This window comes from Thermobia domestica, chromosome 9, assembly GCF_964235325.1.
Source record: "Thermobia domestica chromosome 9, izTheDome1.hap1.1, whole genome shotgun sequence".
NCBI lineage: Eukaryota > Metazoa > Arthropoda > Insecta > Zygentoma > Lepismatidae > Thermobia > Thermobia domestica.
In genome coordinates this window covers 271,755,453-272,332,168 of record NC_137462.1, presented here as the reverse complement: position 1 = coordinate 272,332,168, position 576,716 = coordinate 271,755,453, and the positions used below count along the sequence as shown (strand labels likewise).

Genomic DNA, 576,716 nt, shown 5'->3' with positions numbered 1-576,716 from the left:
GTATTTGAAAATAGATTCCACATCAAAATAAGAAATAAAGTTGATATGGAACTGTGGTCGGAAGTGCATAGTTATGTAGTTATAGGGTGCAAAAAACGTGCAAAAATAAACTTCAAAGGTTCATGGTTCCTCTACTATAGGATAGATCGTAGTCAGGTCAGGACATCACTGAGGAACTAGTATGTGAACTATACAAATATTCATCTTTAAGAACTCCCGGTACTTGCACAATCATGTTTAGAGGGGCTGGTTCGGAGTACTTGATCTCTCTCCACTTACATCTCTAAAAAATCGTGTGCAAATACTGGAACATTCTTGAACATGGATATTTGGATAGTTCGCATACCAGTTCCTCAGTGATGTCTTGACATGACTACGATAGGTCCCATAGTAATGGAGCTATGAACTTCTAAAGTTCACTTGTTTCACGTTTTCGGCACCCTGTAACTCCGAAACTATCCACTTTTGAGCACAGGTTCATATGAACTTTTGTTCTTATCTGGACAGTATTCGAAAATTCTCCATATTATGGTAGGTCCTGGGTTCGAGTTTCTTATATCTCTGATCAAACATAGCCAAATTATGATAGGATAAACTTACGATGATTTTAAGTATCTGCAAGGAGATGGTGGGTTTGATTGACATTATTTTTTATGAGGAAATGTCAATTTATCATAACTGTTCCTGTTTGATTGGGAGACAATTTACAAGGATATAGATTTACGTACGGAATGTTTTGAGATTTGAACCCGATTACAGAAACGTAGACCTAAGTTGTACTTCTATCCGGGGTTCGATACGCCAATAAAATCTAAGAAACTATGTGTTGATAATTACTGGTAAGTCTGAATTACAAAACTGGGAGCAAATTACAAAACTAAAAGTTATAAAAGATTGATAATAACCAATAATTACCGGTTTTTACAATTAGCCTATACATAAATTATACGCTAACACTCCTCGAATATGTAGACGACTGGCGATGACAAGTTTATTTTTTTTAATCAAACAAGGCTAGGTATTTGGAAAAGAAATTCTACGAAAAAAACTGGCTCTCCTTGGGTTGAAAATAAAATGAAATGAAATCTTTGAGTTTTATGTCCCACGGTATGCCGGTAGGCTAAAGGAGACGGTGATGATGAGTAATGAATGAAATGATGGAATGAAGAAAGTGGGTGGAAACGGGAGAACCCCGAGGAAACCCACGCAGACGGTGTTTGTCCACCACAAAGTTCACTTGGGGGGGCTTGAACCCGGAACCCCAAATACCAGAGGTGAACGCTCTACCACTGAGCCACCGCGGCTCCCTCTCCTTGGGTTGAAGTCCTCCACAAGAGTTCAGCAACACAGATGTAAAATCTTCTGGTTAATTTGTCCTGTAACAAATCCGTCCTCTTTTAATATATTCAATGAAGCTTTACCAGAATCACTACTGCTTCATGTTGAAATCACTGAGTAATGAAGAAGCAAAGTTTACGCCATTTCCAATTAAAAAATAAACTCTTGGACAATGAAGTGGAAATTTTCTGAATTTTTTGATATATTGGTAAAATAAGGATGATGAAAATATTCAATTAAAGATAACTTTCGTCCCTTTACACTGCACTGTAATAACAGAGTAATATATACAACTAAATTTTGTACAATGAGAATCGGAAGATTCTTCCAGCTCTAAAAATGTCTATGACAAGTGGAAGAACAGCTCACAGATGACAAGAAAAACCCTAGCAGAAGTAGTGTGACGTAGGTATGGGCTCGCCCACTTTTCGCACGGGGTTTTCAAATAACACCACGGAGTAGCACGCAGATGACTACCCGGAGTAGCAGACGACATCTAAGAATAGACCACACCTTAGAAACCGAAAATGGACTTGACCGTGTCGTTCACCTTTCCCTGCTGCCCCTGTTTTAGGGTTTTTCACGTCATCTGTTAGCCGTACGTGGAATTTGTTAACAATCTTTGGTTATCTAGAGTAGACATATATATTAGATGCAGTGAAATGATATATCTACTCGAATATTAAGTGGGGCCTCGATGAATCAGTGAATCTGGTGCATGGGGTCCTTGGTTCGATCCCAGCTCGCGCTAAGTGAACTTTGTGGTGGACAAACACCGTCGTTTCTTATAGTTTACTACTATTTTGTCACTATCTCAAGAAGTTTGCTACGATATTGGTGATAATGCTTACTGGTATCCTGTGTGGTATGTGCTACGAGGTGCATGCAAGTTACAATACCTTCAATTTTATTTCTCAAGACTGATGACAGATAGAAACGCGCTTTTTCAAATACGTGAGCACTCATTGTCAATGCGGGACAGGGATCGCAACACCGTACGGCGCACAGAACTCTAGTGGCAGCGATGAGAGTGAAGACTTTTTGATACGATACTTACGACCAAAAGGCTGCACGGGTGCAACGTTGTCAGGCAATATTGATGTATGGGGCTTCCTTTCCATCGATTCTGACAATCAATGTCGTTTTCCAATCTTGAAACGAACAGTAGCGGCTGTGACGCTATTTTCTCAGCGATTTCCAAGTGGTGAAACAGATTCCTAAAGAAGCGTTCGCTGCGGCCATGGAACCATGGTGTCCTTATGAAAAATGTGTACGACTGCAGGGAGTTTTCGACTAGAAATGACACAAGTTTCATAGATTTCGTGTGAATAGTAAATGAGAAAAGCAATATAGAAAGTGTTATAACTTGAATCTTGATATATCTTAAAATCCAATTATTTTCGGGTGCACGATTCTTCTTTCTTTCTTTTTTTATTGTTTCATAACTTCGTTCTTACTGGATACCAGGAGCTGTAACTCCGGAAAAATTCAAATCTTGGAGTGGTCTATTAAATACATTTCCCGGATTTTGTAAATTTATTTTACAGTTGAGAAACATTCCTTGTTAGTTTTAAGTCACGATACGCTAATATATTCATGTAATCGTTTTTCTATGCAATAAATGTAAATCATAATATTAAATACAGGCCACGTTCACTGAAACTAAGCTCCATATTTTACTGAAGTCATGTACGAAATACAGTATTCATGTAGCACATTTAAGATCAGTTAAAGTAAAAATTATTCTGTACATGTCTTGCGGAAAAGGTTTAGTGCTGCCATCTGGGGAATGAAATTTGAAATTCATCACCTAAAGTTTGTGACAAGCATCAAAGTTTTTTTTTTTTTTTAAAAAAATAGCAAATTGCACCTCAAACGTTCTTCTTTTCATCGACCAGAAATGGAACTGGGAAGGCGGTTATTATTGACCTGGCAACACTAGAAAATGTTTAGTGTGTATGTGTGTGCGAAAGAAGAGAACATAAGAAATGAAGTAGGAGGAAAATTTCTATTCTTCTCCATGTCCTGAAAACACATATCTTTCCTTTTCCTCCCTTTATACGTTATATGAGCCGAAAGCACAATATTTCGTTGTTGATACTGCATGCAATGGAGGCTGGATTGATCCTGGATATATCACACACATCTGGCCCAACGCCAGGCACGTTATAATATTTGGGCTTCGTCCCGCTTTTTCCCCCTCTTATGGGCAGAAGGAAGAGAATCTTGTGAGCTCGTTTCTAAAAGTCTTTCACTAGAGAAGAGACGGACAGAATACTATTACACGAAATGATGCGTAGATAAAGAACATATTTAGAAGACATAAGCCACAATGCTACGGAAGAAGTTGTTCTTTTCTGGAAAAAGCTAGCGAAAGAAACTGCACACAAATATAGGATAATACTTTGCGTCTCTTGAGCCCTTATGCAACAAAATGTATTTCAGTATGAGAGTATAATAGGAGACATTTAAAAGATAATATCGCAATCAATTTGGCATCGTTTTAAAGTGATTCCAAAGACTGCCAAAAATGTTTAATGTTTCATTACAAACATTGAAACATATTAAAATGTGAGCATGCTACTAATTTACATTAGTTTACATTAATTTTTGCATCTGAAAATAAATGAAAACAATGTTACAATACGACAGATGTGTATTTGAAACATATTAAAATGTGAGCATGCTACTAATTTACATTAGTTTACATTAATTTTTGCATCTGAAAATAAATGAAAACAATGTTACAATACGACATATGTGTATTTGAAACATATTAAAATGTGAGCATGCTACTAATTTACATTAGTTTACATTAATTTTTGCATCTGAAAATAAATGAAAACAATGTTACAACACGACAGATGTGTATTTGAAACATATTAAAATGTGAGCATGCTACTAATTTACATTAGTTTACATTAATTTTTGCATCTGAAAATAAATGAAAACAATGTTACAACACGACAGATGTGTATTTGAAACATATTAAAATGTGAGCATGCTACTAATTTACATTAGTTTACATTAATTTTTGCATCTGAAAATAAATGAAAACAATGTTACAACACGACAGATGTGTATTTGAAACATATTAAAATGTGAGCATGCTACTAATTTACATTAGTTTACATTAATTTTTGCATCTGAAAATAAATGAAAACAATGTTACAATACGACATATGTGTATTTGAAACATATTAAAATGTGAGCATGCTACTAATTTACATTAGTTTACATTAATTTTTGCATCTGAAAATAAATGAAAACAATGTTACAATACGACATATGTGTATTTGAAACATATTAAAATGTGAGCATGCTACTAATTTACATTAGTTTACATTAATTTTTGCATATGAAAATAAATGAAAACAATGTCACAATACGACATATGTGTATTTGAAACATATTAAAATGTGAGCATGCTACTAATTTACATTAGTTTACATTAATTTTTGCATCTGAAAATAAATGAAAACAATGTTACAACACGACAGATGTGTATTTGAAACATATTAAAATGTGAGCATGCTACTAATTTACATTAGTTTACATTAATTTTTGCATATGAAAATAAATGAAAACAATGTTACAATACGACATATGTGTATTTGAAACATATTAAAATGTGAGCATGCTACTAATTTACATTAGTTTACATTAATTTTTGCATCTGAAAATAAATGAAAACAATGTTACAATACGACAGATGTGTATTTGAAACATATTAAAATGTGAGCATGCTACTAATTTACATTAGTTTACATTAATTTTTGCATCTGAAAATAAATGAAAACAATGTTACAATACGACAGATGTGTATTTGAAACATATTAAAATGTGAGCATGCTACTAATTTACATTAGTTTACATTAATTTTTGCATCTGAAAATAAATGAAAACAATGTCACAATACGACAGATGTGTATTTGAAACATATTAAAATGTGAGCATGCTACTAATTTACATTAGTTTACATTAATTTTTGCATCTGAAAATAAATGAAAACAATGTTACCATACGAAGATGTGTATTTGAAACATATTAAAATGTGAGCATGCTACTAATTTACATTAGTTTACATTAATTTTTGCATCTGAAAATAAATGAAAACAATGTTACAATACGACAGATGTGTATTCGAAACATATTAAAATGTGAGCATGCTACTAATTTACATTAGTTTACATTAATTTTTGCATCTGAAAATAAATGAAAAATGATGTTACAATAAGACAGGTGTATATACACAGCATACGGTATATGTAGGATATCTTGTTAAGAGGACCGTGGGCTGAGAATTGAAGGTTTCTTTTGGTTTCAGCCAATAGAAACTAACATTAACTTTGCAGCATTGTGCAACGATCAAAGGATTTTAAGTAAAATTATTATTGCCAATAGTAGTAAAGAAGTAAATAGTTATACTTTCTATCACTCTAAAAGTAACATAATTTCTGTACATCTATTACTGTATAATCCATAAATTCGTTTTAAAACTCGAGAAAACAATCAATTAGAGAGTCTCTAATTACTATCGCGTTGCAGCAACCGTAGAATAACCAGATGTCTTGATCATGGTCAATTGGAGCGAATGTTAAGTCTGTTTCTCCCTATCCCAGAATGTAAGATACTAATCGTTAGAGTGCTCGTGGAACGCGGGAGGGTTTCCAGTGAACGAGAATGCTTTAGTACTAGATGAAACTTCTTTATTTTATTACAGTACAAACCAGTAAATTAAATTCACTTCATGAAATCAAATAAATATCTACAAAGGAATAATGGGAACCACGAGACTGTGCTGAAGCAAGCCAATATAATGTTGAAAATTGAAAAAGGAAGTGATCACAGAACTGTAAGCCAATAGGAAAAATATTCTAAAATTTCTTGGGTAGAGCAATAAAATGTACTCGGGATTTGGACTTTCCCTTCACCTTTTTATTATAAAAAGTTTTCTTATGTACACAAATTATAATAAGTAATTTCTCTAATATTTAGGTAAGATTAAGATAGCAGCCCGGTGAACAAGCGTTATGGGCTTTGAGGTGAGGTACTTTCGGTGATCGTGCGTCTTGAGAAAGAGGAAAGGAACCCGGTGACCAAGCGTCATGGGTATAAGGATGGGTACCTCTCGGTGACCAAGCGTCGTGAGAGGGGTTTTAGATGTTTCGATCAATCCGGGAAGATTGATGTTGGTCGAGGCGTGCAGATCCCTTTTATCCTGTATTGTCGGCTTCCTTCGGTGATTCTCATCCTTCCGATTGTTGGCGAAGGTGAGCGACTCCTCTTCGGGATCGTCATCTGCTTGTTTGTGTTTATTATCAACACGTGTAGTGCGCATGGCTATTGCATGGTACGGCGACGTGGGGATCCTTACAATATAAATAGGAAAGACTGAAGCTGTTTGGGTATAGTACATTCTAATTCGATATAGTTGGAACAACCAGAAATATGATTGAATGCTAGACTGTTAATGTGACGCCATTAATACTTATAGCTTGGTGAACAATATTATATTGTAAAAGAATATAACTGGGTGAACAAAATATATTGCTGTTCAGCCATTTTTGTGATAGTAATATATGTTTTAATTATGACACTTTTAACTATAAAACTGCCGCATAGATGAACGTAAAATATAGAATGGTTGTAGAGACCAGCACGAGATTTATTGTGGTTGTCTCAACAATAGAACATATGTTGTTGTAAGCATACTGAAAATGCCTAAGAAGTTGTGGTATGATAGTAACAACTATGTAAAGTATGGTACTTGTAACTATAAAACTGCTACATGGTTGAAAACACCATATAGAACGGCTATCGAGATCATCATAAGATTTATTATGGCTGCCCCAACAATGTTGTAACCATATTGAAAATGACTGGGTGATTGTTGTAACGCGTGCACTTCTTATTGTGACTATACATTATTGTCATTAAAACAACATTTCTTTGTATTGCGCTTAGAATAAACATGGTGTCAGAACTTTTTTTTCAAACATTTTTTGAAGCTGCGAGTACATAGCAAAAAATTCAGTGCGAAAGCAGGTAGCAACCATTCAATACCATTATTTTTTCATTCCCATCCGAATGTAAGGCAATATCTTCTCCATGGCCAGATAAAGTTTCAAGTTTATGGAGGGAGTACATTTACTGCACCAAAGAGATCAGGTCAAGAATTGCCATTCCTAAATAAGCATTCAACAAGAAACGATTACTATTAAATAGCAGGCTCAATATTGGACTCAAGAAGAAGCTGATCAATTGTTATATATGGAGCATTGGATTGTACAGTTCAGAGACTTGGACATTACGGAAGTTAGAGAAGAAATATTTAGAGCTTCGAAATGTGGTGTTGGAGGAAGATGGAGAAGATAAAATGGACATAGAGAGCAACAAACGAAGATTTTTTAAAACGGATAGGAGAGAAGAGGACACTTATATTCAGCATCCTTCGTAGAAAGGTCAATTGGATTGGACACATCTTACGAAGAAATTGTCTCCTTCACGCCGCCAAAGAAGAAAAGATGGAAAGGAAGAAGAAGAAGGAGGAGGAAATAGGAAGAAATAGGAAGAAGAAGAATACAGCTGATCGATGATTTGAAAAATAGGAGAAAATATTGGGAGTTCAGAGATGAAGCTGAAGATCGAGAAGCGTGAAAGAAACATTTGCAGGCCTAAATCTAAAATTGAAGAAAAAATACCCTCATTAGTCCCAGGACCTGCCGAAAGGCAGAATACTTCACAATAATAGGCTAATAGATTTGTAGAATGATTGCAGGCTGTATGAAACTATTAGGTGAAGTTGGAAAACGTATACGGTGAAGGGGTAGTAGAGGACTATATAATGACAATCTGGTATGAGCTGACAACGGTGATAAAGTGCTGGCTTAGAGCCACAAGGTTTGTCGTAAGAAATTAAAGCTATGTGCAGTGTACATGTGGATGGTGATAGTAGATACGGTGATCTAGACTACATCGGTAGATGTTATCATTGCGTTCATATATAGCTAGAAGATGATTCAGTTGTGGGTAGGCATAGCGAGAATGCTGCAACTACAGAGGAATAAAACTTATGAGCCACGCATGAAGCTCTGGAACAGAGAAATAGAAACAAAATTGAGGAAGAGACCGAAATAACACAGAATCAATTACTTTCATACCAGGACGGTCGAAACAAATGCAATATTTTCACTTAGAATGCTAACGGAAAAATACAGAGAATACCAGAAGGTCGTCAATGGTTTTCATCAACCTAGAGAAAGCGTATGACGGAGTACCGACAGAAGTTATCTGGTAAGCCCTGAAGAAGAAGCACGTCCCTAATACATACCTCTGTTTAATTCAAATATTATAATGGATGTGGGACTGGAGTGAAAAGCGCGTGCAGAATAACAAAAAAATTCACAGTTAAAATGGAACTACGTCATAGATCTAGTTTTAGCCCACACCTTTTTGCAACTGTGATGGACAAACTTGCAAAGGATATCATATAGTTGCTACTTTGGAATATGCTGTTTGTGGACGACATCATGGTGATGAGGGAGACAAAGACAACACTGTAAGAGAAATTAGAAAGAAAGGAGCATTAGAGAGCAAAGGGTTTAGAATTAGTAAAACCAAGAGGAAATAGTTACATTGTCCTATGAAGAAAACTGTAGTCAAAATACAAAAATACGACTGGATGCAAATGATGTGGTAATGATGAAGGAATCCAAGTACTTGGGATCAACATTGCAAGGAAATGCACGAATAGCACAAGATGTGAAAATCAGAATTACAGTTGTTGGACAAAATGAAGAAAATTGACAGGAATATTGTGTGATCGTAGGGTACCAAAACGCCTTAATTTACATTTATAAATAACGTATCAAATGGAAGAGCAACTCAAACAGTTTTGTACGCACGCATGCGCATGCACTGTTTCCTCTGTCTGCCGTTAGAAAGCGCTAGTAACAAAGATGGTGACTAGTGAGAAGAAAGCTCTTTGTGTTTTACTTTTTTTTAAAGACTGAATCTGTAGTTACAGTGCAACCGTCTGTGTGGAGAATTTTAAGGAAACGTTTACAACTACGTCCTTATCATTTGTAGTTATTATAAGCTCTAAAACCTACAGACTACAGTTTACATGCCAACTTTGGAATAAAATGGTGGTACATGACGATGAAGATTTTCTAGATCATGTCGTTTTCAGTGATGAATCGACGTTTCAACTAAGTAAAGGTGCGAACACTCATAATGTTCACATCTGGGAGTCAGCAAATCCCCACGAGATATAACTCGACAAGTTTCAAACCAAGATGCGCAGATCGCTGCGGAGCACCTCGTATTCCGCCATCCTCCCCACTTCTCTTCCATCCACTGGTCTGGCTTTGAAAGTTCCAGTGATACTAACTCAGCAAACTTATGTTACAACAAATATCACCTGCTAAAATGTTTAAAGTCCGAATCTTACTTTTTTTTTAGTAGGTAAGCAACCTCATGGTAGAGGTCTGCACGGGCCCGGGCCGTAAATTTTTGAATAAACAATCATATTTCTGGGGACCTTTTCGAGCATAATACAACGATACTTTCTGGAGAACTTTTAACGCACACCTAAATTTGTAACTTAAGACGCCCACACTTAAAATCACTGTGCAATTGAGAAAAGCTGTGTAATAGAAACAAAAAGTAACAGAAATAAATATGCTTAGCTTATCTGAGTGAAAATACTGCTTCTTACACTGAATTAAAGGAACAAGAGCATTGGGAACAACGTGTCTTGGTTTTTTCAAGACAATATCAGTTTATATTATATGAGAATTTATGGCTTTTTTTATTTAGAGAATTCATAGTTAACTAAATGTAAATCATAAACTTTATTTCCTTGTCTCTGAATCATGAAAGCTTTTAAACTGCAAAATTAAACATCTAATTGTTGCAAATAAAAAATACAATTTTCCCTTAATTGTTAAGTTTTTGTAATTCGGACTTATTTCGAGCTAATTTGATTATCACATGGGGTCGGGCCTAAATGCTAAAACATTTCTAGTTCGGGTCGGGCCTCATATTATTAATTCACGGGCCGGGCCCGTGCAGACTACCTCATGGATACACTAAGTAGTGACGCTTTCCGACGGGGCGATCCCTTCACGCCTTCTGAAAGGAAAATTTCTCTTTGTTTTTTCATTGGTACGAACTGACACAGTCAATGTACAGCATTTATACTCAAATGTCGTAGAAAATCCTCAGACCATTCCGCTCCCTGCAGATTGCAACACTGCAAAACATCATCGTCGCGGAGAAGGGAGTGGGGAAATGTAGGATTAGGTGCGCAACAGCTAGGCTGCAGCGTTCTGTTTACAAACTTTTTTACTTATAGTTCAGTTGCAACGAGACTATTCTAAATTGAATATGTTTTGTGTCATATCCCGACGGAAAGTTTCTGGACCTTTCTCGCCTATCGACTCGATGTGTGCCGTGTGACGAATGTTGCTCACATTGAACACTTGTAGCGAAAACTGTTTGAGTTGGTGTGTCATTTGATGTATTATTCATAATTGTACGTTAAATGTAATAAATAATACAAAGCCTTAAACCTCGATGTTTGTTTTGAAATACCCTGTATTTGTCATAAACATAACGACTAGCATATAATTAGTTAGCTTATAGTGAAATTGAATCTTACCTGAACATTTTACACCTAAGTTAAAAAGTTAAATTAACTTCACTTGATTATCTGTTGGTAAATCCTTTGTAAGTCACCCGAGTGTTAATGAATCGGGAGTTTACTAATTCAAATTACGTAATTATTTTGATCTTACTAATCTATTTAATAGAGAAAATAGAAATTAATTAGATTAATCATTGCAAAAAGTTGCAATTAATATAATTGCTACGTACAAATATCAAGTTATTTCATGACAATTGTTGTTTTTTGCTCAAACGGTATCTTCAAAGGAAGACCACATGAAAGGTAGAAAGCATGATTCTGTTTGCCAGATTGTTAGTTATTATTACATTTGCCAACCGCAATGCTTTTCTCTTGTAGTACAAAGAATTGATTTCCATTTAGAAATTGACATTACTACGTATTAGGTAAAGCAACTTACACATTATATTTTCGTTCTTTGACAGGTTTTTGCGACAGAAATTGAAAGTGATTAGTATTTGCATCACCTTATTTTCGATTTTCATAGATTTATCTTGATACATATTACTTTGCACTTTTAGACTATGATATGTATTAGTATGGAAAGGTCATCCTTCCGTCTTTCTGTTGATAGGCAGCTGTGTAAGAACTGTAAGAGATAGTCGTAAATTATATTTCAATATAAATTCCTAGTAGTAAGATCTATCTTCAGCCTCAAGATCTGTCTTTATTCCATATATATAAATCGGCCTATGCGTTACGGAATTATACAAGGGTCGTTCAAGTTAATCCGGGACTTGGTAAAAAAAAATAAAGAACAAATTTCAAAGTGTGGAAAGTAGATTTATATTTTTCACATAACCTCACGCAATTTCACGACAGGTTATGCGACGATTGTCCAGGATCAGCTGTTCCACGCGCTGAATGTTCTCAGGAATGACTACCGTGGGCTGTGATTCACCACGACCGAGATCGTCAGAGATACGGTCATCTTTGAAGCGCTTACACGATTCAAATGTATTACTGCGACTTAGTGTCTCGTCACCGTACTGAGTCTGAAGTCTTCTGTAAATGCCCTCGTTCACAAAAAAAACTTCATCACAACACGCTGTTCCACGTAGACGTTCACACTGTTGTCCGCCATCTTGAATAACTGTCTATCCAGAAGTGCGGGAAGTGAGCGCCGTCTACCAGTAACAGGACACAGATGCCAGTTTCTACTGAACACAAAACTTCCAGCCTAAGCATCCATTTAAATCTGGAAAGAAAAAACATACACACGATATTAATAGTATAATCTGTTCAGGAGTCTCAAGTCTAGCTTTGAAGTTTATTATTGGATCCTTATGAAATTCAGGAAGTCATGAGCAGGCTTAGATAAATTATTACGTTTCCTCAATAATTTATAAATTCTTTTTTTGTTTATAGCAGTCTATCTGTAGGGTAGTTGGTAGTCATCCACATGTGTCGACACCGCCTCGGTTAATATAGCCAGTATTGTAATATGACAGCATAATACCGGAAAGCATATGTTCTTACGACAAGCTATTATCACGCCCGTGGGATGTCTACACTTGATGTCAATATGTCGTTGTTGTTTCATAACAATATATTTCTACCCAGCCTACCAATTAGCATTCCCATTTATTAACACAATAAGAAAAAAACTGTCTTTAATTTCTAATTTTTCATGTTTCATGAAAACAAAACTTTACCTTTGAATGTTTCTCGTATTCTTGAAGACAAATATCAAATCCCCACTTCATGGCATATACCTCAAACATAGCTACAATTACGGACATATCCAGATGGAAATTTCATTTCGTTATTGAAAGTTCTAACGCTCCAAATTTCGGATTATGCGACTTTACGAACACTCTGTAGGTCCGAAGGCTATTGTTAGATTCCTATAAAATTTACCTGAGATCATAAGGTAAAAAATTCTCCATGAAACCATGAAGAATAACACAAATCAATGCACCCTTCTCGAAGTTATGTGCGATCATACACAAAGCTATTGTTGAACACTATTATGCATTAACGAGTTTCGTGGTTTGGCTCTGAAGACAATCGTTAGATACATATGACGTTTACAGGGACCACAAGGAAAGAATATTCTTTGAAACAATACAAGTATCATCAAAATCGATGCCCGTTGTGGACATAAACACAATTATGGTATAAACACTGTCAGCCATTGAAGTGTTTCATGATGCCTATGGCCTATGGCCTATGGAACCCGGCCTATGGAACTAACTCTATGGCCTATGGAACCCGGAGGTTCAATGCCGCCTTCACAAAAGCTCTCCACTGACTTCTATCCTTAGCCAACTGGATCTAGTTTCTACTCTGTATTCCTATTTCTAAGAAATCCATCCCAGGTATGACTTTAAAAGTGTTCTTACTTTCTTCCATTCTGGCTACATGACCTGCCAACCTGAGCCTCCTTGACTTGATGACCCTAATAATGTTTGGTAAACCATATAAATTATGTAGTTCCTCCTTATGAAGTTTCCGCCATTCCCCACTCCCGTTCATCTTGGGTCCCAATATTTGTCTCAGTTCTCAAATACTTCCAGTCTATGTTCTTTCCTGAGAGTAAGCGACCATGGTCGACAACCATACAAAACCACAAGCATGATCATCGTTTTATATATTTTAAGCTTCAAATTCCTCGACAGAATTCGCGACCACAAAAGATTTTGAACTGAATAATACCACGAATTCTGAGGCTTCCGTGAATGTTTCTGAACATTTTTTTAAATTTTTTTAACAGGATGAGGTTGTTTAGCCTCACCCAAATCCCCAAGCTGGAGGACCACTCTTTATCGTCTGTCCGTGACTGCTTATTCAATATATTCGCACCTAAACTCCATATCTAGAGGCTTTCTCCTCGATCCGCAACCTGAGGACTCGCCATGCCGTGGCGACAGGAACCCACATTTCATGATCTACGAACAGTATTGTTAGATCCTTATGTAGTTTACTTGAGATTACAAAGATAGAATACATTTTCAAATATGAAAAGAATAATCAAAATCTGTACACACCTATGTCAAAATAATGCGAGAACGATATATATATATATATATATATATATATATATATATATATATATATGTATATATATATATATATATATATATATATATATACATATACAATACTGTATATCAGGGTAGGGTTGAGTGAGAATGTTCTTTCTTTTTCGGTTGAAAATAATTGAAAGTCTGGTAATTTCATATTATATGAGGATGCTGGAAAACAGACAGAAGAAAATAACCAATTAATAATTGTTGGATAAAGCAAGAAGAATAAGAAGTATTTGTCAATATATACAATAGAGACTTGATCCTATGAACACGGGTACTGTAGACATCATAATAGCCTACTCATAACAATAGTGGGAGTGCTTTTTGACGGGAAAATTTGTATGGGACACAATACCCAAAGTACATCGCTAAATCGTACGGAGAATGGGAAGTATAAAGCACACTGTTAGGAAAAAAAGTAAGAAAGAAACGCACATCAGAGAACGGAATGGAAGACTGCTACAAAATTTTGAATGAAAACCAGACAAATTGTAATGATCTCTTCTATCTAAAACTGGATGTTTATTTGTAATTTATACAAATATATATCTTCGGCATTGCGATGTTCTACATTGGCTTACTGCTAGCTAAAGTGGAGAAAAATTATAGGCTACTTAGAAATTTTGAAATGCTTATCCTAAAAGGGAAAGGCATTCCAAAATTTATAAAGTATATCATAAACCCTTCAAGTTAGACAACCCAAACGACTCTACTGAGATCCGAGTTGCATACTAATTAGGCTTTACTAAGCTCTGCTACAGGCTTTCCAACCATGCAATATTTACCGTGATATACAATAATTTAAGCTTTATGGTATATACGATAATGCTCTTGCGATAATAGGTAAATATACGATAATTTTAGAGCCCACACTTTTTTGCACTTTTTGAATATGCAAATAAATTGTAGATGTGCATTAAATAATTATCAAAAACACACTTTTTTACCAGTCATTCCCAATAAAACAATTCAATAACAATTTGAAAATTGGCTAATGGAAACTCTGCATCCATTTTAAAAATTCAATTGCATTTACAGTGGGTGGGCATATTATTGTTCAACGTAATGTTAATAAGGACTTTAAGAAATGTTGAGGAAAGTGATGCAGATTTGGAGTTCGAAATTGAAGATTACTAGATATCGATTACAGGAGCGGATCCAGGGCGGACTTCTGGAAGGGGGGCGGTTTGTTGTAATACTTATTCTTAGAGCTACTTTTAAGAGTTCCAAACTCTGGGATGGGTTTTATTTATATATAAAATTTAAAAAAAAGTTTCCTCTTCTGGGGGATGATGGCCCCAATCGCCCCCTGGATACGCCACTGTTCGATTATTAGTAGTAGTATACTTGTTTCTACAATTATCACGTGAATAAAGAGTATACAAGCTTTTTTTTTTTTTTTTTGCAATATATGATAACTTTAAAGACGAAAATTGATAATTTTGTTTTTGGGAGTTGGCAACTCTGCTCTACCATTTTGTTAGTTATTACAACTCATTTACCTGATTTCGATTTCGAGCTATTTTGAAAATCGGCATTTATTTTCGCGTTTCTAAACAGCTGAAAACGGAAAGCCAGTAGGTGACTTGTGATAACGGTATCTCACGCAAAATAATATTGTCTAGGGCGCTCTTGTTCCATATTTCAATTGTCTTATATTTATTTGAAGATATCACATAATTACTGTAAAATTAGCGGGATTTTAATTTCGCCGGGATGAAGACTTTTAAGGGAAGTCCAGTTCATAACTCGTTGCGATATCATTAGTACTATTCAAAGTATTAATAAAATGCCAGCTAAAAATGGAAACTGCGACGCTATGTCTTTACGTAAGTGATGTTTAACAAAATGAAACATAATTGGTCTAGATGCGTATTTTTCCCTTCATACCATACACATTTTATATTAATTTGTTTCCAGATATTTCAACTGAAGTAAGTACTTTGATTTTCAAGTGATAGTAGCAGAGAAGGACGTATTGTAATTGTAAAAGAACGTCGAATTAACTAATTTGCAGAAATATTTACATGTTCTGTTTTTTTCACAATCTGAGAAGTGATTATTGAATGTTTGTTAGTTTGTTTCTATGTATTTTACGTGTCTTAATTCCACAACGTTCACAGTTTCATTAATAACTTTAGAATACAGCGTATATAAAGGGATAATTTACTGTCTGGAAGAGTTGTCTTCGGCCAACTATCTCGAAAGCTACTGATTGAATTTTGTTGGTGCTTCATAAATATGAGTTTCGCTAATAATCCTACCGCAAAGTATTGATCATGTTTTCTTAGAATAAAAGTTGTAAAGAAATTGTTTAGTGGTAGCTTCGAATGTTTTTCTCTAAATCAGCTCAGGTTATTTTATTCACATTTCAAAAATGTCATTTCGTTAATATTCAATACAGGGTGTCTCAAAAGTCCCCTGACATAGGGCAACTCTGTTATTATCAGAATTACGACAAAATATAAGAGGAGAAACTGTCTCCAAATATGTTGTTTTCAAAGGAATATTTTTTTAAAACTGATGAGTCGTTTGGGCTGTACACTCTTTATGCGCCCAATGTTAAATGAAAATGTTTTTTGCGATAACATGTAGATGGCCATCCCCCATTTCAAACAGTAACTTATTCACTTATGTTGTGGGTCCAGGTAAATGGCAATGTTGCACTTTCATTTAACATTGGGCGGGTAAAGAATGTACAGCCCAACCGGCTCGTGCGATTTAAAAAAAATCTTCATTTTAAATTGAAAACATCGTATTTGGAGACCGGGTCTCCTCTTACATTTTGTTGTAATTCTGATAATAACAGAGTTGCCCTATGTCAGAGGACTTTTGGGACACCCTGTATATTTCGTTTTCTTACAAAATTTTAGAAATGGTATGTTTTTGTTGAAAATGATTCTGAAGATGTTTGTTTGCATTTTATGAACAAATATTGTGTTACTGATAACAGAATATAGCACAACTCATTTTTGTCCGATTAACCCAAGAAGCGTGTTTATTGATGAGGTAAAGTTGCTTTGCACACAGTTTTTCAAAAAGATGTAATACACTGGTGCATCATTTAGTCAGTGCAATATTGGGAGGATTTGTGACTTAATTTAGGAAGAAATTGGAGCAAGAAGGTTTATTGTGGTGGCCTTTACCTTTAATTCTGAATGTAGTCCAGATTCCATAATAATGTACTCCAGAATTATATCTATCCATAACTAGTTTGAGACTCTAGTTTCTGACTTGTGCGTGGTTTAGAGAATGGGTTATCCTTTCTGTTGCGTTAGAGAGAGAGAACTCTGCCTCCTGCTTACAGAATTTCACATTTCCTAAGTACATAAGGGGTGTGGAGAAATGAAGGAGATTTCTTCAGTGGTAAAACGGTTACTTAACAAATGGTATCAAAGAGGAAGGGAAGACCTAATTTCAATTCATTATGCAAAATGTAGTCATTAGCCCTGCAGCCTTAGGGACTTGGAAGCAGAAGACAGTGAGGAAGAAACTTCCATCTAAGTCATACCACACTGACCTGGATAAAATGGAACTTGGAAGTTCCGTTTGATGTGTTCTTCGTATTGGTTTGCTTGTAGACCCGTGTAGTAAACAAATTTCAAAGGAATGATTGACACAAGAGAATTCCTGGGTAGAAAGTGTGAAGGCCATATTTCTGTATACAATAGTTGCACACATGTTTGTTTAAAACACAAATAATTTATATAGATAGGTAAAATTCTATTTAGAACATATTAGATTATGACTTTGTCCTGCATATATGATTATAAACAAGATCAATGTCCAAAAATTAAGAATGATTCAATGGTTCGAATTTGCTTTAGCCATCTTCTAATCGAACACATGGGGAAGATTAAAATAGGTTTTATTATAGATATTTAGATAGATATTTTATTATTTAGATAAGAATATTATATTGAATACGCTTCTAGGAAGAAATTATTATTATTATTATTGATATTATTATTATTATTATTATTATTATTTAGTTAGTACTGTTATCACAAAGTCTAGTGATTATTAGAGCTCCTTTGTGGCTAAGCGGTTAGCGTACGCACTATTGGCGTTTGAGACCCTGATTCGAGTCCCGGCGGGAGCTCATGTGGTTCGGATTTCACATTAATCAGTAGGTCCACGTCTCATATAGCCTTGCTGTTGAAAGGGACGCTAAAATTGAAACCAATCAATCATTCTAATTATTGTGAGTTTGATAACTTGTACCTTTCGTTCGAACCGTCCAGGCAAGCAATGGTGTAACCATTGCCAAAAGTACCTCACGCTTTACCCATGCATTAGAAATACACATGAATATTTCTTATCGTAACTATAGAAAGATCAATGCATCAAAACTACCTAAAATCAAACTACCTGAGCAAAAAAGGAAAAAAAAATGTAGTTTTGCAACATGTAGGAAAGAAACCAATTTTTTAGAGAAAATGAAAATAATAGACTCTATGTGTGGTTCATTTAGTAGATCCAGCGCATATTTTGAGTTTACTGGGGACAAATTGAGAACAATCCCAGAGACATGGCGAAGGATTTAAGCGTTGGTTCTTCCCAAAATGTTCCAGAGTTCTAGGTGGAGTGAGCAAACACTATTAATCTTAGAATGAAGACCCCAGGAAACAAAGAAAACTTAATGGGATTTATCTTCTTTTTTTTCGTGGATAGGGAGGAGATCAGAATGGAAGCTTGAACCACACTACCAAGAATACGTTCTTCCTTTTTTTTTTTTTTTTTTTGTAAGATTACTATTTTGTCGTCGACGATATGTATTTTTTTTTCTAAGTTTTGGTTGGTATCTTCGTCAAGAGACCATAGTCCGATTTGAGCTTCCCTGCTGTCTCCCTCACAACTTTCATTATTTTTATTTCATCTTTCTTTGTCCGATTTTTTTTTCGTTCTCTTCTTCTTCATTTTCCTCCAGTTTTCATCTCTTGTATCTTTTCTTTATCCGCTTGGGATATCGGTTTACGATTTTCGATTTCATGTTATACGTTTTTATGTGTGTGCTTAAGACTCTTCTTTTTCTTTCTGCTTCGGTTATTATATATACTCTGTGACTTTCTTTCTTGAATTCTAAACTTTCCTTTGATGACTCCACAAATATTTCTTTTCTTTTCTTTCTTTTAAACGGAAACAAAGAATACGAAAGTTTTCGCAAAGCAATATCGAATTCAAGTTGTACTTTTTTATGTATTTTTTCTAAACTTCTTGTAAACTAACCTTATTTTAATATTCTATATGCTTACTTAACCCTTTAATATTATGTTCTCAGAAGAATTTTTCCAGTTGCAATAAACAAACAATGCATTGTCAAGTTCTCAGGATTGATATCAACAGAACAAACTTATATCAAGGAAATTTGTTATTAACAAAATTTAGAATGTAAACAAACAGAAGTTTCATGTATGGAAGCCAGCACTCATGTTTCTTACACGTGGCACCAGAGAACCGTTTATACTTTTAATTTACTGACAGATTTATGTATTTTAATGAACACGTCACTACCTCGGCTATTTGTTTCCGTCGCAAAAAGGCTAATGGCTAACATTTGCTCCTCATATATATATATATAAAAAATCTTCCCAAAATTAGAACAGTGATTGAAATACGGTTAATGAGAGGAGTCAATCGAATGTGAAGTCAATGAAAAATACGAGGTGTATTCAAAAAGAAACCGTATTCTTAAAAGAGCACATCAACCGGCAGAGGGAGCTACTGTTGTTTAGATAATTTCGCTTTGACCGTAAGTCGTCGAACTCCAGCCGCTGAAATGAGAACATACACAAGATGTTCGTTGAATTAACGATATAGTGACAACAGGCCCCTACCCAGGGGGGTCTAGGGGAACCAGCCACCCTAAATTTTTGCTGGCCCCCTAAAAGTTTTACAGTAAGTTTCCAAAATAACTAGAATATGGTGATGAACTATCATATGGTTGGATCGGGCCCTCCCCAAGTTTTTGGGCTGGCTACGAGCCTGAGTGACAATGAGAGAACTTGAAGAACAATATGATTGTGTGCACAGTAGCCGCTGCGCTCTCCTTCTGCCGCTTGGTGCACTATTTCAAAAGTTCGGTTTCTTTTGGAACACATCTCTACCTCAATAAAAATCTATTTAAAAAACATTAAAACAGGTCATCAAAAAGATATCCCACCAAAAACATAAATATGAGAAAAAGAGAAAATTTCTCGAACATTTTCCACTTTGTTGGGCTTGAAAAAGAATAGAGATCTGAAACGATATCAAGTTCTATAGGAATTCGGAAATCGAAATACGAAAGTTGCAACATTATCCCTTTTAGGATTTTTGGTAACTTCTGTTAATATGGCATAGTATCGTCTTTGACCGCTTATTTAGATTCTATAACAGGTGTTTAAGACGAGTTTTTTATTAGTCAAGTCAAGGATGGACCAAAAAACATCCAAGTTGTATTTAGGAACCGAATGGTCAACTTGGCGGTGGTAAGTGGGGGTGGGGGGCGTGACATTTTTATTTTTTCTTAAGGCAAATTTCAAAATTTTTTCACCTCTTTAGTTTTCATGACATCAGATTAGAACTTCGCATACGAATTATGTGTACCTTCGGGTATTTCTCAAATTTTTCTAAGATCCCTACGAGAAACATAGGCCGTGCTCGAGGGGGTGCTATTTTCTGAAATATTTCCCGATTTTTCTGTTTAAGGTATATGATACGGACATGTGAGTCGTACCGTTGAAAAGAGCTGTTTATACTGAAGAAAATGGCGTTTGAACAATGACTCTAGAGCAAATAAGAATGACGTAGTACATTCTTGAAATATATATAAGAAAAAAACACATTATATATGAAAAAAAAATTGTTCAAATTCAGACTTTCAAAAATTTCTCCCGATCTCAGTTTTGAAGATACAAGAATGAAATTTTGCACACATATTATGTACATAAGAGAGTATTTTGCTAAAATAATTTAAGATCCCTACGTGAACCTAGGCCCGGACCAGAGGAGCACAAATATTTAAAAAAATCTTTTTCGAAAAATCTCCTGTTTTTTCGATTTTCCCGTTTCTGGTGTATAATACGGGTAAGCGAGTGGTGCCGTTGAAAAGTATGATTTATCCTAAAAAAAAAAAAAAAAAAAAAAAACTAAGTATGAACCATGATGTTACAATAAATAGTAAGGAAGTAGTAGCTGTTTGAGTGAAAGTCTAAAATTTACTTAAAATAGTGGAATTCCTAAAAGGGTTAATGCTGAACACAAGTTCTACAAAGTGTAATCTCGAAGCTTTTTGCCAGGCAAATTACGAATGTTCTGAAAATCAAGTGACATAATTTTGGCTTTGCCTTCTGATTTTCTTCCTTGAAGAGAAAATTTTTAGATTTCGGATTTTCCCCTTTAGTTACATTACGAATCCTATATTTGAAAAGTGTATTGCAAAAAAAAAAAAAAAAAAAAAAAAGGCTAAATATATTTGGTAAAATTCCTCACAAAGCGCAAAAAGCTACAGCTTTTTACACTGAAACACTATGGCAATGATATTTCAAACAGAATTTACCACAGGAAGTATTGTATTTCGAGAAAAATAATTACAAAATTTAACGTAAGAGGTTTCATAGTATACTCTTCCATACTCAATTCAAAATCGGACATTTTTGGATTTAGCATGTTTTAGAAATACACTCCTCATTTGTGCTAAATTTCAAGTTTTATGTCTACAGGAAGCATCCTACACATTTTGAATCAAATGACGTAATTTTTGTCCTGTCCCTTAATTTCCCCCTTTTCTGAGAAAGAATTTCCTGTTTTCTTAGAGATTTTCCTTTACTCATGTGATAAATCTTACACTTGTGTTAAATTTCATCGTTCTAGGTCTACAGAAAGTGCCGTATAGGTTCTGATGAGTGAATGCCGAAATTGGAAGTTTGCGGAGCATTCCATGACACGCTGTGCCGTAAGTGGTTAAAAATAAATCATTGAAATTTCAGAAAGAACATTTCCTGATTGAGATTAGCGACGGAGGCAATTTTAGTTGCACCATCTTCATGGAGAGCGAAGCTATAGATGTTTGAGAAATGTTTGTGCTCGTTCATGTAATAAGAGAACGTGGCTGGAGCATTGTTATACACCTTGATAAGTATAAGTAACAAAATTCAAAACATATAACAAGAACATTTGCCTAAAGAATAGTCATAACGAGATAATAAATCAAAAGCGTCTGAGGACGTTATTTATTTCAATCGTCCCTGAGAAAATAAGAATAAGGTCACTGAGCATATTGTTATCTTCCGAAATTTTTCTAAGATTATTAGAGAGTTCTAATCGTTCTCTGATACCTGAGTATTTCGGACATTCCACAAGAATGTTCTGGATACTAAGAAGGCCCACATATTCTATACAATGCGGATGGTTACCTTCACATACTAAAAAGCAACGTGTGAGATGAGAGTGTCCGATACCCAAACGTCAGTATCACTTAATCTCTTTGATTAGTAAACGGCTGACGTTTGTCAATTACCAAATTCATTTTTTAAAAAATTGAGCAAACTTTTGTTGGCCTGGTTCCAATATGCTGGTCCAGTGGTTCCAATAGCTGCTGAAATCGCAGTGTGAAAAGTACAGTGGGTCAAATAAGTTTCCGTACACCAGAGATTAGTAATTTTAAAATGTTGTAATATCCGAAAATAAATAAATAATAAAACGCAATTACATTAGCTGAATTTGTTCCTGCCTACCTGTAATGTGTACACATTATAATGATGGTACTGAATATACCAATAATATAAGTGCATGAGTGCAGCTGGAGTACGAAATTTGCATTTTATCGAAAATAAAATGGACCAGAATGTTTACCTGAACATTCTGAAAGAAAATCTCCACGACAGTGTACAGAAATTGAATATGGGAGCCTCTTTTATATTCCAGCAAGATAATGATCCTAAACATACTACTCGAAAAGTGAACGAGTGGTTGTTGTGTAATATACCGAAACAACTTCATACTCCTCTGCAGTCTCCTGACTGTAATGCAATTGAGCATCTGTGGGATGAATTAGGGAGGCGCATTAGGAAACACAATATTAGAAACAAGGACCAGTTGAAAATTGCATTACGTGAAAGTGGAGGAACATTTCCCCTGAAACTACACCAAAGTTGATCATTGCAATGCAGAAACGAATGAGAGAGGTACTTAAGACCAAAGGAGATAAAACGGATTACTAACTGCCATCGAAACGCAACATGGTGTCCCTATTTACGTGCATTTATTTATGTATACGGAAACTTTGTTGATTTGAAATATAGTCAGTATTTTGTGTGTGCTTGATTTTCTTCTGAATTATACATTCCAAGTCTCTTATTTTCTTATGTATATACTTGTTATGAAATTCTTTATTGAAAACTCATAGAAATTGTGATTTCGTTTCTGTACTTTGTAAGGTATATTACAATAAATAACCGGAAAACTTCTGTACAGAAACTTTTTTGACCCACTGTAAATGCTGCGGTCGCAAAGTGAGTTCTTGATTTTTATGTCAACACATTGATCTATCTCTTTCTCCTTCTTTTCTGGTTTTTCCTACTTGTTGAAAATTTTGCTTAATGAGAAGAATTGCTTCTTGTAAATACCTTAAATAGTTCAAAATGCTTGCAATTTTCTGAAAGCTTAAATAGAGTAGTATTAAATCTACATTCGGATAATTTTGAAAATGATTATAAATTCATTTACACATAAATTAATTTTATAATCTCTACTTTCTGATGTATTTTCTGTGATCGTTGGTATAGTATCTGTGATGCATTAAATCTTTTGTTCGGTTTACGGTGAGAGAATATAGAACACACTGCACTCGTTCAGATCACAGTTTAAATGTATATATCCTGGCTGCTAAGAAAATACGTAAATACGAAAAAAAAGAGATTAACGGATGCGATTTAGGGTTCACTTCCCCGTGTATTTCACTTAAATTTAAACCAGAGTGGTAACTCATTACAAATTTTAAATATCAATTAGTCGAAAAAGTTTTAACCCTTCAGCGCACGAGGTCGCGTCATTGTGCCATATCTCATGGTACATGATTCGGAGCGCGAACTAACTCCATTCGACAACTGACAGTTGAATCTAATAGATGTGTGAGAAATGTTTGTATTCTTATACAAGACGTAAGGTATTACGCCGTAAATATGACTAAACTTTCCGCAAAATTGAGTTACATTTTATAATTTTATTTCGATAAAGGTCCATATGAGGGTAGGCCTGTGAAGGAACTTGTACTTTTTATGAACAAGATAAATTACCAAAACAAATAACTAAAATATGGTTCAGTTCTTTTCGTTCTGGAAATTTTGATGCTGAAAAACGCCTTGCAGTGGCGTACTAATCACGAAAAAGCGAATGGTATTCTGGTAAATTCGAGCAAGATCGGGAAGTGACCAGTCATGGTATCATCAATGACCTAATACGAAACAGTGTTAAACCGCTTGGAAAATTGTGGCTACCAAAAGAAGCTCGACGTTTGTATGCCGCATGATCTAACTCAACAACATTTATTCCGTCGAATTTTCATCGGAGAAAACCTGTGATAACAGTATGCAAAAGAGATCCAGTTAAAGAACAGAAGAAGCTCAAGAGTCTGTAGTTAAGTTCACGCACTAATGCCCAGAAAGGTTATTCTTGGTGTTCTGTAAAATTGGAAGTGCGTTGTGCATCACGAGCTACTGCCGCGACAGAGAATTATAAAATCGGACATGTACTGCCAACAACTTGTACGAGTGCACCTACCAATTCAAAAGAAAAGCCAAATATTTACGTATTTAACAACATGTCGCAACTTAACTGAGCGGTCTTAATGCATCCATGAGCTCCTCCGTGGCTAAGTGGTTAGCGTACGCGCCTTTGGCGTGGGATACCAGAGTTCCCGGAGGCTGCTCATGTGGTTCGGATTCCATGTTAATCAGCAGGTCCCGTCTCATATAGCCTCGCTGCTGAAAAGGGGTCGATAAACTCAAAATTAACTCAAAGCATTCATCCGTATAGCCCGGACATAACAATGTCATATTATAATTTGGTTCGGTCTCTGTAGAACTCCAACGTTTTGTGAAAATCACTTATCACACCTTTTTTAAAACTAGAAATCACGTACATTCTTCAGCGATGAGATTATAGTATTGACATCCTATTTTTCCATATTTACTCTTTAATAAATACTTCATACAATGCAAAAGCACATTCACTTGCTTTGAAGTGCACATATACTTTATATTATTGTTATGAGCTTGGAGAGAAAGAAAAGCTTGTCTCAAGTGCGCCATTTCCAAGTGTCAATAGAAAATGAAAACAACAATACTTAGATAATCAAAATTGTCTCCAGCAGTAACCACACAGTTCTGCCATCACTCAGCCAATGACCGGATTTTGTGAGGAAGTAGTCTCGAGTCTACAGTTTGAAGTCCTCAACAGCACCGATAGCCAGCGAATGTTTTTCCTCGGAAGAAGTGATTGATTGCCAGAAGACATGGTAGTCGATGACTGACGTTAGCTTTTTTACGATGGGTGAGAAGCACTTTCTTACCGCAACTCATGGACGGTCTGTGCTGTCCTTTGAGAGATATGCGGACACAAATATCGGTATAACATTAGAGTTGAGTTGATTTTGAGTTTAACGTCCCTTTCAGCAGCGAGTACCTTCTGATTAACGGGGAATCCGAACCACATGAGATCCCGATGGGAATCGAACTCGGGACTCCCACGCCAAAGACGCTTACGCTAACCACTTGGCCACGAAGAAGCTCGGTATAACATTAGAATATCATGTATGTTGACCATTGACCTTTGCTGACAAGGTATTTCATGTAGGTCAAAATTATAAGGATTCCCAGTGAAGGACATGATAGATCACATTCTCAATTGTAGCAGTAACATCCTATACGATAGAGTGGAGATATATAAAACTGTTCTGGACTTCGATCACGAACCAGCCGTGACCGTTTGCATAGCAGATACATATTTTGTGAGAACTGACAGTTCGATCCAGAAAATATTCAAAAGTTCTGAAATATACTCAGAGATTTCACACCTTCAAACTGCGATTCTTCTTGGTCACAGTGTCAACTCATGTCGCAATATATAAGATCAACTTTTAATTACACCTTAACAATTGCAAGCAGCCACCGAATAATGATAGTGATATGGAGTATGCTTAATTCGTTTGCAACTGCAAAACACTTTTCGGAGGGTTCGTGAGTGACTTATCCGAACATGGTGTTTATCAGTACCCATGGGACTCGTTTGGCATTGCTATATCACCGGAACGAAAATGGACAAACCATCGTCGAATGTTGCGTTCATTTGCTATACCTGAACCAATGAACAAGTTAAACATATTTAAAGAGGAGAGAAAATATCTACAAGATGAATCCTTCTCTGGACAACTATTTTCAGTAGGAACATCTAAAAAGATGAAAACTCTGGAACTTGTAATTATATGAGAATCCACATCTTGGAGTTCAGTTGTGTATTAGCTAGGTTAATTCTAAAATCCGATTTACTGACGACTTGTTGCAGAATTGTATTTCACTTGTTGTTTCAAGACTACGAAGAACTGTGGGTTGTTTAATGTTAAATTTTGTTCAACCAATTGATATACTATATAATTAGTTCTAATGTACGTATTCGGCAGGTGACAGATACAACGACGCAAGCCATATTTTCTTATCTGATCAACGAAACTATTCTGATAAGCAAAACAACTTGTGTTTCATACTCCTTTGAACTCAAAATTTTCCGTCTTTTCTGCTCATTTTATTACTCTATCTTTAATAATACTTTCTCCAACTCTGTAGTTTCCTTTTAATTGCTTCCTTTTCATACTATACAGAACAAAATCGTCGGCAAACATCACACACCATACGATTCCATCCCTTATATCTTTAGTTATAATATCAACACATCTAATTTCTAAACTGCAACTCAAAAACTCAAACATGCCTTATGAACCTACTACCACTTGATATTACACTTTCGCATTACAAACGTGTGTCTCAACACCACAGAAAATTGAACCCGGAATTACGTACACAAAATACAAGTGAGCTTGCCATTTAGCCAGTATTTATCATTGTTATTTGTTGTTTTTGGCATAAAATAACCATTTCAACTATATTTTTACGAGTAAATTCATATTCTGGATTGTGGATTATGATTTTCCAGATTACGATTGAGTGCTGAGAATAAATCCAGAGTACGGTTCCAGAGTACGATTGGAATCAATTCAGAGTACGATTTTCTGAAGGCGTGAGAAACATTTTTTTTAACGACTTAATTTGGTAAGTGGACATACAAACGTATGGACTTCATAGTAATACATTTTGGCTCTTGAAAAAAAACGGTAATTGCTCAGGTTATATAGTTGTTACTATGCACAATTAATGCGAGATAGTATTCATATATATATATATATGTATATATATATATATATATATATATATATATATATATATATATATATATATATATATATATATATATATATTCTCTTTTTAAAATTTGTATTACATGATGGATAAATCACCTTTTCACTTCACTGTTACGATCGATATATATATACTTTTTTGTGTAAGAGAACGCTCACATACGTATTTCCAATATTAGACACTAAAAACTGAACGTTTTATAACTTAGCCATCAATTCATAATGATCCTCGAATACTGAATGGTGATTGCCCTATTGTGAGTAATGACCTTTCTATCAGTTTTTTTCCCTTCTAATTTAACGTACCCTATTCTCGTTACTTCGTCGCCCACTCGAGTGATATATTTCGTCGTTAAGAGTTAATAATGTCCACTATATTGCATGGGCGTACTTTTCTCTCTCCTTTGGCTTTTATATTGGAAATCACCACGTTTAAGTGCAACATTAAATACAGTTTTCATTTTTAGATTACCCTCTGTTAACTCCCCCCCCTCTTCTCTTTTCTTTATTATTATTTAACTTTTCACTGGCTGCAGTTATTAAATGGAGCGTATATTATTCTTTTCTGCACATTCACATGGGCATTCACTCCCATAAAGCTATTTGAAAGAGGTAAGAATATATGGATACAGTTAAAATGCGATTTTTCTGATATATTTTTATGATTCTTCCAATACTTTATTTTAGATTCTTTTGAAGTAAATGTCATGTAGATTTGTTTCTAATATCGTTATATTGGTAATATAATGATAAATTGTACGTAAGATAATGACATGCTTATTCGGTTAAAAGAGAAAACCTAAGTGTAATCTGGTTAAAATACAATTGTTTTTGTTATATGTTACTCGCCAGCCAAATTAACATTTAGTACTTGCATACAGTTAATTGTAATTTATACATGAAGATATCCTAGAATTTCTCCTATAATTGCACTGTTCCACAAAGGTCTTGTCTCAGAGATGCATTTACCATTCTTTTATATATTTTTTTGCACGCTGGATTCAAATCCGTAATCAAAATTTGTCAATTACACACTTTTCAGATTCTATATATTTTAAAACCTCTACATACTCCGTTTCAGTTCCATAGCAGTGATTTGCATTTTGTCCGCCATCTTGGATTCTCCATGTTTAATGTTTGGTATCCGATTTATACATAGCGACCTCTAAAATATATACCCAATTTCAGATCTATTACTTTGTTTTCGTAATTTGTGTCCGCCATGTTGGATCCGCCATTTTGATTTGTAAATATATGTCAGATTAGTATTCAGCTACCTTTCACCCCAATATATACCATTGTCAAAATAATTACGTCATAGCTTTCTATTCTGTCCGCGTTTTCTGATGTTTCGGAGCGTCCCTTGTTCGGATTTTCAAATGGTCGCCACACCCGCTACAGGCCCCATTCAAGCGAGATATTTCACATGTGAGGTGTACTCGGTGGGATCTTTCCAACAATATGTAACATATGCAGATCCCCGCGAACCACTTCACCTCCTTCCCTTGTAAGCCCTTTTCTCCCAGTTAGCTGGGATTGGCTTGTCGGATCGCTGTCCTATTTCTGTCTTGTGTTGTATTCACTGTGACATTACACTGCACTATATTGTTCGTAACATACTTCTTTGGCCAGCTTCGCGCTAGTTTCCCATTCAGTTCTACAGCGTCCACTGAATAAGCTACGTATTCCAAAGGTCTTGTTCTTACATGTCCAAAACATCAAAGTCTATTACTTTCTTGTATCTCTTCTATTACTAGTCTTCCTTTACTACCCTTTGGGTTATTCCATTCTTAATTCTGTTTTTTTCGTGTTACTCACACATATTCACCTACGCAACATGTAAATTCTGTTATTCTCTCTTCTTTGTCATCCAACATTATGCTCCGTATAATATGGATGGACTCACTATTATTTTGTACACTGTTCCTTTAATTGTAACACCACAAACCCTTAAAACCTCGATATTCATTTTAAAACACCCTGTATTAGTTGTATATTATGAACTGACAAACGTTTGAATCTCTTATTGGTTTACTTATAAAGTGAACATTACGAAGAAATCCTGATTATGGTCTTGGCTACAGATCAAATGTTCAGGCACGAAAACAAGGACAAATAGGCAATCAAGTAGGCACTTATACTTATTAAAAATAGGCAGTAAAATAAGGATTAAAATTTAAGTCAAGATAGTGAAAATAAATATTCAGTAACATATAATTACAAAAATATATAAGAAGTAGGGTTTAAATAATACAGAAACATGTCTGATGGTTGTTTGCAGATATACCGTATTTTAATGAAAGAAACCTGTAATTATTTTTATTCTTCTGTATACCAAATTTGTTGTCGTAACGTTGTTGGGAGTTCTAACGAAGATAGGGTTGGAATGGAAAGATAGAAGACTAATAAGAAACTTATACATGAACCAACAAGTAAGTGTGAGGCTAGGGGAAGAACTGACGGAAGAGAGTGCAATTGGAAGGGGAGTTCGACAAGGATGCTGCCTCTCGCCAACACTATTTAATGTCTATCTAGAAGAGATAGTGAAAAAGAGTTTACATGATGATGATGGCATTTCGGTAGGAGGTAGAATGATTAGATGTATAAGATTTGCAGAAGATATGGCGCTTGTTGCAGAATCTGAAAAGAAAATCAATAAAATGTTAGAAAAAATGAGGAAGGGTTTTGAAGAATATGGATGAAAATAAATGTTAGAAAGACAAAAGCCATGGTAATTGGAACGAAGGGGTCTGTGTCAAATATAAAAGTAGGAGGGGAGAAAATAGAACAAGTGAATAATTTTCGATATCTGGGTAGTATTCTTAGTAATAACATGAAGTGCGAACGTGAAATAAAATCAAGGATATGAATGGCGAAAGAAGCCTTTAGAAGGAAGAAAAATCTGTTTTGTGGGACCTTGAATAAAGAGTTGAGAAAAAGACTCATAAAATGTTTCGTGTGGAGTGTTGTACTGTATGGGGCGGAAACGTGGACATCATGTAAAGGTGATGAAAATCGACTGGAAGCCTTAGAAATGTGGGTGTAGAGAAGAATGGAAAGATTTAGTTGGGCTTCGCCCCCACACCCTCGCCTTAGCTTGACCTACGGCCTCACACCTTTTAAGCCCACAATTCTACCGAATTTTAAGTTTCTTTACCTATTTTAATTATCTAAAAGAAAAAAATGTATCCCAGAAAAACGCCTATTAAAATAACATGGGGATTTCTTCATCCCCTTTTAGACTCCTTAAAAATTAAAAATATTTACTTTTGGCAATTTTTCAGTCGGTTACTCCCGAAAAGCTACAATCATGCCAAATTTAATCATTGTAGCCCTACAGGAAGTGCCCTATAATTTTGTGTGTTAAAGGTGTCCCATATAAATAACATGGGAAGCATTTTTCAGTTCTCCATAAAACCACTCTAAAGTTGGAAGTTTTTATTTATACTGATTTACTTAGATAATGCTAAGCATACTGAATTTCAAGCTTTTATTCCAATTGCAAGATTCTAAAACATGAGATTGTAGCTAAAAAAAAGAAAAAAGAAAAAAAAGAAAAGAAAAAGAAAAAAAGAAAAAGGTTAATTTAAATAACATGAGAAAATTCTTCATCCCCTTCTTTTCAATTTTCCACGTCAACCAAAACCATCCCTTTAATTTATATCATTGGAAGAAAAACTCAAGGCAGTAGGAAACTGCCTAACATGAGCGTCATGTAATGAACTCCGTAATTTCGCAATGTGGAAAGGTAGAGAACAACTAAAAATAAAATGAAATGAAATCTTTGAGTTTTACGTCCCAAGATTATGCCGGTTAGGCTAAAGGAGACGGTGATGATGAGTAATGAATGAAATGGTGGAATGAAGAAAGTGGGGGGAAACGGGAGAACCCCGAGAAAACCCACGTACATGGTGTTTGTCCACTACAAAGTTCACTTGGCGGGGGCTGAGATCGAACCCGGGACCCCAAGCACCAGAGGTGAACGCTCTACCACTGAGACACCGCGGCCCCGGAGAACAACTAAGTATATTGAAACACCAGCCATGTTTAGTGATGTTGCATCGAGGATTCAGCATCAAGGGTTTTGGGACCCTGTTGATACTCTTCGTATTTTCGTAATAAAATATGAGATGTTAGCGATCATGATTTTGTAGCTCTAGTAAATGAATTAGAATCTCGTTTAGACACTTACTCTCTGACAGATATTTAATAGAAGAAATCATCCCCGCTGGTCTAGTGGCTAGCATGTTCGCCTTTCTTGTAGAGGGTCCTAGGTTCGATTCCCGGTGGAAGAGCTCTTGGGAACTAATGTTGCACGTGACACATTATGATTCCTTTAAAAATGTACAATTTTAAATTTAAATCCAATAATATGCCACAATTAAGATATACGATATTGACATGGTGAACTACAAAAAGAAGTGAAATCTGAACAAAAACACCAGAGGTACAAAAAGTGCAGCCAAGTTCGTCAGCCTCAAAAAGTGTTGAGATGAGGATTGATGTGCCAAGCTCCTTGGCCACTGCATCTGAAACGAACACTGGAAATTGGCGCTAGGTGTCAAAGAAAATTATGTTAAGGAGCCTTAAGGATACTGGTGGTGGACGTGATGGTTTTGGGGCCACCACCAATCTTAGGAATACAACTTCGCTAAGGCGCTAAAGCACATATACAGTATACTGCAGTAAGATTGGCGGTTCGAAACCCAGACAAGGAAAACTTATAATCCTCCACTAGGCAAGGAAAATGATGTTGACGAGCCTTAGGGATTGTGCTTATGTGCGTAGTGGATTTGGAGGCCACCACCAGCCTTAGGACTGAAATGTCCCTGCCATGAAACTAAGAACAGATATCTTGGTGCATTCGAATATATTAGACCCCTCGCGCAAGTTCCAGTGTTCGTTTCAGATGCAGTGGCCAAGGAACTTGGCACATCCATCCTCATCTCAACACTTTCTGAGACTGACGAAGTTGGCTGCACTTTTTACACCTCTGGTGTTTTTGTTCAGATAAATAATACATTGAAAGAGCAATTCAATCAGTTTTGTACGCAGACATGTGCATGTACTGTTTCCTCTGCTTGCAGTTAGAAAGAGCTAGTAGCAAAGATACCGACTAGTGAACAGATTTTTTTTTTTTTTTTTTTTGTTTCATATTTTGCAAAGACTGAATCTGTAGTTATAGCGCAACCGTTTGTGTGGAGAATTTTAAGGAGACGCTTACAACTACGTTCTTATCTTCTGCAGTTGCTACAAACTCTAAAGCCTTCAGACTATGGTTTACGTGCAAACTTTGCAATGAAATGTTGGTGCGTGACAATGATGATTTTCTGGATCGTGTTGTCTTCACTGATGGATCGACATTTCACCTAAATGGTGATGTGAGCACTCATAATGTTCGGCATTTGGTGGTCACCAATTCCCCCCGAGATGGTACAGTTGAAGGAAACTCCCCTAAATTGAATGTGTTTTGTGCCATATCCCGGCAGAAAGTTTCTGGGCCTTTCTCGCCTATCAACTCTATATGTACCGCGTGACGACTGACGCCCACATTGAATACTTGTAACAAAAATTGTTTGAGTTGCTCTTTCATCTAATGTATTATTTATAATTGTACGTTGAATTTAATAAATAGTACAGACATTTAAAACCACAATATTCATTTTGAAACAACCCGTAGGCATAGGCAATATTGATAAGAAAAGGAAAAATATACAAAATAAGCTTCGCAAAAATTGAAGTAAAAACTTCCGAAAAGAAATTTAAGACGCGCATTTTTATTATATTTCTAACATTAACGAACTGACATTTTGGATTTTGCTGATTATGCTGCACCACTTGTGGCATTTATACTTTTAATTGAGAAATTCACACATGGTTATACACTTCATTCTTGATCAAATCCTGGAGTCATGCCTCTGTATGAAGTAGAGTAAAACGTCACTAGATATTACGTTGCAAAGGTTTTGAATATCTGTACAATCTGAAATTGAACACTACGAGTTCCGCTCCTGAGGTTACTTCTCTACCACTGAGCCACCACTATCTATGTTACTTTTTTGTAGCTAAAATATAATTACACTCTAAAGGTCAAAGGTCACAGATCCCAAAAGGATAGGGATCGAATTCCACAAAAGTTTATATATGTTTGTTTTGGTAAGTATAAAATACTATCTCTCTCTCTCTTTGTTTGTTTGTGTGTGTATAAATATACAGTATACATACAATATATATATATATATATATATATATATATATATATATATATATATATATATATATGTGTGTGTGTGTGTGTGTGTGTGTGTGTGTGTGTGTGTGTGTGTGTGTGTGTGTTAGAGAGATGCGTATATAGTCTATCAGTGAAAACCTGGATGTTTGACTACGCAGACTGTTGCATGGAATCTAAGGAATGCGCATGTAAAATGAGATACCGCAAATGAAAGACAAAGTATTCAATCAACCCACGAACCCAACAAATAGACGTCAACTTCACTCTGACCAAGATGAGATGCTGGAATAAATTGTTCTGGTTTTGCAATTCTATGCCGTGTTTCCTGTTTTATTTTCAAGGAAACGCAAACAACATTATGTAAATTAACAGGAAAATTTAATTAATTGTATAATCGTATACTATAAACATATATTTAATTGCATATATTTAAAATGTGCTTTCACTGTAATTAGAGATAGCACGTGCTGTAGAACGTACGAGGTGTGGTCTAAAAATATGGTGAATATAGTTGCACAACGACACCAATTGACGTGTTATACATTTCAACTAATAAGCCCAATAGCCTTAACCTTTGGAACAGTCATGTAGAGTTTGAACGAGTTTTGACATGCCAGTTGGCTTTCAGAGGCAGAACAGTAAGGAAGACGTCTTAGAAGTGTCATTATTTTTTGGTTTAAGCTGTAAAAAAATGCCGAAGAAGCTCACGAAATCTTAAAATTATTGTAGACTCTTTGTGAAGTGGTATTCAAAGGCGACAATGAGTCGGTTGAAGGCATCAACAATCGGACGTCCTTCGACGTCAAAAATAAATGTGAACGTGCAAAAATAAAACTGACACAAATGATTTATTCAAACTGGCAAATGACTATTCAAGAGCTTTACAAAGTACTAAACATCTCTTACGGGGCCATGCAAAGTATTTAAACCGTCCATTTGTAAATGAAAAGAGTGAGCGCGAAATTTGTTTCCCAAATTTTGACTGACGACCGATAGGGTTTGGCTGAAAAAAGTATTTGTCTGTCCTCATCCGCCGTACTCTCCAGATACGGCACCATGCAACTTGTAGCTCTTCGCCAAAATCAACATGTGTGCTACAAGAAAGAAAAGAAAGACGTTGTCACCATTCCTGACATTGAAAGGGTATTTATGAGGGCGCAGTTGAAGACCCTGAAGAAAGAAGAATTGCAGAAGTGCTTCCAATCGTCGAATCAATGTTGGTGTTGAGTTGAGTTTAGTTTAGCATCCCTTTCAGCAGCAAGACTATATGAGACGTGGACCTACTGATTAACGTGGAATCCGAACCACATGAGCTCCCGCTGGGAATCGAACCCGCGTCTCCCACGCCAAAGGCGCGTACGCTAACCGCTTAGCCACGAAGGAGCTCTCAATGTTGGAATAAGTGCATCGCAACCCAGGAGAAGTACTTTGCAAGATATTGATTCACACTTGATGTAAGCTTATTACTTTGCCTGTAATAAAATGATTCACCGTATTTTTAATCAGATCTCGTATATCTTCTCTATGATTGATGGTATATCTTATCTGTGGTTAGTAAAGTAGAAAGCATAATGTTTATTTGGATTACGAAGTCCCGTGTGACATATACAAACGATCAGGTAGTAGAGGTTGATCTGTTAAAAATTTTATACTGAGATTGCTTAGGTTTTAAATATTTGTTTCTTATTTTAATTTGATAATTAGTCAACTAAACATTACCCAACACCAGCTGGTAAAGAGTATACCCAATTTTTGCAGAGCTTCAGCGGGAATCTGATATCTAACAATTTTAAAATCAATGAATCATATAGTGGTCTAGATTATTAATGTAGATGAATGGCGATTAATAGCAGTACTTAAGGGCGACCAACAGGGGGGGGGGGCAAGATGGGGTGCTTGCCCCCTAGAGGAAATTGTACTTCAGAATATCGAAAAACTAATAGACTTTTTACATTAGTTACAGCAAAATTTTAAACTTTTTTTGAAACGTCGCTTATGCTTGCCCCCCTTGGAAACTACAACATGGGCGCCCTTGGCAGTACTTACTTATATTGTAAGTACTTTCTCTGACATAGTTTTATTATGTATGTATAGTACGTTTTACACCGTTTCACATATTAAAGCATTCTTTATCACACTCCCTCTCTCTACATCATCCTATATATATATATGTTTCGCGTGGTTCTGCGTGGAGAAGTTGCTGATGCTCTTGACTTTGGTGAATGGTTCTGGGTTTGATTCCTGGTGGGGGCACTCGGTCAAAAAAGTGTAAAATCTTTTTCAAGCCAGCTGAAAGTAAGCTTTTTCTCATTCACACTAGACACATGCAGGGATGATACCTTACACATAGGTCCCAGGCTGATACAATTTAAGGAGCCATTTCTCGGAAACCGTAAGTCATAGAGAGGTCATATTGGTGTTGATCAGTACCTGAGAGTATAGTGAGGATTTTATTATCAAATAGTATCCGGTGCCCAATGGAAAACTGGTCAACGTTCACCAGATATTGGGCATAAAAGTTCGGATTTCGGGAGATTTAAGTTGCCATATCTCGGGAACCGTAAGTCATAGAGAGATAATATTTTGCGAATTTTTGAATTTTGAGCCCTCCATTTTGAGCATATGTCTTCCTAAAACGACATATCGTAGAACGTTTTAACAGAATACTTAAACAAAAGATCAAGTAAAAATTTAGTACTCAAGGATATATACACGAGGATCAGTCAAAAATTAGTTGCACTGCTTAAGAAAATAAAACAGGATATAAATTTTACAATAAATTTATTTGTATCGTAAAGTTCCATTCACAATCTACTATTCAACCTAATTTTCTCCGTTATTTAAGCATTTGTCTAGGCGTGGTACAAGTTTTATTTTTATTTATTTATTTATTTATTTATTTTGCCTTCTGCGAAGAAATCCCGTCCAATACCCGATAAACATTCTTGGTCAACAGCTTTCACCTCGTCGTCCAAGTAGTATCGTTGCTTTGAAAGTATATCTTTCATGGGACCAAACATATGGAAGTCACATGGAGAAAGGTCTAGGCTATAAGGAGGATGATCCGACACTTTCCAACTAAACTTTGTCAGACGTTCGCACGTTTGTTGTCGATACCTGTACGTCTGTTCTTAAACATCTTGCACCACTTTGCGATAGCTAGACGTTTCATTGCATTTTCACCATACACTTCATGCAACTGTCGATAAATGTCAGTGCAGTCACGCCTTTTCACCCACAAAAAAAAAAATGAATCACTGCACGCATTTATAATTCGGACACCATTTGCAGCTGTTGCGACATGTTTACGACTGACCACAAAAGAATCATTGCACGTATTTTCAATTTGGATGCCACTTGCAGCTGTTGGGACATGTTTATGACTGATTATTATCAGAACACCTCCACTTGCCTCGCAAAAAGCCGCTACATCACTCGGTACAGCTACATGTTTGCAGTGTTGCCACACAGTTTCATCAAAATATCCTTTGCCCGAAAATATTTACGAAGGAGTGCAACTAACTTTCTGACTGACCCGCGTATTAAAAGAATTGTGTAATGAGTATTATGATAAAGTACATAGAATAATTGGTATACTGCCTGTAGAAGTTAATAAGAAAAATTAGTTCTTTTTAAGTTCGTTCTGGGAATGCACTAAACTAGTTTTCGATTTCTGTCTCCTTTTCCTCTTTCAGTTCCTTTGTATGCCAACAGACAGATCGAAAAGGATATGCTGATACATTTGAATTAGTTTTTGAGCAATGAAAAATACTTCAAATGAGACAGAACTTGTAGTGATGCCTATCCACTCATATATATGAATAGAAAATAAGCAAAACAAAATATCCGCTTTCTTGAAAAGACAGAATAAGGGTAAAGCCCCAAGATTTCTACCTTCCACGCAAATATTAGTTTTAGCTTTCAACATATCTTATGCAGTAAGCGCTCTTAAGGAAGCTCTCATGCGAAGTTTAAGACTAGAATTCAACCATTAGCGTCAGCTTGGAAGACCACTTACGCACTAAAAGCGTAACGCTCTTCGATAATTTAAGAAAATTACCTCGAAAGACGTTGCTAAGTTTACCATGTGCATTACCTCGTGACAACACGCAACATAATCCTCCTCACGATCTATTTTCGTATACGTATATGTTGTTAGTTGAGAACGAAAATGATAAAGTTACCCGGGCTAAATGCTTTCGTTATTTAAATGAAGAAAAGAGTTAGATTCTTCTTCCTTTTTTTAAATGGCTGTTTCTCTGAGGAACAAACTGAAGGACTTCTTTTGTCGATCCTTTTTATGCCTATGAAGATACTTCTTTTTACGGCAATGTTACCGGCTGATGGTATAACACTTAAAGACGGAAACAAGGGACTTCCTTTCTCAGCTCAGAAGGGCGATAATGAGGCCTCCATCAGTTTATCGATTTCTTTTAGCAGTTTTTTTCTTTCTCCGTTCTCTGTGTCTTAAGTTCCATTTTTCTCTTCTCGTTTCGAGTAACGTAGAAAACTTGAGCAGTATTGCAAATACCAGGCAGTAAAAAAATCTTTACACAACTGTAAAATATCTACTTTTCTCTCTTTATATTTCAATTCATTAAGGCTTTTTTCAGTTCCAATGAAAACTTTTGCTTTCTTTCTTGCGAGCTTTTCAAAAAATCTTCAATGTTGTTAGAGAAAATATAACTATGTGGCGTATGTAAAAACGTAGGTTACATGCGTAAATCCTGTAGTTTTTGAACGTAACGTACGACTATACGTAATATCCTGCAGCAAACGTATAAATATATGTAACATCTTGCAGCAAACGTACAACTATACGTAACATCTTGCAGCAAACGTACAACTATATGTAACATCTTGCAGCAAACGTACAACTATATGTAACGTCTTGCACCAAACGTATAACTATATGTAACATCTTGCAGCAAACGTGTAACTATAATGTAACATCTTGCAGCAAACGTACAACTATATGTAACATCCTGCAGCAAACGTACAACTATATGTAACATCTTGCAGCAAACGTATAACTGAAGACATATGTTTTATAATACTTTCCGTATAAGTGTTTCATACATAATTTCTGTATGAAACAAAGAACTATATAGGATCTTATATACGTCTACAGTATGTAGTGTTGAACGAGTATTAACGTAGCTGGTTCCAACGGCTGATGAGGAAATATTCTTGCATGATAATGCCCACGAAAATGTTGAAATGGTTCTGGCCTTGGAGGACCGAAGTCTACGTGTTGCTGTGACATCACTAGAGCACGTGATCTTTGCAAGCAATGAGCAAAGCAGATCGTTATGCCATCTGTTGCTGAGAGTATGAACCTTGCTATTTATGAAACGTGTGGTTTTGTTCTTGTAGGGTTTATAATTTGTATCGTAAAAGCAGTAGAAAACGGAGGACGAGGAGGGTTATAGTTTGTCAGATTATGTTCCGGAGGACCGATTTATATGATGTCAAAGACGAGCCTAAGTCTGTCGGAGATTGAACGTATACGAACGATCCATTCAGTGATGCAGATAAGAATCCGTGTTACAAATTTGAAAATGATTATGATTATCATCCTGCTATAGTAGAAACATCGTTGTAACCATTAGACTACAGGAGACCCAAATGTTAATAGCAATAATTTTAAAACACTTATGATATTAGTAACTGATATGGTTAATGATTTATTTGCACTATTTATTGCCTAATGATCTCCTCTTAGCATGGTCGTGAGGTTCTGCACTCTATCTACAGGGCTGGGATTTAAGGGATTAATTAATGATTTTAATCATTTGAATCAATCATGTTTAACATATTGCTTTGTAGAATTTCATTAATATAATGAAACGAAGTGTTGGAGGATCCCTTCTCCAACATGGTCCATATTTTGTGGCGTTGCACAGGTTTGTCATACACTAGAATGTTTATCATTTTATAGTGATTCATTTAGGTAACTTTGAAAAGTTGTGACAAACAATTGTTTGTGAAACTGTTTTATTTTATATGATGCAGCTATATATATTCTTACAAAACGTATTAATCAATTACCAGAATTTTGTTTTCTACTCTCCCGTAACGCTGTTTTATCGATCAAATACTACAACTTTTTACATAAAAACTGAAAGAAAATGACATTGTAATCATAATGGAAGGTTGATGAGAATGTATTTTTTTAAACCATATTTGTTACTAAATGAGATTACTTTTATATCGGTAGGACAGCCAACGTCTTCTTTGGCTCTACTTTCATTTTGAAATCCTTTAATAGAATTTTCATATGGTATCGTGGGGGGTTGATCAAATACCCGTTCTACTTACTAAAAACTGTCTTGTATATGGTGATCCCTATCTTTTGTTGGGGCATATACATTTACATAGAACAATAATATCACTCCATTTTCCATCAAGAGTAAGAAAAGAGAGTATATCATTAATAAATTCAATCCGTTTATTCCTGATATTAATTGTTTGTAAGCGAAAGAAAAACTGTACTGCTCTCTTTCTTCCCATTTAACTTCCTGAACTCGTAGCAAATATATATTATACTTCTCTAACTCATTCGTTACGGATTTGAACATACCTGCCTTATATTTCTCATATTACATGTTGCAAATCTCATCTCCGTTTTACTTTCCTGAGGTCGTGCCATGTTAATAGTCCTGTTCCAAATTTTCTGTGAATGTTTCTAAACAAGTACCCTTTTTTACAGGATAAGGTTGTTAGCCTCTCGTGAAACCCTCATTCTGGAGGACCACCCTATTGTCGCCTGACCGCGTCTGCTTATTTAATATATTAGCAGCTAATCTCTATATTTAGAAACCTTCTCCTCCAACTGTAATCAATTAATCTAACATTAAAAATCATTAAAGTAAAAAAATATTTTCAAAATTTTGAATAGGAAAACAACATTTTGAACATTTTTTTTTTTGAAATTATAAATTGACGGAGATATCGTGACATCTATTTCATATATCCAGTAAGACTTCTTATTGTTAAGATATTAAGCATGTACCAAATACAAAGAATAATAAGTACTGGCAAACACGCACGTCCTGCCCAAGCGTAGAACACTCTCGATAATTATTCGAATTTAACACGTCCTCAATTTTAAGACGCACCCTGATTTCGCTGGGTTAAATTAAGGAAAAATACTAATATGTTCTGTTTTTACTTTTACTAAAGGGCTCTTTGATATTGGTCACTTTCGGTGATTTTTATATATCCCTCGCCCCTCCCCCTGTTGCGGGCCACGGCTTGATAAAAATTATCCCTGGTCCGAATGGCATGTATGTTGAAAATTTGATCGAGATCGGATGAGTTAAGTTCTATTTATTCTTATATATTGTAATAACTTTGGTAGAGTTAATAATGGACTGAAATTTAGTTTTTTACTAATTTATTATAAAATCTGTTAAATATAAAACGTTTTTGATTATAAAGAGTAAAAAAGCGTTTTTTGTTATTATTTAGATGAGAGGAAATAGGTGTTTTTTAAGGCAGTTTTTAAGGCACCTGCTGGTTTTGGTGAGTTTTGAAGGATAGCCCCCTCAGCTTAAGAGAGCTTTGCGAGGCTTGGTTGTAGTAAGGATTTCTAGTTTAGTGCGACCTTGGGTAAGGATAGGTGTACCCCTAGTCCACTGTGACCTCAGGGCGATGTAGGTGATTTGATTAGTTGGATCACTGATGTTGGGTCCCTCGGTGGTCCGCCTTTTATTTGTTTTCTTCGGGTGCGTTTTTTTTTTTTGGCGATCCTTGGTGTTTTTTCTGTTGTTTTTTTTCTCTGCTGTTTAAATCAATAGCACGTGTTGTGTTGACATGTGCTCTTGTTCTGATGTGGGGATCCTTATAATATTAATCTCTCCTTCCCCTCAATCTCCCCTAGGTTCTCCAAAGTCAAAATATTAAAAAATATTTCCAGGCTCGAGCGTCATCTATTTATATGTTGAAAATTTGATCGAGATTGGTTAGGTGGTTTAAGAGTTATTAAGTTTTATTCATTTTCATATATTTACCCACCTTTCTTCCCCTCCCGTAAATTCTACCATCAAAATGAAATAATAAAAAACCACAGGTACAAACTTCATCTATGTTGGAAATTTGATTTAGATTGATCGGGTGGTTCAAGAGTTATTAACTCACGAACATGGTCATTTTTGTTTTTATATTTATTGATTTTTGTATATCTACCTCTCCTCCCCATACCTTACGTTGTTCCGTCAAAGTGAAATGGTAACATCCATTCCAGGCATGAATGTCATCTATGTTGAAAATCTGATCGAAATTGGTCGTTTGGTTAAAGAGATATTAAGTTTTATTTATTTCTTTATAATTCCCAATCCTCCCCCTCCCCTATGTTCTACCGTGAAAGTGAATAGCTAGAAACACTCCCAGCCAGAACTGTATCTACGTCAAAAATTTGATCGAGATCGGACAGGTGGTTCGAGAGATTAAGAGTCACTTTCAATTTGGATCTGCAGTTTTTTTCTTCACAGACACCGTTATTAATATATATATATATATATATATATATATATATATATATATATATATATATATATATATATATATATATATATATATATATATATATATATATTACTGCATATTAAATTAAAATTATATGAAATACAACTTTGTTGAATGTAGGTCCTTGGTTTTATCATGACGTCAATGAATTTGTCATTGCTTTTGGCGAAGACTATATTGCTTTGCAAACTTCAAACTTGATCCAACTTCTTTGCCAACATATTTGTATTTTCTTACTCACCATGTCTGATTCACTCGCTAATATTTATTGGAGTAATTATATTCACATTACAGTAGTAAATCCTTACATAAAAGCTATCAATATAGACACTATAATGGAAGGCAAACGTGGGAGAAGGGGACACACACACATACACACAAGATAGATAGATAGATAGATAAATAGATAGATAGATAGATAGAGAGATCGTTTACACATAAAGTACTGCTACTTTTGTAATAAGATTAATTAGATAAATTGATTTAATTTGTAGAAAAGGGACTCCAGAGGCAATTGTTAAAAAAAAAAAAACATCAATAGGTTTCTAACGTTAGATATGTCTTTGGGAAACATTTAATATAAGTAAATGTGTAGAACATCAATTTTGATAATTACTGTATAAAGCATGAAATACGAATTATTTCTGTGTTAGAGATACATTTTGGAGCTTATCTCGTCATCACTTAGAGCAAATCATTCACTTTTGATGTTACAGATGAAGAAATATGTTGTTTGTATTTTGTTGGTTCTTTGATACTGTTATGAGTTGGCGATACATGTATTACTAATAATAGTACGACTACTTTTGAAATGAACTTTAAGCGTTCTTCTTAGGAGTAGTGAAAAACGTATACTTTTCCTTCTTCTAGAATTGGGATACAAATAAAATCTTTACTGGCAGAGTCTTCTTTTTCAGTAGTAAGATGAGTAAAATGTGAAGAGAAATCTTCCGGGAAAATAAATGCTCGTTAGTTCGACTCGTTAGTTCTGATAGTGTATATGCTATCTCAGCCATAATCTAAGGTAGGCAAGGTGGCATCTTATTACTCTTGATTTTCAGGGGTTCGTAGATTATAGCTGAACCGACAAGTTGTGAGTATACCGTGTGATCCGGTACTTTGCGGTGTCTGGACGAGTTTTGGCATCAACACGGTAATGTGACCGTGCCTTAACGCTTTGGTGGTGAAACTGGAGAATGTCGGCAGACTTATATCCGCGAAGGAAGTTTCTCCATCACAAAATATAATTGCTAGACGGGCCTTGATTCGTTGCAGTAATCGCTATATTTCATTATTAGAAAAGCTTTCTGTTCATATTGGAACGATATAAAGAAACATATTACTGTCCAGGATCAACTGTGGGTCGACACTTCTATGGAATAAGGTACGGGGTTTTAAAGGGTATCTCCTACACAGGCCTCCACTGGTAAAGACCGCCTTTCCAACTTTCATTTAGGCATATTTAATGAAGTTGTGGGATAATGATTTCCTGAGTTTTTCGCACTCGCTGATTTTCTCAGTGATAACAAATGACTAAATCCGGCATTACTCACGCGGAGTACAAGGAAGTGACCATTTTCCTCGAGTTTTCCAATGACTAGATTTTCTGTTAGACTGCATAACAAATATAATATTTCCGTGTTCCTGGGTTGAGTCGCACCGATTTAATCCAAAAATACGGGTTCTTTCCCTTTGACACATAATTGTGGCCATAAAACATGTTGTCTGTATATCTTGTTAGTATCATTCGAAGGCTTATGCTCTCCATGTTGCAGTACATTATAGACAATGTCTATGTCTATTTTCAGGCCTAATGCAATAGAATGCCAAAAAGCAATTGTCACAAAATTTACTTCAACTATATTTAGGATTTAGATTTTGGGCTTTGGGCATCTAAGCCTATTTAGCCGTTCACGATTTGAGGGATGACGTCCCTCGGCGAGCACCCAATCCGGGGAAAGGAAAGGAAGAAAGGATTGGGGAAGGAAGGAAGCGGCCTGGGACCTGTAAGTTAGGTACCACCCCGGCATTTGCCTAGTGCGAATGAGGAAAACCTCATTCAGGGCGGTTGGTTCAACATATTTAAATTCGGTCGCAGACGAACATAAACAATTCGAAATATTAATGAATGTACGGGGTAAATTTAGAAAGTATGAAAAATATACAATTTAATGTTGTACCGAAAATTTTGTAGTGGAATCTCATGCTTGGAAGATAGCGATGTCACGAGTCTCACTCTCTGTAATTGGCGACTACGAATTGAAGGTAATTACCGAAGCAAATTCGTAAGAGAAAATGACATGAGAGTTTAGAAGGAACTCTGCATTGATCATTCGACCATTTGGTGAAACTAGAAAAGGTAACAAGATGGATAAATTGAATAAGCATCAAAGAAATCGGGGTTTGAATTCTGTTCTACTCTGCTATAGCGCCTGCGCCATAAAAGCGATCTATTCCACACAAATTCACACATGCAAGTAAAACTTGCATCAATATAAAATCGCTACTGGATTTGGTAAGAGTTGTTCTTATCATTTAGGAGACATAACCAATCGAACACACAACTTGACAATGCGCTACTCAAATTGCCGATAAATTGGATTAGTTTGTGATTCTAAATTTACAACTAATTTGCATATATGAAAATAATTTTAGTACTACTTTTATTTATATTTTGTACTTCTCCATGAAATAAATTGGTTTAAAATTTGAAACAAGAATGTCTCAAATATATGATACATTTACTCATATTAGAAAAGTGCATTGACATAGAACACCTGGTCTCAAAACTAGAATGGTTTCATTTAAAATTGTATGTTCGCTAGGCTTAGCTAAAGCTGAATTATAAAATTAAGAGTTTCAAATATATTTTATTTACGGTATTTACCCAAGTATAAAACAAGTTTTTGAACGTCTTTTCTTAAAAAATAGGGGATCGTCTTACATTGGCAGACTAAACTTTGGTAGTTGATGTCAATGTTTTTACGTTGTGTAATAGCTTATACTGAAAGATAAAACATACCGCCATTGTTGTAGTCATTGTTTCTTTTGATTTTAAATTTAATATTCTAATTTAATTTAATAATTTAATTAAATTTAATATAACAATAAATTTAATAGTTGCATTACAACGATACTTGCTTTTGTTTGCCGTATAGTATTTTATCCATATTTTTTTTCTTTTATCCGTATTTTATCTGTTATTTAGGGAAGCAAAAATTTGCTAAGATCACACTAGGTCAGTGTTTCTCAACGTGAGGGTCGAGTGGTTTCATTGGGTTCGTGAAGATAAGCGGAAGAGATAAATATAATTAAAATCTAATAACAAAAAATGTTTTTAAATAATATTTTGAATTTTGTTCTAATAGGCATATTTTAATTTTTATACATACTGTTAAGAACAACAGAAAATAGGTCTATTAAACATTTTTAACAGCTGCAGAATTATTAAAAAGTCAATTTAAATGAAAGAGATACGATATAAAACTAATTAGAACTGTGTATTGAAATACCAGAAAAATACGAGTGAACAAAAGTTGCATATTGAAATACAATTAAAATTGAAAGCTAATGAGATACCTGAGCATGGTGTGATGTCACTAGTACGGCAATGTCCGGTTCAATTTTCATGATGCAGATTATCAAGTCATTTAAAATAACTCTTTTTTTAAACAACTGTCCAAGATTTTTTAAATCAAAATTAGGAATCAATATTTTTTTATCATATGACCCAAAATTAAAGGAATTATAAAGCTTTAGAATTTTCAAACACCCTCCATTTTGAAACACGGATCAGATTCGATATTTGTAATACGAATGGACTAACCAAATTTCGTTTTAATCTATTTGTTTTTAGGGAAGTTATTATATCCACTATATACAAGAAATTGATTCTACTATTGTAGAAATACAGATGGTGATCAGAAAAATGGAAACACCTGTAGTTGGCAACACGTCAGATGTATGGGTTGGTAGTGGTGTCGTGGCGCCCGCAGCACCAGACCGCTGGTGGTGGTGTGTTAGGTCGGTCTCCATACTACGTCAGGCGCAGTGGAACAGCAGTGTCTAGTGGCTGCAACAGACGGAGGTAGTGTAAAATGGGAGAGCTCTCAGATTTTCAAAGAGGACAAATTGTTGGTGCGCGGTTATGTGGAGTGAGTGTGACGGCAGTGGCTACTGTGTTAGGTATGTCGCGTGGGACAGTATCGAAGGTGATGACGGCCTACACAACACACGGGAAAACCACATCGGGGAAGCGGAACAGTGGGCGGAAGAAAATCATGAGTGACAGGACACGCCGGGTATTAAAGTGCATTGTCACGCAGAACCGTCGTGCCATTGCGGAGCAATTGACGAAGCAACTCAATCATCACCTCCCCCAGCATGTTTCGACAATCACAGTCCGCCGCGAATTACATGACATGAACTTACGGGTCGTGTTGCACGGGCCAAACCGCTCATCAGGGACCATAACGTTTTCGCACGGTGCAAATGGTGCGGCGACCATGCAACTTGAACCGTTGAGGACTGGAAACGTGTGATATGGTCGGATGAGTTATCCTTCACCCTATTCCCAACCACGGGCCGTGTTTATGTGTGGAGAACGCCCAAAGAAGCTTATGATCTGCAGTGTCTCCGCCCAACTGTGAAACATGGCGGCGGCTCGTGATGCTGTGGGCCGCCATATCATGGTTTTCATTGGGTCCTGTGGTCACACTTAGCGGACGAATCACTGCCAACGATTATGTCGCAATTTTAGGAGACCACTTGCATCCTATGGTCCGGATGTTGTTCCCGGACAATGACGCCATCTTCCAGGATGATAATGCACCCATTCACACAGCTGGCGTTGTTGCAGCGTGGTTTGAGGAACATCGGGATGAAGTTCAACACCTCCCCTGGCCCGCCCAATCCCCAGATCTCAACATAATTGAACATCTGTGGTCCGTCTTGGAAACACGACTCCGGCGACGATTTCCACCTCCATCCTCTCTCACAGAAGTGGCCGATGCCCTGCACGAGGAATGGTGTAAAATTTCACTTGCTACCATTCACGATCTCTATGCCTCCATCCCACGTCGCATCAAGGCTGTTCTGAAGGCGAAAGGTGGCCAGACACCATATTAATCTGGTAAGTTGCAATTTCGTTCAGGTGTTTCCATTTTTCTGATCACCATCTGTAGATATCGTGAGATCTCCGTGATAGATATATTAAAAATTCCACACAAGCTTATTAGAATTCAGAAACTACAAAGGAGCCACTGGCAAGAGGGTGTGATAAAATGGGGTCGTGATAGCAATTAGATTGAGAACCACTGCATTAGGTAATGGTAATTTTTTTGTCTATTTTAAAATATTTTATATGAATAAAATAATTTGTACTTTTGATTATCCAGAATTTGTTAAAAATAAGGAACTTTTTAATAAATCTCTTCAAAACAGCGGGTTGTCTTATAGTTCAGTACACACGGTATATCTTTATTTTCCTTTGCACTTTCAGCAAACTGGTTCATTGATACTAGATGTACACTGAAAGAATCATGGTTTTAAATTAGCCGGAATTGTTACTGGATGGTAGATGCTTCCCTCGAATTCCAGAACTATTGTGATAAAAAAGAAACTTTTCCAAGGAAGGTAACGATATAGATCTATATCCATTTTCCGGTGGGTCTAAGTCCACCTCTCAGTTATGTCTATAAGTATAGGAATCTCTTAACAAATGGCCGATTCGGAATCTGCGTTGTAAGGCAAACTCATACGGAGGCATCGCAACATTCAAAGTTACTCTATGCAATTTGCTACATCCAAATAGAGTTCAACTCTGGAAGCTTCCTGAAACCAAGCAGGAGCTCCAAACTCTATGTACCTCAGAGGTATCAGGTATATTATCACGCCAAATGCCACATTCAAGACACTTATTTGAGACAGAGAGGAAAATCCATTCTCCTTCCGTCAAGATGTGTCTTCCCACGTTTCTTCTTACTTTGTACAGAAGAAAGTTTCTTTTAGGAAAGAATATAACCTTGATCATATGGGCTACAGAAATTTCCAGCCATGCTGTGGCTTAAGGGATAACTGACGATAGTAATCAAAAATAAACGTTAAATTAATGCAACGTGGTGGTTTTATCAGGGGACATAGGACATACAACCCTGTTAAACTCCTGGTGAACCATTCCCTCTTTTTAAATGTACCTCATGCAAAGTGGATGTAAATTCTCTTCAACTGTTAAAATCCGTATTTCAAGCTAGAAAACTGAAGTACCTTTTATATTTGGGAGAATAGTATTATAAAACGAAATGTATGCGTATGATTTTTTAAAAAAACAAGATTGTATTTTCCTTTAGTTTATTACAATCACCTTGTAGTTTAATACTCGTGTACCTGGAAGGCGGAGAATCTGTTAGTAAATGTAAGAAAATTAATATTCTAGTTGGATCTGAGTCACGCATACATTAGAAGCAAGGTGGTATGATAGGCGTTAAATCGTCCCCAGAAAGCAGAAAGGTGCTAAGAACCACTTTCTTTGATTTCCAACTAAGTGCATATCTTGACTACCCATTTCATGTTTAATGTTGTGCAGAAAGGATCGAAATGGCAGGAGACAATATGAAAGGTCTGCAGTGAAAACTGAATTCTAGAAGGATGAAAGAATCGGAATTAATTAGTGTTTCATTCCTTTTTATGCTCTCCTGAGAAATTTACATTTTGGCGCTTAGCACCTTTCTGTTTTCTGGGGGCGAAAGTTATGTCCGCATGGCTCCACAAGGAATCTTCCATTTATTACCAAGAACAGTGTCACAATATCTGAAACTAGATATGTAGCACCACTATTAAATTGGAATATACAGAGTGTTTCAAAAAGAATGACCTGATTTTAAAAGACCAATTGTAATGATAAAAACATACTACAAAATAGGATAAATGGCAAGATACTCCCAAGCTCTTTAAATTTTAACTATGGTAATACAAATCCTCTCTCTACGTCCACCAATAGCAGCAGTCCGCTCAAACGTTTCCCGAATTGTTTCCACCATTTCATTGGAAGTGCAAGTCCATCCTATCTCTTCAATTTGGCGATACTAATGACCAGTCGTGTATTTAGGATCTTGTTTCGGGCGGGCCTGAGAACCAATAAGAAGGATTTGTGTTGTAATGCGAAAAAATAATAATGAAATTATTTCGGGTAAGCTTGAGCCCCATAGCCACCCCTAAATCCGTACTGCCAATGATGAATATTTTTGGGTGCAGGCGGATCAATACCAAAACGCCGACGTAAAGCACGAAAATCGCTGACTCAGTCTTTGCAAACTGCAGCAGATAAATCGCCTTCTGTTGAGCGGACGCCATCTTACTTCTGACTGACTACATACTGAGAAGACGCGTTGACTGACATCTAACAGCGATTTTCTGAAACTCTCGGCCACACCCATTCAAACAACACTCATTTCCTTGCCAGCACATCCCATGTTCCGTACTTATTGTAGTCCAAATTCAGATAATTCTTTTTCAAACACGCTGTATTGTATAAGGTCAATCATTATCGTGTTGGAGATGCTTTTAGCTAGCAGCCTTAATTCAGGGTTTGCTGGTAAGGTAAGCAATATTATCCATCGATATAAATAAATTTCAAGTCTTTCGTTGGTATTTTACCACATTATTGATTAGAAAATATATATTTGAAGTATAGATATAGGGGAGAAGAATTTCTTCCCTGCTCCTCCGTGCTTTTAGCCAAATGACCACAAATGATTTTGGAATAGGAATAGGTATCTTCCGTATTTGGATATTTGAGCAGACAATACTTAACAATTACAGCATTTTTGTTGTTTTCGTGTTGTGAGGCATTGAATTAGAGTTGCTTAGTTGGCAAGTAGATGCCTTGTGAACTAAGCTACCAAGAGTTTGTGCATTACAGAATACAGAGTATATAGTATACAGAAAACAAAATGAGAACGTTTAAGTGAAAAGTGAGTTGAGACAATTATTTTCTATTTGCTTACATATTTGCATCTTTCTTTTGTTTCTTTGCATTCTTCTCTATAATGTCCATTTTGAATGTTGAGTCTATATGAGATTTGAATCAACATTTTCTAAGGAATACGAATTGTACTTGAACAAGGAATAGAGCCCGGATATTATGCACAAGAAGTGAAAACTTAAAATTTAGCGATAAAAGACTAACAAAAGTTTGTTTTATTCATTTATTGCAAATTCAGTATTCTCGACGAACTTAAAAAAATTCGTTACTGAATTCTGTATGTCTTTGTCTGTCTGTTATTTGCGATTTTTTCAATTTTAAATCCTCTATTCGATAGAGCATCAGAAACCATTTGAGAAAGTGATGGAATTTCTCGCGCCACTCTTACCATTCCCGATATTGGCCAAAAAATGGCCGATTTCCGGATACTTAAGAAGCCATATTTCTGGAACCGTAAGTTATAGAGAGATGATATTGGTGTTGATCAATACCTAAGAGGATGGTGAACATTTTGGTAACAAATAATAACCGGTGGCCATCGGCTATTGACTATTGATTTGGCCAGTGTCCATTTGGTCAGTGGTCACCAGTTAATATCGGTACGAAAATGTTTATCATTCACTTAGGTGTTGATCAACACCATTATAATCTCTCTGTGACTTTCCGTTCCCGACATATTGGCCAAAAAGTAGTTACGAAGCCATATTCCGGAACCGTAAGTCATAGAGAGATCATGTGGATGTGGATGTGGTTTGGATCTCTCAATACCTAAGAGAGTAGTGAACATTTTTGCATCAAATAGTAACCAGTGGCCGCTGGAAAACTGTCTACTGGCCAACTGGCCACCGTTCCCCAGATATTGGCCAAAAATGTTCGAATTTCGTGAGATTTAACAAGCCATGTTTCGGAAACCGTAAGTCACAGAGAGATTATATTTCGCGAATTTTTGAGAGAAACAGAAGGAGATGCGGACAAAAGTTTTACTTTTACATGTAGGAACAATCACAGTTATCCTACCCGCTCTATCTCTCCATTCTTTTTAAGTTCGTTCTGGCAATGCGGTTGGAGCATTCTCAACTCATTTAATTATGAAGCAGAAAGTGTCAAGTACAAAGATTACGTTACGGAAGCAGATTCTTTACCTAATTGCCCTTACCATTGTTATTGGGGATGGAACATGTCAAGTACAATCCTCTTACCAAATGACAGCAGTTATTGTGGATCAGTCTAAGGAAGAGAAGATTAACAGAGATTCGCATGCCGAAGTTATATGTCAAGTTTTAGCCATGTGTGATGTTAAGGATTCCATTCAACTCTAATTTGTCCCAAAAGCATAGATTATTAATGGAAGCTTCTACATAGTAGTTAAGAACAAACTCCTCTAGCGAATGGTTCGTGTCAGTTAACAATTAATCAGCTTTATCTGTTGAATTCTCCTACATGACAACACATTCACACAGAATTCTAACATTGTCAATCCGTTTTTGGTTTAAAATAGATCAAATTCTCCGACCATCCACCGTATTCACCAATTTGGCCCCCGCGGGCTACTTCTGGTTCTAGAGGTTGGGATTATGTTGATATTGATTTTGAGTTTAATGGCCCTTTCAGCAGCGAGGCTATATAAGACGGGAAATACTGTTTAACGTGGAACCGCATGAGTTCCAGCTGGGAATCGAATCCGGGTCTCCCACGCCAATGGTACGTACGCTAACCGCTTAGAGCCGAGGTTGGAACCAAGAAGAGCCCCGAGGTTGGAACTACACCTTAAGGGCAAAATTCTTGGGACATAGAGGATATCAAGATACATGCGACTGGGGAACTAAAGAATATCGTAGAAAATTGTTTCTCCAATACTTTGAAAACGCTGTAACAACCACAAATAAAGTTCAATCAGGCTCCCACGCACTCAAGTTCTCTATCCTAAATCAGCGATGCAACTACGTTAGTGGTCGCCAGGGTCAAGAACTCGCCTTAGCGCCCCCTGACCAACCAAACCAAAACGCTCCTTCAAATGTTTGCCCAATTATGCACCCTCCCAATCTGGCGCCCGGAGCACAAGCCCCGTTTGCTCCCTAGTAACGTCACGGTCCTAAATGGAACTAGCGCTTACGGAAACCAATGAGGCCAACGCTAGTTCACACTCGTGCCTGATCTAGCTTGAGCTTACTACTCTACTCCTAGTGAGACTCATGTTAGCTCTATCTCACCTATATTAAACGTATTTTGCTTGGGCTAACTAAGGGAGCGGGCTCGCTATCATCAAAAATACTCAAGTTCAGTAGACTAATCGAAGTTGCATTCGCTCAGACTAATCGTGCTTACATGAAATCAATTTATTTACTAAGCTCAAGACTTAGATGAGTTAATACAACTTTGGTAGCAACGAACAAAGTTGAGCAAGAAAGAATATGATTGCGTAGAAAACTAAAGGAAAATCGCCTTATTCCAGTTAATATTTTTTTAACTAAGCCCGGGGACTTTATTGCTGCACTGAGCAAAAGGAAATATTTTCCTTTCCGAAACCTATCTTTTTTTTGGATCAAACAAGCCAATACATTTCAATCAAAAAATTTTTTGTAAGTCTTATATCTGGAGAACTACATATAGTGTAGCCAAACCCAAACATAACTCAGTATGATGTGCTTGCTCCGTAAAAAATACAAAGTCTTGATTTAGGGTCCGTTCAAAAATTTTGTGGCAAGTGTGTGTGCCCGTACAAAAACATTATTGGCCAAGATCGCAATCTTTTGATGCATTTGTTTTAGATCATTCCTAAAACTCTTGGCGAGGATAGTAATCTTTTAATTCATTTCTTTTTGTTTAAGTACTAAGTTAGAACCATTCAATCCTCCATCCACGGCGATAGTGTGATTTTTAAAGTAAATGTTTCTCTTACCAGTAACTTTGAGAAGAAGTTTTCCAACTCCAAATAAAAAATTTCTATGTAATTGGCAACACTGATTTGTGTCGACAAAAGTGAAAAACAAGAGCTTCTTGGAAAGCGTTTAAAACACCTTCTTTGAAAGAGCGATCTTAAGTAGAAACAGGCGAGAAAAAGAAAGCCCTTGTCAAGATTTTTTTTTTAAAACTAAACCACTCACTGTGTCTTCTGCCCATTCACACTTGTATTCGCTGCTGGAGTCCTTGTGGAATGTACAGAACCAAATTCCTAACTATTTTGCTTTTCAGTCTCTGGGTGAAGTGGTTCCTTTAAGAACTATTACAAAATATAAGTAGCTAAGAGTAGTTCTTCAAAAGTTAAAAGGGGGGAAAATGTTACATATAAAAAATAAACAGGCATATTTTTAGCACGGAAGAAACAAAATATAAAACAAAGGATTGTAAAATTTTACAAAATTTTTTTAAAGACAAGTAGTAAAGCAAAATGTATAAACAATTAATTATTATTTTTAAATACTTCTGAAGAAACAAAAAGCCCTTCCAACCAAGGGCGCCCATCAGAGGGGGGGCAAGGGGACATTCGCCCCCCCTAAGAGGAAATTGTACTTGGGAATATTAAAAACCAATAGAATTTTTACATTAGTTATAGTAAAATTTGAAAGTATATTTGAAACGTCGCTTATACTTGCCCCCCCCTTAGAAACCACAACATAGGCGCCCTTGCTTTCAACTAATGTACTTGCTAGGGGCTTTTTTTAATTTCAAGTGTGCTACTGCTGTTGATGTGTGTTTACCTGTACCTCCCTCAAAAGAGAAGGAATAAGTTACCGTGGCCGAAATCCTTTAACAGTTGGATGCGGACAGGGTTCGACATTGAATTATTTTACTTATTTTGCTGTGCACTGTCTTATTAGCCATTCTAACTTGTAAGTAGCCCACGATCTTTAGTTGCCAACACCAAGCGACTGAATGACAATTTGGCAACACAACTGATGTCATTCACTTCTTTCCTTAAAGCAAAGGGAGGGTTTCTTCCGTGTCTTGACCCGAAGAATATTTCACATATTTTCCGAGGGCGCTGTTGAAATAGAAAGGCTGTAGCGCATGCGACTTTGCTAAATAAGCTCCCAGATTCAGTTTTTGATAAGAAAGTCTTGAAATGTTTTAAGGTGACGGAAATGTCCAAATTTTCTAGGACTTTGGGCTTCAGATGAGTTCCACAAATGAACGTAGGCACGTTTAATATCATTATTTCTGTTCCTGTTATGTTGAATTACGTGAAATTCCAGAAACGACTGCTGAGAGAATTTACCATCGAAATTACGTTTTGCTTTGGGTGAATTAAGCGAAATTACATTTAGCTGTCTAGAAAAGTGGCTAACAATGGCTTTTTGTACATGGGTTCCCGAATTCTATTTCCAGGGGAAGGATCTTGAAATTTTGATGAATTACGGTGGTTTGGACCCCACCTTAATCTGTAGGTCCATGTCTCATATAATCTCGGTGGTGGAAGGGAACCTAATCTCCAATCCTACCTGCCAGCCCATCACGGTACGAAAAATATGCTTGAATGGTTACACTGTGTGACAGTGAAAATTGCCTCAAAAGAAACACCTGTTATTCCTATGAAGTTCAGTGCCCTGATAACGATAGTGAAAACCGTTTGTCCGTATCAGGTAAACATTTCTCTGGAAACGCAAGTTTATCAGCGTAAACTGTATGCGTTTTGCGTTTTATATGGCGTGGCGCTTATCAGCCGGGTGATAACATAATACGCGTTCAAAGTATACTAGGGTGTTTGTTGGTGACATTGCGTGGAAAGAGAAAAGGGATAGGTACCAGATAGTCACTTGGTAAAGGTGTGGTGGAATTGCAATCATTTGCTAGTGGAATCACGCAGTGTATATGCCTGTAGTGTGTCTAGAAAGTGTGTTAATTTACCAAACAGTTTATGTTATGTGTGTGGTGAGTTTACGACAAAGTACCAAAGACATCTCATTTTCCCGCTCGTCAAAAAGGCGTACGAGTTGTATTTTCAATCAAAGGTAGCTGAAGGTAAGTGCTAGGCACCACAAAACGTTTCTCCCGCTATTTCGGAGGCTGGTTGCAGGAAACTCATCTGTCCATGCCATTTGCTGTACCACAGTTGTGGAGGGAACATTGCTTCTTTTGATTAACTAAAGTAGGATTACAAGTAAATGAAAACAAAGAGTTTCATATTTAAATTTGGAATCATCAATGCGCCCAGTTCAGCATCCTCATTCTCTTCTAGTTACGAAAGAACCAGTGACACGGACACTAGAAGATCAAACAGACGATGGTAGTGACAAACAAACAGAATTGCAGAATTTGAGTTACTTCACAGTCCAGACGAAGGGTGCCTATTCAATAAATTCCTCAAAAACTAGTCTTAAACATATGCTCTTGCATAACGGAAACGAGAAATCTTCGAAACCAGTGGCAAATTCCATTCATTTAAAAGAAAGTAACAACAACATAAAGACTACTTCTAAACTATATTGGCTATTCGAATTACAAATGGAAAGTCGGTAGTGATCTCAAAGTTCTGGAGCTTGTGCTGGTAATGCAAACTGGTCACAAAAATTATTTCTTTTTTTTTTTTTTTTTTTTTTTGTTTGTGTGTGTGGCTTTGTGTGTTACTGGGACAGCAGAGCAAGGAAAAACCATTAGATAGTCAAACATTGATCTGATAAAGAAAGCTTCAATCCCGGTGGAGAAAAAATGTGGCGCATTCAATCCTTTGTTGACAAAGACAGTGTACTGTTACCGCCGTTATATCTGAAATTGGGCTTCATGAAGAATTTTGTGAAAGCAGTGGAAAAAGATGGAGAGGTTTTCAATTTCTAATGTCCAAATTTCCTGTGATTAGTGGAGCAAAATTAAAAGAAAGTATTTTCATTGGGCCTCAGATTCGTGAGCTGATGAAAGACAGTACCTTTGAAGACTCGCTGACAAATACTAAGAAGACAGCCTGGCTTGCCTTCAAAGATGTGTGCAACAATTTCTTGGGTAATGCCAGGCCTGAAAACTACAGAGAATTGACGCTGGATTGTTACAAATCTATGTAGTGCAAACATGTCCCTCAAAATACATATCCTACATTCGCATTTGGAGTTTTTTCCTCGGAGATGTTAGTGATGAACATGGTGAGCGATTTCACCAAGATATCTATGCCATGGAAAGATGATATAAGGAAAGATGGTCATCAAATCTTTTGTCAGATCACTGCTGGGCACTTCTACAAGAATTTTCACCATCCACTCACAAACAGAAAATTTCCAGGAAAAGTTTCTAGCTGGTACGGACATTTCACGCTGTTTGTAGATTTCATGTTAGTTTTTCCTTAATGTTTTGTAACAACAAATGAATTGTGGTACATGATCTGTACTTTATCTATCTATATGTTCCTTGTGTACTGCAGTCGAGTATTTTCCACATGTCGGACACATTGTTACTTTGTTTTGTTTTATAAAGTACAATGTAACGCTAACTGTATGCAATATAGTATAAGTGGTATATGTGACATATGTTATCCAGGAAAATTGGTACCTGAAGGAACATTTCTGTTTTCATTTTCGTAATCAGTGTATGTGAATTAGTAAAATCCATCTTCTTTTATTTCCCGGTAAAACACAAAGTAACAGTTTGTTGCACTGTGTTATTATTTGATATTTTTTGCAGTAGAGCGGACCAAAGGTGGCCATTTTCCACTGGGCTCGCTCAGGCTCGCGCTCACCTGTCTCAGCTGGGCTCGCGCTCACTTCTCTCAACTGAGCTCGCACTCACTCGGGCTCGCGCTCATCTCTCTGGACTGGGCTCGCACTCACTCGCGCTCGCGCTCACCAGTCTCAACTGGACTCGCGATCACTAGCGCTCGCGATCACTTCTCCCAACTGGGCTCGCGCTCACTCGCGCTCGCACTCACTAATCTTATCTGGGCTCGCACTCACTCGGGCTCGCGCTCATCTCTCTCGACTGAGCTCGCACTCACTCGGGCTCGCGATCACTTCTCTGAACTGGGCTCGCGCTCATTTCTCTTAACTGGGCTCGCGATCACTCGGGCTCGCAATCACTTCTGTTAACTGACCTCGCGCTCACTCGGGCTCGCACTCACTTCTCTCGATTGGGTTCGCGCTCACTGGGGCTCGCGCTCACTAATCTCAAGTGGGCTCGGGCTTGCGCTCACTTATTGAGCCCGAGCCCGGTTGAGCGTGAGTGCCGAGCTCACGAGCGTCGGGCTCGCGAGTTTGGACACCTATGGAGCGGACTCATTAGTTTTTTTTTCTTCATTTTTTTAGCTCTTTAGCTGCAACGCATGTAAGTTTTAGAACATCATCACTCACTGATGGTGAACACTGGAAGAGAGCAGATAAATTTTATCTAGGTATGTATCAGCGTTAATCATGTAACTTTCGCAATACTATCATCTATATTGGCGCTATCATGCTCAGTTAAGCGCCCAAATGTTTCTCTTTAACTGTTTATAGGTCTTAATTAGCACGAGTAGGATTTTCAGGGACAGCTTTTATAGGAAAAGAAATGAAGGCAAAAATGCTAAAATAAGGAGAAATATGGGTAAGAAAGGTGCTAATTATTACCATCAACTATATTGACAACTGTCTTTTACATTAATAAAAACTTTGTACATATTTAAATAATATATACCATGTATTGAATAGATTACGTACCTATAATAGAGAGAAAAACATAAAATTGTGCTTAAGAACGTTAGTTACCTCTAAGCAAGTTGTTAAATGTAAGTGTTTCTATTTGAAGATAAAACTTCGTTGAAAACACTAAAGCTTCTTTCCATATTCACAGATACCAGTAGGGCAAACTTCGTATTCACTGAGAATTGCAACTTCGTACCTAAATATTGGAAATTTGACAGCCTTCCCATTCTTCTGAAGAATAGTTGCAAGCTTTTCTTTATCAAAACCATTTAACTGTTGTATAAGGGAATTAGGTAGATCCCTGTTCTTTTTCTATACATGGTAAGCTTTGAACAAGGTGCTAATTGAAAATAATCGTACAAAGTGTTAAGAGTTTAAATAACAAGTGATATGTTTATTATGTGTATTAAGTTCTTGATAGTGAAACCATTGTTCATATTAGGATTTGAGCCATTAGTGGCTAATATAATTTAAGGGAATAAGAGCCAAAAATTGATGAAGTTAAAATATTAATTACTGTATTAAATGTGGAAGTTGTAGAATAATGTGTTACAACAAATAAACTTGTAGAAGAGTATATGTATGTTACTGAGCCTTAGTGGTTGCGATAAAGTACAGCTAGATACCAGAACTATATGTGGATATTAAAGATGGAGAGACACAGAATTGAAGTTTTATATTCATTAGTAGTTACTTGTAAAGTGAACAAGTTAATTAATTAACACTCATTTAGACAGGTTAAAGCTACCGTGTAAGTAGAAAATAACAGTATGTTTTATGTCTTCATTTCTTTATCATTAAATTAGTATTACGACATTGTCATCCACATTGGGTCTACAATAGAAGAGGGAGCATATTTGTTCTTTGGCTCTTTAGTAGATTTAGAATATGAATTTAAGATATTATCATCCAAGCTAAGAATATCAAAAGTATCTCCGAGAAGTTATGTTTCTTTCGTGGTTAACTAACTTTCTTCCTGGATTTGATTGGAAGTTCGATTCTGATTAAATTTGTTAAGTTCGGGTACAATTCGTACTAATATAGTTTTATTTCCACTTTAAATATAAATAGTCCATTTTAAAATTAAAATACTATAGAATGATTTCCTTGGGATCTTCAACAATGAGGTTAATTTACAACTTGCTCTGTTTCAAAGTTCTGCAAGAGAGGTAATTCTTGACTCTCAACGAAAACATTACCATTTTAGTTTAATAGTAGCAGTGGCGGATCCAGGAGGGAGAGGCGATCGGGGCGATTGCCCCCCGAAAAGGAAACTTTCTTATTTTATGTATATAAATAAAACCCATCACAGAGTTTGAAGCTCTTAAACGTAGCTCTAAGTAGTAGTATGACAAACCTTTCCCCCAGAAGTCGGTCTTGGATCCGCCCCTGAATAGTAGATTAAAAATGAAAATAATCGCGTTAAATTGTTAGTTTTGCATTTACGATTTGGTTGTGTAATGCCGAAAATCGAACTTCAGGGCTTTATACTGAACTAACATTTATCTGTAACTTTAGAAAAATCATTATAAAGTACAGTTCAATTATATTTTTATAATTACACCACTTCCTTTAGGACATTACTGATGTACAAAACTTAAAAGATATTTCTGCATGAAAATATGTTTGGAATATTATAATGTGTCATCTATATTTTGCTACAGACTTAAGAGGCTGCTAATAGCCTCATGTGTCATGTGTCTTCTTCTTCCTCACCTCAACCCTCTAGCTTGGTGGGTAATACGGACATTTTAAAACTATTTCTCTTGCTTTTGAGAACTGTTTTATACTTTGATAAGGTCTCTTCTTCATAATTGCATCTATATATGCTATCCTTAGTCTTCCTGGTTTTCCTTCCGTCTTTCCCTCTATCAACACAGTGATCCAATCGGAGTGCCAAATAAGGTCAAGCATGCTGTTACTTCTTTTCCCTATTATCTTCATGATCTGTCGTCCTTCATTAGCTCCTTTAGTTTATCTTCATTCCTTAAAATATGGCATTACAAATAAACTCCACCAACTTATTCACCCATGAAATGCACCTTGTCACACACACAGGTACGTGTTTTCCTTGTAAAAGAAATTTGGTGGTTCGGTGTGCTGATGAGAAACTCCAACAGTATAGTACACCATTTGATACATAACCTCTGATAATTGGCGAATAGATAATTAATCTATGCATAAAGCCACATGATTTATCATACTGATCACGCAGTATAGGTACAGACAAAATAACATAGGATTACTTTATTTTAATCGAATTCTTTCTAACTTTTGAACAGCTTCTTCTAAATTATATTTTACATTAAAACATTTCAAGTATTATTATCATTAATATTCATTATACACTCATAATCGTCGAATACTTTTCATTACATTAAAATAATTCATAATCCATCAACATTACTTAACATTAGATTCCATCGAGCTGTTTCCAAAAGATAACATTAGACATTCGATATACTCATAACTTGAAATCATAAAATATTGTTTCTCACCTATGTATCTTCTTAACTGCATACGGTATCAGAGGCAAAATATTGCTACAATACAGTTGGACTTTGCAATGTACATGTCGATCCGAGGCTTTGGTTAATTTAGAGCTGCATATTTAATCTAAATTATTCAGCACAAAACACTAATTTACACGTATATCCTCAATTCGACTATTTTTTAATAACGATTCGAAAAAAAGTTTTCTTACATTTTAATTTGAACATCATATGATGCGGACCAGAACGCTTATTACCCTTCTTCCGAATATCCTGTAATGCGATGGTGTAGAACTACAATAGCGGAGCATTACACCCAAGCACTATTTATTAGACTGAAATAGTATTGCTGTGTGTGAGAATAGGTTACATTTCTATTTGAAAGTTAATAGACTACAGAGAGATTGATTGCACAACCTAGCCTAAAAACAAAATGAGATTTTTTTTAGGGAACAAAAAGTGCCTTTATGCTCTGAAATTATTTGAGTAAAATCACCCACATTCCGACTCCTGCATCGACTTACTATTTTGTTTTCAAGTTGTGATTGTTTTTGTAGATTACGTCACTATCGAACTTTTTTCTGTCTTATGTATCAACCTCTCTCTATTTTTCTTTACTCCACAGTTTCGTTTAATAAATATCTTTGGTGTAGGTTTGAATCATCGAGCTTTTGTTTTAACAACTTCAACTTTTTTACCTTCTTTATTGAAGAGAAACAAACAAAAAAGTACACGTACATGATTTTTTAAAAAAAAAACGAATAAGACATACATTAAAGAATGAAATAAACGACCGACAAATAAAGAAAATCAGTGACTAAACACATAGGTACTTTTACATGCGTCGAGTTACACTTTTCTTTTTTCTTATTACATGTGAGTTGGCAATTCTACGTCGAGCGCTAATTTATTTCTTTTGTATATTACATGTTTCGATCGTACACATTCAGGCAACGAAATTACTGTATGTATCCAGTAATATGCTTGTTTAACTTCCAGCTGTTTGTGGTAAATGATATGTTTCAAGCTGTTGTTTACTTTATTTCTACTGTATTCTAACTTAAGGTAACATTACTGTATCATGAAGGTTGTTAATATTGCCATTGTAAGTAAATATATGTAATTCGGCCTTGATTCTTTATATCTTGAACCCTTTTGGAACGAAAGAGGTTAGTTGAAGACCGTTGTGCTCCAGATTGCGGCCATGTGATTGGTCAATAATGCTAAAACTACCAAATTCATGTTTTATATAGCATTGGATGTGAAAATGGACATAAAATTCTAATCAATGTACTAATCAGTAGAGGGCATATTAGTATTTGTAAAGCTATGAATATCAAATATGCACGTGATTAGAACAGCGTAACTCTTCAATCAATTATACAATGAGAAAAAATGAACCTTTACAGGAAATTAATGGGATATATATATATATATATATATATCTATATATATCTATATATATATATATATATATATATATATATATATATATATATATATATATATATATACAGGGTGTTTCAAAACAACACCGACAACGTTTGGGAGATGATTCCTGACACCAAGATAAAACAAAAAGTATTGATCAACCTGGGTGCACAAATGCTTTTTTTCGGATTTATAAGCTGCCGAAAACATTAAAAAAAAATAACTTTAAAGGTCTATAGCTCAAGAACTATGGGGCCTACGGTAGTCGGGTAAAGACTTCACTTAAAAGCTAATATGTTCCCTTTCCAAATATCCAAGTTTCAGAATCCCGAGGTACTTCCAAAACAATTTTTTTAGAAGCAATTGGTGAGTACTTCAAGTTGGAAACATGTATATTTGGTTAGGGCAGGTATTAGTTTCTAATTAAAGTCTTGACCCGACTACAATAGGTCCCGTAGTTGTGGAGCTATGGACATTTATAATTTTTTTTCATGTTTGCGGCAGCCAATAACTCCGGAAGGAAGCACTTGTGCACCCAGGTTGGTCTATACTTTTTGCCTTACCTTGTTGTCAGGAATCACCTCCCAAACGTTGTCGGTATTGTTTTGAAACACCCTATAACGAGATACTTTGTATAAATTGATAATTACTTGTATTTATCGGGCAGAAAGTGCTTCTACATAAACACTATACCAAATATAATGTTAATTTAAAAATAACAAAAGAAGAATGTTTTCAAAATATATAAGATATATACATTATTGTATAATTAGTTGCTATGTAGTTGTTGATAGATACCTAACAAACATGTACGATTGCAATACAGTCTATGTACATATTCGTTCAAAGAGAATCAACGAATAAAATTGTTTAAAACGTATCATCGCTTTGTAATTTCAATATAAAAGGCGAGAATACTAGTAAATGTAATCACGGAAGATATTTTAATGTGTAAACAAATACTACCACTCAAGATCTACTTATATTATTAGCCGAACCAGGTTGACGACTACCTTTGGTGAGTCGTTATAAAAATTTTGGTTTACCTCACCCGGGATTCTTGCAAATTCATATCCCGAAGTAAAGTAAGGGTGAATTTACTTTTGTAATAAGGTTAATGACTACGAACTTGACAAGACTTAGAAGTGGTAGAATAATCACACGAAAAATGAACGGTGAGGCAATGCAGAAAGAAACCAGTGATAGTGATAACGGTGAACAAAATGCAGCACCAGAAATGACATTAGAAGACCGAATTTTATTAGTCTTACAGCGGCAAGAACAAAGCCGAAAAGACGATATGGAAGTCATGAAGCAGGAATCCAACAGACAATATGAAGGATTAAAGCAGATGATAGAGCAGAAGTCCGAGGAATCCAACAGACGATATGAAGAATTAAAGCAGACGATAGAGCAGAAGTCCGAGGAATCCAACAGACGATATGAAGAATTAAAGCAGACGATGGAGCAGCGATTGGAGCAGAAGTCAGAAGAGACGAAACAATTTATTATTCAGGCAATGAATGACATCACTTCGCAGTTTGATGAAAAATTAAAAAGAATATCTGAGGATTGCCAGGATAGTCAAAACCACCTAATCCAAGAAGTCAGTGGTGTAAAAAGGGATTTGGAAGTAATAGAATCTTCTGTACAGCAACAAAAGATTCAGGTCATGGATAACTCCAACCAGATACGTGTGAATACACAGTTGATAGCTACCTTACAAGAGAAAATCAGGACACCACAGATCCAGGACAACACATACCACAACAACATGGATAATGATCGTGTAGAAGTCCCTTGTTCACAAGAGATGACTTCGCCTTCACCCGTATCTGATGAGGACATTATTTTGGAAGAAATTCATCCGAGGAGTACAGATGGGCGGAAAAGAGATGGTGCAACTACACATCACGCCATAGGTAGGAATTGTCACTCAACAAGAACACGAAATGATAAAAGGAAGGTAAAGTTAAGCGTCAAGATGAGTGAAATACGTGCTATGAGTAAGTTCAGTGGTAAATGTAATGAGAATGCTACTTCTTTCCTAGAAAAATTTCAGGACGAGTGCAATATAATGTGTATAGATAGATCACAATATATGAAACTAATCCCTCATTTATTACTCCCACCATGTTCTTTATGGTTTAAAGCAGTACGAGATCACGTTAGTACGTATGAGGAATTCCAAGCAGCGCTAATCGCAAATTACGAAAATGACTTTTTGCTTGCAAATAGAGATGCCACGATTAGAAACCAACATTTCAATCCTCGTTTGCACAAATCTGTTGTCGAGTTTGTTGTAAATACATACAACGAATTAAAAGTCGTAAATCCATTGCAATCGGAATCTAGAATCATAGCATCAATTCGAAATTTGCTACCGTTTAAGTTACAACAGATCCTATTTTCTACACAGTGTATGAGTTTTAACCATTTATTAATGCTTGTTCAATGTTATGAAACTCAATACCATGCTCTGAATCAACAATCAGGAATAGGTAAAAGTAAAAATAATTCAGATCATTTTGTACCTGTTCGGAATCTAAATATCCGTAGTGTGAACGATACGGAACACAATCTAAACTGAGTAAATTCAAGCAATCAGAACGAGCAAAATAGACAAGCTATGTAGGGAATCCGCCTAACCTAATTAGTCGTGGCAATCCTTATGTAAGACCATATACCCAAAACAGGTTCAGAAATAGACGAAATACATGGCGAAATTCCAGGAATACAGTAAACTACGTGGATAGACGTAATCGGGGGTTAAGAGATGGCACTTCGCATCAAAATCCAGATATTGATGCAATTCCTGTACAGAACAGTAATACGGGACATAATCATGATTGTGCTGTACAATGTACTTTATTGGAACCATACACGAGTATGAATTTAAACTAATTGCAGCTGATGTGGTAGGGGTTAAACCCATATCAGCTATAGATTCTCATGAACATTTATCTTCAAATTTATGCGATAACGTCAAACTCACGTCAGCTATTGATTCTTATGAATATTTATCTTCCAACTTACATGTTCATGTTAATGATGAAAACGACCTTTTACATGACGTATCTGTAAATAATTATTCGGAAATAGCAGTTAATAGATGTCAGTACCAATTTATGCCTGTAGTAAATCGTTGTTGGTCCAAAGATGATACTGTCAATGATGGTTTTGATGTTGAAGAAAATTTTGTATTTTTAAAATCATACAGTACAGCTAAAATACCTGTCAAAATCAATGGGTTAAGCACTGAAGCTTTACTTGACACAGGAGCAAACACCTCTTTATTATCATATTCGCTTTGGAAAGCAATTACTAGTAATTATTCGAATCCTAAGTTACAAAAGGCTGAGAATCTTATTATAGTTGATTTTACCGGTAAACATAAAAAGAGAGTAGCTGGAATTACTCGTGTGACAATAGCTATTCAAGGTTTTGAAATATCAATCCCTATTCTAGTAATAAAGGAACTGAATGAAAAATTAATTATGGGTTTAGATTTATTATCTCAATTCCGTGTCATGCTCGATTTTAGGAACCAAACGTTGACTATACCTGGCATACCTCAGGAAATCGTTCAGAAACTGCTTCCAAAATTAGATGATATTGCTTGTCAATATAATAATGTTCCTAATGTATTGAATAATGTTTCTGTTAGTTCAGGAAGTGGTAAATTAAATGATCAACGAACGAAAGACACAAAAAATTTGATGGATTCAAAAGACAATGTATTGTTTTCTGAGCGTGTTAAGTCACTCGAAAGTAGTCTTGATTTTACAGATAATACAGTAAAAGCTGACTTTAAGGAGATCCTATATAAACATAAAAATTTCTTTTCAGAACGTCCTGGGCGTTGTAAGGATTTTGTTTATTTTTTTAAGGTTAAAACAGACAAACCCATTGTAACCAAGCCCTATATAATTCCATATAGATACAGGGAAAATGTACGTCAGCAAATTACTGATATGTTAAGAGATGGGATCATTAGGCCTTCACAAAGCATTCACCTTAATCCATTACATGTTGTTCCAAAGAAAAATGGTTCTCTACGTGTGGTTTTAGATTTGAGACGCACGAATTGTCACATTGATTTGGAACAAGTGAGGTATTCTCCAGTGGAAGAAATACTAGCCTCTTTACAAGGGAATGCAGTCTTCGGAAATTTAGATCTAGTAATGGCATATAATCAGGTCGAACTGCATGAAGATTCGAAACCGTACACAGCATTTAGTTTTGAAGGTCACTTATACGAATACAACCGTGTAGTCTTTGGGCTTATCAATGGTAGTGCGGCGTTAGCATCCTGCTTAAATAAAGTCTTGGGTCAAGACTTACGCAGCAACGTGATAACCTACGCCGATGACATCTTGATCAAGGGAAAAAATCCGCATGAATATTTGAAGTATTTAGATATAGTTTTAGACAGATTGGAAAGTTCGGGCCTTACTATCAACCTACAGAAATCAAAATTTCTGCAGAATTCTATAGAATTTCTTGGATACCAAATTGATGCCTCTGGTTTACAATTCAGTCAATCTAAAGTACAAGTCATAGAAGATCTGCCTGCCCCATTAAACGTGAAACAGACACGGCAAGTATTAGGGCTCTTCAATTGGTTTCGCAAGGCCATCCCGCGATTTGCTGAGATAGCCCAGCCTTTATTTATGATTATAAAGAAAGGAGTACCATGGCAATGGGGTCCGATTCAAGAACACAGTTTTAATAAGTTGAAGGAATGCGTGAAGCGAAACATCCATTTGAATCACCCTCGATATGACGTTCCTTTCTATGTTCAGTGTAACGGTTCTCAACTTGGAATCTCTGCAGTACTCTGGCAACCTAATCCAACCATTCAGGAACCGGCCGTTATTCATTGCGCTAGCCGTACTTTAAAGAAAGCTGAGAAAGGATACACCACGACAGAAATCGAACTTTTGGCTGTACGTTTTGCGATACAAAAATTTGCTCCATATCTCAGCGGATGTCATTTCATAGTACTTACCGACCATAATTCATTGCGATACCTTAACAGCATACAGGGATATAATAACAGACTACTTCGCTGGTCGTTAGAGCTTCAAGCTTATGATTTTGAAGTACAACACATTAAAGGGGTAGATAATGGACCCGTAGATACCTTATCACGTCTGTTTCCTGGAGAAGAACAACATATCTTGTCCATCAACGAATTTAAGATCTTACAGGATGAAATAGCTACCATTTCAATAGAAGATCTACGAGAACATCAAATGAATTATCATGAATATAAACAAATCATGGAACATTTGTCTTCATGCAGTGAGGGATGTAATTGTCCCAAACATTGGAATTCCAGATTTAAATTATCCAACGGAATTCTACTTATTAAAGATTTTAAATTCAAATCTAGAAACAAAATTTGCATTCCACCTACGCTGACAACACGCATATTAAAGGCCTATCATGACGATTTCGGTCATTTTGGTTATGTAAAGGTATGTGCCTTGATTAATAAATCCTTTTATTGGAGAGGAATGAGAGCTCAAATCAAAAATCATATCAAGGACTGTATTGAGTGCATGCGAATTAAACATAACTACCAGGCTGTACAAAAACCTATGCTCTCAATAACGCCAGAGAGACCACATTCGTTTCTGTCTATCGATCTATATGGACCTTTACCAAGAGCAGCTACTGGAGAAACTTATCTACTTACAACCATGGATATCTTTTCACGTTATGTAGTAGCCTATCCTCTGCGTAGAGCAACTTCCGCTGCTATCATAAATAAAATCTTGAACGTATATATTCCACATTGTAGCCCTATCGAACACATATTATGTGATAATGGTTCACAGTTCAAAAGTGATGTGTTTATCAAAGCTATGAACAAGGCTAACATTAAAATCCATTTTGTAACTCCGTACCATCCTAGTAGTTCTGTCGTAGAAAATGTGCATCGCAATTTTGGTATGTTGTTTCGACACTTTTGTAAAGATAAACATGCCGAATGGATCAAGCATGTCAGTCAAATCACGTACCTTTTGAATCATTCTATATCAGATACTTTAGGCGTGTCTCCTGCTAATGTACATAACGGTTCTGATTTGATTTTCCCTGTGGAACGACATTTTAATGTCAAGTTAGAAGATTCAACAATCGTAGATTCTTCCAATTTAGTGAATATGGTAAAAATCCGAAGACATAACAAATTTTTGAAACGTAATTCTCAAGTAGAGTCTTTGCAAGAAGGAAAATATCGGATCAAGGTCAATGACTTAGTTTTTGTTAAACAACATCCACAAAGTAATGTGTTGTTAAAGAAGATTTACAAATTTTGTGACATTTTCTCAGGTCCTTATTTATGTTTTAAGAAAATAAACCCTAAAGTTTTTGAATTGTTGAACGCTAAAACGGGTACGTCAATTGGACTTCGTAATATAGATGAGTTGAAGGTTTGGAGACCTACCCAGTATACAAAAGAAAAATGGATGCGTCTAGTGAAAAAGTTAGTCGCGCCTGACATTCTTGCTCAAATAAATAGGAATGAAGGAGACTAAGAAAAAAAATATAAAAGGGTGTCTTCTGTTTGTGTAGAAATAGATTTATTTTCTTCCTTTTGTTCGCTCGAACGTAGGTTGCGTTTAATTTTTGATTTTTATTCAATTTAATTTTCTTTGATTTTCATTAACCAACGATAATTTTCCAATGATTTTAATTCTTTTTTTATTAATGTGAAGGATTATAATTTAATTCATGATTGATTAAACACAAAAATTGTTTACATTATATTAATTTGTGTTGAAACTTTATTGTCAAAAATAAGTATTAATGGAATAAAAGATTTAGTATAAATGTATTCATGTAAAGGAAACTAAATAATGTTATATATACATACGAGGGTTGATCAAAATGTATAGGACATAATTAATGGAATATTGTTCTTATAAACGGACCAGTGGTTCTTAAATATAAAAACCAAGCTCCCTTGTAACTTTTATATTCAGTCCCATCGTCGGGCGACATTTTTATATAACGAGATACTTTGTATAAATTGATAATTACTTGTATTTATCGGGCAGAAAGTGCTTCTACATAAACACTATACCAAATATAATGTTAATTTAAAAATAACAAAAGAAGAATGTTTTCAAAATATATAAGATATATACATTATTGTATAATTAGTTGCTATGTAGTTGTTGATAGATACCTAACAAACATGTACGATTGCAATACAGTCTATGTACATATTCGTTCAAAGAGAATCAACGAATAAAATTGTTTAAAACGTATCATCGTTTTGTAATTTCAATATAAAAGGTGAGAATACTAGTAAATGTAATCACGGAAGATATTTTAATGTGTAAACAAATACTACCACTCAAGATCTACTTATATTATTAGCCGAACCAGGTTGACGACTACCTTTGGTGAGTCGTTATAACCCTGTATATATATATATATATATATATAATTATTACGTATATTCGTCTTGTAAAGTTCCCCGAACACTTTAGACAAGCGGAGACACGATGGCTCAGTGATAGAGCGCTTACATCTGATGCATGGGGTCCCAGGTTCGATCCACAGACAAGTAAGTTTGTGGTGGACAACATCGTACTCGTGGGTTTCCTTACGCATTCTTATTCCACCAGTTCTTCCATTATCATTCATTTGCTTTATCAATCTCGCTTAGCCTAAAGGTCATAATCGTGGGACGTTAAATTCAAATATTTTGTTTCATTTTATTTCTTTAGACAAGTCTTACGAGTTTTTAGATAAGTCTTACGAGTCTTTAGACAAGTGTTACGAGCCTTTAGACAAGTGTTACGAGTCTTTAGATAAGTCTTACGAGCCTTTAGATAAGTCTTACGAGTCTTTAGATAAGTCTTACGAGTATTTAGATAAGTCTTACGAGTTTTTAGATAAGTCTTACGAGTTTTTAGATAAGTCTTACGAGTCTTTAGACAAGTCTTACGAGCCTTTAGACAAGTCTTACGAGCCTTTAGATAAGTCTTACGAGTCTTTAGACAAATCTTACGAGTACAAAAGTACAATCTAGGTAAAATAATGAGAAGGCAGAAACACTGAACAACTAAAATAAAGTCGAACACACGATAGAAATAATTAAGAGTGAGGGGGATGCAGAAGATTAAAGTCATTTTTAGAAATCATAATAATAGAATTGTTTTCCATTGAAAATTGGAGAGTCGAGAGAATCGCACTGTTTCTAAAAAAACGAATTCTCCTCTGCAGGAGATTGAAGGATTATAATTTCCATATTCACCACAAGAGGCTTAGAAACGAACAGAGGTAATTAGGGAATTCGGTTGAATTATTTGGACTTTGAATTCAATTGTCGTTAATTATCAAAGACTTGAAATAAAGAAACACATATAAAGCCAGAAATACACAGAGACAAAAAGAGAAAGAGAGAAAATGTGCCTCGACTTCTATTCTGAAGAATGAAACAACGTGCGTGTAACCCAGAATTATTAAAGTGACTTTAAGTTTACATGCGGTGTACTTTAGTAACTAAATTCTCATTAATATATTTGAAATAATAATATTTAGTCGTAGCTTTCAACCACCATTAAAACATGATAATTCCACAGTCTCAGAGATCAACATTAAGACCATTTACAAACGTATGGACTGAGAAGAAAGGTGTTAAAAATAGATTTTTGTAAACCACATCATCGTGTTGAGACAGTCCAGCTGCACGTTAGAACAAGCATTGAACTATAACATATAATATATACAGTAGGACGTCGATAATCTGAACGTCAAAAATCCGAAACGTCAAAAATCCGAAGGCGGTCTCTAGAAGCTTTCTACATTTTGTCTTAACGTTAGGGATAAATCATAGTGTGTATGTCGACGTTGTGTGAAGTCAGTGTTTTTTCAAAAGCTTATTCATATGTAATTGTTTGTCATGCATATTTTTATTTTTATTTTCTCTTAGGCCTATAAGTTTTAAGTGTGACTTAGAAGATCAGCGTAATTTAGAGTACGAGCAGGTTCTTCAAAAAACTTTAAAAGCAAATAGCCTTACGTACGGCATTGTAATTACTGTATGTACTGAATAACCACTGTATCAATAGAAAATTATACCATAGAGTATATGTAAGCCTAAATAGCATTTTCTTGGTCATTTCCGAAAATCCGAACAATCTGAAAATTTTCGACTTCCTACTGTACTTAAATACAGTGTCTAGCAAAATATGTTGGTACTTATAGAAGAGCTTAGAACCATATGCATTTACTAAAAAAGGTCGCGGTGGCTCAGTGGTAGAACGTTCATCTCTGGTGCATGAGGTCCTTGGTTCGATCCCGGCTTGCGTCAAGTTAGCTTTGTGGTGGGCAAACAGTGTGTGCGTGGGTTATCTCGGGGCTCCCCTCGTTTCCTCCCACTTTATTCATTCTACCGTTTCCTAAATTTCCCATCATCACCTGTCTCCTTTAGCCTAGCCTGCATAACGGCGAGACGTTAAACTTAAAGATTTCATTTCATTTAATAAACAGCTTTAATCTGTGAACCATCATCATTTATTCATATTAGCATGTGATTGAGTGTTGAGTCCATGAAAATGTACACACGTGTCACTATATAGAGCGAATCACTTGTCTAATTCTAAATTGGAGGTCAATGTGTATCATGCAGTTTCCTTGAGTTCCCATACATTTGTCGAATGATTAAATAACTTGAGGGATCTTTGTGATATCACAGTTTAAACTTGTTTCTGACTATTATTATCGATTGATACTCCATTCTCATCACAATGTTCTCTTTTTTCCCTCTAGAATCAATGGTGTACACATTTTTACCTTCTATCTCAAAGAAAAAGGAGAAAAGAAGTCAAATATAAGTAGTAATATTTCTGCCGGACCCTGTATTTAATTAGCTACAATAATAGGAAAAAACTAAAACACTTCAAACACTGTCATGAGTGATGTATCTACTATGGTTCTTTCAATACACTACAGCAAAATGTAATTCCACCTAAACATTATTATTATTATTATTATTATTATTATTATTATTATTATTATTATTATTATTATTATTATTATTATTATTATTATTATTATTATTATTATTATAGATTTGGGCCTGGAAATGTTTCTTCCACGTTTCTCGATCCTCACCCTTCTATTTCAATTTCCAATATTTTCTTCTATTTTTCAAATCATCAATCAATTGTGTTCTTCTTCTTCCTACTCCTCGCTTTCCTTCCATCTTTCCCGCCATGATGGTATGAAGAAGACAAATTCTTCGAAAGATATGTCCAACCCAATTGACCTTCCTACGAAGGATGCTGGCTACAAGTGTCCTCTTCTCTCCTATCCGTTTTAAACACCTTTGTTTCTTACGCAAACACTCTCTTTGTCCATTTTATCTTTTCCATCTTCTTCCAACACCACATTTCGAAGGTCTCTAAGTATTTCTTCTCTAACTTCCGTAATGTCCGAATCTCTGAACCATACAGTCCAGTGCTCCATATATACCACTTGACCAACTTCTTCTTAAGCCCAATATTGAGCCTGCCCATTAAGAGTGATCTTTTCTTGTTGAATGCTTCTTTAGCTATGACAATTGACTTGATCTCTTTGGTACAGTACGCGTCTCTTGTCAAACCCAGATACTTGAAATTATCGATCTCTTCAAGTTCTCTTTGTTGTATTCTGACCCGTAGGGGTTGTTTTCATGACTTTTGATTTTTCCATATTGATTTCCATTCTATATAGTTTTCTAGTATCTACTATCTTGTCAATCATCTCCTGTAGTCCTTCTTCCGTTCTAGCAATAATAACCTTATGATTTGCATACCTGATCTTGATAATGACCTGCCCTTGAAATCTCCAATCTTGAAATCTCCTATTCCCGTTAATGCTTCCTTCATTAAAGATTCACTGTAGATGTTGATTAGCTACGGGGACGTACTACATGTGACTCCTGTTCCAATTCTCTTTCACGTGAAAAAAGGAACCAAAGTTTTTTTTATTACCTAGATATTATCTACCAGGTTGTCACCAAAAAGAATAGAATCTGAAACGGTTTAAGGTTTTATCGCATTGCAATCTTAAAATGTAAGTTGATCTCGTTCGTGACTAAGCGATTAGGATGCGCGCCTTTGGCATGGGTTCGATTCCCGGCGGGAGATCATGTGGTTTGGATTCCACGTTAATCAGTAGGTTCCATCGCATATAGCCTCGCTGCTGAAAGGGACCTTAAGCTCAAAATCAACTCAACTCAATTAAAATGTAAGTTTCCTAATTTCAGTGGTTAAAATAAACTCAAATCGGTATCGTCTCGTCAAGGTTTTACGTGAAAAAGTTAGTTCTTAAAAGAAAAATTTAAAAGATAAACAAATAATTATTAATTTAAGGTAGAAAATATCTTATCATACAAAAAGTCTGAAGAGGAGATACTGTATTAAATTTATTTTTTCCAGCACTAAGCTGCAAATCTTGCCTTCCCAGTTTGGAAATACAATAAAACTTAACAATATTTTACCCAGCTCGCGCCGTGTGGACTTTGTGGTGGACAAACACCATGCTCGTGGGTTTTCTTGGGGTTCTCCCGTTTCCTCCCACTTTCTTCATTCCACCGTTTCATTCATTTCTCATTATCACCGTCTCCTTTAGTCTAACCGGCATAACCGTGGGACGTAAAACTCAAGGATTTCATTTTATTTCATTTAACAATATTTTTAGATTTCTACTCATTTTGGACGAACAAACGTGTAAACGAACAATAAATTGATTCCCGTTTTTACATTTATGTTTTCGGAAAGACTTCATTACCTCCATTTGTGAGACAATTGTTAATATTAATTTTGCAATCAAACAAGACTAAGTAATAAGTCAGTGCCTACTAATGGTTAGGAAAAATAATATATGTCAATAAATTCTTAGGATTATCACCTTATTTAACATGAACTTATTGTATTTAATTAAAGACCTGAATTGAAAAACTTCCGAAGTTCTTTGGAATATTTTTTTTAGGAGGAACTAAAAACATTTTAACCCACAAAAAACCAAACATTGTTCAAGTAAGAATTTTTGAACAAAACTTTCATGGTTCACCAATTGAGGGCCGTAGATATCATAAATGTCCAAAAAAATGTTTTTGAATGAATTGGAAACCCAATGTGACACCTGTGACTCAGCGAGGAACAGACGTAGTTTTCAACTTTAACTTAGTACATGAACACCGTGTGCGTGGGTTTTCTCGGGGTTCTCCCGTTTCCTCCCACTTTCTTCATTCCACCATTTTCATTCATTACTCATCATCACCGTCTCCTTTAGCCTAACCGGCATAAGCGTGGGACGTAAAACTCAAAGATTTCGTTTCATTTTTAGTACATGAACAATTACTATTTTACCAGAGTAATTACTGACCCTTTTAGAAACAGGAAAAATAAATTATTAGGGATTTAAATACTTACTTATCATAGGAATAAATAAAATATATCCGGAAGCTGAAAGGCGCTCGAGAACTCCACGAGCCACATGCAACTACTGACAAGAAAAGTTGAATAAAATTGCTAAAACCTGAAGAAAAGGAACGAAACAAAGCTTGCTATAAAGGTTTATGTGTGACTTATAAAGTACAATGGGTATTTGTGTAAAACGTTTGAAACTAACATTATCAGGTCAACAGGAAATCAATGTGACACCTGTGATACACTGGGGATTTGTGGGATAATATTGATTTTTTTGAAAGTGCTATTTTGTGGTTGGTCTTATTCAGTATATTCCATATTGTACCTCTTTAGAGCTCCAACTGCATGAACGTGAAAAATAACGTTAATACACAAGGATTGGTTATAAAGTAATGACAACATTGTTATGTTTCGTATCTCGATTTATGCACAGAAGAACATCTGTCACATTTCTTCAAATTAATTCTCTCCAGACCCTATCACCTTCTGCCGTACGTATAGAAAGCATCGTACTTGGTCAATGGGTCTATCTTTATCGTCGGCTGCAGGGACCACCATATGGCACGAATGATGGTCGTTCTTATGTCATAGTGCTTCCTGGGAAGTGGTTTCTTCGTTTTGGCGAAAAAGCCGTCACGAAGTCTCTGGAAACATTGTAGTGTACTGTGCTCACATGCCACTTCAACCTTGGTCCACTCACGTTGTTCGTTTTCCTGAAACGAACTGCTATGGCGGTTCTACTTTTTTCTCTACTTTACAGCACTGCCGCTTTTGACTGACTAATATAGAATTTTTATCCAACCTATGTATGATTGTGAAAAATACAGGGTGTTTATAAAAGAACTCCGGTGTTTTAAAAATTCATATCTTATTAACGATAAAAGAGAGCAAAATTTAGTTAATTTCTCTGAAACGACTAGTTCAAAAAGTTTTAGTCATACTAATCGGAAATGTTTTTATCAACAGGTGGCAGCGCTGCGGAGCGTTGACCTTGAGACGACGTAGCGACTGCGGTAGTCAGTGAATCATTGCCGTGCCGTGTGGATTGTTGCGCTTCGCGCTATGGTGACGCCACAACAAAAGGCTCAATGTGTTATTCAAGAGATAGAGTACCGTTACGATGTGTGCCGTGCCACTCACGGGGCTCATATTGAACTTTATTAAATTGTTAAAACAAACGTGAAAATGTAAGCTTTCCAATCATGTATAACACATGTATGTACGTTTTTTACTTAATTAAAATATTTTGCCTCAAAACCCCGGAGTTCTTTTATAGACACACTGTATATGTATGTCAGTGAAGCTAAGATGTTCACAGTGTAAATATACTACTAATGAAACCTCTATTTATATCGGAGTTCTGCTAGAGAAATATATATTTTCTCGTCATAAAAACGTCCTAAATCTCTACTAAATTAATAATGATCCAATAATTTTACTTGGGATGCTATACAGAGTTATTATAAATGATGGACCCATTTTTAAAGATGTGTATTTATTAAAGTGCAAATCCAAAATGAACAATCTTTATACCAATGGAAAGTGAAAATTTCAAAGTTTTCTCACAATACATTATAAATGTTCAATGTGTCAACCGTCTGCTGCACGGCAAACATCTATGCAGTAGCTGAACTCACCCCATACATGAGCAAGTTACTGAGTGCACAGCAGTTGTGATTGAAATTGCGTAAGCCAACGATTAATGCTTTCTCTAGTTGGCGGTTCAATACCGAATTTTGTACGAAATACCCGCTGCACTACAATTTGAGACTCACTTCTTGCGAACTCAAGAACGCAGAAAAACCTTGTGCTCCACGGTAGCCATCTCTCTCACAAATGAGAGGGAAACAAATGGCGGCCTATTGCCGCGCGAACTCTACCGCCCGCTTCGGGAACCATCATCCTTCCTCATTCCATTGGTGTAAAGATTGTTCATTTTGTATTTGTACTTTAATTACTACGAATTATTAAAAATGTGAATATCAATTATAACAACCCTGTATATTTATACTTCTTTTCAGTTACCTGTGGCTTTCTTATTTACTCTTTTATACCTCGTCCAAGTCAGTTCCTTATTGCTCCAAACACTTTCTCTCATCTTTATTTTAGATCCCAGGTTCGAATCCTGGTGACGACACTTGATCGAAAAAGTGTCAAAGTTTTTACAGGCAAACCATCCTGCGTGAAGTTTTCCTGGGTGTTTCTCATTCACACTAGGCAAATGTCAAGATGGTACCTAACATACAGGTCCCAGGCCGCTTCCTTCCTTCCCCAATCCTTTCGTCCTTTTCTTTCTCCGGATACTGTGATCGCCGAGAAACGTCATTCCTCAGACATGACTGGCTAACATGGAAACAGATGCCGAAAACCCAGAAATCTAAATCCTAATCCTAATCCTAGTGACGGGCTAATATGACTATAGATGCCGAAAACCCATAAATCTAATTCCTAACCCTAATCCTAGTGACAAGCTAACATGGCTATAGATACCGAAAGCCCAGAAATCTAATTCCTAATCATAATCATAGTGACCGGCTAACATGGCCATAGATGCCGACAGCCCAGAAATCTATTTCCTAACCCTAATCCTAGTGACGGGATAACATGGCCACAGATGCCGACAGCCCAGAAATCTAATTCCTACTCCTAATCCAAGTGACGGGCTAACATGATCATAGATGCCGAAAGCCCAGAAATCTAATTCCTACTCCTAATCCTAGTGACGGGCTAACATGGTCATAGATGCCGAAAGCTCAGAAATCTAATTCCTAATCATAATCCTAGTGACAGGCTAACATGGCTATAGATGCAGAAAACCCAGAAATCTAATTCCTAACCCTAATCCTAGTGACAGGCTAACATGGCTATAGATGCCGAAAGCCCAGAAATCTAATTCCTAATCCTAATCCTAGTGACGGGCTAACATGGCCATAGATGCCGACAGCCCAGAAAATCTAATTGCTAACCCTAATCCTAGTGACGGGATAAAATGCCACAGATGCCGAAAGAGCAGAAATCTAATTCCTAATCATAATCCTAGTGACAGGCTAACATGGCTATAGATGCCGAAAATCCAGAAATCTAAATCCTAATCCTAATCCTAGTGACGGGCTAACATGGCCATAGATGCCGAAAACCCAGAAATCTAAATCCTAATCCTTCAAGGACTTTCAGAAGTGCATCACATCCTCAGAATAAGACTATCGTAGCCTTAAAATACTAATTTTATAAGTAAACAAAAACAAAAAGTCCTATCTACAGCAACTAGATCTTTTCTCTTTTTGGGAATTGTAGCGCTATTTCAATATGTACGGTACTAATAACTGAAAAGTAAACCTTTCGTAAATACATACAAATTAAATTATTGCACATTCATAACAATTCATAACAATTATTGCAAATGTTTTTGGAATTTCGACATTCGGGGTATACTAGAAAGGTAACCAAGAAAGTTCTGTCGCTTTCTGTGGTCTGTGTTTAATTGGCCCTCATACCTTGAGTTAAATGTGAATGGAGATAAGGCGAAGGTCAGTTGTTGGTGGGAATATCCAACATATTGCCTGGTTGTGGCAGTTCAGTTACAACGTGAACTTGAGTAAGGACAGAGTGAACAAGAGACCTCCATAAGCGTCTGCTGTACGAGTTCAAACTGGGGTCAAACGCCCCTGCAACGGGGCTGGAGATATGTCAGGCCTTTGGTGAGAGCGTCGTGACTAAGCGAACAGGCCAGTGGTGGTTTAACAAGTTTAAAGACGGTGACAAAACACTCGAAGACGCACCATGTACCGGAAGACCAACACATGTACAAAATAAATGCAATGCAATCCTTGAGTTTTACGTTCCATGGTTATGCTGGTTAGGCTAAAGGAGACAGTGATGATGAGTAATGAATGAAATGGTGGAATGAAGAAAGTGGGAGGAAACGGGAGAATCCCGAGAAAACCCACGCACACGGCGTTTGTCCACCACAAAGTTCACTTGGCGGGGGCTGGGATCGAACCCGGGACCCCTAGTAACAGAGGTGAACGCTCTACCACTGAGCTACCGCGCCCCCACGTACAAAATAAAGGTCTTCAGGTAGCAATGGAGGCGAACAGTGGGCACATATGTGAGGAACTGGGACTTCAATTCAGTGTGAGTGGACAAACCATTCGGCAGCACCTCCATCAACTTGGGAAGCACTACAAGTCGGATCGATGGGTCTTACATGATTTGACTCCGGGAAAGAAGGCACCTGTGTTTCTTTTCTGTCTCGTCTGAGGAAGGAGCCATTTCTGGACAGAGTGTTGACGTGTGATGGGAAGTGGGTCCTGTACGAAGCTCCGCGACGCCATCATCATTGGTTAGCATCCCATGAACCTGTTCCAAATCAGCCGAAACAAGCACAGTACCAGAAGGTCCTCCTGTGTATTTGGTGAACTGCTCGCGCCATCGTGCATTGGGAACTGCTATCAGCTGGTCAGAGCATCAATGCAACTATATACTGTTTGCAGTTAAGTCGCGTTCAAGAAAAACTCAAAACTTGGACGCAAGGTGACCAGCAGGTTTGAATTGCAAAGGTGTCCTTCTGTTACAGAAAACACCAAGAACCACGTGACAAGGATGACCCGGAACACCATTCTAGGCCTTGGATGGGGAATTCTTGCGTCCGTCATACTCCCTGGACATTGCAAGGTCCGATTATTACCTGTTCCATTCTTTGGACAATCGCCTTAAAGGATGCCAGTTCAAATCTCTAGTAGAGCTCCAAAATGTACTTGATACCACCTTCGCTTCACGGCCCACCAAGTTCAACCACAATGAAACTCACGGCCTTTTCAGAACGTTTGCAGAAGGTCATCGAAGCTGATGGGAACTATTTTTGATCTTCCAGCCACGTCTTAGATGATACGTGTATATCAATGTTCAAATGTGGAAGGTGAGAAAGCTACAGAAATTTTTTGGTTACCTTTTTAACGTTACGTTTTGTCCTTTTATCGATAGGTAGAAGAAAACATAGTAACCAAATTTCGATAGTGATATCACAACATGAGAGTAACTTCTTATAAGTTCTTACCCAATGCGCTTGTGGAAGCTGTATTTGCTACTAACTGAATGTTGCTGCTGGTTGTCGAACGTCTGGAATTCTTCTGACCATGGTGTGATGTAATGGTGAACCTCGAGAACTGAAGAGGTTTTCTCAGTCTACCACACAACCTCAGTGAAGGGGGAAAGAACTATGTCGACAAAACCAACATCCTTCTTTACTCTCTTGGAAACAGAGGTTACACCGCTATCAATTGCTCTCACAACACAGAGACAAGACAAAGCTAAACACATAGTCGGAATGCTATCGAATCTGCTACTTTACAGTACTGCGTGAATGAATGATCGTATTCTTCACAATTTCTCACAGAAAAGAATGAAGTAATTAACATAGACTGGAACCATTAATTTGTATTAAAATTTTTAACATGGCTCACACGGCACATGTAGTTTGTCACAAACCGTGGCATATCAAATTACTAGTTCCAAAAGTAATGATGGTATTTCGAAACGGACTCGAAGTGGTTTGTTTATAAAAGAAATCGAAGTTTGTAAGTAGGCTGTCGAGTTTTAAAACATTTATTTGAAACAGCAGAAAAAATAAACATTTGTTTAGAACATTCTTTCACTAAAGTATCTACACTCCTGACAGCTCATGTTCAAATCGAGAGCTTGGTATATTAAAATGATGTTAACCATGTATGATTTTATGAAGAAAGGGAAACTGCTAGAAAATCTTTAAATAGCTAGATCCATAGTAAAAAGATGTTCACCGAGAAGAAATTTAATACCAATAAGTCTAAGACGATGTCAAACATACTTCAAAACCAATATTTAGCATATTAACACTTTGACTTCCAATGGTCATTTTTGAGGGTTTACCATGACGCCAACCTATATTTTGACTTATGGTCATCATCAGATCACGAAGCGATATTCAAATAATACGATTACTTATGAAAGACGTACCTAGTACCTCGTACGTATCTAGAGGCCTCAGTATTCAATATTCCAAGTTTTTTTTTTTAGACCAGATCTGGCTCCTGGCGGGAAAAATGCGTGAGCCACATATGGCTGACGAGGCCTCAGAGGCCTTTTACGTCTATGTCCTGTGAGCTATATGAGGCTCCCATGAAAAACAAGGAAATTGACACTTTTTTAATAAATAATACATTGCTACATACTGTTAAAATATATTTCTTTCACAATTTTGATGGTATGTAATAATGTATTATTAATAAAAAAGTGTCAATTTCCTTGTTTTTCATGTGAGAAACATATGGCTCACTGGGCTAAGACGTAAATTTGTTCCTCTGAGGTCCCGTGAGCCAGATGTGTCTCGCGCATTTTTTTCCGCAGGAGCCAGATCTGGTTCAAAAAAACTTATATTGAATATTGAGATCTCTATGTGCGTATTATTTGAATGTGCTAAATTCTAAACTGAGAAGTACCACAGCTGAATTAAAGCCTAAACAAGTTTCTTTTTTAGCATTTTCAGCATGTTAACATTTTCACATATTTTCCGTGGATATGAATGTATAATTTGAAAAGCTAAAGGTCACGCAATATAGTCACACACTTGCCCCGAAACATCATATTGAAAAAGAAAACATAATACTTTTCGTGGAGCCTCAGATAAGCGCCAAACAAAAGGCAACACGTGAGCCATATATGGCTAACGGGCCCTACGGAGTAGTTTCGTATGAGCCACATATGGCTCGCATGGTGGTTAATTTGTTAATAGCTGTGCAATAAGTCACGAAGCTCTTCTTATGAAATCCCTTACGATATACTGTATTTTTCTGCATAGGAATACTTAATATATCTGTGGCTGGTGTCTGTATTTATATTTCATTTATGAAACAAGTAACATAGACAAGGAAAATGCATTTTAAACAGGATCGGACCGGAAGAAAGAGCATTAGAATTTAGAACCATTGCGTAAGTTTGAATGTAATACTGATGAAGAAGGAAATATAAGGAAGGAGTTGAAAACGAACCATCAGGGGATAGGTATCCGAGGCCTATACTTATAAAAATGGTTTATAATCATAAAAATTATGCAAATAATAACAATTCAATTGCATTAAAAATATCAATATTTACTTAAAATTTTAAAATACATTTAAGAAGTATATGCATAATTTATCGCTAAGAAACTTGAGAAGTACTGTTTGTAACTTTTGATGCCCATCTGCATACGAGATGCAATGAAAAGGCACCCAGATAGCCATAACGTTACTATCACATTCAAGTTATATCTATAAGGTAGATAATTTTTCAACTAACTGTAGTTGCTAGTGTTCACAGTTAACATCATTACCTCAAGATGAACTCCTGAACCGATTATTACTCTTATCCTATTATTTGAACTGTAGACTTCGATAGAATGTGTTATAAAGGGTTAATTTACAAACTCTACTTCTTCGAACTTCAGCAGCCTATAATCGTATTATGTTTCTTCACAAAGAATTGCCTGCATCTCCGTAAAAACAGCCCGAAACTATAAGGTGTTTGAATTCAGTTCCCAAAGTCCAACGTATCTCCACTGCTGTACATTATATACATAACTAACATGGAAATACTGTCATATATGTGTAGTATCTTAACTTCCAAGGGCCGCGGTGGCTCAGTGGTAGAGCGTTCACCTCTAGGTTCGATCCCAGCCTGCGCGAAGTGAGCTTTGTGGTGGACAAACACCATGTACGTGGGTTTTCTCGGAGTTCTGCCGTTTTCTCCCACTTTCTTATTCCACCATTTCATTCGTTTCTCATCATCGCCGTCTGATTTCACCTAGTCGGCATAAACGTGGGAAGTAAAACTAAAAGAATTAATTTCATTTCATTTTCAACTTCCACTTTGTGGACGATCCAACTCGCGATCCCCATCGGTTTAGTGCCTAGATCAGGCGTCTTTGGTGCACTCGGTCTCGTGTTCGGTTCCCAATGGGAAGAATTGAAATTTGAATGTATTGTGGTGGTTTAGATTCAATTTTAAACAGCAGCTCCATGTTTCATGTAGCCTTAGTCCAGAAAAGAATGCTAAAACCCAACCAACCAAATCTACTAAGTTGTTCTGCGCTACATCAAAAGAAGCAGTCTTGAGAAGTAACGTAACGGAAGTAACGCGTTACTTTTAAGACGTTACAAAGTTTTAAGTAACGTACGTAGTTTCCATTACTTTTTGCGTTACATTTCGGATGAGTAACTACAATTTATGTTTTTTTCGTAAACAAATGTTCCTTTCCTGTAATTTTTCAGAATGGAACAATAGAGCATGAACTATGTACGTCAGTGACCGACAGTCAGTCATCGACACACAGAGAAACAGATAAGATCTTAGTGCTGTTTTAGAAGGTGATTATAATCTAGGGAAATCACGTTTACTGATTGCAACACTTGGAAGATTTTCTCATAGATTTTGACAGCTCCAAAACAATACATTCAGTGAGTGAACTACGAGTACAATGGTAGTCTATTTTACTTTGATTGGTGTTGTTTTTATAAAGATGAAGAACGAAAATATTTTACTGTTCGAACATGTGAAAAAACACTTTTTCGTAAAAGCTAAGGATGATAGTGGACAGAATTTAAAAGTAAAGTATCTGAAGTACTCCGACGGAAAATATTTATTAACAGCAAGGGTGCTATATTTATAAATAGACATCGGATTTTTAGGTTCTAGAAAAGTATGTTTTATGTGCTTAAAATAGGTGCCAAAAATACTAAGTTAGGCTTTAGAAATAAAAAATAGATTCTTATAAAAGATTCTCATTTTTGAATCGAATGATGCATTACGATCTGAATACAAACTTTAAGATACAGAAATGCACGCACACATGTCATGTTATCTTATATTTTAACCTGGTCAATATTGAAATGTTGCTGAAATTAAGAACTTTTAATAAAATTTTATGGTTGTAGATAAATCTTCAGTACGAAACACACCTTCACATTTCTGCACCACATAAGCAGTAATTGGCCTCACAGTAAATAACAAGCACTTTTTCCAGGTTTTCTATGGTGAAACTGTGCCGTTTGTTCTTGTTGGTGAGGATGAGCTTGTACGCAGAGAATGAACATTCAACATCAACTGACGTGATGGGGCGAACTTCAACTTGGGTACATGTTCGATTGGTATTTCGCATTTGTATTCACTTTGTTTCCCAGCAAAATATCTGAAAATGGATCGATCTGGCTCAGACCTGGCTCAGTGTTTAACAACTCACAAGCCACTGGGAAAATGACCACCGTGCACCGTGAGCCCACGGTCTTTTACGACCTCCATTTTAGGGGTGAATTCGTTCCCTTTTATGACCACTTTTAAGGGGGTGTATTCGTTCTCTTTTACGAGCCCATTTTAGGGGGTGAACTCATTCCCTTTTTTGAGCATATTTTCCAACCCCTACGAACACAGTGTGAGCGGGAGGAAGGTGAGTTTGCATACTATGAATTAATTACGAAAATCATTAATACTCAAAAATGCAAATGTGGGAGGAATCTTAATATTTAAACTGATAATTACGTTAAATTACTGCAACCTCCTGCCACAAAGTTAATTTACTAAAATTAGTCAGTCGGTAGAGTCTTTGATTGAATAAAATTAAAATTTTGAAAAAGATAAACAAGATTCCTGTTATGCATGAAACTCTGATTTACAGGTTTACTATGGTTTTAACACCCATCCTGTATGCGAAAGACACCCAAAATACGCTCATCGTAATCACGATCCATTGAGAGACCCAGCTTCTGGCCTGAAAAGCAAACAAGATAGACAAAAGGGTAACACATTACCTTGCGGCCAAACTGCAAACAAAAAAAGAAGTCAACATTCCAGTGGTAATCCTGTTTTAATGCACCACTTCCGTAATTCCAGATGCACACAAATATTATTATTACAAGAGCACTCGCGCGCGCGGTCTCGCTATGAGACCTAAGAAAAAGAAAGAAAAAAAATTTCTTTTTAATATTTCTTTATCACACTTTGAGCTCTGAATTTGTTATCGTTCGTGCACTTTTGACGTTAAGGCGCCGCGCTCTTCTTGCTTGAAGTGTCTCTGGTTTCACTATTGAATGCACTTCCGGGTCGAGTTTCTTCCAATGTTGTAGACCATGCTCCTTTCCCTCCTGTCGTGCTGCTAGGCTCTGCCAACCGTCATGTTTCCTCTGCCATTGGATTTCAGTAACACCAGTGGCGGTTCAAAAGGGTAGTCCTTGGTGCGATACAACTAGAGAATATGTTTGTTATTTGACGAAAGTTCTCACTAGACTCTTATCATCGGACACACTGACGTTCTCTTGCACAAAACCCGCCTACTTAGTACAAGCAAATGGCTCAGTTCTTGTATTCAATGGTGATTAAATAAACTATGCTATAAGATAGCATTGAAGATTGCCCACAGAATCCGGCATTGAGTTTTTCTTCACTATTGCTACTACTAGCTTTAGTTTGTACTATAAGTAGCGTAAACAAGTGATACGGCGTGTGACGTAAAAATGGTAAAACTACTACCGGTGCGAAGCACTTTACAAAATATAGGGTAAAGCATTGTCTCTTCCCACTAGTAAGTTGTGATACATGTAGCACTTTGTCTTATATCACTTTTATAGACTTTTTGTAAAACACCTTTTTGTAAATATTAGCGGTATCTCCTACTCTCCCATTCCTCCACGAGAATGTTAGTTCAGAGTAAACGAGGAAATACCGTAGGTAAATTCACTATTATTGCCCATTTCAAAGCACACACGCACTCAGTATATCTTTGTACTTAACGAACTATTATTGTTAACACATAGCTAAATGTTACAAAGTTTCAAGTAACTGACGGTTAACACGACTACGAATTTCAGTGTTCGATGTGCACTGTATCGCGATTCAGGAAGAACTGTCTTTTCTGGTTGTCCCGAGTAATGTTATATTCTTTTGCGGTTCATTGTTTCTTTCAACTTTTGGGTTGGGCCACTCCAATATAGCCCGCTCCACTGGAATAGGGGTGAAGGTGCATCCCTCACCTGTGAGTTTCCAGTGACCTAAATAACTCAAAATACCACACTTTTTCATGTTCTTTTCCACTTTGTAGTTCACTTCAATTGCATCGTTGAATGTCACTATGTGTGTTATATAGCTTAATAATCAAGCTTCAGTTTAGTATCTTTCACTCACACACACTGTGCTGTATTTATAATGAAATATTAAAATAAACACCAAACTTATTCAAACTTCGTCACTTGACATGTTTACTTAGACACCTTGACAGGTGAAGCCACCTATCGGCGACACCAGGAACTGTTTGAACAAGTGACATTGAATATGGTAAATTACAGAAACGGATGCATTGAAGGATTGTGTTTTCTGAGTTGATTAATGAAGTTAATTAAACAAATTAAATAAGCTATACAAAATGCAAACAAATTAAAATGACTCTAGACAAGGCTAAAGTAGCCTGACACATGATAATAAACATAATATAACTGGTTGGAAGTTCGCTTCTCTCTTGTAACAGTATTGCATTCTCGACTATATTAAAAAAAAAACTAAGGTATGTGTTAGTCTCTCCGAATACCTTCCATAACCATTAACTAGGCCTAAAACTGGTATTAGTACAAGCCATTTTTACAAAACAAAATATATATATCGAGCTACATATGTCTAATACTACGGGAACACCCAGAAAGTTTATTTACGTAACATAACACATATTATCATTCAAGCATATATCAGCGGAGCAGACGATAACTATATTTTGACAGAGACATCTAGCGGATGTCTCGGAACAATTACAAACAACGTTCTAGACAGCTACCACTCTAGCTCAAGTGGACTCGTCCATAATTTTGAAATTGTCAACTTCTCTTTCTCTGAGAATGTTCCGTTGGCAAAAGGACGCTTCAAGAGTCTAACACGCTAAAAAGGGGTGTGTCTAAAAAAACTAGCACCTCTTTGTATCCTGTATTCTCACATCGATACGCTAAAAATTTTATGGTTTTTAAAGCATTGTCTTCGTAGGATCTGTGTCTCGGTAGTGATAGTGTATGCTACTACCTATAATAACACTAAGAAATGAGACTAGCTATCCATCTAAGCAAAACCTGAAGCTATTAGGTTTTCTATCCTTATGAAGATGGTTACATTGATTCCAAAATCTTCCACGACGTGGGAGTCCGACGCTCCGTTAAGCACACATGCTTTCTTTAAGTTTTTTTCTGTGAGGCTTTCTCTGCCTCTGTGCAGGCAAACTAGCGTATCTAAAATATAGAATTTGCTATCTTCTTCGAAGTTAATATTCATTAATATCTAAATATCATTGCTTCACTCTGAAGTCCTGTCCTGTTGTTCATTAATATTCAGTTACATGACAAAATAAACCATATATACACATAAAAATACTAATAAAAGTTATATGCTCCCGCTGATAAGTATGTAAAGATCAATAAACTTTATATGCAAATCCCTAATTAAATTGAAATAATATTCATAATTTCACGCAAAAATTAAATATGTAAATCATCTTACAACACAGTTCATGTGACGTTCACATTTATTCCCCTCCTAAGGAAATGCAACCGTTAATCGCTTAATCGTTGCATTTTCTCAGAAGAGGTACCAATATACTTTACGTAAATCACATACATATTCTGTATATACTAACTTTACACACGAAATTTCCCTAAATACATCTATATATTCTGACACTAATAAAATAGTAAACTAAACACTAATAACAAATAAAAATAATCCCTAACATGTCATAATCACTTTATACTCATCATTCTATACGAAATTCATCTCTTTATGTTATATCATTATTCATCTGTAGTATTACACTCCGCGCAACAACTCTCTTGAAAGCCAGACGCAAGGAGGTGCGTCTGGGAGTGTATACTTCTTCTGTTCTCCATCCTGTATGACGCACTGTGTTTACTTCCTGCTTCTCCTACGTCATCAGGTCAGCTGGGTCCTGAGGAGGCGTGGCTTCACGCTGAACGTATTTCTTTAGGTGAAACACGTTTCTCTTCATTAATACTTCTCTAGTCTCAGGATCACCGAGCGTGCAAACATTATTCTGCGCAGTGGAGAGTGTCAAGTAAGGTCCCGTGTAAAGGAGCATCATCTTTTTGGTTATGCCAGAGAAAGCGTCAGACTTGGGAAAAGCTCTCACCAGTACCAAATCTCCAACCACGAAACGCGCTGGCTCGCGACGTTTATCGAAGGCCTTCTTTCTTCGCTGTGCTGACTTCTTCAGATTACTTGCTGCTAGCTCGACATAATATTTCAACGATTTGTGTCTCTCTACTTCTGGGATCTCGAATAATCTCGCCAATTCTCTAGATGGTGATTCTCCCAGGTGCACTTGAAATGGACTTAGACCAGTCGACAGATGTACGCTTGAGTTGAGACACTTTTCGATTTTCTCAAGATGTTTGGGCCATTCCCTCTGCTTATCATGGCACAATTTTCGTAACATTCTCACTGTCGATTTTACACCCACCTCAGCCATATTTCCTTGGGGATAGTACGGAGTACTATAGATGGGCTTCAGGTTTAAGTCCGTGAGTTCCTTCTTCCACTTGGCACTTGAAAACTGTGTCCCATTGTCCGTCAATATGATCTCAGCAGACGGGCACAGTTTCAGGAACTCCTTCAGCTTCTTTAACGCTGTGTCTGTGGTGGCCCTTCTGCACGCATACAGTCCTATCAACTTGGAGAAAGCATCCACGCATACAAGGATGTACGACACGTTGCCTACCCCCACAGGGAGAGGCCCCAACCAGTCCAGGCATACCATGTACCCAGGGCGGCGCACTAAAACAGGGTTCAGTGGTCCCGAACGATACATGTGAGGGGGGGATGCTTTCTGGCACAAACCACAGGAAGCTGAGAACTTCTTTATGGCACTCCTCATCTTCGGCCATACAAAATATTCAGTCAACATTGGCACAAGCTTGCTAGCAGACAGATGTTCTCGCTCATTGTGGTAATATTCCAACAATGGCTGCACAAGCACTTCCGGTATGCAAATCCGTAGACCGGAACAGTCACGTTTACATAGCCGTCCATTTGAGAGCAAGTACTGGTGGTTCTCACTGGCTGTTTTCCCTGAGTTTTCCTGGTTCTGCAACTTTCTCTTGACGTCGCCAAATACAGGGTCAGAAGTTTGCAGCTCTGGCAACACTGCAATCAGTTCCCTTAACTGACTCGGAATGTGGGTCAGTATTGTCATCAGAGATTCATTTAACACTAATTTCTTTGCTTTGTCAAATTGAACCCCTGTATTTGGTGGGTACCTGGAATGGTAATCACTTAAATTGTCCTTAGACTTCACATACTCGAACTCGAATGTCAGCATATTCAAAGTTAGTACCCAACGCATCAGACGCTGTGACGTAAGCCTACATAACAGCAGAAAACGTATCGATTGATGGTCGCTGCGAATTTTGAAGAAATTGCCTACCAAATAGTGCTTAAACTTGCACACGCCATCAATTACACCAGCCATCTCTTTCTCTGAAATTCCATAATTACGTTCTGCTGCATTAAAGATGCGCGACGTCATTCCTATTACACGGACCTCGCCATTGTCGTCCAGTTGATAAAGATGCGACGAACAACTTACATCGGAAGCATCGCATTCCAAAATAAGTTGTCTGTCAGGGAGCGGCTTCTTCAGCACTACTTTCTCTCTGAAGACTTCGCGTATCCTTTGAAACGCTACGTCGTGACAAGGCAACCATTGATATTTCACTCCCTTCTTTAACAACTGAAACAATGGATATAATATTTCTGAATACTGTGTACTGAATATTCTGTAGAATTGACAGTACCCAATAAAACTTCTCAATTCTTTCACGTTTCTAGGTTTACGAAATTCCATAACCTTCTCCAGTTTCTCCTGCGACTTCTCAATTCCAGCAGGCGAGAGGTCATAGCCAAGAATGGAAATTCTCCGGCGGGCAAATTGACACTTTTTCAATCTTAAAGTTAGGCCACCTACTTTTCACTTCCCTAATACAATATCAAGATGGCGTAGATGCTCATCAAAAGAAAATGACGATATGGTTACATCATCAACATAATGGCCACAAAATTCACGACACTCATCCCCGAGAATGGAATTGATCGCACGCACACATGAAGCTAACCTTTGCTTGGTCCCAAATGGTAGCTTCTTAAATACATACGTAATTCCGTCGTGAAGGAAACCTAAATATTTCTGGCTGTTTTCCTCAACTAGAATTTGCTGGAAAGAATCCACTGCATCTAAACTTGCAAACCAACGCCGTTCACATAAGTCTTGCAATGTACACAGTGCAGGGATTGGTTGATCGAATTCTGAGCGCGTAATAGCCCCAAGCTTACGCGCATCCAAACAAGTTCTCAAGGTCCCATTCTTTTTCGGAACAATCACAAGTGGGCTTAGATAAGAAGTGGGATGCTTCTTTATTATACCCCACGCCAACCAACGATTAATGGTATTAGTTACAGCCGTTCGGTGTCGAAGAGGATAAGGATACATCCTTGTCTTCATGGGTCGATCATCGGTCACCTCAATGGAATGCTGGTAATCCCTAATGGTACCGGGCTTCTCGTCAAATATGCGTCGATGTTTGTAGAGCACGTCGTACAACTTTTGCTTTTCCTCCCCACTCAAATCCGTATACTTTTCGACATGATCTTTGATATCGTCGGGTGTAGCCTGGGTTCGAACCTTCGCCCATTCCTGTGGCGAGTAAACAACCTTCGCAAGTTCGGCTGCAGTTGGGAACTTCCCATCGTCCAACTGGCTGCGCAGGGTAGCCAACTCTTGCTGGTGGCCTCCTCCTGCTGACGCTCGCTCGAACTGCTCTGTAGTCAGCTGTCCTCTCCTCGACACGCACATACTACTAAGTGTGGGATTCTCACAATCAACCACATCCTCTTCGAACTCCCAGGATAATTTTCTTATGAAAAGGTCTTCTTCCTCTATTTCAATGTCTCGAAAAGAAACTTCTATATGGTGGGGGTGGTTAAGCAAAAGGACGTTTCTCTCATAGTCTAAAATCGCTCTACTTTCTACAAAGAACTGTGAACCCAAAATGAGTTCACGGTTCAGCCCTTTCACTACTATTGCCGAAGTATAGTACTCCTTTTCTGCAATCACAAGTTCTAACAATACTTGACCGATGATTGAAGCAACGGCGCGACCGAACGCTGAACTAACTCTAATGTTTGATGACTTGATGAAAGCTGGTGGGGGGTCTCGCTTACGTATTTCTTCCCAACATTGCAATGAGATAGCTGAGATACTCGCGCCACTATCCAATAATGCCAGAATTTTACTATTAAATAGACCTACTTCTACCTCGGGAAGTGTTACTAAATTATTATTAGGTAGCTTTTCGGTCGAGCTTTCCAACAGGTCCCTAAAGATCGCATTCATCTCGTCAAACAACTTTCTGTTAACTTTAATTTTGTCCCCATTTCTCTGTAATAACATAATTTCGGGATGACGAATGTCGTTATTTCCTTCACGATCGAAATGTGTGGTGCTAATTATACGTCTACAAGTTTCACAATCCCCATTCTCAAGTGTCTCTACAGTTTTCACTAATGTCTCACTACTTTCTTCTTTTTCTTCTTCTAAAACATTGTTATACTCAATAACACAATTACGCATATCCTCAGAAATAGATTTCGCCGGTTGATCCTGAATATTCAGTACGCCAGTATTCAAGTCACCGCTCTGAGAACATGCGGACAGTTCTCAATGGCGTTGACTAGTTCCAGGGCTGTTCGCACGTGAATTCCCACGAGACGAGACTTGTCTCGAGGACTGTTCAGTCCTTTCATTATGAACTCGGAGCTCATTAACCTCCGCCGCATAGTCACTGTTTCTATTGTTATTGCGTGTTTGTGCGTTGCCACGACCCCTATTCCTTCCACGTCTTTGTCCTCGATTGTTTTGATTTCTCGTTCGAGAATCTCCAGTGTCACGCTCCTGACCACTGGAAATTCTCGAACGCCAATTGCCGTTCTTATTGCCATTTCTATTTCCATTGCCTCTTCGTGAACCCCTATTGTAATAAGGCCCATTGTCCCTGTGGAACCTCCTGTCTCTGGTGGGGTTACTCGGCCTACTGTTTCGTGGGGGGGGAGATCGTCCTGAATCTTCTTCTTCTTCCTCTACAGTAAGTGAATTTATTCCCCTCCTATTGTTGTTGTTACTTGGTGGCTGGTAAGTGGACTGAAGCTCACCAACAATGTTTAACAGCTCATCTATAGATCGAGGTTTAGATGAAACAATACATCTATAGATGGAGAATGGCAATTGACGTGGAAGAACTCGCAAAAGTACCTGGGGAGGTAACGGGGGGTCGAGAATACTGTTGGTATGCAGTAACTCCAACAAGTATTCTGTCGGTTTCTTGTTTCCCCGTGTCTCAAAACGTGACGTCAAAATGGAGGCGCGGAGATTAGCAAGTTTTTCCTCGCTGAGATAGGCGTTCTTGAAATGTCTAACGAGGTCCTGATAATTAGAGCATTTCTTCAAAGTCACCTGTACCCACTGGCGTGAGATGCCGCGGAAGCAGTGGGAGGAAAATGCTAACCGTCTCTCTTCTGGTACACCCGTTAAATCGAAATAATTATCTAGCTCTACTAGAAAATTATGGGCCTGAATTTCTGATTCGCCTTCTGTAAAAACCGGAAGAGAGAGATCTCGGTGTAGTAGCCCTAAGGCTGACGCTACCTGGCAAGTCGCCACACTACCATTGCTACTACTGACGTTGTTGATGTTTTGAGGGGGGGCAGCCTGCTCGTCTGAGTTCTCACGCCTGGGAAGCTCAGGGAACTGTCCCGCATGGCTCGGTCCAGCAACCGGCGTTTCGATTCTCTCATGCGAGACAGAGGCTGTGTTTTGACAGCTGGAACCGTTTTCTCTCACTGACTCCTTTAACAGTTCCAGCTGTTCCTCCCATCTCAGTTCTGCTCTGCGTAGCTTGGATTGTAAATGACCCACTGAACTATCCACTGTTGCTTTTACTCTGTCTATTTCAGTAGAAACGGCGGCTACATTTTCCCCCACTCTCTCCATGTCACCACGTAGATGGCTGACATCACGAGAGACCTGAGCGAGGTCTGAACCAAGGACCTCAGAAATCTCGCCTATCTTGTTCTCGGTGTGAACCTCCAATTCACTAATCCTATTTTCGGTCGCCTCAACTGATGACTTTAATTCTTGGCAGGATGCTGTGATCTTGGATTCCAGAGCTTCCGCTGAGGAATCGATCCTTGCCTCTAGCTCTGTCACATTCTGGAGCATCTCATGCCGGAAACTGGCAGTGATCTGCTTTTCAACAGCCTCTAACCTATCTAGCATGGTTCTGCTAGCATGGTTCTCCTGCCTACTTGCTAATTCCGATAATGTTCTCTTATGTGTCTTTTCTTGATTTTCTAATTTGTTCGAAATTTCCAAAAGTGACTTTTCTTGTTTTCCTGAAATCTCTGAAATTTCTAATAACGTTCTTTCTTGCTTCTTTTCCTGAGTTTCTAACTTGCCTGCTATTTCTTTCAACATGCTAAACAGTGACGCGAGACACGGGTCAGTTACAGATGTGACTTGCGCTGAGGTGCTAGGAACCGGTTCCCTAACCTGCTCCGATTCATTAGCCCTCTCATTACTAACGGTACCTTCTCCAGGCGGAACTACTTCCTGGAGAGAGGTGTTTACATTTCCTACCGCATCGCTCCCGGTGTCCTGAGACTCCGACGGAAATTCCATTACTTGCGCAAATCGTTCGTCAATGATGTTGTCGCCTACAAAGCCTTCCATCGCTCTAGCTTGTCTCCGCGTTAATACAATCAAGTGATTATGAACTCTAAATAAACACTATGTGCTCTAATATGCCTAAACTGAATTCACTAAATGTTATTCCCCTCCAAAAGGTTTAAAATTTTGCAACACACTTCAACAAAATAAATGCATATGACACAAAAATAATACACACATAAATAATAAACTTTCTGGATGGCAGCGCGACAACCTGAAAAAAAAAGCACATCTACTGCTACCCGCGTCTGGCTTGCACTAAATATCGTAAAAACGTTGGGTATCTTTCATTTCTTGTGGCAACATACTTTACTGAAGAGCAAAATGAAAAAGAAAACAAGACTTTACTTTAATTCTCTTGCCACACATTTAATATTAAAAGCAAAATTTAGCAAGGGACATTTCTAAAAACAAAACATACATCCAGGATGGTGTGTGTGTCGTGCCCCACGCGCACGGCAGCCAAGTTCTTTGTGAGCGGGAGGAAGGTGAGTTTGCATACTATGAATAAATTACGAAAATCATTAATACTCTAAAATGCAAATGTGGGAGGAATCTTAATATTTAAACTGATAATTACGTTAAATTACTGCTACCTCCTGCCACAAAGTTAATTTACTAAAATTAGTCAGTCGGTAGAGTCTTTGATTGAATAAAATTAAAATTTTGAAAAAGATAAACAAGATTCCTGTTATGCATGAAACTCTGATTTACAGGTTTTATGGTTTTATGGTTTTAACACCCATCCTGTATGCGAAAGACACCCAAAATACGCTCATCGTAATCACGATCCATTGAGAGACCCAGCTTCTGGCCTGAAAAGCAAACAAGATAGACAAAAGGGTAACACATTACCTTGCGGCCAAACTGCAAACAAAAAAAGAAGTCAACATTCCAGTGGTAATCCTGTTTTAATGCACCACTTCCGTAATTCCAGATGCACACAAATATTATTATTACAAGAGCACTCGCGCGCGCGGTCTCGCTATGAGACCTAAGAAAAAGAAAGAAAAAAAATTTCTTTTTAATATTTCTTTATCACACTTTGAGCTCTGAATTTGTTATCGTTCGTGCACTTTTGACGTTAAGGCGCCGCGCTCTTCTTGCTTGAAGTGTCTCTGGTTTCACTATTGAATGCACTTCCGGGTCGAGTTTCTTCCAATGTTGTAGACCATGCTCCTTTCCCTCCTGTCGTGCTGCTAGGCTCTGCCAACCGTCATGTTTCCTCTGCCATTGGATTTCAGTAACACCAGTGGCGGTTCAAAAGGGTAGTCCTTGGTGCGATACAACTAGAGAATATGTTTGTTATTTGACGAAAGTTCTCACTAGACTCTTATCATCGGACACACTGACGTTCTCTTGCACAAAACCCGCCTACTTAGTACAAGCAAATGGCTCAGTTCTTGTATTCAATGGTGATTAAATAAACTATGCTATAAGATAGCATTGAAGATTGCCCACAGAATCCGGCATTGAGTTTTTCTTCACTATTGCTACTACTAGCTTTAGTTTGTACTATAAGTAGCGTAAACAAGTGATACGGCGTGTGACGTAAAAATGGTAAAACTACTACCGGTGCGAAGCACTTTACAAAATATAGGGTAAAGCATTGTCTCTTCCCACTAGTAAGTTGTGATACATGTAGCACTTTGTCTTATATCACTTTTATAGACTTTTTGTAAAACACCTTTTTGTAAATATTAGCGGTATCTCCTACTCTCCCATTCCTCCACGAGAATGTTAGTTCAGAGTAAACGAGGAAATACCGTAGGTAAATTCACTATTATTGCCCATTTCAAAGCACACACGCACTCAGTATATCTTTGTACTTAACGAACTATTATTGTTAACACATAGCTAAATGTTACAAAGTTTCAAGTAACTGACGGTTAACACGACTACGAATTTCAGTGTTCGATGTGCACTGTATCGCGATTCAGGAAGAACTGTCTTTTCTGGTTGTCCCGAGTAATGTTATATTCTTTTGCGGTTCATTGTTTCTTTCAACTTTTGGGTTGGGCCACTCCAATATAGCCCGCTCCACTGGAATAGGGGTGAAGGTGCATCCCTCACCTGTGAGTTTCCAGTGACCTAAATAACTCAAAATACCACACTTTTTCATGTTCTTTTCCACTTTGTAGTTCACTTCAATTGCATCGTTGAATGTCACTATGTGTGTTATATAGCTTAATAATCAAGCTTCAGTTTAGTATCTTTCACTCACACACACTGTGCTGTATTTATAATGAAATATTAAAATAAACACCAAACTTATTCAAACTTCGTCACTTGACATGTTTACTTAGACACCTTGACAGGTGAAGCCACCTATCGGCGACACCAGGAACTGTTTGAACAAGTGACATTGAATATGGTAAATTACAGAAACGGATGCATTGAAGGATTGTGTTTTCTGAGTTGATTAATGAAGTTAATTAAACAAATTAAATAAGCTATACAAAATGCAAACAAATTAAAATGACTCTAGACAAGGCTAAAGTAGCCTGACACATGATAATAAACATAATATAACTGGTTGGAAGTTCGCTTCTCTCTTGTAACAGTATTGCATTCTCGACTATATTAAAAAAAAAACTAAGGTATGTGTTAGTCTCTCCGAATACCTTCCATAACCATTAACTAGGCCTAAAACTGGTATTAGTACAAGCCATTTTTACAAAACAAAATATATATATCGAGCTACATATGTCTAATACTACGGGAACACCCAGAAAGTTTATTTACGTAACATAACACATATTATCATTCAAGCATATATCAGCGGAGCAGACGATAACTATATTTTGACAGAGACATCTAGCGGATGTCTCGGAACAATTACAAACAACGTTCTAGACAGCTACCACTCTAGCTCAAGTGGACTCGTCCATAATTTTGAAATTGTCAACTTCTCTTTCTCTGAGAATGTTCCGTTGGCAAAAGGACGCTTCAAGAGTCTAACACGCTAAAAAGGGGTGTGTCTAAAAAAACTAGCACCTCTTTGTATCCTGTATTCTCACATCGATACGCTAAAAATTTTATGGTTTTTAAAGCATTGTCTTCGTAGGATCTGTGTCTCGGTAGTGATAGTGTATGCTACTACCTATAATAACACTAAGAAATGAGACTAGCTATCCATCTAAGCAAAACCTGAAGCTATTAGGTTTTCTATCCTTATGAAGATGGTTACATTGATTCCAAAATCTTCCACGACGTGGGAGTCCGACGCTCCGTTAAGCACACATGCTTTCTTTAAGTTTTTTTCTGTGAGGCTTTCTCTGCCTCTGTGCAGGCAAACTAGCGTATCTAAAATATAGAATTTGCTATCTTCTTCGAAGTTAATATTCATTAATATCTAAATATCATTGCTTCACTCTGAAGTCCTGTCCTGTTGTTCATTAATATTCAGTTACATGACAAAATAAACCATATATACACATAAAAATACTAATAAAAGTTATATGCTCCCGCTGATAAGTATGTAAAGATCAATAAACTTTATATGCAAATCCCTAATTAAATTGAAATAATATTCATAATTTCACGCAAAAATTAAATATGTAAATCATCTTACAACACAGTTCATGTGACGTTCACATTTATTCCCCTCCTAAGGAAATGCAACCGTTAATCGCTTAATCGTTGCATTTTCTCAGAAGAGGTACCAATATACTTTACGTAAATCACATACATATTCTGTATATACTAACTTTACACACGAAATTTCCCTAAATACATCTATATATTCTGACACTAATAAAATAGTAAACTAAACACTAATAACAAATAAAAATAATCCCTAACATGTCATAATCACTTTATACTCATCATTCTATACGAAATTCATCTCTTTATGTTATATCATTATTCATCTGTAGTATTACACTCCGCGCAACAACTCTCTTGAAAGCCAGACGCAAGGAGGTGCGTCTGGGAGTGTATACTTCTTCTGTTCTCCATCCTGTATGACGCACTGTGTTTACTTCCTGCTTCTCCTACGTCATCAGGTCAGCTGGGTCCTGAGGAGGCGTGGCTTCACGCTGAACGTATTTCTTTAGGTGAAACACGTTTCTCTTCATTAATACTTCTCTAGTCTCAGGATCACCGAGCGTGCAAACATTATTCTGCGCAGTGGAGAGTGTCAAGTAAGGTCCCGTGTAAAGGAGCATCATCTTTTTGGTTATGCCAGAGAAAGCGTCAGACTTGGGAAAAGCTCTCACCAGTACCAAATCTCCAACCACGAAACGCGCTGGCTCGCGACGTTTATCGAAGGCCTTCTTTCTTCGCTGTGCTGACTTCTTCAGATTACTTGCTGCTAGCTCGACATAATATTTCAACGATTTGTGTCTCTCTACTTCTGGGATCTCGAATAATCTCGCCAATTCTCTAGATGGTGATTCTCCCAGGTGCACTTGAAATGGACTTAGACCAGTCGACAGATGTACGCTTGAGTTGAGACACTTTTCGATTTTCTCAAGATGTTTGGGCCATTCCCTCTGCTTATCATGGCACAATTTTCGTAACATTCTCACTGTCGATTTTACACCCACCTCAGCCATATTTCCTTGGGGATAGTACGGAGTACTATAGATGGGCTTCAGGTTTAAGTCCGTGAGTTCCTTCTTCCACTTGGCACTTGAAAACTGTGTCCCATTGTCCGTCAATATGATCTCAGCAGACGGGCACAGTTTCAGGAACTCCTTCAGCTTCTTTAACGCTGTGTCTGTGGTGGCCCTTCTGCACGCATACAGTCCTATCAACTTGGAGAAAGCATCCACGCATACAAGGATGTACGACACGTTGCCTACCCCCACAGGGAGAGGCCCCAACCAGTCCAGGCATACCATGTACCCAGGGCGGCGCACTAAAACAGGGTTCAGTGGTCCCGAACGATACATGTGAGGGGGGGATGCTTTCTGGCACAAACCACAGGAAGCTGAGAACTTCTTTATGGCACTCCTCATCTTCGGCCATACAAAATATTCAGTCAACATTGGCACAAGCTTGCTAGCAGACAGATGTTCTCGCTCATTGTGGTAATATTCCAACAATGGCTGCACAAGCACTTCCGGTATGCAAATCCGTAGACCGGAACAGTCACGTTTACATAGCCGTCCATTTGAGAGCAAGTACTGGTGGTTCTCACTGGCTGTTTTCCCTGAGTTTTCCTGGTTCTGCAACTTTCTCTTGACGTCGCCAAATACAGGGTCAGAAGTTTGCAGCTCTGGCAACACTGCAATCAGTTCCCTTAACTGACTCGGAATGTGGGTCAGTATTGTCATCAGAGATTCATTTAACACTAATTTCTTTGCTTTGTCAAATTGAACCCCTGTATTTGGTGGGTACCTGGAATGGTAATCACTTAAATTGTCCTTAGACTTCACATACTCGAACTCGAATGTCAGCATATTCAAAGTTAGTACCCAACGCATCAGACGCTGTGACGTAAGCCTACATAACAGCAGAAAACGTATCGATTGATGGTCGCTGCGAATTTTGAAGAAATTGCCTACCAAATAGTGCTTAAACTTGCACACGCCATCAATTACACCAGCCATCTCTTTCTCTGAAATTCCATAATTACGTTCTGCTGCATTAAAGATGCGCGACGTCATTCCTATTACACGGACCTCGCCATTGTCGTCCAGTTGATAAAGATGCGACGAACAACTTACATCGGAAGCATCGCATTCCAAAATAAGTTGTCTGTCAGGGAGCGGCTTCTTCAGCACTACTTTCTCTCTGAAGACTTCGCGTATCCTTTGAAACGCTACGTCGTGACAAGGCAACCATTGATATTTCACTCCCTTCTTTAACAACTGAAACAATGGATATAATATTTCTGAATACTGTGTACTGAATATTCTGTAGAATTGACAGTACCCAATAAAACTTCTCAATTCTTTCACGTTTCTAGGTTTACGAAATTCCATAACCTTCTCCAGTTTCTCCTGCGACTTCTCAATTCCAGCAGGCGAGAGGTCATAGCCAAGAATGGAAATTCTCCGGCGGGCAAATTGACACTTTTTCAATCTTAAAGTTAGGCCACCTACTTTTCACTTCCCTAATACAATATCAAGATGGCGTAGATGCTCATCAAAAGAAAATGACGATATGGTTACATCATCAACATAATGGCCACAAAATTCACGACACTCATCCCCGAGAATGGAATTGATCGCACGCACACATGAAGCTAACCTTTGCTTGGTCCCAAATGGTAGCTTCTTAAATACATACGTAATTCCGTCGTGAAGGAAACCTAAATATTTCTGGCTGTTTTCCTCAACTAGAATTTGCTGGAAAGAATCCACTGCATCTAAACTTGCAAACCAACGCCGTTCACATAAGTCTTGCAATGTACACAGTGCAGGGATTGGTTGATCGAATTCTGAGCGCGTAATAGCCCCAAGCTTACGCGCATCCAAACAAGTTCTCAAGGTCCCATTCTTTTTCGGAACAATCACAAGTGGGCTTAGATAAGAAGTGGGATGCTTCTTTATTATACCCCACGCCAACCAACGATTAATGGTATTAGTTACAGCCGTTCGGTGTCGAAGAGGATAAGGATACATCCTTGTCTTCATGGGTCGATCATCGGTCACCTCAATGGAATGCTGGTAATCCCTAATGGTACCGGGCTTCTCGTCAAATATGCGTCGATGTTTGTAGAGCACGTCGTACAACTTTTGCTTTTCCTCCCCACTCAAATCCGTATACTTTTCGACATGATCTTTGATATCGTCGGGTGTAGCCTGGGTTCGAACCTTCGCCCATTCCTGTGGCGAGTAAACAACCTTCGCAAGTTCGGCTGCAGTTGGGAACTTCCCATCGTCCAACTGGCTGCGCAGGGTAGCCAACTCTTGCTGGTGGCCTCCTCCTGCTGACGCTCGCTCGAACTGCTCTGTAGTCAGCTGTCCTCTCCTCGACACGCACATACTACTAAGTGTGGGATTCTCACAATCAACCACATCCTCTTCGAACTCCCAGGATAATTTTCTTATGAAAAGGTCTTCTTCCTCTATTTCAATGTCTCGAAAAGAAACTTCTATATGGTGGGGGTGGTTAAGCAAAAGGACGTTTCTCTCATAGTCTAAAATCGCTCTACTTTCTACAAAGAACTGTGAACCCAAAATGAGTTCACGGTTCAGCCCTTTCACTACTATTGCCGAAGTATAGTACTCCTTTTCTGCAATCACAAGTTCTAACAATACTTGACCGATGATTGAAGCAACGGCGCGACCGAACGCTGAACTAACTCTAATGTTTGATGACTTGATGAAAGCTGGTGGGGGGTCTCGCTTACGTATTTCTTCCCAACATTGCAATGAGATAGCTGAGATACTCGCGCCACTATCCAATAATGCCAGAATTTTACTATTAAATAGACCTACTTCTACCTCGGGAAGTGTTACTAAATTATTATTAGGTAGCTTTTCGGTCGAGCTTTCCAACAGGTCCCTAAAGATCGCATTCATCTCGTCAAACAACTTTCTGTTAACTTTAATTTTGTCCCCATTTCTCTGTAATAACATAATTTCGGGATGACGAATGTCGTTATTTCCTTCACGATCGAAATGTGTGGTGCTAATTATACGTCTACAAGTTTCACAATCCCCATTCTCAAGTGTCTCTACAGTTTTCACTAATGTCTCACTACTTTCTTCTTTTTCTTCTTCTAAAACATTGTTATACTCAATAACACAATTACGCATATCCTCAGAAATAGATTTCGCCGGTTGATCCTGAATATTCAGTACGCCAGTATTCAAGTCACCGCTCTGAGAACATGCGGACAGTTCTCAATGGCGTTGACTAGTTCCAGGGCTGTTCGCACGTGAATTCCCACGAGACGAGACTTGTCTCGAGGACTGTTCAGTCCTTTCATTATGAACTCGGAGCTCATTAACCTCCGCCGCATAGTCACTGTTTCTATTGTTATTGCGTGTTTGTGCGTTGCCACGACCCCTATTCCTTCCACGTCTTTGTCCTCGATTGTTTTGATTTCTCGTTCGAGAATCTCCAGTGTCACGCTCCTGACCACTGGAAATTCTCGAACGCCAATTGCCGTTCTTATTGCCATTTCTATTTCCATTGCCTCTTCGTGAACCCCTATTGTAATAAGGCCCATTGTCCCTGTGGAACCTCCTGTCTCTGGTGGGGTTACTCGGCCTACTGTTTCGTGGGGGGGGAGATCGTCCTGAATCTTCTTCTTCTTCCTCTACAGTAAGTGAATTTATTCCCCTCCTATTGTTGTTGTTACTTGGTGGCTGGTAAGTGGACTGAAGCTCACCAACAATGTTTAACAGCTCATCTATAGATCGAGGTTTAGATGAAACAATACATCTATAGATGGAGAATGGCAATTGACGTGGAAGAACTCGCAAAAGTACCTGGGGAGGTAACGGGGGGTCGAGAATACTGTTGGTATGCAGTAACTCCAACAAGTATTCTGTCGGTTTCTTGTTTCCCCGTGTCTCAAAACGTGACGTCAAAATGGAGGCGCGGAGATTAGCAAGTTTTTCCTCGCTGAGATAGGCGTTCTTGAAATGTCTAACGAGGTCCTGATAATTAGAGCATTTCTTCAAAGTCACCTGTACCCACTGGCGTGAGATGCCGCGGAAGCAGTGGGAGGAAAATGCTAACCGTCTCTCTTCTGGTACACCCGTTAAATCGAAATAATTATCTAGCTCTACTAGAAAATTATGGGCCTGAATTTCTGATTCGCCTTCTGTAAAAACCGGAAGAGAGAGATCTCGGTGTAGTAGCCCTAAGGCTGACGCTACCTGGCAAGTCGCCACACTACCATTGCTACTACTGACGTTGTTGATGTTTTGAGGGGGGGCAGCCTGCTCGTCTGAGTTCTCACGCCTGGGAAGCTCAGGGAACTGTCCCGCATGGCTCGGTCCAGCAACCGGCGTTTCGATTCTCTCATGCGAGACAGAGGCTGTGTTTTGACAGCTGGAACCGTTTTCTCTCACTGACTCCTTTAACAGTTCCAGCTGTTCCTCCCATCTCAGTTCTGCTCTGCGTAGCTTGGATTGTAAATGACCCACTGAACTATCCACTGTTGCTTTTACTCTGTCTATTTCAGTAGAAACGGCGGCTACATTTTCCCCCACTCTCTCCATGTCACCACGTAGATGGCTGACATCACGAGAGACCTGAGCGAGGTCTGAACCAAGGACCTCAGAAATCTCGCCTATCTTGTTCTCGGTGTGAACCTCCAATTCACTAATCCTATTTTCGGTCGCCTCAACTGATGACTTTAATTCTTGGCAGGATGCTGTGATCTTGGATTCCAGAGCTTCCGCTGAGGAATCGATCCTTGCCTCTAGCTCTGTCACATTCTGGAGCATCTCATGCCGGAAACTGGCAGTGATCTGCTTTTCAACAGCCTCTAACCTATCTAGCATGGTTCTGCTAGCATGGTTCTCCTGCCTACTTGCTAATTCCGATAATGTTCTCTTATGTGTCTTTTCTTGATTTTCTAATTTGTTCGAAATTTCCAAAAGTGACTTTTCTTGTTTTCCTGAAATCTCTGAAATTTCTAATAACGTTCTTTCTTGCTTCTTTTCCTGAGTTTCTAACTTGCCTGCTATTTCTTTCAACATGCTAAACAGTGACGCGAGACACGGGTCAGTTACAGATGTGACTTGCGCTGAGGTGCTAGGAACCGGTTCCCTAACCTGCTCCGATTCATTAGCCCTCTCATTACTAACGGTACCTTCTCCAGGCGGAACTACTTCCTGGAGAGAGGTGTTTACATTTCCTACCGCATCGCTCCCGGTGTCCTGAGACTCCGACGGAAATTCCATTACTTGCGCAAATCGTTCGTCAATGATGTTGTCGCCTACAAAGCCTTCCATCGCTCTAGCTTGTCTCCGCGTTAATACAATCAAGTGATTATGAACTCTAAATAAACACTATGTGCTCTAATATGCCTAAACTGAATTCACTAAATGTTATTCCCCTCCAAAAGGTTTAAAATTTTGCAACACACTTCAACAAAATAAATGCATATGACACAAAAATAATACACACATAAATAATAAACTTTCTGGATGGCAGCGCGACAACCTGAAAAAAAAAGCACATCTACTGCTACCCGCGTCTGGCTTGCACTAAATATCGTAAAAACGTTGGGTATCTTTCATTTCTTGTGGCAACATACTTTACTGAAGAGCAAAATGAAAAAGAAAACAAGACTTTACTTTAATTCTCTTGCCACACATTTAATATTAAAAGCAAAATTTAGCAAGGGACATTTCTAAAAACAAAACATACATCCAGGATGGTGTGTGTGTCGTGCCCCACGCGCACGGCAGCCAAGTTCTTTGTGAGCGGGAGGAAGGTGAGTTTGCATACTATGAATAAATTACGAAAATCATTAATACTCTAAAATGCAAATGTGGGAGGAATCTTAATATTTAAACTGATAATTACGTTAAATTACTGCTACCTCCTGCCACAAAGTTAATTTACTAAAATTAGTCAGTCGGTAGAGTCTTTGATTGAATAAAATTAAAATTTTGAAAAAGATAAACAAGATTCCTGTTATGCATGAAACTCTGATTTACAGGTTTTATGGTTTTATGGTTTTAACACCCATCCTGTATGCGAAAGACACCCAAAATACGCTCATCGTAATCACGATCCATTGAGAGACCCAGCTTCTGGCCTGAAAAGCAAACAAGATAGACAAAAGGGTAACACATTACCTTGCGGCCAAACTGCAAACAAAAAAAGAAGTCAACATTCCAGTGGTAATCCTGTTTTAATGCACCACTTCCGTAATTCCAGATGCACACAAATATTATTATTACAAGAGCACTCGCGCGCGCGGTCTCGCTATGAGACCTAAGAAAAAGAAAGAAAAAAAATTTCTTTTTAATATTTCTTTATCACACTTTGAGCTCTGAATTTGTTATCGTTCGTGCACTTTTGACGTTAAGGCGCCGCGCTCTTCTTGCTTGAAGTGTCTCTGGTTTCACTATTGAATGCACTTCCGGGTCGAGTTTCTTCCAATGTTGTAGACCATGCTCCTTTCCCTCCTGTCGTGCTGCTAGGCTCTGCCAACCGTCATGTTTCCTCTGCCATTGGATTTCAGTAACACCAGTGGCGGTTCAAAAGGGTAGTCCTTGGTGCGATACAACTAGAGAATATGTTTGTTATTTGACGAAAGTTCTCACTAGACTCTTATCATCGGACACACTGACGTTCTCTTGCACAAAACCCGCCTACTTAGTACAAGCAAATGGCTCAGTTCTTGTATTCAATGGTGATTAAATAAACTATGCTATAAGATAGCATTGAAGATTGCCCACAGAATCCGGCATTGAGTTTTTCTTCACTATTGCTACTACTAGCTTTAGTTTGTACTATAAGTAGCGTAAACAAGTGATACGGCGTGTGACGTAAAAATGGTAAAACTACTACCGGTGCGAAGCACTTTACAAAATATAGGGTAAAGCATTGTCTCTTCCCACTAGTAAGTTGTGATACATGTAGCACTTTGTCTTATATCACTTTTATAGACTTTTTGTAAAACACCTTTTTGTAAATATTAGCGGTATCTCCTACTCTCCCATTCCTCCACGAGAATGTTAGTTCAGAGTAAACGAGGAAATACCGTAGGTAAATTCACTATTATTGCCCATTTCAAAGCACACACGCACTCAGTATATCTTTGTACTTAACGAACTATTATTGTTAACACATAGCTAAATGTTACAAAGTTTCAAGTAACTGACGGTTAACACGACTACGAATTTCAGTGTTCGATGTGCACTGTATCGCGATTCAGGAAGAACTGTCTTTTCTGGTTGTCCCGAGTAATGTTATATTCTTTTGCGGTTCATTGTTTCTTTCAACTTTTGGGTTGGGCCACTCCAATATAGCCCGCTCCACTGGAATAGGGGTGAAGGTGCATCCCTCACCTGTGAGTTTCCAGTGACCTAAATAACTCAAAATACCACACTTTTTCATGTTCTTTTCCACTTTGTAGTTCACTTCAATTGCATCGTTGAATGTCACTATGTGTGTTATATAGCTTAATAATCAAGCTTCAGTTTAGTATCTTTCACTCACACACACTGTGCTGTATTTATAATGAAATATTAAAATAAACACCAAACTTATTCAAACTTCGTCACTTGACATGTTTACTTAGACACCTTGACAGGTGAAGCCACCTATCGGCGACACCAGGAACTGTTTGAACAAGTGACATTGAATATGGTAAATTACAGAAACGGATGCATTGAAGGATTGTGTTTTCTGAGTTGATTAATGAAGTTAATTAAACAAATTAAATAAGCTATACAAAATGCAAACAAATTAAAATGACTCTAGACAAGGCTAAAGTAGCCTGACACATGATAATAAACATAATATAACTGGTTGGAAGTTCGCTTCTCTCTTGTAACAGTATTGCATTCTCGACTATATTAAAAAAAAAACTAAGGTATGTGTTAGTCTCTCCGAATACCTTCCATAACCATTAACTAGGCCTAAAACTGGTATTAGTACAAGCCATTTTTACAAAACAAAATATATATATCGAGCTACATATGTCTAATACTACGGGAACACCCAGAAAGTTTATTTACGTAACATAACACATATTATCATTCAAGCATATATCAGCGGAGCAGACGATAACTATATTTTGACAGAGACATCTAGCGGATGTCTCGGAACAATTACAAACAACGTTCTAGACAGCTACCACTCTAGCTCAAGTGGACTCGTCCATAATTTTGAAATTGTCAACTTCTCTTTCTCTGAGAATGTTCCGTTGGCAAAAGGACGCTTCAAGAGTCTAACACGCTAAAAAGGGGTGTGTCTAAAAAAACTAGCACCTCTTTGTATCCTGTATTCTCACATCGATACGCTAAAAATTTTATGGTTTTTAAAGCATTGTCTTCGTAGGATCTGTGTCTCGGTAGTGATAGTGTATGCTACTACCTATAATAACACTAAGAAATGAGACTAGCTATCCATCTAAGCAAAACCTGAAGCTATTAGGTTTTCTATCCTTATGAAGATGGTTACATTGATTCCAAAATCTTCCACGACGTGGGAGTCCGACGCTCCGTTAAGCACACATGCTTTCTTTAAGTTTTTTTCTGTGAGGCTTTCTCTGCCTCTGTGCAGGCAAACTAGCGTATCTAAAATATAGAATTTGCTATCTTCTTCGAAGTTAATATTCATTAATATCTAAATATCATTGCTTCACTCTGAAGTCCTGTCCTGTTGTTCATTAATATTCAGTTACATGACAAAATAAACCATATATACACATAAAAATACTAATAAAAGTTATATGCTCCCGCTGATAAGTATGTAAAGATCAATAAACTTTATATGCAAATCCCTAATTAAATTGAAATAATATTCATAATTTCACGCAAAAATTAAATATGTAAATCATCTTACAACACAGTTCATGTGACGTTCACAACAGCAGATAACACATAACACTACGTAACACACAGGAGAACAGATAACAGATAAGAATATGAAACATAGAAGGGGTGTATTCGTTTTCCAACCCCTATGTTAATTACGAACAGATAGAAGAGCACATAAAACTACATGGGTGTATTCATTCTCCAACCCTTACAAACACATAGCAGAACATAAGACTACGTAACATAACGAACATACAGAAGAGCAAATTGAACTCGTTCCCTTTTTCAACCCCTATTTTAACATAGCAGATAGCACAGCTAATAAAAGAGCATGGCGTATTTTCCAACCCCTATTTTAACATAGCAGAAATTACGAACACAGAGAAGAGAAGATAACACATAACATAGAAGGGATGTATTCGTTTTCCAACCCCTATTTTAACATAGCAGATAATAAACACAACATCCTCCATTTTAAAGGGTGTATTCATTCTCTTTTATGAGCATATTTTCCAACCCTTATTTTAACATACAACATCCTCCATTTTAAAGGGTGTATTCATTCTCTTTTATGAGCATATTTTCCAACCCTTATTTTAACATAGCAGATAATAAACACAACATCCTCCATTTTAGGGGTGTATTCATTCTCTTTTATGACCCCATTTTTAGGGGTGAACTCGTTCCCTTTTATGAGCACTGTTTAGGGGTGTACTATTTTTCCAACCCTTATTTTAACATAGCAGAGAATAGGGGTGTATTCGTTTTGGATTCCACCCTTATTTGAACATAGCAGAGAATAGAAGTGTACTCGTTTCCAACCCAACATTATTTTCTTTTACGGGGGTAGCAACACCCCCAACCCTCCTCCTTTCTCATCCAGGGCTTGGGACCGGCAATGGCGGAGTTTAAAAAAATAACATCATCATACTCTCATAAATGAATAAAGCATAATATCATTAGCATCAATAGTAGTGAGTGAGAATTTGTTTAAAAAATCCTGCATCTAATAACCAGATGCACGACATGCTAAATATAGGAAACAGTAATGTCCACAAAATTGAGATAAATCACCTTGAATACGTCTATTATTCCATGTATAATACAGACAGTTTCGTTTTAAAAACCTTATATGATGTTGTATATAGGGAGGTATACCATAGCTATCGAAATACTCTCCCACACACATATTAGATATATAAACAGCAACCCAATGTTCACCAGGCTTATCACTAGAATCAGTGTTTATAATTATGGCGGCTGGAAATGTATGAATAAACAAAGGTAACTCATCAGCAGCATATACACCAATAAAATGATCTTTAGGCAAATTTTGTTGTAATGCTTCATAAAGCTCAATTGTATTTAACATCTTTAATTAATATATATTTTTCTCTGGAAATCAATTTCTAATTCTGAAGAGAATTCACCATAAATAATTGTTGTTACAGGAGATGGCAGTGCTTCTTTAAAATGAACCTCTAAACGTACACTTCCTTGCCGTTGTGGACTAGTATGAAATGCAGCACTTGCGCTTGAATCAGGAGTTAAATCAAACACCAGTAGAGTATAACCATTAGGATATTCAGCGAGTGAAATATTATTACCTTGATTAGAATAATAAATACCTGAACCTGTAAATAACGTAGAATATGCTTGTACATATAGCTTATTATCAAAATCTGGTTGTAAAGGTTTGAAGGGCATTGGATTTCCATCAACATACAATGTAAAAAATGACATACTAAAATGTTGAAAATTGAATGGATTTGTTTGATAATTGCCATTAAAAGCAGTATTACTAACAAAACCAATAATAATACGTTTAGGCACTAGGCCTGAAAATAGATCTGGAAGTGTACTATCCATAATTCCTTGTGGCAGCGTTTCAGTCTTCACTTGCACTTTTGTTATAGGATATTTTACTCTAAATTTAGGATTTTGTAATACTTTATTTTGTGCTATTTTAACGGCCGGTGACACATCAACCTTTTTCACAAGCAATGTTGCATCTGTAATTACAACTTTTCCATCAGCATCTGCGTCACCCATTAGACAAAATGTAGGTTTAGCTGGAATTAGTTTAATACGCAATTGTACACCATTCAGTAAAAATTTCTCCTGATTGAAAATATCAGCATGAATATAGCCCAATAGTTCAAATGACTGACTTAAAGCAGTGAAAAGAAAACGTTGTTTAAATCCTACATTAGCATCGGCCACACTGTCCATATGCCCTGCAGTATCTTTAAACCACATTGATGTTTGAAGATGCGTTGATTTAGCTTCAGCATTATAATTTAGTAGTTTTTCAATATACGATCGATATGGATATGTATGTGAAGAGTAGGAAATAAGTTGATTATTTAAATATAATTGCAATTCACTGAACATTGCATTGAGAAAATCATTTACAGGGCCGATTTTCTTATCGGCAGAAGTTAAATTAGAACCATCTGATTTAGTAATTTTACCTTTAACATATAACATTGTGTGCGGTAAGTCAATATAGTCATCCCATGACCGGGGACTACAAATTCTATTGGTGCATTATCAGCTATTGAAGCAACAGGTTTATATGGAACTATTTTATTACCTATAATACTGGTTTGAGTGGGTAAACCAGCAAATAAATCTAATTCTGATTTCATACACTCACACTGCATTTTTGTCTTTTTTCTTACTATTAATATTCACACATGGTAAAATTTACAATACCATATTACGTCTACGAAAATGTAATTTTACACATACACTGCCATATTGGAAAGGAAGTGGATTACCTGTACTATCTCTTAAATCAATAATAATTTGATCAAATTGTTTACGTTGCACAGTGACATAATGAGGATTATCAAAAATATGTACATTATTAATACCATGCTCTGTAATATTTGTATTTATAATACGTAACAATGGAGCTACGGTGTCACCCACCATTTGTGGTTCTACAATATCACTGTAAATATACATAAGTGTAGGTAGCGCTTTTTGTAAATCAGGTGGATAACGAGCATGATGAACAACTGCAATATCTTCTTGCTGTATATGATCAAAACCTAGTATTCTGGCTAGTTCAGGAGATAGGCGTACTTGTATATGCTTCTCTTGATCTTTTATTACCCTATTAACCTCAATTCGTTTCACTGATGCTTTGACTTTTAATTGTAAATTTAATATATCACTTTTATGATTAATTTGAGATAGAATATCATCAACATGATAATAGTGGCCTGGTAAGATTTGAGTTATGTTCCAGTTTTTTTGTATTCATGAGACGATAATAAATATTATTTGTATATTTGGAAACATTCTGAAATGAACTTGTATAATGCACTTCAACAACAGCTGTTTCCCACACTCCTTTCTCCAGTACAATAGGTTGATATAATTTAGTAGTATAACAAGCAAGAGTATTTTGAGGAAAATATTCCATAGAACTATTGCTAGGAAGTGTGAGATAAAAACTATCACTTTGCTTCATAGTCAATCAAAAATATCTTTGGATCTTTTTATCCGTTTCACACCAGCACCATTAAATGAACTTCCTTTCTTTTTCTTCTTCTTCCAGATCCTTCCAACACCTGACTTAATTTATTTTGAGCTTTATTTTTTAAATTTGTTTTAGCTTCTTGCCATCGATCATGCAAAGACTCTTCAATAGGTTTATTATTATCTAGTACATCTCCTGCTACATTAATTCCTGTACGTATCAATTCTTTACCAACAGTTTTTGCACCTTGTTTTAATAAAGGAAATACAGTACGAAATAAACCTCCTAGAAAACTACCAATGCCATAACCTTCTTGATATGGTGTACCTCTATACACGTTATAATTACCTCCTGCTTGATGTATGTAGTAATTGAGGTAGGGCTCATTCATCTTTCTTTCTTTCTATATACTTAAAAATATCAATAGATTACAATAGAATATTATTATTATTATTGCTTATAAGTACACCATTTGCGTTTACGGGGTGGAGGACCATTTTCTTCGTCTTCTTCGTCTTCTGTTAGTTTTCTAATATAATCTATTCGTTGAGGATTACCAATGTACTCTAAAGGTATACTGGCTTTTGCTAATAATGTAGCAAAAGGTTTCCAGCCAGCAACTGAAATATTTTTCTTACGACATCTAACAAAATCGGATATCAAATCCACTATATTTGCACCTGGAATTAATTTATTATTAATATTCACATTTCCATTATCGTCCCATTGAATATTTGGATTTTGTTTCAATTTACGTAATAAAGGTCTTGCTTTACGTTTACAAATTTCAGGGAGAGTAGATATTATTTCATCATCCTCCTCCTCCTCGTCCTGTTCTTCTTCCTCCGTAGTAGTTGTTGCTGTTGTTGTAACTGCTGCCGGTTTTTGAATTATATTTAAATATTTTTGTAAGACTTCTCTATATTTTGTCCATTTTTCTTCTACATTTAAACTTTTATTATTTAAAATTTCTTTCATTTCATCATCAAGATTAAATATCGTTTGATAATGATGTAATTTTTCTGGTGTGATTAAAATAAGTTTTTGTGCGTTTTGCATAATTATTTAATTAAACTAGATAGTATACCTCCAATAATAGGTGCAAGCAAAGCAGTAAGAAAACCACCTTTTTGTATAATTATTCGTTTTTTCTTTTGTTTTAATGACGGACCTTTTTTCACCAAATATCTCAGTTACTTTTTATATTTTTTTAGCTTATTTATCTCTGTTTTATTTAATGGAACATTTCCCTGTAATACGTTATAAGAACATTCACAAATAGAGCGAATTAAATCAGGATCTGCATTTTGTAAAATTGCCTTACGTGCTTTCGGTTTTGACTTTGCTAAAAGTTTTAACATATGTGCATTTTCCTTACTAATCATTTTTTACGGCTATTAAAGCACAAATAGTTGTTAGAATATAAACCATATTACAATTATTATTTTTTTACAGGTACATAAACATAATTAAAAGAATCTGTTGGAAAGATATTTGTTCGAACTCGCTGCTCATCAGGAGTATTTTGTTTTAAATCAAAAAGTAAATAACCATGTGCAATTCGAGTTGCATCTTGATATGCTTCTTGAATAAATTTTGTATTACCTGGATACAATTGTCGTGCGAGATAATTAATTTGAGCTTGGTCTCTAGGATTTTTAAAACAAACAATATAATGACAATTTAACGAAATATCCCGCATTCCTTTTTGTTGATGGAAAATATTCTGTGTGATAAATATTACACTTATATTTCTATGATGGCTACCCTTAGTAAATATATCTACAATCCGATGGTCACACTCACGCATTAAATCATCTATAATGACAAGATGTGGACCCTCATGTGCTTGAAATTCATTATTTTGAGGTAAACCTTTAAACGTACAGTTTGAAAGAGTATCATACAACGGTTGCCATTCACCATAACACCATACAATATTTTTAAATAACTTGCTATAATGGTCAAGAAATGTTTTAACAAAATATGATTTTCCACAACCTGTAGGACCTGCTACCATACATGTAAAAGGAATTTTCCATTCCATCTCTATTACAGATATATTGCATTTATTTTAAATAGCGTTTTTAAATATTTTGCTTTCTTTTCTCCTTTACATAAAAAAACAGCGTTTGTGGAAGAACAAATTTGATTTAATATACTTTTTACTTGTGATACTGATAGACCTCGTGATGATGATGATGATGATGATGACAATTTAACTAAGCAACGAAAATTTACAGTGTTGCTTGAATTTAAAATATAAAATTCACTTTTTGAAATTATAAAATCTACAAGAAAAACTTGTGATGACATGCTTCACCTATAAATTCTTGACTTCTCTTTTTTTTACAATATAGTATGTTTTAAATCAATCCAAGAATTTTCACTTTTTGGCAGACCTAACCATTTCACATAGGCCTTATTATTTTTCTTTCGCAACACTTTTTCAATTAAATATGTGTTTGGAAATTTCGTTAATTGTAGTTCGTGTCCGTAAAATCTTCCTTCAATAGGTTTATTATTTGAGTCTACTAAGTGATATGTCGGAGGATTAGTGAAGAAAACTTTAGCAATTCGAAAAATTTCTGTACTCCAATTGCGTGTAAAACCTCTATCAAAACCAGGACGCTTAAGTTTACTAATTCTTACATATTCACCTATCTTAAATTTACTTTTTCTTTTTATCACAGAAAACTTTTTGCAATAGATGTTTGTCAATAGATGTTTTTCATTTTCTTTTTTAATAGCGTCGATAGGTTTCATTTTAATAGTGGAATGAATAGTATTATTATATTTATGTAGTAATTCCGGCAGAATGCCAATCCATTTATAATTTCCCTGCAGTGTAAATTGTCTCCACATTAAGTTACGTAATGATCTATTAAATCTTTCAATAATACTTGCTTTCACATCACTGTACGTGGAATAATGTTTAATGTTATTTTGGTTCATCGCCTTCTGAAACTCTGAGTTATAAAATTCTCGACCCCTGTCAGTTTGTAAAAATTTAGGGCTTTTGTTTGCTTTTCTCAGTACTGTTATAAATGCTTGTGTAATTTCTTTCCCAGTTTTATTTTTCACAGGAATAGCCCAAGCATATTTAGAGAATGTATCTATCACAGTTAAAAAATATTTGAAATTTCGATTAATTTTTCTAATAGACCTTTCAATTTTCCACTATTCATTTCAACTAAATCAGCTTGCCATAAATCATGAATCCCTTTCGTTATAACGGGTATTCGAGGATAGTTTCGTCTTGCACTTTTATGTAATTCTGCAACTATTTGTTCTCGAACTGATTGTGACATTTTTTTAAATACTAATATATCCAAAAAAAATATATCGTATTTACCATATACAAATCGTACATTTTACATCTTTATTATAATACCCCCAAGGAACAGTGTGTATATTACAATTTAAAATTTTTCTTTTGTCATCATACGGATCTAACGCTAATTTTCTCACCTGATTTGTTGTTAAATTATGGTATTTACTTTTAATTTCAAATTGTGTTTTATAGATCGTTTCGTTTTTAAATATACATGATTTATAATCGTCAAACGTAATTTGTTCTTTAACTATATTTTTCTTGATCCCATTACATTTTTCAATTCTTTATTTTCACCAGTTTTTATAGCATAATTTTTTGCTCGTAACCCAACATATTCAATCATAGGAACTCCACCTAATTCGTCTTTCATTTTACCCAAAACGTGTTTATTTTGTATGCTATATAAAGAATTATTTTCAGGATAATTTGAGGTGTCAAAATACTCATTCATATCTTTTATATCGTTATAAATATTGTTAGTTTTAATTTGGTAAATGAAAGAGTCAGTATCCATATATGCAATTCTAATTTTATCTCCATATCGCGGTTTCATTATATTATAATGGAAGTTATATATAGCTAACTTGGATAATTCTAAAACTGTCGCTCCTACGTAAATTGGTTTATTAAGGGTTACCGATTTTTTTACCATATGAAACAATGCCAAATTATCAGCCAATTTTACCCAATTTTCAAACTGATTTTGCGCTACTAATTTTTTACAATTTTTTTCATTGTTAATTAATTTTATATCAATTCGTTTTCGTACATTCTCCATTGTCTTTCCGTATACAGAATTATTTAATAACTTATAGAAATCTTTTTCAAATTCAATTGTAGCATTTGCACGGCGTTGAGTATTTTCTTGAATATAAGATGCAAGCCATTTAGATTGACGAAACCATAATATTTTATGTACTTTTACCAATATTAAACCTTGTTTTAGATAAAATTGTAATACTCTATAATGCAAGATATAATTCGATTTCGATTTAAGTGTCAATAGTAATTTTGAATATTTACCATTCGGTGGAACTTCATTAGTTGGAGCACACGGAAAATCAGAATGGTATTCGTGTAAATAATTTGGATACTCTAAATCCACTTCTAGAAAAAATCCCCATTCACTATCCGTGGGCCAATTGATAATTTTATGTTTGTCTTGCCAATTGTCAATTTTATCCTCCCACCGAAAACCACCATATGGTAAATAGTCAATCATTGATAGTCCGTACAGATTGTTCATGTCAATATACAGTAAATAAGATTTTTCTTTTTCCACATCAAAATCATGTACGTAAGGATTATTAGCTTTGGCATATCTTAACACAGCTTGAGTAATACCTCCGCGAATCGATTTTTCTACAAACATATACATATTGATATCTGATAAAAGTTCAAGTTCAATTTTTGTTCTATATAACATGGCTTGCCATGCCAACCAGGTGCAGTAAAACAATTAATCGGATCAATACAAAAAGCATTTAAACATGTCTTTCTAAAATTCTCCAACACATCTGCTGTGAGAAGTACATAACATTTTAAATATAGATCGTGGTAGTCCCCTAAATTTTCACATTTAAACACACGCCAAATCAGTTTTGCATATTGATAATCAGTCTCGGAAATTTGTGTTCCATTCAATTTGCTACTAAACGCCTCTCTTCCAGGAAATTCAGTTTCTTTAAATGTATCTAAATTTGTTATGTATTCATAAAAATAAATTCCCTTACGGAGAATTAAAGGAAACTTTTCATCAGAAAAATATTGCTTTGTATAGACAAATTGCTCAGGTTTTAATTTTGACACCAAATTTTCGAGACTATACGGTAGGAATTTAAATAAGTCTACAAAACGTAACTCGATAGGTCTACCATTAAAATTAAAGTGCTTAGAGAATGTTATGTATTTCTCAGTGCTTTCAGCAATTACAAAAATATTTCCAGGGGTGCAACCTAATTCTTTCACAAATAAATGTGCATCATACCCAGACAAATTATGGAAGAAGACAGGGATAAAATTACTTTGACGCTTAATTTGTAAATTACACTTGTTGCATACCGTGGCAATAAATTGACCAGTTAAATGGTTATGATGTTTAACTTTTCTATTGTCACTCGTATATTTACTATCACAAACTGAGCATTCAGTGGATAGGTTAAACTCCTGTAACTGAGAACTATTTAATGGTATTAATGGTTTTTCTTGATCTAATATGTTTATGATTTTTCTTAATTCATTCTCCATAGCAGACATAAACTTCATCGATACATTTTCTCCCCGATAAATAACTAAATCTGATTTCATATAGTTGTTACTCCAACATACAATATAACCAAAACTGCATGGTATATGTTGGTGAATTTGTATTGTATGAGATCCACTTTGTTTATTTATAGGTTTTAATAAACTTTCCATATCTGCAATTATTATCACATCATTCTGTAATAACAATTTCAATTTTCGAAATTTTAAAACTTCTCCTTGTTTCGTCATGTTAATTTTGGTTGGAATGTGTTCTTTACATAATTTGTCATGTTCATCTAATTTTGATTTGTTATAAAAAGATATTAAACATCGTCTACAAATAAATGTTTGATGACTACCTAACTGATGTCTGACTAAACCATTTAAATTTGTAATTAAACAATAATGAGAGTTTAAATATAATAAATCTATATGTTTAAATACACCTGTGTTTTCGCTTATACGTAACGGGAAAATAGTTTCATGATCATAGTTAATGCCATATATATTAATGGAAATTTGTTCCTTAGGAAATACGGAATTATACATATGTTCAAATTTGCTTATGTGTTCTACTTCGACGGGAAACTTTATATTGGTTTTTTCAAATAATGGTAATAAAGTATTACTATATTGTATGTAATTATTCACACGATATGGATTATCTTTTGCGGGATGCAACGCAGCTAGAATACTATACATAAAACTTCTATTATCGTTATTTTGAATATTTAAAACACATTTTGTGGATAAAATCCATTGAGGCAATTTTACATAAGTTTTCTCTTTATGACTCTTCAATAACGCATTGATATTTTTTATTAGACAATAATGACTGTTGCAATTTTCTTCACAATACAGTAAATCTATACGTTTATCTACACATGTGTTTTCGCTTATACGTAACGGGAAAATAGTTTCATGATCATAGTTAATGCCATATATATTAATGGAAATTTGTTCCTTAGTAAACACAGAATTATACATATGTTCAAATTTGCTTATATGTTCTACTTCGACGGGAAACTTTATATTGGTTTTTTTCAAATAATGGTAATAAAGTATTACTATATTGTATGTAATTATTCACACGATATGGATTATCTTTTGCGGGATGCAACGCAGCTAGAATGCAGTACATAAAACATCTATTATCGTTATTTTGAATATTTAAAACACAATTCTTTTTGGATAAAATCCATTGAGGTAATTTTATAAAAGACGAAGCGGAAAGCGGATCATATTTACTGATTTTAATTTCTAAGTGATGGTTTGGTTTAGAACATAAAGACCACCCTGATTTCTTAATTGCCCTATTTTCTTGTTCAACTAAAATTTTATTAAATAGTTTTTCTATTATAGAATTCACATCTGTACTCGGTAAAATAATTTCGTTACCACTATTTACAAAGAATCGACATGTTTCTAAATCTACTGGTTTTACAAAAGTTGTAGCCAACGAAAAATTTACTTTAAATGCTGAATTATCTTGTTCCTGTTTTAATATATCTAAACAGTCTTTTCTTTTATTCTTTAAAAAACATCCACTATCCTCATTTAAATCAGTATCACATTTTAAAATAAAATTTTTTAAATTATTATTAAATAGAGTATCAGAATTGATAATATTTGATTTGACCTTTTTTGTTGCCATTTTTTAAACTAACTCTTCAAAGTTACTATAATAATTTTGAACTGAGTTTTTATAATATAATATTAATAGTATTATTATAAAATGTCTTACTTACAAAAGAAAACAAAACCACACTATTAATAAACCACACTAATAATATAAACGCACACACACAAAAAAATCTGAACTTTACGCCCCTAAAATGGAGGTCGTAAAAGACCGTGGGCTCACGGTGCACGGTGGTCATTTTCCCAGTGGCTTGTGAGTTGTTAAACACTGAGCCAGGTCTGAGCCAGATCGATCCATTTTCTACTACTTCTGCTGTTTCACATAAACTCTTGAGTCCCAAGTTCTTTTCCAATACACTTTCAAGTTTTACCTTCACTTTCTCTCCAACTTCACCGGACACTTCCACGATTTTTTGCTTCACTTCTTGAATAAGCTCAATATCCTTAGAAAGTGGTATTCCCGAGGCCTATAATTCTGCAATAATCCGAACAAGAAATGTGTGATGCGAGCGGATATATGCCAAATCATTAGGGATAGAAGAATCATTCATCAACTCTTTGACAGCACAAACGTTACAAGCATATTCCGCTAAACTTTTTCGTGCTTTCTCGTGTTTATCCTTTCGAAAATTTTCACGTTTACGCAAAATAGGCAAATATGATCTAAGTTCAATTAGGCATTTTTAGGCAAAATAAAACTTGATGCTAGTGCTTTAATTTGTCATAAAACCTTCATGTATGACTTTATTTTTCATTCTGAGCTAAGGAAAAAATAGGTTCTTACCTAAAGATCGGATGTCTAATTATAAACATACATTAAGTGGTTAATATGAATAAACTGTGTTGCAATGGGCCTACTTTATTACTAGAAAATAGTTTGTTGATTATATGTAATATTGTAGTTTTTAGGACATTTCTAGGATGTTCACAGCATAATTATCAGACAACTTTGAAACTTAAAAATACGAGGGTAGTCCCATTAGGACGTCCGCTATATGTTATACTATGTGATGCGTTTTACTGTATAATTAACTGATCGTGTATAAGATATTACATCGACCGTGCATGAGAGATAGCCGTGCAGCTTTGGTCAATAATAACAAATATTTTTATTGCAGGTTGCAGTTACAGAACATTACAGGTTTCAAGTAGCATACTGTACTAAACTCCCTGGTCAAACGTATTTACATTATGATTACATTTGATCCTTACCTACACATTACCTCGAAACTTTACGAACTCATATGTTCAAAATTGTACGAAGAAAGACGCTATTGTAGCACATACAGTAGATATAGACCCCAAAAATAGCAATACTACTAAAAATCATTACCAATTCTTGCGTGGTACCGACAATTTGTAACTTCAAAGATGTCACCGACCTTGATCATCAAAAATGTTTCAGGATTATCAAGAACATACAGTAACCTCTTCAATTTATTCATTATTTCTAGTATGAGTAATCCCAACAGTAATCCCAATCTCGTTTCGCATATTGTCATCGTCAATTGAATAGTTCTCCCGAGAAGTGATTTCAAGTACGTATCTAATGTTATGTCGAAGAGCTATGTAGGGCATCTCGGGTTGCATTCCTTTAAACATTTTAAGTAATCTGAAAGAAACGTAAAATAAAATAATAATATAAAGAAGCTGCAGAAATAGTTTTAAGATAAAGAAAAATATAGAACTAACAACGTCTCTGTCATTGAATTATTTATTTCTAGTTATCATTTTTACTTTGTCAATCTGTTTGATTGATAACCTATACTGAGTTGAGAGGTAATAACTAGTCACGAGGATGTGTACTATTGATTTTCGTGCACAATTGGCTAGACATTGGTGATTGAAGGACGTCTCCGATTTTTAAAGGGAGCAAATAATGGTTGTACAGTTGGTCGGAGCAAGTATATTGTACTGTACCACGTGCTTCTGTGTACAAACAATGTCATATGCCCCTGTTTGTAAACATCACCACATGTATTTACGTCGGAGTACTACATACCACGTGGGGATACTACAAGAAGCAGACAACGGACCACCTGCACCTCCTACAAGTCACATGACTACAAGACAGCAGCAGCGCCACCGCCTATATATTGGGACACCTATATATTGGACAGCAACCAGCGGACTGGCAACAGTTTTCTGGTCTCCCTTTTCTTACTTGTCTCGAGCATTAGCAGTAACCTATCCTCAATGCCTCTAGTCTGTTTCGGGACTCTTGGCTATTCCTTTGCTTTTGGCTTAGCCTGCTTCGGAGCTCTGTTGGGATTACAACCTCAGTTACTTAACCTATTTCGGGGCTCTATGACTTTTATCCCATTCACTGCTTGTTTCGGAGCATTGGGGTTTTCCACGTTACTCTGCTTAGCCTGTTTCGGGGTTCTGTAGAGATTCTGTCCGCGACCGCACGGTCAAGAATTACCTAATTTCTACCTTACAAACTAGAGAAAGTGTTTTATAGTATTTTCTGTAAATACTGTTGTTATAGAGAATTTTAGAAATAAACCTTTAGTGGCAGTCGATTCCGGACTCTGATTTTATTAACCTAGCTCTACCTACAAAGAAGTTTATCAATATGGAAGACTGCTAGTGTGTTAGAGGTAAAAGTAAGAGTTAAATATTGTATGGGTGCTCCAACAACATCTATTTGCACCCGTCTAAAATAGCAATGAAAATTACATTCTTTTTAATTTACGTAATCAAATTATCCTTCCATTCTGATGTTATATACGAAACTAATTTATTCAAACGGAAAGTACTTTTGTTACTAACTATACATCTTATCCTAATGGAGAAGACGTACATCCTAATGGAGTACTATCCTATACATTTTGTTCATCTTCCTATCCTAATGGAAAACAGTACGTTTTATTGCAACATTCAGATCAATGATGACCATTTTTGTTAATCTATGATTCAGAATTTATAAAAATAGATGTTCAGTACATACTAAATTCACTAATGAATACTCTTATCCTTGATATCAAAATATTCTTACATCTTTGAACAATGACAATAACCACACGAATGACAGGGAAAATAAGAGCTAGTGTCATAAAGCAGACAGACAGAGGCGAGGAGGGAAGTGAGACGCGGGGGGAGTACGTGGTGAGAGGTATTCATTTACACTGCCCTACGGACGTTTCATATTCAACAACAGAAAAAAAATCGGATTTGCAATTGAGATATACGCTAATAACATCCTCCCTCGCGCCCACACATCCCTCCACCCACCTAACTTTGAGAGCCTCAACGTATTCTGTGACTGGTGTTGCAATGGTACAAGTTTTCAGTTAGAAACCAACACACGACCTCTCTCTCTCTCTCGGTTTTAATTCTGTCCCACTCATCACTCACAGAGACTGCGCAAATATATTCTCTCTCCATTTTTTCATTTTGTTTTATAAAAGTAAAAAAAAGTATACACGTTCATTTCCATCTCTTTACATTTTTTATTTAAAATAGACATTAATACTAACTTCAACTATCCACTTTTCCCTAAATTTCAAAGAATTACTTTTATATTTTTAAATCTATTCTCTTTGTTAGTGAGAGGTATACTGTTATTGGAGTTGACAGTTAACGATGTAGCTGAAAGATCTAAGAATAGATTACACTTCTTTCTGTACATTAATGTTTGATACGCAAGTACACAAGGAAAGTATATTAGCAGGGCTTTTTTCATAATTTGTGTTGTTATTACTATACTGAAAACACGCAAAATTCAAGAGATGAAAACATGTTTTATATCGTTGTACTAAACCAAAGAAAAGTAACTTAAACGTCTCTAATTTCAAAAGTTATCACACCGAGTTTATGTCATATGCTACACACTGCAAGATCATACGATGGCAGTCAAAAATATTCCCGTAGTATTGTAGTTTTGATATTTATGACGTAATCACAATGGATCTTGCATAGTAGGCCTACAGTCCTTAGATTGCTTAATTATGCATTTGACAAGTGTTAACACATCATAGCATTCAGTATACGAACAGTGTAGCTGAACGATAAAGTGTGTGGGAATCAGTTGGCGCAATTTCCCAGATCGAGCAACGCACAAATATCAAGTTAATATGGAAGTTGGAAACAATCTGCTTCAGAGACTTTGATAGAGTTTGGCTCTTCATAAAGCTAAAAATGTTTCTCAAAAATACCCGTTTTTGCTACCGTAGAAGAGATCAAATTCAACTCGACGGCTAAACTTCGGAAGATACCAGAAGAGGAAACACAGCAATAAACTTTGGGTCATACTTAGAGAGCTCTTTTTCCAATAATTCTGAAAATCCTGTCCACCCCTCTGAACCTTCCGCTAACTAGTCTCCGCGACACGTGGTAAAGATGTATGATCCCTTCTGGTTAAAAACCAATATTGCCTCGATTCCTTTTCCTTCCTGTCCTTTTTCCTAGTTGAAATATTTTTTTCTTAAATTTTTGTTGTTGTTAACTGAAAATAGGAAAGAAAGCTTTCTCCTTATTTTGCCGGACTTTAACTACACAAGTGGATCGGAGGTACGGCAACACTAAGAGCAGTGACAGCTTACACGCTCGCGAGGACTAACCGAGGGTTGTGGGGGTGAAAAGAAGCAGTGGTTGGGGGAAGAGCCCTTTAAGGTTCTCTCGATGTATATCAGAAGCGGTGGAGGAGATGTGTGTGTTCCGAAGGTGCCTACTTTGAAGGCAATTAAGTAAATATGTACTTATATTTTGGTGATAAAAAGCTACAACAAAATTCCGGGAGAACTTTTTGACTGTTCCTCGTACAACGTGATTGATTGATTAAGGTTTAATGGGGACGTCAAGCTAAACAAAATTCCGGGAGAACTTTTTGACTGTTCCTCGTACAACGTGATTGACTGATTAAGGTTTAATGGGGACGTCAATCTAAACAAAATTCCGGGAGAACTTTTCTACTGTTCCTCGTACAATGTGATTGATTAATTAAGGTTTAATGGAGACGTCAAGCTAATCAAAATTCCGGGAGAACTTTTTGATTGTTCCTCGTGCAACGTGATTGATTGATTAATGTTTAATGGGAACGTCAAGCTAAACAACATTCCGGGAGAACTTTTTGACTGTTTCTGGTACAACGTGATTGATTGATTAAGGTTTAATGGGGACGTCAAGCTAAACAAAATTCCGGGAGAACTTTTTGATTGTTCCTCGTGCAACGTGATTGATTGATTAATGTTTAATGGGAACGTCAAGCTAAACAACATTCCGGGAGAACTTTTTGATTGTTCCTCGTGCAACGTGATTGATTGATTAATGTTTAATGGGAACGTCAAGCTAAACAACATTCCGGGAGAACTTTTTGACTGTTTCTGGTACAACGTGATTGATTGATTAAGGTTTAATGGGGACGTCAAGCTAAACAAAATTCCGGGAGAACTTTTTGATTGTTCCTCGTGCAACGTGATTGATTGATTAATGTTTAATGGGAACGTCAAGCTAAACAACATTCCGGGAGAACTTTTTGATTGTTCCTCGTGCAACGTGATTGATTGATTAATGTTTAATGGGAACGTCAAGCTAAACAACATTCCGGGAGAACTTTTTGACTGTTTCTGGTACAACGTGATTGATTGATTAAGGTTTAATGGAGACGTCAGCGTCGATGTCACTTGTTCCCGTCACGATCGACATAGACTGACATAGATAAAATTTAGAAACGACTATAGCAAACTGCCGAAAAAACAATAAAAATCGAAAAGAATATAAAAAATAATAAATATACGAGAATAACAAATATATAACAATAACAATAAATAGTAATCATAGTAATAATAGAAAAATATACCAATAACAATGAATAATAATAATAGTAACAAAGGTTAGCGTTTGAGACATACATTATCACGTGGAGTGCTACACTGTTCGTATTATACATTATCACGTCAATATCCAGTATTCATCAGTTTGTCTTCCATCATGTTAGAGTCATACAACATGAAATATTGGATTACTATATGTCTTGGGGAAACAAATTTGTGTAAAGAAACGAAACATGTTTGAGGATATTCTATCTATATAATGAAATTAAACGAAGGTAAATATACTATATTAAACAGGCATATAATCTCTTCACGGTATAACGGTATCAAGATACATAATATTCAATACGATCTTCAACGTTTAGCACAAAACACAAAAGTCAAGTAATTTATACGTGGCAGAATTATGCGATGGTAGAAGCATTCAGATTGATCTTCAGACATCGTCACAAAATAAATCAACTACAGAATGACATGAAAGTTCCGACAATACCCTAGTGGTAGGTGATTCCTTCTCACAGATTGTGACATGTATACATGACTGACGAACTAAAACATACACTGTAGAAGAACTTACCGTACTGAGCCTATAGTCCGCGAATAACTTCACAGAAGAAAATCTATCAATAATGACATTCAAACAGTTTTCACACGAAGTTTAATTAATATTGACCAGTTGGAGCGTACAAGTTCACGATGGAATGGAAAGATGATCTAAACTTTTCATGTTTGTGCATCAGCACGGTTCTTGTTTATCATGTGAGAGGTGTTATGAGTAACGTTTCCTTAGGTAAGTTGATTAGACAAAGTTTATTATAGTTACTAGCAACTCTAGAATGACTGTTAAGAACTCTGGATCTTTTTTCGTGCATAATAACGAATTGTGAACGTACACTTCTGTCCAAAATGATTGTCGCACATCTATAACTGTCTTCTTGTAAGAATATAATTTGATAAGGATTTTGCAGGGTACTTTTAATACTGATATTATGTGTATAATCGGAAAATATATATTTGTCGTAAATTTCATACGAAAAGAATTATAAATACGAAAATTATAATCAGTAAAATAAAATGTTACTAAAAAGACAAGAAAATTCTATTTTCGTTTTATTGTTCTTATTTACTGCTCTTTTGACATGAAATTTGCCACAAACCTGTCCTTGCCGATTATGCACATACTAACATTATAAGAAATACCGAGTGAATTCGTTATCAAATTATATTCCTACAACAACATATTTATAGTCATGCGACCATAATTTTGGACATGAGTGTACATCAAAGAGCTGGTAGCTCACATTTGTTATAACACGGTCAATGAATTTAAGACTGCAGTTGAATGTGTTCTTGTATCGATGTTACTGAAAATTGCGTACCGTACTTGACATCGAATTATTCCATGCTATGAAAATCGGGTGTTCATAATAAAACTCTCGAGTGTGCAGTTTCTTCTGTAGCTCCGGCTTTTATACGATATAATCTGCCCTTTTTATACTCTTTTCTTATTCCACGGTTAACATAGTTTTCCATAATTATTGAGAAGACAGAAATTCTGGACCACCCTGCGTAATGGAAAGACTAAGAATGCTTTTATAGCTGACAAGGGACATCACCCAACTGTCCGGCTCCGATTTCAATGAAATTTTTGTTGCTGATAGAGGACATCTATTCATTACTTGTGATGACAGAAATTTTTGCCATGGTGCATGTTTTCTATGTTTTAATAATTTTTAAAGGTTGTGATGTGGTTAATAAAGATTACTGCAGATGTCCCTTACTACCCTTTGTAAACGGAGTGTTAATGAAGGAACAACCATGTAGATACGTATAGGGCATAGGGGAAAGTCGTATTGTACGTATGACCTTGACGGCAGCCATCTTGAAATCCGCCATTTTGAATTAAGGTCAAGTTTTTTTTAAATGGGAATAGGGTAATATGATACATACTTTCAGGTTAGAATTTAATCGGGAAGACAATGGTGAAGTTCGTTTTAAGATGCGCCCAATTGGTGAAAAGTTACAGGCATATTAATTGTTTATACTTATTATGTGCTTAAGTCCCTTACCTTCTCTTCTAACCCACGTATTAATGATGATAAGTGGATAAAGGTTTCGGTAATACATATTATGCCTAGAGGGAAGTGATACGATAAGGGTATGATTGACGGCAGCCATCTTGAAATCCGCCATTTTGAATTAAAGCGAAGTTTTGGAAACTGAAAACCATGGCATGTGGCACCAAATTTTAATAGTAAATTTTCCCCAAAAGCCAATGGTATGCTTATTTTTGTTCTATAGTTAACCAATATGAATTGATGACTCTTCTAATATGCACGAAGCGTCCATTATTTGATCTTTCAAATTGGCAACACTCCTAATTTTCATCGCATGTTTTAAGATTCCAACTGGCACTTTGCAATTGTTTCCATTGATCATGTTTTCTAAATTTATTTCCTTTTTTTAAGAGTTGCGATTTGTCAGTTCATGAATAGTATTGGGATAAGCATCCAGCAATCTTTCTGAATTTTGAAGACTTGCCATGTAATTATTAATTTCCTAGACAGTGTAATTATTTATTTTAACCCAGAGTACATGAGGTACCTATGGACCTATGGGATGTAAAGAAATACAAATGAAATTATAAGAAATTGGTGTAACAGGAACTCAAAATTATCATGAAATGTAGGCTACATGTTGCGCAAACGACAAACAGTTTTTTTTTTTTAAATAAATACGACTTTATAACTTTAAAGGAACAGCAGCAATGATAGAAAATATCAAAGAGACTTAATATGACTGTTCCCAACACACTGTTTGTACCGTGAACAAAATATGAAAACAGGTAACTTCTTTATAAAGAGGTGTAACTTAATCGAGTTCCGGATCAATACTGATTATAAATCTTACAAACATGAACCATCGACAACAATCGCTAAAAACCGAATGATTTTTTTGTCTGACTAGCTAAAATATTTCCATAGAAAATAAATCAATAAATAAATACATATACAATAAACAAATAAATATAAAACAAAACAAAAGACCATTGATTTACACGACAATCATCTTTCGTTTCCTTTTTTGAGGTGAATTTTCAACTTATTTCTCGTCTCATCTACTATCCATTACAAGCTACGTCTCCGGTATTACCTGAATGCAAAGTTGGAGTTCTTTCGTTCTGCGATGATTCATGTCAGTAAACGAATTTTTGAAGGGCAGGTATAGGAAATAAATAATTACATTGCCTATGAAATTAATAATTACATGGCAAGTCTTCAAAATTCAGAAAGATTGCTGGATGCTTATCCCAACACTATTCATGAACTGACAAATCGCAACTCTTAAAAAAAGGAAATAAATTTAGAAAACATGATCAATGGAAACAATTGCAAAGTGCCAGTTGGAATCCTAAAACATGCGATGAAAATTAGGAGTGTTGCCAATTTGAAAGATCAAATAATGGACGTTTCGTGCATATTAGAAGAGTCATCAATTCATATTGGTTAACTATAGAACAAAAATAAGCATACCATTGGCTTTTGGGGAAAATTTACTATTAAAATTTGGTGCCACATGCCATGGTTTTCAGTTTTCAAAACTTCACTTTAATTCAAAATGGCTGATTTCAAAATGGCTGCCATCAATCATACCCTTATCGTACAACTTTCCTCTAGGCATAATATGTATTACCAAAACCTTTATCCACTTATTATCATTAATACGTGGGTTAGAAGCGGAGGTAAGGGACTTACGCACATAATAAGTATAAACAATTAATATGCCTGTAACTTTTTACCAAATGGGCGCATCTTAAAACTAACTAACTGATTAAATTCTAACCCGAAAGTATGTATCATACTATCCTATTGCCCATTTAAAAAACTTGACCTTAATTCAAAATGGCGGATTTCAAGATGGCTGCCGTCAAGGTCATACGTACCATACGACTTCCCCCTAGACCCTATACGTATCTACATGGTTGTTCTTTCAGTAACACTCCGTTTACAAAGGGTAGTAAGGGACTTCTGCAGTAATTTCTATTAACCACATCACAACCTTTAAAAATTATTAAAAAATAGAAAACTTGCACCATGGCAAAAATTTCTGTCATCACAAGTAATGAATAGATGTCCTCTATCAGCAACAAAAATTTCATTGAATTTCATGCCGGACAATTGGGTGATGTCCCTTGTGAGCTGGTGAACAAAAATGATATTCACGAACAGTGGCGTATTTTGGTGGGCCTATCGGGCTCAAGCCCCCGAAGTAAATTTGTTATTTTTACGCATTCCACGTACAACAATAATCATTCTTACTATTTCTAAGAATTTCATTGACTTTCCATTTTCTTATGCTCTTCGTTCAGAAAAGTGCTGTAATTGTAAAATTTCATTCCATGTAAAAACTGTGTTCTTTTTTTCTTTCTTTCGTCCATTCTACTCTTCTGTTTCTTTTTCTTACTTGTTACTTTCTTTCATTTCTCTTATCATACTTTCGATCGTTGTTAGTTGTGTTTATGTTGGCCGTCGCCATTAACACCAAAAGTAAGAGGAGTTGATAAGGAGACTGGTGTTCCACACCAACCTGCACGGATATCAACATAACAGGAGTTTAATTATTATAGCAAAGGAATATTTACGTTTAGTTATAAAGAAAGGTAAATGTTTGAATTAAAGGAAATCAAGAAGCGGGAATAAGTAGCCCGGAAAATTAGGTAGGCCAAGAGGATGCTTCCTTTTTCTTCTTTGAATAGAATAAAAGGTTAGATTCACTGCTAAAATTTTTGTGTGTATCATATCACATAAGATTCACCAGACTGTAATTTTTGCCATTAAAACTACAATCAGTATATTTCAGCTTCAAGTTGTCTCAACATTTTCTTTCAGGTAAAAACGAACACAGATAAAACTGAGTATTTCCAGTTTTTCTAAAATGAAATGAGATTACAAATCTTCAACGTGTGTTTGTAGCAGCGTCATTTCAGATTTGCCTAAGAAGGTAAGATGCTGCACCGTCATACGAGTTTCACGTTTATCCTTGTATATTGGTGATAAAAGAGTTCATTATCAATATATTGAACAGACAGGCAATATTTCCGTCGAAGTGATGTGTAAAGGTAGGATCGTCTTCATTTTCTGTAACAAAAAACAATACTTGACTATCAACTCTGTAGAAAATATAAACTTCCTCTCTTTAGTAGAGCGTTTGGAAGTAGCGAATACTTAAAACAAAACTTTATTCTTTCATAAAGTGAAATACTGTATTATTTAGTTAATTATTGTTAAACAAGTATCCTCTATGTTTTTGTTATATAATATACACATAAGGTATAATCTAACTTAAAAGAAATCCAAGTGAGAAATGAATGAAATGGTGGATTGAAGAAAGTGGGAGGAAACGGGAGAACCCTGAGGAAAACCGCGCACACGGTGTTTGTCCACCACCAAGTTCACTTGGCGGGGGTTGAGATCGAACCTGGGACCTCAAGCACCATAGGTGAACTCTCTACCACTTTTTTTAAAAATACTTTATTGTACTCTTATTAGCCAATTACATCAGAAAGATTAACAAACAAAATTGTACTGTGAGCATCCAATTATACCAAAAAAAAAAAAAAAGTTCAAGAGACACATCAATAAATTGCTGCTAGAAAATTAGCAAACTTTTGTTTACGAATTGAAAGTGCTAGAGTTTGCATACGGAACAAAAGTTGGTTGACATACAAAGTCACATTACTATTAAAATCATTACATAAAAGAATATCGATAGTTCGGGACGTGATTCATAAAATTGCGTTATGTTTAGTGCTGGGATAAAATTGATAATCCGGAAGCAGCATGAATGACGTACAGTGAATATTAGGAGTTGTTCTGCAGATACGGGCTATGATTTTTTGATAATGAAACCATAAAGCTGTGTTTTGTGAGCAGCTTTCGAGCCGGTGTTGGAGAGTATCGAGAACATAATTATCACAGAAAGAAATATTACAAATACCCAATTCATAAAGTCTCCCGTTAGTAGGATATATATTATGAACAACAATTTACCAAAGAGATTGCATGGAAGGAGACAATACCGGAGTATGAATGTTTGCCCAGATTTTCTTCCAGTTTGTCATTGGGTAATGTTCTACAATACGGGGAACCGAAATTGTAGTGGCATGATAACGATTATATAATTGTCTCACAGAAAGATCTTCAAGGTGACTCCGTGCGATAAGTGAGTAACTAATATCAAGAAATACGTCCTTGAGGTATGGCACAAGGGAAATCCAAGGTTGTATATGCAGGGGAGCTTGTAACTCAATATGACGTAGTGATACACGTAACATTTTGCTGGAAAGGAACTCTGGGTAGGAGCATAATGTTTGGCAGACGCTATGTATCAGCAGCGAGTAGCTCTGAAGTTGAATGTCTTTAAAGCCAAGGCCACCGTTACGTTTTGAAAAACACGCAATCTCGTGACTTACCCGTAGGCAGTGATTATGACACAGCAGTTGCCCTGTGTGTTTTCGTATGATACTTAGGTATTTCTTCGGCAAGGAAAATAATTAAGTCAGAAACCAAAGACGATTAAAAATAAAAACATTTAAAAGGTACACTCTGGCTGCAAGATTTACCTGCCGGACTTTACTTTGGTGTATGAGTGCAACCGAAGTACAGGTTGTGGTATGAAAATTGTAGTCTATAGTATCTGCTATGCGACGTTGCCAAGTTACGCCTAAGATTTTGATGCGATCAGTAAAGGGGATCGTAGACATATACACATGTTGGTCAGCCGGATTTATACACATCAGGCGTGACTTTTGTTTATTGAGAATAGCACCTGAAACGCACTCATAGTTCGATATGAGAATTTCAACACGTGACAACAGTTCCTGTGGACTGTTAATGAAACAATGTATATCGTCTATAAATGCTTGTAATTTTACGCTATATAGAATGGAAGACAGGGGGCAACCTTGTGCAATACCTCGACGTACATTGATAGGATATGTAAGTGCACCATTAACCTTTAATTTTACATATCGTTGAGTATAAAGAAATTTAATCAAATTAAGAAAACTGTCTCCGAAACCATAGTTTTCAAGTACCTTAAACATGTAATCATGTGACAATCTGTCAAATGCCTTATGAAAATCAAGAGCCAATAAAGCGACCTGCGGAGAACTTGTTTTCTGACACCAATGAATACCTTCTCGTATATTACTTAATGCTAAAAACATAGGTTTTGTATGTTTTAAGCCATACTGATCATTGTGTAAGACTTGATTTAGAAACGGTTCTAAACGAGAGGCAAGGCAACGAGATAAAATTTTCTGGTCAACATTAAGGAGGGTGATCGGTCTAAAATTATCAGTCATGCGCACCTGCATGTTTAGGTACAAGTACCATAATGCCAGCGGTAAAGAAAAAGATGCACGTGGGAGTGAGTCGGATTTCGTTGTACATTTCTTTGAGAAAAGGCGTAAGAATGCTGTGAAATTGGCGGTAAAATTCTAGTGTAAAACCATCGGGTCCCGGAGATTTATTTAACTTCCCTGCAAAAATAGCGTTCTTGACTTCTCTTTCTGTAAAAGTCGCATTGAATATGTTACGAGCCTCCGGGGTGAAAGTACCGGTCGGACGCTTGAAGCAAGAGTCAGAAGATTGGGTTGCAGCAGGGGAATATAGGTTCTGGTATGCATCGTACAAAGCTGGGATTATCTGATCATGCTCGTGAACTACACCGTTAGGAAAGGAGACCTTGGAAATAAGGTTTTGTTTACCTCTGCGCCTTTCACAGATAACTGTATGTAAAGAGGGAACTTCATGCTGAAGCATCGTTGTATTGCCTCTCGTGAAAAAACCTTGATTTGTTTTACGATGTAAAGTGAGTAAGAGTGCCTTAATTTCCTTAATACGAGGGAGTACGTCTACTCCTTGAGCAAGTTCTTTATAGTAGTCACATAATAAGAGATGGTAATAATTATATTGCTCTTTAAGAAGAGAGGATCTGTCTTTGCAGTGCTGTTTACAGATAGACCGAAAGGACGGTTTAATGTGATGTAACAATCATGAAAACAAACTTTTCTTGTTAGATATAAAGTGCATTAAATAGTTCCACTTATTGGTAATTAGCAACTGTAGATCCTCGTCAGTTAAAATGCTGTTATTGAGTGACCAAACAAAGGATGACTTTAAGTACTTACGGATGGGTAGATCAATGGTACAATCCACAGCACAGTGATCAGAAAAGCATACCGGTTGAACGTTTATGGAGCACACAAAATTAATTAAAGTGGTACTGACATAGATCCTATCCAAACGTGAGGATCCATTTCGTCGAAAAAAGTGTGCCCTGGGGCGTTACCTTTATAATGACGTCATATGTCAACTAACTTAAAGTCTTGAATCAATTTACGTAATGTAGGAGAAATATTGTAACCAAAACTTGAGTCTATAGGATCTAACACTGCGTTGTAGTCTCCTACACAAATCAAATCTCTGGCATCAGAATGCAACTCCATTGGAACGTCGGCGAGATAGAAGGAGTTTCGCTCAGCACGTTTGTTATTCCCGGACTGCGAATATCAATTACAAAAGTGGATGCTTTCATAATTGGCTGCGATAATTTGTCCTGACGGAAATTTTGAGAAGGCGGTTAATGAGACATCTTTACGATATATAATAGCTGTTCCAGAACCAGTTTCGGGAGGATTGGCTTCCCACAAATGATTAAAAAGAAAGGAGAAATTGTCAATATTACATTCTTGAAGGAAAATTATATCCAGAGACGATTTGTTGATGTAATCGGCTAGCACTTTTTGCTTGGCGAGACTAGAAATACCTTTGACATTAAGAGTGGCTATACGCGTGGCATACATATTTAATGGCCATAGGAAAAGAAAAAGACACCAAAAAGAGCACGACACAAGGAAATGACACAATACACTTGAAAAACCAAAGACGGGGGGCAACACTCGCACACATTCCCGTTCTATACTGGAAGGTGATATGATTACTTGTCCGAAGAGGCAGCACTATCATTTGCCTTAGCATTTGCTTCACTATGATGGGGATCTACTCGTGACCTCGTGAAACCAGACACACAATTGATGTTTACGGAGGGAACACTCTTAGTTTTCTGAAGTTTATTGGCTTTATTGGATGTATCACGAGGGGAAGAGTGAGATCGACCTTTGCGACGTCTCTTCTCGGGTAGAGAGGGAAACTGGGATGCTTCTGTAGATGCTGAATCTCTATCGAAAGAATCACTCACTTCCTGGTGAGAGTCATCAATTCCCACTAACGGTGGAGTACTTACCGTGATTTCAGGTAGCGTATCCATCTCCGATGCGGAAGATGCTGAAACAGTAATACTCTGTTGTGGAAAATCCGAACTATTAGGCGCTATGATAGGAGAACTGGATGAGTTACTCTGCTTTGTATTAGAAGCAAGGGTCTGCTGGGAGGCAATAGCAGGGGAACTGGCGTCAGATGCAGCTGTAGAACTAGGGGGATCATCGAGCGGACAAGTGGATTCAGTTTCATTGAGTCTCTTAGCAAAAGTATTTGCAGACGTTACAGTTGAAGGTGGAAGGTTCTCCTGTAAAGTTGGAGGACGTTTCTCACTTAGTACGGGAAAACTTGTAAACGAATGAACATTCGGTAGAGTATCCACTTTATTCAAATTGCAGGGCATGGGCGGGGCTCTGGATGGTGAAACACTGGATACTGAAGCTGGTACGATTGCAGGAATACAGCGCTTTGTACATTCCATCAGAAAATGATTTGGTGCGTCACAAAGGGCGCAGGTTTTAACTTGACTTCCATACCTTAACCACAAACGTAAACCACAGATAGGCACATAAGAAGGTATGGGGCGCTTAATGCTCATACGGATTATCTTTCTCCCAGTTCTTACTTCATAGATGTGTTCAGTAGAATACATTTCGTCTGCAATTGACTTAATTTCACCGTACTGAGAAAGCATACGAGAAATATGATGATCTTCCAACTCGGTGGGTACCAAATGTAAACGGACAGTTATAATATTGGAACTGGCAGAATTGATTAAAATGTTATATGTACGAAGATCATCTGAATAACTAACCTTTCCATTCACTCGAAACAGAATTTGTTCACAAAGCACTTGCGAGATTAACTTAACATATAACTGTTCGCGACTATAATCAAACTCAATACTTACAACTTGATCGGGAAGCAGATGAAAAGTATTGCGGATCCATTCATGCAAGACTAAGGTGTTAGGCTTGTTCACAACATCTTGAAATGACAAACGTAAAGTATTCACTCGGATAACAGACATAATGCACTTAGTAGATAAACCTGTACCTCACACTAGGCAATATGATGAAAAGAGTAAATATAACCCGAACTACTTGGTAGTAGAAAATACTCCACTTGACAATGCAGGTTAAGTTGAAGCAAGTTAACACACTCACTACTTCCACTCGAACACCTACCGGAACAACGAGGTGAACGGCACGGCGTCTGCCGAGCAACTGTACCACTGAGCCACCGCGGCCCCTATTACCAAACAAGAGTCTAGTATATTTTAGTCATATAATACATAATGAGTTTTGAAAGAAATCCGAGATGATATACAACGATAATAGAAATAGATCTCTAAGTGCGGAAGAGATTAATCAATCATCTTCCAGGTTATGAAAGTTAAGACGTGCGTCGGAGTTACTGTAACGTGATGACGTATGCATTAAAATAATTTGTAAAGTGGTTTCGTGGTTTGTTAAGTTTCAGAAATTCCATTAAAAATTGAAATGGGCAATTTTAGTTACCACTACAGGTTGAAAATTTGAAGAGAGACTTCACGTGAAAATAGTGCACAAGCAATATCAGGCTAAAAAGAATGTTATATGAAAGGTGAGGTTTACGATCAGCAGCAATAGGTTTCCCTTTCTATTCTTCTGGTTTTTCTCTACTACCAAACATTTCCGTAATGTTTGTTATGAACAACTTACTCACTCTCTGGTTTTACTACCGAGTGTTCACTGGCCTCCCCAATGACCTGTTCCCATTGTTCTTCATTGCTAATCCTTTTGCTCCAAACTTTCATTCTTAACATTTTGAAGTCCTCTGTAACATTATTAACTTATCTCAGTTTAGGTCTTCCTCCTTTCCTTCCTTTTGCCATCGATGTATCTTTCATCCATGTCAGCTGACCCAGGCACTATATCTAAATTGCCTTTATATGCTTTAAAGTATTTTTTTTTCTGATTACTACATCCAGTTTAGATCTGACATCCTAGTTTTCCTCTCCAGACGTATTTTTCTTAACACGTTGCTGTGACTACAGGGTCAGTTAGTATCGTGTGTGTCAACATTTTGTTTGGAAATGAATTTGCCTCTGAGAAAGCTGAAATTAACATGGTAAGCTTTGTTTTCAACTTATTTCAAAAAGCACTTATTTCTAATTTTAAATGAATGTGTAATCATTTATATGTAAAGGATATCAAAATTTTATATAGGAATCTTGGTCACATCTTCAAAATGCTACTATTTAATGAATAATTCAATGTAAGTCTTTTCTCTTTGGTTAAATATCTTGCGTACGACGTTTATGGTGTATGAATTTGAACAAAATATTAAAAAAAAAACATTCAATTTGAAAGTTTCGATTCTAAGCTAAACATATCGGGTCTCGTGCAGAGTCATTTCTAGCGTTGGATTAAGAGCTTGACTAACGTGTGATGTTAACTTCCGTATTTAGTAACACATAAGTGAAGTTAACAACAATTTACATCGAAAAAAGCCAACCCTGCCTTTTGTATTTGGACAACCCTGCGAAAAGGAATGAAGGTATTAGTTCATTTTAAAGCATTTTATGAATGCTAATTGAACTTTTTGTAATAATATTCTATTTATGTTTTCCAGGGCTGATGACATAGTACTACAAATAACGCTCTTGGAGGTGAGATAATATGGTAGGAAATAGTTTATAGAGTCTGTTCACCCTCCAAATGCACATGATTCTCGATCGTCATTCGGAGGGCACGTTTATCATAACCATGATTTGCATAAGAACATAAAATAAATATTCAACTCAAATCGTAATTTTCATGTTATGTATTGTAAATCACTAATTTACAACATGGGTATCATTGCTTGATGTTTTATGCAGGAGCCTACGCAATTTGACAAGCCCATATTTAGAACAATCTCCTGAGTTTCCAAAACCTTATTTTGAAGAAAAAAGTTTTTGAATTCAACACTAGGTCGTTATAAAAGTTTTACAACCATTAATACAATAATTCAGTCTTATCTCCGCCTGTAATGTTGTTTCATCTCCTAATATGACTCATAACGATTTTGCTAGTAGAGAGGCTTGTACTCTATTGTTATTGATTATGAACCTTGTTCTGTACGCTTGTAGACCAGAAGAAATTAAAATTCTATGAACGTCACAGCTGGCCGTTTATGACATGTTGCTTCAGTTCATCTGATCATTACATGCCACAGCCATAGTGCAGTGCAGTGTACAACATCATACCTCGACATACTAGACACCAGTAATACAATTCTGTAATGGTCCTGGAATCGTTGATAAATTTAGATCTTTAAGTTTCTTAAAATAGAACACAATAACATTTGTTATAGTCAGATGAAAATTAGAGTAAATTGTTTTTCTCATATACAATGGCGAGACATGCGTAGTTTAAATCACAAACAAAAGATTGAAACAGCAATAGAACAGAAATCTTTATTTCACACCCCAAAATTTGTTGATTCAAGTAAAATTGTAGTGCTACTCAACTAATGATTCATATGAAGAATTCTTAAAATAAAGAGTTAACCCATTTCAAGGAAACACATTTTTCATTGTCATTATCATCAAACGTTAGGTTCAACATTATTTCTCACACTACTGGTCACACCAGTCTGGAACGACCAGTAGAACAGTGGTCCGTCCACTCTCTCACCTGTTTATCACTTGTTATCAGTAGGTTGTCCAAGGCGATAGAAGTCCAACGATATTGTTTGAAGGAAAAATGTTATCAAATACATAAAAATGAAACTGATTTTATGGATGATCGGATAATGGAAAATGATTGAACAGTTTTTGAAACAAAGTATATAGTTTTTCCTATCTCGAACAGAATTTTACTCATATCAGTTTGATTAAAATAAGTATCCGAGGAGCGAAGCGGGAAGCCATGTAACTCAGGCGTAGGTAAATGTAACTCAGTACACAAAACTCCTTTATAAGTAAACAAAAAAGCGTCTCAGCGTTGCCTTTTTAAATCCCACTTACAAGTTTTTATATTTTTTGGCATATTGAAAGAAACGTTGTGTCATGTTTGTGATCTCATTACATGAAAACGGCTAAACAGTTTGAAATAAATTTTACAACATAGTTAGTTCCTATCTCGGATTAAGAATGTATTATGTTCCTTTGATTGTAAATCGTATTCTACGAGGGAAACGGGGGGGGGGCACAATTATTGATAAGAATTGAGGATATCACTTGTATGTCAAGTTACGAAGATAAAACTTGGTACATAAATTCCTTTACAAATAAGCAGACGTGTATCCGAGCTATTTCAAAAATTCCTCTTTTAAGAGAGTATCGGTGAAGTTAAATAATTTCGTTATATTGAAAGAGATTGTCTCGTGATTTTGATAAGCAATCTGGTTTCGATTCCCTGTGGGGACACTCGGTTGTAAAAAATGTAACAGGTTTCTCAGGCCAGACATCCTAAATGAGGTTTCTGCAGAGTTCTTCTCATTCACACCAGGCAAATACTGGGATGGTACCTAACGAACTGGTCCAAGGCTGCTTCCATCTTTCCCTATTCCTTTCTTCTTTTCCCTTTTCCCGGAGAGTGTGCTCCCTGAGGAATATCATCCCTCATACATGACAGACTTGGGACCATAGCAGTCGGTGATATCCAGAATTATGTATAAATAAATGACCAGTTTGAAATCAATTTTACAACATAGTTAGTACCTATCTTAAGCTAGGATTTTATTTTGTTAGCTTGATTAAAGGAAATAGGGGAAGATGGGGTAATAAGAGACAAAATGACTGGTAGTTTGGTTTATCATCAGAAAAACTTTTAAAAATTCCACAGCTTAGTGTATTCTTTTGTGACAAACCTAAAAAATCATTGTTTTTAGGCAACTTCTTTACTTTCTTTTCTGCCTTTCAAAAAGTGTCTACCAAAACCTTTAGCCACCTAAAGTAAGTCTTTTTCGTGAAGATTTTTTTACAACTTAGTTATAAACGTTTCTAAACAAATTGATTGCACAAATTTGTACAGCAGTAGTAATACTTCAAAGTAGAATTGTTCCAGTTTATCTCTGATAAATGAGCTTGCCAGAAAATGAGCGTCTCTTATTACCCCATTTTTTGGTTTTCTTGAAGTAATAAGAGATAGTCGTTTGGTTTTCCAGGTTTCACTAACTTGAGATTAAAATTCCACTGGCCTCCTCATGATGATATCCAGAAAGTGAATAAAGTGTTTATATTTTATGGTCCAGTAATTTTATTAGGAAGTGACCCGTTCATTGTTAAAAGAGCAGAATTTAATATTAAGAGGCTTTATTCTCTTAAAAAGAGAGAATATTTGGTTTTAAAAGTTTTGACCTAGGACTATTTTCTCTTTTAGGGCTTAAGGCTTCATTCCCTTATTGTAGCAAATATTCATGCAGATTCTTATTTCATTTTGGTATAGCCTATTTAATTTTGTATAGCCTACTGTGTAAGGAGTCACTGTAGCATTCAGAGTTGTTTTACGATGTAGGTCCTATCCTTTTAATGAAAAAGGTTTATATAACTACAACGTGTAATCTTGTCATTCCCAAATGTTCAGAATGAGTGAAAAACTTCTCAAATTATGAAAGGCTGTAATTTGTATAGTTTGTAATTAAACGCATTCAACATTCAAGTATGACTTTCACTAACCTTAATTTTCACATGGTAATTGACAGAAAAGTAGTAAAAAAATATAAAAAGTTAGGGCAATAGAATACATCTTAGAAATATCCCATGTAACCCCAGTTTAATAACAAGGCACAGCATGAAAGAAATCTGGACAGCATCTCTTATTACCCCATGGGGTAATAAGAGGCAACAACTGAAATTTTATATATATATATATATTCGCAGTATTGGGAAGAAATAATTTTTCAATTGTGTTGATTGTGTTGCCCAGTAACAAAGTATATGTATACAAAGAATCAGAAATGTGACTTGAAAACTGTTAACATTTTAAATTACTTTTGTCTCTCATTACCCATAGTGTCTCTTATTACCCCATCTTCCCCTATTCTAAGTAGCTGGAAAGTTTTTTTTTTTTTTTAAAAAAAAAGGATGTCAAAGACATTTATTATCTTACGTTTTTTTTAATAATTACGCCTTCATTGAAATGCAAATTCTAAGAGGGGAAGGAGCTAAAATACTTTTCATAAACCATGCCTGGAGAACAAGCGTTTTAACTAGTTGCAATAAAATTGAAATAAGCGTAATTGAGAAAATTTTGCTTAATATTTATTAGAAAAGAGAAATAGCTTGATTTAAATAGATGTCATAAATATGATCAGAATTCGTTTTAAATGGTAGTTGTTTCCTTCTTGAAAACCATGGGTTTTTAATATACTATTCAGATTATAACATTAAAAGTGAAATTATGCCCGTTTCTTACAGTGTCTATTTTTATGTTTAAGATTAATTAGAAATAAAAGTTTATTTAATTTGCATGAAGTTCGCAAACCATTATTCTTTTACATATTACCTTACCTTAAAAACATTTCAGACCTATTTGAATTATTGTTCATATTGCGCTTAAGAGACTGAACCCTTAATTTGTGTATGCCAGGTTGTAAGGTGGAAAACAAACCTAAATTGTTAGCGCAACTTAGTTCAATTGTTTAAAAACATTTGAAGAATTGTTACTTGTAATTTTCTTAGTTTACACAGGGTGTCTCAAAAGAACACCGACAAGTTTGGGAAATGATTCCTGACACCAAGATAAGACGAAAAGTATAGACCAACCTGGGTGCACAAATGCTTCCTTTCGGAGTTATAAGCTGCCGGAAACATGAAGAAATGAACTTTAAAGAGTCCATAGCTCCAAAACTATGGGACCTACCGTAATCGGGTCAAGACTTCACTTAGCAACGAATATGTGCGCTATCCAAAAACACATTTCAGAATTCTAAGGTACTGACGCAACAATTTTTATACAGGGAGTTTCGCTACGGGCACATAATTTGAAGTACTCACCAACTACCTTTATTAAAATTGTTGCGGAAGTACCGCAGGATTCTGAGACATGGATATTTTGATAGGATACGTACTAGTTCCTAAGAGAAGTCTTCACCCAAGTACGGTAGGTCCCATAGTAGTTGGGTTCCAGATCTTTAAAGTTTATTTTTTCATGTTTTCGGCAGCCTATAGCTCCGAAAGAAAGCATTTGTGCACCCAAGTTGATTTATACCTTTTGTCTTATCTTGGCGTCAGTAATCACCTCCCAAACGTTGTCGGCGTTGTTTTGAAACACCGTGTATATACTACTATGTATAGCCAAGTGTCGATTTAGTAGCTGATTAATCGTGGAAGTACGAGATGTATAAAATTTATAACAGAATTGAAGGAGTTAATTGGTGTTATGTAGAAAAAATAATTGTATAAGAAAGGAAGTACATATATGGCAGTATGATATTTATGCATAGCGTACAGATTGTTTTGTGGTTATCTACGTATTTTGGATCACTTTATTGATCAAAAGTAAGAAGCTTTAATTCTGTAATACATAAGTAAAATCTTCTTCAAAGAGGTGAGCGATCAATCATTCTATTCTAATGTGTAAAAAATAGTGATCCTGAAAGAATCGTGAATGTCAAGTTTCAAAGTGAAAGATGGTCAGTATCATGACAGAAATCGATTTTAGTCCTGTTCTAATTTTATTGTATTGTTAATAGGAACAAGATCTACTTTTTTAAAGATATGGATTGATTGTATTAATAAACGCAGCCAGAAAATTATCCAATTTAATATGAAATCAATGAGAAAGATGAGTAATTTTTCTTGGCTTTCAAATGCTATTCAGTGAAGATGGATGGACTATGTTACGTCAAATCAAGATGTTCCTGTAAAATTCTAGATTGTACTTCAAAGTAATTAGTTACAGCATTGACGAATTGATATTTTGCTGGAGAATTTAAATTTAATAGATCAGCTTTTGTAATACTTCTTCACTAACTGTTATTCAACTTGACGTATCTTCTAAGACATGTATCATTTGTCATTTGTCATTTTCTCAAAACAATTTGTATGTTTAGTTGTAATTTGTTTCGTAACGACAGGCAGAACTTTAAAACAATTTGATCAAATTAACTAACTTGCAAGTAAACTTTTAGTTTATTTAACTTATTATTTAAAAGCTAAGTTTAATGGCGAAGTTAAGAAGAGATTTTTCCGATCTGTTTCGTAAACTGTTCACAGATCACGAAGACGAAGACTTCTTTTTTTTTTTTTTACTTTCAAAAAAGTAATTTCACAAAAAAAATTAAATTGTCTAATTTTACAATGAAACATGTCTATCTTTCCTTTCCAGAGGCCGCGGCGGCTCAGTGGTAGAGCGTTCACCTATGGTGCACGGGGTCGTTGGTTTGATCCCAGCTTGCACCAAGTGAGCTTGGGTTTTCTCGGGATTCTCCCGTTTCCTTCCACTTTCTTTGAATGTCAGTTGTTGCTGCGCGTACATCCAACATACTACCTGGTTCGTGGCAGTTCAGTTACACCGTGAACTTGCGTAAGGACAGAGCAAACATGTGATCTCCACACAGTAACATTGGATCTCCACACGGCATCGTATATCCTGTACTAATTCAAACTGGAGTCAAATACCACTGCAGCGGGGCGAAAGATATGCCAGACCTTTGCTGATGGTGTCGTGACTATGCGAACAGTGCAGTGGTGGTTTAACAAGTTTAAGGACGGTGATGAAACACTCGAAGACGCACCACGTGTCGGAAGATCAACACATGCAGAAAATGAAGATCATTAGGAACTTGGACTACAATTCAATGTCAGTGGAGACACCATTCGGCAGCAACTCCACCAACTTGGGAAGCACTACAAGTTAGGTTGATGGGTCCCATATAATTTGACTCCAGCTCTGAAGGCAACCCGAGCAGACACCTGTGATTCTTTGTTGTCTCACTAAGAAAGGAGCCATTTCTGATCACGATGTTGACATGTGATGAGACGTAGGTCCTGTACGAAGCTCCACAGCACCGTCATCATTCGTAAGCATGCCATGAACAGGTTCTAAAACAGCCGAAACCAACACTGCACCAGAAGAAGGTCCATATGTGTGTTCGATGAACTGCTCGCGGCATCGTATATCGGTAACTGCTAACAGCTGGTCAGAACAACAATGCAACTGTGCACTGTCAAGAAAAACTCAAAACTCTGAAGCCAGCATTTCTGAATCGCAAAAGGGTCCTCCTGTTACAGGGCAACGTTAATCCTCACGTGGCTAGGATGGCCTGGAACACCATTTTACGGACTGGATGGAAAAAATGAAATGAAATGAAATTTTTGAGTTTTACGTCCCACGGTTATGCCGGTTAGGCTAAATGAGACGGTGATGATGAGTAATGAATGAAATGGTGGAACGAAGAAAGTGGGAGGAAACGGGAGAAGCCCGAGGAAACCCACGCACACGGTGTTTCTCCACCATAAAGTTCACTTGACGGGGGCTGGGATCGAACCCGGGATCCCAATCACTAGAGGCGAACGCTCTAGCACTGAGCCACCGCGGCCCCCGGACTGGATGAAAAACACTATTGCATCTGCCATATTCTCCGGATATTGCGTCGTCCGATTATAGCCTGTTCCAGTCTTTGAACAATCACCTTAGATAACGCCAGCTCAAATACTAGTAGAGTTGCAAAATGCACGTGATACTTTCTTCGCTTCACGGCCCACGAAGTTCTACCGCGATGGAATTCATGGCCCTTCAGAACGTTGGCAGATGGTCGTCGATTCTAATGGGGACTATTTTTGATCTTCGAGGTAAGTCTGAGGTAACATATCGATGTTCGAAGGTGGTGGGTGAAAAAATGACAGAGCTTTCTTGGTTACCATTTGAAATAATAATTAAAAATCTCATTAGTCCGAGGATTTCGAAAAAGGCGGAATATTTAATAATAATAATAACCAAAGGTTAAAATCATTTCACTAATACTTCAAAGAATTGTACTTTATGTAATATTGTTTGAAATATTTTCCCTTTAAAATAAATTCAATGATACGGCTTTCTAAGTCAAATTTTAACAACTGATTTTTTTTTTTCAAAATTACATTTTCACTTTAAAACTGAGACACGGAAAGAAAAATAGAAAGATAGAAAAAATAAAAGATGACAAAGTGAACTAGAGATTTATCCAGGGAAAGTTAACGAAGTTTCTTCGAAAGCCTATTAGAAGAAGGAAGATTGGGTTTATATTCCTGCATCAACAAGTTTGGCATTATCACTTTCGTTTAGCTGGAGGGTTTATGTAGAGGGGATACATAATTGCATTTGATTGCAATATAATATTGCACTCTTGAACACGTAAAAGTTCCATGACAAGTTAACAGCCTTTTGATGAGATTTCCCAACAAAGTTGTTGCTGTGTAGTTGCTGAGTTTTCAAGTTTTCCCCTTCATAATTTTATAGATTTAAAACTGAAGAGAAATTAAAGGCTACAAAATAAGAGTGTCTAATCTTTTGCTAAATATTTTTGTTCCGCAAGCAGTTTGGGTAGCTTCTTCTTTCTACAGACAACCAGCACCATTATTCAGAAAAGAGCACATCGGGTTTCATCTATTCAAATATACAGTTACTGATCTTTCGAAAAATATTGTTTTCGCAACTGCGTCAAGAATAAATCATATTAGATTAAATTAATTTTGACATCTAGACTAGACTCGAATTAACTCTTTATTGCGTAGACTAGAGCCAGGGATTTTCCCACCTTGTTCGCATCCCTATACAGTACAGGATGGCCCAAAAGTAGGGATACACCCCTGCATGGATCAAATATAACATTCTAGTTTATGGGTATATTTGCTTCGAATGTTCCGGGCTTAAGATATAAGTAAAGAAGACATTAAGAACAAATAACAAAGAAGCTATTTGATAACAATAAGAAATGTTATGAAATACAGTGAGCAGATCAGTACGGGACTGTATACCTACTTTTGGGCCACCCTGTATATTGCAGAATAAAAGTTTTCAAAGTATAGTCTTAGGTAAGAGTGTATGTTAATTTAGTCGTGGCCTAAACAACCAGAATACTATCCTCGTTACATTTTCATAGGGGAATGTAGGTCTTGTGCTGAACATAGTAGAGGTAGAGTAGTTACAGGATTTCTCATCGTAAGAAGAACAGACCTGCCTTTCATACCAATAAAATTTCGGAGTAGTACTCAGTTACTGTCTACTTTTCGAGTAGATTTGCCCTTGGTTGATTTTGACACTAATGTCGTTCACAGTGCAAGTGCTATGTGGAACGTAGACCTAAAGTGGAATCCAACCCATATGATCTCCTACCTGAAAACGAAATAAGATCTGAAGTGTATGCTAACCAAATACTCATGAGGGAGTTCAACACTATCAGATAAGAAACGTACCCTAGGTTTGAGTATCACAGATTACAATATCTGTAAGTTTAGGTGTGGTAATGGTAACACTGCTTTAAAGGTTACAGGCAGCACTGTTCAGTATCCTTGGGTTTGGGTGCAAAACCTCGCGGCCAGAACCTCGCGGCGACAACCTCGCGGCCCAAAATCTCGCCGGGTCGAAACCTCGCCTCCCGAAACCTCGCGGCCCAAAATCTCGCCGGGCTGAAACCTTGCCTGGCCAAAACCTCGCCGCCCAAAACCTCGCGGGACAGAATCTCGCCTAGCCAAAACCTCGCCGGGCCAAAACCTCGCCTTGCCAAAACCTCGTCTTCCAAAACCTCGCGCCCCAAAATATCGCCATACCGAAAATCTCGCCTGACCAAAACCTCGTTGAAATGATCACACGACACAGAATCTCGCCTGGTCTAAATTAAGCGAGACGTAGTGTCGCCTGGGAAGAAATGTCGTCAGGATAAAACCTCTTCACGACGATTTTTTCAATGTAGAATGTTCTATATATTTTTATTTTATTTTATTTATTGAACAAATTCCCAGATACAGCATAATTGTGCCATTTTACACAGGGAAATATCAACAAGCGGGAAAAAAAGAAAAAGAAAAACAATTTAAAAATAAACAACAACAGTAACATCAATAGTATTAACAAAGAGTGCACAAGTAATTTTATTTAGCCAGCACGCGTTTTATTGCTCTTTCAAACACCGGGTAGCTCGAAAAAATGTCCACCTCACTGGTTAGATTATTATAATAGTTGGGTACTCGGTGAAAAAGAGACCTCTGTATAATTGTCAACCTAGGGCGTGCAAGATGGAATAGGTGGGTATTCCGGGTTTTGCGGGAAGGGACATGTAGGATAGTTGTTGAATTAGGGTTTCTGATCTTAGGTCCCCATTTACAATCTTATGAAGAAACTTAAAATCAGAGTTATTTCTGCGTACTTCCGGCGTCTGGATATTAAGATATCGCAAAATTTATATTAGTAATAACACATAATTACATTAAAATAATGACAAGAAAAATTCTAATGCATGCTTTGGAAATATATATATATATATATATAAATTAAATAACTATGTTACATTATACCTCTTCAGCCATCCTACCGATCTCAATCAAATTTTCAGCATAGATGAGATTCGAGCCTAGAATGTCTTCTATAATTTCACGTTTTCGGCACAACAAAAGGGAGGGGGAGTAGGAGATATATATTTTGGCCCACGAGGTTTTGGCGGCGAGGGTTTGGCCACGCGATGTTCTGGGTGGCGAGGTTTTGGCCCGGCGAGATTTTGTCCCGCGTAGTTTTGGGCGGCGAGGTTTTGGCCACGCGAGATTTTGGACGGCGAGGTTTTGGCCCGGCGAGATTTTGGCCCGCGAGCTTTTGGGCGGCGAGGTTTTGGCCACGCGAGGTTTTGGCCGGCGAGATTTTGGGCGGCGATGTTTCGGCCGCGAGATTTTGTCCGTATCCCGTATCCTTGTATTCAAGTTTACGTTGACCATTTCAGCTGTAAAGCAACTGCTGATATGAATGGTTCTAGTCACAAAGTTAAGGAACGCTTAATGGTGTGCGTGTGTGTATCTGTGCGCGAACGACCACACATGGCATATACAGGGTGGCCCAAAAGTAGGTATACCCCTTGCATTGATCAAGTATAACGTTCTAGTTTATGGGTTTATTTTCTTCCGCTGTTCTGAGCTTAAGGTATAAGTAAAAAGACATTAAGAACAAATAAAAAAGAAACTAGGTCTACGTGTTTGATAACAATAAGAAATGATATGAAATACATTGAGCTGATGAGTATGGGACTGTATACCTACTTTAGACCCTGTATAATGATATCGTTTAGAGATTGATTTTTTCAAGTCACGTGTTCCACATCGTCATATAGGACATATGGAGACTTGTGCAAAAGTGTGGTGAAAACCTTTTCGGCGATAACTCCTCAGATCCTCGGCAACACCTCAAGGATATTATAAAGTTTCACATATCTTCATACCATGCTGTAAGCAGATGTCTACTACACGTGCTTATAGTAAATAAACACAACACAGACGACAGTAACGAAAAGGAGTCACCCACCATCGCCAACAGTCGGGAGGACGGATATCAACGAAGGTAGCCGACATTTTAGGATAAAAGACGATAGCACACTTCAAGCAACATCAATCTCACCCGGTTGATCAAACTACCAAAAGCCCTAAGGCGCATGGCCATTGGGAATACCTTACCCTCTCACGACGCTTGTTCAATAGAGAGAAACCTTTCCTATAAGCCCTAAGACGGCTGGTAATTGGGTTCCCTTTTCTCTCTCACGACACCCGGACACCGAGAGACACCTAATCTACTTCTCATTCCCTTTCACGACGCCTGGTCAGAGAGAGTAACCTCACCTACAAAAGCTTTACGACGCCTGGTCATTGGGTTCTTTCCATTTTCTTAATTTAAATATTAGAGGAAATTACTTATTGTAATATATTTCTGTATTCAAGAGGATCTTTTATAATAAAAAGGTGATGGGAAAGTACAAACCCCCGTGTACCATGTTTTGCTCTACCTACATAAATAGAGAATTTTACAATATAGAGACGTATACTTCTGTGTGTATAGCACGGTAGAGCACAGAAATACATTTGAAACATAGTTTGTGTATGAAAGTACTTGACTAGTTAACTACCTAGGAATTGTATGTACTTAATTATTTACACAGAAATTGTTAACTCTGATACTCAAATCAACCTAAGCGTATGGGGACTTCTCAGACACCCTAGTACACACACACACACACACACAAGTTCCGGGGTTATATATATGGGGTTAGCCTAAATGATTCATCGGGTTTCTAATCACTATCTAATGGCAAGCCTGTGACTGTACTCGACTATACAAAATGATGGCAATGCAGGAGAGGAGTTTTTTTGTGTTAGAATATGCGAAGTGTCGTTTGTTTCGGGCCATAAGTGCTCACTCGTACGCGAACACGGAAAAGCTGCACCTGGTCATCAAAGCATTTTGCGATGGTTTCGCCAATTTCGTGATACTGGTTGTCTCTGTAAAGGGGAAAGCAATGGAGGTCAATTGTCCGCACCATTCTCACCAGAAAACTGGTACATCGCTGGACTTCATGATGTTACTCTGTTGCCATGGCCCCCCAGGTTGCCATATCTCACGTCATGTGATTTCTTTTTGTGGGGTTATTTTAAGGACGAAGTTTATGTACCTCCAATGTCAACAACGCTCCAGGAACTGCTATTGTGACGGACATTAAAGGAATAATGTTAGTGAATGTATGGACGGAACTGTATGTGTGTCGGGTAACCAAGGGCGCACACATTAAACACTTGTTGAATATACCAGAAACGTGGTGAATGTTATATATATCATAGGTTGGATAAAAATAATGATAACATTGTTTTCATATCAAACGAGTGAGTTTCAGCTCTATAAGAGCTTCGTTGCTCATAAGATACCGTGAAACTGAGTCGATGAAGTAAGTGGTAACGACTTGTATTATTCAGTCCAGAGAATCATTGCCGTAAATTAGACGAGGAAACTGGAAGCTTCATAACAATACGTTCCAAAAAAAGATGTGCAATGTGTAGTGTGCATGGGGTCAAGATTGAAGTTACATGTGGAAGGAGTACGCAACAATGTTTTCAGGGATTTCTTGACGACGATAGAACCATTTCGTAGGAAGTGTTACGACACAAGAGAAGCCGTCATCTGTTCCATATGGTTTTCGCTGCGACACATTGTCAAAAATTGACGCGCTGACGATGTACCATGTCTTCCACACGTGTGAGAGAAGGTGATAGAGGTGGGAGGTAATTACATTGAAGGAATGTAACAGGTGTTCCTCTGTGCATAAAGGCAAGTACGAAATATAAGAATGTTGTCACTGTTTTTATCTAGGGCTTCTACCATCAGCATTGCTATCAATAGAGACAACTTGTGTGGTAGCCTGTGTCAAGTAGCGATACAACTTTTGATCCAGTTATTAGATTCCCTACAACCACACTTTCCCTTAACCTTCTGGGTACCAACTGGAGTGTACACACACGCAAGTACTATTTATTTTGTATACTATTTATTCAGATGAAGTATACTCGGAATTGCATTATAATCCGGCGAGTTTCTAAGAAAATAACGTAAGTTACTATTTTCGAGGGTGACTCTGAAGTAATGCCTCCAAGGTGGTACCTTTATTTGAATTTGACATATAGCATCGGTATAAGTATCAGTGGAAAGCTTGCAACGTCAGCTACAAATGGTGGCATCATTTTTCAACATAGTCCCCATTTCGGACAACACACTTATGCCAACACGAAATAAGGCGTCTCATCCCGTCGACGAAGAATTGTGGTGGCTGCTGGCGACACATTGGCGAGCTGCTGCTTCCACCTCCGCGTCACAACTGTAGCGTTGGCCCTTAAGGTGATCCTTAAGTTTGGGGAAGAGCCAAAACTCGCAGAGTGCAATATCCGGACTATAGGGGGATGAGACAGAATGTCAACACCACTTTGTCAGCTGATGGGACAACTTTGATTTTTTTTTTTTTTGACAGAGGAGAGCACTACTTCATAGACTGACGCTTCGTTTCCGGGTTGTAGTGGTGTATCCACGACTCGTTGCTGGTGATGAATGTTCCTGGGCGCACAACTTTCCCCAGTCAGAAATTCAATGAAACGCCGCTGTTTCAACCCGACATTACCACTGGATACCATCGATTGTTCTATTACTTTGGAACGAGAAGAGATAGGAAGGTAAAACAAGGGACATTCTATAGCTTAAAGATCAGCGCATTAAAGATAAACAGTTCAGAATGTTTCCTGTACCATTGACCAAGTAGTGGGCTTAGAGGCATTACTTTCTAAACCCCCCTCGTACATGAAAATATAAATACATAACAGGGAAAAATGTGATGACCTTTGAGTCATATTTTAAATCCGATTCAGAATAGGAACCTACGCGCTAATGGCTGTTGAGAATAATTTCAAAACTTACGTGAATGCGTCTGTGGTTCAGTGATTAAAGGCAAACAGAGAAAGAGAGAGAGAGAGGTAATTGTGTCAAACATTTTACTTCCATCAGGTGACAGCGCCCTCACATTCAATCAACAGTGGGCGCAAATTGATTGAGTAATTCAATGTCTGTTTTATAGGTGATTACAGAGCTTCTCCAATCAACAGAACCAAAATGGGTACGTGGAAGAATTGAAAGTCCATATTTGTATTTGTATGCCTCTATGTGTGTGAGTGTGTGTGTGTGTGTGATGGTGTGTACACTAGAGAGTAAAGAAGCGGGAAATAGAACAGCACAGACAATATGTACAATGGTAGAGAGAAAGAAAAAATAAAACTTTAGGTTCATCATTTTGGGAAAGCCCCCATTTCGTGGCGGCAAAATCAAACACTTTGCTTGATTGATTGATTTCCAGCGTTCGCTTGGTGGTTTAGCTAGAGATCAACAAGGTAAACACACATCTAAATGATTGTTGATTTCTCTCTCTCTCTCTCTCTCTCTCTTTCATTGTCTCTGTCTGTGTCTCGTTCTCTCTCTTTCATGATGATTTTCTTCTCTCTGTATGTTTCGTTAAGAAATTTGATATTTGCGTTAGAAATTTTGAAAAGTATTAGAAAAAGGAATTTGTGTGTTCATTTCTTTTTAATTTGAAACTAGCAGAATACCCGTTCTTTGCACGGGGAGAACACGTTTTGTTTTGCATATAAAGGGGTCAATTTGGATTTAAACAGCATCGGAAGTTTCACTGCTCCTCTCAGCGACCTCGAAAAAACTATGAATTCGACACTAATATAGGTCATTTTCGATCATTTTTCTATATCTCCCCCTTCCCTTCCCCAAGTTGCGGGGCTGAATTTGAATTTAAACGGCGTAGAAAGTGCCATTGCTCGTCTCAGCGTCCCTGGAAACTATGGTTTCGACATTAGTTTATTTATTTATTTATTATCTTCAACAGAGAAAAATTCTCCATTTACAGAAGGCTCTTACAATCTATTATATACATTAACGAAACAATAACTATCTTGGTAAGTAATAAAAAGAAAAAGAAAAGTAAAAGATAGTAGTAAAAAGAAAAAGAAAATAAAAATACACAAATACAAAAAAAATGGCAAGAAACATTCTACTCAGATACACAAAGTTAGATAATAAATATCACTGTTAACATTTAGGTTTATGCTTCTGAATATTTATAGATACACATATTTAGGTAGAGTTTTAAATGAGTGTACACCTAAAAATATAAAGAGGAAACTTAACATATCCAACATGGTTTACTCCTGAAATAATATAAAACCTTAAAGAAGAAAACACTTATAGGAAGAAATTTTAAAACTCAAGACTTTACTCAGATTATATGCAATTTGTTATACTAAGGAAACAAGTAAAAAATAGTATTGAAGTTGCTTTTCGAGATTATAATAACGCAATAGAAGAACAAATTGTAAGAGAACCTAGGAAAGTTTGGAAATATATAAATAAGAAAACATCCTCAAACATAAATCAATCAATACTTGAATATAACAAAGAAAAAGTAGTTGCCAATAATTGAAATTCGAAGCCTTTGCTAGCACTTTCAATCAGCATATAGTGCTGAACCACCAAATATTAAATTATCTTATAATTTTCTGAATGATTAATCCTCTACGATTGTATCTGATTAATCGTATTGTAGGGCCTCTACGATTGTAGATACAATGTCACTGGATAGGATCATTGAAACAGAAGTAATTGAAATAATTGATAAAATGAAAGATAAAAAGTCAATTAGTAATGATAGTATACCATCTTCTATTTTTAAAGGTTGTAAGGAGTATCTTGTTAAGCCATTGCCATATATATTTAATTTGTCTATTACTCAGTGCTATTTTCCTACAGAATTTAAAATATTAGCAGTATGTCTAGTTCTAAAAATTAATCCTGTAAAATTAATAGAAGACCGTAGGCCGATAAGCTTGATTTCCTCTCCAACTAAAATATTCGATTCATTAATTTGTAAACACCTATTTAATCACATTTCATGATATCTTTCTGATTCACAATATGATTTTAGACATAACAGATCAACAGTAACAAATTTATTGGACATAATTCAAGCAATTAGTGAAGATTTAACGAGAGGTCTCAAATTGATGTAGTGTTTACAGATTTTAAGAGAGCCTTTGATTTGATTAACAATGAAATACTTCTTAAAAACATTAAAGGATTTAGATTTCAAATGAGATAATTCGACTACTTAAGTCATATTTAAGCAACAGAATCCAATATGTAATATATAACAATTGCAAATTTTAACAATATTCTGTATATTTTGAGGTACCCCAAGGTTCCAATTTGACTCTTTTACTCTTTTTTTTTATTATGATAAACGATTTACCTGAAGAGTTCAAATATACTACAAGGCTGCTGTTTTCTGACGATTATAAATTACATAAACAAATTTCTACAAGAGATGATTGTGAAAAATTACAGAGAGATCTTGTGAAGTTGAGTGAATGGTGTGAAAGAAATAAATTTGAACTTAATATTTCAAAATGCAATGTTGTAACGTTTTAAATCATCAAGAAACCCGTTATATTTGAATATATTATAGGGAATCAAGTGCTGGAAAGGAAATAAGCTGTCAGGGATCTTGGAGTATCTTTTGATGCAAATCTTAATTTGAAATATATAAATATCAAAATAAACGAGGCATTTAAAATGCTTGGATTTATTAAGCAATTGTGTTGCCATTTTAAAAACAAAAAACAATATTGACATTATACGATTCTTTTGTTAGAACAAAATTAGGATATACTTCTATAATTTGAGAAACATTCTATCAAAAACAAAAGCAACAAGTAGAAAAGGTACAAGAGAAAATGTTTAAATATATTAGTAATAAAATTGATAATATTTCAACTCATTATGTATCTTACCATGTGCTTCTCAGGAGATTTCAGGTTTTGTCATTGGAAGATAGAAGATTCATTCCATGTGTGTTGATAATGAAGAGGATAATATGTCTTTCTTAAGTAGATTTCCATTCTATTGCTCTCGTCAAAACCTGAGATTCAGACTAATGTTTCATATGCTTGATAGTAAGACGAAATTAGTTAGAAATTAGCGAAATTAGTTACGCTTTACGTATCATTTTCTTTGAATTCTTTCTCATTATTTTATACATATCACTATTATATTCAGAGCCTTTCATATGTTTTCTATAATACTCCTTTAATTTTAACATATCAATTATCTATTTTGTAAACCAACATGGATACTTTTCAACACTACATTCTCGTTTCTTAGGTACTGCATTAATGATTATTTCATGCATTATCGAATAAAAAGTGTCTGTTGCATCTTCAATGTTGTCAAATTGTCTTAGCGTAGTCCAGTCTTTATCTTGAATTAACTGATATATTCTCAAAAATTCAGAATTTTGAAAATTGAATATAAAGTTTACTTAATTTTACAGCATACGGCCATGATCCGTGAATAGAATATTAATTTCTAGTAGAGGATAATGCAAATTTTTTTCTATAAGAGGTAATTTGCATCTTTGTACCACAATGTCATTTCCAATATTACTAAGGCTTAACTCTAATGTTCTAGAATTACAGTTTTTGTATAATTTAAAAAGTACAAATTATATAAGCTTATAAAATTAGCAAAGATTCGACAGTATATATTCAAAAGATCATAATCCTTACCACTAATTAATGACATATTAAAGTCACCAGCTACCATCCATTAAAAAGCAATTTTCCCAAAATATTGTATAATTATTTCACGGAGATTCAATGATTTCCGTAGCTCTTTTTTCCTTTCACTACATTTTTCTTTAATTTCCCGATTTCAGTTTTTAAACTTTTAAGCAGGAATAAATTTCATCGAGAAATGGAGACACTGACTCAGGTGTATCACTATGCATACTAGAACGGCTTTTCTTTTGACATTCTTCACAAAACCGTAATTGTTTTTCATTATAAAGTACTCAATAGCCGTTTTTCTTTTATTTTAATGAACACATTTAGCGTGTCAGAAGTTAAAGCATATTCCACACTGAATTTTATTTAATGCTTCTTGCTGAGGGAGAGGTTTGTGACATTCTCCACAACACATGTCGAAACTTCGATATCTCGAAAGTGCTCATAAAATTAAAGTAGGTTGGCAACGTTTGCACGGTGGACTTGGTCTGTTTACATTCAACACTGTACAGTATTTTAACGTATATAGCAGATAATTCTGCTTATATAATAATAGTTAAATGATTAAAGTATTTTCAATTACTTACGACACTGTTTTTGTTCCTTTTTAAAACAGCTAACACCATAATAACTAAACAATTTGGTATATCTAAAGCACTCGCTCAAGCTAAGTTTTATCTATCCATCCAGAGTTGCCAGGTTGCCAATATCAATCATTTTCAATAATTTTTAAATATATCCCCCACTCGCTCCTCTGCACTGTCCAAGTGAAATGATAAAAAGCATCCCAGGCCCGAACCTCATGTATGTTGGAAATTTGTTAGAGATTAGTTAGGTGGCTCAAGAGGTATGAAATCACGAACATAGTCACTTTATATGTGACGTTTTTATACATATAGAAGATTAGCTTAGGTACTGTAATAAGGTAGAAACAAATAAGCGTTTTGTAAGTCCGTTTAGCATTCTAAATTTAATATGCAAGTGAAACATTCTGTTTCTTTTACTTTCGCTTTTCTTTTAATTCAGTTATATCACCTTTTGGCAATGAATGTTTGATACTATGAACTATACTATACAGCAAAACTTGTTTATGTTGGTGCCCATCGTTAAATTAAAAATACATTAAAATATACAGTGGAATATCAGTTTAATGGACATGTAATATTAATGGAAACATGTTAGGTGTCTGGGTTGGTAACAAGGATATTGCAGTATATTCACTCACAATGTTCACAATTCCTTAATGTTAGATTTGTTTGTGTACATCTTTTGCAAAAATCGTGTTTCAGCATCCTATTCTTTCAGCCTCACGAATCGTGTTTTCTATGGCTAATATATTCAGGAAGAGCAGAAAACAAGCTTTTGGACATAGTAGTATGCAGACAGTTTATTTTATGGTCACAAGCATCTGTCCGTAACCTTACGTCAACATTTCAATAGCTCAATACATAGCAATATCCTATTACTTATGCAAACCACCAGAAAACCATGTAGTATGAAAATATTGAAAACCATTGAAAATACTTTAATCAGTGTCCTGCATGAAAATGGTCACTTTATTTTGAACTGTGCGAGTCATGCTGTACTTAGTCACGAACCGCCACTAGGTCCAGTAAACGTGTAAATAAGTCGACATCTCAATTTTGATTTTTTTCACGATAACCGTATTTTCTGCTCATCTATCGTCGTTCAAAATTAATTTTAAAAATGCCTAGGATTTAACAACAAATTTGAACCAGATGTAGTAACCTTCCTTTGGTTGAGTTGAAGCCACATGTATCTGAACATTCTTTTTTCAGTCACAAGGAAACTGCGTTGGCAAGATTTTTCTTAAAAGTAAAAATAATTTAAATATTAATAGAACATTAGCTAAAAGCGAACCTTATACGAAACGTATTATTAAAATAGTTAAGGAAAAATGCAGTGGTTTCAAACAAAAAGAATCGCATCTTTTTGCTGACGCATGGAAAGAAAGAGCGGAAGAGAAAGAGCCAAAGACGATTGTGAAAGCTTTTAACTTTGGTTTTTAGTGTTCCATCGACCACTTTCCTCCGTAGTGCTGGCAAACAAAGGAAAGGTTTCTCGGATTACATAATCCAAGACATCTGGGTGAGCCACACTCGGTCTGAAAAGCGACTCGACAAAACTAGTAACAGGAGATTAGGTTGGATTAAGAGTTTCGGAGGCAAAGGGGGAGAAATAGAAGTCTACAAAGTTTGTCAATAGAGGCCACGTGTTTCCAGTAGAAATAAGTAAGAGAAACACTACGGATAGATAAGAAATGAAAAAGAAAACATTTTTTTTTTTTTAACAAGAAAGATGTAATAGAAGTTTCGGATTGGTGTCTAACACCGAAAGAAGAAGCGACTAGATGAACTGCCGTGTTCAACCAAACCGGTTTACCTAGCCTTTTTATTCAAAATGTAAGTACAATATATTCAATTTAACGTATTTACAGCTTGACTCAGTGTTGGTATTGACTTTTACAGTAGAGTCTAATTTAAAGAACATAATGCTTAAGACTTAAAAATCGCATTAATTTTTCTTTACTTTTTACTACATTATTACACATATAAGGTGGGCATAAAGTCGTTTTCACAATATATGAAGAAATGTGTATTTTGAGAAAAAGGACTTTGAACTCGTATATACAGGGTGTCCCAAAAGTAATGGTAAAAAATGAAACCACAGATTCCTGGCACCAAAACAAACAAAAAAGTTTATATGACATGTAGTCCGGAAATGGACAGGGGCGAAGCTAGACAGTTCTGAAAGTGGGGAAAAGGAATTTCACACCTGCCTAACGGAATAACGATAGGAGCTAGGAAATGGGTTCAGAAATACATAAAAATCATATCGGCTTGACCTGTCAACCGCATGTTATATAACTGTGCTAGGGATTCATCATTACGTCATGTAGAAATTCACTGAATGTTTGTATTCTAAGCAACTACAGCCACTCCCATTAACTCTGTTGAGTATACCACATTCCATTGACCCTGAGCAAGCAGTGTAACAATAGCCAGGGCGATGAGAGGGATATCCCCCTCTGTAGAATTGGGTATTTTCGATAAATTTTGAATTTTCACTTGTTAATTTTCTCGGGTGTACGCTTCAAACCCCCCCCTGTAAAACATCTTTTAATTTCCATATTGCGCCTGCGGTTAATACAACCATGCTAGGCACCCCATTTTGCTATTATCCATGTATCACAACTTCGTACTGTATTTTGTCTATGTTCATTCCACCGTTGCATTACTCGTGCCGGAAAGTCATTCCGTAAATCCGCAGACGATGTATGGCGAATCTCTCGCACACTTATGTCAAACGTTTGAACATGTGTTCAATAGGACAAGCCGATATGATATTTATGTATTTCTGACCCCCTTTCCCAGCTCCGATCATTATCCCAGTAGCCAAGTGTGAAGTTCCATTCCCCCATATTCGAAGCTATCTATCTCCACCCCTGTTCGTTTACGGACTATATGTTACATAAACTTTTTTTTTACTTGTTTTGGTGCCAGGAATCTGTCGTTTCACTATTACCATTATTTTTGGACACCCTGTATATTAACCAACTTACTTTCATAAAGGAAAGCATTTTTTTTTTATAACGAAAATAGGATATTTCCGATACACAATACCTAATTTATTTTGCGAGGTTTTGTTATATCGAAAAAAATGTACAAACGTAAATTATACAGGGTAGCTTAAATGATTCATCGGGTTTCTAAGCACTATTTAATAACAATTATACGACGTACAAAGACTGGTCATATATGAAAATATAGTTTAAAAAGTCTGTCTCGTGGCTCGAGTGTACGCTAGATGGAAAGTCTGTGACGGCACTCTACAACATGGCAGCAACGCAGCAAAAGAGATTTTGTGTGTTAAAATATCCGAAGTGTTCGTCAGTTATGAGCATTCAGCGTGCATTCGTACACAAATACGGAAAAGCTGCAAATGGCCATTTTGCGTTTCGTATTACTGGTTGTCTGTGTAAAGGGAAAAGTACGGACTGTGTCTCAGAGGAACTCGTGAGGCACATGAGACAGACATTTGTGCGCAGCCTTTAAAAGTCAACCGTTCGTGCAAGCCGTGAACGACTATTGCTTAGAAGTCAGTGTGGAATGGTTTGCGGTGGCGTTTGTATTTCAAACCCTACCGTTTGCAAGTGTTTCAACACCTGACTCTAGATGATTATGCCCACCGATTGAAGTTTTGCGCCCGAATGCAGCAAGCTATGGAAGATGTCTATGATTTGTGGGAATATTAATATTCAGGCCAGATTCCATATGTTGGGAAAGTTGATTCGTCACAATGTGAGAGTGTGAGGTACTGAATTGCCGCATAACACTATAGAGTTGGAAAGAGATTCGCCGAAAGTGTTATATATATATATATCCAAGACACAGATGTATGGCCCCTTTTTCTTCATAGAACAGAGAGTGAAAGGTTCCATGTACCTGGATGTGTTGCAGTTGTGATTCCTGCCATAACACACTGCTGATTCCTTGACTTTCATGTTTCAACAGGATGGGGCTCCACCTCACTGGAGTACAATCATTACACCATTCTCAACAGAGAACTGTCAGATCGCAGGACATGACACGCTGTTCTAGATGATATTCCTCTGTTTTCATGGTTGCCATATCTCACGCCATTTGGTTTCCTCCTTTGAGATTATGATAAGGACAAAACTTATGTACCCCAACGCCAACAACGCAGGAATGCATCACTGCTCTTTTAACAGACATTGACGGAAACATGCTAATGAATGTATGGATTAGCGTTTGGATGTGTGCCGGGTGACCAATGACGCAGACATAGAACATTTGTAGAATGTACCAGAAACTTGGTGAGAGTGTATCTATCTTTTCATGCATCACCCGTCTTTGTACGTCATATATTTGTAAATAAGCAGTGCTTTGAAACCCGATCAATCATTTAGCTAACTCTGCATATCAATCAGCTTCCCATAATAAAAGAAAAATTATTGGTGCCGAAGTTAGACACATCCAGTCACCCGCTTCCGGAAAGGAAATTAGGTATCCGGTACCTAAAGAGTCCAGTTCAGATACCGATCGCATTATTTGTATCAAGACAAATTTATTGATAAATATGTTGCATGTAAATAATCACTGGATTAACTCCATTTAGAAAACTAAATTATTCCCATTTTGAGTCACTAGAAGGTCACTTTGTCCGTGTGGATAGAAAGTCTGGTCACAGAAGGAAAACGTTCTCTTACTCAGGTACACTGAGAAAAAAATTATATGGCGTACGTAAAATCATATGTTACATTTGTAAATTCTGTAGTTTTTTGGAGTTAAAGTACAGCAAACGTATAACTGAACATTAATGTTTTATAATATTTTCTGTATTCGTGTTCCATCTGTACGTACTTTTCGTATGAAACAATATAGGCGGTCAGGATCTCGCATACAAATGGACGTGTATAACATATAGCGACTGTGACCAACTTAATTACATTTTCCAAAACATCTCAGACTCCATAAATAATAATTTTATGGTTGATACCATATATACGGACTTTGCAAAGGCTTTTGACAGACTCAATCATGACTTGTTACTACGAAAATTATCTTTCTTTGGATTATCATACAAATTATTGTCATTAGTTATATCGTATTTTAAACATCGCTTATAGTATGTATTATATAATCAGTTAAGTTCGTCACACTATACAGTCTTATCGGGTATACCACAAGGTTCAAATCTTGGACCATTATGAAAGTGTATAAAGAAATAAAGAACAACGATGATGTACTCAAGATACAAATGGATTTAGATAGCTGTTACAGATGGAGTATTGACAATAAATTGCCTTTTAATATAAATAAATGTTCAGTAATAATGTTCTCGAGAAAGGTAACCCTACTTTATTCCAAATAGTCTATGAATATTATAATACAAAGAGTTAGACATGTAAATGATTTGGACGTCCTTATAGATTCTAAACTATGCTTTAATCAGCATATACATAAAATTATTAACGAGGCATACAAATCTTTAGGATTTTTTAAATTAGAAATAGAAATAAATTTAATAACATAAGAGCTTGTACGGTTTTGTTTAATAGCTTAGTACGTAGCAAGTTAGAGTATGCGTCAACAGTGTGGACTCCTTACTATAAACATGTAAGAAATAATGCAAAACAAGTTTTTACGATATTTGTATTTTAAAATATACAGGGTGAATTCCTATGACATAAGAGTTTCTTACAGCAAATTATTAGGCATTTTTAAACATTCGCCATTAACTAAACGAAGGGAAATATTTCAATTGATTTCCTTATTTAAATTGGTGAATGGCATTATAGATAATCATGAATGCATAAGTATGTTAAATTTTAATACTGCCAAAACGAACTTAAGGACTAGAACGCTATTTTATACTGTAAAATGTAAAACTTCTATGCATATGAATTCCCCTCTAATTCGAATTTGTCGAAATTATATTAATGTATCTAAAGAAAGTCCAGAGATTGATCTTTCTTTGCCATACACCTTATATTTGAAATTGTTAAAACAAACATTATATAAGAGGTGTGTCAGATAATTATTAAAATATTGTATATATTGTATAAGTTTTCTCTATTATATCCTTTATATTTGCAATTGTTGAAACAAATATCAGACAAGCAATGCGTCAGATGATTATTGGAATATTGTATATATAGTTGTTTTCTTCTATTACGTTATAGATGTAAGATTGTTTTTTGTTTTTCTTTACACCAATGCAAATAAAATATATCCTTCTTTATTTTATTTACTCGTCTTTCTTCCTATTTTCTTCTATCTTTTAGTTTTATTTTATTTTTATTTTTATTCTTGTTGTTGTACACGTAAATAACTATTTCAATGTAATTTAATTCTTGTAAGCCTATTATAATTGGGGCAGCAATCCTGTTATAGGTGACAAATAAATAAATAAATAGCTGATGAAGGGAACATACATATATGCATGTAATATAAGGAAGACTGTTAGATATCCGACATCCTGCAAGGGCATGGTGTATCATCTAAGATCAGTGCCTATGTAGCATACGGAAAACGTATCCTCCGTACTGATTTCTGTAGTAAGCAAGAGGATTCCGTATATTTGTATAATATACCACTGCCCGGAGAACGGACTTTTCTCAGTGTATAGGTAACAAAGCTCGACCGACAGCTAAATGCGCTTTAATTCTTTGTACTTTCTCATTTAATATAAGGTCACTAGGTCGTCATCCTTCTGTTTGTTGTTGTTGTTGTTGTTGGATTAGAGTTTATCGTCCATTTCAGTAGCGAGGCTATATGAGACATGGAAGGGTAAGTTGGTCCGGTAGGTAAGAGCTGTGGGTGGATCAACTACTAATTATATCCGTCTTAGCGAGCACCATTGACAGCTTAAACTGCTTTGGCTACATAACATACACATATCGTCATTAGAATAACGAATATTTACGATTCTGAGTCAACACCGGTACCTTATCTAGTTCTACGAGATCTGTCGATGACTCTGCTTTTTCATCAAACCGGTATCTCAGGAGTGAAGTTCCGTCACATACAATTCTTACAGATGATTACAGCAATCAGTATGATCTCACAAAATTAGTTAAAGTACCAGTGTTGACTCAAAATTTGAGATACCTTTATTAGTTATTCCAAAAACATGTGAAATATTGCGAAACTCATGAGAGTCATGTCTTGCCCTTCTAAACTCTAATTGAAATGCCTTATTTTTTGCACGGAAGAATATATTTATGGATACTGTTTGTAAAGATTCATTTCAACGCCATTTCTCAAACTTTAGAATGTATATTTGAATGGAAATGAAGTTATAAAAACTCAGCTTGATTCAACAACTAACTGTGTTCAGGAATTCATTTAAAACGGTTCAACCGCTTTCCATGATGACGCACTGAGAAAAATCCGATATCAGGACAGCGGTATATTGTACAGATATACGGAATCCCTATGTTACTACAGAAATCTGTACGGAGCATACATTACCTATATGCTACATATGTACTGCCATTTTCGTGCTTAAATATTACATCATGCAGTTTCAGGATGTTTGCCATTTAACAATCTTCTGTATATTAGATACATATATGTTTGTCACATACGGGGTCAGCTATATGTTTTATACGTCCATCTGCATATGACATCCTTTCCGCCTATAATAAATTAATACTGAAAGTACGTATGCATGGAACACTCACACGAACTGTATTGTAAAACATACGTTTTCAGTTATACGTTTGCTAGAGGAAGTTATATATAACCGTACTTTAAGTCAAAAAACTACAGGATTTACGCATGTGACCTACATTTTTACTTACGCCACACGAATTTTGAAAATTACCTGAAAGATGTTCATTTAATTTTGATGAGGAATTTATATACCAACTCACTTTTCAAACTTAATTCTTTCGTTGGATACTCTATTATTGGTATAAATTTTTGGCCTTATCTTTCCCTTTAGCACATGCATTTCGTTCAAAGTATCATGGTAATACCCGACAAGAACTTGCTTATTCACTATTGCTTCGTTACTGAAATACACATACAGATGGTGATCAGAAAAATGGAAACACCTGTAGTTGGCAACACGTCAGATGTATGGGTTGGCAGTGGTGTCGTGGCGTCCGCAGCGCCGGACCGCTGGTGGTGGTGTGTTAGGTCGGTCTCCATACTACGTCAGACGCAGTGGGACAGCAGTGTCCAGCGGCTGCAGCAGACGGAGGTAGTGTAAAATGGGAGACCTCTCAGATTTTCAAAGAGGGCAAATTGTTGGTGCGCGGTTATGTGGAGTGAGTGTGACGGCAGTGGCTACTGTGTTAGGTGTGTCGCGTGGGACAGTGTCGAAGGTGATGACGGCCTACCCAACACATGGGAAAACCACATCGGGGAAGCGGAACAGTGGGTGGAAGAAAATCATGAGTGAAAGGTCACGCCGGGTATTAAAGCTCATTGTCACGCAGAACCGTCCTGCCACTGCGGAGCAAGTAACGGAGGAACTCAATCAGCACCTCCCCCACCCTGTTTGAACAATCACAGTCCGCCGCGAATTACATGACATGAGCTTACGGGGTCGTGCTGCACGGACCAAACCGCTCATCAGGAACCATAACGCTTTCGCACGCCGCAAATGGTGCCGCGACTATGCCACTTGGACCGTTGAGGACTAGAAACTTGTGATATGGTCGGATGAGTCATCCTTCACCCTATTCTCAACCACGCGCCGTGTTTATGTGTGGAGAACGCCCAAAGAAGCTTTTGATCTGCAGTGTCTCCGCCTAACTGTGAAACATGGCGGCAGCTCGGTGATGCTGTGGGCCGCCATATCATGGTTTTCATTGGGTCCTGTGGTCACACTTAGCGGACGAATCACTGCTAACGATTATGTCGCAATTTTAGGAGACCACTTGCATCCTATGATCCGGATGTTGTTCCCGGACAATGACGCCATCTTCCAGGATGATAATGCACCCATCCACACAGCTGGCGTTGTTGCAGCGTGGTTTGAGGAACATCGGGATGAAGTTCAACACCTCCCGTGGCCCGCCCAATCCCCAGATCACAACATAATTGAACATCTGTGGTCTGTCTTGGAAACATGACTCCAGCGACTATTTTTACCTCCATCCTTTCTCAGAGAGCTGGCCGATGCCCTGCACGAGGAATGGTGTAAAATTCCACTTGCTACCATTCACGACCTCTATGTCTCCATCTCACGTCGCATCAAGGCTGTTCTGAAGGCGAAAGGTGGCCCGACACCACAGGGGCGGACTGGCAACCATAGGGCCCACCCTGCTAAACTGAAATGAGGGCCCACTGTATAAAAATGTAAAAAATGTACTCTGCATTCTTCGTATGTATTACATATAAAAGTCCATCTTCGAACTCATAAATAGTATCCCATATATTCATACAAAAGCAAAACATTAATTACAAAAAATCTGAAGTAGGAACATTTTAATAGTAACACATACAGTGTGTAATTGGCATTATCATTTTTATTGTAAATACACACAATACCGGAATTGGTGCTTTCAGTTATTTATATAGTGCTATTGTTTTTTATGTAATGAATTTAAACCATTTATTTAAACAAATGAGTGTCATGTTTTAGAAAACCCAAAATATGTACATGTGCAATAAGTAAAAACTAATCTCAAGTCAACTTTGAAACACTAAATAGTTAAAGCACTGACAGAAATAATGTAAGTTTCTTTCCTCATAAATCAGTTCTAATATCAAATTGGTTGAAATTTTCTACTGAATTGCACACTGTAACCTAATATAATATTAATATGAATGCCAGAAATGTATCCTAATATTAATATCTTCATTATGCCCCAGTTACACTCACAATTTCAAATATCTACCTAATTCTTTGGAGCTAGATACAAGATCGTCAATCACTGTGTCGTACTCAAACGTATATGATCTTTCTATGTATAAAAGAATAAAGTCTTCCAACAAATCTTGTCCAAAAGATGAACGCAACCGATTTTTGATCACTTTCGTAATCGAGAAAATTCTTTCACATGATACTTGAGTACACAATAGTTAGAACATACTTATAGGCTTTATACAACGATGGATATAATGGACCATAAAGATTTAATTCGTGAAGCAGGTGCAGTGCACAAACTAGACACACTTTACACTGTCTTGCAAGTTTGCATTTCCATTCATCTTCCTCCTCACTCTCAGTTTCATTATCTTCCTCTTCTTCATTTTCCTCTTTTTCACTACTATGTGCATATTGCTCGCTGCCATGCTCATTTCTTAAAATATCCTGCTTTTTACATATTGGTGGATTATAGTCCCTATAATGACCAGGAAATTAGAGCAGTTCCTCTTGAATTTGTTCTCTTTCCACTTTGCAATAATGTGGTAGAGTATTGAAAGATGAATCAGGTAGTTCTTCTAAAGTACTTATCTCATGGAAAAGGGTAGGATCCAGCCATGCAATCTCCTTCATGAGACTGTCATTGCAGATAAACCCAGAATGTAATTGCTCAATTGCAGTATCGAAAATAACATTGAAAACGTTTATCTGAAACACTAAAATGGAGAATCTAAAATTCTTGCCTCATCATGGGAAAACTCGTCTGCTTGAAGAGTTGGTACTGGTATTCTCTTTGCAAGGAGAGAATTTTCAACTGCAACATCGTATCCTGCATCCTTCAATTGCCTTTTCAAGTCCTTTGCAAACTCCATAGTTTTAGTTTCAATAGAACAAAACACGTTCCGTTTTTGCTTTAAGTCTGATTGTAACGTACAAATCACTTTTGTAGCCGTTAGATAATCCAAACCAGATTTTTGCAAATACTGCGAAGTAGGTGTACATAGGTGAAAAAGTTGGCTGAAAACAAAAGCCACAAGAATGTTTTCAAATTTACACCAGTTCTGAACCAACACTTGGCTTTAAATGTGACTTCTGCTTGAAAATCACTCATACTTGCAATAGTGAGTAGGCATTGAAGCAGCGTCATGAACCTCTTCCGATCTTGCAAAGGCGTCGAAAATTCATCAAAGATACTCTTTAGAGCTCGATCTTTACTCCACCACCTTGTGAGATTTAACTTTTGTAATCGGCGAAGTAGCTGTCTACCACTTGAGTTTTCTTCATTGTACTTAATCCACACTTGCATTCTTTTATATGAATCGCAGATGAAAGTAACTGTCATTTGAAGTAACCCAAGAAAGTCTTTGGCGACTTTGCAACATTATGTTGCATTTATCATTACCAAATTTAGAACATGCGCGAGACAATGCACATACTGAACATTCGGATTAAGTTTTTTGAGCTGTGCTTGGACACCGTTATACTGGCCACTCATGTTAGCTGGACCATCAAAAGAACAGCCTACAATATGCGATGTTGACAGTTTCAGCTTACTAAGTTCATCCTCAATCTGTTTGTAAAGACCCAGTCCAGTAGCTTTGTCGACAGGAATTAGTTTCAGAAGTTTCACTCTTACTTCACCATGGAGCACATACCGAACACCCAATGCTAACTGTTCAATAACAGTAATGTCCTGGATACAGTCAACTCCAACACTAAATGCATCAGCCTGCTTTATTTCGTTAACACTATTAGTTTAAATCTGAAGAACAAGATAGGTTACTAACTTCTTGACAAATGTCTTCGACAAAAAAGTTACTAATGAGCCTCTTCCTTGTGAACTTTCTTCACCACACTTGTCTTGGCGCAATCTTCTGTTTTCACTCTTCATAATCCTCTCGGAAACATGGTTCTTTAAAATATCATCATACTTGCATACCAATAAAACCAATTCTAAGAAATTTCTATGATTAACTTTTTTGTTGTTGAAATCAGCGGCTGCTTCTTCGCGCTTCCCTCGAAAAGCTAGTCCTTGTCGTCCAAGAAAAACAACTATATCCAATATATGTTTCAAAATGTTTCTCCACAGTTCAACTTGAGCTTTTCTTCTGTCCATGAGACCTTTATCTACAAGTGTATTTATATCTGCACTTCTAGTGGCCATTACATAAACTGCGGAAGCATTGATATGTACTTTTGAATTTTCATGAATTGTAAGGTCTTTATAGAAATGTTTCTTAATGATTTTCTGGCCTGTTACAATGGACTTTCGCTGTCAATTGCAAAAACCATGCAAATAGAACAGAAACACAAGTTTCTTTCCATACAATTGGAAAACCACATTCTCTTTTCAGTAGTGTTATCTGAAGTAGTGCGATAATATGTTTTCATAGGCTTGAATGGAAGAATCACATCAGGACTTTACGTGGGTTGAATTGGATGTTGCTTAAGGAAATTGAGTTTCTCTAAAACCGAAGAATGTTGGGAAGGGGGTACAAACTTGGACAAATCTGTAACTCCCATGCTATCAGTTTCATTCGACTTTCCTTGATGAAACACGTCTTCAGTATCACTATCCAATAGTTCATCTCCAAACTGATCTTCTGCTAATTCTGACTGAAGCTGATCAGGTATTGAATCGTTTGGACGTAATTCTTGGTTCACTTTTTCATAATTTCCGACTTCAGCTGATTCCAATGTATCCATAGGCCTACTGATCTCAATTGAATGCACTAGTGCAGATGTTAAGGTAAATAGATGTAATCATTGTCACAGTAAATACATAGATATAAATTCACATTCGAAAAAATATTACACCAGTGATGGACGTGAATTTAATTAGGAAGTGACAGCTTCATCTGTTGTTAATATATGGCACTTTATATATCGACAATGCAGTTCAAAAGCGTTCCGGCTGTACCTCCACTTTCCACAATAACAATATCTACCAAACTATTGTTTCTTTAAAACATCGCCACTCGCCGGTTTGTAAAAGGACCGGAGTAGGCAATGTTATCCAAATCCAATAACAGCCTGAAATCTTCTGTTTCTTATATTTAAAAAAGTAGTAGTTAACGTGCTCGTTTTTAACAGCTACTGTATCACAAACCCCGCAATGTTTTAGGGCCTGATTGTCTCATAGACGGAACCTTTTCAAGTCGATAAACGTGAAGAAGAAGGTCTGTTCATGAAAGTTTAACTTTACGTCTTTTTTATGCAAAACACAAGTTTGCGGGTTTCCCTGCCATATTTTTGATGCTGGTAGGTTTAATTAAACACATCTTTTTAAAATTGGTGGAAGGGGCCCACCTGTTTGGGGGCCCACCCTGCATTTGCAGGGTAGCAGGGTGGGCCAGTCCGCCCCTGCGACACCATATTAATCTGGTAAGTTGCAATTTCGTTCAGGTGTTTACATTTTTCGGATCACCATCTGTATTTATCTGTGTAACATAAACAACATAACTTGTGGTGTTAATTCTCAATGAAAACTACTTATTGTATGCGAGTGTTTCAAAGAAATTACTTGTGCCATAACATTGGGTTGGCAGTAACATATTGATGTATTATATACGAGGGAGGATCAAAAACTAAGGTTACAAGACCGATATTTCTGGAATGTCGTGTTTTATAGAGGAATGAGTAGTGTGTGTAATTGTACTACATAGAGTTGGCAACTGTGCCGCTCAGTTATTCGACTTTTGTGGGCAAAAATGTAACTGCGGCTGAAGTTTACCGGTAGATAGCTGGTGAAGGTTTACCGCCAGGACTTCTCACCGAGGGTGTCATGTTAATTCACTACAACGCGCGCTCCCATACAGCCCAGAAGACCAACACTCTGTTGAACCAGTTACGGTGGGATAGCATTGACTACTATCCTTACAGTCTGGACCTCGCTTCAAGCGACTTTCACCTGTTGCCGCAGTTGAAGGAGCATTTAGGAGAGGCCACCGATTCGTTTCAGACAAGGAGGTGAAACACTTTGGGGCAACGTGGAGTGAACAGGATTTTTACCAGGAGGGAATCTTCGAACTCATTCCACGATGCGTCAGGTGCCTCAACCGATATGGAGATCATGTCGAAAAATAACCTAATGTATGTATACTATCTGTTGGCTGTATTGGTTGTATGAAATAATATACACACGTTTCACTGCAGGCTTTGTAAATACTATCTGTTGGCTGTATTGGTTGTATGAAATAATATACACACGTTTCACTGCAGGCTTTGTATGTACTATCTGTTGGCTGTATTGGTTGTATGAAATAATATACACACGTTTCACTGCAGGCTTTGTATGTACTATCTGTTGGCTGTATTGGTTGTATGAAATAGTATACACACGTTTCACTGCAGGCTTTGTATGTACTATCTGTTGGCTGTATTGGTTGTATAAAATAATACACACACGTTTCACTGCAGGCTTTGTATGTACTATCTGTTGGCTGTGTTGGTTGTATGAAATAGTATACACACGTTTCACTGCAGGCTTTGTATGTACTATCTGTTGGCTGTGTTGGTTGTATGAAATAGTATACACACGTTTCACTGCAGGCTTTGTATGTACTATCTGTTGGCTGTATTGGTTGTATGAAATATATTATAAACGTTTCCTTGCAGGCTTTGTAACTTTATTTTCCGATCACCCCTCGTATAAAGAAAGTCACTAAAATCGTTTTAGAGAGAATAGCAAATTTCGAATTCGGCAAACCTTACACTTCCTCATTCTACCTTCCAATTCCCTAGATATCTTTCACTGATTAGCATAAGTAAACCAAATGTATATATATTGGACTCTTCCTCTTCCCCAACCCAAACTGTTTCTCTTCAATTCCCTCATTTGTTCTGTCATATAAACCTGTTGAATATTCTATAAGCAATTATGGACGCATATGATATTAATTAATGGTTTGTTTTCCCAATGAAATCATCACTGTCAATGAAAAAGAAAGTCTTCAAATTCATTACCTACACAAATATTTATTTCCTCTCAATTTCTTGTTAATTTTTAATAGCCCTTTCAGTGCGTTGTCTATCAAAGTTGTTTTCCTTTCTTTTCCCTGACCTATGATAATCTGAAGCGAAAAGGACAAGAACAAATACAATCTATTATTCTTCTTCCATTTTTTTAAACTACATTATTTGAATTTAATACCGTACTTTTAACATATGTGTAGTCTTGTTTAAATAGTCTTATCCATTCGCTATTTTTAATGAGCACTAGCTGAACCTGCGCTCTCTACACAGCGCATCATTCACATATGAGCATGAATCGCCTTGTCATTCCTCACAATATTTCTACATGTCCCTTTACAGACACAAGTGAAAGACTTCTTGATAAAAAAAAAAAATCGGTAAGGGGTACCATAAAGGGGAAATTTTTTCTATTATTTTTTCAATATCTTGCACCGTTTGCAAGATTTCAGCCTACTTCCGGTTGGAGTTTCTAACTCATATATGATCAGTGCTTTCTCTCCTCTTGCATGCAGTATGTAAATACATTATACACACAATTTGTTATTATGTCAGTTATATATGGTGTCCATTGGGCAAAACACTGCAAACAATAAAGATTCATCTTAGACTGGAGAAATGGTTATCCTTCGTTTTTCATTATCATTTTGTCATGAAACAAATGCCTTAGATATATGCAACGTCTATATACAAATACGTGGTGTTGGAATATATAACACGTGGGATATGATGCTTTACTTTTTTAAAATTTCAAAACTGCCAGTGTACCTCTAAAAATGTAATAAAGAAATAATTGCTATGTTTTTAAGTATTCAATTAGAACTGAATAATCTACGCAAAATTTGTAATCGAACAATGAAAACGACATCTTTCTAGAGGCTATGGTTTCTGAGAACTCATTGTCGAAAGATTGGCCAGAAACATACACTGAGAAAAAAATTGTAGGTGGCGTACTTAAAAAGATAGGTTATATGCGCAATTCCTGTAGTTTTTGGACTTAACGTACAACAGACGTATAACTGAAAACGCATGTTTTATAATTCTTTCTGTATAAATGTTCCATCTATACGTACTTCCCGTATGAAACAATGTGGGCGGTCAGGATCTCACATACGTATATAACATATAGCTGACGAAAGTAACATAAGTATATGCATGTGATATACGGAAAACTGTTAGATGTCAGACATTCTGCAACGGCATGATGTAACATCTAAGGGCAGTGCCTATGTAGCATACGGATAACGTATGCTCCGCACTGATTTCTATAGTAAGCAAGAGGATATCATATATTTGTACAATACACCGCTATCCGGAGAACGGATTTTTCTCTGTGTATAAACGTCCACAAACATACAAATCTAGCATTTTTAATATATAGATATTTCTGTAAGTGTGTGTAGGACTTTTAATACTTAGTTCGAAATTAAGTCTCGTTTGGCTCAAGATTTTTAAATTCAATTCAGTTTCTGGATTGGAATACACAGCTTCTAATTAAAAACTTCAGTTTAACATTTTTCTTTTAATCATAAGCGAGGAGCACGGTAGTTCAATGGAGGGGCGCTCACCTCTAGAGCAAGAGGTCCTTCTTTTGAACACACGCCATTGTGAGTTTGATATTGATAACACTATGTCCATATGATTTACAAATTCTCTAATTCCACTAATCCTTCATACTCACTGACTTTCATTAGTTATGTGTTTGGCGTCTTTAAATATTTTTGTAACTTTTCTTTAAAAGATTGACTGCAAAGTTTTAAGAAGAAACCTGAAAGTAGGCTGCTATTAAATTACAAAATTAGATTTCTAAGTTCAACTTGAACAGAAAGGTTTATTAACGGTTAACAGATTTCTCGTTTACAAAGATGTAAGTGGTGAGGGGATAAAATGTTCCCTCATGCGATACCAATTTTGCTACCCTATCCACAGCTCCATATGGGAAAGAACCAACTTACAGTACGAACACAACTTCCAGTCATATCTTCCTTCTTCTTCCAGGAAAACTGCTTCTGTAGTTTCAGAGTACTTTCTACAACATGTTTAAGGATGATGATTGAATGAATAATCCCCGCTAATTCCACCTACACTGAGAAAAAAAATTGTCGGTGGCGTACTTAAAAAGGTAGGTTACACGAGTAATTCCAGTAGTTTTTGGTCTGTTTTGCGGGACCTTGAATAAAAGTTGAGAAAAAGACTCATAAAATGCTTCGTGTGAAGTGTTGTACTGTATGGGGCGCAAACGTGGACATTAGGTAAAGATGATGAAAATCGACTGGAAGCTTTCGAAAGGTGGGTGTGGAGAAGAATGGAAAGAATTAGTTGGGTCGAGCGGAAAACAAATGAGAGATGTTAGAAATGGTGGGTGAGGAAATAACACTTTTAGATATTATTAGGAAAAGGAAGAGAAACTGGTTGGGACATTGCCTAAGATGAGATTGTATCATGAGGGATGTCCTAGATGGTATGGTGGCAGGAAAGAGAGGGAGGAGGTAAAGGAGACTACAATTAATGGATGATATAAAAACAGAAAGATCATACGTGAAGATGAAGAAGTTAGCGGAGGACCGTGGAGCATGGAAGCTTCTCAGCTGCGGCAAGTGACCTGCCAATAAAGGCAGAATACCTATGATGATGATGATGATTTGGACTTAAAGTACAGCAGACGTATAACTGAAAACGTGTGTTTTATAATGCTTTTCGTATAAGTGTTTCATGTACATGTACTTTCCGTATGAAACAATATAGGCGGTCAGAATCTCACATACAAACGAACGTATATAATATATAGCTGAGGAATGTAACATAAGTATATGTATGTGATATACAGAAAACAGATGTCAGGCATCCAGTAACGGCATGATGTAACATCTAAGGGCATTGCGTATGTAACATATGGATAACGTATTCTATATACTGATTCCTGTAGTAAGCAAGAAGATTCCGTATATTTGTACAATATACCGCTGTCTGGAGAACTGACTTTTCTCAGTTTACCTTATTTATTTCAAAATTTTATCTTAACCTTAAATTTATCTTCTGTTTCAAATTGTATTTTAATGGTCAATTACCGAAGATCGAGTGTTAGCATGCGGAGCCATGATTTGTTTCGCCAATGTTAATACTGTTCAGTTTTGTTCTGGTTTTTACTTATTGCGGTTTAATGTTTTCTTTAAATACAGTCTCCAGGCTATAAACTCATAAACTCGTTTTAATTGGCAGAATCGCCTGCTATCAGAAAAAAAATATTTTTAATCTTGTTATATCTTTAACAACAAAGTTCTATTTGTTTTTCTTTTCTCTTGGCGGGTTTGTGACACATGTCTTCTTTAGCATGAAGGGAATAAACGTCGGAACGTGTTAAAGCTTTCGTTCTTTTTGCTAGCAATTTCAAGTGTATGATAATGAAACCAAGCTTGGTATATACAACAGAAACGATAAAAAACAATCTATATAAAATTTGTGGTTAAAATATTACCCATTAAAAATTTACATGACTTACAACGGAAACCTAGAAAAACTCTTTTGCAATTGAAATAAGTATTTTACCGCTGATTAATCCTAGAACCTTTCATAATTAAAATCAATGCTGTAGCACTGAGCCACTCTGCATCCACATTTAGTTGTTGATCAATCTAAAGAGAGCAATACAACCAAAATGTAACTAATCACTGGTATGACAGCCGTTTCTAGGCCTGAGCCGCTTCAATGCCATCTGTTAGCGATTGACTGAACAATATCTAGCCTAGCGACGAACACGTCTATCTCTAACAGGCGTACCAGGAGGTTTTGGGATATACTGCCGCAAATTGGGATGCACCGACCGGGAATCGAACCCTTAACTACGCGGACCTAAGTCCAACGCTCTCACCACTAAGTTACGGAACCCCTCAAGAGAGTAATATAAAATGAGAAATAATTAATTCTTAACTTTGGCACCGTACAGTAATTAACAAACCTTATTAAATATAATTACTTTAAACGTAGAGTTTTCTTATAAGTCGTTCAACACGAACAGCGAATTTACTCCTAATCCAATAGCTAAGAAAACATTGAAATATCTCCCAAGCATTTCCCTCCATTACAACTTCCTCAATTTACGGATTTTGTGAATAGAATTGTACCTTTTCCTGTAATTTCATTGTGTGAAAAGGTGCAACCAATCATAATTTCAAAACCACAATCCTTTCTCAATTTAAGACTGAATTGCTTGAATGCTTATTGCAAGGTTATAAAATTCCTCTCTATATGTATATAGGAATGTGTGTGTGTGTGTGTGTGTTGATGTGTTTGCAAATGTCATTAGAACACGTCTTCGTGTTAGTTCAAAATCTAATGAAATTGCTGACATTTTCACGAAATTTCTTCCTGTCATGGTTTTTCCTTTTCTAACGATTTTGTCTATAATTAGATTTCGGATTCTTCCTGCTCTTTAGGTAGTATAGGAACATTAAGAGTTATTTTCTCTCTTTAGATGTATTTGTGAAAATGTACTAAAACGTCTACGAATGTAGGATAATGCTGGAGAAAGAAACCCAGACCAATACAATAGAATAAATACAATTTGCTTTGCAGACCAAATGCACAGATAAAGTGGTATTAAAGACAATTACTCAATCTCACTGAGCATGTAGAAAACAATCATTTTCTGAGACAATAGAATGAGAAGCAAATGTATGCGGTATACGTACAAACGTACGTTACATGCGTAAATTCTGTAGTTTTATTCTTTAATTCATAACCCTAGCCCTATGTAACATCCTGCATGAAACGTATACAAACACACGTATGTTTTATACGTACTTTATGTAAAAGTGTTCCCAATAAAAGTACTTTCCGTATTTAAAAGGAATTATATAGAGGTGGTCAGGATATCACATAGAAAAAATGAAATGAAATTTTTGAGTTTTACGTCCCACGGTTATGCCGGTTAGGCTAAAGGAGACGGTGATAATGAGAGATGGATGAAATGGTGGAATGAAGAAAGTGGGAGAAAACGGGAGAACCCCGAGAAAACCCACGCACACGGTGTTTGTTTACCACAAAGTTCACTTGGCGGGAGCAGGGTTTGAACCCGGGTCCCCAAACACCACAGGTGAACGCTCTACCACTGGGGATCTCACATAGAGATGGACGTATATAATATATAGCTGTCGTATGTAACATATGTATACGTATGTGATATACGGAAGACTGTTAGATGTCAGACATCCTCCAGAGACATGATCTAACATCTAAGCTGAAAATGGGGAGTACGTATGTAGCATGTGAATAACGTACGCTTCGTATAGATTCCCATAGTAAACATTCGGATTCCATATTTGCACAATATGCCGATGTACGGATAACGGATTTTTCGCACTGTGCAAATGTGGATGTGCGATCATTTTAAGTAGAGTCTTTGTTAAAAAAACACACTGTCTACCCATCTCTCTTTTAATGCTTATATTCTCATAACTGTATATTAGTCAATTTTGTATTTTAGTTTCAAATAAAAAAAATCTTAAAGAGGAAAAGAATAAAACATATTTGTTAGGTTTGATTTAGCTTAATGAGGAAAATATATAATAATCATCATCATTGACATTCTAGCATTATTTTCAGGTCATTTGCCCCAGCTGAGAAGCTCCACGGTCTTCCGCTTACTTCTTCATCTTCACGTACAGTTTTTCTGTTTATAAATCGTCCATCAACTGTAGTCTAACACTCACCTGCCTCTCTTCTCTCAAATCATACCCACTAGCATGTTTTTCACGATACAGTTACTTCTTCGCCAGAGTCTCAACCAATTTTTCTTCCTCTTTTCGCTATCATCTCAAATTGTTATTTTCTCCCTCACCATTTCTAACACTCTATCATTCGTTTTCCGCTCATTCAAGCTAATTCTCTCCCTTCTTCTCCATACCTACATTTCAAAAGCTTTCAGTCATTTTTCATAGTTTTGGCGTAATGTCCATGTTTCTGACCCATACAGCGCAATACTCCATTCGAAACATTTTATTTCTCAACTCTTTATTCAAGGTCTCACGAAATATACTGTTCTTCTTCTTAAATGCTTCTTTCGCCTTCCCTATTCTTGCTGCTATTACCCTTTAGCGTTACATATCATAGGTCACTTATACGACATTTAACAAATTGTGGATTTTTAGAAGTATTAAAACAGTGTTCAAACTCCACAAAATAACAACATTCAGTTAAGTATAATTTCTTTCTTACTGTAAATTGTGCTATTAAATATTTCCAAAAGAAAATAAATCTGATAAAGATGTTAAAGAGAATCATACCGAAATTACAAATATGAATGAATCCATGCTGGTAGTTGAAGCGGTCAGTAATAATCGTGAAGAATTCAATGTATTTATTAATATTTATCACAGACATCAAAACATTCTTTTTGTCACAAAATGCTTCGTCTGGAGCATGGTACTATATGCGGCAGAAACATAGACATTACACAAAAGTAATGAAAAACGATTGGAAAATTTCGAAATGTCGGTGTGGAGAAGAGTGAAGAAAATTAGCTGGATAGAGTGGAAAACGAATGAAAGGCTATTAAAACTGATGGGGGAGGAATACCGATTTTAGTCCATTAACAATTTTAATGTTTTGATTTTACTGATTTCTTTGTTAAGTTGAGTTGAATACCTTTTGCTTTGTCAAAATGTATTTACTTCATACTTAAATTTAATACAACTTAAATACTATAATTTGACTAGCGGGATTTAATATTCAAAATGTAAGGTATATTTAACTTAAAAAAGTAATCTGCAAAACCAAATCATTAAAATTCCAGTTATTTCAAAGAAAACAGCGTTACTTACAAATACAAATTAATGGTTTAAGAAGCATATGTGTCTGAACTATCTAACATCCTTAGGAAATTACATCAAACGATAGAACTCATTGGCCATATTAACTCATAGTAACTCTGCTGAAGACAATTAATGGGATCACGCAATACGTATATTAATGAATAAGTGAATATCGATAGTCACCGTTAAAATCACCGTTGCCCTTGAAGTGTTTAACGAATTGACTCCATTAATGATCTCGACCGATTGCAGTAAGAAAAGGTATGTAGGCAACCAACATTTCTTTGCTAATATGCAGGTTGCATAGAAGCTAGGGAATATTATAGATTTTAAACAGGTTAAGGATAGCTATTATTAAAGTTGCCGTTACACATTAAGATGTTAATATACTGACTCCATTAAGGAACTCTTTGGAGATAATTGCTCTAAGTTTCTATTGCAACAAACAGAATTCAAAAATTTTCTTCCGTTTAGGAATTATAGTCTGAAATAATGAACGAATGTTACTGTTTTCCGTTAAAATATTAACTAATTGATTTCACTATTTAACTCAGCTAATATTATTTCTGTAGCAATACGTATATTGCTTGCACTTACGCCAGCGTGGTCCCGAGTTTGATTCCCGGCCAGTGCTTCCCAATTTCCAACTAGGAGTCACGTGAAAACAAGACATGAAGGCCACTAAGTCTAGAAGGCTCCTAATTCTTCCGTTAGGAACAGGGTGTCGCAGCTCGCTGATCACGTGCTACCCGTTAGTCTGAACGTAATTCAGCCCATCGCTGGCAGATGGCGCTGGAGCAGGCTTAGGCTCATAAAGTAGGTCGTTACCCAAAGTGGTTGGTTTGGTTTGGACGAATAGACACGCACTTCTTTTCTCTGAGACAGACGGACGTACAAAAGAACAGATAGGATAAACATATGAAGAAGTTTTAATAAACTAAGCTTTTTTAAAAAATATAGTTATTTGAGAATTTAAAAATAATTTTCTAAAAATGTATAAGTTGCATTTAAGTAAGTATTCGTTGAAAAGAGATTTTGAAATTTCTTTGAAAAGTTCAAACATATAATGACTTCAAATAGGAAAGAGTACATTTTAATTTAAGAAAAGATTGTTTTTTTTTCTTCAAATGAAGACCACGTGCATTTTTAATTTAAGAAAAGATATTTGCTTTGTATAATAATAATAAAGAGAAGAAGAGAAATGTGAACTTCATTATTAAAAGAAGTAACGTACTTTCTGTGTATGCTTTGCAATATGTGCCTACGTCTTTTTGTTAATCATGTAGCTTGTTAAAAACGGTTGCTATGGTAAAATATGAGAAGTTGAACTAATGACACAAGCTAAAGAATCTGGTAATTCTAATTGCAAAATAACATTTATATTCTTAGAGGAAAAAGCGAAAGAAGAAAGTACCAACCAGTCAAAGAACAGACCGCTGAGATTCCCTACGACTTTTAGTATTTAATTAATGCTTTCTTTTGTTGTTCTAAAAATAGATCTTGAATGAAGAGACACGAAAGAGAAGGCCCATCAAATATTTCGTGATGTGTGCAATTTTATACTATACAGGGTGTAACATAAATACGTGGTCAAAAGTGAGGAGGTGATTGAGGACATCCAAACAAGTAAAAATGTTCCTATAAACATGGATCCGATGCCGCTTCGTTTCCGAGATACGGGGTGTTCAAAAGTTAAGTCTCTCCAATGTCTCACTATGGAAAAGTGAATGGAAATGTTCAACATTACACGAATAATGCAATCCAGTGGAATTGTACCTGTACAAATACATTTACACTAACATAGAAAATGAAACTTATCAACATTTGATCTTATTGGGCTGTTAGTGTTGCCAACCTGGTACAAAGTGTTATGTTTTCAAATAGCACTAGACGTCTACTCGTTAGCATCTGAGTGCTCACAATAAAACGTTCCTAAACATGGGTAAGTTATTCTCGTATGCAATCATTTGTAACGACACAATAACACTTTCATGCAAGAGTTGTGATCTATGAACCGTTGTTTCCCATAATGCGCCGTTAATTTACTTCACACTTTGACGCCTTGTCGTTTGAAAACGAAGCGGAATTAGCCTTATGTTTAGGAACGTTTTGATGTCACCACTCATCTGCTAATGCGCGGACGTCTGGTCCTATTTGAAAATAAAACACTTTGTACCACGTTGGCGACACTGACAACCAAATAACCTCAAATGTTGATTAGTTTCATTCTCTATGTTAGTGTAAATATATTTGCACAAGCATAATTCTACTTGATCGTATTATTCCTGTAATATTGAATATTTCCATCCACTTTCCCATAGTGAGTCACTGGAGGGACTCGACATTTGAGCACCCTGTATCTCGGAAACGAAGCGACATCTAACTTATGTTTATAGGAACATTTTTACTTATTTGGATGTCCGCAATCACCTCGTCACTTTTGGCCATACATTTATGTTACACCCTGTATAAAGTACAAAACAGAGATGGAGTGGGTCAAGTGAGTCAGTGGGTTGTGGGTCAACAGACCGACCCATCAAGATCCACACTAACCCACCGACTCACCATGAGTCACTCTGATCTATTTTGACCTATCGACATACCGACCCACTTTGCTCAGTGCATTGTAGACAACATCCTTCGAACACTGCTGAATTTGTCTACGTTTTACTTTCAATTCACCCAATAGTTTTCCTTTTTATTTGTTTCTATTTACTTACATGAGAAGAAGTGAAAGAAGAATTTCAGACACTTTTGGATATTTATATTTGTAATTGTAATAATACTAATAGGACTTACTACTTGGCTTTCGAGACACAGTCGAATATTGCACTGTTTTCGTTTTCTTTTCGTTGGTCTACTTTATCTTGATTTGAAACTTTCAAATTTCGCCCTATTATCCACTGAAAAGTATTTGTAATTCAACAAGGAAATAACTAAAATGATAATTAATTGAAATTCATCGTAACAGGCCCATGACAAATTCCATGAAGAAATATGATTGATTTTAATAATATGATGAGCATTGAGTATACATATAAAGAAGATAATAAGACATAATGATTGCGTTACAATTATATGTAACAGAAAAAGACTATTGGAAGATTTCAGAATTGATCTCAATTAAAATATCATATAAATATACAAATGTTTCTTAAATGCAGCATAATCTACACACAGAGCCCGAAGGACAAGGTATGGCATTCAAAATATATGTCAAACCTGTCCGTAATAGGGCACACACACATGTCGTAATGATAGGTGTGTTAGTTGAAATTTGCCGGTTTTTCGAGAAAGAAAACACTTAATATTCAGGGAATCTCACAATTTCTTTATTCAAAATAATGACCATTGGATTCTACACACTTTGCCCATCTTTTAGGAAAATCATGGATATCATCCCAAAAAAACTTTTTCTCTTTCGAGCCAAACCATTCGTCGAGCCAATTTTCGACGTCTTCAAAATTTGCGAAACGCTGCTCTGCAAGTGAATGTCCCATCGAGGCGAAAAGGTGATCGTGTTTTTAATGTGTCTTGCACCAGTTTAGTGGTATGAGACGGCGCGTTGTCATGTTGCATGATAACCTTGCGATGTCTTCGGGCCCATTCCGGCCGTTCTTCGATCAACGCATGATTCAAAATAATAATTTGTTGTCTGTAGCGATTCGTATTCACTGTTTCACCAGGTCTTAATAACTCGTAGTACACCACACCACACTGGTCCCACCAAACACAGAGCATTGTCTTACGGCCAAAGCGATTTGGCCTTGCCGTCGATGGACCGGCTTCACCATGAGCAAGCCATGATTTTTTTCGCTTCGGGTTCTCAAAATAAATCCATGTTTCGTCCCCCGTGACAATTCGATGCAAAAATGATTTTCTTTCGAACCATTGAAGCAGGATTTTACACACGGTTTTTCGCTTTTCCATTTGTCTATCCGTCAGTTGGTGTGGCACCCATTTTCTATACTTCTGGATCTTTCTCATGGCTTTTAAATGTTGGGAAATTGCTCCTCGAGTCACATTTAGTGTTTGTGCTAATGTTGCTTGCGATTGGGTTGGGTCTTCATCTAATAACGCCTACAATTCCTCGTCTTTGAACTTTTTCGCTGCACCGGGATGTTCCCTGTCTGTCAAATCGAAATCTCCACTTTTAAATTGACGAAACCATGTCTCGCATGTTCTAATCACTGGAGCATGTTCACCGTAGGTTTCTACCAGCAACCGATGAGCTTCAGCTGCTTTTTTCTTTTGATGAAATAAGAACAGCAATGCATGCCGCAAATGCGATTTACTTGGAACGAAACTCGCCATATTCACTGAGGTAAACAACTCTGACGCTATTCTGTTGCCCGAATGTGACTTGTGTATTTTTAAAGGTTAATGTTTACAGAAACAAATGACGTACATGCCGCATCATAGAAATGTATACATATTGCTAGAGACATCTAACGGTAAAACCGGCAAACTTTAACTAACACACTGCCAACAACGTGAATAATACTGTCACTAAACACGTTGCAAGAAGACGCTAGAAATATTAATGTTAGTGGAAATAATGCTAGTTTAGTCACTAGACAACATTTAAAAGGTGCTAAATTTCTATTCTAAGAATGATAAATGAACCAATTGTTTTTGATAAAAAATATCCTTAAAAATTTCTAGATCAAGCGACAAAGTGCTACATTGGTAACACTGATAACAAGAGACAAACGACAACCGCCTCACGTTTCAGCGCATGTGTATAAATTTTTGACGTACAATTATATCATCTTAAACATTGCTCCAGTGATCAAAACATAACACACTAATCCGTTAAAACTAATAAAAACAAGGCAGTAGATCATTTTGAATGCTATAGTTGCTCACATTTTTTATGTTCATGGCGGACATATCCGTAATGTCAAAAAATCGATATATTTCCTTATGTCCAGCATTAGAAGGCAATTCATTTGTATTATAGGGAGCTGGCTTTATTGCGAGGGTGAGGAATTCAGAGTTGATTGACAGGTTCCCCACCCCTTGTCACTCGACGGTCCTGGGCAGGGTTGCCAGTGCGTTGTCAAAAAATTCAGCTAATACTTACTCAATTTAAAGAGTTTATGCAATTATGCAATCCCTTTCGAAGATCCCTGTATACGTGGACACACGCAAATTAAGCTGTGATCAAGGGCGCCCATCAGGAAGGGGGGGCAAGGTGGAGCGCTCGCCCCCCCTAAGAGGAAATTGTACTTGGGAATATCGAAAACCCAATAGATTTTTTACATCAGTTACGGCAAAATATGAAGCTATATTTGAAACGTTGCTTATACTTGCCCCCCTTTGAAACCACAACATGGGCGCCCTTGGCTGTGATAACAAATGTTTCAGCTTTTTCTCCCTCGCTTCTTCGTCGCACTGCACTATGGCCTTCCTTATTACTTCTCTGGCTTCGCTGTGTATAGTTTGCCCTCTCTTACGCTGTGAAGCCATTGTCAAATGAATAATAAGCAACAAAACCGCAACCACAACAGCGCAAAACAAATAACCAATTCACACTAACTCTTCAGAATGACATTCATGTGACAATTTTTTTAACCCTAGCAACGCTGACATATAGAAGGAGGGTAAGGGAGTATTGCAAGAGTCAGGCAGAAAAATTGTTGAAATTTTCCCCTTCACCCCAGCCCCCGCTGGTAATCAAGCTAGCTCCCTATAATACACATTAAAGTATGTCTAAATTTGAAGACATGCGTTTTTGTGACGTTTTGAGTCGTTTCGGGCTCTGTGTGTACTATGTAGTCCACCTTTTCATAGAGTTTAATGCACAGCTTGAGTATTACTGGTCAAACTTTCTTCATTGTAGGAGTTTCTCCAGCAGTACACGAACCTCACATATGAACATAATAAATTAACATTTACTGTGAAAGTAGGTGTATTTTACACCCTGTCCACCCCAAGTTACGGCCCTATAAATAAAAATATGTAAGGCACAAACATACGATCTTAGTTGAAATAAAAGTATATGTATCTATGAATATAAAGGTGGTCTTATCTCAAGTTTGATAAAATAGACCTGGATTCAATTCCCGGCGGGAGCTCATGTGGTTCGGATTCCACGTTAATCAGTAGATCCATGTCTTATATAGCCTCGCTGTTGAACGGGACGTTAAACAAAATTTAAACTCAACTCAATTTTGATTTAAAAAAAAAAGAGACTTACGACCCTTGGTTAGATCATTCACGAATAATTTACTGAATTAGAACCCAAGCGTTTTGGAACATCCTGTACTTCAAATAGCTCTTCGAGAAACGAAATTTGTGAGTAGTTGTTGCTATTACCCTGTGCCAAAGCTACTCAAGTACTAAACTGGGACACTTTAATCTAGATGATGCACTTTTGACGAGAAAGACTCGATGTGTCATTTCTTAACACGAAAGAGCGTATAAAACGAATTAGAAAGAGAATAGAAAACGGTAGAAAAGAAAGGAGAAAATATGGATGGCAAATAGCGAGAGAAAAGAAAGGAAATAATGAGAGAACTACGACCGAGCGACAATTTCGTATAGCCCCTTTCTCTTTTCTCAACCATTCCCCGTTTCTCATGTGACCCCCCCTCCCCACTCCTCCTGTGTGGAAGGCGCCAGGACACGCGTCATTAAGCTTAGAGTACGCAAGGAACAATGGAAAGAGACGCCTAGTTGTGACCGAGCGAATCACTTTAAGCGATTCCGACATTGAGACGCCGTTTATATGTATATATAAAAAAATATTTTTGTAGCTGTTGTGTGGGACAAAGAAATGAAACAGTGCTGCCACCTTTACAAGGGACGAAAGAATTTGACAAATTTATGAATAATAAGAAACTAAAGTTCAAACGGACAGAAAAAATAATAATACTGAAAGTGACGGCAACGTTGTATTTAATTTTCATCACTAAATAAATTATTATTTTTTAAAACAAAGTGATTTTCCTGCACTCTAGTGGATGAAAATGGCTTATATATAATATAATCATTTCGTGTTTATTTTTCTGGGAGCCCAGTGCAAGGGGATTTATTTCAGACTGTCGGAACCTTTAGCTTAGCATTGTATAAATCATTACCGTATTGCCTGTTGCAAAATTTTCTTTTTTCCATTTTCCTACCCTGTTTCTTTATTTCTTTTCCTCAAATATACATGGAACGTAATTTATAGGGAACTTTTTTTTTTTAACCTCACAAATCATTCTATTCGAGAAGCGTCATTTTTAGGAGTATAAATCACTTCTTTTAAGTAGTTAAAGAAAGAGCGAGAATTTATCCACAAATCTGAAAACTATGGAGAAAGAGAGAGAGTTTATCCACAAATCTGAAAAGTGTTGCAAGCAGAGTATCGTTATAAGATTTATTCGAAAAGAAAGGAATACAAAATTATTAAGGTTCGGCTGAGGAAAGTAGTAAAATATTTTAATGAAGTTCTTGTATATACATTATTTTTATAAGACACTGTAGTACATGTTAAATATTTAAGTAGTCCGTTCCATAAGCGTAACTTGGCCCATATGATTGGGGGGGAACATTCCTGCTCTCTCTCTCTCTCTCTCTCTCTCTCTATCTCTCTCTCTCTCTCTCACACACACACACACACATATATATATATATATAAAGAATTGGAGAGACCTTCATCCAGCAGTAGATCGACAATGTTTGATATATATATATATATATATATATATATATATATATATATATATATATATATATATATATATATATATATATATATCAAACATTGTCGATCTACTGCTGGATGAAGGTCTCTCCAATTCTTTTTCACACGGATCTATTTTCGGCAGTTCGTTTCCACGTTACTCTACACTGCTTCCTAATTTCGATCACACCATATTGTATTACAACGTTTTCTTGGCCGTTTTCGTTCCTTTAGGACCCAGTCAAGGATTGCTTTTGCTTACCTATCGTCAGTTCTTCTTGCAATATGGCCAGCTCCTGCCACTTAAGTCCTTCTATTTTCGCGATTATATCGGTCACTCCTGTCATCTTCCTGATCCACGTATTTATATTCCTATCTCCGAGGTTTATTTCAAGCATACATCTCTGCATGCTTCTTTGAGTTGCATATGTTCTCTCCATATGCAAGTTTAAGAAAGAGCATTATAAATTAACAACTAATCACAGAAAGTAGGGAATTCAACTAGGGATAGATTTTAATTCCTAGTTTAGCTTGGGAACAGAAACATATTTCAAATGATTGCCTTTGGTATAAAAATCGATTATAAAGTTTGAATTTGCGGTGTCAGCTACATGGCATGAGCGTGAACTTCGATTCTTCTTTTAACTCAGGCAGTTCCAGGTGAGACCTAAAATTAAACCTTTGCCTCTGTACTAAAAATTGTTTTAGTCAATAGTCGGATCGCTTTCCCTAGAATTATTTGGCGGAACACAATGATGCAGAACGAAAAGTTCTAGATTAGTTCTAATATCGTGCTTTAATAGGATATTAATCTGCTTAAAATATGACAATAATAAACTGAAAAGACTACAAATTTGGAGCGAGACAAGTACACCTCAGGAACTGAATTTGTACCCCACAGTGATTTACTAGAACGCAGAACTGGTGCGTTCCGGCCCAATTTAAGCCCCGCTTAGCCAATCTCTCCCTGATCTTTATCCAATCCCTCATATTGACCTGAGCCTTAAATGTTGTTAAGGGATCATTTGGAACAACCTATCAGCACAATATCCACGTATTCGTTTACCCCAGCTCATTAATAGTGTTTCTTTCAGAAAAAATCTCCAAAGAGGGTATTTTAAAAGTGAAGAGGGGTATTATAATTAAACATATGTTTCTTGATATCCTGATTATCTCTGAAAATTTGCCTGAAGAGTATTTTTCACTTGAGTATGTGTGTAGTGGGGCAAAAGCCCCTGCTCGCTTTCTGAAAGAAATACTGCTTATCGATAATACAAGGAAATCACAATATTAGGAAATCCAAATATTAGCCGGTAAATATCACATTTATAATTTGATTTAATAAGTTAATATTTCACGTACCGCCAAATGTAATGATATCTAAACTGGACTTGAATTGTTAATGGGGCTGCAGCCGCCTACCTCGAAGAGTTACTTCTGAATCAAATTTGTCGATAATCTGAGAAACGTTAATGTCTCAAGACCTTTCTATGCACAACGCAGCTAAATTTCAAAGTCTTTTTTGACCCATAGTACTACGAACGTATGTTTCTAGCCGTCTCAGGCACGAAAAGGAATTACAATCATTTCTGATGTAACAGAAAAATATAGAAATTCTGAATTTGACAGTACAGTTTATAAATTATTTTTACCGTCGTAAAAGAACATGTAATGTCTAAAAAAGAAAAAATGCAATAAAGTGAGATGTGAACCAATTCATATCACATGCATTGAAAGTTAGTGACAATTACCCAGTTAGTAGTAGAGAGGCAGTGTCACTGAGTTCCGGAAAATCAGCCAGCTGTCGGAATTTAGTTCGATTCCAACACTTGTCACTTTAGAAGCTTTGTGCATTACTTTTAATAAATATTTTGGTCCTGTCTATGAAACTACTATTAATATGATTTATCGAAACAGATCAGGAACATGGATCAGGGATTATTTACTCATTATTGACTATGTTCTGGCAAATCACTTTTGATAAGCATTCTGGCGAGGTGGCTATTCACTGAAGCCACTTGAAGCCCTGGGCAGTGTGTATGCCTAACGAGCAGCATTGAAAAGGGGGAGCATGGCCACGAACTCTGTTCCGACCGGCTATCCTGACTGAGTGACTGAAGTTTAACCTCGCACCTTTTGTCAGGCCAGGGCGCTGTCTTTTCACTTCCTTGCCCCTCACTTCTCTTGGCCAGGATAGTGGCCTAAAGATCTTAAGACAGTGAAACAAAAAGATAAAATTAAGCAAAACGATGTCATATTCGCTGCAGCTCAGTTCACGGGTAACACTGGAAGACCATCCTAAAAAACTTCAGAAATTCTGAGAGCAGTCGCCCCTTGTCCCCTCCCCGAAGTTACGCCTATGGTCCGTTCCCATTTTAATTAATTTAGTTTAATCTTAATTTTTCCTATACTTTTTTTAATTTCTTATTTTTTTTTATTTTTCGCTTCTTTTCGTTTTCGTACATAATGTTCTTATACAACATCCAGGCTACGAAGATTGGGACCTACAATTAGCATGGGTTCCGAACAACTACCGGGACTTAAAGCAACACAGATGCAGGAACCACAATGAAAGATCAATCCTCTCCCGTTCCCACCCCACTCTCTCCTCCTCCATTTTTAATCTTTAGTTCCCATTGTTTATAACTCCCACAGACAATCCACGTGCTATTTGAAAGACAAAAATTGTTATTATATTTGTTCCAATTCATATAGCCTCGCTACTGAAAGGGACGTTAAACTCAAATATTTGTTCTAAAAGAATAGTGTAATTCGTACTTTTTCCCCCTGGATTGGATACAATTAGAATCTAGTTAGATAATAAGTAATGGAGTGATTTAGTCTAACGCGTCTTTAAATAGCGATACATTTTCTTAGTTTGATTTTTGAAATGAAAGTATTCAACTTTTCTATACGATAAAGGATATTAGCTAAACGTATGGGCATTTATTTATTTACTGAAATGGTATATTTTCCTGATGAGAAAGCCACTCTACATATGAAGTGATGAAATATATAGGGGAGACTCGATGAAAATTCATACTTTTTCTAAAAATAATATAACTTTATTAATAAACAACTCAGAGTTCCAAAGTTTGTTCAGTACAATATTAGAACCTTCAACATAAAATTTTGGTTGGTTACATAGGATCTAAGTGTTAAGGTTTAATAATAGTAAATGAGAAAAATTACTGATACATTTTGAAAAGAAAAAAACATGAGGTTAAAATGACATATTGAACTGTGGTAAAATGACACACATAAACTCTACGAGGTAAGAGGCTTACACAGCAACAAATTACACTCAAGAAGGTAACATGAGACAAATGTCACGTTTGAAATATGCTTCGCGCTTGCTGACACCTGCACATTCCGTATGGGCCCAGTGTCCAAACAATTCACATTGAACCACTGCTCCTTAGGTTTTGAATTGGAGTACAAATATCGTTACAAAAATGTAGGCACAATTACTTTCATTGCCATCAATCTCTACGTCACTCACGCTTTCAGTGCTGAGGATTCCTGTAGTATTTGTTTTTTTGCACACTCGTGAAGATCGACGTCTTTCAATAGCCTCCTTTTCTTCTATTTTCTTTTTCTGTTCCTTGTTAAATGGATTACATGTTAGAATTGCTGTGCTTCTTCGCTCACGAATCCATCGTTTTGGTTTTAATCCTGGTGTAGGTGTAAGAGGAGAAGGTTCTTGGATAGAGACAATGTGACGTTGACTTTCAGCTGTTGACGGAGTTTCAGATACATTTTTCGGAGTAAGGCTACAGAATGACTTCTTGGATAGATTGGGATAGATTCGATGGACTGTCAGAAATTGTAAGTGAGTATGAAACGTCTATTTGTAATGAAGTATCTTGTGTAGATTCACCGTCATTCGTACACATGGCATTTAGTAATTGGTCGCCTGACCGAACTCTTCTCTCCTCAGCAATCTCTTCTATGTCTGGAATATTCATATTAGCTTGCTGCTCGTCTGTGGTTTTCTCCGGAGTAAAGAAGTGATCCTAGAAAATATTTGCGTTAAATGGGTTGATTTCTGTAGTTTTGAATCTACTTACAACAATTTCAGCACATGCTGCAGCAAAAAGACCAACAATTTGAAATTAACTATCCGGCCTGGATGCCTTTCTAACCAATTCGAAATTTCTTGATCGTAGTATTTCATTAAAGGACTAAATAATGATATATCGAGTGGCTGAAGACGGTGAGTGCAATGGGTGACAGACAGAGTATCACAACTCCGTGTTCTTTTGCGTAAATGAGAATATCATAGAGTATATTACTTGAGTGTCCATCCAAGATTAGGGGACCTTTATGGTTTATCACGAATCGGACATAATTAACAAAATGTTGCAACCACTTGAGAAACAAGTGACCATTTACCCAACCTGATGGACTACACAGTCTCAATGAACCTGGAACTGCATCTATGAGATGATATTTCATGTACTTTTTTGGAAATATTAATGCGGGAGGCACAAAGTTACCAACTGAATTCATACAACATATGGCTCCCATACAATACACGAAGTTAGCTACAATTTTCATTGAAGAAAACACCTTATTAATAGTGCAAATTGAATAGCCACGAAAATGAGCTCTTTTTATCACTATAGCTAACTTAAAATCGTATTTAAAATGGTGGTAGCTATGTTCCACTGCAACTAAACTGACTGGAATAGACACACGAAGTTTGTATTTCTCACTGAAGAAAGAAATGATATGAAATGAAATTTTTGAGTTTTACGTCCCACGATTATGCTGGCTAGGCTAAAGGAGATTGTGATGAATGGTGGAATGAAGAAAGTGGGAGGAAACTGGAGAACCCCGAGGAAACTATCTTCATTTATTGTAATCTATGGAAATAGTATTGGTTTCTAAATTTACCCAAATTTTTAAAAGTACGTTGATCGTAAGTTACAGGAGTGAGACTGATATTAAGGACAATTGTTATCTCTTAATCTTTTTTTAGTGCGGTCTTAGTATTAGACTGAATATAAATATATTCGAAATTGTTGACTATGTTTGAGATTGATGTATTGTGTTGTAAAGCTATATAACATATACTAAGTTATGTGTGTGGTAATACTGTATCTATGCATACGAATTATTCAGTCTAAGTCTTTGGGCCGCTCTACATTATGTGTTAAGACATGCTTAATTACAGCTCCCTCTCTCTCTCTCTCTCTCTCTCTCTCTCTCTCGCTATATATATACTGAGTTAGCTCAGCAATCATCACATATTTATGCAATTTTTAAAGGATCTTAGCGTGACGTACAGACTGGAACGATTAAGATCCCACAATTATGCTCTTTAGGCCAAGGGAGACGGATGATTAAGGTGGTGAAATGAATGATGATGGAAAATTGGTGGAATGAGAAAGTAGGAGGAAACGGGAGTACCCCGAAAAACCCACGGACACGATGTTGTCCACCGCAAATTTACTTGTCCGGGGATCGAACCAAGGACCTCACGGGCTAGAAGTAACAGCTCTACAACTGAGTCACAGTACCACTTTTGGATTTGCTACATAATATAACTTCACTACAATAATTTTATACTTTCATATATATCAGGTAGTAATCAAACTAATTACTTTAGATGACAAACTCCGATATTAAATTTCAAAACTTTAATTTCAAGAGATTTCGAGACATGGACATCTTATTTTTTATAATTGTCATCTCCGTTCCTTCTTCCCCATCGAACTTCCCAAAATCGTTCCTCATGATATCTCACACACAAGATACTTCCAATGTACTGTCCAAATTTCAAGTTTCGAGCTTAAACAGTTTGGCCTGGGAATTGATCAGTCAGTGAGTGTATCAGTCAGTTTTTCTTTTTTACTTATAAAAGAGTTAGAAAGATTGAAATCATCCTCTGAATCTCAAGATAAATGTTCAATTATTATCTAGTTGTTATTTAGAAACCTCTTTTTTGGAAAGTTTTAAAAATCTTTTTTCAGACTCACATATTCATTTTTAAAACTGCAACTGAGAAGGAGGAAAATGAGATTGTTTATATTTTTGAAGTTGTTAAAAAAAATAAAGAATTTCAAAAGAAAAAGAATACCATGGAAATCTGAAGATTGCTATCTTCTATAAAAAACATCTGTTATTTTGACAAAATGTTTTATTGGTGAAGAGCGATTGTATTTGACATTATGTTCCACTTCAACTACTGGGATGTAACACACTCAAACTTGCTCAAACTGGCTGAGATGCTCTTGTGTTTGTCAAGAACCAATGCACCAATGGATCTACTGTTCTTCTTTATAAACAATATTTGAACGAAAGAAAGACAAAATCTTTGGTGGGTACTTTGAAGACCACTTAATTACAAGATTGAACTTTGACTGAACTTATGTGAACTTTAGTAGAAAGTTATGTAGCCAAGAAATTTGTTCTGCAGACAATTCACAATTCAAAGAAATATTTATGATCTAATATGATTTTGCAAATAGGTACTGCACATGCGGGTTATTTTTTTATGTGAATGTTGAAGATTTGACGAATAAGCCTTTTTAGTATGTAAGTTGACGACTTTTCTAGTTTCTTTTTAAATAATATGTTTGTACTCATCAAACAACCCTTAAAATCGTTGAGCGATATCAGATATTATTAACACACCACACCCTCTCGCCACAAAATGAAAATAATACTTCTTTAGGTCTTCCTAGGTTTAAAATTAACATTTTTATGAAAACACTTACAGAGATACGAGATCACTGTGTGGAGGGCGTTGACTAATATGTGTTATAGTGGTGCTTTGTTTTGTCAAACAAAACAGTCTTCAACGAATGTCAAATAGAAAAAAAAAAAAACAACTCCCATACTCAAGAAATATCCCTATACTCCAAGGATCTTATAAAACAGAGGATGTGCCCTTACAACAAAATCTTAAAGCCATACGTCACAGTTTCGCCGCCCCTACTCTGCCCACTCCACCCAATAGGATCGCAATGTTTTTAGCTAAGAATCATGGCGGAAATTAAAGTAGCCAATCAGACGATGGTAGAAACGAGAGTAGCCAATCAGACGTGTCGATGCTCGGTTGCATTTTGGCTTCACCGATTTAATAGGATGAAGATACATATGGGCAGATCCTCTATTTATAACATCCTTGCTATACTCAGTATTAAAAAAGAAGATAAGATTAAGGGACAATTTCAGGGGGTGGTCTGATTGTGTTAAATGTGAATTATGAGCATGTTATGTAATACTAATATTCAACCCTCTGGATTTAAATTACTCTATTTGAAATATAAATCTGAACGAGGGGCGCAAACACAGGGGGTCCACCGAGTGCGAACTTCCCAAAAATTTGGTAAATCGACTAATATTTCTAGATTTGCTTAGCAGAACTAAATTTGTTTAACAGTGAAATGATGGATATGGGCTAAAGATTTGATTTTATGCCTCCTCTGTACTCTTTCTTTTCTTATAAAATTAATCTAGTTCTATCAATTTTTTTTCTAAAAATATAGGTGGCAGTAAATAAAAATTAATTATCGTCTTTTCGGGCGCAGAATAAGACAGGCTCAATATTATATACATGTATTGGACCTGCTAAATATACTTTGTTCTACTCCTAGCAAATATTTCTGAGTGCGCGCCTGATCTGAACTAATTAATAAAAAAATAATTATTCCATAACTATTTGGTATTTCTGTCGATAAGTTGCGTCACAACCGCATAGGAAAGAACGAAAACTGTTTGCTATAACGGATCTATTTGTTTAATTATTTGCGTTAGCGTTAAATAGTTCTATCTATTTATCACACCCAATTACTTTAATAAGTACTATTTACCTCCTTACCAACAACTCTGTTGTTTGTGAAACTTAGATTATAAATAAATACCATGGATACAGAGAAAATCAATGGTGTATTTAACTGAATTCCACTTTCCAGATGTTCACACTTGATTCAATTATAAAGATTCAAAGTCCATGCAACTATGTTGTAACTTACACATACTTCTTCTCGCTTGCCTTCGTCTGATGTGCATTTAAATATTATTTGGTTCATAATTCCGAATTCTTCACCGCAGCAACACAGATTATTTTTCTTTCGTTTAATTTTACATAACATGATTGGAATAAATGTTGTATTGAATTTTAGACGCAAACATGTAATAGTATATTTTCTTCTCCAGTTTTTAATAACATTTCAGGAAGATGCTGGATTCATCCCTTTTCAATTTTTCTAGAAATATTAAGGACATTTTTTTTATTCCAAAGTTTAAATGGCTATAAACATATCATTGCTACATCTTCAATTACCCCTCTATGCAAAGTGTTTGCTCAAAATGTGATTTTTCCTAATAAACGAGCATTTTGGTATAAATTATATTCCAAGAATGGTCCTTATGCGATATCGTTCATTTAAGAGATAATTAAGACATGAAAGAAAATCCGCCATGTGGTGTTTCGGTCAAATTCCTCTTATAATTTTCCATCAAGTGTTCTCAAATACACATAGCGGATTATATGTTGAAATGGTAACAAAAATGCGAACTGCACATATCTAGTTTTAACATTGCATAGCCATCTAACCAAAACAAAAACATAGCATTCGTTTTTTTTTTTACCTCTCCCACAACATTTTGAATTTTGCACATAACGTTTTTTGAAAGCAGAGCGACGATATGATTGTTGAAGAGGGTGTTCGTACTTTGAGGGAAATTGCCCTAATCTAGGGAAATTTCGTAGGTAAATTTAGCAAAAAGGGAAATGTTCGATTAAAAGGGAAAAATCCAGGGAAATTCTGGTGCTAACTGATTAACCAATATAAATGCTTAAATTATTCTTTGTTCTTTAGAAATATACAAAGCAATAGTTTGTGTGTGTTCAAAGTAACATAATTTGCACATAGTTGGCTGGGTGCTGGATGTATTTTTGTGTATTTTTTTGTTAAAAATAAAAATCTTTCTGTTTTACGTTCCATGCTTATGCCAGATAGGCTAAACGAGATGTTGATGATGAGAAATGAATGCAATGGTGGAATAAAGAAAGTCGAAGAAAATGAGAGAACGAATCCCATGGAAACCTATGAACACTGTTTGACCACCACAAAGTCCACTTGGTGTGAGTTGGGATGGAACCAGGGACCCTCACGCACCAGAGGTGAACACTCTACCACTGAGCCACCGCGACCCCTTGTTAAAAATAAGTGAAGAAAAAAAGCAAAACCCACGTAAATAAAAGAAATGGCGCTTCCTTTAATGTAGCTAAATTAATTTTTTCACATAACTTGTCTCATAGGAATTGGGAACCAACGAACTAGGGAAAATTTGATAAGGAAGGGGAAATTTTTGTATCCGTCGGGGGAGATTTTCTTCAAGAAACCCAAGAATACTGATAGAGGTTAATTGTATCGCGTTTAATTGTCACCGCTTTACTTTCATCTGCTGCAGATCGTATGAGTTGGTCATATTCTTCGTTACATTCTATATTAATATGTGATATTGAATGCAAAATGAATTCAAAACCGTTATTCAGTAACATAAATTTGTAAGAATGTGAAAAAAAAAAAAAATTTTATAGACAGTACAACCCATATGTCATTTTTGTTATTTCAATTCATTGTAGGAAATAAAGTCAGGTCAATGCACATTGATGAAACTTGGTTTTGTTTAATTGTTACCAGTGTTTCACGTAACGCTTCCCCTTCAAGTAAATTTGGGGACCTTAAACTGAAAATTGTAGTTTAAATTTGGAATGATTATTGCCGCTCCCTGTTCATTATTTTTGGTTTTGGAGGTACCTATGTGAAGCATGTCTAAATAGCAGTTATGTTCAGCTTAATCGTATCTTGGTCATTAGGAAACCGATAGATACCAAACGGGAATGTTTATCCACCATCAGCAACATAGGCTCGAATATAAATGTAAATTTTATCAAAACAACTTATTAAATTATAAATATTGGAAATGTAGCTCATAGGTATATGCAAACTATAATTCGAACACAAACATTCATTTTATAACGTGCAGCAGATGAGGATAGGTAAAATCAGAATAATAGAGAATGCCTCGTGTTGTCACTTGATGTTTCAACGTAATTACTGTACCTTCATCAATGGATGACACTCCATTCTCTCGTCTCCCTCTAGCTCATTGTTCGTCCCACAACTCTGAACGCAGTACCCCGAGAAACTCCAACCATCCAGTTTTGTTTCCCGGACTAAGACCTAAACCACACCTCCTGATCTCCTCAATACCAAATATGGTCAATCCATAAAATCTAACCTCCTCATAACACCGTGTTCGTGACGTCACATAAGTCAAAACGTTTGAGAGTCGAAGACCTCACCAGCTGGGGAATTCACCTCATAATCCTCAGTTATACTTTCTGAGGAAATCCAAGTGCGAATCTGAACTTGGCGCTCGAGGAGAACTAACTTGGCGCTCGAAATATTTACAATTTAGCTGGATGTGAGCAATGTCCTCAAACGTAGTATAGTGACATGGCCCAGAAATGAAACCGTAGCTAGACACAAGTAGAAAGTTGACAGATTGTACAAAGGTAAAGGTAACGAACAAGGATATTGTAACTTTCTCTCAGTTTATGTAAGGTAGAGCAATTACTGTACACAGGAATTTGGACTTTTCCTTCACCTTTTATTATAAAAGATCCTCTTAAATACAAAATGCATACAATACGTAATTTCTCTAATAATTTTGGGTAAGATAATGAAAGGAACCCAAATGACCAAGCGTCTTAGGGCTTTTGTAGGTGAGGTTCCTCTCGGTGACCGGGCGTCGTGAGAGAGGAAGGGAACCCAATGACCGTGCGTCTTAGGGCTTAAGGATAGGTATCTCTCAATTGACCAAACGTCGTGAGAGGGTAAGGTAAACCCAATGGCCGGGCGCCTTAGGGCTTTAGGTGGTTTGATCAACCTGGATAGATTGATGCTTGTTGATGCGTGCTCCTCTCTTTTATCCTGGAATGTCGGCTACCCTCGGTGGTCTTCGTCTTGCCCACTGCTGGCGAATGTGGGCGACTCCTCTTCGAGTCCGTCGTCTGCGTTGTTTTTGTTTACTATTAACACGTGCACTACACACATGATTACGGCATGTTATGGAGACATGCGGAACTTACAATATTGACTCGTTATAAGATTAAAGGAATTTGCTATTGCACTTATCTTTTATTGAAACAAAAAGGTATACAGAAAAGTTTCCATTAATCCTGAGACTACATAATTGAAGTTTTCGAAGAGAAAAAATATAAAATAATCCATAGCAGTAGATGTCGTGATTCCAAAAGTCTGTCGATGGAATCGAACTAAGGACCTCCAACATGTAGTATCTAAGATAATTATGACTTCCATGAGAACCCTAAGATAATTATCTATCCCAACTCTCAACACTACACTCCGGAAAAGACCTATAGATCACCAATCAGAGAATCCGATTCGCCGTGTCCTCTCTCTTTTTCACTCTCTCACCATCCTCTCGTCCACCCAGTCTCACCCCGATGTTCCGTTGCTTTCAAAAATTGCAAAAAGCCCTAGGCTATCACCAGCTTGGTTGGTCGCAGTGCACTTTCACACATACAGAAATACATGCAAATATATCCTCACTTAACAAAGTAATCTTCGATATGATTAGGATTTTATAATCTCTACTCTGTATGTAGCAGAACCATATCAGTCACACCAAGAAACATTGAAGTATTCCTAAAACAAACACCACTCCAAAAAAAAAAAAAAAAACATCCCAATAGGTATCCTTTTTTGCTCTCTTTCTACCCCCTTTGTGTCTCAGACCGCTAGTCGGTGCTGCCCTCATGTAAGGAGTGGTGGTTAGAGGAGCTCTTCCCCTGTACACTGCCAGCCGAAACAGGTTGTTTACTTTTTAAATTATCAACATTATATATATGAATTAATATGAAGCAAGGAATGGATAATAAAGTCTTAATATCATACACAGAATTATAAACCAAGCCAAGACAGCTCTTTTATTTAGGCTATTCCTTCAATTTTCCAGTCACTGGTGATGCGTCTCTGCAAAATCTCCACCTGCACATCTTCCAAAAGAGGGAGGGTGAGATAGTCTGCAAATGCAGTTATAGTTTTGAAAATATAGAGAAATATTAATCTCTGACGGAGTGGACCTCGAAAGGAAATAAAGTTATGAATTACTTTCGCAAGTTCCAAGAACATTGTAATGAAATACGACATAAGAATATTCTAATAAACAAACAATTAATTTACTCATCCAATGATAATGAAACAAAATTTACATATTGATGGGGACATGTGAACTCATCTGCATTTTGATATGCATATGTGGAAGAGAGGAGAATCTATTCTCCACAATTGTAAACGTGTTGCTTTTTTTCTGAAGGATCTAACTCTTTCTTTCTATGCCATGGAACCTGGACAACATTCCAACATTAAGCCCATTTGGACAACAGACAGACCTGTCCTCATTATTTTATAGAAAAGTTCACATATAATTGCTCAAAAGTTACTTATTATTTTTTTTTCTGGAATTATAAAAATGAATAATAATAGAGGGTCGTTTTATGAGTGATATGAAAAGTACGTATATGAGTGATAATGCATATAATACAGGATAGTTTTTTGCTGTTTATAAACTTCATTGAACTTGTAACATGGTGGTTTAACTACCTAAAGCAGACCAGATTTCGTTACATCGTACGAATACTAATCAATGCTGATACCTTCCAAGTGCTCTGAAATAATATTACTTTTAGATTTCTCAGCTACACTGCGAAAGTATGGAAAGCCTTGTAACACAAATTCGGGCGACCATTACTCTAGCTGTTGACGAGTGCCACACAAGGGCGCTGATTTCTCTGTAAATTTGAGGGGGCCCATTCAGATGCAGAAGGTATATATATATATGTATATATGAAGATTTTAAGACAAATTGCATTCAAATTATGCTAAATATTGTATATTCACAAATACAGTAGGGAGCCCCACATGAGCTTTAGGGGTGCCCGGGCCCCCTCGGTCCCCCAGGATCGGCACCCTTGCTGCCACAACAAAAATGTAGGGAAGGAATGTTTTCTATAGTTCCAGCATCCCAACAATAGCTTTATCCGGGGTGTCTACTGATACTGGAAATACTTTAATTATACTAGAATTTAATTTTTATACTGGAAATACTGGAATTTTGAGTCACATACTGGAAAAATCATGAAACTGGTAATTTGCCAATAATGCTTGTTTTGTAATTGTTTTAATTGTCTTAGAAACAATTTTGTATCCATTGAGATTATAAATTTTTCAAAGCAAGAGTTGTATACATTTGTAATTAGACGTTTAAATTAGAGATGAACAAAACCGGTTTTTATAAAAACCGAAAACCGGTTTCTATAAAAACCGAAACCCGAAAAACCGACATTTCGGTTTTCTCCAAAACCGGTTCGGTTTTCACCGAAACTGGTTTCGGTGAAAACTTTTCGAAAATCACATAAGACTATTTCTGTGGAAATGGATTCGGTTTCCGGAGAACAACGAAACATCATTCTGGTCAGAAATAGAACAAATTTTGAAAAAAACGGAATCGGTTTTGGAGAAAACCGAAACCGGTTTTGGAGAAAACTAAAACCGGTTTCGGTGAAAAACCGAAACCGGTTTTTTGAAAATTTTCAAAAACCAGTTTCGGTTTTTCTAAAAACCGAAAACCGAAAAACCGGTTTTTGTGCCCACCACTAGTTTAAGTGAATGGGTGGAGTGGAGGGCTGTGAGGGGGATTGGGAGGCCCATTAAAAATGTTTAAAAAATCATTGTATTAAAAAAAAACTAAGGTTAACTAAATTTATTTAAAATAAAATTTTCTTTTGATGGTAAAACAATTACAAACCTGAAATCATCAAGAGTGTGATATTCCTTTAAAAACTTTAAAAAAATAATTGTATTAGGCACGAAGTTTGCTGATAGGTATACTGAATATACTGGAAACAGGGGTAGATCCAGGGGGGCGATCGGGGTGATCGCTCCTCACAGAAGAGGAAACTTTCTTGCTTTATATATATGAATAAAATCCATCCCAGAGTTTGGAGCCCTTAAAAGTAGCATTATGAAAACCCACCGCCCCCCCCAAAAAAGTCGGTCCTGGATCCGCCCCTGACTGGAAATATACTGGAAATTTAAAAATGAAACTCAGTAGACACCCTGTTATCCCTTATCTTTGTATTTAATTTGGTTTCCCCTAGTTTAAAAGTTTGTTGTAGTTCCACAAGTTGAAATGGATCTAATTGGTTCATTGCGCACACTATAAACATTTTATTTGTTAAACTTTCAAACTATTCTATGTGTAAGTCTTGGAAATCTTGTAGAACGACTATGTCTGTCTGTCGACAGGTATCAGAACAAAAACAATAAGAAGTAACGAGAAGTGTTTCTTTTTTTTCGACCGATTCAGCATCCTGAGAATTGGTTCCATCTCTTTTGTTAACCCTATATTCAAACCAGAAGTGGTTCAAATTAAAACATTTGCGGTTAAAACTCTTTTCACCATATAATAAAAATTGTATCAGAGAGCGACAACTGGTTTTCTGAAATTGATTCGGAGTCTCAAGAGGACATACCGCCACATCCTAAAACACTCTATCAAAACCGGAAGTGGTTGAAATTTACTACTGCTTACGGTTTTAATACTGATTTCCGCAGAGTAAAAACGACCAGAGGTATCGCGATGTAGATTCTTGCAATCGATTCAGCTTCCCAAGAGTAGGTTCTATCCCCTCCCTTAACCGTATACTAAAATCAGAAGTGATTCAAAATTAACGACTTCCGGTTTCAACCTTTATCACCGTAGAGGAAGACCAATATAACATAGGGTGAGTAATGTACTTATAATGGATTCAGTGTCCGAGGAACAGGTTCTATCTTTGATCTTAGTAATCAACTGCAGCCAGTAGTTTTAAGTGCACTACTTCAAGTTTGAGTATTGTATTCACATACTTCGGAAGTCTACAGCGTGGTCCGGAGGTGGACGTATCCCCTTTAGTTTAAACAGTATACTTTCAGTTATGGTATAATGTCTGTACACAGTTACCTTGAAGTCTTAAGAGCTTTAAGAGTCATAAATATCGGTATGATCACCAGACGTTTCCTGGCCGCTGGATTGGAAGAAGTTGTGCTTCTTCACCAGCTCCCTTTGCCTGGCCTCCAAGAAGTCCCGATCTGACGACACCAGACAATGCTGTGCGGGGTTTCATAAAGCAACAAGTAAGAAACACTCGATACCATACAACGCAGGAATTACTAGCAGCTGTGGAACACGCCTTCACCCTCGTGACTCTGAAGTATCTCCACAAAACGTCTGCGAGAACTTCGCGCAGAATTCAGCCGTGTTACGACATGGATGGTGATCATATCGATATTTATGACTCTTACTTCAAGGTAACTATGTACAGACATTCTACCATAACTAACACTGTACTGTTGAAAGTAAAGGGAGGTATGCCCACTTCCAGACCCCGCTATACGTAGTTTTACGCTTGAAACGAAACTCATTTGTTATTATTTACTGTATCGGCGAGCAGACGACACAACATGATTTCTATATGACAGAATTGTGCATGTGAGATACGAGATAAGCCTATAATTTTATAATTCTATTAATTTATAATGCTAAATTTACAGAGTATGGACCAATCAATATTACGGCTGCAACGGCAAAACATTGTTCATAAGGCAAATGTGTAAAAATATAAGTTAGTATGTCATTCAAAAGCAGGAGTCAGTTTAGTTTCAAAATTACTTTTTCCCTCATTTGTGTTTGTTTCAAACAATTAAAGGTTACATCAAATATGTAAATTCTAGTTCTATGTAGCACATGGTAGCAGGCCGGTAGCCAGCCCAAAAATCTAGGGGAGGCGGTAGAAGTTAGGGGGGCCCGACCCAACAATATCATAGTTCATCACCATATTATAGTTCATTTACAAGCCTACCATAAAAATTTAAGGGGGCCAGTAAAAATTTAGGGGGGCGGCCCACCTTTGCCCCCCGTGGATACAGGCCTGCATGGTAGCATAAAAGAGCTTCAGAGAGTATGTCAACTAATATTTCTGTCTTGAATTTGATTATTTCTAATGTAGTTTTACTGTGTGCAAGGAAAAACTTAAAATTAATGTTGGAAGTATCACAATACAGAAATACTTTGGAATTCGAACTTAATTCTTTCCAGAACTCTGATCAAGTTCTAATACATTTTTCTCTCCTTTCAAATAAAATGAAATCTTTCAGTTTAACCTTCCATGATTGTTTCCTTTGGGTTATGGAAGACCAGGATTAAGGCAAGTGAATGGTTATGGAAGAATAAGTAGAATGAGAATGCGAGAGGAAAGGGAAGTATCCCAGGTAGAACCAACAGACACGATCTTGTCCAACCACAAATTTATTTGCCCGGGAATCGAACGAAAGACCCCACACACCAGAGATAAACACTCTACCATTGATCCACAATCCCCTTCACCACTTTCAAGTAACAGAGACGGGATACAATCCAATCCAGAACCCACTAACTCGGATTATCAAAATTACTTTAACAGTAAACATACTGGAAATTAAGATAAAATATTGGCAAATAATAATAACATTTCTATTATAATCTAAATTAATAAATTTAGTGGATGCCACCAAGCCAGGACCGCAACCAGAGGGGGTTAGGGGACCTGGCCCCCTAAACTTTTCGTGACCCCTCTAGACCTTAACACAAAATGCTATGATTAATACAAAAACACAATTTAGCTATTTGTAAGAGAATTTTTAATGACTTGGCCGCCCCTAACATATTCATGGTGCCCCCAAACCTTTGTGGCTGGTTGCGGGCCTGCACCAAGCCTTGGGCTTACTGTATGCTACAGCTTAAAATCGGGATTAACTAAAACATCTAATTATTTACATTTAAGTGTTTTTTTTATTAATTTATAAAACTAAGTTGTAATTACACAAATATTGATACTCAAATATAGTTACTGTCTGTTAATGGTAGTATAATTTATTTGGATGGCGGTATAACCTGTTAAATATTGCAGTATTCCCTCACTTTTACAAACAGAACCATGTGTTTCTCTACAGAGATCATCAAGCAGCCGACAGATTACGTTTCCGAAGAAATAGGACGGAGACACAACTAGTCCCTGATAGAGAAAAGAAAGATAGACAAACGCACGAAACTTTGTCTCAAAAATGATTGAACTTGAAGCACGTTAGAGAACTTGGATTACTAAGTTGGTTTCCTTTATTCAGACAACGTTGTTTTCCAACATACTTTCTTCTCCATAGATTTCCTTCGCATTATTGGTTACCTCTCCGTTTTGTACAATTTTGCTCCCATTTCTAAAACAATTGAAGTTTTCCATTACACAGCCTACCCTAGCTAAATATAAACCAAAAGAAAAGAAATGTTTACAATATTGTGTTGAGAAAAAAAATAGATTTTTCTCAACTCATCAGGCAGGAATGTGTATAAAGTAAATTGAGGATTCTAACAGCAAAGAACACGGAAGTGCAACAACTTGTCACTCCCAAGAAAACACATCTAAATATGTTCTTTATCCATCATTTTGGAGAATGCTTATAGACTTGAGTTGTTGTTTCTATCAGAAGGTTTGTCTCATTAGAAGAAAACGGGGTAATTCAGTGTTTGCAGACGAATGATCGATTAATTCAGCCGTTAAGTATCTTTGTGTTTGCTCTAGACACAGAAGAGAAATAAACGCTTACAGCAAATTTTGTATTAAACGTTGTGCTTCGTTTTCTCTCGCCTCTGCCTTTATTTGCACAAGAGAAGACTCCACTCTATCAACAACCAGCCAAGAAATTTCGCAAATAAAGGGTTCCATTAAAAAAAACAACAAGTTATTTTACTTCGTTCAATAGATGTCACTCATGTGCAATGAACAAAACTATTATTTTGTTTTACATATACCTGTAAGCCCTAAGGCATTCTGATTTTAATGTTTACGTATTGTAGAATAATAATAAATTCCAAATTTGGGAAGGAATGGTGTATACGTACAAGTTAATTGTCCCTTAAAACAATGTTTTCTTTCCTTTTAGACCTTTAAATTCCTTAGGTGTGCTATGCTTTTCAGATTTCTAAACCCTGTTCGGCCGTCAGTCTGTTTGTTGACAAGTAGGAGAGCAGAAACAGTGAAAGAAAACGAGAAACACTTACTTAATATGAACTCAACATCCCCAAAATAGGTTCTACTACCAGTTTTATTTACTAAACTGGTAGTTTTATGCAGTTTCATATTCAGTCTTCACTACTGGTAAGAAAGTATTATTATTATTATTACAAGCTGAACCTGCGCTCTCTACTCAGCTCATGGTTCTGTTATGACCAATAATCTCCTTCCCACTGTGCATCTCTTCTTACTCGCACAAATAAAGGATAGGAGAAAATCTTTGAGTTTTACGTCCCACGATTATGCCGGTTAGGCTAAAGGAGACGGTGATGATGAGAGATGGAATGAAGAAAGTGGGAGGAAACGGGAGAACCCCGAGAAAACCCACGAGCACGGTGTTTGTCCACCACAAAGTTCACTTGGCGGGAGCTGGGATAGAACCCGGGACCCCAAGCGCCAGAGATGAAAGCTCTAGCACTGAGCCACCGCGCCCCCTAAAGGATGGGAGACTCACAAAGGAAGTGAATATCTATGTATAGATGTTGGAGTGAGTTTGTATCAAATTTCTAGAAATAACACGATATCAAGTGGAAATATTTTTTCTAATAAATTCATATCCGTCCGATTACGCCTCATTGAGTCTCTTGAGGCCTTGGAAGTTGACAGAATGCAATAGGTTTTGCCATTTAGATATAAGCAAAGCGCCTGCAATGTAGGTCAACTCGCCATACGTACCTTCTCTACTGGTTGCCTAAAACGTAGTTTCGACCTGAAACTATGTTTTAATCTTATGGACTCAAAACGGCCTCTAAAATGTTGTATATAACAATAAGAAGAATGTTTTTAAAATTTGAATGAGAACTGGACAATCTACGCAAGATTTGGAATCGACCAGTGAAAACAGCAAGTTTCTAGGTCTTGCGGTTTTCGAGATCTCATTGTCGAAAGGATTGGAGACAAACATATAAACTTTTCTTTGCAAACCAACATATACACTTTTCTTTGGAGACAAACAAAGAAAAGTGTATAAACCTAGCATTAGATATATCTCGGTTTAAACTAATTTCAGACGACCGTCTCTGGCTAGCGCAAAATATTTGAAGGATTTTTCTTCTCTAAAGAACTTTCTTTTCATATGACAGGTGTCTACTAGTAGCATTACTGTTTTTGTAAATTTATTAGATACTAGTTGAATATACCCATGCTTCGCACGGGGGCTGTATTTGGAAGTCAACGCCTGTGGGAGTATCGCCATTGATCTCAGCGACCGCGACATCTATGGATTTTATACTAATATCGGTCATTTTGTTTTGTTTTTACATGTCGCGTTATCCTTCCCCCCCTTGACTCCCGGCCCGCATACAATTGTAACTAAATTTGCAAGTCATCGCAAATGGAAGTGTTACCATTGATTTCTGCAACGGCGAAAGCTATGGATTTGACACTAATATCGGGCATTTTGGATTACTTTTATATGTCTCGGTATCTCACTCACCCACCTGGTGACCCCCGACCCGGAGCCGAATAGCGTGAATTTGGTAGCTAATGCGATCAGAGTTTCACTACTGATTTCAGCGACCGCGAAAACTATGAATTCGACACTAATATCGGTCATTTTCTACAGCTTTTACATGACCCGGTAAACGCCCCCCTGAGACCCCCCTGGTTGGAATTTTGACAAAAACGTTTAACTTTGGTCTGGAGCCTGGACCAAGGTATTCGTGACCAAATTTGGTAACTCTCTGTCAATTTTTACGGTTCCCAAGCCGGTTCCGGTAAACGCCCCCTGAGACCCCCTGGTTCGAAATTTGAAAAAAGGGCTTCGTCTTTATCTGGGGCCTAGGCCAAGGTACCCCTGATCAAAATTTGGTAACTCTCGGTCCACTCGTCTGGTCCCCAGCAGCACACAGACAAACACACAAACAAACTCTGTATTTTATTTATATCAGATTTTGTGTTTATCTGCTTCAATTGTTCACAGTACTTTTATTGATAATTGCTGTAATTGAGATAATGGTTGGTCTTACTGTCACTTTCTGACATTTCCATAGCTTATTGATTTCGTCTGCCAGGTCTTTATATTTGCTTATTTTCATACTGAATGGTGTACGTATGTTTTGGGTCAATAGTACTGCTATATCTATGAGAATTACTCTTTGGTCCATTTTATTGATAATAGTGATGTCGGGTCTGTCTCTGGGATGCGTTCTGATTTCCCGATACCAGTATAGTTTGTTTATTATTATTATTATTATTATTATTATTATTATTATTATTATTATTATTATTATTATTATTATTATTATCTGAATTACCATTTCTTTTCACGAAAAGGTGCTTAATAATTCAAAAGTCTTAAAGGTATGTAACTTGGAGTACATGAAAAGCAAATGGGCTGCCTACCTCACAGATTTGATTTGATTTGATTTTCAGTTTAGCGTCCTTTCCAGCAACGAAACTGTATGAAACGTCCACCTACAGTTTAACGTGCAATGTGAACCACATGAGCTCCCGCCGGGAATTGAACCCAGGTCTTCCACGCCAAGGGCCTGTGCGCTAACCACGTGCCTCACTGATACTGTTCTATATATGCTTTACACAATTTTTGACCTCTTAATCTCTCTTCACGTCGAAAAATGAAAAAAACTTTTGTGCGCTAATAAATCTAGTAAAGACCTATCTTAACTAAATTTGGATGGTCAAAAAATGTAAATATAGCTTAAAAATAGTGTAGCGATGTCTCATTTCTATGCGAAAATCCGATGACCAGCACATACATAAATATTGCTTGATATACAAATATTAGGGAAAACGAATTCAGCTTCCCACAATCGGTTTCATTCGCGCCCGTATCTGTGTCTGCATCCATAAAATTGCCAGAAAGTACTACGGAAAAATAGTGCGGGTAGGATGAGTAACAAATAACTCCGATATTCTTGTGATGTCAAATTCTATGATATTCCGGATAACTGGAGTTTGTGGTGGTTGTATCAATGAAGGACAGCACCTGAGTATGAGTAGTTTTCTATGATCGATGTAATATAGGAACTAAATCTTTACCCAAAACTTAAACAACGTATTGGCTAGTGATTATTTGTCCTGTTGATAGAAGATCAGCCAGTATGAGTCTTCATGTGTCTCGAAGGATGGAATAAAGAACTTCTCATTTTGCGAAACTTTCTCAAATGTATTGGGAGAAAGCGAAGTTTCTTTTTTCCACTCTTTGGGCCGTTATTTCTAATGAATTTGAAAGATCAAAAGTAACATTAAAGACGTACTCCGAGTCATCCAAGTTGCATACCAAGTACTCCAGGCTAGGATGCTCTGGCAGTAAGTATTTTGACGGTCGTTATCCCGATTAAAGCTATAGCCTCAGAGAATGGTCAGGTAAGTTCGAATGATATAATTTATGACAACAGGAATATACTACTCACCTGTCATGCTCCACTGTATGAAAACCTGATGTTATAGGAGACGTAGCTTATTGGGTCATATGGCAGGAGTAGGTCTTGCATGACAACATATGCTTGATTTCCCCTCTTGTTGCAGGTCTACGTGCACGCACGCGGTCACCTCGGAGTTCGAGACAGAAACTGTTCTCATCGCTGAGTACCATCACATTCTGAATTTTTTCTAATATCACTGAAGATCTTCTTGGCGATGAGCAACTGGGAGGAATTATCGCGAGTGGTACGCAAAAACGCGCCCTACAATCTATTGTACTTCAATTAACCAAGGTGGCTCTGATTGCTAGAAGAAAATGGTAATAGCTGATAATTGCAGATTAATGATAATATAGTAACACAAAAATAATTGTTTCCAGTTAGTCAAGTTATCCTGAAGGATATATCAGTTTGATAGATGACAAGTGATGAAAATACATAGAAATATCTACACTTATCCAGTCAGAAAAGAAATAGAAAATTTTTTACACTTTCTTCCTAAATCTCGAGAATATTTCTATTTAATCTAAAATTTAGAAAAGAAGTGCATCTCCTTCATAGTTACAAATTGATTCGTAGAATTGTCAATCATTATCTATATTAATTAACATATAACTCGGGTAATGAAGCAGGTGAAGAACTTCGGTACATAACTCCCCTGAAAGATACTTTACAACTTCACCGTCATATGGCGGGGTTTGTGATTGACATAGAGTGCAAAGTTAGTTTTATGTGATGCAACAATTCAAAAAATTTTGATCTATTTCATAATGATTGTTTTGTCTTTCCAGAAAACTGGAGCAACATAATTTAAAGAACTGGGGTTTGGTACATGATTAGGTTCAGTGTTTGGCATGGTTTATTGTAACTCAGTTGGAAACCGAAGCCCAGAGAAATTTTAGAACGTGATATGGGAAGCCACCACCTTCTCTGCCATCCGTAAGAATCAGGTATAGTAACCATACAGGCGAACACTGGACTTGAAGAACCTTGTAGGTAGGTCAGAAAGAAGTGAAGAATATACGGAAATAATTAGAGGGCTATTCATGCGTTCATCGCAGTATTATATTCGTAAGGCATTGCAGGAGCTGCAAATTATTCACACAATAATACAGAGGGTACTTCGAAATCACCTTTATTTGTTTCCATACCAATTGCAATTATCGCAGGAGATCAAAACAGAGAACAGGCCGGAAAGCACACAATTTGTTATGGGCAATCCTATATAAAGATTTTTTTTAAAAGAGTGCATTTTCAGATGACTCCACTTTTCATGTATTTATCCAAGTTAATAAACATAACGTATGCATGTGGAGCATAACCAATTCATATGCTGTAATAGAGGTCGTACGTGATATCTCCCAGATTTAATGTTTGGCGTTGCCTGTATGTTAATCGCATTATAGGGCCACTCTTTTTGACGGAAAAACAGTCAATGATGCAAATAACATTGACACGATAGAACTGTACCAGATACCACAATTGAAGGACATGAAACCACTTACACTATTTCAATAAAACAGTGAATCACAGCATGGAGTCTTACATGTCAAACATTTCCTGGGCAGAACCTTTCTACAGCGTTGAAATGGGAGACCTGGTCCGATTACATGGACACTAGATTCCCTGATATTACACCTTTAAATTTTTATAAGGTTATGTCAAAGATAAAGTGTACAGAAGGGCTGTGATTGTTATCGTTTATTTGTGGTGTGGAATAACCGGTGCTGTTTCCACAGTTGATGGCGATATGCTACTAATTGCATGTTAAAATATCAATTAGTTACTGTACATGTAATCATGGGTACACATGTGAAAGCGAATGTAACTTACATACAAAAAAATTAATTGCTGTATCACACAAAAATCACTTTGACTCTTTATTACCATAAGTCCAATCATAATACAGTAAAGTTGTTAAGACACCCTGTATATTAAATGAGTAGGAACCCATAGTAGGAGAAACATTCAAATCGCCTGAGTCTGAACTTTGTGATAATTGACCACGATACGTCAAAATCGTTGTACATTCAGGATAAAACAGTATTTTGTAAGTAATTTGTCCCGAGTCTCTGTACCTTCTACGTTTTGTAAAGTCATTTTGTTAGACAAAATGGTGTCTCATAGCAAAATAAAGAAATATAAAACTAAATTTACAGGCAGTGAAAAAAAGTACTTTCATTTGGAAGGAAGAGCATAGCATCAGAGGCGCACCGACGAGGGTGGTTCACTGGGTTCGGGCCCCACAAAATGATTCCTAACTCATCATACATTCGTACACTTTCTCAATAAAATATATATTTGTTTAACAGGTAAATGATAGATGTAGCATGAAACTTTGATCTTACGTTTCATCTGCACTCTTTCTCTTATAAAAATAATCTAGTTCTATTACTGCTTTCGGAAAATATAGGTGGAAGTATTTTACAATTACTTATCGTCTTTTCGGGTGCAGAATAATACCCGTTTAATACTATATAGACGTGATGACTTGTAGCATTGAACCCCCGAAAGCGTGGAGCTCTCTCAATAAAAATTTCTGTATGTGCGCCTGCGTAGCTTCATATTCATAATTGCCTAATACAACTATCAAGTAATAATAACCTTATATACTCCATCATTAAGAAATAGCACTGTCTACTTTCATGTGAAAGGTAGTCTTAAGATTACACAACACACTCTGGACGTTCAACATCCATTACTGTGGGAAACTTGTACCGTGTGAAAGGACTGTTTTAAGATAACCAACGTACGTTATTACAATGCTAGGAGATATTGTTGGTATGTCATGTTGCATGATCGATGCTGTTTTAACTAAATATTTGTCTCAGATTAACCGTCGTTGTGTGTCACTGGTTCTACTCTTGGTGGAAGAACCTTAAAATTTAAGCGCATTACGATGATTTGTATTCCACTTTAATGTCGGATAATGTCTCATATAGCCTCAGTGCTTAGAAAGGACACTAAACTTCAATAAACGATATCCTTGAAAGTCATCTGATAATTGCTAGTCCTTAATGATCAAATAGGCCAGTTTATACTTTGGTCATTTCATTCAATGAATCGTTCAATCAATCGAGTCATATGGAACTAGTTCCTCGGAACAATTTATTAAATATCACTAGGAACAGTTTCTCACCTACCCTAACCATGAACAGTAAGTCAGTACGTGACTCGATACCAGTAACGAATCTTGAAGAACAGATACGTTCTCAAAACCGAAATCAAAATATTCAAAAAGTCACTGAATCGAATAAAATGAGCAAAGTAAAAAACTTGCCGTTGAACGTACGAAGAAGAGTATTGCGTATGAAGTGTTTATTATTTGAACGTCCTGGATACATAAACAATGCATGGTTTAAAGTTCCAATATTTTTCAGGGAAAGTGAACATAAAATACAAAATAATACGAAACAATGACTTATCTATGTCTGCAGAACTAAATGACTTACTAGAACACACCAAAGGTTCCTTCTTTCTTGACACACACTAGCCAGAACACACTATTAAGTCCCGAAACACTAAATATAAAATATAAATATAGAGACACCGGCAATATCATTCCACAATCATAATAGATAAGAGACAATATCTTGTCGTGTTTATCTTGCCATATTACATATTAAAAAAAAAAAAAAAAAAAAAAAAAAGATATAGAAATTACACTTATTGAAAAGTTAATGATGAATTTTACATTATTTGAAATAAAACCAGTTAAGAATGCTCGAAGACCATTGCCAGAACAAACTTAAAAAGAATTATTTCTTCGAAATTTATATTAAATTTATTTGATTAAATTCAATAAATAATTCACTTACATATTTGGAACCTGCGTATTAGCAGATCTATTGAATTAGCTATATTGAGCTGTCATTTTTTATCGTCGTATATATACTGAAAATTCAGATATAACCAATGGCCACCGGTTACTATTTGGTACCAAAATGTTCACCATCCTTTCAGCTATTAACACCAATATAATCTCTCTATGACTTAGGTTCCCGAGATATGGTTCTTTAAAATCACCCGAAATCGGAACTTTCTGGCTAATATCTGGGGAACAGTGGTCAGTTGGCAAGTAGCTACTGGTTACTATTTGATATCAAAATGTTCACCGTACTCTTAGGTATTGATCAACACCAATATAATCTCTCTGTGACGTACGGTTCCCGAGATATGGCTCTTTAAATCTCCCGAAATCGGAAGGTTTTTTGGCTGATATCTAGGGAGCAGTGGCAAGTTGGCCAATGGCCACTAGTTACTATTTGGTATCAAAATGTTTAACATCGTATTACGTATTGATCAACACCAATATCATTTCTCTATGACTTACGATTCCCGAGATATGGTTCCTTAAATATCCCGAAATAGGAATTTTTTGGCCAATATGTCGGGAACGGTAACACTGACGCGAAAACTTTCATCACTTTCTCAAATAGTTTTTGTTGCACTATCGGATATAGGGCTGAAAATTGAAAAAAAAATCGCAAATAACACACACACACACACACACACACACACACACACATATATATATATATATATATATATATATACATATATATATATATATATATATATATATATATATATATATATATATATATATATATATATATATATATCATGTGTGTGTGTCTGTTATATATACAAATGTAACATACTGTATATATGTGATAACCTCGCGTATGTACATTTAAGGACATTTTCGCTTAGCTCTAAGTTGCAATGCTTTATGTTTCTAGAAAACTACTCGTTTATGTCCAGTGTACCACAGTTTACCCTTGACTTGAGTTCTCCACGTGTGTGCTACACTTTAATTATATGAAACATACATCTTTTAGCAAGTAATTTTCGTTTACAAAATTTACGTATTCACTGAATATTGTTCTACATTTTTAACTAAGAAAATGGTTAATTTCCCCTTGGTGCAGTGTTCATAAAATACCACAATAATAAACTCTGAATCAACTGAAAAGAAATGTTTCTGTCAGCTTTTTTATTTCTTCCGCAATCTGTGCTCGTTGCGTTACGTGTATAAATATCTTATATTCTCCGAATGGTCTACTTTGCATCTCTTTTTGGTTCTTGAATACTTGATGAATACAGCGTGCGTTGAGGAAACTGGAATATAATGAGCTTGGATATAAAAGGGAAATAAGATGTTTCTGTTTATGTCTCCAATGGGTGTTGTTTGTTTCAAAGAAAAAAAGAAAACAAAATAACGACAGAAGATTTTTCACACCCCCAAATATCCATTTCTTTGTCATTCTCCCTCTCAGGACACCAATTCAATTCTCTCCGTCAAATACCACTTGTTGCTTCTGAGTTTCAGACTCTGATATCAAATCTTTTATTTCCCCCCGACTCCTCCCCATTTTCCCACTCCCCTTGGCCATATAAGATTCTCAAGTAGAGATAATAGTTAATGCGAGCAAGCCAGCAGACATAGAAATTGTGACTGCCTTTTAAGTGGATATTCCCAACCGTCGTTTCTATGGCTTTGGCTAGATGAAATTTTCGTTCAGATTTTATTGCCTCCTCATTTTGTAAGTGTGGATTTCCTAGTCTCGAGTACAGCTCTCAAAGCAGTTAATGTGGATTAGGCAGGTCTTAATATGGAAAACCAGAAATATCTGGCGTAGAAACCACATCTTTAAAGAGCATATGAACGAGAATAGCACAAAATCCAAAGCGAAAGTGCAAGAAACGGATTTTCATAATATTAGTTAGAAATTATACCTTTCCAGATAACACAAATTTGTTCTCTTTTAGCTTCGGTTCTCTTTGCTTGAAAATGGCATCTTTACAAATATAACGCTTCAAATAAATATTTTTTTTGTCCAATATATGGTAAATGCAGTATTTAAATCATATACTAAAACAGTGGTTCTCTACCGATGTGTTGCGACACACTGGTAGGTCACGTAGTCCTCTAAAGCGTGTCGCGAAGTTTTAGAATTTAAAAATCATGAAGAATTTAATAACAATTAGTTAAAATCGAGACAGTCTGTAGCAGTCAACACCTGTAGCGGTAGCAATAATGCTCAGTGCTATATAGAGTTATTATAAAATCTAATTGGTTTCATTATTATAATAGATATTAATAATATTAATAATAATAATAATAATAATAATAATAATAATAATAATAATAATAATAATAAATACATCAAACAAATGTATCGCAGTAAAGTGTGCAGCTAGTGTAAAAAGGTTGACAACCACTGAATTAAAATATACTTCCCTGGCTCGGGATCATATTTGGTTTGTGGTCCGTGACATTATCTTAAGACGTATTGGTTTAGGATTAAAACTTTGTTATATATTTCAAAACATTAGTAAAATTTTGAAGGTTTTCTTCGAGTTAATTTCAAAATATTTTATGCAAATTGCATTAAATGTATTGATGTACTGTTGTATTTTCTTCAAAATTATACTTGGAAAAGTATCAATTGAAATCTAGTTTGCTTTCTTTATTACACTGACGCCTTTACACTTTCTGTCCATTTATGATTCGAATTTTATCTTCTTCTTCTAAGGTTTTCTTCTCAGTTAACTGGGCTCGGCTTTCCGGATCGCTGTTCTCCACCTGTTTCAGTCTTGTGTAATATCGGCTGTGACACCGAACTGCACCATATTGTTCTTAACATAGTCTTCCCACTTCTTCTTTGGCCGGCCTCGGATTAGTTTTTCCACTCACTTCTATAGCATCTACTCGGTGATGTATTCCAAAGGTCTTCTTCGCACATGCTCAAACCATCATAGTCTATTTTTTTTTTCAGTTTTTCTACTACTAGTCTCACTTTTACTGTTCTCCGGATCACTTCATTCTTGATTTTGTCCTTCCGCGTTACTCTACACATCCATCGCAGCATCTTCATCACCACAACATGCAACTTGTGCTCCTCTGTCTTCTTCGTCGTCCAACACTCTGCTCCGTATAATAAGTCAGATCTCATTACTGTTTTGTATACTTTTCCTTTGAGGCGTATTGGTACCTTATGGGTCACACAGCATTCCTACAGCTTCTCTCCATTCCATCCACCGGCTGCTAATTCAGCTGTTTACATCTTCTATCTCTGCGTTCTCCTGCAGAATTGATCCCAAATACTTCAATTTCTTCTACATTTCCCCCTTCTTTTTGGTCCAGTTGTATTATTGTATTCTCAACTACATTTTTCATGATAGGACAATGTAAATATTCTGTCTTAGTTCTACTAATTCTAAGCCCTTTGCTCCCGATTCCTCCTCTCCTGGCATCTAATTTCTCTTGCAGAATTGCCTTGGTCTGACTCTCATACATGTAATTTAAGTTGATTTTAATCTTTCTCTTATACAATAGGAAAGAAACTTTTCTTACGCTATGTCAACTTCTGTACAAGAGTATATTTATTTTCGTCAGAAATTGTGGTTTGTAAAATTTTGATTTCTGCCCATAGCCTAATGTTCCATCTTCAAAGTTGAACTTTCAAAACTTCGAAGTTTATTATCGAAATACTTTTCATTTTTAAAAAATCAAAGTAGTTCTGATAGTTTTGAACAGGCATGTCAAACTCGCGGCCCCCTTATGTCTCACTATTTATTTCACATAAATAAATAAATTAATAAATTAAAAGAGGGAAACGAAACCTTCAGCATCATATTTTGCTTGCTACTCTACACACACACACAGAGAGCTCATTCGTGGCTAAGCGGTTAGCGTACGCGCCTTTGGCGCGGGAGACCCGGGCTCGATTCCCGGCGGGAGCTCATGTGGTTCGGATTCCACGTTAATCAGTAGGTCCACGTCTCATATAGCCTCGCTGCTGAAAAGAGACGTTAAACTCAGAATCAACTCAACAACTCTACACACACACACACACACACACACACACACACACACACACACACACACACACACACACACACACATTGTGGCTCGCCTTAACTTGACCAGGGTTGATCTGATGATACACACAAGGACACCTTCTTCCATTTCATGAAAGAAAAACAGATGTTGTGTTTAAAAACAAATAACAATAAGCTTCACAGTTCTGATGGTTAAAATAGCTTTTGAAGTGGAAGCGTTTTTTTTTTCTTTTTAATGTTGAATAATGATACCACAAAATGCCTAATTTTTGGTTAGCAAACATCAATTTTGTATAAGTACTTTAATATAGCTTGTAACATTTTTGTAACAGAATTCTTAATTAATAACCTTTAATTATTCCTAATAACCTTTTCCTAATCAGCCTTCTTACTGTAAATTGACATCAACTATGTGCGCATTATTCATACACCATCTCTCTCTCTCTCTCTCTCTCTCTCTCTCTCTATATATATATATATATATATATATATATATATATAATATCGTAACATGCGGCCCGCTGACATCTCAAATAATTTTTAAATGGCCCCACATAAGAAATCCGTTTGACATACCTGGTTTAGAATCTATCTGCTCTAAACGAACGGTTTATTTCTGGCGTTGGTGTATTTCCCGTTATTTATCTACAAAATCTACTTCTTTAAACAAACTAGTATAAATGTTTCTTTCTTTAAGCTACCAAGGTCTACTTTCTAAATGAATAGATATACAATAGAACCACTCTCGTCAATCCTCGGCTGGTCTGCCACTCCAGTTCATCCAACCGTGCTCGAGGCGAACTAGTCCCGACTTGTCGGTAACTCACGAGCCCCATTGTCGTTTACTACCGTAGCCGCATTGTTGTGTACTTAGTGTTACCGCTTGTCTCCTTTAGTGCTCCGTCATCTCTTCTATCGTTTATTTCGTTTTGCGTGTTTCCTGTACTGTACTGTGCCGTTTTAAGTGCTCACTGTTCGTTGGTTTAGTGCCGAAAATCCGTATTTTTCTGTAGTTTCTGGTAATCCGACCTTTTTTTTGGGTTCCGACCATACCCCCAGTCCCAAAGGTGACGGATTAGAGGGGTTCTACTGTAATTAGATTCTATGAGACTAAAATGAACTAACTGCATTTATCTTTTGTGGGAAATTATTATGTATAGAGGCAGTTCCAACTTGTCAAGAAACTGGAATATACGGGGGAATAGTATAACTACACTCAATTACATTATGATTACGAATTTGCGTTGTCTGCAACCCGAGTCTGAGTTTAAGAATGAAATCATTTTAGTTACGCGTATTCCACATCAAACCCTATGCCACAACGAACTAAGCAGAAACTGAAGCAACGGACACGTGAAGCCCACTTTCCCATGGTTGCAGTTGTCACTGTTTGCGTAGAGGCTAATTTTCCCCCAAAACGAAAATGCAGTAAGCTCAGTCTGGTTGCAGATAGCTTAATTCATGTTCCTATGATTTACCTATAAACAAATGAAGATGATTCATGTTGATATGTTTTCCGGAATCTACCACTAAATGAATGGTTATCATCATTAATATTAGTGTTTTTCTTATTACCTATGTCTAAGTGTTTCCATAACTGGAAGCTTTTGGAATATGGTTGTGGAGAAGAATGGATAAAATTGGTTGGATCGAGAGGAGAGCGAATGAGAGTGTGTTAGAAATGGTAGGAGAGAAAAGAACAATTTTAGATAATATTAGGAAGAGGAAGAGAAAATGGTTGAGACATTCGGTAAGAAGGAACTGTATCGTCTGCTAGAGGGTATGGTGGCAGGAAAGAGAGGGAGAGGGCGAAGGAGACTACAATTGATGGACGATATCAAAACAGAGAAATCATATATGAAGACGAAGAGGTTAGCGGAAGATCGTGAAGCATGGAAGCTTCTCAGTTGCTTCAAATGACCTGCCAATAATGGCGGAATGCCTATGATGATTATATCTAAGTAAATAGGCGTCTTTGTTGTTGGATTGTTTATCTGACAATATTGATTAATTTTGCTTCTTGTTCAATCGTTCAGATAACTCAACGTACACTCATGTCCAAAATGATTGTCGCATATCTATAAAGATGCTGTTGTAGGAATATAATTTGATAACAAATTTGCCCGCCATTTCTTATACTGTTAGTATGTGTATAATCGGAAAAGACATGTATGTGGTAAATTTCATGTCAAAGGAGCAGTAAATAAGAACAGTAAAACGAAAATATTTTTTTTTTTGTCCATTTAGCAACATTTTGTTTTACTCATTCTAATTTTCGTATTTATAATTCTTTTCCTATGAAATTTACTACAAATATATATTTCCCGATTATACACATAGTAACAGTATTAGAAGTACTCTGCAAAATCACTATCAAACTGTATTTCCACAACAAGACTGTTATAGATATGCGACAATCATTTTGGACATGGCTGTACCTGTCTTTAAACTATCATTTTGGATATACAAATTTCATTAAGATTTAACAAAGTGGTTACTTTCTGAAATATTCGTTAAGATGTATAAAGGAAGATTTGCAGTTGTAGTCTTGAAAAAAAAATCATTAAACGGAACAAATAAACTGGAATGGAGTATTTAGTGAGTAAAATGTTTCTCTTTTTTGATTCTTATAAAGTGCACATTTTCCATACTTCGACATATTAAATTTATTATTATTTATTCTATACGTTAAATACATTACATCAGCTGTGAGTATGATATTGTGTTTTATTGAAAATTGTCACAGACAACCATTAAAGCAAATGTATCAATATTCTTCAAAACGAATTAGCCAACAGAATTAAGTTTTACAAACGAAATAACTGACAGAAAAGTCTAGGAATATATGAACATATCGAGTCAAGCAGTAGTTGTGAATCTGTAGGACTGAGAAATAAATAATAGGACATACAAGAGATGAAAAATATATGGCATAAAGACATATACTCATTTAAAATAATAATCATATTAAATGATCATTCAAAAGAATTGTATGTATTATTATAGCTCAATATTATAAAGCTAATTTTTATATGAAATAGCGATTAAATAAAATGAGATCAAGTGCGAGAATAAGTGTTATTAATGGTTCATCCAGTTGTAATTACTTGTACAAAACTATTCATAATCTCTGATAAATGTTGATAGTTATGATTTGCACCTATGGCATATTATGTCAATGAAATTTATGGACCAACATCTTGTAACATTGTAGTTTATTCTCGTGATTAATCCAGCATTGTAGACTAAGAGAACCAAAAATGGTATTGAAAGTGGAAACCACTGTGTAATTTGTGTACCTATTATTGATATTTACCCATTGATATAGTAGGTTGATTTGTTGTTTAGGGTAACGTAACTGGTGTCGTATGAAGGGAAGGGCCACTTCAAATTACAAAAATATACAAGTTTTGTGTAAAGAATATGTAACTTGCGTAAATCACATTTTGACTGTAAAATATATTTGATAAATCTGTTTAAAATTTAGACTAATTATTTCCCTTAATATCAATAATATCAGGAAAAAATTAAAAAGTGAAATCATTATGGATACCCTTACATTACATATATAAGAACTAAGTAATTGCTGTTTCATTCACAAACAATCATTTGCGTACAGCCTATAATATTCGTGTAATATAAGGGACTCTAAATCCTTAGAAGACCATGACTTTTTAATGAACCAAATCCTTTACATTGTGTTACCTAATGTCAGTATTTCATAAAGATTTTAAGAGGTCTTATCACGGCGAAATTAAAATACCGCTAATTGTATAGTAATTATGTGATATCTTCAAATAGATGAAAGATAATCGAAAAGTGGAACAAGAGCACCCTACACAATATTATTTTGCTTGAAATTAGGTTATCACGACTTAATTATCTGCTTTCGATTTACAGCCATTTAGAAAATCGTTATTTATTTTCGCGTTTCTAAACGGCTACGAACAGAAAGGTACTAAATGACTCGTAATAACGGTACTTCATGCAAAATAAGATTCTCTAACGCGCCCTTGCTCCTTATTTCAAATATATTTGATCTTTACAGTAAAATTAGTGGTATTTTAATTTCGGAATGATTAAGCCTCTTAAGTCATAACCTTGAGGAAACGGACAGAAATTTCGAATGAAGAAGAAAATTATATTCGTATCTTCATTAACCTGTTATAATGTAGAGAAATCTTCGGTTATAATGAACAATTTAAGTTGAATTCGGATCATACAGGGAAGCTACTTTAACTCCCACATATTAAATATTTTAAATGAAAGTGTCTCATCTAACAGCTGAACTTTGTAGGATAAATGTAGAATGGCTAGAAGGGGGTAAACTAATGTTGAAAAATTGATATTACAATCGTCGGCAGGAATGGAGTGGTGCCGAGAATGATAAGAGAAATGGATGAACAAGAAGGAGAAGAAAAGAAAGCCAATTTGAAGAACATTAGCAGAGAATATGACGCCTGGTGAAATTCAGTGAGCAACGTAATGGTTTCTCCTGAGAGGGGGAGAAAGACTCTCCCCCACCCAGTCTCCGTTGAACCAGTGGCTCGGCAAAAGACAGTGGACTTCTTCCCAAGGAGTTTTCTGAGCTGGATAAAGAGAAAGCATTTCCAGTGCAGCTCCATTCCACTAACAGAGTATTGAATCACTTCTAGCGGATGTGCGAACAAATTGAGCCTTTTCATGGCTGGCGTCAACTTGCTTTAATGGCCTGTCTACTCTCTTCTTTTCCTTTGATTCTCTCACCAGTGTCCACTCCATTATTGTTGTCTCTCTAAAATCACCTTCTCTCTATCTTTTTCTCTTGTTCTCCAAAGATTTCTATTTTCCACTGTTCCTTTTATACGTTTCTATTTTATTGATCTCAATCAATCATTAATGATAAATAGTGAAAATGATATTCCAAGCAAAGAAATGTAAGTGCGTTTACTTTTACAGTACTTATCTCAGTTCTCTGACCTCTTTGTCATCATCCTTAATTTCATTTACGATAAATTCTCTGCTCATGTCCTTACTTACCTTAGGCAAAGTTGTTTGGCTTCATCTTCAATCTAATGTATCTGATATAGAATAAGGTCTCTAATCTACGTTTGATCTAATTTGGGTTCAGGTTTTTTCTTTCTATCTTCAATGCGATCTAAGATAACTTCTCTGATGTCACCGTTACACTGAACAAAAAAATCATAGGTAAATTTACAAAGAAACGGTGACAATTTCTTTGCCAAGCCTCTATGTAAATCAATTTACATCCATAAAGTAAAATTACTAATATGAAATGGTGCAAATTTACATTTTATCAGTAAGAATATCATATTTGCTTATAAATTTACTGTAAATTTGTAAAAAGAGACAGCAAAGTTTGTAATTTAATCTAAGGAAATGTATATCCACTTACATAATGAAGGGTAAATGATTTTACATTGACATTTGATAATTTAAACTACAGAATTTTTTCCCAGTGTATCTGACCGAGGATTAGGCTTTATTTCTCTATTTCTAATCTGATCTGCGACAAGTTTTTTGCCTACACTTTAATTATCTTAGGCTAGGTATTATACCTTCATTTTAAATCTGATTTAGGATAAGTTCCCTGACATCACCTTTACCTGGCTTAGGTTTAGGTTTTATTCATCTGTTTCTAATCTGATCTAGAATTAGTTTTCTACCTACACCCTTATTTATCTTAGGCTAGGTACTATACTAAAATTTTTAATCTGATGTAGGTTAAATTCACTGACCTAACTTTGTTCATCTAAGATACAAGTCCCGGCAGCTTACTACCTTCCATTCCTGTATACTCTGCTCGTTTAGGGACGTTATCCCTCTTAGTGACGGGCTTAAGACCATAAATACCGGTAATGTCTATGGTAATATATATAACAAGAATTTTAGGAATGATCAACAAATGCACCAAAGATTCTGATATTGGCCAATAATTAGTTTTTTATTCATAGGCCACAATTTTTTTTAACGGTCTCTAAATCGAGTTTCCGTATTTTTCGTGGAATAAGCAGATCATACTTAGCTAAATGATAGCTTGGGTTTGGCTACATTATATGTAGTTCTCCAGATATAAGGCATACAAGAAAATTTTTGATTGAAATATATTGGATCTTTTGATGCATTTTTGAATCAGGAGCCACAAAATTTTGAACGGCCCCAAAATCTAGTTTTCGTAATTTTTACGGAATAAGCACATCATACTGAGTTAAGTAATAGTTAGGGGTTTGGCTATAGTACATGTAATTCTCCAGATATAAGGCCTAGAAGAAAATTTTTGCCTGAAATATATTGGATTTTTTGCTCCCAAAATAAATAAAATAAAAACGTACAATTTTTAATCATTATGAAAACCTGAATATTCTCATTAAATTAAAGTGATTTTTTAATTGAGTAAATCCAACTCCTTATTCTCGACACATTTCAACAGCAAGTAATAAAGATGATTGGAAGCTCCATTTAAAAAATATACAGCATATAGGGTAGAAATTGAATAGTGTTTACGATAGCATTGATGGAAAGACCGCTAGCATTAAAGGCAAGAGCGCTAGCGCCTACGTTACTCGGGGCCTGAAAGTCACAATGTGAGACAAATCAAGGTAAATCAGGGTAAATCAAATATAGTTAGAGAAATTCAAGCAATGCTGTAAGTCGCTTAATATTACAAGTGATTTTCCAGTGGCTTAGCGATAAAGTACAATCATATGCATTTCTTACTTTTTATCAGGGCAAACCCAGCTCCGCACCATTCTTCCGCAACTTATACAAGTTGGTTATGCAGAGATTACATTTTCACTCCTGAAACAGTGCCGATTTCAGTACATTTACCCAGATTGAGACTTTCAATACATGGAGAATGAACGTAGTAGTTGTAAAATACTGCTAACTCACATTAAGCACAATGGAAGATATGCTCCGGGGTAAATTTCATTGTTGCGGGTGGAATTTCTACCCTGGCCAACCCACAAGCGATCATGAAAAAAGTTTGTTCTGTGTTAGTAACTATTCATGGTAGGAACATAGAGTAATCAGATTGGGAACTGCACGTACACTCATGTAAAAAATTATTGTCGCATATCTATAACTGTCTCCTTGTAAGAATATAATTTGATAACGATTTTGCAGGGTACTTTTAATACTGATACTATGTGTATAATCGGTAAATGTATATTTAGGGTAAATTTCATAGGAATAGAATTATAAATACGAAAATTAGAATGAGTAAAACAAAATGTTACTAAATGGACAAGAAAATTTTATTTTCGTTTTATTGTTCTTATTTACTGCTCTTTTGACATGAAATTTGCCACATACATGTCCTTGCTGATTATACACATATTAACATTATAAGAAATACCCGGCGAATTTGTTAATAAATTATATTTCTACAACAACATATTTATAGACATGCAACAATAGTTTTGGACATGAGTGTACGTGGAGGAATAGTCACTGGATATTTTTTCTCATAAAATTCTCTTGCAAGCTAAAAAGACCAAATTACAAAAAACTGTGATATTAACAATAGAATTTATTTTGTCCGAAACAGAAACTATTTGTCTGTTCTTTCCTGAGTGCATAGACATCATCTTGATGGTGACCACACTGGATTCTATGAACTATAAAGTGATGTTATTTGAACGAGCTTTCCTTGGTTGTTGTTTGTCAAACACAATATTTCACATTAGTATGTAATAGAAGTTACTACTTTATCCATCTGGGATATTTTCTCTAACACAACTTGATTTGAGTCAGTGAACTGTTTTTTTGTTAATCAATGTTCACGTTGTAAACTGATATGAGGAAACATCCGCTTTGTTAGAACTTTGGTTTCTGGAAGCCAAACTAATTGATCCAGCCTAATAACTAGGATAAATAAAAGAGTAAGGGAGCAGTTAATGTACCCAATTGCTGCTTTAGCCTTTTATATGTCTACAAGTGTGTGTTTACGTTGCTGAAGCTACTGTTGCAAATAATTTACGAATTAAAACCAGGTAGCCATCGAAGCTTTGAGAAAATACATTCGATTAGAATAAACCAGTTGTTCCCACTATGCCTTCTTGTCGTCTGTAAATTACTTGTAGGGGGTCACGGTAGCTCAGTGATGGAGTGCTTACTTTTAGTGCATGGGGTCGCTGATTCAATCCCCGGACAAGTAAGTGTGTGATGGACAACATCGTGTCCGTGGGTTTTCTCGGAGTATTCCCGTTTCCTCCCACGTTCGCATTCTACCAATTCTTCCATCATCCTTCACTTGCCTTAATCATCCGTCTTCCTAAGCCAAAAGAGCATAATCGTGGGGCGTTAAACTGAAAGATTTCATTTCATTTCAAATTATCTGCACATAGCGACATCTGGAAGCAGAGCAGTTAGCGACAACAATTATCTTCACTGTGAAATATTAGCAGCGTAGTTGACAAACTGAAGAGTCTTGATATAAAAAATGATTTCTTCAATTAAAAACAAATCTCGTGGAGAAAAAAAAAAGAGAGTCATATTGTAATAAGAAAGAAAATATTTAATAAATTTGTGAGCCATTCTAAACAAAGAATCAAACCTAACTAAGTAATTAAAAGTATTTTAAAGAAGGAAAATTAGATTAAATATTTTCTAAAAACACTTTGTAACCAACAAACTTGAATAAGACTAATATTATCAAACATCCTCTGTCACAAGCAGGATTGTCAACCGTCCCGATTCTGTTGGGATTGTACCGATTTTTGACTTATTTCTCCAGCGTCCGGACTGAACACTCGCCGGGATGCATATCGTCTCGATTTATCGATTTTCAAAGTTAATTAATATTTTACTGGGCCGTTTTTACAAAGAAATAACTTATTCTTTTACACGCATAGTTTTATGTATGGAATCAATTCTATATAATTTTCTCTCAAAACTTTGTTTATATTAAACCATTGCAGTTGCTTTGCATATGTTGCATTTGTTGCATATATTGCTTATAGCTGTGATGAGCAGTGGGTGTGAAAATAAAAATAATAAGATGCCACATTTATTCTGGTTCGTGTTATTCTGCTGATTATTTACATTGTTTTCAACGACTCGCCCTGTAGTCGTCTCCAGGAAGGGGAGGGTGGCTCGAACGATGATTGTCCCGTCCCGATTTTTTCTTCAGAAAAGTTGGCAACCCTGGTCACGAGCCCTATAAACTGGCTCAGGCTGCTTTTTTTGAAAATGTGTAAACGTCCTTTTTGTGGCTACAGAAGTTTGTTTTAATCTCAAGAATCGTAATATATATTTGCAACTAATTCTTAAAATTAATATTGTTGCACTTCAGTTGCCAAGGTTGTTTAACTCATAAGATTGTAAACGCAAGGAGTTCCTCAAGATGTTAAATTAAGTCTTGTGTTATTTAATATCTACAGGATAGACCTTATCAAAACAATGGACAATAAAATTACCTCATTTCCAAGTGCTGATGATTTAACGATATATATAAGAGTGTATATACTGCTTTGGTCAGTTGAAGTTTATTAGCAATTTTGAATTTTCCAAAGCTACAATAAATAACTTACAAGTGAAAAATCCATTACACACAACTGACAACTGTTGCACATATAGGGGTGACAGACACCAATCCAAAGCAAAGTGTACGAATACATCATGCAGCTATTTTGGAGAGGGTATATACTAACATCTCTTTTTGAGTAATAACATACCATGTCTTTCTACAGTGAAGATATAATCTTTTAGTTTGATAAAAGGGAAGTGCGGCACTTCCAATCATAGGCTTTATAAAATATAATACAACCTCTGTCCAGAAAGTTCTGTGTGTGATCGTAAGAGTGTGTCACTGCCTTCCCGTGCCGGACAGGTCAAGACATGTCTGAACAAGTTCCCGAGCAATGGCGCTGTCATTGTGCTTATCGTGTTGTAAACAGCATATTGTAAAGTGAAGGTATAATACTTGCGGTCGAAATCAAAAATGGATAACAAAATGGAGCAGAATGGAACAAAATGGATAAGAAAATGGAGCGAAATGGAGTAGAGCGAAATCAAAAATGGATAAGAAAATGAAGCATGCTGTTCTGTTTGAAATTGGAAAAATCACGAAAAACACTCGGCAAGAGTTTACGAAGAATGTGCTATTACCTTGAAGTGTGCTTAACGTTCCCCAAAAGACCGGAACACTGTGAGAGACACCCCTCTAACTGGCTGGCCGCAACCACAAACACCCAGGACAACGTCCGGAAAGTGAAGAAACTTTTGGCTCAGGATCATTGTTCATGTTACGACTCAATTACGGTCATCTCTAAAGACAAGTACGCCAAGAGTTTCCAGGAATTGTACAGCCGTTCCACGAAGTGCATTACCATTATTAACTACTTCGAAGGATAGGGACTGCCGTTTGAGGTAACATAACAATCAATCTGAAATATACACAAGACTTTCTGGATAGAGGTTGTATATAATAAAAATACAGCCAACTTAAATAATATGGCCTATATTTTTCATTATATACAAAGTAAAAAATAGAATACTCCAATATTTTATTACAAGTATAATGTTTTCTTGAAGAAACACTATCATTTGATCTTGTTATTTTTTAAGCTGCTGCCACTCTCAGACCTACTTCTGCTGCTGCTCACATTTAAATGAATATTTATGGTTACTTGTTCCTGCCTCGACAAGCCGATCTTCAATTACATGAGCTTATTTGGACCTTTTTTTTCATCAGACGTATCGCTACCTACCTGACAGTCTTGTGAGGTTTCCTCTTATTTTGAAAGCTCTGTATAATAATGTGGAAACTAAGTTTCAAAATTAATAATAATAGTTACCGACTTCATCAATAAATATGAAATTTGGGACATTTTAAAGTCCCGACAGAGCCACGTCAAATTGCAGGATATTTTCAACATAGTCGGGACTGCTGGAAACTCTATGCATACAGCTGGGGTTAGAAATTAGCTGGAATAAAACTAACTATATTGTAATATCCTACATGCGGTTTATATTAGTAAATATCAACATGTGCTTTTTGTGCTTTTCTACTATAAATTCCTATATGAAACAGACAAAAGAAATCCTCGTCATCATTTAGTCATGTTATAGAAGGGGAACGCCAGCATCACATCCGTTCAGGGTAGAGTATAAAACTCCAAGTATCGCCATAATTGACATCAGTTTCAGCTGCTCAACTCCCTACTCTTAGCTTGTCTGGAGTTCTGAGAGATTCTACTCTAAACCAAACCTCCTACCTTGCCTGAGCTCTGAGGCTTCCTGCCTACTCTGCTTGTCTGGAGAATTGTGATAACTTAACCGCTCTCCTAGCTTGCGTAGAACTCAGAGATTCTAACCTAAACCAAGCCTCCTACCTTGCCTGAGCTCTGAGGCCTCCTGCCTACTCTGCTTGTCTGGAGAATTGTGATAACCGTTTTCCTAGCTTGTCTGGAGCTTAGAGAGATTCTAACCTAAACCAAGCCTCCTACCTTGCCTGAGCTCTGAAGCTTCCTGCCCACTGAAGCTTCCTGCACCTTGACTTTCACACAAAGGGGGTAGAAAGAGAGCAAAAAAGGATACCTATTGGGATGTTTTTTTTTTTTTTTTTTTTTTTTGGAGTGGTGTTTGTTTTAGGAATACTTCAATGTTTCTTGGTGTGACTGATATGGTTCTGCTACATACAGAGTAGAGATTATAAAATCCTAATCATATCGAAGATTACTTTGTTAAGTGAGGATATATTTGCATGTATTTCTGTATGTGTGAAAGTGCACTGCGACCAACCAAGCTGGTGATAGCCTAGGGCTTTTTGCAATTATTGAAAGCAACGGAACATCGGGGTGAGACTGGGTGGACGAGAGGATGGTGAGAGAGTGAAAAAGAGAGAGGACACGGCGAATTGGATTCTCTGATTGGTGATCTATAGGTCTTTTCCGGAGTGTAGTGTTGAGAGTTGGGATAGATAATTATCTTAGGGTTCTCATGGAAGTTATCGGAAAGAATGCACACTTCTGAACTGTCGTTCGAGATCATTTTTTTATTTCTGTGCATTTACCGTACTGCGTTCCGTACAGTAGTTATATCAATATGTGGGGATATACTCCCAGGAAGTCCTAGTTTCAGCGGAAGAACGATTTAATAGTAATTATGCTATGTAAATACCTCATTTAAAACTAACTGGTCCGTAAAGTTATAGGACAGTGTCAACTGCAGTGGTCAGGTTTTTTTTTTTTTTTTTTTTTAATTTGACTCAGGCCGACGAGGTTCTCGTGTCGAAAGTGAAGATAAGAAAGGAAAGTGGTACTTCAGTCCCAATCTCCTTTTCTTTCTACAGTGTATCGGTGAAACAAGCAAGTTTAACTAAGTGTTCCGGATGTAACTGTGCTACGTAATTAAGTACTTAAGACAAAACGAGAAGAGACATGCTAAACTGTGCAATGTCTGTTATAAGCCAGTGACCAAATGTACATCTTTAAGACACAGTTTGTGGGTATTTTAAGCTTTCAGTGCTCATGATTAACATGGGATTATTCTTCATCTCACAGGAACTTTCCACCAAGTTTACATGGAACTGTTCACCTTAGTTTTCTCCCTAACACAAAGAACTGTAACAGTGATCTCTTTCTACAGTGGTTTATTGTCAGAGAATATTAACGGTGTTATTTCAACTAACGAAAAACTATAACACTAAATTAGGAACTAATATTTAGAAGTCACCTCATATCGAAACTCATTTTTTTTTTTTTGTCTTTCATATTTTATTTGTGCAAGTGTCCGTATATAAAGAGTGTGTTATTATCAATAAGAAAAATCTATTATGGGAAAATTAACACTTAAGTGGTGCACCAAATCAAGTGTGAAATTTGAAGGGTTGACAAAATCATATCCATGGAAAATAAATGTTTATTCAGCAAAAGTAATGAATCTTTCATCTTCCAGAACGGTGAGTTAAAAAAAAACTGTGAAAATTTACATGCATTTTCTTTCAAGATGGAGAGGTGAGGTTTCCCTGTAGGAGCACTGAATAGCTGACACTTTCCCAGTTGGGGCTAGGGAAAGTAATTCCCAAAAGAACCAAAATCATTCCTCTAGTTGTGAGTGGTAAGGAAGGCTGTAATAAATTGCCATTAGTATTTGAATAGTTGCACTATAGCCGGGTATACTACAGAGGTTGTGACATATTTTTTTTTTTTTCAAATTCGTACACATACCTCTCCCTCCTTTACTAGAAAATTCCTGAGTCTAACTAGAGGTAATAGTATTCGATACCACTAAGTGATAACCCTGAGATAAGCATATGGCTCTTTTGCCATATTATTGCGTTATTATGGTAGTGGTGGCTCCAGAGGGAAGTCAAGGTGCATGGCTTCTCCTCAATTTACGTATGTGATTTATGTGTATTATAATTTTATATTTAGATGGTGTTGGTGTCCTAACCACCAACAACGAAGAAACCCACTACTACTAAGCGCATTCCACACAATTTCTACATCATTCTGTGATTCTAGATATTTATATATGATGAAGCATAATTTTTTAAGACATTCTTGCCCTATATACATACTACTATAATGGTCGCAAAAATTCGTGAAGCTCGACCTAGATCTACCAATTTCAGCATCGAATAGAACGCGAGAATGTATCCTGATCGTCAACCCCCACCCAGAAAACATTACCAGTGTCATCTCTTGCGCCATACGGAGAACATCTCCTGAGAATACAATGTTGTCGGATTGGTATGAAGTTTCATTTTATTTAGTTTCGTTGTTATTCTTGCCGTGATTGTTTTATACTTTTGTTATTACTATTGTTATCGTTAATTGTAGTATTCGTGTTATAGTTAGTTAAGTGCTGTTTTTGTTTTCGTCGATCATTCGCAATGGCTTCCAAGTTTGGCAACATTTTTTTCTTATTTTACGTTGTTTTTTTTTATTTTTTCCAAATGTGCGTTGGGAAGACAGTTCCATGAATCTTACCGAATTCATCCAATGCATCACAAGTAAGGCAAAGCAGGTCTGTGATTGGTGTAGAGCTCATGCTTTACGAGTTGTCGCGATCACTATAGAGTAGTTGATTGTTCCAGGTCTAACAAGGTACATTTGCGAAGTGTCCCCTCGGAATTCGTGTAAAATTGATTCAAATACAAAGTTATCCGCTTCCCAATGTGTATTGTACTAATTTTAACGGCCCATAGCGGCAAATTGCGTATTGATGGACCACCTTATATCCGAAATTTAATCATACAATACTCTAACGTTTGAACACAAAATTGCTTTTATTTTCTTTAGATGTAACTGGGCATGAATGTGGGCACATGCAAAACAAATTGGATCAAGTACTGCTTCTCTGACACATGTTACCCACCCTGGCCGCCGTATTAGATTCAACTTTCTGTTTTTCAAATAAGAATAGGTGCAAGTGATACATCAAATTCATGTATAATTTTCTCGGAAATTCATTGATGTTGTGAGTTCTACCGTAGCTTGTACCCTTTGCAAGGTATTGCATGTTAAATGTCAGGCACTTCACGAATATTGAACGAAATAGAAAGATGTACAGTGCCCCTTATGTATATGTAATCTTTTACGTGCTTTATCGTTGCCGAAATATTCTTAGAACATACATACATACTGACACACTGACATCAATACGGAAATGGTAGGTCTTCCCTCAACTCTGGTCATATATGGATTTACATTAGGCAATTTGACCTAATACGATACTTCCTTGTTATAGTATAACAAGAAAGAAATAACAATCATTCACAGAAATGTAATAAGATTATGACACCAATGTTATAGAGAATTTGTTTATACATTCAGTAATTTTTCCAGTTAGAAATTATTTTTACTTGTCAACATTAAAAACGTAAGCGTAACTGATGTTATCCTGCAATGGTATTCGCAAAAAGCCTGGGGGGATTAAAAATGCAATGCCTTCCAAACGGTTCAGGTTACAGTAAAATTTACTACACCAGTGAATTTTCAAGAAAATTGTACACGAATTTGATGTACACGAATTGAATTGTACATGAATCTATTCCCATTTGAAAAACCGAAGGTTGAATCCAATATGGGGGATAAGAGATGGCGGCCTAGGTAGGTAATATGTGTTAGAGAAGCAGCAATTAATCCAGTTTGTTTTGCATATGCCCACATTCATGACCAATTGTATCTAAAGAAAGTAAAAGCAATTTTGCTGACCGTTATAGTAGTTTATAATTAATTCCGGATATATGAATGAGAATAAATATGTAAATTACTCTTATGAGTCGCTAAAATTACTATAATACACATTGAGCCGCGGAGAATTTTGCATTTGAATCAATTTTACACGAGTCCCGAGGTTCCACTTCGCAAATGTACATTGTCAGTATAGCTTTGAATTATGATATTGTATGATAACGTTACCACTAAGTCTTACATGGATATTTATATAAGAAAGGAAGGTAGTTAATAGTTGATTGTTCCAAGTCTCAGTCTAGCTTTGATTTTATGATATTGTATGATAACGTTACCAATAAGTCTTACATGAATATTTATATAAGATAAGAAGTTAGTTAGCTGTTTTGGGGGCGCGGTGGCTCAGTGGTAGAGCATTCACCTCTGGTGCTTGGGGTCCCGGGTTCGATCCCAGCCCCCGCCAAGTGAACTTTGTGGTGGACAAACACCGTGCTCGTGGGTTTTCTCGGGGTTCTCCCGTTTCCTCCCACTTTCTTCATTCCACCATTTCACTCATCTCTCATCATCACCGTCTCCTTTAGCCTAACCGGCATAACCGTGGGACGTAAAGCTCAAAGATTTCATTTCATTTCATTTAGTTAGCTGTTGATTGTTTCAAGTGTCAGTCTAGCTTTGAATTATGATACTGTATGATAACGTTACCAGTAAGTCTTACATAGTGAAAAGAGATGAAACTGGTAGTTGATTGTTTCAAGGCTCAGTCTAGCTTTGAATTATGATATTATACGATAATGTTAGCAGTAAGTCTTACATAGTGAAAGATAGTTGTGGAATACACATAATATCAAATTATATTTTATCGCTTTCCGTTAGAAGTGTTTCGGGTAGCTTTAGTGAGGTTACAAATTGGAAAATCCTGAAACGTAATCCAAATACGTAACTCAAATCTTTGCTGCTAGGTAAAGTTAACCACTATGTTAATCTCTTTTTTCTCTTTTTGATTTTGTTTAATCTAAAAAAAAAATGTTAAACTCAAGCCTCGCGATAACTGAGACGAATTCACGTTTAGCGAAATGACATTAACGGAGGGAGGACTGAGATCCTTTTTTGAAACACTATACCACTTAATTTTCTTTTTTTTTTACAGTGACCTGTTCAGTTTGCTTTTTTCACTTTCTCTTTCAAAGCGAGACAGTCACGCACGACAAAAATGAAAGAAGAGAGTGTGAGACAGTTCTAGTTTGTGTGGAAGAGACAGCAAAAAATATGTATATATAGAGATAAAAAAAAATGTTTCTCAAAAGCGGTTGAAAACAAAGCTGTCAACAGCTACTCGGTTGTTGACAACAAGCAGTGTAATGCTTTCAGTTGTAATGTACAGAGCGGAGTGCGTGCTTTCCAACACAACGTTGAACAAAAGAAACCCTTTCTCTTTCCACATGCTGCAAATATCATTTTTATACCCCCATCCTCCATTAACCTATCTAATGATATACCGTTTGTGAAATTTAAAATAATAATAATAAGCCAACGTGAGTAACTTCTAGATGTCGGAGGGAATTGGGATATTTTAAACATGAAAAATTTAGTAAAATGATAAAAAAAAAAGTAAAGATAATTAGATTTTTGAAAGTTTTCGAAATTGGTTTTCACTTTGAAAATGGTGTCACGTGATATTTAACGTATCATGAGGTAGATTACATTAGATTGCAGCTTTGATAAAGGAAGAAAAGCGGATTGCTTAAACAAAAGATGTTTTATCGGGAAGAGGCATAAAAACGTTCTTTCTTCGCCGCAATGATAAAATATGAATTTCAGTATTTCAGTTATTAACTCACACTGGTTTATTTGACTAACTATGGAAATATCTTAAGCATGTTAATACGTAAATTAAACATGCCACGATATGTAGTGTACTTAGAGAGTTTTCCTCTATTGATACTTTGGAATATGAAACTATAGTTAAGAAGGTTAGATTGTTCTATTTTTTGTAAATATCAAGATATGTCTTAACTACGTATGTAAGGACTTAAATTTTTCGATTAACAATAACGTTTTTATTTCATAGCCGCTTAAAGAGTATCACTTTGTGTTTGATGACATGTAATAAAAAATTTTATACCAGGAACCATTTATCTTTAAGTTTGACTTCTAACTAAGGTTTCCACTAATAAATAGATGAAGGTGGGACATGATATTGATGGCAGCTCTCAGTACTTTACACAAATTCAGCCTTTTTGTGCAATTCGAAAAGATAAGTAAGCAATTCCAAGTTTACGATTACACTTCCGTTCGAATTTTTTGTTATTTGTGATTTTAAATTTCTCCCTTATTGGTATGCCTGTATGTTTTCCCTGAATAAGCAAATATTACTAATCTGGGTACAAACTGACTCAACAGTGATGATTGGTATACTTTAAAGAACAAGTAAATACTTCTTCTGTTCAATCAGTGTTGCCAACGAGACATGGTTTCGGGTTGCCTCGTCTCGAAAAGTGGTCCTAAAAGTCCAGTCTCGTCTCGAAAAGTAAAATCCGTTTCTATTGGAAGAACTCTGTTTCGTCTCGTCTCGTCTCGTAGGTAGCACCAATAATTACCTTACTTTTCGTTGTAAATTAAGTCTTAACAGAGAATCACACCTTGACTAATGAGAAGAGGTTCTTCCCACTCCCGAATCGGCAGATTGCACAAGTCATTGATTCCTTATTTTAGTCCTCCGAGATAGACAAGACAAAAATTGTAGCTTTCTTAGTTTTCAAGGGATTCACACACATTGCATTGGACTCCGTAGGGCTATGAACATAATGTGGTATTCTCTTTCAGTGTTGGCATGGAACATGGGATCTCATCTTGCCTTAACATCCCGGTACCGATACTGGGTACATAGGTAGACTCTGGAAAATATCCCATGGTGAAGAATAAGAGAAAAAATATCACTAAACGAAAGATATCTTGCAATCATCAAAAGACAATGTACCGCATGACTATATCAGAAACGCGTCTAAAAAAAACTAGTCTAACATAAGATACTCTCTCAACTGAGACCATAGAAATTTTTTGAACATAACAATGTTAACAAAACAAAACCAATGCGAGGTATAGCATATTAAAAATGAACCAATTAGTTTTTTTTTAATATAACCTCGAGGAAACTATTATATATGCTTGAAGTCCTTATCTTCAGACAAGTAAAGTTTTAAATTTAAGCGAAGCAGACACCCGAAACAGACTCCAGAAAGACTTCATCTTCCTTTTCTCTCCTTTCGGATTGGTTGGATTCTCCTCTAGTAGACCATTTCCCTGTCACCACTCTCTTTTATCAACGTCAGGTTACCTCTGAAACCCTCCCCTTTCACTGAGAAACACATTGAGAAAAGCAAGGAAATAGACAGAAGAGTAAGTGTTTGTAGTATACATGAATCTACAATAGTAGTCTACCTGCCAGACTATCGGCTACGCTATCCGTGTTATTATTTGCCTGTGACCACTAATTTTTATGAACGTCCCGTCCCCTGGTAGCTCTTTCTTCTCTTATTGAAAAGGTGAAAAGCAAACTATAGCGTCACGGAGAATTCAGCGAGACATACCTCATTTTGAGAGTTGAAAAGTAATAGAAATAAAGTGATTAACGTGGAAACGATTGAGAGAGAGAAATGTGAATAGGCGTTTATAGACGGCTGCGCAATGAAACTAATATTGGATTCTGCTTCGCAGCAGATGTTTATGAAATGAGTTTTACCAATAACGACCGGCGAAGGATATGATCTAATATCTCTTTTTGTTGTGGCATTGAACTGTTGGATGTCTTGCGCCATACGGTCAGTTAGTTAACCTTTTAGACTTCCGAACTATACTGTATGTAATACGATGGGAATCCCTCCGTCTTTTGTCGACCGGAATCACAGCAAAACAGTAAGGGATAACGAAAAAAAATGAAATCTTTGAGTTTTACGTCCCACGGTTATGCCGGTTAGGCTAAAGGAGACGGTGATTATGAGAAATGAATGAAATGGTGGAATGAAGAAAGTGGGAGGAAACGGGAGAACCCCGAGAAAACCCACGCACACGGTGTTTGTCCACCACAAAGTTCATTTGGCGGGAGCAGGGTTTGAACCCGGGACTCCATGCACCAGAGGTGAACGCTCTACCACTGAGCCACCTTTTTTTTAATAACTTTATTTCCATCGAAATACAGAGAAATTTACAAGGATATTTACTATTCACAGCCTCACTGAAAGTGTAAAATATTATTCAAGATAAAACATTATTCAAAAAAAAAAAAAACTTACTGATTCAGTTCATTTTTGTTTGTTGGTTACATCATAAGAAAGTGTGGGAGCTATTGCAGATAAGTAGTTTGCAAAATATTTTCGTTTACATACAGGAGAGAGCTTCATAGCCTGGTATGTTAAATACATTTCATACATTTCAAGACACAATGGTCGTGCTGTTACAAGAATAAACATGATAGTTTGTACAGTAAACCAGATCACAGCATTATGTTTATAGCTAGGAAAGTAATGAAAATCTGGAAATAATATTACATTATGTACGCTAAAAACAGTTTGTGAGGTACGACATATTCTACTAAGTATAGTGCTAAAAGCCTGCCAAATGGGTGGTATGTCAAAACAGTTATGGAATCGATGTTCAAGAGTGTCTATCTGATTACAATAATAGCATACATTTGTAGAGGTGATACCTAGATTAAAGAGCCTAGCAGACGTTTCATATACATTATTAACAATAAAATACCACATTTCTTTCTGTTTGTGAGTTAAAAACTTGGCAGTTATGTTTTTCCAGATGTTACTCCAGTTTTTGCATGGCACGTGAAGCATGACGTGTGGCTTAACAGATACGCACGTGCTCTGATAGTGCCAGTTTAATTCTTTGACTGACCTAATTTCGATCTGCTGTCGTGCGACTATTGCATACAGCATATCAAGTACTACATCGCGAAGGTGAGGGAATTTAATCGCCCAAGGAAAGATAGGAATCGGAAGCACAAGGTCAATACACTGAAAACAGACATTGAAAACCGTAGCAGTAATCGAATCGGGGTGGGAACAAACCATACGACAATTTCTATGCACAAGCAGAGCACGTGACTGAATTCCAATATCCATAAACTCTATTCCTCCTTTTGCTGCAGGCAAAAGTAGTTGTGTTTGACCTACTCTTAAAGCTTTATTATGCCAGAGAAAAAACAACGCCTGACTGTTTAAAGACTTATAGATAGGCTTTGGTAACGGGAAAATCTGTGCAGAATGCCATAGTAAGCTAAACACAGTAGTTTTAAGAAACAAATTTCTACTGAAAAGACTAAGATTACGTGATTTATGCGTTATTAAAAGACTTCGGATCTTAGAGGCTATGACTTCATATGTTTTCGTGATAGTCTGTTGTAAAGTAGGATACCATACAATACCAAGTATTTTGATTGATGGAACAGTTTCAAACGTTCTACTATACAGAGACTGATATTGTTCATGTAAACACAATATTTTTGTTTTTGCTTTATTAAGTTCCGCGCCTGAGGCGTGTTGATAAAGGCGTAGCAACTTCTGTATACATTCCAGATCTGCGTCATTGCGTAATATATAGTGTGTGTCATCAATGTATGATTGCACTGCTAGACTGTTGTTATACACAGGAACACCAGGGAGTAAGCGGTGTGCCGCATATACAAGAGGCGCTAAAGATAAACTAAATAAAATACTAGACATTGTGTCCCCTTGTAGAATACCATTACAAACAGAGATGGGAGCACTTAAACCTCCTATTTAGCTTTAACCTGGTAATTCGTTTCGTATATATTCCTTTGATAAGAGAAATGAAAAGGTCACCAAATCCATATTTAGCTAAAACTTGGAAGAGATAATTGTGGTTAATTCTGTCAAAGACCTTGGAGTAATCGGTGGATAAAATTGCTACCGAAGAAGGATCGGCGGACTCATGAAAGGAAATAAAATCTCTGAGATTGGATAAGGCCTTATAAATAGGGTTATTGTGGCCAAGACCGTATTGGCAAGGACTTAACAGCTTCTCAAGGTATGTTTTCATTCTGATCGTCAGACAACGAGTTAATATTTTAGGTCCGTGCACAAGAGACTTAGTGGCCTGAAATTTGTAACACTAGATGCTAATGAATGTTTGGGGACCAAAACAGTAATGCCCGTTCTAAGAGACTGGCCTAAAACAAAATGTGTGCGGTATTCATTAAAAAGGTCGGTGAGAAAAGGAGCTAAAATATCTATAAATGTAACATAGAATTCTAATGGTAGAGAATCAATACCTGTGGACTTTCCTAGTTTGCCTAATCGGATGGACTGTTTGACCTCGTCTAGTGTGAACGGACCCGATAGACACTCTCGATCATCATCCGTTAAAACAGAGGGAATATACTCTAGTATAGAAGAATCAGTACAACAAGTAGGAGGTTGAGCATATAATTGTTTATAATAATCAATAAAACAAGTCATGGCGTTTACGCCCTCATACACACGGCCATCGTCACCCTTAATTTTAGAAATCAATTTTTGTCTGCCCCGTGTGCGCTCCTTGCGTATTTGGTGGATACTTGCCTGTTTAGTGTCATCATATTGACGTGTTTTGCTACGAATCATAAAACCTTGCATACGTCGTTTATGCAGCGTTAATAAATGAGCTTTGATCTGCTGAATTTGAGGTTGTACTTGACCCCCGCGTTGTTGTTCTATCATGTAATCTCGTAATAGACCAGTATAGTAGTGATATTGCTGATAATGATCGGCGTTTCTAGTTCGACAATATTGTTTGGTCACAGAGCAAAAAGTTCGTTTAACACGATTTTCCCAAAATTGCATGAGAGAACCTTTGTAGCGTTGTTTCACATGAAGGAGGCCTTTCCATTCAGCATGTATCAGAGCTTCATATTCGAGCTCACGTAAAATTGATGTATTAAAGTACCACAATGGGCTACGTTTGAGAAATTTGTGGGCTGGTAGTTTGATGGTCATGAGTACAGCATGATGATCACTAAAACAGACTGGGACCACAGCCATGTGTTGAACCTGATGTATAAGAGTGCGACTGATGTAAAATTTATCCAATCTTGAGGAACTCGTCCCTGTAAAGAAGGTATGGCCAGGCGTGGTTGGAAATAAGTGTCGCCACACGTCGACTAGATCATAGGTGGCAATTAAATTGGACAGACTGGCTGAGAAGGTATAATTTGCGGTCATATCTATTGGTGCCAAAACAGCATTAAAGTCTCCGGCTAATATACAAGGAGAAGAACCATTATGTAACGCTTGGGCAAGCTCAGTATTAAAGAAACTATTGCGCTCTCGTGCATGATTCGAACCGCTTGGAGCATATGCTGTACACAGGCGTATATTTTCTAGTGTTCCTAAGGTGATACGTTCAGTAGGCATTTGGAGAAGCGCTTGAAAGTCAATATCACTGCGGTATAGAATAGCAGTTCCTAAACCATTTTCAGTGAAGCGTGAAACACATGAATAATTAGGGATGTCTGGGAAATCGGGTACTGCCACCTCTTGTGCAAACAGAATATCAACTTCTTCCTGATATATAAAATCTCGTAGTGCGTGTAATTTGACCGGAGAAGTAAGACGATTTAAATTGACTGTGGCAAAACGAAAACTAAACATTACAAAAAATATATAAAGTAAATACATGAAAGTAAAGCAATGCGGGAACAAGAACATGTGTAAAGTAGAAACAAGGAAGAAATATATAAACAATATAAATTATTGATACCAAAGATGGGCAATGCACTATTCGCCGTCTGATTGAACAACAGATTTCAACTTTTTGGTCGAAGCTCGTGTTTTCCTAACATTGTGACCACTTGTTGTTTCATCACTGCGGTTACCTTTAGAATTTTTAGACACTGCACTACTGTTAAACTGAAGTTGAGTTAACTTGCGCTTTTCGCAGGATGCTACACTCAGATCGGAATCACTTATGGTATCACTTGTAGCATCTTCAAAACCAGTGGTGTCAATGGAACCAACTGCAAGAGGAACGCTTGAAGGGGTAGCACTGTGCCCCTCTATTGTATTTCTATCACCTACCTTAGAGTTTAGTAGAAGTGGCTGGTCAGTCACAGGAACTGGAGATGGAACACCTGTCTCATCAGCATCGGGAGTAGGTGTCACTTCCATACTATGTGAGCTGTCAGCAATGGAAGGGTGGACGGGATGAATGTCGGGAACACTAGATGCAGCACTTGCAAGTGGCAAAATCGGGGTTGACACGGGTATGTGGGTATCCTTCTGTAGAACAGGAAATGCACTGTAAGAACCGGTATCGGGAGCTGATGTATCCACTGGAAGGTTGCACGGCATGCGGACACCTGGAGACACAGAAGTAGACCTGGGTAAAGGTGGAGTTCTCTTCTTAGGACAATCCTGTACAAAATGGTCCTGAGAGTTGCAGACCGCGCAGGTCTGGATTTGACCGGCGTAACTGACAAAAAGACGTAAACCACAAACAGTAACAAAGGATGGAATGTTACGTTTAACAGTCATTTTGACTAGTTTGCGACCCGTGCGGGTAAGATAAATATGATCAGTAGAGTACTGTTCATCAGCAATATTCTGAATATCCCCATACTGGGAGAGTACACGACTTAACTGGGTATCACTAAGTTCCATTGGACATAAAGAGACTTTTACAACAACAACAGAGTTGTCTGCCAAATCAATGGGTAACACATGATCTCCATCAGTATTGGTATAAGTCACGGTGCCGTTGGTACCGGCAAGAATACGTTCACATAGCACTTTACTAACTAGTTTGATGTATAAAAGTTTACGAATAAAGTCGAGTTCTATACTTAACACTTGGTCAATTGTTAACTTGAAAACACTTCGAATCCATTCATGAATATGAATAGACGTAGGCTTTTGACGCACAGTTGCGAAATTAATTCGGAGCGTATTAGACCTCATACAACTCATATTGCTTACACTCGACGTTACACGTCAACTACAGAATATATATATATATATATATATATATATATATATATATATATATATATATATATATATATATATAAATGGTGTTGCTCACAAGTGAAACAAAGGACTTGTAGTACACACTTCACCAAATCACTAAGTCACAGAAATAATTAAAAAAAATCAAACGGCACTATTCGACAAACAAAGCAGATACAATAGTACAGCACGGACAGAGAGGCGATGTTATCTAGCCACCGCTGCCCCAAGGGATAACGAGAAAGGGATAACAATATGTACTCAGCGTCCCAACAATATGTTCCTCTATCTCCTTTGATATTTCTTTCATACCGTGCATTGACAAATCCGTTATCCGGACAGTTGTATATTGTACAAATATGCGGTTTACTTATGTTTACTACGGAAATCTGTACGGAGCACACGTCATCCATATGCTACACACGTACTGCCTTTTCCAGCTTAGATGTTACATCATGGAGCTGCAGGATGTATGACATCTAACAGTCTTCCATATATTACATACGTGAGGTATATGTTATATGCGTCCATCTGTATGTGAGATCCTGACTACCAATATACATCTCTTTGTTTCATACGGAAAGTACGTAAAGATGGTATGCTTATAGGGAAACTGCATGTAAATGAAACACTTATACGGAAAGTAGTATAAAACATACGTTTTTAGTAATAAGTTTGCTGAAGGGTGTCGCCTATAGTTGTTCGTTAAGTAGAAAAACTACAGGATTTACGTATGTAACCCACGTTTTTACACGACATATACGTTTCGTTTCTTGTGTGATACGCATAAACCATTTCCGGTTTCAACGTTGGTTAACACAGCACTAAAACGATAATGGATAGCAAGAAGTGAGATTTTCAGAGTCCAAAGATTAGATTCTATTTCCACCGTTATCTTTCTATTAGGCTGGGACTGCTGGAAACCCACTACCACTTCCGGTTTGAATATGGATCATCAAAGACCACATAAGATAAGAGATATGAAGAAACTGCTTCCTAATACAAATTCAAGGTTGCAAGCAGAGATTTTATTTCAGTTCTATTCCGAAAACGGAAGTAGTAAAATATATATATATATATATATATTCTGTTGGTGAAATGGTAACGGGACCAACTCCAGGCAGCAACTTTTGATAGAATCGACTGTATTTTCATTTCAACAGATAACAATACCGGTTTCCATATTGACTTTTTAGGGTAATAATTCTAAGAGAGGATAATAATTGTTTATCTGAGTTTAGCAAGCAAAGAACAGATTTCATCCTGGATCTCATCCGTCTAAGCTCTAGGGGCCGCGGTGGCTCAGTGGTAGGATTTTCACCTCTGGTGCATAGGGTCCTTGGTTCGACTTCAAACCGCGCCGAGTAAACTTTGTGGTGGACAAACACCGTGTGCGTGGATTTTCCCGGGATAGTCCTGTTTCCTTCCACTTTCTTCATTCCACCATTTCATTCATTTCTCATCATCACTGTCTCTTTTAGTCTAGCCGGAGGAACTGTGGGGCGTAAAACTCAAAGATTTCATTTCAGTTTTTTCAACCGGAATCTGCAGGTCTACTACGTCAGGTTTCAGAAGAATTTGCTTACTTTCAAAAAGTGAAACAAAATTCACATGTTATTATAGAATGATTCGAAGTAAATGAATCTGGAACTATCTATCTAAATAAGTTTAGTTTGAACATGTATTGCAGAACCTTTGAACTATTTATTTGATGTTATGTAAAAAGTAAAGAAAAATTCATTTACATATATATGCATACATACATACACTCACTCACATATCAATTTCATATCAGTTTCACTCAATATTTTGAATGATCATTTTATCTCTTTGTTGCAAAACCGACATCCACATATCTTTCCACAGACAATTATAAATAAAACAGAATTGTCCATGTGCATACAGTAACGCATGCATAATGATCATGTGATATTATAGAGGAATCGGCGAAGTGGTGTTCATTGATATGAAGTAGAAACCAATATATAGAGAGAAGCCACTGCCCCTTCCAGCTCTTTTTAGATTTTTCCTTTCATCCACACGAATAAATGCTCGGAATGGTAACATCAAATCAACTTAACTCAGTCGATGGCCCATTTAACTGTAGTTCCAATACATGAAAGTAAATTACACATCGCACATGGCAATACTCCGTATGAGAGTTCTACCCATCTGAACAATTGGATTATTCCCATGTTTGCTCATTTGCTTTTATTACAGATTCAGGTCAAAGTTTTTTTCCTTTTTTTTCGTTTTTCAATATCAAAATACTCACTACTTTTCCTTTTTTTATTTGTTTTGTTTGGGAAACTTGATAGGAAATTAAAACGATATGAATTCTGTTCATAAAAGGGAAACGGGAGGCAACTCTAGCCAGTAACGTTTGTTAGAATCGACTGTATTTTCATTTCAACAGATTCAATCTACATTGAAATATTTGTGTTTAAAATTGTAATTGTTTAACAATTTATGAATGCCTTAGTGATCACAGGAATAGTTTTCAATGAGCGGTCAGAGTCAATTATAAAGCGTTTATCATTCAAGCTAAAGCACACCATTTAGTGTCTAGGTTTATATCCTTTGCACTTTCTACTGAACAAACTATATACAGAGCAAGCTATACTATATAGATTCATTTAGTGTAATTATGTTTCTGCTACTTAATTTTTTAACTGGATATTCCCCATTTTTGATCTGCATTTTCTTATAGTTTCCTCTAAGGCCAGTTAGATACGATCATAATTTTCCATCTTATACTGTATCTAATTTTAGGACATGGGGGTTCGATGGTAGAGAGTTTACCCCTGATGCATGGATAAAGAGTTTACCCCTGGTTCGAGTTTCGGCCAAATAAGTTTTTTTCCATGTGTTTTGTAGGGATACGCCCGTTTCCTTCCACATTGTCATTCCACCAATTACTCCATCATCATTCACTTGCTTTAATCATCCGTCTCCCTTAGCCTAAAGGACATAATCGTGGGACGTTAAACTGAAAGATTTCATCTCAGTTTTAATGTATCTTGTACAAAAGTTTGAAGTGCAAGTTGAATGAAATATCTCTATACGCTTTCACATATTAGAAAACAATTTTCGTTGTTATTTCTTTATTTGACCGTTTGTTTAGATAAACAATTCCATAGACTTTATATAGAAATGGAGAGACTCTTGTATATCTCAGCAACCGAAAACGCTCGCCGAATTTCTTCCAAATGGGTCAGCAATAGATCAACACACAATCTCAGCAGCAATTACGCACACATACAGGGTTTGTATGATAAGTAATGAGACCAGGTCTGGAAACATTGTTTTATTGATCTGATCTGTACAGGGACTTAAAAGCTTTCGAAGTACTCTCCTCTTGCGTCGATGCACTTCTGCAATCGATGTTTCCACGCTGCAAACGCCCCCTGGAAGTCAGCAGCCGGCATGTCCTTTAGAAATGTGGTCACGGCTGCTTGGATGGCTGTGACGTCTGCAAAACGGGTTCCTTTCAAGCGTGGCTTCAGCTTCGGGAAGAGGAAGAAGTCGGCCGGGCTCACATCTGGGCTGTAGGGTGGTTGTGGAAGGACTTCCACCCCAATCCGGGTCAAAAAGGAGGTCACTAAGAAGGCGGTGTGGGCAGGGGCATTGTCGTGATGCAACTTCCACCGGCTAGCGATCGCCGGTCTTTTCCGCTTGACGCTCCTGTGCAGTCTCTCAAGGACTTGTTTGTAGAAGGCGGCGTTGACGGCTTGTCCTTGGGGTACAAACTCCTTGTGGACCACCCCCACATTGTCAAAAAAAACAATCAACATTGTTTTCACCTTTGACTTCGACATTCTGGCCTTCTTGGGGCGCGGGGACGCAGGAGTGTGCCACTCCGCGCTTTGACGTTTCGTTTCAGGGTCGTACTGGAACACCCACGACTCGTCACCTGTTATGACGTCATCTTCAAAGTTAGGGTCACTGTTCATGAGGTTCAACAGTTCCTGACAACAATCAACACGTCGTTGCTTTTGTTCGTCAGTCAACACTCGCGGCACCAGTTTCGCACAGATTTTTCTCATTCCCAATTGTTCCGTCACAATCTTGTGCACTGTTGTGTGGTTCATATCGAGTTCATCAGCAATCAATCTCAACGATAATCGACGGTCTGAGTTCAGGAGATCCCTCACTTTTGCCACAGTTTCGTCCGTAGTCACTGTTGTCGGGCGTCCAGCCCTCTCCAGATCCTCAACGCTTTCCCGGCCGTTCCGGAACGCACTGTGCCAACGAAACACCTGGGCTTTGGATAGGGCTTCCTCTTTGTAGGCCTCCGTGATGAGAGAAAGCGTCTGAGTAGCCGTTTTCCCCAGGCGAACGCAAAATTTGATCGCATAACGCTGTTCGATGGAACCCTCCATGTTTGTTGATTTTCCGCCGTGACAAGAATGTTCACAAGGGCTTTGTCCAAGGCTTGTCCGCGCTCCACTAAGGCTCGGAGCCAACTGACGCGCGGTGCGTTGCTTTGCTCGGACCCCCCCCTACATCCTCCATCACCGACAAACCCGCTCCAGCGACACGCGCGCCGCGGCGCGGCGAGTCTCATTACTTATCATACAGACCTTGTACACGCACACACACTACACGTAACACATCATACAACGCAATAGTTATTTACGTACATATCCTTATTAATTACAGTAAATAAATTATCATACTGCAGTATTAAAAATACTGAAGTATGTAAGTCAGGAAATCAGTGTCTCTTGAATGTACTTCCAAGAACTAGACATTCTTCGAAAATTCAGGCAAGCCTGCTGCAGGTGGTCATATCTTAAATTTATCCAAATAAGATAATAAAATTTAATGCATCTATACGTATGGTAGGGTGTCAAGTTTTCCCTCATTTAGAACTGAAGCATGCCGTGTTCCTACTTGTCAGGTCTTTTTCAAACACCCTTAACAGTCGTACACAAAAAATAAAAGTCCTGTGAACCGGACCCGAGGGTAAGAATTCGATGTATTTTGTTACGCCGAATCCAAATTTCGAAACCCCAAGATAATCGACCATTTCAATTTTTTATGGGCGAAAAACTTGAGCGATTTTGGATAGGGAGGATGCTTATACATTACGTTCTATACCTTGAGTACATAATGCCAGTTGGGGCGTTACTGTCAAAACATAAAGTATCTATAGAAAGATAATTACGGCGTTGTGTCCATATTTAAGCGTTTTTTCGTTTCCTTAGGGCTGTAGCAAGCTGCGCTGTTATTTTTTACGCCACTCAAAACCGTTTGTGTGCCAAATCGGTAAGATGAGGCCTCTGTTAATCTACAAAACCGTATCTTTAGTGTTGAAATAACACGTGGAAATAGAAGTCATAATGGAATCACTGATCTATGTTAAAATCAAGTTGGTTTGGTATCAATTTTTTTAGTTGTGCATAGTTATAAAGATACACTTTCTGTCTATGATGTACAGAGCAACAATAAATGATTTATAAAACATGACAAAGAACAAAAACGCATAATTAATGAAACATTTAATCAAACAGTTGGTCAAAATTACCTTTCTTAGAGATTAACAAAACCTCTGCCACTCAAAGGTGATCGGAACGTTGTCCATTATGTTTAAGAGGTCCCATCACAGAGAAATTAAAATATTGCTAATTATGTGATATGTGATTATGTGATATCTTCAAATAGATGAAAGATAATCAAAAAGTGAAACAGAAGCTCGCTAGACAATATTATTTTACATGAGACACTGGACTCACTTATCTGTTTTCGATTTCCAGCCATTCAGAAAATCGGCATTTATTTTCGCGTTTCTAAATGGCTGCAAACGGAAAGCTACCAGGTGACTCTTGATAACGGAACTTCATGCAAACTAATAAAGTCTAGCGCGCTCTTGTTCCACATTTCGATTATCTTTTATCTATTTGAACTTTGAAGAGATAAGATAATTACTGTAAAATTAGCGGTATTTTAATTTCGCAGTGATTAGACCTTTTAGGTGTTAATATTCTAACATATTCTAGCATGTCTCGTTTTACACATAAAGTATCTTCAATTCACACATTTGAGCGTAACTTTGAAATAAAACTTCACTAAAACATGATTATAAAATGTACTATAAATCATACGGAGTTAAAATTAAAGTCTAGAAAGTTTGCCATAAATATTTAGGTATTAGAAAACAAAATTATTTTTATAGATATTTTATTGACGATTAATCCTTCATAGACTACAGTGATGATTAAAAGGAAAAAAGTATCCTCTCATTTACTTCGTCGGTGATTTATTGTGGAAAAGTTTGTTCTCTAAATTCTTTCTTGAATTTGTTTCTGCTTCTCTTTTGTTACCGGTCTTGAGAGATATTTTCGTTCCCCATTTTCCTAAAAGCCTTCACAAGGTTAGAAACTATTAACAGCTATGGCAGTTCTTACGACAGGAAATAATGAGGTACCTAACCATTTTAGTAGTTTTCATTAAGTTCTGTTCTCCCTTGCTTCATTGGTACGCTCTGACTACAAAGTTCAGCTTTATAGAACTCGCTTTTCGCCGCGAAAAAGTACTTAAGGAGCCTTATTTCGTTCGTTTCTATAGTGACTCATAGAGACCGATCTCTTCTCACAAGCTAAGTGAGGGCGAAATAGTGGAGTAAAAAGGTATATTGGCAGAGTGGGTGGGGAAAGAAAAAGAGGGAGATGAGGAATCTTTTACGGCCTTCAATATGGCCAATTGCTTTGGGCATTAATGTTCCAAATTATGTGTTCGTGGTTGAAGCCTAAGACATTTCACTTACCTGGCAACACAAGGATATTCACCGCATACGCATAAAGTCAGAGAGCAGTCATGTTTATATATTTATATATATATATATATATATATATATATATATATATATATATATATATATATATATATAGTGTCAGCTGGCAGTTAAAGAAAGATTCGAATACAAAGACACCACAACGGATGTTGCTTAGTAAAAGAGGACTTGGACGGATAATTGCCGCTTTTCCAGGAATCAAAATTTATTTAAGTCCGTGAGCTACTTCCACTATCATAGTATTAAGACTGCAACTGTTCAAATAAGAGTGCTATTTAACCTAATTACTCTGACAGTGCCTCTCAGATAGCCTTTTATTTATTGGTGTCATCACTATTAGAGTAAACTAACCTAGCCATCCACTAAAGGAAATCACGTCAACTTCTATTAACTTTAATTTCTTGTTAGTATATGCTTTTTATATAATTATACTAGTTCTTAATCAGCTACCAAATTTTCAAATACTCGCTCCTAATCAATGCTTTCTGACGTCATGGCCTCAGTCTTCTCTGTCTATTCTTTGCAAGCAAAACAATCATTAGCAGGGTCTCAGAGAGCAACTTGAACGTTGTCGACATAATGGTAGCAAGTTTTAATGGTCTTTTAAGTATACAACATTTGGATTCAAGACTACTTGTACACTGCCAACATTTCTTAACTTTTATTGCCTGGTCGACCTAAATCTGTCCTGAGTTTCTATTGATTCGCCAGATATCCGCTCCAAACAGAATAGCTTTCTTGACTTCATACGTCGGCAAGTTAGAAAAAAGGAATTTTGAGGACTTTTGCTTCCATAAATCTTTAGCTTCTGAAAAAAAAAACAATTAAATATTTTCCTTTTTTACTTACGAGAGTCATTTCGAAAATGATTGGAACATTCGTGAAGTATGAGACAATGGAATGGTTGATTTCTGAAGATTATATGGATAGCGAGAAGGGTTTACGAATTTGTTATCACGATCACCTGATCTTAATCCCATGGCGTTTGCAAGATACTATCTTCAAAAATGAAATGAAATCTTTCAGTTTTACGTCCCACGGTTATGCCGGTTAGGCTAAAGGAGACGGTGATGATGAGAAATGAATGAAATGGTGGAATGAAGAAAGTGGAAGGAAACGGGAGAACCCCGACAAAACCCACGTGCACGGTGTTTGTCCACCACAAAGTCCACACGCTGGGACCCCAAGCGTCGAAGGGGAACACTAAATCACTGAACCACCGCAGCCCCTACCATCTTCAAGAGAGAAGGTAACTATAACAATCGTTATTGTAGATGGACTGTGTACATAATATGAGTGTTCATGTCCTATCAAGTTGTCGTGACAACAACAAGGCTGTGAGTTGTTACTGAGGCAGTCAATCATGGAATGAAATTAAATATAGGGTGTTCCTATGTAAATATCGGGATTTTAGTTAAGTCTATCTTTTATTAGGTAAACAATACAGAAATGAGATATACCGATACTTTAAACAGAACAGTAACTCAAACAGTTGTTTTGTCAAAAGTTACAAGTTTTCAATGCTGTGCCTGAGAGCATGAAATGTGTAAGTCACAAATCCTTGTTTTCCACAAAACAGCAAAAGCACTAAATACATATTGGATATACTACATTATATATTTGGTTAATTACGTCATCAACTCACATAGAACAAAATATAACCAACCATTCATTGCAGACCTCCAAAAGATATATAAAATTATTTTTAACTCATTTTGGCCAAAATTGGACTTATGAAATGCTCTCGGGTCCCTTAATGAAAAGACGCACATCAAACTTAATCTGACTTGTTCCATTTGATCACCTGATACATGTGATCTTCAAGTACTTTTGGGGGGGAGGTGGCTCAGTGGTAGAATGATTACCTCTCGTGCGTAGGGTCCCTATTTCGATCCTCAGCCAAGTAAATTCCTGGTGGACTACATCATGTCTGTATTTTTTTCGGGGTACTGCCATTTTCTCCGACTTTCTCACTTCACCAATGCTTGCAACATCATTCACTTGCTTTAGCCTAAAGGGCATAATCATGGGACGATAAACTGAAATATTTCATTTCAGTTTCATTTTTATTTGAAGTGCTCTTCCTCTTGTAATGTCATTTCGTATTCTAAAATTATTTGTACACTTTCGGATCTTGTTATCCGATGGGGGATCACATCCATATTCCCACCGAAAAATACGTCGCATACCAATTGCTGAGCTACACTTTGCTAATTCCAAGATACAGAAGATTTTACGCTCAGGACTCTTTACAACTAGAGCTAAGATACGGCGAAGTTACGAAACCTTATTGACAAAGTAGAAAAAAGCTGTTTGTATTAATGTTCCATTTAAGGTATATTTCATGTCTGTATTACATGTGGTGGAGAAGATACACTTAACTAAAAGCTCAATAATCACTTAGAAACAGTCTGTATTTAACATCCAACGATTATGTCCATTACGCCGTGGTTTCTCAATCTGTGTTACGCTTTCTACTAATAGAATCTAAGCAGCTGTGGGATAGTGGTGGGTTTATGGTTGTATTATTTATTATGGTACACAAATGGATGCTGAGAAAAATCAGTTATCAGGACAGTGGTATACTGTACAAATATAAGGTATCCTTACATTTACTGCAGAAATCAAATACACACTAATTATTTGCTGAGGAAAGTTATCCCGACGAGCAACTTTTTTGGTATCATTCTGTGTATATCACTCCTTGCTTCCTCCTTATTCTCATATCCAGGAACACTATAGCCTCTTCCTTTTCAACTTCTAGCTCTAGTTGTATGCCTTTCTCTGTATCCTCAATTTCTTTTACAAACTTTTCCAATTGACATACAGTTCCTTTCCAAATCCCTATGCAATCATCAACATATCTACCAAAAAACACTAATTTGTCACTTCCTTTCATTTTTACCTTCTTCATAACAATTTCTGCCAGCACCGGACTCAACCTGGAACCTATGCTTATTCCCTCCTTGATTTTTACTAACTTTTCACCTATAACACAATAACTGTTATTCCATATAGTCTTCAGGGCCTCCTTCAGTACTTCTCCACTCCAACCATTGATCCTCCTATCCTTCATCAATTCTGTAATGACTTTAATAAGGTTGTTGCTTCTTAGGATTGGAAACATAGCTTTCACTTCAACACTGAACATGATTGTTTTAGTTTTGCTGTGCCATACCTCCTCTATCTTTCTTTTTAACTCCATCGAGTTTTTCACGCTGCTACTGTCTTGTTGCTTCCTTAACATTTCTATAATCTTCTTTAACTCCTCCTCTAGAGGTTCAAATATATTCCCTCTGCAATCTAATACTGGTCTCAGTTTTACCTCCTCCTTATGAATATTAGGAAAACCTTTCATTATCGGTATTCTACCTTCTTTATTGAGACCTCTTTCAAAACCTCCTTTTGCTATTGACACCAAAACTTTTTTTTAATTTCCTCACACATAGATCTTTCACCTATCACCTCGTAAGTATCATCACAGCTATCATTCAACTTTTCTCTGTACCATTGTTTATCCTTTACTACGTTGGCGCCACCTTTGTCTGCTTGTTGCATATTTATGTATTTTCTTTCCTTTATTTCCTTCAATACACTTTCCTCCGTGCAGAAATCAGTACGGAGCATACGTTATCCATATCTTACATATGTACTCCCCTGTCTCCTGGCTTAGATGTTACATCATGCCTCTGCAGGACGTCTGACATCTAACAGTCTTCCATACGTTACATACGTCTGCTATATGCTATATATGTCCATCTGTATGTGGGACCCTGCCTACCTATATACAGTTCTTTCTTTCGTACGGACAGTACGTTTATTCGAAACATTTATACAGAAAGTATTATGAAACATATGTTTTCAACAAGTTGTTACAAATAGTCGTACGTTAAATCCAAACAGCAAAGGATTTACAACTTACATGTTTACGTACGCCACATGTTTTTTCCCCAACACGTTTGTTATGCTTTTTTCTCTCTGTGCAAAGTTAAGAACCTCTGCTTTAGGCTAAAGGAGGCAAATGAAGAAAGGAAATGAATCATTATGAAAGAACTGGTTTTATGGGTAAAGTGGAAGGAGAATAGAGAACCCAGAGGAAGCCCCCGGATAACCCAGTCAGTCATTCTGAGTCCATACGATAATTTTTCCAGTGAAAATGTTAGTACTGTAAAAACTTTATTAATTGAACTGAATTGATCTTGTGGAGGTAATAAAAGATTATGAACTTCAGTACACAGAAGAGATGGATGACTCTCTGGACCGTACTTGAAAGGGGATAAAATGGAAAACTTAATCACCGTCGATCGAATCTGGATGATCCCTTAAGTAGGCAGACGCATTATTATACGTATGTTCCACCGGGGCTCTGTGTTTGATGATAAGTTATTGTAAATAGTTTCACAATATTACAATTTATTAAGGTTGCAACATGTTTTCTGGCTAAATTTAAGCATCTTTAAAAACGATGTAATATTTGTTGATATATATGTATAATGTTGTTTTATTTGCATTACTGTTTACAATGTAATATTGCTTTTACTAATCTTGCACAATATGAATAAATACTCTTTACTCTGGAGATTCTGTACATATTAGGGATACTTGACGTTAACAAACAACTCTCTCTCCTGTAGCTAGACTTGAGTTGATTTTGAGTTTAACGTCCCTTGCAGCAGCGAGGTTATATAAGACGGGACCTACTGATTAACGTGGAATCAGAACCACATCAGCTCCGCCGGGAATCGAACCCGGGTCTCCCACACCAAAGGCGCGTACGCCAACCACTTAGCCACGAAGAAACTCTCTCCTGTAGCTAGAGTTCGTACCTCTGTTGTAATTCCAGTGCAACAGCATTAGAGATAGAAGAGGTCGGAAAAAATATTAAAAAAAAAAGACAAGCAGTTTTCGCCCAGAAATTTGGGCTTTTATTAAAAGAAAAATATTTCAGTTTCATTGGAGAGATAAGGGTACGTTCACCTTTCTTCTACCATTGTGACACGTGGAAGTATTTAATTAACTGTATTCCAGACAGAAAATCTTGGAATAAACTCAAGAATTAAACCAAATCTGACATCCGATAGAAAAGAAAAGGAGCAACTCGGATGATCTAATGGGATTTCTAGTTGCAGCGAATTGTTTATAGAGAACTTTCAGATTAACGTTGAACGACAAAAATGTTTTAGTAAAAAGTTTAATATTGTTATAAAAATTGCTATGTAAGTGCAGTAAATCTCATGAATAAAATTAATTTTTTAATGAGTACACTAAAATTACCTTCATAAGGTAGTAAATAGGAAAATTTAGCACAAGGGTACGTTTTTTCTCAACAATATTTATATTATAAAATTCCTATTATATACAAATATAACACACAACTAACTAACTAACACTATGGCCTATGGAACCCGGAGGTTCAATGCCGCGTTCAGAAAAGCTCTCCACTGACTTCTATCCTTAGCTCACTGCATCCAGTTTTTACTTTGTATTCCAATCTCTGCGAGATCCATCTTAATATTGTCCTCCCATCTGCGCCTAGGTCTTCCTAATGGTCGTTTTCTGATTGGTTTTCCTGTCAAGACTTTGAAAGCGTTTCTACTTTCTTCCATTCTAGCTACATGACCCGCCCACCTAAGCCTCCTAGACTTGACGACCCTAACAATGTTGGGTAAACCATATAAATTATGTAATATAACACACAAAGTTATTATAAGTGTGGTTCGAAGACTAATACAAAATTCTCTGTGAAATTTGGGAAATAAGTGTCCCAAGGCCCAGAGAGCCAAGCGAAGGAAAAACCAAAGAGCTCCAGGCAAAGCTAAATGGGATTAGTTTAGGAATTCTCAGTGCTCCAGGCAACCAAGAGAGGTTGAGGTAGGTAGAGCTCCAATCAAACTAAGTGGGATTAGTTTAGGAATTCTTAGTGCTTAAGGCAACCAAGAGAGGTTGAGGTCCCGCAGAACCCCAGGCAAGCTAAGAGGGAAGTTGAGTTTTCACAGAGCCCCAGAAAGCTAAGTGGGATTAGTTTAGGAATTCTCAGTGGTCCAAGCATCCAAGACAGGTTGAGGTTCCGCAGAGCTCCAGGCGAGGTAAGTGAGATAAGTTTAGACATTTTCAGTGCTCCAGGCAACCACGAGAGGTTGAGGTCCTGCAGAGCTCCAAGCAAGCTAAATTGGATTAGTTTAGAAATTCTCAGTGCTCCAGGCAACCAAGAGAGGTTGAGGTCCCGCAGAACTCCAGGCAAGCTAAGAGAAAAGTTGAGTTTTCACAGAGCTCCAGAAAGCTAAGTGGGATTAGTTTAGGTATTCTCAGTTGTCCAAGCATCCAAGAAAGGTTGAGGTTCCGCAGAGCTCTAAGCGAGCTAAGTGAGATTAGTTTAGAAATTTTCAGTGCTCCAGGCAACCACGAGAGGTTGAGATCCCGAAGGGCTCCAGACAAGCTAAGTGGGATTAGTTTAGGTATTCTCAGTGGTCGAGGCAACCAAGAGACATTAAAGTCCCGCAGAGCTCCAGGTAAATTAAGTTGATAAAGAAACTACACAGCTCGAGGTAAGCTAAGAGAGAAACTCAGTTCCCACAGAACTCCAGTCAAGCAATCACAAGACTCAGAGATCAGGTAAGCTAGGAGAGGAAGGATGGTCAGCAGAATCGAATTTCGATAAACATTCTACAGCTTGTTTTATACCTTCTTCTGGACAGCGGTGGTCTATGGCGAGGATGCCTGTTGTATGCTAGCTTGTAATAGTTGTAGTAAGAGAGTACATGGTTTTGCTTATAAGCACGTGTTGGTCTTTACAGATATAGATCACGTGCAGAATATTACAACAAACTGAAACTTCATTGTAACAACTTATAACATTTATTGAGGCTTCTTATGTTCAAGGCGAAAACATTTAAAAAGCTATCCAGAGTTTTTCTTAATATCAATAGTCTTGACATAATATACCAGTAAAGAAAGAAGAAAGTTTGTAAACCATGATATTAACTAACATCACACCCGAAATAACGGTTTTGTGGCTTTAATTTTGTAAACTGAGCTCTCTGAAGTTCAGCATAAAATTTCCGAAAGGACGCCAAAATTTAAGCAAGATATTTTTACCAAAATAAAAATGAAGCTGTATCTTAGTTTCTTCGTTTGTGGTAAGTTTTTGTTGTCTATCAGATTAAATTTAGACAGCCAGTGAAAACAGATAATTATATCAAGATATATATATATATATATATATATATATATATATATATATATATATATATATATATATATATATATATATATATTTCGATGTATTTGATAAAGTGTTTAGGCAACCAAAAGCACACTTAGGATAAGGGGGTTGCATAATCAAAACTTGACGGTAACAACTGCAGTATCAGTTTGACAACCAATCAAGACAGATAGCCCTGGACTAAATATAGAACTCACAAGTACTGAACGTTGTAAACACACTTTCTTAATTGTAGAATTAACTGCAGAGAAACAAAAGTAGTACTTCAACAAGAAAATGAGCAAAAGTTTTTAAAAAGCGAATATTTTCGTTTTTTTTTTTTCAAAACTGGCTTTTTATGAGGGAAACCTTCATTCCAAAAGAAAGTTTTTCATTGGGAAATGTTTTTATCCAAAAAATGTCGTTTTGTGAATATATTTAGTCAACATCAAATGCACTGCATTAGTTCTATTTTACACTGTAAGTATTTTCCTATACCCTCTATGGCAGACACATTAAACTTAGTATCTCGATTATGTCAAAATGTTTTGCATTAAGAAATCCGAGTAGTAGATGAATACCTACTGATTTTCTCCCAACACTTTTAACTTCTTTTTTATGTAACCACTTTCGGACGTTTGAAGGAACACATACTGCTCGCACAAGCAATTTTCAGAGCAGAGGTGAGAGATTAAGTATATGTTATTTTGCCCCTCACTCAAGACTTGTTTCTTTCCATAAGTGAAGAAAATTGTTCACACTGTAAATATTATATTATTTTCTTGGAGTGAACCGAAGGCCACAGGGAAACGAGTCGAGGGACGCATGCGGCCACTAGTTCAACATGTTAACAAGAATGAAGAGGGAACATTTTAGCATTTTGTTCTGATACCTGTTAACAGTTGGAAAGGCAATCATTCTATAAAATTGGTTGGTTTCTAGGTCAGTATCCCTTACAGGATAAGAACTAGACCTACATCTTAACGTGGGATTCGTACCACATGAGCTCTCACCTGGAATTGAACCCAGTTCTTCCATGCCAAAGACGCATATTCTTTTCGTACATTCACGAGGAAACCATCCTCCTATAAGACTTTCCATTGTTGTGCGTAACATTGAAACCTAACAGTATTGTCAAAATCAATACGAATAATGGACATGAATATTGGATTGCCAAACACCTAATGAAATAACTTGAATTAACATTCACGTTCAACAAAGTCTATGTAGAAGAATTATTCTTAAAAACTTGAGACCGGAGACCACGTTATGTTGTATTTCAACAAAAATTCTAGCACACAGTATACGCAAAATAATATTGAACAAAATTATTCGGATATTATTTATCATTTGACAATACAATTGGTTTAATTTTTCTTTGTGTAAAATTTCAACATCTATCTTTTACATTTCAAAAAATTACTGTAATGTTGCCACTCTGTAGAAATTACATTAGAAAGATAGGATAAATAAAGTGTCATCTTTTGGCAATTAAGACATCTTTATTACATTACGAAAGCTTCATTCTCAATGGTACCACATACCATAAGGATAATAAACGATAATGGATAAACATAATAAGGATAATAATAAACGGTAATAAGGATAGATTTCTATGGATTACGTAATACATTTTCTTTAGCGGCCTTCTAAAAATCTGTTTAGTTCAAGTTGAGGTATCTTCAGGATATGCGAAAACAGAACGAATGTAGAATTGGCAGCTGAGTTACAGGCCCGCAACCAGAGGGGGGGGGATGGCCCCCTAAACTTTTCGTGATCCCTCCAGACCTCAATACAAAATGCTATTATTAATACAAAAACAATTTGTAGGAAAATTTTTAATGATTTGGCTCCCCCTAATATATTCATTGCCCCCCCAATCCTCTGAAGCTGGTTGCGGGCCTGCTGAGTTACCGCAATCGGTTGCAGTAGTATGTTAGGTTTTCTATTACCTTAACTCTAGGGGCTAAATAGCTAAAGTTGCATTCGTGCTTATTCCACTTTTCAAACAATGTCTGATGTTAATCCTCCCCTCTAATTTCCTGTCACCCATCTTCCACCAAAATGACAAACATGTTACTTTATTTGCTATACCGTAAAGACTACATTAACTGGTCGGCGTGGCGTCTGAACCATATGTTGAAACAAGATTAAGAGTTTAACAGGATGTGTACTCTTGCTGTTGTAATAATAATGACTAGGTAAATTAGGCAGGAAACAGGACAGGGGCGCCTGAAGAAAATTTTCTAGGAGGTTCATCTCCATGGTTGCTATAGAACGTCTGGTATTTCTAGTATTTAATATACAGTATGTGGTTTGCTATATTACATATACATTTTTGTGAGCCAAAGGGACCCGGGCCCTCCCTGCGATTACTTTCGGACGCCCATGTCTCAGGTGGTTGATTCTTGTTCTTGTAGCAATGAATTCTCATTTTGTTTTTATTTTTATTCTTTCTAGGTTTTTTTAGTAGTATTTTAAGTCAGGGGGCAATCGTCTCCTTTGAATTTGAGAAACACATGCTTTTTAATATAGTATAGTGACCGCAACGAATCGTGAAACATGGGCTCTACGCTAATCACAGCTATATGATTCTACTTTCCATTGCGTGTGAATGCAGATTCTACTTTCCATTTACAGAAAAATTCGTTATGATTCGTGTGACTGCCTTCAGAACTCACACTTCAGAAAATGTAAAAGAGCTGAAGTATATCAACAATATTGTCAAACTTAGAAGCCATGGGGAATGAGCGACAAAATACAGCACTTAAAGAACTATAACACTAACACTATGAATTATTCGAAACTAATAGTAACAATAGTAATAACAAAAGTATAAAACAATAGCAGCAAGAAACGACAAAAGTAAAGAAAACAAAACTTCGCAGCATTCCGACAGCACTGTATCCTGGGGAGATCCTCTCGGCATGACGAGTAAACACTGACAAAGTTTCATAGGTGGAGGTTAACGCTTGGGACACGCCACACGTAATATTTTATACTGAAATTCGTAGATATATGTCAAGCTTCACAATTCATTGCGATCATTATAACAAAAATATGAAAGTTTTATGTCTATGAACGATCTTGTCCCCCTGGCAAAACCTGAAGTAATGTCGAATTCTTTCAGTGTTGCTCACTAGAGGGGACACTGCTCGCATCTCGTCTCATCGCGATAACGAGATGACAATTCATAACGAGACAGCCGCAAATGTCGTGAGCACCAATATAAGTATATATTGTAGTTCTTACCATCAAAGCTGAGATCTGCATAGATCTTGTTGAGCCTAAGCAGAAGCTCAACCCAGGTAGTGACATCAACCGGCTATGCTCGGTTCAACTGAGCGAACAACTCGAGTTGACTCAGTTTCGATGAACCATCGGCTCGGCTCGGGACAATTGAGCCGATGGCTTGAGCCGGTTGGGTTGAAAAGAGTCCATCGGTTTGGTTTGATTCGCTTCAACTGAGCCCATGGCTCGAGCCAGCTCGGTTGAGGTGAGAAATCAGCGTGGTTCGGTTCAGCTCAGGTGAGCCATCGGCTGGGTTCGGCTCAACTGATGTGAGCTGAGGGCTCTGGATGAGATGTAAGCTCGGCTAACTTCTCGGTTTGGCTCGATAGTGAATTCGCTGTGACCCGATCCGCTCGAGCCGTTGACAACTATAAAGCCGGGCCGAACAGTTCTGGACATGTTTACCCAGCGCCCTATAACTTTTAACAATTTTTGGCTGGACCCCGATTAGTTGTTCCTCCGCAACTCAAGCCGAGAACCTCGTGATCGATGTCCTTGCCTCCTAGACTTCACGACTATCAAGGTCGGCAGTCGGTTAATTTTTGGTACTCAGATATAAACCGCCTGTCTTTCCTGTTTATACGCCGTGTTGTTCTAATAATAATAATAATAATAATAATAATAATAATAATAATAATAATAATAATAATAATAATAATAATAATAATAATAATTTATAGTAGTATCTTGATAATAATTATATTGTCTATGTAGGATACTTGAAGAGAGTACTTGAAACTACACACGGGATTTGGCTCGATTTGGCTCAACTCGACTCGAAACTTGACTTGAATTCGGGTCGAGTTGAGAAAATTCTTCGAGCGAGTTCTCGAGTCGAGCTCAAAGATGTCTGTTTCGAGTCGAGCCGAGTGTCAAAAGAGCTCGCTCAAAGTTGCTCCTGCTCATCTCCAAAATCTAAAATAATAAACTTTGAATTGTACAAAATGTATTGACAATGTACATAACTATCAAAGTTTCACCTTAACGACGTTTTTGTTTGGAACATAACAAGATGACAAGGTTCTTCTTTGAACCGCCTTGGAGGATGGAGCTAATGTTTTGTGTTCCACAAATCATAACGTTTTCTATGCTCTGAGCCGAGCACATTTTTCTTTGATTTTTGAACTTCCTGACTGAATTCTCTGATGTGGTGCTTAGTTTATTATTTATTTATTTTAATTTGAGATTGTTCTATCTTCTATTCCTAATTATTGCAATTTTTGATTGTTCCTTTTCTGATCTTATTTATATTCATTTGTTATTCTTTTTTTTTTGTTTTCATCTATATCAATTTGCGATAGTTTTCGTTATTATTTTTATTTATTTCAATTTCATATTGTTTATGTTATTATTTTCTTTCCTTCTTTACTATAACTTTTGTTTGCTTATATTTTGTTCTGTTTTGTTCTCAGTTATTTTAATTTCCGGTTATTTTGATTATTCTTTTTGCGAAAGTGAAAAATTTCCTACCTGAGCTCTCCGTTTCTAAATATCAATTACAATTGTTCGTATTAATTTTAACTTGTATTTACTTCTTACTTAGCTGATATTTGTTCTATGTCCTCCCTCCTTCTATAGTGAAAGCATTTTCAGGATGAATCTAGTGATTTGCAGGTTGACCGTGTGAAAGTGTAAGACACCTACAGAATGATTAATCCGATAAAGAAGGCTGTGGGAAATTGCTCGATAATGAGCACCGTGTGAAATTGCACCTTTAGAAACTGCACGTCACCATATGAGTGGTACCACAAGTACACAATAAAATTCAATTGAATTAGGACAAAATTATTGTCCTAATTAGTGATTTAGTTGGACACGAACGGCGATCCGAAAATTGTTTGTATTATATATTTTGTAGTTCAGTAACAAAGTGGCTCGTGAGCCACGTACTATACCAGTTCAGGTAATTTTTTTCAGTTAAATAAACTTAAAATAACAATAAATATTTACAGGTATTTAAAAACTTTACATACCTAATGTACACTATTTTACAATATTAATACGACATACAGAAAATACAGGACTGAGTTGATTTTGAATTTAGCGTCCCGTTAAGCAATGACGCTATATGAGAGGTGAACCTACAGCTAAACGTAGGACCCGAACCACATGAGCTCCCGCCGGGAATAGAACCCAGGTCTACCACGTCGAAGGCACATATGCTAACCGCTTAGCACGAGAGAGCTTACAAAATACAAGGCGTAAATTTCTACAGGTGTATTCATATGCCGAATGATAAATTAAAGTTCTAACAAATTTTAATAAATAAATAATTTTCAAACTACAATTGATGAAAATGTCGCAAAGACTTTCCAAAAAGTTACAACTCTCATGAAAATATTCATATGTCACCTGTGTCTCAAACAACCCAATGTATTCCCCCTATTTTTTTTAAAGAGTTTTCTTACAGAATTGAAGTAATGTTCAACTAGAACAATACTTCTAAAACAGTTGTATTTGGATAAAAATAATCTCTTATATCTAGATGTTTTTAAACATGAAAAAAAATCTTTGCGTTTTACGTCCCACGGTTATGCCGACTAGGCTAAAGGAGACGGTGATGATGAGAAATGAATGAAATGATGGAATGAAGAAAGTGGGAGGAAACTTGAGAATCCCGAGAAAACGCACACACACGGTGTGTGTCCACCGCAAGGTTCGCTTGGCGCGAGCTGGGATAGAACCAGGGACCCCATGCACCAGAGGTGAACGCTTTACCACTTTTTTTAATAGTATTTATTGAGCACTTACATAATAGTTACAGTAATAACAATTAGAAAAATGCAACTAATAACAAGAAATACAAAAAATAAACATACCAGTAGTTAAGGTGATCTGGTACCCCTAGCAACCTTGAAAGTTAGTCCATTTAAAAAGCATTGCAAAGTTTTTCACTATTTTCTTCTTTATTATTAAAGTTACAAACGTCAAAATTTGAACAAACCTAGAGGAGACACATATCTATGCCTTGTGTGTTTTAGATTTTGAAAAAAACACAGTAAAAAATCTTCCATGTTTGATTTTAAAAACTTGGCAACGCAGATGTAACCCTCCCACTCAAATTTTAAGTTGGTGTCTCCTTTTGCTGAAATGTCTATTGACTCCTGTGTGAACCTCCCTGTCCGCGTTTAGCGGTCGTCTTTCTGCCTGTCCTTCGAGTCGTGGTTGCTTGAAATGTGAATATCGACGGATAATCACTTTATGAGTGACAGCAGGAGGGATAGCAGTACAAATGTCTGTGCCATGAAAAGACAACGGAAAGCGAGATATTCCTGCCGACCGAGGAAAAAAATATCGCACGACTTTCGGCTTCAGAAACATAAGAAAAGAGAAGAAAGAAGTGCTATTGTGTTTCATATTTCTGTGGTTATTTCTTCCGTTTCTATGTAGCTTTATTTCAATGCAGTATTTGAATGTTGAATGAAAGATGATAAATCGAAGTTGATAGACAGGTAAACAGATAGAAGTAATATATATAAAGAGAGAGAGAGAGAGAGAGATAGATATAGATATAGATAGATAAGCATATAAATGCAGAAAAAATATTTTCTAAAAATGATAAATAGCTAGAAACGATATATAGGACCTAACACATCAAACTGAAGTTCTTGGAAAGTATGTAAGTACATTAGTAAAGAAATACTTTCAAACAGTGGCGTACTTTAAGATGTGTTGGTACAGGTTGTAATCCCTCCTTTCATATCTATTGAAATTAGAAGATTTTAGCTTTCATCTTGGATCAACAACAATCTTCCTGTGTGGAGAAGGGGCTTACATATACGTACGACGACACATCACAATGTTTAGAAAATGTAAATGAGTAGAGAATACACACACCCAGGCAGAGGTCCCTATTTTCCCCTGAAGGTTACCATTCTTCCCATTTACTGTCCTCCCCCCAAATTTACCATTCTTTATTATGACAATTACTTATTTAAAAATGTTATTCATGCTAAGTTCTCCTTCATACTTAGTGTTCATCAGTCGGTGGCTATCGAGCTCAACCCCCCCCCTCCCGAAATAAATTTGTTATATTCACAACTTCATTAAAATTTGTCGGCACCTAAAAGGAAAAATATAAGTGCTTATTCTCGTATTGTGCATACCCCTTCCCGAAACAAATTCCTAAATACGCCACTCGTGTTCATAAAAGCATCATTGTGGTATAATTAAAATTCGATTGTTCCACTTTCAATGACAAATTATGTCCCTCCTCTAACAAAAAAAAAAAAAAAAAAAAAAAAAAGTCATAGGTGCAACCTGTGCCCCAAAACCTGACTGTGGGCACCCCTGTAATCCAGAGAAGGCTAGGAAATGAAGTTTCTTTGTTTAAAATCTTTCCCAACCCCATAAACACCCCCTAACACCAACCAAACTTTCTTTACACACATCCCTGGGCGTAACAAAATATATTGCTTCCTTTGCGTTTCTGTAAAAATATGTATCACTATTCTAAATGCTCTCCCTCTTGGGTTTTGAACACCTCACAAAATAAAATTTCCAGCGTACTTACTGATTAAACGGGAGACTCAGGTGAGATGCCCGATTGCAATACGTACATTTCCAGGGTTTCCCACAGGGAAGTATTGCGTCGCACACTACACCACACATCTTTTAGGTGAGGACTGTTAATTTTATGCAAAGATTGAAGACTATAAAGAAATGCATTCCAGTGAAATTAACAATAAACAGAGAGACGGACCACCGAGACTGATTGGAATCTAAAGATGTGGGGGTGGGGGTGGGGGTGGGAAATGTTTATACGTATGGAGACGGACAGTGTCAGAGGAAGAAGTCTACATCTGTCCTACTAAACACAATACTAAGCGGATATTATTATTATTATTATTATTATTATTATTATTATTATTATTATTATTATTATTATTATTAGACCTTATTATTATTATTATTAGGGGCTCTTTATTTAAACCCGACTAACGAATATTTCTGGCTACGCGTATGCCTTCAAACGTAAGTGGAAAACATTCTTGCGTATCTTATTTTATCCTGTAGGGATGGCATAGAGACTTGTAGGCGGATCCTGAGGGAAGGGTCGTTCGCTACCTCCAATGGCACAAGCACCAGTGATGCAAAAGTTCAAGTCTGTACATAATAAAATTAAAGTAACCCTAAGTAGCAGTGTTACAACTCACCGCTACCCCATCCCTCAGAAATCCATCCTGGATCCGTCCCTGTGTCGTCTGGAGTCGAAAATATGTCATGTGAAAAGAAAAGGTATGAAAAATGTCATCTTACAGCCTTTTGCGTCGATTTCCTTATAAATTGTGAGAGGCCCGTCCTAGTGTGCTAATTGACGAGGGGATGCCAGGGATTTCTCCTCTAAGAAAATTTTCATTCCAGGCAGGAATAACTTTTCCCCACTCTTACGTGTGTGATGGCTGGGTGCGTATATGAGTGAAATTCATCCGCCCTGGGAAAAATATTCAATTCGCACACTGACCCGTCGAGTTATCCAATTTTTATATAACGTAGTGAAGAATTATTTTGCGAAATAAAGTAGTGGTGTTTATTTTGTGAAATAAAGTACCGGTACTGAGGAATCTACTTACATAGTTGTGCAACTACGGCGGGGGTTAGGGGGCCTGCTCCCTTACTAAATTTTTTAGCCCCTCAAACCACAATGCATCCTATGACATTGATACGGAGACCCAGAATTGTTACGATTGCCCCCCTAGCATATTTATGCTCCCCAAATTTCAGTGGCTGGTTGCGAGCCTGGTCAACAAGGCTTTCACAGATATTACATAATTTAAACAAATTTGTATAATGCAAAATAAATTTACTACTAAATCATGCTTAGGTATGCGCACGAGACGAGTCGAGACACGGCTTTTCCAATAGAGAAATATACATTTTTCAAGTCGAGACATCACTTTTACAGCAAATTTTCGAGACGAGACAACCACAAATCTTGTGTCGTGCGCATCCCTAATCATGCTCAATTTTAAAATAAGCCAACATCATTTACTTACAAGAACATAAAATGTTGCGTGAGCCGTTACTCAGCTTTATCAAACTTGGTTCTCTTCTGTTCGAACTCACATTGAAAGTTTGCACAAGATATTTCACACGAATTTGAAGGGTGTATCTATGCACATGATACCCAGGTAGAATCTCACAGCCTTCAGGCGCCTTGCGAACTTCATTTATTAGGAAAAAAAATCTAAAATTAGGAAATGCTAGTGTGAACATTACATGGATCTATATTTTTTTCTTTCTCCGCTTCCAGGAAAAGGGAGATACAGACATTACATATGAGTATATGGTAATTTATACAATATTGTATTGTCACCGGACATGTGCATGAAAAATTAAAAAAAAAATTCTAGGGGGTAGTATAGAAGTGGCCATGTGGACAGGCAACAAAGAACGAAAGTGGTTTTTAAAAAAGCAGGCCCCAGGAATTTTGCCCACATGCCATTTCACTTGATCATATTTCCCTCAAAAATTATTCATGTAAATATCTTTCAATTATTTCTGAAGAGAGGGTTTTGACCTCGCTTTCAAAGGGTAATTTTGTCCTAGATTGATTCCAACAATATTTTTTCTATAATCTTTCCCAAAGATCACAAACTGACATCTATACTATGTTATTTTGCGGAAATGGTAAGCTGACAAGTGACAACTACCCTTCCAGGAATTGGCAGAATGAAAAGAAAGAAAAAAAGAGAGAGGGAGAGAGATGAGAAAAGAAGGTTTCGGTTGTACCGCTGTTTATGAGTCACCTGATTGGAACAACTTGAGCGAGGCAGAGAACTGAACTTGCCGCTCGACTCGGGCGGAAAGGAAAAACTATACCGTCGCAGGGAGTTCAGGTACTGTTGCCATGTTTTCAAAGTTGAAGATAAAAGTTTCCTTACTGTGTTTTTTTCAAAATCTAAAACACACAAGGCATAGATATGTGTCTCCTCTAGGTTTGTTCAAATTTTGACGTTTGTAACTTTAATAATAAAGAAGAAAATAGTGAAAAACTTTGCAATGCTTTTTAAATGGACTAACTTTCAAGGTTGCTAGGGGTACCAGATCACCTTAAAGCAAAAAAAAAAAAAATAAAAAATAAAAAATAAAATAAAATAAATAAATAAATTAATAGATCGCCTGATAATACTGAGCAAACCAGCGATGACGTTGGGGAACAGGTATACGCAAAAGAGAATAAGATAACCAAGAAATGTATAAATCCGGGGAGAAATCCGTAGAAAGATGAAGAAAGAGATCAGCCGTTGTAATTGTCAACCACACAACAAAATTATGTTTAACTGGAGGGAAGAAAACAAAATCGGGGCGCAAAATCATATTGTCACAAGTTATATAGTCGGTACTAGTGCGAAGGATTCTGGCAAGAATCTGAGTATATTTTTGCCAAAGAGGGTATATCCTAGTACAGGTATGAAGACGATGTGAGAGGGTATCAGTTTGTCCACAAATATGACAGAGGGAAGCAGGGGAGATGCCCAGGGTATAAGCTCGTGCATTTGTTAAAAATAAGTTATGCACCAATAAATACCAAAGCGAACGTAAGGGGGAAGATAAAACTGGGGAACCAATGTTACGCCAAATTTGAGGCCAGTTATTATTAGGAAATTTACGTAATATAAGCGGAACGCAAGAGGGAGAAACATAATATTGATATAATTGTGAAACGGTCATATCTTCAAGTCGGGCCCGTGCAATAAGGCCATATGCAATATCGAGAACTACCGTTTTTAAATAAGGATAGGTCTGTGACCATCCATGAACGGAGACAGGAGCAGTAAGCGTCAAGTGACTCAGGCAGCGCATGATGTATTGTGACGAAGAGGAATTGCTAAAAACACAAAGCAGTTTACAGGTTCTATGAAGAAAAAGACATCTGGCCTGTAAAGCAATGTCCTTGATACCAAGGCCTCCAACAGAAGGTCGACTGCAAACTACCTGGCGATCTACCCGAAGAGTATGTTGATACCAAAGAAAATATAACATATGTTTGTTTACTTTGTTAAGAATAGCAACCGAGGGCGGGAAAAGTTGCATAATAAAATATAAAAGAGTAAGAGCATAAACCTGAATAAAAGTGGCACGTTCAAAAAGGGTAAGATTTCTTGTTTTATGTTGATAGAATAAAGTAATCAACTTAGAAACAACAAGATTATAATTTACCGAGATGGTATGTTTAACGGATGGATACCAGGTAATACCAAGAATTTTATGACAAGAAACAGATGTGAAGGGGGAAACAAAAGACGTATGTGCTTGGTCGGAAAGGCATAACAATTTTGTTTTCTCAACATTGAGGGTCGCACCTGAGGCTTGACTAAATAAGTGCAAATTATATTGAATCGTATCAAGGTCACTTTGAGAATGAAAAAAGAAGCTAAAATCATCAACGTACGTTTGTAGTTTGAGAACCGCCTTATTAAGACAAATGCCATCAATTTCACGATAAATTTTACTAATAAAAGGCATAACTGCAATGCTATACAAAAGGGTGAATAAAGGACACCCTTGGATTAGACCACGTTCAAGCCGAAATGAAGAAGTAAGCGCTCCATTAAGTTTCAATTGTGCCGTACGATCTCGATAAAGAGCACGGAGCATATTAAAATAACTGGTGCCCAAATGTAATGCTTCCAAAACACGAAAAAGATAATCATGATCAATTTTATCAAAATTCAGTACTTAATATTGCTGTGGCGCGAGTGGGATAACGCTCAAAAAAAGCGATGGTGTCACGAATATTTGCTAGTGCCAAATATGGGGGGTGTTGGACGTCATGACCAAATTGGGCAAAATGTAAAATATTTGGGAGGAAATTACGTAAACGAAAGGCAAGAACCTTGGTTAAAAGTTTATAATCACAGCAAGTAAGACTTATAGGCCGGTACTGAGTGACACAAGGGGACTGAGACTGCTTCGGAAGTAAAACGATAATACTATGCGTAAGAGAGGTCCCTAAACGTAAGTTGACACGAAAATCATTAAAAAGTTCGGTAAAAAAGGAATAAAAATATCAGCAAAAGTTTGATAAAATTCATAAGGAAATCCATCCACACGACTAGATTTATGTTTTGGCGTGGTCATTATAACATGCTTGATTTCATTTTCAGTAAAAGGGGCATTCAAAACATCTTGAGCTGCAGGTTCTAAGGGAGTCAACTCAGAAAACAAATCATTAGGGCACGGAGAAGAAGGATGTCGGCTATAAAGACGGGTACAATAACGGGTAAAACAAGAAGCAACATTGGTTCCCAACCATAAACGACCCTCCTCATCTTGAATCTTACCGATTAGCCGTTGTTTGCCCCGACGTCTTTCAGCAGTTACTTGAACCAGACCGGGAGATTCAGTGGGCTGACTCGAAATAAGTTTACTCCTCATAAGTTCTATGCTTTGAACATGAGGAAGCAAGGATGCAGAGATGAAAAAAGCATCGATGCGAGATGCTCCTTGAGAATGAACATACGTATAACCCGGGTCGTGAGGGTGAAAATGACGCCAAACATCCACGAGACCAAATTGAGTAAGAACATGAAGCAAATTAGTGGAAGGGGTACGGTTCTTTAAGGAATCTTGAGAACCGGGAACTTCATTGTGATCACCTCCCCAAATAATAGATCGAGTACCAGCATGCAATGCAGTAGCAACGTCATCGCTGAAAAAATTATTACGTTGAATACGGTTTTGCGAGCCAGATGGACTATAGGAATTACAAAGGTGTATAGTTTCCAAATTGCCAGTAATAATGCGACCATCAGGATAATTATAAACCTGATCGAGGTGTAAATCACTGCGATAAATAAGTGCAGTACCTGTGCCTGCTACAGTTTCATTACTAATAAAAGTATAATTATATAAACCGTGTAAATCAGTAATTTTAACCTCTTGGGCAAACAAAATATCAATCATTCTAGTATTAATAAAGGCAGCAACTGCATCCTGTTTCGTAGCGGAAGAAAGTCCGTTAAAGTTTATAGTACCAATCCTAACACCATACATAATATGAAAAATAGAAAAGTAAAAATGTAAAACATACGGGAGTAATATACACAATGCAAAGCGTATGCACGAAGCAGATAAATTACCACACCGCAAAAATTTAAACTCCAAAAAAATTAACCAAAAATTAAGACGGCGTTTCAGCATTTTGGTTGGACGAAACGGAATGTTCATTAGATGCAGGGGGCACCTGTGGTTGCGAAAGTTGTTTAGATCGCGTGCGGAGAGCAATACTAGGTTCATCAGACAGAGATGAGTCAAGCACTTTCTGAACTTTAGGAGCTTTACTGTCAAGGAGAGGGCGTTTCTTTTTCTTCGACGTATCCAAAGGTACCATCTCAACATTCATCACACTAGGCAAATTTGTGGTGGGAATAACAGAAACACTAGGAGAGGTAACAAGTTCCGGACTAGATACTGCAGCGTGTTGTTCATGTACTGAGTGGTCACTTGAAACGTTCACTGAGGGCGTTGAAAGAGACGAGTCCACTACTAACGACATCGCAGCAGCAGCCTCTAAAGTATTATCCGAACTTACCTGATTCAATCCAGAAGTAATAGAAGGTAGTATCACACCTTTGCTGGAAACATCAGCAGGCGAAATAGTTACAGAAGATTTCTCTAAAGAAGGAGCTCCAGGGGTACTAAGTGAGGGAGGGGTATTTTCCACATCACCATCAGCACTAATAGTCTTGACTAGGGAAGAAGTAGAAAGTACAGGAAAAACACTGAAGTTAGTAACATCTGGAACAGCTTTAAGTTGCACTGGAGGCGGAGCCAAGCGTGAATTTGACTCGGAAGGTAGTCGAGAACCTTCAGAAACCGGAACAGTCACAGGAGCACGTTTAGGCAGTCGTTTATCACATTGCGAAATCAAATGCTGATCACTATCACACCGCGCACAAGTTTTAATATATCCAGGATATGTCACCCATAAACGAAGACCATGAACTGTGACATATGACGGAATGTTCTTTTTGAGGACGATCTTAAGTAATTTCCGCCCGGTACGCACCGGGTAAAAATGTCCAGTAGAGTAGAGTTCATCGGTAAGACTTAGAATTTCCCCATAGGAGAGAAAAACTTGTTTAAGGTGTAAATCGGAAAGTTCCATTGGAACCGCATGAATGCGGACCAATTTAATCAAATATGAAGCCGAATCAATAGGTAGGTTATACGAACCTACCGCATCAGAATACTTAACAGTATCTGTAAATTCATTTAAAATGCGTTCACAATCTTCCTGAGTTTTTAATTTAATATATAATAGCTTACGTGGAAAATCCATTTCTATGCTGACCACAGTTTCCAACGGTAACCCAAAGGTATCCCTAATCCACTCATGTAAAATAATAGAAGTCGGCACATTTACCACACTTTGAAAACTGATACGAAGTGTATTGAGGCGAATCGTGTTCATATCGAACTTAAGTCAGAAAACTGGATTCCAAAAGAACAAAACAAAAAAATGCTATGTGATAATAATAAGAACAGGTGAAAATACAATTAAATTCAGTCAGATAACACACACACAAGAAAGAGGAATCGACACACTACACTAGCAGTAGTAGCTGCTCGAAAGAAACACCAGTGACCTCGAGCGAACCACGCCGAGAACCAGCTCACTCGGCTACCAGCCACGAACTTCCTACCACTGAGCCACCGCAGCCCCCACTTTAAACATGTTTTATTACCTTTACAAATATTGGAATAATTAAGTGTAGATGAATAAATGTCGTTTTCAATTAATAACCTAATTAGTAGTTATTATTTTGATCTTTTAACGCTGATACTATCTGCTAGGATATTCTGTGCAATATTTGAAGCCTTTATGTCCAAACAAATTTTTATTTAAGTAGTTAGTTACTCGTTTGATTGATTAAAAGTGTAGAATCTTTTTGTTTTTCAGACGTTCAGCTACAGTTTAAGGTGACAGCTGAACGGCTTTAATGTACTCAAATTTCAAGGTTCTTTTAACGGAAATAGAATTTGAAAACCCGTGCACCGAAGGCGCGTGCGCTGGTCATTACACCGGAGAGTATTGCAGTCACTAGTCAGATAGTGAAACACTCATTTAGGAATTAATAATCTGTTTCCCGTGTTTGACAGAGTTTCATGTTCATGGTAGCGTTACATTGCATCGTTATCTGAAGTAATTAAAGAAACAACAAAAAATGCTATAATTATAGTTAAAAATTAGCAGAATACCCGTTCTTCGCACGGGAAGAATACGTTTCATTTTGGACATAAAGATCTGAATTTGGATTTAAATGTCATCGGAAGTATTACTGTTCGCCTCAGCCACCCCAAAACCTATGAATTTATCAACAATGTCGGCCATTTTCAATAATTGTTTTATATATAGTTAAGATATATATCTTCTCACCCTCCCTCAAGTTGTGGCGCTGATTTTTTTCATTTAAACGACATGAGAAGTGTCACTGTTTACCTCCGTGGCCCCGAAAACTATGAACTTGGCAGCGGCGGCTCAGTGGTAGAGCGTTCACCTCCGGTGCTTGGGGTCCCTGGTTCGATCCCAGCTCACGCTGTGTGGACTTTGTGGTGGACAAACACCTTACTCGTGGGGTTTTCCGGGGTTCTCCCACTTTCTTCATTCCACCATTTCATTCATCTCTCATCATCACCGTCTCCTTTAGCGTAACAGGCATAACCGTGAGACTTAAAACTGAAAGATTTCATTTTCATTTTTTATGGACTTGGCACTAATGATCAGTCTTTTTAGATCATTTTTATATTTATATATATCTCCCCTCCTCTCCCTCCTCTACATTGCACGTCTAAGTGAAAAGATAAAAATAATTCTAGGCCTGAACCTCATCTATGTTGAAAATTTGATCGAGATAGATCGGGTAGTTCGAGAGGTGTGAAGTCTCAAACATAATCACTTTAATTTTTATATATACTGTACAGGTAAAGAAGAAAATAAATTTGTTTGCGATCTACACTTTTCGTTCAGTCAACATGCGGCAGTTAATTGATAAACTGCAAAGGATGCAGCATTGTTTTGTGCAATGCGGATGGTATTTGGATTTCTTTCAGGGAAGAATTACTACCACGCACACTTATATAGTCATAAAATGATGCTGACACTGATTGTCGAGACAAAGCAGACAGGCAGAAAATGAGACAGATATAAGAGGAAGCATGGACAGAAAAATTACGATGTACGAGAGTAGTTATGCTCAAAGGGAAAAAAATATAATGTTGGAAGAAACATTTTATGAGTACAATTTCATATCTTAGTGACGACACGGTTTCCAGACTAGGACAACGAATTGAAGTAGCAACAAATAATAATAATAATAATAATAATAAAACTCGTTACATAGATAAAACATTTACTTAAAGAAGCAGAAGACTGCAATGCTGTACTGTAACACTGTTATTACATAACCACTTTTGTTATTTTCTTTAAAACAGAATACCTGCTACTTTTTCGTAGATAAACAGTCTGAACTTGAAAATATACAGGGTGTAAAACGTCCAGTGCTTATAAATCCGAAGCGGAACGGCTGAGAATACAAAGATGAAACAAAAACTGAAATAAGAAGATGTTATAGCGCACATCACATGGTATTGTTGTTGTGACCCCCAGGGTCCTCCTTCAAGGGGGCCCAGGGGCCAACTTCAAATTTTCAAATGGGAGCATGTATTGAATCAAACCTAATTCAGTAGTCCTTGAAAAACTAAACAACTTTTGAAGGAAACAATTTTCAAAATGGCCGCAAAAACTTGGTCCTGTATCAGATAAAACGTCCAGTGCTTATAAATCAGAAACGGCTGAGAATACGAAGATGAAACAAAAACTGAGATAGGGAACGATGATAAAGCATATAAAGCTGTGTTGTTCTGGTGACCCTCAGGGCCCTCCATGAAGGGCTCCAGGAGCCAACTTCAAATTGATACAGGTCATTTTGCGGCCATCTTGAAAACGGTGGCCCAAATCGAGAATTGTTTCTTACAAAGGTTGTTTAGTTTTTCAAGGACTGCCGAATGAGGTATGATTCAATACATGCTCCCTTTTGAAAATTTGAAGTTGTCCTCTGGGCTCTCTTGAAGGAGGCCCCTGAGGGTCACCACAAACACACCATGTGATGTGCCCTATGACATTTTCCTATTTCAGTTTTTGTTTCATTTTTTTATTCTCAGCCGTTTCTGATTTATAAGCACTGGACGTTGTATCTGATACAGGACCAACTTTTTGCGGTCATTTTGAAAACGATGGCCCAAATTTAAAATTGTTTCCTAAAAAAGTTGTTTCGTTTTTCAAGTACTACCGAATGAGATATGATTCAATACATGTTCCTATTTGAAATTTTGAAGTTGGCCCCTGGGTCCCCTTAAAGAAGAGCCCTGTGGGTTACAGAACAACACTATATGATGTGCCCTGTGACATTTTCCTGTCTAAGTTTCTCTTTCATCTTTTTATTCTCAGCCGTTTCGGATTCATAAGCACTGGATGTTTTATCTAAAACACCCTGTATATTATTCTACAAAATTGATTATAGTTTAAATAGTTAAACTATTATTTTGTTTCACATTCAGAAATACAGTAGTAACGGAAACTACGGGGGTTACATATTAGTGTGAGAAGCGATAGATACGAGGGGCAGTCAAGAAAAGTTCCCGGTATCTCCCCGGTATCTTGTCGTAGTTTTGGCGCTTCTGATGCAATCACACTGAATCTTGTACTCGAGTAAAGTCCTTAGGTTACCTAATTATGAACATGACAATGTGAACAGGTCATAACAAGCACAATACGAGTAGTGTACTGAACGGAGGAGAATGTGGTAATTAGTTGGTGCAATGTCACAGTTCGAGCAACGCGCAAACATCTATTTTTTGTGCAAATTGGGTAAATATACACCGTGAGCATAAAGTCCTACCATGATTATAAAAATTTATTACGGAATAACCGTTGGACAGAATAATGTAAATTCTGGTCCGTTACATAGGTTAGTATTACAAGTTTTTTTAAAAAAAAGACCAATAGATGGCATTAGTGCTACCCAAGAGTGACGCAGTATGTTACTTGGCGCGCGCGGGTTAGTTAGCGAAATGGCATCGAAGCAGGAGAAAGCACAATGCGTGCTGTGGTATCACGAAATCAAATCGCCCATCAGTGTTCAGCGTAAGTTTGTGACTTCGTATGGCCGCAGCCCTTAGGATGTGAAATCAATAAAGCGATGCCATGAAAGATTTAAAGCAACAGGCAGCGTTGAAGATCTTCCGAGAAGTGGCAGGCCTAGTGTGAGTGAGGCAACTGTTGATCGTTTTCGGCAAGCGTCGCATGCGTTCCAACGGCAAGCGTTTCAACTTTGTTTTATGGGGCTATATCAAGGACAGAGTCTATGCCACACCTGTTGCTGACGTCGAGGAACTGAAGGCTAGGATACAAGCAGTTGTGGGTACTGTGACAGAAGACATGTTACAAAACACCTGGCGAGAACTTTAATACCGCTTAGACATTCTCCGAGCCACCAAGGGGGCACACGTTGAAGAGGTCTAACGTAAGTGTTCTTTTTTTTTTTTTTTTAAAAAAAAAAAAACTTGTAATACTAGCCTATGTAACTGACCAGTATTTACATTATTATGTCAAGCGGTTCTTCTGTAATAAATTTTTGTAATCAGGGCAAGACTTTATGCTAACCCTGTACTTCAGATATCTATTTTTATAGCCTTCAAGTCAGTTTATGGTGACAATGATTTAAGGAAAACAGCGTCGGTATTCGTTTCATCACCGTACAAGATACCAAACCAAAACCAACACGATAGCTGAACTTCGGACAATGCCAAAAGAAGACTTTCCTCGGTTTTTTTAGCAATGGCGGGAGCGGTAGAGAAGGTGTGTACGTTCCGAAGGTGCCTACTTTGAAGATGATTAAGTAAATGTCTAATTATTATTTTAATAGAGCTACATTAAAATTCCGGAAACTTTTTGAATGCTCATTGTATACCAGTTCAGATATTCCTATAAAGGTTAGAATAGGCCCTTTCCTTAGAACATGAGATCGATATTTTGAAACTATTTTTCACTGTTTGTTACTGGTTGATTGGTTTCGTGTTAAGCGTCTCTTTTAGAACCGAGGCCATATAAGATGGAAAATCTACAGTACAACATGGAATTCGAACTACAAGAGCTCAGACCGAGAACCAAATCCAAATATTTTGACCGAAATTACGTCGCTTACCATATAATCACAAAAGACCCTTGGCTACCAGTTATTGTTTAGGTCTACGTCAGGATTTAATATTGAAACCGGAAGTATCACATCTTTAGCATTTCCGGTTTTAATAGAGATGTAAAGAGGGAAATAAAATATATATTGATAAGTTGCTTAATTTATTAGGCTAGCATAATAAGTTACTGATTGATTATAATTGTATCAAATAGTAAATTGGTCTGAAAGTAAAAATTGATTAAAAATAGAATTGAAAAGAAATAAGAGATTGGCACTCAAATATTTATCTGTCCGGAAGGCATATATTTTAAATACACTCGACCTTAGCTATAGGAGCTAAATACATAGTTCTCATTCGTTGAGATTATCCGTTTCTCGCCACGTAGTATACATATAGCACAAATCAAACGTTAAGTGTTGTCGGTTCTCATGGCCGAGTATGCTACCGCACGGGATAGTAATGAAAATCGTTTTTGGCGTCGGTTCAAACCCAGCCCAAGGAAATCTTTTTATTGTTAAAATTTTAATAACATTTTTATCATTAAAATAAAATACAAAATATTACTAATTTGCCCTTGTACGTAATATATAATGCATAAAAAGTTCTTTACTTAAGTTGCAAAACATAGCTGAGTGAGCGTCAGCGAGATGAGGGGATTAGAAGACCCGCAGGGCTCGTTTTTTTCACCTTGACCCCATGACAATACCAGGTGACACTACGCCACACTCGGGTAGTGGAAATTCAAGGTAAATCTAACCTCACCCGATCCCTGTGACCAACTTAAAACACTTAACTAGGGTAGCGCGTGTAAAAAATATGCGTCCCTCAACCATCCTCGAACATTTATTGTCATATAAACCAAAAATGCAGAAAATTCCTTACAAAACGTCAGAAACTACCAGATCACAGTAAAGGAGAAATAACACTGAATTGTTATGTTATTGTTTAAATTTATATGCTACGTGCATAACAATCTGTCCTTATCAATATGTTTATAAAACAATATAATTGGCTTCAATGGCGCGCTGGAAACGGAATTGCCGTTTGTTAGTGCTCGAGGCTTTTTCAGTTAATTAGGCTATACAGCAAATTGTATTATTGAGATTTCACTCATCGATATTCCACTATATATCATACTTTTATATACAGTGGTGTATCATGAAAGACTCAAGAGTAGTCAGTACCTTCATGACTAAGAGATACTCTATATGTAAATGAAAACGAGTGACTATGTTTGTGATTTAATAACTCTTGAACTATCCGACCGATCTTAATAAAATTTTCAACATAGATGAGGTTCTTCGGTTCTGGGATGGTTTTATCATTACGCTTTCATGATTGCACTTAGATGAGGTGGAAGGAAAGATACGTAATAATGATGAAAATAACTCATATTAGTATCGAATCCATAGTTTTTAGGGTCGCTGAGATGTACAGTGACACTTCCGATGCTATTTAAATCCAAATTCAGTCCCGCAACTTGAAAGAGGGGAAGGGGGATATATATGAATGATCCAAAATCACATATATTAGTGTCGAATCCATAGTTTTGGGGGTAGCTGAGATGAACAATGATACTTCCTATGTCGTTTATATCCAAATTCACCCATATTACTAGTCCTAATTGAAAAAGACCGATATTAATGTCGAATTCATAGTTTGTGGATTCCCTAAATTGAATGGTGACAGTTTTGGTGCCCTTTATGTCCAAAATAAAAGCATTCTTCCCTTGTGAAAAATGGGTATTCTGCTAGTGTTGTATTTATATAAATCTAAGAGAATTTTAGTAGATGCATAGGAAATTTCATTGTAATCACTCTCACAAAATATAGTTCCTGGTTACGCTACTTATGATCTAAATTTCTGGCTAAATGAAAGATAAGGCATGCTCTAAACCTTACCAATAACACGTAAGAACATAAGAAATTAAAAATAAACAAAATAGAAGAACGCAATTATAAAAATAAGTCTTATTATATTTCTATTGATTTCTTGTTGGAAGGACTGTTCAATTTAAAATCAGAAGTGACAAGAACGCATTGTATATACAAGAATATAAGGTTGTAAGGCAATATGTCACCTAACCTCTTTTTCAATCCCTTTTTCTTCCTGTTTGTATGCCTCTTCACTCACAAGTAGTAGTAATAAACACTCAATTTCCTTTACTCGTGACGTCACCTTCTTTCGCTTCCCTTCTTCTCGTCCACCCACGCCTCCATTCTTTGTTGTTTATGGAGCAATGTTGATGGCAAATAATGAGATACTTACTAAATCAACACCTTCATCCGAGCAATGGTTCGGGAGATGCAATTTACATCGCGCTTACGACATACTAAATAAACGTGCGTAACAGATTACTTCGTAAATAGGACAACGAACTACGCCTGAATATATAGGTATGTGTGTGAGTGTATGTGTGTGTGTATATATATAAGCTTCATATTGTCGCTTAGTCCACAAAATAATAACTTAGGACTGCTATATGTAAGTAGTCAAGGATCATATTTTATGGGTTCATTTCCTGCTTTCATAAGTGTGTTGACTACAGAAATGTCTTTTATGTAGACTGGTATAGGCATTCGTTAGTCTGTTCCCCCATCCCTTCTCCGTATCGCGTGTTTCATTCACAATACAGACGACTCATTACTGGAAACGTACAGGAAATAATTCCTTCCGATTTCGTCCTATTACAAAAACCAAATGATGAATGAATAGTGAATTCATTATTTTAAATTTCCATGTAGCAGTATGTGCTTTGATGCTAAAGACTTCGTGAATATACGTATTTAACGGAGAATTTATATTTTACTAGAGGTGAAGAATTCCGAGAATTTGAGTTATCTACACCAATGTTCCGCAACGTTTTTCTACTCGCGGCACAGCGTAAATTAGGCCTATCCAAGACTCAACACTGCACATCAAAAAAGGAAAAATATTCCGCTTGAAAACGTAATATACGATACTGTCAATACAAATGTGTATTATGATTAACATAATAATAATAATAATAATAATAATAATAATAATAATAATAATAATAATAATAATAATAATAATAATAATAATAATAATAATAATAATAATAATAATAATAATAAACAGTTTACGAAGATGAGTTAAAAATGCAATGGATTTAAGCTCCATAAGTTACTCCACGTACCAATATACATTTCTCTTTCTGTTAAAGTAAATATTTCTAGTAATACTTTCAATGTAATACATATACCTGTTTAATTGTAGTTAGACGCCTGATCCATGAAGGAATCATTCAAAATGTCAAGCTCATTTGATCATGAATGGAATTGAATCTTCCTTTCTTTGATATTTTAATTTCAGCCAAAATCGAGAAACCCAGTTCACAGAAATGTGTAGTTGAAAATGAACTGGGCAGTTGATTCTGTCAGCTGAGAGAGGAATTTTGAAATTAAACTAACAGCTTCTGAAGCCAAATATGTTTTAATCATCTCTTTGCAAGCTATTGTGAATACCTTTTTGGCCTTTACTTTAATCTCAGCTACCGTATAACAACTAACTTTCTGTACAAGTTTCCGAAATATGTACTACAGGAATCATGAACGTTTATTTTGTATTGTTCCAATAAAAATACTGTACATAGAATAATACACCAGATAATAAGATACTGTACAAGTATATAAAAGACAGCAAATGGGGCAAAATAAAAAAAAGATCTATAATTAATTTATAACAGTAGGTATCCTAAAAATTTGCGCCATGCCTTACGTCTTGCCACGGCACACTGCGTCATACCTTACATCTTGCGGAACACTGATCTACATGAGCATTCCACGTTTTTTTTTAAAGAAAAGGTAGAAGTTTTACAGTCCTATTACTGAAAAATCTTTAGTGTGTATATAGCTTTATAGCTTTAGTTAGTAATTGACATTGTCAACAATGAAATCAATAGGGAAATGTTCATTTAAGAGTCTTCATCCCGGCGAAATTAAAATACCGCTAATTTTACAGTAATTATGTGATATTTTCAAATAGATAAAAGATAATTGAAATATGGAACAAGAGCGCCATAGACAATATTATTTTGCGTGAGGTACCGTTATCACAAGTCACCTAGTTGCTTTCAGTTTTCAGCTGTTTAGAAACGCGAAAATAAATGCCGATTTTCAAAATGGCTCGAAATCGAAAGCAGATAAGTGAGTCGTGATAAGGGTATCTCATGTAAAATGATATTGTGTAGGGCGCTCTTGTTCCACATTTCGATTATCTTTTATCTATTTGAAGATATCACATAATTACTGTAAAATTAGCGGTATCTTAATTTCGCCGGGACGTGCAAAATGAAGACACACAGATAGAATTTGATACTTACGTAGGACACACAATTGTAGTTAGAAAAGGCCACTGGGTGAGTCTAGGAGAATGCAGGAAGATAATAGTATAATACAAGATCTTCAACATGTAGAGTATAGGCCTATAGAGTTCTAGTTGAAAAGATTTTGGGAAAAAGACTTTTGGGTGGGTCTAGAAGAAGATGAAAGCTTATATAAAAAGAATCATACAATAGAAGCGTATAAGAGTATAGATTTCTGGTCTTGAAAGCTTTAGGTAAAAGACCCTTTGGTGGATGGGAAAATAATATGAAACAACATCTTCAAGAAGAATACGTATATATATATATATATATATATATATATATATATATATATATATATAATTCTAGTTTGAAAGTTTTGGGTAAGAGACAGTCTGGAGGGGCCTAGAGGAAATAAAAGCAGACCTTCGAGTAGTAACGTATACCAATTTAAACTATATTAGTCTCATACAAGATAAGATACAATAGTGTTCATTCATTTCAGTGGCGACGAATTTTCATTTTTCATAACTCAGAATTAGATAGCTAGTTAGAATATTCAATCTTCGCACGGGAAAATTTAAATTTACGTATACTATTTGAAAGGTATATCTATATGAAAATATATATGTATGTTCTGGTTTCGAAATTTTTTTGATGCAACACAAACATTTACCCCGTTCCATTTCTTAGGGATCTCATCTCGCAAAATCCCGCTTTAGCCGTAGCCTAGGATACACGTATTATTCATAGGAACTTCAAAGTCTCTACGCCTAATAATTTCGGAGATGTACTGTGAATGAATCTGTGAACAACTCAGTGGATTCACCTTTTTACCTATACGCTCTTTATTTCCATAACGACGACTCCGAAAGACAACAACACCTACGGTATATGCAACTTTCCTGCTAGCTTGTTAATGTTGGTTGCCTATAATGAAAGGAGTAATACAATCCAGTTATCAAAGAAACACATTTAGTTTCTTCGATTATGATGTTTCAACGATAGCTATAGGATACATTCTTATAAATGATGGAGTCCATAACACACAATATTCAAAATAGTATTCCAGTGAAACTAACATTGGTAATCCCAAAGTTCAATATCAGTTTATGTGACTTAAATAACAATTAATAAATTAAAAAAATAATTTCCCATTATTATTACTTGAATCAAAATTTATTTTACTAATTACAATATTAGTGTTATAACAGCCAGAAGCTCACCAATAATTCCATCGGCGTGACTTGAGCTTGCTTTTATGTCCTTTTTTATGCACTGTAATGTAAATTTAACTCATTAATGTATATTAAAACTTTTAAAATTAAAAATAAAAGAAACAAACAGGCTGAGGTTCCGTAAACGCACTTATAAGGAAGTGAAATTTTAAAATGAAACTAAAAATGTTAAAATACAAAAACAAAATAAAAAACTTATACAGGAAAAAAGTTAAAAACAGGGTATTTAAATTAAACAAAAGGTTAATTAATTAATTAGTTAGAACGGGCATTGCAAGTTCTTTAACCTTTAAATCCTTTTTAATATGGACCTCAGCCTATACCATCAAACGTTCTTGTAAGTACTTCATTAATTGTGCTAAGAAGCAACACATAAGAAGTTTGTGCATGAAGGTCTTCCTCCATGACAGGCGTAAATTGTTAAAATTTATAATTTCTATATTTATTATTTTGTAACCTTCTTCTCTATATAACTTGTTTCAATAACACCAGCAAGCAAAATTCATCGCAGCAAATATAACATCCTTCCAGCTGCAGTTAAACCACTCTAGTGTTCATCACTGCACACACAACCACTTCCAGATACAGCTAAAATCATCATCCAGCACATCATTCATGTAAACCTCACAGTTAAATATCATTCCTGCACAAAGCCTCCATTTTGCATTGCTTTGTGCATGCATCTCCAGTCCTTGATCCTTTTCTCATATCTGGAAGACACCGGTTATTTTTCCAGCGGACTTTCTGAAAATCTTACTAATAGTCTTTGGTTCAAAAACATACATAAATTCATTCATTCCCTGTGCCTCCCTTATGTTTCGGACCACCATACTCAATACATAATTACGGTGTTTAAACATTGTTCGTGCGAAGTGTAAATTAACAGTAGGCAGCAGGCCCTAAAACTAATATTGTTCCCTGCCATGCACGATAAGATTAGTTCTCACCATCGCAGGCTTTTTCTTCAGTAACCGTTTCAATAAAAAAATTTTCAAAAACACTTACTTGTTAATAAAATAAATTGGTTTAACATCCAACATATAATGTAATATTATAAAGTTTTGTTTTAGTGTTCTTTTCCTATATTTTCATACAGATAAAAAAAACACTGCCTCTCCAAGTACAAAGCAACACATAAGAAGTTTGTGCATGAAGGTCTTCCTCCATGACAGGCGTAAATTGTTAAAATTTATTATTTTGTAACCTTCTTCTCTATATAACTTGTATCAATAATAATTAAAATGCATCTAAAGTAGTATTGTCTTTCTACCGAGGATAAACAATAAGCAAAATCCTCTAAGCATTTATTCAAATTAACAACAAAAACTCTCTATTTCAAAGTTATGAAACAGCACTATGGTTCAGGGGTGCACTTTTTCAGAAATTTAGCAAAAGATACGTTGACCCACCCCGGGAGGGTTGTATATGACCATGGTGTGTATTTCCTGAAGATTGGAGGTCCATTTCGTTCTCTTTTATTGGTATAAAATTGCCAAAAATCTAAATTTGGGGTTTTTGACCTAATTAATCCTCGTTGATGAGTTTTTAAATCACTTTATGGGTGATTTTGGGGCTCCATCGTCTTTGATAGAAATGGGGTACCTTGTCCTTGCCCTTTCCAATTTCGAAAGAATATATATATATAGACCAACCTTTAAATTGTGGAAATCGCCAACTTTTAAAATTCAGTATGGTAGTATAGGACTATGGTATGTACTTTGCTAAAATTGAGTGATCCATCTCGTTCGCTTTTATTGGTAAAAAATTGTTAAAAGAATAAATTTGGAAGGCTTTTGACCTAATGTAACTTCCTCTTTCATGAGAGTTTATATGGTTAAATGGATGGGTATACGGTCCATTGTCTTTTATGGAACACAGGTACATTAACCACTCTTCTAAAATATCGGGAGGAATATGTAAGCTCAACCCTTTAAAATTTTCTAAATTACCATTGTAGGGTAGTGTAGGACCATGATATGTACCTTTGTAACTGATCACTTCATCCCATTCCCTTTTATGGGTAAAATGCCAAAATTAATTTTGGGAGATTTTCGACTTAATTTTTACTCCTTGATAAGATCAAAGTCATTTGGTAATTTACAGATACGTATATAATCCAAGATTGCTGCAAAATAATAATGGTTCGTTATATGGTTAGTACATATGTAACAAGAAAGAAAGATCCTTAGGTATATCATATTTTGAAAATATATTATTATTATTATTATTATTATTATTATTATTATTATTATTATTATTATTATTATTATTATTATTATTATTATTATTATTATTATTATTACCCATTATCTAGTATTTCATATCTTGATTGTCCAGGGATATCTAAAAATCGGCGCCTATCCCAACAAGTATAATGTGTCAAATGTATCTTCCTTTGTCCATAAAAAATAAAACCTCCCTTGTTTTAAAATTTAAATTCAATGCCAAAAGTCATAGAGCGACTGTATACGCTTTGATTCCCGGAATTTCTTTACTCACTTGAGTAGCACTTGACCACTGTTAAACAGTATGAGAATTTGCTCGAACATTCCACTCAAGATATTGAAAAATACTCATCTTTTGTCTTACTCCATCCAAACACCTGGCTTTCACTTCACAAATCTTTCGTTCCATTGTCCTGATGGCCAGTAGATTAAAATTGAACTACAACGCATTCCGTATTCCATCACAAGGTTTGTTTTAATCATACCGCCACTCGTTGTGATTTCTTCCTTCTCCCTTCCCTACCATAGACACCCATCCACATCACTATTTCCATGTTTACTTTGCATCCATTGTGAAAGGACGAGGGAGATTCTCCGTTCCATTCATGATGTTGTTTGTTTAGTGGCGTAGCGCGGCTTGAAAAAGAGGAAGATAGGGAAAAAACATGCCTCAAGAAATGTAGCAAGTCCATCAAATCATCGGAGGACGAGGAAGAGCGTCTCAAGAATCGATTTGAGGTCCCTCTTTTCTCTACGTTTCCCACCCACACGCATCCACTATTTCTTTGGATCGAGGGTGGTCGTTACATCATTTCCCGTTTGTTGGTCTTCCTTCATTTTCATTCCCTTTTGGACAGCTCTCAACATTCAAATTTAGCTCTCGAAGATATTTAAATAGAAACCATTCTTCTATATATGAAGTAATATAGACTGATAGTATATATATATATATATATATATATATATATATATATATATATATATATATATATATATATATATATATATATATATATATATATATATATCTTCAAGAACTTGCGTAGATTTTACATTGAAGCGAGGGAACTGCTCTTAAATTGAATAAAGTTGTAGATGGTAAATCATTGTGGCAAGTGTCTCTATGTTTTATATTTATAAACTGGAAAAACATAGGGATAATATTAGGCAGAATCTCCAACAATATTCACAACCCCCAAGAAGTTTCTTTCACAAATTATAGAATTTCAGTCAAGCAGCTACAGCATCACTCCTATTTATCCTAGGATCATGATTTGTATCTCGTGTCCTTTAGAATAGAACAGCCTTTCAAACTGTACCATTCATATGTGTCCTATGAGATGGGAAAATCGCAAAAAAAAAAAAAAAAAAAAACTGGATTTTTGTAAAATATATATATCCTTTTTATCTTTTTACCTTTCTGGTCTCCCCTGTGTTAACGCAGAGATCTGAAATAAATCTAGAAAATACTAAAGGGTATACTGAATGTGTCTACAAAATTTCAGGCTTATATCTTGAAAAGTAAGGGCGATAAAAATATTTACTAATGTGTTAAGAATATCCCACAAAACCCCAAATTTCCGTATATAACAGGATCTCAGGTACCTCTTTATCCTAGAATAATGGTTCGTATTTTATTCTCTTCAGAATAGTATAGCCTTTCAAACGGTACCATTCACATGTCTTCATCATGTATCTGACAAGAGAACCTTCCGAAAATGATAGTTGCAGTGAAAGATGTGACCTATGCCAATTGAAACAGCTGTAACAGAGATGTTCATTCCCAAAAAAATTAGCTGCCCATAGCAATAGGTTCAAGAAATATAAGGGATGGAAGTTCGGGAAACAGCAAGGTTGGACATGGGGGGAAAAGTGCAAATTCCGCAAAAAAAAAAAAAAAAAAAAAAAGTGCCACGGCAAAATACAATGCTGACAAGTGATGTATAAAAAGAAACTTGCCACAATAGGTAACAAATGAAGGCCACCAGTGAGGTTAACACTGTTGCCAACTGCAATGAAAAGTACATGTTTTGCAAAGAGCACTATATGAAGTGAGTGCAATATTCAGTGTCAATCTGTCATGTAGAACATAAGATATGACGTGTATAATCAGTGGTACAATCTAACAAAAGAGAATAGAAAAAACAGAAGTACGAAAAATACGGAAAAGACGGAGTTGGCCATAATGCGCCACATTTGATCACGAGCTGTGCATATTAGGATGAACAAAACAAGAAGCACCGACTATGCAGGAAACCGAGGTACCTAGAGTCGAAAAGAAAAACTAGTTCCAAAGTTGGCAACACTGGCCATGAAAATCCAGACAATTCTAATATAGTTAGGCCACTCGCTTCAGAAAAAAAAAAATCAGCAACAGGGATTAGTCTTCGCATCATTTGTACATGCTCGTCCACATTGTATGTGCAATTGTTCGATGAGACAATGGTCCAAACAAAAATACATTTGCAGTGAGCACAGCGGAATACTGCCAATCCGTCACACATGGTACAATGATCGGCTGTGAATGTCTCGAAACAGTATTCTAGAGGTTTCGGAACCTTTGGTGGTTTTTCTATCACATATCCACACCAATAGAAAGCAAACATAATCAAAGGCTTGATCTGCTGTGTGTTGGTGTCTGCAGTACTATCACCGCCTATATGATATATCCAGAGTATCCCACCTAATTCTTCGACTGAAATATTTTCAAAGCGAAAAAAATGTGACACATCCAGTTGTGCAGGAATGTACCCATGTCAGCGGGCGACAAACTTCTGTGAGACACAAGTGCCCCCAAGTCCCCCATCATAGGGTCCCAGGGACCCCAACTTCAAAATTTCAAATAGCACCATCGGTCGAGTTATATTTCTTTCGATAAATCTTGGAATATGCAACAACGCATATCAGAAATATTTACTATATGGGATTTCAAAATGGCCGCCAAAAATATCTGCTCGGTGACAAGAACAACGTGCATTTTTGACGGCCATTTTGAAACCCGTGCTTCATATAGCAAATGTTTCTTATAGGCGGTGTTGTATCTATCCAGAGAAATATCATCCGCCCCCTGTTCCCATTTGAAATGTTGCGGTTGACCCCTCGAGCCTTATGATGGGGGCCCTGGGGGACTTGCTTCTTACAATGTTCTCTTGGCCCTCGACATGAGTACATTCCTGTGCAATTGGATTTGCAACATCTCTTTTCGCTTCGCAGCAATTTGAGATCACAATGTTCGATGCCATGTTAAGACACAACATATATTTGTGGCGGCCATTTTGAAAACATGCTTCATATAGCAAATGTTTCCTATAGATGTTGTTGCACATTCCATGATCTATCGAGAGAGGTACCACTCGGTCCCTGTTGCCATTTGAAAATTTGAAGTTGGCTCCTGGGGCCCTATGATGGGGATCCTGGGGGCACTTGCTTCTCACAGACTTTTATCATCCCCTGACATTGGTACATTCCTGCACAACTGGATCCGTCACATTTTTGTTCGTTTCGCAAATCTTTCAGGTCACAAAGTTTGGTGGGACACCCTGCATATTCCCACATACGATCCAACCATGACATAATGCTCACTACTTCTATTATCCGAAACCCTAGTTGGCTCAACCCAACCATTTCATGTTCCCCGACTTGACATTGCCTCAATCACTCTAGCATTGATGCATTCCGAGTGATGCCTGTTGCCGGAATTTTCTTTTTGTGAAGCGAGTGGCCTAACTATATTAGAATTGTCTGGATTTTCATGGCCAGTGTTGCCAACTTTGGAACTAGTTTTTCTTTTCGACTCTAGGTACGTCGGTTTCCTGCATAGTTGGTGCTTCTTGTTTTGTTCATCCTAATATGCACAGCTCGTGATCAACTGTGGCGCATTATGGCCAACTCCGTCTTTTCCGTATTTTTCGTACTTCTGTTTTTTCTATTCTCTTTTGTTAGATTGTACCACTGATTATACACGTCATATCTTATGTTCTACATGACAGATTAACACTGAATATTGCACTCACTTCATATAGTGCTCTTCGCAAAACATGTACTTTTCATTGCAGTTGGCAACACTGTTAACCCCACTGGTAGCCTTCATTTGTTCCCTATTGTGGCAAGTCTCTTTCTATACATCACTTGTCAGCATTGTATTTTGCCGTGGAATTTTTTTTTTTTTTTTTTTTTTGCGGAATTTGCACTTTTTCCCCTTGTCCAACCTTGCTGTTTCCCGAACTTCCATCCCTTATATTTCTTGAACCTATTGCTATGGGCAGCTAATTTTTCGGGAATGCTCATCTCTGTTACATCTCTTTCAATTAGCATAGGCCATATCTTTCACTGCAACTATCATTTTCGGAAGGTTCCCTTGTGAGGCGGGAAAATCGCGGAGAAAGTGATTGTTCGTTTAAAATATCCCTTTTTACTTTTCTGACCCTCTGGGCATCCTGTGTTAACGGAGAAATCTAAAACAAATCTGAAAAATACTAACGGGCACATTAAATGTATGTGAAAAATGTCAATCTTCTAGGTGCCAAAGTAAGCCCTCCAAAAGTAAAAAAACATGTGTAACAAAAAATTATTTTTTAAAGTTATGACGTCAAAATCCCCTATATCTCCACGCAGAAAGGCGTGAAACCATATGTAATATCTTCAAGCCTAAAAAAATAGAAAATGAAGTAAAAAGGTTTGTTAGTGCTTTTTTAAAATCGAATAATGAACATATTACCTATATTGTATAAAAATATACGACAAAATTTAAAATGGTTAACTTAAGAAAGTATATCATCATGCCAAATTCAATCAATATTGAACAAGTTACATCAAATGACTACAATATTTATAATCCTTTGTGATTGATGTTTCAACAGACAAAATCGAGTCATGGACGACAGACCTGTAGACAAGCCACCAATTAAGGTTTTCCAAAAGTATTGTGACATATTACACAGGGTCTATATATGTAAACATTAACCTATGTTTTTTATAAACAAGTCCATGCTTACTTTTACTACAACTACTGCAAACAAGCAGATAACAATCATTATTGTTATTATTATACCACAGAATACAAAATCTCCACCGATATCAGTTTCAACTAGTCATTTTTGCTTCCTTAACTCTCCTGGAACTCTAACAAACTTAGCCTACCCCAAGCCTCTTACCTTGACTGGAACTCCAAGATATGCCCACTTAGCTTGCCTGGAAATCTGCAAAAACTCACCCCTCCCTTAGCTTCCCTAGAGCTTTAAAACTCCTAACAGAATCCACCTAGCTTACCCAGAGCTCTATGGTTTCCTTACTCGCTAAGTTTTCTGGAGCTCTGTAAAACCTAAACCTCTCTTTACTTACCTGAAGCATAAACATTCCTAAACAATTGTCACTCAGCATAACTGAAGCTCCATTATATCCTTTCGTTAGCTGCCTTGGCCTTAATACACCTATTTATCGAAACTACACAAAAAGACTGTCTATTACTCTTAGAGCCACATAGATAATACCTAACAAAAATGTTATAATAAAATAGTTGTAGGAGAAAACAAATCCAGTGTGCTCTACGTACTACCTTATCAAAGTTATTTTACAATAACTCCGTCTCTTCCCACAATTACTGTCATAATGTTTTCAGAAGTTTAAAGGAAGTTAACATAAAAGTTGTTATTTATCTTTCATATATATTTTACCAACTTTCTATCAAAAACATTCAACATACACTCAATTTTACATATACTTAAAACAGACGAGATTAAAATCAATTTCATCCGACAAGAGAAGTCAACATAAGAGAAGTATTTCCATATCTAGTAATTTCAAATTTAACAGAAAAAATACGAGCAAGTTTATTTTTGGAGTTTTCTATAAATAAATAAATAAATAAATAAATACTAGAAAAGTATTTTTTTAAAGTAATATTAAGTTTCCTTTTTCAGTCTAATTTCCCTCACCGTAATTTCCATTACTTTTTTATTTTATAAAAGTAAAATAAATGATACAAGAAATATATTAAATCCAGTTTACTTTCATTCACGACAATTTAATTTTGTAACGAATACTTTTTTAAACTACACAAAATTTTTTTGACTATATTAAAGATCTTATTGCATGATCTTCATTCGTTACTTCAGAATCATCATTCGTTAGTGGATGATTTTATTCGTTACTGCACGATCATCATTTGTTACTGCATGATTTTCATTCGTTACTGCATTATCTTCATTTGTTACTGCATGATCTTCATTTGTTATTGTATGATCTTCATTTGTTACTGCATGATATTCATTCTTACTACGTCATCTTCACTTTTCTGCATGATCTTTATTTGTTAGTTCATTATCTTTATTTGTTACTACATGATCATTCTTTACTGCATGGCCTTTATTGTTACTACATGATCTTCGTTACTGCATGATCTTCATTTCTTCTGCATGATCTTTATTTGTTATTGCATGATCTTTATATGTTGCTGCATGATCTTCATTTGTTACTGCATGATCTTCATTTGTTACTGCATGATCTACATTCGTTACTGAAGATTTTCATTCGTTACTGCATTATCTTTATTTGTTACTGCATGATCTTCATTGCTACTGCATGATCATCACTTGTTACTACATGATGTACATTTGTTAATGCATGATCTTCATTTGCTACTGCATGATCTTCATTGTTAATACATGATCTTTATTCCTTACTGAAGATTTTCATTCGTTATTGCATTATCTTTATTTGTTACTGCATGATATTCATTGTTAGTACATTATGTTCATTTGTTATTGCAGGATCTTCATTTGTTGCTGCATAATCTTCATTGTTACTACATGATCTTCATTCGTTACTGAAGATTTTCATTCGTTACTGCATTATTTCATTTATTACTGCATGATCCTCATTTGTTGGTGCATGATCTCTATTTGTTATTGCATGATCTTTATATGTTGCTGCATGATCTTCATTTGCTACTGCATGATCTTCATTTGTTACTGCATGATCTACATTCGTTACTGAAGATTTTCATTCGTTACTGCATTATCTTTATTTGTTACTGCATGATCTTCATTGTTACTGCATGATCATCACTTGTTACTACATGATGTACATTTGTTAATGCATGATCTTCATTTGCTACTGCATGATCTTCATTGTTAATACATGATCTTTATTCGTTACTGAAGATTTTCATTCGTTATTGCATTATGTTTATTTGTTACTGCATGATATTCATTGTTAGTACATTATGTTCATTTGTTATTGCATGATCTTCATTTGTTACTGCATAATCTTCATTTGTTACTGCATGATCTACATTCGTTACAGAAGATTTTCATCCGTTACTGCATTATCTTTATTTGTTACTGCATGATCTTCATTGTTACTGCATGATCATCACTTGTTACTACATGATGTACATTTGTTAATGCATGATCTTCATTTGCTACTGCATGATCTTCATTGTTAATACATGATCTTTATTCGTTACTGAAGATTTTCATTCGTTACTGCATTATCTTTATTTGTTACTGCATGATATTCATTGTTAGTACATTATGTTCATTTGTTATTGCATGATCTTCATTTGTTGCTGCATAATCTTCATTGTTACTACATGATCTTCATTTTTTGCTGCATAATCTTCATTGTTACTACATGATCTTCATTCGTTACTGAAGATTTTCATTCGTTACTGCATTATTTCATTTATTACTGCATGATCCTCATTTGTTGGTGCATGATCTCTATTTGTTATTGCATGATCTTTATATGTTGCTGCATGATCTTCATTTGTTACTGCATGATCTTCATTTGTTACTGCATGATCTACATTCGTTACTGAAGATTTTCATTCGTTACTGCATTATCTTTATTTGTTACTGCATGATCTTCATTGTTACTGCATGATCATCACTTGTTACTACATGATGTACATTTGTTAATGCATGATCTTCATTTGCTACTGCATGATCTTCATTGTTAATACATGATCTTTATTCGTTACTGAAGATTTTCATTCGTTACTGCATTATCTTTATTTGTTACTGCATGATATTCATTGTTAGTACATTATGTTCATTTGTTATTGCATGATCTTCATTTGTTGCTGCATAATCTTCATTGTTACTACATGATCTTCATTCGTTACTGAAGATTTTCATTCGTTACTGCATTATTTCATTTATTACTGCATGATCCTCATTTGTTGGTGCATGATCTCTATTTGTTCTTGCATTATCTTTATTTGTTGCTGCATGATATTCATTGTTAGTACATTATGTTCATTTGTTATTGCATGATCTTCATTTGTTCTGCATAATCTTCATTGTTACTACATGATCTTCATTCGTTACTGAAGATTTTCATTCGTTACTGCATTATTTCATTTATTACTGCATGATCCTCATTTGTTGGTGCATGATCTCTATTTGTTCTTGCATGATCTTTATATGTTGCTGCATGATCTTCATTTGTTACTGCATGATCTTCATTTGTTACTGCATGATCTACATTCGTTACTGAAGATTTTCATTCGCTACTGCATTATCTTTATTTGTTACTGCATGATCTTCATTGTTACTGCATGATCATCACTTGTTACTACATGATGTACATTTGTTAATGAATGATCTTCATTTGCTACTGCATGATCTTCATTGTTAATACATGATCTTTATTCGTTACTGAAGATTTTCATTCGTTACTGCATTATCTTTATTTGTTACTGCATGATATTCATTGTTAGTACATTATGTTCATTTGTTATTGCATGATCTTCATTTGTTGCTGCATAATCTTCATTGTTACTACATGATCTTCATTCGTTACTGAAGATTTTCATTCGTTACTGCATTATTTCATTTATTACTGCATGATCCTCATTTGTTGGTGCATGATCTCTATTTGTTATTGCATGATCTTTATATGTTGCTGCATGATCTTCATTTGTTACTGCATGATCTTCATTTGTTACTGCATGATCTACATTCGTTACTGAAGATTTTCATTCGTTACTGCATTATCTTTATTTGTTACTGCATGATCTTCATTGTTACTGCATGATCATCACTTGTTACTACATGATGTACATTTGTTAATGCATGATCTTCATTTGCTACTGCATGATCTTCATTGTTAATACATGATCTTTATTCGTTACAGAAAGATTTTCATTCGTTACTGCATTATCTTTATTTGTTACTGCATGATATTCATTGTTAGTACATTATGTTCATTTGTTATTGCATGATCTTCATTTGTTGCTGCATAATCTTCATTGTTACTACATGATCTTCATTCGTTACTGAAGATTTTCATTCGTTACTGCATTATATTTATTTGTTACTGCATGATCTTCATTGTTACTGCATGATCATCACTTGTTACTACATGATGTACATTTGTTAATGCATGATCTTCATTTGCTAGTGCATGATCTTCATTGTTAATACATGATCTTTATTCGTTACTGAAGATTTTCATTCGTTACTGCATTATCTTTATTTGTTACTGCATGATATTCATTGTTAGTACATTATGTTCATTTGTTATTGCATGATCTTCATTTGTTGCTGCATAATCTTCATTGTTACTACATGATCTTCATTCGTTACTGAAGATTTTCATTCGTTACTGCATTATTTCATTTATTACTGCATGATCCTCATTTGTTGGTGCATGATCTCTATTTGTTCTTGCATTATCTTTATTTGTTACTGCATGATATTCATTGTTAGTACATTATGTTCATTTCTTATTGCATGATCTTCATTTGTTGCTGCATAATCTTCATTGTTACTACATGATCTTCATTCGTTACTGAAGATTTTCATTCGTTACTGCATTATTTCATTTATTACTGCATGATCCTCATTTGTTGGTGCATGATCTCTATTTGTTCTTGCATGATCTTTATATGTTGCTGCATGATCTTCACTTGTTACTGCATGATCTTCATTTGTTACTGCATGATCTACATTCGTTACTGAAGATTTTCATTCGCTACTGCATTATCTTTATTTGTTACTGCATGATCTTCATTGTTACTGCATGATCATCACTTGTTACTACATGATGTACATTTGTTAATGCATGATCTTCATTTGCTACTGCATGATCTTCATTGTTAATACATGATCTTTATTCGTTACTGAAGATTTTCATTCGTTACTGCATTATCTTTATTTGTTACTGCATGATATTCATTGTTAGTACATTATGTTCATTTGTTATTGCATGGTCTTCATTTGTTGCTGCATAATCTTCATTGTTACTACATGATCTTCATTCGTTACTGAAGATTTTCATTCGTTACTGCATTATTTCATTTATTACTGCATGATCCTCATTTGTTGGTGCATGATCTCTATTTGTTATTGCATGATCTTTATATGTTGCTGCATGATTTTCATTTGTTACTGCATGATTCATTTGTTACTGCATGATCTACATTCGTTACTGAAGATTTTCATTCGTTACTGCATTATCTTTATTTGTTACATCATGATCTTCATTGTTACTGCATGATCATCACTTGTTACTACATGATGTACATTTGTTAATGCATGATCTTCATTTGCTACTGCATGATCTTCATTGTTAATACATGATCTTTATTCGTTACTGAAGATTTTCATTCGGTACTGCATTATCTTTATTTGTTACTGCATGATATTCATTGTTAGTACATTATGTTCATTTGTTATTGCATGGTCTTCATTTGTTGCTGCATAATCTTCATTATTACTACATGATCTTCATTCGTTACTGAAGATTTTCATTCGTTACTGCATTATTTCATTTATTACTGCATGATCCTCATTTGTTGGTGCATGATCTCTATTTGTTATTGCATGATCTTTATATGTTGCTGCATGATTTTCATTTGTTACTGCATGATCTTCATTTGTTACTGCATGATCTACATTCGTTACTGAAGTTTTTCATTCGTTACTGCATTATCTTTATTTGTTACTGCATGATCTTCATTGTTACTGCATGATCATCACTTGTTACTACATGATGTACATTTGTTAATGCATGATCTTCATTTGCTACTGCATGATCTTCATTGTTAATACATGATCTTTATTCGTTACTGAAGATTTTCATTCGGTACTGCATTATCTTTATTTGTTACTGCATGATATTCATTGTTAGTACATTATGTTCATTTGTTATTGCATGATCTTCATTTGTTGCTGCATAATCTTCATTGTTACTACATGATCTTCATTCGTTACTGAAGATTTTCATTCGTTACTGCATTATTTCATTTATTACTGCATGATCCTCATTTGTTGGTGCATGATCTCTATTTGTTATTGCATGATCTTTATATGTTGCTGCATGATCTTCATTTGTTACTGCATGATCTTCATTTGTTACTGCATGACCTACATTCGTTACTGAAGATTTTCATTCGTTACTGCATTATCTTTATTTGTTATTGCATGATCTTCATTGTTACTGCATGATCATCACTTGTTACTACATGATGTACATTTGTTAATGCATGATCTTCATTTGCTACTGCATGATCTTCATTGTTAATACATGATCTTTATTCGTTACTGAAGATTTTCATTCGTTACTGCATTATCTTTATTTGTTACTGCATGATATTCATTGTTAGTACATTATGTTCATTTGTTATTGCATGATCTTCATTTGTTGCTGCATAATCTTCATTGTTACTACATGATCTTCATTCGTTACTGAAGATTTTCATTCGTTACTGCATTATCTTTATTTGTTACTGCATGATCTTCATTGTTACTGCATGATCATCACTTGTTACTACATGATGTACATTTGTTAATGCATGATCTTCATTTGCTATTGCATCATCTTCATTGTTAATACATGATCTTTATTCGTTACTGAAGATTTTCATTCGTTACTGCATTATCTTTATTTGTTACTGCATGATATTCATTGTTAGTACATTATGTTCATTTGTTATTGCATGATCTTCATTTGTTGCTGCATAATCTTCATTGTTACTACATGGTCTTCATTTGTTACTGAAAATTTTCATACGTTACTGCATTATTTCATTTATTACTGCATGATCCTCATTTGTTGGTGCATGATCTCTATTTGTTATTGCATGATCTTTATATGTTGCTGCATGATCTTCATTTGTTACTGCATGATCTTCATTTGTTACTGCATGATCTACATTCGTTACTGAAGATTTTCATTCGTTACTGCATTATCTTTATTTGTTACTGCATGTTCTTCATTGTTACTGCATGATCATCACTTGTTACTACATGATGTACATTTGTTAATGCATGATCTTCATTTGCTACTGCATGATCTTCATTGTTAATACATGATCTTTATTCGTTACTGAAGATTTTCATTCGTTACTGCATTATCTTTATTTGTTACTGCATGATATTCATTGTTAGTACATTATGTTCATTTGTTATTGCATGGTCTTCATTTGTTGCTGCATAATCTTCATTGTTACTACATGATCTTCATTCGTTACTGAAGATTTTCATTCGTTACTGCATTATTTCATTTATTACTGCATGATCCACATTTGTTGGTGCATGATCTCTATTTGTTATTGCATGATCTTTATATGTTGCTGCATGATTTTCATTTGTTACTGAATGATCTTCATTTGTTACTGCATGATCTACATTCGTTACTGAAGATTTTCATTCGTTACTGCATTATCTTTATTTGTTACTGCATGATCTTCATTGTTACTGCATGATCATCACTTGTTACTACATGATGTACATTTGTTAATGCATGATCTTCATTTGCTACTGCATGATCTTCATTGTTAATACATGATCTTTATTCGTTACTGAAGATTTTCATTCGTTACTGCATTATCTTTATTTGTTACTGCATGATATTCATTGTTAGTACATTATGTTCATTTGTTATTGCATGATCTTCATTTGTTGCTGCATAATCTTCATTGTTACTACATGATCTTCATTCGTTACTGAAGATTTTCATTCGTTACTGCATTATTTCATTTATTACTGCATGATCCTCATTTGTTGGTGCATGATCTCTATTTGTTATTGCATGATCTTTATATGTTGCTGCATGATCTTCATTAGTTACTGCATGATCTTCATTGTTACTACATGATCTTCATTCGTTACTGAAGATTTTCATTCGTTACTGCATTATATTTATTTGTTACTGCATGATCTTCATTGTTACTGCATGATCATCACTTGTTACTACATGATGTATATTTGTTAATGCATGATCTTCATTTGCTACTGCATGATCTTCATTGCTAATACATGATCTTTATTCGTTACTGAAGATTTTCATTCGTTACTGCATTATCTTTATTTGTTACTGCATGATATTCATTGTTAGTACATTATGTTCATTTGTTATTGCATGATCTTCATTTGTTGCTGCATAATCTTCATTGTTACTACATGATCTTCATTCGTTACTGAAGATTTTCATTCGTTACTGCATTATTTCATTTATTACTGCATGATCCTCATTTGTTGCTGCATGATCTCTATTTGTTATTGCATTATCTTTATATGTTGCTGCATGATCTTCATTTGTTACTGCATGATCTTCGTTTGTTACTGCATGATCTACATTCGTTACTGAAGATTTTCATTCGTTACTGCATTATCTTTATTTGTTACTGCATGATCTTCATTGCTACTGCATGGTCATCACTTGTTACTACATGATGTACATTTGTTAATGCATGATCTTCATTTGCTACTGCATGATCTTCATTGTTAATACATGATCTTTATTCGTTACTGAAGATTTTCATTCGTTACTGCATTATCTTTATTTGTTACTGCATGATATTCATTGTTGGTACATTATGTTCATTTGTTATTGCATGGTCTTCATTTGTTGCTGCATAATCTTCATTGTTACTACATGATCTTCATTCGTTACTGAAGATTTTCATTCGTTACTGCATTATTTCATTTATTACTGCATGAACCTCATTTGTTGGTGCATGATCTCTATTTGTTATTGCATGATCTTTATATGTTGCTGCATGATTTTCATTTGTTACTGCATGATCTTCATTTGTTACTGCATGATCTACATTCGTTACTGAAGATTTTCATTCGTTACTGCATTATCTTTATTTGTTACTGCATGATCTTCATTGTTACTGCATGATCATCACTTGTTACTACATGATGTACATTTGTTAATGCATGATCTTCATTTGCTACTGCATGATCTTCATTGTTAATACATGATCTTTATTCGTTACTGAAGATTTTCATTCGGTACTGCATTATCTTTATTTGTTACTGCATGATATTCATTGTTAGTACATTATGTTCATTTGTTATTGCATGATCTTCATTTGTTGCTGCATAATCTTCATTGTTACTACATGATCTTCATTCGTTACTGAAGATTTTCATTCGTTACTGCATTATTTCATTTATTACTGCATGATCCTCATTTGTTGGTGCATGATCTCTATTTGTTATTGCATGATCTTTATATGTTGCTGCATGATTTTCATTTGTTACTGCATGATCTTCATTTGTTACTGCATGATCTACATTTGTTACTGAAGATTTTCATTCGTTACTGCATTATCTTTATTTGTTACTGCATGATCTTCATTGTTACTGCATGATCATCACTTGTTACTACATGATGTACATTTGTTAATGCATGATCTTCATTTGCTACTGCATGATCTTCATTGTTAATACATGATCTTTATTCGCTACTGAAGATTTTCATTCGTTACTGCATTATCTTTATTTGTTACTGCATGATATTCATTGTTAGTACATTATGTTCATTTGTTATTGCATGATCTTCATTTGTTGCTGCATAATCTTCATTGTTACTACATGATCTTCATTCGTTACTGAAGATTTTCATTCGTTACTGCATTATTTCATTTATTACTGCATGATCCTCATTTGTTGGTGCATGATCTCTATTTGTTATTGCATGATCTTTATATGTTGCTGCATGATCTTCATTAGTTACTGCATGATCTTCATTGTTACTACATGATCTTCATTCGTTACTGAAGATTTTCATTCGTTACTGCATTATATTTATTTGTTACTGCATGATCTTCATTGTTACTGCATGATCATCACTTGTTACTACATGATGTATATTTGTTAATGCATGATCTTCATTTGCTACTGCATGATCTTCATTGCTAATACATGATCTTTATTCCTTACTGAAGATTTTCATTCGTTACTGCATTATCTTTATTTGTTACTGCATGATATTCATTGTTAGTACATTATGTTCATTTGTTATTGCATGATCTTCATTTGTTGCTGCATAATCTTCATTGTTACTACATGATCTTCATTCGTTACTGAAGATTTTCATTCGTTACTGCATTATTTAATTTATTACTGCATGATCCTCATTTGTTGCTGCATGATCTCTATTTGTTATTGCATTATCTTTATATGTTGCTGCATGATCTTCATTTGTTATTGCATGATCTTCGTTTGTTACTGCATGATCTACATTCGTTACTGAAGATTTTCATTCGTTACTGCATTATCTTTATTTGTTACTGCATGATCTTCATTGTTACTGCATGGTCATCACTTGTTACTACATGATGTACATTTGTTAATGCATGATCTTCATTTGCTACTGCATGATCTTCATTGTTAATACATGATCTTTATTCGTTACTGAAGATTTTCATTCGTTACTGCATTATCTTTATTTGTTACTGCATGATATTCATTGTTGGTACATTATGTTCATTTGTTATTGCATGGTCTTCATTTGTTGCTGCATAATCTTCATTGTTACTACATGATCTTCATTCGTTACTGAAGATTTTCATTCGTTACTGCATTATTTCATTTATTAGTGCATGATCCTCATTTGTTGGTGCATGATCTCTATTTGTTATTGCATGATCTTTATATGTTGCTGCATGATCTTCATTTGTTACTGGATGATCTTCATTTGTTACTGCATGATCTACATTCGTTACTGAAGATTTTCATTCGTTACTGCATTATCTTTATTTGTTACTGCATGATCTTCATTGTTACTGCATGATCATCACTTGTTACTACATGATGTACATTTGTTAATGCATGATCTTCATTTGCTACTGCATGATCTTCATTGTTAATACATGATCTTTATTCGTTACTGAAGATTTTCATTCGTTACTGCATTATCTTTATTTGTTACTGCATGATATTCATTGTTAGTACATTATGTTCATTTGTTATTGCATGATCTTCATTTGTTGCTGCATAATCTTCATTGTTACTACATGATCTTCATTCGTTACTGAAGATTTTCATTCGTTACTGCATTATCTTTATTTGTTACTGCATGATCTTCATTGTTACTGCATGATCATCACTTGTTACTACATGATGTACATTTGTTAATGCATGATCTTCATTTGCTATTGCATCATCTTCATTGTTAATACATGATCTTTATTCGTTACTGAAGATTTTCATTCGTTACTGCATTATCTTTATTTGTTACTGCATGATATTCATTGTTAGTACATTATGTTCATTTGTTATTGCATGATCTTCATTTGTTGCTGCATAATCTTCATTGTTACTACATGATCTTCATTCGTTACTGAAGATTTTCATTCGTTACTGCATTATCTTTATTTGTTACTGCATGATCTTCATTGTTACTGCATGATCATCACTTGTTACTACATGATGTACATTTGTTAATGCATGATCTTCATTTGCTACTGCATGATTTTCATTGTTAATACATGATCTTTATTCGTTACTGAAGATTTTCATTCGTTACTGCATTATCTTTATTTGTTACTGCATGATATTCCTTGTTAGTACATTATGTTCATTTGTTGTTGCATGATCTTCATTTGTTGCTGCATAATCTTCATTGTTACTACATGATCTTCATTCGTTACTGAAGATTTTCATTCGTTACTGCATTATCTTTATTTGTTACTGCATGATCTTCATTGTTACTGCATGAACATCACTTGTTACTACATGATGTACATTTGTTAATGCATGATCTTCATTTGCTACTGCATGATCTTCATTGTTAATACATGATCTTTATTCGTTACTGAAGATTTTCATTCGTTACTGCATTATCTTTATTTGTTACTGCATGATATTCATTGTTAGTACATTATGTTCATTTGTTATTGCATGATCTTCATTTGTTGCTGCATAATCTTCATTGTTACTACATGATCTTCATTCGTTACTGAAGATTTTCATTCGTTACTGCATTATCTTTATTTGTTACTGCATGATCTTCATTGTTACTGCGTGATCATCACTTGTTACTACATGATGTACATTTGTTAATGCATTATCTTCATTTGCTACTGCATGATCTTCATTGTTAATATATGATCTTTATTCGTTACTGAAGATTTTCATTCGTTACTGCATTATCTTTATTTGTTACTGCATGATATTCATTGTTAGTACATTATGTTCATTTGTTATTGCATGATCTTCATTTGTTGCTGCATAATCTTCATTGTTACTACATGATCTTCATTCGTTACTGAAGATTTTCATTCGTTACTGCATTATCTTTATTTGTTACTGCATGATCTTCATTGTTACTGCATGATCATCACTTGTTACTACATGACGTACATTTGTTAATGCATGATCTTCATTTGCTATTGCATCATCTTCATTGTTAATACATGATCTTTATTCGTTACTGAAGATTTTCATTCGTTACTGCATTATCTTTATTTGTTACTGCATGATATTCATTGTTAGTACATTATGTTCATTTGTTGTTGCATGATCTTCATTTGTTGCTGCATAATCTTCATGTTACTACATGATCTTCATTTGTTACTGAAGATTTTCATTCGTTACTGCATTATTTCATTTATTACTGCATGATCCTCATTTGTTGGTGCATGATCTCTATTTGTTATTGCATGATCTTTATATGTTGCTGCATGACCTTCATTTGTTACTGCATGATCTTCATTTGTTACTGCATGATCTACATTCGTTACTGAAGATTTTCATTCGTTACTGCATTATCTTTATTTGTTACTGCATGATCTTCATTGTTACTGCATGATCATCACTTGTTACTTCATGACGTACATTTGTTAATGCATGATCTTCATTTGCTATTGCATCATCTTCATTGTTAATACATGATCTTTATTCGTTACTGAAGATTTTCATTCGTTACTGCATTATCTTTATTTGTTACTGCATGATATTCATTGTTAGTACATTATGTTCATTTGTTATTGCATGATCTTCATTTGTTGCTGCATAATCTTCATTGTTACTACATGATCTTCATTCGTTACTGAAGATTTTCATTCGTTACTGCATTATTTCATTTATTACTGCATGATCCACATTTGTTGGTGCATGATCTCTATTTGTTATTGCATGATCTTTATATGTTGCTGCATGATTTTCATTTGTTACTGAATGATCTTCATTTGTTACTGCATGATCTACATTCGTTACTGAAGATTTTCATTCGTTACTGCATTATCTTTATTTGTTACTGCATGATCTTCATTGTTACTGCATGATCATCACTTGTTACTACATGATGTACATTTGTTAATGCATGATCTTCATTTGCTACTGCATGATCTTCATTGTTAATACATGATCTTTATTCGTTACTGAAGATTTTCATTCCTTACTGCATTATCTTTATTTGTTACTGCATGATATTCATTGTTAGTACATTATGTTCATTTGTTATTGCATGATCTTCATTTGTTGCTGCATAATCTTCATTGTTACTACATGATCTTCATTCGTTACTGAAGATTTTCATTCGTTACTGCATTATTTCATTTATTACTGCATGATCCTCATTTGTTGGTGCATGATCTCTATTTGTTATTGCATGATCTTTATATGTTGCTGCATGATCTTCATTAGTTACTGCATGATCTTCATTGTTACTACATGATCTTCATTCGTTACTGAAGATTTTCATTCGTTACTGCATTATATTTATTTGTTACTGCATGATCTTCATTGTTACTGCATGATCATCACTTGTTACTACATGATGTATATTTGTTAATGCATGATCTTCATTTGCTACTGCATGATCTTCATTGCTAATACATGATCTTTATTCGTTACTGAAGATTTTCATTCGTTACTGCATTATCTTTATTTGTTACTGCATGATATTCATTGTTAGTACATTATGTTCATTTGTTATTGCATGATCTTCATTTGTTGCTGCATAATCTTCATTGTTACTACATGATCTTCATTCGTTACTGAAGATTTTCATTCGTTACTGCATTATTTCATTTATTACTGCATGATCCTCATTTGTTGCTGCATGATCTCTATTTGTTATTGCATTATCTTTATATGTTGCTGCATGATCTTCATTTGTTACTGCATGATCTTCGTTTGTTACTGCATGATCTACATTCGTTACTGAAGATTTTCATTCGTTACTGCATTATCTTTATTTGTTACTGCATGATCTTCATTGCTACTGCATGGTCATCACTTGTTACTACATGATGTACATTTGTTAATGCATGATCTTCATTTGCTACTGCATGATCTTCATTGTTAATACATGATCTTTATTCGTTACTGAAGATTTTCATTCGTTACTGCATTATCTTTATTTGTTACTGCATGATATTCATTGTTGGTACATTATGTTCATTTGTTATTGCATGGTCTTCATTTGTTGCTGCATAATCTTCATTGTTACTACATGATCTTCATTCGTTACTGAAGATTTTCATTCGTTACTGCATTATTTCATTTATTACTGCATGAACCTCATTTGTTGGTGCATGATCTCTATTTGTTATTGCATGATCTTTATATGTTGCTGCATGATTTTCATTTGTTACTGCATGATCTTCATTTGTTACTGCATGATCTACATTCGTTACTGAAGATTTTCATTCGTTACTGCATTATCTTTATTTGTTACTGCATGATCTTCATTGTTACTGCATGATCATCACTTGTTACTACATGATGTACATTTGTTAATGCATGATCTTCATTTGCTACTGCATGATCTTCATTGTTAATACATGATCTTTATTCGTTACTGAAGATTTTCATTCGGTACTGCATTATCTTTATTTGTTACTGCATGATATTCATTGTTAGTACATTATGTTCATTTGTTATTGCATGATCTTCATTTGTTGCTGCATAATCTTCATTGTTACTACATGATCTTCATTCGTTACTGAAGATTTTCATTCGTTACTGCATTATTTCATTTATTACTGCATGATCCTCATTTGTTGGTGCATGATCTCTATTTGTTATTGCATGATCTTTATATGTTGCTGCATGATTTTCATTTGTTACTGCATGATCTTCATTTGTTACTGCATGATCTACATTTGTTACTGAAGATTTTCATTCGTTACTGCATTATCTTTATTTGTTACTGCATGATCTTCATTGTTACTGCATGATCATCACTTGTTACTACATGATGTACATTTGTTAATGCATGATCTTCATTTGCTACTGCATGATCTTCATTGTTAATACATGATCTTTATTCGCTACTGAAGATTTTCATTCGTTACTGCATTATCTTTATTTGTTACTGCATGATATTCATTGTTAGTACATTATGTTCATTTGTTATTGCATGATCTTCATTTGTTGCTGCATAATCTTCATTGTTACTACATGATCTTCATTCGTTACTGAAGATTTTCATTCGTTACTGCATTATTTCATTTATTACTGCATGATCCTCATTTGTTGGTGCATGATCTCTATTTGTTATTGCATGATCTTTATATGTTGCTGCATGATCTTCATTAGTTACTGCATGATCTTCATTGTTACTACATGATCTTCATTCGTTACTGAAGATTTTCATTCGTTACTGCATTATATTTATTTGTTACTGCATGATCTTCATTGTTACTGCATGATCATCACTTGTTACTACATGATGTATATTTGTTAATGCATGATCTTCATTTGCTACTGCATGATCTTCATTGCTAATACATGATCTTTATTCCTTACTGAAGATTTTCATTCGTTACTGCATTATCTTTATTTGTTACTGCATGATATTCATTGTTAGTACATTATGTTCATTTGTTATTGCATGATCTTCATTTGTTGCTGCATAATCTTCATTGTTACTACATGATCTTCATTCGTTACTGAAGATTTTCATTCGTTACTGCATTATTTAATTTATTACTGCATGATCCTCATTTGTTGCTGCATGATCTCTATTTGTTATTGCATTATCTTTATATGTTGCTGCATGATCTTCATTTGTTATTGCATGATCTTCGTTTGTTACTGCATGATCTACATTCGTTACTGAAGATTTTCATTCGTTACTGCATTATCTTTATTTGTTACTGCATGATCTTCATTGTTACTGCATGGTCATCACTTGTTACTACATGATGTACATTTGTTAATGCATGATCTTCATTTGCTACTGCATGATCTTCATTGTTAATACATGATCTTTATTCGTTACTGAAGATTTTCATTCGTTACTGCATTATCTTTATTTGTTACTGCATGATATTCATTGTTGGTACATTATGTTCATTTGTTATTGCATGGTCTTCATTTGTTGCTGCATAATCTTCATTGTTACTACATGATCTTCATTCGTTACTGAAGATTTTCATTCGTTACTGCATTATTTCATTTATTAGTGCATGATCCTCATTTGTTGGTGCATGATCTCTATTTGTTATTGCATGATCTTTATATGTTGCTGCATGATCTTCATTTGTTACTGGATGATCTTCATTTGTTACTGCATGATCTACATTCGTTACTGAAGATTTTCATTCGTTACTGCATTATCTTTATTTGTTACTGCATGATCTTCATTGTTACTGCATGATCATCACTTGTTACTACATGATGTACATTTGTTAATGCATGATCTTCATTTGCTACTGCATGATCTTCATTGTTAATACATGATCTTTATTCGTTACTGAAGATTTTCATTCGTTACTGCATTATCTTTATTTGTTACTGCATGATATTCATTGTTAGTACATTATGTTCATTTGTTATTGCATGATCTTCATTTGTTGCTGCATAATCTTCATTGTTACTACATGATCTTCATTCGTTACTGAAGATTTTCATTCGTTACTGCATTATCTTTATTTGTTACTGCATGATCTTCATTGTTACTGCATGATCATCACTTGTTACTACATGATGTACATTTGTTAATGCATGATCTTCATTTGCTATTGCATCATCTTCATTGTTAATACATGATCTTTATTCGTTACTGAAGATTTTCATTCGTTACTGCATTATCTTTATTTGTTACTGCATGATATTCATTGTTAGTACATTATGTTCATTTGTTATTGCATGATCTTCATTTGTTGCTGCATAATCTTCATTGTTACTACATGATCTTCATTCGTTACTGAAGATTTTCATTCGTTACTGCATTATCTTTATTTGTTACTGCATGATCTTCATTGTTACTGCATGATCATCACTTGTTACTACATGATGTACATTTGTTAATGCATGATCTTCATTTGCTACTGCATGATTTTCATTGTTAATACATGATCTTTATTCGTTACTGAAGATTTTCATTCGTTACTGCATTATCTTTATTTGTTACTGCATGATATTCCTTGTTAGTACATTATGTTCATTTGTTGTTGCATGATCTTCATTTGTTGCTGCATAATCTTCATTGTTACTACATGATCTTCATTCGTTACTGAAGATTTTCATTCGTTACTGCATTATCTTTATTTGTTACTGCATGATCTTCATTGTTACTGCATGAACATCACTTGTTACTACATGATGTACATTTGTTAATGCATGATCTTCATTTGCTACTGCATGATCTTCATTGTTAATACATGATCTTTATTCGTTACTGAAGATTTTCATTCGTTACTGCATTATCTTTATTTGTTACTGCATGATATTCATTGTTAGTACATTATGTTCATTTGTTATTGCATGATCTTCATTTGTTGCTGCATAATCTTCATTGTTACTACATGATCTTCATTCGTTACTGAAGATTTTCATTCGTTACTGCATTATCTTTATTTGTTACTGCATGATCTTCATTGTTACTGCGTGATCATCACTTGTTACTACATGATGTACATTTGTTAATGCATTATCTTCATTTGCTACTGCATGATCTTCATTGTTAATATATGATCTTTATTCGTTACTGAAGATTTTCATTCGTTACTGCATTATCTTTATTTGTTACTGCATGATATTCATTGTTAGTACATTATGTTCATTTGTTATTGCATGATCTTCATTTGTTGCTGCATAATCTTCATTGTTACTACATGATCTTCATTCGTTACTGAAGATTTTCATTCGTTACTGCATTATCTTTATTTGTTACTGCATGATCTTCATTGTTACTGCATGATCATCACTTGTTACTACATGACGTACATTTGTTAATGCATGATCTTCATTTGCTATTGCATCATCTTCATTGTTAATACATGATCTTTATTCGTTACTGAAGATTTTCATTCGTTACTGCATTATCTTTATTTGTTACTGCATGATATTCATTGTTAGTACATTATGTTCATTTGTTGTTGCATGATCTTCATTTGTTGCTGCATAATCTTCATGTTACTACATGATCTTCATTTGTTACTGAAGATTTTCATTCGTTACTGCATTATTTCATTTATTACTGCATGATCCTCATTTGTTGGTGCATGATCTCTATTTGTTATTGCATGATCTTTATATGTTGCTGCATGACCTTCATTTGTTACTGCATGATCTTCATTTGTTACTGCATGATCTACATTCGTTACTGAAGATTTTCATTCGTTACTGCATTATCTTTATTTGTTACTGCATGATCTTCATTGTTACTGCATGATCATCACTTGTTACTTCATGACGTACATTTGTTAATGCATGATCTTCATTTGCTATTGCATCATCTTCATTGTTAATACATGATCTTTATTCGTTACTGAAGATTTTCATTCGTTACTGCATTATCTTTATTTGTTACTGCATGATATTCATTGTTAGTACATTATGTTCATTTGTTATTGCATGATCTTCATTTGTTGCTGCATAATCTTCATTGTTACTACATGATCTTCATTCGTTACTGAAGATTTTCATTCGTTACTGCATTATTTCATTTATTACTGCATGATCCTCATTTGTTGGTGCATGATCTCTATTTGTTATTGCATGATCTTTATATGTTGCTGCATGATCTTCATTAGTTACTGCATGATCTTCATTGTTAATAAATGATCTTTATTCGTTACTGAAGATTTTCATTCGTTACTGCATTATCTTTATTTGTTACTGCATGATCTTCATTGTTACTGCATGATCATCACTTGTTACTACATGATGTACATTTGTTAATGCATGATCTTCATTTGCTACTGCATGATCTTCATTGTTAATACATGATCTTTATTCGTTACAGAAAGATTTTCATTCGTTACTGCATTATCTTTATTTGTTACTGCATGATATTCATTGTTAGTACATTATGTTCATTTGTTATTGCATGATCTTCATTTGTTGCTGCATAATCTTCATTGTTACTACATGATCTTCATTCGTTACTGAAGATTTTCATTCGTTACTGCATTATTTCATTTATTACTGCATGATCCTCATTTGTTGGTGCATGATCTCTATTTGTTATTGCATGATCTTTATATGTTGCTGCATGATCTTCATTAGTTACTGCATGATCTTCATTGTTACTACATGATCTTCATTCGTTACTGAAGATTTTCATTCGTTACTGCATTATATTTATTTGTTACTGCATGATCTTCATTGTTACTGCATGATCATCACTTGTTACTACATGATGTATATTTGTTAATGCATGATCTTCATTTGCTACTGCATGATCTTCATTGTTAATACATGATCTTTATTCGTTACTGAAGATTTTCATTCGTTACTGCATTATCTTTATTTGTTACTGCATGATATTCATTGTTAGTACATTATGTTCATTTGTTATTGCATGATCTTCATTTGTTGCTGCATAATCTTCATTGTTACTACATGATCTTCATTCGTTACTGAAGATTTTCATTCGTTACTGCATTATTTCATTTATTACTGCATGATCCTCATTTGTTGCTGCATGATCTCTATTTGTTATTGCATTATCTTTATATGTTGCTGCATGATCTTCATTTGTTACTGCATGATCTTCGTTTGTTACTGCATGATCTACATTCGTTACTGAAGATTTTCATTCGTTACTGCATTATCTTTATTTGTTACTGCATGATCTTCATTGTTACTGCATGATCATCACTTGTTACTACATGATGTACATTTGTTAATGCATGATCTTCATTTGCTACTGCATGATCTTCATTGTTAATACATGATCTTTATTCGTTACTGAAGATTTTCATTCGTTACTGCATTATCTTTATTTGTTACTGCATGATATTCATTGTTGGTACATTATGTTCATTTGTTATTGCATGGTCTTCATTTGTTGCTGCATAATCTTCATTGTTACTACATGATCTTCATTCGTTACTGAAGATTTTCATTCGTTACTGCATTATTTCATTTATTACTGCATGATCCTCATTTGTTGGTGCATGATCTCTATTTGTTATTGCATGATCTTTATATGTTGCTGCATGATTTTCATTTGTTACTGCATGATCTTCATTTGTTACTGCATGATCTACATTCGTTACTGAAGATTTTCATTCGTTACTGCATTATCTTTATTTGTTACTGCATGATCTTCATTGTTACTGCATGATCATCACTTGTTACTACATGATGTACATTTGTTAATGCATGATCTTCATTTGCTACTGCATGATCTTCATTGTTAATACATGATCTTTATTCGTTACTGAAGATTTTCATTCGTTACTGCATTATCTTTATTTGTTACTGCATGATATTCATTGTTAGTACATTATGTTCATTTGTTATTGCATGATCTTCATTTGTTGCTGCATAATCTTCATTGTTACTACATGATCTTCATTCGTTACTGAAGATTTTCATTCGTTACTGCATTATTTCATTTATTACTGCATGATCCTCATTTGTTGGTGCCTGATCTCTATTTGTTATTGCATGATCTTTATATGTTGCTGCATGATCTTCATTAGTTACTGCATGATCTTCATTGTTACTACATGATCTTCATTCGTTACTGAAGATTTTCATTCGTTACTGCATTATATTTATTTGTTACTGCATGATCTTCATTGTTACTGCATGATCATCACTTGTTACTACATGATGTATATTTGTTAATGCATGATCTTCATTTGCTACTGCATGATCTTCATTGCTAATACATGATCTTTATTCGTTACTGAAGATTTTCATTCGTTACTGCATTATCTTTATTTGTTACTGCATGATATTCATTGTTAGTACATTATGTTCATTTGTTATTGCATGATCTTCATTTGTTGCTGCATAATCTTCATTGTTACTACATGATCTTCATTCGTTACTGAAGATTTTCATTCGTTACTGCATTATTTCATTTATTACTGCATGATCCTCATTTGTTGCTGCATGATCTCTATTTGTTATTGCATTATCTTTATATGTTGCTGCATGATCTTCATTTGTTACTGCATGATCTTCGTTTGTTACTGCATGATCTACATTCGTTACTGAAGATTTTCATTCGTTACTGCATTATCTTTATTTGTTACTGCATGATCTTCATTGTTACTGCATGGTCATCACTTGTTACTACATGATGTACATTTGTTAATGCATGATCTTCATTTGCTACTGCATGATCTTCATTGTTAATACATGATCTTTATTCGTTACTGAAGATTTTCATTCGTTACTGCATTATCTTTATTTTTTACTGCATGATATTCATTGTTGGTACATTATGTTCATTTGTTATTGCATGGTCTTCATTTGTTGCTGCATAATCTTCATTGTTACTACATGATCTTCATTCGTTACTGAAGATTTTCATTCGTTACTGCATTATTTCATTTATTACTGCATGATCCTCATTTGTTGGTGCATGATCTCTATTTGTTATTGCATGATCTTTATATGTTGCTGCATGATTTTCATTTGTTACTGCATGATCTTCATTTGTTACTGCATGATCTACATTCGTTACTGAAGATTTTCATTCGTTACTGCATTATCTTTATTTGTTACTGCATGATCTTCATTGTTACTGCATGATCATCACTTGTTACTACATGATGTACATTTGTTAATGCATGATCTTCATTTGCTACTGCATGATCTTCATTGTTAATACATGATCTTTATTCGTTACTGAAGATTTTCATTCGGTACTGCATTATCTTTATTTGTTACTGCATGATATTCATTGTTGGTACATTATGTTCATTTGTTATTGCATGATCTTCATTTGTTGCTGCATAATCTTCATTGTTACTACATGATCTTCATTCGTTACTGAAGATTTTCATTCGTTACTGCATTATTTCATTTATTACTGCATGATCCTCATTTGTTGGTGCATGATCTCTATTTGTTATTGCATGATCTTTATATGTTGCTGCATGATCTTCATTTGTTACTGCATGATCTTCATTTGTTACTGCATGATCTACATTCGTTACTGAAGATTTTCATTCGTTACTGCATTATCTTTATTTGTTACTGCATGATCTTCATTGTTACTGCATGATCATCACTTGTTACTACATGATGTACATTTGTTAATGCATGATCTTCATTTGCTACTGCATGATCTTCATTGTTAATACATGATCTTTATTCGTTACTGAAGATTTTCATTCGTTACTGCATTATCTTTATTTGTTACTGCATGATATTCATTGTTAGTACATTATGTTCATTTGTTATTGCATGATCTTCATTTGTTGCTGCATAATCTTCATTGTTACTACATGATCTTCATTCGTTACTGAAGATTTTCATTCGTTACTGCATTATCTTTATTTGTTACTGCATGATCTTCATTGTTACTGCATGATCATCACTTGTTACTACATGATGTACATTTGTTAATGCATGATCTTCATTTGCTATTGCATCATCTTCATTGTTAATACATGATCTTTATTCGTTACTGAAGATTTTCATTCGTTACTGCATTATCTTTATTTGTTACTGCATGATATTCATTGTTAGTACATTATGTTCATTTGTTATTGCATGATCTTCATTTGTTGCTGCATAATCTTCATTGTTACTACATGATCTTCATTCGTTACTGAAGATTTTCATTCGTTACTGCATTATCTTTATTTGTTACTGCATGATCTTCATTGTTACTGCATGATCATCACTTGTTACTACATGATGTACATTTGTTAATGCATGATCTTCATTTGCTACTGCATGATTTTCATTGTTAATACATGATCTTTATTCGTTACTGAAGATTTTCATTCGTTACTGCATTATCTTTATTTGTTACTGCATGATATTCATTGTTAGTACATTATGTTCATTTGTTGTTGCATGATCTTCATTTGTTGCTGCATAATCTTCATTGTTACTACATGATCTTCATTCGTTACTGAAGATTTTCATTCGTTACTGCATTATCTTTATTTGTTACTGCATGATCTTCATTGTTACTGCATGATCATCACTTGTTACTACATGATGTACATTTGTTAATGCATGATCTTCATTTGCTACTGCATGATCTTCATTGTTAATACATGATCTTTATTCGTTACTGAAGATTTTCATTCGTTACTGCATTATCTTTATTTGTTACTGCATGATATTCATTGTTAGTACATTATGTTCATTTGTTATTGCATGATCTTCATTTGTTGCTGCATAATCTTCATTGTTACTACATGATCTTCATTCGTTACTGAAGATTTTCATTCGTTACTGCATTATCTTTATTTGTTACTGCATGATCTTCATTGTTACTGCGTGATCATCACTTGTTACTACATGATGTACATTTGTTAATGCATTATCTTCATTTGCTACTGCATGATCTTCATTGTTAATATATGATCTTTATTCGTTACTGAAGATTTTCATTCGTTACTGCATTATCTTTATTTGTTACTGCATGATATTCATTGTTAGTACATTATGTTCATTTGTTATTGCATGATCTTCATTTGTTGCTGCATAATCTTCATTGTTACTACATGATCTTCATTCGTTACTGAAGATTTTCATTCGTTACTGCATTATCTTTATTTGTTACTGCATGATCTTCATTGTTACTGCATGATCATCACTTGTTACTACATGACGTACATTTGTTAATGCATGATCTTCATTTGCTATTGCATCATCTTCATTGTTAATACATGATCTTTATTCGTTACTGAAGATTTTCATTCGTTACTGCATTATCTTTATTTGTTACTGCATGATATTCATTGTTAGTACATTATGTTCATTTGTTGTTGCATGATCTTCATTTGTTGCTGCATAATCTTCATGTTACTACATGATCTTCATTTGTTACTGAAGATTTTCATTCGTTACTGCATTATTTCATTTATTACTGCATGATCCTCATTTGTTGGTGCATGATCTCTATTTGTTATTGCATGATCTTTATATGTTGCTGCATGATCTTCATTTGTTACTGCATGATCTTCATTTGTTACTGCATGATCTACATTCGTTACTGAAGATTTTCATTCGTTACTGCATTATCTTTATTTGTTACTGCATGTTCTTCATTGTTACTGCATGATCATCACTTGTTACTACATGATGTACATTTGTTAATGCATGATCTTCATTTGCTACTGCATGATCTTCATTGTTAATACATGATCTTTATTCGTTACTGAAGATTTTCATTCGTTACTGCATTATCTTTATTTGTTACTGCATGATATTCATTGTTAGTACATTATGTTCATTTGTTATTGCATGATCTTCATTAGTTGCTGCATAATCTTCATTGTTACTACATGATCTTCATTCGTTACTGAAGATTTTCATTCGTTACTGCATTATTTCATTTATTACTGCATGATCCTCATTTGTTGGTGCATGATCTCTATTTGTTCTTGCATGATCTTTATATGTTGCTGCATGATCTTCATTTGTTACTGCATGATCTTCATTTGTTACTGCATGATCTACATTCGTTACTGAAGATTTTCATTCGTTACTGCATTATCTTTATTTGTTACTGCATGATCTTCATTGTTACTGCATGATCATCACTTGTTACTACATGATGTACATTCGTTAATGCATGATCTTCATTTGCTACTGCATGATCTTCATTGTTAATACATGATCTTTATTCGTTACTGAAGATTTTCATTCGTTACTGCATTATCTTTATTTGTTACTGCATGATATTCATTGTTAGTACATTATGTTCATTTGTTATTGCATGATCTTCATTTGTTGCTGCATAATCTTCATTGTTACTACATGATCTTCATTCGTTACTGAAGATTTTCATTCGTTACTGCATTATCTTTATTTGTTACTGCATGATTTTCATTGTTACTGCATGATCATCACTTGTTACTACATGATGTACATTTGTTAATGCATGATCTTCATTTGCTATTGCATCATCTTCATTGTTAATACATGATCTTTATTCGTTACTGAAAATTTTCATTCGTTACTGCATTATCTTTATTTGTTACTGCATGATATTCATTGTTAGTACATTATGTTCATTTGTTATTGCACGATCTTCATTTGTTGCTGCATAATCTTCATTGTTACTACATGATCTTCATTCGTTACTGAAGATTTTCATTCGATACTGCATTATCTTTATTTGTTACTGCATGATCTTCATTGTTACTGCGTGATCATCACTTGTTACTACATGATGTACATTTGTTAATGCATTATCTTCATTTGCTACTGCATGATCTTCATTGTTAATACATGATCTTTATTCGTTACTGAAGATTTTCATTCGTTACTGCATTATCTTTATTTGTTACTGCATGATATTCATTGTTAGTACATTATTTTCATTTGTTATTGCATGATCTTCATTTGTTGCTGCATAATCTTCATTGTTACTACATGATTTTCATTCGTTACTGAAGATTTTCATTCGTTACTGCATTATCTTTATTTGTTACTGCATGATCTTCATTGTTACTGCATGATCATCACTTGTTACTACATGATGTACATTTGTTAATGCATGATCTTCATTTGCTACTGCATGATCTTCATTGTTAATACATTATGTTCATTTGTTAATGCATGATCTTCATTTGCTACTGCATGATCTTCATTGTTAATACATGATCTTTATTCGTTACTGAAGATTTTCATTCGTTACTGCATTATCTTTATTTGTTACTGCATGATATTCATTGTTAGTACATTATGTTCATTTGTTATTGCATGATCTTCATTTGTTGCTGCATAATCTTCATTGTTACTACATGATCTTCATTCGTTACTGAAGATTTTCATTCGTTACTGCATTATCTTTATTTGTTACTGCATGATCTTCATTGTTACTGCATGATCATCACTTGTTACTACATGATGTACATTTGTTAATGCATGATCTTCATTTGCTACTGCATGATCTTCATTGTTAATACATGATCTTTATTCGTTACTGAAGATTTTCATTCGTTACTGCATTATCTTTATTTGTTACTGCATGATATTCATTGTTAGTACATTATGTTCATTTGTTATTGCATGATCTTCATTTGTTGCTGCATAATCTTCATTGTTACTACATGATCTTCATTCGTTACTGAAGATTTTCATTCGTTACTGCATTATTTCATTTATTACTGCATGATCCTCATTTGTTGGTGCATGATCTCTATTTGTTATTGCATGATCTTTATATGTTGCTGCATGATCTTCATTTGTTACTGCATGATCTTCATTTGTTACTGCATGATCTACATTCGTTACTGAAGATTTTCATTCGTTACTGCATTATCTTTATTTGTTACTGCATGATCTTCATTGTTACTGCATGATCATCACTTGTTACTACATGATGTACATTTGTTAATGCATGATCTTCATTTGCTACTGCATGATCTTCATTGTTAATACATTATGTTCATTTGTTAATGCATGATCTTCATTTGCTACTGCATGATCTTCATTGTTAATACATGATCTTTATTCGTTACTGAAGATTTTCATTCGTTACTGCATTATCTTTATTTGTTACTGCATGATATTCATTGTTAGTACATTATTTTCATTTGTTATTGCATGATCTTCATTTGTTGCTGCATAATCTTCATTGTTACTACATGATTTTCATTCGTTACTGAAGATTTTCATTCGTTACTGCATTATCTTTATTTGTTACTGCATGATCTTCATTGTTACTGCATGATCATCACTTGTTACTACATGATGTACATTTGTTAATGCATGATCTTCATTTGCTACTGCATGATCTTCATTGTTAATACATTATGTTCATTTGTTAATGCATGATCTTCATTTGCTACTGCATGATCTTCATTGTTAATACATGATCTTTATTCGTTACTGAAGATTTTCATTCGTTACTGCATTATCTTTATTTGTTACTGCATGATATTCATTGTTAGTACATTATGTTCATTTGTTATTGCATGATCTTCATTTGTTGCTGCATAATCTTCATTGTTACTACATGATCTTCATTCGTTACTGAAGATTTTCATTCGTTACTGCATTATTTCATTTATTACTGCATGATCCTCATTTGTTGGTGCATGATCTCTATTTGTTATTGCATGATCTTTATATGTTGCTGCATGATCTTCATTTGCTACTGCATGATCTTCATTTGTTACTGCATGATCTACATTCGTTACTGAAGATTTTCATTCGTTACTGCATTATCTTTATTTGTTACTGCATGATATTCATTGTTAGTACATTATGTTCATTTGTTATTGCATGATCTTCATTTGTTGCTGCATAATCTTCATTGTTACTACATGATCTTCATTCGTTACTGAAGATTTTCATTCGTTACTGCATTATTTCATTTATTACTGCATGATCCTCATTTGTTGGTGCATGATCTTTATTTGTTATTGCATGATCTTCATTTGTTGCTGTATGATCTCCATTTCTTACTACATGATTTTCATTCGTTACTGCATTATTTCATTTATTACTGCATGATCTTCATTTCTTACTACATGATCTTTAGTCGTTACTGCATGAACTTCATTGTTACTACATGATCTTTATTCGTTACTGAAGATTTTCATTCGTTACTGACTGATCTTCATTTGATAGACTCAAATATTTAGAAATTCAAGTTCAATTACCTCATTTATTTCATTAAATTTTACAAGAATGAAAACAAGTAAATACTATGTTTGAAACTTTGTGGAAAATTACGAATACTGTCAGATGAGAAAAATGTTTTTTTTTTTTTAAGTTTAATACGCCACCGTGACGCTCTTTAGACTAAAGATAACGGATGATAAATGAAAGTGAATGATTGTGAAATTATATTTTTATGCTCTCCTAGCATAACTCGAACCCTGAATCACGTACACCAAAGGAACACGCTCAAGCCACTAGACACTCCTACTTTTGGGCCAACCTTTACGACAATGAGGTTATATAAAAATTCCTACAGTTTAAGGTGGGATTGAACCTACAATTGATATTTCAATCTAAGGCCAATAAGTACCCGGGAATTATATCTAGAATCACGCACATAAAAGGCCCACATCATTTAATCGAAAGAATAGTGTACATAAATACTTTAATCATCTTTACAGCAATTTGATACCTGAAATAGTTTCAAAGATATGGTAAAACGCTGAAAAGATTTAAAATATTGTTTAAACTTATGTGATTTCTAAAACTCGTTGCAATTACATACCAGAAGCTCTTGTTGAAATAATATACAATATACCATCGTAAGCAATATAGCAATTTTACCAGTTTTCCTCGAAACGATTTAAGGTATTGAATTGCTGTAAAGGGCATTACTACAATATAAGTACACATTTATTTAATCACGTTGAAAGTAGGCATCTTCGGAGCACATACACTTACTTCTCTGGTCCTACCATAGCTACAAACGTAGATGAAAGTACTCTTTTGGTATCTTCCGAACTTCAGCCGCCACGTTGGTTTTGATCGTCTTCTACAACTGCGAAATAGATACCTTTGAGGCCAGTTTTTTCCTTAATGCATTATCACCGTAAACTGTTTTAAGGCTATCAAATTCTCTGAAGTAGATTTTCCCAATTTGCACAAGAACTTCATGTTTACGCGTTGCTGGAACTGCAACATTGCACAAACTGATTACCACACACACTCCTCCATTCAGCTGCATTTCTCGTACACTGCCTGGTATCACCTGTTCACAATTGACAAATTCATAATTAGGCAACTTACTGTAAGCATCTGTACTGTGTAAGATTCATTGTCATTGCATCATAAATGCCAAACAACATTCCGAAAACTTTTTGGCTGCCTAGTATATTTTTCAAACCATCCAAGAGGACCTGATGGCTTAGTGATAAAGCGCTTACATCTGATTCGATCCTAGGCCAAGTAAGTTTGTGGTGGAAAACATCGTGATCGTGTCCATTTGTTTTCTCGGAATATCCCCCCCGTTTCCTCCCACTTTCTCATTCCACCAATTTTTCCATGTTGTTCATTTGCCTCAATCATCCATCTCCTTTAGCCTACATGGCTTAAACGTGGGACATTAAACTCAAATATTTCATTTTATTTCATTGAAAACCATCTATAATAGGATGTAATATTTATAAAAGTAATTTTTCGAAATAAACACCTTTGAGAAATAAAGACAAACTTTCAATTCCCTGTAAACATGTTTATACTTAGTCTAAAAGCATCATATGGTGACACTAAGGTACTTCGGATGTGAATTGCCTCGTCCGTCTAACTTTAGTTAGGGGCTATTATCAACTGCGCCGATTTCTCCGTAAATTTGGGAGGCCCATTCAGCTGCAGAAGGTATATATATGAGGATTCTAAGACAAATTGCATTCAAATTATGCCAAATATTGTATATTCATTAATACAATAGGGGGGCCTACATGAGCTTTGGGGGGCCCGGGCCCCCCAGGATCGGCATCCTTGGTTATTATTGCTGTAAAATCATCCATAGTCTGATGGTTTTCAGATATTTGTGATAGTATAACGTCCTTAAATAGTAACACCGAATAAAAAGCGTCGTATACTAAGTTTTCGTTTAAAATATTCATTTGAAATATACAATCTTTGTCAAAAGCCTGAGCACCTGCTGAATGTTTCAGAATTTTTCCAACTAAAAGACATTGCGTCTCACAGTGGGACGAAATGTCGAAAACGTGGACAAAAGTCCAAAAATTAAAGGTTCGATTTTGTTATTTTTATCTTTTGGGTTTGCTATAGTATTGTTGGCACTACTGAAATCCGGCAATGGGATCGGTCAGCTGTTGTTTGTTGAAGGGACGCAGCAGGTCGAATGTGGAGTTCGTTTATTAGTGTCGCGTTAGGATATATCCACGAACAATAAAGTGCATGTTCAAACGTGGATACAAGTTTGTAGTCAACACTGATTCCAAATATTGAAAATGGAGGGTGTTCAGCAAGGTATGTACTGAATTATAAATGCCTAGTCACTTGTTATATGATGTATAAATCATTGTTATTTGAATTAACAATTATATTGAAAAATTAAAAAAAAGTCATAATTTAGTTGAAAGCAAGAGATAAGTTAAAAGTTCCACGGAGTTCCACTCAGTTACAATTTTTTTTCTAAGCTAGGCTATATTAACTTCAAGATAAAACGACAAACTCCTTCTACTAGCTTCTATTCCGTCAATGAACAACAGATGGAGCCATGGCTGCAATATTTCAATTTTTTATATCTATATTTAAAGGTGCAGGAAAATTCTTAATAGTGTTCAATTTGAACGAAACTTGGTTTTGTATAGTAATTGACTTTGCTGATTACGAATATGATGTCAAAATTTGAAAATTCTAAATGTTGAGCCCAATATGAAGTAAATTGCAAAATTGATATACAAAAGTAGAAATTTTTGGTGAATAATTACGCGATATTTTATTCCGTTTTCTAATGCTGTTGATTTATGTTATGATATGATGTTAAAAGCTTCATTTTCTTTTCAGGTTCTGCTAGTGACAGTAATACCATGCAGTATTCCACAAAAGAAATCTTTTTGGAAATAAAGCAGCATTTAAAGTGCGACATGAATGTCATACTTGAGAATCTGGAAAAGTCTCTAAGTGAAAAGAGTGGGCATCTTGTTAAAATACCGGAAACCATGAAGTCAACTATTAGTGTTATGAACCAAACTAAAGACTAAATTTTGTGAGGCGAAGGGCCGGGAAGATTATTTCTTAACGAAAAACGAATCATGACTGGATGCTAAGTTAGACTTCTCTGTGACCAAGACGACTGAAAAGCGTAAAGCAACTGGACGACCGCCAGCAGAATTTGATAAAATTTCAGATAAATCTAAACGCAGAAGGACGGAAGATATTCGTGCAAATTATTCCGATAAAGAATTAGCATACGCTGCGCAAATGAGTTTTCGAGCTTCTGGGAACGTGGATGCTTCAAAAATAGTAAAGGAAGTTTTATCAGCCCGTCCATCCAAAGTAGCCGAGTTTAGAAAATTGAGATGTCATGACAATTTATTGCATCTCCGCGTCAAGAACGTCTGAAAAACTCAAAAAGCTTACTACCAGAAGCCAAAGCTCTCCTAGACTCAAGTCCAATTACGGAAGACCACGAAGGAGATTCAGGCGACGAGGAAAGCGATTCCGACGAAGATGAAGGTTCAAGTGGGGACATCAGCGATTTTGGAATTGAAACTGATGAATAATCCCAATAACAACCAGCTGAATACATTGATTTAAAGAAAACTCAGCATGTTACATCTAAATGTGAATTTTTTTTATTATAAAGAAGCAAATTTTGTATTGTTTGTGTTTTATCAATGTGCCTTTCTTTAATTATAAAAACAAGATAAAACGAAATTAAAATATCGTATATGGCTCATTTTCTAATTTTTGTCATATTGTATCAACTATTTACCCTTTTGAATTTTGAACATTCTCTGTACGATTCATCATCACCTCATTTATCAACATTTAAACACAAGTTTCGGACTTGATTATTAATTCTTTTTTAAAAAACTTTGACCGCCATATTGCATCCACCGTTTTGAATTCCCCAATTGTAAAATAAAATTCATAATCTGCATGCTCAAAAGCATGTAAATACACATTTTAGATTTATTTATTCGACTTTTTTGAATGTTCCCCGCCATATCAAATCCACTATCTTGAATTTTAAAATTTGAACACCAAATTCGAAATCAGCATGCTTGAGAACATATATTTACACGTATCGGACTTAAAACATATATTTACACGATTTTTTCAAAAATGATGTACGCCATATTAGTTTCGCCATTTTGAATTTTGCAATTTTGACATCATATTCGTAATCGGCACGGTCAATTACTACAAAAAACCAAGTTTTGTCCAAATTGCACAATAATTAGACTTTTGTCCACGTTTTCGACATTTTGCCCCACTGGGCGTCTGTACGAAACCGTATTTCGTAGCTGCGTCATGAAGAACTGCTATGTGTAAAAAACCAAAACTTCTCGGGGGAAGCAGAAACATTTCAAGCTCTCAAAATTTCGCCAAATATAAACGGAAACACTTGGAAAATATAATAAAATTGATTCTGCATATATTATGCACTCACCATTGTTGTAGCTTGCTTCAACAATAATATATTATTATTTTTGTTTTTGCGTATCACATGTTGATTTACCTTTTGCGCTTTTATAAGATCATAGATTTGCATACATCCTCTATCTGCTTATATACTTTCTGGCCTGTAGTTTTTATTTTTCCATTGTTGTGGCGAAGCAATTGAATATTAACATATCACATTATAAAGGACGCAGTTTGACAGTTTACAGGTTTATTTGAACGGCATAATTCATTTTCGGCAAAAATGTCACATAACGGTTCTTCGAGGCGCAGCAACGATTTGTTGGTTTCCTTTTGTAAAATAAACAACGCTGTTCATGTAAGGATACAAAAAAGCATGATGCTTACAATGTTTGATTTTAACACCCAGACAACATGTACGTGTACGACACATGTGCCCTATCCATGCATAAGCCCTACATGTGCACATGCACATTTGTGTGGATGATGAACATGTACATAACCCGTGCATAAGCCGTACACGTGAATTTACGTGGATGAAGCACACATACATAGCTCGTGTATGTGCACATGTGCATTTGCGTGGGTTATACACATGTATGTAATCAGTGACTAAGTCGTGCATGTGCACATGTGCATTTGCACGGATAAAGCACACATTTATATAACCCGCGCCTAAGCCGTTATGTACACATGTGCATTTGCGTGGATTAAGCACACGTACAGAACTCGTGCTTAAGCCGTTATGTGCACATGTGCATTTGCATGGATGAAACACACATTTATATAACCCGTGCTTAAGCCGTTATGTACACATGTGCATTTGCATGGATGCAGTGCACGTACGTAACCCGTGCTTAAGCCGTTATGTGTACATGTGCATTTGCATGGATGAAGCACACATTTATATAGACCGTGCTTAAACCGTTATGTACGCATGTGCATTTGCATGGATGCAGCGCACCTACGTAACCCGTGCTTAATCCGTTATGTGCACATGTGCATTTGCATGGATGAAGCACACATTTATATAACCAATGCTGTAGCCGTTATGTACACATGTGCATTTGCGTGGATGCAGCGCACGTACATAATCCATGCTTGAACCGTGTATGTGCACATGTGCATTTGCACGGCTATTGCACGTGTGTATGAGACGTCCATAATACCATGCAAGTGTATACTTTTACTTTCATTCTTTTACTTTCATTTTCATCAACAATATAAAGTAACCTCCAATTTTGGTAGGTGTTGTTTTTCCTCCAGGCGGTGTTATAGAAACTTTTCGACGAATGACAGCTGAATGATTGTAGAAACTCCATAACTTCCGCTGAGCTAGGATACAAGATCAACAGTGACAGCACTGTACTGATATAACTATTGTCGGACAGTTCGTAGGTTTACAAAATTATTTTCGTGACCGATTACAGCAGAATATGTTGCGTTATTTGTTACTTGGCAAATATGTCAAAGATACTACTTAAAGCTTTGCTTGTTGCAAATAATAAACTCCAAAAGTAAAATTCTCACTGACAATTATTAGTTACTTGTGATATACTTTGAAGGTGATGTCTTTGGTGTTATAGATGGTGTTACTGCATAAGCCACTAAATATATAAACTCTGTTTTTCGTTGCATCTCGAATATGCTTTTATATCGCCTCTGCACTACGAGGAAATTACCTGTGTCCTACATGTAAGTCATCTGGGTACTGCGTGCAAATCATCTCTATCCTACATATAAATCACCTAGGGTACTGCGTGTAAATAATCTCTGTCCTACATGTAAATCACCTGGGTGCTGCGTGTCAATCACCTGTGTGTTACGTGTAAATCATCTCTGTCGTACATGTAAATCATCTGGGTACTGCGTGTAAATCACCTATGTGTTACGTGTAAATCACCTCTGTCCTACGTGTAAATCATCTGGGTACTGCGTGTAAATCATCTCTGTCCTACATGTAAATCACCTGGTTACTACATGTAAATCACTTGTGCGCTACATGTAAATCACCTGTGTGCTACGTGTAAATCACCGCTGTCCTAAATGTAAATCACCTGTGCACTACATGTGAATCGAATACGTGCTACTTGTAAATCACCTGCGCAGTAGGTGTAAATCACTTGTGTAGGACGTGTAAGTGTGCATTGCACGTGTCCTGTGCACGTGAAGATGTTGAATAGGACTTGTGACGTATATGTGCATCACATGTACAGGCGTGCATTTATACAGATGATGCACATGTTGCATCCGTGCAATTGTACATGTACTATACGGGTACTGTACGTGCATTGTGCTGCCTGGGCAGTGACTATATGAAATAATCTGACGTAGTACCATTTGAGAAAAGGTAACTTTGTTGGGTTGACAACACTGTTAACCTGATTTTATTGTAACGAATGTACCTCAATATTCTCCTGTCGATATTTGCATGGTAAAATTTTCATTATTTTGTATGTATTAGTTTAACAGTTAGAAGGCAGAATCAAGATAAATGATCTACCCTGTATAACTGATGCTTCATTATCTGCTCTGTTAAGTAATCAGTGAAACTATGAATAAAACGATAAAAAGGAAGTTATATGTTCAATGAAGAGTGATTTCTTCTGTTTATTTCGTTTTGCAGATTATTTTTCTTTTATTTTACCTATATTACCCGTGAATTGTCAATACTTCACTTTAATATTGGTAAATTGAAGTTCAAGAAAACATTACAGCATTGTAATAAACGAAGTTTAACAATAACATTAAACAAAAATGCTAACGAAAGAATATAACAATGAAAAAAAGTATTTCATTATTCTCTTTTATTTCCAGGAGCTCTCTCGTGACTAAGCGGTTAACATAAGCGTTTTTGGCGTGGGAGACCCGGGTTTGATTCCCAGTGGGAGCTCCTCCGGTTTCGGTTCCACGTTAAGCTGTAGGTCTATGTCTCATATAGCGTCGACTCTGAAAGGGGCTCTAAACTGCAAATCAAATCTATCTAATGTCCTTGTTCTGAAAAAAGCATGCTATTCGTATTACTTTCTTATAAGTGGATACTCAGCAGAAAATATATATGAATCATAGATAAACATCATATGTATAAGACCACTCATTCCAAATAAAACTATACTTTAATAAAAACTAACTAACTAACCCTATGGCATATGGAATCCGGAGGCTTAATACCGCGTTCACAAAAGCTCTCCACTGACTTCTATCCTTAGCCAACTAGATCTAGCCTTAGCCAACTAGGTCTTCCTATTTCTGAGATATCTATTTTCATATTGTCCTCCCATCTGCGCATAGGTCTTCCTAATGGTCATTTTCCGATTATACTTCCAGTGTAAATTATGAAAGCGTTTCTACTTTCTTCCATTCTAGCTACATGACCTGCCCAACTGAGCCCCTCCAAATTTGATGACCCTGACAATGTTTGGTAAACCGTACAAATTATGTAGTTCCTCGTTATAAAGTTTCCGCCATTCCCCATTCCCGTTCCTCTTGGGTCCGAATATTCGTCTCAGGATCTTGGTCTCAAATACTTTCAGTCTATGTTCTTCCCTCAGAGTAAGCGACCATGTTTCGCAACCACACAGAACAACAGGTATGGTTATCGTTTTGTATATTTTAAGCTTCAAATTCCTCGACAGAGTTTGCGACAACAAGAGATTTTCAACTGAATAATAACACGAATTTCCTGCTATTAGTCGACATTTAATTTCTTCGTGAATATGATTCTCGTCTGGTAATATTGATCTAGATATTTGAAACTATCCAATTTACCAAAGTATTATTTAATGTTTTAACGCATCCATAACTTGCCGTATTACAGTCCCGACTCACTTCTACGTATTTAGTTTTCTCTGCGTTTACTTCTAAACCCATTTCCCTGCAAGCGTTTAATAAGATCTCTGCATTTCTTTCTATTGTTCTCCTATCATCGCCTATTAAATTTACATCATCAGTATACACCATAACCTAGTGAATAGCGTTCAACTCTAGGTTCTGCCTGCTATCTTTGATTTTTCTTATAGCGTATTCCAGTACAAATTTAAATAATAATGGCGACAACGCATCTCCTTGTTTCAGGCCATTCTCGACGTGAAAGCTCGTGGACAGAAATTTTCCTACCCGGACTTTACTTTGGAATGAATTTAAACATATCTTAATTAATCTAATTAGTTTTCTCGGTATTCCAAATTCTGTAAGAATGTTGCACAATGTTTTTCTCCTAACCGAGTCGTAAGCCTTTCTAAAATCAATAAGTAGTTGATGTACCGGGGTATTGTATTCCCACTTCTTTTCGAGTATTTGGCGAATGGCAAATATTTCGTCGATAGTTGATCGATTTCGTCTAAATCTGCACTGATAATCTCCAATAATTTCATCTGTGTATGGGGTCAATTTTGCTACAAGAATGAAAGGATTTTATAGGGCGTTGACAGAAGTGAAACCCCTCGATAATTGTTACAGTCAGTTTTGTCGCCTTTCTTGTGAATTAGAACATTGATTGATTCTTTCCACGCTTCTGATAATTCTTCCTTGTTCCAGATAAGGAGAATAAGTTTGTGTATCTTGTTCTACAGTTTTTCGCCTCCAGCTAAAATTAACTCAGCCGGAATTTCGTCTACACCCGTAGATTTGCATTTCTTTAATTTCTGTATAGCGATTTCTACTTCTATTCGGTTAGATTCTGCAATATACGGTTATGTGATGTAATCTCCCTTTCTCCACGTACATTAGTTTTTGCTGCGTGTTAAGCAAATCGTCAAAAAATACTTTATTAATTATTTTAATGTTAAACAAATAAATTAAAAGTCGAAGTTTAGATACTTTCATAACCTTTGCAGTACTTTAAATTTAATTGTGCTTCGACACACGTGTCTTGAATGCCGTATTTTACAGATTATAAGGCGCTACGCACTATAAGAAGGACCTTAATTTTTAAGCAATTAAAAAAAATACCATAACAATTTTACCATTTTAATTATGAGATTTCAAAGCCAGATTTAAAAATTTTTAGTTTATAAAACCGAACTGGCCTTTAACATCCTTGTTTCCAGTTTTTCGCAAAGTTTACGTTCCTAATATTCTAGTCTGTGGTTGTGGGTTTGTGATGGCTGGGCGGGAGGGAGACAGTGTTAGCAAGCTTGTGAATTCCCGTAACTCATGTTCGTCACATCGGTGCACTGCTACTGCCAGTTGAATCCAATGTTGCCAGATAGAGACAGGTTTCCCGCTGCATCGAATATATGATTATTTTCAAAACTGGCGGGAATTTTAAATCAAACACTGGACATTTTTATATTAATTTCGAGTATAAAACATACCTGAATTTCGGAGGCAATCTTTCGAAGAAAAAGTGTGTCTTATAGTTCATAAAACACGGTAATAATTTCCAATCCTAATTTTTCTTTTCTTCTTCTTCTTTCTTTTTGGAAAGGTAGTTATATATAGTAAGTGTCTGCCATACACATACTACCCTTATCTTGAAAGCACAAGACTTGTCTGTTATCCTCTTAATGTTCTATTGAGATATACCAATTAGGTGAAATTTAGTTACCTGAAACGTTGTGAATATTCATGTCCCTTCAAAGTAGTTCACGTAAACCAAACAGGTGTTGAAGCAGATCGCATCATGTAACATACAATTCGTAACTTAATTGAGACTGTACCAATGATTTAATGGATTCGGAGATAGAGCTGAGTGTCTGTGTTAAACTAAGGAATATACCTACGGAAAAATGCAACCTGATAGAGCAAACCTGTGGTAACCTGGTATTGCCTAAAGCAGAGTGTTGGAATGGTACAAGGGGTTTTGTGGTGGTAAAGTTTGAGTGTAAGACGGTCTACAACCAGGCTGGCCTTCCACGACACACACCGTTAAAAAAAAAAATGGAGAACGAGCGTATAAGCCTCCAATCTTACTTTAAAATACCACTGAGTCAAGGGAATGAAAATACCATCTGTACTGAGCTTGAAGAGAAATGTTTGAATAAAAATATTCAACTAATATTCACATGCTGACACTTAAACATAAGCAAACTGAAGTAACAATTGTAGTTGAATTGTTGAAAAAGACCACAAATAATCCCACGCTCATGTCCACCATTTATTTTATTTTATTTTATTTTATTTTATTTTATTTTATTTTATTTTGCTTTTTTTTTTTGAAAGATAAAAGTTGGTGCAATGAATGTGATCTTCAACTGAAGGGAGAAAATGCCTATTAACGTGCAAATGATGCACTAGTCGCAAAGAAAGTTAACCGGTATTTACTATAAAGAAAGACAAGGGCTTATCAAGGGTTTACACTTACTGACACATGAAGTGTGGTTCTTCAGTTCAGACGAAACTAATCGTACTTTGAAAGTTTTGGTACGGGGATACAATTTTAGATGTTAATTGAGCACTCATTTCGCTTGTACCAGACTATTATAAACCATGGCTATTTACATAGATAAAGTGCACACTAGTTCCTATGTAATTCCTTTAGTTGCTTACGATAGATTCCATAGTTCTCAAGCCAGGCGTTTTATAGCGAGATATTTCCCATTGTCGCTCGTTTATAACTCTAAAAAGAGACGTTTATAAGAGCATGTTTCTTACAACTTTTTCGAATATTTGATATAAAGAACCACCTCCTGGAGTTTGGCCATCCGATTTCTTAAGGTACTATAAGATCTACCGGAAAGTAGGGTCCATTCTTACAACACTTAATTCTGTTTCGTTCCACTCATTGATAACACAGCCACAAAAAAAGTAGAACTTCTGTGCACTGAACACAATGGTATGGTTTCGATGTATTTTGTTACGTAGAATCCAAACGGGCGAAAAACTTCAGCGAATTTTGGTACGTAAGAGAGCCATAAAATAAAATTGATTCGGTCAATTGTCTTGGGGTTTCGAAATTTGGATCCTGTATACCAAAATACATCGAATTCATACCTTAGGGATGCTGCACAGAACTTTTGTTTTCTGTATGGCTGTGTTACGTGTCTCCTCCCTATCTAAAATCCTCCCGGAAAGAGGTAAAATTGCAAAGTTTCAAGTAATACAAATGAAATACCAAATTTTCAAGTAATACACATACAAATCAATTTTTCATTATAGACTGGGTGGTTCAGTGGTAGAGCTCTTATCCCTGGTGTAAGAGTTCCTGGTTCGATCCCCGACCAGGTAAGTTTCGGGTGGACAACATCGTCTTCGTGCGTTTTCTCGGGGGCACACCTCTATTCTGACTCATTCTTATTCCATCGATGTCTCCATTATCATTCACTTATCTTAATCATTCCTTTCCCTTAGCCTAATGGACAGAATTATGGAACGTTAAGCTGAAAGATTTTCTAATATAGACTATGTAAAACTTATTTTAAACGTTGTGACAAACATTTTGGCATTTGAAGGCGGCGCTCCAAGTTCCCTTTACAATGTAAATGCTGCTAGCAAATGAGAGGGCTGCGGTATTGCCACGTTTATTTTGTACACATTCACCCTCTGCCACCTGATCGCCCTGTAGTTGGTCTGCTTAGTCAAGCCATAGCCACACCTCTTTGTCACTTGGCAACGTCGCGTCGGAGCTTGCGTTTCATTCGTTTAGCTGAAATGCCAAGATGTTTGTCACAGGCTTTAGTTCATAAAACTCAGTGTTTATTTTCATTAAAGAATTTCAATTAGCCTCTTTGTTCCGGTTGAAACCGGGCAAGGATAAGTAGGTAAAAGGGGTAAAATTTCCATATTTCCATATTCTCTTTGTTATACGTGTAATATGACGAGCACTTATTTTCTCCTTTGACTTCTACCAAAATTATTCGATTGTAATGCAAAATGGCATGTATTTTCTTTGAGGCTTCACAATTCCCTGCACTGCTTGTGGTTTAATTCTATCAAGGTATTATCCATTCTTACATATAGCTTTGTTCTGTGTTAGTTTTCGTAATATATATGACTCCTAATACCCAATATACGGTTCAAAATACACGTCAGGATAGATTTCGTAAAAGTCAGATTTTAAGACAATATCACATATATGCACTGTGAGACTATTCCACAATCCGTATTGTTTGAGACAAAAATCAATCTGTAATGATGACATGAATTTACTTCTGCCCCACCCAACTTATTATAATATTGTAAGCGCCCAATTATAAACTTTTGTTCTTGTTGTACTTTAATTTCAAATTTAATATCTTTTGTCAAGAAGGTGAACAAACAAGAAACAATTTACTATACATAATTTCACGTTAGCAAATCCATTGTAAAATGTTAAGAATTGTTATACAATTTCGTCTGTGAATTTGTTTTATGCGCAGAAGACAGATTAACTTACAATAATGAATATTTTCATTATGCAAACCATGCTTTGACAGATTTCCATCATCTGAAGCAAAGTCCGATTTGTACATGAACCCGAATTTCTGGCTCGTGGCTCTATGTCAGAATCACGGGCATTGTAGGCAACAACCTTAGCAGAAGTAATAGTATAAAATCTTAAGATATATCTGGGATGGTATGGTAATGAAATGAAATGTAATCTTTAAGTTTTACGTCCCATGGTTATGCCGGTTAGGCTAAAGGAGACGGTGATGATGGGAGATGAATGAAATGGTGGAATGAAGAAACTTGGAGGAAACGGGAGAACCCCGAGGAAACCCACGAGCACGGTGTTTTGTCCACCACAAAGTCCACATGGTGCGAGCTGGGATCGAACCGGGGACCCCAAGCAGCGGAGGTGAACTCTCTAACACTCAGCCACCGCACCTCCTCTGGGATGGTATGGTGTGTAGATGGATTTCTACATCGTATATTGCCTCTATGTCGTTCTGAGACTGCAATTAGGTCTTCGCAAACTCCGAACATCGTCAATAACTGTGAACCATCCGAAGAGTGACAATTCAATATGAAACAACAGCCACCTCTGAGAACTTCTACTAAGATCAAGTACTTGTGCTGAGATTGTGCACTAAGTGACCACCTTATAAGACATTCACGTCAATTGGAAATAAGAGGGTATGTGCTTAATTGAGATCTGACAACTGCCATGCATGTCACATCACATAAATACTCCATAGACGTCATGTAACAACAAACAACTGGAATCATTAAACTAATTACGCACTGAGGCTTGTATCTTTTATTCACGCCTAGAATTATTATGTTTCAATTTATGTCATAAAAGTTTTACCATCAGGAGTATAGTAGCGAGTTTGGTATGTTTAGGTTACTAAAAATCTCTCGCAACGCATCCCAAATAGACTTCATTAAAAATCCCATACCATCACTACAATATGTTTCGCAAAAGTTTTTTTAATCCTTCTATTCCTATACCGAAGAAGTATTACAGGGGATGATTGACAAAATAGTTGACACTGGGAAACTACATGGAATGAGAATCAACATTGAAAAGTCGAAAGTCGAAAGAATATCCCGTGAAAACGCACCCTTACGAATCAGAGTAGAAGCAGGAGAAATACAACTTGAGATAATATCAAGTATCTGGGAAGTATTTTTACAACAGACCCTTGTTGCACCAAATAGATCAGGTCAAAAATTGTCATAGCCAAAGAACCATTCAACAAGAAAAGACTGCTCTTAGGCCTCTTTCACATTATCCGGCGATTTGCCGGATTCGTTTCCGGCTGTTTGCCGGATCCGGTTTCGGCCCCTTTCACATTATCCGGCGTTTTGCCGTGGATGAAAAATATGCGAGCAGGGTTGCTGTGTAACTGAAAAAACAAAACTCTCTGACTCTTGTCGTGTTGTTGTGGTTGTAATGGACAGACGCAAAATGTGTTTTCTACTTGCCTTGTTAAGACACAGACAGAAAAAAAAACGTCAGAGAGACATATGGGTTCACCCTTTTTTTAGAGAAGCGGTATCTTGAAGGAGATTCTTCTATACTGTTTCCACAATTAAGGGAAGACGAAGGAAAATTCTTTAATTAGTTTCGTATGTCTATCGCATCAACTATTGTCATTCATTAGTTTTGTTAACGTGGCTTCAGTGGACAAATACAAAATAATATGCATTTTATTCGCTTTGTTACCAGGCCCGTAGCCAGCCCAAAAATTTAGAGGGGGCCCGGTAGAAGTTAGGGGGAGCCCGACCCAATGATAGTATACTTCATCACCATATTATATGTCATTTGCAAGCCTACCGCGAAACTTTTAGGGGGTCAGCCAAAGTTTAGGGGACCCGGCCTCCCTAGCCCCCCGTGGATACGGGCCTGTTTGTTATCGAAATGAGAGCACATGCCACACACAGAAAAGATGTGCACTTTTTATTAGAGAAGCCGTATTTTGGAAGAGATTTTTCTATACTGTTTCCACAATTCATAAACTTGGGCAAAATAGCGGCCCGGTTTTGGATATTTAAAATACCGTTCCGGTATTCAACTGTTGTGACTGAGAAAACCAGGCTAAAGTCCTCTCGGAATAGTCAACCGTTGAGGTCTATCCAAGAATCTCAAGCCAACATTCAGCCACGGACCCCAAGACTGGTCTGTAGGCATTATTATTATTATTATTATTAGCTGTTATGCCCGTTCTTCGCACGGGTCAGATAAAATATCAATGTAAACAAACTGAACAATGAGAGAAGAATTAAGAAACATTTCTAAAATTAGATACATTTTGTGTGAATATATATCCAACAACGTACGTGTTTTCATTGGGAAGGCCAATGGGGGCTGAATTTGAACATAAACACTATCGGGAGTATCAATATACATCTGAGCGACCTCGATAAATATGAATTCGACACAAATATTGGTCATTTTCTACTACTTTTACATGTCCCGGTAAACGCCCTCTGAGACCCCTCCCTGGTTCGAATTGTGAAAAATCGCCTCTGGCCTTCAGCAAAAACTATGAATGTGACACTAACATCTGTCATTTTCTATTACTTTTACATAGAAAGTAAACGCCTCTGTGATCCTCTGGTTAAAATTTTAAAACAACAACGCCTCTGGCTCCCAGTCGACGGGGGTTGTAACATTATTTGGAAGTCAACGCCTTGGGAGTATCACCATTCATCTCAGCGACAAGCGAAAACTATTGATTTGACACTAATATCGGTCATTTTCGATTATTTTTACATGTCTCGCAATTCTCCAGCCCGGTGACTCCAGCCAGCATACAATGGTGGCTGAATTTGAAAATCATCGCTAATGAAAGTATTCCCATTTATCTCAGAGACCGCGAAAACTGTAAATTTCACACTAATATCGGTCATTGTGGATTATTTTTACATGTCTCGGTGATCTCCTGGCCCAAGTTCCTTAGCTGATGGGGAGTAAATGTGAAAGTAAACGCTATCTTGAGTTTCACCATTGAGCTCAGTGACCCCGAAAGCTATGGATTTGTCATTAATATCGGCCATTTTCGATTATTTTACATGTCTCGAAACTTCTCTTACCCCCTCCCTCTGGTGACCCCCGGCCCGCATACAAATGGTGGCTGAAGTTATCGCTAATGGTAGTGTTACCATTGATCTCAGCGACTGCGAAAACTATGGATTTTCACATTGTGAATTCTCTCTTGCTTTGCGTAGCAAAATAGTACATAAATATATAACAAAAGACTATATTGCTGATTTGGGTCACCACAAATTTATAGAAGCTCATTTGTCCAGTGCTACCCGGACATCTCCCAATCTTCTATTACATAGAAAAATAATAATTTATATTGATTTCAACACTTCGGTAGTATTGGTCGTTTTCAATAAATTTTACATGTCATCTTTCCCCATATATTGTATGTACAGGTTTGGTTAATTACTCTAGATGTACTGGGCTAGAACATAACCACATACAAAAACACACTCCACAAATACACAAAACCACACGCTCCCATATTATGGCAGTCACTTTCTGCTCTTTCCTGGCAACACTTGCTTCCTCCCCCAACACCCATCCGGTAGTTTGCCGCGTATATGTGAAGAGCTTCATTGCTTGTAATGTCCCGCTTGGCTATACACGGCGATTTGCCGCGCCGGATTCTAGCAGGGAGATCCGGCTGTTTTTGCTCGCCGGATGAATGTCCGGCGACCGCCGCACATATGTGAAGAGCTTCATTGCTTGCAATGTCTTTCTACTTCGTCCGGCAATTCGCCGGAACCGGATCCGGCAAATCTCCGGATAATGTGAAAGGGACATTAACTAGCAGGCTCAATATTGGACTTAGGAAGAAGTTGTTCAAGTGCTACATATAGATCATTGGACTATATGGTTCAGAGACTTGAACATTACGGAGGTTAGAGAAAAAATATTTAGAGAGCCTCGAAATGTGGTATTGGAGGAGATTGAAGAAGATAAAATGGACAGAGAGAGCAACAAACAAAGATGTTTGAAACGGATAGGAGAGAAGAGGATACTTCTGGCCAGCATCCTTCGTAGAAAATCCAATTCTATTGGACACGTGTTGTGAAGAAATTGTCTTCTTCATACCGCCATCGAAGGAAAAATGGAAGGAAAGCGAGGAATAGGAAGAAGAAGAACCCAACTGATCGATGATTTGAAAAATAGAAGAAAATATTGGGAGTTAAAAGAGAAAGATGAAAATCGAAAAACATGGAAGAAACATTTCCAGGCTCAAATTAAAAATTAAGAAGAAAAGTCATTAGTCTCAGAACCTGTCATAAGGCAGAATACTTAATAATAATAATAATAATAATAATAATAATAATAATAATAATAATAATAATAATAATAATAATAATAATAATAATAATAATAATAATAATAATAATAATAATAATAATAATAATATCTTTCGTTTGCTTCTGCAGTGTACATAATCACTAAATCTGTGTCAAATCATTTCGCAATTTTTTAAAACTGTTATAAAAAAGTAAACACAGCTCATTGAAATCCTTGAGATGTATTTAGTCTGCAAAATTCGCCTCTTAATTCTTCGCTGTGAATCGATACATTTTCTTTTTTTGTAAATCTATCGTAAATATTATAGTTCTTTGAAGATAAAAGTCTTTAACTATGATGGTTATCCGTACGAAGAGCGGAGATTCCGAGTTGAATCTTCTTAATAGGTGATGTGAAATACTGGGTTTAATTGAGGAAGATTAGAGCGTTAAGATGGAGGATAATGACTTCCTATCCTATTAGGTTGTCCTTAAGTTATTGGAAGTGAAAGGGAGAGAGAAAAAGCAAGGAAGGAAATTTGCTCTCGGAACCATAAAATAGAATCATTTCTATTGTAGCGGAAAAGGGAAGGGCTATTGTTTAATCTGAGATAACACAGAAGAGGAGATAAAGGTAGACTACTGGAAGAACAAGACAAAGTAATAGATGAATAAACCAGAGAAGAGAAGTGAAAGACTCATGAAACACATTCAGAGAATTAGTGGACATACGAAAGATACAATGCACAATCATGATGTATGATTTTTCGTAGTAATTCCCAATTGACTATAGAAAGCCAATAAGTTCAGTAGGCCCTATTGATTAATTTACTTGGATGGCAACGTAACTTAGAACAGGTAGTGTATATTATACGTAAATGACGTTTGTTAGTTTGTTACCTGGCAAATTAACTTGTTTCTTTACCCATATTTAATTACAATAATAATTTTACTTTGGTTCATATATCCCCATTACCAAAGGTTGGTTTAAAATAAGAAAAAAACAGTAATGTGTTCCCTTAGTCAGTCGCCGTTTACTATTACTGAAGCGATCTATGATATCGGTCAGTTTCGAACATTTTTATACAGAGTGGCCGAAAAATAGTTATACACCCCTTCATTGACCAACTTTATGGGTTCATTTGCTTCGGCTGTTCCGTGCATATGGTATAAGTACCTAGTTAAAAACACATTAAAAACAAATAATAAAGAAACTAAGTCTACCTGATGGATAACAATAAGAAATGATATAAAATGCAATGAGCTGATCAGTACAGTACTGTATACCTACTTTTGGGCCACCCTGTATATCTCCCATTTCTTCTGTCCAAGTTGCGAGGCTGAAATATGATTTAAACGGCATCGCAAGTGTCACTGTTCATCTCAGTAACCCGAAAACCTATGAATTCGACACTAATATCGGTCATTTTCGATCCCTTTTATATACGTATATATCTTTCCTCTCCCTCACATAAGTTGTGAAGCTGAATTTGAATTTAACGGCAAAGGAAGTGTCACTGTTCATCTCAGTGACCCCAAAATCTATGGATTCAACACTAATGTCACTCATTTTCAATCATTTTTATATATCTCCCTCCTTCCTTTCCCTAGTTGCGAGACAAAATTTGAATTTAAATAGCATCGAAAGTGTCACTGTTCATTTGAGCGACCCCGAAAACTATAGATTTGGAACTAATATCGGGTCGTTTTTGGTCATTTTTCTCCTCGAATCTCCTCGAAAGCTAAGTTGCTCTGTCAAAGTGAAATGATAAAAGTTGTTCCAGGCTTGAATCTAATCTATACTGAAAATTTGATCGAGATCGGTTGAGTTGTTTAAGAGCTACAAAGTCACAAACATAGAGAAAAAATGAAATTAAATTTTTGAGTTTTACGTCCTACGGTTATGCCGGTTAGGCTAAATGAGACGGTGATGATCAGAGATGAATGAAATGGTGGAATGAAGAAAGTGGGAGGAAACGGTAGAACCCCGAGAAAACCCACGCACACGGTGTTTGTCCACCACAAAGTTCACTTGGGGGAGCAGGGTTCAACCCGGGACCCCAAGCACCGGAGGTGAACGCTCTACCACTGAGCCACCGCGGCCCTCACAAGCATAGTGACTTTCATTTATATATATACAGAGGTTGTTCAGCCAACGTTTGGCCAATTTCGTTCCTTCCCCCTCCCGAGCAGAATGGACTCACCCGACCTGGCTCGTGGCGTCCTGCAGTGTTGTGCAGTGGCTACTTTGGAACGGAGTGGTTTTTTCGCGCGGACGACAATAACACATAAAACAGGACAATTGTTGTGAGTGTTGTGTTAAATTTGTTTCCAAGTGTATGGGTTTCCGTTCTGTGACCAAAATGCCGCCTAAACTAAGCCGATTTTGGGAAGACTATGTTGCGGCTCTTTATGGCGCCCATTTTTGTGTTTCTGTCATTAGAAAATAGTGCAAGAAAAATGGTTGCAACATCAGTTTAAGTGGAATAAAAATGCTATTAAAAAGTACAAGGGCAAAGAAGCTCCTAAATTTGGATCACCAACGAAGTTACCTAGAAAGCGGGAATGCACCAAGGCCACCTCCACCATGCAGAGGAAACTTCGCAAAATGGCAATGCAAGTAAATCCGCCAACACAAAGGTGTATGGCTAATCGTCTTAACGTGTCTTTGAGGACTGTGAGCCGAACGTTACACCAACAACTCAAGCTGGAAAAAATCATGAAAGCTCGCGGCCATCTTTTGACGGATGCCCACCAAGAGGAACGAAAGTGTAACGCCCAGAAGCTGTACGAACGGCATCTGGAAAAACAAAGGTGGATGTACGTCGTAACGCTTGATGAAGCATGGATTTACCTTTCCGACAGCGGCAAACCGAGAGCCATCATGTACCGAGAGAAAGGCGCCAAGAACTTCAGAAGGTGAATCCATGTCTGTAAAGAATCCTTCCCAAAAAGGGTTGATGGTCATTACTGGCTACTGTTACCGAGGTAAACTGAAGATTCGAAGGGTGGCGAAGAACTGCAAAAATAAATTCGCAGTATTTTCAGGAGCAGATCATGCGGCCAATCTACGAGCATGATACGAGGGCTGTCTAAAAAGTATCTGACCTTTGGCCAGAAAAATAGTTGCGAATACCTGACAGATTTGGGACCCTAATCCCCTTCAAAGTAGGCCCCTTGTGCTTCCACACACTTAGCCCACCGATCCTTCCACTGCTGGAAACACCGCTGGAAGTCTTCTTTTGGAATGTTGTTCAACTCCGTCGTCGTGTTCCGCATTATGTCTTCTCTACTCTCAAAACGGGATCCCTTCAGAGGCGTCTTCAATTTTGGAAACAACCAGAAGTCACAAGAAGCCAGGTCTGGAGAGTAGGGAGGTTAGCTAACGGTTGTAATTCCATGTTTGGCTAAGAACGTGTGGATCAATTGGGATGAATGTGCTGGGGCGTTGTCATGATGGACGTGCCAGTTCTTCGCTGTCCACATGTCTGGTCTTTTGCGCCGGACTGCGTCACGGAGTCGCCTGAGAACATCTTGATAGTACTCCTTTTTCACTGTTTGTCCTTCCGGAGCGTACTCGTGATGCACAATTCCACGGGCATCAAAGAAAACAGTCAGCAACACCTTGATTTTGCTTCGCACCTGCCGCGCTTTCTTCGGCCTTGGAGAATCGCGATGCTTCCATTGAGACGATTGTTGTTTTGTTTCTGGGTCGTACCCGTACACCCATGACTCATCTCCAGTTATCACGGAATTCAGATACCCAGGATCAGTGTTGGTGGTGTCCAGAAGGTCCTGTGCAACGTCAAAACGGGTGTCTTTTTGTTCCTGAGACAACTTGGGTACAAATTTAGCAGCCACTTGTTTCATGTTCAAATCGTCACGCAAAATTGCATGTGCAGAATCTTTACTCACTCCAACATCTTCTGCAATCTCCCGCACTGTCAAACGGCGATCTGCCATCACCAAATTTCGCACCCGCTCAACAACAGCTGCATTCCGAGCAGTTTGGGGCCTGCCGCTACGCTGCTTACTCTTGACTGATGTGCGGCCATCTTTGAATCGGTTGAACCATTGTTTAATTTGTGTTACACCCATCGCATCTTCTCCAAACACCTGCTGAATCTTACGAATTGTTTGGCTTTGAGAATCACCCAGCCTTTGACAGAATTTGATGCAGTATCTTTGCTCAATTCGTTCAGTCATCTTTCGAGAAACACTAAATCCGACGAACACTACCAACAGCACCTCACTTCGCGACCACCAGCTCACGACTGGCACACGCGAACGCGGTGAAAAAATTCAAGCATGCGCATTAAGGTTCCTCCTTCCACCGTGCACGGTGGCGCCGCCTGAGAATCACTACTTTGCGTGGAAAAAATTAAGGTCGGATAATTTTTAGACAGGCCTCGTATTCCAACAATGTACGGAAATTACGCCAATCTGGTGCGTATTCACATGAACAAGGCCTCATCACATTCCTCACGATCGTCCCTCGCATTCTACAGAAAGATGGAGGATGCAAGTGGTATACAGGTGATACCTTTCAATGAGGTACCTTTTAAATCTCCAGATGCAAGTCCTATGGATTATTGTGGATTTGGATTGCTGAAGCGGGCTTTGGGAAAACGGCGTGTGACTACTGTGGAAGGACTTTGGAAAGCTGTGCAAAGGGAATGGGACAAGATTCCCCTCCTAGTTCTTCAGAGAAGCCTATTACAGTGCTGTCGGGCTATTGTTAGGAACCAAGGGAAACACATCGAGCACTTACGGATCTGACGCCATGGATTCTTCTAAATTAATCTAAATTGGCGAAATGTAGACTGAACAACCTCTGTATATATATATATATATATATATATATATATATATATATATATATATATATATATATATATATATATATATATAATATTAAAACAACGCCTCTACTTAATAGTCTTGGAAATTTCCTTTCTCACAACGCTGCTATAGATGTGTTTCTTTTCATGCTTGTGTTTATTTCCATGTATACCTAGGTAAATATGTGTATATATATATATTTGCTCATAAGTACTTGAAAGGGAAAAAATTAAACGAAAAATGTTGAAAACATGAACGTAGAAACCGTAGTACAACAGACCTTACGAAAATCCCAATTTTTAATTTCTTATTTAAAACTAAAATTATAGTTGTTAAAGCATTTCTGTACTAAAGGTTGAGTGTTCAGAAATAAAATACGTATGTTTGTGTTGTATATTTAGCGTATGTCTCTAATGTCAATATTAAGTCTAGTTTATTGTCTTTCATTCTGTTTTCATTTTTGGAAAGCAATTACAAAGGCAGTATTTGCCGTGGCGATTTAGAGAACCTTAGCCTATTTTGGCATGAAGCTACAGTTTGTTTACCAATCTCTTGATGTAGAAATTATCCTCTACCTATTTTTGCGTAATAATATTGTTTTAAACTCATTTTACAGTTGGGAACCGTCGCGCGGGAGACCCGGGTTCGATTCCCGGCGGGAGCTCATGTGGTTCGGATTCCACGTTAATCAGTAGGTCCACATCTCATATAGCCTCGCTGGTGAACGGGACGTAAAACTCAATCGATTAACAGTTAGAAACCATTACCTGTATCTACTGGTCAGATCCGAGCCTACTTAACTTTGCTAGTCTCTCGGGAAGAAGCAGAACAATGGGGTTAGAACATTATGGAATCAGTCGTAATCACCCTGTATGTAGCTTGAGGAACAAAAAAGAAATAAAAAATTCTGTACATTTTATAAAATCATCTTTGCTATACAACTCTCTTTTATATAATCATGAAAGCGACCATTTGAAGTTTTTCTGAAACGAACAGAGCATTGAAAATGTGGACTAACTTACAATATTCAGTTTAAATTTTAATGTGCTTTGGATATTAGATGTTCATTTATTATTATTATTATTATTATTATTATTATGCAAGATGGCGTCAAGCTCGAAGTCGATGCAAAGTGGTGCTCTTATTGTTTACCTTTTTTTCGTGGTTGTGTGTAGTGTTTATGTGCGTGCTCTACTGTCTTCATGTAGTATCGGTGCTGTGACTTTCCGAAGTGAAGCATTGCCAATGAAACATGGACTGAAGTGTAGTGGAAGATCATTTCATTTTATTGCTGCTGCCTTCATACCAAGAGGACCGCCATGTGCTCTCTCTGGTACTGCTAACAGTGACGGAGGAACTACCAGTGATTTTGTGCCAAGGTATGAGTCAAAAGCAAAAAAACAGTGCCTCATTCTCGTTTGTTTTCTCCTCCTTTGTGGTGATATTCACGTAAACCCTGGCCCACCCTGTCCATATTACACCAGTGCTTTCAATATATATTATCAAAATGTTCGTAGTATTAAAAACAAATTACTTGAGTGCTCATTGAACCTAGGTGAGATAAGGGAACTGGATTGTTTCGCAGTGACCGAATCGTGGCTGAATGAATCAGTGAACGACAGTGAAATGAGCTTTTCAAATAATTTCACCATTTATCGTAAAGACCGCATAACTCGTGGAGGTGGAGTGATGATTTGTGTAAATAATAAGTGGAAGAGCAAGAGAAGACTGGATCTCGAACGGGATTGTGAACTCATTTGGGTGGAAGTATTTATTCCAAAGCGTCGTTCTGTGTTTATTGGGTGCTTCTATAGGCCGCACAAGAACACCCCCCAGCACATCTTAGAAGCTTGCCATGACTCACTGTTACATGCGTTGTCACACGGTGACGTCATCCTATTGGGTGATTTCAACCTTTCCATCACGTGGCAGGACAGCAAGCATGGCGTCACTAAAGATGGAAACGACAGTTATTTCATGGACAATTTTATTCATGGACTTGGTCTAGGTCAACATAATATGCATAATACCCGCAATAATAGCAATCTTGACTATATTCTCTCTAACCTAGAACCTCGTTGTGTTGTCCCATGCAGAAATCTTTTTCCATCGGATCACAATTCCTTGGATGTTTCTTTCGATTTCCTCCCCTCCACTACTACAAACCAGCCCCTCAAAAGTAGGTCACAACTTCTTTGGAAGAAAGCCCCCTGGGGTGACATCTGCCGGGCTATTGAACTGTTTCCTTGGTGTTTGTTAGAGGTAGGAACTGTTGACGACGCTGTGGACTTATTTACATCTGTTGTCCACTCAGCCATAAAGGACTTTGTGCCGGTGAAAGCATCAAAATCGAACAAGTTTCCGGTCTGGTACGACAATGAACTTCGTGAACTTTTTAAAAACAAAAATCTTGCCTGGACTCTATGGAAATCACATCCGAGTGACTACACATACAAAAACTTTGCTAGAATTAGAAGTCTTGCCAAGAAGGTACAGCGGCGTAAATACTTTGAATACATGGACTCAATTGGTAATTTTACTGTTAGTAACCCTAAAGTCTTTTGGTCTGTAATTAAATCTAGAACAAAATCTCCGGGCATACCGGCAACAGTTCAAGATGAAAATACTGAAGCGAGTGATGATCAAAGACCCGACCTCTTCAATAACTACTTCTGCAAAACATTTACTTCCCTTCCCTCTACAACCCATCTTCCCCCTCTCCGCTCCATCTGTTCGGACACCTTATCCAATCTCTCTACCACCCCGGGCGAAGTTCTGGCTCTCTTGCTATCGTTATCTCCACACAGATCACTTGGACCTGATAAAATTAGTCCTCTCTTTCTCAACAAAACTGCTTCAGTTATTACGGTTCCTCTATCTATCTTATTCAATAGATGCTTCAAGGAAGGGTATTATCCCACCAGTTGGAAACTAGCTCACGTGACCCCAATATATAAATCAGGACTTAAAGATCATGTATCCTCCTATAGGCCAATATCTCTTCTTTCTGTCATATCAATTATCTGCGAAAAAATAATCAAAGACAGGCTACTTAAATTCACCTCACCTTACATCCATAGTTCTCAGCACGGCTTTCTACCGAAAAGCTCAAGTCTCTCAAACTTAAGTACTCTTCTTTCCTGTGCAGTCAAATGTATGAATAACAATACTCAATTAGATGTTATCTATTTTGATCTCTCGAAGGCCTTTGATTCTGTCAGTCACATTCATCTTCTTCATAAACTCTCCAATAGATTTAATGTACATGGCAAATTTCTCTCTCTAATCACAAGCTACTTGAAGGACCGTAAACAGAGAGTTGTTCTTTCAGGGGCGACTTCTAACCCCCAACCCGTGATCTCAGGGGTGCCTCAGGGGAGTGTACTTGGGCCTCTGCTGTTTGTCCTGTATATGGATGATCTCTACACGCACTTATCAGCTCAACCTAGTGGCCTTCTGCTTTTTGCTGACGATTGTAAGTTATACAGAGAAATATCGTGTCTCCATGACACAACTGCTCTACAGGAAGACATAAATTACCTTACAGGCTGGTGTGAAATGTGGCACTTGAAACTCAACAGTAAGAAGTGTGACAGTATTACTATTACTTTGAAAAAGTATCCTGTTCCCTCCACATACCATATCAACGATTCCCCTATCACACATTCTTCTAGTCATTATGATCTTGGTGTCATCTTTGATTCAAAACTTACATTCTCTGACCACATCTCCTCAATACTAAAGAATTCAATGCGCATGTTGGGACTTCTTTATCGATTCACCGAACTACGCACTGTTTCTTCACTAGCAACTTTTTATAAGACATTAATAGCGCCCAAGATCGAATACTGCTCTCCCATATGGGCCATGGCAGCACCTACACATCTCTCCAGACTTGATTCTGTTCTCAATTTCTTCATCGCTATAGTCCGTTTTCGTGTTCCTGCACTTCGAATATTATCTAAGAAGGAACTCTTGCGACATCTTAATATTCAGACTCCTGAAGTACGCAGAACTATCTCTGACCTGAAATATCTACATAAAATAGTTAATGGAAACTTAAGATCGGAAATATTACTTCAGGAACTATCCTTACGTGTCCCTGCCCGCATCACCCGGAATACCCACCTATTCCATCTTGCCCGTCCTAGGTTGGCTGTTATACAGAGGTCTCTTTTTTATAGAATACCAAATTGTTATAATCAAGTAACAACTGATGTGGACATATTTTCGAGCTACCCAGTGTTTGAAAGAGCAATTAAGCGAGCTTTGACGGAATAGTTTTACTCTTACACTCTTTTTTTCTATGTTGTTGTTATTGTTATCTTGTTTTGTTTTTTTTCTTTCTTTTGTTAGCATGTCCCTGTGTAAAATGGCAAAGTTATGCTGTATCTGGGAATTTGTTCAATAAATAAATAAATAAATATTATTATTATTTAATTTAAATTCATGTGTATCCAGCTAGTAGGATTGGACCGCCCTTGTATATATATATATATATATATATATATATATATATATATATATATATATATATATATATATATATATATGTGTGTGTGTGTGTGTGTGTGTGTGTAGTGTGGTATTTTCTTAATGTGCGCGACTACGATTGAAAGTGTTAGTACTGTTTACATTAGTTTATATTAATGAAGACCCACTTAAAGTTACTGCATTCCCATTGATTGATTGATTTTTGAGTTTAACGTACCGTTCAGCAGCGAGACTATATGAAACGTGGATCTACTGATTAACGTGGAATCCGAACCACATGAGCTTTCGCCAGGAATCGAAATCGGGTCTCTCACGCCACAGTTACTTCATTCCCATAGTAATGATTATTTACTATACACAAATGTATTCTACGAGCTACAGACGTAAGGAGGAAATTGCATGTGCTGAAATAATGTAGCGGATACAATCGTCAAACCTCATTTTCTCCTGTGAACGAGGGCTTTTTACATGGTCAAATAACGAAGTTAATTGTATTTGATTTCATTTTTAGTTTAGCGTTCCGGTCAACAGCGAGATTATATAAGACGTCGACCTACATCTTAACGTGGAATCCGAACCACATAAGCTCCCGCCGGGAATCGACACCGTGTCTCCCACGCCAAAAGCGAGTACGCTAACCTCTTAGCCACAAGTTAACTTTGTAATAAAGTTAAATCACCAGAGCTACACGAATTGTTATATTTACTAAAAGTTGATTATCGTATATTTTTCTAGTAATTTTTTTAATTAAAAAATATGGTTAAGATTCAATAAATATGTGTCCAGGGAAGGATTGATTTGCGTAATAGTGTATATGTAAATATCTATACATATGTGCCGTATTTGCTTTATACCTTCTCAACCGGTTTTAACACCAATGTAAGTCAATCACGTCACTGTGAATAACATTTGAAAAATGCTTTCTCACGACCCGTTTAGACTCATTATCCCTCGGTCAAGAGATTTTGTGGCGCAATTGGGATTCGAACCAGGGACCACAAGTACTGTAGATTGTTTGTAGTTTAATTTCTTGTGCATCTAAGAAACAGTAAACTTCGTTTTCATTTAAAATATCAAAGGAGAGACTAGAAGTCATAGCATTAATATAATCTGTAAATTTGAATTACTCGACTGCTGTATATTTCAATTACTCAACCTGATTGAAATACATAACGAGTAAATTGTAGGACCAACTCTACAACGCACACATTTTGAATGTAAAGAAATATGAACATATCCTATTGATAAAGGTATAGAAATATAAACGTATTGATGGAAATTTAGAAAAGATTTGATAACTGTAATGAATTAACTTTATTTGCGCATGGAATACGAAATAAACACTTTGGTCTAGCGTAAGATTCCCAGGTGTTGAAAAGTAGCCCCTGGGTAGCGTAGTCGGTAACGATCTCTGATGTGAGCAGTCCAGGTTTATTTATAAATAATCGTACGCTGCCAAAAATTGTTTTATTGCATTCCTTTTATCTCATTCCCCCATTTTTACGGTCAAGCTGTTCTCTTTCTCCTGACTAATGTGCCACTCCTACGCCATGTAAGGGTGGGTTAGGAATAAGTCCATGTTTCCAGCCCTCCAACTTTGAAATTTAGAAGTGCTGTGCTGGTTTGTGCCGCAAACCCAAAATTTTGTACCGCTATCAGTACAGTTACAGTGAAAACAATTTTAAAGGGCTGGAGACATGCAACCCTATCTTTAGAAATTGAAAGATCTTTTCTGTCCCGGTTTTGTGCCGCAAACCCCGAATCTATGCTGCACTTGAAAACGGTAACAACAGAAAATTTGACGTTTGTGTTACAAAACTAGTAGACAAATTAGGGATATTTCTAAAGTGGGGGTCGCATGTCACCAGCCCCCAAATTTGTTTTAACTTTAACTAAAAATTGGTTACGCACAAAACTCGGGGTTCGCTCCACACATTAGCAGAAAACTTTGGTATAAGAAAAAACATCCATTTTAAAGTGGGAGCCTGAGGACATTCAAATGTTGGTATTGGCTACTTTGAAGATTGTCATATAGTGGTTATGTGCAATTTGGAGCTCTTACACCTTAATATATTTCTAATTAAATTGTCTAAGTATATTAGGTTTCTACGAGCTACAGACGTATCAAGACACAGTAGGAATAGAATAATATCTCAACATTTTTTAAAGTTAAAAATGGCCCAGTCTGATTCCCAATGCTGATTATAATAACTCTCATAAATGCTAAGGATTTATACTTCATCTGGAAAAGTTATAGTTTTGCATACTTATTTCTTTATTACGAAGATAACAACATATTACTTTGTAGCCTCATAAGAAATGATCTAAACAAATAGTCTGGTAATCACAAACAATCCGTAATATATAAATTTAATTCATTCTTTATACAATATAATGATAATTTGATATATATATATATAAGCCATATAGGGCAGACCAATGTAACCATAAGAAATGATCATCTCATCCTATACATCTAGCATTTTTGTTTCGTTGTTAATTGCAAGTAAGTAAACATGGTAAAATTAAGCGAAAACTTTATTTTAAAAAAATATGGATACAGGATCTCAAGTATAGAATTTTTCTCTGTCCTTGTAACTCTACTAAATCCGGGGAAGGTTACATGCATTGCAATCTCCTATTTCAATCTTGATCGGCAAGTTCTAAAAAAAATATCGCTCCCAGTTTTAATTAGAATTTAATATGCGTTTAATTTAATTATATTGTAATGTAAGGTAGAGACGGTATAGGATTAATCCTTTTATCTCAACGTTTTATTACAAATGTTAAATACAATTTTTTGTACACTATGCTACAAATAAGTAGTTTTCTCTCACTAATAGTTCTTTCCCTATGAAGTTGGACCTCCTGCCCGTATCAGTGCAGAGGTCTTTGAGGTTGACGGTTACGAACCTTATGTCCGTAGCAGAGCCGAGGTAGGATGATGTCTTCTGCCCAGAGACGAGGTGGCGGAGATGGGATAGTGTCTCATGCTCAGGGCATCCCGGAAACGAAAGGAATTTCCTGCCCGTAGCAGCGCGGAAGTAGGTAATATCTCCTGCCCAGTGCAGAGCGGAGATAGGATAGCAAGCTCTTGCCCAAAGCAGCGCAGAGGTAGGGTTAGGGAGCCTCTTCTGCCCAGAGCAGCGAGAAGAGAAAGGTAAGAGTGATAAGCTAGAACTAATGTCTTCTTGGTCTCGATATACTCTTTTATAGCTGTCCTTTGGAGGGGTTGTAGGAGTTCTTCATATTTCTCCGTGTCCTTCTTCGTACTTCTTCGTAAACGACTTCTGTCGGCTGCTTGATTATCCTCGTGGAGAAGCACATGCTCTTATTTACAAATATGAGGAGATATTGCAATATATATACAGTAGGGCACTAAATTCGTTGTACAAAAGCAGAGGAGTGATTCCTGAGAGTAAAACAAATAAAAAAGTGCCAATAAACATAGGGCGAAAACCCCATCGTTTACGTGTTATAGGCTGCCGAAAACATAAAAAAATGAATTCGAAAGGTCCATAGCTCCAAAACTATGGGACCTACCTTAATCGGAGCAAGACTTCACTTAGGAACTAGTATGAGCTCAATCCAAAAATACGTGTTTTAGAATCCTACGAAACTCACGCAACAATTTTATTGGAACTTTTTTGTTTGTTTTACTCCCAGGAACCACTCCTCTGCTTTTGTACAACGAATTTAGCGCCATACTGTATATATATATATATATATATATATATAGATATAGATAGATAGATAGATAGATATAGATATAGATATAGATATAGATATAGATATAGATATAGATATAGATATAGATATAGATATAGATATATAAATGATGTTCAAAACATATACACAGAGAGAAAAAAATTCAGCGTCCCAACAATAGGTTCCATTCTCTACACAAACTGGAACTAATGATTCACATATGTTTAGAATATTCATCCCTTATACTTTGTGAATCTTTGTGAATCTACAGTAGTTTCACAGCAATGTCAAAAGAAAATTACTCTTTCGTTATAATTTTTAACTCTCTATTATTACCTATTGTTATTGCTACATACATTATTCACTTTTAAAATAATCAAAATATCGAAACCAATTTAATAGTTATAACACATACGATAGCTTCTATATGTTGCATGTCAGTGGCATGTTGTAAAGGGTTATTTTTAACATTTCTGTAATTATTTTCAATTTTTGCATAGCTTGTTTGTGAACTAAAATTTCATTAACGCAAATTTATTTCTTTGTTTATCTTTCGTAGAAACCAATTTAAATCTATCTAAATTGTGAATTCCGTGCCGCAGTACATACATTTTATCCTCTGTAATAACAAAACATATGTTGACTTACTCATTAAATAATTATGTATATTCTGAAAACATATAAATATTATTTTGAATTTGTCTTTGTCAAACATATTTGAAAAATATGTTGCTAATTGCGTTCGTTAATAAGGAAGAATAATATTTTGTATTGGAATTGTTAATTCAGTTTACTAAAATCTTGTGTACTATCTCTGGTAGGTAAATTAATTTTACAAGATCCGTTCCAAAAGTTCCCGCACTGACCCTGAAATATTACAGGAGTGGTAATAAGGCATTTATTGCATATAGCGGTATTCCAACTGGTTTATTGGAGACAGTCATTTGAACCATACTGAGAAATATACGTTATTCGGACAGCGGTATACTGTACAACACTAGCAGCAAAAAACCCTTCGGCCAGTTGGCGCGTGCTTGACTTTTGTCTTTCTACGCGTGCACTTGAAACACATGCTTTCATACAACCTGCCTTTTGTTGTACTTGCAAGTGATGCTTTAGACCCTTCGCAGAGCGTCATAGTATCACTGGCCGTTCATTGGCTATTCAATTCGCTTGTAAAACGCTTGCGTCAAGCTTGAATGTAATACTGAATGCAAGGCTGTCCCAATGTAACTTCCTTACTGGAACCCAGTTTGTGGCATGCTTGCAAGTTTTCCAACCAAGCTGAATGCAAGCTTGACCGACTTGTAATTCAAGCTTACAGCAAGTAATTTGCAAGTTGTCTCTGCCACTAGGGAAATATACGGAATCCTTATGTTTACTAATGAAATCTGTATGAAACATACGTTATCCATCCCTTTTTCCCGCTTAGATGTTACATCATGTCGCAGCAGGATGTCTGACATCTAACCATCTTCCGTATATTACATACGTGTACGTATGTTACATATGTCAACTGTATGTTTCATACGTCCATCTGCATGTGATATCCTGGCTGCCTTTATACAGATGTTTATTTTGAGCGGAAAGTACGTTTATTTGGAACACTTAAACGTGAAGTGCGTATAAAACATATGTTTTCTTTTATACGTTTGCTGCAAGATGTTACATAGAGTTACATAGAGTTACGCTACATGCATTTTTTTCAGTGCAGTCGCTGAACATTGATAGTCCATAGTGCATAACAATGGCCCAGTCCACAGGAAATGTTCCTGCCAAGGCTGTTACTCTGTAGACATTCAGCGCTCACCATACAGCCTAGATTTAGCACTGGAGCCTTGGCAACGGCACAAATGTGGGCTGGAGTATTGTCATGTAGTATCCAATATGTCTGACATCAGCACACAAAGACTGATTCAAATGAAACGAACTATCGCTGAATAGTAATCGGAACGAGTCGTGAAGCATTACTTAGATCTACCAATTTAGGATCCAGTAGAATTCTATTGATTTTCAAGGTCGTCAACTCCTACACTGAGAAAAAATCGTATGTTACATTTGTAAATCCTGTAGTTTTTGGACTTAACATACAACACACGTATAACTGAAAACGCATCGAACAAATTTTATTTGATAGAATTTTCTCACATGTCAAATCCTATATTTCACATTTTCCGCATGGTTTTTACCCAGGACGCTCAATTTTGACCAACTTAACTTCTTTTCCTCAATTTATTGCAAGTTCTATAAATGATGGATATTACGTTGATGTAATTTATACGGATTTTCAAAAAGCATTTGATAAATTAAATCACACGGTTTTAATAAATAAGCTTCTGGCTTTGGGATTTTCAACCTCTTTGATAAATATTATGATGTCTTATTTGCGAGGTAGAACATATTTTGTCAATTATAATTTTGTAAAATCTTTTATTTACGTAGCTAATTCAGGTATACCGCAAGGTTCAAATTTGGGCCCATTGCTATTTTCCTTATTCATTAATGATTTACCAAATGTTGTAAAATATAGTAATTGTTTATTATATGCCGACGACATGAAAATATTTAAAGCTATAAAAGTTAATAATGATCAACATGAACTGCAAAGAGATATTAATAGTTGTCTGCAATGGTGTATCAGAAACAAATTATATTTTAACATAAAAAAATGTAATGTTATAACGTTTTCAAATAAAATTAATTGTCCATCTTTTGAGTATAAGATTAATAGTGGAAAGTTAAAAAGAGTATATTCTGTTAATGACTTAGGTGTGTTACTAGATCATAAGTTTACACTTAAATGTCACATAAATAAAATTATTGCAGAGTCGTACAGGGCACTAGGGTTTTTAATAAGGAGTACAAGAAACCTATATAATATCCAAGCTTTAAAATACCTTTTTATAGCGATGATTAAAAGTAAGTTGGAATACTGCTGTGCTCTTTGGGATCCTATTCACAAATTACAAGCAAATAACATAAGACGAGTCCAATTTAAATTTTTGAAACATCTTTATTTCAAATTGTATCATATATCAGCAACTAAAAATAAGATCTCTTATTCTTCTCTTTTACTTAAATTTGATATGCATTCTCTTTACAGTAGACGTTTCTTATTCAGCAAATATTTGTACAAGACAGTAAACTCAGTAACAGATAATTGTAATTTGCTCCAATATATTAATTTCAATATACCAAAACGACCATTGCGTAAGAATTTAATATTTAACACAACGAGATCTTATATTACAATTCACCAGGAGTCATTCATAGTTAGAGCTTGTAAGAATTTCAATCACCTGGTTTCATCAGATTTGGATCTTGACTTATGTTATCCTATATCTGTATATTTGCGAATACTCAAAAATAATATTTTGAAAAGACATTATGTATGGATTAATTAAATAATTAAGAAGTATTATCTCTATGACTTATCTCTATGAGTTGAACCTATGCTGGAGACTTTTTTTATATTTCATATTTTCATTTTTGTCATATTTTTCATTTTTTTCGTATTTTTCATTTTTGTCATATTTTTCATTTTCTTTTAAATTTGTACTATTAATATTTTAATTTGTTTTTATTATTTAACTTGCATTTTTCCTTGTTTACATATATTTTTATTTCTTTCAGTATATAGATATATATGTATTTCATATGTAATCATGTGTGTATGCATATGCTCCTCTGTAAATAGAGTTTGGATCTGTAGAGGACTATTATAAATAAATAAATAAATAAAAATAAATAAATAATACGTTCTGTATAAGTGTTCCATCTGTACGTACTTTGCGTATGAAACAATATAGGCGGTCAGGATCTCACATACATATGGGCGTATATAATATATAGCTGACGAAGGTAACATACATGTATATGTGTAATATAAGGAAGACTGTTAGATATCAGACATCCTGCAACGGCATGATGTAACATGTAAGGGCAGTGCTTATGTAGCATACGGGTAACGTATGCTCCGTACTGCTTTCTGTAGTAAGCAAGAAGATTTCATATATTTGTAATATATACCGCTGTCGGGAGAATGTAAAATATTTGAACATCTAATAAATAGCAGAGTATTGGATTTTCTCATGCGGATTAATATTATAACGAACGAGCAACACGGCATTTGTGCCCAACAAAAGCACCCAAACCATTACCTATAGCTTAGTAGACCATATACTAAAAGAAATAAATGAAAAATATCTAGTACTAAGTATTTTTTTTCGATCTGAGTAAAGCATTTGATGTAAGAAACCGTGAGATTCTTCTAAGAAAACTAGAACATTACAGCATACGTGAAAACAGTCTCAAATTATTCAAATTTTATTTAGGAAATAGGAAGCAATAAGTCGAAATTATGAGAAATACAGGTGATACTCAAATAAAAATCGATTTATGGAGAAATAAAATACGGAGTGCTACAAGGCTCGGTTCTAGGTCCACTCCTGTTCCTACCATATATTAATTATCTACCTAGCAACACCAAAATTATACTTCAGTGATTATCAAAGCAAAAGATACAAAAGCTCTTGGTAACATTGTGCATTACATAACAGAAAAACTTCGCTTTTGGTTTGATAGTAATCAATTGGTTTTAAACAATACGAAAACACAATATATACTTTTCCACTCAGCACATGCTAAAAGCATTGTAAGGTTCCGCATGTCTTCACACCACGCAGTAACCATGTGTCTACTACACGTGTTTGCAATAAACAATTACAACGCACACGACTGTAACGAAGAGGAATCACCCACCATCACCAACAGTCGGCAAGACAGATATCAACGAAGGTAGCCGACATTTTAGGATAAAAGACGACAGCTTACCTCAAGAAGTATCAATCTCAACCGATTGATCAAACTATCAAGAGCCCTAAGGCGCCTGGCCATTGGAAATACCTTACCCTCTCACGACACTTGGTCAATAGAGAGATACCTTTCCTAAAAGTCCTACGACACCTGGTCATTAGATTCCTTTTCTCTCTCACGACGCCCGGTCAAAGAGAGGCACCTCACCTACAAAGCCCGAAGACGACAGGTCATCGGTTCCTTACTTACCTATATATTAGAGAAAACTACTTATTGTAATATACTTTCTATGCTCAAGAGTATCTTTCATAATAAAAAGGTGATGGGAAAGTGCAATCTTCCATGTACCGCATTTTGTTATACCTTACATAACAGAGAAAGTTTTACAATATCAATAAATCCACAATAAATCTAAAGGACACATTCATACAGCTAGTCAGCGAAACAAAAATGTTTTAGCTATTATAATTGATGAGCACTTTAGATGGAGCAGTCATATCGAGGCAACTATACATAAACTAAATTCGAGGCTATATGCTCTAAGAGTGCTAAAAGACACATTAACTTAAAAGGCTTAATACAAATATATTATTGGTTCATATACCTTATCATAAAGTATGGCAATCTGTTTTGGGGTGCGCAACTGAAAGCAAATCTATATTTATTAAACAAAAAAGGCCACCCGTATCTTTGCAAACTTACATTACAGAACAAGATGCAACTCGTACTTTAAGATGTTAAAAATATTGACAGTTCCGTCTATTTACATATATCATATGAAGCATCCGTTTTCAGTCTAATGCAAAAGGAAGATGGGGTGAAAGATCATCACTATAACACTGGAGATCAAAACAAAAAGTATCACTTTACTAGATTATCACTGGTACAACAGGGCTCCAGACATATTGCAAATAAAATATTCAATGCTTCGCCCTATAAAAAAAAAGGAGAAAAACTTAAATTTAAACAAAAGTTAAAAATGTATCTAATAGAGAAAGAATTTTATAGTGTTAAAAATATCTAGAAATATATTTATAACAATATAAAATATTTTATCTATATGCATAATCACGTCTGTAAATCATATTATGTTTGTTTTATTATCTCACGTAAGTACTATGAACATGTGAACCAGGGTTGCCAATCGTCCCGATTTTGTCTGTACCGTACCGATCTCTGTCTCATTTGTCCCGCGTCCCGACCGGAGACTCATCGGGATGCGCATTGTCCCGATTTATCGATTTTCAAAGACAATTAATATTTGACTGGGTCGTTTTTACAAACGAATTAACTTATTGTTTTACAAGCACAGCTTTATATATAGAATCAATGTAATAAATGTATGTTTCAATTTAACTCATGAAAAAATAGCAGTTCATCTTTAATTTATAGTTATTCCCTAATTGTTTTGAGTTGATAATCCAGCCGATTATGACAATAGTATATTCCATGCAGGAAAATAAAAAAAAATAAGATGCTGCATTCATTCAGGTTCGTGTTATTCAGCTGACTATCTAGATTGTTCTCAACGACTCGCCGTACGTGTAGTCGTCTTTGGAGGGAGAGGGGAGAAGGGGGCTCCAACATCGATTGTCCCGATATTTCCTTAAGAAAAGTTGTCAATCCTGATGTGAACTGAACTCTCCAAACATCATATACTGTATTATTTAGATGGATTAAATAAATAAAATGAAATTATAACAATTACTTTTCTTCTTCATCTTCCCATACCTATTATACAAGTAGAAAGCCGTAGTGGGATAGTTGATAATGATTTTATCTACCTAGTGCCAGTGGCGCAACCACGGGGTGCAGAGGGGCCATTGTCTCTTCAACCTCGGATTAAAGTCATTTTGGAAGGGTGGTAAACGTGAAGGAAGAAAGAAGCAAGAGGATAAAATTTGGGTGATCTTATAAGAATGAATATTCAGAATTGCGTTCAATATACTTATGTTTTTAATACCATCTTAACCCTTTAATTGTCAAGCATTGATAGCATTACCATTAAAATATTTAGTTTGCTTTTATGGTTGAACCATGTCTTCCTGATCATAATTTCGTAATTTTTAAAATATTTTTGTGTACTTTGGTTACAAAATACGGGGTGTTTTTTTCAAAGCAACGTTGCCCATAAAATAGATCTTATGTGTATCTAATTGGCAGCATTGCCCTATTATAGTAAAATATCATAAGAATACTCTCAGTAATTACCAACAGTTTGCTACAGAGTAAGAAATTACAAATAAAAAAACTTTCGCGGAACGTAGAAAATAAAGCTTCTACAATACCAAATTTGACTGTCCCCTGCTGACGAAGATAAGAAGTATCTAAAGAAAGCGATACACAAGGGATGTATATGAATATTGTATGAAAGCAATAATGCCAATTAAATGATCACTGAAGTTATAATTCGTGCGGATAACGCAATAGAATGCGATGGTGCTCGTAAGCAACAGTGCCCAATAAAGGATTTAAATACTTCTGATCATGATTTATATTTGTAGAACCGTAGACCTATATAAGGATCTGGTTCCATGTCTGCCTTAAAAATTGTATTTATATTTTCTGTTCCTCTGTTATTGGTTCCAAAAATAATAATTGCACAAACAGTTTCGTGGTCTTTGTTGATTCTTTACTTTGCTCACTCGGCGTTCATTTCTGCTTCACCTTTCTGTTGGGCCTAGCATCAACATGCTCTATCAATACTCAGAAAATAATAAAAGCAAGTGAATCATCATATTAATATCATCATCATCATCATAGGTATGCCGCCATTATTGGCAGGTCACTTGCCGCAACTGAGAAACTTCTATGCTCCACAGTCTTCCGCCAACCTTTTCGTCCTTACGTATGTTTTTTTCTGTTTCGATATCGTTCATTCTATGTAGTCTCCTTCAACTTCCTCCGTCTCTTTCCTGCCATCATATCCTCTACCACATTCCTCATGATACACTTCCTTCTTAGCCAATGGCCCAATCAGTTTCTCTTTCTCTTCTTAATAATATCTAAAACTGTTCTTTTCTTCTCCACCATTTCAAACACTCTCTCATTTATTTTCCGTTCGACCCATCTAATTATCTCCATTCTTCACCACATCCACATTTCAAAAACTTTCAGTCATTTTTCATCATGTTTACATTATGTCCATGTTTCTGACTCATACAATACAATACTCTACAGGAAGCATTTAATAAAGCCTTTTTCTCAACTCTTTATTCAAGGTTCCACAAAATACTATTTTCTTTCTCTTAAAGGCTTCTTTTGCCATTCCTATCCTTGCTTTTATTTCACCTTCACACTTAATATCGTCACTAATAATACTACCCAGGTATCGAAAATTAGTTACTTGCTCTATTTTCTCCCCTCCTATTTCTATATTTGACACCGACAGCTTCGTTCCAATCACCATGGCTTTCATCTTTTTAAGTATGAATGTTTATTACTATGTGTGTTTATAACTATGTATGACAATTTAGTTTGCGTGTTTATGGTATTAGAATTAGTGATATTTTCCTCTCTGTGTTAAGTAAAAAGGAAAAAAAGTTCAGCTTTTTTCTTAGCACCTAAAGATCTCGAATGAAAAAAATTATGTTCGGTATGTGAAAGTAGGTGTTGCTCCTTCAGTATTGCACTATGCGGCACAATTTCCGTATGAGGGCTTTTGTGCTGTCACCATCTCATCTGTGTCCTCTTCGTCTTGCACACTATATTCGTTTGAAGGACTGGGTACAGGGAGGAGATCTTTGCGATGAGAGATCGGTCTGAGGACTGACCGGGATTTTGGGGTCTTGTGTAGATCCTTTCTTCTTTTTGGACACTCCATGTCTAATTGGTGGTACAGAACAGAAATAACAGTTGTTGAAATGATTGGTTGGCTCCCTCCACACCATTGGAATGCCAAACTTTATTGAATGACTCATGTTTTCTAACTATGCACGTCGATTCACGCAGCAACTTTTGTGTCATATATGAAGTACGCGTGGCTTGTACGGACTGCTGACACATTGACAATGCATGTTGCTCTTTTTGATCACTCATTATCCTTATCACACAAGAAAACCATCATTATAAATTCAATTTGTGTGGTTGTCACTTTAGTACATTTTACTACATTTTGGTATACTTAAAACCTTATTTTTTTACTTGCAAACAGGACTATGAATAATGACTTCACCACACCGGATCATGCGATATGGGAATGGTATTTCGCAGGAACATTCCCAATATGGCAACGCATTAGTGCCAGAGTCGTGCTCTCACCCAGAGTCGCTTTAGAGGGCCACAAACGTCTAGAAAGGGATTTTTCAATGAAATTTCCCGATTTTCCTAAATTTCCTGTTTCTCGTATGTCATAGTTTGAAAACATGCATCATTCTACAGACAATGACGTATTAATCATGATATCCTGATGAAAAATGTAGCAGCAGTACCTATTTAATAACAAGGCTTTTACAGTTGCTTGTAAACACCCTCATTACACACTGAAATTGGCTGTTTCTTGAACACAAGAGCTAACGGTACCATTTTATTACCCAATTCGTGTTTGTGGGACTCAACTTAACACTTTGTGACTAAATTCATTTCAGAAACATTTTCACTGTTGACCGGTGTGATTAATATTATCACATACTTTCTGTCATAGGAACTGGACATTCAACAAAGTAAGAAAAATTTGATAAGAAAACGGAAACTTTTGTGTTAGTTGAGGGAAAGTGTTGTTAGTTGAGGGAAAAGTTTGTTAGTTGAGGGAAAATCTTGTTAGTTGAGGGAAAATTTTGTGTTAGTTGAGAGAAAATCTTGTGTTGGTTGAGGAAAAAATTTGTGTTGGTTGAGGGAAAATTTTGTGTTAGTTGAGGGAAAATCTTGTGTTGGTTGAGGGAAAATTTTGTTAGTTGAGGGAAAATTTTGTGTTAGTTGAGGGAAAATCTTGTGTTGGTTGAGGGAAAATTTTGTTAGTTGAGGGAAAATTTTGTTAGTTGAGGGATTTTTTTCAGGGAAACCTACGAACTCTGGTCGAAAGACATTTTTGTTTGTAAGCAAGCTGGAAGAGGAATTCATTGTTTGTATTGATTAAGGTCGTGGATCAAGATATGGAAAGTAATATTTCTTCTAAAATTACGTGTTATTTTAACAAGTAAATTGTTAAGACAACGTCCAGTGGAAAAGATACTCAAACACTTCAGCTTATATTTGCTGGAATAAATCAATTGTTTTGCCTCAAATCGTGAAAGTGTTATGTTGCATACAGTTACCGTAATATATGCAAAGAATCTGCCATTCTTTCTGAAAATAAAATGGCTGCTCACAGTGTAGAATTACGCCAACGGAAGAATCGGGTCAATCAAGGTTTGAAGAATGATAAGAAGCGATCTTTTATGTGTCGAAGTCAAAAAAATGTAGCGGCATAGCATAAATTATATTACCTTTACGCTCTGTTGAATTAATATGAAACCACCAAAACTTACCTATCCTTACATGATAATGCATGCTTTTACCATACATCTACACAAAACAATCGATAACACTGGGGAACAATTTTTTAAAAGTATTCTGTTACATGAGATTTCAGCTGTTTCTTTTCTTGCCCACTGAATCGAAATCTGAAATCCATTTCCCTGTACATGCTATAGTTTCCATGCAATTTGATACTTCCGTATTTTGTAGAGAAGGCCATCATTTATTTGTATTTTGCATTTGTTTTGAGTTAAATCTACTCTAACAACAGAACATATATTCACAATACTGATGTTTTTTCTATTCTATTCTGTATTTCGGATTACATCATGACTTCTTCAACAGACGAAATTGTGTAAACTTGACGTATTTTGTTATGTATGTGGCTGCTACACACTTCCCCACCAAAGGTGCAGTATAACATTGTTTGTTAGTGTGCCTACATAACGTATATTCAAGTTTCCATTGGTGACTAAGACAAAAAAAAATGGGTTCATCATATTGTGTCATAATTATGAGGAGATGTTACGTGATTGAACAAAACGAAAGGGAAAGGGTATGCTTTTCGGCTTTACTATGGTTTGACTAGAACTGGAGAACCATCTAAGTGATTGTTATTTTCGCCTGGTCAATGTAAAAGGTGTGAGCAAGTAAAACCGACATTCTTTATTTTATATCCAAGTATTCCTCAGTAATTCGACCGATCCCTCACTCGCATGAACTCCCGGCTCCAGTTTTTAAAGGTTTCGGCTCTTCCGCAGATGAAGAAAGTGAAAGGGAGGAGTACGGCTTGTGATAAGGTGTATGAAGAAACGATTATAGAATCCGAAGACTCATCTGATACTAAACAGTCATCTACACCTCAGCAGTTCATCTGGCCAGAATTGAATGACTCAGTGCACGATTCGGGTCTCTCCAAGGAAGCAGCTGAGATTTTTCGTTTCCAGACTGCGAGAACGAGATCTGTTGGATCTTTCGGCATGACTGTTATATTTCCGAAAGCAGGAAAAGGGTTTTATACACTACTTTTCAGAAAACAAGAACTTTGTTTACTGCCACGATATTCAGGTCTTCTAACTGAATTAGGTATTTTCTCTTATAGTCCAACAGAATGGATGTTTTTTTATCGACATTTCGAAGAGCAGTCTCAAGTGTGTTCTTTTGCGCAATGGTAATGCTTACGAATCGGTTTCAATTGCTCATTCAGTGCATTTGCGAGAAAAATATAGTAATATTAAACTTGTGATTTAATTAATCAAGTACGAGAAGCATTACTGGATCATTTGTGTTGATCTCATAATGGTCAACTTTCTGTTTGGACAACATAAAGGTTTCACGAAGTATTCGTGCTACCTAGGTATTTGGGACAGCTGAGCTCAAGAACTGCACTGGACACAAAAAGAACGGCCTATTTGTGACACTCTGAAAGTAGGGATGCCAAACATTGTGAATAAATCAATTGTCAGCCAATATAGAATCATTTTGTCTCCATTTTACATCAAGCTTGGCTTGATGAAACGGTTTGTGAAAGCACTAAATACTGATAACAATTGCTTTCAGTATATAATTTCTAAATTTCCTGCATTTGTCTTACTAGAAGATTAAAGCAGGCGTGGACCTCAAATTTATGTTCTTTTCCGTATGAGGAATTTGCCAAGAAGATGAACTACAAAGAGCAAGCGGCATGGCTGTCTTTCGTGGAAGTTATATATAAAAAAAAGATTCTAGGCAAGTGAGAGTCCGGTAACTATGAAGTGCTAGTTAAGAGAACGTTATCTGCGATCTTGAGATCTTGGGTGCAACATGAGTATGAAGATTCATTTTCTATACAGTCATCTTGATCGATTCTTTGAGAACCTTGGATATTGTAGCGATGAACAGGGAGTGCGTTTCCATCAAAACCTAAAGACGATAGAAGAGCGTTATCAAAGGCGATTTGACAAAAATATGTTGGCATATTACTTCTGGAGTATCAAGTGAGAATGCCCTGTGCTTCCTTATAAGCGCAAGGTTTTGCCTCAATAGGAAGTGTTCGAACTTTCCATGATTTCATATGAGTTTTTTGTATTACTGTAACTTGTGTGTACATAAATATGTTATTATCAGGAAAAAGGCCTTAAATATATTTCTATATTAGATGTAGGAGTGTGTGTAATTATCACAAACAACTACTTTCGTATTGGAATACACCTAATCTGTAATGTGTATTTATGAAATTTAAATGATCAATTTCATCATTTTTCTAATACATGTGGTCCTTATGTAGACGAATATGTCATTCTCATGTAAATGTCTTAAATTTACATTTGTACACTACTACTTACATTTGTACGTAATACTACTGAAATATGCATAGATCCAATTTTTTATGTATATTATTTAATTTTGCTAGGCTTAATATACCTTTTTGTAATAGATATAGGTTTTACTCAGACATACACGTTAATTTGTGCTTAAATACTTATATTCATATTCATAGTGGGTGCATATTTAATGCCCGGAAACAAATGCGTTTATTTGCATATTTCCTATATATATTTTGCATACTGTAATGTATTTGCACTCTTTTCTGAATATTTAGATTAATTTTCTTGTCATTTTTTTTTATTTTAGTCCTATTTAGAGATTATATTACCATATTTTTTAAAGTGCATCGCTCCACAATACGACAAGGTCCAATTGTAAAACGTATAAATACCACAAATAGACATTATAGAAAAAAAAATAAAAAAATAAAAACACACACATACAAAATATTGAATTGCAAAAAAGTTGGAGCTTACACACAAAAATGAAGTTCATATTCGAAATCAGCACATCCAAATTAGGGTAAACGAGGTTTTAATATCAATGCAACAAAAATGTTGTTCCCCAGTGTGATCTATGTTTACACATAAATAATGCGTAGGCAATGTAAACATTGTAGCTACGTAAATAACATACATAACCTGTCACCTCCAATATGATCAATATTTATTTTTAAAATCCTGATTAATGTTTATTTTTACATAATTACTTTAAATTTAACAAATTCTATTTATTTTACACGATTATTTACGAGATGTGATCAAAAAATACGATGAATAATTTTATTAGAAAGAAAGTAATAAGCCTATATATAAATTGATTTAATCCCCTTCAAAGTACTGGGAATGCGCTTATCACAAGGTTTAATCCATGACTGGAAATATATCTCAAAGGATGGAAAGAGTGTTCAGCTTCTCTGTCATGTCCCTCTTAGTGTGAGGTATGATGTCAAAGCTATTTCCTTTAAGCACGGTTTTAATATTTGGGGTGATCCAGAAGACTTATAGTGCTATATCCGAAGAGTACGACGGATACGGGCAGAGAGGAATATTTTTCTTTGGCCAAAAACTCCTCTTCATCATTGAAAGTGGGGAAACGAATTTCGTATTCTTCTCATTTGCAAACTGGCGGTTAAAATGCTTTGCAAAAATCCCTACAAGATGCTAAGTTCAACGATATGCTCTGGAATAGTTATTCACCTGTTTGAACGAATAATTTGTGCCACTTGTTGCACGCTTTCTTCTCTTTTTTGGGGTTAATGCTACCGACTAATTTGCACTTTAAAATCGTCTCATACCACTTGTAAACAGTCCACAGAGTTACAGCATTATCGCCATACACAAATTGCAACATGTCATGAGTTTCATTGATACTTTTTTTGGCCACTTGAAACAGAACTAAACGTTCACGGCTTGTTCGAAATCCATGACGCGCGGCAGACACGATAAACACAACAGCATTCCAGTGGCTCTGGACGCTCACAGACAAGTCAGAACATGTTCCAACTTGACGCTGCCTGTTTCAACGGATCAGGCTATAGGACAAATTACATCAAATGGCTGTAACGTTCGCTGTTGCTGCTAAAGAAATACATTCACCGTATTTCTGATCACACAGTATTTTTGATTCGTACTTTTTCATTCATATACGAAGGCTACCAGAAAAGTCAGGCATTTCTTTTCTTTACGAAAATGGGAACTAAGCAAGTCATACCCGCATCAGGATACAGCACGAGGAAAATTAGTAAAAAATATAGTTCTTTTTGAATGTGTTATACCTCAAATTACAACATTACAGTTAAATTACAACTAGAAATAAGGCCTAGAAACACATCTCCACACAGAAGAGAAAGGTTTTCAAAATATTAAAACGTACCATAATTTTTCTTTAGGAAATGCATCCTATTTGTTTTAAGAAAATATATTCCATATATGTTGTTCAAAATATTTTCTAAATAAAACTGAAAATGTATGTATATATATATTATGTTGGCTGCCATGAGACCCGAAAACAGGTCTCAGTGAACGTCACGCGTGGAGTCGTGATACCCACTTTTGAGTATCACCTCAGCTACTTCTTCAGGCCGCGATACCCTTACTATTTGTTTCTGGGGTCAAAAATAATCTTTGGCCTCAGAACGTTACTCTGTATTTGTGGCCCGGGACCAGAGAGCACCACGTGCTGACAACAATGACGTGAAATTGTCCCTAGCATTGTTGTAATAAAAGAATTGCTTTCTTATTGTTTATAGTGAGTTCATTTTGTTTATTTTTAAAACAACTATTTATTCATTTGTATGGTAAGTTAGTTAGTTGATGTTGGTTGAATTTTAAGAAAGTAAAAAAAGAAGAACAAAGTAAGGCATTATATTCTCTGTTTGAGACACCTTTTATGTACAGTAATGTACTGTGGCCCCTCGATGTGCTTCACACAATTTGGCCTTGGCAGCCAACGTGATATATATATATATATATATATATATATATATATATATATATATATATATATATATATATATGTGTGTGTGTGTGTGTGTGTGTATGTGTGTGTATGTATACGACTGTTTCAAAATATTTTGAAGACAATATTTTAAAATTCGTTGCAAATATATCACAAAATAATTTGTCAAGAGTAAAGAAAATATTCTAAATATTATTATTATTGAGTACGTTAATGAAAATGTTTTCTGAACATTTGTAATTGATTTTCAAAATTATTTCATGTTCTGTAAAATAATAACATTATAATATTATCTATATGTAACAGAAAATACTTACATGTTAGAATAAAAAGGTCGTATAGATAAAAAAAATGCGTTTTCCAGGAGCTTTATAATACAGTAGAAAATGTTTGGGAAATATGTTAAACTAGTTTCAGATATGAATTCGTGCGAACAAAGAAAATATTTATGATTCATTTTCTAAACAGTACTTGAACGATAGTAATAATTATTTCCTACTTTCAAGCGCTGTATTATTATTATCGTCTGCTTTTATTTATTTATTTATTTATTTATTTATTTATTTATTTATTTATTATTATTTAGTGCTTTGTTTGAAATTGGTTAATATATTTTTTAAATGTTTATTTTCAGAAATGTTCGCGAAAGAAACAGAATACATATTAAGTCGTATGGAGGATGTTCGCTTGTACTAACTTCAATAGATAGCCAAGTCTCAGAGTTTTACTTTCGTCACTTCTTACTTATCCTTCAATTCTGTAGACGTAATTCTTTTACAAGCACAGAGGAATGAAACACTTCAGAAGAATGAACGGTTTCCTCAAGTTTTTGAACTATTGAACCTTCTTCTAACATATCCTCACCCTTTGTGTTGCATTCTTTACCCGATACTACCCTCCCCTGACGCCAATAAAACCTCTTTTACAGACCCCAAAGTCTTCCTTTGCATCTTCGGCTTCTGCTATTCAAGTTCCCATCAATTATTTCACGCAAAGAGCCCCCTTCAATAGAATTTACCCCTTTGTGGTCGAAATATTCTTACATGTCTTTGTATGTATGTATTTGTCTGTCTGTGTGTATGTGTGTGAGATAGAGGAAGGGAGAGAGAGAGAGTGTTAGGGGAGGGGAGAGAGATGGAAGCTGACATTGAGAGCGCACAATTGCAGGAATTACGAGGGTTGTTACTTAATTCTACGTCGAACCAAGGAATGTTAGAAGTAGACATGTAAAACTTTTAGGCCGTATTTATTAAACCTTCCAATGATGTCATACCAAATTTCTGTTGTTACAGGTCCAGGAAAAACAGAAGAGTGAGCAAAGTGTGACCAAATGGAGAAATTGAAGGCAAGAACTGTTATTGAATATCTCCACAAGAAAGGCTTAAAGCCACTGAGATTCACGCTCATATGGTTGCTCTTTAGGTGGTAGTGCTCCTTCATATGCCACAATCAAGAAATGGGCAGCCAAATTTAAGGGAGGCAGAACCTTTATTGAAGATGACACTTGATCAGTTAGGCCCATGAAAGCACTAACTCAGGAAAACACTGACGAACTGAATGAAATAATCATGAATGGTCAGTGAATGACCATCAGGCGGGTTGCTAAGACAGTGGACTTATCTACAGCAAGCGTTGACTGAAGCATCGCCCAGCATCTGGGAAAGGGCAAGTTTCTGTGAGATGGGTACCAAAACTTTGGACCCTTGATTGAAACCTCATCAGTCGCAACATTGCAAGGAACAATTTTAATCTCTTCCGGACAGATCCAGATGCCTTTCACATTCGATTGATAACAGTAGATGAGACCAGGGTATACCATTACCAACCAGAGGTCAAACAAAGTCGCAAGCAGTGAAAACACCCCTCAACCTCCCCTCCAAAGAAGACCAAGTCAGTTCTCTCAGATGGAAAAGTGATGGCTACAGTTTTCTGGATTTGGAAGGGGTAGTGATCTTGGATTATCTTTCTAAAAGGTGAACAGTGACTGGGGAGTGCTATTCAAGTCTTCTACGACAGTTGTGTGATCATGTTCCCCAGAAGTATCGTGATAGGAGGAGTGCTTCTCCATTACGACAATGCTCCTAACCATAAGTCAGTCACTATTGCTTCTACGGATTGGTTCCTCATCCCACTTATGCGGCTGATTTGACACCTTCTGACTCACCTCTTTCCAAAGCTCAAAACGAAGTTGGATGATACTAATTTTGATACTGATGTCGTCCTGCATGCCGTAGATGAAATTTTACACGTCTTCTACAACTCACTTGTTACCAGCAACAATAACGCATTTGAACATTAATGGGAAAAATGTGTTGTCTTGTCTGGGGATTGTGTTGAAAAGTAACATCATCGATAAACTCTTTTCTGCTCTGTTCATACTTAGGCTTAGACTTTTGTAACAACCCTCGTAGAACATTAAAAGTATTAATATGCTCCTATAAAATCGTTAGTGAGATTGAGAACAGTATTTGAATACAATTCATTCTTGCAAATGATTGATCTTGAAGTAAAGTGTTATCATTCGAAACCTGGTTCGATTCGAGGTGAAAACTCTTGTGGTTCATATTCTATATTAATAATATGTTAATGAACTGTACCTAGGTATTTCCAAATTACTGTAGATATCCGCGTTCAGTACACGAAGGAATCAAATCCATTTTTGGTTCTTTTGGACGTATTTTGTATTTAAGATCTCTACGTGATGCTCCTACAAGAGCTTCAAAGATTGATTATAAATAACTTTATAATTAAAAAAAATCAGTCTTAGCTTTTTCCACCTAGTTAAACGTACAAACTTTTCCTTTCCCTCACAACTTTGGAAATTTGAGTTGTTTCCCTTGTGCTCTGAACGCCCCCTTATGTTACATGTAAACCAAAATCACACCAATTGATTTCATCTCCTCAAAGCAAAACACATGTCGGGTGTTTCAAAACAACACCGACAACGTTTGGAAGGTGTTTCCTGACACCAAGATAAGACAAAAAGTATGGACCAACCTGGATGCAGAAATCCGTCATTTCGGAGTTATAGGCTGTCGAAAACATCAAAAATTAACTTTACAGATCCTTAGCTGCAATACTATAATTCATACAGTAGTCGGATCAAAATTTCATTTAGGAACTAGTATGTGCGCTATCCTAAAATACAGGTTTCAGAATCCTGTGGTATTCAAATAACAGTTCACTTATGGAGGAAAATTTGGAGGAAGTTTAGCTACGGACATATAATTTATAACGACTCACCAAGGGTAGTCGTCAACCTGGTTCGATCGATGATATATGAATCTCGAGTGGTAGTAATAGTTTACATGTAAAAATATCTTTAATAATTATACATATTATTATTCTCACCTTTTCTATCAAAATTATAAAGTCGATGAACGGTATCAAATAATTTATTGGTTGATACACTTTTATGTATTTTCATTCAAATTGTCATGCACACATACAAGATGATTAGATATCCATAAACCTTTACATAACCACACACTACTTAACACTATCCCATAATATCTCTTACAGATATTAAAAACATTCTTCTTTTGTTAATATAAAATTAACATTCTATTAAGTATAGTGCACATGTATGAGCACTTTCTGCCCAAGGTACAGGTAATTATTAAACTATCCACAGTATTTCGTTATATAAAATGTCGCCCGACAATTGGACTGAATATAAAAGTCATAAACGAGCTTGGCTTTTATCTTCAAGAACCACTGGTCCTTTTACAATAATGATCTTACATTACATATGTCCATCACATTTTGATCGACCCTCGTATGTATCTTCATTACATATTATAGATATAGATACATTTATAACAAATCTTTCACTTCATTAATACTTATCTTTCATTACATTAATTATATTTATTTTATTATCATTCATTACATTATTATTATATTTTATTATTAAAATGTCGTCGCCCATTTATTTAATCTTTGAAGGGTACGAAGTCAAAATCGTAAGAGGCAATTACAGTTAAAACATGCGTTACCATTATCCAGGGCGCTTTATATAATAATTATATTGGGTGATATTTTAAAATAAACATTGGATCTATAAAGCATCAAAATATAGAAGAATTTCATTCAAGATAGTCGTTGAATAATTAACTTAACAGAATGAATCTTATACTTAACATAATCTTTGACAATTAAGTTTTCAACACAAATCAATCTAATATAGATAACCTTTGCTTTTAATCATTTATGAATCGAATTATAATTCTTCACATTAACAAGAGAGAATTAAAATCATTTGAAAATTAACTTTACAGTCTATCTAAAACTATATCTAAGCACTTCAAGTATTCATAAAAGTCGTTTTCATTATCAACATTAACTCATAAAATTGAAAATAAAAGTTCACAAGAATCTATAACTGATATGGGTTTAACCTGATTTCATAAACGGTAATCAGCTTACATTCATACTTGCATATGATTCTAATAAAGTACATTGTACTGCACAATCATGATTATGTCCCGTATTACTGTTCTGTACAGGAATTACATCGATGCCTGGATCTTGATGCGAAGTGCCATCTCTTGACCTCCAATTACGTCTATCCACGTAATTTGCTGTATTCCTAGAATTTCGCCATACATTCCGTCTATTTTTAAACCTATTTTGATTATATGGTCTAACATAAGGATTGCTACGATTAATTAGGTTAGGCGTATTCCCTACGTAACTTTGCCTACTTTGCTCGTTTTGATTGCTAGAATTTACTCGGCTTAGGTTGTGTTCCGTATCGTTCACACTTCTGATATTTAGATTCCGAACAGGTACAAAATGATCTGAATTATTTTTGCTTTTACCTACTCCTGCTTGTTGATTCATTGCATGGTATTGGGTTTCATAGCATTGAACAAGCATTAATAAATGGTTGAAACTCATACACTGTGTAGAGAACAAGATCTGTTGTAAATAAAATGGGAGCAAATTTCGAATCGATGCTATTATTCTAGATTCCGATTGCAAGGGATTAACGACTTTTAATTCGTTGTATGTATTTACAACAAACTCTACAACAGATTTGTGCAAACGAGGATTGAAATGTTGATTTCTAATGGTGGCATCTCGATTTGCAAGCAAAAAGTCATTTTCATAATTCGCGATCAATGCCGCTTTGAATTCCTCATATGTATTGATGTGATCGCGTACTGCTTTAAACCATAAAGAACATGGTGGGAGTAATACATGAGGGATTAATTTCATATATTGTGATCTATCTATACTCATTATATTGCATTCGTCCTGAAATTTTTCCAGGAAAGAAGTAGCGTTTTCATTACATTTACCACTGAATTTACTTATAGCCCGTATTTCACTCATCTTAACACTTAACTTCACCTTTCTTTTATCATTCTGTGTACTTATTGGGTGACAATTCCTATCCATGACGTGATGTGTCGTTGCACTATCCCTTTTCCGCCCATCTGTCCTCTTCGGATGAATTTCTTCCAAAATAATATCTTCATCAGACACAGGGGAAGGCGAAGTCATCTCTGGTGAGTGGGGAAACTCCAAGCGCTCACTACCCATATTATTGTGGTATGTGTTGTCTTTAACCTGTAGCGTCCTAACTTCTTCCTGTAGAGTAGCTATCAATTGCGTATTTGCACGTATGTTGTTAGAATTATTGATGACCTGGATCTTTTGCTGTTGAACAGAAGATTCTATTACTTCTAAATCCTTTTTTACATCACTGATTTCTTGGATTTGGTGATTGTGCTTATCTTGACAATCCTCAGATATTTTTTTTAACTTTTCCTCGAACTGTGAGGAGATGTGATTCATCGCCTGAACAATTGACTGTTTCGTTTCATCTGATTTCTGTTCCATCTTCTGTTCTATTGTCTGCTTCAATTCCTCGTATTGCTTATTGGATTCTTCAGACTTCTGTTCTATCTTCTGTTCTATCGTCTGCTTCAATTCGACGTATTGCTTATTGGATTCTTCAGACTTCTGTTCTATCTTCTGTTCTATCGTCCGCTTCAATTCGACGTATTGCTTATTGGATTCTTCAGACTTCTGTTCTATCTTCTGTTCTATCGTCTGCTTCAATTCGACCAAATTTTGTTTCATGGCTTCAAAATCATCCTTTCGACATTGTTCTTGCCGCTGTAAGGTTAGCAAGATTCGTTCTTCGAATGTCATTCCTGGTGCTACACTATGTTCACCGTTATCACCCTCATTGGATTCATTTTCTATTCCCTTACCGTTCATTTTTCTTATAATTATTCTACCACTTCTCAGTCTTGTGAAATTTGTATTCATTAACTTTATTACAAAAGTAAATTCACCCTTACTTTGCTTCGGGATATGAATTTACAGCAAGTCCCGGGTGAGGTAAACCAAAATTTTTATAACGACTCACCAAGGGTAGTCGTCAACCTGGTTCGATCAATGATATATGAATCTCGAGTGGTAGTAATAGTTTACATGTAAAAATATCTTTAATAATTATACATATTATTATTCTCACCTTTTCTATCAAAATTATAAAGTCGATGAACGGTATCAAATAATTTATTGGTTGATACACTTTTATGTATTTTCATTCAAATTGTCATGCACACATACAAGATGATTAGATATCCATAAACCTTTACATAACCACACACTACTTAACACTATCCCATAATATCTCTTACAGATATTAAAAACATTCTTCTTTTGTTAATATAAAATTAACATTCTATTAAGTATAGTGCACATGTATGAGCACTTTCTGCCCAAGGTACAGGTAATTATTAAACTATCCACAGTATTTCGTTCTAAATTTGAAGTAAGCATCAACTACCTCTATAAAAATTGTTTTGCAAGTACAGCAGGATTCTGAAACATGGATATTTAGAAAGGACACATACCTGTTGTTCAGTTAAGTTTTGACCCGACTGCAATAGGTCCCATAGTATTAGAGCTATGGACTTTTAGGTTCATTTTTTCATGTTTTCGACAGCCTGTAAGTCCGAAATGACGGATTTGTGCACGCAGATTGGTCTATACTTTTGTCTTATCTCGGTATCAGGAATCACCTTCCAAACGTTGTCGGTGTTGTTTGGAAACATCCTGTATAACCCTATATATATAAGCTACGGAAGATAAAAGAGACAGTGCATTCTAATTCGAAGTTTGAATTTTACCTCACGTCTATGGTTTTTACTCACATGTTTTTTTACTGACATGCTGAGATAGATCTTCTACCATTCCTCCTTTAAAAGACAAAGTTGTTTGTCTGTGATTGTTAGTAAGCCCAGGATGAATTGCAAACATGAATTTTCTACAAATAACGATGGAGCATTTTAGATTACTAGAAGCGAAACAAACTTGGTTCTTCCTTCTCAGTGATCGAAATGCTTCCTGCACCGTCTTCAAGTGTCTTGCAGACTTACAGATCTAATGAATGCTATTGTTGAAAACGAGATAGAGTAGGAGCCATATTCCAAATGTGATCTGAAAAGTATAAAAATCGTATACAAGGAGGAAATCCAGTTATTATCTATCTTCTGAAAATCCATCTCTCTGAGAGAAATCATTTCACTGAGATGTAATGAAAAAAAAGAATAATATTATTTAAGATAACTTGTGATCATAACAGGGTATTGCAACTACGATCACGTAGAAATAATTTATACATATTATTACTTCCTAATAAATAAGTGCAGCGGCGCAAATTTTGTCTACAAAATTGGGGGACAGGTAAGACCGTTCCCATAATCTTTCTAAAAGCGATGTTCAAAATATTTATGAGGTTGAAAAATAATGCTGTCGAGGATCAGGGAAGCAAGAGTTATCTACAACATTGTTAGGCTGGTAGATTTGAGGCTTATTCTGGGGGGGGGACATCAATTCCATCCCATTTTCCTTTGTGACAATAGGACAAATCATCACATTTCTCCCCAAAAAAATCACATTGCAAATCTGATTATGGAGGGACAGTGCCCCCAGTTCCAAGATTTTACCCCTCATCCCTACGGGATTTGCACCAGTGAATAAGGGAGATATCAACTCTCATCCACGATCTTTTTGAAGTAAATGTTTTATACCCAGCCTTGCCCTAATAATAAATCAGACACGGTGAAGTGAATTCCCTCGAAGGTTCCTCAAAAGTTAATTTCGACGTCTGTCAGTCTTCGAAGAACAAAAATATCGTTAAACCAATTAATTTTTCAAAAGTCTATAAACATATAAGAAGCAAAAACAGTGTTATAATATTTATTGTAACCTGTAGGGAATGCTAATAGTAGGTAAAATATCTAAGGATAACAACAATTTAAGAACATTTAAAGTCTGTAATCAATTCACGAAGATACACAGGTACAGTCAGTGACAAAAAGTTCTTTTCGTTTGGTAAAATGTATTTTCGGAATAACAGTGGCATCGCTGCAACGTACAACTTAGGTATGGCTGGGACGAATAGAAAATTGCATTCTTCTTAATTTACTGAAAACTGCGCTCAAATTGTTCTTCCATTTTAAAGTAATTTGCGTAACTAATTTTATCAAATGCAAAGAACTTTTGTCACTGAGTGTACAATGGTGTATCTCGAATCTATATCGATGTAATATTTGCTTATGCTGTTAAGTCATCTACTTATTTCGTGCTTGACGCTAAACGAAAGTATTTTAAAACAACTGTAACGTTTCACTGAGTGTTGAACATGTTAATTTAGAATACGGTACACAATACTTAGACCTCAGAGGACGTTTAGGACTGTCTTAAAATCCTTGGACTTTATTTTAATTTTTATTTATGAGATTGGAATAATTAATGCTCTTTGAGGCGTTTCGTATCATATGTTACTATTGTAATAATATCGATAGTAAGTTGTTTTCAACTGTACTTGGATATCCTTTCTTTCGTTTCCTACATGCTCCCCCCTCCCCATCTTTAGTTTCAGCAGTATAGTGTTAGTTATTGTAGAATGTCTGTACACAGTTACCTTGAAGTCTTAAGAGTCTTAAGAGTCATAAACATCGGTATGAGCACCATCCATGTCGTAACACAGCTGAATTCTGGGCCAAGTTTTCGCAGATGCTTTGCAGAGATACTCCAGAGTCACGAAGGAGAAGGCGTGTTCCATAGCTGCTCGTAATTCCTGCTTTGTGTGATATCGAGTGTTAAGACATGAATGGTGATCATACCTATGTTTATGATTCTTAAGACTTCAAGGTAACTGTGTACAGACATTCTACCATAATTAACACTATACTGTTGAAACTAAAGGGGGGTACGCCCACTTCCGAAGCACCTGTAAAATTCCCCTGTGGCATGAAGTTAGCGTACCCTTCTCTGGCCCAGGAGACAAGATTTTGATTCGCAGCAGTTCATGCAGTTCATGTACTTCCGATCACATGCTAAGCTCTAGTTCTTTGTCTTATATAGCCCAGGTTTTGAAAGGAATTTCAAACTCCAATCCAACCTACTAATTCATTCTTCCAATGGCCAGAAATATTTCAAATAAAAGTATTACTTTTTATTTATAAATAGTTGACGAATTTATTAAGGAAATAGAATTAAAATATAGCTAGGTATCTAAATGTAAAAAGAGTTTTATTTCGGTTGAGTTCAAGTGTAACAAATTTAAATAATAATGTTAAAATAATTAACTTCTTCATGTATTTTAACGTATATACTAAATTATATATCGATGTATCCCGTTAACATAGTAAACAATCCTACATTAAGATTTACTTTGCATGCCTTTGTTTACCGAGTTACATGACATCAAATTTAGGCCTAGGGTTTCGACTGTCGAATTCCAGCAATTTCTCTAATTACTATTTCGAGAAAAATATATTGAACAAATCTATTATTAAACGCTAGTTTAAGATATAAGAAACTACATAATGGAAAGTGGATTAGATATGTTATAAGTGGAGTGTGTTCTTATAATGAAGAGTTGTTCTTAAAAAATCAATAAATGGCAACTTTTTCCACAGTAGGAAAACATGCTGCTTGTGAAGTATATTATAACTGCTCTCTTCTCAAAGTAAAAAAAAAAAAAAAATGTTTGTTTACTTAAAAGTATAAAGACAAAAGAAATTTCCGAAAGTAATTAACTTTTGCACAATCTGTTACGTAACATTCAGTAACACAGAAAAAAGAATCTGTTCAAATATTTTCCCTGTCAGACCAAAAACTTATTAAAACGAAAATAGAAAAAAGTACTCTACTACAAAACAAACATCCATGTTTATTTATGTTTGAAAAAAAATACATATTTGAAAGTAGAAATTTGCTGGAAATGATGTGAAAATTGTATATTGCAAATCAATATACATATGTGGCTAATGGAGAAGTGGAGGTCAGAGAGAAAAGAGGCAGTGGAAAATTGTATTTGCGTTGCTCATTATTTCACATCCTGTCAATGTTACGAAGTTTACGTCGCTTCCTGGGATTGATGAGACAAAAAGTATATTATATTAGCTGAGTCGAAAATGGACACACAAAACCTAGTTACAAAAATGTGGCTGCAAATTCCATGAATGAAACCAAACAGTTCAAACAAGTTATTTCAATGTTTATATATATATATATATATATATATATATATATATATATATATATATATTTATATATATATATATACAGAGAGAGAGAGAAAGAGAGAGTTTGACTATGGACATATAATTTGAAGTATTCACCGATTACCTCTGTAAAAAATTGTTACGGAAGTACCGCAGGAATCTGAAACATGGATATTTGGATAGGGCACATACTAGTTCCTAATTGAAGTTTCCACTCTACAATGGTAGGTCCTATAGTATTGGAGCTATGGACCTATAAATTTTATTTTTTCATGTTTTCTGCAGGATATAATTCCGAAAGGAAGAATTTGTGCACCCAGGATGGTCTATACTTCTTGTCTTATCTTGGTGTCACGAATCATCTCCCAAACGTTGTCGGTGTTGTCTCGGAACACCCTATATATATATATATATATATATATATATATATATATATATATATATATATATATATATATATATATATATATATATATATATATATATATATATATATATAGTAAGTATTAAATTCTGTCCTACGAAATGTAATGATTTGTATGATATTCAATACTGGCGTGCCTATTTCTCTTTTTGATTCACCTTAGGTTGTTGGAGCAAATCAAGCTTAGCGCCTCTGGAAATTCTATTTCGTATATTCAATATATTTTAGATGGTTTAGAAACCGGAAGTATGAAAATATCGACTCACCACGTTGTAGCGCTCCCGTGCTCAATAGAGGATAACCGTCTTTTGACAATCAACCAAAAAATTTTGAAAAAAAAAAATAGGTATAGAACTGAATGGTTCGGTTAAACTCAAAATAGTAGGGCACTTTAGATGGGTTGATAGTGATACAAAATCGCCTGAACCAAAATCCAGCAACTTAAACTTAGAAGTCAATTTCTTAATTCTGAAAATTAACTTAAGCAAACAGGACCCTATACATTTCCTTTTAAAGCTAAAGGCATCAAAAACAATTTTTAAAAAATCCTTTTAGCAGATAAATATAACAGTTGCAATCAACACTGAAATTTTAATTTAAATTCAAAACACAACATTGAATAACTCTGTTTGTATACTATTGTGAATATTCAATTTTAACGTCTACCTACCCATCACGAAATTACTGCATATATTTCACAATAAAAGTTTAATCAAATTTCCTTCAAAAATTTTAAATAGTCTCAAAATAAGCAATTATTTAATTTGTAACTGCTCAAATATTTCGATAATTAGTTAATTAATTATAATTTAATTGGATTTCAATTTTGCAACTCTTTTCTCAGCAATCAACAGCCAACTAGCTTTCATAAGGTTCTCATCATTAAACCATTGATAATCTACTTCGAAATCAAATACCTGCCCAAAAGGCAACTGACAGTTAGGGAATAATTCTGTACCTTAACAATTACTAAGGAGAAGGTTAAAAACTTTATCAACTTTAAATAGCTTTATTTCAATCTCAGAAATATTCTTCTACTTTTAAATTAATGAAAAATTTCAATTGCCACTCTGATTATTTGCTTTTCAAATGTAATTAACGCTGAATCAAAGTGTGTTGTGTGACCAACCAGATCGAACTAATCTGGACCAAATATAACAAAGCAAAAAACGATCAATTCCAGTGTCATTCAAAATACTAATTCATAAACGGGGCTAAACAGCAATTCAGAAACCTACTAACGCAGCAGTTTACTCAGAGAATAATCAAACACGAAATAGAACGGGCCAAATACTACTCAATAGCAATCCTATCCATTTTTATTATCAAAAACGAAGTCAGCTATTAGCTCCCAATAATGAATCGGCTCAAAATAATGCCAAATTATAAACTAACAAACTTCCGAGTAGGATAATGAATTGAACAATAAATACCTATAATAAGATTGTATAAACAATATCAAATAGCAGAAGAAATCTTAACCGAAAAAGTAAATGACCCAAAGATCAAAAGACAAATAATTAACCAGAAGTTAAATGTCTACTAAAGTTCAGGCTGATAAAAAACACACACGCACACAAAGCTGGAAATAGAATACCGCTATAACTTCTAATTCCATCAAAAAAATGCTGATCAAAAATAAAAAATAAAGAAAAACTGAAAATAATTACAATGGCCAAGTTCAACTCAACGACCACCAGCAAACACAAATCGATAGCAAACCACCAAATATATCGTCCTGCACTTACCGCAATATTACAAACAGCTGGGCCTTATGAAACTCCTTTCTACAATCTTCTGCTGGTCCAAGTAGCAAAATGGAATCGGCTTCAATCTGAACTCCAACAAGAATTATTTTACTTCCAAACTGTACTGCGATTCACTTTCCGCAACAAAAGTGAGAAAACCAAAGAACGAAATAAAGCGGCCATTGAAGTCCTAATTATGTTGGTCAAACACACACCCTCCGGTCATAACAGAAAGCATGCCAAGTTGTATCAGTTATTCAGATCGCTGGTTCCTTGGTCTTGTTACTCGGATCAGGACCTTGAAGTTGTAAAGTGCCACAGAGGAATAAAAACTGAGAAACCGCATCGGAGACAATGAGAGCGACGCCTAAACTTATGCATGTAAGTTTGTCCCATCTTATGCATGTAAGTTTGTTAGTGTTGTATATCTTCGAGGATTTAGGATAAGATGCTTAGAAGCGAGATTTGTTTCGTGTCTCATGGGAAGGTACAAACTAAAGCAAAGAAAAGCGAACAAAAAGGCCAAGTAACATAGTAGAATTGTGAACCGAATATATAGGAACAGACATTGTCACTGTACCTTACAATATTCTGAAGAAATGTATATAACATGCCAGACACTAGCGAGCAAAGGATGCGAACAGCACAGATGGATGAGACACCGGATTCGTTTAGACGTATGCAATTTGCTATCATTGCAACTTAAAATACTTTGAATAAACACGTTTAGGGTGTTGGAGAAAAGCGAACAAAGGAGACGAGTAACACGAATCATTAAGATGCCGAATTCAGGTTTGCGCACAGTTTTTTTTACAACGTTGCCAAATTTAAATGTTTATTCATATGACAATGAAAAATTATGTTTTGTGATAATGAATATAATAGGAAAAAAAAGAAACAACATGCTTGGTCATCTTATTCGACACCGCGATTGGATCACTGTGCTGATAAAGGGAAAGGCAGAAGGAAAACCAGAAAGAGGAAGACCAAGGATAGAATATCAAGATGCAGTTACGAAGAAGAAGCCTTATTAAAGTATGAAATAGCTCTCCCAAGCAAGAGAAAAGTTTTAAAATTTCCATGTTGCCCACCAACCTATGGTTGAGGTGAACAAGAAGAAACCACTTGAGGTGAACAAGAAGATGACACTTCTTTTTTCCTTATAGCACACAGTTCACTACATTTTTTTAAAAGTCAAAGCTCATATATTATACCATATTTAGATTAACTGAAACTAGTGTCTTATTTAGGTATTTGTAGTAAATGTCACCTATAATATTTAATGGATTTAGATACCCTCTCTATCATACTTATAAGTAACCCAAATTCAAAAATGTTCTTAAAAACGACACAGAAAACTAGATATTTTAACACTAAAGACGACTTGATTCGTAACAAAGAAGTAAGATTTCCGTAAATTTACAAATAACTAGAATAAAACTAGTAAATAAGCCCGATTAAACTCTGATCTGGTTTGTTAATAAAACACACTTACCTCCAACAAATTGCAGTTGTGTTCTCACGAAAACGTCAATACTTAAGTCCTCCGAGTAACAAGCACGGCACTTCTTTGCTTGTTATCGTAAACTCCATCTTGTAACTGTAACTGTAGCCAGTAGCACTGTGGAAACAGTACAACAGCAGTCAACTTTTAGTCTATATGAGGCACCACGCCACATTGAGATTTTATTGGTCTTCAGTTCCAGACCACAGCCAATCATAATGCACGGTTTGTTTATTTGCACAAGTAAGTAGGATTTTCATTGCCTACCCAGATATTACTATTGGACTTCAAAATTTTATAAAATTATTACCGACTGTTAGATTTTGAAGACTGGGGAAAGCTGAAAATATTACAATTGAATCATTTAGAATAAGTTTTGATTCCTGATATCCTGAAATTTGTCTTTATAAATAAAAGTAGGTGGTGGTATTTCCCTTCCAAATACGAATAGCTATTATTTCAGATTTAGCATCCAGAAATCTCATTTTCTTTTCTTCATTAGATATTGTGCGCAATTCTGCTTTTATCATCTTGTAACGTCGCTTCCCGTTCCTATGCGCAATCCTGGCCAAAGATACTGTCAATCAACCTCTTGTCTGGCATTTGCTGATAAAGAACATAAGTGTGCACAAGTGTGTCTCCCCTTTTATATGCTAGTAGAACGCACGAACTCAAATAGTCATTCGTTTCCGTTCAACTAGATACTCACAACTTTGCTAAATTCTTATTCGTAATGAAATATCACGAAATAACATTTCTTAAGTATCCGGGGAGAATCCGAGGAAATGCATGGAAAGAATGTTGCCTACTACAAACTCACATGAACGGGGATCAAATCTGGGACCTCTTGCCTGAGAGATGACTTTTCCATCACTATGCCACCGTGTCCTCATAATGTTGTTTGAAGTATTTTTATTGACATTGATAAGAGAAATTGCAGGCAGGTCAACTAGAAGTTTAAGAAGGGCATTGTTTGCTTTTCACATCCTCATTAAAATAGCCGAGGAAGCGAAAAAATTCTTTAGCGCAGGGGCGGATCCAGGAAGGACTTCTGGGGGAGGGGATAATGGGTTGTAATACTGCTACTAAGAACTACTTTTAAAAGCTTCAAACTCTGAGATTGGCGTTATTTATATACTATAAAATAAGAAAGTTTCATCTTGTGGAGGGGCAATAGCCCCGATCTCCCCCTGGATCCGCACCTGCTTTAGCGTCTCACGTTTATGTCCTTTAGGCCAAAGGAGATAGATGATCATGAAAAATGGTGGAATGAGAATGTTGAAATAAACAGGAGAATCCGAGAAAGGCCACGGAAACGATTATGTCCACCAATCTCTTATGTGGTCTCTAAAGAAAACAGAAATCACAGGGACTAGAAGTGAATACTCTTTCACTTTACAATCCAAATCTCAACAGATTTGCCAAAATTGAGCAACCATTACCCTCAGGAAAGAAACGTTTACAGCATACACTATCAACTTGATGGGAACGATGCTAGTGCTTCGGTAGATCGAACATTCGGTTAACCTAGAACAAAAGGTTTATTGTTATATACTATTGTGTAGGCCTATTAATTGATATATTTTGATATATCTTCAGCCTGCAAATACGTTGAGTCTCATTCGGATCGGTTTGCATGAATGAAAAGCTGAAGTTGAGTTGAGTTGATTTTAGTTTAGCGTCCCTTTCAGCAGCGAGACTATATGAGACGTGGACCTACAGATTAACGTGGAATCCGAACCACATGAGCTCCCGCCGGGAATCGAACTAGGGTCTCCCACGTCAAAGGCGCGTACGCTAATCACTTACCCACGAAAGAGCTCTGAATGAAAAGCTAAATTTGCATTTTACTTTACACCAGTTGGCTTTCAGTTATGGACTACTAATTGCATTGTTTGCGTTTCGTTATGTTACGATCCTCAAATTTTGCGAAAACCGTTACGTAATGAGGATCGTTTTTGCCAAAATATGATTCGTCCAAAAATAGACATTAGAACCGAGATTGCTGTTAGACCAAAAACAAATTCTTGATTCATTGTTGATTTTGTTTGAATAAAATTAGCGCACGAATACAGGCCCTTCTAGCGATTCGGTTAACTCGGAAATTCGGTTAAACAGGGCTGTAGCAGGCCGGTAGCCAGCCCAAAAATGTAGGGGGGCCGGCTGAAGTTTGGGGGGGGGCCGATCCAACCATATTATAGTTCATCACTATATTATAGTTCATTTGCAAGGCTACCGTGAAAATTTTAGAGGGGGCCCGCAAAAAATTAGGGGGGCTCGGCCCCCTAGATCCCCCTGGATACGGGCCTGGGCTGAAGTAAATCTATTCTTTCTGCTGCATCCTTTTAAACTAAATTAACGGGAAGAATATAAAGTAAAATAAAGCAAATCTTTCTTTTTTATATATAGTGTTCAAAATAAGGACTAAACAAGAAAGATAAAATCTGCAGAATTGAAAAGAAATGAAATATATTAGTTTAACATCGCACGTTTATTCGCTTTAGGCTTAAGGAGACGATTATTAAAGCAACTGAATGGTGACGAAATAATTGGTGGAATGGGGAAGTAGGGGGAAATAGAAGTACTCCGAGAAAGCTCAAGGAGACAATGTTTTCCATCACAAACTTACTTGGCTGGGGTCGAACCAGTGACCCTACCCAACATAGGAAAGCACTCTACCACTGAACGACCTCTGAGTGTCCCTCAAAATTTAAAAGAATGAAATACCTCATTAATATAAATTATTAACTTGAAAATTTACATCTTCAGAAGCGCATTCTATAAAAGAATAAAAACATGCTATTTGTCACAAATATAAATTAGTATCTTTCATTAGCAACTTCATCAAAGTCAAGCACGATTTCTGATAAAACGAATGTGGCTCGAATCTCTCACAAAAGTACAGGTTCATATCTTATGTAGGCTTGGTCTTGAAAAGAAACACGAAATGCCATCTACCATTCAACGAATGAAAAGTTAGGAGTCTCGTAAAGCATTTGTTCGTCTTTTGGAGTATTTTCTTGACATGAACTTACAAGGGAACTTCGGGAGAAAGCACTCGCCTGCAAAGAAATTAAGCATGCCGTTTGAAGGACCCTAAGCATGCTGATTACAACAAGCTAATAAAATTTCTGTGCGGTTGAGAACTCTTCGAGGGATTCAACTTGGAAGTTGATATGAAAAAATTAGTATTTTTTTCAAATTTTAACGTGTTAAGTGCAACAGTATTAGCAACGAATATTGACATACGAATTGAAATCTATTGTAGGTAACAGAAAAAAAACTGTTTTGCAATAATTAACGAGTTTGTTAGTTAAAATTAGTCTTTATACTGTTCACAATCATCAAAGGTTAGAGATGGAAATTGATGGCTGTTATTTTTCTGTTCTATGAAGAAATGACTCAGGCAAAAGACTTCCTTGCACTATGAATGTTTTATATGTGCAATTGCGTTGCATCCGTCAAGGGAACAGTTCGCAGAACCAAAACGGAAAGCAAATTCAAAGGATGATTCAAAAGGTATATAATTTGTTCGGTAACCTGCCTTGTGGAAAGCAAACTGAAACAATCAAATGTATCGTGAACTGATTCATTAGCAGATACTAACTTTGTTTGATTGTTTCGTTTCTACATCATAAATTCGGATGAAGAAGTTTCATACTTTGTATAAATCTCCTGCCATAATCTTTGATTGGTCAAAATTCAAACACATCAAACGGTTGTACAAATCGTGTGCAGTTCTTTGGTATGTTCTCAACCATTACGTGTTAGAAATCCGTAATCCCACTTGCAATTGACAATTTTGTCCGTGAATGCACCGCAATGAACAAGCAGTAGCGATTGAAACCATCAGGCTTAGGAGAGAATACTTCGGATTTATACTTCTGGCATTTAACGTTGAACCTCTCCAAAAGTTCTCAACCGAACAGGAATATTTTGTTAGCTTGTTGTAATCCGCATGAATTGGTCTTTCAAATAGCATGCTTAGTTTCTCTGCAAGAGAGTGCTTTCACCCGAACTTTCCTTGTTACTCTTCATTAGTCTATAGTAAAATGAAATATTCTAAGTTATGCCCCTATTGGCATGCGAGAGGTACCGGGATCGATACCCGACGCCTCCACCATAACATATGCCAACTTTATTTGGACCGAAATCCGGGCGTTGACATATACAATTTTATCCACACATAACTCATGTATTAATAACCATGTTAACATGAGGGCAATTTAAAGTGCATTCTCATAAGAAACTTAACCATTTAATTTTAGGTAGAGCGATTAATTTGTTAAGATGGATGGTTTTGATTGTAGAAATAAAAGTAGAGATATCAGATCAGATAATTACCCAAAACTGGTGCTGTGGCCTTATGTCAAAATCAATAACAACTGCCATATTGAATTTTGAAGTTAGGTTATGAATTAAACGAATTTGGTGACAAGGTCGAATAATAAAAGTGTGTTATCAAATTGTAACCAGCATGTACTCACCCAGATTTTGATGAGTGAAGATTTTGAGAGGTTGATCCTTCTTATCTGATGGTCACTTCAAAACTCTCTCGAGTTCACTACTCTTTTGTCCACTTACCTTTTCTTCCTAGTTTTTGGTAACGTCATTTCTTCCGCTTACAATTACATTTTCAGAATTATCTCATAACTTGAAGTAGGAAGTGTTTGTTATTGCTTTGACACATTGCTATATAATATATTTCCTATTAAAAGAATGTTTTATGTAGACATAGTTTTGAATTGTTACGAGACTTCCTTAATTTCTTTACACGTGTGAACGACCTAACAGCACCAGACTGGGAATTGAGTTTTATTTGCATTTAAAATATGAAAGTTTACAAAATATTAATGTCAAAATTAATAAAATATTATTTGCCCTTTACCAAATCGTTTCAGTCATATTACAATATAGCTACAGGCGTACCTCCTGTTACAATAAACAGTGCAATAGTTAAGTTTGGAATATATTAATGTCAATATATCAATGTCAATACTTAATATGAAATAAAATAATACAATCAATAAAAAAGAGAATCGTAGCATAATGAGTATACACTCACTTTCTCTCTCACATACACATATAAAAATACATATACTTTATAAACCTAACACACATGTCACACACAACATGTATACACATAACACGCCACATAATAAATACGCATATATATGCCTACATATACATGCAGATGTAAGTAGATCTTGCCATTGTGTCAATACTTTGTAATATAAAAATTGGCATATCAAATTTTCAGCGACATTTTCCTAATCGTCTTTCTTCAAATTTCGTTTACTTTCTTAGGGCACGTACTAGTTCCTAAGTGAAGTCTTGACCCGACTATGGTAGGTCGGATAGTATTGGAGCCATGGATCTTTAAAGTTAATTTTTCTACCTTTTCGGCAGCCTATAACTCTGAAAGAAAACGTTTATGCACCCAGGTTGGTTTATACTTTTCGCCTTATCTTGGCGTCAGGAATCACCTCACAAATGTTATCAGTGTTGTTTTGCAACATCCTGTATAAGTTTCCTATGAGTCTTCGATCTTTCCATTCCAACCCACCTTTTTTTTTAACTTCCAACACTAATTCCCAATTTATGAGGTAAAAAGCCTTTTCTAGACCATTAAACACCACAGAAACGATTTATTCTCGATTATCGGTTGTAAATAGGTAGCAGTATATTACTGTGTTAACTTATATCAATCATATACCTTACAATTATTTCAGAGAATCATTGTTTGCAGTCGGTATACTGCACTGTAAACTTACGAAATCCAAGTTTCAACGCATTATAGAGTAAGAAACTGCAACATACAGCAAAAGCAACTTTATGAATATTACTTTAAGGAGCAAATTTAAACAAGAAATAACAGCAAAGAAAAAAGAACGATCTAAATAAAACTAAGTAAGAGATTAAACAATACAAATACTCAACGAAAACAAACAGTTGGTGAGGTTTCATTAAGGGGGTTACTTCCAGAAAACTTTGCGCTCTGCATTCTCCCTTAATCCTGTTCCCTAATTTGCATCCTGTTGAATATAAAGATGCTCGCGGGATGTGGAAGGAAGCATCACTTTCTTCGTGTGTCCCATGTGACTCTTAATCTTTCCCCTGAGGAACAAGTCCTACGCGTGATGTGGCACAAAATGTCACCCCGGGTAGAACTTGTCACACAGCTAGTTTCAAAAAAAAAAAAATCTGGCGAGAAAGAATGAACAAAAAATATTAAATAAGATTCAAAAAAGAAATATGAAAATGTCTGAAAGCGTATGAGCTCTCCTCGAAGAATATGTCAACCAGATATCTCATCATTCTTTCCAGAAATCTCTGAAGAACTTGCCTACTTTCTATGAAAATTTTTCCTCCATATCTGTAACCACGCAAACGAGAGGAGTCACACGAAACACGAACAGAACCAACAAGAAGAAAATAAGGATAACGGAAGAAAAGAAAGGAAAGAAAGGAAGAGAAAGGGAGAGAGAAGCTGAAAATGAAAGCAACAGTTAAAGAAAGACGCTGAATAGAGGAGAAAGAGGAAACTTTGTTTCCAAAATTAGTAATAAAGGGAAACAGCTGCTGAATACTATCAACGTGTAGTGTGAATATATGCAAAAAGTACAACAACATAAATTAAAGCAATGCGACTCAACTAAGAAGTCAGCTCATTTTATTTGAATATTTTATTCAAACTCTCTTTTATTTTTCGTTACGAAAATTCCTCATTAAAATTAAAGATGGAGTGCAATGTACAAAAAAAATGTTTTCTGTTTAATTGGTGACGTGCTTTTTAGCAACAAAAAATTCAAATTTTCAAAACCTAGAACTAACAACGTTGAGAAATTTCCCTATATCTTATTTCCACCCAAACAATAAATTCTATCAACTTCAATATTGATATTTGGAACGCGCAGGGAACGGCAATGAACTAAGAAAACAAATGATTGTCTCTCATTGAAATATGGATAATTTATTGAACTAAAATGTTAACATATTCAATGATCTATCTGTTCAAAAGGCAAGGATATAGTCTATAGTCTTTTAGATATTTCATAAAAACTAAACATACTGCTTTGATCGACATCCCCAATACCTCGGCATTCCCAGTACTCAATGCTTTGATCAGAACTCTTGAGAATTTCAATTACTATAAACTTGCTTATTAACACATAATGCTTTGATATTTTCACATTTTATATTTTTAATTTACTTTTACTTTTACTACAGTCACTAAATGAAAATGAAATCTCCGAGTTTTACGTCTCACTGTTTTGCCGACTAGGCTAAAGGAGATGATGATGATAAGAAATGAATGAAATGGTAAAATGAAAGAAGTGGGAGGAAACGGAAGAACCCTGCGGAAACCCACGCAAACGTTCACCTCAAAGTCCACTTGGCGCCAGCTGGGTTCAAACCAGGGACCCGAAGCACCAGAAGTGAACGCTCTACCAATGATCCAGCTCAACCCGATTTACTAAATGAGTTTAAGAGTTTTATATGTGTGACTTGTACGCGAGAAGAAAATATATAGTCCTATTGTTTTAATCGTTCTCAATACCATTAGCGTAACTAGAATATTTTGCTCCGCAGGGTCAAGGTAGGGCCCTTGGTTCTGAGAAATGAACTATTTTTCAATGACTATGGTATTCCAACGGTATTCTGGAGGGAGCCAATAGTGTTTTAGGGGGATCTGCCTCCAGGCCACCCTCTAGTTACGTCTATGCTCAATATGCACTTAATGTTTATAATTTCCCCAAACTATCATTTTCTTCAGAATTGTTTTCCATGAAACATTTAAATTAAGCACTAAATCTTTATAATAATAAATTCTCATACTTTTAAATCACAAGAGAATTCCTTAAGGCTTAACTTTTTCATACGCTTAATATAATTATGTATATTTAATTATGATCATAGAAAATAAATAAATAACCATTAGAAAACTTGGCTGGAATTGGTGATCAATAGGAAAGGAAAAACCGATGACGCTGATTGCTATTCCCAACAACAAGCCATTTTAAAAACAGTTCAAGTTAGATTCTCAGACGCAACTAGTTTGAAATACAATCGAAAACAATATATAAGACATAAATCACATTTTGTATGTAACTATGTACACAGGGTGTCTCAAAAGTCCCCTGATATAGAGTAGCTCTGTTATTATCAGAGTTACAACAAAATATAAGAGGAGAAACCGTATCCAAATATGACCTTTTCAATCTGAAGTGAAGGATTTTTTTTCTTAATTCGGACGAGCCGTTTGGGCTGTACACTCTTTTTGCACCCTGTGTTAAATGAAAATGCAACGTTGCCATAATAGTGGGGCTCGAGGCGGGCAGGGCGGAGCAGGAGATGGATAAATTTTGTAGGAGTATGGTGAATGGGGACTGGCCATCGACACCTCAGCGTAAAAGATAGTAACTTCATTCACTTATATTGTGGGTCCAGGTAAATGGAAACATTTCATTTTCATTTAACATTGGACGCATAAAGAGTATATAGCCTAAACGGCTCGTCTGGTTTTAAAAAATATTCACTTTAGATTAAAAACATCATATTTGGGGACAGTTTCCCCGCTGACATTTTTTGTAACTCTGATAATGACAGAGTAATTCTATACCAGAGGACATTTGAGACAAGATAGTAATACACAAAATATACATATCTGGCCTTGAAATTATCTGTTTATTATAAGGAAAAGTGAAACAACAAAACAGGTGCTGCTTATTTAGTTCGCACTTCTCAACTTTGTTGATAAGACTGCAGAACCTTCTATAGGAGTGACAGATTGCAGCACTAGCCATAAACTGCTATAGCGTCTACAAGGACAGGAAAAGGGGTGATCGATATTCTGAAGCGATCGGTAATACCTGTGCCATCCCTAATCACTTGTTTCTTTACACTCAACATTTACTCCCACCGAAATATCATAAATTAATTATTTAAAATATTGATGTAATATTGATTTCTTCTTCTTCTTCTTTTCTTTCCTTGTTTTGCAACTTTCAACTTCTAATTTCACCCAAGTAAAATAAATCATTGAGCTCAACTATTTGTGTACTATTCCTTTTTACCTTTTTCACTTATACAGCTCAATATTCATTTTTGCTAAATAAAATGAAATCAATTTCCACTATTTAGATTTAAAATCAATTAAGAATGAGAAAATGAACCTTCCTTCAGGTTGAAAAAATATTGTATGATAACATTTCTAATTATTATTCGAGTTTAACACAATATTGTGTATCTGTTTATTGAGATTTCATATAATTCCATCTCTTCCACTTGAAGTCAATCAAATATCAGGGTTCACTTATCTCCTTCCGCAGGAAGTTTCAAGTAAAAATTCTACGATAACTTTCGTTAAAAAGTATAATTTCGTCGAATATAGTCTAATTTCTTCTGAAAATTTCCAGCCGTCTCAATTATTTGCAGTTGAACTAGCCCAATAATAAAAACGTGAGTTTTCCCCAATTTTATATAACACATTTTCTTGGATATTATATTATTTCTGATCCAAAGAACTCAATTTAAGAACAATACGTAAGGAAGAAATAATATTTTATAATAACTGCATGCATATGACTGGCGATAGTTCGTGTTGGTCCCTTCGCGATTCTCCGTTGCGAATCGATGAAGCGCGGACAAAAATGAAGTTCTCGATGCTACGCAGTGGTAATTTCAAAACCCTCACTCTAGATATCTGTTTCTACTCGACGAAGCCCTGACGCCAGTGGCACACTAGCGGCAATCCTCCAACGCGACGCCATATCAACGATCGCCGTTTACCAGCAAGAAGACTACTAGGTGTTCGCGAGGTTTACAGCATGGAGTACGTTAGACTTCCAGAGTTCTGGTTTGCATTGTGAAACTATGGTAGACTTCTAGAGTTTCGTTTTACGTGACATACTACGTTAGACTTCCAGAGTTCTGTTTCGCATTTTGAAACTATGGTAGATTTCGAGAGTTTTCTTTTACATGATATACAACGTTAGACTTCCAGAGTTCTGTTTCCATTGAGAAATTGTGTTAGATTTCCAGGGTTTTCTTTTACGTGATATATTACTTTAGACTTCCAGAATTCTGTTTCGCATTGTGAAGCTATGGGAGACTTCTAGATTTTCCTTTTACGTAAGACCTACGTTAGACTTCCACAGTTCTGTTTCGCAATGTGAAATTACGGTAGACTTCGAGAGTTTTGTTTACCTTGAGACACGAAGTTACACTTCCAGAGTTCTGTTTCGCATTGTGAAACTATGATACACTTCTAGAGTTTTGTTTTACGTGAGAGATGTGTTAGACATTTAGAGTTCTGTTTCGCATTGTGAAACTATAATACAGTTCCGTTTTAATACAGCGTTAATAACTGTTCTCAGAACTACTCTCGGAAAATGGTAACTATTCTCAGAATGTTTATTCGATCTTGGGAGAAAAGTTGTCAATATCTCTAAGATTACGTGTATTTTCGCACGGTGCAGTTTCACACGGTGATCATTATCGAGCAATTTCGCACTTTCTTCCTTAACGGATCAATCATTCTGCAGACGGTGATCATTATCGAGCAATTTCGCACTTTCTTCCTTAACGGATCAATCATTCTGCAGACGGTGCTCATTATCGAGCAATTTCACACTGTCTTCCTTAACGGATTAATCATTCGGCAGGTGTAGTGATTCATCCTGAAAGCACTTTAACTAAGAGAGTGGGAGGACAGAAAAATGTTCATTAAGTAAGAACAGAAAAAGAGCAAACACAAGTTATAATAAGCACGAACAATTGAATTAACTCTTAGCTTCAAGTATTGTTACCAATTTTACATCATACGTGCAGGTACAAGAACCACACAAAATAAGACGTTAGTTATACCAGTCTCGTATGCATTGATGCCACATAAAATAGAGCGAAAATACAAGGAATTGTTTACATTTCTTAAAATGTGGTCCTGACAGAACGCACTCCTAATGCCGAAACTGGATTTTGAGCTACCTAAATCAATGCATTGCTTGTGGTGTTTCATAATTCACAGGTTTCCGGCTGTCATTACCATTTCAACCAGAGCATCTGGCAGAAGGTTCAGAGTATAGGTCTCATTGAAGAATACTTCAGCAATGAAGGTGTACACCATCATGTTAGTATGTATAAAGAAATTAGTATTAATACCAGTGAGCAGGATCGATGACACTTGGCTCATTGTCATGGATAACTGGCCATCTGGCCAGAAAATCGGAGAGTTAAACGATTATTTTATTGAACAATGTATCGTCATTCCCAACATTCAGAGAAATATGGAACTGCAATGGTTGAAAACACAGACCAAATAAGTGGAGGGTTGGAGAATAAGTTAAACCGCAGCTTATCTAAGAGTACACCACGTATCTTGAAGCTTGTGAGTGTATTAAAACCAGATGTGACGTGTAGCTTTCATGTTTTTGCAAGACAGGGATTCCGAAGAAGCGTAAAAAATCAACTTACATCCATGTTGACCACAGATTGCATTTGGTCCTGGAGAAGCTAGGAAATGGCGTGTACTTTAAAAAAGCTTGAGAAGATTGAGCTTAGGGATGGGCACGAGTCGAGATGAAGCTCGTCTCGAATTCAAGTCGAGTTAAAGGTAATTTTCTCGAGTCGAGTTCCTAGCCGAGTGTCGAGTCGAGTCGAGTCGAGTTAGATAAATAGCTCGCTCGTTCAACTCGTTTTAAATCGTTTTGAAATCATTTCCTGATTAGACAGGAAAACGAAAACCATGAGATTTGTATGCAGTAATGTCGAATACTTCTAGTGTTATTCACGAGAGAGGACAGTGCACGCATCTCGCCTCGTCTCGATAACGAGACGACAATTGTTTGTAACGAGACAGCCTCAATGTCGTGTGCTCCAATATAAGCATATACTGTAGTTCTTATCATCTAAGCTGAGACCTGCACAGTCAAATTTTTGAGCCCAAGCAGAAGACCGACTTGGATACTGATGTCAACCTTGTCGACTCAACTGAGCGAACAATCCGAGCCGGCTAGGGTTGAGATGAGCCAACGACTCGATTGAACTCGGCACAGGTTAGCCATTGGCTGAGCCGGCTGGGTTGAAACGAGTCCATCGGCTCGGTTCGATTCGGCTCAACAGAGCCGAAGGTTCGAGCCAGCTCAGTTGAATGAGCTGTTAGTTCGGTTTGATAGTGGATGAACCATGACACGAGCCGCTGACATCCCTAAACCCGGACCAAGCAGTTTTGAACATGTTTGCTCCTCGCCCTATAACTTTTAACAATTTTTAGCTCGAGCCTGATTACTTGCTTCTCCGGAATTCAAACCGAGAACCTCTTGAATGACATCCTTTGCCTTCTAGACTTCACAACTACCGAGGCTGACAGTCAACTAGTTTTCGGTATCCAGATATAAACCACCTTTCTTTCATGTTTATACGCTGTGTTGTTATAATAATAATAATAATAATAATAATAATAATAATAATAATAATAATAATAATAATAATAATAATAATAATAATAATAAGTTATAGCAGTAGTAATATAATTGATAATAATTATATTGTATATGTAGCATACTCGAAGAGAGTAATTGAAACTATACGCTAGATTTGGCTCGAAACTTGATCTGAATTCTTGTCGAGAGGAAGGTTTTTGAGCCGAGTTCTCGAGTCGAGCACAAAGATGTCTGTTTCGAGTCGGGTCGAATTTCAAAGAAAACTCTCTCGAATTTCCTCGTGCCCATTTCCAAAAGCTTGAATAAGGAAGCATGAATTGTACAAAATGGATTGACCATGTACAGAAGTATGAAAGTTTCACCCTCTTGATGTTTTTGTTTGGAAAATAACAAAATGAGAAGATTCTTCTTTGAACCGCCTTGGAGTATGGAGCTAATGTTTTGCCTTTCACAAATCATAACGTTTTTCTATGCTCTGGGGTTGGCATATTTTTCTTCGATTTTTGAACTTCCTAACTGAATTCTCTGATGGGCATCGTGTTTTATTATTTATAAATTAATTTAGTTTGTGGTTGTTCTATCTTCTGTCCCTAATGATCTCAATTTTTGGTTGTTCCTTTTCAGTTGTTATTTACTTTCGTTTGTTATCCTTTTTGTTTAAATCTATTTCAATTTGCGATCATTTGTTATTACGCTTCTCATTTTTTCAATTTTGTGTTGTTTGTGTTATTTTTTTGAACTGTAACTTTTGTTGTTCATTTTTTGTTCTGTTTTGTTTATAGTTATTTTAATTTTCGGTTATTTTCTTTATTATTCTTTTTGTGAAAGTGAAACATTTTGTAAGCTCTCCTTCTCTACTATTAATTGCAATTGTTAGTATTTATTTTAACTTGTGTTCCTTCTTTTTCTGTTTTTACTTAGTTTACATTTGTTATGTGTCATCCCTCCCCTATAGAGAAAGCGCTTTCAGGATAAATCAAGTGATTGACAGGTGGACAGTGTGATAATGCACGACACCTGCAGAATGATAAATCCGATTAAGAAGACCGTGCGTTTTTATCACTTCCAGTTTTAATTGAGAGTTACAGTTTAAGATAAAATGGATTCTTCTATCCGCTAATCAATTCAAATAAAGCTCTTCTTAGTATCTATTAACATTTCGTTCTATAATCATTGACGTTAAAACTAAAAGTAATTGATTTGTATCTCATCCGGTTCGAATATAATTTCCACTAACGAACTCGATTTCTAAATTTTGATACTCCGATCCGGCCAAAATTGAGGATGGGCCCTCATGTAGTCCTTGAAATTTATTGTCTCCGACGAACGAACACTAGAAGTCTGCACTGGCCGAAATTTTTAGTCCGGCCCCGACCCGGCTCGTGAATATATAATGTAAGACCCGACCCGAGTTCAAAATACGTTTTAGCCTTTAGACCCAAGCCCGACCCAAGTCCATGTGATAATCAAATGAGCCCGAAATAGGACCGAATTACAAAAACTAAACATTAACGCAAAATTGTAGTTTTATTTACTGCAATTTTTTGTAATAGTAAAGGGTTAGGGATTTAGGGAATTCTTTATTCATCATTTGTTGTCATTGTGATAATATTCCTAACCCTAGCCACTAGAGGGTTACGCCCTCTCTTTGGCACAGGTGTTATTACACATTAGTTTCATTGCATTTGTTGATGGACTATGTGCAATTGTGAAATGAAACGGTTGAAGAAAAAAATATATACATATCTAAACATGAAATCGTGTAGAAAACATTAAATATAAGTGCAGAAAAAGGAAATGCATATACAATAAACATACATATATAAAGGGTGCTACTTTTTTTTTAATGACTATGTAGAGGAAAGAGTGTATAGAGTTGTGTTTTGATTAATAAATATAATGCAGATGAAAGATGAAATGAAGTGCATGCACGCCACAATCACAGACACAGTGTTAAGAAGACAAATGCAGATTAGTTCTTCTGTCTCGGGGCGGCTCGAGACTGATGGTGACAGGGGGAAAGCCCAGTGTTAGTGATGAAATTATATATGGTGCAAAGATGGAAACAAATGAGGAAGATGATTTGGTATATGATAAATTTGAAAGATATCGCGCTCATCGGCGGTAGGATGCTCAGTATTGAGATACAACGTAACAAGGATATTTAATGGTGTGTGCAAGTACCTATGCGGGGCGTCAGTTTCAGCATCAGCCTGTAAAGTGTCAAGAAAAAATGTATGTGAGACAGTCAGACGAGAGAGTATGTATTTCAAACGGATATCTGCGAGATGTTGAGGCAGTTGAGGAAAATCGATATGCTCATAAGTGAGAAAGTTTGGATATGGCAGCCTTATGCGATACGCAAGTCGAATGGCATGACGTTGGAGTATTGACAATCGGTCATAGAATTTCGCGGGAGCGTTGCACCAAGCTTTGTGTCTAAAAGTTAAGATGGGCCGAAGGAACATTTTATATGTATTTAGTAGCAATGGCGCGTTTAGGCCCCATGTAGTTCCAGTTAGGCGACGTAGAAGATTGAGCCGGATAGTAGCCTTTTGGGATATTTTCTCAAGATGAGCCTTCCAATTTAGTTTGAAGTCGAATACAACCCCAAGGTATGTAGCCGTTGAGGTAGGTTGAAGATGATGGTCATTTAGTGTAATTTTGAAGTTTCGCGGATTGCGATGAACCTTGGAGCGGCGCTTCGGGGGTAAGAAGACCAATGCTTGTGTTTTCTCGCTATTGACAGTAAGCTTCCAAGTTTTGCACCACTGCGTTGAGAGTGGATTGCAATATCGTGTTGATCTGATGCATAGTCTTGCCGAGAGCTAGAAAGGCCGTGTCATCGGCATATTGAAATAAAAACATGTTTTGCATTGGTTTAGATATATCAAAAGCATACAGAATATATAAGAGCGGACTGAGGGCGGAACCCTGTGGAACGCCACAATATGGAAATATAGGGTGTGAAATAGCAGATCCTATGTAAACATATCCTATACGATTAGTTAAAAAGGAATATATAAAGCGTAAGTAGCAGATCGGGAGGTTAAGCTTCTGTAACTTTTGAATAAGGCCATAATGCCATACTTTATCGAAAGCCTTTTCAAGATCCATTAAGACTAGGCAAGATGGAAAAGCCTTGTTATATTGATTTGTGATTATTTTAGACAGCCGAAGTAACTGATCATTAATTGAAAAGCCTGGTCGAAAACCTGCTTGGTGTATGGGTAGTAAGTTATGCTCTTGGATATGTAAATAGAGTCGCTGGACAAGAATTTTCTCAAACAGCTTACTGAAGACTGATGTCAGTTGTATTGGTCGGTAAGACGTCACAGCGTGTGCAGGCTTTTGAGGCTTAAGAAACATACAGATTTTGGATACTTTCCAATCCACAGGGTAAAAGCCTGTACGGAGGATAAAGTTGTAGAGTGCAACAAGTAGTACCAGTAAAGAGAGAGGAGCTTCTTTAATTAGCCGGTACGAAATATGATCGATGCCGGGTGCAGTATTTCGCTTCTTATGAAGTGCACGTTGAAGTTCATGGGTAGTGATAGGTGCTGTAAGAGGATGGTCGATATCTATGACGTGTGAGAGTGATGGTTGTAAAGCTGGAATAGAAGACAAATCTGTGCGTTGACGAGGATTATGTAATATTGCAGGCGTAAAGACTGACTGTAATTGTGTTGCAAAAGCATTAGCCTTATCTTGGTCTGTAAATAAAGGAACAATTTTGTCCAAAAGAGGATACGATATTTTAGTGCTTTTGCCCGTTAGTCTATGGAAGGTTTTCCAATAACGGCTTGGTGAGGCTTCATCGTTGAGTTTATTACAGGCACCGATCCAAGTGCGACGTTTGTATGCTGTGAGATAATTTGTAGCAGTGCGTTGCCATTTTCTGTGTTGATGAAGACATTCTTCGTTGCCTGTGCGTTTATATTCTCGAAACTGTTGTCGTGATTTGTGTATTAGAGAGAGATAATGTGGAGGCAATTTTGGCTTAGACGGATAAATTTTCTCTACATATTTACTGCAGTTAGAGGTTTAATTTTGCTATTGTGCTTTAAACGTTCTCCAGAAGGAACGGTCCGATAAAAATCGTTGTTCAGTATATTTTCAAAGTTAGGCCCGAAAATCCCGAGAAATATGATTATATATTTAAAAAATTACACCCAAGCCTGTCCCGAATCCGAAGTGATATATGCTTTGTAAGCCCGAGTCCTGCCCGCGGCTTGGCCCGAGCCCGTGCAGACCTCTAACGGACACACATATAAATATAGGGCGTAAATATATAAAAGAGTTTTGTTAAATCAAATAACTTTAAACAATAGTTTTTCGCTCTATCTTACCGTTCGTGCTCTGTTACGATCAACACTGAAATCCCAAATAGCAAATCTCTACCATTTTCAGTTTGCCTACAAGGATACGAAAAAAGATACGCGTATGTCGCATTGTTTGGATGCTGGACCCACATCAGAATACCCTTTTCGCTTTCATATCTATCAACAGACAGACAGATGGACTAAGGGGGCATACCCTTTATGTAATATTTTCATTTAATGTGCAAAACATAGTTTGGAAGTGGAATAAAAGCTTATTTTCTACTCAATGTAAGAAAGTTTAATATCAACACTCAGGCCCGTATCCACGGGGGGCAAGAGGGGGCCGGAACCCCCAAATTTTGGCTGGCCCCCATAAAATTTCACGGTAGGCTTGCAAATGAACTATAATATGGTGATGAAGTATAATATGATTCGGTCGGCCCCCCCTAACTTCTACCGGCCCCCCTAAATTTTTGGCATGTCAACACCCCTTTTTCGTACATACTTTACATAAATAAATAAATAAATAAAATCATATTCTGTCTATATTCACGTAGTAAACTACTTTAATTTGTGAACGACTACAAGAAATTTAATATAGAACCTTCCACTCTAGTTTTGTGCAAATTTATGGAAACAAAATGAAAAATAATCAATGTGTCAAACAGCGTTAAATTAATAAACAGAAAACATTGAAAGAAACAAGTTTGTTTAACTAGTTTTTTAATTAGGAGAAAATGTTTGTACCGAAAACTTGTTATAAAGAGTTTTTGTTTTAGTGATCTGTCATACGAAAGTATTCCTACATGATAATAACAATTACAGACGAAACAAACAAAGTAATATCGTTATGATTTCAGTTGCTTTCTTTAAAAGAAATATTTTAACTCTATTGTTTCAATGCTTGTTACAAAAGGTCACCAGTGCAGGGGTCACCGAGATTTTCTAACCCTCAAAACATGTACTTTGTAAATCTTTACCCCTTGTTGGTCTTTCATTATTTCAAAGAAAAAGTCAGAAGTCACATTAAAAATTGAATATAATTGAATGTGATTTCTCAGCATATGCACTCACTTTGAGTAAAATTGAGTTTATATTAAAAAAATTGATAGGGGGTAAAATTTTCCTAGATAATTAATACCCCCTCTTGTCTCCTGATTACTTCAAAGAGAAAGTGAAATGTTACATTATAAATTTATATCATTCCCTGTTATCTCTTAACAGACTCACTTTGAGCAAGATCGCCTTACATACGATAATTTGATAGGGGGTAAGTTGTATATGGACATGTGTGTGCTACTATTTATTTTGATCACATTTTTATATACAAATTTGACTATTTAAATAACACATGCCCAAAACCGATGTTCTATATATGGAATTGGTGTTTCCATGAAGGCTCTACAGAGCGACATGCGAAATCCCAACGATGTCGCTATAGTACGAACCCGAGAACAGATAGCTTGCAAGTATGGATTTGTCAAATCGAACAGTCGCATTCTACACATTGGTGGAAGCAATAGAGATTGTTGCACAACGCTCAGCATTTTCACGAACAGTTTTACATCGTCTGGCAGAAGGGGACATATATGCACGGTGCCAATTGCTGTGACTTTTGCTGATTGCACACCATTAGTATGGAAACAGCAGTGGTGCCACTCATACAGAAAAGAATGGTAGAGCAACAGAACATCCTTTTTCAATCAAAGTCCGCTTCTGTCTGCAACATCATGATGCCCGCATATATACTTTACGCTATACTTTACGTGGGACTAAACGCGGTGAAGCGTGCATTTTGTTAAAAAAAAGAAGAAGAAAAAAAAGAAATAAAATCATTAAGTTTGACGTTCTACAGTTATGCCGGCTACGCTAAAGGAGACGTGATGATGAGAAATGAGTTGATTTTGAGTTGGAGTTGATTTTAGTTTAGCGTCCCTTTCAGCAGCGAGGCTATATGAGACGTGGACCTACTGATTAACGTGGAATCCAAACCACATGAGCTCCGCCGGGAATCGAACCCGGATCTCCCACGCCAAAGGTGCGTACGCAAACCGCTTAGCCACGAGGGAGCTCATGATGAGAAATGAATTAAACGGTAGAATGAAGAAAGTGAGAGGAAACGGGACAACCCCGAGAAAACCCACGCACACGATTTTTGTCCACCATAAAACTCACTTGGCGCGAGCTGGGATCGAATCAAGGACCCCAGGCACCAGAGATGAACGCTTTACTACTGAGCCCCCGAGGCCATGTGTGCATTTTGTGTCAGGGTGTGGGGTTTCGTTGGAGCATCTTACTATTCGTACTTCCTGGGCATTGACGAATATTTTACTAAAAAACGGAATCTATTGATCCCTTAAGTGCAGATCCAGCAGTATAACGTGTTTCTTCATGTTGCACATACTGCTCAACATTTCCTTGCTGGAAACGACGTTCCTCTGCTTTCTTATTTGGTGAGTTTCCCCGATCTTCTGCTAATTCAACACGTCTAGTCGATGGTTGTGAAACGACTCTCACACCTACGAATTAATCAATCCAGCTACTGACGATGAGCTGCAGCATTGCGTTTAAGACGTATGGTTTGCCATTACCCAGGCGGTATGACTTGATCATAACGTTGATACCTCACAGTTTTGCAGCCCTTCGCTCTGCCAATAGTGAATCAAAAATATTTCAAGCAATCATTTATAAACACTTGTTTAATCAGTATCTACGTATTTAGCGTAGATATTGATAACGTATTCTCAATATGGCTTCAGACGCAATAGATCAAATATTTCAAATTTGCTGACTATAAATCAATTAATTAATGAATCTTTCAATAAAATGTCTCAAGTAGATGTAGTATATACATATTTCAATCGTGATTTGGTTGATCATGGGGTACTTCTTAGTAAACTGAGAATGTTTGTTATATTGCAAGAACTGGTCAAGTTGTTTCATTCATATTTGAATGAAAGAATTCAATATGTTATTTTTAATTAATATTAAATCTAAGGAATTCACAGTGCATTCTGTAGTACCTCAAGGATCGAATTAGGGTCCTTTACTTTTTCTTATTATGATAAATGATCTATCCAAAATATTTCAATATAGTTCATGCTTAATATTTACAGATGATACCAAATTATACAAAGAAATCTACACGGAAAGTGATTGTATTAAATTACAAACAGATGTTAATAGACTTAATGAGTGGTGTAGGAGAAATAAATTTCAGTTGAATATTGCAAAATGTTATGTAATGACTTTTATTTTTAAAAAACGCACAATATTTTAATATACTATTGCAAATTAGATGTTAGAAAGAAAGGAAATTATAAGAGATTTAGGTGTTTGGTTTGATATTAATTTGAAATTTAAACATCATATAAGTATATCTATCCAAGCTTTTAAAATGCTGGGTTTCGTTAAGAGGTCAAGTCGTTATTTTAAAAATCAAGGGACTATTTTATCGTTGTATAATGCATTTGTTCGATCGGAACTAGAATATGCATCTATTGCTTGGAATCCATTTTATCAGTGTCGGAAACAGCAAAGAGAGAAAGTTCTTAGCGTCATACTACGGATCTCTGCGTTTAATCGAAGCTCTCCTTCCACAGGGTTATTGTTTGGACCCAGATGGTTCAGTTCAAGAAGGCTCTAAGTGGGCAAACTTAGCAGATACAAGCCTTCCGGAGAATAACAAAAAGTGTTATCAGTCATCTTGGTATACACCAATTGCATGTCAATTACATGATCATTTGTTACAATCTATTGTTGTTCCGGAAGATAAAGCCAGGCTTCTTGCTGCCTCGTCTCCCGAAGCAGGTGCATGGTTGATGGCGATACCTTCTCCGCCTTTAGGCCTTCATTTGTCAAATGAAAGCTTTCGAATTGCTGCAGCCTTACGTTTAGGCTTAGCAGCTTGTGAGCCTCATCGCTGTCCAGCTTGTGGGATGAGGTAAACCAACGTGGCCTGCATGGCCTTTCATGCATGAAGAGCGCTGGTAGATTCGCCCGACATTCCTCTGTAAATGATATAATACTACGAGCCCTCAACACAGCTGGATTTCCTTCAATACGGGAACCTTCTGGTTGCTGTCGTTCGGATGGAAAGCGACCAGATGGGATGACACTAGTTCCATGGATGAGAGGTAAATGTTGATTGTGGGACTTCACATGCGCTGATACATACGCTCATTCAAGTCTCCCTCTGTCAGTATTGAATGCTGGAGATGTTGCTAATCGCAGATAAGCTAAAAAGCAAAGACAATACAACCAGGGCCGCCCACAGGGGGGATGTATGGCGCAAGCTGCGCCATTGAGAAAAAATTTGGGGGGGATTTTACTCTACTTTCGAACTAGCAATTTTACTGTAGGAATAGCATTAAAACACGATTTTGTGAAGCTAATTTTCAAAAATTTTCCGGGGTGAACCCCCGTACCCCCTGCTTTGATACTCGATGAATGAATTACCACGCAAGTAGCCGTATGAAAGGAAAGTTTGGTTCGTTTTAAGAGAGAAGGGCCACTCACAGGAGGGATGAATGGCGCAAGTTCTGCCATCGAGAAAAAAATTTGGGGGAATAAAAAAATTAGGGAAGAATTTTACTCTAATGTCGAATAAGTAATTTTGCTGTCGTCAGAATAACATTGGAATACAATGCGATTTCTTTTTTAAATCTCGAGAATGAATCCCCTACCCCCTGCTTAGAAACTCTATGAATGAAGTACCGCGCAACTTGCTATATGAAAGGATGGCGCCAAGTTCTGGTGAACAACAGTTACAAACACTCAAGGAATCACTTTCAAATTTAGATTTGAAACTTGCCTATGTTGTCTGTTGAAAATTATAAAGTAGTTTGACATAATTGTGAGCTAGTGGTAACCATACAGACAACAGCCAAGTTTCAAATCTAAATTTGAAGTGAGCCAGTGAGTGTTTGTAACTGTTGTCCACCAGAACTTGGCGCCTATTTTTGTGATTTCAATTCTTTTTAAGGCCACTCGTACTTGGCTCTTTTACAGGAATGTTTTTTGTTGGATATCACTTCTTTTTGTAGGCTAATTTCGAGGATAACATTTTCTTTTGGTATCAAACTCAATAACTTGTAACTTGCGTCTTACTTTTCATGTACAAGAGAAGTATATTAATATTTTGTAAAAAAAAATAATACTACTAATTGTAAAAAAAAGAATACCTGTGCCATACACAGTGTGTACAAGTTTTTATACCCTTCAATATCCTTATAGAACATATTTAGTATTGTACACTACCAAGACTACTAATAAAAGTAATGTACTACTAGGGGCAGTAGTAATAATACATTCTATAATACTATTACAAGCATTCTATACTACTACAGGAAATAAAAACAACAACAAAAATAACAATTACTAGTACTATAAAAACTACTGCTACACTGGGCAATTGTTTTTAGACGACTTGAGTTTTGAGGAGGGAAGAGATTATTAGTTTTTGGGGGGAGTGCGCCATCAGCTTTGGGGGGGATGGGCACCCCTGAATACAACAACCTTCTCGAAAAGTTTGTTTTCACTCCAATCGCTATTGAAACAAGTGGTACTTGGGGTGGAAGAAGTCTTGAATTCATTAGAGAGGTAGGAAGACGCATTTCTTATATTTCCGGCGAAGTTCGCTCCATATCTTATCTAATACAGCGCATATCCGTTTCTATCCAACGTGGTAACGTCTCGTCGGTTCTTGGCACTTTACCACCTGGCAAGGAACTGGATGAGGCGTTTATACTCTGAGGGACTATAGTTTTTCTTTTGACGTTATAACTACATAATTATTTTTTATTTAATATTTCTTGTTTCCGACCATGAATCGACATTAATATGTTCTTTAACTTTCAAATACTATCGTAACAGTGTAATAAAGTTACACCAAAAAATGGATAAATTGCTAAATGGAAAATGTAAGGCATTGTTGCAAAATAATATAGTAATATTGAAACTTTGACAATAATTCTAATATTTTAATACGTTTAACGCGTTTGCTATTTGCATATTCATTAATATTCTAATATTTTAAATACAGATATCAGTTATTGAGATATACTGCGTATAAAATAAATGGTATTCAAACTCGTTATGTTCCTTATGATGAACTTGTTAAAAATAATTTAAATTATTGTCACTTGAAAATAGGAGATTTATACAGCGAGTACTATATCTTAAAAAATTAATTGATAATAAGGAAGATAACACATTCTTATTAAGTGTATTACCTTTTTATTGTCTCCGGCAAACTCTGAGTGGTAGACATGTTTTTATATGCCTGAAAACAGAATAAATGTGAACAGGAATTCACTACTGTATAAATTATGTGATGCAGGTAACAAAATTGAGTCTATGGGATTGGATTGATTTCAGTATGAATTTCAAACTTTTAAGCGAAAGTGTTTTCAATTCTCAAATGATAAATTGTAGAATATTTTTGTACAGCATATGTAAAGAGAAAAAAGATTTATAGTACTATTTCGTGTTACCAATGCTAGTTCCATATTTGGAGTTGGATTGCATATCCTTTGATAATGATATATAAACTTTGTAATTGCCTTTGGGTGTAAAGCACAAATAAACAAATTATTATTATTATTAATATTATTATTATTATTATTAAATTATTATTAAATTATTATTATTACCAATACTACTATGATGTCATATGTCATGTGTCGTATATATTGGTAATTTTAAACCATTATCTCCATTTTCCAAACTTTGACGCTGCTACTCTATTTCCTTCTTCGTCCCGGGTTCGATTCCCGGTGGGGTCACTCGGTCGAAAGAGTGTAACACTCTTTTCCAGGCTAGCCACCCTGAATGAGGTTTTCCTGCGTTTTCCTCATTCACACTAGGCAAATGCGGGGGTGGTACCTAACTTACAGGTCCCAGGCCGCTTCTTTTCTTCCCCAGTCCTTTCTTCCTTCCCTTTTCCCGGATTGTGTGCTCGCTGAGGGACGTCATCTCTCAAATCGTGAAGGGCTAAATGGCCTTACAAGTAAGGGACCATATGGTTGTCGCGCAAATCAGATGCAGACATACACCATCTGATTGAGCATGAAAAGATATGAAGAACATAGAAATTTAAGGTGCTAAGGGCCATAGGGAACGGAGCAAGGAAAGAGGAAACATTGAATGTCGGCAAAATTGGAGAAAGTCAGGAATGACGGGAAAAGTTAATTTCTTGCAAACAGGGAAAGAAAGTCAACCAAAAGAAAGAAAGTAAACATAACAAGGGCATCAAGAACGAAGAAAGATCATGCACAAAGAAAAATATTAGTAACACAAAAGACAATTGAAATGACTCTACACGTGCGTAAAAAGGTTTAACGTAGTGAATATTACAACCGCGTGAATACAAATGGAGGAAAATAGAAAAGAGTGCGCACCATTTGTAGTTTAATTGCAGTTGACGTGAAGATCACGAATGAATGCGTGGTCAACACACAAACATTTCTCGCAGTGAGCACAGCGGATGAAAGCAAGCTGGTCACACGCGTCTCTGCAGCATTCCTCTGTGAGTCCTTTTTCAAAGCAATATGCGGAAGGTGTTTCAAACTGTCCAGGTTGTTCATTGGAGTAGCCACATTTGAAAAACGCAAAGCGTATCATCTTTTGGAATCGTCTAGAGGAAAACTGGTAATGAACAAATGAGTGAAGGCGGAGAAAGTTCTCACGTAGCCACACATTAATACTGGAGAACACTAACGTATCTGTGACGAACTTCACCATGTTTTTGAATGGACGAAAAAGAACACATCAGCAGGTTATATAAGGCCTGTACATTTCGGAGGAATCAGCTTTTTGTAGAACTGAACACCGTCAGGAACTGTCATGTTGTAAAGAGTGTCATCCTTGTTTGGAGTCCAGGAGTCAACCAAAAGCAAATCCCTACCCTGAAGATCGGGTCACAAAACTTCTTCCAGGAAGATTTGCAAATCCCGTTTGGACATATTCGCTTATCTGCTTGCATATGCATGCGCGCTGGAAAGCTACCACTGGATTCATACATGTGTGGAAGCAATGTACCGTCCATCCCAATCACCGGAATAATCATATAGGAATGCGTCGTTGCGGTAACTGAACCTACGGCACCAAATATTAGGTTGTCCTTTAAGGGCAAGGGTCCTGCCTGAATGCAACTCTTTAGCAAATCTCGACTGATCTGTATTAAGGACCTTTCATGTCTGTATTTGTCCTCCCTCATTTACATTATTCACTCACGACTATCGTTAAACCTTTTTACGCACGTGTACAGAGTCTTTTCAATTGTCTTTTGTGTTACTAATATTTTTCCTTGTGCATGAATTGCTATACTGTGCTATACTTTCCATATCAATGTTATGCAGCGCTGGCAACACTGCGGTCCGGATGGCAACCCTGATTATGATCTTTCTTCGTCCTTGATGCCCTTGTTATGTTTAGTTTCGTTCATTTGGTTAACTTTCTTTCTCTGTTTGCAAGAAATTAACTTTTCCCGTCATTCCAGACTTTCTCCAATTTTGCCGACATTCAATGTTTCCTCTTTCCTTGCTCCGCTCCCTATGGCCCTTAGCACCTTAAATTTCTATGTTCTCCATATCTTTTCATGCTCAATCAGATGGCGTATGTCTGCATCTGATTTGCGCGACAACCATATGGTCCCTTACTTGTTAGATACCGAAAGCCCAGAAATCTAAATCCTAAATCAATTTCTTTCTTGGGGTTGCATTTTCAATTGCAAGCAGTGTAAGTATTGACTAAAAACCTTATTTTCATTAAGGACAAAGCTAGTAAAAAAGTAACACTGCACTACAATGGTTTACAGAAATCTTGCTGGAGCTATGTAAATTGTGAGAATATGATTGTTATTATTATTGTTAATGTAGATTTGAGAAATCAATGCTGCCTCTACAATCATACAACTGGTAACATAATAAGTAGGTATGACAGGGTTTACATGAAATAGGTTTTACGATGGGGGTACTAGGTAAACAAGGTTGGCAAGTATTGATCTAAACAAACAACTGAACATCTCAGAGGGGTAAAGGTGGACTTCCCTAAGAGTGAACCTGATCTCAAAGAAAGTTTATGATATTTGTGTACTATAACATCCAGACTATAGATCATCCAAACTGAGTTTCATCACATATTTGTCTGGAATATTAATAATCTTGTTGATCATACACTGGGATTGAAATTTAGTAAATAAAAGCTAGAATGAAGCCGAGACTTTTGTCTCACACTATCTTAAGTTGGAAACTTGTGTTGCTTGAGTTATCTAACAGCAAAACGAAAGAATTTGCTGAAAATAATATGACATTTAAGTGTTTCCTTAATTTAACCCATTCTAGTGTAAACATTTAAACTCTAAAAGTTTCACAACGAACAATATTGGCTAACTTTAAGAAAGTGTGTATGTGTGTGCTATTGTGCCTAGAGAACATTCTTTCTATTAGTATTCATGTATGCACTTAATAAACGGAGTAAGTAACTGAGCTTTTTTTCTTTAATGTACTTCTCCTTGCCTTTAATATCACGTAAATGTTATAAAATTCCATGCTCTTATAGAAAATATGTGCATTGGAGAGAAAATGTTCTCAATATAGTATGAGTTGGCGCCTTACATAGTGTTGTTTTCATCTCATTAGTTCTAAATTCTAGCTTCTAATAAGCAGCTCATGAACGCTAAAGCTTGAAGAGAACGGAAAGTTGCCTATTTTCTCCAGGGTATATTCTCTCAACTTAGATGCATTTACAAGAGTCAGCATTGCTACAGAATCGAATAAAAACTGGCAACGATGCAGAGAGGGTGATGGAGAGAATGAGAAATTCAAGAAACTTCATAAAATGAATCTTAAATTCTAAATAATGATAGCTTTCTCAAGTGTCTGGATAATGTTCTGCTAAGTGCTTATCCTATATGAGTTCTTTGTCCTAGCAGTGTTGCCAATCCTACAACACAAAATTTAAACTTAGTATCTAAACTTACAACGTAGCAAAGAACATAATACATAAGGAAGAATTAACACTATCTATAAAGCTTTATGTATACAAAATGAGTGAAAAAATTAAGAGCAACATTGTTAAACACCGTACTTGACTTTATGCACAAGAGAATACCTGTCACATTCTTTCAATGTAATCATATCGCATTTCTATCATCTTCTGTCGCACTTCTCGAAGATGTGGTACACCTCCAGTGAGTCAATCTTTGTCGATATCCCTCAGGAACCGCCATATAGCATGGTGATGGCTTCCTTTGATTTGTAGTGCTTCCTTCATTTTTGCGAAACAGTCGTTAAATATCCCTGAAGAAGTTGTAGTGTACTGCGACCACTTCAATCTTGATCCACGTACGTTGTAAGTCTTTCCGGATCATGTTATTGCGCTTTCTCTTTCCTCTTCTATTTTACGACACTACAGCTTTTGTCTGAGTAATACAGAATCGTTATTACTTGCCACACTTCATCATATCACATTTCTTTATTAGCTATGGAACTCTTGTAGTACTCCTCTACTTTATGCCACTGCTACCTTTGACTGAATAACACATACTTGTTATCACTTGCCACACTTCATCATCTCACACTCCTTTATTAGCTATGGAACTCTTGTAGTACTCCTCTACTTTATGCCACTGCTACTTTTGACTGAATAGCACATACTTGTTATCACTCGCCCCAGTTTATTATTTCACATTCCTTTTTAGCTATGGAACTCTTGTAGTACTCCTCTACTTTATGCCACTGCTACTTTTGACTGAATAGCACATAGTTCTTATTACTTGCCACACTTCATCATATCACATTTCTTTATTAGCTATGGAACTCTTGTAGTACTCCTCTACTTTATGCCACTGCTACCTTTGACTGAATAACACATACTTGTTATCACTTGCCACACTTCATCATCTCACATTCCTTTATTAGCTATGGAACTCTTGTAGTACCGGTACTCCTCTGCTTTATGCCACTGCTACTTTTGACTGTATAGCACATACTTGGTATCTCTTGCCATACTTCATCATCTTACATTCCTTTTTAGCTATGAAACTCTTGTAGTACTCCTCTACTTTATGCCACTGCTGTTTTTGACTGAATACTATATAATTGTTATCACTCGCCACACTTCATCATCTCATATTTCTTTAACAGCTATGGAACTCTTGTAGTGCTCAAGATCAGCACTCTGGCACCATTGTTAACACTATCTTTTATCCCACTTATATATGTAATTTATGTATGTGTGTTTCATCTAATGTTGCTAAGTTTCGTTTGCTTTCGTTTCGAAAATTAAGACAATATTTTGGGCGGTATGTACCTATATGAGGAGCTGAAAAAAATGCAGCAAATTCATTTTTGGACAAGTACATTCTCAGTATTTTGATTCAGTTTGAAAAATATTTTATGCTACAATGCCATTTGATATCGTAAATTATACAAATTTCCGTTTATTATTCAAATTTCTAAATTAGAGGTACATAAACTCTTTTACAAGTAAAAAAAAAAAAACTATCTCGTTCAATGTATATCTCAACATCCTGTCAATATGTGAAAGAACGCAGCTCTTTCGTAGTTACAGATTATTGAATTAACGCTATTTCTGGGGACCCACGTACCGTATATTATATTTTCATTGCCTGTAATTTAAGGATTTCACGGTAGATATGGAGCCTGGAAAGCAGCGTGCGGTAGATATGGAGCGTGCAGGATTCTGATGGAGCCGTGTCAATTTCTTTGTGGGTGAAAAACTTAAGCAATTTTTGCATAGGGAAAATACACATAGGACAGCCGTACAAAAAAAAAAAAAAAAAAAAAAAATGTGCAGTGGAATGCAAGGTGTGGATTCGATGCATTTTGGAACACAGAATCCAAATTTAGAAACCCCAACACGATCGACTGTGCCATTTTTTATGCACAAAATTTCAGCGAATTTTAGTGACAATTTTGGTACGTAAGACAGCACATATACTTTTCGCCCATAAAACAAAATTGACACAATCAATCGTCCTGGGGTTTCGAAATCTGGATTTTGTGTAACAAACTACATCGAATGCATATCTTGGGGTCTGATGCAGAGAACTTCTATTTGTTGTGTGTGACTGTGTTATTATTGCTTTCATTCTCTTGTTAATGTGTTTATTACGGTAATAAATATTAGATGTACTAAATATTAGATTATATATATATATATATATATATATAGATAGATAGATAGATAGATAGATAGATAGATAGATAGATATAGATATAGATATTGATTTATTAGGGAAGGTATTTCCCCTTCTTTTTTTACAATAGTTATGAAATATTATATTCAACTCAAATTTATGTTTAAAAGATATGGAGATAAGAAAATAGTATTTACCAGTCACCTATTACTGTTTCTATTCAAAGTTACTCCCAGCCATCACATTCTTTGTACTATATTCTTTCTCCTTTATATAGTCAGCTAAAGTCTCTTTTTCGCTTTCACTATCACAAGTACGTGATCCAGAGTGTTTATTTAGTATTTTATATGTTTTTCTCTAAAGGCAAAACAGAGTGTATGAGTGTTTGTCTGCCTGTTTTATCCTCTGTTTAGTTTGGCTTCTTGCTTCATATTGTTCCTTTCACAAGGCTCTGATGACGATAAGTAGATGATTTGAATGCACTGCTTCACTGTGTATAAGCTACAAAGAGTACCAAAGCTTGCTTTGTTGGGTAAAAAAAAGTACGAAACCCTCATCACACAGGAAATAAAGAAAATGTAGTAGATAAAAAAAAAAGCGTGAGTAGTGTTTGCAACACTTGCCTCAAGCACACAACTTCAATGAATCTTTTTTTTTAAACTGTAGAAGTGAAACAAGACTAATTCTAATTCTATGAATTCACTTTTGTGTCATACAACAACTACAGCTTTGTCAGATTGACAAAACATGTATAAAACATAAACGGAATAAGGTCAAATAGATAATGGAAAAGCCTGCCATGCGTCCCGTAAAAAATGGGACAGTCCCGATTTTTGACGAGAGTGTCCCGCGTCCCCGTCAATTTAGTCGGGACAGGCAAATGTCCCGTATTTTAGTCCCGTCCCATTTCTACTCTCATTATCAGCTTATCAATATCAATATCAGCAAGATGTAAAGTTCAGTGTTTAAGAAAAGAAATTTATATTTCGTACAATATATGAGTAAAATTTCATGTATCAATTTTCTTTCAGTAAAAACCCAGTTTTTATTATCATCATTGGTGTGTGTGTGTGTGTGTCTGTGTGCAAGGGCGCCCATGTTGTGGTTTCCAAGGGGGGGGGGGCAAGTATAAGCGACATTTCAAATATAGTTTAAAATTTTGCTGTAACTATTCTAAAAATTCAATTGAATTTTCGATATTCCAAAGTACAATTGCGCCCCACCTTGCCCCCCTAATGGGCGCAATTGTGTGTGTGTGTGTGTGTGTGTGTGTGTGTGTGTGTAAGAACAACACTTTACTTTCTTGAGTCAATCTAGTATGTGCATTATTGTGTCTATGTGAGACGTTGTAGATTCATGATTTTCTTTCGGCTGCTAGATTCTTAAATAACGTACTATTTGGGTGCATTTTCAGATATATATATATATATATATATATATATATATATATATATATATATATATATATATATATATATATATTGTAAATGCAAAACAATTAGAGGAGTTCTCCAAAAAGCATAAAGTTTCCTGAGAACAGATCTCACTATGGATTGTTCGTTACTTCTGTGTATCCATTTCAAATAGTGCAGTGAAAATATGTAAAGTGTTCAGCTGTAAAGTATTTTTTTCGGGGGGAGGGGTCGGAAGAGTCCTGTATTCTCATGAGAAAAATATTGGCATGCTTACTAATGGATGGAACTAAGCACAAGGAATTAATACAGACACACTCTATAACGGTAACATTTATAAATATATATATATATATATATGTTGATACGGAGAACAGTGTGTAATATATGATAGTATATCCTTCTATGGGCGGACCTGAACATTTAACTTGTTAAGTTTTTGTGGCCAGATATGTATAAACATATTTTTCTGAACTGTTATAATACGTAAAGGAGATATTAATAGTGAATGTATTCTGAATTATAAAGAAGGAATTTTGTGAAAAATGAAAAGGTAAATGCAGAAAATCTTCGGAAAATACATGAGTTTAAATATATTTTATCTCTAGTGTTATTATTGAACATTTAGTGAGCAAACTACATTGTAATTAGCTCCAGAAATTATCATATAACGAACTTAGGGCAATATATGGCTGTTATAACTCCTTCCTGTCAGTGATGCCAACCTGAAACATTATGAAATCTCATGTCGAGAGGCAGAAAGTCCCATTTTACGTATAAATTCCCCACGTTATACTAATTTATAGTATGCTATAATATTAAAAATTAAATTTCTCTGTGTTAGTCACTTTTTACAATATCTAAATGAATAAGTCGTACAATCTGATCTTCTCGAAAAATCCCATATATGCTGCTTTTTATCCCTTTCCAAGAAAATAAAGGCAAAAACTCCCACGATATGGGATTTTTCCCAAAGCTTGGCATCACTGCTTCCTCTGCTCTAGGTCGCAATTCGAGTTGTATGGAGCTACAAAAACGACAGGAGATTCGGCGATGTCGAGAAACAGTGGCATTGTCGTCGCTGGTTTTCGAAACGTCAAAGAAGCAAAGAAGGGAAATAATCGGCCGCTCATCAGGCACAATTAATTACCTTTACAAACGAAGAAGTAAACGTATGTAATAGGTTCATTGAGTAAAGTTAACATCATTTTGTTTCGAAAATGTATAACTCGTTTTTCTTGTTTGATTCAAAAGTAGACGAGGGCACTTTCCATTTGCACCTCGTACTAATTCTACTTTCCTATATGTGTATGTAGACTTTTGTCTATGGTTCGGCTCAAACTTCTTGGCGTTTGTCGAAAGCCAATAGAATGGAAGTGCGACGTTGTAGGATTTCGTTTCCATTCGTGTACAAGCATAACGTGAAATATTAACGCGAGAATATACACTGAACAACATTCTTCTCACTTTAGTACTATTGTTGCATCACCGTACATAGAGTCGGTATGCACTAAAGGCAACCTAATACAGTAAGAAAATCGTTGCCCAACAGATTGGGGATATTGTCTCCACCACCAGCTTTTATGAAAAGCTGGAAACATGAATAATTAAATTGTATAATTCTTTCATGTAATGCAAAAGATACTAAATTTTGGATGTAGCTTTAACAGGGTTAATGTTGTAATAATAAATGAAATACACAAAATACATATTTCAAAAGATGCAGCAGAATTTGGGTAGGTAGACTAGAATGTTAGGTCTTGAAGAATTGCAGTGGTTTTAAATGTAAAGTTCCTTCAATATGTCAGCTGATTACAATACCTTCAAGTATCGAAGTAGCTCCATGACGTGTCGTTTAACGATGTTTTCTCCGTCAAAATCTTACTCCTACTTCCTCGACAAACTCGGTGTTCGTGGTTTTATTCAAAGGCTGGTTTTACAAAACCCAACCCCTTTTCTTCTTCTGTCCATAAAAGGTAGCAAAACTTCAAATGTTCGGGAACACCCACAATCACGTTGTCTTGACGTAAAATCGAAAGTTCCAGAAGGTTTAGGACAAAAACCTCCAAAGTTCAGTACCACAAACATTACCGTCAATCAACCTCACAGGAGGTGACATCGTCCAACGTGAACTCGCCAATATAGCTGATAACGTAGAAAATAAGTATTTCCACAATAAAATAATGTTTATGTTTGCGGATATAAATCACTTCACTCAGTAAAAAGAGCATTATCTGGCATGTTAGTCAATTTCAGAATATTGACTCAACAAAGTGACAAAACAAAATATAGCTGACATATGACTCGAAGTGAAATGTGAAAAGTAGCAAGTAAGGGGAAAAAAGGCAGGACAAGGAATAAGGTGTAGACATGTGCAGGGTAAAGGACTTCTGCCATTGCATCTAGTTTAATGAACCAGAAAAGTATTACAAATTGCTTCAAAGAAGCTTGAGGCTACATTTCAAATATTCTTGAAGAAAAAAAAATAAATGTGACATCCACAAGAATCGAACGACGGACTTCCGGGACCATATCTCTCATCATGTAACACTATGTTCACTCGATTTAGCACTATTACTCGTACTGGGCTTATTATGCGACAACTTTTTCCTAAATACAATTACAACATACACACACACTCAAACACTAGGCCAAACAAGTGTATTGCGTAGGAGAACAACAGACACACACACACATACTGAATTCAAACATCAAACTAAACGAGGTTTCTTGTCCTTCTTGTGTCAGTGGAGGACAGAATGTTTGTTATAAGTATGGCCTGTTTATTCTACGTTTATACGCAAAACAAAGATGGGAGTAGAACCAAATGCTTCGAACGAAGAAGATGGAAGAATAAATAATGATTTAGAAATTTACAGTAAAATATTCATTGGATGAATCATGCTTTTTTCCTACGTGATTAAGCACTATTTTCTTTTTTTAAATACGCTAACATTCTATCACGAAAAACTTTCCAAGCGTAAATAATATTTCTTCCAAACATCGGATGAAGCAGACTGTATTAGGTAACATCGCTTAAATTGCATTGAGTGTTGTGAAAAGGACATGCCTTAAATTTCAGGAAGCAGGGAGGATTGGGTACTCACAATAAATTTTGTCAGCACCCTTTGACCTGGAATTTCGTCGATTTCATTTCGATTTGACCTCTTTCTCAAAGTTACTCAAAGAGCCCGATAGCACACAGGTCAAGAAAGACATGGACGCAAGCCTCCTGCAGTTTCTTCACGATTCCAGAGCGGGGCCAAGCATCAGAGCGAAGATGAGTGGAGGAAAGGGAGGGAAAAAGATTTTTGTTTCTCCTGTAAAGTTGTTGCTCCCACTGAAAGAAAAACCGGAAACAGACCAGCTATGAGGGTGAAGAAGGAGATGTCGGAGAGCCCGTGGTAACGGAAGAGGTGGTCCTCGAGGAAACCCTGGTGGAAGAACTGGAAACCGGACAACCATCACAGCTCCAAAAGGGAAAGAAGGCGAAGGAAATAAAAGGGTATCACAAAAACACCTGTGCCATCGGTATGTGTGACTTCCGAAACTACAATGGCAGAAAAGAGTGGATTCAGTGTGTCTGGTGCGAAAAACGGGTGTGTGGGTTTTGCAATATTGGATCCAAAAATCCATAGTGTGCTTGTTACGATTGTGATGGCGATTAAGGTTTACATTCTGATATTACATGCTAAGGTATGTTAACCCCTTACCGCATGCCGTGCCATATATGGCACATACTCTCTTTTCACTTTAGCTTTTTTTGTGATTTATCAAAGACACCAAATGACTGTTTTGTCTGCTGTGTGAGATATTAACGTGTATGAATAAGAGATTTTGGTATCATCTGGCATGTTCTTTGTGAGTTGTAAGTGTGTCATATGGCACTTACTTATTTCTCGTAGAAATTAAGTGAAAAATCTAAAATTCAAGTTTTAATTCATTTTTCAAGTTCACATATTAAGATTCCCAATACTGATTATTTTTTTCGCTAAAAGAAAAAAAATCATGCAGAAAGAGGTTGAAAGTAAAGCTTTAAGAAAAACTTGTATAATGATGCAAAAAAGCAAGATTTCCTGGTTTTAAAAAGCATACAGCATGACCAAAACTCTATTTTACAATATTGCAGTGTTAACGTATTCCCATACGTCGGGTAACTTTGACCTTACGCAGCAAATACATAAGATGTCAAAATACCCTTAATGCGGGGGCTACTTTGACAGATAATTCTTTAATCTTTTCCACCAAAACTTACTTGCAGAAAGTTAAATTCAGTAGTGGGTGTGATAACCTAGATGCCTATTGTTATGATGAGAATAGTACCATTGACTGGTTGCAGCCAGTGTCTCCTATACGCATCTAAAATAGTACAAAACCTGTCAAAGTAGCCCCGTTTTACGGTACCGTACTACATCACGTAAACTCAATTTGTAGGAATTAAGCCAGGGGACTCTGAATTCATACTAATGACAAAATAAAAGTTAGAGCTCACATGCATTTGCATAAACATTGCAAATTGTTGCCAAATAATAAAATGAAGATATCTAGTACCTCTTGTATGACCCTTACAGCCTTTATACTCTGCTCTAAAACCTTAGATATCAAACTTAAACCAATTTTATACTTAATTATAATTACCACTTAGTAATGTAGTTAGTAATAGTAGAGCGATTAGATCGTAGACAAGTAGCTTAGATAAAATTGACTGGTTTAAGATCTTAGACAGAAAATGTTTAACATTTTCAAGGATTAGGATTTAGTAGGAAATTTTAATTGCGTGCTCTGAGCGTTTCTCTAGGAAAAAAGAAAGGAAAGGAGAAGTATCTTTACGTACTCCAAGCTTCTTTTTAAGAGACCTGATATTTATTCAAGTTCTGAAGTTTTTTTATATTTTTCGATGTTGGCATAGATATCTTGGTTCTTTTCCACACCATGTGCTGTTCAAGTTCATTATCCGTAGAGGTCCAAAATCTTCCACATGTCTTGCGTAACCGCGATGTGATGTTTTCCCAAAATCTCCAACACTCAGCTGGATGAATTAGAAGGCTGCGTCGTTTCAACTTAATGTCTTTCCTGTTTCATCAGTTCGATCGAGGTGTACGTACTTCATACAGTGACATATCTTGAACTTAAATTGGACTATCTTGGGCATGATTCGATGGAAAGGGCCTGTGCATGGAGAGTATTGAACTCAGGAACCTCTTAGATTATAAAGTTGATGTCAGAGTGACGAATTTTGATGATGTCATGTAGAAATGTGTTTTTAAAAATATAGAAAAATAACTGAAAGGTAGGCTAGAGATGAGTTAGCTGACTCTCATACTTTATTATAAATTACGTTTGAAAGACGAAAGTTACAGAACGCGTCACCTTAGGCTTTGGGCTACAGTAATTTTATGTTGAATCATGTTTTTTGATGTGATATCATCGCTTCAAGGATGAACGTACTCTGGCTGTTGTTACCCCATCTGCAGGTGAATAAATAATGATAATCTTTAAAATTTGAATTGGTTTCTTTGAAGTTGATCTAACAGCATCCTAGGGAACAATCCATTTGAACATGTGACACTCAATCCAGCAGCATCCTGAGAGGGTCTATTAGGCATGACACACTATAATACAGGTACCATATTCTATCCCATATAATACAGATAGACATATCTTCCTCGGCAGCTATACACATTCTGCAAATACAGTATTATTATAACTGATCATCCCGGTTACAAACATAAACAAATCTCGCATAACAGCACTCAGACACGTGAATGTGATATCAGGGGAAACAGAAACTCGAAACTTTTCAATAACTGTTTAATCTGGCGTGTGGTTGTCGTTTTCGTCATTAGATAGAGCGATTGGATATAGATTGGCTGTCAATGGGAGGATGGTGTTTTGTGTTTTGGAATTTTACGTCTACTAGTCTATTATCATTGTGTAACGTAATTTTAGAAGAAAGTTTGGTGAAGATGTACCCAATGGGTGTGGTATTCATAACTGGTATTTTGAATTTGAAACAATTTTTTATTTATCTATAAGTAAAAATAAACACACTGTCCGTAATAGAGGCTACTGAGGAGCGTGTGAGAGAGAGTTTCACACAAAGTTTACAGAAATCCATACCACAGCCTCCAAGAAACTAGACATCCCACAACAAACTGTGTGGGAAATTTTAAGCAAACATTTGTGGTTCTATGTTTACTGTTTGCAATTACTGTAGGTCCTCAAAACGGACGGAAAAGTCAAGAAGCAATTTTTCTGCGAGGACTTGCAAATGAAATGGAAACTGGAAATATCACAGAATAATTAGTGTTCAGTGATGAAGCCACCTGCCACGGTTCAGGCGAAGTGCACAAACATACTGTCAAGAGCTTCGATCTTGAAAATTCTTCTAGGAACATGTACGCAAATACTTTTGTACTATCAGCCATGAAGGAGTGCGGGGCCCATTCTTCTTGAGTGACCAAGCAAACATGGGAAGTCCGTATATCCAAACGTTATAGATGTGACTTCTTCCACAACTAGAATACGATATACTGGCTTCATTTATCAACATGATGAAGCCATCTTATTTTTACTCAGATGTAAGACGTAAATTGAACACGCAACAGCCAGTAGAACGGGCATGCTGATAGAGATGACAGTGAACGAAATCCTCCACGTTCTTTCGGCCTTACATCTTTTCCGTGGTTCTGTCAAACTGTGTATCAACTGTCTTTACCAACTACAATCCAGCATCTTCATGTACGAATCACAGAGCTCATTGCATTAGTTGATCGTCCTGTATGTATGACAAGAAATGTACTTCAGCCAAGATGGGTGTCACGTGACAAAGTTAGCTCACAATAAGCACATGTGATATGATGATGTAAGCCAAATGTAAAACAAAATGTTTTAAGATATCATTTCCATTGATACCACTTTCACGTGTCCGAGTATTGTTAAGCGAGATTTGTGCAGGTTTGTAATCTTTATATATATATATATATATATATATATATATATATATATACAGACTGTTCCATAATTCGTGTTATTTTCTACAGCGCTGGGAGAAGATGAAGTTTTTACACTATTAATGTAAAATTTGGCACTCTTATTGAGAAATATCTGAATTTTTCGAATTTCTAAAGAAAACAAGAGAAAATTGCTGTTTAGTCCCCCTTTTAGGGGTGTAAACACGAAAGTTCATTTTCCTTATGGGAGATTCAATGTTAAATTTTAGAAGCAGTTTTCTCCAATAATTATCCGTGAAGATTTTGAAGCAAATGAGTTGTATTTGTTACAAAATGCAAAAACACTCATTCACAAAGCTAGTAAAGCCGTCTCAAACATTATTTTGCAAAGGTCTCCCTTTTGGGGGACAAGGGGCGTAAAAAGGTGGTGGATGATATGTTACCAAAATCTCAAAATTTATTTTCGGAATGCCAGTAAGCGTGAGATTAATCACAAATGTCACAGAATTAATGCTCCAATGTCCTTACATGTAAGAGTGACTGATAATGGGGCTACAGCCCCCTTTTAAAAGTAAAAAAAATCGCCATAAATATCCTTAGTAGGGACACACGAGAAGAAGGTATTTTTTTAATTAATGTAAAATTAGGCGTCATTGTATGAAAAGGGTATGCGTTTTTAAAATCTGGAATGTTATTTTGATAACGCACCGTCTTAGGGGGGCACAGGGGCGAAGTACTCAATGATGGATCTTTATAAAAATTCAAAATTTTGTTCCAGAAATGCCAGTGAGGGTCAGATTAATCACAAATGTCACAGAATTAATATTCCGATGCTCCTTGCATGTGTCAGTGACTGATATGGGGCTACAGCTTCCCTTCCAAAAATCATATTAAAAAATCACCATAAATATCCTTAGCAGGAACATACCGGAAGAAACTATTTTTTAAAAAATCAATTAAGTTAAATTTGGTGTTATTGTGCTAAAAAGGTATGTGTCTTTTAATATGGGATGTTATTTTGGTACCGCACCGCCTTAGGGGGCACAGGGGGCGAAACATAAAATGATTGATGTTTATAAAAATTCCAAATTTTATTCTGGAAATGCCAGTGAGCATCAGATTAATCATAAATTTCGCAGAATTAATATTCCGTTGTTTTTTACATGTGCCAGTGATTGATATGGGGCTACAGCCCCCTTCCAAAAAATCACATAAAAATTAGCCATAAATATTTTAGCAGGGACACCTGAGAAACCATTATTTCTTGTCAAATTAATGTAAAATAATTTGTTATCTTACTAAAAAGGTACGCGTTTTTGAAATATAGAATGTTATTTTGGTGACACTGGTTTAGGAGGGCACAGGGCGCGCAGCATAAGTATTTGAATCTTTATTAAAAAAATCCAAATTTTATTCTGGAAGTGTGAATGAGTATCAGATTAATCACAAATGACACAGAATTAAGATTCCGATGCTCCTTGCATGTGCCAGTGATTGATGTGGGGCTACAGCCCCCTTCCACAAATCACGATAAATATCCTTAACAGGGACACACCGGAAGAAGCTATTTTTAAATCAAGTAATGTGAAATTTGGCGCTGGCGTTTTTTTTTAATTCGGTATAATTTTGATAACGCACCACCTTTAGAGGAAAAGGAGGCGAAGCCTAAGATTGTGGATCTTTATGAAAATTCCAAATTTTATTTTGAAAATGCTAATGGGCGTGAGATTAGTCACAAATGTCACAGAATTAATATTCCGATGCTCTTTGCATGTCCCAGTGACTTATATGGGCTACAGCCCACTTCCAAAAATCACAAAAATTCACAATATATATATTATAATTAATATGTAAGTTGTCATTATTGCAAAACAAAAAAATATATATACACAATAAACCTGGAAATAACTGTAAATGAATAACTTCTGTCAATGTAACTGATTATGCATATAGCTTTGTTGTTATGGTGTCACTGGAATATAATCAAAGAATTTTATATTTTTAAAAATCAATTAGGGCTCTTTTTATAGCAGAAAATCTCACACACAAATCACCTACGTATTTTCTACACACTTAAGCAGAACCATCTCGAAATAGAACACAAAATGACAATGGAAAACGTAGCAGGAACAAAATATATATATAAAGTAAAATCTTAAAAAGAGTTGAGTTGAGTTGATTTTAGTTTAACGTCCCGTTCAGCAGCGAGGCTATATGAGACGTGGACCTACTGATTAACGTGGAATCCGAACCACATGAGCTCTCGCCGGGAAAATCTTAAAAAGAAAAAGCATGTATTTTCATTACTTCTTACACAATAACCGCATTATCCAACTTTCCATATAACAACTTACTCGTATGTACTGCAGACGTAATACACACGGACACACGGTTGTAATAGAAACAAATGTTTCCCGAGGAATAAGAATCAGTTGCTGGAAATTATTCTTTGTTGAAAACAACTCTTTTTGGCTCTGCTATCACTAATTGTTTAAAAAGATCATTAACCTAAGTGTAAAACCCATAAAATCAACTTACTTTTATTCGGCATGCCCTCCTGAACGAGCAAGACATAAACTAATGCGATTTACTAAAGAAACTGTGAACACCTTCTCCAACATATCTGGAGTGATCATCTCTATACTGTGGACAATCCTCTTTTTCAAGTCCTCTACACTTGGTGGCCATTCGACACTTGACCACATAGAAATAATCCGTTCCCCAAATTTCTCTCTCAAAAGATTTATAGTCGTATTTGAGCGATGCGCTGGCGCTCCATCTTGTATAAATCATAATTCATCACTTTGACCTAAATTTAAACGATCAAGTTCAGCAAATACTTTTTCTCTTAGTAGCTTTTGGTATGATGACGTTGTTACATTTTCATCAAAAAAGAAAGGACCTATCACCTCAGTCGTAGTTATACCACACCAAACCATTATTCCTCGTTTGTCCATTGACACTTCTGATCTCACGTTCGGCTGTATCGATGACCAATATCTTGCAGGTGATGAGGACACAGAACCATTTAAGAAGAATTTTGCTTCATCGGAAAACATCACTTGAAATAAGAACATAGGGTTTTCATTTAACTTTTCAATAAAGCAGTTACAGAAATAAACACGATCACCATAATCACTTGCACACAATTCAGAAACCATTTGGACCTTGTATGGTTTTACCTTCAAATTTCTTAAAATTCTTTGTAGCGTAGTTTTCTTAATATTTAAGCCTAAGCTTCGACGAGCAAGGGATTTCCGCGATGAACTAGTAACAGATAACAATACCTGTCTTTTTGTTTCTTCTGTAGATACACTTGGAGATCTTCCTGCACTTTTTCTAGATGCAAGATGGGCAGTGTGAAAACAATTGCTGCGGAACTGTTTGTACAAACGGTGAATTTGCATATCGTGTACTTTTAATCCGAGTTCTTTAACTATACGGGATCTTGTTGCTCTTGCAGATTTTTCTGATAAAATTGTACCATTCAATTACATTAGCACGCTGATCCTGAGTTAAAGACTGCCTGATCGAAGGACACTTCAATATGAATGCACTCTTAAAGTATACTGTAAACGACAAGTAATTATCAAATTATTAAGCCAGTCTATCCCCGAGATTCACCTACTATGTAATGTCCATTTCCGAAGAAGTCAATCTAACTCAGGTGTTGATTACAGACACGAAATCCTATTGAACTGTCAACACGTTAACTCGTAAATCGTTGGTGTATTGCGATAAGAAAAGGTCTGAAACTGTTGTCAGCACACATGAACAAGAAGTTGAGTCAGGAATTAGAGGGTGTTTTATAAACAAAAGTTTGTTGACATTGCTTAAAATCAGCTTACAGTGGGACGTCAACAAATGATTCGGACGTGTTCCAGTGCTTCTTAAACACACATCTCTTAGCATGCATTCTGAATAGACCAGACAGAAGCATGGAAGGTAATAAAACAAAGTGGTGTGGTTCTTTAAATGATTTAGGGACCGGGAAGGGGGAATTGAATCACTAAAGTGGTCGCTGGCACATGGAGGTAGCTTCTAAGCATTAATTTTGGTATATTTCCAAATATTTTGACGCTCACGAGAAATAACGAAAAGTTTGAGTTTTTCTTACTGCCTATCTTCCCCAGTTTGGAGGTTTGGCGTAATAAAACTAGAAACGCATGTACCATCATAGATGAAAGGGGAGGAAGAAGAGGAATGGTATCGTATTTTCTACCTAAAACTGCTAATTTACAGCAAAATTCGTATAAATATAGAGCAAACTGGTTTCCGCATTTTACATTGAAACTCCAGTTAGGCCAATCAAATTTTGAGTTGACGCCACTAAAAGAGATCAACACATGACCATTATCATATTGTCGCTTTAGCTCTTTTTCTAAACAAACATTTTTCGACAATAATGCCAAATTTCACTTTAATAATGAAAAATATTCACCTTCTGCCAGTAAGTCCTTGCGTATAAAAACATTCATCGTGAATTTCTATTGTTTTATGAAAGGGGATTATAGCCTAATATGTCACTGGTACAGTCCGCAGCAAAAAAGCTGCAACATGAGCATATATGTTTATTGTGAAACGACGAAGTCTTTTGCTCCAAAATAAGTGTGCAGGGGAGGACGCCGAGGTTTCTCCTAGCGCGATTCATGCCACTTAGAAGTTATGTTGATTCCCTGTGCTGTTAGTCGTAGTTTCACAATAAACTTACGTGCTCATGTTGCAGGTTTTTTGCTGCGGATTGTACATGGAAATAGCATAGAAGCATTAATTCTGTGCCCCTTGCAATTAATTTCATGCTCATTGGCACTACCAAAATAAAATTTGGTATTTTTATACTTCGGCCCTTGTGCCCTCCAAAACCAAAAATTACCAACCGCGCTCTTTGTCCCCTGTTACCAAAATAACATTTCAGATTTGGAAAATACATAACTTTTTATTACAATAACACCAAATGTTACATTAATCGACCAATAGAAAAAAAGCTTCTTCTGGTATGTGCCTGTTAAGGATATTTATCGTGATTTTTGGTGATTTGTGGAAGGTGGCTGTAGCACCACATCAATTACTGGCACATGCAAGGAGCATCGGAATATTAATTCTGTGTCATTTGTGATTAATCTAATATTTATTCACACTTCCAGAATAAAATTTGGAATTTTTATAAACATCCATCATTTTATGTTTCGCCCCCTGTGCCCCCCTAAGACGGTGCGTTATCAAAATAACATTCCAGATTAGAAAAACGCATACTCTTTTGATACAATGACGCCTAATTTTACATTAATTAAAAAAAAAATACCATCTTCTCGTATGTCCCTACTAAGGATATTTATGGTAATTTTTTTTTTAATTTTTGAGAGGGGCTATAGCCACATATAAAACACTGGCACATGCAAGGAGAATTAGAATATTAATTCTGTGACAGTGGTGAAAAATCTGACGCTCACTGGCATTTCCGGAACAAAATTTTGAATTTTTATAAAGATCCATCATTAAGTGCTCCGCCCCTGTGCCCCCCTAACACGATGCGTTATCAAAATAACATTCCAGATTTTAAAAACGCATACTCTTTTGATACAATGACGCCTAATTTTACATTAATTAAAAAAATACCTTCTTCTCGTGTGTCCCTACTAAGGATATTTATGGCGATTTTTTTTACTTTTAAAAGGGGGCTGTAGCCCCATTATCAGTCACTCTTACATGTAAGGACATTGGAGCATTAATTCTGTGACATTTGTGATTAATCTCACGCTTACTGGCATTCCGAAAATAAATTTTGAGATTTTGGTAACATATCATCCACCACCTTTTTACGCCCCTTGGCCCCCCAAAAGGGGGACCTTTGCAAAATAATGTTTGAGACGGCTTTACTAGCTTTGTGAATGAGTGTTTTTGCATTTTGTAACAAATACAACTCATTTGCTCCAAAATCTTCACGGATAATTATTGGAGAAAACTGCTTCTAAAATTTAACATTGAATCTCCCATAAGGAAAATGAACTTTCGTGTTTACACCCCTAAAAGGGGGACTAAACAGCAATTTTCTCTTGTTTTCTTTAGAAATTCGAAAAATTCAGATATTTCTCAATAAGAGTGCCAAATTTTACATTAATAGTGTAAAAACTTCATCTTCTCCCAGCGCTGTAGAAAATAACACGAATTATGGAACAGTCTGTATATATATATATATATATATATATATATATATATATATATATATATATATATATATATGTATATATATAGATTCCATTGTAAAGAAAATTTTCCCAGAAAAATCTTCCATTTTCGATAACCATGACAAACTACAAAGTTAAAATCCTGACTGTGGTGGTTTTGTTATATCGTTTTGTAAAATATCTAAAAAAAAAGTTTTTTACAAAAGTCCTGTTATTGTTGAATACACTCCTGAACCTTGTGCTTGATTAGCTTACGGAATAATATATGTAAATAATTTCCCAGTGACTGAGCTTAAAGGATTGATTCATATTGAATAACATTCTTTTTTGATACAGATACTCTTCAAAGGAAAGAAACAAAATTTTTAAAAAAGTTTGTGAAGTTTTCCCAAGTTTTTTTTTTCTGATTTTCTCAAGTATGTGTCCTAATTTCCTGTCATTATGACCACAAACTGTGTAAATGGCCGCATTCTGAACGTACTCGCAAGTACTTGTACAACCAGTATCTTTAAAAGCATGTTCATAAAATGAAAACTATAACAGTTTCTTAGAATATTTCTATTTGAAAAGAAGTGTAATTGATTTTTTCACTAGTGTCACCTAAAACCATCCCTATTAAATACTTAAGATCTTCATGCCACTGTCCAAACATTAGTCGTTCACCTGCGTTACCTATGATGCTACTACGTAATAATTATTAATTAATTCATAGTTAGTGTAAATAAACAGCTAATTATCTTCCTTCTGGCATATTTTTGGAAATGGGTTGCCAGAATATTTTGCTTAAATTTCGTGCTTTCTTGCTATATTTTCTTTATTTTTTATGGTTTAGGTAGTTTAGGTTAGTTTAGGGTAGTTGGGGTTAGTTTAGTTTAAGTTAGGTTAGAATATTGGAATTTAGGAGGCCAGAATTCTTTGCTTAAAATCCGTACTTTCTTCCTACATTTTCTGTGTATTTTATGATTTAGAGTAGGTTAGCTTAGGTTAGGTTAGCTTAAGTTAGGTTATGTTATATTATGTTAGTACTTAGTAATTATACTTACGTAACATCAACTCATTTCTCTTGTAAACATGGTGATTTTATCTGATGTTGGCCCCCCAGTTCCAAAATTATCCTTTCCTTCTTACTATAACCGAATATTCCAGTATTTAATGGAGTCTAATTCAATTAAGTATTTGATCTCATTATGGATCATGTGAGATAAAAGTCACTCTTTGTCATATTTCTTATTCCTTCCTCTCCCAATCCTTATCCATCATTTGTAGCATAAATGATTCACTAATTTGGCTTTGACTGCAACTCCAACAATATTGAGTCATTCAACACTAAAAAGTAATTATTTGTATAACCTAAGAGCATCCCATAATCAAAACTAGGATTGGGTGATAAGTATGATCGTCATAATTGATTCTTAAAAGCAATATAATATAATAATAAACATGTTTTAAAACGTGAAAATATGTTAAGGGTATGCAAAAAATTAAATTTTAAGTTTTGAAAATGAAAACAAATAAAAAATTTAAAAATGAAATCGGGGAAAATATTCTATCAAGAAATAAACTTTTAGTTATTACCATGTTACATTCATATGGTGTTATTAACATGTGCTCTGCTATTAGTTACTAATTATCTGTTGATTTACCTTATTTAATTAGCTTACTTGATTTTACTATAGTACTAAATATATAAATATTCATCTCAATTATATATATATTGCATCTTTATCTCAATTAATGCAATGCGTTCTATTACTGCTCAAGTTTCTGTACTTTTATCTGCCTACATAATTCGTTAATACAATTCATTTGTTTGTTGTAGTTAGGCTTCGAATGTCCTACTAAATTCTCTTGAGCGCAAGTGACAAGGAAGGATCACGCAGTGGCTCCGCTGAGATCCGAACCAGACAATTGTGTTTGCATTTGATATGTTATAACTAGATGAATCCCAAAGTTATACTGCCACCGGGTGGAATGTCGTGAGTTACAACATATTTTGTAATGTAAAAGCTACAAAAGCTGGCAGAATAGTTTGAACTGAATCATTTGTTTGGAAACTGTTGGGTAAATGGAAAGCTCGGCCAACACGTATACCATCATTTTCAAGGACACACTTTTTGCAATAAAAGAAAAATCTGGCCCAAGGGTCCCCCGCAGGGTCCCAGACGGGATTCAACTCAAAATTCTCAAGTGACAAGGGGAGTTAAGTAGTACGTCGTTTGAAAGCTGTTGTAAAATGAAAGAAAATGGAGTAAGTCTTGACTTTCTACGACAACCCTGTGCAAAATTGCGGCAGGACAAAATCTAAACAAAATCTTAATTGAAAATCTATAGCCATCTTGAATCCAAGATGACCGCTTGATGTAAAGCCATACTTCTTTTCCTGTTTTCACATTTGCCTCACCGTTTCCGATTTATAGAGGTGGCCATGCACTTTTCAATTAAGTTTTTGTTTACATTTTGACCCGCCGACATTTTTCACAGAGTTGTCGTAGAGTCGAGACTTGCTCCGTTTTCTTTCATTTGACAACAGTTTTCAAACGATGTGCCAGTTAAACTCCTTTTCATTTGAAAAATTTGAGTTGAACCCCGTCTGGGACCCTGCGGGGGACCCAGGGGCAAAGTTTTTTTTTTTACCGCAAAAAGTTTGTTCTTAAATTGATGGGGTTGGGGGTTGGCCGAGTTTTCCATTTACCCAACCGTTTCCGAACAAATGACTCGTTCAAACTATTCTGCCAGCTTTTGTACCTTTTACATTACAAAATATGTTGTAAATCACGATATTCTGTCCGGTGGCTCATATAACTTTGGGATTCATCTAGTTATAACATATCAAATGAAAACACAATTATCTCGTTCGGATCTTAGCGGAGCCACTACGTGACCCTCCCTTGTGAAATCATACGCGTAAAGATCAAGTATATTGTAATAAGTTATCATTACACACAGTTTATTCCAAATTTATAATATTACTCACTAATTTAAAAGTTATTCTTGTAATCACATTAAATGAAATGGTAACGTACCACTAACCATAAAGCTTCAGGCATCATGTAGGGGAGACTGGGGATATTTTGGTATACTAAAAGAGAAATCAATTTTCCTGAAAACTATCGCAATAGAAGGCTTTATATATTACGTAGAAATATTAGTAAATTATCGTGTTTCAGTTTATAAACTTCTACTGTAACACCGAAAAATATGGAAGTTAAAAGAGCAGAAAATGAAACTTGCAAGGAAAATGGGACTATTTGAGAATCTAAAGGGGCTATTAGAATAATTATTGTACTTACTTCTATTATAATTTGTTTACAAATTCCATATCTAAATTTCATACTATTTACTACATGAAATTTACATGAGAATAATCAATAAAATGTTAGGAAAAATGAGAAAGGGCTTTGAAGAATATGGGATGAAAATAAATGTTAGAAAGACAAAAGCCATGGTGATTGGAACGAAGAGGTCTGTGTCAAATATAAAAGTAGGAGGGGAGAAAATAGAACAAGTGAATAGTTTTCGATACCTGGGTAGTATTCTTAGTAATGACATGAAATGCGAACGTGAAATAAAAGCAAGGATACGAATGGCGAAAGAAGCCTTTAGGAGGAGGAAAAGTCTGTTTTGTGGGACCTTGAATAAAGAGTTGAGAAAAAAAGACTCATAAAATGCTTCGTGTGGAGTGTTGTACTGTATGGGGCGGAAACGTGGACATTACGTAAAGGTGACGAAAATCGAATGGAAGTCTTCGAAATGTGGGTGTGGAGAAAAATGGAAACAATTAGTTGGGTAGAGCGGAAAACGAATGAGTGTTAAAAATGGTGGGTGAGAAAAGAACACTTCTAGATATTATTAGGAAGAGGAAGAGAAACTGGTTGGGACATTGCCTAAGAAGAGATTGTATCATGAGGGACGTCCTAGAGGGTATGGTGGCGGGAAAAAGAGGGAGGGGACGAAGGAGACTACAATTAATGGATGATATTAAAACAGAAAGATCATACGCGAAGACGAAAATGTTAGCGGAGGACTGTGGAGCATGGAAGCATCTCAGCTGCGGCAAGTGACCTGCCAATACAGGCAGAATACCGATGATGATGAATTATTTTGGAGAAGAATATCTTGTCCAAATTAAAAGTATTTACACAATAATACCTTGAAGAACAAAATGACGATACTACAAAATTATGAACCAATAAAGGTTAAAAGTTGCTAAAGAAGTATTAACTTTTCAACCCTTCACGCTCATAAATTGTTTTCTCCCAAAAGTTTCTACACGTATATCATGATATCATTGTTTACATTCTTGGCAGCGAATCCAATCATATATTCTGATATTTTTAAATATTAACTGTCATAATTCACATAACATATTTTTTCGTTTATTCAGTTACATCGTAATATATGTCGTGGCTATTATTAGTTGACACAGGTCGTCTAGAGATTGTTTTCTTATCCATTCTCTTCAAGATAGACTTCCTGCTCTTTCCAATATGATATGAACTATTTTTCCAAAACGTTTATTCGAAATTCTATTGTTGTTCACCTGACATGCTAATTTCACATTACTTTTGAGAAAATATTCCGTAAACTTTTGGTGAGTATAGTTTGTGTTGGTCTAAAAACCGCGCTGTCCAATGTTTCTAATTCGTGGACATTATGCTGTGATAAATATAAAATTTCAATCTCATGTTTTCTCTCAAAATTCGTTCAACATAAATAGCCGCGTTATTGGTTTTTGCGAATAAGGAAATGTTTCTGCCTGACGTAACGGACAAAGGAGACGAAATAGCATCCGAAGTGCACAAACGTCGTGTGTTACATGTATGGAAAAGTTTCAGTATATATATGCACTCATATAGCTTTCGCACCTTATACACATTTCTGCTACTGTTGAATAAATTAACAAGAATAAAAGCATCAACCTTAATACGAGCAACGAACTCAAATCTTAACAAAAATTTGTGATGCTGCTGCGCAAAGTAAATGCGCAGTGCATGTTTTTTTTTATTTATTTTGACCCAAATAGTTCCTTGACACAAATAGCTCCGGTCTCTTCTAATTCATAATGTATGTACTAAGGTATTATACTTGACTTAAGCACTTAACCTTGTTAAGTTGTGAATATAGCTTGTTTACAATAAACCTGGGCTGAATACTTTTTTGAGTGCTAAAGTATCATTCATTTGAAACTTAAGAACACGTCACACCTTTTCCATACTTGCTTCCAACCCTGCTTCTATTAAAACTGGTAAGAAGGTGAAAATTTGGTTCAAAATACTTTCTTCAACAAAAGAGAGACTAGCAAAAATTGAATCTTGTACTTCAGCTTGGCATCTTAGGAAAAGTTACCAAACCATCTTGCTCTCGATATTCGGCCACCACATATATTTTCTTTATAAGAAAGAGTTTTTTTTTTTTTTAAAAAAAAAAAAAAAAGAAGATTTCCACTTCGTCATGATGTTTCCGAAAATCTGACGTACTCCACGATGTTTGCTCCAGTTGACTTCTCCTTTCATTCCGTGTTTGAAGGAAAAATTCAATACAAAAGGAAAAAAGGGAAAATAGAAGTCTATAGAAGTTTACAAGACGAACACTTGAGCGTGCGAGGAGATTGAAAGAAGAGAATATTACATCTTTTTCAATGACAAAGAAAGATTTCTAACCTTCGTTTTCTTTTCTAGTTCTGTTCTCACTAAGAAACTGTTCTGTTTCTTACACGGTTGAATACAATATTACTGGAATGAAAACAAGTCTCATTGGAATGAACGAACTTCTCCGAAGGGTATGCAATAAGTTCATTTCTAGCCTACTTTTCAATAATGTACAGAAAGGTTTACACTATCAGGTTTCTACACAATCTGCGTGAACGCCAAATCATATTTGCAATCCCTTTTATAACAATAATAAGAGAAACGTTTTCTCCTGTTCCACTAACCATTGATCAAGAGCATCTTATTGATATCCTGTTGACATACGGAGATGCTCCTTGACTTCTATAAACAAATGATAATCACTTGGAGATATGTCAGGCAAACACAATAACTTCTCCAGTTATTGTAACCCTGATTACCACGTGTTGTGTGTTATAAGTGTTTGTCTGCCCGTGTTCTCAAGAAGAAAAATATACAGTATATCGGAAAAGTAATGGAACTTTTTTCTTTACAGATAAACTAGCGCCATCTATTGAAGCAACATATCATCGAAAAGCTGGATATCTGCTCAACAAAACGAGACCACAATCATGAGAACCGAATAAAGGAGTGTTAATTACAGCAAGAAACGTGAGTGTATCTTGTGTCACCTCGTCAGAAAAACAAGATGGAGCAAAGAGCCAATGTTGAATTTTGTTTCAAGCTATTTAAAACATTTACACAAACATTAGAAATGTTGAAACAAGTGTATGGTGATGAGTACTTATCTCGTACACGTGCATTCGAGTGGTATACGCGATTCCGGAACGGTTAAAAGTCCTTGAAAGACGACCCAAAACCAGGCAGACCAAAAAAGAAAAATAATCGCGAAGGGTCAAACTGTTAATGGTGAATATTATCTGTGTGTTATGGAGCATTTGTGGAAGCGAATCGTTTGCACAAGGCCCGAATATTCTATCAGGCAGTTGGTCTTTATTTCACAACAATCCACCATGCCATAGAACTGCCGCAGTTCGTGACTTTTTGGCTAAAAAAAAATCCGTGTGCTTCCACATCCTCCGTATTCGCCTGTTTTATTTCTGCATGACTTTTTCGTATTCCCAAAATTAAAATTGGTCATGAAAGAAACATTTTATGACAATGTTACATGAATCCAGTCTGCCATGACGAGCGTTATTGTGGCGATTCTGAGAAAAGACACTTTAAAACTCTATGCTAGCATTGGTTGAGCGTGCCCAGCAGCGTATTGATGAGGAAGAGATGAATTTTGAAAAAAAAAAATTGAACTACAATTCGTAAAATACCTAATTTTTATTTAAAAAGTTCCGCTATTTTTCCGACATACTGTGTATGGTATTGCAATTTTTCCGCATCTCATTGATTACATTGTCTCATGTAGTTCTGGTATAAGTTATGTCAAATATTGGCCTGTCACTATAGTACTACTAATCAACGAACGGTATGCTCTCAAAATCACCTTCCTGGTGGTAGTTTGTGAATTAAACGTTTAGATGCTAGTTAGGATAAATGCTGTTATACTATGATCCTTTGTTTCATCTCAGGCTCAAAATTATGGACACTTGTTTCGTTTACTATAAAAATTCTGGATCAAAACCCTATAGAGTCATGTAGAAGAGCCAAATGGATAGTTGAACCCAGAGGTGGATCCAAGATGGACCCAAGTTGGGTATTGAAAGTGGAGCGGTGAAAGATTATCAGCTTTCTCTCTGATCGGGCTTTTGCAGCACTGGTACCGGTGCTGCTGGGAAGTGGGGCGGACGACTTTTCGCTCCCCTCACTCCCTCAGAGTTCACCTGGCTGATACTTTTGCACGACACTCCTTCTGATCTAACCATTTGTTCAGTTTTCAATAACAGTTCATCTTCCTGAGACTCGAATATTTAGTTAAAATGGAAGCAACTTTGACATTTAGTATATTAACAATGTCTGCTAGCGGTGTAATAGTTGACCATTGGCGACTTTGAATTAGTTCTTCAACACGTTGGATGATTTCTCCAATAATCGATGCAGATAAACGTTCAAATTTGCATATCTTTTGCGGGCGGGTGTGATTGTTTGAATTTATTAAAATACACAAAAAGTGATATTATATTAAAATGTGGACCATTTCCTTATTATAATGCTATTACGTACGAAGGTTCCCAAATCAATGTTAAAAATGGATGCATGCTAGAGCACTCATAATAACTAAGTCATTTAAAAAACAGTAGCATAATAAAGCTATAAGATATACCATTGAAGCCAGACTGCATAATCGATTTCTGAGTTCTGTAAGCTAACAAAAAATTAATACACCTATAATACGCCTCTGAAAATGACTATAAAACATATAATTCCTTCAATTTCAATATCAACTTTTAAGCTGTTCTACGTCGTGCTTTATGTTGAACCTAAACCACTGTAGGTTTTAAAAAAAAAAACTGTGAAGGACGCTATGATAGTTAATACCACTTGACATTTAAAATGTCATAATCGGAAAACAGTACTTGAATGGTAAAGTTACATTTATCAGGTTCTGAATTTAGATGCATCTGTTAATTTTATCTTTGCTTAGATCATATGCTAGACATGATTGGCTTATGCAGAGTCATTTTAGCGTTGTATTAAGATCTTGACTAACTTCTGTATGTAGTAACACGTAAGTGAAGGTAACAAGGATTTATATCGAAAAAAGACCAACCTTGACTTTCTCTCAGTGTTGTCCAAATACAATAGGATAAATTGAGTTAAGTGAGTCCTATTCTCTTTTATATTGATTTTTCCTTTTGTATTTGGACAACCCTACGGAAAAGTCGTGTTGGGGCCTTTTTCGATATAAATGGTTGTTAACTTCACTTGATCATGTTAGTAAATACAGAAGTTATGAACACTGGACAAGCTCTTAATATAAGGCTAAAAACAATTCTGCGTTAAACCCAAACAATTCGAAGGGATAACACGAAAATTCGAGCTTCACTGATGAGTCTGGTTGACTGAACATGCACCTAATCGATATTTGACTATTGACAGTTATTGGCTGAAAACTTCAAATGTGGTATAGCTTGATTCATTTGTCGTAAGTGTATATTTACAATGGTTCTTTCTCATAATTTAAGGAGAAGAACCATTAAAACACTTCTCTCGAACATTATTTGTTTGTCAGCAGAATGATGTTGATCGACCATACTTTGTGTGCTATTTATTGACATTACTAAGTAAAATCTTATAAAATCACACAATATTCTAGAGTTCAATTATTTATTTTCGAGTTGGTTAATAAGGTCATTGACGAAGAGTTAAGCATACAAATTATTATGTACACACAACGTACCACTTTACGGATTTCTTAGTATGATCCTTGCCTGTCTCTTATTAGCAGTAAGAGCTCCATCGTGGTCAAGCGGTTAGCGGAAGTGCCTTTAGCCAGGGTAACTCGTGTGCAAATCCTGGTAGGAGCTCATGTGGTTCGGATCCCACATTAAGCTGTAGATCAACGTTTTATATAGCCTCGCTACTGAAAGTGACCATAAAACCAAAATCAAATCTAGTCTAATTAGCAGTAAAAATGCATATGAGATTATTTATTTCCATGTGATACCAATGTGAATAAATCATCTTGGCTTGATAGTAAACTCTATTTCACTGAAATGCTGAAATTGAATAAGAAAACTCCCGGTGTTTTCATACCCAATCGTGAGGAAAAGCATGCTACAGTACAGAGATAGTAATGAAATATAAAAATAAACTCTAAAAGAGACAGTAGAGAAGGTGTCGCAACATATAGATGTGGGATATGGACAGCCTCTGTTAAAGTCACCTTTACACATTAAGAATTTAACAGAGTGACTCCAACACTACAAAGGCCAAAGTTGTCATTTTGACGGGTTCAGTTGATTTATTAGGTTGAATGGGGGTTATGACTGTTTCTGTAAGCGTCTTCACATTTTCTGAGTGTGGGGTAATTGCTGGAGGCTTATGATCTATACCAACTTTTAAGGTTCCAAGCTTCAATTCATTGTAGGAGATTCTGTGGTTCACGTCTTACGTTCCTTAAGCTGGAACTTCACGTTCCATTTAGCCTTGACACTGAAGAAGACCATTCAACTGAAAAATAAGTCCAAAAATGAATTAGTTATTTTATTCATTTATTTTTAGAGAAGTAAGTTTATAAATTAATTGAGCTACAAATTTTTTATTCAGTACTGAGACCGTACCTACTACTTTAAGTGAAGTTCAAATTTAGCGTTTTTACACGAGACACTACTACTAAGTAAATCGCATCTAGAAGTACGAGGACAAAATCGTGTGCGATGATCGTTTAGCTTAGAAAGCACACATAAAACTTACCTATTGCTAAATACACGATTTAATACTGCAATGTTCCACACATGGCGCTGTTTACAAACAATCAACACATGCTTGTATTTATGAATAACATCACGTGCGTCCCAGTACAAACTACTACAATGACAGACAGCAAGAACACCAGTTACGCCGCTAGTCATGTGATGAAGAAAGACCTTCTGTACCACCGCTACACAGGAGCAAGTATAAAACCAAGAGCGCTTCCACATCTGGCATCAGTCTTTGGCTCTCCCAGCTTGCCTGGAGCTTTGAGGTACTTAACCCAAGCTGTTTAGCTTGCCTGGAGCTCTAAGGCCTCCTACCCACTCTGCTTCCCTGGAGCATTGTGGTATTTCTAACTTCAGCCATCCAGATTGGTGGAGTTTTGTGGCTTTCTAACCTCTCTCTGCTTTATTGAGTATTGAGGAGCATTGAAAATTCTAAATTCACTCCACTCAGTTTGAGTGGAATTCTATGAGGACCCTTTCCTAGGTTGCCTGGGTCTTGGGACATATATTTCTTCTAAGTTATTTGAGAATTTATAATTTATTCTTATTATTTATTAGTTTGTTTATTTTGTTATTATTATTATTATTATCATTAGTTTCGAGAGGTTAAAGAAGAGAACAAAGCATAGTAATTGTAAAAAGGAAAAAAAAACCGAACGCAAAATGTCAATGGATTTACATGTTTCATGTCGATAAACTGATTTTTGGATGTTTGTTCGCTCCTTCTCATATACACATGAACAAAAGCATAGAAGTGATGCCGTCTAACGCAACCAGACCAAAATGTTAACTGAAAAAGTTTCATAGAGAGTCTCCGAGGGATCTTTTTTTCGAACTTTATTCCTACCACAACACTCTAAGTTACTAGAAAATGAAAACTATGCGTGTCTCTCAAAACCAGTCATAACGATTATAACCACAGTTCATAAATCAGTAGTTCATTAATATCCTATTTGATATGTTATTTGTCTCGAAACATTATAAATAAAGTAATTTATTCTTTGTACTAATTACTTATCGAATCACTTTTTTAAACAACTCAACTATCTTATGCAAACTTCATATGCAAAATGTTTCACTGGCAGATCTACTGTATTATATAAGAAGGTAGGGCTCGATCACCGGTCGCTATTTGTGAAAAAATGCTTTAGTTTGACTATAGTCATTTGGTCTTTGCTTCGTTTTCCTTTTGAACTGCAGAGAAAAAGTAATGACCGAACTCTCTTACATGTCAACTGGATTCAGATCTGAAATTTCGTGTTCTCACATAATGCCTTTCTCCTTAAGAAATCTACAATGAGTAATTTATTCTGGAGAATAAATATATATTTTTAAAGATATTACTCGGAAACTCAGGCTCAGCTGATATTGGTCATATTTCACAAATAAATATTTCACTAATACTGCAGCATAACATGATTTAATTTGCAGAATAGGAGCACGAACGTTTAGTGCTTTCGCGTTTTAAATGTCTCTTATTAACGTTAAAATTGCAATAGTAATTCATTTTAAAATGGAAACCATAAAACAAAAGAATGTAGTGTGAAATAAAGCCGGACAAGGTCTATGTTTAAAGATACTAGCCCAGAATCGCCTGCTAAACTTTGGGGGAAACATTGGAGAAACTGACTCAGTACTATCAGTATATATTAATGAAAGGATGGAAGAACCGAATTCTTTAATATTACACACCAAATCCTCTATAGGTGCGAATTCTAACATAAAGAGTGAAAAAGTGACAGACTGGGCCGAGACTCGAAACCGGGACCCCTAGTGGCTTAGTGGTTAACGCATGCCGGACGTCCCGGGTTTGAGTCCCGGTCCAGAACTTTTTCACTCTTTGCGTTTGAATTACTATAGTTGATAATGGATATTTTTGATTTATAAGGAATTTTTGGTACATTTTCAAAGAAAATGAATTATAGTTTCTTCCCAATCGTTCTTCCTGACCGTTCATGGGGAAGAAATAAATATAGAAATATAAAAGATGGTGATCCCTACCATCTTGAAACAATTAAATTGGGGGAGGAATTTGATTTTAAAAAATCTCCATGTGAAAAGCTACTACCAGATGAAGAAGAGCCTAACAGGCTTAGAAACACAAAGGTATTGGAAAGGAAATAGAACATAGTACTATTTTTTAGCTATCGTTAGAGCTAATTACTGACTGGTTTGGTTTATCACTATGCCTACAACAATTTACGAGGCAATATCTTATCGTGGCCACAGCTCATCTCTCGTTTCAGACAGGTAAGTGGTCGTATTCCCTTTTTTTTTTTTTTTTTTTTTTGACTGAAACAAAGTGCTTTTCTCCCCTGCATCAATTTCAACTCCTTGAATTTTCCCTTTCGTCATTTTAGTGTCTCCGTAAAGTGAATGAATGAGGAAAAGTAGAAGAGATGTGAAAGCAGAGGTTAAGAAAAGAAAAAAGAAAAGAATTGACATTTAACCGAATGAACGATAGAAGGGGAAATGAAGAAGAAGAAGAAGAGAGAGGAAATTGGAAGCACGTAGGAAATTACGAAGCTTTCATTTGTTCTGCCAAATGTTGTATTAAATTTCCAATTAAAATGTGAACGAGAACTTCAAGAAGAAAAATGAGAAACAAACAATTTCTTTTTATTTTAGTCGTTCACTTCTTTTCCGTAGGTCGAACAAAGTGGGAAGAAGGTAGCTTCATCAGTTGAAATATTGAAGAATTTCTTTCAGACAATTATTCTTTCTTTAAGAATGTTTACAGATAGTTATCAAAATAATGGAGAAACCTTAAGAAAATCCAGCTTACCAAATGTATACAGCGTGAGACCCGCTAGTCTGCCGAAAGCTTTGGTGGCGCATAACTAAAAATTGGCTCTGAAAGAAATATGCTACAATTCTTCATGCAGTACAGCAATAACTTTCGAGTAATAACGAATATGGGGTAAGATATCTACTTAGAAATTTGAGCTTCAGAACTGGCAACAGATGTTTAATATTATAACGATAAATAGACCGTGTCTAAAAGGCCTAACCAGTAAATTATAGAAGAAAAGGAAGAATACAGATAATCTCATTATTATTGCTTGTAAAAGAAGAAAACTTGAATACTTTATCTATGTGCAGAGTGATCACAAGGTCCCTTTACATATATGTTAAAGTATTGTTGTTTCTTATTGTTGCAGGTGCTGATATACGTCTAAAAGGCTCATGAGTCCACTTACACCATGGAGGAACAGATCGTATAGAGCAGGTGGGCTCACGAATAACCCCATACAGGAAAACCAATTTGTGATATTCAGCATGATTTCACCGTAAGGTTTCAGAAATCTTCCCCTCCAATACCAACAATTTTAGGGTTGGAGAAGAAACTCTTTGCAATTGGTTGCATAAAAAAAGTCAGCCTAGCTCACGACGATCGCTAACACGATTGGAAACGTGTGTGGAGGCTCCAGCGCCAGTCGAACGTTAGTCTAAAATGTCCATTCGTAAGCAGTCACAGGAATTGGATGTTCTATACTCGACATTACAAAAACATGTGAAGAAGGATTTGCAGTCAAAGACATTTAAACCTTCGATTGCAAACTAATTGAGTGACAGTAAGATGCAGAAACGTCAGCAGGCTTGTGGGTGAATGCATGCTGTCTTTACAACTCTTCTTTCAAAGGGCAAAGTGTTTTTTCTGGGACAAATGTGCAATATATCAAGTTCAAAAGCCAGAAACGTTTATTTCTGGGGTAAAGATAACCAAGTCCTCCAGCTTGGGGGTTGGGGTAAGGCTAACACCCTCATCCTGTAGAAAAAGGTACTTGTTCAGAAACATTCACAAAAGCCTCGGACAAGGACTGATAACTTGGCACGACCTCAGCAAAAGAAGATGGACATGAGATTTGGAACATGGAATATTAGAAGTCTTTATAGGGCAGGCGCGTTAAAATCTGTAACGAGTGAGTTAGAGAAATACAGGATGGACTTAGTAGGAGTTCAGGAAGTTAGCTGGGAAGGAAATGGATCTGAGAATTCCGGAAATTTTACGTTCTTTTACGGGGAAGGAAATAAAAATCACCAGTTAGGAACAGGGTTGTTCGTTCATAAACCTGCAATTAAACGGGTTGAATTTGTTACTGACAGACTTTCTTTTATTACTCTTAAGGGACAGTGGTGTGATATTATTGTTTTAAATGTACATGCCCCAACTGAAGATAAGGATGACGATATAAAAGACAGTTTTTACGAAGAAGTGGAACGGATATTTGACCAACTCCCGCGATACCATATGAAGATTCTATTAGGGGATTTCAATGCGAAGGTAGGACGAGAGGATATTTTCAAACCGATTATAGGGAACGAAAGTTTGCATAAGGAAAGTAATGACAACGGTGTTAGACTCGTGAACTTTGCAACATCCAAAAACCTAATCGTGAAGAGTACAAAATTCCCACATCGCGACGTTCATAAATACACTTGGACATCACCAGACGGAAAAACACATAATCAAATTGATCACGTTTTAGTAGATAGAAGAAGACAATCTAGCATAATTGACGTCCGGTCGTTTAGAGGGGCTGATTGTGACACTGATCACTACCCGGTAGCAGCGATAATACGATAGAGGTTATCGTTAAATAAAGGTAATAATCATTGTCCGAAAACGGAGAGATTCAATTTAAAGAAATTAGAAGAGAGCCAGGTAAGAGAGAAATACCAGATTGAAGTTTCGAATAGATTCTCGGTTTTAGAAGACTCTGAGTGCACTAGTGTTGAGGATACTTGGATTGCAATTAGAGATAGCATTAAAAGTTCAGCAATAGAAAAATTGGGACACGCGAAAATACGTAGGAACAAACCATGGTTCGACCAAGAATGCATTAAACTAGCAGAGAAGAGAAAACAGGCAAAATTACGGTGGCTACAAAATCCGAATGAAATAACTAAACAAAATTTCGCAGATATCAGGCGGGAAACTTCCAAAACTTTTAGAACAAAGAAACGGGATTTTTTGAAAGCTAAAATTAAGGAACGTGAAGATAATAGTAAAAATAAAAATATTCGGGACATGTATAAGGGGATCAGCGAATTTAAGAAAGGCTATCAACCTCGTGCTTATATTTTAAAGAAATCTGACGGAACAGTTTTCACTGATACGGATAGCCTCTTAAATAGATGGAAAGATTTCTTTGACGATTTGCTGAACACGCAGCCAAAAACTAATGTGCGTGGAGAAAAGGAGATACACACCGCAGAACCGTATATTCCAGAACCCAATCGAACAGAAGTGGAAGCCACTATAAAGAAATTAAAGAAACACAAATCTCCGGGTGTAGATGAAATTCCGGCTGAGTTAATTTTAGCTGGAGGCGAAAAATTGTGGAACAAGATACACAAACTCATTCTCCTTATCTGGAACAAGGAAGAATTGCCACAAGAGTGGAAAGAGTCAATCATTGTTCCAATTCACAAGAAAGGCGACAAAACTGACTGTAATAATTATCGAGGCATTTCTCTTCTGTCAACATCCTATAAAATCCTTTCAAATATTCTGTTAGCAAGATTGACCCCATACGCAGATGAAATTATTGGAGATTATCAGTGCGGATTTAGACGAAATCGCTCAACTATCGACAAAATATTTACCATTCGCCAAATACTCGAAAAGAAGTGGGAATACAATACCCCGGTACATCAACTATTTATTGATTTTAGAAAGGCTTACGACTCGGTTAGGAGAGAAACATTATACAACGTTCTTACAGAACTTGGAATACCGAGAAAGCTAATTAGATTAATTAAGATATGTTTAAGTGAATCCCAAAGTAAAGTCCGGGTAGGAAAATTTTTGTCCACGAGCTTCCACGTCGAAAATGGCCTGAAACAAGGAGATGCGTTGTCGCCATTATTATTTAACTTTGTGCTGGAATACGCCATAAGGAAAATCAAAGATAGCAACCAGGGCCTAGAGTTGAACGGAATTCACCAGGTTATGGCATATGCTGATGATGTAAATTTAATAGGGGATGATAGGAGAACAGTAGAAATAAATGCAGAGATCTTATTAAACGCTTGCAGGGACATGGGTTTAGAAGTAAATGCAGAGAAAACTAAATACATGGAAGTGCGTCGGGACCGTAATACTGCAAATTGTGGAGGCGTTAAAATATTAAATAATACTTTTGATAAAGTGGACACTTTCAAATATTTAGGATCAATATTAACAGACGAAAATCATATTCACGAAGAAATTAAATGTCGACTAAAAGCAGGGAATTCGTGTTACTATTCGGTTCAAAATCTCTTGTCGTCGCGAATTCTGTCGAGGAATTTGAAGCTTAAAATATATAAAACGATAATCATGCCTGTTGTTCTGTATGGTTGCGAAACATGGTCGCTTACTCTGAGGGAAGAACATAGACTGAAAGTATTTGAGAACAAGATCCTGAGACGAATATTCGGACCCAAGAGGAACGAGAATGGGGAATGGCGGAAGCTTCATAACGAGGAACTACATAGTTTATACGGTTTACCCAACATTGTTAGGGTCGTCAAATCTAGGAGGCTTAGGTGGGCAGGTCATGTAGCTAGAATGGAATTAAGTAGAATCGCTTTCAAAGTCTTGACTGGTAGACCAATCGGAAAATGACCATTAGGAAGACCTAGGCGCAGATGGGAGGATAATATTAAGATGGATCTCGCAGAGATAGGAATACAAAGTAGAAACTGGATGCAATTAGCTAAGGATAGAAGTCAGTGGAGAGCTTTTGTGAACGCGGCACTGAACCTCCGGGTTCCATAGGCCATAGAGTTAGTTTAGAGTTAGTTAGTAAAGATAACCAACATTTCTATGAAGAACTTGAACCCAACCCACCGCATCTCATGATCTGAGCCACATTGTCTCCAGGGGCGGAAGACCAGTGTGATCCTACCACTTCCGTATACCTTTACGTTGAAAGGGTGCTAAACTCAATTGTTAATAAAACAACTACCAGAAGGTTCAGGAGCTACACACTTATCTTTAGTATTACCGCTTCACAGATCTTGTTTGTCGTAAAATAGAATTTTCATGGCCTTCAGTAGACTGGGGCAAAGGGGCAATATTCGGGACTGTGCTATTATGTATCAGTTCATTGGTTCTCCTTGGGGAAAAAAATCCTGTCTACGTTCTTGTATGTTTCCATTAGTTTGATAACGACCTTACATTCGTACCTGTCATCTACAATTTGACCCAATTGTAAAAGAACATGTATACATACGAAGGTTGATCAAAAAGTAATGCCCCCTTGCTATAATTTTGTTACTATTACAGCTATTGAACTATGTATGCATGATATTATAGAAGTAACCCTATTCTATTAATGCAGTCTTTTATTTTTGACATGGATCTGGAGCTAAAAGACGTAATCGTCATTGAATTTCTAACAAAAGAAAGTTGTCCACCTAAGGAAATCTATAATGGCATGAAAACTGTTTATGGGGACGCTGTAATGGATATCAGCAATTTCTGTCATTGGGTAGAGAAGTTTGGGAACCGAAATTGCAGATAAACCGAGAAGCGTCCGGTCGACAACATCAGTCACAGATGCAAATCGAGAACGTGCTTATGAGTTGATTCCAGGAGACAGGCATATTAAAGTTCAGAATGTTGCTGATGCATTGAATATTTCGTATGACTGCGCTTAAGGTATGATTGCTGACTAGAGATGACTTGGATGAAGTTAAACCAGCTTTAAAATCATTGGTCAAGAAGCATACCCATGAATTTTTCCAAAATAGTTCTGATGTCTGGGTTTGACGTTGGAAAAAATGTGTACAAAAACATTGAGACTATATTGAATTGTAGCTTCTGTAGAGGAGAGTTCAGGCTATGATCTGTAATATCTTTTACTGTTATTTGTTCATTAATACATCTTTTATGCTACGGAGATATTACTTTTTGATCCACTCCCGTATCATACTTTTGCATAGAATGAGGTCGTCTTAATTTGCTAATGTATTACATGAAACAAGATAAGATGTAAAAAAAAAAAAAAACTCTGGAAGACAAACACTTTCAAATGTAAAAGAAAAGGAGAGTAAAACGTGAATTTACACTTTCGTAAGTGATCGTAAAAGTTAGTCACAAGGACGACTGATAAGTTCTGGAAAAGCTACAGCGACCTTTTTAAACATTTTTTTTTTGAAAAAAAAAAAAAAGAACAGTTCTTCAATTTTTGCTCTTTTCTCTTTGCGTGGGTTGTGGCTGTGAACGGGAGAACTCAATCCATTAGAATGATCACAAAATTGCTCTGTGACCAACTTGGACAATTGATGTCATTCCATAAACCAAAACTTTAGAAGTCACAGACACTGATTTCTAATCTTTCCTTCTTTAAAGTGTCCACAAGCCGTATATATATAACACAAAAGTTTAGAATAGAGAATGACGAATAACAAAAGTTCGAAAAATAATATAAAATATTTAAATGTAAGATTGTAATTGCGCTCTTTTACATTGTACACTCATGTCCAAAATGATTGTCGCATATCTATAACTGTCTCCTTGTAAGAATATAATTTGATAATGAATTTGCAGGGTACTTTTAATACTGATACTATGTGTATAATCGGAAAATATATATTTATGGTAAATTTCAGAGGAAGAGAATTATAAATACGAAAACTAGAATGAGTAAAATAAAATGTTGCTAAATGAACAACAAAGTTTTATTTTTGTTTTATTGTTCTTATTTATTGCTCTTTTGGACATGAAATTTACCGCATACATGTCTTTGTCGATTATACACATACTAATATCACAAGAAATACCGGGCGAATTCGTTATCAAATTATGTTCCTACAACAACATATTTATAGACATGCGACAATAATTTTGGACATGACTGTAAAATGCTCTGTAACCAAAAAGAGTTGATTTCGCTTTAAATTTTATGGAATATTTTAGTAATACATTTTATAGTTTCTCCATAATTATCTGGTGTTTTTCAATTGAAGACAGGTCCATTCAAAATTCGTTATTGTGAAAAATGTTTGTCCTGACATTTCTAGACTGGCAAACAGTTATTAGAATATCTACCTGATAACCGTAGAATTGAAATTATTTCTCCATGTTGCCGTGAACTACACATGTAGTTCGCACGTTGCCGGAATGGCACCACAAGTGATAGCACATACCAGCCACCTAAACATCCATATAATAACTACTTGTGAAGCAGCAACAAAGTCGTTCAGAGTATATTTCCACTACATGGTGTCGCTATTATAGATTGAGATCAAGAGAAATATGAATCTTTTATCAGATTGTATAGTTGTTATTAGGATGAAGGTGAAAGACGAATTACATTAAACTAGTATTAAACGAATTTTATTTAAAACTTCCGTATTGGGATACGGACAAAATCTCGCGGCCAAAACTTCGCCGTCCAAAACCTCGCGTGGCCAAAACCTCGCCGCCCAAAACCTCGCGGGACAAAATCTCGCCGCCCAAAATCTCGCCACCCAAAACATCGCGTGGCCGAAACCTCGCCGCGAATGAAACTTTTCTTTAAAATTTACCCAATGAGTTCCTTAATATGCAATTCCACATTACAAATAATAATAATAATAATAATAATAATAATAATAATAATAATAATAATAATAATAATAATAATAATAATAATAATAATATACAAAACATCGTGTGCGTCAGCTTTCTCGGGTTATTCCCGTTTCCTCCCACTTTCTTTATTCGATCATTTCCTTCATCCTGGTCATCTACGTCTCCTTTAATCTACAGGACGTAATCAAGGGACGTCGTAAAAACTCATATATTATTTCATACTTTCGTAAATATTATTAGATTTTTGTTGAAATTTTAAGTTTTTGGATGCTCCAAAGTTCACGAAACTAACCCCGTTAGTTGTCATTACTTTCCTTATGCAGTCTTTCTTTCCCTGTAACCAGTTTAAAAACATCCTGTCGCCCTACCTTCACATTGAAATCCTCTAATATAGAAATAGAATTTTCATATGGTATCGCGGGACTTGGTCAAATACCCGTGATACTTCTTCTGGTACAGCGTCTTTTATACCGTCATCCTTATCATCTGTTGGAATATTTACATTTTGGTCAGGCGAGATTTTGGGTATGGCGATATTTTGGGGCGCGAGGTTTTGGCAAGGCGAGGTTTTGGCCCGGCGAGATTTTGTCCCGCGAGGTTTTGGACGGCGAGGTTTTGGCCAGGGAGGTTTCGGCCCGGCGAGATTTAGGGCCGCGAGGTTTTGGGAGGCGAGGTTTTGGCCAGGCGAGGTTTTGGTCCGCGAGGTTGTCGCCGCGAGATTTTGTACCCAAACCTCCGTATTACAACGCGAAATTTGGGAATTTGTAGTTTCTTAGAATCGGTAGTTAATAAGCCGCGCCACATAAAGTCACGGACTTGCTTCTTGGTAAGGGATATTGGTTATTCATGTCCTAGAGGAGAAAATGTAGATCACTGCTCCGTTTAGCGTCGAAGCTATATAAGGCGTGGAGGAAAAGATATTGATCGGTTCTATGGAGTTTAGCATTCCTTTTATAAAATAAGCTATGTAATATGTGAAGGGGAAGAGGGTTGATTGGTTGATTTCGAATACAGCATTCCTTCCAGATCCGAAGCTATATAAGAAGTGGGAGAAGAGATCATTGGTTAATTTGGAGTTTACTATTGCTTAAAGCACAGGAGGCATATAAGAATTGGGAGAAGAGATTGGTTGGTTCATTTGGAGTTTTCCATTGCTTCCAGCACAGAGCTATATAAGAAATGCAGAAAAAGAAGTTGATTAGCTTATTTCGAGTTTAGGATTCCTTCCAGTGCCGAAGCTACGTACATGGGAAGTAGAAGAAAAGAGGTTACTTTGTGGATTTGGAGTTCAGCATTTCCTCCAGCTCCGAAGCTATATAAGAAGTGGGAGAAGAGGTTCATTGGTTAATTTGAAGTTTACTATTCCTTCCAGCACCGAAGCTATACGACAAATGGAAGAAAAGAGGTCAATTTGTTGATTTGGAGTTCAGCATTCCTTCCAGCACCAAAGCCATATAAGAAGTGGGAGAAGAGCTTGATTGGTTGATTTGGAGTTTTCCATTCCTCCAGCACTGAAGCTATATTATAAATGCAAGAAAAGAGGCTGATTAGCTTATTTCGAGTTTAGCATTCCTTCCAGTGCCAAAGCTATATAAGAAGTGGGAGAAGAGATTGATTTGTTTATTTAGAGTTTACTATTTCTTCCAACACCGAAGCTGAATGCGAAGTGAAAGAAATTAGATTAAATGGTTGACTTAGAATTTACCATTTTTTCGAACACCGAAGCTATATTATTTATAGAAGTGGAGGAAGAGAGATTGATTGGTTAATTGGACTTTACCATTTCTTCCAATACCGACGCTATATAAGAAATAGAAGAAAAGAGTTGATTGTGTTTTTTTTGGGGGGGGTTGTAACGATTGCAAAATCGTTACATTTTTTGTGAATAGTTTCATTATGGAAAATTACTTTTTTTGTTTTCTTTTTTAAAAAAGTAAGAAAGTTTATTGTTTTTGTTTTTGAAGAATTATTTTGTTATACGTTGTTATATTGAAAAGATAATACTTTCATTGAAAAGAGCGTGAAAAAAGCTTTAAAATGATATATATATATATATATCTATATGTTAAGTTGTTAATACTTGTAATACGGCAGAGAATCAAATCTGATTTTTTTTTTAAACATCACAACCACTTCAGTTTAGCGCAGGGGTCTGGAGTGACGTATGTAATGAGTTGGGCGCTACGCAGTAGCGAGAGTCTTGCTGTTATATACGCCATTCTGATCCGCTGCGCCTCATAACTGTATCGTAGTTTATTGAGCCAACACGGGTTGGACTCAAGTATTAGACTTCATTACTTCGCGCCGAAAATTGTTCTTTTTAGAAAACGTGGTCGAGAGTTCGATATAGTTGTGCCTCGTTTAAACTTGTGAAGTGTGTCTTAATTACAACTGTGATTATAAAACTCAGTGCTAAATTACTAAGAGTTTCATAAAATTAAATTAAATTGTGTCTAAATAAGTTCTGTAAAGCTAAATGAGTTTAAAAGTGAAAAAGTTACTTGTGTTTCTAGTGTGTGAAGTAGTGTTAAAAGAAGACGTAACTTGCAAGTGAATGAAATTAATAAGGTCTAAATTTCCTCTTAATAATACTTCCGTGTTAAACCCTTTTTAAAGAAGCTGAAAAATATGTTAAATTCCTAACGCTGTTAGGTGAGAGACGGAACTCGTGTGATACGTCATCGAGTCTTGTGCTTTTCTTGCTTTCGTTGTGCCATTGAAGGTCGAGTAAGAAATTTAACTGGGTAACTTTAAATGGGGAAGAAAATTAAACGTAAAATCAAGTATTAAAATTCCACCTTTAAATCGCATACTCGCGTGGTAACTAATATTAGAAGTATTTTCATAACTTCTTTTCATTCTTTATTAAACTTTGTCAGTAATTAATAGTAATTTAATTTCCTAATTACTTTTGTTTTTGTTCTATTAAATTTTAAAATCTAAAACAGTTTCTAATAACGTGTTTAAAGTTTGAAGAACTAAAGTAAAATATAAATTGGTATTTCCTGCTTTGGAAATAGGTTAACTAATTTACAGTGCTGTTAATGAAAACGTCACTAGTTACCTAATTCATTAATTAACTGCTGTTAAATGCATATATTGCTATTTTAGTTCTCTTGGAATTCTCGGCTAGGTGCCAATTGTAAATTTGAAGTAAAATGAATAATTTTGATTAAATCTAGAACGTGCTTTCCGACCGAATAAATTTTTTGCTTAATTTTTAAATGCTTGAAATATTCGCGTGCACTGTATTGTATGGAATGGTATTGTAAGGAACAGTCTCTAAACCCAAGAGGATCTGGAGTTGAGAAATGGTAACTACCTCTGCTATACTGTCACTATTATTTCCTGCTGTATTACGGTAAGTGTGAAGTAGTAATGCTAGTTAAAAGTATTGTAGTTAGTTAAATAGTTTCATAGTAGCACAAGCACTGCGAACATTCCTTAATTAAGAATTACTGAGAGAAATAAAAGAGATAAAAAGTTTAAAGGTTAATTGTTAATAATTATACGAGGCTACTTCGAAAGTCACGATATCTTTTGTTACAGTTAGATTAAAGTAATTGACGTGGTTGTTAATTTGCTGTTTATGAATTATAGAATTCAATTTAGCGTTTAATATTTAATGAATTGAGAGTTTTGATTGTGTTATCTTCATTCAAAATCTAATTACTGTTAATGATCTCTGCCTTGCAAAAATTAACTGTAGTTGTTAGAGTAAAGGTTTTTCAATTAAAATTTTGAACACCTCCTTCGAAATTAAGAACCTATTAAGAATTTGTTTAATTGTTATAACTGCTCTGAAGGAATCTGAATTGCATTAAATATTTTAAACTAACACTTCTGGAATTTCATTAAATAAAATCTGTAATTCTAATCACCCACCTTCACTCACCTTAGGTGTTAAGATTGTGTGCTGGTGTGAATGATACCTAGTTATAAATTACTTGCTTTAATAATATATTTTTTACAGGATTTGTCCAATCAGGTGTGGTTAAGTCACTCGGGGTCACATTTAGTTTCCTTTTTAACTATTTCAGCTAATAGATGCAGGAAACATTCTGACCGCGATACCGAGAATTGTGACAAAAAAGATAAACTACGATACAGTTATGTTTTTGGTTTCGGTGATTCAAAACTTAGCCTGTAGATTAAGTCTTTTGTAAGGTCACCGACTAGAGTAAATAGAATTACAGTAATTGTTAATATTTTCATGATTGAAGTTAAATTTCGGAATTACGAGATTTGTTTAAAAGTTAAGGTGTGTAGGATATTTCATTTTGGGAGTCCTTTTCGTAATTTTGATTGGGGGATAGGATTTTTAGGTCCTAAATTAATATTAATCTCCGCGTTTGCTTTTTTGAAGTCATTGTTGGTTAAACTCAGTTCAGTTGATAATTGCAAGATATTTTTGATAAAAATTTTGTTTGCTAATATAGAGTTTGAAATTTTAAGAGAATTTAGTTGGAAATTAGTAAAAATTATCAGTGTTAGCTGTTTTCTAAAAACAGTTTGAAGTTTTTCATAGCTCCATTACTAAAAACACGAGTGACTTGCAACTACACAAGCTGTCAGCTGTGGATGCTTTCTATTTACAGTTGTTGTTCAATAAAGTGAAATTTAATAAAATTTTGTCAACCTTTATTTGTACTGGCTTGCGTACTAGAGATTGAATGAATGAGTTTGATTGTAGAAGTAGTTGTAGCGTAGCTAAATTGTAGCATTTATATATTGTCATAATTGAATTTATTTGTGTTACCACTTCCTTATTTAAATTGTACTGTGTGTTTAATTTAATTTACATTTTGTTTATTTATTGTGGTTTAATCATGGAATTTGACAATCGATCTGTTGTTTCAAATACTACTTCAGTTATTATTGAAGATCCTATGGTAGAAGTAGTTGAAGTTTCTGACATGTCGACTCAGTTTTTACAGGAGAATATTGTAGCGCCACCTAGGTTCGAAAATGATATTGTTTACAAACTAAGCGATGAATTGAATAAAATGAAAATAGAAAATGGGGGTAATAGTAAAGGTGCAAACAGGTGTTTTGCAGGATTAGGTGTTTCCAGTAAATTACCGCAAAATTCTGAATCGTTTAATCGAGTTGTTGGTTCTCATCGCTATGCGAATAGAAATTTTACAGTACAACCTAACTTTATTGATAAATATCTTAGTCATAGAAGCGAACATGCGTCAAGGTTAGAGCCTGGTAGGTCGTTTGAAGTTAGTCATCAAGAACCATTTGTTGAAGGCCATGAATTAGGTAATCCAAACATACCAGTGGTGTTTAGTGGTTTAGGAGTAAATGATCATTGTCGCATGCCAGATCAGAATCAGCATTTAAATAGGAAGGAAATAAAATTTGATAATTTAAATCAGGAAAGTCAGGGAAATGATAGAAAATTTATTGTTCCGCCTCCTCCCTTTTATTATAAGGGTGCTATCCCTAAGGTAAGAGACGTTAGGTCTCAAATGAAGTCTAGTGTTCACAATATTTTTAAAAAGAACTCTGAAATTGAAACCGAAGTAAAGCAAAGAGTACTTGAACAACAAAATTCAGGGAACTTTGAACAACCGCCTCAGTATGTAGATAGTGTGGGAGCTCAAGTGTTTGATGGTATTCATAATATGTATGGACATAGTCACGAATCAGTAAGGTCTCAATATTGTGAACCTCCTAGAGCCTTTATGCCTTTAAACGCATACAGTTTTCCTGAGGGAATTCCGGTAGCAACAAACTGTGGGGATAATTGGAAATCTTTTGATCCTTTAATTGATAAGTATGTTTTCAATAGGATTAGTATACTTATTGACACTAAACTGGGTTCTTTGAAAAAGATTGATGGTAATGACAGTTTTCAAGTATTTGAATTGATGTTTATTTTAAACGATCTTGTTTTAAATTACAACTTCCCTTTAAGAATGATTTTGTATGCAGTTTCTGTTAAAACTTCAGGGTTGTTGTATACATAAATAATGAATAGTCTTACATTAAGTAAAACTTGGCCCGAATTAAGGATGACTTTGTTGAATAAATTTATTTCTTTAAACGTTAGGGGATATTTAATAGGAGTTAAAGTATATAGGCCAATGAAACCTAGTGAACATGTGATGGAATTTATAGATGACGTGTATAATTCAGCCAAGGTCTTAAATGTAGGGTCAAGCGAGTTTGAAATCTTGGAAATTATCATTCATGGTTTGAATCCTGTGTATAGGTACAAATGTTTTTTAGATAGGATTCCACGAAACCTTACTGAAATGAAAAATATAATTGAACAACTTGATTTGTACAAAAGATCAAAAAGGGAATACTTAGAAATTAATTCATCTAAAAACAGAAACTTAAAAACTTGTTTTGTTGCAAATGAAGATCAGGAGGTAAGGGTGGCCAGTAGTGGTCCATCAGATAAGAATGCTTATAAAGGCAATAGATTTAAGCCTAATTATCCTAATGGAGGAAATAGGTTTAAGGATACCATGAATTATAGATCTAATAATAATTCTAAAAAAGTTTCTGAAAATAAATTTTCAAATAATGTCAATAAGAAAAACTTTGAATCTGAACAGGGTAAGACATGTGTAAGTGGTAATAATGTGAGGTTGTACTCAGGTAAGTCTAACCAACTCAGTCTCAACACAGGAGGTCCTGGGAAATCCATAAGTGACAGAAAGAGTGAAAATGTTTCTCCTACGTACAGGGTGCCTTCTAGTGGAGATAATTGTTCTGGAACCTTTGTGATTGGGTCCATTAGTGATAAGAGACTTCCTCTTTGTATTGACAGCGGGAGTTCTGTAAATTTAGCATCGTCGACTCTAATTAATCAAATTAGTCATCTGATTAAGAGGCAACGAACGATTCCGTCTATGAAAATGAACTCAATGATGTGTTCTAGTGTGACAGAACCTAGAGAAGTCACTGTGGACTTGAACTTAGGTGGATTCAGATTTGAAGTGGACTTCGTAGTGATAGCTTCATTACCCTGTGATGCTATCTTGGGTACTCCGTTTTTGCGTTCAACTGGTGCCATGCTTGATGTATTTGGAAATAAACTTTATTTTCGAAACCAAAGAAGATATGTTCCTCTGAGATCAATGGAGACTTTAAAGAATTTCTTTGAAGTAGATGCCATCCATGGTTCGAGCTGCTTGAATGATGAGGGTCTGAAGCCTGTTTGTATTTATCTACATGGCTTCCGTCGTCGAAATAACTTCATCACTTCCGTTCCTTCAGTGGTGTCTGATTCTAGGGAGATTGGAACTCTGTGTGAACCAGTTCCTAACTTTGACTACCTGGAACCTCAAGATACATTAGTTAACACTTTTCCAACATCAGTTTCTGGTCTTGTGGATCAACTTGGACGTGTCAATGGACTTCGTGATCATACAAGAAAGAACCAGATATCTAAAATCGTCTTAGCAACTGGTGAAGTGTACGCCGATAAGGATGGAGTGTTAGAACTAGTAGATTCAGGTGAAACCAAAAAGGTTAACGAATGGAGTGAATCCTTTGAAGAAGAATTTAGTGAAAGATTTAAGAAGTTAAAACAACAACTTGGACTGGAATCTTCGAGTGACATAATAGTTTGTGAGAAACCACCACTTGAAGAAACTGAAATTAACGTGGATAAAAAAGAACTTCATGAACCTGAGGATGAATCTCCTATTGGTAGTTCTTCGGAAGATGACAGTGACTATTGGATTGATCCAGATGTAGAGTCATTTGTGCGATCTCTCAAACAGGATTTTCCTGATGTTGTGAGTGAGAAGGTGGGCTGCCTCAAAGATTTTAAATGTAAATTGTACCTTCGAGAACAAAAATATTTTCGAGAAAAACCTTTTCCCATACCTAGGGAAAAAAGACAAATTTTTGAGAATGTTATAAAAGAATTAGTTGAACAAGATGTGTTAGTTGAAACTGATCATTCGAACTTTGGCAGCACATGTTTCATTGTGAAAAACCGAGATGGTTCATACCGCTTAGTTGCCAACTTTGTAAAATTAAATAGTATGTTGTCAGATTATGTTTTTCCGACACCTCACATGGAAGAATGTTTAAGTAACTTATCTGGATGCCCCTATATATCATTGTGTGATCTAAAGAAGGCTTATTTTCAGCTGGAGCTTGATGAAGCGAGTCGAGATTTAACTACGATAGTCACTCCGATTGGTACCTTCCAATATAAGAAGCTCCCAGCTGGAATTAAGGTTGGAAGTAGTGTTTTATCTAAATGTATGAAAGATGTACTTGGTGACCTTGAACCATATGGTGTTCACGTATACTTTGATGACATTTTAATCGCAAATAGGGATAAGGAGTCACATAAAAAGGCGATTAGAATGGTGTTAAATAGGTTTAGAGAATATGGTTTGACTATATCTCCTGATAAGAGTTTTTTCTTTAAAAAACGGATTAAATATTTAGGTTTTATAGTCGATTGGGATAATATCACCATGGATCCTAAACGAGTTGAGTCCATTCTTAATCTTCCACCTCCTAAGACCAGAAAGGCCGTGCAGCGATTCTGTGGTGTGGTTAATTTTTATTCAAGGTTTATACCAGGATTTCAAGAAATTATTGGTCCTATATCTGAATTAAGATCTATTAAGAAGAAGTTTGAGTGGGGGGAAGCCCAAAATAACGCCTTTTTAGAAATAAAAAGAATTTTCTCGGAAGAGCTTATTCTAAAAACCCCTGATCTTTCAAAGAGGTTTGTAGTACACGTCGATGGGTCCTCGAGAGGCTTAGGAGGCGTGATTTCACAGAAAAATGATAAAGGTGACTTAATTCCTGTGGGCTTCTTTTCGAAGAAACTAAGTGAGGCCGATCGGCATAGATCAATCTACGAGATTGAATTTTTAAGTCTAGTTAAAACCATAGTAAGATTCAAACATTTTTTGTTTAATGAGTTTGATTTGTATACTGATAACAATGCCTTAAGCTGGATAATTAATAACTCTAAAAGACTATTAAAATACGGCTCACTTATAGAACAACTTTCTCAGTTCTCATTTAAAATCCACCATTTGAAAACGAATGAGAATAAAGTAGCAGATTTCCTTTCTAGGCAGTATGATATGTTTAATTTTGATCATAGTGTTAAAGTCAAAGAAAATAGTGATAAAACATATTTAGTTTTGACAAATCTTTGGAATATACCTTTTCTAAGTGAACCATTGATTGAATTACAACGTAAAGATCCTGAAATAAATGAGTTAATCGTTAAGGTAGAAGGTGGTGAGAATAGTAATGAGTATCAAATCAAACATGGGTTTTTGTTAAAAAAGACTAGGGCAAAGAACAATGAGTGGAAAATCGTTGTTCCAAAAGATCTTAGAAGAAGTCTGGTCGAATACTATCATTTAGAATATCTTACAGGTGGTCATTCAGGAATATATAAAACCTTACGTAAAATAATGAAGCGATTTACATTTGATGGTTTAGTAGAGTACGTAAAGGAATTTGTTAGGTCTTGTCCAGAATGTCAAAAGGCTAAGCCCTTAAATACTAAGAAATATGGTAGACTAGGGTCTCATGTAACTCACAGGATAAATTCAAACTGGATGATTGATACCGTAGGGCCTCTACCTTCTTCTGAAGGGTATACTTATCTTCTAATAGCAGTGGATAATTGCTCAAGATATTGTATGCTTGAAAAACTAAGGAGACTATCTTCAAAAATAATTTGTGACAAATTGTATGATTTGTTCTCCCGTTATGGTTTTGTAGAATCAATATCTAGTGATAACGCCTCAGTATTTACATCTGAGTATTTTCAGGGATTTATGTATAGTTTGGGTATTAAGCATATAAAACTGAGCCCTTATCATCCGGAGGCAAACATTGCTGAAAGGCTCATAAAAACTCTGAAATACTCTTTGAAATCTTATTTTGCTGAAAGACAAAACAAATGGAGTAAGGTTATTCGTGAGCTCCAGTTTAATCTTAATTTGTGTGAGCACGAAGGACTAAAAGCTGTACCTTCAGAATTATTTTTTGGTAGAGAGTTAAATAGTCCATTAGAGATCAAATGGAAAGTTATGGATGCTGATCTTAAAGGTCTGAATAGTCAAGATCTTTGGAAAAATGCAATGGACAACATGGTAAAATCTTGGGAAAACGTCGTAAACTATTTGAAGGTAAACGAAAGGATGTAAATTTGGTAGCAGATGATCTTGTGTTAGTTAAAAACCACGAAAAATCATCTCTGAAGGATAAAGTAACTAAGAGTTTAACGTATCATTGGATTGGTCCATTCAAAATTGTGAAATTCCTAACTTATAATTCCGTGTTATTAGAAGATGTAAACAATGCTAATAATACTAAGAGAGCTCATGTAAGTGATATTAAAAAATACTTTGTGAGAAGGAATGGAGCAAACACCAACTGAACAAATAAAAATGAGAATCCTACACATGTAGAGTTAAACTAGAAGAAATTAAACTATCATTAGTTATGTAAGGTTAGGTTAAGAAAATTTAGATTTAAGTTAGGTTTAGAAGTAGGTTAATGTAGGAATTAAGATGTCATGTAGATTTAAGATATGATCATAATCGTTTCACGTTCATTTTTTCATGATCATTAAAACTTTCATTTGTAAATCATGCATTAGGGTAGATTTATATCATTTATAGTGTAGTTAATAGTTGAAATGTATAACATCTGAATAATATTATCTACATGTGAAAGGGAAAAATTCGAAGATCTTGTTCTCATTTTGAAATTAAATCCTTTGTTACCTTTCAGAGCTAACATCTTGTAATTGCCTGAAATTAATGTTTCTATTTATATTTTTAGATTACCTTTTGTTTTTCCTTACATTGATGTATTTTTATGGAGACATGTCAAGATGGTCAACGCATCCTGTAGAATGGCATATGGTCTCGAATGGAACCAAAGCTGTAAACTTGGAAGTTTGGAAATCTCTTATCTGGCTGGCTGATCTTAAACCCAGACATTGAAAATTGGTCTACATTTGAGTGGAATGTTGAATCAAACTGGAATGGAAATTCTACTGAAATGACAAAAATTCCGAATGGACATTTTGAGAAATATCGTTAAAGGAATGATATAAAATGTGAAAATAATGGAAGTTTAACATGGAATTGTATATTGTATATAAAATTTTGTTCTACCTTAAAATTTTATATTTAACAAGGAGGTGGTGTTTGTAACGATTGCAAAATCGTTACATTTTTTGTGAATAGTTTCATTATGGAAAATTACTTTTTTTGTTTTCTTTTTTAAAAAAGTAAGAAAGTTTATTGTTTTTGTTTTTGAAGAATTATTTTGTTATACGTTGTTATATTGAAAAGATAATACTTTCATTGAAAAGAGCGTGAAAAAAGCTTTAAAATGATATATATATATATATATCTATATGTTAAGTTGTTAATACTTGTAATACGGCAGAGAATCAAATCTGATTTTTTTTTTAAACATCACAACCACTTCAGTTTAGCGCAGGGGTCTGGAGTGACGTATGTAATGAGTTGGGCGCTGCGCAGTAGCGAGAGTCTTGCTGTTATATACGCCATTCTGATCCGCTGCGCCTCATAACTGTATCGTAGTTTATTGAGCCAACACGGGTTGGACTCAAGTATTAGACTTCATTACTTCGCGCCGAAAATTGTTCTTTTTAGAAAACGTGGTCGAGAGTTCGATATAGTTGTGCCTCGTTTAAACTTGTGAAGTGTGTCTTAATTACAACTGTGATTATAAAACTCAGTGCTAAATTACTAAGAGTTTCATAAAATTAAATTAAATTGTGTCTAAATAAGTTCTGTAAAGCTAAATGAGTTTAAAAGTGAAAAAGTTACTTGTGTTTCTAGTGTGTGAAGTAGTGTTAAAAGAAGACGTAACTTGCAAGTGAATGAAATTAATAAGGTCTAAATTTCCTCTTAATAATACTTCCGTGTTAAACCCTTTTTAAAGAAGCTGAAAAATATGTTAAATTCCTAACGCTGTTAGGTGAGAGACGGAACTCGTGTGATACGTCATCGAGTCTTGTGCTTTTTTTGCTTTCGTTGTGCCATTGAAGGTCGAGTAAGAAATTTAACTGGGTAACTTTAAATGGGGAAGAAAATTAAACGTAAAATCAAGTATTAAAATTCCACCTTTAAATCGCATACTCGCGTGGTAACTAATATTAGAAGTATTTTCATAACTTCTTTTCATTCTTTATTAAACTTTGTCAGTAATTAATAGTAATTTAATTTCCTAATTACTTTTGTTTTTGTTCTATTAAATTTTAAAATCTAAAACAGTTTCTAATAACGTGTTTAAAGTTTGAAGAACTAAAGTAAAATATAAATTGGTATTTCCTGCTTTGGAAATAGGTTAACTAATTTACAGTGCTGTTAATGAAAACGTCACTAGTTACCTAATTCATTAATTAACTGCTGTTAAATGCATATATTGCTATTTTAGTTCTCTTGGAATTCTCGGCTAGGTGCCAATTGTAAATTTGAAGTAAAATGAATAATTTTGATTAAATCTAGAACGTGCTTTCCGACCGAATAAATTTTTTGCTTAATTTTTAAATGCTTGAAATATTCGCGTGCACTGTATTGTATGGAATGGTATTGTAAGGAACAGTCTCTAAACCCAAGAGGATCTGGAGTTGAGAAATGGTAACTACCTCTGCTATACTGTCACTATTATTTCCTGCTGTATTACGGTAAGTGTGAAGTAGTAATGCTAGTTAAAAGTATTGCAGTTAGTTAAATAGTTTCATAGTAGCACAAGCACTGCGAACATTCCTTAATTAAGAATTACTGAGAGAAATTAAAGAGATAAAAAGTTTAAAGGTTAATTGTTAATAATTATACGAGGCTACTTCGAAAGTCACGATATCTTTTGTTACAGTTAGATTAAAGTAATTGACGTGGTTGTTAATTTGCTGTTTATGAATTATAGAATTCAATTTAGCGTTTAATATTTAATGAATTGAGAGTTTTGATTGTGTTATCTTCATTCAAAATCTAATTACTGTTAATGATCTCTGCCTTGCAAAAATTAACTGTAGTTGTTAGAGTAAAGGTTTTTCAATTAAAATTTTGAACACCTCCTTCGAAATTAAGAACCTATTAAGAATTTGTTTAATTGTTATAACTGCTCTGAAGGAATCTGAATTGCATTAAATATTTCAAACTAACACTTCTGGAATTTCATTAAATAAAATCTGTAATTCTAATCACCCACCTTCACTCACCTTAGGTGTTAAGATTGTGTGCTGGTGTGAATGATACCTAGTTATAAATTACTTGCTTTAATAATATATTTTTTACAGGATTTGTCCAATCAGGTGTGGTTAAGTCACTCGGGGTCACATTTAGTTTCCTTTTTAACTATTTCAGCTAATAGATGCAGGAAACATTCTGACCGCGATACCGAGAATTGTGACAGGGTAGCATTCTTTCCAGCACCGAAGCTACATGAGAGATAGAGAAGAAAAGGTTAATTCGCTGATTTGGGTTTCAACGTTCCTTTTAGCACCAAAGGTATATTAGACCTGTACCTACACCTTAATCACACGAGCTTCCACTGAGAATCCAAACTTAGCCTCTTGTGCCAAAGGAGCATACCCTAACGATATAGTCACTAGGTAATTTCTCACAAGCAAGGTCCACAACGAGGCACACTCAGATCCGACTCAAACTTCGCCCAGAGGACACATAATGGAAAAGAAGAAAAAATGCCAAATTGGCGCTGCCAAATGCCAGAAACACCGGAGTTATGCTCCCCAACATAACGCACCACGGGACAATATGATCTAAGGTAAACGTCGCAAGATACCCGTTTAGGTCGAAAACGGAACGGGCGAGAAGCACCGGGATGATATCAAAAAGATACCTGATATGTTATAAAAATGTTTTGGCAGCCATCTTGAAAGCCACGATCTTGGATATAGCGTAAGGTATTGAAATGAGAAGTGGGATGTGTGATATATCAATGTAAGGTAAAATGCAAAATGAAAATCAATGATGTAATCGCGATAAACATATGTGTAATGGTGAGGACGTGATGAAGTGTAGAAGAAAAATGAATTTTTTTAGTTTTACGTCCCGCGGTTATGCCGACCAGGCTAAAGGAGACGGTGATTATGAGAAATGAATGAAATGTTGGAATGATGAAAATGTAGAAGACTCGGGTAAAACAAACGTGTATGCGAAGGACAGAAGACGCCACGGCAGTGGGTAACATGCCACGGCAATGGTACGCGACAAGTAAACGTAACAGTGTCTGTACATGGAAGTGTCTCCGCATTGGCGCATCATGTCTTTCAAGGATATTGGGACCCGGCTTGGTACAGTATAAACCACAGTTGCACCCGCGATACGAGCGTTCGTTTGAAGACTACAAGAACTGCAAAGGGCTATCTATTGTGAAACAGCATAAAGGCAGCTCGATCGGGAGAGTAGGTAATATAATATTGGATTGGTTACCAAAAGGAGGACCTACCTGGGATCGAAACTCACTCCTGGGCAACGTTTTGTACGTTTCTTATTCACTTTCCCTGCTGTTTTGTGAGAACAAAGGACATTTCGGCCTACGTTTGTTTAAACAACAGTATTTGAAACAAAGTATGCATGTGTGATAATGCCCAGCCATGTTCTAGCTGACATTTCTTTACGAATGTTTCTTTTCTTTTGCGCAATGTGCAACACTGTTTTTCGACGGGAGACGCGGTGACTCTGTGGTAGAGCGTCCACCTCTGGTGCTTGGGGTCTCTGGTTCGATCCCAGCTCGCGCCGTGTGGACTTTGTGGTGGACAAACACCGTGCTCGTGGATTTTCTCGGGTTCTCCCGTTTCCTCCCACTTTCTTCATTCCACCATTTCACTCATCTCTCATCATCACTGTCTTCTTTAGCCTAACCGGCACAACCGTGGGACGTAAAGCTCAAAGATTTCATTTCATTTTTTATTTTTCGACGGTCCCAAACAGAATCACAATATCAGTGAAAGGCAGCACTGCGGAGTTGAATTCCATGAGTTGTTGCAATCTCCCACGAGAGGGCTAATTTACCACACAGTGAGACCACTCGAATTGTGTTTATGGGTTTCACTGGCCCAGATGGAACGAAGTGAGCGTGACAGCAGGTGCTAGCCCGTGAGAAGTGATAGTATGTTTGTGGCATACGCGAGTCAAAACGCGCAATATTCTGTATAGTGAATGTGTCCGCACTATTGTTCATCTAAAAACGGCAGTGTAGACCTGCAATATGAACCCTTTCAATGTGGCGTTATTTATGCAAAGGGGGCTTTCAAAACAAGGGTACGTTCAATCGACAGAACCGACAGTGGCGGAACGAAAAGCAGTTGAACACATGCTGGAGTTTTTGAACAACTACGATGTAACAGAAGTAAATGTGGATGAGACTCTCGACATTGATGAATACGAACCCGGTCCGGCCCAAACAGGTGAAGAGGATGCCGCGGATAGTGGTGATAGCACGCTGCCTTTGAGTGATTCTTCGCCCGAACCACAGGCAACACCGTTCTCGTCCGACAGTGACTATGAGCCGAATGGAAACGAAGGTAATACAAAATATTATACGCTAGAGGACAAAGTTAACATGTTACACTACTGACTTGACGTAAAAGGCAAAGGGCGTCAAACATTCGCACGTCGTTCATATCGCTCGATGAAACACAGATTCTGCAACTGTCCCTCGGTGAGAACACTGTTTATATGGAAAGAACAACGCGACAAAGGCTTATTGAAAACAAAACGCGAAGTGTATCGCGAAATCACAGAACATGTGCTGCAACAATTTATAGCTGCGCGAAGTGATAACCGCATTGTCCATGACAGTGATCTTAAATTATGGGCAAAGGAGCAGGCTCTGAAGTGTAGTCTTCGCACGTTTAATGCTAGTCACGGATGGATTGGGGCACTCAAACAACAAAACAATATCGTGAGCCGTAAAATCACGTCATATGTCACAATGAAGTATGTACGCGACAAGGAGGATATTGATTTGGTTATTGCTGGGTGGCGTGACGAAATCAAGACCATCATGGGAGGGTTTGAGAATGTAAATATATGGAATGCTGATGAATCTGGTTTTGCGAAAGAGTTGACAAGTGAGCGCACATTAGCCAGAAGAGGATCATCGCACCTTCAGGGCTGTGTCCAGTCTGTGCATGCAACGACGCATACGTACACTTTGGTGCCGTTGTTGTCGAAAGCAGGGGTGGTGGCGGATAAACTCTTTGTCATTCTCCAGGAACCCGTAGCTTTAAGTACTAGGGTTCAGGACAATATGTTCGCCGCACCAAATTTAGTGGTATTCTGGACGCCTTCTGGTAAAATGACAAGGGAAGCGTATTCGGTTTTCATCAAAAAATGCGTAATACCACAAGTAGCAGCAGATGCTCCCAACACACAAAGCCTTCTGTTGCTAGATTCATATGGACTTCACAAGGACAGAGACACATTTGCAAGGCTACTTCATGAAAGTGGTTTCACCGCCGATCATATTCGCATCCATATTATACCTGAAAAAACTACTTCGCAGTACCAACCGTTGGATCTGTATTACTTCCGCATGTATAAACACATGGTACGACGGATTTCGGAAGCATTGCGTGACCATACCAACGTGAACCTTCACCAGCGAGACACCGTCCTTAAGCTGCATTCACTGGTACACAACCAATTTTGTTGTCCACGATTTCATATGACACATCAATGCGGGTGGAAACTAGCTGGATTAGCAGAGGACGCTGCTTTCCAGTACAACACAACTGACTTTTGTTTCAATCTACGACAGCGTGAATGTTGTAAAGACGAGTGCCCAGAACTTTATGTGATCAAATGTGCCTGGTGTTTGCGGGAGCTGTGTGTCACCCATTTCTTTACTCACTACCACTACTGCCGAGATTTTCAACAATGGGTACAATCTTATATATCTGTATCTATGTATATATATCTGTGTGTGTATGTAGCATTCCAACTCAAATGTATATGTTTCTCTCTATATATGTGCGTGTGTATTTCTTTGTCGCATCATCCATGTGTTCTGGGTTCCTTTGGCCGTTTCTGTTTCATCGCGTTAACAACATAACTTCAGCTGTTTTTCCATACTCTGCTCGCATGAATTCCTCTTCACGTTAATACCATGCTCGATACGTTATTAGAGTTTGGGCATTGGTTTCAGTTTCTAATTCTACCCGACATCGATCTTTCACAAGACATCCTTCACGTTTCAATACCTTACGATATATTCACGATAACGGCTTTCAAGATGGCAGCCAAGTCTGTGTTATACCATATCAGGTATCTTGGTATCATCTCGGTGCTTCTCGTCCTTTCCGATTTCGACCTAAACGGGTATCTTGCGACGTTTACCTTATATCATATTGCCGCGTGGTGCGTTATGTTGGGGAGCATAACTCCGGTGTTTCTGGTATTGGGCAGCTCCAATTTGGCATTTTTTCTTCTTTTCCATTATGTGTCCTCTGGGCGAAGTTTGAGTCGGATCTGAGTGTGCCTCGTTGTGGACCTTGCTTGTCAGGAAAGAAGGAATAGGAGCTTAAGAGAAGTTGAAAGAAATTAAAAATGTATGTAATCTAATCTCGACATTTTGTTGTTTTTACGGAAGTAAATATAATTAATTACTACTGGCATTAGGAATACTATCTAACTCCTTCATGACTGCTTTGTTTTGTGCTCTAATCTCCATTGTCTATCTAAACAACCCACACCCCATTTCCCCTAACTACTCAATTATGAAGGTTACACGTCCGTCCATCCGAGACGTCTCGTCAACAGTATCCATGTGAAAACATGGTGGCTCAATGTTAGAGCCCTTATCTCTGGTATGTGGGGTTCCCGATTCTTTCCCTCACTAAATAAGTTTTTGGTGGACAATGTTGTGTCCTTGGGGTTATTCAGTTTCCTCCCACTTCTAATTCCACCAATTAATTCTTCCATCATTATTCACATACCTTAATCATCCATCTCCCTTAGCCTAAAGGATATAACGTGGGACGTTAAACTTAAATATTTCATTTTTACTTTTTCGCATTTATATGAAATTGAAGAAGGGTTTGAATGAAGAAGGCATAACTTAGTATGTTGTGTACTTATTCTCCGCCTCTGCCAAACACACACCTTTCTTTATTATTATTATTATTTCCATACGTGTGCTCCAGAAATTCGTAAGAGTAAAGTTGCTGAAACTGAAAATTTTTATTTTTAAAAAATTTTTTTTTCAGGTAATTAATTGCCTTTGAAATTCATGGAAAGTAAAATGAAAACATGTTTTTACATAGTTTTGTTGTATAACATAAAACATGAATTTCGATTTTGTTTCATTTATTTTTTTATAAAAACAAAAAAAAATTGCAAGTCTTGCTTCATAAAATCACGTTGTAGAAAATAATGTTCCACTGAAAACAAATAAACAAAAAAATCTTCATTCGTATTCAAGTAGGAAAGATAAATATTGTGACATTAATATTTCACAATTGTAAACAAACTATGGAACTTACTAAAAAAAAATACTGTATTGCTATATACACATAACGCCATGTAGTAAGTGGGTATTTCTCATAACATACAATGTATTGTTTCACATTTTTAAATCATAAGGTCATGCATTGTATCCTGAAGGGCAAAGACAGTATAATGTACAGGGTGTTACAAAAGAGTGCCACAGTATTTTGCGAACAGATTTCTCACACCAAAATAAGAAACAAAATGTTCATATGGACTTGTGCTCAAAAGTGGATAGTTTCGGAGTTACAGGGTGCTGAAAACGTGAAACAAGTGAACTTTAGAAGTTCATAGCTCCATTACTATGGGACCTATCGTAGCCAGGTCAAGACATCACTGAGGAATTGGTATGTGAACTATCCAAATATCCACGTTTCAGAATGCTGCAGTATTTTCACAACAACTTTTAGAGATGTAGGTGGCAAAAATTTGAATCATATACGATCAAATACTTCCAAATAGCCTCTCTAAAAATGCTTGTGCAAGTACGGGAGGTTCTGAAAGATGGATATTTTAAATAGTTCACATACTAATTCCTCGAGGATGTATTGACTAGACTATAGTAGTGGAACTAGAGACCTTTGAACTTTTAAAGTTCCTTTTTTCACGTTCTCGGCACACTAAAACTACGAAACTATGCCCTTTCGACTACAGTTCCAAGTCCATAAGAACTTTTATCTTATTTTGATGTGACAAATTTTTGCAACACCCTGTATATTGCAATACTAATTACATAGTAACTGAAACAATGAACCCTTTCCTTAAATGGAAAATGAAATAAAATTTAATAAAAATAAAACGTGAAAGTTTTTCTTTTAACTTAACCACAACTATGACCTTTAGACTAGAGAAAACGGATGATTAACGAAATTGAATCATTGTAAAACTTTTTTGGTGCTCTCACATCAATAATCAAACACGGCGCCAAGTACAAACACCAAGGCGTACGCCATACCCACTAGACCAGTGGTAAGGGCATACAATTTCTAGCATTACGTCGTACCATTATACTCGGTAGGCTAAAGAAGCCAGATGATTAGTGAAAGTACAAAGGAACGACTTATGGAATGCGAATGTGGGAGGAAATGACATCTAAAAGGGTAAAGTTCAGAAGTTCTAAACGACGTAAGTTCTAAAATTATTTTCCCAAGTCCGAAACTTTAAGGTTTCCTTCAGTTTCGTACCTCTTAGAAAGTTTACGAAGTGTGATCAAAAAAATACGGTGAATAACTTCATTACAAGAAAAGTAATAAACTCACATAGATGATTAAAACTTATATCAGTAATAATTTGATTTATTCCTCTTCAAAGGACTGTCCTTGGCTACCAATACACTTATCCCCACGTTGAATTCATGGCTAGAAGCATTTCTGAGATGTTTCTTTTGGAAGGGTGGTCGTGAACCTCTCACTGTCAGGAATAATGTGAAAACGTTTTCCTTTCAGCACCATTTTAACTTTTGGGAAGAGCCAGAAGTTACAGGGTGCTATATCTGGAGAGTCCAGCGAATGTGGACAGACAGAAGTATTTTTTTCGGCCAAAAACTCACGGATCAAAATCAAAGTGTGGCACTGTGCATGTTCGTGATAAAGAAGAAAACCATTTGTCCCTTTAATCGATGGTTAAAATGCTTTTCACAGACTCATACGAGATCTTGAGATCTTCGGATAGCTCTCGAATAGTCGTTCGCCTGCTTGAACAAATAGTTTGTGTCACTTTTAAGACGTTTTCATCTGTTTTTGGGATCGAAGGACGTCTCGATCTTTGCTCGTTTTGTTGAAGGTTTTGAATCGCTCATACCATTTGTAAACAGCCTTCAATACCATCGTTTCATCGCTATACAAAGGTTTTGACATTTCGTGAACTTCTTTGGCATCTTTTTGCAACTTAGAATAAAACTTAATGTTGGCGTGCGAAAGACACTCTTAACACGTCCTCACTCTTCTGCCTCTGGAAGCCAACTGACATGTCACAACTCGTTCAAACTTGACTCTGACTGTACCAAAGGTTTAGCCTACCGTGCTTACTAGTTGAAATGAATACAATGTCGATAGATTGCACTGTGCAACTACACTCATCGTACTTTTTTGTCCATAACTTGTATACAATGTGATAACAAAGCGATAAACTAGTAAACCTACAAAAAGGATCTGTTTTTTATTTGTCACACTGGAGTATATACAGGGTGTTTATAAAAGAACTCCGGGGTTTTAAAAATTCATATCTTATTAAGGATAAAAGAGAGCAAAATTTAGTTAATTTCTCTGAAACAACTAGCTCAAAAAGTTTTAGTCATACCAATTGGAAATGTTTCTATCAACAGGTGGCGCTGCGGAGCGTTGACCTTGAGACGACGTAGCGGCTGCGGTAGTCAGTGAATCAGTGCCGTGCCGTGTGGATTGTTGCGCTTCGCGCTATGGTGACGCCACAACAAAAGGCTCAATGTGTTATTTGGCTCATAGAAACTAAGTCTGTTGTTACCGTACAAAAGAAACTTTCGATGTAGCTATGGCGTTGACCGGCCTACGGACAAAACCATTCGTCAAGCTTTCCAATCATGTATAACACATGTATGTACGTTTTTTACTTAATTAAAATATTTTGCCTCAAAACCCCGGAGTTCTTTTATAGACACACTGTAGTTTGTTTGGAGTTTTCTCATCATTCCCATTGGTGGAAATTGAACTTTGCCAAGATAGAAAATATGAGTTAACCCTACATCTCCCCTTCTACACGATTTAAGAAAAATGTTTCACGACAGTTTTATTAAACTTTATTTGAGCTTGACCAATACGGTGTATCCTTTCTTTGTGATCTTACAATTATTATGGCTTAGGGATAAAATCAGACAACAACAAATATTGAATTTACCCCTAATGAGAGTTGAACAACGCTCCTTCTCCACACACACATCCAAAATTACATTTTGCCATAGTTTACATAAAAAGTACTCTATTTTATGATATATACGATGTTTCAGTCTTTCCCGCAATCAAATATCAGGAAACGATTTAAAAATCCTGATCTTCGATAATTTCTGTTAATATATACTGCATGTTGCTGCTATATATCTATCCAGAGGTTTACCAAATAAACAAGTAGAAATTGGTCAATAACTACAAAGTGAATTTAAGCTGACGTCTGCCACTGTTGAAACCATACGTTCTGTGAAGCTTTTGCAAAAATTCTGCGATTTTATGACACATAGGGGAAGTTTTCATTGAGATTAGACTTTAGACGCCCGCCGAGGATCGTAGACTCTCACGTTGGGGGCTCTGGTGACCACCCTAATTATCAAAGAGTTACCATTTATACACCGTTGGAAAGATTATAAACTACATATTTCAACGAGATACCATTAGTGCAATACAAACCATATTCATAGAAGAAGAAGAAGAAGAAACACAAAATGTAATTTTAAAAACATGAAAAATTGATTTGCGAGGCCTTGGCTACCCTTGCAGTCACCCTACGCTGATGACATGGCGTTAATGTGTGGGCCAAACATTTGTGGCAAAATATTTAAAAAATGGTAGCCGTTGTTACAATACAAATCTAGGTAAAAAAATTTATAACGAAATTCCTATTAAGAACGTGTTTTCGAAGAGCATTGACAGACCTTCGCGTTGGGGTGCGGCTTGGTGACCTCCGTAATTATCATAGACTCATGATTCATACCGCGTTAGAAAGGTTAGAGACCACAAATTGCAACGAGGTAGCATTCGTGCAATGCGCGCCATATTCGTAGAAGGCGTAATTAGGGGTTGAGCTATTAATGCTTGTCGTAAAAATACCAGAAAACTGAAACTCTAAAAATTGGCCAACTTTGCCTTCTCCCTGATTCCTCCATATAAGCAAGAAGTATAAACACAGGATATCACCATGTAGTAGCCTGTTTCATTGCTTCATATACCAATTTTTATGAATGTACCCCCAAGTATGAGTGTATCCCAAGGGGGAATGCCCCCCAAAAGCCTATTGAAAAACAAAAACATGAATTTTACCTTCCTCCTCCCTCCATCGTATCACCCACATACATAAAATACAAACTGGTGGAACGCCAAGGGCGGAAGGCTGCATCCTCCAGGAATACATTGGTACCAAAATCATCTTTCTAGCTTAATTAAGGACTTAACTATTGAGGTAAAGCCTCGATACAGAAGTTGCGTCAATGGCGTTTAAAGATTAAAGTATTACGACAGTTGTTTAAGGTTGAAATTAGACAGAGGGAAGAGGATTAATTCACGTCAACTCATGAAGGAGATTAGCAATAACATTCCTAAAAATGTGCCCTTTTTAATGAAACACTACGAATGTTATTTTGGCAAATTTCGTTAATAATAATAATAATAATAATAATAATAATAATAATAATAATAATAATAATAATAATAATAATAATAATAATAATAATAATAATAATAATAAATATTGAAGCAAGCCATGTATTTTCTTGCAGGCTTCACAGTTAGTTGTCATAGAAGTTTGTTAAATATCTTTTGGATCTTAGAAAATGTATGTTACTTTACCCATTAGATTTCGATTTTGGCCCATTTTGCTATGCTACAATCCTGTGTACCTATCTACTTTGTTACATGACACATACTCAGCTAATTTGCCCCATAGGGTAAGAAGGTACAATTTGGAACACTTCATACTTTTTTTATTTTTTGAATGAATAAAACTTAAACACATGACAATTTTTGGTAAAGAGAAAGGTCCAAACTCATTTATTGTATTACAGAAGATGAACAAAAAGCAATTTTTACACTATCTATGAACATAAGTCTTAGATTGGAAGAGAAATGTTCAGATAGGTACCACTTCAGGCACAATTCTGAACACTGATATGTAGAATTTCGATCATATGCATTTTCCACAAATAAACTGTTTCCTACCTTGTGCATATACATTAGAGATGGCCACCCTCACTCATTTTTGCCCTCAAGAGGGCCGCCCTCACTCTCACTCACCCTCATTTTGGTAGATGAGAGTGAGTGTTTGGGAGTCGATTGAGGGTTGGGAGCCTGAGGATGAGGGTGAGGGATCGATTGTGGGTGAGTGTGAGGGAGTCTATTGAGGATAGGTTGGCTGATTGTGAGTTTGAGGGAGTCGGTTGAGGGTGAGGGAGCATATTGAGTGTGAGAGTGAATGAGGGTTACAAAAATGCCCATCTCTGACCTACCCGTACTTCATGATATCACATGTTGCAAAGTTGGCACCGTATTCAGTCTCATTTCACCAGGGACTCTTCAGTGTAATACTCCATTTGACAGAAACCACAAATATCACCACTTGCTGGAGCGAATGTTTTTCTACCTTTCCAAAATTCTGCTGTGACATGAAGCTTCTTCGTTCCTATTTTAAGCCGGTTAACGATAGAATTCTTAGTCTGTACCTCAACAATATGATCTTTACTTGTAAGATGAAGCGAGGTGAGAACCTATATTTTACATGTAGAACGATTCTTCTCAGATATTCAGAGAATTTTACCGAGTATAGCATTTTCTGGAGATTCGGAGGGATTTTATGTAGGTGGGAGAATGGTATCTTGATTCTGTAGCGTAGATGAACCATTAACTTTAGATGTTCCTGGTGAACAACTGTCATTGGTTTCAAGGTTGATTCTGGATTCGTTGTTTTCTGATACGAAAAGGAGGTAAGGAGCAATTTTTTCCTTCCGAATAATAGTCTGGAAACAGCATGATTCAAGTACATACGAAACCCTACATGGCAGAACAAACAGAAGCTGCCTCGTTGCAAGTTCAGCAGAAGAGATTATTAAATGTGATTCTAGTTGGAATAGCGATGTTGCCAATTTGTTGCTCTCCTGTGGTAGTGTGCCTTCAGAGACGTGTACAAAGTTCTATCTAAAGGTTGAAGATCATTCGTGCAGTGGGATGGTAGAGCCACGAACTTAATGTAATTTGTCTGGCAGAATTTCAAAACATTAAAATTTGTATGGCTTCTGAAAGCCTATAAGCAAAACCCTGCCAGGAGTACTCGATACACAAAATTGTTCCAATCACCTAAGGAGTAGCTTTTCATTTTGTATCCTGACTTGGCCAGCTCTACAATTATGCGAAGAGGAGAACCACCGTTGAATTTCGGACGCATCCTCATACATTTAAAAATTATCATCAGCGGAATGTAAGAGCCGGAAACACTGCAGCAAGCAATGACGACCACGTTTTCCCTCTTTCGAACATTGGTTAGTGACACGACCTCACTCTTAACTTTTTACTTCTGATTTCATGGGTCTGTTATTTAAAAGGATTTGTCTTGTTGCAGAGGCGAATCCAGGGTGAGGCGACTGGGGCAATCTCTCCCCCCAGAACTTTCTTATTTCATATGTAAATAAAACCCATCCCAGAGTTTGGAGCTCTTAAAAGTAGCTCTATGTAGCAGTATTACAACCCACCGCCCCCCCAGAAGTCCGTCCTGGATCCACCCCTGTTTTGTTGTCGTTGTGTACGCATAGAGGCTTGTCAAATAAGTCAAAGTCAGCCATTATACGTTTCAAAATTCTAAAGTAGTTTCTTCCTTGTTGTTCATTCATATCCTTAGCTCTTGATAGTTCTTCTGGTTTCCTTAAACTTGTCTTTAAATACCTCGCCATAAAGGCTTTGAACCAATTACCTTCATTTTTATATTCAACGGGTGTCGAATTTTACAGGCCACAGCTACATTAAAAGTAGCACGTTTCACTTGCAAGGGTGGAAGACCTACTCCTCTATTTTCGAAATACATTAACTTGTCTAGTAAAACCTTTTAATGTCTTCCGACAGTACTGTGGGATGTAAAATGTTGCCCGTCACACGTGGAAACAGTCCAGCCAGTCTTTTTTTCCTTGCTTACGTAATCGTGGAGAGTGCCACAAAGAATTTGATACAACGCAGATGTTTCTCTCAGCGGTACTTCTCCTGATATTACGCACTTCACTGCTGTTGCCATATTAGTAGAATCCAACAAGACACGTTCCTTCTTTTCACTTTTCTGCCGTTGCATATGTAATTGTAAACAGGAAGTGCGCACTCAGAATGGTAATGCACAACCGTTTGATATGTGCATTTATTCTAGTGTTCAGAATTGTATCTCATTGGTGTCGGAAATTGTACCTTTTGCTGCATTTTATCAACGGCGCAACAGTTACAAACATAGCTCGTAGATTGGGTTTGCTTATATCTATCAAGGACCATAAATGAATTATTACAATAAACTGCCAACCAATGTATCACATTTTTAAACAACGATATAACTTCAAACTAAGAGTGATTTTATATTACAACATTTGTTATGGCTGATATACGACGTACAAATCAAAAGTACGTGCTTCTAATTTTCAAGAACAAGGAAATACAGGGAACTAATCTGTCTCAATTTCTCAACAAACTCTCCCTCTTTATTGATACATAGTCGACATCCTTCCTCCATTTTGTGTAGCATCTGGCATAGTCATCTGTGAGTTTATGTTTCATATACTAGAAAATAGCACTTCTGCCATTTACGAAGAGAATCTTGGTGGTTTTAGAACAACTAGAAGTCACTCGGCGTTAAATCTGATAAGTAGGGTGGGTGTGACAGAAATTCAATACCGTCATCAGCCAAAATTGAGGTCACAATATTTGCATGATGTGGTGATATATTATCCATGTGAAAAGTGAAATAGGTATTTTTCTTTTGTTGTCATTTTGCAGTCAATTTGGGCAAACAATTCTCTCCAAAAATACTCGCCGGTAATTTTATGACCTTCTACAGAGTAGAACAATATAACTTCCTGGGAATCCAAGAAGATAGCCATTTGATGAAACCTGACAAATTTTTCGGGGGTGAATCAGTGTGTTTCCACTTCATTAACTGACTTTATTTCTGGGTTGAATAATGGAATCTATGATTCATCCATTATTACAACACTTTCCAAGAAATTGCGTCCCTCTCTTCTCCATAGTGTCAAATTTGCAAAACTTGATTGAACCCTTGCCTCTTTTTAATCGTCATTAAGGATTTGTGGAACCAAACCAGAAGATACTTTCCTTAGAACCAATTCGTAATACTCATTGTTAGTCCTAGTGTATCACAAATCTCCTGCATGGTGACTATCCTATCTTCCATGGTGAAATCTTCAACACGGAAAGTGTTAGCTTCCGATTTTGTTGATGCTGTTTTATGGACATCCAGACCTCCGCTCTTGTTTCACACTAGTTCGCCCTGCTTTGAATTCACGAACCCACTTCGTAACAGTGTTTTCTGCAAGAACACTATCACCACACACACGCCCTCGAATTGGCGATGAATATAGGATGCACAATGTCCAGCTGCGGTGAGGAATTTTACTATTACTCGTTGTTCTTTAACCGATAATTCCATGGGCCCGGGCAGTATCAGAGACACGCTTTACCCGTTCATGTATTGTGACTCAACTCCTGCCAGCTAGTAAGCAAAATCTGCACTGCTTAGAGGCGAAAGATGGAGGTCTGCAATGCCGCAGTTGCATTCACGAATGTGGAATTTATGTGTAAAATCGTGAAATTTATAACAAAACGGCGTGTACACTTATATGCGCACCTCCTACATACATACATTTGAAGCATAATTTCCGTACGATCTCACAAACAGCTAACATACATTTTTACCAAGAATACAGAAGAACATGATTAGTTATCAACGTCATATTCTTTAATCAGAGTTGGTAACTTTTGTAACTCGAAAATCGGGGCGAAACCTGTATGTTTGAAATTGTAGCCCCTTATCCTTTGTTTTGTCAATACAGTAACTAATTCAGCAATAGCAGGTGGCATTGTTCTATAGTCCAAGTCTCTTAAAGGTTAGATAATCTGGTGTGGGAACTGCCACATTGTGAGGTTGAACTTGCAGATGGTTTCTACATCTCCAACTGAACCGAGTTCACAACCCTGCTCGTGATTCGGGCCCATGTTAATATAAAGTCCAGTCGTTTGTAACCATGACGTTGCACACTGTCAGAAACTCAAAAGATTCAAACTCAGCTGTTGCTTCTAAACTGTTTCAATGGCTCGTACTTCAGTATACCCTCCTCCCAACTTTGACATGGGAGGGTCCCACAAATTGTCGCAACAATACAATGAATTTAGTTCAAATGCATAACACAGATAGGATAACATAGCAAAATGTCAGCAGTGTCACAAAATATTGATGTATTTGAAAAACGAAATGAAGCTATGCCATTTTTACGTCCTGTGTCAGCTTCGAAGCTATATAGGTGTGCAAAGTATTCGAATCACTATGAAATAGAAAGATAACAATGAAATGTAACAAAAACGTGTCCGAGGCGAGATTGGAACCCGCAATACCTAATATATCTGTTCTCTAGCCTTCTAGACCACACCGCTATCCGGTTCGACTAAAAACGAAATGAGGTAGTAACAAAATAATTATATTTCCAATGTGAATATGGTAATACAGTATTACGGTGTACAAACATAATTATATGCTATGTAGGAGAAGTAAAAGAATATGTTACTTAACACGAAAGACCAAACCAGTACTCTTCCAAATACTGATAAGATAACCTGGAGAACCAGTTTACGGAATTATAAAACAAGTGTTTCTTTCCTCGCGTGTATCATTTAGTTTTCGCAAGTTGTCTGCTTATTCATCGGGACTACAGAAATATATTGCAAAATCCTCACATTTCTTTAATGCATTCTTTTATTGCCCTTTGTTCCCACATATCAGACTGCTCCATGGTTACATTTTCAGCACACGTAGCTCCAATAGCGTGCAACACTGTACTACTACACTTCATTGTTATGTTTAGTGATAACAGTGCATTTTAAATCTGAGCACACTTGTATATGGTGCTACTTACAATAAAATATTTTATGCTGAATTGGCAACACTGCTTTACGTATGGCAACAAGTTTATGGTTTTCGATAGGGCATTTTGTTCTCATTGTATTGTGCAACTTTTGTTTTGATTGCTTTAACGGTTTTCAAGATATATACTTTAAACCTACATAATTCCATGATATAATTCTTTGGATATTCAAATTTTGAAGCCCCCTAGCTGCTATCCGTCTGGTCCATAGCACCTTAAATTTTGCTCTTCATTTCTCATGCAATCAGATTTTAGCGACAACTTGTGGAACCCTCCCGTGTGAGTACAGTCTTAGCTTAAAACTATTGTTCTTGTATTAATAATGGTTATTTTAAATACACTTACCAGCCAAAACATTATGGCCACCCTCTAATTTATGAACGAAGGTGTTGGGCTTACATAAGAGTCACGGGACACATCAGAACGGTAAATCTGATCTCACTCACTCAGTTTGACACTCGTGCCATAGAATGAGGAAAGTCAGCGATGGGGGGAGTTGTGATGGACAGCCTACTGGGAACGAGTGTCTTGAAAACAATGCAACTTGCTAGATGTTCAGGAGCTTCCGTGACTGGAATATTCTAAATGTGGTAAAAGGACAGTGAGACCAGTATCAATCCACAAATATATGGAGTGAACATATCTCATTAAATGTATTTGACATTGTAGATTGTAGAGATGAAAAAACGGCTAGGGTAGAAACTGGCATAACTACCAGCACACTTTAAGAAAGTTTAACACTAAACATAACATGAGTGTGTCTGAGCCCACAGTTCACCTTACATTGTGCTAGATATAGGCATCCGCAGTTGATGTCTAACACAGGTGCCAATGTTAACTGCATGGAATCATCGATGGCGACTGGAATAGTGCCAATTGTCATTGTACCTCAGAGCAATGACAAGGTTGTATGGTCCGATGAATTATGATATTGCCTTTATTACGTCGATGACTGTGTCAGAATCCGTCGTCTTCCGGGAAAACAACTGCTAAAAACGTGAATACTACGATGAAGACACGCCGTTGGTAATCCTCTTATGATTTGAGTAATCTTCATATGGTCATCATGTAACGAACGCAACAATTTGAATTTTTAAAATCTTGTAATATATTCCACCTAAAATTATTTACCGCTTACTACGAAGATTGTTTACAGGATTACACATTAGATTCAATCACACGAATACACTATATTTTAAAATAATTATTGTTTTACAGCAATAAGATACACTTCTGTATTATACGATGTCCTGGTTTGTTATATCTTGATATGTATCAATAAACATTTACATAACAACGAAACTGTTTCCTTAGTAACCAGGTCAACTTCATAAAAACGAGTAAATAAACCTTCCTACCTAGAAACCGAAAAATAAACATTCACGTATCAACACTTTCAATGATATTAATTATATTATTTTTTTCTTCTTTTAATATGTAGCTAGTGCTTGTCAAATAAAACTTTTGCCCTAAATACTAATAAAATAAATGGAATAAATACACGTTATCGTTGTATATGGCTCCCGAACTAAGGGATTTCTTAAATTGTTTGCACTTTGAGAAAGAATCCCACCACCGTTATACAATTTGCACTATATATATATATATATATATATATATATATATATATATATATATATATATATATATATAGTGCAAATTGTATAACGGTGGTGGGATTCTTATAGGGTGTCCCACAAGTCTGTTTACATAGCCATCTCGGTAACTATTAAAGGTACGAAAAAATTGCAAGAGAGCAATGTTGTTGAAAAGTATGTGTTTTCAATCTAAAATGTTGGAAATTTCGGAATTGGACCAACCGTTTGGGCTTTACGCTGGTATAGCTACCAATAGTAAAGAAAAATGCTACGTTGCCACGTCATTGTTGGACAACAATGAAGGTATGTGCGTGTAGTTTGAAGTATTCTGAACCAAGGAGAATGGAAGGGACGGCCACAATGAAAGATACGAAGAAGAATCACACGCAACATAAATCCAAACCAGTGGCGTCACAATCAAAAGGGAAGGGGTTAGGTACGAAAATAAATTAAATTGGATTTATTCACGGCAGATTGGTATTAATTGCTTAGTGTTGTCAACGAGATGAGGCAAGAGGACAAATTAATAAAATGAGAAATGGCCTAAGTACCAAAACTCAAAAATCAGAGGAAAATCTACAACATGAATTATGGAAATACAAGTTAAACGAGTACTAAATATGTGAATACTTTACAACAGAAACAACAACTTGTAAGCTATAAACTGCTTACACACGTATTCTGCTTGGTACGAAGACAACTTTGAACGATACAATTCAATTCTACTTATTGAGACACTTAGATACTGTCTTATTATTCAGTTGTTGTCTTGTTTAGAAACAGAAGCGCCAGTTTCCAGACGAGTTCAAATTATCTTGTACCCTGATGCTGTTGTAGGTGTGGCGTGCCTGCCTGCCACACGGCATTTGAGTAGACCAAATGTGAGCAAGAACCTTGATTCGACGGGATTTCCTGACTAATGTTTCTCCTGGTTTTCGTCAGTCTCCCGGGTGTATGCTTTGTGGTCCCTTCTCTCAGGCTATGGTCGGTTGCTTCTTTAGTCCTAGACTCACCTAAAGAGCCGATGTGACCTCGGAGTGAAGGCCCAATCTCTTCTCGTGTCAATTCCTTGAGCAAACAAGTAAATAAAGTTTCTCGGTTGATGAGCATCATTATTCATTTGCAGATCTCGTCTCGGCTTGTAAACTTGTTGCCTCATCTCATTTAGTTCAATGATTGTCTAGTGTCGTGTGAGTTTTGAAAACGAGATGAGACACGACAATGTTCTCTTCTCGTAAGGAATATTATTTATGTCATTGGAAAGGGATTAAAAAATATAGCAGGTAGCTTTTTGAGATGTACCATCCCAGCATTCATCTGATGAGCGATAATGGCATATCATCCTTATTCCCTTAAGAAATGAATGATATAAGAAGAAAAGACAACCCACTCACATAAGGGATATCGCACCTAACCTAACCCATTCACTTCAAATCACCTATCTGTTCGAAGGTCCTGAGACAGGTAAAACAATGCTGCAACTGTGCTCAGCGTAGAAGATGTTAGAAGTGATATCGACCTTGTGCACAAATTGTCATAAATATCGCAAACTGGCCCTAACTCGTTGCAGAGTCTAAGTGGTAATAGTCGCGCAGCCTTTGCGAATGTTCTGTTGTAGGGCAGCAATTGTACGCAAGCGATCCCTCTAAACAACGGATTTTAACTGGCCCTTCAGAAAAAAAATAAGCAGTGTTCTCGGTGGCCATTCCACCAGACCTCGAGATCCGATGTACCAGGAACTGCTGCTTCCAACCATTTTCGAACATTGACAATGAAGTGCGGTGGTGCACCATTTTGTTGGCATAAAAGTGCTGGCGGTTTGCGAGAAGCTAATTCTCCAAATAAGATTCCAGTATTAATTGTATCAGGTATTGATAGGTTTCACCTGTTAATTTCTCCCCCACTGATTGAGTCTCTGTGGCATGCATTGTGGCCACAGTGTTAAAGTGGGGGAGATTGGTTCGAGTGGGGCTTGGAAAAGGCTTACATCCCAAATGTCCTGTCAATCGAATCGGCACTGTTTTATGTGCTGACTTAAGGAGCAGGACAACAACCTATCGGCGGAGGTGAACCTTAGGGTATCCACCGAAATTGGCGACTAACTCGTGCCATTGGATCTGGGAGAGTACGTATGACCCCATCACGTTCTCAGTGGGGTAGGTAGTCTTTGACCGCCACACCTACCGGCGAGGGTGAGCCCATGGGTATCCCCCGAAATGGGCAACTAGGCCGTGTCCTTGGGTCCGGGAGATAAGGCTGCGTGGTACCCCAACACGCTAAAAAGAGTGGGTAGTTGGTGTGCACTGGGTGGGCGGATCCAACGCCCTACCGGGAGGATGATGTAGGTACTGCCCTCAAAGAGAGTGTAATGCGTTCTCTTGGGTCCGGGATGGGATACCTAGTACTCGTACCTCAGGAGGCATATTCGTACATCACGAGCGCTGAGGAAGTGGGTCCCTCCTTCGTCCCAGTAGTGTGAGCTGGGTGCAGGAGCCACGACCCTACCAGGGGAGCCGTCGCTCCCAAATGGCCTTTGTCTTTAAAGGTAGACAGTCTACATCAGCCATTGGGTTTGGTAATGTACGGTTCACCTCTCTCGTAAGAAGAGGTAGTCCCGTATTGTTTGGACGACCCTACGGAAAGAAGGGTGTGGGTGTCCCTTTTAATGGTGGCTTACACGTACCATTGGGATTCGGACAAGTAGCTTAGCTACAACGTGTACGTGGTACCTAAAAACGTTAAAGATAGGTAGCCCCGTATTGTTTGGGCGGGCCTTTCAGGGGAGACATGGCTCCCTCGGGACACACGGCTCCCAAATGACAATGTCTGCCTTGAGCAAACGGTCTACATCAGTCATTGGCTCTGGTAATGTACGGTGTACCTCTACCGTAATTAGAGGAAGTCCCGTATTGCTTGGACGACCCTATCGGGGGGAATGTCGGATTCCAGCCTGCGGGAGGATCAACCGGAGGTGGGGGATGGGCTAATCTCAGGAATCTGGGTAACGGTTCTGATCCAGCTAAAGGGAGGAAGTTCCGTGGGACATGGGCCGGCACCAAACCCAAATGGTGACTCAACGCGTACCGTTGGGTCCGGGATGAGATACGGAAGTATCTCGACGTGTGCGTGGTACCTCTACACGACAAGGCGGTTGTCAGTTGAACGATAGAGGTAGCCAGGGCCGGGATTGAACAAGCCCCCTCGGGCGTTGCCTGGGGCCCCGGATTGGGTTGGACTCTGCCGGGCTGTGGTTATACCGTGGGATTCGGTAGCTTGTGGGAGCCAATCCCAGGAATCTGGGTAACGGTGAACACGGGCGGGAGGTGAGCTTGCCTTATAACGCTCGGGCGCCATGCCTGCAGAGCATGGTAGGACTGACTCGCTAGCAGTCTGCCTCAACCAGTAGGTCTACTGGTAGGCACTCAGGACTTTGGTCTGGCCGCGCAGTGGGCGTATCCCACTCCCGCAGAGAATAGGGGTGACACACTTAGGTGTCAAGGTTAAGGGACAAATCTTGACGGTGCACTTCGTGAACGAGCAGTAATAGCGTATATTGTGCAACTACGGGCGGGGTGCATTATATTCTTGCGGAACCCGTCCAACAAATAGACCGAACGGTCGCGGGCATGCTCTCCATGCATGCAATTAAGCGTGGCATAGTAGACCACTAGTAGTGATGAGCAAATGCAAGACCAAGACCAAGATCCGGGTGGTCTTGGTCTTGGTCTTGGTCTTGCACATGCGGTCTTGGTCTTGGTCTTGCACTGGAACCCTCGGTCTTGGTCTTGGTCTTGGTCTTGCACACCTAGTCTTGGTCTTGGTCTTGGTCTTGCACACCCAGTCTTGGTCTTGCTTGCAAGAGCCTTGCAAGTTTTGCTTTTAAGAAATATATGATTTTCATAAGTAAATTTTACTCTGGATATAAGGGATAATAAATCCTACATTGCGTCAATAGTGAGGGAAATACAATGTATGTTTCTAAATGTAATATATTTTACCTTCGTGTAAGTGTGATGGTACTGTACAACATAGGCGATGACTTTTACTTTTTTTTTTTTCAATGGGTGATCACGCTTCACTACTTATAAGATAAATCACAACATTTCGTAATATTTTTATATGTTTTAACAGATCCAATACTCCACTGGTTCCCAAACTGGGGAGGCTACCCCTGACAGTGAGACGCATGAAAGAAAACTAAGACGGCACAGATTACTGAAATACCATAAATTGCAAAATTATTTTTACACTCTAAGGGCGTCAGATTTTTTTCTTTCTAACCACGATTAGCTCATCTTTGTATTGAACAAACTCCCAATTAAATATTGAAATTTAGTTTTACTGATTCTAATATGTACTGTATGGGGCAGAAACAAGGACATTACGCAAAAACGATGAAACAGTTAGACTTTCGAAATGTGGGCATGGAGAAAAAAGGAGAGAATCAGCTGGGTTGAATGGAAAACGAATGCGAAGGTTTTAGAAATAGTAGCAGTAGGGGAGAAAAGAAGAATTTCAGATGTAATAAAGAGGAGGACATTGGCTGAGGAGGAACTGTATTATGAGGGACGTGCTAGAGGGAGGGGGCGAAGGAGCTTGCAGTTGAAGGCAGATATTAAGACAGAAAATTGCTACGTTAAGACGAAGAGACTAGCTGAGGACCACAGTCATCGAAGCTTCTCAGCTGCAGCAAGTGACCTGCCAATAATGGCAGAATAGCTATTATTATGACGATGATGATATGTTTTGCAATATTGACCAAAATAGGGAGAAAAAATTAGAATAATAATAATTAAACCTCTTAATATTTTAGAATATGAAATGAAATTAAATTTGTGAGTTTTACGTCCCACGCTTATGCCGGCTAGGCTAAAGGAGACGGTGATAATGAAAATGAATGAAAATGGTGGAAAGAAGAAAGTGGGAGGAAACGGGAGAACCCCGAGGAAACCCACGCACATGGTGTTTGTCCACCACAAAGTTCACTTGGCGGGGGCTGGGATCGAACGCGGGACCCCAAACACCAGAGCTGAACGCTCTACCATTGAGCCACCGCGGCCCCAATATTTTAAAATAATTTGAGTGAAAACTGAAAACGACTCAACTGTCTATGTCTTTTGTGTAAACTCAATTTATATCAATACTTTTGACCTACATTAGAAATACATAATAACGGCATCAAACCTCAAGTTATTTGAAATAAGTACGAAGTCACTCTCAGTTGTGAAAATAGATTATTTATTGTTGTATAGTGTTATATCGTTGAATCCTAGATATGCCGTATTCCTAAGGGGGCTATAAGTTATATGGATAAACAATTATTCAACGTATAAGCAACCACCTATGAAATCAAACTTGCGGTCACATGCGCTAAGTTTTTGTCAATGTGATGAAAATGTTATTTCAATATTAATTTTATAAGTACACATTAAAAATTTCCAACGGATGCTTGAACCTCAGAGCCAATGCCATACCCATGTATTCGACATCTATGGTGTACGGAATTGCCAATGTTCAATACTACATTTCTTTAGTTTTGGAAGAAGAACACCATTAATATGTTTTGAAATGAAATGAAATATTACTTTAACGTCCTACGATTATTACACTGAGGCTAAGGGAAACAGTGATGATGAGAAATGGTGGAATGAAGAAAGTACGAGGAAACGGGAAAACCCAATCACAGGGTGTTTGTTCAGCAAAGAAGCTCACATAGCGCAAGCTGCGATCGAACCAGGGCCCCATGTACCAGAGGTGCACACTCTGCCACTGAGCTACCGTGTCCATAGCATGCTCTACTTTATTTTTGCTTATCCACTTCTTATGGACACAACTATTCTTCGTATGATTTCCCAAAATCCAATCATGGGCCGTCGTGAATGATCAAATGATGACCAAAGTAAATCAGACACTGAAGTTATTATAGCTTGTAACAATTCATAGAATTATGCTATCGGTCGTCTCGTGAACAACCGATTCAAAAAACGACATACTGTAGCTATAGCATATACCGTATATGTTACAGGAGCAGATCGACTCACATGGATTGCATAAACTACTGGGAATACATTCACTCCGGCGGTATTTTACTGGAGCCAAGAAGTTCACGTGAAAGATGTAATGATTTTTCCCCTTCCTTTTTACATTCTATAAAAAATCAAGTAGTACCATACTTGTGCAAGACTCTTGCGCAAGAGTCTTGGTCTTGGTCTTGGTCTTGCAGGTATGGTCTTGGTCTTGGTCTTGGTCTTGCAGGTATGGTCTTGGTCTTGGTCTTGCATCGGGATTCCTGGTCTTGGTCTTGGTCTTGGTCTTGGTCTTGCATGCAAGACTCTTGCAAAAACTGCAAGACCAAGACTCTTGCGCTCATCACTAACCACTAGTTCACAATGTTAATCTCTCCTATAGGAACACATAACCCACCAGAACATTACCGTGAATTGCACACCACACAGTTATACTAATGTCAACTTGATTATGGAAAACTTTGGGAACATGTTTATTGGGCTGTCTGTCCAATACACATAGATAACAGTTCCATTAAGATGAAATGTAGCCTCGTCGGAAAACATGATGTTAGATGCAAGGTTGAATTGTTTATGTTGTGTGCATGTAAACCATTCACAGAATTCACGTCGTCAGTCAGCATCATCTCCATGCAACTCCTGCACGAAATGTATCTTGAAGGGATGAAAATGATGCTTGTGCACAATTCTTTGCACAGACACTAGGCTAGTATTACTTTCTTGGACCACCTTTCATATCGATCGCGTTGGACTGCACATAACTTTAGACTCAATGTCAACGATTGTCCCATCGTCGGTTACAGATTGCAGTGTGTCACAGCGAGGTCAATCGAAGACACTGCCACTATCCTTGAGCATGTTAATAACTTTCCAATCATTGTATGTGATGAAAATGGGAGCTGTGGATGGCGGTGATGAAACTGTTCCGCACTCGCACGTGTACTCAAAACGGATGCATGAAGGGCCATTTCCGCTTTGCTTGCAGGGGAATACATAGTCACTATTCTTCATACATACGGAGACGTACGAACACCGATTCAACATACCACTTGAATTCAGCACACAATTCAACACTAATTCAACACTCAATGCCACAAACCGAACTAAACGGGGAGTGAAATATAAGTGGCGTGTTGCTCGTTCTTGATTACGTGAGACACTACCACTCGGGCAAAATAGGCATATCATGGCCCTATGCTCATTTAAGAAAATCGCTCAGCCTCGCTTTCTGCAATATTTGACGGTTTCCTCCTCTCCTGCGTCTGTCAACGAGGGCCATACTGAAAGTCGTGAGCAACATGTTTTCACAGCCGTAATCTTTAATTGTAAGTAAAACCAAGTATATTATCTTAATCTACAGACCTATCTTTCTTTCTTTCCAGATATTGACGCTGTTTATTGCGAGCATGTGACCACAGGCGGGATATCCAAAATGGCGGGCAGTGATGTTTTGTTCTATAACGTGCTGTGATTGAATTACTGGTTAAAGCGAACCAATCGACTTCTGAAATCCACAGCAGACTGCAGTGTGCCTATAGAGATGTGTGAATGGGTATCACCAGTGTTAGGAGGTGGGTGAAACATTTTAAGGATGAAAACACAAGTATTAAAGATGAACCTCGCAACGGGCGCCCTCGAACTGCCTCCACGTAACGCAACAAAGTAAGGGTTGATGAGCTGATTAGGGGATATAGGCTTATCCCTGTGAATGAAATCGCTACAATACTTTGTGCTGGACATAGTGCGGCGCAAGAAATGATTCACAGGTTAGGTTATCGGAAAGTTTGTGCCTGTTAGGTCCCACGTTTATTAACCGAGGACCACAAACGTCAAAGACCCACCAAATGCCCAAACCCTTCTTCAGATATTTCGACATGAAGGTGATGACTTTTTACATTGTATTGTGACTTGTAGGGAAATCGGTAGGGAAAGTTATGGGGAGCGTCTTCGGGGATGCACAGGGTTGTATTCTAGTTGACTTTGAGCCTGAACAAACCACAAGTTCTGCCCGTACATCCAGACATTTTTGAAGCTCCGTCGTGCTTTGAGTGATAAACGTCCTGGAAAGAAGATAATCCTTCAACAGAATAATGCGCATTCGCATACTGCACGTACCACTATGGAGCAAATTAGGAGATTTTGGAGGGTAATACTTGCATATCCTCCATAGAACCCCGACATGGCACACTCCAACCTCAATCGTTTCGGTTTTGTGAAGGAACAGATGCGAGGCCATGCTAGACATTGGTGGATATTTGACAAGCAGTGCGTCAGTGTCTACGGTCAGTTGGAACGGAATTCTATAGCAAGGGTATTTTCAAACTTGCGGAACGATAGGAAAAGGTCTGTAGATTGAGATGATATACATGGTTTCACTTACAAATAAAGACTGAGATTGTGACAAAATGTTGTTCAAAACTTTCAGTATGCCCCGCGTACCTTCAAAGGAATTCCCCATCAAATAACGCCTATTCGAACAGTTACTGTACCCAATTCAGGCATTTTCTTTTCATTTCTTCATTTATTTCATTTTGACTATTTCCCAGTTAATATACAGTTCGTCTCCGCTCAGTCAGCAAAGCGTCTAACTACGATACAGGATATTTATGTCATCATAGTTTAAACCTCTGTCAGGACATATTTTCATTTTTAAGCGCTCTCTTGTCTGGTGACACTGAGGGTAATTAAGCCTCCGATAAAATCGCGTAACAATATTTTTCGAACCAACACTCCTTTTATGTCCCTTCATTTATTTAACTAGTAGATCTCTTGATGATTTGCTATCTCTTGATGTCATTCATTTGTTAAAGGAAGAAAGATGATATACCATTGTCGCCTATCAGAAGAATGTTGGGATAGTACATCTCAAATAGCTGGCCACCGTGCTCGTGGGTTTTCTCGGGGTTCTTCCGTTTCGTTCAACTTTCTTCATTCAATCATTTCATTCATTTCTCATTGTCATCGTCTCCTTTAGCCTGACCGTCATAACCGTGGGATAGCTGGCTTCTACATTTTAAATCCCTTTCCAATGATATAAGTAGTATTGCTGACGAGACCAGGGTTTCTCGTGTCTCGTCTCGTTTCAAAAATTCACACACAACACTAGACAATCATTTAACGAAATGAGATGCGGCAACAAGTTCACCAGCTAAGCCGAGACTTGCAAATGAATAATGATGCTCACATGCCGAGAAACTTTATGCATTTATTTGCTCACTCTACTCCAAGGTCGCATCAACCCTTTAGGTGAGTCTACGACTGCAGAAGGAACCAACCATTGCCTGAGGGAAGAGACCATACCAACATACATCCGGGGGGACAGACAAAAACGAGGAGAAACATTAGTCAGTAGTGCTCGTCGCAACAGGTTTCGCAACAGGTTTCAACATACTCAAATGCCAAGCACGCTGGGCAAGCAGGATGGCTACGAGATATTTAATCTGTTACGTTTAGACTCGTCTGGAAACTGACGATTCTGCTTCTAGACAAGACACCAATTGAATAATGAGACGGAGCAGTGGCGTATTTAGGGGGGGCTTCCGGACTTAAGCCCCACCCCGAAATCTTACTTACTATAGTAAAGTATATGAAATATCTTGCAGAATTTTCATATTTTCAGGCAAAGCCCCCCCCCCGAAAGTTAGGAAAGTCCCCCGAAACAAAATCGTAAATACGCCAGTGAGACAGGGTCTAAGTGCCGCAATAAGTTGAATTGAATTTATCGTTCAAATTTGTCTTAGTACCAAGCAGAATGCATTTGTAAGTAGTTTATAGCTTAAAAGTTGTTGCTTCTATTGTAGAGCATTCACATATTTAGTACTCGCTAAACTTGTATTGCGAAAACTCATGTTTTAGATTTTCCTCTGATTCTTGAGTTTTGGCACTTAATCCCTTTCTAATTTTATTACTTTGTCCTCTTGTCTCGTCTCGTTGACAGCACTAAGCAATTAATACCAATTTGCCGTGAATAAATTAAATTTAATTTATTTTTCCTACCTACCCCCTTGCCTTTTGATTGTGACGCCACTGGTTTGAATTTACGTTGCGTGTGATCCTTCTTCATATCTTTCATTGTGACCGTTTCTTCCATTCTCCTTAGTTCACGATACTTTAAACCACACACACTTACCTTCATTGTTGTCCAACAATGACGTGGCAACGTCGCATTTTTCATTACTATTGGTAGCTATACCAGCGTAGAGCGCAAACGGTTGGTCCAATTCCGAAATTTCCAACATTTTAGATTGAAAACACATACTTTCCAACAACATTGCTCTCTTATCATTTTTTCGTATCTTCAATAGTTATCGAGATGACCTATGTAAACGGACTTATGGGACACCCTATATATAGACCCTATATATATATGGACATCTTATTTTTTAAATTGCTCTCATACATATTAAAATTTCAATTCATTAATACTTTACACTTTTATATCTTATTTTAAGATCTAATTTCTATATTTCATTTGATAATAAGTCATTACATACATTTCATTTTAATTAATTATGGAAGGAAAATGTAAATTCAAAATTTGACAATTTGTTACTTAATTAGGTCCCAAATTGAGTTCTTTTCTTAATAATAAATTACCTTTATTATTGTAAGAACGAATATAAGTTTAAAATATACATAACAGTGTTGTTCCGTTCGGGCGCAGTTATCATAAAATTGGAAAACGTAATTCATATATCATGAAAAAGAATAAGAAATCACAATAGACCAGAACAATAATTGATATTATACTAAATTATACAATGAGAAAATTATCGTACTTAATTAACCAGAAGAATCAACGCTATCTACACTCCCTTGGATTGGTTTTATGGGGACACTTAAAACACCTAGTGTATCAGAAGATTCGGAATGTTGCACACCTATAGGGACGTATTCAGGACGCCTGTGATAGCATCACCCCCGCTGTGTTGTTACGGATTCAGGAGGACTGGATTAAGAGACGCCGGTTGTGTGTTGCAATGGTCGGGCAACATGTGAAGCAGATCCTGTAGGTGGGATTTTGGGGTGTCATAACTTTGGAAAGAGACATAATAACGCATTTCTGCCTGCGGGACTACATTCAAAACAGTGTTAAATGATATGTCACATTCCTACCTTCCCATTTGAAGAAAATATAACCTGGATTCAAGATGGCCGCCATTCACCACGCATGCATCAATCGGTAGCTTCTTTACCCAAGTCCTTCTCCGCTAGTCAGATTTGCTTTTATCATGTTTCTTTCCAAAATAATCCACTGTACTAAGACTTATGAACCATCCTGTATATTAACCTTAGATTTCAGTTGCTAACGTGGTTACTACCCCCTCACCACCAGCAGACGTTAGTATAGAGTAGTACTGTACGTCGCATTAATTATATCACAATGGATTGCACAGTCTTGCATAGAAGTGTTAGGAAGATTCGATTCATTTATTTGCTTCCTATTGTAAAAATTCTGACACCTATCGAATTAAAATTTCTACGAACTCTACCAACGTTAATTACATTAGGTTGATTCTTTACTGTTGATATTATTACGTACTCTCTTGTTTAAATTATGCTGCATAATCACCTGATTTCCAAAATTCTGTACTATAAAAATAAATTATTCAAATTCATTAAATAATTTTAGATCGTTGTACGTAGTAATAACAAAATCCATAAAACTTTTATCTATTTTATGATCATATCTTCTATTTCTGATTTGTGCATCCCTATTTGATAATATAAAGTCACTTTCAACGTTAGCAAGCAAAATACTTTTAAAGTTCTCATAACTACGTAAATCATTTTTAATAATGGTTTTGAACCATACTAAACATTGTAGCAACAAAATATGAGGTAAGATTTTAAGAAAACTAGACTTATTAGTGCATATTAGTTCGCATTTCTCCTCAAATTTCTCTATCAAAATGTCATCTACACAGCCACTAAATTTAGTTAAAGATTTAATATCACTAAACTTTACTGGAATACTTAAAGATTTAGTATTGCTAGATTTTAAAGATCTTATTGTTCTAGGATTTCTAGGAGCGCTGAGGAAGTGGGTCACTCCTTCGTCCCAGGCTTGCACATTCACTGGGTAGGGGAGCCACGACAGTACCAAGGGATCCGCCGCTCCCAAATGGATATTGTCTTTAAAGGTAGACAGTCTACATCAGCCATTAGGTCTGGTAATGTACGGTAGACCTCTCGTGTAAGGAGAGGTAGTTCCGTATTGTTTGAACGACCCTACTGAAGGAAGGGTGTGGGTGTCCCTTCTAATGGTGGTTTACACGTACCACTGGGATTCGGACAAGTAGCTTAGCTACAACGTGTACGTGGTACCTAAACACGTTAAAGATAGGTAGCCCCGTATTGTTTGATCGGGCCTACCAGGGGAGACATGGCTCCCAAATGACAATGTCTGCCTTGAACAAACGATCTACATCAGTCATTGGCTCTGGTAATGTACGGTGTACCTCTACCGTAATTAGAGGAAGTTCCCTATTGCTTGGACGATCCTACCGAGGGAAAGGAGTGTTGGATTCCTGACTGCCGGGGGACCAAACGAAGGTGCGGAAGGGGGCCAATCCCAGGAATCTGGGTAACGGTTCCGGTTCTGATCCCGCTAAAGGGAAGAAACTGTAGGATATGGGCCGGCACCAAACTCAAATGGTGACTTAACACGTACCATTGGGTCCAGGATGAGATACGGGAGTATCTCGACGTTTGCGTGGTACCTCTGCACGACAAGGATGTTGCCAGTTGAACGATAGAGGTAGGCAGGGCCGGGATTGAACAAGCCCCCTCGGGCATTGCTTGGGGCCCCGGATTTGGGTTGGACTCTGCTAAGCTGTGGTCATACCGTGGGATAGGTATCTTGTGGGAGCCAATCCCAGGAATCTGGGTAAGGGTGAACACGGGCGGGAGGTGAGTTTGCCTTATAACGCTCTGGCGCCATGCCTGCAGAGCATGGTAGGACTGGCTCGCTAGCAGTCTGCCTCAACCAGTAGGTTAACTGGTAGGCACTAAGGCCTTCGGTCTGGCCGCGCAGTGGGCGTACCCCACTTCCTCAGAGAATGGGGGTTACGTCGCTCAGGCGAGTTAAAATTTGGAGACAAATTCTGACGGTGCACCGTGTGCACGTGGATACAACAAAGTATCCAGGAACTGCGGGCGGGGTGCCTTGTTTGGTGGAACCCGTCCATCAAATAGACCGAACGGTCGCGGCCATACTCTCTATGCATGCAACTAAGCGTGGCAATAGTAAACCACTAGCGTCAACTATGTTCTAGGATTTACGTGATTAGAACTCCGCTTTGGGCTTTCCACTTCCTTTTCATTTTCAAGATTTGAACTGGTGTCTTTCCTTGCTTTTATTTCCGGCGAAGTTCAGTCTTCAGATCCACGCCTGAGAACTGTATGATGAGACGCGGGAATTACTACAACATGCCAGAACAACTTCTCCAGCTGTAAAGTTAAGGTTGGTCTCACTAGTGGTTCTTGATTTACTTTTGATGTACAGACTTCCTTTTGTAGGTCGGAGCTTTGGGTAGAATTAGCTTCTATTCAGGCTTCCGTACCATCGAACTTACTTTTCAAGTTCTGTGACAATTGTTCCAGTTTGGCTCCGTGTGAATGCTCGAATTCCTCCAATTTGGAACTTATTTGGCTCTGTGACAACTTTAATTGTTGTTCTAATTTGGCATTTATTTCGTTCTGTGACAACGTAAACTGTTCTTTCAAGTGTCCCACTGATTGATCTAATTTCCAATCTAGAAGTTCTTTCATCTGTTGCATAAAATGTGGAAAATCCATAATGGATGTAGAACTATTTTCAGGAGATTGTTCATCTCCTCTAATACCTGAAATAGATTCTGAATGCAACATTCTTTGGATAGTGTAAATTCTACGTTGATTCTTTTAATAATATGTAATTCGTTTCTGATAATCTTACTGTGCTTCGTATCTATATCGCAAGGTTTCCTAGGACGAACCACCAAAAGTATATATCGGAGGTCACAATTCAAATTGTTAAAATCTCGTAGTATATTCCATTTAAAATTACTTATTGCTTAGTACGAAGATTGTGTAAAATATTACACATTAGATTCAATCACATAAATACAATATTTCGAAATAATTGTTAATTGTTTTACAGCACTGCGATACAGGAAAGAAAAACGTATTAGAATCGTTGGACTTTCTTCATTTTAAGACTAAAAGAAGTTTTATGAAAATGCATTAATATTTACAAAAGTTATAACCAATTTTCAATATGAAATAACATCTTGCTCACACTATAAAATACTTTATTCACGAAGTGCATTGTATTGCTCCAAAAAAAAAAAAAAAAAAAAAAAAAATCCCAGCGGAGTTTGTGTAGTTATACAAAAATATTAACGAAGCCACTGTATAGTTATTGCCAAAGGCACTGCGGATTAAAGATAAGCATTGAATAAATAACGCAGTGGCAATGACAATATATTACAACATGTAAAATAACTTCCCAATAATAATTGTATCAGAAAAATTATTGGATGGAAAAAGTTTCATAGTTGGTCCCTAGATCACGTCTAATGTGGCACGATGCACAAATAAGCTATGAAAAGTTTGCTGAGCAAAATAAAGAAAACGATAGAAAAAATATAATTTCTATATATAAAAGAAAGTAATTCTGTCAAGATATACCTTCCAGCACTGAAAACTAAAGACTAAATGCTCCGTAGAGATTTTTATTTAGAATACGGGAGCAAAAATCTCTTTTTAATATTTTCTTTATGCAGAAGAAAAGTAACTGGCGCGTATTCTACGTACGAAGATAGTGCAGATTATAGATTTTTTTACTCTATAGCAAATATGGTAAAGATCACGAAAATTGAGTTCCAAAATACTGAAGTTTAGATATCCAACAAGGAAAACCATGGCAGAACAATATCACATAATGTCTGATTTTCAGTCCTGTTAAATATATTTAACTTGAGCTGCACAATTAAAATTTGTTAATACTCGTTGCTCGTATTTGAATAAGAAGCTTGAATTATTTTTGCATGCCAGAATTTCACCTCCACCCGATCCTAGTGGTAGCTGAACTTGAACTTAAATGCCATCTGGACTATTCTTTGTCTAAGCGACTTCAAAAACTATGGATTCGACACTAATATTTGTTGTTTCTTATCATTTTTATGTTTGCCCCTCCCACTTCCCCTAGGTGCACTCGGAGGTCTGGTCCCCACAGAAAACTGTACTTGGAGTTAAACGGCATCAGGTGTGCCACCAATTACCTAGTGACGCTGAAAACTAATAATTCGACACTAATATTGGTCGTTTTAGATATTTTTAAATGTCACAATTTCAATGAATGCTGGTATCAATGAATGCTTAAATCGGACAAACGGCATCGCGGTGGTCACTATTTATCCTAGCAACCACGAAACTATGAATTCGACACTAATATCGGTCATTTTCGATCATTTTATATCCTAGGGGGGGGGGTTATTACCTAATTGGGAGCTGACCTTGGAATTAAATGGTACAAAAACTGTCACTAATGAAGTTAGGAACCCGGAAGAATATGGATTCGGCACTAATGTCGGTCATTTTCAATTATTTTTAAATGTTACCGTCCTCCAACCCGTCAGAAGTACTAAGGGGAGAGGAATTTTGATTTAAGAAGAGAGGATTAAAAGTTTCACTGTTAATCTAAGCGACCCCGAAAACCACGGATTCGATATACATATTGGTCGTTTTCGATCATTTTTTTAATGTCACCCTTCCCACTCACCCTAGGTTTTGTTAAAGGTTCTTACCCTTACTAAGGGACTGAAATTGGACCTAAAAAGGAAATTGAAACTGCACCAATCACCTCACGTACCCCGAAAATTAAGGGTCTGTTATGGTGTCTTACCACTACAGTACTCCTTTTCAGACTATCAGTAAAATGTGTATCAAACTTGGTTAAAACTGCTCCAGGTGTTCCAGAGTTATGTTGGAATATACATACATATATAATATACACCACACACACACACACACACATCTATCTATCTATTTATCTATCTATCTATCTATCTATCTATCTATCTATCTATCTATCTATCTATCTATCTATCTAGATAGATAGATAGATAGATAGATAGATAGATAGATAGATAGATAGATAGATAGATAGATAGATAGATAGATAGATAGATAGATAGATGCATGAGGTTTATTCATGCCAAAAATGTCCTGCTAAGACCGGTTTTTCCAAGCACTCAAATACCTATGAGGTCTATGCCGAACTTCACTGGTCTATTTCGGTCCTCGTGAGGTCTAACCCGGTCCTCGCGAGGTCTAAGTAGGTCCTTTGAGGTCTAAATGTGACTTCAGGGCTGCCAACATACTTTAAAACAACTTCAAGAATCAAAATAAAGATATTGTGTAAAATGCAACATATTAAATTATTTTGCATTTTAAACAAACAAAAATCGCTGAAATTTCGTACCATGGAAATATTAACAGGGAGATATTTTTTGATGTATTATTTAGTGCAACAAAATTAACAGTGTTGCCATCCCAATAACAAGATTTTTCAAATAACACTAAGCAATGTTTTTCTATATTTCAAATTTGCATGTTAAACGAAAACTTACTGCCTTTATTGTTTAATGATGTAAACCGAAGGCGTTGCAGTATCGAAAACATTCAAATTTCAAAGGTCTCTACTACAATAATATGGCAAGTGAATTGCAAGGAAAAATGCATATTGGAAGTACCTTAGTGTCGAATACTACGATGACAATACGACTTATTTCGAAGAAATGGAAACAATGATACATCAAATTCTTTATTTTGAAAAAGGTACTAACTATAACAACAAACCGCATAATAGTTTTTAATAGACACAAAGATTATAAAGCCATTTACAACAATTTGATAAATCAATCCATACTTACATATGAAAAAACGTTGTTAAAGATTGTTGTAGTGCATAAAATGAAATATCTGTAGGAACCTTTTAAAACACTGTTGGTTTCCTTTGCTTCCATGACATTATATCGATTGTTTTTGAAAATTATATTTATAACAAATTGAGGAAGAAGATGATGGTCGCCAGATTAGTACACGAGCTTAAAAACTCGCAGTTTTTAAAGATTTTTATAGTTTCTAACTATTTCAATTTTAGATATATATATATTTTTTTTTACTTTGGTATGATCTTTATGTTATTTAAAAAAAATTCAATTTATCTGGCGTCATCGATAACGTTTATTTACCACGGTTTCTTATTTTAAACTTAAGACCAAGCTATTCGGATCCATGTCCAGGCAATTTTGTTAACAGTTTATGTTGCTCTTATATTATAAGCAATTATATTATAAGCAATTACATCATAACAATCTTAGTGATAAAGTGTACTTGGCTATGAGGCTTCGACTATTATTATTATTATTATTATTATTATTATTATTATTATTATTATTATTATTATTATTATTATTATTAACACGAATTGATGAAAAGGAACTACAGAAAATTTTCGGAATTACATAATTTTTAGCATTTTTGCAAGCTTATCTCCATTGTTTATCACATCTCCGGAACAATGTCAGATATCAAATTGCTCTATACTACATTATGATCTTTATATCCATTAAAAAGAATATATGGTTGAACGTAGTATTTTCCAAAGCGGCTTTAAGAAATAAAACATGTTTGATATAATATCGTACGATACTGTACTTTGAACATGAATTCCCCTCATTTAATAGTTTTAACGCATTAATGAAACGATACGGCAATTCGTAATTTTCCATCGACTTCATTTTCTACGAAGTAAAAAAAAATAAACATTTCAATTATTGGTTGAAACCAGCATTCGATCCAGTTTTTCCAAAACATCGATGTTAGAAAAAAGTTACAAGTCAGAAACACATTTAATACAAACTGCAAAAACTTTTTTGTATTTTCATGTAGCATAGGCTTCAAGAACAAAATGAAATGTAGGAAAAGACAGATGAAATCAACACTTGGAGAATATATTATCTATTCTTGTACAGTCGTGCATTTGTCTCTTTTTTTAAAAAATAATGTATCTTCCTTTTACCCTTCCCTGCAACTTGTTTTTATTTTAGAGTTGACTGCATGATAAGAGTTAAAGCTGTCTCGTCTCTAGAAGGTGTTGTGGAAAGGATGTCTTGTTTCGGAAAATGTAATATTTGCATTTGGAGGAGTGCTGTCTCGTCTCGTATCACGTCACGAATACTCTGTATCGTCCCGTCTCGTGAGTAACCCTAGTTGCATGAAGATACAAGTTAAAAGGTGTTAACACATACATAATTGAGTGTTTCAGCACAAACCTAAAATTTTGTATATTCAACCAAAGTTAGTAACGAGGCCCTCAATGGTAGGTGATAGATCGCTCACTTTCGGTGTATGAGATTCCAAGTTCGATCCTAGCTCCTACCCAAGTGGGAATTGTGGAGGGAAAGTTTTGTGTATGAGCTTTCTCGGTGTTCTTCCGTTTTCTGCTAATTTCTTCATTTCACAAGTTTGTTCGGTCTCGTCACCACTGTCTCCTTTAGACTCGTCTGGGACGTTCAAGCCAGAAAGAAGGAAAAGAACTTCAAAGATCCTGCGGCATTTAAGACGTATATCATAATTATACTTAGGAAACATCACTATTTTTGCTCAGCGATTGAAGTTGAACACCCTATTCAACAGCGAGCCTGTTTAAGACGGAGATCTACCGTTCAACGTAGACTCTGAACCTCAAGAGCTCCCGCCGGGGCTTTTCCGTCCTAAAGACTCGTATGCTAACTATATACCACAAGGGAGCTCGTTCGTGGTTATATACAATGCTTAAATTCGTTTATCGACATTGCAGGTAAGTAAAATAACGATCAACATGACACATACTTCTAAAGATGCAATAATTCAAAAGGATACATCGTTTTCTTAACCTCTCCCACTGTGGTAACAGTCGTGGAAATAAAACTTTTAAATTAATAATTTTGACAACAACTAAATTAACGACGTATTTTGTGAGATACCTACAAGTAATCTTTCCGAACGTTCGAGTAAAGTATTGAATGTGTCTAACAAGATATGTACAATGTCAGACATCTGCAAATCCATCAACGACTTCGTTAAAAGAGTTAATATAACATCGTCATACAAATTCACTTAGGATGACAAACTGAGGGATTTAAGAACACAGTTACAAGTGACAACTATAGGGACTAAACAATACTTTAAGTGGGCAACGATTTTTAAAAAAATAGAAAATATAATAAATTGTAGTTAGTTTTGAGTTAAAATTAGAAGTCAAAAGTTTACATATTCCGTTCTGAAATACAACTATCAGATTAAAATTATATGAAAAAAAAAACAAATCCAGTGGAATATTTTCGAACTTGAAACCACTAAACACGGTTTGAGGCCGGAAGAAAGCAAACATTCCCTCAAGGGATGTTTCAGTTAGTTTCTTTGGAGATCATTCAAATGGGATTGAGGGTGAATATCTCTCTCGTTCTCCAGTAATTTGCACCCTGATTGTAAGTATTAGGGTACTCTTTATTTTTCGACTTCTGTTTTTTTTTTTTCTTTTTTTTTAAATCTCACCGCGGATGGTTCCATATCAGACCAAAACAACTCATGAGAAAAATTAGTTCAGTTAAATAATATTACATGGTTCTAAAACCGACCTCAAGTTTCGAATGTATTAACAACACACAATATGAGGCAAAAGTAGCCTACCTTATAAATTTGGAAAGACTAATGTAAGTTAACAACCACATATTATGAAAGTAATACGTATTAAATGTTTATAGATAAGAAGGAAATAACATCAGAGTTAAACGCACCCCAAAACATATCATATGGCACTTTTCAATTAAAAATTTTGCACTTGAACCTAAGATGGAGGACTTCGGGATGGCAACCATTATGGTACTATACAGTAATAAATGCGATTCTACCTTAATTATCCTTATTCAAGATATGATATCACTTCTTCTAACCGTTAGAAACTTACAAGGTACTTTTGCCTCGCATTGTATATTGTAAATCATTGAAAACTTGCGGTCAATTTGGGCACCATTTAATATTATTCAATTGAGCTTATTTTCCTCATGGGTTACTTTGGTATAACATAATATGAAACCATTTTAGGAGGTGAGATTCAAAGAACCTCGGAAGTTGAAAAGTAAGGACCACCCAATGTGAATACAGGGTATTAATGAACTACACCGACAAACTGTAAGAGGTGATTCCTCAGATAAAAAAAAAAAAAGACAAAAAGTTCCTATGGACCTCTGGGAAAAGCGCATAGTTTCATAGATAAGCGCGCCATAGACGCACGCACTTGCATTACCAACATGTATGAAAGGTTTCTTTCATCATGTATCTTGAAAGAATTTTTTGCCCACACACGTACCAACGTGCTGTCCAACATACTGAAAGTAGTTTGAGAAATGTGGAGGACGAGAAAACGCGTGCTTTTTCTTTCTGCAACTGCACGACCTTGGCATGCGACGGAGGAGAGACTCACGTGATTTCTTCCGCTGTCGTGATTGGCGGACCTAAATATAAAACAGCCATCTTGCATGAACGAGCCCATACACGGTAAACATGCATGCAGAACGGCAAAAACATCAAACATGTTTTCAGAAGATTTTGAAAACTTTCAACATGAATGAACGAGGCCATACACGATCAACTTGCCTGTGGTTTTATCATTTTTCATACAAGTCGGGCTGTTTCTTCAGGCATGTGTTTACGTGTATGGGCCGCTATTGAGCTGTCCAGAATAGCGAAAAAGCCAAATTTGAAGAGGCCCTATTTCGAATTCGAGAAATCGTGGAGTGGTGGTCTTCATCAGCATAAAGGAAGTCATGCATACACAATCCAAAATGCATAATTCATTAATGTTCAATGGGTGTGTAGAGTATTCTCTAAAGGATGAAATTCCCAGACATGATATCAACCAAATATGATCTGATTTATGATTGGTCCAAAGTAGGCAAATGATCAGCCTTTACAGCAGTGAACACGAAATCCTTTGGCGCGATACGGAAGTGTTAAGAATCGTCAACAACACGGACTCTCGTACTCGAGAAAAAGCACGCTGTGATGTTTTATTTCATATTTATAAGTGAAGAAAACGTGAAATGTACCGTGACGAAATGCACCGCATTGCACGTTATTACGGACACTAAAAAACATGGAGCTGCCGGTTCCTAACACTTTTGACGTCCCTTCGAAGTACTGGATGTCGATTCTTGTCAAGGCTTATCTCCTGCCTACTTTGTACCCTCCTTGAAATCAGAGTATATCTGAAAACTCTATTGAGAACATATTTAAGAATTATACCCTGTACAGAGTACCCTGCAAACCCATTGAAAATTGACGTAATATGTATTTTTGAATTCTGTGTGCGTGACTTCCTTTACGCTGATAAGGATCACTATCCACAGTTTTTGGAATTCGAAATAGGGCCTGTTGGAATTTAGCTTTTCCAGATTTTGGACAGCCCTAGATCTAAAACAATGCACTTTTCGCAATAGATCCATATGAACTTTTTTCCCATATATATATATATATATATATATATATATATATATATATATATATATATATATATATATGTGTGTGTGTGTGTGTGTGTGTGTGTGTGTGTGTGTGTGTACATGAAGCGAGAGAGAAACTTTTACCTCCTGATGTTATGCGAGTAATTATAAGCTATACAAGATAGTGAAAAGAAAAGTGAGTTATAAAGTGTAAATAAACGTTAGTTTTTTTAAGGAAGTTTACGAACATATACTGTAACCATATACGTAATTGCGCAATCTGGTATCAAACTAGCGCTTTCAGGTCCAGGAAGTCAAAAAATATGTAGAACTCATGGTATTACGAGTAGGGTAATGTAATATCTGCAGGTACATTCTCAAACACGTAGGAAAACAATCCATTTATTATGTGGACCGAAAGCGTTCAATTAAAAATTGACAAATATGGTTCACCCCAGAAAGTGGGCATTAAATAAATAACGATCATGTCAATGGTGTAAAATACCCAGGTTTGGAAAACTTTCTAATTATGTTTTTTTTTTTTAACTAATTTCATGATGGGGGCCGCGGTGGCTCAGTGGTAGAGCGTTCACCTCTGGTGCTAGGGGGTCCCGGGTTAGATCCCAGTGAACTTTGTGGTGGACAAACACCGTGTGCGTGGGTTTTATCGGGGTTCTCCCGTTTCCTCCCACTTTCTTCATTCCACCATTTAATTCATTGCTCATCATCACCGTCTCCTTTAACCTAACCGGCATAACCGTGGAACGTAAAACTCATTTCATTTTTTTAAATTTCATGATGCTGAGTCCAATTATGCTATTTAAAAATAATAAATGTAAAAAAATACCTCCAGTCACCTATAGACCTTATGGTATTTGAATGCCTTGGAAAAGAGGTCTAAACGGGCCTATAACGTCCCGTCTAGACCTCATGTGGGTATTTATCTACATCTATTTACGAACGAGACTTAAAATTTGACATTTTTCGGTTCCCCATAAACCTTTAGTTGAGGGCAGGGATACACCGGAGACAAATTGGGGCTCGACTTCCCACATTACTTCCTGTTCCCCAAATGAAGTTCGACTGTTAGGTCTTTACTTCAACATGTTTATTAAAGCAAATGAATGCTTATAATAGAACAAATAGAAGTGCCCATTCTTCACATGGGAAGAATAAGGTTTAAACGAACATAAAAGTGGAAATTTGAATGTTATAGACACTGCCCCACTTATAGAAACTGCCGAAGTTTTGGAAAGGCTGAAATACGTTTTTGATTAATTTCAATTAAAAGCTTATGTACCAGACTTCTTACCTCTAACTTTAACAAACACTCACATAAAGTTTTATTAGTAAAAAATTTGAAATTTGAATATTATAGAAATTATTCCCTTTCCCCAATGTAACCTGAACACTCAAAACATCTATTCTCCTATTTTTGATTAAAAGTTTAAATATCGAATCCCTCCCCTCTATCTCACATTTAGCAGTTTCACAATAAAGAGTCGAAGTTCGTACCCTACTTTCGCTATTTCAGAGCGGAATTTTCTGAAAGCACGGAAATTCAACTTCAGTTAATTTTAATGGAGAGCTCAAATGCCAGGTTTTGTTTTCCTAATGTCAGATACTTCATTCTTTGAAAAAGATTTGAACCCCTTATATACATAATTTTAAAAATGCCTTCTTATGACTTGTTTTCGTGGCGGAGTCACCTGTCCAAATTTTGTTTCTACCTATAAGTATTCCTTTGTGTTTATGAGTGAATTACTTATACTACTGTATTTAATAATATTGATCTGAAGAAAAAAATCTAAACAACGTCAACTCATAACAATTATGAATTTCCTAAATTCAATAATTAGTACAACACTGATCAGTGGCATAGCCATAAATATACTATACCAAAGAAAGTACTAATTATTGCGTAACGAAAAAAAAACGCTTACACACACACAGACGTACACGTACACATACAACAAACATTATGTGACGTTTTCGGTTGAAATGTGGGACATATTGTCAGCCAGAGTGCTTCATGGGCTTTTGTGACACAAATTTTAGTATTGTATTTCATCATATAGAGGTGAGGCGAACTTCAGGTGAGACAGATAAGAAAGAAGTTAAATTGTTTCCAGTTTTCTGTAGTTACACAGTATTGAAATACTGATGAACTTTGGTAAATAATAAATTAATCTTCCTGACGCTACAGCTATGAAAGACTATGACTAGCTACATGGCTCACATTCAACTGGATGAGGAGCGACAGTGCATCGGTTCCCAGGCGCCATTATATGTGTCTTTCTAGATCACAGTTCGCCACCTCTTAATTCACTAACAATGAGGTTAAACTAGATCTAAATAATAATATTATTTTTAAAGAAAAATAAACATCCACCTTCTTTTTAAGTGGTATCTACTCGTATCTGCAGATGGTAAATTTTGATGGCTATTGTAACGAAACATTGTTTTAAAACATTAAGACTGTTATATATAACACTGAAATCTTATGTAGGGTTTAAAATATAGCTTATGAGAAGTAAGTTTTTCTTTAAACATCTCATGTAGAGCTTGTTTCTCATGACAAATTATCTGCATAAAAGAGTCTTAACAATTCTAAATAAAAGAGTCAAAAATGAAACACACTACATAAAAGCAGAATCTATTTCAGTATCACTGTACTAAATGGGAGTGGATTTGGGCCAAACCAATTCTCTGCCTACGTCTTTGATACTGATTATTCATGAATATTGTTGCCCTTCTTTACCTAACTAGATGCAGACAGTTTACTATCGCATAACTATATGAGAGCGATCTTATCCTTTTCTTCGATTTTTCTCCATTTTTACTTACAAGTGTCGATAGGAGAAAAGAAAGTATGATGATCGTAAAACGACTAAGATTTTGTTTATATGTCATTTATAACTCTACAATGTTGTACTAATCATTCGTTAGGAAAATGTTTAATAGGGTTCCTATTTATTGTTAATATTTACTATATCGTCAAATATGACACATGCGATTTTACTGACATTACATTAACAAAATTCCATAAATAACTCTACTACTTGCTAATCATTTGTAATTACAAAGTCTACATACGGTAGTCTGTTTTCAGTCTGTTTTCTTCGAACAAAGTTTCGATAAAAAAAAAAAGAAAGAAAGAAAAGGAAAGAAAGAAATGTATATTTCACAAATGTTTCAATAATACCTGTAGTATAATATATTTTTGTTTAAGAAATCAGAGCGAAAAAGTTCAGTACGGTGGTCCGTAAGCACTAAATATATACCATGGGAGTGATTGGGTGTAAATAAAGAAAACTAAAGCTTTCCTTTGGTGTAAATAACTTGTATTCCACTTAAAAACTAATAGTTTTATGTGGCTTAGAAAAAATATACCTTTGTTTACGCAAAATAAGAAGTAACTTATTTCTAAATCTCAAAGATATTTGAATGCCTTTTCAAGCCTTCCAGTTATTGTTTATAGCATAGCAGATTGTCCTGTGAATTTAATCCAAAGTGTATCACATACGAATAGCCGAAAATGTAATATATATAGAAAAGCCAAGAGATCAGGCCCTGATATTCAAACAAACATAGGAGAAGGTGATAAGACTAACACTATATAACTATAAACTATTGCAATAGAACAAGTGTTGGAACTCTGGATAAATAAACAGATCCTATTTACAGCATCAACACTATTGGCATACGCAACGGCCACTGAGGACTTAAGTTGAACAAAATAGCTTAATAAACAAATAAACACAATGCACTATGAAACAAAAGTGTACACCATAAAAGACAATGATAGCACAGCATTTAAATGAATTCTAAGCAAAAAAAAATGTTCACTTAAGGCATTCCACCCATTTACCCCCGCACCATGCGCCCAATTACCCCGTGGAGGTATTTGGAAGGAACAAATTTTAACAAAATTTTAACTGCCTCACAGTGTGGATTCAAGATTGCTGCTCTTCACGGCACCATCCTTATGATGTTTTTCAGCAGCATGAAAAATTCTGGCTCAAAACATTAATAGATGAGCAATTTATTGTAACTCAAACCAAAACACATACACACCTGAAACTGGGTTTCAAATACGTCATTTCTCAATCAAATCAGGTTTTGGTTTTTTGTCATTATTACACCCTCTCAAATTTCACCTAAGCTTTTTTTTTTTAATCAACATCTACCTACCCAAAATTTGTGTGTTATTAAATTCCATAGAAATATACTGAAATGCAAAATATTTATATAAATTTTTAAAAAGTTTTTCGCCCAATACCCCCTTCTACTCTCTCTCTCTTTCTCTCTTTCCAAAATATATACCAAAATGATTATTAATATTTAAAAACATGTTTTAGTATACCATTGTACAAAAATGACATATACCTAACTAGTTATATGTATGAATAAATATAATGCATTGAGCTGAACAAAACCACATATTTGAAGGTAAATTCTTATGCGTAGTATCGAGAAAATCGAGAAAAATGCTTTTTTAGGAATGAAAACTATGCGGTTCTTTAACCAATAATAACAGACAGTGTTTAATTTTACTGAAAGAGATAGTTATTGGCTTACGTAATGTATGAGTAGTTTAATGCACTGTTAACTAGCAAATTGTAGATCTTTGTCTTTTTCGAAGTGACACACACGCTCCTTTACACACATAGGATTACTACTTATAACTTAACCTTACAATTCAACTACCGTGTGCCATATGCTTTTATTTTCTATTATACTTACTCATTCTTTAGATTATAATCCAGTTCCCGAAAACGATACTGGGATACTAGTTTCTGATATTCTTTCTAATGTGTTGATTTTAGCCAATCTGAATCAAAGACGTGCATCTCTTAAATTCCAGACAAGACGAAACAGTTGTCTCCCATACAGAGAAAATAAATTAATGGCATCTCCAATCAATCAATAGGCGTGGGAGATTCGAGTTCGATCTTCGGTGGGGGGCTGCGATGGCTCAGTGGTAGAGCGTTCACCTCTGGTGCATGGGGTCACGGGTTCAAATTCTGCTCCCGCTAAGTGAACTTTGTGGTGGACAAACACCGTGTGCATGGGTTTTCTCGGGGTTCTCACGTTTCCTCCCACTTTCTTCATTCCACCATTTCATTCATTTCTCACAATCACCGTCCCCTTTTGCCTAACCGGCATAACCGTGGGACGTAAAACTCAAAGATTTCATTCTTTTTGATCCCCGGTGGAAGTTCATGTGGTTTGGATCCCACAATAAGTTCACGTTTTATGTAGCCTCGATACTCAAAGAGATGCTAAACACAAATCAAATCAAACCAAATCGATAATAGCAGTATCGCGTTTCCTCTAAAATAAGATCGAACCTATTTTTAGGTAACCAAAGGACGCATTGCGGTTTTTATCTATTTATACAAATATCGAGGCTTTTATATATCCAAAAGATAAATTCGGGTTTTTATCTATTTACACAAATATAAATATAGCATCTTTCTACATGTATTATGAGTATATCACCAATTTTGAGGTCTGCAACTACTGGGCCAGAGTATGGCTTAGCGTGTTTGACAACGATACCGAAAATATCGGTGGAATCCCCGATAATATCGTTGCCGGTGATGAGTGAAGTAAGCGACACACACAATATATTCTGCACTGTTTCCATAAATCTTCTCCATATATGAAAACAAATAAAAGTAATAATAATCGGGAAAATTATTTTTTAAAACAAGGATTACAAAAACTGTTTTGAAGAGGTGTCGAGAACGGTACAAAACTTAGAAAAAATAGGCCTATGCCTAAACATATTTAGATTTAACAGTGCCGTTTTAAATATAAGTCGTAAACATACTATTTTTGTTTCGATGAGAATTGATGCTGCGGTACATTGCAAACTATATTCATTTTTAATTTTTGTTGAAACACTGTTACATATTGTATGTATGTATATTATTTTGTTTTCCATGCAATTAACACTAATGTCATAGTAGATTAAATTATAAGATTCGAATTAGTGATTTTGTTTTACATTGCTCCATACATACACTGGCGCAAATCCCGGGGGGATGAAGGGAACGTGTCCCCTCCAATCTTGGAACTGGGGAGGTTCCCCCCCCCCAATAATCCGATTTGAAATGTGTTTTTTGGGGGAGAAATTTGATTATTTGTGTCCGGTCGCCAGAAAGGAAAGTAAGATGAAATTAATGTCCACTCAGAATTAGCCTCGAAAGTGCCCGCCTCCCAATGTTGAAGACAACTCTGCTCCCCTGATCCTCCACAGCATTGTTTCTCGACTGATCTTACCCGTCCCCCTCCCCAATGTTGAAGACAGATTTGCGCTGTTGCATACATACCTGTCGTTCCTCGTTTCTTTTTGTCCATGAACTCAAAATCCTGGGCAAGGCTTGCATAAACTTCTCGCCATGGTTTTTGTTTTCCAATTCTGTCCTTGAAAGAGTCTGTTATCTTATCCCATATGCAAGGTCTACATTACACAAGTTCAATGTGGGTTAAAATATGGAATGGAAAAATTCTTGCCATCTCTACCAGTCACTGTAGCTAAATTGCAGAACTCTATGAGGGGGTTGATCCCGGTACAAAGGGAAGTGGATACATAGTTTTGGTCTTTGTTTTCAATTGCCCTTCCACAAATTCTTTTTAAAAATGGGGAATTTGAGATAGTTTTGGGAGTGAGAAAAAACATTTGCAACAAGTGAAGCATGAAGTCACATCCCTGTTGTTGAGATCGCAATCAAGAAAATGCCAAATGAGTCACTTGTCCTTGAAGCTTTGCAAAGAGTGTTTGATTCAGGGGCGTCATTTCAGACTTCGCTTGGGGGGGGCAAGAGTACTTTTGACATAAGATTTTCACGTTTTGTACTAGTATATTAGTAGACAATCGATTAAAGTATATGTATTCCTCAAACTCTTGGGGGGGAAGCAATTTCCCCCTCCTGCCCCCCTAAATGACGCCCCAGGTTTGATTGTGCTGGTTTCGTTACAAAATAATAATAATCCTATTTTGACTTGTCAACAAATATTCTATTCAATCATTGCTTATTGAGTGGGACCGGGAAAAGTGATCTTGCACACAATTCTGATGAAAATAAAAGGAAGTAATAATAATCAGGATTTTTTCCATATGCTTATGTTCACACAGGCACGTAGCCAGGATTTCGTGAAGAGGGGGGGGGGTCCGCGACATGAAATACTGTGGTCATCACACCAGGGGCTTGATCATTCTAAACTATTTTCTGGAACATATATTGGTTCTTTTAGCCAGGATTTCGTAACAGGGGAGGGGAGGATATGAAATTCTGAAGGCCCAGGAGATTGATCAATCTAAACTACTTTATTATCAACATGTATTGGTTTGTTAGGACAATAAAATGATGATATGTTGGTAAGTATTTTAATAAAAAACTCTGAAGAAATCTCGAGTAAAATAATAATAAAAAACGTACTGAAAAAGATTTTACAATATATACGTCCTTCCTCTGTTTATTCAAATATAACAATTTTCCTTTCATTATGACCTCAACTATTATAAAAAGTACATACTCAACAATGTCTAATAAACTACTTTACAATAGCTGCATTCCTTTCTCTGTTGAATTAAATTCTAACAGAGATTTCTTTCCACATAATTTTTTGTTTGTATTATTCCGTCAACTACTGTCGGTTCCAAATGACAGGTTATTAAAGGAGCAGTAGAAAATTGTTCTTGAAATAACATGTTTGATACTGCAAGGATGCGATGACGAAAAATTATGATTAAAAAAATGGCCACACTGTTACACAACGGCACTATGCTTTTGGAAGCTTAAAATCTCCCTGACTTGTAGCAGAATCTGAGAATTCCGTAACTTTTCTTGAAATTTCAAATTCCCTGACTCTTCCAGGATATCTCGCTTACCTCGCCACCATGTATTGCAAGTAATACATATCTCCTAATAAGAAAGAGTAACCAAAAGCTTCCTGTAGTTTTTTTTAACGCTGATCCTTCTTTTTCTCATTTCATTTTGTTTCATCCTTCCTTATTTTTTTCATTTCCGGTCTCGAAGGGGGGGTCCGGACCCTCGGACCCCCCTTGGCTACGTGCCTGGTTCACAGTGTATCAAACTTTGAAAATTACGCTTAAATTAATTTCCAAAATGTATTAAAATTTAAATGCATTAATAGATTTTAAAATATACCATCAAAGAGTGTTGTGTGTGTGAGAAAGAGAGAGAGAGAAAAAAAAAGAGTGGAAAATAATCAAGAAATTGGTTATCTAAATTTCCTATATTCTATTTGGTAATAGCTATTTAGAGGAAAACCAGTACTTTTCAGACTTCCCACATTTTATACTTATTTAATAAAAGGAATTAGCTACTCCAAAATAGAGACTGTAAAATATAAAAAGCTGTTCCGAAGTTGTTTATAGGACAAGATAATAATAATATTGTTATACAATTGTAATAGAAAAAAATGGAAACAACAAAATTCCAAAGATAAGAACGAAACAAGAATACACAGCGCCTTGTCACTCACTCTCTTCATCTAACACAGTGGCCGGCCGACATTATCGGCCGCATGTGCATCCAATCATAAGAAAACATTGCCCCCGAGAAAATCGGGGGCTTGGCCGACAGCATCTACGTGTCGGAGGATCGGTCGATAATCTCGGTGGCGTGTGCAACCTACGATTTGAGTACATTGAAGTCGATTTCACCGCCGACATTATCGGCGCTTCCACCGATATTATCGTTGCTGTGTGCCGTATTCTTGGAGAAGGGCATATATTACTAGCAATCTGACAAGTTATGCCAGGGCTTATTTTCTAGTTGGTTCTTATTTTTATAGAAACACAGTAACAGGAAGAAAAAGAATCCTTATGTGACTTTCTTAATAAAGCCGAAAAGACGTTATCATGTAGGAGCACTTTGTTTTCGGAAGTTTGGTTTCAACAGTTTATACGACTATGTAAATAAGTTAGGCATAATCAACATATCTTTAAAGATTTATTACTCAATAACCTAGATTTTACCTTTATGTACTATGTATAAAATTATAATATTCAAATATGCACCACTATACATTTCGTAAACTTACATGCTATTACGAAGTATTTTTTTTTTAAATATGATTCTGTTAATTTAAATAATTGGCAACTCTAAGAAAGGGTACTATGATGAGAAATTCTGTAGTCACTGGAGCATGAGCAAGCTTAACCACTTCAAAATGAATCATCTATATATTGTGCGTAGGGTACGAGACGCAACGATTAAAAAAAAAAAAAACTACTAACTCTATTGCCTATGGAACCCGGAGGTTGAATACCGATAAGCAGTCGAAATTTGATTAGACGCAATGAAAGGTTAGGAGGTAGTACTGAAACATAGATGATTAAGAAAAACGAATAGATGAAGTTTACATTTAAAAAATGCATAAATTAAACAAAAGTCAAATGAAGGGCCAGGGGGAAGAACGCTTTCAGTCCAAAAAAAATCGATATCTCCAACACCAATTTTCTAATTTGCTGTAAAAATAAGTTTTTCTTTACATATATACAATATTTACCTTGATATAAACTTAAAACTATTTTTCTAACAATGTAATTACAATGGTTATTTAATGAATAACTTGCTTTTTTTCCTCTCCTGAAAAATTTCATTAAATGGACTGAAAGCGTTCTTCCCCCTGACCCTTCAAATATTTCAATCTATGCCTTACCTAGAAAGAAGAGGAGATGTAATATTTTCTTGCTTGTAGAACATGTACTCATGAGTCTTATTACAGTATTCAATATAATTTGGAGTAGACACGTTCACCACCCACTTAGGTTCTTGATACAGCCCTAAATTATCTTCGTTTCCCTCCTATCTCATCGGTATTGAAAGTCATTGCTAGTTTTTTTTTTTTTTCTTTCTTGTAGGATGACGCGAGAATTCAGGGGTGCATGATGGGCCTAACAGAGAGACAGGTGACCCTGCTATAATCGTTTTGAATCCTAGATCTTGCGGATACAGGTTCAACATGGCAACAAAATATTACAATGAAGGGTAAGGGGGAAAAAGAAGGAATGTCACAAAATTGCATTTTCGAGAAAACGGCGTTTTAATATTGCAAACCGCGTAAGAAGAATAGGGTTAGTTAAATCTTTTGCCCATTTTATATGGACATTTCTACATCTACGCATGCATGGCATATACAGTCAAATAGAACCAAGAGTCACCAACAGATAGGGCAAAGCACCCGAAAAAGCACATACATGGACATTCCTTGTTTTTTCCCCTTACCCTTCAACTTAATTATAATTATTCTATTTTAGCTTCTCACTAATAAGTAAGTTGGGCTTAATTTTACATAAGTGTACTGTAACTACAAAAATTACAGTCTCTACACTAATTCAATTTGTTTAGCTTTACATAGTTTTCAGATTTTTAAGTACACAATAGTAATAAAAATAATCAACACTTTAAAAGCAATCAATTTTATACAGATAGATACAATACAGATATTTAAAAATAGAATAAAATGAAATTTCCAGTTTAAAATTCGATAATTTGAAAGTGAATTTTTATGAAAGCTGGAAGGAAACGGGGAAAGCTCTGAGAAAACTCATGGGAAAACGATGTTGCCCACCAGAAATTCATACGATTTGGGATCGAAGGGCCTCTCGGACCAGATGTGAGCATTTTACCACTGAGCTACCGCGTTCTCTCCTCCTCCTTCTTAGGTTTGAGCTTCTGATGCACTTTGGCGGTACCTACAAGACCATTGATTTTCTTATGACCGATAGGTTGCTTCTGATGAAATACGTGTACCCGTTTACACGCATCCAATTCTAATAGTTTTCAGAGCTTTACTCATCAGCGGTACCTCTTTTTGTGATTCTACTTTTTATCTGGAAGGAAGACTTCGATTCTTTCTTCATTTCGTGGATTTATTTTCTTTTTTTCCTTTTTTTTTCAACTTGTGAATTTTTCAAATGATAAAGATTGGTAAAATGATATTCTGCGCTAATGATGATTTGCAATTAAATTTAATTTTTTTGTAGACAATATTTTTCTAACAAGGTTAGGAAAGGGGGAAACGAAACTCACCTAAACAATTTATATCTATCCAATTATAATTAATATTATCGTCCGAATTTTTTTTTAGAGATGATCGCAGAAATGTTAACTGAAGTTTATTACTATTGTTATTTTATGAAATAAACTATTCCGATAAATATAGCGAAATAATAACAAATAAGATTTTTTCTGAATCTATCATATATTATTACTATTAATGTACAAATTGTTAACAGTGAGCTTGATTATCAACAGTTATTAAGATTCTACATTTCGCCTTTCGTGAAAATTCTACCCAAAAACCCAAATGCAGGCTTCAATTTATTTACCTAATGTAAGTAGGAGCGAATATGGCAAAAGCGGGATAGACATTTTGTTCCTGACTTTTCAATGTTTTATGGAAAATAGAAATTACTCTAGTGTATTAATATACTGTTGTTAGCAAATTTTAGAATATATTTTCCTCATTAGAAGATATAAAGTTTTTAGAGCAAATGTGGATACAATTTTTCTTTTTCAATGTCACAATTTTATGCACCAAATCTAAGGGAGACGGTGATGATGAGATAGATAATAATGGTGGAGTTGTCCCGCGTAGCGTAGTTGCTAACGCTCTCAGCTTTGTCGCCAGAGGTCCCGAGTTCGATGCCTTGCGGGTGCACTCGATCGAAAAGGTGTAAGAGCTTTTTCAGACGAGTCCTGAGTGAAGTATTTCCTCATTCACATCAAACCGGGATAGTACCTAACTTCCGAGTCCCAGGCCGCTTCCTTCCTACCTTCCTTATTTCTTCGGATAATGTGATCGCCGAGGGACGTTATCCCCACATGTGATGGGTTTAAGGCGTTAGATACCGGTGATGTGGGGAATATGTATAAATAAATAAATAAATAATAGAATGACGAAAGTGAATAAAAACACGAAAACCCTAAAGAACCACGCATGAGGTGTCTGTATACCACAAAGTCCACTTGGAAGAGCTAGGATCAAACCACGGACTAGAAGCACCAAAGGTGAGCGCTCTACCAATAAGCCACTGCGGCCGCAATGCGACAAATGTAAAGCCTAACATCTGCAAACCTTCATGTACATCAAAAATGATCATGGTGCCCTCGCATCTGAGAGTTTGTCTCTGAAAAGATTATCACTTACTCATCAACGCCGAGGGCATACTTCTTGCTCTTAATTTATGTTAATTAAAACTTGTTTTTAATTTATGTTAGTGAGTGTTCTTGGACATTGAATAAAACAATTTTAAATTATATAATATTTTGAGGAAGGGACATGGACGTTTGGATCTTTCTGGGTAGGTCCTGATATTGACAGGATCTACGAACATGTGGGAAACGAAATAAATAAAATTTGTGTTCCATTTCAAAAAGGAAATAAAAAAAAAAACATTACGGAACAGTTTTGATAGATGTTCGAGTGCTAAGGAGGCAAAAATAACTTTTCCCAATTTTCAAAAAAAAATATCCTAAAAATCAACTTTGTAACCTTCAACTTTGAAGGCAGTATATTATAAGTTTGAGTGATATTAGACTTAACTTCATTTATACAATAGGTTGTTGGAGTAAGATTGTTTATTTCAGTTTCTTTTTTCTCGTATTATAATTATGGAGATCTTTTCTATTTATCAGATATAAATTACTACGTATATTGCGTCTATGTACATTGTGCACATACATACAAGAATGAAATGAAATCTTTGAGTTTTACGTTCCACGATTATGCCGGTTAGGCTAAAGGAGACGGTGATAATGAGTAATGAATGAAATGGTGGAATGAAGAAAGTGGGAGGAAACGGGACAACCCCGAGGAAACCCACGCAAACGGTGTTTGTCCACCACAAAATCCACTTGGCGGGGCCTGGGATCGAACCCGGGACCCCAAGCACCAGAGGTGAACGCTCTTTCACTGAGCCACCGCGGCCCTACATACAAGAATGAATTATTATTAGTGACTTAAACAGCAGTAGAGCTCCTTCGTGGTTAAGCGGTTAGCGTACGCGCCCTTGGCGTGGAAGACCCGGGTTCGATTCCCTGCGGTAGCCCATGTGGTTCGGATTCCACGTTAATCATAAGGCCCATCTCATATAGCTTCGCTGCTGAAAGGAACGTTTAACTCAAAGTCAACTCAACTCAACTCAAATAGCAGTATATTTGATTCCACAAACTAACCCTTTATTTCGGTAGTACATAGCTATTATGGCTTTATTTTGCAATATTGAGATTGAGAATGCTAGATATCATAATCATACAGGTATTAGTATTATAGACCTGGCACTACTCGCCAGTTACCATGTTATTTAAAGCGCATACATTTATTATTTTTCATTGTTGCTTCTGCGTAATTGATGAATCGTCATATGAAAACTACTTTTTGGATGATTCTTCATTTATTTTCCCTTCAACTTTTGGAGACGGTTACACTGTCTCTTCAGTAAAGACGTTCTTCATAGTATTTACTTTCCAATATCGTAGATACTCTATGTTATTTTTTAATAGGCTGTATTCTCATTCAAATGAAGACCAAACAAGGAAAGAAACAAATGAATTATCCAAAGTTGAATACATACTACCGAGCAGTTGGTGAACACAATATTTTCTAATGAAAAGAGTCTATAAAATTAGAACAGACTGTCCTATTAAGAAATTTGGTTTTCCAACATTCCTTCATACGTATATTACCCTGTTCGTTTGTGCGTTCATCCGTACGGAAGACGAAAAGAATGAATAAAAATAAGAAAAAAAAATAAAAACTCATTTGCTACTTGATGGATCACCAGGAACTTTGGTCGGGATGTAGTGGTTCTAAAATTAGCAATCGAGTTCGTTGAGGTGATGTTTAAACCGAAAATGATAGAAATTAATCAGTTTCGATTTTAACATTGATCATTATAGGGCTAAAAACAGGGAATAGATGTCTAGAAACAGTTCCCTGCAACCGATAAAGCGTCTCAAGAATTCATTTTATCTCCCTCCTTAAGTCTCTACTAAAACCAAAAATGATATAAATACATATATGACAATGTCCGTTTCAATATTGATAAACATTGAGCAACGGATAAGATATAGCGAGAAGTGGTTTCTGAAATAGATTTAGTGTTCTAAGAATAGGTACTGTTTTCTGTCTTAACCCTCTTTTCTAACAAGAAGTGGCAGAAGTCAACCACGTCCGGTTTTAACGCTGATCGCTATGGAGTAAAAACGTAAAAGAGGGCGAGAAGCAGTTCCCAGTAGTTTCCTTAATTAAGCGTCCTAATAATATATTTCACTTCCACTCTTAATTTCTCTGTTTCAGCCGAAAGTGGTACATATCTACTACCACTTCGAGTTTCAATATTAATTGAAAAAATCACGCTATAATATCCAAATTCCTTCACGTTGTGTACACGTGACAGTGCTACTTGTTTTTATGTACTGTACACAGGCCTGCAAGGTAAGATATTGAATGTGAAAGATAGTACAATTTTTAATAACTGTATGTGAGAAAATTCCGTTATGTGGAATACAGTGTCGCCCTTCGCATCTTGCTTTCTCCATGCGACGCAGACGTATGCAAAGGAAAACAAATGACGTATTTGATTTAATGGTTCATTTTAAAAAGAAAATACTACTCGTTTCTGATTTCTATAAATATAAAATTATAAGAAAGGAACAAATAACACAGAACTGGATAATACTAAAAAAAAAAAAAAAAGTTGGTTAGATATATCCGTGATAAATGCAGTTCGATTCTCACATGGAGTCCTTTCAAGTATTCCTAAAAATGTAAGAAATATTCAAATTTTACATAATGGAGTTTACCATATATGAGAAGTTCTTTTCTTTTCTTTTTTTTTTTAAACACACGATTACTCGGAGAAAGATGTGACACATACGTAGCTTGGGATCCCCAGTACTATACTCTAAAGCAAGCAATTATTGATTGGTGTTACCTTTTAAATTTGATCTAGAAAATAGTCCTAACGTTTTTCATTAGATCTGGTGAAAACTTGCCTTTGAGTAAACGAAGAAAAATGGATTAAGAGGTTCAAGAGCCTTATACGAAATAAATAAATAAATAAATAAATAAAATTAGGAGCAAGAGCGTCATAATTGAAGTGACCTCGTAGAATTATGGATTTCCGAAATACTGTTTACTTAGTATTTGAAAATACAATATAATTTGATTTTAATACTTATGCAATCTGCAAAATATCTTACACTAAACATTAAATAAAAAAGTTTTCCATGGATTCGGATTGTAAAAAATTTAAGACGCAATTCTATTATTAGTAGCAAATCTTATTATTATTATTATTATTATTATTATTATTATTATTATTATTATTATTATTATTATTATTTGCTATGGATCAAGTAAGTAAGTGTTTTATTGACGTAAACTTCAATATAGATTACATGCATATTATAAAAGTGGCTTCAAAATATGCTTTCATTAGTAAATGGCTTTATTTATAGAAGAACTTATAGGCAAGTTCTACATATTCAGTTTTCAGTGACTGATAGATCCTTTTCAATCAGAGAATTAAGACTACATATTACGTGAGACTAAATTAAGTTCTTTTTTAAAATTTTATTTTGGTGTAGGTAGCTGTGAAAATAGTTAGAACTTATGCAGTTTGTTTCAAGCTTCATATGTATGAAATGCTAGATTCATTGCTTTTTATTTAACTCGAGAAATACTCTTCTATAGTTTCTATTTTCTTTCTTAAAAGAAAAATCTCCCTTTGTATGTAGTATCGTTACAAAGTAAACAGTCTTCTAAAGAAATTAAATAAGAGATAGATCTCCAAATAAAACTTATGATGATCATATCTCTTTAGTTACCTGTCTTACGAGATAATTCAGAGATACAAGAGAGAGAGAGAGAGAGAGAGAGTTCTACGTATGTGTGGCGCAAGTGGACATAGACTTTTCATTTATTACGTATAAGCAATTTCTACTTTATGTTGATAATGACAGAGAATTAACGTCGAAGAAAATTGAAAATTAGCTTACAAACGTGTATCCCCTTCTTTATAGGATTGCTAGACATCTGGATTTTAGCACGATCATCAATTTTGAACGAATTATATATCAGCTGTGTGATTTCCAACCGAATGTATTATCAGTGTCGTCTTCAAACTCATTTACAATGAATCTTTACATTTCGTTTCCCGTCAAATTTCGACTTCTAATCGTTGCATCTCCTACCTTACGTTTAACATATTTACTGTATGATTCATCGTAAAATGGTTACGCTTGATCATGGTCTACTAAATCCCGAAATTATCTTTACAGTACGCTTTCTAGGGTTTCCAAATCCACAGTTATATATACACAGTTTGTAATAACATGTAGGATTACGAAATGCACAGTACATATTTGAATATTATAATTTTATATATAGTAAATAAATGGGAACTTATTTTAAACCATTGAATACAGGGATGTACGCATAAACTTATTTCAGAAAGGGTCCAAATTCAATATGACTATAAATTACATTAAAAGTTATCAAGTCACTCCTAAATTTAGACTAAATTTTCGAAAAGTGGGGATTTCGGAGGAATCAGAACTCCAGGAACCACTCGCTGCGAATGTCCCTATTTGGGTAGTAAATCTTTTCAATATACTGATTATTCGAACAACCTTGTAAATTATTGATTTCATTTGAGTTAAGCTACCCTTTCAGCAGCAAGGCTATATGAGACGTGGACCTACCGCTTAACGTGAGATCCGAACTACATGAATTACCATCAGGAATCAAACTCGGATCAACCGCGCCTATTGACTGAGGATGTTATTCAGCTATCTCTTGGCATTAGAAGACAGTTCTTTGGCCTTCTCAGAAATAAATTTAAAAAATGGCTGCCATTGGCTCAGATTGGCTTAAATCAACAAACGCGGAAGAATATCAGAAACTATGGAAAGACAATATTCTTGTCAGGAACTGGATACTGAAGAATGAACAATTATAATAAAAAATAAGAACATGTGACACAGTTGAATTGTAAGGTTGAGTTGCAAGTAATATATGCGTAAAGGAGTGTCTGTGTTACTGTTTGTAAAAGACAAACATTAATAAATAGATCTATAATTTCTTAATTAACCCCTTCAGTGTGGGTGGCGAGTTAACTCGTGTTTTCAAAACGCACCTGCTGTGCGGATGGCGTATATATACGCTTTCATTTTGGTTTGGCTATTTTGTATTGTGCATGGCGAATATACTTGGGCACAGTATGAGTAATGTTATTCCCGACAATATTTAGCGAGTTTGCGCTCACCTAGGAACCCCAAGAGACCAGACAGAAAAATTGGGCTTGATCTGTTGAGGCATTCCCAAATTTTGTGTAACCTAACCATATTATTATTATTATTATTATTATTATTATTATTATTATTATTATGATAACCATAAATACGACAATGACAAGTTATAGTAGCTAATTACGCACTGAAGGGGTTAAGAGTTCATTTTACTACTCATGTAATAAGTAATTCAATAACAATTTCTGTCAGAAAATAAAAATCAGTTGTTATTGGAAATAAACGACACAATTTCTAGAGTCGTAAATCCTCTTTTCGTTTACCTTGAAAACTACGAATGAGAACTTATCTTTGACATGTGATTTTATTTAGGTCGATATAGTCTATTGATTCATATATTTTATATGAAATACACAATATTACAAAGAAATATATGTTAAAGTTCATGTTAATAATAATTTTGGGATATAAATCTCATTAATCATACTATATACTGTCATCTTGCTAAGGTCGTAATGAAGAGTTTAATAAATGTATATTTCAGTATCACATTCATCTCAATAAGTATCATGTTTCTCCTATATCAATTTTTAAGTTTACAAACTTTCTTTTACAAAAAAAAAAAAAAAATAGATATGAGCTTTTTACTTCAGGCATACTATTTTGCCCAGTTCCATTAGATTTTTCGATTGATACTTTACCTTTGGAAACTTTTTTTTTTTAAAAAAGGGGGGGGGGTATTAATATTTTAAAATTTTGAAGAAAGACACTATTTTGTGCTTCCGTAACAGAGGCGAGCACTAAAAACGGGAGCCAGTGCATCCGAATCCCCATCCGAAACTTCAGAATTATACACATACAGATGGTGATCAGAAAAATGGAAACACCTGAACGAAATTGCAACTTACCAGATTAATATGGTGTCGGGCCACCTTTCGCCTTCAGAACAGCCTTGATGCGACGTGGAATGGAGGCATAGAGGTCGTGAATGGTAGCAAATCGAATTTTACACCATTCCTCGTGCAGGGCATCGGCCAGTTCTGTGAGAGAGGATGGAGGTGGAAATCGTCGCCGGAGTCGTGTTTCCAAGACGGACCACAGATGTTCAATTATGTTGAGATCTGGGGATTGGGCGGGCCAGGGGAGGTGTTGAACTTCATCCTGATGTTCCTCAAACCACGCTGCTACAACGCCAGCTGTGTGAATGGGTGCATTATCATCCTGGAAGATAGCGTCATTGTCCGGGAACAACATCCGGATCATAGGTTGCAAGTGGTCTCCTAAAACTGCGACATAACCGTTGGCAGTGATTCGTGCGCTAAGTGTGACCATAGGACCCAATGAAAACCATGATATGGCGGCCCACAGCATCACCGAGCCGCCGCCATGTTTCACAGTTGGGTGGAGACACTGCAGATCATAAGCTTCTTTGGGCCTTATCCACACATAAACACGGCCCGTGGTTGGGAATAGAGTGAGGATGACTCATCTGACCATATCACACGTTTCCAGTCCTCAACTGTCCAAGTTGCATGGTCGTGGCACCATTTGCGGCGTGCGAAAGCGTTATGGTCCCTGATGAGCGGTTTGGCCCGTGCAACATTATCCCGTAAGTTCATGTCATGTAATTCGCGGCGGACTGATTGTCGAAACAGGGTGGGGGAGGTGCTGATTGAGTTCCTCCGTCACTTGCTCCGCAGTGGCACGACGGTTCTGCGTGACAATGCGCTTTAATACCCGGCGTGACCTGTCACTCATAATTTTCTTTCGCCCACTGTTCCGCTTCCTCGATGTGGTTTTCCTGTGTGTTGTGTAGGCCGTCATCACCTTCGACACTGTCCCACGCGACACACCTAACACAGTAGCCACTGCCGTCACACTCACTCCACATAACCGCGCATCAACAACTTGCCCTCTTTGAAAATCTGAGAGGTCTCCCATTTTACACTATCTCCGTCTGCTGCAGCCACTGAACACTGCTGTTCCACTGCGCCTGACGTAGTATGGAGACTGACCTAACACACCACCACCAGCGGTCCGGCGCTGCGGGCGCCACGACACCACTGCCAATCCATACATCTGACGTGTTGCCAACTACAGGTGTTTCCATTTTTCTGATCACCATCTGTATTTGCGAGACTGTTGAATACTATGCTCAATAAACGTACGAAAGGAGAAATAAATTTATCAAAGAAATCTAACAAACGGTTTTCTCATAGTTTCCATTTTTCAGATTGTGTAAAATCACAATTGTCAAATTCAATTATTCAGATTAAAACAGTATTTACACAACACAGCGCTATAATATAAACTTTTGGTATCCATCTTGCTATCAATCGTTATGCAATGGGAAGTTGCATCCAGGGTCTAGCCTAACATCCCGTAGGAAACTATATAATACGGAGTTCTACATATTGACGTGAAATATGAATCTTATGAGTTATCACAGAAGACAAGATTTCTTCTTAGTTAACCACAATAAAATTCTAATTAGTGTGTTATTTAGGTGCGTGAACTTGCCCCCCCACTTGACGCACTAACGATAAAATTAATGTCAATCGTTAGTGCATCGTTAGTGCTTCTTAGTGCACCAATCCCTAATGTTAGTGCTTCATTAGTCTAGGAGCTATAAGTAAAAACTTTTGGGAGGCCAAGTTCACGATGCCCCCACTTCAAGCACTAACGAAATACCTAGTGCCATTCATTAGTGCATCGTTAGTGCTTCCTAGTGCACTAACCCCTGACGTTAGTGCTTCATTAGCGTAGGCTCTAGAGCCAAAACAATGGTACACACTGCCTCTCCCACTTCAAGCATAAGGAAAGAAATAGTGTCGTTCGTTAGTGTATCGTTAGTGCTTCTAGAAAATACTAATAGTTTCGTTAGTGCTTCACTATTAGAGTAGATATAGCCAATTGTAAGTAACGAAACTTCCATAAGAAATGCATGGGGAATTTTTCACTCCGTCAAATTACCGCCAAATTCAAAAGCACTAATGATTTCTATTAGTGCAATCGTTAATGCATCGCTAGTGCTTCTTAGTGCACCAACACTAACGTTAGTGCTTCATTAGTGTACGAACTACAAGTAAAAAACCCTTTGGGCCTAGCGTGAACTTGACCCCCACTTTGAGCACTAACGAAAAGATTAGTGCCATTCGTTAGCTCATCGTTAGTGCTTCTAGAAAACACTAATAGTTCGTTAGTGCTTCACTATTAATGTAGATATAGCCAATTATAAGTTACGAAACTCCCATAAGAAATGCATGGGGAATTTTTCATTGCGTTAAATTACCATGTAGCCACGAGGGAGCTCATATATGAGAATGTGATCAGACTATGGTTCTTCTTATACTCAGGTAAATCCCCAACAGAAATGGTTTTCAGGACCCTGGTGGTTCACTGGTAGAGCGATCTCTGCTTTGATCCGAGCTCACACTCAGCTAAGTGGGCCTTGTAGTGAACAAATACCATGCGAGTGGGTTTTCTCGAGGTATCCTGTTTCCTCCTATTTCCATCATTATTGATTTTATGATCACCGTCTCCTTTGCCTTCGGCGCATAAACGTGGTACGTTAAACTAAAAAGAAAAAGATAGTGATTCTTCTTAACTCCATTCTCATCCGAAACACATAATATATAGCTAGCATCCTATGTTAAATTATGCTTTCGTGTTGCATACAGCTTCAGAATTAAGGGGGATGTTAAACTGGATTAGTTAACTCAGCTTTGCACTTTCATCTAGCTTCTAGCAATATTTTGAGTTAAACTCTATCTTTATTCACATAATAAAATAGTATAAAGTTTTTTTTCTTTCTTTCAAAGTTGAAGTGTCAATTATTATATGAAAATGACAAAAAAGAAACAAAGGATATGAAATAACATTGCATAGTTTAATATTAAGTGTATAACATATAGTATGGAGAAGTATATACGTATTTATTTATTTTTTATTTATTTTTATACGATAAAGCCTATTTTTATTTAAATAATTGGGTTTGTTGCAATGTTCAAAAGTTTGTTGTAGTCATAGTTACGAGTTACCATCGAGGCAGAAACCTAGAATTCAGTCCCAATAGCTATCGCCTAAATTATTTAATTGTAAATTGCATCCTTCTATTAGCTGGTAATTCATAGATGTAGATTTATATGAATCATTTATGCACATAGTATAAATCAATTTTCTTTTTTTTTTTTTTTTTAAAAAAAATACTTATCAAAGCGTATCGTGATAAGCACACAACACAATGCATGTTGACTTATAAGCTCACAGTAAATCAAATATAGCCCCAGAAAACTATTTACAATTTAATTATAAATACGTGCACTGTGACGCGTGACCATGGTTAAAAATGAATTTAATAGCCTGCGACGGATAGTGGTAAGATAATGCATGAAATACTCTAGGTGTTCAAACAGATTCAGGGGATGAAATGAAACTATCTTCTGCCAGGTTACGAAATGAGAGCGCAACTTTACTGCCTAAAGTCTTAGTAAAGACTAAGAGAAAGTTTAGTTTAGTATTGAAAAAAGAAGCGTCCCTCTTCAGTGCAGATACCGTATGATGTGAACCTAAAGTTTAATGTGGCTCTACCGTCAAATTCAAATCACCGTAATGCTTTCAACGTTCAGGCACAGGAAATCGAACCCACAACCAAGCTCATCAAAGTCGAGTGCGATAACCACTAGGCAAGCGAGGAGGTAATATTGATATTTTTGTATATTATTGTTCATCCTTCTTTATTTAAACAATTGTGGAGTGCCTAAGTAGGGACTTGTATTTACAGTACATTATATATGGAACAGTAGTGTAGTAATGACTGATATGTCATGCTAGATAGTATATCTATTTTCATTCACTCATAGTTGATTTTGTATCAATGAGAAAAACCTTTTCTCTTCGGGCGAATGCCAGGACGACAATCTTCTTAAAAAAAAAAAAAAAAAATCACAAAGAGGGAATAAGCACGTAGCCAAAGGGTTAGATTAAGAAAAGCGATACCACGTATGCTGTTAATCAGTACCTAAGGCTTCGTTGTGCAGGTATTCTGCTATACGGTTCCGTGCATGTAGCGCCCGTAGACTTAGCGCCCAGTGTTTCTGGCTCACAGAAGGAATTTTATATTGATTTTATCTCACAATCAGGGATGTCCAGTTCATTTTACCACTCTTTCCACAGGTCGTTAATTCCTGTTATTTTCTTACATCCATGTTCCGTGTACTTAGCGTCCTCTAAGTAAAACTGTTATGAAGAGGGAGAGAGAGAGAGCGAGAGAGAGAGAGCGAGAGAGAGACAGAGAGACCAGCCAATAGCACTGATTATGACGCTTCAATGAATCATAACCTCCGGGGGAAAGGGTGAAACGCAGAAATATATATATATATATATATATATATATATATATATATATATATATATATATATATATATATATATGTGTGTGTGTGTGTGTGTGTGTGTGTATGTATGCATGTATGTAACTACTCCGTGGTATGCAATGCTCTACAATATTTAAATGTACTATAAACTAAGGTTACATATTTAGCTTTTAATGTGAAAACTATGTAAAACAGACGTAATCTAGAATACCGCAATGAGGATAAGGCATACAAAAAACGGTGAACATATTCTCACGACTGAGAACCGGGACAAAATGTAAACTGGCGAAACACCGGGATAAGAGTCTTCATGGAGGTCACGGTGGTTCAGTGGTAGAAACACTCACATTTGGTTCATAGGATCCCTGGTTTTATCCCATCTTGCGTCAAATGGGCTTTGTGGTAGTCAGACGCTGCGTGCATGGATAAACTCGGAGTTCTCTCGTTTTCTCTCACTTTCTTCATTACACCATTTCATTCATTCTCACAATCACAGTCTCCTCTATCCTACTCCTATCTCCTTAATCGTGGGATGTAAAATCCAAAGATTTCATTTCATTTCAAGAGCTTCCAAACCGGGACTGTCCCGGTAAAAATCTGTCATATGGTAACTCTTACTATATAACAACATCGGGTTCGATACTAAAAAAGAAAAAAAGTCATATTATCATATGGTATTACACAGTTTCAGAAAAAAAATCTAACAAGCTATCCGCATTAAGTCTGATACATATTTCACAGCTTTATGCGTAATATAAATCTATATAGTTAAGCAATTGATATCATACACTACAAGCACTGAAAAACAACGTAACGTTCTATAATAAAAAGAACGTTGCTTTACGAACCAATGAGTTAATCGCTCTACGAACCTTATTGTACACATTATACCCTAAAGTTACAGCCTTATGCAGTAATCAATTCCAATCAGATATTGAACGAGTATGGTGTTTCTTTGAGAATAATCCATCACTAAGTTGAACAAGCGCCTTTGAAGGCTAGTCGTCTTCCATTTTACCCTCTTCTTCGGTAATTCATATCGCTGCTCTTGTTCGATGCAGTTGAAACCATGGCTTCATCCTTTTGTAATACCCATCCACAAGGAAGGATGGACAGGTTCAACCATTTGGAATTTCAAATTCGAAGCTTCTATCAATTTACTCGTTTGTGTCTCTTTCTGTAATTTTGGTATATGAACGGGTATGTTGCGAGGAAACAAAAGAGGCTAGCAAAGAAATTGAATCGTAAGATCACCGTAAGATGAAAGTCGCATACTCCAGATACTACCTGATGCGTAATGTTGATCAAAATAAATTAGGAATTCTTCAGTTTCTTCTGGTACGATTTGCTGTAAGTAATCCATCACTTCTGACCCTTGTCAGAGAGAAGGAAAACAAATCCGTCCACTATTCCATAGAAATCGGACTTTCTCATTCTCCCTGTAAAAATTCGCCAATCCCAAGTGCTGCAGTATGTACTTCGTGTTCGTGTGACTTGTCTGGAACGCTTTGGCTTACGACTTCCCTCACTAGCCATGTCTGGTTGTGAGTTTAATTTACATATTCCTATATATGTTTGTTTTATCCCTCCTCGCTGGTCTAGTGGCAAGAACGCAAGCCTTTGGCGTATGAGGTTCAAGATTCGATTCCTGGTGGGAGAGCATTGAATGACCAAAGTGGTTCGGATTCCACTATAATCAGTAAATTCAAGTCTTCTTTAGCATACCTGGCAAAACCATGGGACATAAAACTAAATACAAACCTATTTATTTATTTATTTATTATTTTTATTTATTTATTATTATTATTATTATTTATTTTTTATTTTATTTTCTTATTTTTTTATTTTTGCAAAAGGGAGGTTTTATTATGAAGTAAAACACTATTCAGAAGTATAATATTGAAATTTGCAAGAAGAAAACTTATTTCTGTGTAACAAAATTTAAAAATTAATTAGTCACAGGTAATTGTTTTACAATTCTCCATGTCTTTTTAGGTACTTTTCACTACACTAATTAGCACTTTGATAAGTCGTGATGAAATGTAAACATAGTTTCGTTGCAATTCTCCATGTCCAGTAGGCATTTTTGACGTACTGTTATTAGCGCTTTTGATATTTCGAGATCAAAGGTTTGAAGGGGTCTGTGCCCCACAAAACCATTTTTCCCAGGAAAATACGAAACACATATTCCATCATTTAACGTTTATAATATCTGTGCACAATTTCATTCACTCCGGCTAACTTCTTCTTGTCTTTCGGACCTCAAATTTCTCCAAATTTTGGGTGGAATCTTTTACCCTTAAAACAGTTTTCCCCAGAAAAGAAAAAAAAAACACGTATTCCTTTATTTCATGTGTAATATCTACCTGCCAAATTTTATCAAAGTCGGAGTGTTACACTTCGAAAATGTTACATGTCAGTACATTCATGTAGCTTGCATTTGCGGCAGAAAGTTCTTGTTTTGTGCTCCCTCTTTGCTGGACAGAATTTCTTAGACTGTTCCTCTTCAGTATGCAGGGAAGCTTCCATTCTCCGTGATTTTTTTCTCAACGTTGGCGAACTGCTAACCAGACGAAATGAAGAATTTACGGCATTTCAAACTTTTTTAATGTCTGTTTCTCGTTTGAAATTACGCATTGATGACACAATACCATAAGTGTTGAGTCCACTTACATCAGTTATGTAAAATACTGTCATAGGCCATTTTGTTCATTGTTTTGTAATCTAACAGCGAGCCATATGATTGTTAGTGTGAACGTGTGATTTTGTTGTGTTGTAATATATGATAACTTTGAGTTTTTCCTCCGCTCTAGAAGTGACCACTTCAGGATAGTTGTGCATTGTGTTTTGCAATGGGTGATCTTACTTGGTATATATTGTCAAAAGAGACAGTGCACCCAAAAAATGAGAAATTGTTCGTCTACAGTCATATTATATGTAAGAATAAAATTATATTGCAGAGTGTGTGAAGAATCTGCAACTTCACAAATTAGAAACAGTTCATCATCAGGTATTCTAATAGCGCCGATGTTGTTATCAAAACATAAGGCAGCCAATGTAGGATCGCTTTTCTCCGGAGTTTTGCTTTTTGCATTAGCACGTGCTTTTGCATTAGCTATAGGTGCTAGGCTTCAAACTTCTAACCAATCCTCTGGATAAGAAAACTACTCAACGTCTCATTTCAATATCGGTACCTGAACAAGAAACTTCAGTTGCATTTGTATATAAGTCTGCTAATATCTTATCGTCTGTCGGGAATCAATTTCTTCATTGTTTATTGATTTACCAAAAATATTCCTCCTCTACCATCAATAGTGACGTGTATTGTTAGTGATCTGTTTGTCTACCACGTGCAATGATCAAAACACACTAACAATAAACAAAACTTTACATACAATCAGTGGCAAAGCCAGGATTTCTATTGTGGGGGGGGGGTCAAAGTCCTACTCCGGAAAACTTTTTTGTTAATGTGGAGACTGAAAGCACAAATTTAGATTTTATTCTAGCAACTTTTTAAAATTTTGGTTCTTGGGAGTTCATATCGCGGGAAACTCCCCCTGGATACGCAACTGCATACAATGGAAAAATTAATATAGTTTGATAGACAAAAGCAACTATTATGCTTCTGACAATGGACTTATATAAGTGAATAAATAAAGAAAAGCTGCTACTAAAATAAGCAAAATTGCAAATAATTAAATCAATCAAACTAACTAATAACACATAAAGTTGCAATATGTTATATCTGACTTCATTGGGACAGTTAGAAGATTATCAGAACGTTCACTCCGCTACGAGCCACAATCTCAATCTATTCTGAATCTATCCTCATATTTCTTCATTAAGGCTCGAGTTTAATGGACCCACTCGGCACCCAATGCTATAAATTTTAAAAACTATCACTTAACTCACGGAAATGAAAAGAAAAAAAATACTTAAATAACATAATACAAGAACACAACCAGGGAAATGTCATAGAATTTCAATACTTACTAAGCCTTAGTAATTATTAAAGAAAGTATGCGTACGAGTGCAATGGACCCACCTGGTAGTCCTAGACAGTGGCGGCGGTTGGACGTTAAAAGTGGGGAGGCAAGACATGATCTGAATACAGTATTTGTATGTCAATGTTACTTTTCCTGGTTGCTTGTAGCACTTTGTTAGACTAAAGGCTGTATAACTATTAGGAGGCTGTTATATAGACTAAAGGCTGTATAACTGTATAACTATCTTTTTCAGTTAAAATACCGTATATTTTGTTTCATATTTTGATACGTAAATTGACAAGAGCAACACAAGATACTAACTCTTTGTACTCTTATACAACGAAGGTGTAAGAAGAGATCTGATTCTTTGCTCATAAAATCAAAAAATCATAAAATCATGCATCTTAAAATTCTGTCTGGAAAATTGTGTGATCAGATTAGGGACCTATTTAATAACAAATTTGCAAAACAAATAAATAGAAAGGATAATATTAATCAAATAATCATAGTAATGGATAACAAGGCTTGTTCTGCAAAAGTTATATTGAAACTGGATATTAATGAACAACTTATATTTTTAATTCCACGCATGTTATTATATGTGTTATTACTCTTAGAAAGACAGTGAATACTACAAGCATATGCTACGACATTCAAAGAAATATTTTTGCAGCTTCCCGAAACATGTTCGTTGCCATTAGATACAGTTTTCATTTTCTTGGAATACATCAAAACTCAACAATACTTAGTCACTCCACATTCCAGTTATACAAAATAATCCTAAAACCTAGAATTATGTTGAATTTACTAAATTTAATTGTATAACAAAACTGTATATGTACACCCCTAAACTCGTATATTACACTGCAAAATTATATATTCCTTACTGAGCTCCTTCGTGGCTAAGCGGTTAACGTACGCACCTTTGACGTGGGAGACCTGGGTTCAATTCCCGGAGGGAGCTCACGTGGTTCGGACTCTACGTTAATCATTAAGTTCACGTCTCATATAGCTTCGCTGCTGAACAGGATGTTAAACTGAAAAAAATCAAATCAAAATATTCCTTACTATAAGAAAGAAGAAAAGAGCTGTCAATTTTTCAAGAAAAGAACTGTTTTAGGAACTGTCAATTTTTGTGCAATTAAAGAATAACTTGTGAAGGACTTCTTTTCTTGCGAAATGATATCTCAATTAGATCCAGAGCGGCTTACTAACATATCGAGCCCTTGTAAGATGAAATGAAAGTACGCTCGAATTGTCTCGCTCCAACAGCTTAATTTTTGGGCCATTTTTAGTGGCATTTTTAAAACGCAATTTCTGTAGCTTTCTTAACTTCACGGAAAGATAACCAATACGTACTCATGGAACGGCAAATATTTTATGGCACCATTTGTATTCTATAAACCAATAATACATACAAAACTTTATATTTCCAAATGAAACTATATACATTAATGGGTCATTTCAAAAAGTGGAGGGGCAACTGCCCCCCTTTGCCCGCCCCTAATCGCCGCCCGTGGTCCTAGGGTTAAAAGTGTATCCTTGTATGGATATTTAGATAGAGGAAATACTAGTTCTTGCCGAATTTCTTTAACTACTTACGATATGTCCCATTATTTTTAAACTAGGGTTTAAAATGTGATTGATTGCGTTTAGGGCGGCTTATAACACTTGACACATGTTCATTAGAACGTTTTATTTTCATTTGATATAAAGAATTACCCAGCAAATTTTGGCATTTGAATTTTTTGACACCCTGTATTTACGATAGGAAATGAAGTTATGCAATGTGCATAATTAATTGTTGTTTTCCATGCAGTAGTATTTGCATTAAGGTGCGTGTAATTATTATTATTTAAAACTATATAAATTTTAAAATAACGCTGGCACATGAATTCACATCCATATATGAAAATCTCATAGGTGATATGGTAATGCTCTTAAGTCGTAATTAAATTATACGTAATTACAGATGCACATGAAAAGTCAGAGTGTTAGAGCTGACGGTGATGAACAGAAGAGGAAGAAAAGAACACATTTCTTTCAACTTGCCTAAGGGGTTTTAAAAGTGACATGACAATTGTGCAGGAAGTTTTAAAACCCCTTAGGCAGGATCTTTCAAGTGAAAAATTTTTGTTCTTTAGTCGTCAAAAGAGAGGGGATGGGATAGATGATTTGAGTACGAAACTACATTTATACATATAAACTAGTTCTCTCTTTGGTCAACCCTAGCACACTGATAAGCATCAAATATTTTCTGGGCGCTAAGTATACGATATTATATGTGGGCGCTAAATCTACGGGCGCTAAGTGCACTCCACGTTTTAGCCATATGGGTAGCGTACACGCTTTTGGCACGGAACGTTCTGGTTCGATTTATGGTGAGAGCTCATGTGGTATGGATACCACAATAAGCTATGGATCCACGTTTGTTGCTAAAATGAGACGCTAAACTTTAATCCAACCTCGGAAGTTAAAAGTGCTTCTAATTTCAAAATTCTTTTCCACACATTTCGAGATACTGACACTTTTTTATTTAACGTGAAGATTTTCATAATCACGTTTGTTTCTTGAGTATAAGCGTCAATTTTTATTATACTTCCAAACTATGCTAAACGTAAGTGTCGGAAGACTTATAGAACGACTTTCTCCGTTTGACCCTCTGTCAACAGGAATCAGGTCAAGAACAGTAAGAAATATCGAGATGCGCTTTCTCGAAATCGAATCAGTGTCTCAAGAATAGCTACTATCTCCTCCATTAACTATCTATTCAACTGGTTCAAATTAATCATTCCATATTTCAACGTTTATTTAGAACGAAAACGGGCAACATACAATAACTATCCCAAACCAGAAGTTGTTCCAAGTTACTATTGCTTCGATTTCAATACTGATTTCCATAGAGAGAAAAATGTTAGAAGATATCGAGATGTGGTTTTCTGAATCGATTTATTGTACAAAGAATAGGTCTCACCTTCTTCATTAAAACTCTACTCAAATCGGAAGTGGTTCAAATCATCATTTCCGGTTTTAAAATTTAGTCATACAACAAAAGTGGTAATAGATAACGGTATATGGTGCTCTGCAATAGATTCAGTGTCTCACTAAAGCATATATTCGCAACCCGCAACACTACCAAAACCGGAAGTGGTTCAAATTTACTACTATTTCTGGTTTGAGTACAGATTTTCATAGGACAAAAACTGTAAGAGATATGAAGATGCTCTTTGTTGCAATTGATTCATCATCCCAAGAATAGGTCCTATCTCCATCATTAACCATGTATTCAAACCGGAAGCGATTCAAATTAACCACTTCTAGTTTCAACATTGATCGCCATAGAATAAAAGTGGTACTAGGTCTATGTAGCGGCAAACTGTTTTCTGCAAACGATTCAGGGCGTCAAGAGAACATATCTTCATAGCCCACAACACTCTACCAAAGCCGGAATTTACTACTACTTCCCGTTCCAATACTGATTTCCGTAGAGGAAAAACGATAAGAGATATATATCTAGATGCAGAGTTCTGCAACAGATTCAGCTCCCTAAGAGTATGTTCTATCTTCTCCAATAACCGGCTGCTCAATCCGAAAGTGGTTCAAATTAACGATTTCCAGTTTCAACTATTCCCCAAGTACAACGAGTAATGACTTTTTGATATGGATTCAGTGTCCAAGGAATATATTCTATCTGTGATCGTATTAATTAATCTATTAGGACCGGTAGTTAGAGATGTACTACTTCAAGTTTGAGTACTGAATTCCTAGAGTTTGGAAGTCTACCGTACTTTCGCATTATGAAACGAAACTCACTTAATATTGTTTTCAGTGGGTGCTCATCTGCGGTTTTTGAAGAAAAGTTACAACGTTTTTCATTTTAATTTTTTCAACAGATTCAATAGATTAGTGGTTATCAATCTAAGGTTCCCCTTTGAGATGCATGAAAGACTATCAACGGAGGGACACTGGCCTCTGAAATCAAATGAACTGTGAAATTAGTTTCAAACTGCAAAGTCGTCATTTTTTTTTCATACCACCATTGCCTATTTTTTTTTTTTTTTTTATTGAATTTGGACTGAACATTAAAATTTTATTTTCCCATATTAAATGTGTAAGCAGCATTGGTCATTGTCTTAACTTTTAAAATTGTAACGTGTAATTAGATGAATTATACTCACTGCTGAAGCTCATTTTATATTACCTAATTATTTTATTGGTATAAAAAAAAAACATTCGATGTTAATTTCAACGCAGAAATCCAATTTGTGCTAAGTACCCATTAAGAATCTCAAATGGGCGGTGAGTCCTGGAACATCCACGTATTGACGCCTATGGTCCCGAGTGGAGCATTTCGTGTCAATGTAAATATAAATTAAGAATTTTTCATACAGACAGTTTCGGATTGTGATAGAATTTATCCTTCTATAGCAATCACTTTCAACTGGATGCTCTGCGACGTCACAGTTTGTTGCTCGTGTTCCCAGCAAATCACACGTAGAAAGCAAGAAAGCAGCAAACATACTGTTGATAAAATACAGTCAAACAAGACGAAGTCGATAGTTTTGCAGATGCACTGTTCGTGTATTGGTGATTAATCGAATACTGCCAGTTTTTTTTCTATTCAATTTCATTCACATCATTCCCTCCGTTTCTCTTCTCAACCTATTCTAAGAGGGACATGGTGGCCCAGTAATAGAGCGCTTCCTTCTGGTGCGAGGGGCCCTTGGTTCGATCCCCGGCCAAGTAAGATTTTGATGAACAACATCATGTCTGTGGGTTTTCTCGGGATACTCCCGTTTCCTTCGAAATCTCATTTCACCAATTCTTCCATCATCATTCACTTGCCTTAGTCATTGTCTACCTTAGCCTAAAGGGCATAATCGTGGGACATTAAACTGAAAGATTTCATTTCACTTTAAAAAAAAAAACTTGCTCTCATTCTCTCTCTCCTGGCTCTGATCGTAAAAGCTTGTTCCTATTGTATATAGACAAGTAGGAAATGATTACTCTGTAGGTATAACAGCAATATGATTTTCACGAGATTATTAAATATCTTAAAAGGATTTTGCTTAATATATTTATATAATTTGAGTGTCATGGATATACAAACGCTAATATAGACCTAACTGCTGTAACGACTCCTAAAATTCTTACCAGATACACTTTCCCCGAGAGATTTCTTTCTACCTTTCTTTTTTATTTTAATTGCTCGAAGTGCCAAAAGTGAAATTATATTTTCGGTTAAAAAATAATGTTAATGTATGTTCCTGACTTTACTTGTACTAACAAATAAAAAGAAAAAAAGTGTAAGCTTTCTTTGGTGAAAATTTGAAGAAATTCGGTTGGGTACTAAGGAAGTTACGACAAAAAGAATGTAGCAGAAAATATACGTTTATAAGGTTAACTCCTCGTTGTACCGCCCACGAGGTGATGTTTTAAATTCTAGTCTCAGTTCTTTTGTTTACTAATACACGCACATCATCACAGCACTAAACCACTTTCTCTGTCATTGTGTATTGAACTGTCAATCAACCATTCAACCGAGATATGAATGGTACGCGGCAGTTTGGCCAGTTCGTAAAGAAACTAATACTCCCCCTCTTCTCCGTACGGCAACAAATACTCCCCTCTCCTCTGCTCATCCGACGAAAAGATTACAACAAGAAGCGTGTGGTTTGTCTATTGTCTCTTTATGTCAAAATGTTATCCATAATGTTGGTAGCCATGACAAACTTCAATGTTCCAACTACAATATTTAAGAAATGTTTAAGCGGAGACAACCTTCATATGGTAGTGGTACGATTTGCTTTGGTTAAGTTCTTAAGTATGAAATTTAATGAGTTGTAATACTATGAAATAACTAGAAAAAGTTCACACTAGACCTCATGACCAAAAAAATTAATTGCGTATTAATTCTTTATTTTTCGTTTATTTACTATGTTACTTTGTAATAACATTTCTATGAACGGTTAGCGTAAATTGATAAAATTTTACTTAAATTCGATCAAAAACCTATCAATTATTAAATATTTTTCGAAAATTATCTGGAAATGAGGACCGTAATAAACCTTCCAAAACGATAGATATGGTATAGATATAACATTTTTAGATAATAAATTAACGAAATTCTCTATGATAATACATCTTGTAACATATTATTATTCTGAACCGGAATTGACCCAAAACAAAAACTTTTTTTGTTCTTCGATTTTTTGACTTCACAGAAAGAAGCTTTGGTGGGTTTTACTGATTCAAAGAGACTTTATTGCTCAAAAAACGCAAAATTCTTTATTTGTGAATCGATAATATAGTAGATAAACCTTTTTATAACTATTTTAATGTAAAATGGTGGAATCAAATCTCACTCCCTTTCAAATAAGAGCCATTTTACAGAAAATACGTAAACTCTGTAAATATTTCATGAAGCAAAATGTTTTAACAAAGAGCGTATATGAAAAGTATTATATTGTTTTATTAATTTTTACTTTTAATCATAAGTATAATCTTATGATAGACTCAAAATTACAGCTAAATGTCGAATATCTGAAAAGAAAAGCAATATCTATTATTGGGACCGAAATAGACCTCGAGCAGCTATAGATAGATAGATAGATAGATAGATAGATAGATAGATAAAGATTAAATTTATTTGATTCCATTATTATTCTGAAACATCTATGTGAGTACTGTTTTTAAAATTTAGTATTTTGGTTTTATATTATTTTTTTTTAAATTAAACATACTTCTAGTAATGAATCGTTTGCGTAACTGTACACTGAGAAAAAAATGTATGTGGCGTACGTAAAATCGTATGTTAAATGTGTCAATCCTGTAGCTTTGGACTTAACGTACAGCAAACGTATAACTGAAAACGCATGTTTTATAATATTTTCTATATAAGTGTTCCATCTATAGTAGGTTTGGGTGATTCCGGACAGTCGCTGAATCCCGACATCCTAAGCTTATGATAATACTGTTCTTCGCATGTGTAATATGGAGACTCGTTGTGATGCCTATTTGAAGCACCGTACCTTTCTACAGTTCAGTGCTTAGTTTGAAATGCAAAGAGTGTTATACGAAGTTTCGACGGTAGGAGAAAGAATAAGTAACAAGTAAGTTCATGCACGTTTTCTGATCTGATGTATCTTTTTAGTGGAATATGTTAAGGTTTTACACAACACTGGTTGTCAGCAAATGATTAAATGAGACATACATGCACGCCGACTACGTAAGTGCTCCGGGGTACTGGTACCCACACAAATAATCTTATGAGTGCAGCGCACCCTGAAGATTTTTAGTTTTGACCCGGGTTTGAGCCCGTTTCTCTTGCGTTTAAATCAACCGTGTTACCGACTGAGCTAGGGCAGCCCGAACTTATCCTTGTAGTACATATATTTTACTTTATCATAGCACAGCCCTTTACGAGAGTGTTCCTAAAAGATTTTAACTAAAAATAAATCAATCAAATGTCGATACTTTTCTGGAAGCATATAGGCTTTTACGCCCAGTCACTGATATGCACCAACATAAATTTTGGAAAGTTGAAGACATGTATCGAAGCGAAGATTTTACTTTATTCGTTGCATATTGGAAGAATTCTATTACTTTGCGTGCGCCTGCTCAACGCGTATACAAATTTACAGCGTTCAAAACGGGCGAATCCGGACGTTTAGGAAAGGATGAATTCGGACGCGTTTATTACGTTAAGGTGAATCCCGACAACGTAATTAATGAACTAAGAGGAATCAGAACACTCTATCTTCTCTCGCTTTTCACTTTATGAGTTTGAAATAGTACGTGAGGTCTGTTGCTTATCACTAGCGTCTACTCATTTTTGCCACAAATGGACTCAGAGGAATAGAAAAAGCTATAAAATTATCTTAGAATCTACAAACACAACTAAATTACAAAATGCTAATCATAAGGTGCTCACAAATTCTACACCAAATAAAATAGCTACTAAAATCTAAATAAAATGTTACCTGGAATCTAAATATACACTTACATAGCAACACTCTCCTTTTTCTTAGTTACAAGCACGTTACAAACTTAAAACTAGGGATGCGCTCGAGTCGAGACACACTTTGTAAAATTCGAGACGAGTCGAGACAAACGTATTTCTCGACTCGATTTGTCGAGTCGAGACACGAGTCGAGTCGAGACTGCTCCTGAAAATCTCGACTCGACTCGAATGTCTCGAAAATCTTTCTATAATTTTTAATATTATTTTGAAGAAAGTATTCACTCAGAAACAGCCTTGAAACCAATTGCAGCATTTATTACTTTAGAAAATTATAGAACGCATAAACTTAATAGTTAATCTTTCGAGATCAAGATTTAATTTTCAGCTCAATTCAGTTGATTAAAATTAATGTCGTGATATTGATTGTACTTCAAATATAATAATAATAATTAACTACCTACTTTGTATAAAACTATTATCCGTAGCTTATATGTAGTCTGTATAAAACTATTGCGATAAAGTGAACTTCATAAATTCTGAATGAACAATTGGCAGTGTATAGTAATTTAGCATAGTTATAATTATTGTGTTTTCGTTCCCATGAACGCAATAGGACTATATAACATATGGATTATTCGCTTTCCTAACTATTTTGAGGCTTTAATGTGTTGCAGCATATCACGAGTTACGAATAATAATAATAATAATAATAATAATAATAATAATAATAATAATAATAATAATAATAATAATATATTATTATTATATAATATATTATTATTATTATTATTATTATTATTATTATTATTATTATTATTATTATTATTATTATTATTATTATTATTATTATTATTATTAGGTATTCTGCCTTTCGGCAGGTCCTGGGACAAATCAGGATTATTTTTTTATTCAATTTTAGATTTTGGCCTGGAAATGTTTCTTCCACTTTTGTCGATCTTCAGCTTCCTCTTTTAACTCCCAATATTTTCTCCTATCATTTAAATCTTGGATCAGCTGTGTTCTTCTTCCTATTCTTCGCTTACTTTCCATCTTTCCTTCTATGGCGGTAAGACAATTTCTACGCAAGATGTGTCCAATCCAATTGGCCTGTCTACAAAGAATGGTGGCTAGAAGTGTCCTCTTCTCTCCTATCCGTTTTAAAACATCTCCGTTTGTTGCTCTCTCTGTCCATTTTATCTTCTCCATCTTCCTCCAACACCACATTTCGAGGCTCTCCAAATATTTCTTCTCTAACTTCCGTAATGTCCATAATATATAATGTAACATTTGTTGTACATCACATATTATGTTACCAGACTATTTTACATGGTATATTACAATAAATGGATTGCTTGGATGCCAAGAACCAGTAGAGATAGGTACACCTTGTCTCAAAAAGGTTGAGCGCATTCTTTATTGGTGTTTTGAGGCAAAAATTTTCTAAGTCCAGCTTCGGATATCTTCGGAAAAAAGTAAAACAGGTTCGAACCACCAAGCCAGCCTTTGCAATCGGGAAAAAGTTTGCAGATGTATTTTTGTTCTTTTAAATATAATAAGACTTGTTACCAAGTGTAGAAAAAAAAGCAACATTGATTGAAATACTGAATGATACAATATTTCGAAACCTTGTATTAATGTAAGCACATTCTTGTTTGCCATTTAGCTCTCCATACGTAATTGAACATTTAGATACGTTAAAGAATCTTTCCATATGTAAAAGAATGCTAAAAGTTAAGACATAGAACCTAATTATCGCCTCAAAAACAGTGGATATGAATGTCATAATTTTCTTGAGAACAGTTACACATGTTTCGCTAGAAGCATGTTTCTGTAAATCCTTGTGTTAGCTCATTGGTAAGCTGGCGGATTTCAAATCGCAAGGTTGTGAGTTCGATTCTCATCTTGCTCTCAATTTTAAAAATTATATTTTCCGCAATGCATGAAAAATTATATAAAATAATTACATTAAAATACATCAGTTATATATATATATATATATATATATATATATATATATATATATATATATATATATATATATATATATATATATATAACATAATCATTGGAGAACATAGTAATTATTATGTTTAAAATATAACATCTGAGATAGGTAGGTGTTCACAGCAGGTCGGTATTAGACATGAGAATGTTAAATACAAGTTAGGAAAATCGTTCTATAGCAATAAATAAATTATGTAGTGTATTTATTTGCAGCTATTTGTCATATAGAGGGTACTTCTCAATATTCATATTACAGCATATCATTTATGTTCTTGAAAAATTATTCGATGCATAAAGAGAGGGTATAAACAGAGAATCCAAAGTCGGAACGCTCGCAAGAAATTCATGAACCCCAAAGGTCACGTGAGCAGACTGGAATTGTCCTTATGAAGCATGCCACAGCAGAAAGTCTTTACATAGATTTTCAATTCAATTCCCATTGGCGTAACTAGGATATTTTCCTAAGGGGGGGGGGGCATGGTCCATTAGTTCTGAAAAATTGGAAGAATCTTTTAGAAGACCTTGTTATGATGTTATATATAGTCTCCCTTACACCGCACTCATTATCAACTCCAAGTTATTTAGTTCTAACACGACACTGTCATGTAACATTTCAGTGAAAATTTATTTTTTTGAAATTTACTTAAAATTGTATATTCCCTATATTCTGATGCTACTAAATAACTACCTAAAATCTACTCTAATTATGAAAACTCATAATGTTCTATTACTGTTTTACTCGAGCAATTCTGAGCGAAAATACATTATTCGTAAACGTTAACTGTCATGCTCTCAGTTTACTCTTACACAAGGGTAAAAGTGGGTCTGAAAAGATAGGGGGACGGTTGACGTCACGCCGTCTTCCGTGCCTATCTTTGCCCATTGCATTTTTTAGGAATTGGAGGGGCACCGTAGATAGTTTTGGAAGTGGGAGAAGGGTGTCCTCCTGTGTTCCCCTTTACTTTTACTCCTGCTCTTACATCTTTTAGAAACACAAATAAATATACAAGCAGTGACATAATTTAAAGTTATAACTTTTCAAAAATCAGTCATGGGCTATTCATTGTCGTTTACTAATGTTGCAGTTTAATTATATAAATCTTTGCGAACAAAGAAATGCAATAAATTTTTATACACAAAACATTTTTAACTAAAAAAACAGAAACAATGGTATACAAAACAGTGGTAGAAATATAGTTGGCTAACTCCCGAACAACTTAAATATTAAAAAAAAAAAAATACAATTAGAGTGAAGCAGATCAACAATATGAGAGAAGACGACATGTAGACGGACTTGAGGGACCCGTTTTCCTATAAAAGATGTTTCCCATCATCTTTTCAATTAAATATTAAATTACACACCTTACAATTTTCGGGAGGACGTATGATAAGTGACCCTGATGGACAAGCAGATGTGATTGTAAAAATTAAAACAACAAACATTTAATGAAACAAAGATTCAACCAGCAGAATTGATGGATAATAATGTTGATCACAATATTTTAAGAGAGAGAGAAAATATATCAACACTTATAATATTCCTGAATTACATTATGAGCTTTTAAGCGTATTGTTGTAGTTACATCGTTAGCGTCAACCGTTGGGAAATATCATTACAGCCAGGGGACACCCACAAAGAGGTCCACCGGACCCGAACCCTCAAAATATATATATATATATATATATATATATATATATATATATATATATATATATATATATATATATATATATATATTTTAATGATTGTGTTTTGTCTGTACCAGGGAGCACTCATGGAAAGTCCATCCAATTTGGATCGCATGAAATCTTAGTGACTTGACATACATATGTGCACTTCCTTAATAAAACTATACTTGATTTAACAGTGAAATTATTATTGATTTATTTCTGACGAACAAAGAAAAACTTAAATATTTATATTGGCTAATCAGTAAGCGCAAGAATTTCTCTAGATTAGGGAAATTTCCCTCAAATTATGAACACTGCTTGTTATTGCTGCGATACCCATGTAACTTTTACAGCATGAAACTACAATATCAGGTTATCAGGAACATATTTTTTCTTTAGCATAGCACAAATACACTCCCTTTTCGAAAGCAAAATATAAAAGTTGTTCATGTGGTGCACAACTTACGCTACTTGGAAATTATTTATGGTTTACTCGGACGCAGAATAACGTCATGTCTGTGTCTTGCAATATTGTACCCCTCCCAACTTTCGACACTCTGAACAAAAATTTCTGGGTGCGCATCTGATTACAGTTTATACCTTAAGAATGTAACTACAAACTTCAGTTCATAAATAATACTAATACTAAGAAGAAGGAGGAAAAGCAACAAACGATATTGAATAGTGACTTTTGAATGGGTATTATATGCGTAATTGCTTCAGTTTAGCAGTTCAAGAGTTCGGCTTCTTTTTTTTTCTTTCCTTTCTGTTTTTTTAGTGTACCTTAATAATTTGCTCTGAGAATCGTAACTGTTCAAACATTACTACAGTATGCTATAAATAAAATAATAACAATAAGACTGATTTATCACACATATATAAACAAGAAAAAAATACTACGTCAATAAGTGAATTACTTGAAAGAATACAAAAACAATTTACATTAATGAAGCTATCAAATAAAAAAAGTCGCATACAGCTCAAGTCGAGAGGTCACTATACTGCCCACTATCACATTAGTCCAGGTATTTTATTACATTCAGGCACAAGATTATAGACCCATATTAAAAAAAATAGTCGATAGGCGGACGAATATAGACACTATTAAACATGTCGAATGCAAGCATCATTAAAATTGTTATGCGTAAATTGAGGTACATTGATAACATTATTTTCATCCAGTATAAAAATTCTGGGGAGGGCCAGCTTTGCTTCTAGGGGGAGCCGGCACCCCCTGGACCCTTTCTAGTTCCGCCTATGTCAATTCCTGATATATGCTTTTGCAATGTGGAAGTGGTGATGCCTTGAGTCGCTCTGTCTCGCTCGCTCGCTCACTCTCTATTTATACAGAATATAAAAGTGGATGTATGTGTGTGTTTCAACATAATTCTGATATATCTAGAGCAATTTTAACTATATTTCTTACAGTCTGGAAAAGAGTACTGTCGGGATACATATCAAAAATGCTAGAAACGGGTCGAAATTAGTATCGAATCCATAGTTTCGTGGTCGCTTAGATGAATAGTTCTACTTTCAATTCAAGTCCAATTAAGCTCCCATTAGCACCCAGGATGGTTACGTAGCGACATAAAAATATCGACGTCAACCGATATTAGAATCGAATCGTAATTTTTCAGCGCCGCTAACAGTGCCGCATTTCCCATTAGTCCACATTAGTCCCATTGCCTAGAGGGCAACATATTTGCAGCGTGCGAAGTTTAAAACTTGAATAATATCTTAATTTTTTCCTTATGAAAAAAGTTAAAAATCAAGAGCAAATATACTATTTCATGAGCAATCCTCTTTTACTATTGTAATATGTTTAATATTAGCGTTAGAAATCTAAAAATAATTCAGAACATGTTTCACATTTGTTATTTTTTTGTTACGTAGTTGTAGCTGTAGCATCTAGTGAGTGGTATTTAATTGTAATAAATTCACTAATTAAGCATATTCGAATTAAGTTTTATTTTTAAGTTAGGGACGAAGGGGCGGAGAAATATGTAGTTATTGGGGACGACGAGAGCAAAAGTGCGTATATTTAGCCGTGAATTAGAGATCATCTTTTGTTGTAGTTATGTAGACCTTGAATTCTTCTGCTGTTTTATTTCGGTAAACCCCGGGAGAATATTGGGATCAGACTGTGCTTTTGACAATTTGTTTTTGGCAATACACGGGAGAGTATTGGGTTATATTAGTTAGCCGGACATGGTGTTGATTTTGAATAATCGTACAAAGTGTTGGAAAATAGAAACAACAAATGAAGGATGTTACTATGTAGAAATAAATAATGTGTAATCGTGTTGATGTAGAAATGGAGCCATATAAGTGGCCGAAGTCTTTTTTATGTTAAGGAAAGTTAGAGCCAGTGTGGCAGTTGATATTTTAGGGTTTATGAGCCAAGCGTGGCTGTTGATAATAAGGTCGAAGAGCCGAGAGTGGACACTGTTATGGTAGGTTGATGAGCCAAGAGTGGCTTTTGATATTTTAGTGGCTTATGGTAACGCCAAGTGGGATCATAGTTATTGTTATAGTTTTTGGGATTCAGAAAAGCTCCTGTTTAATTGAGTGTATTGGTGTAAGTCAATTAAAGGTTGACAGTGAAAAGAAAATGGTATAATTCATTTGTAAACTCTAGTAGATTTGAGAAGTTAATTAAAGTAATACTTTGCTTCACTGAAGGTACCAAAAATAAACAAACCTAACAATTATAATACATATCCTTAGGAGGGGGGGTAGAAGTCCGAATTTTTGCGAAAAATTGAGTATCTCACAAGTCGTTGAACTAAGAGCTGAAATTCAGCATATATCCCTTTATTAAAAATAAACAGCATATGTCCTAACATTTTTTAAATTTTTTTTATGAGCGGGGGGGGGGGTATTTTCTATATATTGGAAATTGGTAGAGGGTTGATTTGTAAAAATAATCGAAAACGTTTGATATTAGTTGAGAAAGAAATTGAGTAATGAAAACTACAGTTCTTCGAATTTTATACCCACTGCTTTCTAGTTATAATTGCAGAAGCTGGTGTTTAATATATGGAGCGTTCAGAACATAAGGCAATCATGCCATAAAGTTGAGAGAAAATGGCCATAAAATTGGTATTCTGAACTTAATTACATGGGCATTTTCAATTAGTACGGCATGCTTAATTATATAGAAAATTAGTTTTTCTTTCTTTTTTACGTTCGTCTACTTTTCCTTGATTTGAGACTTTTAAATTTCATCCTATTTTCTACTGAAATGTGTATGTAAGGTAACAAAGAAATAATTATATATGATAAATTTAAATTCATTTTAATTCGGAAGATGAGAAACACTTTACCATTGTATATCTTAAAGGTCAGATCCACCAATATTGTAATAGAGAGGTGCAATGAGCCATTGACGGTAGAAATTCAAACTCCGATAAGTGTTAATTTCATAGTCTTGTTTTATTACAAGTGTAACCTCTTTAGTCAATGGAGAGAAGGACGTGGATCATGGGTCAGAGTTGATGACGATGGGTTTTGGTCGGTCGGAGTTGGTCGCAATGGTTCAGAGTAGTTCATAGTTGGTGGTAGGTCAGAGTGGATCACGATGGATGATGGGTCAGAGTGGGTCAATGGGTCATTTGGGTGTTGGGTGATAGTAGGTCATGGTGGGTCGTGGATCAAATTTTCATTGACCCACACCATCTCTGGTTAAAATTGTACTAAAGAGAAGAGGCACCGAAGATGTATGTCGGCTATTATGCTCAAATTTTGCACATAGATAGTACCCCACCAGAAAGCAATAAATCTGAAATGGTTCACGGTACCACCTCCTAGAACTCGAGATGTAGGGGTTTGTCTGATTGGCTAAATTAAGACCTCAATGATTTATCCTTCAACAAGCAAGCTTTTTATGATCATTTCCGTGTGGAAGTCAGAAGAACACGTGCCTAGTAATCGTAATATTGATAGTTTGCGTCCACCCCGGGTATCTGTTTAGTGTTTTTTTGACTCACCTAAGTATAAACAAATCACAGATATAGGCAATTTTAACATATTTTGGGAGAGTAATTTTGTGGTTCGTTGGCGTTTCATCGCGTCTCTGCCAATGGTAGTAAAGTTTTCAAAATGGAACTGGTGCCACAGCTGATCGTCACTGCGGGACCACCAATTTTTGGCGAGAGGTCAATAGTTGACCATCTGTAGTCCACCGACGCTTACAGCTTAGAGTAATGAACGATGTCTTTGCCTTGTAGACTTCATGACTACTGAGTTATTATTATTATTATTATTATTATTATTATTATTTGTAGTAATAGTAGTATAATTGACAATAGAATAATTATATTGTCTATGTATTGTCTCGGTAGGACTACACACAGGATTTGGCTCGTTTTGGTACGACTCGACTCTAATCCGAGTCGAGTTGGAGGAAATTTTTCGCGCCGAGTCCTAGAGTAGACCTCAAAGATGTCTGTTTCGAGTCGAATCGAGTTTCAAAGAAAAGTCGCTCGTGCCCATTCCAACTAATGAGAGCTAATCAAGTTAAGCGAAATCGAAAGTCACACTATTTCTCTAAGCGACCCCGAAAACTATGAATTCGACATTAATATCGATCATTTTCTATCATTCTTTTATATGTATCCCCCTCCCATTCACCATAGGTAACCCAACAGCACTCTTTTTCAAACTATAAGAAATGTGGTTAAAATTACTCTAGGTCAGTGGTTCTCAATCTAATTCCTATCACGATCCCCTTTTATCACATCCTCTTGCCAGCGACCCTTTTATAATTTGTGTTTTATAATAAGCTTGTATGGGATTTTTAACATACCTATTTCTATAATAGTAGAATCCATTTCTTGTTTATAGTGAACAGAGCCGGGCATGGAAAATCAGCGCCCGGGGCGTGAGTATATGACGATATCTCCGTACATATGAGTGAGATCGACAGACTAACTGCAAAGCGCCACCATGATTGGCACGAAGCTCAATACAATTTTCAAAAATAAACCCTGCATTTCCTTGATTTTGAGCACATTTTATTACTTTTTCCTTCTATTTTATACATGTGCACATGCACCTTCCTAACATGAGTAACACACTTCCTCCGAAATTTGTGCCTCCTTTTTTCGGCGCCCGGCACTGACAGTGGATTCAGCAACTGTAATATCTATATTCCCAACGACGAAGGCGTTGGTTCAAGATGGATGTTAAACTCCTTCATTGAAGAGGTCATTAACGTATCTGATCTAAGCCCACAACTTCTTGACCAAATAATCGAATGATCATGCGACAAGTCTTTGCAACTGGTTTTCTGTAACGAAGACTTGGACAAGTTCTGCCTGATGAGGAGAAAAGAATATCCTGGTCTGGTATCTGCTGCTTTAAAAGTAATAATTCCATTTGCTATTTCGTACCTGTGCGAAAGTGTGTGTGTGTGTTTTATTTCATGGTAAACATTAAAACAAAGACAAGAAATCGCTTATCAGTTGAAAATGGCTTGATAATTTTCGTCACGAAGATTGAACCGGGCATTGCTGTACTAGTGAAAATACACCATGCTTAGGTATCTCATTAGGATTCAATTTTAATTGTATTTCAATGTGCAGGTTTTGTTCCTTGTGTATTTTTCTAGCATTTCTATATACAATTCTCATTAGTTTCATATCATACCCCTTTCATTTAAATTCATTTTTAAACAACTCTGCACCCTTTGAAAATGTTCAGTAGACTTATTTTTTATTGTGCTTTACAGTAGGCCTATGTATAAAAATAAAAGTATGCCTATCAGAACAAAATTCAAAATAATATTTAAAAATAATTTCCGGTATTAGATTCTAACTATATTTATCTCTTCCGCTTATCTTCGCGACTCCCTAGGGGCCGCGACTCCCAGGTTGAGAAACCCTGCTCTAGGCATACATGAGTTATGTTGGAACATACATACATACACTTTTATATGTATAAATACATATAAGAGAGGGTTGAGAGAGAGCGATTAAGGTATTACCGCTCTCAATCTCTTCACTTTACTTTTGCGATTCGTAAACTTCTTACGTGACAGTTTGGGGCTAGCTAGTTTTTTGTCTTGAACCACGGTCCGATTTTCGATATGCTCTACCTAAATGCTGTAATGCGAATATTGAGAAGTTACCTGCGTATGAAAATAGCTGCAAATAAATACATTATATAACTTATTTATTGCTATTACACGATTTTCTTAATTTGTATTTAATATTTACATATAACATACCGACGTTCTGTCAATACCTCAGATGTTATATTTTAAAGATCAGTATTAATTATGTCGTGAAATGATATGAATATATATATTGAACTGATATATATATATATATATATATATATATATATATATATATATATATATATATATATATATATATATACAACTGATGAATTGTAATGTAACTATTTTACATAATTTTCATGCACTGAGGAAAGTAGAATATCATAAAAGAATCTCACGTGAACGGGTATCGAACTCACGATTTAAACACTCGGGGTGTACCACTGAGCTAACATTATCGCTTTTCGGAATCTGCTTCTGAAATATAACTGAGCTCATACGTAAATGCTCTTTTCCGTATGGAAATCACAATGACGAAACAAGGGTGTGAATACATAGTTTCGAAATATTGTACGAGAATTAAGTATTTCAATCAATGTTCTTTTTTTCTACACTTAATACCATTTCAACATGTCTTATTATATTTAACAGAAGGAAAAACATATCTCTACATTTTTTCCCGATTGCTAAGGTTGGCTTGGAGGTTCGAACCAGCAGCTTTAGTTTACTGTTTTCCGAAGATACTCGAAGTTGGACTTCGAAAGTGTTCGTCTCAAAACAGCTATCATCATATCGCTCAATCTGTTTGGTATATGGTATATGTTTTTATACGTATAAAGTTAGTATAACAATTTATTCTTTAAACAGCTTTTCGTATGTATTAATATTCCTTTATAAAAACTGTTATTAATATTATTATTACGGCGCACCACTTTCAGATTTCTTTTGCGAGTCGTTGACCAAGTCGTTCCCCACAATAGGCGTGTCGTGCAAGTAACCAATCACACGTCAGGTACTAGCTTTTACCTATTGCTTCCTGCTCACAGCTCAGAACATTGGTAAATATGGATAGACGTACAGCAGTAATTGCTTTATGGGAGTTGGAAGGCTATTCTGCAACTGCAGCTAGCAGGCGAGTAGGTGTCTCGGCCTCTACAGGAAGGCGATGGATTCGGAAATATGGTGCTACAGGTCAGAATGGTAATTTACGATCTTCTGGTCGTCCGCACGTGTCAACCGAAGCCGAAGATGCGAGATTAGTAAACGAAGCCCGGTTAGACCCACTAAGGACGCCTAGACAGCTAAGGGAAGCTTCTCTCTTTCCTGGTAGTAAGCATACAGCTCTGCGAAGGCTTCATCATGCTGGGTTACGTGGCTGTGTTGCTGCCGTGAAGGAAAAGCTCTCAGACGACCACAAAATTTACCGTCTCGCGTTTGCACAGGCGAATGTGGGTCTTAATTGGGAAAACGTAGTTTTCTCAGATGAATCCATATTCACAACATCAAATGAGGGACGCCGTTTTGTGTATCGTCCGAGAGGCATCCGATATGACCCTGGATATGTGGCTGCTTGCAATCGCAGTGGCCATGTATCTATTTCATGTTGGGGATGGATTTCCAGTCGCGGAGCAGGACGGCTTCACAGAATTGAAACACATCTGGACAATGCTCAGTACTTAGACATTATGAGTAATATCATGGTGCCATCTGTACGAGTATTTCAGCCTGATGGTGTAATTCAGTTCCAGCAAGACCAGTCGCCAATACATACTTCCCGTGTGGTTCAGGAATGGTTCGCAGGGCAGCCTGAGATTGATTTAATTGACTGGCTGCCTCGTGGAGCAGACCTCAATCCCATAGAAAATATGTGGGCAGAAGTGAAGCGTACTCTAGGGAACAGTTGGCCTGAGGCAGATCCACCAAGAACTCAGGATGACCTGTGGCATCCTGTTTCCGGAGCATGGCTGGAGGTAGGGGAAGGAGATAGATTTGTCACCCATTTAATAGATTCCATGCCCAGAAGAATGGAGCGTGTAATAAATTTAGAAGGGTCTTGGACACAATATTAATGTCCCCGCCTTAACTCCCGAAAACAGCCCTTTTCAGGGCTACCTAAACGCTTCTGAAAATATTTCTAGAAGTAAAGCACTTCTTGTATCGGATTTCAGTGAATTCTACTAACAAAAAAAAAACGGTAAATCGCTGCAGGCTTTGAATGCAAGACCTCTTCATTACCAAGCCCGTACTCTACCAGTGAGCTAACATGAATACGCAACCCAAACACGATTTTTAATTTCTGGTATTCGATGACAATGATGCTCATACACTTTGCAAATGGTGTATTCAACTTGGGATATTCCGCAACACACACACACACATAAACAAAGCGAGAGAGAGAGAGATGAATATACAAAAGCATATTCAACGTATTCGAATGAGACTCTAAGTAACGACATTCCGTTCTAAAGAGAATTTGTGTTTCTTCCCGCGACGTTAAGGAAATCGGGAAAAATTATGTGTCTTCAAGCAGGATCCGACTTTGGATACTCTGTTTATACACTTTCTATATCCGTAGGAATATACTGTATTTCACGAATGTAAAAACATGCTGTAATGAGAATATTGAGAAGTTACATCTGTATGACAAATAGCTGCAAATAAATACACTACATAATTTATTTATTGCTATTGAACGATTTTCCTAACTTGTATTTAACATTCTCATATATAATACCCACCTACTGTGAACACCTACCTATCTCACAAGGAACATCACCCAATTGTCCGTTACTTGTGATGATAGAAATTTTTGCCATGGTGCATGTTTTCTATTTTTTAATAATTTTTAAAGGTTGTGATGTGGTTAATAGAGATTACTGCAGAAGTCCCTTACTACCCTTTGCAAACGGAGTGTTAATGAAAGAACAACCATGTAGATACGTATAGGGTCTAGGGGGAAGTCGTACGGTACGTATGACCTTGACGGCAGCCATCTTGAAATCCGCCATTTTGAATTAAGGTCAAGTTTTTTAAATGGGAATAGGGTAATATGATACATAATTTCGGGCTAGAATTTAATCAGGAAGACAATGGTGAAGTTAGTTTTGAGATTCGCTCAATTGGTGAAAAGTTACAGGCATATTAATTGTTTATACTTACTATGTGCCTAAGTCCCTTATCTCCGCTTCTAACCCGCGTATTAATGTATATAAGTGGATAAAGGTTTCGGTAATACATATTATGCCTAGAGGGAAGTGATACGATAAGGGTATCATTGACGGCAGCCATCTTGAAATCCGCCATTTTGAATTCAAGTGAAGTTTTGAAAACTGAAAACCATAGCATGTGGCACCAAATTTTAATAGTAAATTTTCCCCAAAAGCCACTGGTATGCTTATTTTTGTTCTATAGTTAACTAGTATAAATTTATGACTCTTCTAATGTACACGAAACGTCCATTATTCGATCTTTCAAATTGGCAACACTCCTAATTTTCATCGCATGTTTTAAGATTCCAACTGGCACTTTCCAATTGTTTCCATGGCTCCTGTTTTCTAAATTTATTATATTTTTTTAAGAGTTGCGATTTGTCAGTTCATGAATAGTGTTGGGTAAAGCATCCAGTAATCTTTCTGAAGTTTGAAGACTTCCCATGTAATTTTTAATTTCCTCGGCACTGCAATTATTTATTTTAACCCAGAGTACATGAGGAACCTATGAACCTATGTGATGTAAAGAAATACAAATGAAATTATAAGAAATTGGTGTAACACGAACTCAAAATTATCATGAAATGTAGCCTACATGATGCGCAAACGACAAACGGTATTTTTTTTTTAAATACAACTTTACAATTTTAAAGGAACAGCAATGATAGAAAATATCAAAGAGACATAATATGACTGTTCCCAACACACTGTTTGTACCGTGAACAAAATATGAAACCAGGTATTAGTCCACCAGCGAAGGAGTGCGGGCGGCCGATTTTGGAACTAAAATACAAACAACAGTGTTTCTAACCGGATCACTTATAATTCATCTATCACAGTTGTTTTTGCCCTGTTCATAATAAACCACTTCACGCATATGTTCAAGTTAAGACAAACACAATTTCAAAAGTTATGGAAGTTATTTTCAGAACATTTTAAGGGACTGCAAAAAAAAAAAAAAAGTACATACACCCTCCATATTAATATGACAATAACTTGCGAATAAACTAACCTCAGTGTTGTACAAAGGAACACTGAGAACTTCGTAGCATTAGAGAGTAAGGAATTTCTAATTCATCTGTTAACGAAACCTCGAAGTTCATCTTTGTGAATCAAAGTTATACTTTGGCAACTGCGCTTTCATTGTTTAAAGCAAGTTCTATTGTGTAGTTTTGAGATAATGCGTCTTCGAAATTGCTACCAATTTGGACCATGTGATCGATCGATTGACAGTACCTTCAGTAACAAATTTGCATTGAGATCATTTTCGGATGTGCTGCAAAAGACTGGTGAGAGAGAAACTGATAATCTAACCGCCTCCGAAGGAGATTTGGATCCGCCCCTAATTAAGAAGGTAGATAAAGATAACTTTCTCTGATATCTAACCTGTCATTATTTAGCATGGTTTGGTAATTTAAAAATCCAGTATTTCTACCATATTTTGAAAAAAAAAAATATTTAAAAGAAATAAACCCAATGTTACATTGAGGCGGTAGGGGAGCGATTAAAATTTAAAGTGGGGAGCCTGACAATTGATTTCTTATAGCTCGTGAAATTCAGAAAAAATGAATTTCATATTAAAAAAGAAATACAAAATACATTTTCAGGGTAACTCTTACATTCATTATGCTATTATAAAGTTAATGGTACTTTTGAAATTGATTAGAGTGAATAGATATGTATTTAAGTAACAAAACCACTTGCGTAAGTTTTTCAAAATATCAAGTTAGAAGAACGAAGTTTGTCTTCCACTGCTATCTCATTGCTCAAAGATACCGGCGATGAAACAATTGGCCGGAAATCTACGTAGCACATTTTAGTACTTACACTTGAAATAAAAATACAGCTGTTTAAAGACGATTGATTACCTTTGTCTTTGAATTTCATATGTGCACACAGGATTTGTTAAACAAGACCGTACATCTGATATGTTTGAACTATATGCAACTTATGCTCACGGGCTAAACTTAGTCTTCTGAAGTCAATCGACAAATGATTACAGACACAAAGACAACACTAGGCTCCCAAGTTTCAAAATTATATTGTGTATGAAAACAGATAGTAGAATTAATTCTTTGTCACAAGAGACCTAGGGTCTGAAAGAAATTCAGAGGGAGTTCAAAGGGAATTTCTATACTCATAAATAAAAGTTGTGAATTTATTGTGTATTGAACCAATGATATTTATGCTTACATTACCCATACGCTGATGTTTTATCGATACTTTTATTTCACATTTACCAAAAGGCTGGATTACGATTATAATCCTAAAAGAAAGATACATTGTAATTAGGTTTTACAAGGCAATCCCGAAAGACAAGCTATCCAATCCCGTAGCCCTTTAAAAAATTAAGGAAAATTTCTTCTTCACTTCCTTTTCCCCCAAAGGGTTCACATTAATCGAAAGAATGAAATGAAATTTCTTTAGTTTAACGTCCCATGATTATGCTCTTTATGCTAGAGGAGACAGATGATTAATGAAAGTGAAAGATTGTAAAATTAATTGTTGGGCTCTCACAGAACCACGTACAACAAAGACACATGCGCTAGCCAATAGACCAACGGAGAGAACTTCCACAGTTCTCGAGTGGAAACGTATCGGAATTCTTTCTTGGCTACATCTCAAGAAAATAATTTAGTTGTCAATCAATAGACCTACATTAAAACAAATACAAGCATCGCGAGCCTTAACTTGATTTAAACTTACAGTTACAAGATATTGCGCAAGTATCTAAGCTACCAACCCATAATTAATATTTTAGTCATTACATCTTATTACTGAGTTTTACAGGTTTCTACTGTTTTATAATGAAATCAAATAAAACGTAATCAATTTTTTTTATATATATATATTCTCTGCTTAATACACGGTAGAAACTCACTTGTATGCTATGTTGTTCTTAAATTGTTAATTTCCATGCATATGCCATTATCCACAATACATCTGCATTACTGCATGAATAACCATTACTGCATTCAATAACAACTATATAATTTATGGAGTTCTTTATTAAGCGAAACAGATTAGGCTACTTATAACATGTAAATTGCAACTTTTGAAAATCGTTGGATACACTGCAGAGTGACGCTCTCCGTTCCCCTGTCCCACCGCGCTTACCTAGAAACTGATGTAAACACTACACTAGCGCCCTCCACGAAAAACCGCACTAATATCCTGGTCAGGTAATAAATTTTTTATAAAGAGGTGTAACTTAATTAAGTTCCCGATTGAAACTGATTATAAATCTTAAAATCATGAACCATCGACAACAATCGCTAGAAAACAAATGACTTTTTTGTCTGACTAGGTAAAATATTGCCATAATAAATAAATAAATAAATAAATATACAATAAACAAATAAATATAAAACAAAACAAAAGACCATTGATTTACTCAACAATCATATTTCGTTTCCTTTTTTGAAGTGAATTTTCAACTTATTTCTCGTCTCATCTACTATCCATTAAAAGCTACGTTTCCGGTATTACCTGAATGCAAAGTTGGAGTTCTTTCGTTCTGCGATGATTCATGTCAGTAAACGAGTTTTTGAAGGGCAGGTATAGGAAATAAATAATTACATTGCCTATGAAATTAATAATTACATGGCAAGTGTTCAAAATTCAGAAAGATTGCTGGATGCTTATCCCAACACTATTCACGAACTGACAAATTGCAATTCTTAAAAAAAATGTAATAAATTTAGAAAACATGAGACATGGAAACAATTGCAAAGTGCCAGTTGGAATCTTAAAAAATGCGGTGAAAATTAGGAGTGTTGCCAGTTTGAAAGACCGAATAATGGACGTTTCGTGCACATTAGAAGAATCATAAATTCATACTGGTTAACTATAGAACAAAAATAAGCATACCATTAGTTTTTGGGGAAAATTTACTTTTAAAATTTGGTGCCACATGCTATGGTTTTGAGTTTTCAAAACTTCACTTTTCAAAATGGCGGATTTCAAGATGGCTGCCGTCAATGATACCCTTATCGTATCACTTCCCTCTAGGCATAATATGTATTACCGAAACCTTTATCCACTTATTATCATTAATACGTGGGTTAGAAGCGGAGGTAAGGGACTTAAGAACATAGTAAATATAAACAATTAATATGCCTGTAACTTTTCACCAATTGAGCGCACCTCAAAACTAACTTCACCATTGTATTTCTGATTAAATTCTAGCCCGAAAATATGTATCATATTACCCTATTCCCATTTAAAAAACTTGACCTTAATTCAAAATGGCGGATTTCAAGATGGCTGCCGTCAAGGTCATACGTACCGTACGACTTCCCCCCTAGACCCTATACGTATCTACATGGTTGTTCTTTCATTAACACTCCGTTTACAAAGGGTAGTAAGGGACTTCTGCAGTAATCTCTATTAACCACATCACAACCTTTAAAAATTATTAAAAAAATAGAAAACATGCACCATGGCAAAAATTTCTATAATCACAAGTAATGAATACATGTCCTGTATCAGCAATAAAAATTTCATTGAAATCGGAGCCGGACAATTGGGTGATGTCCCTTGTCAGATGTTATATTTTAAACATAATAATTACTATGTTCTGCAATGATTATGTGATATATATACAACTGAGGTATTTTAATGTAATTATTTTATATAATTTTTCATGCACTGCGGAAAATACAATTTTATAAAAAAAATCACTGACCCAGATGGGAATCGAACTCGTAACCTTAAGATTTGAAATCCAACACCTTACCAGTGAGCTAACACAACGATTTAGCTCAACAACGATCTAGCGAAACATGTATAACTTTTCTCAAGATAATTATGACATTCATATCCAGTACAAACGCTGTTTTTGTTCTACTTTGACTTTTATTTTAGTACTCAAGCGATAATTATGTTCTATGTCTTAACTTTGAGCATTCTTTTACATATGGAAAGATTCTTTAACGTATCTAAATGTTCCATTACGTATGGAGAGCTAAATGACAAACAAGAATGTGCTGACATTAATACAAGGTTTCGAAATATTGTATCATTAAGTATTTCAATCAATGTTGCTTTTTTTCTACACTTGGTAACAAGTCTTATTATATTTAAAAGAAGAAAAACACATCTGCAAACTTTTTCCCGATTGCAAAGGCTGGCATGGAGGTTCGAACCTGGTTTACTTTTTTCCGAAGATACCCGAAGCTGGACTTAGAAAATTTTTGCCTCAAAACACCAATAAAGAATGCGCTCAACCTTTTTGAGACAAGGTATACCTTCACTTCTATAGATAGGTATTTTTTAAAAGGATTTTTGTAAACACTAAATCATAAAACAATAAACTACATACAGTAGTTACGGTTTTGGTTCCCAACATAAAAAAAACATGGATTGTCCATGAGATATTGAACTTCAACTTTCACTCCTGGAAAATTTCAATTTTGGAGTTAGGCCACTTGGCATCAAAGCAGTTCACTGTAAGATAAATTTACTCCTCACTTTACTATAGTAACATAGTTATTCAGGTGCCTGGGATTTCCATCCTCTCAAATGACAGCTGAACTATTGCTTGATACATAGGAGTAATAGTGTATTAAGTTTTCGGGCTTTGGTGCGTCTCCATATTTACACACTGATATAACTTTTAATATGAATTTATTTAACTTTCTTTTGTTATTGACTTAACACCGACTTCTCTCTGTTCATTCGATAGACTGATTCTGCGCACTGCTGAAGGAGAAATGGGTTTAGTAATTTTTTATTTTCCGAAATTCACGTCTGAAATGTATTTCACTTACTTACTAATCTTTTTGCAACGCTATTTGCTTTTTCTTTCTTTCTTTTCATGACAATTCCAAATAGTTTTGTTTGGTGCTGGGAGTATATTTTATATTCACCTAATAAAATTACGGGTTCATTTTGTAATCAGTTTTAAATTTACAGAAACTATTAAGTTCACCATCAAATCGCGCTAATTGTTTAATGCATTTCGAAGGCTTTTGTTTTTATGCAGCTCATTAAGGAAAATCTATTTCATAATCGTAACATTTATGTACTAAGAAACTATAAAGGTAAAGTGGACTCGACCTAGCCCCTGGGCCGCTGTGACTCAGTGGCACAGCTTTCACCCTTGGTGTGTGAAGACTCTGGTTTGACCCCAGCTGGTGCAAAGTGGGCTTTGTGGCATAGAAACACCGTGTGTGTGGACTTTCTTGTGGTTCTTTAGTTTCCTTCCACTTACTTCATTCCACCATTTCATTCATTCTCAACATCACCGTTTTCTTTAGCTTACAAAAGACTGTTTATTGCCCACTAGTTTTATTATTGTGAACTGAAACTCAAGTGCGCAGATATCTTGGATACTTCTGCCCCTTTTTACTTTACAACTTGAGGTGGGATGACGGTCAGGATAGATCTAGTGATATACCGCTGAAAGAAATGCTTCAGCACAGTGTCGGAAGCGGTATGTATTGTTTATGTTACTTCCCTATAAAATATAAATTCACCCTTTCTCCCCTTCCCTTATTCGAATACAGTGAACCTACTCTTTTGCTGAAGAAAGATGCTAAAAGAAAATTGATCTATCTGTGTCTTAAAACTTTCTTTGAAGTGCAGTCTTTTGTATTTGTAAGGTTTTGCGGGTATGTTTTCACATCAATATGAAAAGATAGCGAGCCAAATGTTTAACCATGGACTCCTGTTGCGAACTGACCGTGACTAAACACTGATCTCGCTCTGCTCATTTTCTCTCCCACACGTGAAATGGGTTTGTTGTTTCCAAAACAAATGGAAAGATAGTTATCTGGTACTTTTGGGTATTTTCCCCGCACACAGGTATCATTGCTATGTTCCAGAAGAAATATCAAAACCATCCGATACACATGATACGAAAGAGCGAACAGAGGGAGGCAACGATTATAATAGACCAAGTTTTCCGCGTGGTAACAATACTTCATTATTTTATCATTTGGTGCACATCTCTATGAAGTTGTTTTCCACATAAGTATAGCTTACTTCTTTTCGAAGTAGCTCCTTCGTGTTACAGCTGTGTTTAGTTTTGTTTCGTGCTAGGATGAAAGGGAGAAATGCAACATCTGTTTCTCGGTGAACTTATATATATTATTAAGATGAGCGGTAATAAGCGAGGTTTAACAAAGAGTGGCTTTCGGATCTACAATTTAACGTGTAGTTGCTGTCATTGTTGAGAATCGAACCAAATCTATGTAAGACCTGTTAACATTGAGCTCTTTTGTGGTAAAAGTGAACTTCAGAAACACACAAAAGATTTGAAACATCAAGCTAATGTAAAGGAATTGCAAAATGTACTGCATCTTTTTTGTGGTAAGGAACATGCGGTGCATAGCAACACAAGAATCGTGTTAAGGTCAATATTTTTTTCTTTTTGCCAAACTTAATATCCCCTTCCATACCATACAAGAAAATATAATGTTTGTGAAAAGAAAGTGCACCTAACATTTTTAAATCTTGCTTGTGATCTTATCATGTTTAATTATATATAATGCCTTTCATACACCGAGAATGAATTCAACTGTACGTCATAGCCCCTCTAAAGCGATATTTTTCAAACTTATTTATTGCTAAATATTGTAAATTTACGGTATCTATCTTAGTGGGTGGGAAATTTTGACCAATGACCCTTTTTGGGATCCTACTTTATGCAGTAGATCCATCATAAACTGGGTGTTTGATACGGATGTAAACTAAAAACTTACAAATATAAATTTAAGTCACATTCAAATATCTTTAAACTAAAATTGAATGTATACATATGATGTGCCATTTACTAATTCATTTTTATCATCTGTGTAAGAGTCTGTTAGTTCTTTAATACAAGTACATGAAAACAGTTAGCTCCTCTTAATCTATGAAAGTAAGTGGTGGCTGGTCTTCAAAATTAGTGTGGAAAGATAAGTAAAGAATCTGGCATAATTTAGAAAAATCAATCGTAATTAAGGCCCGTGTTTGGCATCATTGATTGTCTCAAGTGTAGCAACCCTGACTTAAAGGTTTTGCTTCGAGAAAGATGGATTCTCTGTTATATATAAGATATATAGTCTCAAGTTGGGGCAGTATTCTCTATGACAAGCTTTGAAGAAGGCAGTATATCTGTTGAAATAAGTTATTTCTGAGTGTATGACTGGAATTAAGAGCTATTTTGAGTCAGTTCGACTTGTTTCTAGTTAAGGCTAGGTAAATCAATCCCCAGATAGAGAAATAGATTACTCTTATGTTATTTCTTAGCAGGGAACATCTAACATTTTCACGGGAGACAGTGTCTGTTTATGGATATTGACATTTCCACGTTTATTTAAGATTGCTAGCAATACCTGGTTTCCATCGTAATGGAGCAAGTCGTAGGGATTTTAGAGTGAGAGCGTTATTTGAAATGTGAGCAAGGAGGGTCCTTGTTTACGAGGTTCAAATACTTTTTTAAACCTCAGTCTGATTGCATTCAACTGAGTGCGAACTTAGAAGATACTGGACTCAGTTTTCGATGCGAGAACTTGACGACTGTTTTTGTAGAAACTTAACCTCAAACGAAGATTCTGCTGAAGGCACTTCACTTCCCTGGTGAGAGGAATTTTCTTATATTCAACCAACTCAATCCTATAAGTAACAGAATTAGCGTTTTTGATGGAGAGTCTGTTTATAGAGCATTCCATGTTTAGGCCAGACAGCTTTCTGATTAATGAAATTGTCTTTAAGATGTTGAGTGAGTATGATATAAGAAAATACATGTCCTGCTCTCTCATGGTTAAAGCACAACTTAGCTGCGTGAAAGAAAATCGGTTTGAAGTTATGGTTTTATGGTAGGTGACTTCACTCCGGACTGAAAAGTTGGTCTGTTATTTCATGACAGTTAACTTAAAGAAACTCTTTTCAAATCAGAGTACCATTCTTAAGCACCAAAATATCCTGTATGGACTGTAGAAATGCTTTATTTATCAAAGTTTCCCTAACCGTGTGGTGTGTACTGTTCTGTGCTTGTTAATTACCCTACACAAACTTACCGGGTCGTTCAAATTTTTACAGGTAAAGAAGTACTATCAAATATCATTGGGCGCCCTCCACCTTATTACAGATGTCGGAAGTCATAGGCTGGGCAGACTGGTAAAACAAGACAGGCAGCGAACTGTGGCGGAACAAACATCAGACTTTAATGCTGGGCAAAGTACAAGTGTGTCTGCACACACAGTGCACCGAACACTCCCAACGATGGGCCTCCGCAACCGACGACCCATCCATGTGCGACGGCAACTACGACTGAAATGAACACGTGACCATCGCCAGTGGACCTTGGGGCAGTGGCAGAGCGTTGCATTGTCTGATGAATCGCGATACCTTCTTCATCATGACGATGGGAGGGTGCGAAACCATCGTCTTGCAAGATAATAACTCCTTGACACCTGTACTGTGGGGCGGAGACAAGCTGGCGGCGGCTTAATTAAGCATTGGGGAACATTCACGTGAGCATCTATGTGTCTATAGCACGGCCAACAAGAGATGGTCTCTGACGTTTCTTACCACATGCGGTGGGACATTGCAGCCCCTACTTTGATACCAGTGTTACCAACCACGATCACTATGTCTTACACCATTAATTAAATTGCCACTACAGTTGCACCGAAAAAAACCTTGACACACGAGTAGTGGCAATGTCACTGCGAGCTATCAGAGACGTTCTCTTACTAGACGCACTTTAGTGGAGTTTGAGCAAGGCACCATGACGCCGAGGTGTATCGCACACTGCTTGCAGACTACGTACAGCCCTTCATGACGACCATGTTTCCCAACGGTAGTGGAATTTTTTGACAAGATAATTCACTGTGTCACAAGGCCAGGAGTGTAATGGAGTGATTCGAGAACATAAGGGCGAGTTCCAAGTGATGTGCTGGCGCCCCCAACTCGCCGGATCTGAACGCATCTGGGATGTGATTGAACGAGACGTTAGAACGCATCATCCCCTCTCCGGAATTTACGGTAATTAGGTGACCTGTGTTTGGACATCTGGTCTAACTCTCTCCAGCGACCTACCAAGGATCATTGCGTGCATGCCAAGACGAGTCGTGTGGAGGGCGTTCTATGAGAGAACTTCCACTAAGAAAGGTGGTGGTGTGACGAGGGAATAATTTAGTATTTAAATTTTCATTAGGTGATAATTAATTAATGCACTTTCTAGAATGCAAATTCCCTACTGAAGTCAACAGATGACTTCCTTCTGGAGCCGCCACTACCACACTTGATACCTTCATTGAGCATGAGAAAACAAAAATAATATGATAATATCTCAGGGATTTGAATAAATTATCTCAGGGTTTTTATATGTTACCTTCAGTTATGGTCACAGATGCTACTTGTAAAGGAGCGTACATAAATTCAACCAGTTTAAAAGAAAAAAACTTAAATTTGTTTTATTCTCAAGATAAACAGGTAGCAGCCTGTTTGACTCTCCTTCACACTCATAACTGAGGAATTTTATGGTTCTATTGGGGCGATATTTTCCCGAGCCCCAAGCAGGAAGGTTGTCAGAATACTTGAGTTAAGTTCTGGAATATCTCCTTAACTCTCCATCCTGTAAGAAAAGACATCTGAAAATTAGCACTTTTGGTACTTACCAAAGAGAAAAAAGGAAACCCTCTGGCTACAAGTAGGTGGTACAATTTATTTCGTAAATAATGCAGGTTATTGCACATAAGCACTCGATAAATGCATTTTCACAAACACTAAAACGCCAAAACACTGAAAAATGGTGCACCACTGATAACATTAATGAAATATTATACTTTTCACACTTTTTAAGATTTCGATTTTAGAGATTTGTAATGAGATGCAACCAAGATATGATATTTATAAGTATACTTAGTAGAGAAATTCACCGGTCAGAACATACTATACAGCATAGAAAATAAATTCTATTTCCTCATTCGCTGACAGTTTATGTGTCTCTTTTCTTCTTTCTGTATGAAGACAAGTAAAATAAACCAACTAAACTAAATTATATAGTGATGCACAGTTCCATTGTATAAGACGATAAAGTTCCACTTTCCTGGATAGTTTCTACACTTGAAAATGAGATTGGACAGTTTATGTGACGATTTAACACACTGGTTCCTACCACATCATACTAAGGTCAGTCCATGGAAACATGGGTAGTTCCTGGTGGTACCCAATACGGTGTTGAAATTAGTGCTCTAAATAAGCATTGTAGTGCTAAACAGCAAAATAAATATTCTTACTCGGTCTCCTTCATTAAAAGTTCAGGAGATTCCTGTCCATAAGCGCGGACAGGCACCTAGCTCTTTTGAGACATGTTTGTGAATATTTAAGATCTTCACTTATGAAGATAAAACGTTAGTGCAATGCACTGTGTAAAATCAACTTAAAATCCGTTACACTGAAATTTCTAATGTATAAGTGGCCATTATAGCCTACAGTTTTCTGAAGAAAACTAATGCCAACACTTTCACTTCAAGATCTGTTAGTGTGTGTGAGCTCGGAGAACGTTGTATCACAGGTTTAAAATTTTATATATATAAAAACACACATGATGATAATAATTGTAGGATATCAAACAACTGAGTACTGTATAAACACACACACGACTCACGATATAGAACTTCTTTCTATACAAGTCAACGGAAGTCAACGCAGCTCGTCGTGCTGACGCTTCCGGGTTTCAATAACAACTAACCCCCTGTTTTGCTCTTTTTCTCATCATAGCTTTGGTTCTTGCCGAAAAGAAAGAGACTTGCTCTTTTCGGAATTGTCTTGGGAATTGTCAGTAGCCGGAGGCAAAATCCTGGGTGGTCTCTGCAGACACAAGGGCCAGGACCGGCAAAACTGCACAGATATATCAAAACACACTTGATAGATGCTGCCCTCACTGCAACTAGCGGCAGTTCTGAAAGTTCTTGGACTAACAGGTGTCCATTGCAGCATCAAACGTAAACAAATACATATTTTGTTATTACATACTATATACAAGATAGTAAACTATTGTACAATATACATAAAGACAAAATAGGTAAAACATAATATCATTACACATATATTTACTGATGACACTCAACATTTTTGTATAGGGATTCATTTTTCCATGGCATTCCCTATTCTCGTCTACAATTTCCGTCTGCCATTTCTCCAAGAAGGAGGGAGAAGGAGAATTAGCTGATGCAGACAAATTTTGAAACAAACCAAAGATCTAAATGTCTGCGTCGAAAGGAATCACGATTAAATATCTAACTATGAATTATAACGTACTTTACAAGAACTTGTGAGCGTAATACGATAGTATTAGTAAAATATATATGAAAATAATCAAAATAAAATACACAATTTCAAACAGCAATGCATCTTGGGAAAAGTAGAAAAAGATCCGCTGACTTACAGCCCAACGACGGTTGCTACTGACGCTCAACGCCAGAGAGGTGAGACATTCTTTTGAAAGGTGTGAAAAGCACACGTATAGAAATACAAAATACAGCATATCGTTGCTAAAATTTTTATGATTTTTGAAACAAAGAGTACAGTGCGTTGTGCGCTCAATGCTTCCAACTAGGGTTTCTTTACAGAGGAAGTTCCTTAATGCTTCCTATACCATATTCTCTTCCTATTCATTGTTACCCTAGACATTTCTTCTTTCACATTGTAGCAAACATTTTTCTGCAGACTTCCAGGACAGAACGCAGTCGCCAAGAAAAAAAATTTGCTGTACTTTCTCTCTCTGTATCAAGAACTCCAAGTCTACATTTTACGAAGTAAAGGATATTTTATGTTTTTCTTCCTATATCTTGTATTCAGAATATTCAAATACGATCATATATTTAGCTATTTGCATACTACTTCCCGGTAATGAGATGCACGTGATAGACATAATTATCATAAATAAACCTAGGATAAATGCACATATAAAATAATAAGAGAAAAATCAAATGAATATTAATACTACCGTATTTCGCTCTGTGGTGTTTACCAAATATTATATGTTAAATAGTACACAATCTTTATAATGAAACTAATTATAAAGCAATTAATTTAATCACAAAAATAACATATTGATATGTAAATGTGCAGTCATCTGCATTTTGATATGCAGATGAAGCAGAGGGCACTCGGCTTCACACAGTCGCCGTTGTTATCCGTACCAAAAGGTGGACATACTGATAATTAGGTAGATAGTCATAATGTTCTGGCTGATGTGTGCGTATATCTTAACTCGTATATTTTGTCTCGACTCGAATTTCGAGACGTCTCGTCTCGAATTCGAGTCGAGTCGAGACATAACATGTCGAGTCGAGACTCGAGTCGAGACAAACATATTTCCGGGTCGAGACAACATTTTCGACAGACACAAACATATTATAGTGTCTCTGGTGGAGACTGCTATTTTAGCCAGCACTTCAACTATGCTGATTAGATGTGTGCTTTAAATCATACTCGACAAAACCTTAAAATAGTAAGGTGTTTCTATACAACGTACAAAAATTGTTGGGTTAAATTATTAAATTGTTCTGTTTTGTGAGTATAGCAAGTGAGTCTATTGAAATTTAAGGTGTGGATTGCGTTATATAATTATTATATTGGTGAGTTGTTTAATTTCCTTTCATAACTTTAAAAGGGTTTATATATGTTCTAATGGAGTCTTGAACTATGTATTTGAATGGGATAAAAGCCACATTTGGATTAACCACACTAGTAACTTCTTACATTTGTATATACGTATAGAAACGCGATAGTTATTCTAATTGTTTCAAATCATTGTGTGTTTGATGGTTAAGTTGATTCTTACTGATACAACAATTAAATTCGCATTGTGGTTCGATTGAAATGAGGATATTTGGTAGCAGTGAGAAAATGTATTCGTTTATAAATTTCTGTAAATGCAGATTGAATTTTTGTTATAAAGATCAAATACATTAATCAAATAACTTATTATTGAACTACGGTAGAATAGCAACCTTCGACGTGTTTTTAGTGCTATTTATAAATACTTTATTGCCATCAATTCAGGAATTATATATTGTGTTTATACTCAATCTATGTATAAGTTGTGCCCATGAGAAATATTATTACCAACCACGCACTGTTAAATTTCTACAAATCTATTCTTAAATGTGGCGCATCTCCACTAGTGGGACGGTCGTGTAGAGTGACGACCTCTTTTCTATAAAGGAACGTTACACGCTGGCATTTTGAATCTCTGCAAAAATAAGTAGCACAGCATTGAGACTCGGCTGACGCTGAGGTGAAGGAAGGAGCTGACTGCCACGCACGCGATCGGAGTGGTGGGGTGGTCGGTGTCGCCAGCGATGCGCAATTGTTCTTTACTTTCTGGATGACCCTCGTATAATTGACAAATTACATGAGTTGGTTTTAAATTTCTAGCTCCACTCTCTCTATTCAAAAGCAAAAAATTATTGATCCTCCTCGCATTCCTGATCTATGATATGAAATTTTTTAGGCAATCATCTATACTGCCAAGCTTAAATATAGTCTAAGGCAGAATATGTGACCAGGAGTGTAAGTATAGAAAACTATGCACATTTGAATTCTACACGAAAAAAAGTGTCATTTTACCTTCTAATATTGGATAGTATTAAATTTAATTCAATAGGAACGATCCTGGTTCTGGAGTACGTACTTTCAAAAATGAAACAAAAATTATTTCTACGAATATAAAGAAGCCATATATTATTGTTTCACGTCAAATACAGAAACAGTTGTCAGCCGCGAGCAGTTTTGAGAATTGAGATGGTGTTAGGCATGATTTAAAATGAAATATAACGGAGTGGGTGTGGGCGTTGAAAATAGAAGGAAAAGTTACAAGGGATGTAGAAGAGTGACATACAATGAGAAAATAAAATAAATGCTTATGATAGGTGTACGAGTATTTGCATCACTAAATGATCAGGTTTAATTTAACATAAAAAGCGTGCAAGAATTTCTGCAGAAAATCGAAACTTATTCTCGCCATTTCTGCAGTGGCTACAGCTTGATGAAAATTGTTATCTTTTTCTTCCTTTCTTTAAATAATTAAGATACACTATAGAAATTCATCTGTTTTCAAACGTTTGGAGAACAAGAGTTTTAAAAAATCTTCAGTCATTGATTGCGTTTTGTTTGCATAGACTAATGGCCAGCCGTCTTCACTCATATTCAGAAGAACATGTGCTTGAATACTATGATCAGTCATTCTAATTGAGACATTTTACGAGGGACGCACAAAAAGCTTCGGTAACCACGTACTGGGAACAATGTAATCAGATAAATTTTGTAGTACTTATAAACTGTCAGCTTTGTTCACTCTGAAAATGTCACTCTTTCTTCACACAACCATTATGAGAAAAAACATTTAATTTTTTAGTGAATTTAATTAACACTGATCGACATGTAGTTTATCGCGAAATTCAGGGAACCTTAGGCAATGGCATAAGTCGAATAAAACAATATTGTGCGATCATCTAGGTGTGAAGAAACTTTGCACTCGTTGGATCCCGACAATTAAACTCAAGCACGAAAGACGACCGTCTAAAGTGATGCACAGCTATGACCAGCAAAAAAAAAGTCTGGTTTATCTAATTTGGTGTTTAGATCGTAACAGGTGATGAAACATGGATTTATGCATACGGACCGTTGCCGGAAATAAAGCGACAATCTGCTCTGCGTTGGTGTTTCGCAATAAGCCTAAACCAACCAAAGTTGTTAATACACGCAGTGTCTCCAAACAAATGATTACATCATTTTATTTAGTAAGTCAGGTCACATTACAACTGTCTTACTGAAGAATTGTAGAACAGTCAATGCAGAATGGTACAGAATCATATGTCTACCAGAAGCACTGAATATGAGCAGACAGTTCAACCTCAACAATCGAATCATTCTGCATCACGACAATGCCAGCTCGCACACAGCAGTTGCCACAAATGATTTTCTAGACGAAGAAACGTTGAAGCCATGACAAATCAGGCTTATTCCCCTGATTTAGCCCCAGTGATTTCTTTTTTGTTTCTAATAATCAAGAACGTGTTGCGTAGGAAGCGCTTTTGCACTCCAGAAGACTTCTGCGAAGCATTGTTTCGAGGCATACAAACTGCATATTTCACAGATACCAATTTCGGAGTGGCATAACTGTTTCAAGATGTTGTTCTATCGCATGAAACAATGCACTGCTGCACAGAGGAAGAACTTTCAAAAGCAATTAAAAAAAACTTGTTGTACTTTGATGTTCTAGCGTTCTATCATTTTTCCGAAACTCTCAGTGCATCCCTCGTAAGAACTTTCCTTAGCTGTAGTAAGCAAATGCTGGAATGTTATTTTTTAATATAAACCTTGCTGTCTTTGTTGCATTGTCGTTTTTATTAATGATTCACTAGGAAAATTTTGGCACACGTCAATCACATGTGGAATTATGAGGGATGAACTAAAGAAGAAAAGTAAAATCGAAACAAGGTCAATGATAGTGAGATGGAACTGAAAGAAAATTTACGAATTTGAGCAATATCCATTTATTTCAATTCATTAATCATGGCTAAGAGACTCATTCGTCCAAATATTTCATTTGTAAGGTTCACTTAATAAATAATCTAGCATGCTCTGGCAAATTCTACGTTAACTTCATCAGATGCAAAAATCGGCATCTTAACTCGCTTTATCGACTTTCCAAATCTATTATTGTCTTGCCGGGTATCCTTTTCAAAATGCTGTGTGAGGTAGGTCTACTCACCGTGACTCCTTATGTTCAGGGAATAATCTTCTAATAACTCGCTACTGTGTAGCGTCCTGGGCGAGATAACACCATCTATAATGTAGCGTATATTGAAACCACCATTTAAAATGTAATGATTAATATATATTATACATATATTTTACGTTACATTCCAGCCCACAGTCCGTGTAATTCTTAAAATATATAAAAACGATCAAATCACATTAAATCAGGCACGACAACTTATATCACTATTACCTTTATTCTCCGAAACTCCTTTAATTATATCTTTTTAGGTTGTTATAGCAACGTTTCAATAAACAATTATCTGCTGTTATAGTAACTAAGACTAACGGTTATGCACATAAAATCAACAAAATAAACTTTATTTTCAACTTAATACAAAAATACAAAAATATTCATAACACATAGTGAAACTACCATTATTGACAATTCTATAAGATTCGACACACCTTTCCAGTGGTAAGAATAAAGAAAACTCTATAAAAATACAAGTAATTAAGTAATTACATTAATAACAAACTATATATTTTCACAATCGATACGATTAAAAACATACAATTATGGGAATCAAATTGTACTATTTCACTTTTGCTTGTAAGGGAAAATTTATTTCATATTCAACAAAGATATTTACAAAATAGTTTTTTATGGCAATAAGATATTGTTATAATTGGGCAAATTACAACTGTAATACACTCTTCAACATGGAAAAAAAATCCTCTGTGCGTCTTTTAGTAGTAACACATGCAAATTTTAACAGCGATAGAAAAACAGCAAAACAGTAAGCAAAACAGCAAAAAATAAGGAACCAGACATGAACAATTTTACGCACAGAACCCACTTTGCATTAAGTCCGCTGGCAAAACTACAAAAGATTACATTCCTTGAACAGTGCACAATTTACATTTTACAGAATAATAAAATCAACATATATCTTTAGCTACTAAGCTTAAATCTTATTTCTTTATATTTAGAATCAACAACATATATACTATTTTCTTCTTTTTTTTCTACACGACAGATTGTGTACTTTTATGCACCGTTGCCCAAAACCAAGATATGAAAATAGAAGTAATTTACAAAATAGATATACAATATCGTTGTTAACTGAAGTGGAAATTAAATCACAAAACCTTTTTGTTTTTTTTTTTTTTTAAATTTTGGAACATCCTATTTCTTTAGCTTATTTACGATATACCATCACTGCAGAAACATGAAATTTTCAGGGTCGATTGGTACGACGTGAGTTCAAAAAGTATTGAATCTTATTTTTTCCCCGTGTTAACCAACGAAGCGCGGCACACTTTCTTTAGTGTAGATGTACGGGGGATATTCATGCACAGTCGTGATTTTTTCCCCGTGCATAAAACGTTATACACTGGCAGTTAGCCAACGAGTGATTTCGTTTTTTTAAAATGGCAGAAAAACTTGAGCAGCGATAGTGCATTAAATTTTGACAAAAGCTTGGCAATACCCAAGTGGAAAGCATTGAATCGGATCGGAATATTCAATTTTCAACAAGAATTTGGGCATGAGGAGAGTGTCTGCGAAATTTGATTCAGGCTTTCATCACCAAACACAACATTCCTGTGTGTCGTCAAGCTCTCTATTCACCCGGCATGGCTCCGTGTGAATTTTGGTTATTTCCCAAGCTGAAAATGCTACTAAAAGGAACCCGAATGGAGTCAAGAAAAGACATCATGCGAAATGCAATTTTACACAGTTGGTCACCATTCCAAAAGCTGCGTTCCGGAAGTGTTTCCAACAATGGCGGTAGCACTGGGAGAAGTGTGTGCATTACTAAGAAGACTATTTTGAAGGGGATTAGTGTTTCGGATTTCCAAATCAATAAATGTATTTTTGCCAACTAAAGATTAGATACTTTTTGAATACACCTCATTTCTTGTGACTTAACATTTTGGTCTAAATTAGAGAGAGAAGGATGTGCCTTATTCAGAGTTGTTTCTAATTGCTTGTTTTATTCATTACTGTAATGATCAGCAACAATTTCTACACCAAATATCACAAACAGAATTTCTGCAATGTAAATTTTAGTCAAATCTGGTTAATTCAAGTAACTTTGACCCGTGCCTTATTTCAGAATGTTTCCTATTTCTTTGTCTTATTCATAACTTTCCTTACTACAAGAAGGAAACTCGTACAAAGTCAATCCAATACCTCAGCGTTGATTGGACCCATATATTTTGCGATATAAATTTTTTATCAATTTTGAGGGAACAGGAAGGATGTGTCTTAATCACAGACATTTTCAACTATTTTGTCTTACTGGTTACTGTATTGATCAGCAACAATTCCTACATCCATAAACTTAGTCATACCTTATGACGTAAATTTTTGCAAAATTAGTGGTCAAAAATCACTCTCTGATTGGTTAGTTAAAGTTTTCTGTCTGACAAATGAGACAGTTATTTTTCTTACTTTCCTTTGTCCACTTACTGTTGGATAGATGAAACTTTTTGTTAGAGGTGTCATATGTCCGTATTTTGTACGGACTGTTTGTATTTTTGAGTCCGTGTCCGTGTCCGTATCGTACAAGGCATGAAATAGGAAAATGTGGCGTATTTGACAGGTTTTGGAGCTGGCCGAAAATTTCCGAGTCGAGAATCGCTAAAGTCTGGGGCGAAAAGAATTGTGTTTTCATCATATGCGGTAACTTATATTTTAGTAACTATTAATAAAGTAGGCTCCTATGTTTTCAGAAAGTGTCTGATTTTTTTTCACTCCAGGGTTCTTTTTGTTAGATTTGATATACATAAGCTAATGGCATGATTTATTATGTTCGTGTTAATGAAAAGATTTATGAAACATGTTAGGTTCCCAATAGTGTTTTAAGTATTACAGTAAACAATTGTGTGATAACCGAAAAAGGTAATTTTCAGGAAATAAATTTTAAAATATTCATTCTGTGTTTGGGCACGGTATCTTTGATGGGTCGTCATTTTAAGGCTTGTCTGTATTTTGGATCAAAAAATTATGACAGCCCAACTTTCTATCCATATGGCATGAGAAAGTTTTGTGCTACCTTCTGGTCTCTTAGTGATTATAGAGGAAAGTTCATAGAGAATAGTGGTACGAAAAAATAAAAAAAGTGACATATTGTTGCAATTTTAGATATCTTGTTTAAAACATATCATGTGTTTCCACATATTAAATAGTATTCTAACCGAAATGGAGAAACTTAGTTTCGGATGATAGAGCAGCAAGAGCTCAGTGGTAGAGCTCTCACTTCTATTACAATGGGATCCGTGCTTCAATCCCAGATTACGCCAATTGAACTATATAGTGTACAAACACCACGTTAGTGAGTTTCCTTTGGATTCTTCTATTTCCTCCCACTTTCTTCGTTACACCATGTCGTGTGTTATCATTATGACCGTCTTTTTTAGGCTCGAAACATAATCATAGAATGTTCAAATCAAAAGAAGAAATAAGCGTAAGACACATGCACAATAAAGCTGAATCTCAAATGTAAAAGCTAATGTATATATATATATATACACACACACACACACACACACACATATATATATATATATATATATATATATATATATATATATATATATATATATATATATAAGTCAGTTTCAAAACCCAAAAAAATTAAATGAAATCTTTCAGTTTTACGTCAGGGGGGCGCGGTGGCTCACTGGTAGAGCGTTCACCTCTGGTGCTTGGGGTCCCGGGTTCGATCCCAGCCCCCGCCAAGTGAACTTTGTGGTGGACAAACACCGTGCTCGTGGGTTTTCTCGGGGTTCTCCCGTTTCCTCCCACTTTCTTCATTCCACAATTTCACTCATCTCTCATTATCACCGTCTCCTTTAGCCTAACCGGCATAACCGTGGGACGTAAAACTCAAAGATTTCATTTCATTTTTTCATTTTCAGTTTTACGTCCCATGGATATGCCAGATAGGATAAAGAAGACGTTGAGGATGAGAGGTGGAATAAATGAAGTGAAAGCAAACGGGAGAATCCAGAGAAAACCCACGCACATGGGGGATGCGGCACAGGATCGACACGGCACAGGATCGACACGGCATACGACCGACAATTCAGCTCAGAAACCTGTTTCGGTCCTGTGCCGTGTCGATCCTGTGCCGTTTCGGTCCTATGCCGTGTCGATCCTATGCCGTGTCGATCCTGTGCCGTTTTGCTCTCACGCCGCTGCTCTGAAATAATTTAACTTTTAATCATGTGCCTAAAAAAATAATATTTTTATTATCTGTTTAATCTTTGCTCTTACAAATTATAAACTCCTGTCGATTCTATGCCTGTGCAAGTTATATGCATAGAATACGTACGATCGAAACGGCATAGTGCCGACACGGCATAGGAACGAAACGGCACAGGATCGACACGGCATAGGAACGAAACGGCACAGGATCGACACGGCACAGGATCGACACGGCGCAGGACCGAAACGGCATAGGACCGAAACGACGCACGATCATCCCCACTGCGTAGTATCTATAAAACCAAATATTTATTTCTCATAAAAGCAATCAGAGACCTGTCAATTGATTTTAAAATATAAGAATTATAAGATATTTACTATATGAATATTAATAATTGTGAGTGACAAAAGAATGATAGTGCTAAAATGGACAAAATATAATTTCTTGTGTGCTTGGTCAAAAGCATTTCTATATGTATGGAATACTTATATTTATTATTATTATTATTATTATTATTATTATTATTATTATTATTATTATTATTATTATTATTATTATTATTATTATTACGTTTTAACTCGTTTTGAAATCATGGCCTGATTCCACTAGAAAGCGAAAGCCATGAGAAATGTAAGCTAAGTAGTAATATGGAATACTTTTAATGTTGCTCACTAGAGGAAACGGGTGCTCGCATGTCTTCTCGTCTCGATATCGAGACCACAAGAGACTTTTTTAATAAGAAGCTCAGTTGGGAAGTAATAACTGAGCCGATGGCTCGAGCCGGTTCGCTTGGGGTGAACCATCGGCTCGAGCTGGCTTGGTTGGATGAACCATCTGCTCGGTTCGGCTCATCTGGGCCGAAGGCTCTTGCTGACACGGTTCGGTGAGCTGTTGGCTCGGCTCACTTCTCGGTTCGGGTCCATAGTGAGTGAGCTGTGAGCCCAGCTGCTCAAGTTGTTTACAATTGTAAACCCGGGCCGAACAGTTTTGAAGATATTTGGCCAGTGCCCTATAACTTTTAACAATGTTTGGCTCGAGCCCGAATACTCAACCTAAACCCTCAACCCAAATTCACAAACTCGTGAACAATATCCTTGACTCCTAGAATTCACGACTACCGAGGTTAGCAATCAACTAGTTTTTTAGTATTCAAACACAGACCGCGTTTCTTTCATGTTTAAACACAGTGTTGTTATAATTATAATTATAATTATTATTTATTATTATTAATAATAATAATAAAGTTTTACTAGTAGTAGTACTAGTATCATTGATAACCTATATTGTCTATGCAAGATACTTGAAGAGAATACTCGAAACTACAAACCAGATTTGGTTCGACTCGACCCGAATTCGAGTCGAGTTGGAGGAAATTTTTCGAATCGCGTTCAAAGATGTCTGTTTTTAGTCGAATCGAGTTTCAAAGAATACTCGCTCGTACTCACTCGTGCCCATCGTAGGATGACCACATTCTAACAATCGAAAAGTAGGACACAAGTATAATAGTACTGTATATGATATCTTACTGCGTCGGCAATACGCATATCATTATTTCAATTAATGTTAACCTTAAGTTAATGAACATTTTTGTTAAGAAGAAGCACTGAACAAAATTATTAAAGGAATTAAACACAACTCCAAATGCTTTGATGAATAACAAATTGGTTTATTTTATGAACGTACAGTCAAAGTTCGTGTTGGGCTAAATAATAATAATAATAATAATAATAATAATAATAATAATAATAATAATAATAATAATAATAATAATAATAAATTTCGAAGCGTAGTATTATTTTAAGAAATGAAAGAAAATTTAGACCGGCACAAAGGAACTTCTATTTAACTTGGTTAGCATCACTGTCATAAGTTCAATAAGAAACCTTTCCTACTTTACCGATATCTCAACAAGGCCTTCTCAGTAAAAGCGATGTATTGTAAAAAATGGTTTGTTGATTGTTCTCCATCCCTAGTCTTCTGAGGAGTGTTAAAAAACACAGCGGTTCATCATTCAGGAAAAGAGTGTGTTTGATTCAAAATATTGTGAATAAAGAATGAAACATTAAGATATTGCAAATAAATTAACTCTGGACATTTCGCAGGACATTTTAAAGAAGAAGGATATTTCTCGATTTCCTAGGTTTCTTCGCAACACGCAGGACAGCTCTTTGAAAAACAGTACTGTACTGCGAAAATCAGTACGTCTGGTTACCCTAGCCCATCCGTACGAGTAACGCAGTATGGCATTTTAGCCAATGTTACCTTATATGAAAATATTCATAACTTATAGCTGTCAAGTAAAAATGTGTCCTTGCATTTACATAAAGCAATTCAGAAAGGGCAATAATAATAATAATAATAATAATAATAATAATAATAATAATAATAATAATAATAATAATAATAAAAGCGATAGTAATAGTAGTACTGAAAATTGAAGTGATAACATTTGTTCACATATTCTAAGTTTCAGACCTAAAAGTAACGCGTTACTTTCGAAGTAAAGTAACAGTTACTTTTTGGGGGCAAGTAACGCGTTACATTTTAGGAAAAAGTAAAGTAACTTGTAACGCGTTACATTTTTACATGTAACTTACCCAAAACTGTCCATGGGAAAATTGTTCACTGCTCGGGCCAAGATTGTTTCTGACTGTCGACAGATGGATGCCGTTTATGGCAGACCTTTGCCTTAAGTACTGCCCAAAGTTTGTAGTCCAACGGGTTAAGATCCGGGCTGCTAGAAGGCCAATCAATGGTAGAAATGAAGTGAGGGACGTTCCGCGCCAGCCATCCTAAGTTGGTTTCGCTGTGTGGCCTGGAGCGGAATCCTGTTGGAAGGTCCACCTTTCTCCAGGGAACATGGTAGCAGATAGTGGTTACACTATAGGTGTTAGCACTGTGTTCTGGTATACCTTGGCAGATGTTTTAACACCTTGTTCGCAAAAATACAGCTGGGTTGTGCTTGAGTAACTCACTCCCCACCAAACCATCACTGAGGCAGCATGATGTGTTGGGTGTCATCCAGAAGTCCTAAACGGCAGAACTCCTAAAAATATAGGCACTAGACCTGAATTTTAGTACTTCTGCAGTTTAGGACTTGTGGCACGGTATGATTTTTAGGATTTCTGCCGTTTAGGACTTGTGCCGCGATATGATTTTTAGGACTTCTGGCGTTTAGGACTTCTGCCTTTTAGGACTTGTGCCGTTTAGGTCTTGTGCCTTTTTTATTCACTTGCTTTAGTTCTGAAATTCGCCACCACCCCACGAAATTGCGACGATGCAGCAACTAGTTGGCAATAATGTCACGAACGTAGCTAATTCCAACAATAACAACTATATTTGTACTACTAAGATTATTATTATCACTATCTGTTCTGCACTTATACGTGAATTACATAATACAACTTATTTCATTCTAAGAATTAATTACATAATTAGTTAAGAAATTCGTTTCTTTCGAATGGAGATACGAGAATCCCAAGACAAATTCCTAAAACAAAAATAAATAAATAAAAAAATGAAAAAATGTTGAAAAAGCATATTTTACCAGACTTCTGAAAGCAAGAAAACATTCAGAATTTCAATATATACTGTGTGGAGCGAATTTTATTAAGAGTAAGACAAAAATCCACCAAAGTTTACTTAATTAAGACAAAAGCTCACTAGACATTTCACGAGTGAACATTAAATACCAACGGTATACATAAAGAACGCAGTAGATTTAAAATTGAACAAAGAACATTTACTATGCAATACATAGGGTGACATTCATAAGTTCTAAACGGCACAAGTCCTAAAAATATAGGCACTAGACCTAAATTTTAGGTCCTGTGCCATTTTTGCAGAAATTACTACATAGTCATTTAGGGGTGTAGCCTGCAATTTTTTCTAGGGGAGCTTGATTTTTATATATTAAAAGCAAATCAAAAGTTTATTTTCAGATTACAAAAGCTTCAATAAGACAATAAATTTATACATATTACACATGTACATAAATACATAATATTATTGTATTTCCAGTTACTTCCTTTTTGAAACCTGGACCTTGACAGAGCGTAAATTTAAAACCACAGCTTGTGGGAAATGTACGAATAAGTTAGTTATAAGAAATCAGAAACTGTTCATGGAAGTCCATTTGTTTGACTGTATTTATCTTCTGTACTCTTATATAAAAGAGTAAAGATGAGTGATTTTTGGGCATACTACTACAAGTAGAGTCGATAAATTTTAGTTATAAAATATAATTTTCTTATGAAAGCAGTACATAAGAAAGAATTTTTGGAAATAAGTATCGTAAAAAGGGTGGGGTAAGATTTTTTTAAAGGCTAGTGTATCTCGCAAGTTTCTAAAGCTAGTAAAATAAAACTTGGCATATAAGCTTTCCTATTAAAAAAAACTGAAAATTGAAAATTGAAAATTGAACACATAAAAGGGAAAGAGCAAAGGGAGCACATTTTTTTTATGTTCGATTTCCCCATTACTTACTCAGAAAATATGTAAATAAATTAAGGAAGGATTTGTTTAAGCCAGATGCGTGAAACTCGGCATTTGAACTTTTAACTAAAAGTAATAAAATACTATATGTTTCAGCGTCTTGAAAATTACACTTCTAAGCGAAAGGAGGGTCAGTTTCTATAATATTAAAATATCCCACTGCTTATGAGATTTGGGCAGAAAGCTCTTTTTCCTTTAGGCCTCGGTTCATCCAGTTAAGCAAACGAGAGTACAAAGTGGCTGATTAATTAGGTTCTTTTAATTATTTTAACATGTTGACGTAGTTTAATTCTTTTAAAACTGTATTCTTTCACATTCTATTATAAACATATTTTATTTGCTGTAATTATTAAACACGTTTAATAAACATAAAACAGACTAACCTCCGGTCTCCTCCAGAATATGTTTTTGGTGTTAAGCCATCATTTGCCGTCCGTAACATAACCTTTGATTTAAACTTCACGTACTATCAAGACTCAAGTCTCAGAAATGTAGCATATATGAAATATACGAAGCATATATGAAGCATACTTCTACTACTACTACTATACTACTACTACTACTACTACTAAATAATAATAATAATAATAATAATAATAATAATAATAATAATAATAATAATAATAATAATAATAATAATAATATGTACTTCTGAAATACATATGTATCTATGTGGTATTAATTCTTTCATAATCTTGAAAGAAACTTTTGATTTGTTTTTAGTTTGTAAAAATGAAGGCCCTCTAGAAAAACTTGCTGGCTATACCCTGAATGACTATGTATTGGTTTCTGTACACGTATTGTGTTATCACTTACTAGTCTAGTGTTATTTTTAGAACAAGACAATGGTTCTTGGTTTGGAATATTACTAGTTTGGTTTGGTAGTACAGTGAGAGAGTGTGACCTATGATTTTATTTCCCTGTAGGGTATGCTATCTGCAATGCAATAAACTGCAATGCAATGCTTCTTCTTCCTAACAAGGCTGGGCGATAAGCCCCTGCAATTCCATTACAAATAAGGACGATATTATTTTATAAACTACTTGGTGAACCTTTGTTAATATAACGCTATTAGTTCTTACAACCTTTTGTTAATCTTATTTAACAATTGCAAAATGGAATAAGAGAGAAAAGATATAATGATGATGATAGTTTATTTACATAAGGTATACATACAACAAAAGGGAATCTGTTGGTCACTACTGTGTATCTGCTAAACCAGGGTCAAACTCTGTGTGTCACAAAGGTTAGTTTAACAGAGTTTAAAATAATAATAGATATTTTGTTTGACTTACAAAGATTATCATATTAGCAAAATGATTTGAAATTACACGCCAGACATAGGATAAGCCTTGGGCTATATCGCTTAGAATTGTTTTATGAGTAAATATATCATTTATGCATTAAATTTCATTACTGGCTACTTACACGTTTCGGCCTCGTATTGGAAGTCAGCTTCTCGTGTTCTTTTCATATTCCACAATAACTGTTTTAATTGCACACTCCGCCAAATTACCTTTCCGACCTTACAATACTTTCTTGGAAAACTTCGGCTAACATATATCACCAGACGTTTGGAAAACCGACATCCTTTACTTCAGGATACAATGCGTTATTTAGCATTTCACCCAACACCTCACCGTTACTATCATTCTCCACTTTCGCTCCTATAATCTACCACCGTTAGATCCAGGGCCGTGCTGGGATACTAATGAGGGCGGTGGACAAGTCTACTAAAAGGGCGTAATACAAACAGGAATATATATATATATATATATATATATATATATATATATATATATATATATATATATATAGAGAGAGAGAGAGAGAGAGAGAGAGAGAGAGAGAGAGACTTTGAAAGAAAGTATGGGTGTCATTTAATATCAAAATCACCACCAAATTTGTTTTAGTATTAACGTAGTTAACATCGAATCGAAATCTTCTTTACTACAGAAAAAATTTTTAGTTCCTGTAATAATATTTCTGTCAAATAAAAAGAAGCTAAATGTATCAACAACTTAATATAGCACGCCAATGGACGCAGAAGGTTCATTGCCGCGTTTACAAAAGCTCTCCATTGATTTCTGTCAGCCAACTGAACCCAGTTTCTACTTTATATTTCAATCTCTGCGAGAACCATTTTAATATTATCCTCCCATCTGCGCCTCGATCTTCCTAACGGTCATTTTCCTATTTGGATTTCCAGTTACAACTTCGAAAGCGTTTCTAATTTCTTCCAATCTGGCTAAATAACCTGACCATTTGAGCCTCCTAAACTTGATTACCCTAACAATGTTTGGAAAACGGTATAAAATTATGCAGTTCCTCCTTTTGAAGTTTTCGCCTTTCCCCAATCGCGTTCCTTTTGGAGTTCGAATATTGGTTTAAGAATCTTGTTTTCAAATACTTTCAGTCTGCGATTTTCCCTCAGAGTCAGTGACCATGTTTTCCAACCATACAGCACAGCAGCCATGATTATCGTTTTATATTTTGAGCTACAAACTCCTCACCAGAATTAGCGACAACAAAAGATTTTTAACTGAATAATAGCACGAAAACCCCGCTTTCAGTTGACATCAAATTTTTTAGTGATTATGGTTTTGGTCTGTTAATAATGATCCTAAATATTTGAAAGTATCCACTTTGTCGCAAGAAAATATAAGTTGGCATTTTAACGCATCCATAAAATAAAGAATTACGATCCCGCCAAACTTCCGTTAATTTAGTTTTATTTGCATTGACTTTTAAGCCTATAGGCCTATCCCTGCAAGCGTTAATTAAGATTTCTGCATTCCTTTCTATTATTCTATCATTCTCTATTAAATTTACATCATCAGCATACACCATAACCTGGCAAATACAATTCAGCTCTAGAACCTGATTGCTACCTTTGATTTTCCTTATAGTGTTCTCCAGAACAAAGTTAAATAGGCCTATCCCTGCAAGCGTTAATTAAGATATCTGCATTCCTTTCTATTATTCTATCATTCCCTATTAAATTTACATCATCAGCATACGCCATAACCTGGCAAATACAATTCAGCTCTAGAACCTGATTGCTATCTTTGATTTTCCTTATAGTGTTCTCCAGAACAAAGTTAAATAATAATAACGACAACGCATCTCCTTGTTTCAGGTCATTCTCAACGTGAAAGCTCGTGAACAAGAATTTCCCTACTCGAACCTTACTTTGGGATTCATTTAAACATATCTCAATTAATCTACATTTTTCGGTATTGCAAATTCTGTAAGCATGTTGTACAATGTTTCCCTCCTACCAGAGTCTAAAGTCAATAATTGATGTGTCAGGATATTGTATTCTCTCACTTCTTTTCAAGTATTAGTCGAATGGTAAATATCTGTTCGATAGTTGATCAATTTTACCTAAATCCGGGCTGATAATCTCCAATAATTTCATCTGCGTATGGAGTCAATCTTGCTAATACAATGTTTAGGAGGATTTATTGGATGTTGACAGAAAAGAAATGCCTCGATAATTATTAAATCTGTTTTGCTGCTTTTCTTCTGAACTGGAACAATGATTGATTCTCTTCACTCTTGTGGTAATTCCTCATTGTTCCAGATAAGGAGAAATAGTTTGTATATCTTGCTCTACAATTTTTCCCTCCAGCTAAAATTAAGTCAACCAGAATTTCGTCTACACCCGGAGATGTGTGTTTAATTTTCTTAAATAGCGATTTCTATTTCTGTCTGGTTAGGTTCTGGAATATACGGTTATGCTGCATGCATTTCACTTTCTCCACGCCCATTAGTTTATGGCTATGTGTTAAGCAAATCGTCAAAGAAATCTGTCCATCTATTTAAGATGCTATCTGTATCAGTGCGAACTGCTCCTTTAGGTTTCTTTAATATATAAGCACGAAGTTGATAGCCTTTCTTACGTTCGTTGATGCATTTATACATGTCCCGAATGTTTTTGTTTTCACTATTATCTTCAAGTTAATTAATTTTAACTTTCAAAAGTCGCGTTTCTTTGTTCTAAAAGTTTTAGAAGCTTTCTGCCAGATGACAATGAAATTTTATGTAGATATTTCATTCGGATTTTGTAGCCAACGCTGTTTCTTCTGTTTTCTCTTCTCTGCTACTTTAGTACATTCCTGGTTGAACCATGTTTTGTTCCTACGTATTTCTGCGTGACCCAATATTTCTTTTGCTGAAATTTTAATGTTATCTCTAATTTCAACCAAGTATCTTGAACACTAGTGCACTCCGAACCTTCTAAAACCGAGAATCTATTCGACACTTCAATCTGGCTCCCCTCTCACATGATTCTACTCTATTTTAAAAAAAAACCGCTCCGTTTACCGATATTGAATATTTCCTTTATTCAACAATAGTCTCTCTCTTACTATCACAATCAGCTCCTCTGAACGACCGAACATCAGTTGTGCTAGACTGTTCTTTTCTGTCTACTAAAACATGATCAGTTTGAATATGTGTTTTTCCATCTAATGAAGTCCAAGTATATTTATGAATTTCGCGATGTTGGAATTTTGTAATCTTCACGATAAGGTTTCTGGATATTGCACAGTTCACGAGTCTAACGCCGTTGTCACAGGCCCGTAGCCAGCCCTAAAACTTAGGGGGGGCCAGCTGAAGTTAAGGGGGCGGCTGAAGTTAGGGGGGGATCCAACAATATGATAGTTCATCACCATATTATAGTTCTTTTGCAAACCTATTGTAAAACTTTTAGGAGGCCAGCAAAAATTTAGGATGGGCCGGCCCCCCTATACCCCCCTGGATACTGGCCCGCAGTAGTAGTGGTCCCGTTATATCTCGCCGAGTCAGCAAAAATTTTTGTGACGTCATAGGTCAAAGGTCAATGACCATGGCACGGGGTCAATGACCTAGGGGTACCAAGGACCACCCCCTCTAAATTTTGGCAGGGGTACCATGGCCCACCCCCTAAATTTTGGCAGGGGTACATAGGACCACCCCCCTTAAATTTTGGAAATTGCCAAATCTAAAAATTTGGTATGGTAGCCTAGGACCATAGTATGTACCTCTATCAGTATTGGGGGTCTATGTCGTTCCCTTTCATGGGTAAAAAATTGCCAAAAATTCAAATTTCGGGGGTTTTTGACCTAATTTATCCTCTTTGATGAGGTATTATTACCCTATATGGTTATATGGACGTATACAGGGGTCCATTACCTTTCATAAGACATGGGTATATTAATGCACCCCTTGAAAAATTTGGGAGGGGTACCATGACCCACCCCTTCAATTTTGGAAATTGACCAATTTAAACATTGGGTATTATAGTACAGGACCCTAATATCTATTATGATAAATTTGGGTGGTCCACCTCATTTCCTTCTAGGGGTACAAAATTGCCAAAAATATAAACGTAAGCAATACGTTATACCACGTGTTTTGTTTTTGGCTCAATTTATCCCCTTTGATGAGGTGTTATTATCCTATTTAGTTATATGGTCATGTATATGGGGTCCATTACCTTTCATAAGATATGGGTACATTTGTACACCCCTTGAAAAATTTGGGAGGGGTACCTTGGCCCACCCCTTAAATTTTGGAAATTGACCAATTTCAACATTGGGTATTATAGTACAGGACCCTAATATGTATCATGATAAATTTGGGTGGTCCATCTCATTCCCTTCTAGGGGTACAAAATTGCCAAAATATAAACGTAAGCAATACGTTGTACCACGTGTTTGGTTTTCGACCTAATTTATCTCCTTGGATGAGGTCCTATTACCTTATATGATTATATGGTCATGTATAGGGGTCCATTCCTTTCATAAGACATAGGTACATTTGTGCACCCCTTTAAATTTTTGGATGGCCCACCCCCTAAATTTTGGCAGGGGTACATAGGACCACCCCCCTTAAATTTTGGAAATTGCCAAATCTAAAAATTTGGTATGGTAGCCTAGGACCATAGTATGTACCTCTATCAGTATTGGGTGTCTATGTCGTTCCCTTTCATGGTAAAAAATTGCCAAAATTTAAATTTCGGGGTTTTTTGACCTAATTTATCCCCTTGGATGAGGTGTTATTATCCTATATAGTTATATGGTCATGTATAGGGGTCCATTACCTTTCATAAGATATGGGTATATTTGTGCACTCCTTCAAAAATCTGGGAGGGGTACTTTGGCCCACCCCTTAAATTTTGGAAATTGACCAATTTAAACATTGGGTATTATAGCACAGGACCCTAATATGTATCGTGATAAATTTGGGCGGTCCACCTCATTCCCTTCTAGGGGTACAAAATTGCCAAAATATAAACGTAAGCAATACGTTATACCACGTGTTTGGTTTTTGGTCGATTTTATTCCCTTTGATGATGTGTTATTATCCTATATAGTTATATGGTCATGTATAGGGGTCCATTACCTTTCATAAGATATGGGTATATTTGTGCACTCCTTTAAAAATTTGGGAGGGGTACTTTGGCCCACCCCTTAAATTTTGGAAATTGCCCAATTTAAACATTTGGTATTATAGTACCGGATCCTAACATGTATTATGATAAGTTTGGATGGTCCACCTCGTTTCCTTCTAGGGGTACAAATTTGTCAAAATATAAACGTAAGCAATACGTTGTACCACGTGTTTGGTCTTTTGGCCCAATTTATCCTCTTGGATGAGGTTCTATTACCTTATATGGTTATATGGTTATGTATAGGGGTCTATTCCCTATCATAAGACATAGGTACATTTGTGCACTCCTTTAAAAATTTGGGAGGGGTACTTTGGCCCACCCCTTTAATTTTGGAAATTGCCCCTTTTACATGTTTGGTATTATAGTATAGAACCCTAATATATATATATATTACAATAAATTTGGGTGGTTCACCACGTTTCCTTTGATGGGTACGAAATTGCCAAATTTTAGTACAACCACGTGTTTGGTTTTGTCTCAATTTATCCCCTTGGATGAGGTCCTATTACCTTATATGGTTATATGATCATGTATAGGGGTCCATTCCATATCCCCTTAAATTTTGGAAATTTTCCAATTTAAGCATTCGGTATCATAGTACATGACCTCAACATGTATCATGATAAATTTGGGTGGTCCATCTTGTTCCCTTTCATGGGTAAAAACTACTAAAATATAAACATAAGCAATATGTTGTACCATGCGTTTGGTTTTTGGCCCAATTTCTTCCCTTTGATGGGGTTCTATTACCTTATATGGTTATATGGTCATGTATATGGGTTCATTTCCTATCATAAGACATGGGTACATTGACGCACCCCTTGAAAAATTTGGGAGGGGTATCTTGGCTCATCCACTCGGTTTTAGAAATTGTTTTAATATAAGCATTTGGTATCATAGTACAGGACTTCAATATGTACCACTATAAATTTGGATGGTCCACATCGTTCCCTTTCATGGGTAAAGAACTACCAAAAATCGAATTTCGGAGGTTATTGACACCTATTTAGCACGTTATATGGTTTATTACCTCTATATGTTTATGTTCCCTTTTAAATTTGGGAATTATCAAATAACAAAATTCGGTAAACGTTTTCTAGGACCCATTGGTGTTCCTCTTATGACCAAATATTCAAAATTTAAAGGTTATTGACCGGCTTTATTATTGAATAAGTACAGGATTTATTACTTTTTTCATAAGACACAGGTGTATTTGTGTACCAATCTTAAATTTTGGGAGGGGGTACATTTCTTATTGTCATATCAATAATTGGTAATTGTTCTTTGGGTAAATCATTGTGATCACGTGATCAGTTATTGACCTATGATGGGATTAGGAGTCCAGGACATTGGTACATTGAAACTTTGTAGGATAATTTGAGAATGCGTCATTGGTATTGATTATTACAGCCAAATATAAACGTAAGCAAGACGTTGTACCACGTGATTGACCTTGATGAGGTAGTGTACAGGGATACATAGCTAACCTTATTGAAACTTATGACTCATAGTCTTAAGGGAATACATGCTACAACACTGGCAAAGTTATTGTTGATGCAATTTGATTGGCTGATCACTATCTTTCGTGCAATCTGATTGGCTGATCACTATCTTTCGTGCAATCTGATTGGTTGATGAGTGTTAAATCTTTGCTGTATTCAGTTTTTAAGTTTTGTTTTACATTTAAAAATCTTGTTTTCGTTCAACATTTTGCACTCAATGATAAATATGATCAAAACCGTTTATTTGTTAATCGAATAGTTAAAAACCGGATAAAGTTTGACGGTTAACCGTGAAACGTAAAATTTTTTAGTTTGAAATTTTTTTTTTGCTTGCAACATTTTGTTTGAAAATTCTTGCTTTCAAATTTTTTGTTTGAATTTTTTGTTTCAAAATTTTGTTTGAAATTTTTTTGACAACTTTTGTTTCAAAATTTTTTGTTTAAAATTTTTTTGTTTGAAATTTTTTTGTTTTGAAATTTTTCGTTTCCAAATTTTTTGTTTGAAATTTTTTGTTTCAAAATTTTGTTTGAAATTTTTTTTGTTTCAAAATTTTGTTTGAATTTCTTTCGTTTGAAATTTTTTGTTTGAATGTTTTTTCGTTTCAAAATTTTGTTTCAAAGATTTTTGTTTGAAATTTTTGGTTTCAAAGTTTGGTTTGACATTTTTTTTTAAAGTTTGTGCACTCATTAGTAAAGAACCGGAACTGTTTAGAACTAAAACCTCTGGCAACATTGTGGTGCAATAGTACACGTCAGAACATGGTGCAATAGTACACGTCAGAACATGATAACGCAACGTCATCAGTTTTGCATTATCGTTCGAGTTAGTATTCATGATAACGTCATCATGGCTACTTGTCTGCAGTTTCTAAACACACGTGATGTGATGAAATCATTTACCAAGATTACTGATTTACAACAGAATGTACCTTATAGAATCTTAGCTAGCCAAATGATCCCTACAGAGTTTGGATTAAGAATCGTAGTGAAGCTTGAAAATGATAAGAATATAATTTTACCAGCAAGATATTTACCTATGGAGGCATCAAAACAAGAAGAACTGCTGCGTTTCTTAAATACTGGATCTGTATCTTTATGCTATAAAAGACTCTTGGGTCGAAGTCATCAGTTTGAATTTAGTACACAGCCAGATTCGTCAGCAATTGTGATGAAATCATGAATTAGCACGTCAGACATAATTGTATGAATGTGGTTGGTCAGCATGACGTCAGGAACTGTGATGAAATCATGAATTCAAACGTCAGCACATGACGTCAGCCGTAGTTCTATAAATCAACCAATACCGTGAAATCATTTGAGCAAGTGCTTTTCAGGAGGAAAGATGTGTACTTCTAACGATAAAGAGTTCATCTTCGCAAGCTATTATCCAATAAATATATTTCAAACAAAACATGTGATGATTGGTATCAGTGCTAGAACATTTGACCCAGTGATTCGATTGGGCAAAGCAGAACAATTTGGTGTACAACTGACCTGTGAAGAATGGCAAATATTATGTTCACGAATCGACCAAATGAACGATTATTTTCATGATGAGCTAAATGTAACCATAGTCAAATCATTAGGCTCAAATCATGAAGTGATGATGCGTACAGTCCTCGAAGAGAAGATGGTGCTGTTACGTAAAAAGAGTACATTTCATGTCCCTCGCAACATGGTGTATCTAACGGAAACAGAATGGAACAAATTCATCAGCGTATTTCAGTGTGTGAAACATGCAGTGGAAGTGTGCAACAAAACTAGTATATTCCTGAAAAAGTACTATTTTGAAAAATGTGTTATGCATATTGTACAACATGTATCTAGATATTGTGATGGTTGTCAACATCGTTCGTGGGCGCATACCTGTATTGATAAACAGTTTATTTGTGATCAAATGGACATTGAGTTTCCAACAATTGATATTGCATTAGACCTTAAAAGACTTCAACTGGAATTAAAATTATATGCTAAAGACAAACTAGTGCAAGAAGTTCAAAATACATTGTATCGACAATATCCAGAACCACATCTGGTATGGATGTATGTGGAGTGTAATAAAATGATCCATTTCAATGAATTGTGTTTTTTCATTTCAAGTACAACCCCATGTTCTGACGTGTACTATTGCACCACAATGTTGCCAGAGGTTTTAGTTCTAAACAGTTCCGGTTCTTTACTAATGAGTGCACAAACTTTAAAAAAAAATGTCAAACCAAACTTTGAAACAAAAAATTTCAAACAAAAATCTTTGAAACAAAATTTTGAAACGAAAAAACATTCAAACAAAAAAATTTCAAACGAAAGAAATTCAAACAAAATTTTGAAACAAAAAAAATTTCAAACAAAATTTTGAAACAAAAAATTTCAAACAAAAAATTTGGAAACGAAAAATTTCAAAACAAAAAAATTTCAAACAAAAAAATTTTAAACAAAAAATTTTGAAACAAAAGTTGTCAAAAAAATTTCAAACAAAATTTTGAAACAAAAAATTCAAACAAAAAATTTGAAAGCAAGAATTTTCAAACAAAATGTTGCAAGCAAAAAAAAAATTTCAAACTAAAAAATTTTACGTTTCACGGTTAACCGTCAAACTTTATCCGGTTTTTAACTATTCGATTAACAAATAAACGGTTTTGATCATATTTATCATTGAGTGCAAAATGTTGAACGAAAACAAGATTTTTAAATGTAAAACAAAACTTAAAAACTGAATACAGCAAAGATTTAACACTCATCAACCAATCAGATTGCACGAAAGATAGTGATCAGCCAATCAGATTGCACGAAAGATAGTGATCAGCCAATCAAATTGCATCAACAATAACTTTGCCAGTGTTGTAGCATGTATTCCCTTAAGACTATGAGTCATAAGTTTCAATAAGGTTAGCTATGTATCCCTGTACACTACCTCATCAAGGTCAATCACGTGGTACAACGTCTTGCTTACGTTTATATTTGGCTGTAATAATCAATACCAATGACGCATTCTCAAATTATCCTACAAAGTTTCAATGTACCAATGTCCTGGACTCCTAATCCCATCATAGGTCAATAACTGATCACGTGATCACAATGATTTACCCAAAGAACAATTACCAATTATTGATATGACAATAAGAAATGTACCCCCTCCCAAAATTTAAGATTGGTACACAAATACACCTGTGTCTTATGAAAAAAGTAATAAATCCTGTACTTATTCAATAATAAAGCCGGTCAATAACCTTTAAATTTTGAATATTTGGTCATAAGAGGAACACCAATGGGTCCTAGAAAACGTTTACCGAATTTTGTTATTTGATAATTCCCAAATTTAAAAGGGAACATAAACATATAGAGGTAATAAACCATATAACGTGCTAAATAGGTGTCAATAACCTCCGAAATTCGATTTTTGGTAGTTCTTTACCCATGAAAGGGAACGATGTGGACCATCCAAATTTATAGTGGTACATATTGAAGTCCTGTACTATGATACCAAATGCTTATATTAAAACAATTTCTAAAACCGAGTGGATGAGCCAAGATACCCCTCCCAAATTTTTCAAGGGGTGCGTCAATGTACCCATGTCTTATGATAGGAAATGAACCCATATACATGACCATATAACCATATAAGGTAATAGAACCCCATCAAAGGGAAGAAATTGGGCCAAAAACCAAACGCATGGTACAACATATTGCTTATGTTTATATTTTAGTAGTTTTTACCCATGAAAGGGAACAAGATGGACCACCCAAATTTATCATGATACATGTTGAGGTCATGTACTATGATACCGAATGCTTAAATTGGAAAATTTCCAAAATTTAAGGGGATATGGAATGGACCCCTATACATGATCATATAACCATATAAGGTAATAGGACCTCATCCAAGGGGATAAATTGAGACAAAACCAAACACGTGGTTGTACTAAAATTTGGCAATTTCGTACCCATCAAAGGAAACGTGGTGAACCACCCAAATTTATTGTAATATATATATATATTAGGGTTCTATACTATAATACCAAACATGTAAAAGGGGCAATTTCCAAAATTAAAGGGGTGGGCCAAAGTACCCCTCCCAAATTTTTAAAGGAGTGCACAAATGTACCTATGTCTTATGATAGGGAATAGACCCCTATACATAACCATATAACCATATAAGGTAATAGAACCTCATCCAAGAGGATAAATTGGGCCAAAAGACCAAACACGTGGTACAACGTATTGCTTACGTTTATATTTTGACAATTTTGTACCCCTAGAAGGAAACGAGGTGGACCATCCAAACTTATCATAATACATGTTAGGATCCGGTACTATAATACCAAATGTTTAAATTGGGCAATTTCCAAACTTTAAGGGGTGGGCCAAAGTACCCCTCCCAAATTTTTAAAGGAGTGCACAAATATACCCATATCTTATGAAAGGTAATGGACCCCTATACATGACCATATAACTATATAGGATAATAACACATCATCAAAGGGAATAAAATCGACCAAAAACCAAACACGTGGTATAACGTATTGCTTACGTTTATATTTTGGCAATTTTGTACCCCTAGAAGGGAATGAGGTGGACCGCCCAAATTTATCACGATACATATTAGGGTCCTGTGCTATAATACCCAATGTTTAAATTGGTCAATTTCCAAAATTTAAGGGGTGGGCCAAAGTACCCCTCCCAAATTTTTAAAGGAGTGCACAAATATACCCATATCTTATGAAAGGTAATGGACCCCTATACATGACCATATAACTATATAGGATAATAACACCTCATCCAAGGGGATAAATTAGGTCAAAAAACCCCGAAATTTGAATTTTTGGCAATTTTTTACCATGAAAGGGAACGACATAGACACCCAATACTGATAGAGGTACATACTATGGTCCTAGGCTACCATACCAAATTTTTAGATTTGGCAATTTCCAAAATTTAAGGGGGGTGGTACTATGTACCCCTGCCAAAATTTAGGGGGTGGGCCATCCAAAAATTTAAAGGGGTGCACAAATGTACCTATGTCTTATGAAAGGAATGGACCCCTATACATGACCATATAATCATATAAGGTAATAGGACCTCATCCAAGGAGATAAATTAGGTCGAAAACCAAACACGTGGTACAACGTATTGCTTACGTTTATATTTTGGCAATTTTGTACCCCTAGAAGGGAATGAGATGGACCACCCAAATTTATCATGATACATATTAGGGTCCTGTACTATAATACCCAATGTTGAAATTGGTCAATTTCCAAAATTTAAGGGGTGGGCCAAGGTACCCCTCCCAAATTTTTCAAGGGGTGTACAAATGTACCCATATCTTATGAAAGGTAATGGACCCCATATACATGACCATATAACTAAATAGGATAATAACACCTCATCAAAGGGGATAAATTGAGCCAAAAACAAAACACGTGGTATAACGTATTGCTTACGTTTATATTTTTGGCAATTTTGTACCCCTAGAAGGAAATGAGGTGGACCACCCAAATTTATCATAATAGATATTAGGGTCCTGTACTATAATACCCAATGTTTAAATTGGTCAATTTCCAAAATTGAAGGGGTGGGCCAAGGTACCCCTCCCAAATTTTTCAAGGGGTGCATTAATATACCCATGTCTTATGAAAGGTAATGGACCCCTGTATACGTCCATATAACCATATAGGGTAATAACACCTCATCAAAGAGGATAAATTAGGTCAAAAACCCCCCGAAATTTGAATTTTTGGCAATTTTTTACCCATGAAAGGGAACGACATAGACCCCCAATACTGATAGAGGTACATACTATGGTCCTAGGCTACCACACCAAATTTTTAGATTTGGCAATTTCCAAAATTTAAGGGGGGTGGTCCTATGTACCCCTGCCAAAATTTAGGGGGTGGGCCATGGTACCCCTGCCAAAATTTAGAGGGGGTGGTCCTAGGTACCCCTAGGTCATTGACCCCGTGCCAAGGTCATTGACCTTTGACCTATGACGTCACAAAAATTTTTGCTGACTCGGCGAGATATAACGGGACCACTACTACTCCTGCGTTGTCACAACCTTCCTTATGCAAACATTTATTCCCTATAATCGGTTTGAAAATACCCTCTCGTCCTATCTTCGCATTGAAACCGCCTAACAGAGAGATGATCAAATACCCGTTCTATTCTTTCGTAAAAACTGTATTTTTTTAAAATCGTCATCCTTATTTTCTGTTGGGAATTTAAAACAATAATATTACACTACCGACCTTTAAGGGAAGTGAAAGAAAATCTATCATTAACAAATTCAACCTATGTAATTGCCTATTGTGAACGGAAAGCCCTGTTTCTAGTTGATAATTTTTAATTTGTTCTCCGTAAAAGCACGTAAAATTTCCCGACTTGACTCCTCCATTTCCATCTCATCTAACTTCCTGATATCCCACTATGTCCAACCTCTATTTCTAAACTAATTTTTTACAAATTTTAACGCGCCTGTCCTATAGGAACTTCCTATATTTCATGTTCCAGATCTCATGTCGATTTTACTTTACTGAGTTCGTGCCAAGTTATCAGTTCTGATCAGAGGATTCTGCGAACTTATCTGAACAATCCTTTTTTTACAGGGTGAGTTTGTTAGCCTCATACCAAATTCTCAAGCTGGATTATCACCCCTTGTCTGTCCACGACTGCTTGCTCAGTATATTCGCAGCTAACCTCTATATCCCAGAGGCCTTCTCCTCGATCCACTACCTGAGGACGCGCCGTGCCGTGGTGACAGGAAGACCACATTTTATGGAAATTAATACAGCTATATTTCAGAAATACAAAAGGTACTGATTATCTGAACACTGCTTTAAAACACACAGGAACAATCAATATGCTCGGATATATGGATGCATATTAAGACTGTGAAAGCTTCGATGCCGTAAAAATCGTAAATTAGAGACTAGTGTCAGTGTAGTATTACATAAATGGATCGTACGTTTGACTATCCGAACTATTCTTGATGTATCACATTGTTTCGTTTCATAGATATATAACTTTATAATATTTTTGTAAGTGATTATACTCTTTACCTCTTCTCTGCCAATAGCAACTGTATGAATTCATAATACAAAACTGAAATACAGAAGAATAAAATAAAAAAACAATAATGTGATATTTCGCAGGGCATCTTATGTAAAGGGCGCTTGTATTCTTCACAGGTTCTGTACTACCAGTCAGTATTTGAATTTATTATACAAAGCTCGTATACAGGATAACTAAAACCATTTATTTATAATATGATGTTTCGTAGGGCGCCTTATGTAAAGGGCGCACTGTACCTTTCACGGGTTCTTCGCAAACAGTAACTGTGTGTATTCATTGTACAGAACTGTGCTATGCAGAAGAGTAAATAAAATCGTTCATCTTTGATGTGGTCTCGGAAGGGCGCCTAATATAAAGGACGCACTGCACCTTTTACGAGTCCTTTACCAATAAAACTGTAAGAATTTATTACTAAAGACTTGTACCTTTATTTATACTGTGATATGTCGGAGGGCGCACCGGGACACGTCCCGGTGTCCCGGTGGGCCAGCACGGGCCTGGTTAGATCCCTCTTTACTTATCATCGCCGATTACGCCATTCATGAATATCTTCCTCTCATTCACCCATCATTTCCAGCACAGTGATTACCATTATTTACTAACATGGGACTCATTCATTTTCATCATTGAATAGAGCAGCCTCTAGGCTAAAGATAAGCTCATTTGTCTAACTAATATCACCCACGTGTTGTCCTGTGTATGCATCTCGCCACATCATTCACGCCCATTACTATATCATACGTATCGTGCATTCTATACCTAATCCTTCGTTATGATCATTAATGATCTTTCCTTATAATATACTGCCTGATTATTTTCTTATTTATCTTCTTACTAATAACAATCATATATATGTAAAGTAACTTGGCTTCAGTTATCGCATCCTTATTGGTATGCAACCGTGCACATCACATGGCATCAGTTTGAGGGAATATTATTGATGAATTGGCAATGCCTTTCATGTTCTTGACGCTAATCCTTACATTTCCGACGATTTGAACTCACGTTTACTGAGTATGAGTGCATTCTGGGGATTTTTCGTAAAGTGTTTCCACACATTTGAATCACCTTGCTTCACTGTTATGCTCTACCGACACTCCAGATGTCTTTCTAGAGCATCTGAGTACAAATTCGCGACACTTAATACTCAGAAGGTCATTGTTGGCCATCATCCGTACCTGGCAATTATGCAACGGATATGAAGGTGTCCGCCATTTTGTATTTGTTCCAAATATCGACTTAATACAAACGAATTATTGTTACCTGGTAGAAACCATACCAATTCATATCCATTTAGACCAAGTTTCACTTGGAAGATTATCCGGGACTCCCTACGTTCCTTTGGGGAACCCTTGCGCGTGCATGGTAGGATTGTGAAACATGCAAAATTCAATGGAGCAGGTATGACTTCTTCAGTGAATTTTTTACCTGCCCTCTTTATGTTGGTTAGTTTCCGAACTATTGGCGTCCGAAACTCATTTTTCCACGCTTTGTAGATCCGAAACTATGTCCGATAGCCGAAAGTTCAAGAGAACTTTTTTTCTTGTCTCAGTGGCAGGAGTCACCTCTCAAGAGTTGTAACACTTATTTTGCAACACTCGATATCTATCTATCTATCTATCTATCTATCTATCTATCTATCTATCTATCTATCTATCTATCTATCTATCTATCTATCTATCTATCTATGTATCTATCTATCTATCTAAGGGTTTACTTGTCCCTACCATAAATCCTTCATTGTAACCAGATTCCGGCGTTGCCGCTCTAACTCAGGTAGAACTGTATAAAGCTCTCAGTATGGCTAGCCCCATTACGGTTATCATAGTAGCCCGAGCCCGTGCAGACCTATAAACACATTACCCCACAGAAATGAGTGCCATGAGTCCATGCCTTCTAAAGGCTGTTGCGCCATGAATTTAGTTATCATTATTATTATTGCTAATATTAATATGTAATATTAGTAATAGGCTTAATAAAGATTCTCTGTATCTCTCTCACCCTATCAATTGAGTCAAGCGCTGCTAAGCGGAGGAATTCGTAACTATTACAGAAACTGACCAGTTGCGGGAGAAAATGCAATCGCAAGAGAGCAATACGGGAAGATAGGAGCGATGCAAGAATAAATCCACTTCTCCATGTTAAGAAATAGGAGCTCGCTGCCATATGCTCAATGTTACTGCTTCCAGTGACAGCGTTGGCTGCCACTGGAAATGTAAATCATCTCTTTCTTTCCGTTTTTTAATTGACTTTTTTCAGAAATGCATCAATACTGTTTTGCGCTCAAGATCAAAGGTTTATTTTTCACTGATACACTACTTTAATACTTAAAAATATTTTAAGTATTAAAAAAATGTCCGGTTGCACAACCATGCAACATTAGTACCAGCCGCCGCTGCTATTTGGTATTCTATCTTACATGTTATATGCTTAATACTTATATAGAATGGGTCTGCGTCATTTATATGTATATTGAGAGATCGGATTTTGTCTGCACGTGCACGAAAAGAAAAGCAAATTTCTACATTTTGTGACTGATTTTTTTTAATTTCTCCGGGGGGGTGAATTTTCTTCGGGGGGAGATTCCCCCGGGCCACCCCCTGAATTCACCCCTGCCTGGCTATATGTCCTGCCCACCTAAGCCTCCTAGAGTTAATGATCCTAACAATGTTTGGTAAGCCGTATAATTTATGTAGTTCCTCGTTATAAAGTTTCCGCCATTCCTCTTGGGTCCGAATATTCGTCTGAGCATCTTGTTCTCAAATACTTTCAGTCTATGTTCTTCCCTCAGAGTAAGCGACCATGTTTCGAAACCATACAGAACAACAGGTATGATTACTGTTTTATATATTTTAAGCCTCAAACTCCTCGACTGAATTCGCGACAAGAGATTTTGAACTGAATAATAACACTAATTCCCTGTTTTAGTTGACATTTAATTTCTTCGTGAAAATGATTTTCGTTATCCTAGATATTTGAAAGTATCCACTTTATCAGAAGTATTATTTAATATTTTAACGCATTCATAATTGGCCGTATTACGTTCCCAACCCACTTCCATGTATTTAGTTTTCTCTGCATTTACTTCTAAACCCTTGTCCTGCAAGCGTTTAATAAGACCTTTGCATTTCTTTCTATTGTTCTCCCATCATCCCCTATTAAATTTACATCATCAGCGTACGCATAACCTGGTACCATTTCTTTCTTTACTATACCTAGTGCTCTCAACGGGTCGGATCGGGTTCAAGACCGACCCGACCCGACCCGACCCGAGTGACCCGACCAGTGATCCGATCCGATTGACCTGACCCGACAACCCGACCCGAGCTGACCCGATTGACCCGACTCTACAACTCGACCCGACTAACCCGACCCGACAACCCGACCCGAGCTGACCCTATTGACCAGTCCCGATAATCCGACCCGATTGGCCTGACCCGACAACCCGAACCGAGCTGACACGATTGACCCGACCCGACAAACCGACCCGAGCTGACCCGATTGACCCCGATCCGACAACCCGACCCGAGCTGACCCGACACGACAACCCGACTTGAGCTGACCCGACTGACCCGACACGACAACCCGACGCGAGTTGACCCGACCCGACCTGACCCATTTGAGAGCACTAATTACTCCTTACATATATGTAATAACAATAAGTAAGATGTAGTACCCAAATAGTATAACAGTTGAAGTACAATGACATTATATTTCTGTTCCCATGTTACCTGCTATTTAGTGGGGAGGAAAGCTTTTATATATAAATATTTCGATGGGGTAACTTGCAACATCTGTTGCAACATGCCGCATGCCATTGAAATAGAAATTTTTGCGGTTAAGCATTGTTATATGAACAATTGTTGTTGGTAATAAAACTAAGAGTATTATTATTATTATTATTATTATTATTATTATTATTATTATTATTATTATTATTATTATTATTATTATTATTATAGGACAACAGTGATGGCTTATTGCTTGCAGTGCCTAGTAGTAGTTGTTTCCTTTCATCTTCTCAGTTAGAACTTCAGACTGCAGGTCAAAGTGAGCTTCATGGATCACCTGCAAATGCATCTAAGAAGATAGTGTAGAATCCTTCAGATGATCTCCTGAACATGTATGGTTCTATCCAAAATCTGGAACTAGAAAACTGACAGCTCGAAAAAGGAAGAGATGTGCTATTCTTACAGACACTCTAGAAAAAAGTACTTTCGAAATGAAAAAGAAGCATCTAAAAGCAACCGAAAACGTAAAATCATCAGCTGAGAAGAATTTATTCTCAAGTCGTCTGTTTGGTTTCTGAAGAACCGTACGAAGAACAGGATACAGAAGAAGACTGGGTACAGTGTTTATGTTGTGAGAAGTGGTCTCATTGGTCGTGTTCCGAGAGAAATCCGTACTACATCTGTATAGATTATAGACATTGACTGCCACAGTGAAAATGAGTGAAGCGATGTTCAAGCTGTAGATTTGATAGCATTAAATTTCTGAATCAAGTCCGATTGTTGCAACTTACCCCAGATGATGTTGCAATTTACCCCATGGGTGGGGCAAGTGTCAACAGTC

At 36.0% G+C, this 576,716-nt stretch overlaps 1 protein-coding gene across 1 annotated transcript; it reads right to left on the bottom strand.

Moving 5' to 3' along the window:
- Nucleotides 1–245,200: 245,200 nt before the first annotated feature.
- Nucleotides 245,201–245,875, bottom strand: LOC145661214 (uncharacterized). Its single transcript, XM_081726670.1, has one exon. It carries the CDS (start codon nucleotides 245,873–245,875, stop codon nucleotides 245,201–245,203), a length of 675 nt encoding a protein of 224 aa, XP_081582796.1.
- Between the last annotated feature and the right edge of the window lie 330,841 nt (nucleotides 245,876–576,716).

Coding starts and splice junctions, on each gene's coding strand:
- LOC145661214 (XM_081726670.1), bottom strand. CDS start 245,875: ATGAAAGGTTTTCCTAATATTCATAAGGAGGAGGTAAAACTGAGACCA.